The following is a 576716-nucleotide window of genomic DNA, read 5'->3' on the forward strand; positions in this document are numbered from 1 at the left end:
ACATATGAGGGTTCTTCAAAAAGTTTCCACACTTTCATATTTTTGCGGGAAATAGTTGGGGCGGGAGAAGTGGTAAGAGGGCATGTTTGTAGGATGCTGGAAAAAATGTATCACAAAACAGGGTGATTATGTGAAAAAGTGATGTAATTTGCTTTTGATATTTTTAATGTGTTAAAAAAATTAAAATGTGGAAACTTTTTGAAGATCCCTCGTATACAGAAAACAAAATGATGATATCCAATCTCACATTTTATAAAGAGTTGATCTGAGGGGGTGACATTGAGAACATAAGAACATAAGAATAGCCTTACTGGGTCAGAACAATGGTCCATCAAGTCCAGTAGCCCGTTCTTACGGTGGCCTACCCAGGTCACTACTACCTGGCCAAAACCCAAGGAGTAGCAACATTCAATGCTACCGATCGAGGGCAAGCAGTGGCTTCCCCCATGTCTATCTCAATAACAGACTATGGACTTTTCCTCCAGGAACTTGTCCAAACCTTCCTTAAAACCAGCTACGTTATCCGCTCTTACCACAACCTCTAGCAACGCGTTCCAGAGCTTAACTATTCTCTGAGTGAAAAAAATTTCCTCCAATTGGTTTTAAAAGTATTTTCCTGTAACTTCATCATAGAAACATAGAAGATGATGGCAAGTCTGCCCACTCTGCTTACCCACCCCCTGTCTATGCCCTAATGACCCAATTTTCTTATCTTGACCCTCGTAGGGATCCCACATGGATATCCCATTTATTCTTAAAGTCTGGCACACTGTCTGCCTCGATCACCTGCACTGGAAGCTTGTTCCAATGATCAACCACTCTCTCTGTGAAGAAATACTTTCTGGTGTCGCCATGTAATTTTCCGCCCCTGAGTTTGAGCGAGTGCCCTCTTGTGGCCGAGGGTCCCTTGAGAAAGAAAATATCATCTTCCACTTCGACACGTCCCGTGAGGTACTTAAATGTTTCGATCATGTCTCCCCTCTCCCTACGTTCCTCGAGAGTGTAGAGCTGCAATTTGTTCAGTCTCTCTTCATACAAGAGACCCTTGAGCCCCGAGATCATCCTGGTGGCCGTCCGCTGAACCGATTCAATTCTGCGCACATCTTTACTGTAATGTGGCCTCCAGAATTGCACACAGTACTCCAGATGAGGTCTCACCATGGCCCTGTACAATGGCATTATGACTTCAGGCTTTCGGCTGACGAAACTTCTATTGATACAACCCAATATCTGCCTTGCCTTAGATGAAGCCTTCTCCACTTGATTGGCAGTTTTCATGTCTGCACAGATGATTACTCCTAAATCTCGTTCTGCTGAAGTCCTAGTTAAAGTTTCTCCGTTCAAGAAGTACGTCCTGCATGGATTTCCGCTTCCGAGGTGCATGACTTTACATTTCTTAGCATTGAAGCCTAGCTGCCAGGTTGAGGACCAACTTTCCAATGTAAGCACGTCCTGCGCCATATAATTCTGTAAACTGCATTCACTTACTATATTACATAGTTTGGCGTCATCGGCGAATAGTGTTATTTTACCTTGATGCCCTTGAGTCAGATCCCCTATGAATATGTTGAAAAGGAGTGGACCCAGGACCGAGCCCTGCGGCACTCCACTGGTCACCTCCGATGTTTTAGAGAGGGTACCATTAACCATCACCCTCTGAAGTCTGCCACTCAGCCAATCATTGACCCATGCAATTAGTGTCTCTCCTAATCCCCATAGATTCCATCTTGCTTAGCAGCCTGCGGTGTGGGACATTGTCAAAAGCTTTACTGAAGTCCAGGTACACAACGTCCAAAGACTCTCCCAAGTCCAACTTTCTTGTTACCCAGTCAAAGAAGCTGATGAGATTGGATTGGCAGGACCTACCCTTGGTGAATCCATGCTGACTGGGATCCCGAAGATTCCCTTCATTCAAGATCGTGTCCAATTTGCTTATAATTAGTGTTTCCATGAGTTTGCACACTATTGATGTGAGACTCACCGGTCTATAATTCGCAGTCTCTGCCCTGCAACCCTTTTTATGCAGCATGAAAAATCGATCCACTTGTACCTGTTGCAATTGCAATTGTTGAATTTTATTATCAACATCTGTACAGGAGAGACCTGAAGTTTAATTGAGGCAGAAATAAGGCTGAAGATTATCTAGGGTGTCTAATATCCCTTAACTGACCCTTATGGCAACGGGAGTGGGTGCAATATGGGGATAAAAACAGCTCGGTATGAATTTTCAGCACTAAACTTAGGGTCTTAAATCTAAGCAAATGAATCACAGTCTTAAATATGATATGGTATCAGTGGCGCAGTAAGGGGAGGTGGGGGGCAGTCCACCCCAGGTGCCGTCTTGGTGGGGGTGCCAGCACCTGTCTTCCTCTCTGCCCCCTGCTCCTTCCCCGCTCACACGTGTGCCCCTTCCCTTCCCCCATACCTCGTCCTCTGATGTCACTTGCTGGACCCGTGCCTAGAAAGTGATGTCAGAGGAAGAGCCTGGAATGTTAAAGAGGTATTGTGAAGGGAAGGGGTGCGCACCTGCGCATGCGGCAGGAGGGGGCGGGGAAGAAGCAGGTGGGGGTGGGGCAGAGAAATGGTGGGAGAGGGGCACCATGGCCCCGAGCACCTCTCACCCTCGCTACGCCACTGTGCGGCATTCAAAGAATAAATCTCTTTTCGTATCATGACCAGAGGGTCTGAAGATTTTGGTTTTAAATCTGTTGTCTGGTTTGATTTTAAATAATTTCTCTGTTTGTGTGATTGTTCTTGTTTATTTGTTTCTTTTTATTTTGATGGAGTTTCTTTGAAATTCACCCCCCCCCCTTTACTAAGGCATGGTAGAGATTTCTACTGTGGCCCAGAACGCAAAATGTGCCGATGCTGCTCCAGTGCTCAGAGAATTCCTATGAGCATTGGAGCATCGTTGGAACATTTAGCACCCTGCTCTGTGGTAGAAACTTCTACTGCAGCTTAGTAAAAAAAGGCCTTTATTATTTTAATATTATGTAAACTGCGTTGACCTGCTTTAACAGAATAAGGCAGTATAGCCAGCACAAATAAACATAAATTTAATTTAGGACCCTAAATTTAAGTAATCTCTAAACATGGGTTCCTAAATTTGTTTGAAAACAGGTGTCTAACTATGAACTTAAATTTAAGGGCTAAGGGGCCCTTTTATTAATCTGTGGTAAGCACTAATGTGTGCTTACCTAGGGTTACCAGATTTTGCGTCCAAAACTCCTGGATGCAAGGCCATGCCCCATTCTGCCCCCGGCCCTGCCTTGTTCTGCCCCAGCCCTGCCCCTTCTGCCTCTAGCTCTGCCCTATTCTGCCTCTAACCCCGCCCCTTTTGCCCCCAGTTCTGCCCCTAGCAAACCTCTTCTTTTAATCCCTAACCTCCGGGCTGCATCCAAGGGCCTCCGAGCATGAGCGGATACTTGTGACGTCATCCGCGCATGCTCAGAGGCTCCCCAGACATGACCAGAGCTTTCCAAAATCTGGACAAACTGCTGGGTTTTGGAAAGTCTGTCCATGCACCCGGACAGTCCTCTACACAGAGGATGTATCTGGGTTTTCCTGGATGTCTGGTAACCCTATGCTTACCGCAGCAGAAAAGGACTTACTGTGGACCCGCAGTAATTTCTGGATGTGGGTGCACTACCCAGGCACCAAAAAATAAAAATTATTTTTTAACACTGCGGGCTGGTCATGGAGTCTTGGGGTATGTTTTGTGCTATGTGGCTAATTGCTGCATGTTAACCAATTAGAATGTAACATAGTAGATGACGGCAAATAAAGACCATCCAGTCTGCCTAACATGATTCAATTTAAAAAAAAAAAAAATTTCTTAGTTATTTCTGGGCAAGAATCCAAAGCTATGTCCAGTACAGTGCTTAGGTTCCAACTACTGAAGTCTCCGTCAAAGCTCACTCCAGCCCATCTACAATATCCCAGCAATTAACGCCCTCCCCAGCCCATCCTCAACCAAACGGCCATATACAGACACAGACCATGCAAGTCTGCCCGGTACTGGCCTTAGTTCTTCAATATTTACTATTATTTTCTGATTCTAGATCATCCCAAGCTTTTTTGAACTCTATCACCATTTTCCTCTCTACCACCTCTCTCAGGAGTGCATTCCAGGCATCCACCACCCTCTCCGTAAAGAAGAATTTCCTCACATTGCTCTTGAGTCTACCACCCCATAACCTCAAATTATGTCCTCTGGTTATCAAGTGAACCCTTACTGTGATTATCAAGTGAACCCTTACCCCTTACATAATGGCAGTAGGGGTTCATGTACTAATGGGAACATTAGCATATGGTCATTAATTGGGAAAATAGAAATATTTGCTATTATACCCGAGCATGGGAATAACCCACTAAGGTCACTTTTTGCTGCAGTTTGGTAAAAGAGCTCCTATGGTTTTTGTTGTTGCTGTTTGTGAAAATTGGCTTCCAGGTTCGCATTTCCAACACTTATGATAACAGAGCCAGCTAATCACCTAACCAGGGACATCTCAACTAATGGTGTGAGGGGTCCTTTGGCACAAAATACATAGAAGCAGCTGGAAAATTATAAATAAAGTAATAAAACTGTCACTGTTAGCAGCACATTAGAAACAGAAACAAGTTCTCAAAGTCCCAGGGCAGCCCACACTTCCTGTCTCCTGCTTCCCCCAGGTCTTTCCTCTCTTCTGCTAGCATTGCTGGTTTTTTTTTTGTTTGTTTCAACAGAGGTAAATAGAAGAAAAGTTTTTCTGCTTAAGAAAATCAGAAAGTACATCTTAGGTACCAGGAAATTCAAGCGAAAAATTCTGCTTGCTGCCTGTCATTTCACAAGGAACCAATAAAGCAGGTTACCTCAACATCTCGAGACAAGTAAGGGCTTCAAGAGCAGAGTCTGGGACTTTTTGTGCAGTCAACAAACATTTTTGAAGGTGGAATTCGTATGTTTGAAAACATTTGGGGTAATTTTAAAGACAGCAGTACAAAATGTACAGCATGTTAAGAGTTTGCATTAAATTATGGGAACCGAGGAGACATTGAAATGATAAATGAAGGTATTGCACATAGATTTCAAAAAAGACCAAACTCAACCTTTTACCTGTGGTAATGGATGTATGTCAGCTGATCCTGTTCCCAGGTCTTCCAGCATTTTGGTTTCCACACAAAGACACCCCCAATTTTCTTATATATGTAACAGGCTAGAGAAGAGAAGCCAAGATGGCATCAGAGTCAGACATATTGGCTTGAGCTCTGTATCTTCCAGGGACTAGCAGCAGAAACAGAGAATTCTCCATGTTGACCTGATGGGGAATAGGACGGGGAAGGTGTGGTTCCCACCTCAGGAGTGGTTCTGATATCTTTGCTCCAGCAAGTTTCATAAGAACATAAGAATAGCCTTACTGGGTCAGACCAATGGTCCATCAAGCCCAGTAGCCTGTTCTCACGGTGACCAATCCAGGCTACTAGTACCTGGCCAAAACCCAAGGTGTAGCAATATTCCATACTACCAATACAGGGCAAGCAGTGGCTTCCCCCATGTCTTTCTCAATAACAAAATATGGACTTTTCCTCCAGGAACTTGCTCAAACCTTTCTTAAAACCAGCTACACTATCCGCTCTTACCACATCCTCTGGCAACATGTTCTAGAGCTTAACTATTCTCTGAGTGAAAAAAATTTCCTCCAATTGGTTTTAAAAGTATTTCCGTGTAACTTCATCGAATGTCCCCTAGTCTTTGTAGTTTTTGACGGAGCAAAAAATCAATCCACTTGTACCCGTTCTACTCCAGTCATGATTTTGTAGACATCAGTCATATTTCCCCTCAGCTGTCTCTTCTCCAAGCTAAAGAGCCCTAACCATTTTAGTCTTTCCTCATACGAGAGGAGTTCCATCCCCTTTACCATCTTGGTCACTCTTCTTTAAACCTTTTCTAGTGCCACTTTAAATTTCTTGAGATAAGGAGACCAGAATTGAACGCAATACTTCAAATAAGGTCACACCATAGAGCGATACAGGGGCATTATGACATTCTTAGTTTTGTTAACCATCCCTTTTTTAATAATTCCCAGCATCCTGTTTACTTTTTTGGCCGCCACCACAAATTGGGCGGAAGGTTTCATCGTATTGGCTACAATGACACCCAGACCCTTTTCTTGGGCGCTAACCCCCAAGGTGGACCCTAGCATCCAGTAACTGTGATTCAGGTTATTCTTCCCAATGTGCATCACCATGCGTTTGTAGACATTAAATTTCATCTGCCACTTGGACGCCCAGTCTTCCAATTTCCTAAAGTCCACCTGCAATTTTTCACATACCGCATGCGTTTTAACAACTTGAACAGTTTAGTGTCATCTGCAAATTTAATCACCTCACTTGTCGTTCCAATTTCAAGATCATTTATAAATAAGTTAAATAGCACTGGTCCCAGTAAAGACCCCTGCGGCACTCTACTGTTTACTCTCCTCCATTGAGAAAAATGACCATGTAACCCTACCCTCTGTTTTCTATCTGATAACCAATTCCTTATCCACAACTGAACTTTGCCACCTATCCCATGACTTTTTAATTCTTAGGAGCCTCTCGTGAGAAACTTTATCAAAAGCTTTCTGAAAATCTAGATACACTATATCAACTGGCTCACCTTTATCCACATGTTTATTCACACCTTCAAAGAAGTCAAGCAAATTTGTGAGGCAAGATCTCCCTCGGCTGAACCCATGCTGACTCTATCTCATTAAATCATGTTTATCTACATGTTCCACAATTTTATTTTTTATAATCGTTTCTACCATTTTGCCTGGCACCAAAGTGAGGCTTACCAGTCTGTAATTTCCCAGATCTCCCCTGGAGCCCTTTTTAAAAATTGGCGTAACATTGATCATCCTCCAATCTTCAGGTACTACAGATGATTTTAGCGACAGGTTACAGATCACTAACAGCAGATCAGAAATTTCATGTTTGAGTTCGTTTAGTACCCTGGGATGTATACCATCTGGTCCTGGCGATTTATCAACTTTTAACTTGTTAATTTGGCTAAGTACATCTTCCAGATTCACCGAGATTTCTTTCAGTTATGCCACATCATCACCTTGAAAACCATTTCTCGTTCAGGTAGATCTCTTACATCTTCTTCCGTAAAGACTGAAGCAAAGAATTCATTGTCTTTCTGCTATGGCCTTATCCTCCCTGAGCACCCCTTTCGCTCCTTGGTCATCCAACGGTCCCACAGATTTCCTCACAGGTTTTCTGCTTTTGATGTACCTAAAAAAATTGCTGAGTTTTTGCCTCTTTTGCAAGTTTCTCTTCATATTCTTTCTTAGCTGTCTTTATCAATGCTTTGCATCTAACTTGCCAGTGCTTGTGTTTCTTCTTATTTTCTTCATTTGGATCCTTTTTCCATTCTTTAAAGGATGTTTTTTTGGCTCTAATAGACTCTTTCACTTCACCTTTTACCATGCCGGCTCTTGTTTCCTCTTCTTTCCACCTTTGCTGATACGTGGAATACATCTGGTCTGGGCTTCCATGACAGTATTTTTAAATAACACCCACGCCTGGTTTACAGTCCTAACCTTTGCAACTGATCCTTTTAGCTTCTTTTTAACCATTTTCTTCATTTATCATAATCGCTCTTTTGAAAATTAAACGCCCCTACAGTAGATTTCTTTTGCGACATTACTCCCGGTATCAGCTCAAATTTGATCACGTTATGATCACTGTTTCCCAGCAGATCTAACACAATTAACTCCCGTACTATGTCTTGCATTCCACTAAGGACCAAATCTAAAATAGCACCCCCTCTTGTTGGTTCCCAAACCAGTTCTCCAAGAAGCAGTCATTTATGACATCTAGAAATTTTACCTCCCTAGCACTCCCCGATGTAACATTTAACCAGTCAATGTTGGGGGTAATTGAAATCATCCATTATTATAGTGTTGCCCATTTCTCCAGCTTTCATAATCTGAAAACATTTCTTCATATGTCTGCTAATTTTGTCCCGGGGGACGGTAGTATAACCCAACCTTTATAGTCCTTGGAATTTCTATCCATAAGGATTCCACACAGCTATCTATGTCATGCAGAATGTTTATTTTATTCAATTATCTCTTTAACATATAGCGCAACCCCCCTCCTCCAATTTGATCCACTCTATTCTTGCGATATAATTTTACCCAGGTAACACAGTATCCCATTGATTGTTCTCCTTCCACCAGGTCTCTGAGATGGCTATTACATCTATCTCATCATTCAGTGCTATATACTCTTACTCTTCTATTGTATTTTTTAGGCTTCTAGCATTTGCATATAGACACTTCAAATTGTGTTTTTTTCCTTGCAACTACAGGCTGCTGAGAAGACAGAGAAAATTTGAGTCTTTTACTCTGCCTTCCTCTTAAACCCTCCTGGCTTTCTTTCACTATTATTGGAACCTTTCTACTGGGACTTCCTAAATATCCTGTTTCAATAGTATCCTTCAAGGGTACCTCACACCGAACCATCCACTCCCGGGCGACTGTCGGCTTTCCCCCACATCTCAGTTTAAAAGCTGCTCTATCTCCTTTTTAAACGTTAGCGCCAGCAGCCTGGTTCCATCCCAGTTAAGGCGGAGTCCGTCCTTTCAGAACAAGCTCCCCCTTTCCCAGAAGGTTGCCCAGTTCCTAACAAATCTAAAATGCTCATCCCTGCACCATCGTCTCAACCATGCATTGAGACTTTGGAGCTCTACCTGCCTCTTGGGTCCTGTGCGTGGAACTGGGAGCATTTCTGAAAATGCAACCCTGAAGGATCTGGATTTCAGCTTTCTACCTAAGAGCCTAAATTTGGCTTCCAGAACCTCCCTCCCACATTTTCCTATGTCATTAGTACCTATATGTACCAGGACAGCTGTTTCCTCCCCAGCACTATCTAAAATCCTATCTATGTGATGCGTGAGGTCTGCCACCTTCGCACCAGGCAGGCAAGTGACCAGGCGATCCTCATGCCCACCAGCCACCCAGCAATCTACATGCCTAATAATCGAATCACCAAATACAACCGCTGTCCTAACTTTTCCCTCCTGGGCAGAAGCCCCTGGAGACACATCCTCCATATGAGAGGATATTGCATCCCCTGGTGGGCGGGTCCTAGCTACAGAATTATTTCCTTCTTCACCAGGGTGATGCTCTCCTTTTAATAATAATCAGTGGCATACCTAGCATATGTGCCACCCTGGGCCCATCATTTTTTGGCATCCCTCCCCCATCTGTACGAAAAACATTATTTTTAGTAACAAGCCACACGTCACACATGAGTACCTAGGAAAAGGCAGCATCTTACATACTACAGTGAGCAGTACAACATCAATATACCCATTGTAAATCTAAATAAGCCAGACTAGTACAGATCAATCCTACACCATCAATCCTAACAGTAAACCATGTCTTTCGAACACACAGAACACAGAAAATACCTTTGCCTAATATGGAATATGTTATCACAAACTAACCCCTCCCCCTTTTACAAAACTGTAGTGTGAATTTTAGCCACAGTGGTAACAGCTCTGACACTCATAAAATTCTGAGCATCAGAGCTGCTACCACCACGGCTGGCACTAAAAAATGCTCCACAGTTTTGTAAAAAAAGGGGGGGGGGGGTGGATAAAATAGAAATACATAGACAAAGGTTAAATTGAACCAGCAAGAAGCTGGACTCTGCATACAAAGCAACACCACAGAAACAGTGACGCATGTCTCCTAAAGCAATAAATAAATAGAAAATTTTTGTTCTACCTTTGTCTTCTCTGGTTTCTGCTTTCCTAATCTTCTCATTCAATTCCTTCCATCCACTGTCTCTCTTCTCTCTGCATCTTCCATTTGCTCTGTTACTGTGCTTCTCCCTTTCTCCCCCCTTCCAAATTGGTCTGGCATCCATCTTCTTCCCTCTGCTCCCCCCATAGTCTTCCAAATTGTATGGCCAACACCTTAATGGTTGTCTTCTACCAGTCCCAAATATTCATATAACAAGTATAAACCAGTGGACCAGATCATAAAAGTTAATAGCATTTATGAGTAAGTCTCAGCCCCACCACTCCACCGCTGTACTATCTCGTGACTGCGGGAAGAATTATGTGGCACTTCATCACTGGCTGCCCATTTACGATTTAATAGTCATTGCTTTTTAATCAATTTATGAATAATTTCTATAGTAAAAAAGTGTAATCTCCAATTCTAATTTAATATATAAGTAGTAGTATATGCACTTAGCTTATATCAGCCACCGCCTGGGAGTCTGACCCGACATGGCATGTTTCGCACCCTCTGGTGCTGTATCAAGGGTCTCACTATGTACAGTAAAAAGGAAGCTGTTAGTATCATTTTTATCTAACCACCCCCTGTTTTTTATAAACCATACCTCATCAGCTCCTAATAGTTTAACCACGTAAGTGCTTACCGAGGTCGCGCGTGTCATCCAACTCAAGTTCATATCAAGAGAAAGATGGCGGCGGCGGCCAACCTCGGGATTCATATACTCTCACCTATCATTCATAATCAAATCCCTCCCCCTGGGTCTCATTGGTCCAACCACTAACCAATAACCGAAATCCACTCAATCTCCCTATTCAATCCATGTGGTTCAACAGTATCCAATGAAAAAATATATCTCTGTTCGTTTTCATTCAGTTTTTTCTGATCTCCCAATCACTCTGCTTATGACCGCCATTTAATCTCATCAATTTTATGGTTATGTGCAATCCAGTGATCTACCAAAGGGGCATGAGTAACTCCATTCAAAATACGTGATTTGTGTTCTGTTAGTCTGACACGGATTGTCCTCGATGTCCGTCCTATGTATAACAAATCGCAATGGCAAATAATCACATATATCACATCTTGAGAGGTACAGTCCGTGTCAGTCTTAGAATGCAAAATGATGTCCCTCCCGGGAACCTTCCATGATTTCCCCTCAATGGTAGATGAACACCATTGGCACTTGCCACATCTCCTGTGTTGGCCCCCATCTTTCCTAGATGCCACCCCATATTTTTGAAAATTACATTTCTGTCCCAGTGGAGTGCCTCTAGAATATGCTATCCTAGGGAATTGTTGTAAAGCTTAGTGGGTCTGTACAATTTCGTACATGATAATGGTATTTCATCATCGTCACCATCGCATTGACCGCCCTAGAATAAGGAAGCACACAAGTCAGTACCTCGCCTTCTATATCCTGGAATGTGGTGACCTCCTGTAAAAGGAGTTCACGTTGGGCAAATCTAGCCCTCAAATATACCTGTCTAATTGCTTTTTCCAGATAGCCCCTCTGTCTAAATCTTTCTGAAAGGAGTGTAGCCTGGTTCTTAAATTCCCCTAAGGAGGAGCATATTCGATGGATGCGTAGAAATTGAGCAATGGGCAAATTAAACCGTAGTTTAAAGGGATGGAAACTACCGAAGTGGAGGACGGCATTTCTTGTGATTAGCTTTCTATACAAGGAAGTGCTAATCTTCCCCTCGTTTATCAAGATCGCAATGTCCAAAAATTCAATGTATGTGTTATGGCATGTCATTGTAAATTTTATATTGGCATCTGCAGAGTTTAGGTGGTCCACAAACTGATCGAGGTGTTCTCTTGTATCTTGCCATAACAAGAATATGTCATCCAGCAATCGGCCCCAAAATAAAATCTGAGGGTGCCATAGAGATCCGTATACAAATTTATCTTCAAACTTGGACATATACAAAGAGGCGACCGAGGGGGACAAAGTGGCCCCCATAGCCACCCCCTGAATCTGTTGAAAGAATTGGTCCTGGTATTGAAAATAATTGTCATGGATGACCCAGCACGCCAGTTGGTTCAGGAATTCTGTTGAAATACGTTGGGGGTCCTGTCTCTGTTATAATATCTCCCCTATTAATAACAGTGCCTCGTCTTGAGGAATCTGAGTTTATAAGGATATAATATCCAATGTCACCATCCACTTATCCTGCATGTCTATATCCAGTCCCTCCAATTTCTTCAAAAATTGAGTTGAATCCTTAATATAAGATGTAATCCTGGTCCCGCAAAGAAATAATCAACAAATTTGGAAAGGGGTTCAAGGATGGATTGGCAGGTGTTAACTATAGGGCGACCGGGCGGATCTGTCAAGGTCTTGTGTATCTTGGGTACAAAAGAGATTCTAGGAATCCTAGGATTCTTTTCAAATAAAAAAGTGTATTCTTTTTGAGTTAACATACCGTTCTTAAGGTATGTGTTAAGATGCTCCAATATTTCTATACCTAACCGTTCAGTAGGATCTTGGTCTAATCTAAGGTAGGCATGAGTGTCGCTCAACTGACGTCTAGCTTCGGAGTCATAGGCCTGCCTGTTCATCACCACTGTGGCCCCACCCTTATCTGCCTTAATTATGATAATGTCATCGTCTGTAGCCCCTGATGTTGTTGTTTAGTGGGCCTCTGTATTCCCATGTTGTTTGGAGACGTCTCAATTCCATAGTCATAATCTCTCTGAAAGTATAGATCACAGGATCCATGGGACCCGGAGGAACCCATGTGGATTTGGTTTTAAAATCTCTATGGAAGCTTTAGTGTCATATCTGTCTTCTTCCCTGCCAGTGTCTTCTCCCCACCCTCTCTTCCCCATGTCCTTTCAGCGTCCTCCCCCTCTGTTTTCCCCATGTGCTTTCAGCATCTTTCTCCCCTCTTTGTTTTACCCATTTCCCTTCAGCGTCTTTTCCTCTCCACCCCACCTTTCCTCCCTTTCTCCCTCCCTGCCCCTTACCTTTGTGGCGCTTTCTTCCCCCAACAGGCCTGGTCCGACAAACCTCCCTGCCCTGTAGCCGGCGACATCTAAACTGTCTTCTTACAGCAGCCGGAGCATTGTAGTTGCATATGGTTGCTGTAAAGATCATCAGACCTTGCGTCAGAGATGACTTTTACGGCAGCCAAACACAACTCCAGCTGCTGTAAGAAGGTAATTTAGACTCGCGGCCACGAAGGTAAGGGGCAGGGAGGGAGAAAGGGAGCTGTTTCAAATTCACCGCTGAATTTTCCGGACCTGGCCGGCTGAGCACCTCCCCTAAGCCTGCACCCAGGGTGGACCGCCCCCCCTTGGTATGCCACTGATAATAATAATAATAATAAACTTTATTTTTTAATACCGCAATACCACAAGCAGTTCAGAGCGGTTTACATAGGAAGAGACTGTATACAGACAGCGATGTTACAGAAAAAGACTTTCATATTATATTAGGAGGCCAGGAGTAGTAAAGGTTTGTCCGGAAGCATTTCAGAGATACAACAAGGCAGGAAAGGAGTCAGAGAAATTTATCAAAGAGATAGGTTTTAATTGATTTCCTGAAGGTTTGGTAGGAGGGTGCATTTGAAATGAAGGTGGTTAGAGATTTATTCCATTTGCCTGCTTGGAATGATAGTGATCTGTCAAGGAGTCTCTTTTAGGAGACCTCTCTTCTCCAAGGCAGCACAAGGGCTACCAGACTGGAGGTGGGACTTCAATACAGCAAGCCCCACATGTTCCATCTGTCTCTCCAGATGAAGTTGTGGATTCTAGCAATGGAGGGGAGTCAGTTCTGAGCAAGGAGCATTGTCACAGGATATACATGGGAGAACGGGGAAGCATGTCTCAGATTAAAGCAAGAATATAATAGTCATTTAGCCCATTATCCTGCTTCCGACAGTGGCCAATCTAGGTCATATGACCCTGGCCAAATCCCAAATAGTAGCAAGATTCCATGGTATCAATCCCACTGATAAGCAATGGCTTTCTCCATGTCTGTCATAATAGCAGATTATGGACTTTCTTCCAGAAACTTATCCAAACCTTTTAAAAATCCAGCTATGCTAACTGCTCTTGCTACATCCTCCAGCAATGAGTTCCAGGTTTTAACTATTTAACTGTTGTTGTCAGGTAATTTCATGGAGTGTGCCCTAGTCTTTGTTCTTTTTAAGAGTAAGCAATCAAGTTTACCCGTTTTACTCCACTCAGGAATTTGTAGACCTCTGTCATATTTCTTCTCATCTATCTTTTCTTCAAGCTGAAGAGTCCTAATCTCTTACACCTTTTCTCATATGAGAAAAGTTCCATCCCCTTAATCATTTTGGTTGCTCTTCTTCGAACCTTCTAATTCCAGTATATTTTTTTGAGATTACTTGTCATTTACTGAACTGCATACTTTCTGTAATTATTTTTTTATTGAACTCAACTTACATAATGTATTGCCAATACTTCCTATATGCCGCTTTTTCTTTTTCATCAAATATTAACTCATGAACTTCACAACTTATATCATATTTTTTTTTCAAAAAGGAAAAAAAAAAATCCCATTTATTTGATATATGATGTTTCTTCTCCCTTCCTTTCTTTTACTTATTGGCCTGCAATATATGAATTTCATTACGTAATATAAATTGATATAACATGTGACTTTATACCTTCTACTTATTGTATGAACATTTCACTGATTAATTATATGTGACTCTTTTACTTTGTACATTTTCATGAATTTACTCTTGACTTCCACTGCTATATGTTTTCCACAGCTTCTAAATTCCTGCCCTTTTATATTAACTCTCACTTCTCTCTTTTGATCTCCTGGAATTTTATTTACTTGATTATATTGTTAATCCACGCTTTTCCCTTAATACATTATTGTTAGATTATTTTCGCTAAACTACTCTGTCCACTTTGCACTTATTCAATAATTATTATAATAGATTGTTTCAACAACCCTGTTTTAATTTTATGACTTCTCAACACTAATTTCAGTTGGAATTCTTCTATCATTAGTTTCAACACTCCCAATCTTCTTTCTATGTCTTCCTTTTCTCCATCTGTCTGGCTTTCTTGATTTATTAGATATACATTTTGGAGGATACAGTACTTCCTTTTTTGAGCGCCTCTTGTCTTGTTGCTTTCCCCCGATATCTCAATTATTCCCACCTGGCTGAGCTCTCCTTGCTCACTATGCCTACTTCTGATATTGTCCCCTGGAGGCCTACCTTTTCTTCTCTCTCATTCTCTCTACTTTCTGTTTGTCATGTATATATAGGCCCAAACTCCTATTTGCAATATGTCTACCTCATGCCCTATCCACACTCAATTATGTATCCTGGAATGTAAACGGTTTGCGTCATCCAATCAAACGGAAAAAAATTTTCACTCATCTTAAAAGAATTAAACCTTCAATTGTTTTTCTACAAGAGACCCATATTTCCAACATTTCCCACTTTTTGAGCCCCAAAGATGGACTAAATTACGTTGCTGAATCTCCAGCAATGGGCAGAAAACATGGCATTGCAATCTTATCTCATAAAAATGTCTCTCTCCAACTTCTAGAATCTAAACATGATTTAGAAGATAGATGGCTAATAGTTAAAGCACAAATCTTTTCACAAAAAGTTCTTCTTGTTAATGTCTACGCTCCAAACATTGATTCCCCTGCAGTGGCGTACCTAGGGTATGTGGCACCCGGGGCCCATCATTTTTTGACACCCCCCCCCCATGTAAAAAATTTTTATTTTTATTTTTTTTTTGCAATAACCATGAAATGGAATAAATGGTCAGAATAGAAACAGGCAGTGAAAATTTTCTTTTATTGAACCTCATATATGTAACCATTATTCCAAACATAACATAACATAAATTATGTCTAAATTGTCATGACATTAGAAGTACATATGGAGTAGTTGCAGGTGATGCTTGGGACAGTTCTGATTGTGTTAGTTCGGTTTTATGTGTTTTTTGAATAGAAGGGTTTTTATTTATTTTTGAAGGTTTTGCAGTCTGTGGTTGATATCAATTGGTTGTAGAGTTGGGGGTCGAGTGTTGCAGCTCGAATGGCTAGGAGGTTGTCGAACAGTTTTTTTCTTTTGACGTTTTTGGTTGGAGGGTGTGTGAATGGTGCACAAGTTCTCCTATGTCTGTTTGAAGTAGATTGAATTATTTAGCTGAAGAAATTAGTTACCCCCCATTCCACACACATTAATTCTCTTCCATTTTTGTTCCCATTATAAAAAACACTGATAAGTTCCCAGAAAAAAAATACATTAAAATAAGAAGTGAAAACAAAGGCCCCTACAGATGAGAACATAACATAAGAATAGCCTAACTGGGTCAGACCAATGGTCCATCATGCCCAGTAGCCCATTCTCATGGTAGCCAATCCAGGACACTAATACCTGGTCAAAACCCAAAGAGTAGCAACATTCCATGCTACCGATCCAGGGCAAGCAGACACTTCCCCCATGTCTTAATAACAGATTATGGACTTTTCCTCCAGGAATTTGTCCAAATCTTTCTTAAAACCAGCTACACTATCTGCTTTTACCATAACTTCTGGCCACTTCATTTTTAAGTTTAGATCTTTCCTTTCAAACAGAGACCTTGCTAGATGTCAAATACAGCACAAGGTAACTTCACATGGACTTAGCTGTGCAGGAAATGTGAATCTCCTCATACACCCACCATATAGTGCAAAAATGTGCAAAGGTCTGTTTTTTTCTTTCGATCACTACATAGCCTAATGCCACACAAGCAGCGCTGTTACAAACATATTCTGTAGGTCAATGCTAAGGATAACAAAGTTTCCTTCCTTGGACCAGAAGGAGATAAACCACTGGAAGAGATCCCAAAACAACACCCAAAGACCCACTCAGTGTGTGAATCAGTTGAGTGGAGTGGACTAACTGGGGGGTGGAAATGGGCCCGGAGTTTGCTCAGCAGAATTTCCCAGAACCACCTCTTCCTCTCAACACATTGACACGCTGCCACCATCACCACTAGGAACACCTCACTGGGTAGGCCAGCTATGCTATAAACTTTATAAAACACATTATTATATTTTCTTATAAAGCACATATTTTAACTGACCTCTCTGACATCCTCAGCCTTTCCATTCACAAAAATAGAAGGAAGAAAAGTTCCCATTTCCTGCTGTCTCATGTCCCCGGCCTATACAATATTTTTTTTCTGCAGACCCTTCAAAAGTCTGACCAAATCCTCGTTTCACTTGCATTATAAAGTACTGAGGATGCCATCTCTCCCCAATCCCAGGTCCTAAAGTCTAAGACAGTAGCGCAAACTAATGCTGCCAGATACAGGAAAAAAAAATTTTGATTCAATTCAGCCCTATTGAATTGGTTTTTCAATTCGATTTTCCTGCCCAGTTGGGTGATTTTTTTCAAACCTCCTGGTGGGTTTTATAGCTTTTTCACCCCCTTTGGCTTCTCCTAACCACACTGGCGCTGTGGTGTAAATAAAATAAAGAAACAAAAAGGACTTTTCCTCTTTCTGTTAAATCCTAGCTCACGTTTGCAGTCCAACACCAGCTCTGGCAGGATACACATTTCAAATCTGACATGTTATAATCACAAAACAGAAAATAAAATTAATTTTTCTACCTTTTGTTGTCTGGTTATATTTCAAATCTTGTTGGTCCAAGGCTCTGGTTTTCTTCTGATAACTTGCTTGCCAGGGTCTCCTTCTTTCTGCATGCTAACCATCCATCTGCCAACTCTGTCCTCCCTTTCCATTTCCCTTCCCTTCCCAGGAAGTCTGGTATCTTTCCTTTTTTTCATCTCCCTCCACAGATCCACCTTTTCTTAAATACCCTTTCATCCGGCATCTCTCCCTCCTTCCCCACCATCCCAGAGTCCACCATCTCTCCGTTTCTTTTCCTAATTACCCTCCTATCCAGTATCTCTATCCCTCCTCCACACCATCCCTTGTGTCCAATTTCTCTCCCTTTCTGTTCCTTCCCTCCCTAAATCCCATGGTCCATCATCTCTCTCCCTCTCCTCTATTTTCAGACCCATTATTTCTTCCCCCCCCCCAAAGTTTGGCATATGCATGTCTCTTTGAACACCCCCTTCCCTCCGTGTACTTCTAAATCATGGTCCCCCCCAAAGGCCTGTCCCCCCTTAAAGGTCTGCCTGTCCCACCTTGAAGGCCTGCACCCCCCTTGAAGGCCTGTCCCTTCCCCTTGTAGGCCTGTCCCCCCCTTGAAGGCCTGCCTGCCTGTCCCCCCCTTGAAGGTCTGCACCCCCCGAAGGCCTGCACCCCCCTGAAGGCCTGTCCCCCACTTGAAGGCCTGTCCCACCCCCTTGTAGCTTCTCCCCCCCCCCCCCCCTTGTAGGCCTGTCCCCCCTTGAAGGTCTGCCTGCCTGCCTTTCCCCCCTTGAAGGCCTGTCCCCCCTTGAAGGCCTGCACCCCCTTGAAGGCCTGCACCACCCCCCTCGAAGGCCTGCACTCCCTTGAAGGTCTGCACCCCCCCCCGAAGGCCTGTCCCCCACTTGAAGGCTTGTACCACCCCCTTGTAGCTTCTCCCCCCCTTGTAGGCCTGTCCCCCCCTTGAAGGCCTGCCTGCCTGCCTTTCCCCCCTTGAAGGCCTGTTCCCCCCCTTGAAGGCCTGCACCCCCTTGAAGGTCTGCACCCCCCCAAAGGCCTACACCCCCCCCGAAGGCCTGCCCCCCCCTGAAGGCCTGCCTGCCCCCCTTGAAGGCCTGCACCCCTTGAAGGTCTGCACCCCCCCCGAAGGCCTGTCCCCCCTTGAAGGCCTGCCTGCCTGCCTGTCACCCCCTCCCCCTTGAAAGCCTGCTTGCCTGCCCCCCCGCCCCACCCTGAAGGCCTGATGCCCCGCCCCACCCCGAAGGACCGCTCGCCCCCCTGGCCTCCCCGCACCACCTATGAACAGCCGCAGCAGGATCGCGAAGTCAGCGTCAGCATCCCTGCGCTGCTTCCTGCGCCACGGTCCCGCCCCTCCTCTGACGCCAGAGGAGGGGCGGGATCGCGGCGCAGGAAGCAGCGCAGGGATGCTGACGCTGACTTCGCGATCCTGCTGCGGGCTGCTTCACAGGTGGTGCAGGAAGGTCAGTGGGGCGAGCGGTCCTTCGGGGGTGGCGGGGGACTGAACGGCAAGGCCGGGAACACCCCCTTAGGGCTGGTACCCGGGGCGGCCCGCCCCCCCCGCTTCCCCCCTAGGTACGCCACTGTTCCCCTGAGTTCTTTACGCAACTTTTCCAGTCTGTCTCAGACTTCGACCCTCTCCCTATCATTATGGCTGGCGATTTTAACCTACCCCTGGATATATGGTTAGATAGGCACTCTCCCTCCTCTATCACTCCAACCAAAGCTGCCTTATTAACAACTATAATCTTACTGAACCATGGAGATTACAACACCCAGATGACAGAGATTATACATATTTCTCTGCGCCCCATCATAGTTATTCGAGAATTGATTATTTTCTTATCTCTTCCTCACTGATCCCATGTCTAGCCGCCTCTAAGATTAACACTATAGTCATCTCCGATCATGCCCCAATATCTATCACGCTGCGATGGTCCTCTGTCAGTATGACCAAATCTCCTATCTGGAAGCTGTCTAATTCCTTATTAATGGATGATGCTACTAAACGAAGATTAACTAAATTTATAGACAAATTTTTTTTATTCAACATGACTGAATCGATGGATGCACTAACTGTGTGGGAGGCTTTTAAAGTCTCCCTTAGAGGCGAGTTAATCTCCATTCAAGCATATCAAACAAAACAAAATAAATGTTTTAATATTGAATCTCAAATTACAGACCAAGAACGACTCTGCCTCTAATGATAAAACTCTTCTACACAAAATATACAAGTTGAAATATGCATATAATATTTAGTTAGCCTAGCTGCACAACAAGATATTTTTCTTACCTCTACTAAATATTACGTAGAAATGAATAAAAGCATTAAAATGCTAGCTAACTACCTTAAGAGAAAAAGAGTTAAAATACAGATTCCAACAATAAAAACTTCTGCTGGGAAACTCCTCTCATCCCAGCCTTCTATTTCGGCGGCCTTTCATTCTTTCTACTCCCAGCTCTATTCCTCTGATGCACCTGATCAATCCGAGAATATTAATAAATTTTGACTTCTTTAAACTGTACTAAACTTACCGTTTCAGATTGTGAATCTCTACAAAAATCATTTGAAGTTTCTGAAATAGTGTTATCTATAAAAAATCTCTCTTCTGGGAAATCACCTGGCTTAGATGGGCTTACAGTAGAATTCTACAAAACCTTCCAACAAAAACTATCCCCTATACTTACATCCCTATTTAATTCTTTTAATCCCCAGAGGATTTCTAGGAGTCACTTCTTAGATGCTGTAATCACGGTTATCCCTAAACTCAATAAAGATCCCCAGCAAATCCCCAATTATAGACCTATATCACTCTTAAATGTTGATTACAAAATTAATGCTACAGTCCTTTCCCATAGACTACAACATCATATTAGCAAAATTATTTCCCCACATCAGACTGGTTTTATGCCAGGCAGACTCATTACTGATAATTCCCGTCTGTTTTTCCATTTAAATTCCATTGCTAATTCTTCTCAAGAACCTTGTATAGCTCTTTCTTTAGATGCTGAAAAAGCATTTGATAGAGTAAAGTGGTCTCACCTATTTCAAACAATGCAATGGTTTGGTTTTGCACCTAAATTCTTAGAATATGTTAAAATCCTTTATTCTAATCCTAGATCCTCTGTTATTACAAATAACATCCTGTCGCCCTTTTTTACTCTACAACGGGGTACTCGTCAAGAATGTCCCCTTTCTCCATATCTTTTTAACCTGGCCCTCGAACCCCTTCTCTTAGCCATCAACTCTCATAAGGATATCTCTGGCATCCTGCATAATAAAACAGAGAATAAACTTTCAGCATATGCTGATGATGTCCTTCTATATCTCACCAAACCAAACAAATAATTGATCCAGTCATTTAACCTTCTTTGGTCCCCGTCACATATAAAATACTTGGGAATCAACCTCTATACATCCCTTCCTGCTACTATTAAACATAATAGTGACAATCTCATAGCTCTTCTTAAATCATTAATACAATCTTGGCATCCTCTTCATCTTTCCTGGTGGGGTAGAATAGAGACGATCAAAATGGTAGTAGCGCCTAAAATTAACTTCGTACTCAGTATGATCCCATATATATTCTCGCCTCATTTTTACAAAACGATTGATAAACACATAAATACCTATATATGGAATAATAAACCACCTAAGATAGCTCTTAAAAAACTTAAAGCTCCAAAGACCAGAGCGGGGGTTTTTCTTCCAGATTTCCTAACTTATCATAAAGTATTTATCGTACAGCAGACCACCCACTGGTTTTCTACCTCAAGTGACTATACCCCCTTATGGCTTCAACTTGAATGTGCTCTCTGCCCAGCATATCTGTCGTTGGCCCCGCTAATAACTTCTGATGCCTTACTTTCTTCTACAAACCCCATCATCTCTCAATCTGCTGCCTGTCTCCTTGAATTTGACGAGTTGTTAGAAACACCCGCTAGAACCTCAGCATATATTTCCATTTGGTATAACTCGTCTTTTCTAATTAATAAAAAGCCAATAATTTGGCCTCAATGGACCAGACTTGGAATACAATACTTGACAGACGTCTGTACCCCCTCTCTACAACTTTTGACCTTTTTGGAATTACAAGATAAATTTGCCCTTCTAGCCTCATCATTTTATCAATGGCTTCAACTTTCTTCCATGATAAAAAAAACTAAAGTCTTGCAACTGAAAACTATGAGAACTCCTACTATATTTACACTGTTCCCCAAACTCCTAGCCACAGGCCACGTTTCTTCCCATCTTTATAAAATGCTCCTGAGCTCCCAATCTGACGTTCATATCCCCCTACAAAAAATCCTGGGAAATAGACTTAAACTGCCATCTACAAGATAAACAATGGGAAATTTTTTGGTCTAAAACCATTAGAACTATCCCATCTGCCAACTCTATGCAATCCATGCTCTTCCTACATCACAAAATCACTTGGACACCTCAAAAACTACATGTCTCAGGACTGCTGCCTTCTAACAAATGCTGGAACTGTAAATTGCATCCAGGTACTATGCTCCATATGCTCATGGAATGTTCCTGCTTGCATAATTTCTGGACGAATGTCTGGTCAATTATCCAGAAAATCTTTAATTTCACTTTTGATTTTTCTCCTATAGTAGTCATATTGAAGTCTGAGACTCCCTTGCTCAATTTAACTGCATCTCAATATGCCTTATTCAGCACGCTTCTCATTGTCGCTTTGCGACTTATATTATCTAACTGGAAATCGTTTGATTCCCTATATGTACACTTTTGGTACCAGTCTGTCCTACTACAACACAAATGTGAAATGCTGATCTCTGCTACTATTCCTTTGACCGCTAAAGTCCATTCTAAATGGGCTAATTTCAACGAATACTTGAATTCTCTTTAATGCCTTACCACCAATAAGTTAATTCCTACTACTTTTTATATCCTATATCTCTCCTTCTAACTTCTCCTTCTTTCTCTTTCTATGGACTCTGGGGGACTCTCTCTTCTCTTTTTTACTCCCTGATACTTTCTTATCTTCCCCTCATTTTCCCCCTTCGCCCTCCTTTTTCTTTCCTTTCCTTCTCCTTTCCCGGTTTCTTCTTTGTTTCCTTTATTGACTATTTTACTAAAACCTATCACAACACCTTAGAATATATTTCTACCTTTTTATTATATGTCCTTATTAATTTCTGTTGTGCTAGAATATTTGTTCTTACCCATTTGTTGTTCCATGATTCTGATATTGATATTGATTGTTTGTTTTTCTTCTTTGTATTTTGATAAAGCTCTTAATAAAATTTAATGAAAAAAAAAATAAAATACAAGACCCCACAAAGTGTTTTAGAATATCCCCTATAACATGCAACAAATTTCTCTCACATGATAATCCTTTAGAAGATAAACCTGCCATCTTTAAACCAAGAAGGAAATAGATCTATGCAATGCCATATCATTTTATAGTGTTTTATTATCCTAACCCCCTTATATCATATATACCTCTAATCTTTCTATAACGCATAACCAAGAAGTTCAATGCGGTTTACAGAAATTTAAGAAACACCATACAAAATGATCAGATTGATTAAATATTAAACAGATGAGTTTTCAATTGCTTTCTAAAATCATAAGACTTAGAACAAAATATCAGAGGTTTTAGTTCCCTGTCCCACAAACACCTTCTAGCATCCATATTTCTCATCCTTCTTTACTCAGAATTTTACCCCCTGTCCTCATACCTCTCAATCCTCTCCCCCTTTTAGTTGAGGAGAAACCTCTAGCGACACATTTTGTACTGCTTTCCATAGAGTTACATACTGCTGCTTCTCAACCTTACACTTATTCTTGTGGGATGTTATAGCAGGTTTGGAAATGTTCCTATGTGATAAATGTTCATGAGATGTTCTATATTGCCTCTCACCAGAGATTATAAAGCAATTCACAATAATACAGTAGTAAGACGGGTAAACCAGAAAGGAACAGCTTTGCTACTTGGGGTCTAGCTAGGTGCTTGGGACCTGGGTTGGCCACTTGGAAACAGGATACTGGGATTGATGGACCTTCAGTCTGTCCCGTATAGCAATTCTTATGTTCTTAACTCTATTTAAGAAAGGAAAATGAATAGGAAATCAAGTAAAAAGTAAACAGAAGGCTTAAGGAAAGCCAATATGTACAATAGGCCATACACAGTAGCTTCTCACTTTGTCCATTGGTAGGCAAGTGGAAGTAGTAAATGGACCTATTGCAGCCCTCAAAAGAGATGGGTTGGAAAGAGATGCATTTGGAGAATCAGAATAGGAAATTGAACCTTAAGCTGCTGAATATTCCAAAAATCTTCCTTCTTTTCTTCTGCAGATATCTGCCGCCTATAGTTTTATCATTTAACATTGAAGGAGGAAAAAGCCCAAAAAGAATTAACCAATGGTCATCCGTCTTGACTTAATAAGTCTTGAAATATCGCAAGAGCAGGTAACTTCTAAAGAAGTGCTCTTAGCTGTGTTGGAACAAAATGCTCTTTTGAGGTTATACTTTCACCATATAAATGAGTTGTTTCTGGGACATTGTGTCTGTATTTTTCTGTTTTTTTCTAGGGCTACCCAATTGAGACACAAGGATATCTTGGCTCTCAGGCCTTGGATCCTGACCTTGGGAGCTCGCTTTCAGTTAACACTTCTAAGTAAATGTTTTATTTGGGGTATATTTGTATATTTAAAAAAAAAATCCTAATCAACTCAGACAATTTTTGACTGTGAGGGAGGGGCCTGTGGTGTTGTCATCCCTTATGGGGTCAACTTGATTCTTCCCTGTAATTAATATACTTTAGCTCCTATTAAGAAAAGGCAATATAGCTAATTATCCCCCCTCTTTTACAAATGCATAGAGCGGGTTTTAGCACCAGCAGCAGCGGTAACTGCCCCGACGCTCATAGGAATTCTGTGAGCATCGGAGCAGTTACCGGCGCTAAAACCCACACTTTGCATTCGTATAAGGCAGGGATCTCAAAGTCCCTCCTTGAGGGCCGCAATCCAGTCGGGTTTTCAGGATTTCCCCAATGAATATGCATTGAAAGCAGTGCATGCACATAGATCTCATGCATATTCGTTGGGGAAATCCTGAAAACCCGACTGGATTGCGGCCCTCAAGGAGGGACTTTGAGACCCCTGGTATAAGGGGTCCTATCTTTCCTTTTTTAAAAAAAATTTTCCCCTATTATAAAGTTAATGGTTTTCCATCTACCATTGGCTATTGGTCTTGATTGCTGCTCCTAGATTGTAGATGATATTTTGTGAAAGATAAATTCTGTTTTTTGTTGGATTATGGACTCCTTTTAAAAAAGCTGTGTTAGAGGCTGTTGAAGAATTCTGTGAGCATCAGAGCATTTACCTAGCTGGCCCATGGTAAGAACCTCTACTGCGGCTTTATAAAAGCCAGTGTATATTTTTTACTTTGACTATGCCTCATATTTCCATATTCAAGTACAGAATTGTCTTTTGAATCTAAGTTTATAACATCCTATAAATAAATAAATAAATAAAAAAATAGATCTGTAATGGTGAGAATAAGCTAAAGAAGTGCTCAAAACACATCATGCCCACTAATATGTCTTTTGAAATAAGATATAAATCAAAATGAAAGAGTAAGGGGAACTTGGTTATTTTAATTCGAAAGTGAATTACCTTAAAAGCAGGGGTTTCTTTTCACTTGTACTGCCTGCTGTATAACAGAGGGGAAACCTTATTCCTTTATAATAAGGGGAAACTTTGTCTTATTCATGTGGTAAATTTGTTTCTTCTGATTATTCATCTCATTAGCATTATATGACTGTGATAATGTAACAACTTCTCAGGAAAGGATGATACTATTGCTGATTTTCATGCATTAAAAAAAGAATTAGTTTATGTCTTGGTGCAGTATAGTTACTGGTTCAGAATCAAAATAGGACTGTACATCTTTACATGGAGATGGTAAATTAGACCCAAAAATCTATTCTAAGAAAAAAATGCCCAAAAGTCTCATTTAAAGTTTTGGAACTTGGGGTGGGGAATATTGTGATGACAGACTGTGAAATCTGAGTGGATTCTTTTAACAGCTGTGACATTACCACACCATAGGAAGGGATTGTCTGATAATAGAACTCACATTGTCATCCAAGTCCCTGTGAAAGAAATGCTTGGTACATTTTAATAACCATATTGTGTAGACAACCTGCATGCCTCGCTTTCACACAATGATTGTGATCGCCCAAGACCAGCTTTAAGAAATATTTGGTTGTTATGATAATGGTCAGTGGCTGGGTGGATCTGAAATGACCATATCACCTATATGTAAATAAAACAATAAGACAAGATCTCGTTAGTCATTCAGTTAGAGACTCCTATGGGTTGCTGTGTGTAGAATTAGAGTAGCATGGCAGAGATTGAGATAGAGGAGGGTAGGGGTGCCTTTACATCTGCCTGGCTTTGGCTTCATTGCTTCCTCCACATCGGTATATTTCTATTCTCCTAACCAGAAGCCATTGATCTGCTCTATCTGTCAATGTTTAGATAGAGTTGCCTAAGAAGTGAATGGGGCATGAAAAATATGCCAGGTGTCTATCAGTCTTTTTTTTTTTTTTAATTCTTTATCCTGTTAGCTCGATTAATGAGACAAAATGGCGCTAACAGGCACAATTTTGACCCCTGATGAAGCCTCAATTGGTGAAACGGGTCCCCGTAGGGTTTATACCACTCTGCAATGATTCCACTTTGCTTTAAGATAAGTGTGGTTTCTTTGATTTTCACTGGCACTTATTATGTATTTTGAGCACTGAGTTTAGTTTGCTTATAATTTTTGCTTGCACCGCACTCAATGAATGATACCTTCTCCTGCTATTCGGGATAGAAATCTTTGATGATTCACCCGAGCAGGCATCTGAGAGTCAGTGAAGCACCTGAACGTTCCTTTACACACAAGTCTGTATCTTAGTGGAATATTATACTTGTGAGACTTGTTTCCATTGATACAGGAAATCTGTCTGGAAGCATAGGATTGGCAAACTATACTGATTTTTAAGATTTCTCCAATCAGGGAACCCCTTCTGAATGGCTTGCTTCAACTGCAACCACCTATAATTTTGAGACTTAGCAATACCAAATGTTTGTTGCAATCATGAAAAGTCAAGCAGCTTTCCATCTAATGTACGTATACCTGCCTGCATCCAATGCTTCCAGAGGATCTTAAACCCGCCAATTTGAATCTTGGAGTTCAGCCAAATCAGAATAGGTGTTAAATTATTAATAAATTTTAATGTCTACCAAGTGTCTAATACAATTCTATTGTCCTTATACAGCCTAAGTAACTTGATACTTAAAATGTGACACAATCTCAAATCTAGACAGGAATTGCAATTCCAATCATAACCAATCTGGAAGATTTTCCATGAGCTCGGGGAGGATCCAATACATACCCTGACGCATTATATAGGCTTGATTGTACCTATAAAAATTGGGAAAATTCCCACCCCCCACCCCCGCCGCAATTGGTTTTTGTAAAGATACTAAAGCAATTCTCACAGCTTTACCCAGCCAAACAAATTTAGTAAGAATACTATTTAATTTCTTGTAAAAGGACCCCTGAAAAAACACTGGCAACATACCCATTTGGTAGCAAACCACAGGTAAAATCATCATCTTAACTTAACTCTCCCCCACCAAGAAGTGTCTATCAGTCTTGGACAGGCTCTTGGCAAATAAGCTTGCTTTTGCTGTAAAATTCTCAATAATAGAGATGTTCATGTTCCCAGGGCCATTGCAAGGGTATTGGGCACCCTTGAAAGCTCAGCCTTGTATCCCTCCTCTATTTCATCAGGTCTCAGGCTCCTTCTGAGATTCGGATAATTAAAATCAGTAAGCATAATCACACCACCACCATCCTTCCAGAACAATCTTGTAAAAATACATGTTTGTATATACAGCATACTTTGAGATGTTAAAGCTTGTTTAGAATATATGCATAATAATGAAGGTAATAGTCCAAATAAATGGATTATAGTAGACTCTCTGTTAACTGGAACTCAAGCAACCAGCAAAAAATATCTAAGAAATACTGTAAATAAAAATGAAAATAAAATAAATTTCTGGTGGAAATTTAAGTGTAAACTTGGCACACCTGAGTGCGCCCATGTTTTGCCTATCACATGTCTGGTAGTTTGTCTGGAACAGTGTAGACCGAGAGCAGAGGGTCTGCAGAGAAAACAAAAGAGGAGGAGGTATCGTCATAATAGTCAAAACCACCTTAGACCTAAAAATACAAGACAAAACAACTATCCCATACATGGATCTACTAGCATGTCAACTCTCAAACACATCACTTAAAGGAACACTAACATGCATGCTTTGCTATATAACTCCAGGAAACTGGAGCACAGCAAAACCAAAATTCGAAGATTTCATTTACCAAAACTCACTAACGACAACCTACAACTTAATTCTAGGAGACCTCAATCTCCACCTCGAAAACCAATCCCACAAACAAGTTGAAAACTTACTAACATACCTCGAGGCCCTAACATACAAGATACTAGACCCTCAAACCACACATGAAAAAGGTCACCAACTCGACATTGCAGCCTACATGTTCCAACAGCCCACTCAACCAGAAATCTACACATCAAATGGATACTGGTACCGATCCCTATGGTCTGACCATTAAACGTACTCCTTCAAAATCAACTGGACCAAAAACAAAAGCAAACCAATTACACAAAAAATAACTTACAACTCATGCCCACATATTGACCTCACCAAATTCTGGACAAAGACAGACGCCATAATCCAAGACTACAACCCCAAAGACTTCATCCCAAAATGGAACATTCTAAGTACAGCAACCCTAGATGAGCTAGTCCCAGAACATTCCAAAACAAGAATACATAGAAAATCTGACAAATGGTTCGACAATGAACTACTCCAACTCAAAAGACAATGCAGACAACTAGAAAGAAAAGGGAGAAAAAGTAGCCAAGATTCCACAAAAACAGCATGGAGAACACTACACCAAAAATACAAACAAAAGCTGAAAGAAAAAAGAAAGACATACTACACAAAGCAAATAGGAGAAGGATCCCAAGACACAAAAAAGCTATTCCAGTTACTAAAAGAACTCACAGACACTACACCATATTTGACCAATAACAACTCCCCCCTCCCTCAGCCACCGTATTAGCCATATTCTTCATAAATAAGATCGCAAATATCAGAGCTACGTTCAATGGAACACCCACTCATCTAGACGAAATCTCAACCTCCCCCACAGAAAAAGAATCGATAGCAGCAGACAGAACCTGGTCCCACTTTTCACCTATACAATGGTCAGACTTCAACAAACTATTTAACTAATACTGTCATGCAGCCTGTGAACTTAACAACTGCCTACCATACCTACTGAAAACCTCTAGTACGCTATTCCGCACTCTGCTCCTACAATGGATACAAACCCTACTCACAGATGGCCAGTTCCCACAAAACCTCAGCGAAATCATCATAACTCCAATCCTAAAGGACCCCAAAGGAGCAATGGACCAAATATCCAACTACAGACCCATAGCCTCAATCCCACTGTATGTCAAACTAATGGAAGGCCTAGTAGCTAAAGCCCTAAACGTATACCTAGAAAATCACAACTTACTCCACTCCACACAGTCTGGCTTCAGAACCAACTATAGCACTGAGACCCTACTAGGAACACTCATGGACATCACGAGACAACACCTATGCACAGGCAAAAAAATGATGATCATACAACTAGACCTCTCCGCAGCCTTTGATCTAATAGACCACGACATCCTCTTACAGAGGGGATATGATAGAGACTTACAAGATCATGAAGGGCATAGAGAAAGTGGAGAGGGAAAGATTCTTCAAATTTTCAACAACTACAAGAACGAGAGGGCATTTGGAAAAATTAAAAGGGGACACATTCAGAACCAATGCTAGGAAGTTCTTCTTCATGAACAGATCGGAGAAGGTTATCATGCCGCTGTACCGGGCCATGGTGCGCCCTCACCTGGAGTACTGCGTACAGCACTGGTCGCCGCACATGAAGAAGGACATGGTACTACTCGAGAGGGTCCAGAGAAGAGCAACCTAGATGGTTAAGGGGTTGGAGGAGCTGCCGTACAATGAAAGATTGGAGAAACTGGGCCTCTTCTCTCTCGAACAGAGGAGATTGAGAGGTGACATGATCGAAACATTCAAGGTACTTAAGGGGATAGACTTAGTAAGAACATAAGAAGTTGCCTCCACTGGGTCAGACCAGAGGTCCATCTCGCCCAGTAGATAAGGACAGGTTGTTCACCCTCTCCAAGGTAGGGAGAATGAGAGGGCACTCTCTAAAGCTGAAAGGGGATAGATTCCGGACGAATGTAAGGAAGTTCTTCTTCACCCAGAGAGTGGTGGAAAACTGGAACGCTCTTCCAGAATCTGTCGTGGGGGAAAACACTCTCCAGGGATTCAAGACAGGGTTGGACAAGATCCTGCTTAACAAGAAGTGCACTAGTAGGGCTAGTCTCAGTTAGGGTACTGGTCTATGACCTGGGGGCTGCCGCATGTGCGGACTGCTAGACATGATGGACCACTGGTCTGACCCAGCAATGGCAATTCTTATGTTCTTATGTTCTTCACCCAACGGGTAGTGGACACCTGGAACGCGCTTCCAGAGGGCGTGATAAGGCAGAGTATGGTATTGGAGTTCAAGAAGGAATTGGACAATTTTCTGAAGGAAAAGGGGATAGAAGGGGATAGATAGAGGGCTACTATACAGGTCCTGGACCTGATGGGCTGCCACGTGAGCGGACTGCTTGGCATGATGGACCTCTGGTCTGACCCAGGAGAGGCACGGCTTATGTTCTTATGTACAGGAAAAGTTCTAACATGGTTTAAAGGATTTCTACAATCCAGAACTTATAGAGTCAAAACAAAGAAAAATCAGAGCCTTGGTCTAACTCGTGTGGAGTGCCACAAGGATCACCCCTGTCTCCCACACTTTTCAACCTATACATTGCCTCCCTAAACTCCTACCTAGATAAACTAGGCATTACCTCCTACAGCTATGCAGATGATATCACCATATTCCTCCCCTTTGATCTACTTGAGCCCTCCATGATAGGCACAATATACGGAACACTTGAAACAGTAGCAACATGGATGAAAGAACACAAACTAAAACTTAACCCGGACAAAACAAACTTCATCCTCTTTGAAAACTGCAAAACCCCAACCTTGACTAGCATAGAAATAAACTCGATCTCATACCCCATTCAACCCACGCTAAAACTCCTCGGAGTGCTGATAGACAGAGGTTATACCATGCAAACACAAATCAACAAAATTATAAAAACATCATTCGCCACTATGAGAAACCTAAGACAAGTTTGACAATTCTTCGACAGAAAACAATTCCAACTCGTGGTTCAATCACTAATCCTAGGCCTAATAGACTACTGCCCAGCAACAAAGATGAAACAACTTCAAACAAAACACAGCCCTAAGACTTATCTATTTACCACATCACAGAGGCATACCACGACTCACACTGGCTCCCAATACAAGCCAGAATTCACTTCAAATTCCACTGCCTACTATTCAAAACTATAAACGGAAACAGCCCTACCTACTGGAACAATCGACTAACTCATTCCACCTCAAACAGACATAGGAGAAACCACACAATATTCACACACCCGCCAACCAAAAAAATGTCAAATGAAAAAAAATATATGATAACCTACTGGTCACCAGAGCAGCAAAACTGGACCGACAACTTACCAATCTGTTGACTTCAACCACAGACTACAAAACTTTCAAAAAAGAAATAAAAACCTTACTCTTCAAAAAATACATAGAACCAATATAACACAACCAATAATATTCCAAACTCCTCCTGCATTACCAATCTACTCCTTAGCAAATTAGAAAATGCTCAAACTATTCCTCAAATACTTCTTAATATGTACTTCTTAAGATCATAACAATTCTTATGTAATCCGCCTTGAACCGCAAGGTAAAGGTGGAATAGAAATCACGTAATGTAATGTAATGTAACAGTTTAAAGTATTAATGACTAGTGCTTCAGAATATCTATTATATGAGAGGATATGTAGCCAACATTCCTAGGAGGCTGGTCTACTTGTGAGAGGATAATTAGAGGGGGTAATTAAGAGGTGGTCACAAGTAGACCAGCCTCCTAGGAACAGTTTAAGGTATGGCATATAGTATTAGTTAGGCCTATTTTTAATAGTAACTCTCAAGCAACCAGAAACTACATTTATCTGACATCTATCGATCGTCATGGGTGCCACTTAACTGAGAGTCTATTGTATATGAAATTGCCTGCTTTCTCTGTGAATGAAAGTATGCACGGATGGTTACTACAGCATTACTACATATTACTAGATGCCCGAAATGCGCTCCCGAGAAGAGAGGAAAACGGTGACAAAGTGGAGAGGAAAACGGTGACAAAGAAGTATGGGATGAACACAGAGGATCTAGAATCAGAAAATAATAGTAAATAGTGAAGAACTAAGGCCAGTACTGGGCAGACTTGCAAGGTCTGTGTCTGAATATGTCCATTTGGTTGAGGATGGGCTGGGGAAGCTTCAATGGCTGGGAGGGTGTAGATGGGCTGGAGTGAGCTTTGACAGAGTCTTCAGCAGTTGGAACCCAAGCACAGTACTGGGTAGAGCTTTGGATTCTTGCCCAGTACCCAGAAATAGCTAAGAAGAAAAAAAAATTTAAAAAATTTAAATTGAATCAGGCTGGGCAGACTGGATGGACCATTCGGGTCTTTATCTGCTGCCATCTACTATGTTATGTTACTATTGTTCTTTGAGTTTGTTTGACTGTCAAGACCTGTTATTTTGCTTTGACTTCAGCTGCCCTTTGCTATCCCTCTCAAGCCGCTCCTTATTCTGCCTAATGGTTAAATTGGCCATGTGTGTGCCCTCGGTAATGTAATTTAAATGAAAAATAAAACCTTTTAAAAACCTATTGTACATATGAGAACTCCACCTGAGTGATAGTCACCTGGAATCAGGAACCTAAGGATAGTTTCTCAGGTTTCAGAGGTCCTGAAAACATGCTACTCTGAAGGTGCTGTGGTTTTTGTGTTCCAAAAATGCATCATGTATAACTGTCTATAAGTGGCTGGCATGTAGGTGAATTGCCATCTGCTCTTTTCATGATGCCAGTGTCTATTTATGAAGAGGCATAACCTGCAGAATGGCAGGTACAGCTCTGGTTACCTTACTGGGAAGACTAGATCAGGGCTCAGCAGCCTTTTTAAAGCAAAGAGCCATTTTATCCTAAATGCTTGACCCAAGATTTACAAAGAGCCGCAATGGGTAGAGAAGGTTGTTCGAGATACAATTTTTTAATGCAATATGTGTATATATGCATTTAACACACAAAAAAAATCTTCAAATATTTACAGAAAATAAAGAGAAACAATGTAATGAGACTTTTGACACTGTATTTCCGCACAGTTATTTCATATCCAACATTTCTCCCTCTCTCATCCCCTGGACCCTGTGCAGCATCTTTCGCCCCTGCCCACCAGCGCCATTCCCATCATTTCTCCTTCTATCACCCCTCTTCAGCACCATGCTGCATCTCTCCCTACATTCTCTCCACCACCTTGTCCAACATTCTTCCCTCTTGCATCCCTTTCCATCTGTCGCACTGTTCCCTCTCCACTACCACATCCAACATTTCTCCCTCTCATCTTTCTCTTCCCCATGCATCTCTACTTCATTCCTCTCCTACCACCAGGGCAGGATTAATTCGTCGAGGGCCCCTAGGACCACAAGTACACTGGGCCCCCTGCCCCACCCTACTCCATCATGCGCCCAGACGGAAACAGGAAACGGCATCAGAGGGAAGCTTTGGGCAAGCAGCACCGCTTACAAAATTACAGATCCCGTTGCCTTTCTTACCCACATTGCTTGCTTGTCTTACTTTCCGTTGATGGGGGGGGGGAGCCGTGTTGCAGATCAGGGGGGGGGGGGCCCATGTTGCCAATCGGGGGAGCCTGCATTGTTGATCAATGCTGGAGGGGCCCATCGCCATTTGGAAAAAACAATGTTGATACCCTTCTTCATCGGGCCCCCCTAACCATTTCGGGCCCTAGGCACATGCCTACTGGGCCTATTGGTTAATCCTGCCCTGCCCACCACCATGTCCAAAAATTCTCTCATCCTCCCTGTGCCCAACAATTCTCCTCTTCTTTTCCTCATGTGCATCATCTCTCTTTCCCTCTCATTCAGACACCCAATGCCCAACAATTCTCCCTTTCTATTTCCTCCCCTCCATCAGTAACTCTTTCCCTCCCTCCCTCTGTCCTTCTATCCTATGTCCCAAGTTCATGCCACCTCCCTCCCTTCTCTGCCCCAAATGTGTGCCCCCCTCCCGCAGTGCATACATGTCTCCTCCTTTCTTCCAGGCAGCTGCATGTTTCTTTACAAAGCCACGGGCAACGGTTCCAACATGCTACCCATAGCTGATCTGGAAGGCATGAGACTTCCAATGTTAGAAGGTAGCCTTCCGGGTCAGCTGTGGGCAGCATGTTGGAACTGCTGCCTAAGACTTTGTGAAGAAATATGTGCGGCTGCCTGGAAGAAAGGAGGAGGAGGCTACCAGGAGACAGGTACACACCATGGGATTCCCCACAAGAGAGAGCCATAGCCATGTGGTCAAAGAGTCGCATGTGGCTCGTGAGCCATAGATTGCTGACCCCTGAACTTACATAGATGGACCATGCAGGTCCATCTGCCATTTTTGACTGTTACTATGAACATAGTAACATGACAGGTGATCTATGAATGGATTGCTGACCAATCACAAGTGACTGATGTCATAGCATCTGCCATCATCATAGTGATACCTTGTGCCCCAGTGCAGCCCTTCTCTCACTACAGGCCCCTGAGCCATTATATGTTCCAATAATAATTTTCATCCAACTAGGAACATGCCATGACTTTCAGTGTGATACCTCAGAACCATATAAGCAGCCAGGTCTGGGTTAAGGACCTGGGAGCACTGTGAGTGTTCGACCTAAGGAAGAAGGACAGTACTCTTCTTATTGCAGCTGGATAAATGGAAGTACAGAGTAAAGTGACACCTCAAGGTCACACACAGAATCCGTGGCAGAGCTGGGATTAGAATTTAGGACTGTGTAATAGAAGCAGGACATTAATAACTATAGCTACAATGCTAAGACTACATTCTTTAAGAACTCTGAATATATTTTCATGCTTTCTGTACCAGCTAGTCTTTGTTTTGTGTTTGAGTGCATCCTGTGGTTTCTTTACGTGTAATATGAGTTGGCCTCTTGCAACCTAACAGGGCATTGTGGTGAGACATGCAGCCAGAATACATATCATCCTTACAAATTCTCCCCTGTTCTGTCTCATCCCTTCCTATAAACAGCTGCAACTTAGACACATATGTTATCAATCCTAGGAAATAGGAAGTTTACCAGGCAGACCATCAAAGGACAGGTAAGAGTTTGCTGCCATCTGCTGATCAGTGATGTTAAAACAGTATTTTGGAATTTTAGAAGGTTACTAGCTGATGCCCCGGCGTTGCACGGGTATTTAATTATAGCAATAACACTGTAAATGGATTTAAATAAAGATACTTTATAGTGGTGAATGAAATAATTTTGTTACAGCTTTATAAAAAGTAAAATATTCAAAGTATAATGTGAAATATTTGACAAAATGAATACAATTCAACTAACACAAAAATTGATTATAAACAACATTTTAGGTTTCACCTCCAGGAGCAAGAACATATACATTCTTGGGTGAACCCACCCTTCCCACGTGTGCAGGTGGGCCGCGAGACCCCCAGAACATATCACCCCAGGTATTGAGGGATCTGCATACCAAGTTTCGTTCAAATCGGTTCCACAGCTTCTTACATTTTTTCCATTGACTTGAATGGGTGAAATCTGATTTTCTGTTTGTAGCTCCGCCCACGTATGCAGGTGGGCCACGAGACCCCCAGAACATATCACCCCAGGTAGTGAGGGATCTGCATACCAAGTTTCGTTCAAATCGGTCACACAGCTTTGTACATTTTTTCCAATGACTTGAATGGGTGAAATCTGATTTTCTGTTTGTAGCTCCGCCCACGTGTGCAGGTGGGCCGCGAGACCCCCAGAACATATCACCCCAGGTAGTGAGGGATCTGCATACCAAATTTCGTTCAAATCGGTCCCACAGCTTCTTACATTTTTTTCATTGACTTGAATGGGTGAAATCTGATTTTCCATTTGTAGCTCCGCCCACGTGTGCAGGTGGGTTGCGAGACCCCCAGAACATATCACTCCCGGTAGTGAGGGATCTGCATACCAATTTTCGTTCAAATCGGTCCCACAGCTTTTTACATTTTTTTCATTGACTTGAATGGGTGAAATCTGATTTTCTGTTTGTAGCTCTGCCCATGTGTGCATGTGGGCCGCAAGACCCCCAGAACATATCACCCCGGTAGTGAGGGATCTGCAGACCAAGTTTCGTTCAAATTGGTCAAGACGTTTTTGAATTACTGTGAGAATGGCAGCTTTTTACATTTTTTCCATTGACATGAAAGGGTGAAATGTGATTTTCTGTTTGTAGCTCTGCCCACGTGTGCAGGAGGGCCGCGAGACCCCCAGAACATATCACCCCAGGTAGTGAGGGATCTGTATACCAAGTTTCGTTCAAATCGGTCAAGCCGTTTGTGAATTACTGTGAGAATGGCAGCTTTTTACATTTTTTCCATTGACATGAATGGGTGAAATCTGATTTTCTGTTTGTAGCTCTGCCCACGTGTGCAGGTGGGCCGCGAGACCCCCAGAACATATCACCCCAGGTAGTGAGGGATCTGCATACCAAGTTTCGTCCAAATTGGTCACAGTGAGAATGGCAGCTTTTTACATTTTTTCCATTGACATGAATGGGTGAAATATGATGTTCTGTTTGTAGCTCCACCCACGTGTGCAGGTGGGCCGCGAGACCCCCAGAACATATCACCCCAGGTAGTTGGAATTACTGTGAGAATGGCAGTTTTTTCCATTTTTTCCATTGACATGAATGGGTGAAATCTGATTTTCTGTTTGTAGCTCCGCCCATGTGTGCAGGTGGGCTGCGAGACCCCCAGAACATATCACCCCAGGTAGTGAGGGATCAGCATACCAAGTTTAGTTCAAATCGGTCCCACAGCTTTTTACATTTTTCCCATTGACTTGAATGGGTGAAATCTGAAATTATGTTTGTAGCTCCGCCCACGTTTGCAGTTGGGCTGCGAGACCCCCAGAACATATCATCCCGGGTAGTGAGGGATCCGCATACCAAGTTTCGTTCAAATCGGGCAAGCCGGTTTTGCGGAGGCAGTTTTTACATTTTTTCCATTGACATGAATGGGTGAAATCTGATTTTCTGTTTGTAGCTCCGCCCAGGTGTGCAGGTTGGCCGCGATACCCCCAGAACATATCACCCCAGGTAGTGAGGGATCTGCATACCAAGTTCGTTCAAATCGGTCAAGCCGTTTGTGAATTACTGTGAGAATGGCAGCTTTTTACATTTTTTCCATTGACATGAATGGGTGAAATCTGATTTTCTGTTTGTAGCTCTGCCCACGTGTGCAGGTGGGCCGCGAGACCCCCAGAACATATCACCCCAGGTAGTGAGGGATCTGCATACCAAGTTTCGTCCAAATTGGTCACAGTGAGAATGGCAGCTTTTTACAATTTTTTCCATTGACATGAATGGGTGAAATCTGATGTTCTGTTTGTAGCTCCACCCACGTGTGCAGGTGGGCCGCGAGACCCCCAGAACATATCACCCCAGGTAGTTGGAATTACTGTGAGAATGGCAGTTTTTTACATTTTTTCCATTGACATGAATGGGTGAAATCTGATTTTCTGTTTGTAGCTCCGCCCATGTGTGCAGGTGGGCCGCGAGACCCCCAGAACATATCACCCCAGGTAGTGAGGGATCAGCATACCAAGTTTAGTTCAAATCGGTCCCACAGCTTTTTACATTTTTCCCATTGACTTGAATGGGTGAAATCTGAAATTATGTTTGTAGCTCCGCCCACGTTTGCAGTTGGGCTGCGAGACCCCCAGAACATATCATCCCGGGTAGTGAGGGATCCGCATACCAAGTTTCGTTCAAATCGGGCAAGCCGGTTTTGCGGAGGCAGTTTTTACATTTTTTCCATTGACATGAATGGGTGAAATCTGATTTTCTGTTTGTAGCTCCGCCCAGGTGTGCAGGTTGGCCGCGATACCCCCAGAACATATCACCCCAGGTAGTGAGGGATCTGCATACCAAGTTCGTTCAAATCGGGCAAGCCGTTTTTGCGTTGGCAGCTGTTTTACATTTTTTCTATTGACATGAATGGGTGAAATCTGATTTTATGTTTGTAGCTCCGCCCACATGTGCAGGTGGGCCATGAGACCCCCAGAACATATCACCCCAGGTAGTGAGGGATCCGCATACCAAGTTTCGTTCAAATCGGGCAAGCCGGTTTTGCGGAGGCAGTTTTTACATTTTTTCCATTGACATGAATGGGTGAAATCTGATTTTCTGTTTGTAGCTCCGCCCAGGTGTGCAGGTTGGCCGCGATACCCCCAGAACATATCATCCCGGGTAGTGAGGGATCTGCATACTAAGATGGACTTTGATAGATGTAGATTTAAGCCCAAAATCAGAGAGATGAAGAAGATAATCCAGCAGTAATTCCAATGATAAGGAAGCTAGATCATGATTATGATGACGGAGACACCAGGAAGAAAACCGAATCCTCTTTTGTTGATAACACTGTTGAGTGGCTAGTTTCCTGGAAGTGTCAATAATAGTGTGGACAGACTGAGAGAGATGCAATGATGTCAACCCGAGAGATACCAAGCTGTCAGGTGTAACGATTGCAGGTTGGGATGAAGAAGATTCTGTGTAAGCAGATTAGGAAATATTGGAAGAAGTATGGATTCCCTGGTGCTGAATTGAAGTAGAAGGGAGAACCAATGTTGTCTGGGCCACCGAGGAGCTATGAGTATCATGGTGGCTGACTCCTGCTTGAGTCTGAAAAGAGTTTCAGGATGAGAGGAGTGGGAGGGACCGCATAGAGGAACAATTGGGTCCAATCCAGGAGAAACGCATCTGCTTCTAGGTGGTGAGGAGACTAAAGCCTGGAGCAGAAGCGGGGCAGTTTGTGGTTGTGGGGAGCTGCTAATAAGTCCACCTGAGCAGTGCTCCATTGTGCAAAAATGGACTGAAGAGTTGTCGAGCTGAGTGTCCATTTGTAGGGCTGGAAAATTCTGCTGAGGTTGTCTGCCAAGGAATTCTGTTCGCCCTGTATGTGGACTGCTCGCAGGAAAAGATTGCAGGCGGTCACCCAACGCCAAATCTTTTGAGCCTCTTGACAAAGGGGAAGAGAGCCCATGCCTCCTTGTTTGTTGATGTAGTACATCACTACTTGATTGTCCATGCGAAGGAGGAGGACTTGGTTGATCAGGAGATGTTGGAAAGATTTTAGCGCGTAATACATCGATCTAAGCTCCAGCAAATTGATATGAAATTTGCATTCTGTGGAAGTCCAATACCCCTGCGTTTGAAGGCCACTCATCTGCGCTCCCCAGGTGTAGATAGAAGCATCCGTTGTGAGTGCCTAGTGATGCAGAGGAAGATGGAAAAGAAGACCTCTGGATAGATTGGAGGAGGCCATCCACCAGTGGAGTGACTGCAGAAAAGATGAGGTTACAGAGATCTGTTGCCTGACACCACTGAGAAGCTAGGGCCCACTGAGGAGTGCGAAGATGCAATCTGGCTAGTGGGGTGACATGAACCGTGGAGGCCATGTTGCTCAGGAGAAACATCATGTGTCTCGCAGAGATTGTTTGTAGCTGAAACATCTGCTGACAGAGATGAAGCAAGGCAGCTAGGTGATCTGGAGGAAGAAATGCCCTCAATAGAGTAGTATCCCCGATGAACTGAAGACATTGAGTTGGTTGGAGGTTGGGCTTTGGGAAATTGATTTTGAAGCTCAAGGTTTGAAGGAAAGAAATGGTGTGAGTCGTCGCCAGGGTCACCTCCTGAGATGATGAAGCATTGATCAACCAGTCGTCCAGATAAGAAAACACTTGAAGACCCTGGGATCGGAGGGCTACTGCCACTACAATTAAGCACTTTGTGAAGACTCTGGGAGAAGATGCCAGGCTGAATGGAAGAAATTTGTACTGGCAATGGCGACAACTGATTTGAAAGCGAAGATATCTCCTGGAAGCAGGATGAATTGGTATATGCGTGTAGGCTTCCTTGAGGTCCAGAGAGCATAGCCATTCGTTCTGAGCCAATAGGGGATAAAGGAGGGCAAGAGAGAGCATTCGAAACTTCTCTTTGACAAGATATTTATTGAGAGCTCGGAGATCCAGGATGGGTCACAGACCTCCTGTCTTTTTGGGGACCAAGAAATATTGGGAGTATAATCCTTGGTCGTGTTGAGAGGGAGGAACTTCCTCGATGGCATTGAGGAGGAGGAGAGATTGATCCTCCTGGAGTAGAAGAGAGGACTGCATCAGATTTAAAGCATACTCTTTTGGAGGATGGTCCGGAGGAAGGGTGTGAAAATGAATATACCCTTGACAAATGATGTTGAGGATCCAAAGATCTGATGTAATAAGCTTCCAGCGATTGATATAAATCTGAAGACGTCCCCCCTATGGGTTGGGGCAGGGAAAGGAGCAGAGGAACTCTGGCAATGCTCTGAAGAAACATGTCAAAAAGGCTGAGCAGATTTTTGAGGAGCAGCCGGTTGTTTAGGTTGCTGATGTGGCTGTTGTCGTTGTCGATGAGGCTGGGTAAGTACCTGAGGAATAGGTTTGGCAGCATATCTGTGTTGCTAAGAGGAAGCAGGCTTAAAAGGCCGAGCAGGTAGAGGCTTCTTTTTGGGCTTAACCAACATATCCCATCTGGTCTCATGAGCTGACAGCTTTTGGGTGTCAGTGGAGGCTCCATAGAGTTCATCACCCAGGTATGGAGCATTAGCCAGATGGACTTGGTGATTAACGTCAAGGTCTGAAACATGCAACCATACCAAATGTCTCATCACCACCGACATAGCTGCTGCTTTAGAGGAGAGTTCAAAAGTATCATAAATAGATCTCACCATTGCAGTTGCAGAGAGGTAGAGACCAGAGATTGAAATTTCTTGGCTTTACATGAAGGCATATATTGCTGAAGCGATGAAATTTGCTTAAGCAGATACTTCATATAACAGGAAAAGAAAAAATAATAATTGGTTGCTCTGTTTGACAACATTGAGTTTTGGTACAGACATCTACCAAACTTGTCCATTGTCCTACTCTCTCTACCAGAAGATTTTTTCAAAGTGGATTCAACCACGAGAGACTTATGGGGCAATTGAGGTTTATCAAAACCAGGCAAGGATACCACCTTATAAAGAGATTCCAAACGTTTAAGATCTACTGGCACAGAAAGAGAATCTCCAGGTTTATATAAAAAGTTTCCTTCAGAATGGCATAGAGTGGAAGCTTTAACAGTTCTTTAGGAGGAAGATCATAGTCAAGTGTGTCCAAGTACTCTTTGCTGTATTTGGAACCAACTTTCAATGAAACATCCAGATCACGTGCCATCAGTCGCAAAAATCTGGAAAAGAAAGTTTCTCTGAAGGAGAAGAAGCTCTGACAGGGGAACATCTAGGTGACCCAGAAACAGAAGAGTCCACATCGGTAGTAGATGGCATTTCAGGTTCAGCATCTCCTAATAAATCTGAATCTCTGAAAGGATGAGATCGGTGTCGACGGCTCGATGTCGAAGTCTCTAAATGTTTGGATTTACTGGAGACTTTGCCTGACCGTGCCGGAGTAGCCTCTCGAGATGTGGCTGAGGAGGATCAGTGCCGAAGTGGAATGCTCGAGTCCTGGGTCGAGAATGTCTGCACCGGTGGAGTAGCATTAAGAGGAGTGGGCGGTGCCGTGAGCAACTCAGACCGGCCCGGCCCCTGGAGGGTCGGTGCCGTGCTTGGTGAAAAGTGAGTGAGCTGGCACCAAGAGGTTAAAATGCTCTCCTAATTCTTCCCGAAGCAGATTGTCAATTTTCTGCTTAAGGGAAAGTACCGGTACCCTTTGCTTCTTTTTGGCCGGTATGGATGGCTGATTAACACGGTCCAGGGATGATGAGGCCGAAGAGGAGGCACTCACCAATATCGGAGCCATACGTTTATGGGACTTACGCGAGGTCAGCAGGACTTGACTCACTGCAGCTTCGACCTGTGTCCTGGAAGGGGTAGTGGAAGACTTCTTAGCCGGCTTACCCAGAGTGAGTTGTGACACCGGAGTCAAAGTTGATGGATCCATCCTCGGTGTGGTCTTGGGCGTTGCGGTCTTGGTCGGCATGGATGGTGTCGGAGATGAACTGGGCTCCATTCCATCGCAGTACCGAACAGTTGTTTTTGTTGAAGCAACCAATTTTTTAGAGTGTGCTTCTGAAAGGACGAGCAGGGGGAGCAGGAGTCGGCACAGTGCTTGGGTCCCAGACACTGCAAGCACCAGCGGTGAGGGTCAGTGACAGAAATGGCACAAGCACAGCGTCCGCACTTTTTGAAACCCATCGGGGGCGGGACATGGACAGGAAGACAGCCATTGACAAATCTAACTCTATGGTGAAAAGAGTCCATAAGGCCCTGCTGGGCCAAAGCCTGCGATGGCAAAGTAAAAAGAAAAAAAGTCTTTATTTTTTAAAAGAAAATAAAAGACAAAGAAAAAAACGAAAGAACTGTGACATAAAAGTCACAATCCGTGAGAGTGGGAAGGCAAGCGATAGAAAAAAAAAAATCAACAGAGTGTTGAAAATGCATCAGACTAGCTCCGCCGAAACTAGAAAACTGAGGGACTGTGCGCCTACGTCGGGCGGGAAGGCACTCGTGCATGTGTGGTGCAGGATAATCATGAACTTTCTAAACTTAAAGTTGTGATTCACTTTTTAAGTGTCCATACCAGGGCTCCAACGGTGTCATCACTCATCAGTGAGAATATGCTGCCTGCTTGTCCTGGGATAAATGGGTTTTACAATCCCAAGCAGTGGGTACAGCTTCCTTATATGGGGCGGCCTATCTAAAGACATCATAGATAAGCCGCCCCATTAGTAGATCAGCTGCGGCACTATTGGAGCCCCCATACCTTTAAAATAACGTAGCTCCCTCGCTGGCCAGCTGCCTCCTGAAATATTGGGTATAGTGGGTTTTGGGGGGCTCACCATAACCTATAAAGGAGTTCTGGTAAGATGTTTATCTGGCACCCTTTTTGTTAAGTTCACAGCAGTGCTCTATAAGGTGCTCCACTGCTCTGTTGCCATGTCTGGGTGGCCAGTCCATTACAAAATTGGTTCATTCCACATCCAAATGGTCTTGTTCTGAGTGTTTGGAACTTGGATGAAATTTTGGTCAAAAATGTGGCATAAATATAGACATCCTGGTGGTCTGGACAAATAATAGCCTGGATTTTCAGATAGACGATTTTCGGGGGGAAAAAAAAAATTGTAGATGTATTTTTCAAAAATGGGCATTTTCCCACTGCCAACTTTGGGCATCTGGCACCATATGCTCAAATCGGACTTAGACATATGTTTTGATTATGCCCCTCTATGGTTTTTGTGCATTTCTTGTTCAAAGACTTCTGACGTAGGGCCAAAACACATTTGTATTGAGTCGTCTGAGTATGAATAATAAAGCATTGTAGCGCTTTTGGTCATCTTCACTATGTTTGTGTGGATCTTCATCCTGTGGAGGTGCTTCTCCTGTTGTGTCGGAGTATTCTATAAACTGCATCAACAATTTTGCACTCTACACTCAAAAATGGGCAAACAAAATTATAGAATTAGGGGGACAATAACCAAAGTAAGACAAAGAAGAGAAAACCCCCTGAATTCATAGGTTCGAACTAAATGCCACTGACCGGATCACTCCCTACACAATAACAAAACGTTTTATATCACTTACCCAAAATAAATTTCTCTAAATGTTCAGGGTCAAAGAAGGCAAAATCCATGTTTCCAAGTTTATTTTGTATTTGTCATACCGTCCATCGGCACAGCTGTCTGAGTAATTCACAATCTACACTTTAAGAAGAAAAAAAAAAGCCCCTGTAGCAAGCGTGCATGCCTTTAATGCAAAAGGTTCTTTCCTAGGCGCTTGGTTAGCACATGCCACATCTTAGGTGCCCCCTATTTATGACAGGGTTTTCATGGCCTCAATTCTGGCGCCTAAGTCCAATTTAGGTGCCTGGACACAAATTGTGCCTAAGATCTGCCCATGATCAACCCTTACCCATGCCCAATTTCTGGTAGGCGCCTTGGACTAGGGCCCTACCTGAAAGCTATAGGAGCCTACCCAATTAATTTTTAATTTCTGCCAATTATGAGCTCATTATTTCTCAATAATGGCACCGTATAATCTAATTAGAAAAATGAACTCCCCCTTTCATGAAGCCGTGTTAGGGTTTTTTTTATATCACTGGCTGCGGCAGTAAAAGCTCCAATGCTCATAGAAATTCTATGAGCATCGGAGTTTTTACTGCTGCAGCCGGCGATTTAAAAAAACAACAACACCCTAACGTGGCTTCATAAAAGGGGGGTAAGTTAAGTGCCTAGATTAGCTAGGTGCGTCAATCTACGTGCATTTTATAGGTGCATCGTTTATAGAATCGGAGCCTCTCTGGCCACAGAATGACAATGCTTTATGTTTAAAGTATGATTTTTCAGCACCAACCTTTCGTCCTTCTCAGAGGAGAAGTTTCCAAGTTTATTCTTGGCTTGATATACCGACCATCACAAGTATCTGGCCGGTTTACAGTATTAAAAATTTTAAATATCTTAAAAAGATCTTAATAAAAAGTATAAAAAAAAGGGTAGTGAAGACAAAAAAAAATGCATGATTTGAGGAAAGCTAAGGGGAAAGAAAGTTTTAATTACATTTTTAATATAAGAAATAAAAGGGAGGATGAGGAGGATAAAACAGAACACTACCAAGAGAGTGACAAGCACTGTTAAAATATCTTGTGAATCTTACAGAAAGACCCGTCAAATCCAGATCACCTCCTGAGGACTTCCCATCAGCCATCCCCTCAGTGTCCCCCATCCCTAGACAGTGTTGGTTCACAGAAACTTGTAGGGGCTCGTTTACTAAAATGCACTAAAGTTTGCTTGGCTTAAGAAAGCATTTTATAAAATCAAGAGAATTCAACTTATATTAAATAATATTAATTGTGCCCAGTGACAAAACCCCAAGTGATACCACTAGCAAGCCAGGGTTAACGGTGTTAAGAAAGCCTTTTACCACACAATAGCTGCAAATTGAAGCACCTTTTGAGGGTGTTCCCAGGATTTTTATTGCAGGTCTTGTGTTAATGCTCCTATTAGCTTGCAGTACCCGCTGCGTCTGACACTAAAAACCATGCTACGGTTTTGTAAAAGGGGGTGGGGTGGTGGTAACTGTGTTGGCCAGTTAACATGTGGTATGGCTTCTATGCCCACTCTCTGTCCATGCCACACCTCCTGAGGGGAAGAAACCTGAAAAATGCAGCAATGCAGTTATCATGCAGGAACAGGCAACCTAGGACAAAACTCCTGAATGTAGTCATGGGATAACCTGTTTCCGCGTTACCCACACAATAAAGAGGTACACCGATAACTGCGCCGCGTCAATTGTGCCCCATCAAACGCGCGCCCCCGCCAAGTATGCACAGGACAATGGTGCCCCGTCAATCGCACTGTTAGAGTAAGGTTTTATCCCTTTTATCCCTCTATCCTGGAATTCCTCAAATCCAACCTCCACTAGATCCACTCAAAAATTAAAACTATCCTACCCCTCCTTAAAAGGCATCTCCCTTGTTGGTAAACTTGGCTCTTCCCTCCCTTTCAGAATCACTCAGCTCTGGAACAGTCTCCCTTCCCCTCTCCGCAATTTGAGCCCCCTTCTACCATTCCGTAAGCATCTGAAGACCTGGCTCTTCTCCAGAACGTAACCCCGTCCCGCTCCTGGCACTCTCACACCAACCTCTCTTCTCTCATACTTATATAATTCCACTGGAGTTCCGTTCCTTCCCTAACCATGTAAACCGTGTCGAGCTCCATCTGCGGAGATGATGCGGTATATAAACCCAAGATTTAGATTAGATTAGATTAGATTAGATTAGGATAACAGTGCCATTGTCCTGCACGCACTTGTCGGTGTGTGCATTTGATGGGGCACCATTGTCCTGCAAGCATTTGACGGGTCATGCAACAAAGCAGTGCCTCGTAAACCTTTTCAAGCCCCGGCGCACTAACCTCAGGGCCGTGTCATCATGTCGACATCTGCGCATGCGCGGACACTCTCCAGACGAGGCCCTGAGCTTGCTAACCCTGAAATCACTATGCTGATGGAGAGGTGTGGGGAGGGGGGAGAGGTGCCGGAGCTGGCTGACTGTCTCTCATAACACCCCCAGAATCTCGCCATGGCACACAGTTTGCGATACACTGCAATAAAGGCTTAACACCCTTTAGTAAAAGGGTCACTTATTAAGCAAAATGTTGTCTCCACTAGGTAGTAACAACAAACTGGTTAAGAAAACCACATAAATAAACCATCAACTCTTCATATTTTTATAAGAAACTGTTCTGTTTTTTTATTATGGTTTTGCTAGGAAAAAAAAATTTACAAATAAAAAAATGCACATTTTGCTGTATATATATATACAAAAACCACATCAGGTAAAGAAGCATAAAAGTGACTTGAATACAGCTAAGAACAAGCTTGAGTATAAATTTTTTTAATATAAAAATGTGGTTTTCTTAATAACTGCTTTATTTGCATGTGTTCTTCGAAATAATTTTCTTTTTAAAGTACAAAGGGATTTTTAGCTCCGTTTTTATTTCTAAAAAAAAAATTCCTTTCATCTTTGGTTCCTTTGGATACAGGTCTGATTGGTGCTGGTGTATGAATTGGGTATTCACTGGTTGTGAGCTTATGGTTCTGAGTAATCTCTGTGTGTAATGAGCACCTGTGGATTTTATCAAACAGTGAGGAGAAATTCAAATTGAATTTGGGAATAGAAATGCTGCAAACTGATTTTGATTTACTGTCCTTTTAGTAGAATTTCTACAGGGCTACCACATTAATACTGCAGTCTAGTGCTTCAGGCCTGTAGCATTAATACTGGAATAACTCGATATTCCAACATCACAATCTAGGGTACCATGTTCAGTTAAAACCAGAGTGCTGCCACAGATAATAGGATGCCAGATCTGGAGTCCAATCGCAGGAATACCACAAGAAACCAGACCATTGCCATTACAATACTACTCCAGGATATACATTCAGTAGTACTACAGGAATTAGTGGTTGTGCTTTGCATTACCATATAGAAGGTTCCTGATTTGGCCTTTAACACCCCAGGTCAGCTAGGCTTGGATGCTTGTGGAGGCAGTGTTCAAACCCTTGGAGGGGAGAAGGTGAGGGAGTCAGGATTATTGTTAAGAGTGACACCTAGTAGCCTATCATACAGGGTTTCCAGAAGCCATTAACAAGAAAGGAGAAACTACTGGGCCCAAAAAAATATCTGTATTATTAGGGCTATAGCAAGCTATAATTCCACGCTGTGCGACTTATCCACCATGGCGTCCTCCCATCCTTTATTGTGCTGCCCCATCCTCCCCCCCCCACCCATGATATATCAGACTTTCAGTTGTGAGTTCTGTATTTTATTCAAATAGTATTTCCAATTTCACATAAACCTATTAACAGGTCTCCCTTCTCTTTCCCTCCATTCTTCCATCCAGCATCTCCCCTCCTTTTTCATCATGTCCCCTTGTTCTCTTCTCATCCATTTAGCATATCCCCCCTGCCCATTCTTCCATCTAGCATCTCCCCTACCTCTTTTCCATTGTGTCTCCTTTTTCTCTCCTCATCCTTTCATTTAACATGATCGCTCTCTCCGCCATCCTCTAACCTGAATCTCCCCCTCTCTTCTCCCTACCATTCCATCCAGCTATTACCCCCTTCCCAGGTTACCTTTGGTTTCAATCTGTTCACTCTTGCTGCTGCTTCTGACCTGCAGTAGTAACAGCAAATCAAGAAGAAACACATGTGGAGTGTGTTGCTCAGGCATGATGTCATTGTGCCGACGTCCGCACATGCGTGGAAGTCCTCCACATGCTGCCCCGACATCGGGGACTTCCATAATCCAGACAACTTATCCTCCAAGTTGCAAGCTAAAATGTCAGGCTAGGAATAGAAACAAAGCAACAAGAGATTCTACCTTATCAAGGCAGATGCTCAAAGAAAACAGAGAAGACGACCAGGTGGTACTCAATATCTTTGTTCTATGAAGGCTCAACACATACATGTTTCGGCCCAAACCTGGGTTAATCTCCACATCGTGGACAAATTTTTTAGTGATCATTCTGCTTGATGTGTTCAGTGAATGACTCAATCATAATTTAAAAGACAGAACAGTCAACATAAACTGTATTGATCAAAGTATTAAGTGAAATGGATCACTATGAGTTTCACCTCTTGTTTATAAATGTCACTATTATTTTTTTATATTTCTAATACATTGTTTTAAAATCATTTTATAGACCCCTGAGGCGGGCCTTCGGGCCGAAACGCATATGTGTCGAGTCGTCATAGAATAAAGATATTGAGTACCATCTGGTTGCCTTCTCTGTTTTCTCTGAGACTAGGAATAGAGCCAGGGCTGACCCAAGGGTCAGTATTTCCTAAGTTGGTCCTGGAGAACCCCCTTTGCCAGTCAGGTTTTCAGGATATCCACAATTAAATTGATTTGCCAACACTGCCTCCATTATATGCAAATATCTTTCATGCATATTCGTTGTGGATATCCTGAAAACCTGATAGGCAAGGAGGTACTCCAGGACCGCCTTGGGAAACACTACCCTATGCAAACTTTTAACTGTGCACCTCCTCCCCTTCTTTCTGGGGCACCTCAAGGCCCCATGCCACTGTAGTCCCTCCCTACTCTCTCACCCACACCCCAGAATCCTTCCTTCTCATCTCCCTCCCAGGGAGAGTGAGACCAACATATCCCTTTCCACTTCCACTTCCTACCCCCTATTTCAGCGTTTCCTCTTCCCTTCTTTTCCCCCTGCTTAGGGTTACCAGATGTCTGAATTTACTCGGACATGTCCACTTTTTAGACAATTGTCCAGGCATCCGGATAGTTTTTCAAAACCTGGCAGTTTGTCTGGGTTTTGAAAACCATTGAGCTCAGGGCTGCATCTGGAGGGCATCTGTACATGTGCAGATGCCCTCCAAATGCAGCCCCGAAGAGATGAGGTTTGTGCAGGGCCGGGACTGGGGGGGGGGGGCAGAACAGGGCAGGGCTGTGGGCAGAATGGGGTGGAGCCACACATCCTCTTTTTTATTTTTTTTTTTAGATAAAACCTGGTAACTCTACCCCTTTCCATCCTGTGCCCAGTATCTTCCTACTATTTTCTGCCCCTGCTGCCACTACCCTACCTTTTTCTAGACCCAGGCTGAACTTTCAAGTAGACTCTGTGTTAGTGCATGGCCTTTAAATAAAGGCCTGTATTCAAGTACTGCTCTTCCTGTGACATAGGAATTCCTGCTGGGGGACGAGACGGATCCACCAGCACTGAGTCTATTTGAAACTTCGGCCAAGTCCAGGAAAGGTAGGGCAGAAGCAGTGGGGACAGGAAAGAGGGAGAAAAGGCTGAGCACAGGATACGGAGGGATAGGGAAGGGGAGAGGAGAAATTGCTTTGCTGTCACCCCCTCCAAACTCTTCTCAGTTTTTTATTTGCTGTTTTGGATTTGCATTTTAAATTTGAGTTTAAAGTTGGCTTTCTGGACAGTGTTCCATTTCTGCTGGAGGGTTATTAGTTAGTGAGAGTGAAATGACACAGACATCCATCACAAACCCTAATTAGCCCTTACTACAAACATTTGGAACCCTCTGGATTCCTCACTATATTCCTGGCAGGTATACAACATTCCCATCTGAGCTTGCTGTGATAGCTCTGTCTAAGGAGTGTAGTTATCAACATGGGCATATGTTAATTTACCACTAACTCATGCTATTTTAGCACAAGCCCTGTTTTATGCAATGAGACCTAGTTACTAATAACTAGAATTAACAGAGAAATAACACATTTTAACAGTAACCCACTTAACTTCTCCTTTCAATTAAAATAAAAAGAAATGTCTCTGGAAATCAAAATCACTGCATTGTGTAACAAAAGTGAAACAAGCATTGGGCAATGAGGCCATTGTGACATCACTGATGAGGTTGGCTTTTAGGCATTGGTGAAATGAGGCATTATGACATCATAATATCAGCTCTTGTTACCAGAGGCTGAAACTCTTCATCTTAAAGGAGAAAATGATCTCCATAGGCTACCATTAAGAGGTATATTTATCACTAACTCATGCTAACTTTTACCACAGGTCCCATTTTATGCAGGCTAACAGAAAATAATGCATCTTAATGGTAGCCCAAGTTGATAACTCTTCCCTCCCCACTTCAAATCTTTATAAGCCACTTGCCTTTAATGTTAGATGTGGTGGTGTTCTAGTCATCTAGGAAGAGACTGTATGTCATTGTTTAAGCCTGTTGTTTTTATCTTTTGAAGAAATCTCTCTCAAAGTTCTAATTTTTGTTCTTTCTGACATGTGTGTATGTGTTAGGAGAAGTCTGCAGGTACGATTCTGGCTTGGTACACAAGCAGAATAGAGGGGAACAGTAAGAGTCCCAACTGGAATTAAACATAGGGAAAACAGTACACAGCAGAGGATCCCAGGGAGGAGCATCCTGCAACAGTACCGTTAAAAGCCAATATTTAGGGAGAAGGTTTGCCCAGCAATTTGAAAACCTGGGAGTCGATATTCAGCCGGGGGTGCTCCGCGCTTTGCTGACTGCCATTGGCATTATGCTCAGAAATTCAATGCTGGCTTCAGCATTGAATCGCTGTGTTTCCAGAGCTGGCTACACTATGGCTGGTTGATTGTGATATTCAGCATCATGATATTCAGATAGAACTGACTTTTGGCTGGTTAAGTGCTGAATATCGGCACTTAACTGGCCAAATGCCAACTCTGACCCCGGAACACCGGAAATATGCTAATTATGCTTTAAGCACTAATTGGCCACTTTCAGTGGCCCTAACCGATTATGTGCTGCTGAAAATGGCTGGTTAGCTCCGAACAGGCAATTTAACAGGCCAGAAGCTGTTTTTGGCCAGTTAAATTTCTTTGAATATTAACCTGCCTGTTAATGGGGAAAAATATGGAAAAAAGAGATCACAGATACAGAAGAAGAAGTGATGTACACTTCCCCCTCCCTATTCGCGGTTTCGGTTATTTGCGGTTTTTCATGCACAAGCTCCGCCCCCAAATTTACGTCAAAGGAAGCTCCCAGCTCCCAGTGATGCACCGAGAAAATTGATCCGCTCAGCGTTGTACATAGGAAATCGCGGCACTTTCTTGACAGAAACAGGTAATTTTATTCGCAATTTTGTGTCTTTTTACAGAAAAACAGTGAAGAATATACAAAAATTTATTCACGGTTTTTCTGTATTTGCGGCCATGCTGATCCCCTATCTCCACGAATACAGAGGGGGAAGTGTATTACTGTTTCTTCTTCATAACACACTACTTCTTCATTTGCATCTGTGATCTCTTTGTTCCATATTTTTCCACAATAACAGGCTGGTTAATATTCAAAGAAATTTAACTGGCCAGAGAAAGCTTCTGACCTGTTAAATTGCCTGTTTGGAGCTAACTGGTCATTTTCAGTGGCACATAATCAACACGAGAGAAGAAATTGCAATCCACAGAACGTAATGAAAAACAACAACAATGGATCGAAGAGGTTAAAATAAAGCACACTTCATGAGTCAGCAATCGTTATTCTGGCTGCTAAGAGCATGACGTTGGTTACAGTGCATTCTTGCTATTCGCTGGAGTTAGGTTCCTAGGAAACCCTGTGAGTTGACGCTATGGGTAAAAGGGGTTTAGGTTCCTGTGTGACCCTGTTTACTGTACACTTTTGCTACCAAACACCAGAAACTCATCATTTCTGATAAAGAGCAGCTTGCTTATTATATTCTGCATTTTATAAATGTATTTTATACACAGTTGGTTTTTTTGTAAAAACAGACTTTTGATGTAACAATACTCACGCAAAGCTTTATGAATATCTTCATTCTTATGGGAACACGCTGACCCTGATTCTGTAAAGGATGCCTAAGCACGCCTAAGTCCCGCCTAACTTTAGGTGGGACTTAGGTGTCCAAAACTAAGTGGTTAATGAGCGATTATAGGGTCTTAACAAGTGTTAATTGGCACTTGGACGTCCAAAGAATGTGGCCACTGTGCAAGACCGCGAATAAGAGAAAATGCCTATAAAAAGTGAAAATGGGTGACACTTTAATTGGCATGAATAATCGAATATGTAAATATAGAACACGCAGATAACGAGAACACACTGTATGCCATTTTATTAGCAGGGCAGGAGTTCTCTACAGTTGCTCCTAGGAGCATCAGTGTGTAATCCATAGGGATATCTTATTTAGTGTATTTATTGGATTACAAACGCACTACCTCCAATATGATTATATCTTTGGGCAACATATTTGCTATGGCAGGCTACTTAAGGGGCAGCGACTAATGGGGAACTTGAAGCCACACTTCTCCTTAGTGAAGGCATGGCATACTGGCATCAGCCACAGCACTGGCACCAGCATTCCTTGCTGCCCCTGAAGCAGCCCACCTTAGGTGAAATGTGACCACGTTGGGCAATTTTAATAAAAATGTGCTTTATTTTAATTTCCTTGATCCATTGTTCTTCGCAATTGTGGAAAATGTCAACCTCACAGTGCCTGCCTGTTTTGCACAAGTTTGGAGTAAAGATTAATTGGAGTATTTCACAAAGGACAGTGGGTGTTATTGGTGAAACTGGATGAGACACTTTTAGCCTTGAAAGGTATTATGTAGAAATAAAACAAGAACATAATGGAAATAAAATAATATCTTTTAATTGGACAAGCTTACCCCCCCTCCCCCACTTTTTTACAAAAGTGTAGCTTGATTTTTAGCGCTGGCGGCGGCAATAACAGCTACGATGCTCATAAAATTATTTTGCGCATCCAAGTTGTTACCGCCGTGGCCGATGGTAAAAAATGCGCTACGCTTTTGTAAAAAAGGGGGGTGTTAATGTATCTTGTGATTAGCTTTCAAAGGTAACCCCAATAAAAATGGTATTATTTTTTTACCCTACCCTACCATATCAACTCTTGTAGCCTGCAAATGTCAGCTAGGAATCATTGCGGCTTACGGAATATTAGCAATGCTACAGAGACATGGATATTACAAAGAAATTGCATGGAAGATATCACACAGGGGACTGCTTGCGAATGGGTTAATGCATTGAGGAAAAAAAGGTGAGTTTTCAATGTTTTCCTGAATTGGAAGTACCGTATGTGGGTGTTTGTCAAAGGCTGCCTGGGAGGTTGTTCCAGATTCTGGGCCCCTGAAACTCAAAGGTGATCCTTTACGTTTTTATTTCTACATATTACCTTGAAGAGCAGACTAACACAGCCACCACACTATTTCGCTCAGCCTTGAAAGGAAATCCCTTTCTCCTTTCGAAGGATCCACACCTGGAGGTGAGTGTGCATACAACTGAATGAAGCAGAGTACTTTTGTGAATACTTCTTGGACTTATAGAAGTGTTTCCAAAAAAGAGGATTACATACACCCCCCCACCCCCTCACTAAAAACTGTAAACTCTGACACCTTATCAAGATTTAACACTTCCATCCCAAATGCCTTTCTACCACAGTGAATGCCAAAACCTATAAACCCCCAACTGCCCCTTTCCATCAGAAATACAGAAACATAAATTTTCTTTTTTATAAACCAATTTACACACGCATCGTTTTATGTTCAGTAAAACATATGCCAGCTCTTAAACTGTGAGGAGAGAGCTAAATATTGTTAATCGGTAACTATTGGGCTCCTTCCCTGAAGCTGTGAGCACCCTGTTTGTTAACAGACTGTTTACAAGAGCCCTTGAAGGCAAAAGCATCAAGTAGAACAAAAGACGGATTATGAGGTACCAAGAAAACTGATCCATGTTTAGCTCTGTGAGTCACGAAGGCACGTAAAGTCATTTCATGCATGAGATCCAAGTACCCCTTCCAAATCTGATGGAAAGGTGGCATGGAAAACTATAAATTCCCTGGCTCAGTTTCCTGCCTTTCCCCTTTTTCTACATGCTTCATCACGTTCTCATTGATCCTTTCCCCCAACTGAACTGTAAACACCTGGATATCCTTTCGGAATAACTAACAGCAGCACCTCAACGGTCTACTGGGCAATGGCACCTTATGAGAAAAAAAAATGGCTTTTGCTGGTCACTTGGGGCAGGGTTCTGTTGTGTGCTCAACCTTTCACCAGAAAGTGAGCTGCGGTTCCATAAGAAACCTGTTGCTCCATGTCCACCAGTTCCTTTCAGCCTCAAGAAATGGAGTTCAGAAACTTGTTCTCTCCGGCCAGCGAGGTCAACATGGTAGTCATTTCCCCAATTGCCATATTTGTGACTCTTGACTGAAGCATGACAGAAGAGGTCCGAGGTGTATCCAGACAAGAGGACGTTTGGGGAGAGATATGGTGGGTACCTGGACTGAGATTTCCTGGGACTAAGGAGGAGGGCTCAGGTTCATCGATGATAGCTGCAAAGTCTATGCGAGTGTTTTCTAAGTCCAAAGAGTCCAGGGAGTTTGATACTTGACCAGTCTGCGAGTAAAACACTGAGCTTGATTTTAAGGGGTTCAGTTTGGGGCTGAATTGTGCCTGTTGCTGACTTTCACAGCTGACAGGATTGTGGTCTGGGGGGGCTCCAAGCTTATGAGACACTGCTTTCCCATGATGCATGTGGATTTGGCCAGAATAATACATCATAGCATTGCTGTCAGAAGTTTCTGGCTGCAATGGAATTGGTGGAAGATGGGCTAGGGTTCGGGGACTGATATCTGAGGCCTGATAAGATGGGCTCCGCTGTGGAGGGCTCCCCATGTAGGCTGACAGGCTGCTCATACTGTTTTGTCTGCTTAGAGGCTTAGGGCCACCGGGAGGATGAGGGACTATGTCATGGTTGAAACACTGCACACCTTTGTCATTATTAGTTGGGCTGTCCTGGGAAACGGGGCTAAGCAGATGACTTCGTGGTGACTTGGTTGGATAATGTACATATTTGGGACTCATGTGTGGTTGAGAATGGGTATTAAGTACTTGCTGAGATTGTCCTGTGCCCACACTCTCCCTATGTAAACTCAGCAGGGATTCATTCTTCTGTTGCTCTTCCCACATCAGTGCTTGCTGTGACTGCACATAGTTTCTCACCATCATCTCCTTGACTTGGACCATTGGAGTTGGAGGTCTCCTTCCATGAGGACTCATACCAGGGTTCAGCCCCATACTGAAACATGAGCCTTGTTGGCTGTCTGACAGACGCTGATATTCACAGCTTGTGTCACCTGATGCTGCACCTGATGCTGGTGCTATTGCCATTGAATTTGATTGGGTGAAACTATGCTGCTGCTGTACTGCACAGGGCTTCATGTTTTGACAGGTTGCCACAGACACCATTGACTGCTGGAATTGTAGTTCAGGTTTAATGGGCATCTGATTAGTGAAGTTCAGTTGCTGGTTATTCCTATACATGCCTGGCTGGCTTGATCCATTCTGGGCTATGATATTTGGTTTAGCATGTTGGGATGAGCTGGGAGTCAGATATTGGCAGTGGGTCTCTTGCACTGAGTTTGATGACATTGCTGGCTGATTTGGACTTTGGTGTGCTGTCATATTAACATTCCCAGAACTGGCTTCCTGCCACTGACTTGACATGTTGACGTGGTTGTTTATGTGCCGCAGGCTCTGGAAGGGTTGGCCGGGCGTATTCATTTGGCACTGGTTCAGGTTGTAATCTGGTGGGACCAACCCATGGTCCATCCCAATGTGGTTGTCTTGACTGACTTGCATATTACCCATAGCCCTGTGTTCACTGCCATAGACATTTTGGTTCTGTGTGTCCATCCCCTGAGACTGGCAGTTGAAGTTTAAGTGGTCATTGGTAGAAATCTGGCTATTTCCTGAGTAGCTTATATATTGCTCAAATTCACTGGGCAGCATCTCATTGGCTTCGTTGGCATTGTTACTTCTATCTGTGCACAAAGATTCCAAAAAGACATTCTCTTTGATGCTAGGAGGACGAGGTGAATACATGCGCCTCTGAATATTGACATCAGAACCTCCAAACTGATGTGGTATGCCAGCCATAGGCCTGCCAATTGTCGGAGTGTTGATATTAGCCAAACTTCTGAAACGTTGAACTTTGGGTATAGTCTGTGGGTCCATGCCTGGTCTTGCTGGGTCACTGGCTCGCCTCAATCCTGCTCCTGGTGCTAGCTGAGGGTGGATGATGCCAGTGCCATAACTCTGGTACTCGTTAGCACTATATCTTCTCTGAGGGCTGTTTGACAGGAAGGGTGGTACACCAGGACCAGCATAATCAGAAGCAAAATCCATTCGTGAACTGAGGCCCATCTTCTCCATGTTTGGCAATGGGGTTGGAGGAGGACCACCCGTTGCAGCAGCGTATTTGGCCTTCAACCTATACTGCTGTGCTGGTGTAAAGTTGGCCATTCCAGGAAGGCCACCACAATGACTGGCCTCACTGGATCTCCGGGATGCATCTGGAGAAATGGGATCATAGGTGTCCACAGCATTCATACTTTTAGGGAGAGCTCCTAGGTCCCCTGGGCTCTGGTTGGGGAGATATGGAGAAACTACTGAGGACCGTCGGCTGACTGTATAAGCTGAGCTCATGGTGCTGGTGGTACTGTTGCGCCTTTCACTCAGCTGATTCATGGACATGAGGCTGTTGGAGGACAATTCCAGGAGCCGGCGGTTGGGGACCATGACTGGTTGGCCATAAGCACCTGATGCATCTCCTTGAGGACCTGAAAGTTACAGGAAATGAGGTTATAGACAGGATGCAATTGGATAAACCATTCTGTACAGATTACTTGCCAATATCATTATAATAATGACACTAACATGCAGCTAAATCTCATTTTAAATAGAGTAACTGCAGGGAAAAAAAACAGTTGGCCCATTGTCTGCCTTCCCCCCTCCCTCAGTTTAAATTTTTTTTTTCTCTCTATGTATTTTTTTTTTTACCTCCTATTGTTTCCTCCCTCCTATCCAGTCAGTCTTACAGATCTTGTAACTACCCCACCCTCACAGCTAATTTTAATTATATGTATGTGGATATTATTTTAACATTTGTTTTACTCTTTAATAATTGTAAAACATCTAGATAATTTCTGATAGACGGTATATCAAATGAAAATAAACTTGAAACTTCCTTGCTGGTTTTCAATCACTTTGAGGAGATGAGCATATAAATTCCTATCATTAATATACTTGTCAATCCTAAATATCTTTTACTCACCTTCTCAACCCTGTTCTTTCCAATACCTTTTATAAGTGTCACAAGTACGGTAAAAATTATGGTAGCATATTACAGGCCTTAGCCTCTTTTGTTCTTACACACTTCATACTTAATCATACACCTATGAACCTTCCCATTTTTTACCACCAGGCCATCTAACAATCTAGAGCTGTAACCATGGTTGATCCATGTAGGTTATTCCAATCTTCTTTGAAGATGAATACAGTTTATCCTTGATGTTAGAACTGAAAACATGGTCACTTAATCTGTACAGGTTATGCCAACCTGTTAATCTAATACAGACATAGTCACTGGCTTGAATTAAGAACAAAAGAATTGCTGCTGCTGGGTCAGACCAGTGGTCCATCATGCCCAGCAGTCTGCTCACGCGGCGACCCTCTGGTCAAAGACCAGCACCCTAACCGAGACTAGCCCTACCAGCGCACGATCTTGTTCAGAAGGAACTTGTCTAACTTTGTCTTGAATCCCTGGATGGCATTTTACCCTATAACAGCCTCCGGAAGAGCGTTCCAGCTTTCTACCACTCTATCCCCTTTCAACTTTAGAGTGCCCTCTCATTCTCCCTACCTTGGAGAGGGTGAACAACCTGTCCTTATCTACTAAGTTTATCCCCTTCAGTACCTTGAATGTTTCAATCATGTCCCCTGTCAATCTCCTCTGTTTGAGGGAGAAGAGGCCCAGTTTCTCCAATCTTTCACTGTACGGCAGCTCCTCCAATCCTTAACCATCTTAGTCACTCTTCTCTGGACCCTTTCGAGTAGTACCGTGTCCTTCTTCTTTCTTTGACTCTCTAAAGTTCCATATGAACCTACTGCACTCTTGAGTCTATCCTACGCATGTTGAAATTCTCTCATGATTTTGGATATCACTATCTCAGTCAGTATTACTGTGTCTTTAAAAATAGAGGCCCCCTTTTACAAAGCTCCGCATCCAAGGTAAATGCTCCAATGCCCATTCAATTCCTACGGACGTCAGAGCATTTACTGCACCAGTCCGTGCTGCCAGCTTTGGTAAAAGAGGAGGGGGGAGAGATTTTTTAAAAATAAAAAAGCACAAAATCTAAAAGGATGGCATGCCCTTCTAGAATCGCTATAAAGTGCCCATAATTGCCACTTAATTGCATGGACATTTTCAGCATTTTAATCAATTTGTCAGTAATTAAAGTGGCAATTTTGGGCATTTCTTAGCGATTCTAGAAGGGCATATAATCCTCTTTTAGATTACCGTATGTACTTTGTTTCAATTTTTATAAGGGTAAAAAAAAAATCATTATTTTTAAAGACACACGTTGGGTTTTACTATACAGTGGTAGTCGTTTTTACCATGGGCCGGTGAGGTAAATGCTCCGATGCTCATAGAATTCCTATGAGTGCCGGAGCATCTACCTCGGTGGCCCATGGTAGACATCTACCGCCATTTAGAAAAAGAAGCCCACAGTGCAGCATTTTTGACTTAAGTGGTCTTATGTTTGCTTAGTCTTTGAGCCTATTTAAGATGTTTCATTTAGTAATTACTTTTAAATGCACTTAATATTGTTTGTGATTTGTAACATTTGACTCCAGCGTAGAACAATAACCTTACTGCACTAAAGCTTGGTTTCATTCCCCCCCTCCTCTTTACAAAACCGTAGCATGATTTTTAGGACTGGCCATGGCGGTAACAGCTCTGAAGCTCAAAGGAATTCTATCAGCGTTGGAGCTGGTATTGCAGCGGCCAACGCTATAAACCGTGCTACGGTTTTGTAAATGAGTAAGCTATATGGAACTTTGCTGTGACTGCTTTGGCTGTGAGTATTTTCTTGCCAGTAACAAAGGCACAATTTTTATTATTAGATGTGTCCACAGTAATTTTTATCGGTTATGTTGGGGTTTTTATGTACAGTGAGCCCTCTGAATCCGCGGTTTCAGTATCCGCAGATTCGGTTATTCGCGATTTTTTTTTTTTAAATAAAGCTGCATTCCGGACCTTCCCCACCTTCCTCCCGGCATCCCAGACCTTACCTGGTGGTCTAGCAGGCTTTCGGGTCAGGAGCAATCTTCCTATGCTCCTGCCCCATGCAGATCACTCATAGCAAATGGCTGCGGGGAGTTCCCGTCGTAGTCTCGAATATATGATGAGATTTGGGTCTGGGGGCTGCTATAGTTATTAAGGGTATCTAATTGTAGTCTGGGAAGGCTGTGGGAGGAACTAGATGATTGTAATTTACATGTTATTACGAACATATGAAATTTAGTTAGCTCTGTCTAAGTAGTTATTATACCTGTTAATTGTTCTTTGATAAAATGATATGATATGTTATATGTGAAGTACATTGAAACATTGTTATTTATGATGTTTAATTTGTTCAATTTATCAGTTTATTTATGTATTTCTGAATATTGCAAATGAAAATGGGGTAATTTCTGATGAAATTATAATTTGATCAATTTAAATTAAAAAAGAGATAGGGGATGAATGGTATACTATAAGTTGTGGGGTGGAGGGGGGATAGTGGTTTTGTGTGTCTATTCATTCCTTATCCAGGCTCACATGAATTATTTTAGGGGAGGGGTTAGGGAGGGTAGTGGGTTTAAAGGGGTCCTAGATGTGTATAAGGAATTTCTCAATAAAGTTTTTTATGGTTGGAAGGGAAATTGAATTTTATTGTAAATCATTAAGATGTCTTTAAAAATATTTTCATTGAATGTCAATGGTCTTAACAATCCTAGTAAGAGGAAATGAAACATTCAACTTTTTAAAACAGCAGGAGGCGGACATATATTTTATACAGGAAACTCACTTATCTGCCATTGAATCTAAAAAGTAGGAAGGGGTGGGTTAAGCATAGTTTTTTCATTCCTGCAGTGGGAAAAAGGCTGGGGTGACTATCCTAGTAAATAGAAAATGCTCAGCTACATTTAATGTAATTTCAGCAGATACTATGGGAAGATGGATTCAGGTATACATGAGCTCAGGAAAAGATATTCTGATACTTTTTAATATTTATGCCCCTAATTCAAATCAGGCTGAATTTTTAAAAACTCTTCAGCAGTTGATTCTGCCACTTGCTACTTCTAATTTAGTAGTAGCAGGGGACTTTAATGATGTTATGGATCCACTGCTGGATAAACAACCTAGTAAACTAATAAAATCATTGGGCTTAGATAATTTTGTACAGTCCTGTGGCTTGAAAGATATGGCGGATTCATCATTTTAATGCTCGGGAATTTTCTTTCTGCTCCCATGTACATCAATCATTTTTAAGAATCATTTTTGTTTCAGATCAATTAACTCAGCAGATTACTAAAGCCAGCATAGAATCAATTATTTTATCGGATCATGCTGGTTTGGATTGAATTTAAATTTGCTGAACAAGATTGTAGTTGACCTGTTTGGAGATTCAATAATACATTGCTTACAGATTCAAACTTTCTTGAGGAATTTCAATTAAAAATGAATGAATATTTTCAACTCAATGCCTCAGAGGAAATCTCTTTAGAAACACTGTGGGATGCTTTTAAAGCTTTTATTAGAGGGCAAATTATTTCATATTTGGCACACATTAGGAAACAATTTAAAATTGAATTTTCTAAATTGGAACAAAATATTAAGGATTTGGAGTCACAATTGGCCTCGAAATGGGAACAAATTACTTTACAGGCCTTCTTAAAAGCTAAATATAAATGCAATGAGATTTCCTCTCAATTGGCTAGGAAAGATTTGTTTTCTCAACAGGATAGAAGCTCGAATAACGCAGGAAGATTATTGGCTAATTACCTTAAAGCAAAAAAAAAAAAAAAGGAAAGTAAAGATTGTAGCTATTAAAGATGAGAAGGGTGAAACTCATTCTCAAATAGGAAATATTTTAAAACAATTTTTGAACTATTATAAAGTTTATATTCTTCTGAGCTTTATTCAAATAAAGAACTTGAGGGTTTAGAGTTTTTAAAGTTAATTAAAGGGGCAAAAGTTCCCAAGCATATAAAGGGATATCTTGAGGCGCCTATATCACTGAAAGAACTTCAGACAGTGTTGAAGTCCTTTAGAGTTGGTTCTGCTCCAGGTGGTAATGGCTTTACTGTGGAGTTTTACAAATCATTCCAAATTACATTATTACCTCTTCTTTTAAATTTGTATCAGGCACAACTAACTAAAGGTTGCATTTTAGGTACTATGGCAGAATCTTTAATGACTGTTTTGCCGAAGCCAAATAAAGATCCCATGTTGGTTTCAAATTACAGGCCTATTTCTCTGATTAATGTAGATGGAAAACTTCTGGCTAAGTTATTGGCTTTATGCTTGGCCAAGGCTCTCCCTTATATTATCGGTATGCACCAAACGGGTTTCGTTGCTCAATGACATTCTTCAAATAATACTAGACTTGCTTTTCATATGTTAATTTAATGAAAACCATCGAAGATCTAGCCTTCTCTGTGTCCTTGGATACAGAGAAGGCCTTTGATTGTGTAGAATGGACCTTCATGTATCAAGCAATGGATTGGTTTGGTATAGGATCTGGATTTATTCAAATGATTCAGGTTTTGTATAGTACCCCTTCTGCCAGATTATATAATAATAATACTTTTTCAGAGCATTTCCATCTGGAGAGGGGAGTTAGACAAGGATGTCCATTATCCCCTTTGCTTTTTTATATTGTTCTGGAACCCTTGCTATTGGCTATTCAACAGACAAAGGAGATATAGGATATTCCTTATGCATGTCAGGAATATAAGGTCTCTGCTTATGTGGATGATATTTGCTTCATTTGAAGAATCCTGAATCTACCATTCCGCATTTACTAGATTTGATTGACCAATTTGGTAAATTTTCTGGATATAAAATAAATTGAAATAAATTGGAGGTTCTTCTGCTAAATGTATATTATATAAAAGGATTATTTGATTCGTTCCCTTTCCTTTGGAAGGAAGAGGGTATAAAATATGTAGATATTTGGATTCAAAAAACACTGGAAGATACAATGAGAATAAATGAAAAATCTCTATTGCTGAAGGTCACAGAAATAAGTGAGCAATGGAACCCCTTACATCTTTCTTGGTGGGGGAGAGTCCAAACTGTCAAGATGATGGTTCTGCCTGTAGTTTGCTACCAAAATGGGTATGTTGCCAGTTTATTTTCAGGGGTCCTTTTATAAGAAATTAAATAGTATTCTTACTAAATTTATTTGGCTCGGTAAAACTGCGAGAATTGCTTTAGTATCTTTACAAAAACCAATTGCGGCGGGTGGGATAAATTTTCCAAATTTCTACAGATACCATCAAGCTTTTATTATGCGGCAGGGTATGTATTAGATCCTTCCTGAACTTATGGAACATCTTCGAGATTGATTAATATTAGAATGGCAACTCCTGTCCCCATTGCGATTATGTCACATTTTAAGTATCAAAGTACCTAGGATTTATAAGGACAATAGAATTTTGTTCGCTACATGGCAGGCATTGAAATTTATTAATAATTTAATACCTATTCCAATTCATTTATCCATGTGTCAATCCTTGTGGTTGAACTCCAAGATTCAAATTGGCGAGTCTAAGATCCTCTAGAAGCACTGGCTGCAGGTGGGCATACGCACACTGGATAATGTGTTATCAGATGGAAAGATGCTTGAATTTTCATGACTGCAACAAACATTTGGTATCGCAATGTTTCAAGTATATAAGTGGTTACAGTTGAAACAGGCCATTCAGAAGGGGTTCCCTGACTGGCGCCACTTAAAAACTCAGTATAGCTTGCTAGGCCTGTGCTTCCAGTCAGATTTGCTGGGGCATAAGGCAGCTAAGTGGTATAAATTAATATCTGAATTTTTGAATAAGAAACCAAAAACTAGTCTTAAAGACATTTGGAGCATTGAGATAAAGCAGCAGATTTCTGCATCTCAATGGCCACAAATTTGGACTTGGTGGATGAGATGTACAGTGTCAGCATCTATGAAACAAATGTGGGTTTTTTTGTTGCATAGAAGTTTTTGGACTTCTGTTAGATTACAAAAATTAGATAGTTCTAAGTCAAATAGATGCTGGCACTGTCATCTCAATATAGGGACACTGGATCATCTGCTCTTCTTTTGTCCCTTGATACTTAACTTTTGGCGATCCATTTGGGGTCAAATAAATAGAATACTGGAAATTCCGTTGGCATTGACGTACGACGTAGTGCTGTTTGGTACGTTATTGATGGCCAAGAGTCCAATAACTCCATATAACAGTAGACTACTTTTCATCATGACGGGAGTTGCCATACAGCTTATTTTGAAAAATTGGAAAAATTGGGACAGGTTAAACTATAATTTTTGGTGGGAATCCTTGTGCCAAATTTATAAATTTGAACGTATGAGTGCAATACAATTGGACATTATAAGAAATTTAAGGAGGGTTGGGACCCATTGACAAAATTTTGTAAATATTGATTACTAATTTTGCTGTTGATTATACACATCCAGGAAGGGTAGGGGGGGGGGGGGGGGGGGGGGGGGGGGGGGGAGGGAGGGGGAATATGCACTTAGTTTATTTTTAACTGTAATTTGCTTATCTTGGTCATTTGCATTACTCTTGATTGTCTTCATACTGTATGAAAGGATGGGTGGGTGGGTGGGAGGGAAGGGATATATATTTATTGTATCTATTGATGGAATTAAGTGCTGCTTTATTTTGTAAATTGTTTGATAATATGTTGCATTTGTTGGTTCTTAAAATGAATAAAGATTTGAAAAAAAGAAAAAAAAGAAAAATTATAGAAGGCGATTATCAAATGAAATACATCTTAGTATAAGAAGGCATTAGCAAACAATTGAGTTTTCAGCATTTTCTTAAAATTCATCCTCCCCATACAAAGCCACAGGATACCAGGCAAGGCATTCCGTAGTTCTACGCCAGCCACAGATTATCATTGATGTTCTGATCCTAGTATGCATAGTCGACATTCTACCCTCCAAACTCCAAACTTAATTTCATCCCATTTACATCTCTAAGCTCTCTTCTCAGTTTATAAATCTGAAAAAAATTCTTGTAAGATCTTTGGGGAAGCATGATACAATGTCTGATGTATAATCACAACAATCTTAAACTGCACTCTGATGAGCAGAAAGAGTTAGGGAGAATCCACTAGAATACGTGGGAAAAGAAATAACAGAACCTGCAAAAAGAAAAACATGTCTATAAAAGAATCAAACTAGGACACAAGAAAAAACAACTCAAAAAAGCAAAAAGAGAGTAGAAAATACAAAGAGTGAGTTCATCACACACACATCGATCTGAACAAACACAGAAATGACTAAGGAGAGGTACACTGAAACCTAAATATTGCAGCACAGGACAAGATGGTTCTTCATAGCCACTGTTGATAAAAAATAAAACCCTGTAAAACAGACAAATGCAAATTTTGGTAGACTAAACTGGAAACAGTTAGCATCTCAATGCTTAGTGTGATATGCTAATGTGAAAAGGCCTATATACACAATAAAATGGCATAATAAAATGGCACAATAAAATGGCATATTCCATCCGCTGGGACCTATATAAACAATATAACATCGATGAGTGAAAAAATCCCTAAAAAAATCATAAACTGTATAGCTGGTTAGGAATAGTAATATAGGTTTTATTTCAAAAAATAAAAATAAATAAATACACATCTCCCTCTGTATTTGCGGTTTCAGCATTCACAGTTTCAATTATTTGCAGTTTTTAGCTTGCTGGCTCCTCCCCCCCAATTACATCAGCTTGCATAGAAATCGCCAATTCCAAGCGTTTACAGAGAAAATCGCCGATTCCCAGCACTTTCTTCACCGTGTTTTGCCTCTCCTTCAGGAACAGGCCAGGTCTCCCACCATATTATTTGCGGTTTCACCATATTCACGATGGTTTTTAATAGAAAACAGTGAATAACATATGAAAAAGTTATTCGCGTTTTTTCTGTATTCTCGGGTCTGTTATGGAGGGAGAAGTGTATTCATTTGTAACATTCTCATTCCCATTGATAAAAAGCTTGATGCTAGAAAGCAGAATACAAGAACCGCAGTTGGGATAAGAGGCCAGGGTGATGTCACTACTGGGGGTACAGAGGACATGGGGAGAGGAAAGATAGGAGGCAGCAGGTTGATGGTTATTATTGGGGGTGTAGGGGACATGGGCTGAGGAGTGATGGGGGCAGGTTGATAGTTATTATTGGGGGTGTAGGGGACGTGGAGTGAGGAACGATAGGAGGGGTCAGAATGATGGCTATTATTGGGGGGTGTATGGGACATGGGGTAAGGAGTGATGGGGCAGGTTAATAGTTATTATTGGGGTGGAAGGGACATGGGGTGAGGAGTGATAGGAGGGGGCAGGGTCATGGCTATTACTGAGGGCATTTAGGACATGGGTTGAGGAATGATAGAAGGGGGCAGATTGATAGTTATTATTGGGGGTGGAGAGGACATGGAGTGAGGAATGATAGGAGGAGGCAGAGTGATAGTTATTACTGGGTGTGTATAAGATATAGGATGAGAAATGATAGAAGAGGTCAAGTAAATGGTAATTAATGGGGATGTAGAGCAGTGGTTCCCAACCCTGTTCTGGAGGACCACCAGGCCAGTTGAGTTTTCAGGATAACCCTAATGAATATGTATGAGAGAGATCTGCATATACTGGAGGTGCCAGGCATGCAAATCTACTCCATGCTTATTCATTAGGGCTATCCTGAAAACCCGACTGGCCTGGTGGTCCTCCAGAACAGGGTTGGGAACCACTGATGTAGAGAACATGAGGTGAGAAATGACAGAATAGGTTACATGCCTTACCGTTGCAATGAATGGAGGGCAGTTTGATAGCCTTGTTAGCACTAGGCTTCTGCATCTGCTTTAGCCTATCAATCCTTAGATTCTCTAGCTTTTTCAGTGCAGACAGCCCCGAGTTGCTTATGGACTCCACTGATGGCAGGTCCTCCAGAGTGGAGAGGTCCTCAAAACTTCCGCAGGCATTGACGTTCATTTCTACGCCACTGTCATTATTGTTGGTGCTCCCAAGGGGTGAACGCTCACTGCTGCAGGAAGACTGACCGCCAGGACTAGCCTGTGATTTCTGGAAACAAATGATGGAGTGATGGTAAGGCATGTACAAAAATGAGACTTGTTTTATATAACTTGAACATGAAGCCAGGCAGAACATATAATATTAATATTTGTATACTGTAGATCGAATGAGTTCAAAGTGGTTTACAATAAGATTAAACCAATACAATATTGGGAATATACAATCAATGATGATAAGAATCATAAAACATTAGTCACTGCATGTACCATTTCTTAAACAAATAGTTTTTGTTTTTTACTGATGATAAAATGCTAAATATGAATTATCAAGAGGACAATGATCCTGTATTTCCCTCCAAATCTGTAGAGTTTGAGATGCCAGAAGCTTTTCCATATACAGTAAAACCTTGGATTGCAAGTAACTTGATTTGCAAGTGTTTTGCAAGACAAGCAAAACATTTGATTATATTTTAACTTGATATATAAGCAATGTCTTGAAATACAAGTACATACAGTATACACATGTCACGTCATCACAACTGAGCTGATAGTTGTTCTCTCTCTGAAGCTGTAGTGACTGTTCTAAATGAGTGAGGTCTTGCAATACAAGTACATGTGGAGGAGCATAATCAAAAGGGACGTCTAAGTCTGTTTACGTCCATTTTGTAAGTCGTCCAAAGTCAAAAAGTGCCTAAGTGACATTTTCGAAACAGACGTCCAACTTCTTTTGGCTTTCGAAAATCGTCCAAATTATACGTCCTGCAGATCTGATCTAAAATGTCTATCTTTATAGTCCATTTTCGTACAAATGTCCATCCAAGTCAAAAACGTCTAGAACAAGCCCTGTTGGACGTGGGAAGGGTCTGCAAAGTGATTGACAGAACACCCAGACAGGGCACCTAAATAGTGGGGTACCTTACAGGGCACTGCTGTGAACTTCTCAAACAGGGTGCCATGGCTTCTCCTCACTACAGCTCCCTTATAGGTGACGGTGAGCCCCCCCAAACCACCTCCAGAATCCCCTAGACTCACTTATCTACCACCCCTATAGCCCTTATGGATGCAGGAGCCACTTATATGCCAGTACAAAAGGGTTTTGGGGGTGTATAGGGGAGTGCACATGTTTCAGTAACAATGCAATGATTACAGGAGCTTATGGGCATGGGTCCATCTCTCTATGGGTCCCAAACCCACCCCCAAGATGACTTAAGCTGCCTTTGGGCTGGCGACTAGGCTTTCCTATGCTAGGCAGCCAGGTGATGATGGTCTGGAGGCTGAAATTTCAAGTTATGATTAAAATTTTTATTGGATTGGGGGGGTGTTAGTGATCACTGGGGTAGTGTGCAGGGGGGTCTGTGTTATGTGTTTTCAGTGATTTTCTGGTGAGTTTAGGTGGGTTTTAGTGACTTAGACCATGTTTTAGATGGTCTAAGTCAAAACGTCCAAGTTTCCTCTAGGCTCTGTTGTTTAACTTTCGGTTATACATGCTGTATGACTAAGTCTAAGCCGGCCCACGTCTCGCCCAACTCCTGCCCTTGACACACCTCCCGAAACGCCCCGTTTAGCTTTGGACGTTGAGCGGCTCTATGAAGGCCTAAGTCGTTTAGAAATACGTCCAAAACCTGGTTTGATTATCGGCACTTGGACGTTTTAGAGAAATGTTCATCCAAGTGCCGATTTAGGCCAGTTTTTGGACGTTTTTCTCTTTCGATTATGAGCCCCATAGCATTTTGTATTAAAGTTTTTGGGTTGTGGAACGAATCGTCTGAGTTTCCATTATTTCCTATGAGGAAATTTGCTTTGATATATGAGAGCTCTAGATTACGAGCATGCTTCCAGAACGAATTATGCTCGCAAACCAAGGTTTTACTGTATCTGTGGATTAGTTGACCACTCAGAAATGGAAAAGCAAACTGGCTAATACTGCGAGTAGCTCGTGAATACTTTACTAACAAAAATCGCTCGACCACATATAATGGTGCCAATTCATATAACATTTTTTATAAAGCGTGCATAGAAATTTAAACATAATTCTAGCTTGAATGGGTAGCCAGTGTAGTGTCAAGTAATATTTGGTTACATGATCAAGTTCCTTTAAAGAAAATATCAGTCAAATTGCAGTGTTCTGTGCTGTCTGTAGCCGTTTTAATAGATTTCGAGGGTAACCCAAATAAATAAGATTACAATAATCAAGAATATGTAGAACAAGTGATTAGATAAGTCATTTAGATTGTGACTCAAGAAAATAACTTCTTATAGTATGCCGTTTTCTTAAAAGTTAAAAATACCATTTTTAGAACAGTAGAAACATGAATTGTAATGAAAGTTCAGCATCCAAATTCTTATGTAGGAACAAAATTCTTACGTAGGAACAAAAGAATAAAATATTTGATGGACTATAATCCCCTTCTCTATTTTAGCTGGAGCTCAACTGGCAACAAAAAATGTTGTTTTGACCATATTTAGGGGTCCTTTTACTAAGATGTACTAATCGATTTAGCGTGTGCTAAATACTAAGGTGCCCATTATATTCTAATTTCCTCAGAAGTCTTTCATAACTTTTGTAGAGAGGGAGGTGGATGCCTGGAAAGCCCTCCTGGGAGGTGGTAGGGATGAAAATAGTGATAGAATTCAAAAACATGTGAGATAAACACAGAATTGCCAACTATCTAACAGGGTACCTCCATTCAGGCACCCCCAATGAAGTGCATGGTGTACCTATTCTTTAATGGCATCTGGGCACCCCAATTCTGTTATAGAATATGAGTGTAAACCTTCACTGGTGTGTCGAATGTCAGTTCACCATTCACATCAGGTCTATGGCTAGTGTAAATCGGTGAGTCTAAGAGCACCATGCAACACCTGTAACTTATAGCACCTTATAACAGAATAGGTGTTGTACGCTGCCGTGTTTATGGCTTTAAAAATTTTTTTATGAGATTTATACAGATTTCTCTTTAACAAGTAACGCAGACAAGAAACCATAGTTAGGAATTCGTTAAACAGAAACATTAATATCCATCTTCCTTAGACCACAAACTAAATTGTGGGGAAAAGGCCTGTATTTCATGGTGAATAAACAGGCAACATTACAAATCAAAAGCAATAATAAGCTCTACCTACAGCATTAGCAGTGTTATGTAGCAAACAAAGGGCATGCCTCCAGTCGCTGACTCCGGGACTTCCTGAGCATGCTCACTTCTTGAGCGAACTGAGCATGCACAAGAAGTCTTGGCATTGGCAGCAGCTGGAGGCACACTGCTGGCTTCTGATCATAGCAGCAGCACAAGAAAGAGGTGAGCGGCTCAGACCCCAAATTTCTTTGGCTGGTGGACCGTCAGCATCTCCACCAGCCACTTAATGGTTTGGAGAGGGTCTGAGCTCAAAGTGGGTGTGGGGCGTGGGGGGAGCCAGGCCTCCAAGGCACCCCATGGCTAGGCCACCTGGATGAGGGCTCAATTACTAAATACTGTGATTGCAATGTTGAACATTTTGCAATTGAGGACCAAACACAACCTTGACTGAAAGGAAGCTAAAGGAAAGGGAGAACAAAGGAGGAAAAGAGGAGAAAATGAGACTCCCTAAACATTGCTCCATGTCTCTGCTCCAAGCCACTCACCAAAGTTATATCAGGCACCATCAGTCTTCCCTCCTCCTTTCTTCCCTCTCGAGAGCAGTTTCTATCTGTTTCTTGCTGGAGCTCCCCATTTGGAGCCCCCAGGGACCTGCCACTCTCAGGACCAGTGGGGGCCCTTAGGAGGTTGTCTCCTCGGTGCTTCTTGGTAATGTGGGCTTCAGGGCCATGCACTGTCTTCACATGTTTGCGCAGGGAACTGGGGTCTGTGTAACGCTTTGTGCAGCCGGGAATCTTGCAGATGTATGGTTTCTATCACAGAGCCAGTGAAAAGACAGAGGAACAAACAAAATGGAAATTTGCTTCAGTTACCATGGTCTCAGTTGTGTTGCACCTTTCAGTATTATTCTGGCTTCACCTGTCAAATCATGTGGCTTTGTTTATTACCTTGACTTGTCTCCTGCCTCCTACTAATCACTTCTAAGAATGATTACCGTATTTTCGCGGATATAACGCGCACCATTGTAAAACGCGCACAGGGGTATAGCGCGCAGAAATCACGATGATATGTACAAAAACTTTTCTATACCGCGCTCAGGCATATAACGCGCATGCTGCCCGACTCTCCTCTGGCCACCCCGACTCTCCTTTCGCTCTCCCCGACTCTCCTCTGGCCACCCCGACTCTCCTTTCGCCCTCCCCGACTCTCATCTGGTTGCCCCGACTCACCCTGACTTTCGGTGCACTGCCCCGACTCTCCTCTGGTTGCCCCGACTCACCCTGACTTTCGGTGCACTGCCCCGACTCTCCTCTGGTTGCCCCGACTCACCGTTCACCCGCCCTGACTTTCGGTGCACTGCCCCGCCTCTCCGTGCCTGTCCCCCCTTGAAGGTCTGCCTGTCCCCCCTTGAAGTCCTGTCCCCCTTGAAGGTCTGCCTGTCCCCCTTGAAGATCTGCCTGTCCCCCCTTGAAGTCCTGTCCCCATCCTGAAAGCCTGATGCCCCCCCTCGACGTCCGATTCTTCTCCCCCCTCGGCAGGACCACTCGCACCCCCACCCCGAAGGACCGCCGACTCCCCGACAATATTGGGCCAGGAGGGAGCCCAAATCCTCCTGGCCACGGCGACCCCCTAACCCCACCCCGCACTACATTACGGGCAGGAGGGATCCCAGGCCCTCCTGCCCTCGACGCAAACCCCCTCCCCCCAACGACCGCCCCCCCCCCAAGAACCTCCGCCCGTCCCCCAGCCGACCCGCGACCCCCCTGGCCGACCCCCACGACACCCCCACCCGCCTTCCCCGTACTTTGTGTAGTTGGGCCAGAAGGGAGCCCAAACCCTCCTGGCCACGGCGACCCCCTAACCCCACCCCGCACTACATTACGGGCAGGAGGGATCCCAGGCCCTCCTGCCCTCGACGCAAACCCCCCTCCCTCCAACGACCGCCCCCCCCAAGAACCTCCGACCGACCCGCGACCCCCCTGGCCGACCCCCCCACCCCCCTTCCCCGTACCTTTGGAAGTTGGCCGGACAGACGGGAGCCAAACCCGCCTGTCCGGCAGGCAGCCAACGAAGGAATGAGGCCGGATTGGCCCATCCGTCCTAAAGCTCCGCCTACTGGTGGGGCCTAAGGCGCGTGGGCCAATCAGAATAGGCCCTGGAGCCTTAGGTCCCACCTGGGGGCGCGGCCTGAGACACATGGTCGGGTTTGGCCCATGTGCCTCAGGCCGCGCCCCCAGGTGGGACCTAAGGCTCCAGGGCCTATTCTGATTGGCCCACGCGCCTTAGGCCCCACCAGTAGGCGGAGCTTTAGGACGGATGGGCCAATCCGGCCTCATTCCTTCGTTGGCTGCCTGCCGGACAGGCGGGTTTGGCTCCCGTCTGTCCGGCCAACTTCCAAAGGTACGGGGAAGGGGGGTGGGGGGGTCGGCCAGGGGGGTCGCGGGTCGGTCGGAGGTTCTTGGGGGGGGCGGTCGTTGGAGGGAGGGGGGTTTGCGTCGAGGGCAGGAGGGCCTGGGATCCCTCCTGCCCGTAATGTAGTGCGGGGTGGGGTTAGGGGGTCGCCGTGGCCAGGAGGGTTTGGGCTCCCTTCTGGCCCAACTACACAAAGTACGGGGAAGGCGGGTGGGGGTGTCGTGGGGGTCGGCCAGGGGGGTCGCGGGTCGGCTGGGGGACGGGCGGAGGTTCTTGGGGGGGGGCGGTCGTTGGGGGGAGGGGGTTTGCGTCGAGGGCAGGAGGGCCTGGGATCCCTCCTGCCCGTAATGTAGTGCGGGGTGGGGTTAGGGGGTCGCCGTGGCCAGGAGGGTTTGGGCTCCCTCCTGGCCCGATATTGTTGGGGAGTCGGCGGTCCTTCGGGGTGAGGGTGCGAGTGGTCCTGCCGGGGGGGGGGATATATCGGACGTCGGGGAGTCGGCCGGGCAAGAGGGCTTGGGCTCCCTCTTGCTCCGATCGTGGATGCGGGTGCGGGTGGGAGCGCGTGCGAGCGGTCGTTCGGGGTGGGGGTGCGAGCGGTCCTGCTGGGGGGGTGAATCGGGCGTCGGGCGGGGTGGGAACTATGTTTAAAAACTTTTGTATACCGCGCTCAGGCATATAACGCGCGAGGGGTATGCGCGGTACGTAAAATCACGTATAACGCGCGCGTTATATCCGCAAAAATACGGTAGTCTGAGAAGGCTCAGCTTGGCTGCAGTGAATATGGGACCCGAGAGCCCATAATACTAGGGATGGCTAAGCCTGGGGGTAGTGAATAGGGGACCCATGAAGCACTGTTCCCTCTAAGCTGAGTGGGAGTCTTTCACCTATAGTCCTCTCAGGGTGTGCGTGTGTGCTGTTTTACTATCACATGTTCAATAATGAGGGACAGGTAAATTCTGCAGGACTCTAAGGTAGAGAATGACACAGGGACAAATTTTTCCCCATCCCCAGGGGAACTCATTTTCCCATCCAGCCCCAGCGAGTTCTTTTCTTGTCCTTGCCCTGTTCCTGCAAGCTCTGTCTTCATCTGCACAAGCCTCAAACACTTAAAATCATAAGTGTCCAAGGTTTGTGTGGAATACTTATGGGACAGGGATAGTGACAAAACTCATGAGGACGGGACGGGAAAAAAATTGTCCCCATGTCATTCTCTACTCTAGGGATCCTGTGTGTCTCTAGCAATTGTAAACACAACATTGAAGCATCATTCCCTCTACTGGCAGCAGTGCAACTTCGAGGGAACAGTACATGAGAGTGTCGTACTAAGAGAGACCCAGTTTGGCTGCACTGAATTCGGGGCCCTAGAGGTTGTGCTAGTATGGAGGGTTCAGCTTGGGAGGTGTGGGACCCATGAGGGTAAAATATTGGCAAGACTTCAGCCTGGAGGAAGTAAATGTGGCACACAGCTCCACCTCCTATTGGGGAGGGAAGGATCTCAGCTTTGGGGCATTGACTGTAGTACTGAGGAGAGCTGAAACTGAGTGCAATAAAAATGGGACCTATTTATTTGGGAGGATTTATTTTTTTTATTTGAAATATTTATAATCTGCTTAATGCCTAAGCGGCTCACAATAAAACATACATAATGTTAATAAGCAAAACAACTTAAAAAAAAAAAAAAAAACAGGAAAAATTATCACTACAAAATTGTCACTTCAAATTTCATCTTGCTCTCTTTTGAAACAATAATTCCATGTCTCAGAATAAACAAGAATTTCCAGTCTCAGGAATAAGCTTGGAGAAAAAAAAAATGTGTTTTTAACATTTAACATTGGGAAGGGCTCAGCTTGTTAAACAATGAGCGTGAGACCTAAAAGAGTATAATACTGGACAGAGCTCAGCTGAGGGCAGCTAATGTGGGAGAGATCTTTGACTTTCTTGCCCTCCCTCCCATTCCTCTGTACCTCGTTGGAGTGGGTCCGGTTCTGATGCTTTGCCCGATCCGAAGCATTGGAGAATGCTTTGTTACAGCCCTCCTGCTCACACACATATGGTTTCTCCCCCGTGTGAGATCTCAGATGAGTTTTCAGATTCTCAAGTCGGGAGTAGGCCTTGTTGCAACCTTCAAACTGAAACGAGAACAGCCAGAAGTGAAAAGCTTGAAGTGCGATACCTATTGTTAAGAGTGCCTGACGCGCCAGGATGGGCCTCGCTAGAGCCGCGGTATTCCGCTCCGAATTCAAAAAGCTCTGTGAGCATACACAGTCCTGTAGAACCACAGAGGAATGGCAATTATTTTTCAGGTAGTCCCTCCCTTCCTCGAAATCAGTGTATCGCAAACTGTGTCCCGCAGCACACCAGTGTGGCTCCTGAGATTTCAGGTGCGCCGTGACACTCTGGCGAGGAGGAGAGTCATCCATGCCGGCTGACTGCCTACAGGACGTGCCTCTCACAGTGAGAGGCATATCCTGTAGGAAGTCAGCCAGTGCAGATGACTCTCCTCCTGGCCAGCGTCTCTCCTCCTCTCCCCGCACTTCACGGATCCCTCCACCGAAGCAGGTCACTGCCAGATGGGCCTCCGCACATGCGCAGACATCAACATGATGATGTCCATGAACGTGATGTCATCGTGTCCATGTCCGTGCATTTCTGGGTGCCTTCCAGCCGGGTACTGGATTTAGTGTACTGCCGGCCAGAAAGTTTGTGACGCACTGCTCTAAATCATATATAATCATAGAGGCAGAAAGCAGAGCTGGAAATGCAGAGGCCCCCCTGTTAGCCTGGGGAGTTCTCACTCACCGTACACTTGTGGGGCTTCTCTCCCGTGTGTCGCCTCATGTGTACCACTAGCATATACTGTGCCTTGAAGGGCCTTTGCTCACGGGAGCACTCCTGCCAGTGACACACAAACTCCTTCTTCTCCCCATGGATGTGTTCGTTGTTAATATGCTGCACAAAAGGAAGCAGAAGGTAGCATGCATCACAGACTTTCCTCTGGTGACCTGCATTTAGTAACAGAATTCACTGAGGTGTAGGGGTAAATGCAAAGGACAGAGGGACGGAATAGCCTAATGGTTAGTGTGCTGGCTGGGAACCAAATCCCTTCTCCTTTGTCTTAATGGCAAGACGACAGTAATAAAGTGCTCTGATAACCTATGCAGAACAGCGGCTGAACCCAAAACAGCAGTACAATGAGCATATTGCACTTCTGAGAAAAGACATGGGGGAAGGCTAGGGAACCTGCATGGAATGGGGAGCTGCAGCCCTACACACACAACATAACATAAAAAATGTATTTATATACCGCAGTACATTAGGAATTCTATGTGATTTACAAAAGAAAATTGAAACAGTGACAATAAAAACAAATGGCCTAGAAATTACGAACTTTTCTTTAAAAAGTAATTTCTTTTTTCAGTAATTTCCTGAACTGCTGGTAAAAGACAGAGCTAATAGATTTACAAACTCTTTATCACAAGAATCTGCCTGAAAAGATAGGAGTCGTTGAAAATTGCTCATGTATAAACGACCCTTTACCAATGGAAAAGCAAACAAATTATAATTACGTCTTGGGCAGACCAGAAGGGCTAATTTAGCTTTTATCTGTCCTCATTTACTATTGGATCAATTTTCAAAAGGACATACGCAGTCAATATTCAGGTGGCCATCAATGTTTTTTTTTAAAATGCTGACCACTACGGGCAGAATTAAGCCCTGATACTCAGTGCTGGGCCATATCCAGGCACCAACAAACATCAGCAGCTGACCACAGTGTGTCAGTCCACTGGCCTTCATGCGGTTCCTGGATGAATATCAGCTGGGATTCAGATAAGTCCTGTGCCCAAGTTTTTATTAAAATTGGATGTTGGGACATAGTAATGTATTTAACTTGGTGTGGGGCCCATTGGCATCTTTTATTGCTTCTATATAGTTGTCATTTCTCTTTTATTTTTGTCTGATTTCCTTACACATCCAGGGTGGGAGAGAGGGGGTGGGAATGGGGTATTATTTTAAATAAGAATGGGTTATTGGAAGAATAATTGCATTTTTATTATTGATTAAATAAAGGGGTGGGAGAAAATATTACTTTCAATTATTTGTAAGTTCAAAATGCTTTTCTTGATTTGTTATATGTTCAGATTCAAATGTAATGCACTGTTACTACTTGAAAATCAATAAAGATTTATAAAAAAAATAAAATTGGATTCTATCGCTTATACAACTTCTAAGCGAGTTACAGATAAAATATAATGGGGAATACAAAAATAAAAGTACAAACGCCAAAAACAAGCATAAAATAACTTAAGCAAATTGCGTAATTAATGTAAAACATAAAAGACTAGACTAACACAAAACAAAAGGAAGATGGGAAGGGAATACAATTAATATAGGATAGAAAACAGATAAGGAGAGAACATAAGGAAGGGGAACACTGTATTAGGTTTCTTTTGAAAGGTTGACTGGAGGAAGATTTACATGTTAAATGCATCTTTAAATAAATGGCTCTTAAGAAGTCCTTTGAAGCGGTCTAGATTGTTTTCCTCTCTTACTGGAGCTGGAAGAGTATTCCAAAGTTGAGGGGCAACTACTGAAAAGATATCTTGTCATCTGGTGCCAATTATTCACAAAGAGGGAACGGTGAGTAATTTGCGGTCTGAAGATCTTAGAGGGCGGGACGGCTCTGTTCCTCCACCAACCCTCTTGATAAGTAAATACCCCCTCCCACCCCCATGACAACTAAAAATCCCCTCTTAACCCACCAACAAGTAAACATTACCTCCCAACTCCCAACAACTAAAGATCCACCCCCTACCCACCCTGCAGTCAGAATAGGCCTCCCTGGGCCTACCTGAACTCTCTGGATGTCCACTCACTCCTGCCCTTTACAGCTCTGAGGTAAAAATGGCCGCCGGAACCTCTAATGTTTCCTTGTTAGGGTAGGGTTATGGGATGTATGATCGGACCTTGTTGTGGTGGGTGGCAAGGGCAATCAGACCTTATCAGGAGGATGGAAAGGAGGGAAAGACACAAAACCACATGCCGGCCAGTACAGGAACTTATGCAGGTGCTAGCCAGTATTCAGTGCCGACACCAGGCAAAGTTTGGACAATTTCCTCGAGGAAAAGTCCATAGTCTGTTATTGAGAAAGGCATGGGGGAAGCCACTGCTTGCCCTGGATTGGTAGCATGGAATGTTGCTACTCTTTGGGTTTTTGCCAGGTACTATGGACATGGATTGGCCACCGTGAGAAAGGGCTACTGGGCCTGATGGACCATTGGTCTGATCCAGTAAAGCTATTCTTATGTTCTTATGGTCTCAAATGCCCAGTTAGTTAAGCAGGTTCCAGCACTGAATAATGCCATTGCGCACATAACTCCTGGCTTCTCCTCAGCTCTGCCCCATGTAGCACCCCTGACCTGACTACTTGGAATGTAGCTGGTGAATACAGATGATATTCGACGGCACTGTCCAGCTGAGTTCGCCCAGTAGCTAACTGAATATTGGTGGCTGGGTGGAAACCGCCCACTTAAATCTCTTTGAATGCCAACTCTTATATGTTTAAAGAACAATTCTATAAAGGGGTGTCCACTTTAATGGGAGTATGCCTAAATGGCAGCGTCAAATTTGCACCTCAATGCTCCACACAAATGTAAAAGGATCAAAAACAAACAAAGTGGAACTGTTGCAAGGGGCATCGGTGAGAGGTAGCGCAGCCCACCCTCAACGTTATCCACAGGAGCTCCTCCTTAAAAGGGGCGGGGCCAACGGCGCTCAGTTAAACAGGCTTGGGCAGGCAAGCAGGAGGCAGGAAAAGCAGAAGGAGAGAAAAGCAGAGAAGCGAACAGGAGAGAGGAAGAAGGAGCAAGAGAAGGCAGGAGAGAGCAAGGGGCATCGGCGAGAGGTAGCTCCACCCACCCCCCGACATCATCCACTGGAGCTCCTCCTTAAAAGGGGAAGGGGCCAATGGAGCTCAGCCGTTCGGCACGCATCGAAGGCGAGCGTTAAAGGCGCTCGCCTTAGCGAAGGGCCTTAAGAAGGGACGAGCAAAGAAGAAACACTAAGTACCACAAGGGCAACAGGACAGTCAAGCAGTAGATAAACAAACACAGTGTAAGTGGATAAGTATAAGTCACACATGTCAAACACAAGGCCCGGGGGCCAAATCTAAGTACTTGACTGTGCAGCACCGGTCCCAGTGGCACTCCAAGCTCCTCACCATGTTTTCTCAGTACCCATTTGCAGGCAGAAGGACCCAGGCTCAGTGTAAAAGCTAGGTTGGAGCAGGGCGCTCCATAGAAGTGCCTGACTGTGCCACAGGTGTCTCAGGGCGAGGAAGGATCTATACTTCTACTAAGGCTAGATAATAGAAAATTTAGCCCTCGACTTAGCCTGTATTTTAGATCTCAGCCCCTTATGTGATTGAGTTTGACACCCCTGGTGTAAGTGGATAAGTGTAAGGTGATGCATGTCAGTAACAAAAATCTTATACACGAATACAGGATGTCTGGTGCAGTACTTAGAGAAGCCCCCCAAGAAAGAGACTTGGGAGTACTGGTCGACAAGTCAATGAAGCCGTCTGCACAATGCACAGCGGCTAAAAGGGCGAACAGAATGCTAGGAATGATTAAGAAGGGGATCACGAACAGATTGGAGAAGGTTATCAAGCCGCTGTACCAGGCCTTGGTATGCCCTCACCTGGAATACTGCGTCCAGCACTGGGCACCGTACGTGAAGAAGGACACAGTACTACTTGAAAGGGTCCAGGGAAGAGCGACTAAAATGGTTATGGGGCTAGAGGAGTTGCCGAACAGTGAGAGATTAGAGAAAATGGGCCTCTTCTTCCTTGAAAAGAGGAAACTGAGAGAGGACATGATCGAAACATTCAAGATAATGAAGGAAATAGACTTAGTAGATAAAGACAGGTTGTTCGCCCTCTCCAAGGTAGGGAGAACGAGAGGGCACTCTCTAAAGTTAAAAGGGAACAGATTCTATACAAACGTAAGGAAGTTCTTCTTTGGGGGCTGTTATTGGGAAAAACACCCTCCAGGGATTCAAGACAAAGTTAGACAAGTTCCTGCTGAATCAGAACGTACGCAGGTAAAAAGCTAGTCGCAGTTAGGGCACTGGTCTTTGACCTAAGGGCCACTGCGTGAGCGAACTAATGGGCACAACGGACCACTGTTCTGACCCAGCAGCGGTAATTATGAACCAAGAACAGTTTTTTAAAATTTATATACTGTATATTATCTCTACGGTTTACATAGTCACAGTCATAAATGTAGGACAAACAAACAATGATAGGCCTGTGGTGCATATGTCTTCACTGTGCTGGATAGGCATTGCAGGAACTTACATGCACCAGCTGCTCCTGCGTGTCAAACTCCTTGGTGCAGCCTTCCCAGTGGCAGTTGGTTTCATACACGGCTTCCATCTCCTGTTTTCCATCTTCCTTTTCCAGGTCATCCCGACCATCCAGAAGCCCCAGGAGAGGATCCTAATGTAGACATTTAAGAGTACTGACTGGCATCTGATAAGGTGACTGAGTAGCTGTAAGAATGATTCAGTCCTGATTTTGTCTCATTGTGCCTATAGACAAGAAGATCTGCTGTTCTTACAGAAACTGGAAGAGTAAGTCTATAGATACTTGGACTGGCTCAGCCTCTCCCCACTGACACTGGAATTGGGAGGCTAGACACCAAAGAATGACACAGGGACAAATTTTTTTCCCCATCCCCGCGGGAACTCATTTTCCCATCCTGTCCCATCCAGTTTTTTTTCCCTGTCCCTGCCCCTTTCCTGAAAGCTCTGTCCTCATCTGCACAAATCTCAAACACTTTAAAATCATAAGTGCTCGAGGCTTGTGCGGTTAACCCTTTCAGGACCAAGGGACATATTTGTCCCATAACTTTAAAATCCTATAAATTTTGATTGGGATAGTCTACAGTTCTAAATTTGATATGTACGGATTCCATATGATACTGCCTTTATGTAAACAAACTGGTTCCGACATTCATTCATTAGCGTCGTTGCCAGATTGACGAGAAGATTCACTTGCCACACTGTCCATAAGCCAGAAGTGTGATTTAAAAAAAAAAATAATAATGATATTTCACAAAAAAAATCAATTTTTTGGCATCTGCAAGCCCTTTTTACCATAAAAATGTCGTCAAAAAATTGGCCTACGATCCTTATGGTCCTGAAAGGGTTAAGGCAGAGCTTACAGGAACGGGACGGCGACAAAACTTGTGGGGATGGGACGAGGAAATTGAGTTCCTGCGGGGACGGGGACAAATTTGCCCTTGTGTCATTCCCTACTAGACACCTCACACTATAGGGATTTTCAATAGAGCTTACCCTACCTGGGTGCCTGTTGATACTGGGCTGGAGATGTCTCCTTCAGATCCCTCCTCAAATGCTTTCCTGTTGAGAGACTCCAGAATGCCATTCCTGATGGGCTCAGATTTTAGCTGTCATGAAAAAAAGAGAGAAAGTGAAATCCATACCTATGAAACCTTAAATATGTAACAAAATGCTAGATTGGTTCAGACATGATCACATGACTGAAAGAAGGCAACAACCAGTGTTTATTCTTAAAGGTGAACCAGCAAGCATGCTTGATTCTGTACAGCTGTCTTCCTGTCTTTTCAGGCTGTGATGGCTTTTTATTTGACCAATTTTAGGATTTAAAGATCTCCTTGCTAAGGTCAGCCTTGCCACTAGGTTGACTAAGAGGCTCATAATCAAAACAAAAATACATCTAAAAACCCGCCCAAGTCGGCACTTAGACGACCTAAAAGACAGGTTGTCCAAGTGCCGATAATTGAAATGGGTTTTTAGACGTATCCAGAGACTTTTTAGGCCTCTGAAACCTGCTGTGCGCTCAGAGCTGAAAGGGGTGTTTTTGAAGGAGTGGTGAGGGCAGGATGTGGGCCAGCCTAGACTTAGTCGTATTGCAGAGATAATCGAAAGTTTGACGAGACTGCCTAGATGGAACTTATACATTGCGACTTAGGCGATTGAAAAACAGATCTAAGTGCCCAGAAGATATCCAAAGTGACCAGATAACCACTGCAGACACAAAGTACAGACCCCCACACAGTCCCCCAGTGATCACTGACCCCCCCCCCACACACACCGCCATATAAAACGGAATAAAAATGTACATACCTGCCTCCAGAACATTAGCACCTAGTACAGGAAAGTCTAGTAGAGCTGCACAGAGGTGGCTTAAATAGTCTGGGGGATGGGTTAGTGAATCATAGAGAGGAGAACCCAGACCCATAAACCACTCTAACCACTGCATTCATGGTGAAAAATGTGAGCCCACCAAAAAAAAAAAAAAAAAAAACATACCCTACTGTACTGCCATATAGGTGCCACCTGGAGTCATAAGGGCTATTGGGATTGTAGACAGGTGGGTATGGGTTTTGGGGGTGTTTGGCGGACTCTCCATGACTTGCAAGGGAGTTGTGGTGAGATGCTTATGTGGCACCCTTTTTGTGAAGTTCACAGCAGTGCCCTGTAAGGTACCCCATTATTCTGTCGCCATGTTTGGGTAGCTAGTCCATTACTTTGCTGGCCCCTCCCACATTCAAAAGGTCTTGTTCTAGGCATTTGGGACTTGGATGATTTTTTGGATGAGAATGTAGTATACTAGTGTACTAGTGTAGTACGCTAGTGTACTAGCATTCTGGACGTAGAACTAGATGATTATCGAAAAAAAATTATTTTGGATGTATTTTTCAAGAATGGATTTTAGACACTGCCGACTTTGGGCGATTAGCGCCCTAGGCCCAAAATGGACTTAGACATTTCTTTTGATTATGCCCCTCCATGTGTCCACCTTGGGTGGCAGCATTTGAAGGGTAGCAACCCGTTCTGCTGCTACTGCCTTCCCTCTTTACATAAGAACATAAGAATTGCCATACTGGGACAGACTGAAGGTCCATCAAGCCCAGGAGTGTTTCCAAGAGTGGCTAACCCAGATCCCAAGCACCTAGCTAGATCCAAGTAGGAAAACAGATTCTATACTGCTTATGCTAAGAATAAGCAGTGGATTTCCCCAAGCCATCTCAATAATGGCCTATGGACTTCTCTTTCAGGAAAGAATCCAAGCATTTTTTAAACCCCGCTAAGCTTACTGATTTCACCACATTCTAAGGCAATGAATTCCAGGGTTTAATTACACGTAGTGTGAAGAAATATTTTCTCTGGTTTGTTTTAAATCTACTACTTAGTAGCTTCATCGCATGTCCCCTAATCCTACTATTTTTGGAAAGAGTGAACAAGTGATTTACCTCCGCCCTTTCTACTCCACTCATTATTTTATAGACCTCTGTCATATCACCCCAGAGGGAAAAGTGGATTTAGTACTAGCAAAGATTCTTTAACTACAGGTTCATGCTAAAGAGATGCTATGTCCCACTCTGGTGCTGTTGGATGGGTGGGATACAGCAGTGCCTGGACACTGGCCTGTGGTTAAAAATCCTGCACTATCATTGGATCAGCTTGTCCCTTTAGCCCTGGAAGAGGGAGGTCAGCAGTAGTGGCAGCACAATGACAACAGTGTAAGTCTGGTAGAAGAGAGAAGAGGAGGAGGAGAAACTGAACAGTGGACACAGGAGAAGGGAGTAGGAAAGGGGAGTTGCTAGTCACATGGGAAAAGGTAGGGAAGGGAAGTAAAAATGCTAAACTATGGAGGGAAAGTAAGGAGAGATGCTAGACTATGGGTGGGTAGGGAGCAAAAGAAGAGATGCTGGACTATGGTGGTCTGGAGGGCAAGGGGAGGTGATGGACTATATGGTGAGAAGGAAAGGGGAGATGCTGGACTGGAATTAACAAACGGATGGACAGAGGAGACCCCATAGACATCATATACCTTGATTTCCAAAAAGCCTTTGACAAGGTGCCTCACGAGCGTCTACTCCGGAAACTGAAGAACCATGGAGTGGACGGAGACGTACATAGATGGATCAGAAACTGGTTGGCGGGTAGGAAACAGAGGGTAGGGGTAAAGGGCCACTACTCGGACTGGATGAGGGTCACGAGTGGTGTTCCGCAGGGCTCGGTGCTCGGGCCGCTGCTATTTAATATATTCATAAATGATCTAGAAACAGGCACGAAGTGTGAGATAATAAAATTTGCGGACGATATAAAACTATTTAGTGGAGCTGGGACTAAAGAGGAATGTGAAGAATTGCAAAGGGACTTGAACAAACTGGGGGAATGGGCGGCGAGATGGCAGATGAAGTTCAACGTTGAGAAATGTAAAGTATTGCATGTGGGAAGCGGAAACCCGAGGTACAACTATACAATGGGAGGGATATTATTGAATGAGAGTAGCCAAGAAAGGGACTTGGGGGTAATGGTGGACATGACAATGAAGCCGACGGCACAGTGTGCAGCGGCCGCTAAGAAAGCAAATAGAATGCTAGGTATAATCAAGAAGGGTATTACAACAAGGACGGTAGAAGTTATCCTGCCATTGTATCGGGCGATGGTGCGCCCGCATCTGGAATACTGCGTCCAATATTGGTCGCCGTACCTTAAGAAGGATATGGTGTTACTCGAGAGGGTTCAGAGGAGAGCGACACGTTTGATAAAAGGGATGGAAAACCTCTCATACGCTGAGAGATTGGAGAAACTGGGTCTCTTTTCCCTGGAGAAGAGGAGACTTAGAGGGGATATGATAGAGACTTACAAGATCATGAAGGGCATAGAGAGAGTAGAGAAGGACAGATTCTTCAAACTTTCAGAAAATAAAAAAACAAGAGGACATTCGGAAAAGTTGAAAGGGGACAGATTCAAAACTAATGCTAGGAAGTTCTTTTTTACCCAACGTGTGGTGGATACCTGGAATGCACTTCCAGAGGACGTTATAGGGCAGAGTACAGTACTTGGGTTTAAGAAAGGATTGGACAATTTCCTGCTGGAAAAGGGGATAGAAGGGTATAGATAGAGGTTTACTGCACAGGTCCTGGACCTGTTGGGCCGCCGCGTGAGCGGACTGCTGGGCATGATGGACCTCAGGTCTGACCCAGCGGAGGCATTGCTTATGTTCTTATGACTCCAAGAAGGAAGAATAAGGCCTTGAGCTGCCCCTGGGGTGAGGTGGGATGGCAGGGCACAGAACTAAATTTTGCCTAGGAAGTTGGATACATTTACATTTTGCCTAGGAAGTGGATACATTTACCCATCCCACCCCCAATCAAAGGCATGCAAAGCAAAAAATATATATGACGGTCTACTAACCACCAGAGCAGCAAAAATAGACCACCACTTCTCAAATCTGTTGACCATGACGCCCAACTACAAAACATTCAGGAAAGAACTGAAAACCATACTATTCAAAAAATTTGTCAAATGATCTAACCAGACCGTATCGACCATTCCCAGATCCCAACGCATACTATAGCTATCAACCTTGTAATCTCCCTGGGAATGCCCAGGCTAATTTCTTGTTGTAAATCGCCTAGAACTGAAAGGTATTGGCGGGATAGAAGACATCAATGCAATGATAATGATTTAATATGTAAGCATGTTATTTGTTATAGTGTGTCCTTGAAGTGATTTGTATGACAAATGTAAATGTTCTATTTTGTATGTTAATATGTAACTTGCCCTGAATAAGGGTTGTGAGAAATAAACAAACAAGCAAACAAGCATTTAGGCTGGACTTGCTCCTCCAGTTCTACTGAACTCACGCAGCATTGCAATGGCTGTGTTACTGGGCGCAGTAAGAAGTCATTCCCTGCCTCCCTTGCTCTCTTGTGTGTAACCCACTCATCATTACTTTGCTGTCCTTTTGGAATTAGTAAGGGGCCATTGGTCCCTCCTGATCATTCCTCTGTTCTGTAACTCACACCATCATTGATTGTGCCCCTTTGCTCTTTTTTTTTTTTCATGCTGGATCTCACATATTATTATTTGATTGTATTCTGGAGGTCAGTTATGGATCAGGCACCCTATGCTGTCACTCATCTTTTTATCATTTAAATTTCTTTTATCATGCCTTTGAAATTTAGACTCAAACACTAAGACTTTCTTATCGTCTGTACTTCTTTTTTCGTATATAATTCTCTGACTTCCTTTCTATATACACTTCTCCCTCCGTATTCGTGGTTTCAGCAATTGCGGTTTTGATTATTCAAGGTTTTTAGCTTGCTGGCTCCTCCCACCAAATTACGTCAGCTTGCATAGAGAAATCAAGTTTCAAGTTTATTAAAATTTTGATAAAACGCAAATCAAAAATTCTAAGCCTTTTACAATTTGTATTAAAAAGGGGGAAACAATAAACAGATAAATACTGACTAAACAATACTCGACAAACATAAATACTTTCTTCACTGTGTTCTGCCTCTCCTTCAGGAACAGGCCAGGTCTCCCACCATTCGCGATGGTTTTTAATAGAAAACAGCGAATAACATATGAAAAAGTTATTTGCGGTTCTGTTAATCCCCTATCACAGTGAATACGGAGGGAGAAGTGTATTTCTATTTTTACCTTTTTTTCCCCTCCTGGTTGTGTTATCCCTATATGTTCTCTCTTTGATATCATTTTTGTAGTTCTTCCCTTCTTCCTTACTGTGCCAGTCCAGTTTTGTACATCTGTCTGAAATTTTGTCCATGTATTGCATTGTCCTCCACATTTTAGAACTGTAATCGCTTTGAAATATTTGACAATGCGTGTACATCAAATTTTAAATAAAACTCGAAACCTGATATTGCTTAACAGTGTTTCAGGAGGGAGTTAAGAGTTGCTGTCTCTTTCCTCTCAAGCTCCTGTGCTGAGACTGTTGCTCCTGTTCTCTCACTCCTTTGCTGTACTGCTGCATCGGTCGTGGGAAGAATTTGGTATCGTGTCCATCCGTGATTTCCCTTGCAGGTGAGGTTGTTCCAGTGTGAACGCAGTGCAGATATTTGGGAGTCATGTTTGACTCTACTCTGTCTTTTAAGGCCCAAATCAAGGCAGTAATATCTGGCGTGTTATTCAAATTGCGTCTACGCCGGAGGTTAGGCGATTACCGTATTTTCACGCATATAACGTGTATAACACGCATACGCGTATAGCGCGTGGGTCCAAACCATTTGTGTAAAAAATTTTTTTATATAGCACGCACACGCGTATACCGCGTATGCTGCTATAATCTCCTCCCGCCACTCCCGCTTACTCCCTCTTCTGGCCTGCGAACCGGCATCTTCCCCCCCCCGCTCGCGTCACCCCCCTCCCCCGCGATCCAACATCCCCCCCAGCACCGCAAGACATCGGTCGCTTACCCGATTGGGCACCAGCACCAGCACCAATGCACAGGACGTGCCAGTGCCAGTGCTCGAAGATCCTCCCTCGTTCAGCTGGGCTGAGCTGAGCGGTGCGAAGGAGATCCTCCCTCTTCCCTATACTGGGCTGGACTGGGCTTTGAGCATTGCGCATGCTCAAAGCCTTCTGGTCTCGCTCTCTCTGAGATTCTCAGATTCAGAATCTCGGAGAGAGCGAGACCAGAAGGCTTTGAGCATGCGCAAATGCTAAAAGCCCAGTCCAGCCCGGCAAAGGGAAGAGGGAGGATCTCCCTCGCACCGCCCAGCCCAGCCCAGCCCAGCCCAGCCCAACGAGGGAGGATCTTCGGGCACTGGCACTGGCACGTCCTGTGCATTGGTGCTGGTGCCGGTGCCCAATCGGGTAAGCGACCGATGTCTTTGCGGTGCTGGGGGGGATGTAGGATCGTGGGGGAGGGGGGTGACGCGAGCGGGGGGGTAGGATGCCGGTTCGTAGAGGGGATGCCGGATCGCACTGAAAAAAAAATTTGTATAACGTGCTCACACATATAACGCGCATGGTTATACTCGGTTTGTAAAATCGTGTATAACGCGTGCGTTATATGCGTGAAAATACGGTATCTCTCTTATGACAACTTTCGAACTGTTATCACATTGATGATTACACCTTTACTTGACTATTGTAATTTCATCTATTTAGGTTTGCCTAAATGTGTCTTGCACGCATTGGAACTTGCACAAAATGCAGCTGAAAGCCTTTTTGAACATGTTTTGAAATTTGATCATATTGCTCCAATACTTCGAGAACTTCATTGGCTACCTGTTGGTACACGGGTCGAATTCAATGTCCTTTGCATGATGTTCAAGGTGCTTCAGTATAACTGCCCTTCAAGTATTCGCTCTCTATTGCTGTGGTATTGTCCCTCCCGTGAGCTATGGTCCTCAGACAGTTTGAAACTACAAATTCCCTCACTAGCTGCTGTAAGGCTCACAGGGAACCGTAAATCTATGTTTTCTGTGCAGGGTACGGTACTTTAGAAAGGGTGTGAAAACTGTTTTAGTTGAGCGCTTTTTTGGTGCTAGTCGTGTAACTGTGTGAGATAGAGTTGTTCGTTTTCCATTGCTTTATACGTATCTGTTTTATTTTTAGAATTTGTATGTGATTATTGTATCCCGCTTAGATTTGTGGATAGGCGGGTTATAAATAAGTGTACATAAATAAATACTGCACTCACCTGGCACTGCGTGGACATGTTTCGAGGGTGAGAATGCTGCCTCATGGTCCCCACCCTGCTGGACAGGTGCTCCTGAGCATTGTAGGGTACCGCAGGATTGTTACCAAATGGTGATCCTTGACCCTTCGGATGAGCAGGACAATTCTGATATCCAAGTGATGGGCTAAAACAATTCATCAAGACTTTTTAAAAATCTGTCTTAACAGGCTGGCTTCCTTTCCAACACAACGTATTACACACTTAAGATAGTGCCATTAACTTAGATGGTATAATTAGTATAATAATAATTGTTGTTGCACAATGAGATGTTTTTAAGTTTGTAACTTGTTATAATGAGCTGTTTTTACAATTGTAAACTGCTATGGGATGCAAACATACTGGGATATAATCTTTTTAGGAAGGACAGAGATGGTCAAAAAGGTGGAGGAGTAGCTCTCTATGTAAAGATTGATATCCAAGCGACTGAAATGCAAGAGACCTGGAGCGAGGAAGAAGCGATATGGATCACTTTGAAAAGAGAAGATGGAACTTCTATCTAAGTGGATGTAGTCTACAGACCTCCGACCCAATCGCAGCAAACTGATAAAGATCTGATTGTGGATCTCCAAAAGTTTGGAAAGAAGGAGGAGGTGCTGCTGTTGGAGGATGTAAACCTGCCGGATGTGGACTGGAAAGTTTTGTCTGCGGAAAGAAGTAGGGAGATTGTGGATGCCTTTCAAGAGGCTATGCTCAGACAAAAGGTGACAGAACCCATGAGGGAAAAAGCGATATTGGATCTTGTCCTCACAAATGGGGAGAGAATCTCTAATGTTCGAGTGGGTGCTCACCTGGGAAGTAATGATCATCAAACGGTTTGGTTTGATATAACGGCTAAAGTGGAGAGCAGTCGCACAATTCTTAAAGTCCTAGATTTCAAACATACGGACTTTAATAAAATGGGAGAGTACCTGAAGAAAGAGTTGCTAGGATGGGAGGACATAAGAGAAGTGGAAAAACAGTGGTCTAAGCTGAAAGGAGCGATAAAAAGGGCTATGAACCTTTATGTGAAGAAAATAAATAAAAACAAGAGAAAAAGGAAACTGATGTGGTTCTCCAAACTAGTGGCGGAGAAAATAAAGGCAAAAAAAATATTAAAAAACCCAAGAAGAGGAGTATAAAAATGACTACCGGGTGAAACTGAAAGAAGCCAAGAGAGAGATACGTCAGGCGAAAACGCAGGCGGAAGAGCATATGGCTAAAAATGTAAAAACGGAAGACAAAATTTTTTTCAGATATATTAGTGAAAGGAGAAAGATGAAAATAGGAATTGCTAAACTAAAAGATGCTAGGAATCAATATGTGGTGAGTGATGAGGGAAAAAGCAAACGTGCTAAACCAATACTTCTGTTCTGTGTTCACGGAAGAAAATCCCAGAGAAGGACTGAGATTGTCTGGCAAAGTAATGCAAGAAAATGGAGTAGATTCTGCGCCGTTCATGAAGGAAAGTGTTTATGAGCAACTTGAAAAACTGAAGGTCGGCAAAGCGATGGGACTGGACGGGATCCATTCCAGGATACTGAGGGAGCTCAGAGAGGTTCTGGCAGGTCCTATTAAAGGCTTGTTCAACAAATCTCTGTAGATGGGAGTGGTTCCTGGGGATTGGTGAAGAGCAGATGTGGTTCTCACTTCGGTTGTTGGAAAAATAATGGAAGTGTTGCTGAAAGAAAGGATAGTGAACTTCCTAGAATCTAATGGATTACAGGATCTGAGGCAACATGGCTTTACTAAAGGTAAATCGTGCCAAATGAACCTGATTGAATTTTTTGATTGGGTGAACGGAGAACTGGATCAAGGACATATGCTAGATGCCATTTTCTTAGATTTCAGCAAAGCCTTTGACACGGTTCCTCATAGGAGGCTCTTGAACAAAATTGAAGGGCTGAAGTTAGGACCCAAAGTGGTGAACTGGTTTAGAAACTGGTTGTTGTACAGATGCCAGAGGGTGGTGGTTAATGGAAGTCGCTCGGAGGAAGGAAAGGTGAGTAGTGGAGTCCCTCAGGGTTCGGTTCTGTGGCCAATCCTGTTCAATATATTTGTGAGTGACATTGCTGAAGGGATAGAAGGTAAGGTTTGCCTTTTTGCGGATGATACCAAGATTTGTAACAGAGTAGACACCGTGGAGGGAGTGGAAAGCATGAAAAAGGATCTGCAAAAGTTAGAGGAATGGTCTAATATCTGGCAACTAAAATTCAATGCAAAGAAAAGCAGAGTAATGGATTTTGGGATTAATAATTGGAAAGAACCATATATGCTGAGAGGTGAGAGGCTGATATGCACGGAGGGGGAGAGGGACCTCGGGGTAATAGTGTCCGAAGATCTAAAGGTGAAAAAACAGTGTGACAAGGCGGTGGCTGCTGCCAGAAGGATGGTGGGCTGTATAAAGAGAGGCATAACCAGTATAAGAAAGAAGGTGTTGATACCCCTGTGCAGGTCGTTGGTGGTTTTGGAGACCGTATCCGGCGAAGGACGTAAGAAGACTTGAAGTGGTCCAGAGAAGAGCGATGAAAATGATAGGAGGTTTGTGCCAAAAGATGTATGAAGATATTGGGGAATCCCTGGACATCGTGTATCTGGACTTTAGCAAAGCATTCGATAGCGTACCACACCGCAGATTGCTGAGCAAGATGAGTTCTATAGGATTAGGTGACACATTGACGCAATGGGTTGGGAACTGACTTGGAGGTAGGCTTCAAAGGGTGGTGGTGAACGGCACCCCCTCCGAAATGACGGAGGTGATCAGTGGAGTGCCACAGGGCTCAGTCTTGGGCCCAATCCTATTCAACATCTTTATAAGGGACTTGGCAGAAGGGCTTCGAGGTAAAATAACATTATTCGCCGATGACGCCAAACTAAGCAATGTAGTGGGCAAATGCACAACGGACGGAGATTCAATGCCCGATAACATGATGCACGACCTACTCCTACTGGAGTGATGGTCTAGGACATGGCAACTCAACTTCAATACCCAAAAATGCAAAGTTATGCACCTGGGCAGCCAAAATCCATGCAAGTCTTATACTCTTAATGGCGAGATCCTAGCAAAAACGGTAGCAGAACGAGACTTGGGGGTAATCGTCAGTGAGGACATGAAGTCTGCCAATCAAGTGGAGCAGGCTTCGTCCAGGGCAAGACAAATCATGGGCTGCATACGAAGGGGTTTCGTCAGTCGTAAGGCGGAAGTCATTATGCCATTGTATAGATTCATGGTGAGGCCCCACCTGGAATACTGTGTGCAATTCTGGAGGCCGCATTATCGCAAGGATGTGCTGAGACTGGAGTCGGTGCAGAGAATGGCCACCCGGATGGTCACGGGACTCAAGGATCTTCCATACGAAGGACGGCTTGACAAATTACAGCTATACTCGCTCGAGGAGCGCAGAGAGAGGGGAGACATGATCGAGACGTTCAAGTATATTACGGGCCGCATCGAGGCGGAGGAAGATATCGTCTTTTTCAAGGGTCCCACGACAACAAGAGGGCATCCGTGGAAAATCAGGGGCGGGAAACTACGAGGTGACACCAGGAAATTCTTTTTCACTGAAAGAGTGGTTGATCGCTGAAATAGTCTTCCACTACAGGTGATTGAGGCCAACAGCGTGCCTGATTTTAAGGCCAAATGGGATCGGCACATGGGATCTATTCACAGGGCAAAGATAGGGGAGGGACATTAGGGTGGGCAGACTAGATGGGCCGTGGCCCTTATCTGCCATCTATTTCTATGTTTCTATGTTTCTATGAAGAGAGACTGGAAGCCTCTTCCACCTGCTGCTCAGACCATTCTCGGCTCCCTTCTGATGTCACATCTTAGTCGCAGGACCAGGACATGATGTCAGAAGGGAGCCGAGGTTGGCATGAGACGCAGGTGTCAGTAAACATTTAAAGAGATGTGCAGGGGGGTGGGGGAGAGTGGGGGGCACGTGGCGTGGGGATGGCAAGCACCACCGCCCTGGATGCCAACCTCACGCTACGCCACAAGTATTAAAATCAAATCAAACTTTCATTATACACTACAAGAGACAATGCCCACAATACATATTAAATATATTTTATTAATTATTTTATAAATAAAAATTATGCCTGGGAAGTAAAGTAAGACTAACCGCTATACAATGACAATGTACACATAAGATAAGTCAGGGGTAGGCAATTCCGGTTCTTGAGAGCCGGAGCCAGGCCAGATTTTCAGGATATCCACAATGAATATATACGAGATGGATTTGCATGCACTGCCTCCTTGAGATGCAAACCTATCTCATGCATATTTATTGTGGATATCCTGAAAACCTGACCTGGCTCTGGTCTCACGAGAACCGGAATTGCCTACCCCTGAGATAAGTGATGGGGTGGGGGTGGGTTAGCTGTAAGCCAGTCTGGTGTCTGACTGGCTGAGAATTTTTGCCCATGCAGAATGTGACACTTGTAAACTTCCTTGCTCTACTCTCCCCTTCCCTCCAACTAATCTGGTTTTCACATACCTGATGGTGCCCACAGAAAGATGTCCATAGGAACCATTGGTGGAAGCACAGCGGGAGTTTAGAAAAGCCACAAGGGAATTTGGGGAGGTGCGGATGACAGTCTGCAGGTCTATGCTTGAGTCAGAGAGTGGAGATATGGACAAGGCTCTCTTCTTGCTTAGCTTCACCGAGTTACGGGGTGTGGAAAACCGGGACCCTGAGAAAAGAATACCAAGGGAACCATATCAGACAAGAATCTGTTAATAAAATTTGCAGTTAAATAAAAGACACAAATCAACTGTGAGGAAACAATTGTTCTTTACAGGTCTAATATTAATTAAATATAGGAGAATTAGTTAGATATACATTATCAATATACTTAGGTCATAGATATAAATTGTACCCAGTTTTTAGGTAGGTAATGGTTAACAGCAGGAAGTCCCAATAATTGTTCTTTGCGTTGTGGGGGAGATGGGAAGAGGGAGGGAGGTGCTTATGTTCACAGCCTGGTGGGGTGGAGGGAGGAAGGGTGGAGGGGGCCATTTCAGGGGAGGGGCCTGAGGGGGCTCCGAATGCAAAGGTAATCAGGCACCAGCTGATCTTCAGCCCAGTGCCTGGTTGCCTTCACTGTATAAAGTTAGGACAGCATTTTTTCTGTCCTTACCTTATGCGCTTGCTCAACTGATTAGCAGAATGAAAATCTCTGCTGTCTAGCTTTCTGTACCACCCTAACTCCACCTCCGCACTGCCTACAAACTAGTCAATTTCGGCATGGGCTGTCAGAGAGGATATTCAGCGGCACTCTTTGTATAATTGTTGTTGAATATTCTTGGTTAGCTCCAAAAAGGCAATTTAAGCAGCCAATCAGCCTCTCCTGGCTTCTTAAATCACATGGAGGGCAATTTTCCAAAAGGACATCTAAGTCTGACTTTGATGTTTCCAATTAAACGTCCAAATTTGGAAGCACAGAAATGTCCATTTTCAAAAGGATATCCACATATTTTTTATTTGAAGATCACCTACTTGGACGACTTGGCCACCAAAACGTCTAGATCACCAGGACATCTAACTTTATTCACCATTTTCGACTACAAAAACGTCCAGGTTAGAAATATCCAAATCAGCACCATTCAGATATGGGAGGAGCCACCATTCTAATGGACTAACCACATTGACATGCCAACAGAGCCGTTGGGGCACCATAGAGGGCACTGTGTAACACTTGTCTGAAGAGCCACTCTGTGTTGCTAAATAATCCCTTGAGCAGGGGTGCCCAAAAGGTCGATCATGATCAACCAGTAGATCACAATGGAAACGCAAGTCAATCGCGGAGCCCATCCCGGGCTCTGCGATAGACTCGCATTGACTTTGCATTCTCCCTGCTTCCCCAACACCGTAAAAGCCTGGCACAAGTGCCAGGCCCACAAGATTCCCCCCCCTCACGTCAATTCTGATGTTGGAGAGGAAGTTCTGGGCCAGCCAATCGCTGCCTAGCTGGCTCAGAACTTCCTCTCCATTGTCAGGCCTGTGGGCCCAGCAAGGGCCTGGCTTTTGCATCGTCAGGGAAGCAGGGAGAAATCTGCGGCAGTGGGTTAAATCGGTGGCGGTGGCTTGGGGGGCAGGGAGAGAGAAAGAACGACAGAAAGAAAGAAAGAAGGGGGGAAGGAAGAGAGACAGAGAGAGAGAGAAAGAAAGGGGGAAGGGAGAGAGAAAGAAAGACAAAAAGAAAGGGGGCAGGGAGAGAGAGAGAAAGAAAGAAAGGGGGCAGGGAGAGAGAAAGAAAGACAGAAAGAAAGAAAGGTGGCAGGAAGAGAGAAAGAAAGAAAGAAAGGAGAGGGGGCAGGGAGAGAGGAAGAAAAAGTTGGGGGAGGGAATGGAGTGTGTCAGGTGGTAGGGGGTATGCAGGGAGAGAGGAAGAAAAAGTTGGACTCATGGAGGGACAGAGAGAGATGTTGGTTGGGGAATGGAATGAGGTCTGGAGGAGAGGAAGCATGCAGGAGGAAGAAAGAAAGGTAGAAAGAAATATTGGATTTACAATCAGAAGGAAGTGCAATCAGAGATTCATGAAATCACCAGACAACAAAGGCAGGAAAAATGATTTTATTTTCAGTTTAGTGATCAAAATGTGTCTGTTTTGAGAATTTATATCTGCTGTCTATATTTTGCTCTATGGCCCCCTTTTACTAAACTGCAATAGCGATTTTTAGCACAGGGAGCCTATGAGCATCGAGAGCAGCGCAGGGCATTCAGTGCAGCTTCCTGCGCTAAAAACTCCTATTGCGGTTTAGTAAAAAGGGAGGAGGTATATTTGTCTATTTTTGTATAGTTGTTACTGAGGTGACATTGCATATTTTAAAGTCATCTGCCTTGACCTCTGGAAAAAACCCCAAATACAAATGATAATTAACATTTTCTCTGCGTACAATGTGCTTTGTGTTTTTAAAAATTTTATTGTTGGTAGATTATTTTGACTTGGTCATTTTAAAAGTAGCTCGCAAGCCAAAAAAGTGTGGGCACCCCTGGCCTAGAGTGTGACACAAGATTTCCTGCATGTTGCTTTGATTGTTCTTATCATTCCTTTTCATCAAATTTTATTTTTGTTTTATTGCTATCTTTGATGCATTAATCGGCCTTTTTATTAAAAAACACAATTTTTTTTTATAACATCTACTGAAGAGTATGTTTTTCAAGACTTTCACATAATTGTTTATATTAGGCTTAGATGAGCAAACACAAAGACGAAATACCACTGGTGAATCCAATACAAGAGTGAAACAATGTCACAGGAATTATCAGATTCAAAAGTTTATTGGGGATAAAATATCCAAGCATAAAATCATTTGTTATAAATAAACAATTTTTTTAAAAAAATTCATGAACCAAAAATAAAACTTATGCAAAAACAATTTCACAATACACTAATTTCTCCCAAGAATGGTGATTTATTCCGGACCCTGTAAGGGCCATGTTTCAGTGGACATTTGCCTTTGTCCCATCAAGTTTATTCAAGAGGAACCGTGTCAAAGGCTTTGCTGAAATCTAGCACATGCCCTCAATCCAATTCTCTGGTTTCCCAGTCAAAGAATTCAATCAGATTCATTTGGTATGATTTAGTAAAACCACGTTATCTTGGATGCTGTAACCCATTAGATTCTAGGAAATTCACTATCCTTTCCTTCAGCAACACTTGTTTTTCCAGTAACCGAAGTGAGGCTTACCATTCTGTAGTTTCTCGCTTCATCTCTTTGATCACTTTTGTGAAAAGGGACCACATCCGCTCTTCTCCATCCCATGGAACCACTCTCGTCTCCAAAGATTTATTGAACAAATGTTTAAGAGGACTCGCCAGAACCTTTCTAAGCTCCCTCAATATTCTGGAATGTATCCCATCCTATTGGTTTGTTCACCTTCAGTTTTATTAAGTTGTTCATATATACTTTCTTCTGTGACCAGCGCAGTATCCACTCCCTTCCTATGTGTAACTTTACGAGCAAATAGCGGTCATCTCCAGGATTTTCTTCTGTGAACACAAAAGTATTTTTTAGCACATTTGCCTGTTCCTCATCATTCTCCACATAGTAGTTCATAGCTTCTTTCAGTCTTGCAATTTCATTTTTTGTCTTCCTCCTTTCACTAATATACCTGAAAAAATGTTTATCTCCCTTTTTTTTACATTTCTAGCTATTTGCTCTTCCACTTGTGCTCTCACCAGACATCTCTCTCTCGCTTGGCTTCTTTCAGTTTCATCCAGTATTCCTTTCTGTACTTCTCTTCTTCAGTTTTTTATATTTCAGGAAGGCAAACTCTTTTGCCTTTATTTTCTCTGTCACTAGTTTGGAAGACCATATTGTTTTCTTTTTTATCTTGTTTTAATTTATTTTCCGCATATAAAGTTTGGTAGCCATTTTTGGACCATTGTTTTTCCACTTCTCTTATGTTCTCCCATCCTATCAGCTCATTCTTTAGGTATTCCCCCATTTTACTAAAGTCCATATGTTTGTCCTCCACTTCAGCAGTTATAGCAAACCAAACTGTTTGATGATTGCTACTTCCCAGGTGGACACCCACTCGGACATTAGAGACACTTTCCCCATTTGTGAGCACTAGATGCAGTATCGCTTTTTCCCTCATGGGTTCCGTCACCATTAGTCTGAGCAAAGTCCCTTGAAAGGCATCCACAGTCTCTCTACATCTTTCCGATTGTGCAGATGTAACTCTTCAGGCTACATCTGACAGTTGAAATCACCCAACAGCACCTCCCCTTTCTTTCCCAACTTCTGGATATCTGCAACCAGATCTTTATCAATTTGATATGATTGATTCAGAGGTCTGTAGATAACACCTACGTAGATAGAAGTTCCATCTTCTCTTTTCCCAAAGTGATCCATATTGCTTCTTTCTTTCCCCTGGCCCCGTAGATTTCAGCCGCTTGGATATTGGTCTTTACATGGAGCCTTTTTGACCATCTCTGTTTTTCCTAAATAGATTATAGGCCGGTATGTTTGCATCCCATCCATGGGAATCACTGAACTGTGTGTCTCTGTGATAGCAACAATATCCAAATCTGCTTCTTACCTCAGGGCTTGCAGATCATGAACTACAAGCATTTGTGGTCATTGCTTTCAACTTACCTTTCAATGGCAATCTCATTTTTTGTATATTTTTTTTTAGTTTCACTTCCTGTTGCAATGCTAAGAAGTGAGCTACTAAAATTGCTGTTTACATTGCTATCTTTACTACCATAACATTTTGTCTTTTGCTGGGATATGGCCACCATAATTGTCCTGCACACATACGTCACCCCCATCTTCTAGTTTAAATGCCTAGAAATATATTGCCTGTGGATAAATGTGAACAAGCGGATGTAGTGTATCTAGATTTTCAGAAAGCATTTGACTAAGTCCCGCGTAACTTCCTGGGTAACTGACCCATCCGCTTGTAATGTAATCCAATCTTGAACTCAAGAGGCAAAGGCGACATAGAAAAGCTTGAGACTAGCCTTCAACAGGCTGTTCCAACTAAATGGAACAGCATCTTTAAAATGCCTGTATCAATATGTAAAAACTTAACACATCTTAGACACCTGGCAACTAAATTCAATGACTTAAAAAATCTGCAGAAACTTCTTTTGGACCCAGTGCAGCGTGACCCGGTGCAGCATGAGGACTTGTTGCAAGGAGTTGAACAGCATCGCAAGCTTTAATCTGACTATCTCAAGAAGACATTGAATGCTTGAGTGTTTGGAATGCCATTAGAAACTTAGAAACATGATGGCAGATAAAGGTCGAATGGCCCATCTAGTCTGCCCATCCACAGTAACCATTATCTCTTTTTCTCCCGGAGAGATCCCACGTGCCTATCCCAGGCTCTCTTGAATTCAGACACAGTCTCTGTTTCCACCACCTCTTTTGGAGACGGTTCCACACATCTACCACCCTTTCTGTAAAAAAGTATTTCCTTAGATTACTCCTGAGCCAATCACCTCTTAACTTCATCCTATGCCCTCTCATTGCAGAGTTTCCTTTCAAATGAAAGACTCGACTCATGTGCATTTACATTAGGTAGGTATTTAAATGTCTCTATCATATCTCCCCTCTCCCTTTCCTCCAAAGTATACAGATTGAGATCTTTAAGCCTGTCCCCATATGCCTTATCAAGAAGACCACATTTTAGTAGCCTTCCTCTGGCCCGACTCCATCCTTTTCATATCTTTTTGAAGGTGCGGCCTCCAGAATTGTACACAATATTCTAAATGAGGAATCACCAGAGTCTTATACAGGGGCATCAATACCTCCTTTTTCTTACTGGCCATACCTTTCCCTATGCAACCTAGCATCGTTCTAGCTTTTGCCGTCACCTTTTCAACCTGTATGGCCACCTTAAGATCATCACATACAATCACACCCAAGTCCCGCTCTTCTGTCATGCACATAAGTTCTTCACCCCCTAAACTGTACCATTGTTTTGGGTTTTTGCAGTCCAAATGCATGACCTTACATTTCTTAGCATTAAATTTTAGCTGCCAAATTTCAGACCATTCTTCAAGTTTTGCTAGGTCTTTCTTCATGTTATTCACACCATCCGTGATGTCTACTCTTTTGCAGATTTTGGTATCATCCGCAGAGAAGGAAATCATACCTGACAGCCCTTCAGCAATATCTCTTATAAAAATGTTAAAAAGAACAGGCCCAGGAAAAGAACCTTGAGGCACACCACTGGTAACATTCCTTTCCTCAGAGCGATCTCCATTGACCACTACCCTCTGTTGTCTTCCACTCAACCAGTTTCTGACCCAGCCTGTCACTTTGGGGCCCATCCCAAGAGCACTCAGATTATTTATTAGATGTGTGTGTGGAACATTGTCAAAGCATTTGCTAAAATCTAAATACACCACATCTAGCGCACTTCCTCTACCCAATTCTCTGATCACCAGTCAAAGAAACTGATCAGATTTGTCTGACAAGACCTACCTCTAGTGAATCCATGTGCTTCTTGTTTTGTAATCCACCGGATTCCAGAAACTTCACCATCCTCTGTGTGACATCACTTCCTGGTCCCGCGCCTAGACGTCAGAGAGATCGCCCCAAACGACACGAGGAATGAATATTTTAAAGGAGGGAAAATATTGAAACGATGTTGTTTTCCCAGCAGATAATCCCCTGATGCAGCCGAAGGGCGAAACAGGGCCTGTCGGGATATCTCTATGATAAATGAGATTGAATGAAACCTTCCAAATGGGGTAGATTGATACCGCACTGGACCTTTAACTGCAGACTGCGGTGATTTTGTAATATCGGAAGAGATCATTGAGATAAGTGCTCATTTTTTACCTTCACTAAATTTTGAAAAAGTATTGAATAAGGATCACTTTGAAAAAGAAAATTAGCGGTGCTATATGAGACCAAGGATATATTTCTCTATGACAATGATACTCTTGCCATAGATGGTTTCACAGGAATACTCCTGTAAACACTGAGGTCTCTTCCACTTTTAAAAAATAAATTGAAGAATATATGGCACATAATTTCCGATATTAGGAGTGTATCAATATCATTTTGGTGTGGTTATATTTCTTGAAGATATTCAGCTTGTATTGAAATAACTGATGTAGAGGCATGAGCCAGCACTAACCCCCTCTTTTACCAAGGTGCGCTAACTGATTAGCATGCGCTAAACGCTAACGTGCCCAAAGACTTAAATGCACGCGTTAGCATTTAGCGTGCACTAAATTGATTAGCGCACGCTAATCGGTTAGCGCACCTTAGTAAAAGAGGGCCTAAAAGTCATGCCTTCTGACATGCGCAGAAACAATGGAACAAAGCAACCATGAAGTACAGTCTTGCAGATTGATACAGCATATGACCATATGACAAGGAGGAAAATATGAAGATAGAATAAGTACAGTTGGAGTCAACCAAAACCATCGGATAAAGGCAATCAAATCTTTTCAATTTTAGATCTGGTGGGCAAGTTAGTGGTCGTCAAACATTCATATTTATGTGTTAACATAACCTTCGCACACCAAAGTGTAGTGTTACGTAAATTAGCAGACTTCCAGCTTGATAAAATCATATGGATTGATAAGGCGATTAATACATCAGTTTTTTCTGATATGTTGTCAATATGTCCAGTAAGACCAAAGATCTAAAAACGAGTATATCAAAAGTTAAATCAGAGGAAATCGGAAGACATTTACATATAAGTTTCCATATAGAGGTCCAAAAATTCTGGATAAGGGGACATGATAAGAACATATGTTTGAAGTCACCTAAATTGGAGAGGCAATGCCAACATGAATTTGAATCTAATAAGCCAGCTCTATGCAATTTATTCGGGGTCCAGAAGGACTTATGGAAAAAGAAATAAAGGGATTGCATTAAATTGGTGGCTAGAGTAAGTCTATAAGATCTCGTAAAAAGATCAGACCACTGAGAATCCGTGCCATTCCAAGAGGACGTTTCTGACCAAATCTTTCTAGATTTTTGTAGAAAGGGAAAGAATAGTCTCTAAAAATTTTGTAAAACATAGATGTGGTGTATCCCTGTGATTGCCCTAGTTGGTATATTAAAGTGGTTTTGGAAGTTTATGAAGTTGATGGATCAAGAGGCCATTTTGGTTTAACTAAGCAGTGGCTCCTTTCCTTTTCACACAGATGTCTCATTCACCAAACTGTGAATGGGAGAGATCTAAATTCCATTCAGAATGCCAGAGACTCCTACAGTTCTGGTGCATTGACTCACCCTCTGTACTAGAAAGAAGTTCACTGCTTGCGTTCAGCCCAAATCCATGGTGAGCATTCATTAGATTCATCTGAGGGCAAAAGGGGAGTTCATTCGATCCTGGAACACAAAATCATAAACACCTCACATTTGTGGCTTGAAGAAGAATTTAAGAAGAACATAAGAATTGCCATACTGGGACAGACTGAAGGTCCATCAAACCAAACCAGGCCCCAAGCACCTAGCTAGATCCCAAATAGCAAACAAATTCTATGCTGCTTATCCTAGCAATAAGCAGTCGATTTCCCCAAGCCATCTCAATAATGGCTATGGACTTCTCTTTTAGGAGATTATCCAAACCTTTTTTTAAACCCTGCTAAGCTAACTGATTTCACCACATTCTCTGGCAATTCCAGAGTTTAATTACACGTTGTATGAAGAAATATTTTCTCCGGTTTGTTTTAAATCTACCACTTAGTAGCTTCATCGCAGGTCCTCTAATCCTAGTATTTTTGGAAAGAGTGAACAAGTGATTCACATCTACCCTTTCCACTCCACTCATTATTTTATAGACCTCTTATCATATCACCCCTGGGGATAATCTTTATTCCTATGTTACTCAGGGACTCACCTTCTGCAGGGCTGTTGGAAGATACTGGCCCATGTAAGTGCCGGAGGTAACCGTGTTCCACATAACTGTTTACAGGAGGGTTCATGGGGTTGAACATCATCTATGTGGGATTGGGACCAGGAATGTAATCTCTAGCTAGGGACACATCTGTCTGAGTCCAGTCTCTTCCTCACAGTCCAAACTGAAAGAAATCAATAAAACCCTTCATTTAAGTAATGAGTATAAATATATCAACACATGTGCAAACAGACTTCCAGCTGGGATTGACCCAATTGGTCTCTGTTGCTTCAGTTCCTTTCTTTGCAAAACTTTTAGAAGGTTTGGCTTGTGTTCAATTGACTAAGGATCTATTCAAATATAATATTTTGCATTCATTACAATCAAGATTCTGATTTTCTCTCAACACTGCGTTAGTTTTAGTCTTAATTCTTGATAAGTCACATATGTTTGACATTGCAGTCGGCTGGACTGTTGCTAAATTATTGATCTTTATTTGTATATTATTGCTGTTATGTACGGCGGAATTGTGCAATGTCTTTGTTACCATTTCGCGACCTTAGAATTACATAGTTTTAACTGTTGGCTCGCCTTTAGAACCTTGTAATCCCACGCATAGCCTAATTTCTGTACATAGACCCATGTAATTTCTTATGAAATGAAGGAACGGTTAAGTTGCAATAAATCCTCGTGAATGTTGTAACATCTACATGTCAGATAGAACCCGGAAGTCATCGGAGTTAAAAATACTGAAAATTGTCACTTAGAACCCTGTAATTCTAAGGTCGCGATTTGTATACCTTTCTGTTTACTTTTTGTATAAAATCAATAAAACATTTGAACTAAAAAAAAAAAAATGTCAATCTTTATTGAGTGAAAATCATAAAGTACTTATTTTATAGTCTGATCTCTCTTGTGCATTGGATCTGGTGGACTATTATATCTTGCTTTCTGAACTAGCTGAAACTGGAATCACTGGTAGGATCTTCAGCTGGTTCAAGGGTTTCTTGTTCACCATATCATATAGGGCTAGACAAATAGGAATTGTGTCAGATAGCTGGTGGCATAGGCAGTCAGTGACTCAGATGTTTGGGGGTTGGGTAGGATGGGGCGGGGCAGGGCTGGCATGGGGCTAGGGCATGGTGACACGGGGTGTGGGGTCCAAGTTAAAATCTTTGGGGATGCATTGCCCCTCTGTCTCTCCCCCTCCACTCAATCTCAATAGTTCTTCTCTCTCTTTCTTCTCATGAGTCCTATCTCAACCCTTCACCCCATAATTGCCCCATCTCTTTCTCTCCCTCCACCCCTTCCTTCACTGACTTACTGATACCTCCGTCGGGCCACTGCCTGTCCAAGTCTACAGTGGGAAGAACAAATGGGAAGGGTGATCCATTCCTCATCTTCCCTTCCTTACTGCTGTCTCCCTGACTCCGGAGGCTGCAAAGAAAATTAAATCATGCACAGGGCAAAAGCCCTATGTGAACCATGGCCGGCTCTGCTCATTTCCCTTCTCCTCCTCAAAAACAGGAAGTTACATCATAGGAGAGGGAGAAGGAGGAGGGAGACGAGCAGAGCAGTGTGTAAATGGCTCTGGCCCCGTACATGATTTAATTTTTTTTTTTTTTTGCAGCCTCCAGAGTCAGGGAGACAGCAGCAGGGAAGGGAAGATGATAATCACCCTTTTTAGTTGTTCTTCCTACTGCAGACTCAGAAAGAGAGGGGAAGTTAGTGCTTGGGGTTGGGGAGGCTTAGCTCATATGGGGTGCCTATGACTGAGCCCAAAAGGAGTACTGTTACTGCTCGACAGAACTCTTTTTCGCTATCTTCGTCCAGTATTATCTGGGGAAAGCTCTGAAAAAAACATTGAGAATTTCTGCCTGTCTGTTTTTTAATAGAGGGATGAATCCGTTCCTGCTCCTGACGAAGATAACAAAACGGAGCTCTGCCGAGCAGTAACAGTACTCCTTTTGGAACTCAGATAAGTTTTTGATTGCCTTATCTCCCATCTATGATTGTAAGATACTAGTTTATGACAGAGCAGTCTGTGGGTCTGTAATTAATTGTTTTAAGTTATTCTCACTCAAAAGAGCACTATGTGCAAAATAGTATTAAAAAGTTTTTTTCACAGACGCATTTATACTTTTTTACAAAAATTCTTTATTCATTTTTATAACTTACATCAAGTGTAACAAAAAGTAACATCATTTTAACTTAAATATATCACTTGAAATTCTATAATTAATCATACTCAATATATTTTATCCCATTCCCTCCCAACTCCTCAATATATCATAACACATATATCATATAATAAAGACTTTCCTTTCATTCGAACCACCTAGTGAAAATTCAAAAAATTACCCCCCCTCCATTATTTCATTTGTACTAACCAGGAAAATGATATTTATTCATTGTAATAATTTGTTAATGGCCCACACACATCTTGAAATTTATTAAAATTTCCTTTCTGAAGAGCTAATGTTCTTTCCATTTTATAAATATGACACACTGAATTCCACCAAAAACTATAGTTTAATCTACTTCAATTTTTCCAATTGCATGTTATTTGTTGTATGGCAACTCCTGTTAAAATAAGTAAGAGTTTATTATTTTTGGAAGATAAGACTTAGGGCTCCTTTTACTAAGGTGCGCTAGAGGTTTTAGCGCGCACTACAATACTGCACGCGCTAAACGCTAACGCCTCCATAGAGCTTGCGTTGCTATTTTTCATTTAGCACGTGGTTAGCACGCGCTTAAATCGCACCTTAGTGAAAGGAGCCCTTAATGATGTGCGGGGCCGGACTCATTTAGGCAGTAGTCTGGTGCTCGTCACCCATGAATGGTCAGTCCGGGGTAAGACTGTGGAATGATTATCGCAGTTCCCCCAATACTGAGGTCTTAATATTATCATCATCATTTGTTTAACGAATATAGACACAGGTCCCTTTTTTGAGGGTAAGAATTGAAAAGACACCTAAAATATACATGCCTATCTCTTGTCGATCACACTTAGGTGCCTATTACAGAATCATGCCTAACTTAAAACTCAGATGCCCCCATACGCCGACACAGATCGCTAGTGTGTGATCCTGATGCATGGGCAAACCATCTGTAGATGGTTTGCGCATGCGTCTAAGACCCGTCTGAGCCGTGATTTTTTTTTTTTTTTTAACTTTAACTTTACTTTTAGTAGCATGGGCTTGCAGTGCAGGGAAGGGCAGGAGAGATTTGGGGCGGCAGGCTGGAGAGATTCGGGGCAGAGCAGGCAGGACAGATTCAAGGCAGAACATCAGGGTGGCAAGCAGGAGAGATTCGGGGCAGCAGAGAGCAGGGCGTGCAGAGAGCAGGGCGGCAATGGAGCTGGAGTGTCGGAAAGGACGTTTGCGACTGGTCCCCAGCAGTCGCTTCTTGGGTTGATCGGCCAGCCCAGTCGGATCGCGAAAATTTGTTTTGTGAATTGCGTCCCTGCCTACTTTGTATGCTGTTCCCCTCATTTGCATGAGCGGATCGGATCGGCAGAGAGGATCGGGCCGGAGGAAAATTGGGTCACAAACCGATCGGTACACGATCGGTTTGCTTAGTGAATCTAGCCCTAAGTCCTTTAGATAATTGTGCCTAGCGATGCCCAAGTCCTTCTTGGAGTTAGGTGCCATTAGGTACCATGCACTTTATGCTGGTTTTAAAATGAATAAAGATTTCTTTTTTAAAAAAAGCTCATAATTCAAACCAATTTACTAATTAAGGGCCCCTAAGAGCGTCAGAACATTTATCACGCCAGCCAGCACTAAAAACAGACTTCTAGAGCAGCTTGATAAGAGGGACCGTTAATGTTCTCATTACACAAATATGATAGGAATTCAAGGTATTTTATTAATTTACACTTGTTAGCTATTGAGGCAAGAATTAGGTTTAAATTCTTTTGTATTTTGTTTAAAGGTGTTACAATGGTGACTGTCCGGGATAAGTGTATTTGCATCACAAAATTCTATCCTTTCAAGTCCCAAAAATTTGGAAGGAAAGGTCTTTATCTTGGAATGTTCAGATACATATTTAAGTTTTAAAAAAATTGATAAACTTACTCCCTCTTCTATTAAACTGCGCTAGCAGTTTTTAGCGCGGTGAGCAGCGCTGAATGGCCTGCGCTGCTCCTGATGCTCACAGAGTTCCTATGAGCGTCGGGAGCAGTGCAGGCCATTCAGCGTGGCTCACCGCGCTAAAACGTTTTATCGCAGTTTTGTAGAAGAGGGGGTTGGTTTAGAAAATTTTTCAGTGCTAATTAAGGACTCCTTCCGGAAAGCTGCACTAGTGATTCCTGTGCAGCAAATGCAACAAAACCCATTCAGTTTCTTTGGGCTTCATCGTATTTGCTATGCGGGAATTGATAGCGCGGATTTGTAAAAGGAGTTCTAAGTTAGTAGTAATTTTATATATGTTTATTTTTTGTATCATTATGTTATAATTTCTAGTTGTTCCCAAGTGATTGTTTTGGTTTCTTGTGTTATACACTGCTTAGAACCTTATCGTAATAGAAGAATATAAATAAATGTTAATAATAATAATAACACTAGAATAATTAATATAGGCTCCCTTTTATCAAGCCGCATCGGGGTTTTTTTATTGCCAGCCACTGCGGTTGATCATAGAATTCCTATGAGCGCTGGGACTTTTATTGCAGCGGCCAGCGATAAAAAAAACCCTTAATGCGGTTTGATAAAAAGAGGCCATAGGAGAATATGGACATAGGAAAGCAGTAGAGCCTGTATATAATTATAAAAGTAAAATGGCAAGACAACTAATGTAGAACAAAATAATTTTATTTTTAATTTTGTGAATGGATTTGTAACGTGCATTTGCTATTTTTATATTTTTGAATAGTCCAGGGGCACTATTTCTATTTCTCTGGCGTTGTACTGCATGCAAAAGTCCAGCTTCGGCCTAAATGTTTCTACTTTTATATTTATATGGTCACTTATATTTTTTATTTGGTGAAGGTTTATCCGTATTCTCTGTGTACGACCAAGGCTGGGTATTTTGTTAGCACAGATTTTCTACATGGCTTGTTCAGTTTTTCCAACAAGCGTACTGATATTTTACGGTCGAATGCAATATATTTGGTGCTGTCTTTTGCTAGTTAGGGTCTTTATTCTGTGAGCTTTGGAAGTTAGTGCTATAAAGATAGATTTGCACTCAGTCGTAAGTGATTTTTGAGTAGTGGTTTTTATTACTTCACAATATGCCTGTTATTGGAAGGATTTATGGTGCTTTAACTGAGATGACAGCAGAATTAAGATTTTTTTTTTTTTTGTATGGAAAGTTTTATTAGACAATGTCCTCGCTCTACTCTGCGCCATTTTTTTTTTGGGGGGAAGGGGTTGGGGTGGTTCAATGGATGTAAAATATATGTTTATATATCGCTTGGTAAATGTTCAGCGCTGTGTACGCCTTTCTGCATAATAGAAATGATAAATATAGTAGTAATAGTAGTTAGATTTAACACTAAAAGGTGAGTGTATGTGTGTAGAGAGACTGAGGAAGGAACTATCATTGAGGGGTGGGGCTTAAGAGTGCAACCTCTTCAAGTTTCCAACTTTATTGGAACCTGTGTTGGTGACATCATTGCAGTTATTTGTTGAGGAGAGGAAAGGGGAGGGTTACCAGACGTCCAAATTTACCCAGACATGTCCTCTTTTTAGACGACTGTCCAGGCATCCGGACGGCTTTTCAACATCCGGCACTTTGTCCAGGTTTAGAAAATCTTTGAGCTTGGGGCTGCATCTGGAGGGCGCCTTAGTAAAAGGACCCCTTGGTTTTTTAGCTCATCCTCACAGAAGGGGTTACAAATCAGGTACTCAAGCATTTTCCCTATCTGTCCCAGAGGTCTTACAATCAGTCTAATGTACCTGGAGCAGTGGAGGATTAAGTGACTTGCCCAAGGTCACAAGGAGCAGCAAGGGATTTGAACCCACAACCTCTACGCCACATTCTCCTCTTTCCTAGGGAAAAGTCTATAAAACCATAACTAAGCTAAGTTGACTTGGGAAAGCCACCATGTATGCCTGGAAGTGACCCAGACTAGCCATTATCAGAGACAGGATGCTAAGCTCAATGCACTTTCAGTTTCATCGCTTCATCTTAGGTTCTCATGTTGAGCTTAATGCTTAACTGTGTCCTGCAGAGGGCACTATTGCAGCATAATTGAGAATTAAGGGTGAGCTCATAGTATGTCATTAGTTCCCTTTACGTCTGATTTCCTAAGTTATTTATGCCCTGTAGATAGAGAAAGTTAGAAAAGCCTCAGTGACCATACTGTTAAAAAAAACAAAAACATAGAAAAAGAAATAAGCAGATTAAATGTAGAGGATACAGTTTTATGAACTATCTCCAAATAGTTATATATCAGAGAGAGGGCAGTTTTCAAAAGCCATTTAAATACCTGGGTAAAAGGACATGCTTTAAAACTGCAGACCCCCATATGCAAGTAAAGTATATGTTCTGTTCCACAGCACCACAAAAAATCATGAACGCCTCTATTTCTAATTGGCAACTACCAACAGCATTAAAAAGGGCAGAGGTGCATTCTCTGCAAAAGAACATCCTTACCTAGGATAAGCTTGAAAGTTACCAGCTAGTATCTAACATGCCCATTTCTAGAAAACATATGGAACAACCGGTCTGTGTTCAACTAGGTAACTGGCTCGAAGAGAGAAACTGTATAGATCCATGTCAGTCAAGATCCAAACCTGGTTATAGAACAGAGACACAATCCTTATAGCCATACTGGATGATTTTCAGAGACAGAGGCAGGACCAGCTCAAGAAATTACGGCCCCCCCACCCATGCCCCACCGCTCGGTCCATTCCCTACTCCTCATCCATTTCCCTCCTCCCTACTCTGACACAGGATGCAGCTTCATAAGCCAGCATCAATGTCAAGCAGTAGTATCAGAGGAGGGAAATGCTGCCCCTTTCTTCCTCTGATGTTGGCCCTCCCCTCTCACGGCAGTTTATTAATCTGTACCCTTGGCAGCAGCATTAGGGTAGTTTAACTTATGGGCTGGCAATACAATGAGGGACAGGTACTGGACTGGAGGTTTGAGAATGAAGGATAAGTACTGTACTGGGAATTTTTTTTTGTGGGGGGGAGATTTGAGAATGAGGAAGAGGTGCTGGACAGGGCCTAGGGGGAGTCTGAGAATGAGAGAGAGCAGTTCTGCATTGGGGGCAAGGAGGATGAGAGGTAATGAACAGGGAAATCAGTTAGGGAAGAGAGAGATTCAATGGGATGGGTGAGAAAGAGGGGGCATGGAGAGGGAAAGAGGAGCTGGACTTGGAGGGATGGGGACAGGTGCCAGGATTTGCAGGTAAAGAAGTTAGAGAGAGGGAGAGGTGCTGGTCCTGCAAAGGGGAGATACAGCAGGAGTGAGGGAAGAGAGAAGAACCCTTGTTGGATCACTGGGAGGGGGTAACAGAAGGAGAGACGAGAGAGAGAGAGATGCTGGCCAGAGAGGGAGACAGGAGGAAAGGAAAAGAGAGGGAGATATACTGGCATGTGTGGGTGTGGATGGGTTGATGGGCACAGGGGCACAGAAACGTTATGATGGACAGGGTAAGAATCAAGATACAAACAAAGGAGCCAACTTTTCAAAATGAATGGGGGTGCTTAACCCAATGGAAATTACTCCTCCTTAGCAAACTAAAGGAGTTTACTCTGTGGGTGCTCAAGCACCCACAGAGCCCACAGAACTGGCCCCTATGGACACAAAGATGAGAGATGCTCAACATGGCAGGAAGACAGAGGCAAGGAGACAGGGGTGACGTTGAGTCAGATAGATAGGGATGCAAAAAGAAGATGGATGGTGGACATGGAGAGAAAAGAAGTGGCAAATGGACGAGACTCAGCCAAGACAAGAAAGAGGAAGAGTAGAAACCAGAGACTAGGACCAACAAAATAAGAAAAATAAAATGACCAGATAAGAAAGATAGAAAAAGAATTTTATTTTCTATCTATTAATTAGAACAGGGCTGCCCAAGTCCGGTCCTCGAGATCTACTGGCAGGCCAGGTTTTCAGGATATCCACAATAAACATGTATGAGAGAGATTTGCGTACCAAGAAGGCAGTGCAGGCAAATCTCTCTCATGCATATTCATTGTGAATATCCTGAAAACCTGGCCTGCAAGTAGATCTTGAGGACCAGACTTGGGCATCACTGAACTAGAATATGTCAGTTCTTTGGAATGTGATCCTGCCAGAACCCATGAGAAAAACCTTCCTCATTGGCCTTCAGTCTCCAGCATATTCAGCTTTGGGATAGGCCAGGGGTAGGCATTTTCGGTCCTTGAGAGCCGGAGCCAGGTCAGGTTTTCAGGATATCCACAATAAATATGCATGAGATAGATTTGCATCTCAAGGAGGCAGTGCATGCAAATCCATCTCATACATATTCATTGTGGATATCCTGAAAACCTGACCTGGCTCCAGCTCTCGAGGACCGTAATTGCCTACCTCTGGGATAGGCCAACCTTGACATCTCTGTACTAATTTGCATGCATACACTAATTTTTTCTTCCTCCTGACATAAGAAGACTGTAAATGGTGAAAGGGAATAATCTGCCCATAGACTTGAGAAAAGAAGTATCATATATAAATTTTAAAAGCACATTTATTCCAATTGGCTTTCTCAACTTAGAACAGAGTTTGGAACTGTGATCTGTATTGTATGGTTTTACTATTAGAATTGTTACTGTTGAGATATTTGCTATGATATTTTATGAAAAAAAATATTTTTTTTAACTTTTTTTCTTAATCTTTCCTTTTCTATTTTTAATGGAGTTCTTTTCTTGATAAATATGAATTGTGTATTGTAAACCGCTTAGATCCTTTTAGGCTGTTATGCGGTATATAAAGTTCTTAATAAACATTAACATAAACTCAGGAGTAATCTAAAGAAATATTTCTTTTTATAAGAAAAGGTGATAGATAACTGGAATGGTCTCCCATTGAGGGTGGTGGGAATGAGGACTGAATCTGAATTCAAGAAAGCATGGGACAAACAAAGGATCTCTGAGGGAGAAGAAGGGACTTTTGGGCACCACTGTATGGGTATCCATTACTTTAGGGAACTGCCATTTGGATGCTCTACGATTTTGCAGGTTGGCAGAGACACAGATGGCAGGTCTGGAAGACGACAGGAGATCTATGCTTCTCAAAGTGGTGCCTGTAAGGGAGAACGGAACAGATCTCTGTAAGGAGCAATGCAGCTAAGAACACAGTGCCCCACTCCCTAGCCAGACCCTATGTGGAATGGGGCATTGTATCCTCCACTTCACTACCCTATATGGAGGCCTGTTCCATCTACTCTCACAGGCACCACCTGGGGCAGCACAAATCACCCTTCTGCTTCAAGGACCCAGATCTCACCAAGAAAAATTGCTTTGCTGTGCACCAGAGGACAGAGAGAAGTTGAGAGAGGAAATTTATATGCCTCCATTTAGGAGCCCAAAGTACTGGCACCAATGTGTATAGGTGTTTTGGGGCAGACTGGTAAGCTGAATGGTCTTTACCTGCCCTCATTATCTATAGAAGGGTTGGCAAACGACAGCCCGCAGGCCATATCTGACCCGCTGCCTCTTTTTGTACGGCCTATGAGCTAAGAATGGATTTTACAATTTCAAATTCTTCAAAATTTCAAAGAACATAAGAATAGCCTTTCCTGGGTCATACCAATGGTCCATCAAGCCCAGTTGCCCGTTCTCACGGTGGCCAATCGAGTGTCTTTGTAATTTTTGACGGAGTGAAAATTCGATCCACTTGTACCCGTTCTACTCAACTCAGGATTTTGTAGACTTCAATCATATCTCCTGTCAGCCGTATCTTTTCCAAGCTGAAGAGCTGTAACCGTTTTAGTCTTTCCTCATTGTACACGCAGTAACGGATGACAGCCAAAAAGCAGAGTTGCGAGAAAGACCACCTATGGTGCTCCTGTAGCTTCTCATTCTCTCGCTCTTGGTGGCCTCTGATGTGATGCCATGTGGTGGCAGTTACAATTTGGCAGCTTTTATAGTACTACGTGCATCGCTATTCTGCTTGTGCTGTTCTATGGTGAATCTGTAATAGTTCTCTGTATCGTTTATCGTTCTCGTTTTATGACCAGTGCATATCCATATCCAATATTTCATCACAATGCAATTTCTTCACGAAAATGAAAATGAAGCTGCAACTAAAGTAAGTTTACGAGTATCTAATTTATTAGCCAAGCAAGGAAAGTCGTTCACTGATGGTGAGTTAATTAAATCATGTTTAATTGTTGCAGCCAAAGAAATGTGTCCAGAGAAAATTGATTTATTTTAATCTATTATTTATATTTCTTTATTATTATTTTGATTATTATGGTATATTTTGGTCAATTAATTTGTAAAAACTTGTTTTTTGCTTGTTATTTAAGTAGGCCTATCTACAAAAATATCCTTGAGTTTGCCCCTTGGCCTGCAGATACTGAAATATTTACTATTTGGCCCTTTACAAAAAATGTTTGCCAACCTCTGATCTATAGGCCCAATATTCAAATGTTTTATGGTGCTAACCTTGGGGCCTTTTTTTTATTAAGGTTAGTGTGTCCTAAAGTAGGACTTTTCAATACGCTAAACCCATTTCTAGTGTCCATATAATAGTGCATTAAAATAAAATTGTATTTGCAGGTTGTTCAGTAATGTTATCATTAGCGTGCAGTCTTAGGTTCTGATGCTATAAATGATGGCTAACGTGTTAGGCGCCTAACTTACCCCATCTTTTATGAAGCCGCATTAGGGTTTTTTATCACCATCTGCAGCAGTAAAAAGCTCCAATGCTCAGTGACTTCCTGTTTCCACATAGGTGGGACTTGCAGAGAGGTAGCTTCCGGGGCAGGCCAGTGGCAGCAAGTTTACCTCGTTGCTGCTGACAAAATGCCTGAAGATTCAATTAAAGAGGCCATCCCAGGGAAGGGGTAGCTGGGGGCGTTAGGAGCCAGAGAGCAGCATGGGAGGAGAGAGAGGAGAGATGAGAAGAAACAGCATGGAGAAGGGCTGGAGACACAGCACAGATGGAGAGAAAGAGGGAGGGAGGGAGCGAGGGGAACAGGAGAAACAGCAAGGAGGAGGACTGGAAAAACAGTAGGGAGAGAGGCTGGAAAACAGCATGGAGGGAGGGAGGGCTAGAGAAGAATTATGGAAAGGTGAGAGTGCTAGAGAAAAGAGCATGGAGTAGGGTAGTGCTGGATGGGAGGGGAGAGACAGAAACAGCAAGAGAGGAAGTTGGATGGAAAGAATGGGACACCCATGGGAGGGGGGTTGGAAGGAGAGAGAGAGAGAGAAAGAAAGAAGCACCCACAGGAGAGGGAGGGTTGGAAGGAGAGAGAGTGAGAGAGAAGCACCCATGGGTGAGGAGGGTTGGAGGAAGGCAACGAGAAGAGAAGCACTAAAAGGGTACAGAGGATGGGAAGAGGTGGGGTTGTGGGTAGAGTATGGGCGGGGTCATGTTCTCTTTTTTTGTCTTCACAAATATGGTAACCCTAGTGTGTGCCAAAAGGAAATTAACCACAAAACACTATAGTATTTCCAGTGGTAAGCCTTTTATGCACTATCAGCCCATGTTAGGGCTTAGCGCACCATAATAACACTGTCCTTTTGAGAGTTATGCTCATAAATTGGTCCCTGAAATGTTACTAGAGCATAAAATGTAGGAGCATAAAAAGTAGGTGACAACAGGGGCACATTTATGGCAGATAAAAAGAGCTTAGCACTGGGCGGGCTTTAAGGAGCTAATCACCAACGAAATCAATGAATTTTTTATGCTAAATTTACCTGAGCACACTACATGGACCTGCCTCTGGGATACTTTTAAAGCGTTCATACGAGGTGCTATCATATCTTTCAACGCTAAAACCCGTAAAAAACAGAAAAGTGATATTTCGACCCTAGAAAATTCTATTAAGCAATTAGAAATATCCCATCAACAAAATCCATTGGATATTCAGTTATTACAGAATCTTCACAAAACACGAATTCTAATTCTGCTACTGCGATAACGTTACAATTAGCATCATATTACTCAGAAAACAACAAATGTGGCCACCTTTTGGCGTCATATCTCAAGAAAAAGGAAGAACATAGTCATATTCCCTGTATAAAAACACACTTTGACAAACTCACTGTAGATCCTGTCAAAATTGCTAATGAATTCTAGTCCTTTTATCAAAATTTATACACCACGGAACTTGACAGTGCTATATCTGATTTTTTGTTTACAGATGATCTTGCCCATCCCACTCTCTCTGCCTCAGATTGCTCTACCTTTGATGATCCCATTACTCAAGATGAGCTCTTAACTGCTATAAATAACATGGCTCTGAAAAAGGCCCCTGGTTCTGACGGTCTCCCAATTGAATTTTATAAGGCTTTTCATCCCGTTATTCTACCCCATTTCTTAAAATTTCTCAATCATGCCATTGAAAATGGTTCCATATCAGGATCATTCATCGAAGCCACCATAATAGTAATCCCCAAACCAGGTAAGGATTCACAATGTGTGCAGAACTACAGAATTCTATCACTAATTAATACTGATGCAAAGATATATGCTATACTTTTGGCCAACTATCTGCAATCTGTCATTAAGCAACTTATAGCACCTGATCAGACTGGCTTCATCAATAATAGTTTCAAGTTTCAAGTTTATTGACATTTGATGAATCGCTTATCATAATATCTAAGCAATGTACAAATTAAAAACCACCAGCCGGTGGTTTGACATACAATTTAGACAAGTTAGACATAAAACAAACAGTTTACTAATAATAGTATTAAAATTGACAAAAAAAAGTCAAAGTAACTTAAATCAAGTTAAAAATTGTTAAAATCTAGACAGACATGAATTAGTAGGGAGGAGGGGGAAAAGTTACAATGTCGTACAATAATACAAGATTATTCTCTAATATTATTAATAATCTTCAAACCTCTGATCAAAAAATCACAGTCATTGGCTTGGATGCTGAAAAAGCCTTTGATCGTATAGAATGGCCATATTTTATTTCATGTCTTGAATTGGTTTGGGCTCCCCTCCAGATTCATTCGTATGATCAGAGTACTATATACATCTCCTTCCACTAAAATCAATGTCAATGGGGTTTTATCGCATACTTTCCACCCCTCTAGAGGAACCAGACAGGGTTGTCCCCTTTCCCCACTGCTCTTCGATCTTGCTTTGGAACCTCTGCTTCTACCAATTCGACACAACTCCTTGATTACTGGATTTAAAATGGATGATATAGAAACCAAACTTGCAGCATATGCTGACGATATTCTTTTATTTATCTCACCTGATTCCATTCAATATTTACTATCAACTAAATCTCACTATTCACAACATTCAGGATACAAACTGAACCATAATAAAACTGAAATTATGGCCATAAATTGTCCCGAATTGCGATGTGAAGCCAGGGACTTCGGGTTTCAATGGTCAGACAATAGAATTAAATATCTTGGTGTATATTTTGGTCTCACTCTGGAAGAAACATCTGCATATAATATTGATTACATTACATCTATGGTCCGGGATACTGTCAACCACTGGTCTCCCCTTAATCTAATGTGGTGGGGTCGTTTGGAATCCATAAAAATGATGATTTCCCCTAAAGTTAATTATGTCCTTAATATGTTACCTTTCTTGCTACCAAAACCCTTCTATACTTCCATTGATTCCATTCTTTCAAAATTTCTGTGGAATCTGAAACAGCTGCGTATAGGGATACAGAAACTTAGAGCTAATAAGACTAATGGTGGAGTTGGTTTTCCTTGCTTCTATCACTATCATATCTCATTTATACTCCGTCAATGTTCATTATGGACATTGAATCTAAATGAGTCTGAATCACCTTGCTGGCTTTGGTTTGAACAGGCTAAACACGGTATTCAACCCTTGAACTTCATTTTAGACACGGAAGTACCTTCCTCAGCTAAGACCGATGTCATTTTCACCTCAGCTAAATCAGCATTCTCTTCTTGATCACCTTATGGATGTTAAATGGTCTTCCTCTCTACACCCCCATTTGGAATAACCCACTGATTAAGATACAGAACTCCACAATCTCTTGGCATATTTGGCAAAAACATGGGATTTGGTCGCTTCAGCATATCTGTAAACATCAAACCTGGTTGAGCTTCACTGAGCTGGTCACAATGTATAATCTTCCTATTAGTCAACAATTCAGGTGGTTACAACTCACTCACTGTGTGAGGAAGGCTTTTCCTAATTTAGAGGCTATGCAGGAAACACCAGACTTACTATCTTTTATGTGCAAAGTCTCATCACTACGTTCCAAAGGTGTGGCATCGTTATGGTATAAATTCATTCAATCGAAGAAATTTACGAGCCAATCAGTTAACTCCTCGAAGTGGTTTGATGATTTACAGTATATAGCTGATCCTGTTTCCTGTTCAAAAATTTGGTCACACTGCTTTAAATCTCTTAAATCTTCCTCTTTGCTTCAGTCGATGTTTTTTCAAATACATAGGGCCACATGGACTCCTGTTCTTTCCAACAAGATTGATGCGAACCTTCCACCTACTTGTTGGTCGTGTAGTACTAATACTGGTACTTTAGCTCATTTGCTTTTCCATTGCCCCTTGCTCCAAAACTACTGGTCTAATAATGCCTGGAGCACTATCTCTGACATTTTTTTCTATGCAAACAGACATTGACTTTTTTCTTATTCTATTTGGTAATTATGACAGCACCCCTATGTGTGACTATTTTGGGGCCCAGCTCTTCCGCATTCTAACGGCACTGGCTATCCAAAGTATCTTATATAATTGGAAGAATCTGAATAATGTTGAGTATAATGTATGGTGGAACTCTGTATGTTTATCAGCCAAATATGAAAGAATCAATGCTGAACGACGCAATACATACACTTCTTACTGTAAAATTTGGTCACCCTATTAACTTACTGTAACACCGACAATAAGTCATGATTTTGGCCTACTTTGTGTACTTGTATTTTGTGTATTTTGTCTCATATTCTTTTGTATTCTTGGCGCGGTGGTTGAAGCTACAGCCTCAGCACCCTGGGGTTGTGGGTTCAAACCCCACGCTGCTCCTTGTGACCCTGGGCAAGTCACTTAATCCTCCAGAGCCCCAGGTACGTTAGAGAGATTGTGAGCCCGCCGGGACAGATAGGGAAAATGCTTGAGTACCTGATTGTAAAAACCGCTTAGAAAACCTTGATAGGCGGTATATAAAATCCTAATAAACTTAAACTTAAACTTAAACTTAAACTTACAGCATCATCATTATTGTTAGTCTCTTTCAATAGTTTACAGCTTGTCTATCATATATTGTTACATAATCCTATCTGATGCTTTTTGCTTACTCATTAATATTGTGTTTTCGAGGATGTTCTGTGTGACATGACCATTACTTGTTGTTTATTATATACTTGAAAATAAATAAAACTTTTTGAACTTTAAAAAAAAAAAAGGGAGCTTAGCACTGATTTTCAACATTAGGCTCATAAATCTAGGCATGCCTAAATTTATAAGCGTGGAGGGGCATAATCGAAAGGAACGTCTAAGTCCGTTTTCGTCTCAGTTGCAAGTCGTCCAAAGTAAAAAACAGCTTAGGACACATTTTTGAAAAATACGTACACATTTTTTTTTGTTTCGAATATCGTCTAAGTATACATCCTGTCGGTCTGATCGTCCAAGTCGCTAAATTGTCCATATTTATACCACTTTTTCGTCCAAGTCAAAAATGCCTAGTACAAGCCCTGTTGGATGTGGGAGGGGTCTGCAAAGTGATGGACTGAACACCCAGGCCTGGCACCTAAATAGTGGGGTACCTTACAGGGTACTTCTGTGAACGTCACAAAAAGTGTGCCATGTCTTCTCCTCACTACAGCTCCCTTATGGGTCATGATGAGCCCCCCAAACCACCTCCAAAATCCCCTAGACCCACTTATTTACCACCCCAATAGCCCTTATTGCTGCAGGAGCCACTTATATTCCAGTAAAAAAGGGTTTGGGGGTGTATAGGGAAGTGCGCATGCTTCAATATCAATGCAGTGATTACAGGGGCTTATGGGCATGGGTCCTCCTCTCCATGGGTCCCTAACCCACCCCCAAGACGGCTTAAGACGCCTCTGTGCAGCACAACTAGGCTTTCCTATGCTAGGCTGCCAGGGGATGATGTTTTGGAGGCACAACTTTCAAGTTGTGATTAATATTTTTAGGGGAGGGGGGGTCGGTGATCACTGGGGTAGTGTGGGGTGGTTTGTATTATGTGTTTGCAGTGCTTATCTGGTGACTTTAGGTGTGTTTTTGTGACTTAGACCATGTTTTAAATGGTCTAAGTCACAACGTCCAAGTTCCGTCGATCCTGTGCTGTATAACTTTTGCAAAACATGTTGGCATAAATAGTTCCTAGCCGTGACTACGGATTAAAGCCAAGTACTAGCAATATAAATGATAAAATTGTAAAGTGACAAAACAACAAAAATTCGAATGGTACTATATTGATAAAATAAACAAATAACAAAAACAATTCACAAAACTCAAAAAAGAACTTTTAGCTTTTTTAGTCTTTCAAGCGCTATAGCACTTTCAATTTTGATGAGTTTAAATGAAATGTAGGATTGCTAAGTTTAAAATAAGAAGTTAAGATATACTTGAAACATAATGAAATAAATTGAAATGTAAGAAGATAATTAAATTGATAATTAAGTTGGCCTTGAGTCTCAAAAAATGATATGCTGATTCTTTAATTAAATTTTTAAATTTTAAATTAAAATAAATTTAATTTAAGAAATTTAAAATAGATTATAAGTTATATGTTGATTCACTACTAAATTAATTAAAATTAGATTAAAAGTTATAAGTTATTTAATTAATTAAAGTAATAAAATAAATATTTTGGTAGGGAGGTGGGGAATTAGCCTGTGATGTTATAAGGAGGCAAGAGATTAATTCATTCTTCTCTTGAATAGTTCCAGTTAGAAAGATTTACTCCTAAGTCTGAGGCATTTCCCTGTAATAATTAATTAATAATTGAAATAGTTTAAATAATTAGATTTAAGGTTTACAGTAAATTTTAACAAATTATTTTGGAATCGGTGTCTCTTTTTTTCAGTTTTGTGAATGGTTTTTGTTATTTGTTTATTTTATCAAAATTGTAAAGTGAACATAAATAATATTGATAAACCTATGATGGTAAATATTAAGCACAAAGATCGGGTGAAGATTTAGCACATAAAGCTTTGTGCTAAGAAAGCTTTTGAACATTAAGTGGTGCTGCTGAGGATCTGGAGTTATACTAATGAGCATTTTTGCATGGTGGATACTAAATAGATATCAGACTTGTGAAGAAAATATTGTAATTTGAGTGCTTAAAGATTTAAGTGTAAAATTTAGTGCTGCTCCTTTTTCTGGAGCCATATGGTAACCCTACTGCCCTAGACCCACTGTTTCTTATTCCCAGCTCCACCACCACACTATAATGTTCTGGAAAATTCTTATTGAATATTTCATGTTCCTGCCTGAGAACCACTAAATACAGTGCATTTTTTACATTTAGTTATTACATTTAAAACCATCTTAATCTCATCAAAGTGGTCTCCAGACAGCGTTTCTGGGAGCTTTACCCTCAATCCCTCTCTATCCTTCCCCCTCCCTTAATACCCCCACACAAGCCTGTAGGCTGAGTCATAATGTTCCAGCATGGCTGAAATCCCCCATGTTGCTCATTTTAATCTTGACATTTTGAATCTATAAACAAAAGTGAGACAGTTAAGCAAGCTCTGAGCCCCAGACAGTTCCCATCTGATTTATAATGACTTGTGGTGCCTGCGAGTGTGCACAAACAACCCCCTTCCCCAATCCCGCACAGAGACACACTACGCATACATACCACAGATACAAAGCAGCATACCACATCCGTAGAGAGCCACGCACACACAAATCGCTCCTGGGACTTGAGGCAAAAGACAAGTGGTAGGATGGGACACTTCATAAAAATCTTTGGACAGAGATGTTATTCCATTGGTGAAATAAAATTGTAAATGTGCTGTACAAGGCACCACTTGACAATACTGTAATCCTAAAAGTAAAACAGGGTCTGCAATATTTTAGAGATCCTTTTACTAAGCTTGCGGCAAAAAGCAGCCTTAGCATGCCCTTGTGCTAGGGTTACCAGATGTCTGGATTCACCCGGACGGCTTTTCAAAACCAGACATTCCAGCTCGGGACAGCGTCGGGAGGGCATCTGCACATGCGCATTTGTAACACGGTGATGTCAGGTAAATGCTCCAAGCACGAGAACAGGTTGAGGGGGCAAGGCTGGGGCAGAACAGGGCGTGACTTGGGTGGAACTGGGCGGGCCCAGGGACGGGGACATGAGTCGGGTAACCCTAGCTAAGGCCATTTATACTGCAGATATAAAATAGCCAGTTTTCCATTTTTGGTATTAGTAGCCATGTGCTAGCAATGCCATTAGTACATGGCCATTTAAAAAAAATTACCGCGTTGACCAATTCAAAGGATAATCAGAGGGTCACTCAAAGAAAAATTGCTGACACACTTGGCATTCACAGAAACGTGTGAGCTATATTATTGATATTCTCGGATGCTAAAAGATTTGTGCAGAATGGATTCCTCACATGCTGACTGCAGAAATGAAAGCTTAGACTTGAAATCTGCCAGCAATTGGGTTTTCTTTATTTTTAATCTTTATTCATTTTAAATTTTATAATAAGTGTGACACCAAATAATAACATTTTAACTTAAATACAACACTTAATATTCTTCAATAATTCAACATAAAACTTATCTCACCTTTCCCCCCTATTCCAAAACATTTTTAAAACATATAAACTCATATATTAATAAAGACCAAAAACTATCCCTCCCCCTCCCCATCATTTTTTTTTTCTTCCCTTTAATAGTATCTGTCAGCAATTGTTGACCCTGATATGAGAATGAAGGTAAGGAATTTCTTTGGTTCAAGTAGGGATCACTAGTACTAATGTTATTTCAACTGGTAAATAATGTGTTCAATGTGACTAAGGGGTCCTTTTATCAAGCCGCGCTAGCAAGGTTAGCGCGTTGGACATTTCATCACGCGCTAACCCCTGCGGCGCTAAAAAACTAATGCCTGCTCAATGCAGACGTTAGCGGCTAACGCGGCAGGCGGTTTAATATGCGGTATTACGCATATTAAACCCCTACTGCAGCTTGATAAAAGGACCCCTAAAAAGATGCAATCGCCATGGTTGCCTCTTCCATCTTCAATTGATTTAGCAAACTTCTTTAGCTCCAAGGTATTATGTTTGAGATCTTCCTATCTACCTTGTTTAGGGAACATCGATTCCTATTTAAATATGAAGCAAGAAGAAGTTCATGCAGACTTATCCTGGTCTACATTTGAAAATCCACCGCCTAGAAGGTTGATTGGGCGGTTTATAAAATTTCTGAATAAACTTGAAACTTGAATGATTTTTCAAATTATTTCACAAATATGCACAATCGTATTGTTTTCTAGATCCCTGCTCTCCAGACCTGATGGTGGTTAACTGACTCTTTAGATGCAGGAAAGTTTCCTCAGGAGGAAGGTAACATAATTATCACTCCAATAATTAAAAACATCAAAGAATCATTCCCATCTAATTACAGACCTATTGCGTCGTCAATTCCCTTTTTTGTAAAAATCATGGAGGGTTTGGTTCAAATTCATTGACAAAATATCTTGAGCAACACTCTTTACTTCATGATTCTCAATCGGGCCTTAGATCTCATTTCAGTACTGAAACAATATTAGCTACATTGTTAGACCATCTAAATCAGGGGTGTCCACCCTGCGGCCTCGGTCGAGGGCGATGCAGTGTTTTCCTCCTCTGCCCCCTGGTGTTTACCGTCTTGCCAGCTCCCTCCTCTGTCTTGCTGCAACGTTTGCACGGCCCCAGAAACATTTTTTTTGGCCAATGCGGCCCAGGGAAGCCAAAAGGTTGGACACCCCTGAAAATAGTTTACTGAGCAAAAGTAGTAGCGCACTGATACTTCAATTCGACCTGAGTAGTGACTTTGACTTGGTAGACCACAACACATTGCTGGCCTGCCTGGTTGCTTTGGGTTTACAAGGTAATGTTTTCTTTTTCTTTTTTTTTTTTTTATAATTCTTTATTGATTTTTAAACAAGAACAGTGTTATAAGGTAATATTTTCTTGTGGTTCAGAGGTTTTCTGGAATCTAGACTTTATCAGGTTAGGTTTAACAACCAGCTCTCTTCTATTTGGAAAAATCCCTAAGGGCTCCCCACATTCGCACACATTATTCAATTTTTATCTTTCTTCATTAGGCTCCTGCCTGAGTAATCTGGGTATAGAACTGTTCAGCTACGCTGATGATATTACAATTGTTATACCTTATAATACTACTCTGTCCCAGATAACCAATAAGACTGAGTCTGTACTGAAATTGATGAATTCCTGGATGCAGGAATTTAAACTTAATCTCAATTCTGATAAGACAAAGTTCTTTGTGGAGTCACCTTACAAAATTTCCCATGAGCCTGCTATTAGTATAAACTCAATATTGTATGCCATTCATCCAACAATTAAAATATTAGTTGTTGTTCTAGAGCACCATTGACCATGAAAAAACAGATAGATGCGGTAGTACAGAAAGGTTATTATACTTTATGGAAATTGCAAACAATCAAACCATATTTTGAGTTTTGTGCTTTTAGACTTCTGGTTCGATCTTTGTTATTCAGTCTTCTTGACTACTGCAACATTATTTACTTGACAATCACTAAGAAAGACATGACCAGATTATTACTGATTCAGAATACAGCAGTCAGACTGATTTATGGCCTGAAGAAGTATGACCGTGTAACACCATTTTATTGCGAGTTGCATTGGCTGCTGATGGAGGCTCGTGTTCGGTTTAAGCTGTGTTGCTTTTGCGATAAGGTTTTGTATGGTACTGCTCCACTCTACCTGGTTAATAGATTTTCTATAGCAGTGGTTCCCAACCCTGTCCTGGAGGACCACCAGGCCAATCAGGTTTTCAGGCTAGCCCTAATGAATATGCAAGAGAGAGATCTGTATATAATGGAAGTGACAGGCATGCAAATCTGCTCCATGCATATTCATTAGGGCTAACCTGAAAACCCAATTGGCCTAGTGTTCCTCCAGGACAGGGTTGGGGGACCACTATTCTTTAGCATCGTACAAACTTAGTCGAAAATCCCCCTCCTTCAGCACAGGGCTGTAAAAGTAAGCAATTTCTTGAACATATGTTGGCATTTCAGGTAGCTTCCCAAGATAAAGAATTTCGATCATTACTGCTTACTGCCTCTTCTTACAAACACTTTAGAACTCAACTGAAAACTTATCTTTTTTCAAAATATTTGGTTAAATAATTAATTTTGTTCTTAATCATATTGTTCATTGTTTACAGTCTTTTGTAAACTGTGTTGAACTTACAGTTACACGGTTAATAAGCACGATGTTATGTTATATTATAAGAGTTTGGAAGCACAAAAAGGGAACTTTGCTGCAACGTGACAATGCTAGGCTTCACACAACATGAAATTATAGAGGTGTGGGATCTTTCGGTTAAAATTTGTTATATATCTGATAAATTGTTGTAAATCTGCTTGTTAACGTGGATACTAATCTAATTGATGTAAACCGCCTAGAACTCGCCGGGTATGGCGGTATATAAGAATAAAATTATTATTATTATTATTATTTTAGGGAGAGGAGGAGATAGTGGATGCTGCAGATGAGCAGCCTGGACGGGCCATTTGGGCTTTATCTGCCATCATGTCTCTATGTTTCTATCACTCAGTGAATTGTGTGGAGAGAGGGAAGATTCTCATTACCAAGAAATGCAGTCTGAGACTAAGAAAATGTGGCAGAAAGATATAGAAATATTTCCCACTGTTTTGGATGCCACAAGTTTGATAAAAAAAACTTCCAAATACACCTGGATAAAGGCATAGTAAGGGGGGGGGGACCACACCAGGCACTGGCACCTCTCTGCACTACTACTTCCCAACCATCCCCCGCCGCATACACGTACGTTTCCCCTCCCCCACAGTATCTCTAGTTCTTCACTGGTGTGAATAGCAGCTCAAACTTGCTAATCGCATTGGCCTCGGTTCTCCCTCTGACATCACTTCCAGGTCGCAGGACCAGGAAGTGACATCATCAGAGGTTGGTACGGGCAGCAAGTTGGAGATGCTGCTCATGCCAGGGAAGTTAAAGAGGTAAAGGGGAAGAGAAGGGAAAGGGCTTGTGGGGTGGGGGTGAAGAAAAGGTCAAGGGTGCTATAACCCCTCCCCCAGATGCTTTCCACCCTCGCTATGCCACTGCCTTTACATTACATATTATGATCTCCAGAAAGAAGCTCTCTTTAGCGGTCTGCAAGTACTATGGCAAGCATTAGCAGTAAATTTGAGAAACTGAGATCATACTCCCCATGCCCTGGTTTGGAGTCAGATTCATGGTATGCGCAAAACTAGGGTTACCAGCTGTCCGGATTTCCCTGGACATGTCTTCCTTTTGAGGACATGTCCGTGGGTCTGGACGGCTTTTCATAACCCGGAACTTTGTCCAGGTTTTGAAAAGCCTCCTCTCAGTCACGTTGGACAAGAGGCAATCTGCACATGCGCGGATTTTCTCCTGCCCGACCAAAGCAGGCAGTGGGGAGGGGGGGGGAGGCGGGAGTTGGGAGGAGCTAGGTCACAACTTGGGCAGAGATAGGCAGGACTGGGGTGCGGATCTAGGGTGTCCGGATTTTACAATCGTAAAATCAGGCAACCCTAAGCAAAACTAACCTACTTGGAGAAATTTCCCCCAGACGAAACACCACAGAAGCAATTGCGGAGATAGGCCTCACAGTCTTACCCCCAACTGCCATAGAACCCAGATGTAGCGCCATACAATTTTCAGCTTTTTCCAAAACGGAAGGAATGCCTCCGGAGGTATGTTTGACTTGAATGGCGCAGTACAAGGGACCGCGAGAAACTGGTTGAAGAGACAAGATGTACTGTTTTTTCATGATAACTTTCAAAACCTTATCCACTGTTGGCAGAAATATATGGTGAATGGTGGTGACAATGAAAAAGAAGTAAGTACAAGAGTTTCAAGCATTATGTTACAGTCAGCACTCCGTATCTGTGGGGGATTGGTTCTAGGAGTCCCTGCAGATACCCAAATCAGAGGATACTCAAATCTCTTAATTTCCTCCCTCTCCCCCCACCCCCACCCCCCCTGCATGGTCTGCACCTAGCGTACTTTTGCAGTCAGTCTTCGGCCTTGCAGTAACAGCAGCAGCTGTACTGAAAGGCTGCCTGGGGCCTGCACTGTAAAACCTGGCCTAATATACCGATGCCTATCTCTAGGATGCCTAGGCACCACTAGGCGGAATTCTATAAAGGACACCTAGCAGTTGATTTACAACTGCGCCGAGTGGCGCTTACAATGTAGACGCACTTAGGCACTGTTTATAGAATCTGTCCCTAAGACTGAGGCATACCTTCTAGCCATTATAGAACTGGCACTAAGCATGCCTCTTTGTGGTGCCTACAGCTATGCACTAATGTATAGAAGTGCCCCCTTATGTAACTGAAGAGGCTATTTGCAGTATAATGCTTAGGTGTAATTTTGATATTTAAGCACTTATGTATGCGCACGCATGTTATTATTCTAAGCATTTATGCACGCAGTGGTGGGCCAATGCTCAGAACCTAGCGCTGGTGATAGAGCTGATTAGCGCTGGACTTGCGCCAGCGTTAATCTGCTCAGAACGTTCAGAGGGCTGCGGTGCAGGAAACACACCGAAGATAAGCACAAACGATGTTTTAATGTAGCCAAACGGATGTAAATGAAGTTATTTACTATTCCCTTCCAATGCTCAGAGAACAGCACACAAACAAGCCCTGCCCTTACAGCAAAAAAAATCTAACATAAGAATAGTCATACTGGGTCAGACCAGTGGTCCATCTAGCCCAGTGTGCTGCTTTCCACAGTTGGCAATCCAGGTCACCTGGCAGAAACCCAAATAGTAGCAACGTTCCATGCTACTGATCTCAGGATGAGCCACTAAACCATCAAAGAGAGGCAACCCGCCTCCCCCTCCCCAAGTTGCTGCCCTGCCAGGTATGCCACTTACATTACAGAATTGTCTCCTTAGTCTCAGTAAATTTTCAGAGGCCAATTTAAGATCCCAGTTCTCAAAACTAGGAGCATAAACCCTTTGAATATCAGCCTTAAGATGTTTTTCATTGTAATATACAGACAATAAAAGTAAGACAAAAGCCACCCAGAAGGAAATCTGCACTGAGTTACGATTGTGAAAACAATTAATGTTCACTGGCTGTAATTTACTGCTGACGCATCTTACCGTACACTCTAGTCTACGTAACCAGTTGCAGATGTGAGAGCACCTCTTAAGAAATCTTTGAAGAGATTTGTTTTTCATAATGTAACTAGCTTATCCTTAGCACTCAAAAGTCAGTTAACATTTTTTTTAAACATTTAAAAACCAAACTCCATGTCATACAAATTTAGAAACTCTTTTCCTGTGTTCCAAAAACTGCAATACAAGGAATCACTGCAATTTTAAGTTGAGAGTTTGCCAGTGCCAAGGTTTACACTAATGGCTTCAGTCAAACCATAAACATTTGTGTGTGGGAATTACTGTAAATTGATGTGGATTATGTGTTTTAAAAAAGCCAGGGCAGGGAAGGGGGTGGATGGGTGGAGTGGTTAGCCACAACATGGTCCACACTGCTTTGGGTAATCTTTCAACTTTATCGAGACTAGTAACTCAACAGAGAGGAGAGCAATGAGACAGACATAAAAGAAGGATGAACGAAAAAGAGAGAAAACACAAGGCCTGAGAGACCAGGAAAGGGAAAAGTGGGTCAGAGCATGTCTTGTGGATCCAGTGGGAAAGCCTTTGGCTACCCTCATCTTTCCAGAGTAAGAATTTGACAAACTGAAGGTTAATATTTTTTTTTTAAATGCATTATTTAGGCTGGACAACTGTACTTAATTTTGGGTGGTAGAGCCATATGCATTTTCTTCCAAAATTGTCTATTAACAAAGACAGCACTTTCTCACAGTGTGACTGTTTTATTGTTCTCTCTTTCAGAACCTTTGAAGTGGTGTTCACACACATCATCGAATTATGACACACAAAGCCAGCACCGAGGTTAAATCAAAATAAGTTGCTGCACCTTGAGGTTCTCTTATATTTCACAGCTCTCTAGGCAAATATGTGTTCTCTTGCTCTTTCATTATACAGTAGGGCAGAATAGCTCAAACTGTGTGCCAAGGCACACTAGTGTGTCTCCTGAGACTCCAAGTGTGCCGCGGCACACTGAGGAGGAAGAGAATCACCTGCCAGCTGACTTCCCTACACGGTACAGCGCCAGCGCTGCCTGATTCGCCGAATGCCTGCATGTTCCCCCCTTCTCCCTAGCGTCCCCCCTGGCCTCCCAGTCTCACCTTTAAAGCTAATTACAGCAGCCTACAGAGGATCGCCGGTAGGTAATATGATTTTATTTTCAATATAGTGATTGAAATGTGTCAGCTTTGAGAATTTATATCTGCTGTGTAAAATGAATGGGAAAATTAAAGGGGATGGGATCTGGGGTAGAGCTTGGGTGGGCCTAAGGAGATCTGTGGTTGGGGTATTCAGTTATATTTGTTAGACTTAGGGGGTACTTAGTTTGAAGTAAAAGTAGTTGAGAAACACTGCTGTAGGCAATCAGTGCCTCTCCTTCTCTCTGGCCCGCTTCCCCGCTGGCATCTCCTACTGGCGTCTCGGGGCCCATCTGGAGGGCCTCTGCACATACGCAGACGTCAACGTGATGATGTCATGCATATGCGTGATGTCATCACGGCGACGTCCGTGCACTTCTGGGTGCCTCAAGCCCTGGCCACTACCTTTAGTGTGCCCTGGCTCAAGAGACACTGCAAGTGTGCCCTGGTTTGAGCGACACTGCAGTAGGGTTAAATTGATGCTGGATTTTTCACATGTAAATGGTGTGGAGTGGCCTAGTGGTAGAGCTGCTGCCTCAGCACCTTCAGGTTGTGGTAGGGTTACCATACTTAGCGAAGTAAAAATCCAGACCCTTGGCCACGCCCCCAGGACCACCCAGTTCTACCCTGTTCCACCCCCAGCCCCGCCTCCAGCCAGCATCCACACATGCGTGGATGCTCCTTCCTGACACAATTTTGTCGGAAAGCCATCCAGACCCCCGGACATGTCCAGAGAACCCTAGGTTGTGGGATTGAATCCCAGCGCTGCTCCCTGTGATCCTGGGCAAGTCACTTAATCCTCCGTTACTCCAGGTACAAAAATAAGTACCTGTTTATACTTAAACTGCTTTGAATATATTACCACAAAAAGGAAGTATACAAGTCCTATCACTTTTCCCCCTTTAACACGAATAAAAGGTTCTTATAAATTACCCCATGGGATATGTGCATAATATGGCAAGTGATGACAAAAAGGTGTATACTTTTACATGCTCTATATTTAGGCACTCTCACACACATACCTGCTCGCATCGCCTATGCTTCACCCAAACTCCGCTCGTGTGCACGCTCTCAGTAAAAATATGTGCAACGCAAAGATGAGAGTACTTTTAGTCTGGTATTTTATAATCTGATCTAATACACAATTTATGAATTGCAATGTTTCAACAGGGTTCAAGGCGATTTACATCCAAGAAGCCATACAGTCTACGGGAAAATATAGAGGCAATATTTAAAATATTGTTGTATAATAAGAATTATACTAAATCATATAAAAAAAAGTTCTCATTTTTTTTCCAAAACCTTATGTAATTAACTTCGGTCCTTATTTGAATAGGTAAGTTATTCCAAATTGTAATAACAGCATAAACAAAAGAGAAGTTAAATTGTCATTTATACAGTACTCCTCTAATCAGAGGCTAATGTAATAATAAAGTACTGCAAAGTCTAGTGGAAGAATAATGCAAATAAGAAAAAAGCAGAGTCAAATTATCTGAAGAATCAGTTTGCAATATACGATGAACTATACAAGCAGATTTAAACTTAATTCGCCTCTCAACCAATGAAGAGGCAACACTTTCATATCTTTTTAGACCAAATATTAACCTCACCGCAGTATTTTGGAGCAGCTGCAGTTTTTTTTAACCAATTTTGATATTAAGTCTAAATATAACGAATTACAGTAATCGAGTTGAGGCAGCACTAACATCTGGACCACAACTGTAAAATAATGTTCATGAAAACAAGATTTCACTAGTCTAAGGGCTCCTTTTACTAAGGTGCGCTAGCGTTTTTAGTGCACGCAGGAAATTATCGCGCACTACTATTCCAGAACTAACGCGGCTTAGTAAAAGGAGCCCTAAGTTTCCTGATAGCATGTCAAGTCTTCCTCCATAAATGGGAAACTTGATCTTCAAATGTAAGAGAGGAGTCTAAAAAAATACCCAAAACTTTAAACGTTTTATCTACTTGCAAAGTAGAACCTGATGGTAAACTGATAGATGAAGGAACAGAAAGTAAAGAGTTATGAAACCAGGTAACCTTCGTCTAACTTGCATTCAATTTCAGCTTATTAGTAAAAGCCTAATCACCGAAGCTGTTCATTTATTTATTATTTATATTTCATATATACCACTTCTATTCAAAGTGGTTTACATTCAGGTACTCTAAGCATTTCTCCCTGGAGCAACGGAGGGTTAAGTGACTTGCCCGTTTTAGTGAGGTGGGAGGGCCCTGTCTGAGGCTTTTTCCTTCACTTTTAGATTGAGTTAAGCCTATGCTGTTCTTGCTTTACATTATTGGACATCTTCATATTCAATATTGAAAGTGTTTATCATATCATACATTGGGTTTTCATTATATCTGGGTCATTAGTGGCTATTTATATGGGGACTGAACCCACCACCTCAGGATGCTGAGACAGGGGTTCTAACCACTAGGCCATTCCTTCACCTGTATGTTGCCATTTATGCACACAAATGACTAAAATACCAACATTTCAGCATGCTGATCAGGTTAAAATCTAGGTTCAGCCTCATAAAATTAGCCCCTGCACTCCAATTCAAATTAGTCATTATTCCTGTAGAGACAAATATAATTTAACATTTGCACACCTTGAATATTTGTGCGTGTTGTCTCTTTTTGGCCAGTAGAGATTTCCTGGTTGCAACACAGGATGAGGAATTTCAAATGGATTTTCAATGCCACTGGCAATCAGTGTATGTTGTAAGCAATGGGCCAGTATAATTCCACCATTTATGCCAGTTTCAATCTTTGCTGCTCTATTTTGTTCCAGTTAAGTCTGGCGATCGATCTTTTTTGGAATGCCAAGATAAACGGCATTATAGTAATCTAATGGGGAGAGTAGTTATCAAGTGAGTCTTTTAATGCACCTTAATGTACCATGGATATCCTCAACCAGATTTACCTCAGTAGCTCCCTTGGTATATGAATACTGACTCCCAGAAATATCAGGGTGCAAAGCCACAGCCTGATACTACAATCTTGAACCTTAACAGGGCCATCTGTGCTGTCCCATTCACCTGATGAAGATCCCCCAATTAGGCCCCCCCATCAGAATCCCCCAAAGACCCCTGTTCCCAGAGAGACTCCCAAACAGACCCCTCCCCAAGCATTCCTCTATCTTCCCCATCCCCAGCTACCCCAGGCTTACCTTCACTGATCCCTGATGGTCCAGTAAGTCCCTGTTGCTCTTGACCTTGCCAACATCAGGTTCAAAATTATGTGATTTGCAAAGAGAGAGCACAGATCAGCAAAAACAACATGCAGGGAGACCCAATCCTCCACAGTGAAACCAATCCAAGAGATGAAAGCGCCTTTAGCATCTTTTGGCGCAGCACTGGATGCACAACTGTCCTTACGAGAATCGTTTAAAGATACATATATTGTTTTTCAGTTTACATTTGTCATCTGAGATCACAACATCCAACTGGACCCCTGAGGAAGGTGTGTCTGCCAAAACACAGACCGTGTTGGGTCTGCTAGGATCAACATATGTGGACTAACATTACATTACATTAGTGACTTCTATTTCGCCATTACCTTGCGGTTCAAGGCAGATTACATAAGAGGTTATCTGGACATTTCCAGAAGAGTTACATAGTTGAGCGGGTTACTTTGGGGGATTGAAATGCTTCCTGTGGAATTAGTTTGTCTTAATGGATTTCTTGAAGAGTAGGGTTTTTATTTCTTTACTGAACGTTTTGTAGTCTGGTGTCGTGATCAGTAGATTGGATAGTTGGTGGTCAAGTTTTGCTGCCTGCGTGGCCAGTGGGCCATCATACTTTTTTTTTGCATTTGACGCCTCTGATTGGGGTGTGCGTGAATGGTGTCTGGGTTCTCCTTTGCCTGATTGCGGTAGTTCGGATAAGGCGGTTGTTCAGGTAGGCTGGACTGTCTCCATTCATGGCTTTAAATAATAGACAATAAAATTTGAATTGTATTCTTGCTTGTATTGGGAACCAGTGTGAGTCAAGGTATGCGGCGGTGATATGGTCGTATTTCTTCAGGGAATGGATGAGTCTCATGGCTATTGTGGCGGGGCCAGGGATAAGCCTAGCGCTGGCAACCCGGCTCCCACCCCAGGCGTAGGACGAAGCGCTCCCTGGAGGACTCCCGCTGGATAATGCCAGTAGAAAGTAGCATGAAAGTACAATACACTGCTCACTGGGTAAAGTTCAGATTTTCCTTTTTATTATCCCAGTTCAAGGCACTGGGTCTCAAGTAGTCCCTCTTGGCTGAGTGGACTTAAAACAAACAATACATCAGCAATGCTTCTCCTTTATAAGAGAGTCCAGACTGCTGTTCAGGCAGATAAACCAAAAATAAACAAAAAACGTTTTTTCCTTCAGTTTCACCAATTGTGCCTGTGGATACTTCAGGAAGCTTTTCCCACCTGACCCACCTGAAGTACAATGCCCCCACTACCCTTATGCTCCTGGGGTAGGGGCTGGGGAACCATCCACCCTTTTCTGACTGGTTTAAGTCCCCACCAAAAAGTTCCCCTATTCAGGGCTATGTAACGTCAGGTCACTTAGTTCCCGTTCAGGCTTTTCTCGGAGGTTAATTAGGGTTCCCACCTCCTTCACTCTCTCTGAAAGGCCTATCTCTCGGGCTCTAATTGACCCATTCACACTTCCTTACAGTCCTGCCTAAGGGAGAAAGAACGCTGCACAGAAAGACATTAACTTTCATTCCCCTCCCCCATTCATTACCTTATTGACTGTGATTAGATAGGAGATCCCAGGCTGCTAGACTGCACTCCATTTCACTTCCTTCAGAGACCTCTATCTCTATTTCAATTAGGGACTCCCCGCTCTCTGAGGCTGGATAGGAATTCCCTTCAGAGGCAGCTACCAGCCAGCCCTGCTCTGGAAGCCTTTCTCCTCCCTTGAGCTTCTGCCTAGGAGCCTGAAGTTTGGTAATTCGTGAGGGCTGTAGGACAGCCTGTTCTTTAGCCCTGGACTGGGAAAGAAAACTCCTAGCTGTCTCCTTCCTGCTCTGCACGGCAGGTCTCTCTCTTGCAGTTCCTGAGTTCCCCTGAGTGTTCCCAGGTGTGTTGGTTTTATGCAGGCTCGTTCCCACTCTCCCCCTGGGTTCGTCTTGCCTGTCAGCTCCGCCCCTTTCCTTAACCCTTCCTGGGCTAGTTTTCTTCACCAGAGGTTTTACTGGAGAACTGCCCAAGGAATTATAAAAGGGATTATAGTGCCCTAAATCAGATATTGTGGTTTCTGCCCTTCTCTCTCTGCCTTGCCCTGCCTGTTGGCTCTTTGTAATAGGAACAGGGTTAATGGGTAGCTTCCTGGGCTTAGGAATAGGGGCAGCCCTTTGCAGGGCAGGGTTTAAACTGGTGACAGGAGCTTCCCTGTCACACTATGTTTTGTACTGTTTGTAGTTGTCTTATCATGACTGCGGGGCAGGGGAGATAGAGGATGTTGCAGTAGTCAAAGAGAGTACAGACTTAACGACACTGCTGCCAAAATGAAAATGAAGACTTACCAAAAACAAAGCAAACAATGCTGCAAATGACACAGGAAATAAAATGAAAATTTTGGAGCTGGCCATCCCTAGAAGAGCTAAAGGTAACATTACGCTATCTTGAATTCAGATACAGTCTTCATCTCCACCACCTCCACCGGGTGACTATTCCACGCATCTAACACAATCTGCATGCATTTTAACAACTTTGAACAGTTTAGTGTCATCTGCAAATTTAATCCCCTCACTTGTTTTTCCAATTTCCAGATCATTTATAAATAGGTTAAATAGCACCAGTCCCAGTACAGATCCCTGCGGCACTCCACTGTTTACTCTCCTCCATTGAGAAAAATGACCATTTAACCCTACCCTCTGTTTTCTATCCGATAACCAATTCCTAATCCACAGCTGAACTTTGCCTCCTATTCCATGACTCTAATTTTTTCAGGAGCCTCTCATGAGGAACTCTGTCAAAACCTTTCTGAAAATCTAGATACACTAAATCAACCGGCTCACCTTTATCCACATGTGTATTCACACCTTCAAAGAAGTCAAGCAAATTGGTGAGGCAAGATCTCCCTTGGCTGAACCTATGCTGACTCTGTCTCATTAAATCATGTTTGTCTACGTGTTCCACAATTTTATTTTTTATAATTATTTCCACCATTTTGCCCATCACTGAAGTCAGGCTTACTGGTCTGTAATTTCCCGGATCTCTCTTGAAACCCTTTTTAAAAATCAGCGTAGCATTGGCCACTCTCCAGTCTTCAGGTACTATAGACAATTTTAGCGACAGGTTACAGATCTCTAACAGCAGGTCAGTAATTTCATGTTTGAGTTCCTTTAGTACCCTGGGATGAATACCATCCGGTCCAGGCAATTTATCACTTTTTAACTTGCTGATGTGCGCAGAATTGAATCAGTTCAGCGAACGGCCACCAGGATGATCTCGGGGCTCAAGGGTCTCTTGTACGAAGAGAGACTGAAAAAATTGCAGAGGAACGTAGGGAGAGGGGAGACATGATCGAAACATTTAAGTACCTCACGGGACGTGTCGAAGTGGAAGATGATATTTTCTTTCTCAAGGGACCCTCGTCCACAAGAGGGCACCCGCTCAAACTCAGGGGCGGAAAATTTCATGGCGGCACCAGAAAGTATTTCTTCACAGAGAGAGTGGTTGATCATTGGAACAAGCTTCCAGTGCAGGTGATTGAGGCAGACAGCGTGCCAGACTTTAAGAATAAATGGGATACCCATGTGGGATCCCTACGAGGGTCAAGATAAGAAAATTGGGTCATTAGGGCATAGACAGGGGGTGGGTAAGCAGAGTGGGCAGACTTGATGGGCTATAGACCTTTTCTGCCGTCATCTTCTATGTTTCTATGTTTAGTACATCTTCCAGATTCACCGAGATTTCTTTCACTAAATGTCCAAAGTTGGAAGCACAGAAACATCAATTTTCAAAAGCCAAATCACTAAATGTCCATAATATTCTTTTGAAAATCATCTACTTGGACATCTAGGTTGTTTGGACATCTAGACCACTAGAATATCCAACATTATACCCCATTTTCAACCACAGAAACATCAAATATAGAAACGTCCAAATGCAGACCATTTGTATGTGGGAGAGGCCAGCATTCTAATGGACTGGCCACATAGACATACTCTAAACAAGAAAGTTGACCCCAGTTGCTCCACAAAAAGGGAAACCAACCAAAACAAGAAATGTCTAGGACCTAATACACTGAAAGCATTTGGACCTAACATGGTCTGTGTTTCGACACTATTATCTTCCTCAGGGGTCCCTCTAGGTCCTATAAAGAAACTTGCAGATTATATGCTAAAAACAAACAATTAAACCTCTGTGCTGTATTCAAATCCAGAATCAATGCCCACTTCTTTGAGGTTGTTTTTAACTCCTAACCCCCACTCATAGGGCATTCTGTTGATTAGATTGTAAGGTTGTAAGGAGGTTGTGATAGGGCAGAAGACACTACAGGAATTCAAAGAAGGTTTGGATAAATTCCTGAAGGATAAGGGGATTGAGGGATACAGATAGAAGTAGTGATAGGTTTTTTAGGATGAGGCAGGAACCACTTGACAGGTTATGGACCTGATGGGCCGCCGCGGGTGCGGACCGCTGGGCGCGATGGACCTCTGGTCTGACCCGGTGGAGGCAACTTCTTATGTTCTTCTGAGAAAGGGTTGTCTTGAATGTTCTAATGTACAGTGCTCTGCACATCTAGCAATGCTATAGAAATGATAAGTAGTAGTAGGAGGAGTAGGCTACAAAATCCTGAGTGATGTAGAACAGGTAGAAGTGAATCGATTTTTACTCCATTAAAAATTAGAAGGACTAGGGGACACTCAATGAAGTTGCAGGGAAATACTTTTAAAACCAATAGGAGGAAATATTTTTTTCACTCAAAGAATAGTCAAGCTCTGGAACTCATTTGCCAGAGGATGTGGTAACAGCAGTTAACATAGATGAGTTTAAAAATGGTTTGGATAAGTTCCTGGAGGAAAAGTCCATGGTCTGCATATGAGGCAGGCATGGGGGAAGCCACTACTTGCCCTAGGATCATTAGCATGGAATGCTGCTACTATCTGGGTTTCTGCCAGGCACTTGCGACCTGGATTGGGCACTGTGGAAAAAGGATACTGGGCCAGATAGTCCATTGGTCTGACCCAGTGTGGCTATTCTTATGTTCAAAACTGTCTTGCTCTGAATCATGTGCTCCTGATCAAATGATGGCTTTCCTCTAGGTTTAAAAACTGTTCTATCTCATTTTGAAATGGCAACACCCCAATTAAAGTGGAACCCCCTTCCCTAGTTTAAATGGGCAGTTCCTAACAAGTCTAAATCACTCCTCCCTGTACCATTATTTCATTCGCACATTGAGACTCCGAGCTCTGTCTGCAACAGGCAGTATTTCTGAATTTCAGCTTTCTACCTAAGATTCTAAACTGGGCTTCCAGGACTTCTCTCCCACACTTTCCTATGTCATTCCTAGAAACATGATGGCAGATAAAGGCCAAATGGCTTATCCAGTCTGCCCATCTGCAGCATCCACCGTCTCCTCCTCTCCATAAGAGATCCCACGTGCCCGGACTCACTTGTACCAAACCAAATGCAAGTTCTGCCATCTTAACACAAGTGATCATGATGGATTAATCCTGATAAATTAACCATCAATATAAGTAAGGGTATAAAGCATCAACTTCTTTTCACTTTCAAAAACAGCAGCAACTGTGACTGACTGAGATCTCCAACAACTGAAGGGGTAGGTGAGGAATGGAGAGGGGACATGAGGGGAAGGGCGAGCAGAAAGGCAAATGTCAATGTCAAACTTTGGGTGCTTGGAGAGAGGGAAGATGAAAAAAAAAGTTTATCCAGGTGAAGGCCAGTGCATTTTCACATTTCAGAAGCAAGGAGCTTCTCATTCATCAACACACCCTTCCTAATTATTAGATCCCAGTGTATTCTCCTTGGTTGTTGGTTGTTTTATTTTATTTTTTTTCAGAGGAGAGGATCTTGGACAACAGTACCGAATTCATTGTTTTCAGTCCTGTTTTAGATGTGATTCCTAGTACAGCAGCCTTAAAAAGCCACACATCACAGTAACTATGGCTGCTAAATGGCTCCAGACCAGACCAGTTATGCTTCCTCTTTGCATGCAAACACTATTACAGCTTGTTTCTTTTTTTTTTTCTTTTCATTTAAATCAGAGTTTCAAGCTTCATTGCACTGAAGGACAAAATCTAGACAGGCTCAGCGTGCCCCACTGATCTCAAGCCTCAAGGTAGCCCCACATATTATCCCACTATCCTACAGGGATCTCAGCAAGAGCAGTGGCACTTATTCAAGCTATCCTACATGAACAAAAGAAAAAAAAATTCATGTCCAGTGTTCATCCTGAGAAAAGAAGGAAAATGAGTACAAATTGAATGTGGGGAGAAAAAGGGATGGGAGATTGAAATGTTACGGAGAGTTGCATTCCTGAAAAGCCATTTTAAGGCAGGGAAACAGGAAAAGGCTGAGGCTCAGAGTTCTGGAGACAGTTTCCAGCTCCTTAAGCACTTGCTTCTTCTCCCCTCACCCCCACCCTTTTTAGTCTCTCAAAAAAGTTTCCTTTATGCTAGTCAACTGGGAAGAGATGAGGGCGCTCCTCATAGAATAGAGTTACAGGCAAGGTGGGTGTTCTGGTTTGTTATGACTTGGAAGTCGATAATGGAGGATATTGCTGAGCCAGCCATTCCCTGTGCTGCTCAGACAGCAGTAGATTTATTTATATATATATACTTTTAGCTTTGACTTAGCAGAAGAAAGTGAGTTTGCTTTAGCTTCTGGCCAAGACTAATATATAAACGGGGGCTTCCCAGACTTCTCCTGGTGACCCCACAATGGGGTTGACAGCAGGTCTAGCCAACTTTAATGAAGAGAGGCTGATGGTTGGCAGGATTGTTTAATTGGCAATATAATTGCTGTTATTCTGCGACCACTGACTTCCAAAGCTGCTGCGCTCCCCTCCACCCCCCCCCCCATTCTCCCAGAGCTGGTTGTTGTTTTTTTTAAGTAGCAGCTAGGAGGAGATCCTAATGAAGAAAACAAAGAAGAGGCAGAGACCGTAACACAGGCCAGACTTGCTTTATGCAGCAACAGGTAGTGATGTTTTCTGCTCAGGTGCTCCTTCCTCTTCCTAGAGGAATCATAGAGACTAATACAACAGCCAGCATCATGACCTGTCACAGGGAGACGATATCAACACACGTAAGCAAGAAACTGGGCTTGTATGTGTGTGCTGTGCTCTCAGGCTCCACCCCCTCCTGACTTCCATAACGGAAGCAGAGCCTACAGGGCCAGTGCAAGAGCATTAAGTACCCCAGGCATAGACCACACTTTAGCCTTGTATTCCTCCCCCCATTATTTTCCAGGCTCCCTCTCTTCTCCCCCCTTTCCTCCAAGATTTTGATTTCGCTTTCGCTAAGACTCAGGTTCTGTTATTAAGCAGTCTCAATCCGTCCGATTGTCCTACTTCATTTATGACTGTCAAAGATGTTATACCTATAGCTCATGAGATTTGATAGCTTGGCATTAAATTTAATTCTTTGTCCAAGAAAATTTATTTTAAAAAAGATTGAGAGTTGTTCACCGTTTAAAAGAATATTTGAGCTCTTTAGAAATGTAGTGCAGAGTTTAGGAACTCCTTTTTAAAATTATTGCAATGGTCTATTTATTTTTATTTTACTTATCAGTTTTATGGTCTGTATTATATAATGCTGGGTTTTACTAAACGACTGTAGAGGTTTCTACCATGAGCCGGCAAGTTAAATGCTCCAATGCTCATAAAATTCCTATGAGCATCAGAGCATTTACCTCGGCGGCCCACGGTAGAAACCTCTACCGTTGTTTAGTAAAAGGAGCCCTAAGTAATCTAAATGAGTAATAACAAATGTACATATGTTAAAACATAATCATAAAATATAAAAGAGCAAGACAAAATCAAAGGGAAAAAACACACCCCATAATAAAAATAAAAAAATGTAATCCCAAAACTTTAAAACAAAAATATCATCCATATATGATATAATCAAATAACTTAGCCATAATAAATCTTCATTATAAAATGCCTTTTGAAATAAATAACATTTTAAATTGCTTTCTTAATGACATCAGCAACTCTAGGGGCTCCTTTTACGAAGCCGTGTTAGCGGTTTAACGCGCATAATAGCGCACGCTAAACTGCCGGCCACGCTAGCCGCTACCGCCTCCTCTTGAACAGGTGGTATTTTTTTGGCTAGCACGGGGGTTAGCGCGTGATAAAAAGTCGCGTGCGATAAAGCCTCTAACGTGGCTTCGTAAAAGGAGCCCTAAATGACTTGCAGCAACTCTAGGGGAAGATAATTCTACAGAGTTGGACCAGTGATGAAAAACATCCAGGAACAGTCACCCTCTAGTCGGCCCTGATGGAATGAGACTGAGAATACAGTAGACTCTCAGTTAACCGGCACCCATGGTGATTGACAGATGCCAGATAAATGTAGTTTCTGGTTGCTTGAGAGTTATTTAAAATAGGCCTAACACTATGCCATACTATAAACTGTTCCAGATAAATTACCTGACATGTGGTAGGCAAAATGTGGGCATACTCAGGTGTGGCATGCCAAGTTTACACTTAAATTTCTGCCAGAAATTGATTTTCTTTTCATTTTTATTTAAAGTATTACAGTATTTCTTCAATTTTATTTTCTGGTTGCTTGAGAGTTCTGGTTGAGTTCTGGTTAATATAGAGTCTACTGTATATCTAATAACAATATTCCTTGAGGTCTTAAATTCCTACTAGGATGATACATTTTTAAACTTAGCAACTAAAAAGATTATTAAAATCTTTACAAGTCGCTTAAAATACAACTGCCCGCATTATAGCAGGCATTTCCAAATTTGAACATAGTACTCCTATTTTAGTTAAAATTCATTGGTTGCTTATTGAATGGTGCATTTCGTTATAATATTTTTTTTTTTCATTTTTCAGAGTATAAACAGCTGTGTTCCAGTTGCAATTGCCTCAGCTTTACACACATATTGACCAACTAGGCAGTTTAGGTAGGCTACACAAGATCGAATAGAAGTTCTTTCTTTTCATTTAGGCCCACCCTTACAAAGCCGCGTGGGAGGTCTTACCAATTTACGAGCGCCCACCACCCTCCGCAATCCGGCACCCTCCGCTTGGAGAGAACGGGAACCTGAAAGCCTTGAGCATGCGCAGATGCTCAAGGCCCAGCGCGAAGGAGGCAGATCTTCAGGCACCGTCACCAGCGCCAAATGGGGGTAAGGAATTTGATCGGGTGGGTGGGTGGATGCCTGGGGGATGCCGGATCGCGGTGGGGAGGGTGTGTGATGCAAGCGGGGGATCGCCGGATCGCCGGGGGGGGGGGGACGAAATGAGCAGGGGGATGGAAATCACACGGGGGGGGCCTTCATGAGCAGGGGGAGCAATGCCGGTTCTTGGGGGGGGGGGGTAGAGCAGCGCCGCTGGCCTCGAGGGATGGGGTGGGTGGGAACGAATCAAGCGAGTTTCCCTTAGTTCCTATGGGGAAACTCGCTTTGATATACGAGTATTTTGGTTTATGAGCATGCTTCTGGAACGAACTATGCTCGTAAACCAAGGTACCACTATATATATTTTTTTTTTTATTAGATTTTTTATTAGATTTATAATAATAACATATGACGAGGATAAAAAAAACAACCAATTATGCAAGTATTAATTATGACATGATACGTTCCAGTTGTACTAGCCAAATATATGAGGAGAATAACGTGAACAAGATAGTACAATACAACTAGGTACATCATGTCAAATAAATATAACAGTTCAGTACACATATTTTATTTGACGATGCACATGCAAAGCATGGAAGAAGTTCTCAAACAGCATCACAGCATAGCATAGATTAAGCAGTCTAATATACAATATGTCAACAGTCTGAAGTACAGTTGGGGCTCCTTTTACTAAGCAGTGTTAGGGCTATAACGCGTGGAATAGCGCGCGCTACATTGTCGCACGCGCTAGACCTTAACGCCAGCATTGAGCTGGCGTTAGTTCTAGCCGCGTAGCGTGTGGTATAGCGCGCGGTAATTTCCTGTGTGCACTAAAAATGCTAGCACACCTTAGAGTAATGAATTAGTAGAATTATGTTTTTCCGCAATGGCGCTTTCAAATTTGATGGTTATACAAACTGTGTTCCACCATACCATATATTCCACTTTTAATAAGTCCTTCCTTATTTTTATTTTATCTTTGGCTTAATTGTTGTTTAGGTTTGTTTATTACCATTTGCATAGGCTGTGCCTTGCACGCTGTTTAAATGCTTTGAGACAGAGCGGGTGATAAAGTTTAAAAAAAAAAATTATTTATAAGATTTTCAATTTTCCAAACAAGCATTGCTTTTGCTACGTGCTACAGATCTAGAAATGACTTGCAATATAACATATAAATGAAACACTTAACTAACTCTTATTTAGTCCACAAAAATGAGGATCAGGAAAAGAAATAAACTTCCAATCAGAAATAACAAAAATTAACTTAAGGTCAAGGCATTAGATTCCTGTACTACAGCTAGATGGAAGGTCATACATCATTAGACATGGTTATCAGCCTTTCTTTTGATCCAATAAATTCTAAAAGTTGTTTAGGCTGAAAGAAAAGAAAATTCTTACCTTGGATGATAAAGTTTTAAATAAATAAATAATGAGTTAAACTTAACTACTCGTATTCCCAGATGGGCAAATCTCTTAATCCTCCATTGCCCTGGGTACAAAACTGATTTTGAGACCCCCTAGTAGTGTTGTCAACTTTTTGATAGAGAAATATCTGACACCTGTCCTGCTCCATGCCCCTCCCTTGTTCCACCCCCAAGTCCCTTGCCACACCTACTATTGCATTAATCCCCTGCCTTGCCCCTCCCCTCTTCAACTTACTGTCTGCATTAGGGTTGCCATATTAAAGAAAAAGATGGAGGGACATAATAATAATAAAAAAAACGTCTAAGTCCCCTTTTGGGCTAAAGCCCTAATCACTGAAAGCAGCAGCAGGGAAAATGTCCATTCTAAAAAAAAAAAAACCCATCCAAAATGAGTTTTTGTTTTTTTAGAATGGCCTACCTCTATGTTCAGCAGTTTAAATGCCCAGACCGCCACTACGTCTAACCTTAGAACACATTATCAACCAAAAAATAGCCTGTCCTAAACACCCAAAACAAGACCTTATAGGCGAAGGAGGGGCCAGTCCTTCGTCTAAAAGCTGGGTTCTGTAACTGGCATCTGTCAAAAACAATACCGGTTATAGAATTCTCCCCCCCCCCCCCCGTAATGATCGTGGCAGGAAAGATGGCTCATCTCCACTGCCGCAATCGTGATTGCCTCCCCCACCCCGAACTGCCGTGGTTTGTGGCAGTTCGGGGGGGCGATCGCTATCCATCCCCCCACCCCATAAACCCAAAACAAAACCAGTAGGAGGGAGCCCAACCCCTCCTGCTGAGATGCACCCGAGACCTCACCACCACCCCTAAAATACGGGCAGGAGAGATCCCAGGCCCTCCTGCCCACAGCACACCCCCCCCCCCACCGTGAACGCCCTCCCTAACCCCCGATCGGCCCCCCCAAACCCCCGATCGCCCCTGAACCCCGTGACCCCCCAACCACCACCCCGACACCTCCCTTTCACTTACAGTAAGTTGGCTGGATGGACAGGTACTGAATGGCGGGCCTTAGGGCCTGATCGGGCCAGGCGCCTAAGGCCACACCCACAGGAGGGGCCTAAGGCAACTGGGCCAATTCTGGTTGGCCCAGTTGCCTTAGGCCCCTCCTGTCAAGGGACCAGGAAGTGACATCGGCAGGAGACCTGAAGCCAGTATTAGTGGCAGATTTGAAGATGCTGTTCGCTGCTGCCAGTGAAGATTTCAAGAGTTACTGAAGGGGAGGCGCATGTGGTGGGAAAGGAACAGAGGGGTGGGAGCAATGGGGAAGAGTGTGGGGAGGCACAATGCTCGGCGATACCAGGCATCACTGCCACAGGTACTTCCTTTCCTTGCTTCACTGCTATGTGCTTTGAAAATGAGCCCCAGTGTTTGCTTTGACCAGGGCCAGGGCCCAGGTTGGGCTAGGTTAAATTCTAATGAAAAAAGAATAGTCTGTGAAAGGCTTCAACAATAACTGATTGTTTGAACACCACAGTGCAGCACGGTTAATGTAGGTTAACCAGATTTGTGCTGAATGAATCCGAGACATTTGTGCCCTCGTGAGAAACTGCAGCAATCTAGTTTTAAAATATATGAGGGCTGAATGAAAAGTAATGAGGCTGCCTTTGTTTTTCTTTCCAGGAATTAGATATGGCAACACTGTGCTCGTTCTTGTGAAGCTCATACCTCGACATTTTTGAACCTGCAGTTTTAACTGTTGTAATATTCATTGTCAGGTCACAGCGAGAGGAAGAACTTTAACATAGAAACATAGAAATAGACGGCAGATAAGGGCCACGGCCCATCTAGTCTGCCCACCGCAATGACCCTTCCCCACCTAACTCAGTGAATAGATCCCACGTGTCTATCCCATTTGGCCTTAAAATCAGGCACGCTGCTGGCCTCAGTGACCTGAAGTGGAAGATTGTTCCAGCGGTCAACCACTCTTTCAGTGAAAAAGAATTTCCTGGTGTCACTGTGCAGTTTCCCTCCCCTGATTTTCCACGGGTGCCCTCTGGTTGCCGTGGGACCCTTGAGAAGGAAGATATCTTCTTCCACTTCGATGCGACCCGTGAGATACTTGAACGTCTCGATCATGTCTCCCCTCTCTCTGCGTTCCTCGAGTGAGTAGAGCTGTAACTTATCCAGCCTTTCCTCGTACGGGAGATCCTTGAGACCCGCGATCATTTGGGTGGCCATTCTCTGGACCGACTCTAGTCTCAGCACATCTTTTCGGTAATGCGGCCTCCAAAATTGCACACAGTACTCCAGGTGTGGTCTCACCATGGATCTATACAATGGCATGACTTCAGGCTTACGGCTGACGAAACTCCTGCGTATGCAACCTATGATTTGCCTTGCTTTGGAGGAAGCTTGCTCCACTTGATTGGCAGCCTTCATGTCCTCACTGACGATCACCCCTAAGTCACGTTCTGCTTCAGTTCTTGTTAGGATCTCGCCATTTAGGGTGTAAGTCTTGCATGGATTTTGGCTGCCCAGGTGCATGACTTTGCATTTTTTGGCATTGAAGCTGAGTTGCCAGGACCTAGACCAGCGCTCCAGTAGTAGTAGGTCGTGCATCATGTTGTCGGGCATTGAATTTTTGTCTGTTGTACTCTTGGCCACTACATTGCTTAGTTTGGCGTCATCAGCGAATAATGTTATTTTACCTCGGAGCCCTTCTGCCAAGTCTCTTATGTAGATGTTGAACAGGATCGGGCTCAGGACGGAGCCCTGTGGCACTCCACTGATCACCTCCGTCGTTTCGGAGGGGGTGCCATTCACCACTACCCTCTGAAGCCTACCCTCAAGCCAGTTCCCAATCCATTTCGTCAACGTGTCGCCCAATCCTATAGAACTCATCTTGCTCAGCAACCTGCGATGTGGTACGCTATCGAATGCTTTGCTGAAGTCCAGGTATACGATGTCCAGGGACTCCCCAACATCCAGCTTTCTCGTCACCCAGTCAAAGAAGCCGATCAGGTTGGATTGGCAGGATCTCCCCTTAGTAAATCCATGTTGACGGGGATCCCGTAGATTCTCCTCGTTCATGATCGTATCCAATTGGCGTTTGATTAGAGTTTCCATTAGTTTGCTCACTATTGATGTGAGACTCACCGGTCTGTAGTTTGCTGTCTCCATCTTGGAGCCTTTCTTATGAAGTGGAATGACGTTAGCCATTTTCCAGTCCAACGGGATGTTACCTGTACTAAGGGAGAGATTGAAGAGCGCGGATAGTGGTTCTGCCAAGACATCACACAACTCCCTGAGCACCCTGGGGTGTAGGTTGTCAGGCCCCATTGCCTTCTTAACCTTGAGCTTTGACAGCTTGCAGTAGACACTGCTGGGCGTAAACTCGAAATTACTAAACGGATCAGCTGAGTCAACCCTTGTCTGCAGCTGAGGACCAAGTCCCGGCGCCTCGCGGGTGAAGACTGAGCAGAAGTATTCATTTAACAGTTGGGCTTTTTCCGAGTCCGTTTCTGCATAGTCTCCCTCTGGTTTCCTGAGGCGTACTATCCCACCTGAGTTCTTGTTCCTGTCACTGATATAGCTGAAAAAGGATTTATCTCCTTTCTTTATGTTCCTTGCTAAAGACTCCTCCATGCGGAATTTGGCCTCCCTAACTGCTGTTTTGACTGCTTTTGACTTGGCCAGATAGATTTCCCTGGAGTCCTGTTTCCCTGATTGTTTGTAAGAGATGAATGCTTTTTTCTTCTCCTTGATGAGGTCCGAGATCTCCGCAGAGAACCACTGTGGCTTATTGTTCCTACTCCATTTACTTACCGATTTAACATAGCGGTTTGTTGCTTCCTGTATGGTGGCTTTCATAGTTGACCACATTTCTTCCACATTATCGGTTTCTGCTTGGCTTTGTAGCGCCTGGTGAACGAAGTTCCCCATGTCTTTGAAGTTTGTGTCCTTGAATTTAAGGACCTTGGTCAGTGTGGTAGATTTAGTGAAACCTTTCCTGAGATTGAACCATACCATGTTGTGGTCGCTGGAGGCCAATGTGTCGCCCACCGAGACCTCTGTGACACTTTCTCCATTGGTAAGTATCAGGTCTAGGATTGCCTGATCCCTTGTTGGTTCCAACACCAGTTGCTTTAGTCTTGCTCCCTTCAAGGAGTTTAATAGCCTCCTGCTGCTGCCTGAAGCAGAGGAAAGCGTGACCCAATCCACATCAGGCATGTTGAAGTCACCTAACAATACTGTGTCCCCACGCAAGGTGATATTCTCTATATCTCCGATTAATTCCATATCTTGGTCATCCTGTTGTCTTGGGGGTCTGTATACTACGCCAAGATACAGGCATTTGTCCTTCCCTCTGGCTAAATTTACCCAAAGGGATTCCCCAGTGTAGTGGACATCTGTGATTCTGGTGACTTTAATGTCATCTTTAGTATATAATGCTACAACTCCTCCCATTTTGCCCTCCGTGTCTCGGCGAAGCAAGTTGTAACCCGGTATGACCATGTCCCAGCCGTGGGAGTCTGTGAGTCAGGTCTCAGATATCGCCACCACATCCAAGTCGGCATTTGTCATTTCTGTTTCCAGTTCAAGGATCTTGTTTCCCAGACTGTGGGCGTTGACGTACATAGCCCTCCATGTTGTATGTTCATTACGTCTCAGTGGGGACATTCCTGCTATAGCAACTAGGCCACCTTTAGCATTATTTGCATGTCTCGTACTCTTCCTAGACCCAGAGCTGCAACGTGCACCTTTCCCGGACTCCCCATACCCAGAACTACAGTTTATGCCTAACCCAGACTCAGAATTGTGTGTACCCTATGGGGGTATTCCCTCTTGAGCAACTTGACTTCCTATAATACAGTTTGCAGTGTGTATTCTGTCGCTGGACCCAGAATGACAATGTGTACTTCTCCTAGTCCCAGAATCACAATGTGCACCCCTCCTAGATCCTTTGTACGTTTCGTCATGGCAGATGAGGAAGATGTGTCTACGAGAGTACGGTACACAGCATGGCTAATTGTTTCACCACTGTTTGCTTGCCATAACATTTCAAGAGTTTCATTACCGCTCTTTCCAAGTTTATCATAAAATGCAATCGCACATCTGTCAAGATGAAACGAACAAAGTTCTTCCTCTCACTGTGACCCAACAATGAAGACCACAGCAGTCCAAGCGCAGGTTCAGAAGCATCAGTGTAGAAGCTTCACAAGAACCAGCCTAGCATTGACATGTCTTCTTCTTGGAAAGAAAACCAGAGGCAGTCTCTTTACTTTTCAATCAGCCTTCGTAAATAAAATACATTCTTCAAGGTTTAAAAAAATATTTCTCACCCAGTGCAAAAGCGTCTGTGCTAGTGGGTATGTCCTGCCTACAAGAGAATTAATTATGCACCAAAAAAAGTCAAATCAGTCAACAGAATGCAACCATTCCCAACGTGCAAATTTTATGTGAGGGACTTGTCAGGTCAAAGCCTAAACTGGCTTCCACGACAGATTATATGAGTTACCATTCCAATTTTTTTATTATTATTTTGCTCCCAGATAAGTAAGCAAGAATTGTCAACCCTTTATATATAATTTTTTCTAGTATCCATTGGGTTAGAAAGAAAAAAAAGAGAAAAGTTCTCTCACTTTTGTTTTAATCACAGACGCTATCAAAGATTCCTTCCCAGACTGGACACCAGTGCAGTTCCTGCAAGAAACACAACCAGATGAAAATGTGTGGATGTGGGTGTTGGAGAAGGGGAGGGGGGGTGGGGAATCTTTATTTTCTTTAAAAAAAAATCTGTGGGTTCATTTAAGATGTATTTATCCAGCACTGGATCAACATTACTACTGCCACAAGCAGAGCTTCTTTTAAAACTGGCTCATAAACCATCAATAGTGGCTTTCCCTCAAGCAGAGAGTTTCCTACAGATTGGGGGGAGGAAGCTCCACAGCTGTGAGCCAGCTGTTAGCTGAAGGAGCAAATCCACAGCACAGCAACTTTTTTTTTCAGTGTTTCACTTGTTAAAAGGGTTTTAAGGGGAAGGTGGAAAATGGCGGTGATCAATTATGAATGCAATTATGTTGAAATCCTTCATTAGCAAAAGCTGTTTCAGAAAATATTGATGATCAAGATGGAGGAGCAACAGGAGGTTTAAGAGAAGTACCTGTAAAACTTTCTATTTACCTTCTCTTCTGCTGTGCCCTACTCTCCCCCAAGATCAATCATTTCCAGATCTGGGGGCCAGATATAAATTTGGGAAGGCGCTCCCAAAGCCTACCAGCAAACTCTGCCTACTTCAGTCAGGCTTGAGCCCCATGTAGCATGGATGCCCAGGTAGGGTTACCTTATGGCTCCAGAAAAAAAGAGGACGGATTAAGAGATCTGAGAATTACTTTCACTGAAAGCAATGGAAGTAATTGCTTTCACTACTGCACGCCCCCCTTCCCCCGTGCTTCTTTAATGTTCCCGGTACAAGCAGTATTCCCAACCTATTGCTCGCGCCAGCGTTGGCTCTTCCTCTGATGTCCCTTCCTGGACCTGTGCCTAGGGAGTGACATCAAAGGAAGAGCCGATGCCCGGCGTGAACAGCAGCTTGGGGGTTGCTGCTCATGCCGGGAACATTAAAGAGGTATGGGGGAAGGGAAGAGGGCGTGCGGCATGAGAGGGTGAGGAAGGAGAGGATGGGGTGGGGGAGGGGGAGGTGTGGTAAAGAAGAGGGCGAGGGAGGTGCACCAGTGCCCCAGGCACCTCTCACCCTCGCTATGCCACTGCCTAACCTCAGTGAATAGTGAGAACGCACTGTATATTTCTTATTATACTTAGTAGATTTCTGAGAACTGTTCTAAAAGAAATCTGAACTTTGGATTATCAATTTTATGAGTGTATTGACTGCCTCTTCAGTGTCATCTACTAAGTGTTATGTCTTGAATTTGGCAACTACACTGCTCTCTCCATATTCACGGTGATTAGGGGATGAACACACACACGCAAATATGGAAAAAAACTCAAAAAACTTTGTGTCTCTACCATACTTCTCTCCATACGCAGGAAATGGCTACAAAAAGAAAGAGCCCCACGAGACGTAACGCCCCTTTGTTCCTCCCTTTGTTGTCATTGGCTAATAGAGAACGCAACGGTCAGGCTGTTCTCCTACAGCTTTGACCCCCGTCTCGCCCTCTTTTTGGCTGAGCCATGACTTTCAATGAGCCTTCCTTCCTGCCTTGCACACGGCTCCTCTAAGTTTGGTCGCCTAGCAACTTGGCGTAATGTTGAGTTTTCTGTTCTCTTCCCTCCCCCCGTGCAGCGACTACAGGTAATATGATGCTTAAACTTCTTAACTGGACTTTGTCTAGAGACAAGGTTTTGGTGGCGGAGGGCTGAGATGTTTCTAGGTGCTGTATTTTTTTCTTTTTCTTTATGTGATGATAGGGATTTAAAGACTCTCTGATGAATGGAAAATGGTAGCTGCTACTTTGAAAGTGCCAAAATTTTTAGTGGATGGTGTAATTTGGGGGGGGAAGAGCCAGCATGCCAAAAATCAAGAATAATCGAAATCGCAAATGTTGAAACCGTGAATATGGATGGAGAAGTGTATTAGTTTATTTCACTTCCCTCCAGTTTTTGCATTCCTTATTATATACAAGTACTTTCTCTCCCCCTTTTGGTTTTGCTTCTGGGGCAATGGAAGGTTAAGGGCTTTACCTAAGACAGGGTGGGCAATTCTGGTGCTCGAGGGCCGGAATCCAGTTGGGTTTTCAGGATTTCCCCAATAAATATGCATGAGATCTATTTGCATGCACTACTTTCAATGCATATTCATTGGAGAAATCCTGAAAACCCGATTGGATTCCGGCCCTCGAGAATTGGAGTTGCCCACCCCTGACCTAGGATCAAAGAAGCTATAATGGGAATTGAACCCAGTTCCCAAGGTGCTAAGTTCACTCTACTAACCATTAGGCTACTCCTCCACTTCTATATGGCACTCTCTACTATGAGTTTTCACACTAAGAAAATATCTTTTCTAAACTAAATTACAAATTATGACTAAAAGTAGATTTAAAAAAAAAAAAGTCTTAGAATTGTGGGGTCATAAAAAGACAGAGGCTGGAATGAAATGACAGAGATTAATTACCCTGTTATATCTTGATCATCTTTATTTGTAAAGAAAGGTCCGAACATGTAGGGAGAGTGATTTGCAGAAAGGATTAGGTACCAATTCAGCACCACCTCTACTTAGACCTTCCAGAGTGGTACATGACTGAAACACAGCCACTTAAGCTAATCAGAAACACATGAACTCCTGACAGTGGCGTAGTAAGAAGGGGCAGGGGGAGGGCAGACCACCCTGGGCACTGTCTTCGGGGGGGGGGGGAGGGGAGGGGCGCTGGCGCCTCTCCTCCTCATTCCTCTTGAAATGTTCGCCGGCACGAGCAGCATCTTCCACTTGCTGCTCATATCGGCTTCCTGCTGACGTCACTCAATATAACATAACTTTATTCTTCTATATCGCCATAACCAAATGATTTCTAGGTGGTTTACACAGACGAGGGCTGGAAAATCAGTGAAATACAAATGGTTAAAAAATACAAACAAGTTTCTTAAATATACATAGTGTAAAATTTTGCTAACAATAGTACCGACATTTAGGAAATAAATTTGTCAAACAGCACTGACTTAATTTCTTTTCGAAATGCACCATAAGACAACATAGCTCCACCAAAGCATTTGTCCAACCAGGACTGCTGCTTACCCGCTTGAAATGCAAGAGTCTTATCCAAATAAGTCTTGTATCTGCAACCAGTAATTTTTGGATATGTGAATAAATGTAAATTTCTAGTTTTCCTCGTTGGGCTGTACAACATGAAATGAGATAAAAGATAAGTTGGGGCCAATCCCCAAATCAACTTAAAACAGATATAAGAAAATTTGAATAGTACTCACGCCTCCACCGGTAGCCAATGCAGCAATCGGTAGTAAGGATTAATATGGTCATTTTTCTTCAAACCATATATAAGAAGAGAGCTGATGCTGGTGCGAGCTGTAGGTGGTAGATGCATCTCACACCAGCGAACATTTCATGAAGTACACGGGGGTGAGGGAGGGGGAGAGCCCAAGTGACAAGGAACAGTGGGGGAGCACATGGCGCCACTGCCCTGGGCACCAACTTCCCTCATTATGCCACTGACTCTTGATAGCATAAATAATCAAAAAATCAGACCTCCTACACCCAGGAGTTCCGAGTTTCACCTCAGACTCATCAAGTGTCAACCATCACCATAAACTAAGCAGCTTACAATAAAAAAAACATACAGCATGTTATTCTGCAGAGCCTTCTAGCATGCAAATGTAGTAGAAGTGTTAACTATACCCCTCTTTTATCAAGCTGCGCTAGAGGTTTTTTTTTGCACAGGCTAGTGAGATAAGTGCTCCAACACTTATAGGAATTCTATGAGCGCAGGCCTGCGCTAAAAACCTCTAGTGCAGCTTGATAAAATCCAGCCTGTATTTGAACTGCAGAGAAACAGTATCAGTATGGTACCATTGGAATCCTTGCCTAAAGGGTACAGGCGATATAAACAGGTCTTTGAGATCGTAATTGAAAAGTCCAGGCGAAGATTTTCTCAATTCTTCCTGTATCTTACAAAAGTTTAAGCTGAATATGGAGCCTTTTGTAAAATAAATATAGGGACATGCAGGAGCAGCAGTCATTTCGCAAATATGCAGCGTGTCGTGAACTCAACAGCTTCCACATAGACATGTATCAACATGTGACCGGGCCAAGCGGGAATTCCTGTCACATATACACCCCCAGGCACCTTCCGGTCTCTGTTATAACACAACATACAGGGTTAAACACACAATACATTCCATTAAAATTCCTGACCAGATCTTCCCAGCTCCTTCTGGTCCTCCCTGGACTCCGTCTCTCCAGGTCTTCTCCCGAGTCCTTCTTCTGACCCTCCATTGGCCCTCCAGGTCTTTGGCAGCTTCCAGTACCATTTACTGGTCTCTCTGCTGGTTGCCACCATCTCAGCTGGTCGCTCTGCCAGACGCCCTTAGAACTCTGACCAATGCTCCCAGTGTCTACAGGCTGTCTCCTAGGGATCCACCGACTGCTACCGGTGCCATTACCAGTCTCTCTGCCGGTCGCCACCATCCCAGCCGGTCAGCTATCAGTCCTTTGCCGGTCAGCTGTCAGTCCTTCACCCTCAGCCTTGGACTCTTCCGTCGCTCAGTCATCTTATCCTGCACGCACGGAGGACTCTCCCAGCCCCTCAGTTGCCTTATTACAGACACACATACTGAGGACCCTCCATGTGGGGCTGATGCCAGTCCCTCACTCCCTGGCCTCTTGGGTCCCCACTGCCTGGATTTTTCTTCACTGGTTCCACTGCTGGTCATCAAGCCTGAACCACTTCCTTAACTCCAGGCTCTACTAGGCCCTTTGGCTACTCTTAGCTCTTTCTTCCCAGTGTATAGGCCCCTATGGACCCTCCCACCACCAGGCTTCATTACAGAACCAGATCTCTCTCCTGGTATATAGGTTCCCACAGAACCTCCCACCACCAGACTGATGCTGCACCATTCCCCCCTGTCAGGACTGGCTATTCTATTCCACTATACTAAACCCCTTATCAACCAGTAAGCAATGGCCTTCAGAGCTTATTGAGGGTTAGACTAGCATTCTTTCTCCCAACAGTTGCTCTACTCTCAAAGGAACTGAGGGCTCTGTGCTGGGAGCTGTTCTTTTTAGCACCACAATCCACTCAGGGTGAGTGGACAACTCCCAGCAGCACATGCAGCTCTTATGCAAATTAGCTAGGCTCTCTCACTGCTCCAACATACAGGCTTCCTCTGGTGGAATGCCAGAGACAGGGAACTTCACACTGTCACCCTGTCAGCATTTCTACATATAATGAGGACATTTTACAAACCAACAAATATAAATGTCATCAATGTCACATTGCATTCTTTTAAAAATAAAAATTTGGAGGGAGAAATTTAAAAAACAGGGGATTATGGAAAAATGGAAAGGCATTTTTGAAATGGCATCCAAATCAGAACATAATATAATATAACATAAAAATCAACTTCTAGATCGCATAACCTTGAAGATCTATGCAGTTTACAAAAGATTACACTAACTTATAGCCGAGCGATCATAACATAATTTAATTACCCCCAAATCTAGAGAATAAGTAAGTTTTCAAATGCCTTCTAAATGCCAGGTACGACAAGGACATGAGGGAGGCTCCTGAAAGTGCTGACAGCTTGTAGAGGGAAAGTCCCTGTGGGCTTGCCAGAAGAGCAATTAGCAGAGTGTTCCAGCTTGGTGGGAAGATAGCTTGGTCCTGGACTGAGCAGCGAGGGTGGAACTCGGAGAGGCTCACCAAGAGAATCAGTGGGATTTTGCTTTCCAAGAGTGTCACCAGGAGAGGAAAGAGCAAGGACTGTGTGAAGACCCATCTCAAAGGGGCAACTGTGAGAGTGAGAGGCCCTGCTTACAGCAGAGCCTATGTGGAGTGTTTCAGCTTGGCGGGCTGAGGCTGAGCTGGGCTGAGGGAAGAGGATGGGACCCGAAGCAGCTCTACAAAAGGAACTGTATGATGAGATTGGGGCCTTTAGAGAATCACACTTACTGTGTTTCCCTCTTTTTGGTGCTGAAATTGCCAATCTGCACCTAAGTTGGGTGCTAATTTTATATAGAATTAGGGAGTTAATAGGCCTACCCAAGCCATGCCCCTTTTGAATCTTGGTGTCCTGAGGCATCCACATATTTTACAGTGGCATTCTGAGATTGTATATATGTGCAAATGTCAATCTACATATGTAAAGACTCTAAAATAGAAATATAGAAACGTGACGGCAGCTAAAGGCCAAAGGGCCCATCCAGTCTGCTCATAACTGCCATATTCAGCATCGCTATCTGCAGAGGTAGTACTGAATATATGTGAATTAGAGTGGCCACTCGTATCAGCACTACCCCCTTCATTTTATAACACATCAGTTAAATTTACGCACATTTTCCATACTTAAATTTATAGAATACTGCCACCTATGCGGCTATGTGTATACATGCACATAAATGGTAGTATCACCTATATGCTGATGATTCCCAAATCTACCTTTCCAAACCTGAGATGTTGCCAAAAATCCAAGAAAAAAAATCTGTCTACCAATGTTGCCAAATTGTCCAGCTGCTAGCTGGGGCTACACATGCCCAAGACTGAACTACTCCTCGTTCTTCTCCCTCTATCCTCCATCTCTGTAAATAATACTGTCATCATTCCTGTCTCCTCTGTTCATAACCTTGGAGTCATCTTCGACTCCAACCTCTCATTTTCTACGCACATCCAACAGACTGCTGAAGACTGTCGCTTCTATCTCTACAACATCACCAAAATTCGCCCCTTCCTCTCTGAGCACACTACCCAGACCCTTGCCCACACTCTCGTAACCTCACACTTCGACTACTGCAATTTACTTCTAACAGGTCTCCCACTGAACCACATCTCCCCCCCCCCCTGCAATCTGTGAAAAACTCTGCTGCACAACTCATCTTCTGCCAACATCACTACGCTCACGTTACCCCTCTCCTCAAATCACTTCACTGGTTCCCTATCCACCTTCACATACAGTTCAAATTCCTATTACAAGTGTGTTCAGTCTGCAGCCCTTCAGTACCTCTTCTCTCTCCTTATACGCCTCCCGGAGAACTCCATTCCTCAGATAAGTTAGTTATAACTGAATCCTTCTCCTCCACTGCCAATTCCAGACTTTGTTCCTTTCATCTCGCTGCCCCATGGGCCTGGACTAGACTACCTGAGTCTGTGCGTCATGCCCCTTCCCTTGTTCAAAAAGAGATTGAAAGCCCAACTTTTTGAGATTGCCTTTAATGTATAATCCCCTCCCTCTGCTCATCACTCTAGCCATTAGTTTAACTAACCATCCTCCGCAAACTGTAACCCCTACTCTGGCATCCTGCTTGTCTGTCCTGATTGATTAGATTGTGAGCTCATTCGAGCTGGGACTGTCTCCTTCGTGACTATGTACAGCTCTGCATACATCTGGTAGCCCTCTTGAAATAATTAATAGTAGTAGCAGTAGTAGCATGCCTAAGCGATATTCCATAATTCCACATTTTTCATCATGAATGTAGTTGTTACAGTGGCTTATGGGCCTGGATCCTCCTCTCAATAGTTCACTAGCCCACCCCCAGGCTACTTAAGACATCTGTATGCAGCTCTACAAGGGCTTAGAATGCAAGGGGGCATTCACAGGGAAGAGGCATGGGCATGTCATCGGCGGAATTCAAATCCAGGCTTAAAGCCCACTTCTTCAAAGCTGCATTTAGGTCCTAAACGTACGAACTTGCAAAGCACAAAAATCTGTTTGCTATTCCCTCTGTAGTCCCTTACCCTCTCTACCTCATCTTTCCCTCTGTACTTCCATACCTAAACATACATAGACTCACCATTTGTCCTGTATGTCTGTCATGATTAGATTGTAAGCTCTTTCAAGCAGGGACCAGCTCATGCGTGTTTAATGTACAGCGTTGCAAGCATCGGGTAGTGTTATAGAAATAATAAGTAGTAGTGGTAGTGGCCAATATTTACAAAGGCTACTTACAGAATACTGTAACTAATGCACGTAAATGACGTTGAATCCTTATAGAATAGGCCTGCTACCTGTGCAAATATGGTGCCTAAATGGTGGTGCTCTGTTATAGAATTGCCTGACACTAAACAAATCATTATCCATTTGGTGGCTGAATATCACAAATAAGCAGATAATTTTTAAGCAACTTCTATCCCTGCCTACAACTAGACACGTGGAGGGGCATAATCAAAAGAAATATCTAAGTCCGATTTGGACGTATAGCACTAGATGCCCAAAGTCAGCAGTGGAAAAATGTCCATTCTTGAAAAATACGTCTATAATATTATTTTTTGAAAATCGTCTATCTGGACGACCACGCCATTGATCGTCCAGACCGCCAATTCGTCTATCTTTATACCATATTTTCGACCAAAAATTAGTCTAAGTCCCAAACACCCAGAACAAGACCTTTTGGACATGGGAGGGGCCAGCATTATGGTGGACTGGCCACCCAGATATGGCAACAGAGCAGTGGAGCACTTTACAAGGCACTACTGTGAACTTCACAAAAAGGGTGCTACATAAACATCTCACCAGAACAACCTTATGGTGAGCTTCCCAAAACCCTCTATACCCACCTGTCTACAACCCCAATTGCCCTTATGGCTGCAGGTAGTACTTATATGGCAGTACAGTAGGGTTTGGGTTTTTTTTTTTTTGGTGGGCTCATATTTTTCATCATGAATGTAATGGTTACAGTGGCTTATGGGCTCCTCCTCTCCACAGTTCACTAGCCCACACCCCAGGCTACTTAAGACACCTGTATGCAGCTCTATTAGACTTTCCTATAGCAGGTGCTGATGCTCCGGAGACGGTTATGTACGTTTTTATTCTGATATTTGTGGAAGTATGAGGTGGGGGGGGGGTCAGTGATCACTGGGGGAGTGTTTGGGGGCCTTTACTTTGTCTCTGCAGTGGTTATCTGGTCACTTTGGATACCTTTATGCCACTTATACCTGCTTTTACATCGTCTAACTCACAACGTATAAGTTTCGTCCAGGAAGTCTTGTGACACATTTGATTATCCTTTGTCACAGGGAAGCCCCTGCGCCTGTCAGTGTAAGCTCAGAGAAACTAATCCCTGGTGTAAGATAGGAAAATTTAAACCAGTTCTCAGCTAGGCTTAAACCTATTCCTCAACCCAGAATTGGAGGTAAGAAAGAGGCACACACTTGCAAGACTACAGAGAACGTGAACAAGCACACTGTAACCCATTTTATCTTTGTCTAGGTCTGGATTCAGTAAGTCATAATCAGACTTGGGGGGAACTGTTAACACAGGAGACAAGGTTGCAGATAGTGTTGCTAACCAGGCACACCTAGTTGCAAACGGGGGAGCAGTTTAGAGAAACACACTGCACACACTCACAGGCAGGTAATTAGGGAACAGCACACACCTGTTTCTGATTCCCTCCAGCCCAGTAAAGTAAAGGAGGAGGAAGGAACAAGGGAGAACCGTAGCAGCAGCAACACTGAGCAGTCTGAAGTGGTGAAATCAGTTCCACAACCACGTTGGCAGAGGAAGAGCACAGCACAGCAAAGAAAGCAGGTCAGACAAACCTTCAGAATCAAGTGGAAATGAAGGAGGATTTCCTGGCATAGCTTTCCGATAGTAGAGAGTCTTTATGCCAAGAGGAATATATGGAACTTGACGAAGCTAATTCTGTTTTGTCTGAGAAACAAATGGAAAATTGTCATTGAATGAGAGTGAAGAGCTGTGCTAGCACTGAAAGTGATAGCCTTATTCAGGTATGTAGTATTACCTAAGCTGCTGAGAACAGAAAATTCAAAGACTGATAACTTTTTGTTGGACAATGCATAAGAAGGAGTGTGTCTCAAGCCGTTGTTTGGATAGAAGCCCAAGAACTGGTTTGAAGTCCCCACAGCGTTTAAGAGGACAGTGAAAAAAAGGTGGTTTTTTTTTTCTTCATTCTGTATGCTAAACCTGAAAGGGGGTCTTATTTGGGGAGGGACCCATATAACCGGAAATTGTGGGAGGTTGGTCCTTATTGCCACTGAGTTTGGCCATAATAAAAACTCAAGGTGGCATTTCAGGAGAACCCTACAATGAGCTAAAAACACATATAAAGAAGTTAGAAGATACAGTAATTGTTTGCCTGGAATGGGGAGATTTAGGTTTGGCCCAGCCAGATGTAGCTGAGCAGAAGACCTGCCTAAGGGTGGGCAAGGACAATATTTGCCAAAATCCAGAAAGATTTTTTCTTTTTGTGCCATTATTGTTTGTGATAGAGCTCAGCTTAAATCTGTTTGAAACTTTAGAAGATTTGGAGGGAAGCTGTTTGCTAAAACCCAGTTGGATGAAGAAAAGTCTTCTGAAATGTTATGAAACTGATCTTTCTTTGAACTGATTGAAGAGTTTGCTTTTTGCAAAATAAAGTATTTAAAGCAAGAAACTTTTGGTGATATGAACATTTTTCACAGTGCCGCAGAATCCACCAACTCCATGTGAGCTCCGCTCAGTCAGCATTGTGTGGATTGGGTAAACTATAGGCTTAACCCTCCGGGCCTTGCCACACCCGGTCACACCCTGCAGGATGACTAAGTCTAGGTCAGCCTACGTCCCGCCCCTATCCTGCCCTAACCACTCCTCCATATATGCCCCTTTTAACTCTGGGTGTACAGCGGCATTCAGAGGCCTAAAAAGTCCCTGGATATGTCCAGAAAGTTGGTTTGATTATCAGTACTTTGACGACCTGTCTTTTAGGTCATCCAAGTGCCAACTTGGGCGGGATTTTAGATGTATTTAAATTTCAATTATGTGGCCCATAATTTCTGGCCATTTAGTAATCTGACTAGCCCAATAGTATCTAAATGTGTGAATAGGAAAGTTATGTGGTGACCAACCTGCGGTCCCTGTGCCTCCCACATATAGTTGCAAGCAGTGATGGTGCCCTCCCATGTATAACTGCAAGATGCTGGAAAGCGAAGCACTATTTTCACAACCGGGCAAAGACTAGCTCACAGTACAGCTATGACCTACTCTTTGAGGCATGGGCAGCTCAATGTATGGACCAGGTGAGGCACTGGCTCAGGGTGCCGAAATCCCAGTCCAGTCTACCTTCAAATTCCTAGAAGAATAGATGCCAAATTGGGATTTTGACATCCTTGGTCACCAACATCCTGAGCTTCATCTTGTACAGCAAGTGGGTAGGAAACTTGAAAGAAAGGCAGATACTGGATCACAGGCACTGGGAGGGGGAGGGAGTGAAGAGAGAGATACCAGACTATAGGTTAGGGGACATGCCAAACCAAAAATTGGCTCAAGGCGCCACAGTCCCTTGAGCTGGTCCTGCAATGAGGAGATGTCCAAATATAATAAATTGTGATATATATGTATTTATCTATTTATTGATTAATTAGGATTTATTAACTGCCTTTATGAAGAGCTTCACCCAAGGTAGATTGCAGCAGGTACATATAATGGAGACATTATACAGTCCATTCTCATTATTCGTGTGTCCCCAAAGCACAATTTCACGCATCCGTGGTTGCATCTATTGTGACCAGTATTCCCCATTCCGATTCGTGCTGCTGTGTTTGCATATTCACAGACCTGCTCTTAAAAAACCCAGCTTTCTTTGCTTTCATTTTCACTTCACAAACCTGGTGTTCGCTTCCAGATATGGCCCCCAAGTGTCCAAAGAGTGAATTACAATCACCTACAGTGCTGTCCCATGCAGGAACCTAACCCTATTTTCTCAATTGGATCCATTGCTCACTTTCCACGATTTTGAGATACAACGTGTACTGGTGAAACCTAACCTTTATTTCCCCATAGACTCAACATTTCATTATTTTCGGGAACATTTCATTTTCGGGAACTGGTACTACCGCGAATAATGAGAACGGATTGTAATACTGGGAGTTCACCATCGCCTGATCAGTTGATTCTGAATGCTTGTTTCTTCATATTGCCAAGGAGTTCACAGTGAGAGGGATGAAGTTTTCTGTAATTGTGTGTCATACCACACTGAATCACAGTTACTGGATGCTAGAGTCCACCTTGGGGATTAGTGCCCAAGAAAAGGATCTGGGTATCATCATAGACAATATGATGAAACCTTCCACCCAATGTGTGGCGGCGGCCCAAAAAGTAAACAGGATGCTAGGAGTTATTAAAAAAGGGATGGTTAACAAGACTAAGAATGTTATAATGACCCTGTATTGCTCCATGGTGCGACCTCATCTGGAGTATTGCATTCAATTCTGGTCTCCTTATCTCAATAAAGATATAGTGGCACTAGAAAAGGTTCAAAGAAGAGCGACCAAGATTATAAAGGGGGTGGAACTCCTCTCATATGAGGAAAGACTAAAACGGTTAGGGCTCTTCTGCCTGGAAAAGAGACGGCTGAAGGGAGATATGATCGAAGTCTACAAAATCCTGAGTGGGTACAAGTGGATCGATATTTCACTCCATCAAAAATTACAAAGGCTAGGGGACACTCGATGAAGTTACAGGGAAATACTTTTAAAATCAATAGGAGGAAATTTTTTTTCACCCAGACAATAATTAAGCTCTGAAATGCATTGCCAGAGGTTATGGTAAGAGCACATAGCATGTCTGGTTTTAATAAAGGTTTGAACAAGTTCCTGGAGGAAAAGTCCATAGTCTGTTATTGAGAAAGACATGAGGGAAGCCACTGCTTGCCCTGGATGGGTAGCATGGAATATTGCTACTCCTTGGGTTTTGGCCAGGTACTAGTGACCTGGATTGGCCACCGTGAGAACGGGCTACTGGGCTTGATGGACCATTGGTCTGACCCAGTAATTCTATTCTTATGTTCTTATGCCTGGAATAAACTGCTCAAGTTTGTCCGCCATGCACCTTCCCTGTGAGGAGTACAGGGGGGATGCCAAAGGAGCTATAGAGGATGGGTAGAGACCTGGCACTACCATATATGCCCTCAAATGGGCACCCAGGAAGCCTAATCCTCATGTTCTATGGAGTCAGCCAAGCTAAATCAGAAGCTGAGCTGCGCCTGAAGCTGGGCCAAGGCACTGCTTACAGGCCACTCAGAGCAGCAGAAGAAACCAGGAGCAGGAGAAAACCATCCATCCACCTGCAGAGATGGAGAATTCTGAAGTACCAGTGAGCAGACCATCATATATATGGCATATCTCAACTTTGTGCTCTCTATCTCCGCCTGTTGGTAGGTGGACTTAATCCACTCATCTGGATTCATCTGCTGCGGATTACAATGAAAAGCAGACTGAAAGCCCACCTTTTTGACGAAGCCTTCAATCCATAACCCTAGTCCCCACTGCCCTAGCCAGCAGATTAACCATTCCCCCTAACTGTATCCATGGCATCTTGTTTGTTTGTCTTGTCTGTTTAGATTGTAAGTTCCTTCATGACTCTGTATAGAAATAATTAGTAGTAGCAGTGGTAGTGGGTGGTTGTGATACTACTTTTATATGGGGTGTAAACATTAATCAAACATTTCCTAGGGGTATGTGATATAGAAAAGGTTGGGAACCACTGATAAAAAGCAATGCTTAATGCTTGAAAAAAAAAAAAAAGTGCTTATAAAATTAGAAGTTTGATTTGAAGTCATACATGTATGCATCCCAACTGATCTGAAGCATTCCCAGGGTAGGCTTAGGGAGGGTTTGTATTTGTGTGTGCAAGACAACATAGCATACAGAGAACATGTAAATGTGAGTGCATAAACTCTCTGGTATAATTTGAAAATATACTTGTCATTTTGTTTTGAAATCTTTAAAAATGTGCCTCAGTTAAAGAATTAGCTGAGACCTAGAGGGGAGCAAATGACGGAAGCATGCACAAATTAAAAATAGTACAAATATACAAGTAGCTAATTAAAGCACTCACAAACATGCTCAGATTTTCATCTTTCAGCAGATTTTGACCTACAAAGAGCTAACGGTTTACATAGGGTTACCAGATGTCTGGATTTCCCCGGACATGTCCAGGGGTCCAGACGTCTTTTCAAAACCTGGCACTTTGTCTGGATTTTGAAAAGCTTCCTTGAAATCGCATTGGGCAGGAGGGCTTCTGCACGTGCGCGGATGCCCTCATGCCTTACGAGAGCAGGGAGCAGGGCTGGGACGGGGCTAGGATGAGATTGGGGGCAGGACTGGGGCTTAATGGGGTGGGGATGGGTGGAACTGTGCAAGCCTGGGGGGCGTGTCTAGGGGGGTTTGGATTTTACTAAAGTAAAATCTGGTAACTTTTGGTTTACACAAGTGAAGCAAAAGTGTATTCCAAGAAGCTGGGCCAACAAACCAGGGTGAAAAAAGGAGACTTTTTTTTACCAATTCAGTCTTTCTTCCAGAGCAACTTAGTTTTCCTTCATTAACTTACCTCAGAGTTTAAACACTCTGTCTTGGAAGAAATGAGGTTTTGAAGAGGGGAGTGGCGAGTTCAGAATAACTGTGTGTGAGCTCCAGCCACCATTTTTCAAGGCTTCCAGCAGTTGGAAAACATCCATGTTGCTCATGGAACAGAAGAGTGATGCGTGGGGACTTTGGACTATTACAAACAAATCCAGAGTCTATCATGCAGATCTGAGGCAGTGGACTATGCAATACATGGTCACACCCTAATTACTGGGAGGAAATAGTTCCAGAACTGCTATGTGATTTAAAGTTGTAACTAAGATGGTTCTTAATTTGAGTTGTGCTCCAAATTGAATGTTAGGTTTTTCACCAGGTCAGACATATGATAACCAGATCTGGTCAGTTCTGATAACAGGTTATGAATATAGATATTCAAAAACATACACATAGAGGACTGGCTTTAGAACACTGGCCCTCAACCCAGTCCTGGGTACATACCCAGCCTGCCAGGTTTTCAGAAACTGCTGCAAAACCTCCCAAACCCCAAGAAAACCAACTGACAAGGGGGAGAGACAAGAAAAAACCTCAATCTAAGTTAATCGGCAAATTACACATGGTGTGAAACAGGAGAACCCTCAGTAACACAGCCACCCAATAAGGGAAAGGCTGTCACCGGCTGACACTCAGAAAGAGTGTAAACTGTGAAACATCCCCGGGTTCTTCCTGTTTTCAGAAACAGCAAGAGAGGAGGTTGGAAGGAGAGAGAGAAGCACCTGAGGGGGAGGAGGGCTGGAGGAAGGAAGAGGGGGAGACAGAAGTGCTAAAAAGGTACAGAAGATTGGAAGGGGGATTAAGGAAATGAGTGGTATGGGCGGGGCTATGGGCGGGGTCATGTGTCCTTTTTTTGTCATCACAAATATTGGTAACCCTGTGCTAAGCCACCTACCAAGGACCTGTTATTTTTGTGCAGCAGTACCTGAGAATCTGGCAGGGAGGGATGCCTTCTCGGTACCTTAACTAATGGGATAGCAACTTCTATCTGATCTCAACGGTTGTTTGTTTTGACAAGTTGTTTAGTGGGGTTTGGTTCTTCTTTTTCTTCTTGATCTCAACAGCAGACAGACAGAGCCTTGTTTGGTCAGTGAACCTTCTGACGGTTTCCAGAAAGGACAGAAGCTGAGAGAAGCTAGAAGGACGTAGGAGTGTCTGTCATAATAAGTGTCTATTATAATAAGTGGGAGTGTACAGGCTGTAGAAGGGCCGGGGAGATAAGGAGATTGGCACATTCTCTGGGAAGGAAGTGAGTATAGACGCAGAGACTTTGCTTATACCAGCTTTTGTTACTTGTTGCCGTTATACCTCTTGCCACTGCCACTCTGAACATTGAAGAGTTCACTCAGGAAATTGCTGAAAATGCAAAAATTATTCACTGATGCATTTCTTTGAGCATTTGACCTATTGCACGGATTGACTCTTTCTGCCTTTGTTTTTATCTGTTTCAATATTTTATGTATGTAATTTTGTTGTAAACCATTTTGGAATAAAATGGTATAGAAATTTTAAAAATAAATAAATAAGTAGTAATTTCCTTTACCCTTAAAGTGACTAAGGGGACTTTCTATTAAAGGGCTTTAAGCATTTGACACATGGTTAATGCCTGGTCCATATTTGAAAGGCAAAGATGACTACATTGCTTTTATAAAATAGGCACTTCAAGGATTCCTCTCATTATAAAATCAGGCCCAAATAGACTGCCTGTTCTTCTATAAATAACTTCAACTATTTGTCCCCTAGGCAGGAAAAGAAAGTCTTTGCAAACATCTAGGGCTAAATTCCATAAAAGGCACCTAAAGTGAGGCACCTCCCTTAATTACCCAAACCACCTTATTAGATTCAATTATGAGGTTTAAGAAGCTCATAATTGGAAAAGAAAATCTGAATTGGCCGATAGGCGCCTAAAGGTTAGGTGCCTATCACATGAAACCTAGAGGAAAATTCTATAAAAGGCGCTTAAGTTTGGCACCCTTCAATTAAGAGTTTGTTTGTTGTTTTTTTTATTATTTTTTTTTTAATTATTTATTTATTACTTTTAAATTTTTTTCCAAGAAACCTCTTGTACAGAATATTGAAAATAAGAAAAATAACATATTTGTACAAAACAGAATCTCAATTAGGCAATAACATTCTTAATCAATACCATTAATCCCATAATATGGATCCAAGAATTCCAGTGAGTGCTACTGAAATTAAGTCATATTATTAGCAAGAAAAGCAAACCATCTGACTGCAGTAGAGGAGTCTACCTAATTACTTTACTATTGGTGTTATTTCATTTACTCCTTCCAGGCGTTTCGTAGAAAGGAACCCTGTTAGTTGAGAAGGGTCAAAGAATACATATGTATTGGATCTATATTTAACAATACATTTACAGGGATATCGTAATAAGAAAAGACCTCCCATCATTGTTAAGAGTTTTAATAAGCTCATAATTGAAAAAATAAAAAATTAATTGGGTGATAGGCGCCAATTTTTCTTAGGTACGAGTCTACATAAGAGAGGCGCCTAACTCCAAAGTAGAGAGTTGCATGGGGACAGAAATCCCACCCATCCCCGACCGTCCCCGCCAGTATCCTCTCCGTCCCCACCCATCCCCGCAAGGAATTACCTCCATCCCCGCCCGTCCCCATAAAAAGCAGCAATTACTTCTGACAGGATCATCAATTCCACAGTTTCTTTTGTGTTTGCGCTGCTGTTTTCCTTGTGGAATCTCTTTGGTGGAACCCTTTTTTTGTTTTCTGTTCAGGTAATTAACTTATAAACCCCCTCTTTTACTAAGGCTGATGTGTCCATTATATTATATGGACGAACCCTGCTTCCAAAGCCTTCCATCCCCATGGGAGTCCCATGGGCTAGAGGGGGTCCCCGTGGGAGTCTCGTGGGCCAGAGGGAGGTCCCCGTGGGAGTCCCGTGGGTTAGGGGGGATTCCCGCGGGACCCACGGGATTCCCGCAATCCCCATGCAGACCTCTACTCCAAAGTAGGCATGTTTAGGGGCAGAGAAGGACTTAGGCACCATTAACTAAGATTCTCTAAAGTACTTAGGTGTCTATAATGTATGCTTTTCAAACTCTGGCCTACATTGTAGGCGCCTAAATTTAGTTAGGCACAATTCTGCCATGGGCGCTTAACTGTGTCTTTTTAGGCATCCAGACAGGCGTGTTTGGAGGCCAGGTGTGATTCTCTAAAGAGCTTAGGAGTCTGCAATGTCGGTCAGTAAAATGCTGGCCTATATTAGCGGCACCTACATTTTTTCATACGTATGATTCTTTAAACATTGCCTAAGTGTGATTGACACATGACCGGCGCCTTTTTTCCAGGCGCTGTTGACAGAATCTGGCCCCTAGAATCTTTGTGGATTTTATTTGTGAAAAAACAGTGCTTTGAACTATATTTTTTCTCTCCACTAGAAGCTCTGGAAGATTATTCTTCCCTTTTATAGACAAGAACACTAGTGCCTGTCTCATGTATCTGGGTATGGCAAGCCTGCAGAAAAATGGTGCCCAATCCTGGGCCTGTCTAGTTATTAAACTGAGTATTTTCTGAGTTCTAAGTATTATTATTTTCCCTGTCATGTTGGAGCTATGTGCATTGCTAAGCTCTTGAAAGCTGCTGCTCCTGACATTTTTCACGGAGACACCTAGACGATATCTTGTTTTATTCCATGTTTTTATTTGTTTTATTTTTATGATTTTTGGGTTGTATTTCTTAGATTGTTGAGATCTTAGATTGTACTTCTTTCAGCTGCCTTTTTAAGAAACACAATTCAGAGTGAGGCTGACTTGCTTTCATCATTATCATCACACAGCCGGTCAGTTTATAACGATGCTGCCAATGGCACAAAGGAAAAGAAATATTATGGAGAAGTGTGTTGATAGAGTTAAGAGCAGGGGTGTCAAATCCCCTCCTTGAGGGCCGCAATCCAGTCGGGTTTTCAGGATTTCCCCAATGAATATGCACGAGATCTATTTGCATGCACTGCTTTCATTGTAAGCAAATAGATTTCATGTGTATTCATTGAGGAAATCCTGAAAACCCGAATGGATTGCGGCCCTCGAGGAGGGACTTTGACACCCCTGGTTAAGAGGGTATAGTTTCATTGTGTGTTGAGAGAGAGGGAAGAAATAAATACAGGTAGTGAAAGGAGACGCACAACTATTTATTCACTAGAGGTAGATCTTGCCAGACAAATCTGATCAATTTTTTTGACTGGGTGACCAGAGAATTGGATAGAGGGAGTGAGTTAGATGTGGTGCATTTAGATTTTAGCAAACCCTTTGACAATGTTCCACATAGGCATCTAATAAATAAACTGAGTGCTCTTGGGATGGGGCCCAAAGTGACAGGCTGGGAAGTGGAAGATGACAGAGGGTAGTGGTCAGTGGAGATCGCTCTGAGGAAAGGGACGTTACCAGTGGTAAAATTTATTATTTTTGTTAATTGTTCTGCTATTGCCCAAGGAAGGGCGGTGTATTAAATAAACTTAACCCATAAACCATACATTATCTACAAAAATGTCACTGGTTTTTGTTTTCCATTGATCTTGGAACAGAATGCTTTGACCCCCTGAGGCAAGTGCCCCTTCCCAATGTATTAGGCTTCTGTATTCCTTTTTCTTTTCTTTTTTTTGAATATTGTAATTTTTCCCTACCCCTCCTTTCTATCTCCTGTCTTTATGTTCTCATAATAGAATATTTCAGTATTATGTATTGTTTTTATTTTTCCCCCTTTATTTTTAACCTTGTTTATTATTGTAAATCACCTAGATGTAATGTATAATAAACTTGAAACACTATCGCGAGGATGAGACAGACCTGTTCCAAGATGGCGACTACGACGGACATGTAGCGCTGAGCTCCGTGCTATCGCTGTCTGAATCTTACCCTCACAGCAGTTTTCCAGTGGTTTGTTAAACCGCATGCTGTTTCATCTTTGGAGGCGTGCTGTTTTTGCTGCACAGCCCAAATTCCCGTAGCGATGGGCAAAAAGAAGGGAGCAACGTGACCAGGATCTCTGGCGGTTGCAAGCTCCAGGCTGATGTTTCAGATGATTCTGGACGTCGGATCGATGCGCCAGTCAATGAAGGCTCCCCAGACTTCGGGAGGAAAGCTGAGTGACTCGGCAGACCTTAGTGTAGATCGGGCTTCTTTGAATCCGATCCAGAGACAGGCTCTTTCCCAGCCTGGGAGCAGGAATTCTACACCAGAGGAGGTGGACCAGCTGTCCCAGAAGAGTGTACAGTTGCCAAGCCCCGGAGGAAAGGAGGGAGCAGAGGAGAAGGGAAGACAAGCTCCCACCATATCAGGATCAATGCCCGAAATAGAAATGCTTCATTTGAACAGTTTGGAGAGATTATTAAGCCTGATAAAGTCAGTATGGACAACCTGTGGAAGGCCAAAGCCACTATGGGCTCCAACCTTAGAAAAGCTGTTAATATTATGCGTTCTGACTGCTACTATTAGCTCCCAGGTTAATGCGTAAGGAGTAATTCTGAGGGAACAATCTGTAACTATTAAAAAAACATGAGCAGCAAATTTCTCAAATAAAATCATTGGAGACTGAGATTATTAAAGAAAGGATCGTTATCCAGAAAAAGTTAGAGTATGTGGAGAACAGAGAAGAAATAATCTGAGATTATTAAATTTTCCCAAATCTCTGGTGATTTCTCATTTGGAAATGGTGAGGAAATACCTGAAGGAGATTTTGTTAATCCCGGAAGAAGGTTTACCATCAATAACAAGAGTCCAGAGTATTTCCATGGGTATTCAGCTTCCATTCCAACAGGAGAACCGGAGATACAAGAGAATAAATCAGACCTGACAAACTTTCTGGAAAGCTCCTTGGGCGTAGTAACAGAGAGAATTACCCTTATAGCGACATTTGCCCTGGAGTTTGATAGGGATTTAGTCTTTCGTTCTTACTTTTGGCACATGAAGGACACTTTCCTTGATTCAACAGTAAGAATTTTTCCTGATATATCTAAAGAGACACAGAAGAAAAGAAAAGATTTCCTCTCTTACCGCCCAAGGGTAATTGCCTTGGGGGTATCATTTATTTTGAAGTTTCCCTTTAAATGCTGTGTTTAATTTCAAGGGGAAAAAATTAACCAAAGCAATTGCTAGAGTTTATAGTAGCTAGAGAAAGTGGAGGGGTGACTATTGGTTCAATGGCTATGTCCGCAGAATAACGAACCGGCTGTCTGGGGGAAAGATCATGCCTTCTAATCTGTCTAATTGAGATTTATAATTTTCCTTATTTATTTTTTTGTATAGTTTTTTTACTTGTTCTTGAATCTTATTTGTGGACTAAATAGTTTGATTTTTCTTATCTCCTTTAATATATTTCAACCTGGAATAGTCATTGTGACTTAAGGTGTTAATTTTCCAATTCTGTTGCAAGTTTATTTTGCTTGTTTGTTATATTTAAAGTTTCAATAAAAATAAAGAAAAAAAATCACATTCGCTGAAACACGGTACCATGTCAGGTCCCCTATACAAGCTTGTTCTTGAGGATTTATACAATCAGCTCTATTGTTACCTTGTGCATCGATTTTCTCATCATGGGGTTTCTTCTTTGGACTTTGTTTCTGGCTATATCCAAACTTTTCCATTCAAGGAAACGAGGCCTACACTCTTTAAAATGCATTGCAAGACTGACTACAGTCCTGCTTTTCTTAGGGATATCAACTTGAGTAGACTACGAATCACAGCAGACAATGGTACAGTAGCTTAAAAACCAGGACTGGATGATCTGGAGTCATACCCTGATCCTAACTTCATACAAGTGTGTTAATTACAACTAAGTGGATTGGCAGCAGCTTCCTGACGAGTAGGGAAAAATAGAGTTTGTAAAACAGGCAAAGGCTTTCTGGGGAAGAGGAGGAAGAAAAGGATGTTGTGTGCCTGAGTATCACTTCTCGTTAAAGTGCCGATAAATCACTAATGATTACAGAACCCTGAACTTGTAAGGCAAGGTCCTCTCCCGCAGCCCCTTCCCTCATTTCCAGCACACAAATCAAAACACTTCCCCTTCCAAAACCCCTCATCGACATTCACAATTCTTTTCCTTTTTACTTAGTGGGCGGTTCAGTTCTGAATCACATCTCCTGAAAGAGAAGCCAGATTGAATGGTCCTGGGCCCACTTCAGTTGTTATGGTGACCAAATACTGACAACTCTTTGAAAGACTGAACACATTTAACTTTTTTTTTAAAAAATTATACTTTAGAGCTGTGTTTCTCTTTCTCCAATCTCTGTTGGTGAACACGCAAGCATAATAAAAACATTGGAGTAGTCCAGAATTCTGCAACAAGACTGATTTTGGGAGGTGGGAAGTTGGAATATGTTATTCCATTGTTAAAATAATTACACTGGTTACCAGCAATATATCGCATCCCATACAAGGTTCTGTTATTGATTTTTCGGGCCTTGCATCAGGAAGTTCCATGGTATTTGAAACAAATGATTCAATGGTATACACCCTACCCCTGCCATCATCTGTTATCTGACGATGATAGGTGATTCACTGTGCCAGTGGCAAAAAATGCAAACAGAATGTTAGGAATGATTAGAAAAGGGATGGTAAATAAGACCAAGAATAATATAATGCTTCTGTATCACTGCATACCTTGAGTATTGCGCAGTTTTGGTCACCGTATCTCAAAAAAGATATTGGCTCAAAGAAGAGTAACCAAAATGATAAAAGGGATGGAATTCCTCACGTATGAGGAAAGACTAAGAGGCTGGGGCTCTTCAGCTTGGAAAAGAGACCGTTAAGGGGGGATATGATTGAGGTATACAAAATCCTGAGTGGTGTAGAACGGGTACAAGTAAATCAATTTTTCATCATTTCAAAATGTACAAAAACAGGGACACTCAATGAAATTACCTGAGAATACTTTTAAAACAAATAGGAGGAAATAATTTTTTTTACAGAAAGAATAGTTAAGTTTTGAAACTCATTGCCAGAGGAGGTGGTTACAGCAGTCAGAATATCTAGGTTTAAGAAGAGTTTGGACAGGTTCCTGGAGGAAAAGTCCATAGTCTGCTATTGAGACAAACGTGGGGGAAGCTACTGCTTGATCTGGATAGGTATCATGGAATGTTACTACTATTTAGTTTCAGTCAGGTACTGTGACCTGGATTGGCCACTGTTAGAAACAGGAGACTGGGCTAGATGGACCCAGTCTGGTCCAGTATGGCTGTTCTTATATTCTTATGCAGCTACATCAGCATGTGTCCCAATGTTATGGAACTAACTTCCAGGTCATATTCAATTTTGTAGTACATCGTTCCAAATTATTTTATTTATTTATTTAAACAATTTATAACTCGCATAGCCAACAATTCTATGCAGATAACAGTATAACATACATATTAAAGTAATACACAAACACATACAACTTAAAAATCTAAAAACAATTAAAAATTTAACATAGAAAAGCTAATACACTTTAAAAACTATAAACTAAAATGCTTAAAGCAAATAGACAGAACTTAGCAGAAAGAACAGCTGATGAAAACTAATCATGAGAAAAACACTCGTTCAAATAACATAGTTTTCACCATTTTCCTAAACTGCAGCAGATACCGTTTGAAATAGAAAGAGCCCACCATATTTCATCTAGGTCTGGGTCCCCTCAGAGCTCTAGACCAATAATTTTCAAACTTCTAAGATTTCAGCATGCTTTTGAGATACTTAAAAAGGTCAAGCAAGAAAAGAATATTACGTGTAAGCAGTCAAGACTTCTCTTTTTCCCAGACTTTGCGAAAAATACGGCAAACAAAAGGAGTTTGAGGGAGCAACTGAAACAAATAGGAACCAGATATGGGTTCTTTTACCCAACGGTCATGAAAGTGACTCATCTAAACAAAACTATACATTACGAAGATCCGACAGCATTGGAAGAATATATTAATTTACACTCTGGACCCATGTCTTAAATTGAATCTGAAATTAATTTAGTATTATTATTTCATTAAAGGGTATTAATTCATTTATTATCAATACATAAAGATATTTTTCCAATGGATTAACTTAATTTCTGTTTAAAGAACATATTAGGAATGAAATAAAGTAGGTTATGTTATTGGATGAGATTTCTAACAATTGATAAGATATTGCATGAGTAACAGAATTTACTTGCTAGTATTTAGGGGTGGAATATTAGTAATACTATGAAATTCATTTTAAGCTTATTTATAACACATGATGATATTTTAATTTTAGGACAGAGATGGTAGGTAATTAGAATAGAGGGAGGTTATGGTTTTATGAATTATTAATTTAATATCAGTTGGTAAAATAAATATATGGGACTGTTTATAAGCTTAGGCTTAGTTTATAGATGCTTAGGCTTAGTTTATAGATAATTAAAATGTTTTAAAAATTTAAATATTTATGAACGCATTTGTGAAAGTCTTTAAAATAAAAAAATAAAAACAAACAGATTTATGAATGTTTTTAAAATTTAATGAACATATTTTTGAATGTTTTATTTATTTAATTATTTTTAAAAATATATGATTGAGAATGTATCTGTTGGGTTAGGAGGTTGGGTTGGATAGGCATTGGGGGAAGGCTTGGAGGCTATTAATCCAATGCTTGCAGTGTCTGTATTATTTTAGGGAAGGGCAGGGTATGGGAAGGGGGATCCTGGATGTATATAGAATTATTATTAGGTAAACAGCTGTTTAATGAGAATATATATTTTGTTAAATGGGAAAATGAATTTTAAATTATTATCCTTAAATTTTAATGGACTCAATCATCCAATTAAGAGGAAGAAAACCCTTTTTTTTTTTTTTTTTTTTTAGTTCATTAATTTTATTGAATATTATAAGTAATATACAGAAAGCAGTTCAAATACATAAAAATTGAATAAGAACTAGTGATGTAGAAACAAAAGAAACCATAATTGCTGTTATTTGCATATAGTAGATTAGTAAGAAGAATTCAGAGTATTTGAAACTGCTAATTTTCTAAACAAGATGCAGACATATATTATATACAGGAAACACAAGGAATCAAGGAAATTAGAAGGAGGATGGGTTAAGTATTGTTTTTTTTTTGCTCCAGCAGTGGGTAAGAAGGCTGGGGTGGCTATCTTGGTCCATAAGAAATGTTCAGCTGCATTCAATTAGATTTCTGCAGATCCCTTAGGCAGATAGGTTCATGTGGATATGAGCTTGGCTGGCGCTCTTCAACATATATGCCCATAATTCAAATCATTTTCCTTATGAGATGGCGGGGATGTCACTAGTGAAAACTAGAAGAAGTCAGAAATTGCTTTGATAAATAATATATGAACTGACTTCGCATTCAACACAAACCTGTCTACGAAGTGTAATCAATATGTTTTAAGTTGCTCAGAAATGTGAAACTCAACAAGGGGGGAACGCACCCCCCTAGAAAGGGAACAGAGTTTACCTCCCAGTCATTGCAACTGTTTCTGTAGAGATCACACTTCAAGCCAGGATGTTGGTTAATAAAGATTGTTACAGTCCTTGAAATGATATAAAGTATAGGATTTTCTCCTTTCTTCTTATACTTGTTTTATACTTGTCAGAACATCACTTATGCATGATTAATAGAATCATAACTTAGCTCAATGAGGGGTTTGGGGTCCCGACGCGGCCCCGTTTCGTGTCCTTCGTCAGGAGACCCACTCACGATTGCTGGAAAACTGGCTGTAGTCTTTTAAACTTCAGTTATGTTAAAGTTAGTGATACGACAACATTTCTGCAATACAAAAGTCATTTACAACATCGGGTGTGAGTAAAAATCCATAACCACACCTCAATGAAAAGTATTACTTTTTAAGGCTAAACTAGAGGAGGGATTGCACAAAATACATACCAAAACTGAAAAGCTCTCACACCACAAAGTGTATTCAAACTGCCAGAAAGGACACAGCAGTACACTAGAGAGAAGGGGGAGGGGTTTGATGACATCATCAAGTGGCTGATACAATAGTCAAAACTGTAAAGAAAAGCTGTAAAGCAGGAAAACTGTAAAATGCTGTAAAAAATAAATAATAAATAATAAAACAAAAATAATACAATGATCTGCAATGTTGCCACCTGGCCAAGGAACAAAATAATACTGAAAGACATAGAAACGCAATCCACTCCATCTCGCTGTTCAGTCCATGTGGGTGCAAGGTGTTGAGAATAAAAATCCACTTCTGTTCTTGTTTCCAAAGCATCCTTGCAACATCTCCTCCTCTAGTAGGAACTATGACATTGAGAATAGAAAAGAGGAGGTCTGTGGGTGCATGTTGATGATCCAACCAATGCTGTACTAGGGGGGCCTCTTTCACTCCTGTGCGAATCCTGCTGATGTGTTCTCCAATCCGGGTCTTGATACTTCGGGTAGTGCACCCTACATAAAACAACCGACATGGGCATTGAATGATGTACACTACTTGTCGAGAGTCACAATTAGTAGCGGGGCACTTGATATGACTAAGATGACTTAGACAGGTAGACATTTGTTGTAAAGTGACACAATGTTTGCATATTTTGCAACGACCACACTGCAAATGTTGACCTGATGTTTGTGTCCGTGGTTGTTTAATAAACTGGGAATGGACCAAATGCTGCTTCAAGTTGCGCTGTTTGGAGAACGCAAATCTGGGCACCTGTTGGAATGCCTCATGAAATTGCATAATTCCCCAGTGTTGTTTAATGATATGTTTAATATCAAACGCCCGAACTGAATAAGGGAGGACACATACTAGAGAGTTCTCATCTGATTTTGATGGTGAAGACAGTAATAAAGTTCTATTTGCATATAAAGCTATTTTCATAGACAGGTTTGTGTTGAATGCGAAGTCAGTTCATATATTATTTATTCATAATTCAAATCAAGCTGAATTTTTCAAAACTCTTCAACAGTTTGTACTACCACTGGCCGCTTCTAATGTAGTTGTGGCGGGGGACTTTAACACTGTTATGGACTCAATGCTGGACAAAAAAACCCCTTACAATTCTAAAGTCATTAGGGTTAGATAACTTGGTACAATCCTGTGGATTGAAGGTTATATGGCGGATCCTTCATTTTGATGCTCAGGAATTTTCTTTTTGCTCCCACGTTCATAAATCATTTTCATGAATAGATTATGTTTTTGTTTCAGATCAATTAGTTCAGCAGGTAACAAAAGCCACCATAGATCCAATTATTTTATCAGACCATGGTAGAGTTTGGATTGAATTTAAGTTTGCCGAACAAGATTGCAGTAGACGTGTGGAGATTTAATAACACATTGCTTGCAGACTCAAACTTTCTTGAAAAATTTCAATTAAAAATGAATGAATATTTCCAAATCAATGCTTCAGAGGAAATCTCATTAGAAACATTGTGGGATGCTTTCAAAGCTACCACGAGGGGGCAAATCATATCATATTCGGCACATATTAGGAAACAACTTAAAAGGGAATTTTCTAATTTGGAACAAAATACTAGGGATTTGGAGTCAAAATTGGCTGTGAAATGGGAACAAATTACTTTACAGGCCCTCTTAAAAGCAAAATATAAATATAATGAGATTTCTTCACAATTAGCAAGGAAAGACTTGTTTTCTCTACAGGCTCTGTATTATGGAAACTTGAATAAAATGGGAAGTGGCTAATTACCTTAAAGCTAAAAAAAGAAAAGTAAAGATTGTGGCGATTAAAGATGAGAAGGGTGAAACTCATTCTCCAATTGGAAATATTTTAAAACAATTTTTGAAATTTTATAAAGCTTTATATTCTTCCGAGCCTTATTCAAATAAAGAATTAGAGGGTTTAGAGTTTTTAAAGTTGATCAAGGGACCAAAAATTCCAGAGCATATAAAAGAAAGTCTTGAGGCGCCTATATCACTGAAAGAATTACAAGCAGCGTTGAAGTCCCTTAGAGTTGGATCTGCTCCAGGTGGTGATGGATTCACTGTAGAGTTTTATAAATCATTCCAAATTACCCTATTGCCTCATCTTTTAAATTTATATCAGGCTCAACTAACTCAAGGTTGCATTTCAGGTACTATGGCAAAATCTCTAACTATTGTTTTACCGAAGCCAAATAAAGATCCCATGTTGGTTTCAAATTCCAGGCCTATTTCTTTGATTAATGTAGATAGAAAACTTCTGGCTAAGTTATTGGCTTTACGCTTGGCCAAGGCTCTCCCTTATATTATCGGTATGTACCAAACAAGGTTCGTTGCTCAAAGACATTCTTCAAACAACATCAGATTGGCTTTTCACATGTTAAATTTAACAAAAACCACGAAAGATCTGGCCTTCTCTGTATCTTTGGATGCAGAGAAGGCCTCTGATCGTGTGGAATTGACCTTCATGTATCAAGCAATGGATTGGTTTGGTATTTGTTCTGGATTTATACAAATGATTCAAACCTTGTACAGTTCCCCTTTTGCCAGATTATATATTAATACTTTTTCAGTGCGTTTTCGTCTGAAGAGGGACTTAGGCAAGGGTGTCCATTATCTCCTTTACTGTTTGATATTGTTTTGGAACCCTTGTTATTGGCTATTCAACAGGCAGAGGAGATTCAGGGTATTCCTTAAGCAGGTCGGGAATATAAAGTCTCTGCATGTGCAGTTGATATTTTGCTTCATTTGAGGAATCCTTAAACTACCATTCCACATTTACTAGATTTGATTGATAGATTTGGGAAAATTTCAGGGTATAAAATAAATTGGAGTAAATCAGAGGTTCTTCCACTAAATGTGCATTGTCCAAAAGGATTATTCGATTCATTACCCTTTCTTTGGAAGGAAGAGGGTATAAAATATTTAGGTATTTGGATTCATAAAATGCTGGAAGAGACGATGAAAGTAAATGAAAAATCTTTATTGCTGAAGGTCACAGAAATGTGTGAGCAATGGAACTCCTTACATCTGTCTTGGTGGGGGAGAGTTCAAATGGTTAAGATGATGATTTTGCCTGTGGTTTGCTACTAAATGGGAATGTTGCCAGTTTACTTTCAGGGGTCCTTTTACAATAAATTAAATAGTATTCTCACTAAGGGCTCCTTTTACTAAGGTGCGCTAGGGCTTTAATGCACGGAATAGCGCACTCTATTGCCATGTGCAGTAGACCTTAATGCCAGCATTGAGCTGGCATTAGTTCTAGAAGCGTAGCGCACGGTAATTTCCTGCGTGCGCTAAAAACACTAGTGCACCTTGGTAAAAGGAGCCCTAAATTTATCTGGCTGGGTAAAACTGCGAGAACTGCCTTAGTATCTTTACAAAAACCAATTGCAGTGGGTGGGGTAAATTTTCCCAATTTGTATAGGTACCATCAGGCCTATATACTGTGTCAGGGTATGTATTGGATCCTTCCTGAGCTCATGGAACATCTCCATGATTGGTTGCATTTAGAGTGGCAACTTATGTCCCCATTATGATTGTTTCATGTGTTGAGTATCAAGTTACCTAGGTATGTTAAGGACCAGTGGCGTACCTAGCATATGTGACACCCGGGGCCCATCATTTTTTGACCCCCCCCCCCCATCTATATGAAAAATATGATTTTTAGTAATAATCCACATATCGTACAACAAGAGTGTACCTAGGAAAAGGCAGCATCTTAAACACTGCAAAGCCCAGCTTTTTTCTTCGGCCCCAGCACTGTTGCCTGCTGGCTGCCGAGCCCTCGTCGTCTCCAAGGCGGAGAGGAGCATGGGAGCACTGCTCCGCCCCCCTCCCGAACCTGCAAGAGAATGCCGACCTTTAAAACAGGTCGCACCAACGGAGCCCAGCTTTTTTCTTTGGCCCCAGCACTGTTGCCTGCTGGCTGCCGAGCCCTCGTCGTCTCCAAGGCGGAGAGGAGCGTGGGAGCACTGCTCCACCCCCTCCCGAACCTGCAAGAGAACGCCGACCTTTAAAACAGGTCGCACCAACAGCATGCCGCTGTTCGGCGTGCTGACAAAGGCGCGTGCGCCTTTGCGAAGTGCCTGTGCGAGGTGCCTGCATGGAAGCGCTAGGCCCTTTGTTAGGAACCATACATCCAAACCCTTTATCCTTGCATGCAGTGGCAGTGACCTACACAACCCGGTCCGGACACCACCTGAACACCCGCCCTCCGGAACCAGTCCTCTCGGAACAATCCCGCTAAAGACTAGTCACCCTGAGCCATGGATCCAAACCAGGCAGACCTTCCTGATAAGTTCAGCAAAAGCTGAACAGACTTCCAACAGACCGGACATCTGCACTACAGATCCCGACACAGAACTCCAACTTGATAAGTATTACAAAAACCAATAACTATTTCCATAAAGCCGTGCAAAATACTGTTAAAGCCGTAGACAATCAACTAGCAGCACACGGCCGCACTACACCAGTAGTCAATGTAGTACGAAACCTGTAATATACTGCAGCAGCAGGTAGCCTCGTAAATCATTACAAATCATTCTAGCCTTGCAAACCTATGCTATAGTCTGTAGCCTTGCAACTGTGTAGCCTACTACTGGGAAACAACCAGTACTCTGTAATTGTGTAACAGCATGTAACATCTTCATAACAGCATGTAACAGCATTTAACCTCTTAGTAGCATTCTTTAGCTTTTGTACCAATCTTTAGCAATTGTGTAACAACATGTAACAGCATGTAACATCTTTGTAGCATGCTTTAGCCTTGCAATTCCATAGTAGCTTGTAGCCTGGCACACACTACAGCAGCCGATAACCTCTCACTACACTGTCTAAGCCACAACCAGCCAGCCAGTCTGCAGCCCGTACAGCCTACATTGCCAGACAAATCTTGCTCAGCCACACAGACGCCATCGCCCGATCACCCAACCAAATATTTATTACAACCCAATAAGCATAAAAAAAAATAAAAAAAAAATATCAGGAAAAAAGACTATTAACCCAAGTCCCGCTCTCCCACACTTCCCCCCCCCCCTACTCTCCCCACAACACCACTCCCGCAAACCTCAAATCAACAATCACTCCTCCCATCAAGAGCGCCACTATGGCCTGGCCAAACTCTCACCAATGCGCTATACTGCTCCTACTCTATCTTATCACCATCAGGATCTGCACAGCCGAACCAATATACACTGCTCCCATCCCAGTACACTACACCTCATACCGCATGGTAAAATCAAAATTTCATACACTCACACGCCACACCCCATATGACTACCCAGGCACAGGTCCACCCCCACCCCCCAATCCTCCACCCCCCAAGAACACTGAAAAAACTAGTCTACTCCCAGTACTCCCCAATTGACCTCACTAACTACCAGAACCTTCAAGGTTTCTACCTAAACATAAGATCGATGAGAAACAAATCCATTCTGATTAAAGACTGGCTGACCGAAACCAATCCCGACTTTGTTCTACTCGCTGAAACCTGGCTGCTATCAGACACAGATAATATTATCAAAGACTGTCTCCCCCCCAGGCTTCAAGATTCTGTCCCTAGCCAGAACCTGGGGAAGGGGAGGAGGCCTAGCAATAATCTTCAAAGACCATCTAAACTGCACCACACTTAACACTAAATCTTCCCCCAACCTAGAAATATTAGCCACCTCACTAACTTCAAAGTCCTTAGCCTCCTCCCTAACAATCACACTGTTCTACATCCCCCCCAAAAAATGGGCCCTAGCCAAGGAGGACATCGCAGAATTTTTACTATCCAACTCTTTAGCAAGTCCATACAACCTTTTATGCGGAGACATCAACATCCACCTAGAGCAAACAGACCTTCCAGATATATTTGATTTCTGGTTACTAATCTCGCAACTAGGCTACTTCAAACCCCCGCCCATCGTAACCCACCAAAGAGGCCACCAGTTAGACCTGGTGACATTCTCCGCCAAAGAACCAACCACCCCCAAATTCTACTGGAAACAGGATAACTGGACAGACTCCCTATGGTCCGACCACAAACTATGCAGCTTTTCCATTCACTGCCAACAAAAAACCACCAAAAACAGAAAAACTAGAAACACCAAATCTCACACCACTAGAGGTAAGATCGACCCGGTCGAATTCTGGTCCCACTACGAATCTATCTCAAAACAAAACAAAGAAACGGACCAACTCATGATTTCCTGGATCAAAGACAGCACAAATATTCTAAACGAAATAGCCCCCTTAAAAACCCGCAGAATTAGATCTCCAAACCAGGAGGGATGGTTTGATTCAGAGCTACTACAGGCTAAGAGGGACCTTAGAAAATCAGAAAGACAATGGATTAAATCTGGGGCCCAGGAACACAGAGTAGCATGGAGACTCAAACTAAAAAACTATAAAAACCTCACCAAGGACAAACGAAAAAATTTCTATGCCCACAAAATTGGAAATTTTACAACTAACAGTAGTAACCTCTTTAAACTGGTCAACGACCTCTACAACCTCAAGACACTCACTGACAACCGCGATGAAGAAACCACATTAACCGCAAACACCCTAGCAGACTTCTTTAACTCCAAGATACAGAAACTAAGATCATCGATAACAGCCCCAGCCAATCCCCACAGGGACTTTCCTATTCTTCAAAACACAGACAAGTCCAAACCAGACCCAGGGTCCAGAACAGACCTAAGCTGGAACCAATTCACAACTATCGACTGGCAAACCTTCAACAATTACTTCAACAAATACTCCAACTCCTTCTGTAGACTGGATACCTGCCCCCCTAACATTATGAAAACAGCTCCAATCCACTTTAAAGCCAATATGTTGGCATGGGTAAACCTCCTACTATCCACTGGTAATTTCCCAGCAGAACAGGGCCACATTTCGATAACTCCAATCATAAAAAACATGAAAGAACCACCCAACACCCCGTCTAATTACAGACCGATTGCAAACATCCCGCTAATCACCAAAATAGCAGAAGGGGTGATAAACGCCGAACTTACCACATATCTAGAAAAATATATTTCAATGTGCGTTTAAAGTGCTATGTGCCATTCTCTTGCACTTGCTTGCACAAGTTTTGTATTTGGAGTCGGATGACAGCGGCTACCTCGGGAGACCCTTGATAAAGCGTAATAACGCGAAACATGTCGAGTTTGGCTCCCAGGTTGGCGGACGCAGAGATAAGTACACAGTATTATAAATAAATAAATAAAAAGAGAATGGCACATAGCACTTTAAAACGCACATTGAAATATATTTAAAATTATTTATGCTTCAAATATTTACGAATGCGAAATAGCCAAAGATGAAGATTAACACATAATTCTCCCCGCAGGCGCAAACGGTAAAGCGGTGGAGTGGTGGGACTGAGGCTTCCACATACAGTTATTGAAGAATTTTTTTAAGAGGTTTTGAATATCTAGTCCTTGTTTGGTGGCACCAAACTCTTGGCATTTGGGTGCAAAAATGACAGTATTCTGAAACTATGTGCAAATATTTGGAATGCCCCTGGCTATGCCCTCTTTTGAATTGCGTACTAGGGGATTTAGGTGCGTGGGGTTATAGAATAGCGCACAGGAAGAAACACACGCAGAATTAAAAAATCTATTTCACTTCCAGTTAACAGCAATAATTACATAGAACATAGAAACATGATGGCAGCTAAAAGCCAAATGGCCCATCTAGTCTGCCTATCCACAGTAATCATTATCTCTTCCTCTCTCTAAGAGATCCCACTTGCCTATCCCACGCCTTCTTGAATTCAGACACAGTCTCTGCCTCCACCACCTCTTCCGGGAGACTGTTTCCCGCATCCCGCTTTCCTTAAAAAAGTATTTCCTCAGATTATTCCTGAGCCTATCGCCTCTTAACTTCATCCAATGCCCTCTCATTCCAGAGCTTCCTTTCAAATGAAAGAGACTTGACTTATGCGCATTTACGCCACAAGGGGCTCATAATCGAAAGAGAAAAACGTCCAAAAACCGGCCTAAGTCGGCACTTGGATGAACATTTCTCAAAAACGTCCAAGCGCTGAAAATAAAAACGGGTTTTGGACATATTTTTAAACGACCTAGGCCTTAATAGTGCCACTCAATGTCCAAAGCTAAACGGGGCGGTTCAGGAGGCGTGTCGAGGGCAGGAGTTGGGTGGGACATGGACTGGCTTAGACTTAGTCGTACAGCATTTATAATCGAAAGTTTTACAACAGAGTCTAGACAGAACTTGGATGTTGTGGCTTAGACCATGTAAATCATGGTCTAAGTCACAAAAACCCACCTAAACTCACCAGATAAGCACTTCAAACACATAACACAGACCTCCACACACTACCCCAGTGATCACCAAACCCCCTCCCCCCACCCCCATACAAATTTTATTCACAACTTTAAATTTCAGCCTCCAGACCATCATCACCTAGCTGCCTGGCATAGGAAAGCCTAGTCGTCCAGCCCAGAGGTAGCTTAAGTCATCTTGGGGGTGGGTTAGGGACCCATAGAGAAGAGGACCCATGCCCATAAGCCCCTGTAATCACTGCATTGATACTTACATGTGCCCTCCCCTATACACAAGTTTCAAGTTTCAAGTTTAATAAATTCTTTGATTAGATCGCAAAATCTTATTTCAATGCGATTTACATCAGATAAAAATATAAAATAATAAAATCCACAAATATCACATATATTGCTAATTAACATTAAAACATTAGGCAAGAGGGGATCTTAAATTACAATATTAAAAAAATAAAAACAAAAATAAAATCGGGTATAGGTTTAGAACACACAGGATGGGAGACAAATACCCTCATATTACAGTGAACCTCCTTGTCCTATCCTAAAATATAGTAAGACTGATCTAGTAAAAAGCGTCTTTAAAAAGCCAGCTCTTTAGAAGACTTTTAAATTTATTCAATAGTTTTTCTTCTCTTAGATTAATTGGAAGTAAGTTCCAGATGTGGTGGGCCGAAACAGAAAAAATCATGTCTCTCCTAGAGTATATAACTTTTAAAGAAGGGACTGTTAATAGGGCTTTGTCTTCTGATCTTAAAGATTTTAATGGGAAGTATGGTATTAAATATCTTTCTAGAAATGTCTGGGTTTTATTTATGAGTATTTTATGAGTAAGTAGAGCTATCTTATAAGTGATTCTATGGATTACTGGTAGCCAGTGGTTTTCCTTTAAAAGTGGTGTTACGTGATCAAATTTTTTCTTTTTCATAATTATTTTTATTGCGGTGTTTTGAATGATCTGGATTCTACGTATTTCTTTTAAAGAGGCTCCTTTATATAGGGCATTACAATAATCCATTTTTGATATTACCAATGAATGTATTAAAATATTTAGCGCTGATTCATCGAGAAAAGCTGATAGTGATCTACAAAAACCCTTTTTTACTGGCATATATGTGGCTCCTGCAGCAATAAGGGCTATTGGGGTGGTAGATAAGTGGGTCTAGGGGATTCTGGAGGTGGTTTGGGAGGCTCACCGTGACCTATAAGGGAGCTGTAGTGAGGAGATGCCAAGGCACCCTTTTTGTGAAGTTCACAGCGGTGCCCTGTAAGGTACCCCACTATTTAGGTGGCATGTCTGGGTTTTCCATCCATCACTTTGCAGACCCCTCCCACGTCCAACAGGGCTTGTTCTAGGTGTTTTGGACTTGGACGGAAAGTTGGATGGAAATGTGGTATAAAGATGGACGATTTCGCGGCTTGGACCATCAGATTGGCAAGATGTATAATTAGACGATTTTCGAAAGTAAAAAAAAGTTGGACGTCTCTTTCGAAAGCTCTTTTTAACTTTGGACGACTTGCGAGATGGACGTAAATGGACTTAGACGTCCCTTTCGATTATGCCCCTCCACATGTATTTAAACATCTGTACCATATCTTCCCTCTCCCACCTTTCCTATAAAGTATACATATTGAGATCTTTAAGTTTATCCCCATATGATGAAAACCACATACCATTTTAGTAGCCTTCCTCTGGACCGACCATATCCTTTTTAGATCTTTTTGAAGGTGCGGCCTCCACTCTGTTTCCTACTCATCAGCCAGTTTTTAATCCACATGAGTATTTCACCCTCGATTCCATGGCTCACAATTTTTTGAAGTAGTCATTCATGCGGAACCTTGTTGAACGCCTTCTGAAAATCCAAATATACAATGTCGATGGGTCACCCTTGTCTATCTGCCTGTTTACTCCCTCGAAGAAGTGAAGCAAGTTTGTCAAGCAAGATCTTCCTTTGCTGAAGCCGTGCTGGCTGGTCCTCATCAGATTGGGTCCATCAAGGTAATCAATGATGCGGTCTTTTATCAGCGCCTCTACCATCTTTCCTGACCGAGGTCAGACTCGCTGGTCTATAGTTTCCCGGATCTCCCCTTGAACCTTTCTTGAAGATCGGCATAACATTCACCACCTTCCAGTCTTCTGGAAACCTTCCCGATTTGATTGACAGATTGGCTATTAGTTGAAGCAGTTCAGCTATAGTCCCTTTCAGTTCCTTGATTATCCTCAGATGGATGCCATCTGGTCCCGGGGATTTATCATTTTTAAGCCTATCAATCTGCCTGCATACCTCTTCTAGACTGACCGTCAACCCAGTCATTTTCCCATCTTCGTTTCCCGTGTATAGCGTGTCAGCTTCTGGTATGTTGTGTATATCCTCTTTGGTAAATACAGATACAAAAAATGCGTTCAGTTTGTCGGCAATGGTTTTGTCATCCTTTAGCACTCCCTTTATTCCATGGTCATCCAACAGCCCCACTGGTTCCTTCACGGGACGTTTCCCCTTGATATATCGAAAGAACGGCTTGAAGTTTTTCGCCTCCTTGGCTATTTTTTCCTCGTAGTCTGTTTTGGCCCCTCTTACCGCCTTAAGGCACCCTCTTTGATATTGTTTGTTCTTTTTCCAGTTTTTGTCCGTTTTTGACCTTTTCTATTCCTTAAATGAAGTCTTCTTGTCTCTGATCACTTCCTTCACCACTACAGTAAGCCACGCCAGTTCCTTGTTCTTTTTCCTCTTGGATCCCTTTTGACACATGGTATATATAGATTTTGTGCCTCAATAACTATGTCCTTAAAAGTCATAGAAGCGATTTAAAACTTTATCGAAAAACAAGTCACTTGGTATTTACGGTATTCCAATTGAATAAAAGACTAAGAAGGTGCTATCATGGCCATCACTTGACTGTGTCAACAGATTTGGAATGAAAAAGCATGGCTAACCAATTGGAGAAGATCACTGTTCATACTTGTACCGAAGGAAGGTGACACAAAGGACTGTAACAACTACAGAATAATTGCATTAATTCCACATACCAGCAAAATATTGCTGAAAATAATACAATGAAGGTTCCAATCATATGTTGAGCAAGAAGTACCCAAAGTTCAGGCTAGTTTCATAAAAGATCAAGGAACAAGAGACATTATTGCCAATGTTAGATGGATATTGGAGAAGGACAAAGAATACCAAAAACCCCTATACCTTTGCTTCATCGACTACAGCACAGCTTTTGACTGTGTGAATCACAATAAACTATGGAGAACTCTATTGCAAATGGAAATACCCAAACATATAACTCTGCTGATAGAGAGCCTATATGAAAATCAAGAAGATGCAGTAAGTAATGAATACGGCAACACCAATTGGTTCCCAATATTGGTTCCCAATGAAACGTGGTATCAGACAAGGATGCATCTTGTCACCTTACCTGTTCAATTTGTACAGTGAAAGCACCTTCAGAAAAGCAAATTTAGAAGAAGAGAGTGTCGGTTTCAAAGTTGGTGGCTGAAATATAAACAACCTGTGCTATGCAGATGATAGAATGCTCATTACCAGCAGCAAAGAAAACATGTCAAAGTTGAAAGTCATAAATGGGATTAGAACTGAACATAAACAAGATGAAGATCATAAACATGGAAAATGATGAAAACTGAAGGCAATAGAATAGAAGTTGTAAATGATTTCAATCTCCTGGGCTCTTTTGTAAACAAAGAAGCAACTAGCAGGGGGGAAATACTCCGCAGAATAGCACTTGGTCGCTCTACAATGAAGGCTCTCTACAAAGTATTCAATGACATGGAGGTAACACTCCAAATGAAGATCAGACTTGCCCACACACTCATTTTCTCAGTGGTCAATTAAGGATACGAAAGCTGGACACTACGGAAACAAGACAGAAAGAAGATTGACTCATTTGAGCTTTGGTGCTGGAGAAGGATTTTAGGTATGCCGTGGACTGCCAGAAGAGCTAACAAATTGATCCTGGAAGATATCAAACTGGTTATGTCTCTTGAAGCCCAAATGATGAAGTTACGACTGTCTTATTTTGGTCACACCATCAGAAGAGAGAGATCAATGGAGAAGGACATTATGTTTGGGAAGATTGAAGGAACCAGGCAAAGAGAGCTACCTGCAATCAGATGGCTGGACATGTTGAAAACAAACATGGGGATGACGCTGGAGGACCTTTCTGAACTAGCACAAAACTAATTTCTTTTTAGATCCATAAGTTATCAAGTCGCTAGGACTCAAGCACGAGTCGATGGCACCTAACAAATAGACATATGCAGCACTGTACATCAAAACTCAGAACAGACAGTGCCTGCTCAAAAGAGCTTACAATCTAGTCAAAGACAGACAAACTGGACAAGAAGGTGCATCAATACATTGTGCTTAGATGGGGAAATTACAGAGGGAATGATAAGACGATATTGGTGCTTAGAAGGTGGGCTGGAGTTTGGAATTGAAAGCATCTTTAAAGAAGTGGGCTTTGAATCTGGATTTGAATATTGCCAGAGACAAAGCCTAATGTATTAAGTCAGTCAGTTTGTTCCAGACATATTGTGCAGCAAAGTAGAAGGAACGGAGTTTGGAATTGGCTGTAGAGGAGAAGGGTACAGATAAGAGAGACTTATCCGATGAGCGGAGTGCCCAGTGGGGAGTGTGGGGAGAGATGAGAGATACTGAAGAGCTGCAGAATGAATATACTTGTAAGTCAGTAAGAGGAATTTGAACTGTATGTGGAAACGGATAGGGAGCCAATGAAGTGACTTGAGGAGAGCGGTAATGAGGGCATAGCAACATTGATGGAATATGAGGCGTGAAGCAGAATTCTGAACAGATAGAAGGGGAGTGATATGGTTTAGCGGAAGGCCAGTGAGAAACAGGTTGCAGTAGTCTAGGCCAGTGGTTCCCAACCCTGTCCTGGAGGAACACCAGGCCAATTGGGTTTTCAGGCTAGCCCTAATGAATATGCATGAAGCAAATTTGCATGCCTATCACTTCCATCATATGCAAATCTTTCTCATGCATATTCATTAGGGCTAGCCTGAAAACCCGATTGGCCTGGTGTTCCTCCAGGACAGGATTGGGAATCACTGGTCTAGGCGACAGGTGATGAAAGTATGGATGAAGGTCTTGGCAGTGCACTCAGAAAGGAAGGGTCTGATTTTAGCGATATTGTAGAGAAAGAAACAACAGGTTTTGGCAGTCTGTTGGATATGTGAAGAGAAGATGAGTAAAAGATTACCCCAAGCTTGCGAGCTGACAAGACAGGGAGGATAAAGGTGTTCTTCACAGAAATAGAGAACGGCAGATGAGGAAAGACAGATTTAGGTGGAAAGAAAAAGAGCTCAGTCGTAGCAATGTCAGACAAGCAGGTTGAAAGCCAGGACTGTCTGTCGAGATTTCAAGTGGAGATAGATAGATCTGTGAGTCATCAGCATAGAGGTCATACTGAAAGCCAAGGGAGGAGATCAGAGCACCATGCATCCCTTTACTTTGCCCTCCATCCCTCCTTAGCACACTCACCCTTTTACTCTGTCCCTAATCCCCACCCCCTTGCACACTCACCTATTTTGAGGCCCCTTCTCATTTTCAACCATGGCGGTTGCTCAGCTCACTTTTCCCCCCTCCCCCTCTGAGATCTTGGTGGAAGTGATCAGCTGCACAATAGGTCACTTCCTCTTCTTTCTGTGGGAGCTTAACACTGGAGGGGGAAAGAGAGTGAGCAGCACCGCTGCTGCCTGTGCCTACACTGAATTTTGCACGTCTTGCAGGGGTGAGGAATTCTGTGCAAATTCTGCACGTGAAAAATTCCTTCAGGAGTAGAACTCAAAGTAGAACTCAGTTCAGACTTTTCCACCAAGAGTAGAGATCCATGGACTCCACATATAGAGTGGTCGACATCTTAGTCCACTTTAACTGTAATATAAATAAAACCATACCTTTTTTTGTTTAACTTACCTCCCATTTTACAAAGCTGTGGTAGAGGCTGGCGCACAACATACACTTCGACACCCATTAAATCCCTATGGGCATCAGAGCGATTACCGCAGCTTTGTAAAAGGAGCCCTTTCAAAGTTAGGAGTTTTTCCTACAGGTCAGAAGAAGATTCTGGCCTTCCATAGCTAGTCAAAAAAATGTATTAAATTACTGATTTTATTAGACTGTCATCTTTTTTATTTATTTATATTTATTAACATAGTTTCCACATAGTAATGCTTCTTGACTTTTTTGTTACAAAATCCCCCTCCCTCCCCCTTTTATCAAGCTGCACCTTTTATCAAGCATGGGCCAGCGAAGTAAGTGCTCCAACGCTCATAGGAATTCCATGGGCGTCGGAGCATTTATCATGCCGGCTTGAACTAAAAACTTCTAGCACAGCCTGATAGAAGGGGCCCTAACTTATTAATACCAAAGAACTACAGTGTCAGCAAAGCGCGCACCCAGAGATTCCCGTTCCAATTCCTCTGTGCAGTGTCTTGTGTATTAAGATAGTCCAGTAGAAAGGAAGGTATTGCCTACAGCAAGTTTGCATACTTAGTAACATAGTAAATGACGGCAGATAAAGACCTAAACAGTCCGTCCAGTCTGCCCATTAGTTATACTCATTAAAAATACATGATTGAATTAACGTCTCTTCTTTGATATTTCTGGGTCATAGACTATAAAGTCCACGTGGTATTGTCCTAGGTTTCAAATGCTGAAGTTGCCGTCCAAGCTCACTCCAGCCTATCCAATCATCTACATAATGAACGAGCAACCATGATATGTTTGTTGCTCAAAAGAAGTGACTAGTAAGGCACAAGGAATCTATATAGAGGCAGCCTGATGGTCTTATTTTCACCCCTTTGATGCTACATCAGGATATTGGTGTGTTGTTTAATTAAAACAGAAAGTGAACGCTATATAAGGAGGCGGGATATCTGCCCCTTCTCTGGGAGGGTTTTGACAAATAATTGCGTGTGTTTGCAATTTTTTTTTTTTAAAGGCGGAAACACTTAAAGGGGCACCAGCAGTAGCCACTGCTATTAACATTCACTCCACGCCGGGCCTGCTGCAGAAGGACTAATTCCAATAGACCTCCGAAGTCGCCGGGCTTTCATTGTTTTCCAAATGGCTGGGTCAAAGAAGCTTAGCTTTAAATCAAACCTTCAGTCACTCCAACCCAATTACCAGTTGCAGGAGAAGAGCTTATGACGTTGGGGGTAGGATAGGGGGCTCTGACAGAGAATAAATAGCTTTACAGGCTAAGAACAGAGGGGCTGAAAAGGAGAGGGTAAGGGAGGGGAGCAGAGGGGGGTCAAACAATCGACTCAATTACTAGACAAACTTTGGAAGTGCAGAGCAAACTTCTTGAATCACTGAAGAGCCTGGTAGTTATCTGTATGTTTTTAAGACTTTCTAGTCGTTAATATATGTTCAGCCATTCCCTTTTGCAGTTTCTGCTTGCCCCTTCTTTTTCATTTTCCTTGCCTCAGAAATATGTGCATCCTTTCTTCCTTTGCCTTCCTTTCCCTGCCTCCCCCCCCCCCCCCCACTGCCCCGTTGCTCCATTCTTCCCATGCAGCAGTTATACAATAGCCAGAGACAAAGTTTTGCAAAAGACAAGACATCCTGCATGTGAATTGAGTCCCTTCTTCAGGGCTTCTCCCCCCCCCCCCCCCGCCACCGCCTTCTTTTTCCATTTTCCAGGGGGCTATCTGAATTTCTTTGTTGGTTTGCTTTGTTTTCTGCATTTTTTTTTTTTAAGCAGAGTTGGTGAGATCCAAAATGCCACACACAATGTGTGGTTCTTCCACCTTGCGCTGACCAATCCACGCACGTTTCAGTTTGCTCTCTGCTTTATGTAAGGCCGAGGTTTAGCTGCCCTCAGTAACAGCTAGGGTTATCAGTTGGCTCTAGCAAGTTGATTCTCAAAGCCTACTGCAGTAAGGCCAGTTAGCGTGGGAAAGGTGCACATAGAAATCTGCGCGGAATGCTCAGAGGACTGTGGCGTGGGAAACAAATTGTATTTAAATGTAGTCAAACGCGTGTTAACGGCATCATTTCCTATGCCTTCCCAATGCCCAGAGAACAGCACACAAACAAACCCTTCTCTCAACGCTGGAAAAACAACACCTGCTCAGAGCTGGCAGTGGAAGGTTCAAAGAGAGGATTTCTCTTGATTTCTCTTTTAAAATCTGCCTGTTTTGATTTCTTTTGGAAGTAGAAGCCGGTACAGAGACAGTAATGTATACAAGCCCAAGCAAATCCAAAAGTGAAAGCACACATTAGCAATTGTATTTTTTTTGTACTTAAATATAAGCCTTCCATATAAATTGAAAAGCTGTTATTTGAAGGTGCAGAAGAGCAGCGCCAAGTGTCCCCCCTCCCCCCCGCTCCTCTCCTTGCCGCACATGCCCCTTGCCTTCCCCCTCACCTTTTTTACTTCCCCGGCGTCAGGTTGCTGCCCATGTCGGCATCGGCGCTCTCTCTGATGTCACTTTCGGGACCCATGCCTAGGAAGTGATGTCAAAGGGCGAGCCGACACTGACGTGGGCATGCTGCTCACGCCGGAAAAGTGAAAAAATATGGGGAAAGGGAATGGGGGCACGTGTGTGTTCGGGGGTGGGGTGGGGAAGAGGGCAGGGGAGCCACTTAGCGCCAAGGTTTGTTTTATGGTTGCATGTGTGTGGTGTGTATTCGCAAGAACTGCGCTTACCGTAAAACTCTTCTGTTTATCCCCTTGCTTTCTCTTTTACAGCATGCTTATAATTTGACTATCATTTCCTTTGAGCATTTTGTGCTGTTTCGACAGTATGGGATGTGCACTTTTGGCTCTACCATGGGAATTTGAGAATTGGCCAGAGTCTGACTAAACAATGTGAATCTGCTCTTGTTGTATCCAGGGCCTTGACATTCCAGAGGATGATATTAAAAAGGATTTATGCAGTTAAACAATGGAGTTAACTGCAGAAACCTCATTTTCCCCAAATTTGGGCCTGCTAATACACAATCTTTGAGTGGGCAAAATCAGGCCTGGCTCAATTGGTCTCTGTTGACCTGGAGCAAGTCGATAACACCTTATGTAGGCCTTTTGCTGCAGTCCCTGAGATGGAGGCCGAAGTAGTCCTGACATGCATAGGGTTACCAGACTGGATTTCCCCGGACATGTCCTCCATTTGGAAAATCTGGTAACCCTAGACATGCATATCTTAGAATCCAAACAATGTACAATGTACTCTACCCCCGTTGATAAGCGTCTTTTGCACAGCTAAGTACTTTTAGTACATATTTATTTAAGATTAACATTACAGTAAATTATAACTATTCCAAGTATTTAAAGCAACTATTAAGCTGGATCCGATGATGAGTGGGAGCATAAAGCCCAGCACTATGAGAGTAGTTTGAGTGTCTGGTGGCCCGCTGAGGACCAGTAAGACAAGCTGTAATGTTGGATGAATGAAGTACGGCATGAATGCGAGATAAATTCTTGCATTTGATTATATGATATCTTAGGATCCAGTTATTACTAATAAGGTAGCTTGTAGAACAGTGGTCTCAAATTCAAACCCTTTGCAGGGCCACATTTTGGATTTGTAGGTAATTGGAGGGCCGCAGAACAAATAGTTAATGTCTTATTAAAGAAATGACAACTTTGCATGAGGTAAAACTCTTTATAGTTTAAATCTTTCCTTTTGGCTAAGTCTTAATAATAATATTGTCATTTATAGCTAAAGAGACATATGATCGAGAAACTGTTTTATTTTACTTTTGTGATTATGATAAATATACCGAGGGCCTCATAATAGTACCTTGTGGCCCCGGGCCGCGAGTTTCAGACCACTGATGTAGAAGATATAGCAGGTGACCTACCATAGCTGTTGCTGGCCTTAGCACATACCTGGAAGCAGCTTCAAAGCTGCACTGCTGGGATGGAAATTCCTACAGTGTCCTTTTTAACCTCATGTGCTGAGCTGACAGTTCTGCAGGAAGAAAAGATGGACAGTTCAGTGCAATAATACAATTAATAAGGGGCATAAAGGGGTAAAGGTAGCAGAAGAAAGGGGGACAGCTCTAAATAACAGAGCTTCTGCATTTGCAGTGCTCTGAAAAGAAAATTCTACTGTATAATGAAACGCTCTCCATTGTAGAACTTCATGTTTTAAGAGGAAGCTGGTGTAGGTGGGGAAGGGGGGATTGGATGTTAGCACAGCTTTGGCTTCCTTCTGACATCACGTCCTGGTCCCACAATCAGAATGTGACATCAGAAGGGAGCCGAGGTCTGAACGAGCAGCAAACATTTCAAGAGCTACAATATAGAGAATGACACGGGGAAAAATTCTGTCCCTGCCACTGCCCTGTCACCGGACCACCGTCCCCTTCACCACCCCGTCCCCGAACCCGCTGTCCCCTTCACCGTCCCGTCCCTATCCCCGCTGTCCCCTTCACCGCCCTGTCCCCGCAGCATCCACCCTTCCCTCTCGCCACCTCACCGCACTTCAGTGGCCCAAGAATCTCCTTACCTTCCCCTTATCTTTGTGGCATAAAGTAACTTAAGGGATGGAAGGTGTGCGGTCATCGATCTTGCGTGCGGCTCCTTCCCTCCCTCCCTACCTCTGGCCAAGTCTATCTCCCTCCCTCTCCCCTTACCTTCGCAGCGCTTTAGAAAAGAAACTGATGCCGGCGAAGCCTACCTGTGCCGCCCTGCAGTCGCATGTGTGTGGGCGGAAGCTTCTCCTCTGACAATTGTCATTTTATAAACACAAATAAAACAGAGCAAGGTTCAACAAAACCCATCTCCCCTCCCTTTCACAAATATCCTCTTCACTATTGTGAAAACTGAACAAACCAAATTACTACAGAATGCTACATAGAAAAATCAAGCTAACAGAATACTTTAGTCACACATGGCAAGAATAATGTTAGGGGAGTGCAACTAGGGCAACTGCCCCTGGTAAGAGAGCGAGCCCCAAGCCAGCTGGAAGCTAAAGAAGCAAAGCCTGGACTTTGAGGTCCCCAGTTATGTCTAATACCAGCTCTAGCAGGATACATATTTCAAATCTGAAATATTTTAATCACAAAATATAAAATAGATTTATTTTTTTTCTTTTTGTTGTCTAGTAATTTTATTCTTCAAATCACATTGGTCTTAGGCTTTGGTTTTGGGTTCCTTCTGTCTTCATCGTGGCATGGCTGGCTCTTGAAGGTAAAATAGGCACAAGAGGAGCTGGGGAGAAGATGCCGAGTCTGATACGGGCAGAATTTTTTTTACCACAGGAGTAAGACTTTTCACCACTCCCACGAGGCGGTAAAAGGTCTTGTCCCCATTTCTGCGGGGCGGTGAAAAGTCTTGTCCCCACTCCTGCGGTAAATCAGTTGCAAATGTCTCCATTCCTGTGGATTTACTGCGGTGACCCACGGTTTACCGCAGTAAACGATCCCCGTGTCATTCTCTACTACACTACAATACAATTTTTATATGTATACCGCCAATACCTCCATGAAATTCACAGCGGTTTACATAAGTAATCATAGTGATATAAATTAAAAACTAGTGTTACAATATTTAGGAATTATTAGTAACAAATTCATGAAATAGATAGGTCTTTAGGTATTTTCTGAAACATTTAAAATTAGATTGCTGGTTAATATTAGTTGGTAATGCTTTCCACAGTTTTGCTGCTTGATATGCCCATGTGGAGTTAAAAGTTCATGCTTTTTCAAGTTTTATTAAAAATTTGATATGCCACTTATCAGATTTCTAAGCGGAGTACAGGTAAATATACATTAAAAAGTAAAATCAGGGGTGACATGGACAACATGACAAACTGACATATTGTATCTAACATGGAGGGGCGGAGAGGAGGAGAGGCATTGGCACCTCCCCCCCCCCAAAGACAGCGCTCAGGGTGGTCCGCCCGCCTCCCCTCTTACTACACCACTGGTTAGTGCCTCTGTATATCACCACTAACCACAAAAGTGAAGGCCAGCTATATTTTGTAGGTGGTTCAGAGGCAGAGGCAGCATTTAAACCCCTAGGTCGGGGGTCGGCAACCTGCGGCTCCAGAGCCGCATGCGGCTCTTTTCCACCTTTGCTGCGGCTCCGGTAGTGTGTCACGCAGGCATGCAGCTTACAAGTCCGGCGTCGCGGCGGGAAATAGCCATGCTGAGCAGTGAGCTCAGCACATACACAGATGAAAGCCTTGCTTGCTGATTGGTCCGGCGGCCCCGCCCCGCCGTGCCGCCGGACCAATCAGCAAGCAAGGCTTTCATCTGTGTAGTGCTGAGCTCACTGCTCAGCATGGCTATTTCCCGCCGCGACGCCGGACTTGTAAGGTGCACGTCTGAAAAAGAAATCATCCTGGCCGGGGTCGGTGTCATGCTCCGGAGATCTACAGCCTTCCTATCTCCCTCTCCCTTCTACCTGCTTCCGGCCACATCCCCTGCTCCGCGGCTCTCTTCGGCAACTCAGCAGCAGCGATCGACACAAGCTTCTGACGTCGGGGCCTACCCTCTGCGAGTCCCGCTTGTTTCAACTTCCTTTTTCCACAAAGGCGGGACTCGTAGAGGGAAGGCCTCGATGTCGGCAGCTTGTCTTGATCACTGCTGCTGACGAGTTGCTGAAGAGAGCCGCGGAGCAGGGGGGTGTTGCCAGGTGCAGGTAGAAGGGAGAGGGCCAGATGCAGGACTCGTGGGTGAGGGAGAAGAGAGAGAGAAAGAGAGAGGGGAGGGAAACAAAAGGAAATATTTCATACTGGGCTGGGCCGGAGTGGAGGGAGGGTGGAAAGATTCTAGCTACAGGGTGCAGTAACAAAGGAAAAGGGGGGAAAGCTGAAAATGGAGATAGTGCACAAAGAAGAGAAAGGGTAAGCAGGACCTACTGAATAAGGATAGAGATACAGAGGGGACATGAAGAGGAGGTGAAATAGAGACATAGAAGTAATGCTGAAAAAGTGTGTGGGGGGAGATAAAGACATTGAAAGGGCAAATGGTGAACATGGCGTAAAGATAAGGACAGAGACAAATGAAGATTCTGAAAAAGTGGTGAGATAGGGATATAGGTGAGATGGACACAAAGAAGGGTGATGCTGGAAAATAGGTGGAATGGTAATTCTGACAGACAAAGAAGGGAAATGCTGGATCAAGGAGAGATGGGGCTCAGGCTGGATGGAATGAGGAGAAATGCCTTGTTGGCCCGGAACTTCCTCTCCTACGTCAGAATTGACGTCAGGGAGCGGAATGCTGGTCAGCGCAACACTTCTGCAGGGAAAGCTTGGGACGGCGGTGGCTTGGGGGCTATTCCCCGATTGCGGTGGCAGCAAACCGAGTGGCTTGGGGGATGGCACGGAGACAGAAAGAAGGGGGAACAGGGAGACAGAAAGAAAAAGTTGGGGGAGAGAATGAGGTCTGGAGGAGAGGAAACATACAGGAGGCTGAAAGGAAGAAAGATTGGATGCACAGTCAGAAGAAGAAAGTGCAACCAGAGACTCATGAAATCACCAAATAGCAAAGGTAGGAAAAATGATTTTATTTTCAATTTAGTGATCCTGTATATAGCATTAAGATAAGAAACAATATATGCAGTGTTAGATTTGTTTTATAATGGTTTTGCGGCTCCAAGTTTTTTTTTCTTTTCGAAAACGGGTCCAAGTGGCTCTTTATGTCTTAAAGGTTGCAGACCCCTGCCCTAGGTTAACTGGACAAATGGGACCACATAAATTTCAGTCCTACCTTTTTCTGGTGTCACGTAAGCGGTTAAGATATAGCTGGCCACGTAAACCTGGATATACAAAGCTGGTGCCTGGACATGGTCTGGCATTAAATAATGAAGCATAAAACTACTGCCAGCCCCCCGCCCCCCCCCCCCCCCCCCCAAAAAAAAAAAGCTCTGTCTGATTGAATGTTTACTTTGTATTTTTTTCATTTACCAATAATATTGAGTACAAAGTATGCACCCTCTGTACCCAAAGTGTACCCTTTTTACACAAAGTGGGCTAGATTTAGTAAGTGGCACTCAATTCTAGTCTATAATGGGCAATCAAAGATGAACAACCATTATAGAATAGCTTTGAGTGCCAATTTTGGATGCCGGGATTTACGCTTACTGAAATCAGGGGTCACTTCTGTCACTCAAACTGGAAACATCTCCCTATTATTCTATACACTACATGCAAATTTTAGGAATACTCTCACCCCATCCCTTTTTAGGGCTCCACTATAGGATTTGGGTACACATTTCTCTAGAATAGTGCATAGCAAAACGTGCACTCAATTCCAAATTGGTGATAATTAATGCCAATTAGCACCCAATTTTGGCACTAATTGGCTCCTTAGTCAATTTAATTAGGAGTACATAATCAAAACATATGTCTAAGTCCGATGTGGGCATAAAGCGCTAGTTCAAAGTTGGCAGGGCACAAATGTCCATTCTCGAAAAATACTTCTTAAAATATACTTTTTTCCAAAAATCGTCCATCTGTACGTCCAGGTGTTTGCTCATCCAGACCGCCACTACGTCTTTCTTTATACCATATTCTCGCCCAAATATTCATCCAAGTCCCAAACGCCAAGAACAAAACCTTTTGGAGTGGGAGGGGCCAGCAATGTGATGGATTGGCCACCCAGACATAACAGAGCACTGGGTGCCACTTAAACATCTCACCAGAACTCCCATATAAGTAATGTTGAGCCTCACCTCAAAGAAAACACCCCCAAAACCCACTATACCCACTTGTCTACAACCCCAATAGCCCTTATGGCTGCCGGTGGGGAGGGGGTTGGGGGGGCTTACATTTTCCACCATGAATGTAGTGGTTAGAGTGGCTTATGGGCCTGGGTCCTCCTCTCTATGGTTCACTAGCTCTCCCCCCCCCCCCCCAAACCCCAGGCTACTTAAGAGACCTCTGTGCAGCTCCACTAGACTTTTCTATAGCAGGTGCTGATGTTCCAGAGATAGGTATGTACGTTTTTATTCTGATTTTTATGGCAGTTTGAGGGGGTCAGTATTCACTGGGGGGGTGGGGGGGGGGTGTGTGGGGGTCTATACTTTGTGTCTGCAGTGGTTATCTGGTCACTTTGGAATAGATACCTTCTGGTCACTTAGACCTGGTTTTAGATCGCCTAAGTCACAATGTATAAGTTTCATCCAGGCAGCCTCATAAAACGTTTGATTATCCCTGCAGTACAACTAATGAAAGGTCACTTTGGGCAGCCATAAAACTTAGAGACTTGAAGAAAGCACAGATGTTTATTCAGCATATGCGGACCCCTGAGTCCCAAGCTGGCTTCAGAAGTCCCGAAACCAGGAAGTTACAGAGGTATTTATACATTCTTCTGGCTATACAACTGAATTCTAGAAAAAAATTTTCACGTGTTACTTTTCTTAACAATCGTTGGTCCTCAGCTCACACTAGCAGGTCACTAGCAGGTCACTTATCTAAGCCCTGCAGTCTTTCTGTTACATGTCATTTATGCTGAGATAGCCATAAGAAGCTAGAATGCCCAAGCTAACACCCAGTACAGGCAGGCTAGAACATGAGATAAGTTAGGTCTGCAGCTAAACATAATTCAGCATTTTATTAAAGAGAAAACTTAGTTCAACACTTAGGAAAACCAGTCCCAGACTCCTTCACTAAGTCTAGATCAGCCCACATCCAGCCCAAATCCCACCCTCACCACTCCTCCCAAAACGCCCCTTTCAGCTTTGGGCGCACAGCAGCATTCAGAGGTCTAAAATGTCTCTGGATACGTCTAAAAAGCCATTTCAATTATCGGCACTTGGACAACCTGTCTTTTAGGTCGTCCAAGTGCCAACTTGGGTGGGTTTTTAGGCATATTTCTATTTTGATTATGAGCCCCATAATGTAATGGCACCATATATTCATTCCAGGGGAGCGTACCCTCTTTACACCTAGTGCATCCTCTGTAATGAGTATACACTCTTAATGACATTGCTCCTGAAATTAAATTGAAGTCTAACCAAAATAAATTGATCAGTTGCACCTGACATGAGAAATTAACATTTTTGGCATACCCATCCATACTACTATCTGCAAAATAGTGAAGTGTAATAGTTATGACTATTTTTTATTATTATCCACAATTATTTTTTTAATATGGGGCTCATATAAAAAAAAAAAACACCAAAACTTGGATACTTTAATCACCGAAATGTCCAATTGACAATTTTCAAAACAAAGTTTTTAGATATCTTGCAGGTCATTTACCTTCCAGGACATCTAAATGTTAAATGGGCATGTTAGAGAAACATAGAAATAGACGGCAGATAAGGGCCACGGCCCATCCAGTCTGCCCACCTTAATGACCCTCCCCTACCTTTCTCTGTGAAGAGATCCAACGTGACGATCCGATTTTGTCTTAAAATCAGGCACGCTGCTGGTGTATTTTGGGTGGGATTTAGACGGTCTTAGCACTTGGATGTCTTGCAGGAATAATCAAACATTTCCCAAGATGTCCAGGATGCCTTTTAGATGTCCGGAGGTAGATCTGTTTTAAAAACATCTACAGGCTAAAAAAGTTACCCAAACTCACCAGATGACCACTGGAAGGATGAAAGCATGACCCCCTCAAATCCCACACTGCTCCTTGTGTCCCTGGGCAAGTCACTTATATTTGTGTGTTGTGCAAACCTAAACAGGCTCAAGGTGATCTGCAGTGGGAAAAGGGTGTCTTGGGGCAAAGAGGGAGGGAAGGGGAAAGAGGAGAAAAAGAGAAGGGCCTAATCATACTAAGCAAAAGAAAAAGGTATGTGTGGATATCATGCAGATATTAGTTATCAAAGAGTAATCCCCCATTGCCCCAGGTATATTACGTAGAGAGTGAGCCCACCAGGACAGAAAGGGAAAAATAGGTTCATGGACTAAACCGTGCGAGACAATCATGTGCAGGAGATCAGCGCATCAGATTTAAACTGAATTTTAAAGCACTCCGAGGGTATGTGTGTGTGTGTGAACCACCGCACTTAACTTAGTAATGTTGGCGCTGCCATTGAAGGGGGTTGTTGGGAGGGGAACCCCCTATTATAGAGGAAACAGGCTTTTTCCTTTTTGGGGGGGAAAAAGTTCAGTTTCCTCTGTAATGTTGGGAGGGGGGTTTCCCGCCCCCACCCACCCCCAACAGCAGTGCCAACACTACTAAGTTAAGTGCGGTGGTTCCCCCCCTCCCCGCAGTGCTTTAAAATTCAGTTTACATCCAGCGCGCTGATCTCCTGCGCACGACTGTCGGCCCGGCTTTGTCTGCACGTGATTGTCTCGTGTGATTTTGATGCGTCACCGAAAAATGTTTGAGTACCTAATGTAAACCACTTAGGCTATAAGTGGTATATAAATAAGGCTATAAGTGGTATATAAATAAATCAATCCACTTGTACCCCTTCCACTCCACTCAAGATTTTGTAGACTTCAGTCATATCTCCCCTCGGCCGTCTCTTTCCCAAGCTGAAGAGCCCTAACCCTTTTAGTCTTTCTTCAAACGAGAGGAGTTCCTGCCTGTTGCTGATCTCACGATATGCTTCTGTGAGAACTGAACCTGCTCGGTGTGCCAGTGCCAGTGGCTCTTAATTCTGCTGCAGCAGACTGCTGGCTCCTTCACTTCGCTGCATAAACTCCGAGCTTTCCAAATTGTGCGGTTGAGACCCCCCCCAAAAAAGGGTTCACAAAACCTGCCTTTGGGGTCACAATCTAGGTAGGCTCTCCATAGGTGACCATTATTCTGCACCTCTGGGAGGTCATATAGTCTTTATTTGACTGCAATCGTAAGGTCACAGCCGCTAAAAAGATTGGGAAGCACTGGAATAGGCCGATTCAGAGAGAAATCTAGATTTGTTCAGCTGGCAGGGCTTGGCGATCCCTAACAGCTATACCAGGGGTGTGTCCATCTGCTAGAGGCAGGCCTGAGGCAAAAGTAGAGGGGCCTAGGCCCACCTGTGGCTACACTCTTGCTGGCCTTAGCTCCAATCCTCAGCACCATCATGGATTTTGAGTGACCATGAATGAATCACTGTATTTCACTGTGCCTCAGTTTACCCGTTTGAACAATTTTAGTAGATCAATGATATTCAACTCTTTATTGGTTTATTTTCCTTATAGATATCATCTAGTTTCTGCAATTATTTCTCAATTCGACCCCATTTTGAACCTTTTTCATTGATGCATTCGCATTTTTATGGTGGAAAGTTTTAGAACACAAGAAGAGCAATTTTCACATATTGATTCTCCTTCATATTTATGTATTTATATGTTATAATCACTCCATCTTGTTCTTTTTCTGCTTTTATATTTGTGGTTTTATATCAAATTTTAGTGTATGTTGTTATATCATTCTTAATGTAATGTCATTTTGTTACATTGTTTAGTTCCTTATTGTTCCCTGAGAAAGGCGATGCAGTCGCCGTAACTTGGATCCTAGTCTGGACTACATTTGTTTTGCACGTCAAGGACTTGTTGTTGAACTTTGGACAAACTATTAATAAAGTATTTGTGACTGTAGGCTGGTCTTGACATCTCCAGTTTCTCTTTCGTTGTTTTACCCATTTATAATGCCATGTGATTATTATTAAGAACTTTGTTCCTTCACTCCTTTCCACGTTGGAGAGAACAGATAGGAACAAATGTTAAAAGCCTTAAGAATGGATTTGGGGGGGGGGGGGTAGGGGTGTCACATGATGGCAGCGACCTGAGCAGATGCCTTGTGACTTGGCTTCGATCCTACTCCCTCAAAAAAAACCCTTTTATTTTGGTTTTTGGAAGCAGAACAGCTATTTTTATGGGCTATTGACTCGGGGCATACTAGGAGGACTTTGTTTTGTGGGAACTTACATCCTCAGTTCTCCGCTGATATGCCAGGGCAGCCGAGCAAAGATAGAACCGCACTCATGTCCACAGGGGGGGGGGCCAATAGGGCAAGGTGGCACTTGAACCCCACTTTGTACTTAGATGGGGATTTTAAAAAATTTCTTATGCAGCATTGGAAGTTTTATCGTAAGGATAATGACCCAGAATATGTAGATGAGGTGGCATACTGGAAGGCTAGTGGGGGCGGAGGGGAGGGGCTCTACCGCCCCAGGTGCCACTCACCCTCGCTACGCCACCGGGGGTAGGAAGGGGGTCAGTGACTGCTGAGAAAGGGTGAAGAGCCATTCTTTCATCCCTCCAGTGGACCTCATAGACAAAATAATAGAATACTCAGCATGTAAAAAGAGGGAAGTGGGTAAGACTCTGATGGGTTTGGTGGAAATGTTACAGATGGCTAGAGGAGTGATGACTGGCAAGGCAGATGATAACCTCAGACGGCAGTTTCATAATCTTAAGAAGCAAATCAATCAGGTATTATTAAATCAGAGAGCAAAAACCCTACTCAGAGAACAAAAACTCTACTCTTCAAAAAATACATAAAACCTATTTAACACGACCAGATCCTTTCCAAGCTCCACCTACTATACTATCTACCCCTTATCAAATCTATAATGTTCAAATTACCCATCATGTATTACCTAATCTCACAATTCTTATGTAATCCGCTTGTATATTTCATAACTTCATGACAACTCTTATGTAATCCGCCTTGAACCGCAAGGTAATGGCGGAGTAGAAATCACTAATGTAATGCAATGTGTAGTTTTATAAATAACAGTTACACCGATGGGGAAACAAAACAGGTAAGCTGCTGGTCAAACTGGTGCTTCAATCAAGTTATTTGAAGGCTCCCACTGCAGCCAGAAGTGCTCCCCTTGCTTCTCACTGGTGCTTAAATAAAGTTTTCTGAGACAGCATGAGGTCAGCATCTGTCAGACTCTTCAGGTGAGCAGGGGGGGGGGGGCAACTCAGCGCGATGGTGTTGAATCGGGATAGCATCTGTCAGACTCCACATCTGTTACACTCCTCGCGAGCTGCCTGTTCAGGTGAGCTGGATGGGGGTTGACTCAGCACGATGAAATGGCCCACTCATAAAGGGCTGTGATGAAATGGCTGCGATTAAATGTCCCACACTGAACTGGCCGCACTGAAATATTCCATTCCCGCATACCATCCCTTTTGCAGGAACAAAGAGATTTGCTGAACTCTCCTGTGACAGGCCTAGCCAGCCAGCGGCAGAATAAAATAGGCAAAGATAAACTCAAGTTCCCCCGTCCTTGATAAAGTCATGCAAAATGAGTCGGCAAGGAGACTAACCTGCTAAAAAGCTAAGTTATTAAATATAACTAAAGAAAAAAGATAAATATGAAAATTTAACAACTAAATCATGCTATACCGGGAATTATGAAGAACAAAACCACATCGAGTTAAACTACTCAGGTGGAGATCTGAACTCCCCTATGGTATCAGCATTACTGGTTATGCATAAGAAAAGATAAATAGTAAATCTAGCGCCACTGTAGTGGATGTTTGGTTTTTGAAAGGCCTAGAAATACAGTGAGCGCTAAAGCACTGAAACCCGATGGGTTTGGGTCCAAATACTATAAGATTCTGGGTGCAAGTTTAATTGGACCATTCCAAACGCTCTTTTCACTTCTCTGTTCCCCTATCGTGCTGTGAGTGGAACGGGGAGGGGTGGGTTGGGGGCAGAGTGGGGTGGGGCCACGCATCCTCTTTTTTTTTTTTCTTCTAAAAATCTGGTAACCATTATTGGCAGATCACTGGAGTGGTCTTATAAGACCCTGATGCTAGGAGCAGAAGAGCCCCTTATCTCCCAGGGAGTGATGGAATCTCATAGGCAGCTCTGGGTAGGGGATACTTTGCCATGCTTGCCACACTGGATAGCTTTTATATGCCAAACGGCAAGATGGGAAGAATGCAGAAGATTGGAAGGTATGGGAAAATGCACCATAAAATGTATTTAGACTGCTGGCAATACTTCTGTCCCTGAGAATACTGTGAAACACTGGTCATTCCTGAGGTGGGGATGATGGAATGAAAGAGGGAGGGGGGAAGAGGAGGAAATTATAAAAAATGGAAATAGGAGGATCTTATTTGTTATCAGCCTTGAGGTTTTTCACCATCTTTGTTTATATATTCTCTCTAAGGCCCTCCTTTACAAATCTGGACTAGTGTTTTTAGGAATTCTATGAGCATTGGAGTTCTTACTACTGTGGCTGGCACTAAAAACGCTAGCGTGGGATTGTAAAGGGAGGAGGGGTAAGTGCTCTATGGTTGGGGTGAAGTTGTTTGTATGTGTTCATACTCTGTAATGGCTGATATTCTTTGTTTCAACTTTTTTCTCAATAAAATATATTTTTAAAAAACAACAAAAAACCCAATGGATTTATTATGCTTGCATATCTCAGAGTGACACCACTATAGTCATCTTACAGCATTACAGCCAGTTCCAGTCAACTTTGCAAAATATCCAGTTAACACAGGTGGGCTCTAGGTGGGCAAAGGCCTCTTACTTTGGGCTCAGGTCTACCCAGCAGAGACACACCCTTACTATAGAGCTGGTGAGGATTCCCAAGCCCCGTAACTGAATATCGATCTTCTCCAGTCTTCCAAAGGCAGTGGCAGGGTTCCTGAGCCGCCACCTAGCACTGTCTCACTTCTCATATAGGCACAAAACAGAGTATGACTATCTGGTGGGGAAATATGAATCAGTTGTTATGGAAAAGAGAGGTAAAAAAAAGCAACATTTGCTAAAATATGGCTACCTGTTAAAAAAATTTGTGGAAAATAATAAAGTTAGAGGTGAATAATATGCATATGTATGTTTGAATATGATGTATGCATATGTATGTTTGAACACTCTCAATATGAGGGGGGTAGGGTGGGGGGTGGGTGGGAATTATTTATTTTAGACTTATATGTATCCTTTGCTTATGTGACGTTAATTGTTAAAACATTTTGAAGTATATTTTACTGTCTGTTTTGTGTGGAAATGTTTTCAATAAAAATATTTGAACTTAAAAAAACAACAACAGAGTATGCACTGGGGTGTCAGCTGCCATTGCTTCTGGAGGAGGATTGGAGGGTCTTCAGCTAGCTGGGCTTGGGAATACCCTTTAGCTCAGAACAAGAAATTTATATTGTGAGAAGAGATGCACTTGTGGGGGGGGGGGGGGGGAAGGGGACAGCCCCAGCCAAAATCTTCTTCTTGGCTACACTACTTGACACAAACTACCCCCTCTTTGGACACAGTGAAGAATATTGGAGAGAAGGGGGCTCAAGCAACTACTGCATCACAGAGCTGGCACCCACCCACCTGCAGGCCACAATACGGTGTTTTCCACGAAGCCACAGCATGGCTTTAGCAGCAGGGCAGAAAGCTCAACACGCTTTTGCTTCCCACAACACAGCTCCAGCATATTACAGGGAATAGCCGCTAGGAACCAGGTTTGCTTCTGCTACATAGTACTGTACATCTTCTCTCTTCCTCCCCCTCCCCCATCACTTTCCTACTCTCTCATTCAGGCAACCAGCCCCTAATTCCTGAGCAAACTTCAATATTGACCTTTCCTATCTCAAGGATGTCTGTAGTAATCCTTAAGTGCCCCGTTTCCAAACAAGTTCTTTCCTTTTCCAACAATTCCTTAGGCCATGGGGGAAGAAGCTGGGCGGGTGGGGGGGGGGGGGGGGACACAAGGCTGGGGAGATGGATTACTGTTGACAGGAGAGGGTACATTTCCTTGACAAATGTGAATTCTGCAGTCTGGAGATGTGGTATGTGGAGAGGCACGGAAGCCAAGTGGTGCTTTTGAGACAGCGAGGGTTAACGCTCTCAAAGAGGGTAAAGAAGATGCATCAGAGGGACATGCAGCTATTAGCATAAAAGTGTGACTGTGTATGTATTTTGTGTGAGGGGGAGAAACTACATAGTAAATGACAGCAGATAAAGACCCGAGTGGTCCATCCAGTCTGCTCAACCATACATGCTTCATAAATTAATTTAGTTTAAATGGTCCTTTTTCTTAGATATTTCTGGGCCAGAAACCCAGAGCCCTGCATGGTAGTGTACTTAGGTTCCATCTACTGGAGTCTCCATCAAAGCTCACTCCAGCCCATCTTAACCATCGAAACCCTCCCTAGCCCGTCCTCAACTGAGTGTTCATATATGGGACACAGGCCATGCAAGCCTGCCCAGTACTGGCCTTAGTTCCTTCAACATATACCCATTATTTTCTGATTAGAGATCCTCTGTGTTCATCCCACACTTGCTTGAACTCTGTCACTGTTTTCTTCTCCACTACCTCCCCCGGGATGCGTGGAGGGGTATAATCGAAAGGGACGTCTAAGTCCGTTTACATCCATCTCGCAAGTCGTCCACAGTTTAAAAGAGCCTAAGTGACATTTTAGAAAGAGACGTCCAACTTTTTTTTACTTTCGAAAATCATCTAATTATACGTCCTGCCGATCTGATCGTCCAAGCCACTAAATCGTCCATCTTTATACCACATTTCCGTCCAAGTCAAAAATGCCTAGAACAAGCCCTGTTGGACGTGAGAGGGGTCTGCAAAGTGATGGATTGAACACCCAGACATGCCACCTAAATAGTGGGGTACCTTACAGGGCACTGCTGTGAACTTCACAAAAAGAGTGCCATGGCTTCTTCTTCCTACAGCTCCCTTATAGGTCACGGTGATCCCCCCAAACCACCTCCAGAATCCCCTAGACCCACTTATCTACCACCCCAATAGCCCTTATGGCTTCAGGAGCCACTTATATGCCAGTAAAAAATGGTTTTGGGGGTATATAGGGCAGTGCACATGTTTAAGTATCAATGCAGTGATTACAGGGGCTTATGGGCATAGGTCCTCTTCTCTATGGGTCCCTAACCCACCCCCAAGATGACTTAAGCTGCCTCTGGGCTGGATGACTAGGCTTTCCTATGCCAGGCGGCCAGGTGATGATGGTCTTGAGGCTGAAATTTAAAGTTGTGAATAAAATTTTTATAGGGGTGGGGGGGTTGGTGATCACTGGGGTAGTGTGTGGAGGTCTGTGTTATGTGTTTGAAGTGCTTATCTGGTATGTTTAGGTGGGTTTTTGTGACTTAGACCATGTTTTACATGGTCTATGTCACAATGTCCAAGTTTCAGATGCATAGAGATACCTTTACCTTCTAAAAAGAAACCTAATTGGGCAGGTTCAAAGAACACATATTTATTTCCCTCTGTAAGATTTTATATTTAAAAATGTCTTCTACTTTAGAGAGAATGTTTAATTTGATCATGGAATCTAAAGCAATGCCTGTTTACTTAAATAAGGGTACTGAAAAAAACTCAAACATGAAATTTCTGAGCTGCTGTTAGTTAGTGATCTGTAACCCGTCACTAAAATTGACTGTAGTACCTGAAGATTGGAGTGTGGCCAATGTTGTACTGATTTTTAAAAAGGGTTCCAGGGGAGATCTGGGAAATTACAGAAGGCGGGGCGTGATGGGCGGGGCATGGCTCAGGCGGAACAGGGTGGGCCTGGGGGGGCGTGGCCATGGGTCTGTATTTTCATTCCTGAAAATCTGGTAACCCTACTCTAACTACTACACTTATAGTGGAATCTGTGAGCCTTCCAAACCACCCAAATTCCACTTGTGAGGCATCACCTACAGGCATAACTTTTCTGTAAACATCTGAAAACCTGGCTATTCTCAAAAATGTAATTCTTCCTCCCTCTCTGGTATACTAAGCCCTCTAAACATTCTTTACACTATGGCCTTTACCCTTCATTGGAGTTCCTTTCTATCCCAACTCCTGTAAACCGTGCCGAGCTCTACGATTGTGGAGAGGATGCGGTATACAAACCTAAGGTTTAGTTTAGTTTAGGCATAAGGGCAATTGGTATGGTGTTCAGTTGTGTCCAGTAGATTTTGGGTGGGTTTTGGAGGGCTACCCTACACAATAAGGAGGTTACGGTGTGATGTGTACTTGGGATCTTTTATATGAAGTTCACTACAGCACCCATTATGGCGCTACACTGCTCTGCTGGAATATCTGTACAAATGCTGGTCTCTCATATATCTCAACAGCAGGGATCTTTGGAACATCTGCTTTTCTCCTGTTCACATGTACAGTCCTTTTGGGATAGGGTTTGGAAGACCATATGTGAAGTTTTACAAATTCATGAAACTCTGTCACTTGCCACCCTTATTGGCATGTGTCAAACACTAATGACTCCTTTGCCCAGAACTTCAGAAAGATTATTTACTATAATGATGGCACTAGCCATACAAGCGGTATTATATTGCTGGAAAGATCTCACTAAAGTGAACTTTCAATCGTGGTGGAATGCTCTCTGTCTCACTAGTAAATATGAGAGAATTTATGCTGAACAGTCTCATCAAATGTCTAGATATCATGACATTTGGAAACCCTTACTTGATTATTGCTCTGTTTAACCTTTTGTGCTTATTCTATGCAAATCTAATAAGCTATACATATTTCAAGTTCTGATCTATGTAAGATATCTATTACGTCCAATATTCTGCGAATATGCATGTCTGAGTTGTTGTTCGAGAACTAACAGTGACTACATGTACATCTTTCTGTTTGATATTGTATTTTCATTATAATCAATAAAAATATTTGAACTTAAAAAAAAAAAAATATCTCAACAGCTTGTTTCATGCTTTATTCATTTGGAGGCATTTTTTTCTAAAATGGTTCAAAAAGATAAATGCAAAGACAATAGACGCACAGAGCACATTTTTTGAGGAAAAAAAAGATAGATGTTTTGAATATGGTCTTATTTACAACTGGATTTTTGTGCATGTTTTGCAAAATGTCTAAACTCTGATTTAAACCAAAAAACAACTGGCAAAAGCTTTTTGCTCCCGGTGAGAACGAACACAGGCCTATAAATATCTCTTAAATATTAAGTTCTCACCGGGAGCAAAAAAGTTTTTGCCAACTGTTTTTTGGTTTAGTTACTTTCTTTTTTGGCAATTTTTGGGTTCTTTTTGAAGCCTAGTTGTGGTAAACTCTGATTTAGACATCATATCAAAAAGGTCCCTCAATATGTCCCAATCTCAACTATGTAAGCTAGGTGAAGCAGACAGCCCCGTGTGTGGGAAGTGTCAGTGGAGAGATAATACATTTTATCATATCAATTGGAATTGTCCTCAAATTTAAACATTTTGGAGAGCAATAGTGAGATTTATGGAAGGGACTCTTCATTAATCTATCCAGTTTTTACCATTGGGAATTTTGTTTGGACAAATGTCTGTATTGGGAGTTAAAGGAAAAGGTGCCAAATATTGTATTATGCATCACTGGACATACATGGAACCCCCTTCATATTGGTACTGGCATAATAAATTACATATATTATTCTTGACGGAGTTAAGAGAATTATGTATTACCTTTAAACAACAATCATGCTTTATGTCTAAATGGTTTTCTTATATTCAGAGATTACACCCTAGACTTGCATGTAGTTTTATTTTGAATCGGTTAGGAGATTCAGTTTCACCAATCCATTTATTTTAAAAATCCACACTAAATTATATGCATTAGTGGGGGGTGGGAAGAGATTTATGGGAAAGAGGGAGTTAGGGATTAGATTCCTAATGTATGAGTCTGAGAGGTTATAAGAGCCAAACTCCTCAAAACTGGTGTTTGCTTTGTTGGATATTGGGGAAGGGATGTATTGGGAAGGAATATGGGAAGTGGGATGTGCCATGGTGGTTAAGGTGGGGGGGGGAGGGGTTTGAGGAAGTGAATGATATTGTAAAAATTATTGAACAGCTGAATTTTTTACAGATTGTATATTTATTTGTTGGTCCAATAAAATTGTTTAAACACACAGCTCTATTCATATAGGTATGCTACATCTTAGGTCTGGAGATTTCTGCACATTCTTCCAGTTTCCCCAAATTCCAAGGCCAAGTAGGCCCAGAACTCTTGGGTTTCTACTCAGCCCCAGAAATAGCCCATACCACAAAAGTTCCTCTGGACAAGCCCCCCATCATATCACTGTACATGCACTTCTACTAATACCTCCCCCCGCTTGACTACTACCACATCCTATACCTCCATTTAGCTGCATTTACCGGTACTTCTCATGACATCTTTGAAAGCAGCTTGTGTTTGTCTATTGAGGGCTGTGAACTTTTATGCGTTTTTGGTAGGGGAAAGAGGTACTTGGTTAGTACTCCAGCCAGCTCATTCTTGTGTGTGTCTGTGAGTGTGTGTGTGTGTGTGTGTGTGTGTGTGTGTGCATGTCTGTGTCTGTGATTTCTTTTAGTGAGACTCAAGAGCAGCACTTCCTGAAATGAGACCTAAACACTCTCTCTCTCTAACCAAGAGTCCCCCTGGAACACTGGAAAGCAGACTGGACCTTTGTGATGGGGAAAACACACTTTAGGCTAACCCACATTAACAAGAGCTATTTATCACTGGCAGACAAGGGGCACTGGAGTGCTCTTGGCATGGAAGATCCTCAAAAAGGGGGGTGGGATGGGAGGGAAAAGTGGGTACAATGGGAGGTAATTGTAAATACAGAATGCCCACGTCTGTTCCTGCATTCTTTACTCTGTGTTTAAACTCTGAAGAGGTCTTCATGTGTAGAAAACAAAACCCAAGAACTTTTATTTGTAATCTGACAGCTCCTTCCTGCTCCTCTGAATGTCTGGCTTAGCTTGAACTAGGGCTAGGATCTAGTGATAAAGGCCTTCATTCAGAAATTCCTGGAGATTTTTTTTCACCTATTTCACATACCCTCTCAACTCCCTTAGCCCATTATCTGCAGCACAGTCACCAAGTAGAGTCCAAGCACCTGGATTTCTTCCAGAACCATGTATCATGGGCCCTAAGCTCCAGCCACAAGAAGTTGCCATGGCACAATGACTGGGGTTCTGTTCCCTCCTCATGCACATTGAGTGCTGCCTTCAATCATCCCTATGCCCGGTTAATCCATAGAGTAGAAGTGAGCTGAGAACTGAATTCAGGCTCTCTGTGTGGCAGTGGACAGCATGGCCAGAGCCACCAGGCCAACTCATCATACAAGAGAAATCTTCAGCCTCAAAGAAATGGTTCCATCATTTTAAGAAAATACTACTAATACTATCCTTTCAGTCATATCCGACCCTTAGATATTCTGTAGGCCAGTCCTCGCCATGCTTCCCTGTTTTCCAAGGCTTCTTTCAATTGTTTGATGTTCATTTCCGTGTCATTCTTGAAAACACACTATGCACTTATTTTTGAAGTATACAGATGTTTCAAAATGCTCACAAGGACATTTGTGTGCTTGAAAAGTCCAAATCCCCAATTTAAAAGGTAGAAAAGGGACACCCATTACTGCATTATGTCCAAATAGCAAGGGAGGCATGTTTTGGTCAGGGAAAAAACACTCAATCATGCTCAATCATGGATGCGAAAGCTGGACACTATGGAAACAAGACAGAAAGAAGATTGACACATTTGAGCTTTGGTGCTGAAGAAAGATTTTATGCATGCCATAGACTGCCAGAAAAACTAACAAATCAATTCTGGAAGAGATCATAGAAATGCAGAAACATAGAAACATGATGGCAGATAAAGGCCAAATGGCCCATCCAGGCTGTCCATCTGTGGTAACCATTATCTCTTCCTCTCTCTATGAGATCCCATGTGACTATCCCATGCTTTCTTGAAATCAGACTGGTTATGTCATTCAAAGCCCAAATTATGAAGTTACTCGGAACGTCCTCTCCGACGTTAGAATTGACGTCGGGTGGCAAGAGTTGGTCGGCCCCACAGAGAAGAAAAGCAGGGAAAACTCGGCGTCGGCCTGTTCCCGATGGCGGCAGTGGCAGTCTATTCCCCTGGCGAGAGTTGGTCAGCCCCGCAGGGAAGAAAAGCAGGGAGAACTCGGCGTCGGTCTGTTCCCGATGGCATAAGTGGCAGTCTATTCCCCTGCAGCGGTGGCAGCATGTTTCCCAATGGCAGTGGCATAGGGGAGGCCAGGGAGAAAGAAAGAAAGAAAGGGGGAACAGGGAGCCAGAAAGAAAGGGGGCAGGGTGAAACAAAGAAAGAAAGAAAAAAATGGGGCACGAAGAGAGAGAAACACAGACATAGAGAAAGAAAGAGGGCATGGAGAGAGAAAGAAAGAAGGGGGCAGGGTGAAAGAAAGAAATGGGGCACGGAGAGAGAGAGAGAAAGACAGACATACAGAAAGAAAGGGGGCATGGAGAGAGAAACAAAGAAGGGGGCAGGGTGAAACAAAGAAAGAAAGAAATGGGACACGGAGAGAGAGAAAAAGACAGACATACAGAAAGAAAGGGGGCATGGAGAGAGAAACAAAGAAGGGGGCAGGGTGAAACAAAGAAAAAGTTGGGGGAGAAAATGAGGTCTGGAGGAGAGGAAGCATACAGGAGGCTGAAAGAAGGGAAGAAATATTGGATGCACAGTCAGAAGAATAAAGTACAACCTGAGACTGATGAAATTACCACACAAAGGTAGGAAAAATGATTTTATTTTCAATTTAGTGATTAAAATGTATCCATTTGGAGAATTTATATATGCTTTCTATATTTTGCACTATGGCCACCTTTTACTAAACCGCAATAGCGGTTTTTAGCGCAGGGAGCCTATGAGCGTGAAGAGCAGCATGGGGCATTCAGTGCAGCTCCCTGCGCTAAAAAATGCTTTTGCGATTTAGTAAAAAGGGAGGGAGGATATTTGTCTATTTTTGTATAGTTGTTACTGAGGTGACATTGCATTAAGTCATCTGCCTTGACCTCTTTGAAAACCCGCGGAATATAAATGATAATTAACATTTTCTCTGGGTACAGTGTGCTTTGTGTTTTTAAAATTTTATTGTTGGTAGATTATTTTGACTTGGCCATGAAGGTAAGCGGGAGGGAGGGAGGGGAGCTGCTGAAAACCATCTAGTAATCCTTGCAGGCTTGACTGTGCAGGGAATTATTTTTGTAAAATCATGTTTTGTTATGTGACTGGCATTATTTAGACTTTAATTTCTATGAATGAATAGAATGAAAATGATATAAAATTACTTGCTTGTTTTTATGTGCGTGCGCTGAAGGAAAGTTGAGAGAAAGTGGGCTGAGGACGCTGAAGGGAAATGGGGAAGAGAGAGTGGGGAGAAGACGCTGCTTTATAAATTGACAATTGTACAGAATATTGTTTCTTTTTATACTTTAATATAATAAGTTCAATATAAAACAATTCAAGGCTTGTGTGGATGGAATCAGGTGGTTTGCGGGGATGGGGACCTAGCTTACAGGGACGGAATGGAGACAAATTTTTCCCCCCCGTCATTCTCTAGGCTCTGCCATGAATCAATTTTGACTACGAGCGGACAAGCGGGGTGTCAGTTGGGTTGACATAGCCATCGAAATGCAAGCGGGTATGGCTCTCAAAAAAAAATCTTAATCGTTGTACTGATGATTTTGGCTCTTTTGACTAATGAGTTTGCCTACCACTGCCCTAGGGCCTTTTAGCTGGGCGCTGCACCCGGCTAATTTAGATGATCGCCCGGTTGCCATCTATCGCAAATCTTGCCGCTGCTCAACATTTAAAAAAAACAACACCCCCCCACCTCTCACCGGCTTGTCGATTTCCCATCTTAGCTCATAGCGAACTCATGCTTCGGGGCTTTAAGGTGTGCATGCCAGCTTCCCTTCTCTTCCTTCTGAAACCAGAAGTTACGTTCTGGGGAGGGGGGGGAGGAGAAGAGAAGGCTCGCACACGTTCGAGCCCCGGAGCATGAGTTCGCTAGGGCTAAGGTCAGCGAAGGAGGGAAGCTAAGGGAGACAGGTCATCGATGGAGGGAAGTTAAAACTTATCTTGCTGCTCTTCCTTGCTATGGGCCTTCCTGGATGCCAGGTCCTGCCTACTTTCTGTTTCTGTGAAGGCAGGACCTGATAACGAGGAAGGCCCGAAACAAGGAAGAGCAGCAAGAGGTCAGCGATAGAGGGAAGCTTGCGACTCCGCCGATGGGAGAGAAGGGAAGAGAAATGCTGTTGCTGCACCCAATTGGGGAGGAGGAATAGAAGTGCTGCTGCTGCACCCAAGGGGGAGAGGGGGAAGAGATATGCTGCTGCACCCAATGGGGGAGGGGAGGGGGAAGAGAAATGTTCTGCTGCTGCACCCAATTTTTTTGGGGGGAGGGGGAAGAGAAATGCTGCAGCACCCAATTGGGGAGGGGAAGAGAAGTGCTGCTGCTGCAGCATTCAATTGGGGAGAGAGAGGGGATAATGAACACCAGGGTATGGAGAAGAAAGAGATGCCAAGACCATGGGAGGAAAGGAAAGGAGCTACCAGACCATGGGGGGGAGAGATGTCAGGGGGGAGGGGGAGAAGGCAGATGCCAGACCAGGTGGAAGGAAGGAGAGAAAGGAAGGAAGGAGAAGAGATGCTAGATAATGGAGTGGGAGGGGGAGGCGGAAGGAGAGGAGAGAGATGCCAGGGCATGGGGGGGGGGGAAGGAAGGGAAACTAAAGGAGACAAAATGCCAGATCAGAGGGAAAGAAAGGAGAGAAGGTGCCAGAGGGAGAGATAGGAGAGAGGTGACAGGGCATGGGGGGAGAGAAGGGAAGGAGATAGAGATGCCGGACAATGGGGTAGTGTGGGAAGGAAGGAAGGAAAGGAGAACAGAGAGATGCCAGAGCATAGGGGAGGGGGTGAAGCCAAAATGAATCATGTACAAAGGAGAGAAAGGGCACAGGAGATATACAGTTTATTGAAGGGACATAGAAAGAACAGAGAGAGGGTGGACAGTGGATGCAAGGGGCAGAGAGAGGGTGGACAGTAGATGGAAGGGGTAGAGAGAGAGGGCACAAGCTGGGTGGAAGGGGCAGAGAGAAGGCAGATGTTGCATGGAAGGGAGAGAGGACAAACGCTGTATATAAAGAAGAGAGCAAAGATGATAAAAACAGAAACGACAAAAGGCAGAAAGATTTTTTTGTTGCTTTACTTAGAATCAAGTAGTATTGTAACTGTATTGATAAAATTTTATAAATAGGAAATGGAAATAAGGCAATTTTTTGGACTAAACCCTTTTCCTCAGGTCAGGACAGGATATCATAATAGTACTGTTCTGAAGAAAGATTTGGCCTCTGAAAGCTAATTGAAAAATGGATTAGTCCAATAAAATGGTATTTTCTTATTTCTCATTATTTGTTTTATATTTATTTGTTAATTTGTAAAGTGGTGATTGTTATGTATCAGTTTTTTCAAATTTACATCTACTGTCTTTATATTTTGCACAGTATTAAAGGATATGTGTTACTGTTTTTGTGGTGTTGTGGTGTTGCATTGTATGCAGAGTCTGATTTCTTGGCGGTTCAGTTTAACTTTTGTCTACATATTTCTATTTTGTGATTATTCCATATTGGGCGAGAGTGTATCTTTGTTCTGTATGTATGAAAAGAACATAGTTTTCAGTTGGCATTGACTGCAGGATCAATTGACTGTGCAGGATCTGGGTTGTTTAGTTTTACAATGTATGTGTTGGTGTTCTAGTGCTCACTGCAGTGTTTACGATGCTGCCTTTTCCTAGGTACACTCTTGTTGTGCGATATGTGGATTGTGGGGGGGGGGAGTGTCAAAAAATGATCGGCCCCGGGTGTCACATAGGCTAGGTACGCCACTGAGGTGGTGAAGACAAAAAACTGTCTGAATACAAGAAAGCATGGGACAGGCACATGGGGGTCTCTTAGGGAGGTTAGGAGATAGTGGATGGGCAGACCAGAAGGACCATTTGGCTTTTATCTGCCGCCAGTGATTTCTGTCCCCTTCCCTCTCCCCTGAAAGTGAAACTGAAAAGGGATGCCAGGCTCTATAACAGCTTAAGGTATCACAGGCATTCTAAGCAAACTGGGAAGCAAGTCTGGGGAGTAGCCTAGGGGTTAGTGCCGTGGACTTCTTTCTCATAAAATGTACACTTTAAACACATAACTTGCCCCCCTCCCCCAACCCTCAAGGTTAATGTTCTCCTTGGGGCACAATGAGTCAACCTTTGCAAGACCTTTCAGCAGGTTAAATACCAGTTTAAAATTCTGCAGCCTTCATTGATACTTGGTTTCTGTAAGTCAATTTGGGGACAAATTAATCTCATTCTTGAATCATCTATCCCCTTGTCATATGAGGCGATAATATGTGGTACACTACTTCATGTTAAACCTACTTTAGATAAATATAAAAGTCGCCTTTTCATGATCTTGACAGGAATAGGGGTTCAACTGATTACTCATAATTGGAAAAACCATGATAGGATTAATTTTACTTTTTGGTGTGTGTACTACGTATAAGTATGAAAGGATGATGGCGGAACGTTTGGGGACTAATAAGTCCTTTAATGATGTATGGAGTCCATTAACTAATTTTATTGCATTATAATTAGGATTATGTTTCTTTCTTTCTTTTTCCATTAGAGTCCTTGCACATCCAGGGAGAGTGGAAAACGTATTTTGAGGAGTTAAATTATTTCATTATAATATTGAAATCATATCATATGTACATTATTGTTTTAATAATTAAGATAAGGGGAGAAAATGATTGTTTAATGTAATAACTGTATAGTTAATAGTGTGTTTTTATGCAGTTTGTATGATTTATCATTTGTATTGCACTATCAAAGTTTAAAAATCAATAAAGATTTACAAAAAAAAAATTCTGCAGCCAGTACAAGGTTCTAATGGGCACCTAACGAAGTTGGCTCAAAGTCAGTGAGTCAAAGCTTAAATCCCAAAGTCCATTAATCAATTTCACCACTGTATTCTGCCCCATTTGCAACCATGTAGGAATTCCATAAAAACGGAGTTACAATAAACCAACTGTGGCATTACTAGCATACTCATAACAGGTGCTAGGTTCTGCTCAGAGAGAAATTGACAGATAAGGCCCAGAATCATAAAGGACCTCCGCAACACTCTCAGGTACTTAAACATTTTTCCCTGTCTGTCCCTGCGGGGCCACAATCTATCTAATGTACCTGGGGCAATGGGGGGATTAAATGGCTTATCCAGGGTCACAAGGAGCAGCGTGGGTTTGAACCCACAATCTCAAGGTGCTGAGGCTGTAGCTGTAACCACTGTGCCACTCTAGAAATCAAAATGTAGCAGAAGTGAGCCAAGTATTGGACAATGAAGCCATTGTGACATCACTGATGAAGTTGGCTCTTATTGGTGGAATGAGGCATTATGACATCACAATACCAGCTCTACTGAGGCTGAAATGTGTCACACTATTTATTCATTCAATTTTCTATACTGTTCTCCCAGGGGAGCTCAGAATGGAATTTATTCAGGCACTCAAGCATTTCCCCTGTGCCACACTCTCTCCATCTGCAAATTTGAATCCAAGCAGCCTCCCAAATCATGGCAGTATCCCCTGTGGGCCACGTCAAATACATTCCTCAGGAGGAAAAGAGATCCTCTTACCTGGTCTGATAACCGCAACTACTCAGTCTTTGCAACACGCAACTTCATCTATTCCCCCCCCCAAAACCAAGTCCACCCAATCCAAATTCTGAGGCACTGTGATCAGTACTTGCTCATCACCAACATGCACAAAATAGTGCAGCCTACCTTTACAGAAAGCTAATGAAGACTGTTAGGAGGTACAAGTTGAACAAATAAGGGGGCAGAGCTGATCCCTGTGGCACATCCTGAGCCAAGAGCTAAGCTCTAGATTCTAGAAGATGCGTTCACCACTCTCTCCACTTCAGTTCTGCCCATCAAATGCAAAGTGCTCCATTGCCATCACCCACCTCGGAGAGACAGTCTCTAGCTCAGTGCCAAATGTTGTGAATACATCCACAACAGCCAGACACCCTGATGATTGCTCTCCGGCATCTGAACATGGCTACCAGTAGTGTTTCAATGCTGTAAAAGTATTGGAACCCCAGCTGGTTATCATGCAGTAAATGACTGGTCTGTAGAAAATCCAGTACACGAGGAACCACAGCTTTCCACATAATCTTTCCTAGAAAAGATAGGTCAGAGACGAGCCAAAATTCGCAACTCTTTAAACTGTAAGTTGGATCTGCGTTGATCAGATCACTAATGCAATTGTCTAAGGCCATTCCAACACCAGGCCAGTGATCCAGTGCACATGTGGTCATCCACATGGAATGTACGGGCCCAATAAGGAAAAAAATATCTGTCCATCCAGAACCCCCTGGTCTGCCAACCATAGCCAATGGACCTCAGTTACCATTGGAACAATCGGTTCCTCCCTACTACCTTCCCCAACCTCTTCATTAACCAGGAAATGCTGGTTAGAAAAAATTTAGATTTAAAGTATATGCTTAGTATCTGTGTTTAGTGCTGGTACTGCATCTCTCTCGGCTTCTGCGTGCTAATATCCCCCACGTGACTTTGCCAGTGATAGCTTGCAGTACATGAAGCAATTTGAAGAGGACACTTAAACTCTGCATTATTAATTCTGTAATCTTGCATATATATATTTTTTTTAATGTTTCCGTTTACTTGTGAGGTCCTGGAAGGCGTACAGCCTGGTTGGCAGCCTCTCTACAACATAGAGAACAGGTCACGGCTTGTCCTGTCTATCACGTCTCATTGTTCTGAGTCACTGTCAAGCCTAATCTTCCCTGCAGGCCTCAGCGGCTACCAGCCAGCAGTCTGTGGCTGCAGAAACCTCAGGAATTTTTTTTTTTCTTTCCCCATCCCCCAAGCTCTCTCTATTTCTGTCTGTTTTCTTTCTTTTTTTTTTTTTTACGAAAACAGCTTAGCTCTCAAAAACTAATTATGGATGTATTACATCAGTCTTAATAAAAATATATCACTTAAAACTAGCTTGGTAACCCTTATTTCTCTATATTCAAGAGGACTACTATAATAACAGCGGTACTTCATTCTCCCAACCAATCCAGAAGTCATGTGCATATTTCATAAGGTTTTGAAGAAGGATATTATCCAAGTTTTGGGTGTTTATGAAAGAATATGAATTTCTGTGTTTATGGTGCGGTGGGAAGTATTGTGAGGGTTTGTGTCTTGATGAGATGTGGGATGATTGGTTTGGTTTATTTATTTATATCCCGCCCTTATCAAGGGCGGGTTACAAACTACATACAAATATACAAAATTACATCTAAAAATACCAAACAATAAAACATTGGTGACCAGCACCTTCCTGTCAGCAATCTCTATTCTTCCTTATTTATTGAAAATCATACCCTGCATTTCATCAAGCAAAAGAGGTTCTGAATACATCCACATCAGGCAAAAGAGGTGCCGTTTAAGCAATCTCTTAAAATTTTCTATATTTAGTTGTTGACGCATATACCCAGGGAGGTTATTCCATTCTCTAGGCCCAATACAGTCATGTGCTCTTGCCACCCTGCTCTCTGCCCCGACTCTCCTGCTCTTGCTGCCCTGACTCCATGGTTTTAACCCGTAGATTAAAGCGGGGCTGCGCCAGAGCGTGTTCTGTTAAGTTCCAGAACACGCCGCAGTGCAGCCCCGCTTTAAATCCACGGGTTAAAACCACGGTAAGTAAAAAAGTAAAAAAAAAAATTGCACCAAGAGCAAAACATAAAAAAATAAAACCGCGGAGAGAAAGCGCATGCGCAGGCCATCTACAGGCAAAGAAGATGGTCTGCATATGCGTCAGGATCGCTCTTCAGCGATCCGTGTGGTCGGTTTGGGGCATGCCTCCGATCAGCCTAATTTGCATGCGGACATGTGAATCGGACGCCTGGCCATCTCACGGATCTGATCGCCCAAGGAGCGGATCAGATCCGTGAGATTAGTGAATCTAGGCCTTTGAACTTTTGCTTGAGTACTGTAACATATTACTTTTATTTCATTAGCACACAGCACTGAAAGGCTCAGGATCATCCTCTCAGGAGTCAGGCTTCCTATATTCTTGTGTTTCTTGTGAGCTAGGCCTGAAGAACACAGAAAAACTGGGTTAGTCCTCTCAGACTGTAACACTCTGTGCCTCGACTGGGAAAACAATTAGAAAACATCCCTTGAAAATGTTGGAGGAAAAGAAAGAGAAAAGCAGGAGAGGATAGGGGGTTTGCCACAAAAGACTTCAGGTAATAAGGGATGGCCTCAGCTAGTTTTCATTTTCTCCAGTTGTTTGTACAGACTTGTAGTTAGAGCTGCAGCTAACATAATATTTAATAATGATGGCTCAGAACATCATGAACCAAAAGTCCACCTGCAATGCAGGGGATGCTGGTGGGTCAGGATAAGTGGACAATCCATGGGTTCCTGTTGTGTCATGATAAGTGAACTATCTAGGGCAGTGTTATCGCAAACTGTGTGCCGCATGCCTCCTGAGATTTCAGGTATGCCGCAATACATTGGGGAGGAGGAGAGGCGCCACACCGGCTGCCTACAGGACGTGCTTTTCACGGTGAGAGACATGTCCTGTAGGCAATCAGCCGGTGCCAGCACCTCTCCTTCACTCCGCTCCTCTTCCCTGCTGACATCCCCCCCTCCCCCCACTGGTGGCTCAGGGCCCATCTGGAGGGCCATCGCGCATGCGCAGATGTCAACATGATGACATCACCCATGCGCATGACGCCATCATGGCAATGTCCACGCACTTTCGGATGCCTCGAGCCACAGCCAATACGTTTAGTGTGCTACGGCTCGACAACATTTGCGGGACATCGATCTAGGGGTTCCTGTTGTGAACAGGTCAGGTGGGTTAGGTTATGTGAACATGTGCAGTGAGCTGAGAACTGGGGGATGCCAAACCACAACAAAACAAGTGGAATGATGAGCTTTGGCCAACCAAGTGTAAACTGACTAAAACACCAGTCTATGAAATAGGTGCAATTGACAAACCATAGGTCAAATGGGCTGTGTCGATCTAATGAACAGGAACTGTGCAGCAGTAGTCTATGCCATACAATGCCAATATTTTGCTGCAATAAACATTGGTCTTCCATCAACATTCCTCACTGCTGTACCCAACCCGACCATAACCTCTGCTTGGATAAGACTCTTATTTAGAGCTAATGTGTGGTGATAAAGTCCCCATGAAGCACAATCGAATTAAATTTTATCTCATTACAAAATTGTTTGTGCTTTCATTAAAAGTACTTATTTTTGCTAGGTATCATGCTAGCAGGCTTGTTTATTAAACTTGATATTGCATTTTTAGTCAATAAACATAGGGCTCCTTTTACTAAGCTGCGCTAATGTTTTTAGCGCACGCAGGAAATTACCATGTGTTAATCTTCTAGAACTAATGCCAGCTCAATGCTGGCGTTAAGGTCCAGCGCACGGGGCAATGTAGCGTGTGCTATTCCGCGCGTTAAAGCCCTAGCGTACCTTAGTAAAAGGAGCCCATAAAGATACCTAACAATGCAAAACAAAGAAAACAGCAGCAGAGTTAAACATACAATTAATCTTAACACATAAAATAAATAAAAACAAACCCATTTATACTGCCTGCTTTACCATTATCCTTTTATTTACTTTGGTTATTTATTAGGATTTGCTGATTGCCTTTTTTGAAGAAATTCACCCAAGATGGTACACGACAAGAAAATCCCGGATTAAGGTAACAATTAAAGCAGTAAAAATCATGCAAATAACACTATAGAGATCCTAAGTCGGACGGCGACAGATTGGCATCGAGGGATCACCTGCGGCCTACTTCCTCTCCCATCCTGCTACTGCCTTACACTGAACTGAGCCAAACTGAATGTTTTATTTTGCATCATTTTTTTATTTTTCCTTACATTCTGCTTCCCATTCTATTTATCTTTTATTGTAATTTAATATTGTTTCTTTTTCCCCTCACCATTCTTGGAATTTTGTTATATCTTTTTTCTTTATCTTAATAATTGTTCACTAAGGTACTTTAGCTAGTTTGTGAGCCTTCAGGACAGATAGGCAAGTCTTAAGTACCTGTATTTTATTGTAAACTGCTTAGATCTGTAATATGCTTAAGCGTATATCAAATATTAATAAAAAACATAAACTATAACACAGGGCAAGGTTCTCAAAACTTTAACGCCGTCGCTAAACTGTTTTTCGGTGGTTTAGCCTGCACGCATTTTAGCGGCGGATTCAAACGGATTATCTTTGTCTTTAGCGAGGTTTCTTGCAGTCTCTGGCCATAGTATGCTGCTTCCAATGTCAAGACAACACACATTAAAACATCTTAACATCACAGGGGGTAAACAGAGGTAGAGCATATACTGTAGATAGAGAGAGTAATAGGAGTTTAGAAAGAAGATAAGCATGAATAATTTAAAGAAATATTGCATAAAGAGTCAGAAAAAGCACCTGAAAATGATCTCAGCTAGGGTAAGTTGATTAACAAGCCCTGCTACAGTATATGCAGCCTGTTTTAGTCCTGCTGTGTGTGACTAGCTTACTTGGTTGGGAGAAAAGACAGGCTTTCACCTTCTTCAAGTTTCAAGTTTATTCAAATTTGATGCAAACGCTTATAATAATATTTCAAAGCAAATTACATATATTAAAAATCAGGGGTAACAAAAACTCATAATTATATAGTACTCCCCCGATATTTGCGGGGGTTCTGTTCCAGGAACCCCCGCAAATATTGAAAAACCACGAATATGGTATTTTACCTGGGTAGGCAGGAGAGGGCAGCTGGAGCGCCGGCGAGTGAAAGAAATCACTCGCGGTATGCTCCAACCGCCTCTTCCTGTACTAAAGTAGGGTTTGACCAATCAGGAGCTGCTTTGACACGCAGCTCCTGATTGGTGAAGCCCAACTTTAGTACAGGAAGAGGCGGTCAGAGAATACCCCGAATGGCCGGGACCGTGAACCGCAAATGACAGGGGGAACACTGTACTTACAAGGACAAATTCTGAAGACTCACATACAGACACAAGAGGAGAAGGGGTAGAACTACAATATTTTAAGAGAAAGGCGACATTAAAGGGTAACACGATAGGTTGGGGGAGAAAGAAAGAGTAGATCTTTTTTTTTTTTAAGTACAATAATGAAAAGGTATTCTGATGGTAATATTATCTGTAAATAAAGGTTTTAATTTTCAAAGACATTGTTATATAGGAAGGTTTTCAAAGAGCTCTTAAACTTGTCTAATATAGATTCTTCTCTAATATAGCCTGGGAGTGAGTTCCATAACTGTGGTGCAATGACAGAAAAGTACATTAGGAGAAGCCTATCTGGAAACACATGTGTAGGGGCTATTCCAGAGAAGGCTCATTGGCGTGTGTCACATCCTGTGATTTCCTTTGCAGAGGGTGTGATTACGGATACTCCTTGGGAGGCACACAACAACCCTGGAGGCACATAGAGTGAGATCCTGTTCTTCAAGAACTCGGGCCCCTTTCAGATAGAGTTTTTAATTTAATGTTACATTGTACTGGCACACTAAAATCTTTAAGACTTGACTAAAACACAAGTCTACACCAACCCGAAACGGGTAGTATAGAGAGGTAATAGGGGTCTCAAGCGCTCACAGCTATAAACCCGATATTTTTCTCAAGGCTAATAACTACAAAGTGAGCTATCATCGGTCCCATACACTCTTTTAAATGATTTTTGTAAAATTTTTTTATACTTGTTGAATAGTTTAGTGATTTCTTATGCAATACTCTCTCATTATAGTGTCTAATATAGAAGTACTTAGCTTCAATGTATATTCTTAACGACGGAAGATCTCCATTTCGCTCCTATCACTTTTACAAGAGCTTCTTCAGGACAAGCTGGACAGTGTAGTTATACTGTGTCTTTGTAATATGCAAACTCTTTACTAAATTTGTAAATGTGACTTTGCAGCGCCGGTAGTGTGAACAGTGCTGCCTTGGGCGCTTTTCCTGAAGAAGCTCTTGTAAAAGTGATAGGAGCGAAACGGAGATCTTCCGTCGTTAAGAATATACATTGAAGCTAAGTACTTCTATATTAGACACTATAATGAGAGAGTATTGCATAAGAAATCACTAAACTATTCAACAAGTATAAAAAAAATTTACAAAAATCATTTAAAAGAGAGTGTATGGGACCGATGATAGCTCACTTTGTAGTTATTAGCCTTGAGAAAAATATCGGGCTTATAGCTTAAGACTTAAAGATTTTAGTGTGTCTCACAAGAATTTGGAGAGTTACATTGTACTGGCAACCAGGGAAATATGTGCATATTTAGTGTAAGGCACCACGGTATCTGATTCAGGCCTTGAGAAAATGCCAAACCGTGCCTTACGCTCACCAATGGCAATGAGATTGTCTCTTGAAGGTGGCTATGATGTGCATTATAAAAAGACCTGGATGCCAGCAATCTCGGCAGTTGGCCCAAGATTATAGAATGCAACGGGTCACTGAGATTATGTTCTGATTTCGGATCATTAAAAAAAAGGTTCCTAGACAACGGCGCGAAAGACAAAGGCGCGCGCCGACAACTGAGCGCAAGATGGAGGCGCGTGCCGAAGAAAATGACAGTTTTTAGGGGCTCCGACGGGGGGTTTTGTTGGGGAACCCCCCACTTTACTTAATAGACATCGCGCTGGCGTTGTGGGGGGTGTGGGGGGTTGTAACCCTCCACATTTTACTGTAAACTTAACTTTTTCCCTAAAAACAGGGAAAAAGTTAAGTTTTCAGTAAAATGTGGGGGGTTACAACCCCCCAAGCTCCCCACAACGCCCCCACAATGCGGTTCGATGTCTATTAAGTAAAGTGGGGGGGGTTCCCCCCACACACCCCCCGTCGGAGCCCTAAAAACAGTAATATTGAGCGGCGCGTGCCTCTGCGCTGCGCTCAATTGTCTGGGCGCGCCTTTGTCCCGGCGCGCTTTTGACCTGACACCAAAAAAAAAACTGTTGAACACTCACCTATTTCTTAAAGCTTTCTATAAGTAAGGAGATGCTGGTAGTTCTTTGACAGAGACTAATTTAAAATGAAGTTCTGACATATTATTTGAAAAGTACTTTTACTTATTGAATTGGTATTTGTATTTGTCATTTATTTTATGTATGTGAATCTATAATCTGCCTAGTTGATAGGCAGAATACAAATTTTTTTAAATAAATAAATAAACCTTCAGCATTCTTAATCAATGAGAGCCTAGTGGAAGCCTTTAGTGGTCACACCAATGTACGACTGCATTAGAGAATGACACAGGAACAAATTTGTCTCTGTCCCATCCCCACGAGTTTTGTTCCTGTCCCCATTCCTATAAGCTCTGCCTTAACCACACAAGCCTCGAACACTTATGATTTTAAAGTGTTCAAGGCTTGTGCAGATGAGGACGGAGCTTGCAGGCATGGGGCAGGGACAGGAAAATAACTCACCAAGACAGAATGTGAAAATGAGATCCCCCGGAGATGGGGAAAAATTTGTCCCCGTGTCATTCTTCAGACTGAATTCAGCAATTAAATCTTGAAGCACTATGACAAGGCTTGCTTTCGCAAGATACAGCAAGAGATGGCATAATTGTTGCAGATAATGTTCCTATTAAACTGTGCAACTTTTTTTCAGTGTCATGTAGTTTTAGACTGCAACACAACAAGCTGCAAAGTACACCACCTTACAAGTATAATTTCCTCTAGACTGGGAAGAGAAGAGTAAATAAGCAAGGCAAGCTCACTGGGGATAGCCAAAAGCTAACTGTTAGCACACATCAAGCCACTACTCAGAGAGCAGGTGGCCACAGTGCTCTTGTGGAGAAGTATGGAGGGCAGCCCAGCATGCGGTGCAGGTCCAGGCTGGGCTTCCAGGATCCCAGTAGTGGTGGAAGTGCCATAGGTAGCGGCACAAAAGGATTGCAGCAGCATGCATGAAAGGTCTTCATAGGCATGAAGAAATGAAAGCTAACAGCAGCAGAGAGCTTTGGAGAACCTGTGCCCGCACCCAGCATGTACCAGTCCCACCTCTGACACAGACTTCCCAGGGCGGGGGAGGGGGGCAGGGCAGGACTGGCAGATGCTGACAGCATGTACAGGTGTAAGGTCTCAGGCTACCCTTATACAGCCTATGCACACTGGTAGCATCTGCCTATCCTGGCTCTCCTTCCCTTTAAGTCTGTGTCAGGGGTGAGACTGGCAGATACTGAGCACTGGCATGGACATGGGCTTCAAAGCCTTGTGCTGCCCTTTACATTTCAAGTCAGTTGCAAAGTAAAGGTGGAAGCGAATAAAAGGGAGGTAAGAGTAGTGCTGGAGGGAGGGTACGAGGATGATAGATGTGGGGTGGGGAGAGTGAGGAAGACATACTGGACAGGGAAGAAAGGGGAAAATGGACACAAAGGAAGAGAGGGGGTGTGGGCCTCGTGTGAGGGCGGGCTTCAGGGCCAAATAGGACAATTCCAGTGGCAGAGCAAGGGAAGAAGTTGCCTGGGGAAGTGGTGCCTGATATCTCCATGCCATGTGCCCCCCCACACTCTTCCCTACCAGCATGCCCCCCTCATGTTTCTTCCCTGCTATGTGTGCCCCCCTCACCCAACACCTCTTCAAATCTTCACCGGCAGCGAGCAGCATCTCCTACCTGTTATGCCGGCTTCAGCTCTCCTTATGACATCACTTCCTGGTCCTGTGACCAGGGAGTGACATCAGGAGAGCTTAGACTGGTGCGAGTAGCAGGTAGGAGATGCTCCTCACTGCAGGCGAAGATTTGAAGAAGTGTGTGGGAAGAGAGGAGGTGCTGGCACCCCTGTCAAGATGGCGCCCAGAGAGGTCTGCTCCCTCCACCCTTATTTCACCACTGGATAAGCCACATGTGCTCAACAAGTTACAGTGAAACAAATAATATTTTATTAAAGTTGTATATGAAGACTCCCATTTACTTTACAAGTGGGGAGAAAGCAATATTCAGTTTGATTCTGTTAAGACAACAGAGTCTTTGGATAGCCTGCTTCTGGAAGGCCACAGCATACATGAAAGTCTCTTGGCTTACCAGCAATTCTTATGGATCTCTGCCCTGGTCTCTGGATCAAGGAATACCAATACAGCATCTAACAGATACACCGGGCTTGCCCACAGCCAGCCGGGTAAAACACAAACTCTCAAAGTTCCAAGTTGAACGTAGTGGTTGCAGTTTCTCAGCTTCAGGGTGGAGGTGTCTACAGTGGGTCTTGCTGCTTCTCTCTGGACCTTCTTAACCTAGCTATGGCCCAGCATTTTATATTTTCCAGGTTGTGCCCTCCTAGCTCCACCCTTCCCATGTCATCTCCCCTTTGGGCAAGACTAGAGTTTTAAGGTAGCCATGATGTTGTGAGAAACATAGAAATATGACGGCAGATAAAGGCCAAATGGCCCATCTAATCTGTCCATCCGCAGTAACCATTATCTCTTTCTCTCTCCAGGAGTTCCCACGTGCCTGTCCCACATGCCTGTCCTTTTGAATTCAAACACAGTCTCTGTCTCCACCACCTCTTCTGGGAGACTACCCTTTCTGTAAAAAAGTATTTCCTTAGATTACTCCGGAGCCTATCACCTCTTAACTTCATCCTATGCCCTCTCATTGCAGAAAGTGTTCTTAAGGGAAAGTGGAAGCATCCTATAGACTCCCTCACAGGGAGATTCTGAACATAAAGTGGGAAGGGAGGGGAGATAGTGATTATGGGGTAGGGGGAGATGCTGACTATGGTGGAGGAAGAAGAAGGGGAGAGGGGCACTTTTGACTATGGGGGAAAAGAGAAGGGGATAGAAAGAAAGAGAGAGATTCTGACTGTGGGGAGGGAACAGAAGAGGAGGAAAGAAGCTGCACTGTTGGGGAGGAAGAGAAGAGAGAAGGGACAGGAAGATGTTAGACCATTGGTGGAAGAGAGAGGGGACCAGGAAATGCTGTTACAAATTTGAGTGAGGGAGAAAAGATGCTGGATTACAAGGGTGGAGGGAGAGAGGAGGGTAGATTCTGGACACAATGGAATCATGTGGGCGAAGCTATTGGGGGTTGTCATGGAGATGAACAAGAGAAGGATGAATGGTGAGAACAGAGAGTAGGAATGTATAACTCGAAGTGGGTGACAGGAGGGAATAGGAGACTGGAAAAGGTGTGATACAGAGTGAGAAAAGGAGATGGAAAAATTGATAGATAGTTAGATTGTAAACTGCTTTTACCTGCTTACCAAATAAGGCAGTACAACAAGTTTTTAATAAATCATAAAAAGGATGTGGTGGAGGACTGGAGGATGAGAGAGGGTGAAATTTGGATGGAGAAAGGCAGAAAAGAAAGAAGAGCTGAAAAGGAAAAAAATCAATACATCAGAAACAAATGTGACAGAATGGAAGAAGATGTGAGGAGAAAGGACAGTAGCCATAGGAGTCAGCACCGTGGGTGCTTGAGCACCCCCATTGTTAAACAAACTTCTTGACTGTGTCCAGATAGAAGTAATTTCCATTGGGTTTATCACCCCCAATAATTTTGAAAAGTTGGCTCCTTTGACAGCAGCCCCTGGAAAGATAGTTAGCAGAAGAGTGAAATTGTGATCAACTTAAATAGAAAAATAAATACCCAGACAACAAAGAAAGAAAACAGTATTTTTATTTTTAATTTATTAAATGGACTATGTTAGCTTTGGGAAATGTGCAATATGATTTCTGTTAATTTTTTCTCTATACAGTATTTCTATTTCTAATTTGCCGTCCCTTGTTCTGTATTTGGTGAGGGTCTATCTGTGCATAGGCACCAGTGTTTAAAAATGATTTCAGGTACCAGAAACAACACAAATTACCCCTCCCTAGACACAATGAAAGAGCTGGCTTAATACTGGTAGCACTCAACACCCAACAAATCTACAGAGCTGGCTCCTGTGTGGGCTGCAAAAGTAAGAAATACCATGAGCCTATACTCTCATACCAAGCAGCTTACTATGATAAAGATTTTCGTCCACTAATACTCAAGTCCAGCTCTTATGAACACTTTAGAAAACTGCTAATAACTTTTATCTTTTCTAAATTCCTGACCAATCAGATTATCACGTTCTTTTCTAACATAATTTGTATCTTCATAGCATAGCTTTTTGTTAACCGCATTGAACTTATGGTTATGCGGTCTCAGTGGTGTACCTAGCATATGTGACACCCGAAGACAATCATTTTTTGACCCCCCCCCCCATCTGTACAAAAACCATGATTTTTAGTAACAATCCACACGTCACACATGAATACCTAGGAAAAGACAGACTAGTACAGATCAATCCTACACCGTCAATCCTAACAGAAAACTATGTCTTTCGAACATACAGAACACAGAAAACACCTTCACCTAGTATGGAATATGTAATCACAAACTAACCCCTCCCTCTTTTACAAAATTGTAATGTGGATTTTAGCCACGGAGGTAACAGTTCATAGAGCTCATCAGAGCTGCTACCACCACGGCTGGCACTAAAAAACACTCCACAGTTTTATAAAAGGGGGGATAAAATAGAAATACATAGACAAAGGTTAAATTGAACCAGCAAGAAGCTGGACTCTGCATACAATGCAATACCACAGAAACAATGACACATGTCTCCTAAAGCAATAAATAAATAGAAAATTTTTGTTCTACCTTTGTCTTCTCTGGTTTCTGCTTTCCTCATCTTCTTGTTACTCTCTTCCTTCCATCACTGTCTGCCATCTCTCTGCCCACATACGGCATCTTCTCTCCTTCTATGCCCCTTCCAGAAACTGTATGCCTCCCCCTTTCATCTCTCCTTTCACCCCCATTGGTCTGGCATCTCTCTCCTCTCCTTCCCTCTCCCACACCTCTCTTCTGCAATCCCTTTCTTCCCTCATTTTCCTTTTAAATGTATTTTCTGCATCCATCTAGATTACGATCTTACTACCCTCTCATCAATTTCCTTTTTTACTGTCTACCTACAGCTCGCCACCTCTTTCCCTCATCCCCTCCAGTATTTCCCTAACTCAATCCTTTCCCCCCCATCATGTGCCCTCCTTTTATTTATCCCCTCCTTCCATCATGTGCCCTCTTTCTCTACCCCTTCCATCTAGTACCTTCTCCTCTCTCTGTCCACTTCCATTGTCTGCTCCCCTCTTTCTCTCCTCCCATTTCCTTCCTGCATTTGCTCCCTTATCTCTCCCATTCGCACTTCCATCCAGCATAGGCTCCCCCTCTACCCGCCACACTACCCATGTCTGCCCTTTCTCTCTCCATCCACCCCTCTTCAGTCAGCATCTTCCCCCTTTCTTTCCCTCCAATCCATCAGTATCCTTCCCCCTTATGTCTCTCTCCCCTTTCCCTGTACATCAATTCCATCAGCACCACCCTTCCATACCACCCTGCCCCCTTTCTCTCCCTGCACCACTCTTTCATTCCAGCAGTCTTGCTCCTTTCCTACAATGACTGTAGCTGCCGGTCCACCCCACTCCGACATACTAGCTCTGGAGCCACATGCTGGAAGGTCCCGCGATGACTCGTCTGCAGGGGCTTGACCTGGCAGATGCAGGGAGTTGCGGCAAGGTCCCGCGATGACTGCGTCTGCCGGGTCCACCCCCTCCGACGTAACTTACTTCTTCCGGAGCAAAGCCGGTAGACGAGTCATTGAGGGACCTTCCTGCACCTCAGCGCAACTGCCGACTCTGCTCTAGAGCAGTGTTTTTCAACCTTTTTACACCCGTGGACCAGCAGAAATAAAATAATTATTTTGTGGACTGGCAAACTACTAAGACTGAAATTTAAAAAACACATTTCCGCCCCGTCTCCACAAGCTCGGTCCCCGCAAACCATCTGATCCTATCCGCACAAGCCTCAGTTATGATTTTATATTGAACGTATTTTATTAAAGTATAAAAAGAAACAATATTCTGTACAATTGTCATTTTATAAATATAAATATACAGAGCAAGGACCAACAAAACCCCTGTCTCCCCTCCCCTTCACATATATCCCCCCTACTATCTAGAAAACTGAACAAGCCAAATTATTACTGAATGCTACACAGAAATATCATGCTAACAAAATACTGCAGTCACAAATGACAGGAATTGTGTTAGGGGAGTGCCCCCTGGTCCGAGAGAGCCCTAAGCCAGCTGGAAGCTACAGAAGCACTGCCTGGGCTTTGCAGTCCCCAGTTATGACTCTAGCAGGATATATATTTCAAATCTGATATATTCTAATGACAAAATAGAAATAAAATGATTTTTTTCTACCTTTTGTTGTCTCTGGTTTCTGCTTTTATCTTCTTTTTACTCTTTTCCTTCCAGCGTCTGCCCTGTCTCTTCAATCCAGAATCTGCCTGTTCCATCCACTGTCTGCCCCTTCCAGAAATTGTCTGTTTCCCCCTGCCATCTCTCCTCTAGACCCCCCCCCCTTTGGTCTGGCATTCACCATCTTCCCTCTGTTCCCTCATGGTCTATCATCTTTCTCCTTTCATCTCTTTTTCCCTCCCCTCTGTGGTTTTTAGCATCTCTCTCTTCTCAATTCCTCCGCTCAGATCTGATATCTCTGTCTCCTTCCCCGGCAATGGGCCTCCTTCTCCTTCTCCCCCCTCCCCCCCCCCCCGCATCAACAGTACTTCAGATCGGCAACCGCAGTGCTCAGGCCAAAGCTTCCCTCTTACTCGAACTGCCTGGGCGGAAACAGGAAGTTGAGTCAGAGGGAAGCTTTGGGCTGAGCACCGCGATTGCTGATCTGAAGTACTGTTGATGCCAGGGGGAGAAGGAGGCCCGTTGCCGAACTTGAGTGCTGTCGCGGGAGGGGGGAGGCCCATTGCCGATCTTAAATTGTGTCGCGGGGGGCACGATGCAGCCCAGACACTGTCGATGGTCCCAACCCGATCTTGCTGGCCCTATGTGGACCAGCAGGAATTTTCTGCGGACAGGCACCGGATGACCTGGACCTGGCCGGCTGTGCACCTCCCCTAAGGCGTGCACCCAGGGCAGATCGCCCCCCACCCACCCCCCCTTTGCTACACCACTAGCGGTCTATAAATCTGTTGTTATGTTATGTTTTGTCTGTGGCCAAGGTATGGTATTCTGTTTGCATGTAGTTTGTGTAGAGACCTATAGCAGTCCAGCTTGTTCTGTTTTACCAGCAGTAGGTATATTGGTGTTCTAGGGTACTATTTGTAGTGCTGCCTGTTCATAAGTAGGGTTTCTTGCTGTTTGAATCATGGGATTAACGCTACTGTTGTTTGCTACATTTAGACTGAGTTAGGAGTTTTGTTCAGGTTTTGAAATACAGTATTTTACAACGTGTTTGGTAGTGAAGAGATTTATTTTGCTATTGCTCAGATATCATGAGAATCTGAGTACTTTATGTGTGGTAAATTCCATGGAGAAATGTCCTAGTTCTGATATGTAGCTGTTGTTGGGGGTAGGTTGGATTTTTATGCATGCAGAACATGTTTATATTTAACTCATAAGAATTGCTATACTGTGTCAGACCAAAGGTCCATGAGGGTCATGTATGCAGTGTAACACATATGTGTCCCCAGTGGCATAGTAAGGGTGGGTGTGGGGGGGGCAGTGCATCCCAGGTGCCATCATGGTGGGGGCAGCAGCATCCCTCCCTCTCTGCCTTGCCTCTTCCCACACCTCTCCCCCACCGCACACACGCCCCCCTTCCCCTGTACCTCTAGTTAGTCACCACTTTGAGTAACAACTTCAAAGTGCTCCTCGCAACCGCGTCGGCTCCCACTAACGTCACTTCGGGGTGTCGCGCATAGGAAATGACGTCTGAGGGAGAGCCGACGCGTTCGCGAGGAACACGTTGAAGTTGTGGCACCATTCTCCTCTCCGCCATCCCGCCTTTTTCCACTCCTCCCCCCGCCACATGCGTGACCCCTTCCCTTACCCCGCACCTCTAGATGTTCACTGCTGTGAGTAACAACTTCAACATGCTCCTCGCATGGGAGGGGTTGGGGATGGTGGTTGTAAGCTACAACCAGCAGCTGTAAGAGACTCTAATGAAAGCCGAACACAGGCAGAGGCTGGCCACGAAGCTGGAATCTATTCCCTGACAAACGTTATGCCGAGAAAAGCCTTTCTTTTCCTCCGGGAAGTGGCTGCTCAGCCCCGAACGTTGTACTGGGGCAAATTTCACCAGATCTGTGGACGTCATGACTCTCAGTGTCGCTGGCATCACTCGCAGAGCGTCGCTGAAAAGGGTGGTGCATTGCAAACTGGGAGTTGTAGTCGCTGGGGCGCGGTCTGTTAAATCCGAAGTCCAGATAAACGAGGTCCGGAAAATCGAGTGTTTACGGTATTAAAAAATAATCTGTATGAAAAAGTTTAAGTATGAAACACAGAAAGAGGTGGTACTTATATTGTTGTCTAATATATGAACATGCATTTTTCATGTCAGCAAAAAACATTCTGAGTGATGGTCTATGTCTCCAGTGCTGTGGGAGGCAGGCCTAAGTTTGGGCGTAGACAACATAGGTGATTGCCCAGGGGGCCAGATTTTGAAGGCACCAAGGACTAGTACTACTACTTATTTCTATCCCGCTGCTAGACGTACACAGTGCTGTACATTAAAACATTTAAAAGACAGTCCCTATTCAATAGAGCTTATAATCTTATCAAACAAACAGGACAAGCAGGGGAGTTAAAGAGCTTCTCATGCATGGGTGCTTTACCTTGGGACTTCCTGTATGTGTACAGCTGTCAACTTAAATCTCACTTTCAATCAATTATTTTATAAAGTTTAAGCCTTTTCTAAACAGTACATTGGGATTACTGCAGTGGTCCCCAACCCTGTCCTGGAGGATCACTAGTCAGTCGGGTTTGCGGGTTAGCCCTAATGAATTTGTACGGGGCAGATCTGCATTCCTATCATCATCATTACATGCAAATCTCTTTCATGCATATTCATTAGGGCTATCCTGAAAACCCGACTGGCTAGGGGTCCTCCGGGATAGGGTTGGAGATCAATGGATTACTGCATAAATCAGCCTGCTCCTGATGCTCCAGTGATGAGCATAATAAAAATCTGTTACATCTGAAATACTAAACAGGAATCTGCCTCTGCTTGCTTTCGCAGAGCTCTCATGCCCTCCCTAAGGGTGTCAACCAATACAATCCACAAAAACAAGGTAAAACAACCCCACATCGCCAGAACAAGAAAACAAGCGGGGAAGAGACTGTGCACATCAGCCTTAGAACCAATGAAGCAAGGGAAACAAACTTTGTATTTATACATGTGATAATGCATTAATGTGTGATTACATTAAATAAACTTCATTGATTCTAAGGCTGATGTGCACAGTCCCTTCCCCACTGGTTTTCTTGTTCTCCCTATGGGTGTCAACATCTTAAATGTGGCCCTTGTGGAGGCAGGCTCCGCCAGGCTGCCGTACTCAGCAACCGGGGGGTAAAAAAGTATTTACCATATTATGCTGTATAAAAGGGTGGATTGTGGCCCATAAGAGCCAACTTTTCAAAATGATTTGAGGGTGTTAGAAATTATCCTTCACTAGATACAATGAAGAAGTTTGTTCGTTATTGCGGGTGTTCAAGTGGCATCCCTCAGAATGGACTCCTATGATTGTGGCTTAGTAAGGTCAACCTGGTGTCTCCCAACCCTTTCAAACTCAAGATAAACTTTTTTTTAATAAAAATGGTGTATGATCCTTTAACTTCCATAAAGGGGATGAAATGACCGATACCTGCATGGACCTGAGCATTGTTTTTCATTTCCACAGCAGACCTGGTAACAGCACCTTAGTGTGCTATGACACACTCATTGAGATATTACATTTTAAACTATTCAAGTTTCAATTTATTTGATATACCGCTAATAATAAAAACCAAAGTTAATCTAAGCGGTTTACAATAAAAATGTAATTTAAAATATAACATGGGGAAGGGAACAAAAAGGAGAAAGATCTCCACAATCCAAGTAGAAATGAACAAACCACAGTGGAGATACGTAGTAATGTTGGTGTGCAGTTTATTCATGAATCATAAAAGTCGACACACACGTGTTTCGGCCAATATGGCCTGCCTCAGGAGCCTTTCTGAGAATGATCAATTACTTGGGTAAATCTCCTCATCCAAGTATTCTAAGTTCAATTGAAGACACCGTACTGGTCTCTGTGCACACGAACAGCTGCGTCATTTTTAATATGTTATACTAGCTGATGCCCCGGCGTTGCACGGGTATTTAATAATAGCAATAACACAGTAAACGGATTGAAATAAAGATACTTTATAGTGGTGAATGAAATTATTGTTTTACAGCTTAATAAAAAGTACAATATTCAAATTATAATGTGAAATATTTGACAAAATGAATACAATACAACTAACGCAAAACGTGATTATAAACAACAATTTTAGTTTCACCTCCTGGAGCAAGAACAAATAAATTCTTGGGTGAACCCACCCTTGAGCAAGCAACATAGAGTTGTGGGCTGTGAGACCCCCAGAACATATCATCCCGGGTAGTGAGGGATCTGCATACCAAGTTTCGTTCAAATCGGTCAAGCCGTTTTTGCGTGATCGCGGCACATACATACATACATCCGATTTTATATATATAGATATGTTGTAGGCTCCTGAGGCAGGCCATATTGGCCGAAACATGTGCATGTCGAGCCACCGCACAGACTTTTATGATTCATGAATAAACTGCACACCAACATTACTACGTAGCTCTACTGAGGTTTGTTCATTTTTAATTACAATTAAACATATTTCAACAAGATAACTCTTGAACAGGTAATACTGAAGGAAAATCTAAGAGAAAAAGAATAATAGCTGGGGGTAGGTCCTAGAAAAGGGAAGAGAACTAATTTAGAATCAAAATAATAATAAGAAAGGGCCTAACGGCTTAGGGTCCTAATTTTCCATAACAGCAGTTCTAAATTTCAACTGAACAATTCAAGTCACCAATTTCTTCAAATCCAGGAATGTACTCAGTTGCTCTGGTGAATAAAAAACATATTTTACTCCTAGATATTTAATCACCTACTTAAAAGGATAAGCCAAGAGAAATGAGGCACCGAAAGTCAGTGCCTCAGATCTCATTGCCAGAAATAATTTTCTTCGTTCCTGTGTTTGCCGGGTGATTTCTGGAAACATCCATACTTTTCTTTTTACCAAAGAACAATGCTTGTGAGTTACGAAAATGCAATCGGAAAAAAGCATTGACATCTTGCTCAAATACAAGTGATACTAATAATAAGGTGGTCCTTTCTGACATTTTGGATAAACTTATTTCAAACAAATCCGTGGAGGGGCATAATCAAAAGAAACGTCTGTCCGTTTTCGCCTAAGTCGCAAATTGTCCAAAGTCAGACACAGCTTAAGACACATTTTCGAAAAATACGGCTAAAATATATTTTTTTTCCAAAAATCGTCAAACTATATGTCCAGCCATCTGATCATCCAAGCTGCTAAATCGTCCATTTTTTTACCACATTTTTATCCAAATATTTGTCCAAGTCAAAAATGCCCTGTTGGACGTGGGAGGGGTCAGCAAAGTGATGGACTGGACACTCTGACATGGCACCTGAATAGTGGGGTACCTTACAGGGCACTGCTGTGAACTTCACTAAAAGGGTGCTCCATAAACATCTCACTACAGCTCCCTTATAGGTCATGGTGAGCCCCCCAAACGGACTATACCCACCTGTCTACAACCCCAATAGCCCTTATGGCTGCAGGAGCCACTTACATGGCAGTTCAAAAGGGTTTTTGGGTTTTTGGGGAGTGCACATGTTTCACTATGAATGCAGTGATTACAGTGGCTTATGGGCCTGGGTCCTCCTCTCCATGGGTACCTAACCCACCCCCAAGATGACTTAAGCCGCCTCTGTGCAGCTCTACTAGGCTTTCCTATGACAGGCTGCCAGGTGCTGATGTTCTGGAGGCAGATATTTAAAGTTGTGATTATGATTTTTAGGGGGGGGGGGTCGGTGATCACTTGGGTAGTGTGTGGGGATCTGTACTATGTGTTTGCAGTGCTTATCTGGTCACTTTATATAGGTTTTTGTGACTTAGACCATGTTTTAAATGGCCTAAGTCACAACGTCCAAGTTCCGTCTAGGCTGGGTTGTAAAACTTTTGGTTATACATTCAGTACGACTAAGTCTAGCACGGCCCACGTCCCGCCCAAATCCCACCCTCGACACTCCTCCTGAAATGCCCGGTTTAGCTCTGGTCATTCAGCGGCACTGGGAAGGCCTAGGTTGTTTGCAAACACATCCAAAACCCGTTTCGATTATCAGCACTTGGACGTCTTTCGTTTATGATCGTCCAAGTGCCGACTTAGTTCGGTTTTTGAACATTTTTCTCTTTCGATTATTAGCCCCACAGCTTTTAGATTTTCCTGACCATTTATACTGATTTGCTCCAACTCTGGATTTAATCCTAAATCTTTCTTAGAAGGCAGATAATAAATTTTGTTAATAGGCGGACTAGCTTCAGAAGGAAGTTTCCAAATTTCAATCAGGTATTTTTTGAAAACATCCAAAGGAGTCATTACTAAAGATTTTGGAAAATTCAGCAAATGCATATTCAGTCCATGATTAAAGTTCTCTAATTGTTCTATCTTCCTATTAAGAGAAATCTTATCCTTTATAGCGTCAGAAACTAAGGGCTCCTTTTACAAAGGTGCGCAAGCGTTTTTAGCGCATGCACCGGATTAGTGCACACTATAGTGCGAGCTACCCATAAAACTACCGCCTGCTCAAGAGGAGGCGGTAGCAGCTAGTGTGCGCGGCATTTTAGAGCGCGTTAATCCGCTTGTTAAGTCCCTAACGCACCTTTGTAAAAGGAACTCTAAGTCTTGAAGGCTTTTCACATTGTCCTTGACTAACTTTAGGTCAGTGGCAAAATCTTCTTTTATTCCTTCCATTTTTTAATCTAAAGCTGCAATAGTACTCACAAGTTGAGAAGTATCCTGGGAAGACTTGATGACTATTGTGTTCAGGTTCTGGAGAGCTATCCATATGCTCTCCAGTGTCACCACCGACGATTTTTCTAGCTGGGAGCAAGCTGTAACTGCAGCTCCCAGCTCTCTCTGCTCTTTCACATTCCTCGTGGCAAGTGCCCCTCGAAACGGGGTTTCCCCCGTGAGAATATCTTCACAGGACTTCCCCTGCACCACCGCAAACAGAGCAGCACTCGGTAATGGAGGTGAAAGAGTTGTTTCCAAGTCTACCTCTTCGGTCTCTCCTCTCACCGAAAAAGCAGCAGACTCCTCTCCGGACACTCCAAAGGATCCCGAGGCCACTGCAAACTCCATAATGGAGCGTTGAACAGGCAAAGATGTTCTAGTTGCCGAGGGGAAGGCATGAACACTTCCTTTGCGCTTGAAGTGCGGTATATCCAGTATAGAGGTAATATTTTCGTTCTGCTGTCAGGCTCGATCTGGAGCGCAGTTACCAAACCACCGCTATCTCTGAAGACCCGACTCTTTAACACTATCTGAGTTTCCTTCCATTGACAATTCTGTATCCCTGTAAGTGCTTTCTCTTCCCATTACTCCTCTTACCCCATTGCATGTATATTGTTGTAAACCTCTCTTTCTCATGGCATGCTTCTTCTTGTAAACTGCCCCTAACTCATGTATCCTGCTGTAATCATTTGCTGCTTGTTGCAAACATCTCGTACTCTCATTGCATGTATCTTCTTGCAAACCGCTCTGAACTTATGTATCTTGTTTTTAAACCGCTCTGAACTTATGTATCTTGTTGTAAACTTTTGTTTCTTGTCGTAATCATCGCATACTCTCATTGCATGAATCTTGCTGTAAACCGCTTCGAACTTATGGTATAGCGGTATATAAGAAATAAAATTATTATTACTTATTATTATTATCTTGGGCCCGACCCCGCAGATTATATTATATAAATCAATTTTATGTTGTTTATCCTAGAAATATGCAGTAGATTTTATTAAGTCCATCTTAATAATAGCTTATGGACTTTTCCTTTAGGAAATTATCCAAACCTTTTTTTTTCAGTTCAAACGTTTTATTGAGTTTATAATAAAGCAAAAAGCATACAACAAGATCAAAGGATGCATAATATCCAAACCTTTTTAAAACCTTACTAAGGTACTTGCTTTTTCCAAAGTTTAATTACACATTAAGTGAAGAAATATTTCTCCAATTTGTTTTATATTTATTACTTAGTAGCTTCATTACATGCCTTCTAGTCCTTGTATATTTGGAGAGAGTAAATAAGTGATTCACCTGTTCCACTTCATTTACCCTCTCTTTTACATAGTAACATAGTAACATAGTAGATGACGGCAGATAAAGACCCGAATGGTCCATCCAGTCTGCCCAACCTGATTCAATTTAAATTTTTTTTTTTTTCTTCTTAGCTATTTCTGGGCGAGAATCCAAAACTTTACCCGGTACTGTGCTTGGGTTCCAACTGCCGAAATCTCTGTTAAGACTTACTCCAGCCCATCTACACCCTCCCAGCCATTGAAGCCCTGCCCTGCCCATCCTCCTCCAAACGGCCATGCACAGACACAGATGCATATCGCGGTTTTTAGCGCTGGCAGTGGCGGTAACTGCTCCGACGCCCACAGAATTTCAATAAGTATTGGAGCAGTTACCGCCGCTGCGTTTATAAAACAGGGGGCTGGTATTTTATGCACCTCTATCATATTGCCCCCTTAGCCATCTCTTCTCCAAGCTATCACATTTGTAGACAAGACTCATAGATAAATCTTCTATCACCTAATCCAATTAACAGCTATTTTTGATTTCATTTAGATTGGAATATCCATGGTTATATTGTTGCCAATGGTTCATTTTAAAAGCATGGAAGAAAATACAGTTGTACTGGTTGGCCTGCAGTACACTCCATAGTATATGGAGTGCCAAAAATTCCCAAATTTGCCATTTAATTTTAAAAATAAAAACCATGAAAAAATTCATCCACAGCATATGAACAGTTATGAAAAATTAACATCAGGCGTGAGAAAACAGAAGTGATATATAGACGGTGAAGGTTCCGAGCAGCTGAACTTGGAACCAATGCTAACTTATCTCACAAGCAATGTTGGATCATCTCATTTTAAAACTCATTGTTCAGGGATTATTGCCCCTGCAAATAGTGGAACTGTGAAGCTCTTGTTCAACCAGTTAATGATCTGCAACTAAACAGAACTGTGATGTACTATATTAGGGCCAGCATAAAGGGAACTACAAATACACAAAAAGCAGTGGCATTTTATATTGTGACAACGTGAAGCGGCATAATAAAAAAAACCTGTCTAAGTCCATTTTGGGCCTAGGGTGCTAGTTGCCCAAAGTCGGCAGCGTCTAAAGTCCATTCTCGAAAAATATGTTCATAATAATTTTTTTCCGAGACTCGTCTAATTATATGTCCAGCCGTTTGATCGTCCAGACTGCCAAGTCGTCTATCTTTATACCGCATTCTCATCCAAAACGCCTAGAACAAGACCTTTTAGACTTGGGAGGGGTCAGCAAAGGGATGGACTGGCTACACAGACATGGCAACAGAGCAGTGGGGCACCTTATAGGGCATTGCTGTGAACTTCACAAAAAGGGTGCCACATAAACATCTCACCACAGCTCCCTTGTAGGTCATGGTGAGCCCCCCAAAACACCCCCAAAACCTATTATACCCACAAGTCTACCACCCCAATAGCCCTTATGGCTGCAGGTGCCACCTATATGGCAATACAGTAGAATTTGGGTGAGTTTTCACCATGAATTCAGTGGTTAGAGTGGCTTATGGGCCTCGGTCCTCCTCTCTATGGTTCATTAGTTCCCCCCCCCCCCCCCCCAGACGACTTAAGCCACCACTGTGCAGCTCTACAAGGCTTTCCTATGGCAGGTGCTGATGTTGTGGAGGCAGGTATGTATGTTTTTATTCTGATTTTAATTAGAAGAGCCCTTACTTTGAGCCAGTGCTAAAAATAGTGGCGTTTTTGGCTCAAAGTAAGGGCTTTTCTAATTAAAAATGATGGTGTCTGTATTAAAGGAGGCATAGCCCCTGACGAAACTAGGAGTGAAACGGTCGGGCAGCCGTCGGAATAAAGATAAGTGCCTTTCCTTTACAGCACTCTATGCACTTTATATTTATGCAGAGCCGGAGGAAAATTAATCCATATAAAAGAGTAAATGATTTTGTTGCACATGCTACTTGCTAAGAATAATGATGAAAACACAACCCCAGTAAGGGTACGAATAGAAATTTGAAGTAGTACCTTGGGTGTTTGAGGTCTAGTGAAAAAATCCATTTAATACAGTTTTGTTCTCATTATTTGGTGTTTACACTCATTTGGACATTTCTTTAAGTATCCTTACTTAGTTGATATCTGTAGGACAGCCAGCCACCTCACTATCAGTTCTGCATCTGTCATACTTCAAACTTGTCAGCAACTGATGCAGACAAAGCTGAAGGTGATTTGGCCTACAAGAACATTTCCTGGAGTGCTTTCACCATATGTCAAGGACTTAGAAATAAATATTAATGATCATCATTGGCTGCTGATAAACTCTGGCTTTTACAAAGCCACGATAGAGACTTTTACCACAGGCCGGCAAGATAAATGCTCTGATGCTCATAGAATCCCTATGAGCGTTGGAGCATTTACCTCGCCAGCCCGCAGTAGAAACCTCAACCGCAGCTTTGTAAAAGGAGCCCAGAGTTATTGACTCTTATGAACTGTACTCATGAACCCAAACAAGACACAAAGGAACTTTTGTCTTCTTGAAATCTGTTGCTCAGTGTTTGAATGTCCCACAGTCAATCTATCTCAGGGGTGTCAAAGTCCCTCCTCGAGGGCCGCAATCCAGTCGGGTTTTCAGGATTTCCCCCAATGAATATGCATGAGATCTATTTGTATGCACTGCTTTCTTTGTATGCTAATAGATCTCATGCATATTCATTGGGGGAAATCCTGAAAACCCGACTGGATTGCGGCCCTCGAGGAAGGACTTTGGCACCCCTGGTCTATCTGCTCCAAACAATTGAGATACCCAGCTTCATTGGGATCTCATTGGAAAAAAAACCCAAAAACTACAAAATATGTTAGTCTCAGGTGACTGTCCTTATAAATGATACTGATCTATTTCTTCTCTGAAACATTTGATAATTCTGAACCAGCGGTCTCAAACATGCGGCCCGCGGGCCGCATGTGGGTCTCCAAGTTTTATTTGTGGCCCGCGGTCTGGAGGCATCATTCTCTTCCTTTTGGAGCAGCAGCCGGCTCATTCGTTCAAAGCCGCGGGTTGGCGGCTCCTTGCGCTATCCACTCCTGCATCGGAAGCCTCTCTGATGTCACAACATCAGAGAGGCTTCAGACACAGGCACGGATCTCGCAAGGAGCTGCCACCTGTGGCTTTGAACGAATGAGCCGGCCAGACACGCTGCTGCTCCAGTGGCGTACCAAGGGGGGGGGGGGGCAGTCCACTGTTCTCCCTAGAGTGCAGCTCGCGGCTCGTCTAGAGCAGTGGTGCCCAACCTGCTTCCCTTCCCTTCTCTTTTTTTTTTTTTTTATTATTTATTTATGAATTTTCAATATAACAATCAAGTATAAACTTGTACAGAAAAGCAAAATTGAAGAAGCAAAAAATACAACATAATACAAAACAAGAAATAATTGTATCTTAAATCTCACTCAAGTCCTCTATTTAGGATCCAAGATTCAAAATAAACGGAATTTAAGTAATCAATTAAAGAAGAAAAACAGTTATAGTTAATACTGTGCTAACAGTCGTCTATCTTTCTTATCTATCCTGGGCTGGCTCTTTCTCCAATCTTGACAGTGATAGGAATGTTGTCAGTTGAGATGGTTCAAAGAAAACAAATTTATGCAATTTATAATGGACTATACATTTACAAGGATAACGAAGAAAAAAAGTAGCTCCCAGGGCTATTACTGCTGGTCTCATCAGAAGAAATTCTTTTCTCCGCTTCTGTGTGTCTCTGGCCAAATCAGGAAACATTTGAACTTTTAGTCCCAAAAATTCTTTATATTTATTTTTGAAGTATAATTTCAATAACCATATCTTGTCCATTGTGAGAGCTACTGAAAGAAGCAATGTTGCCGGCGTAGCTACTTCCCTATCTGAGGATTCCAATAAAGCTGTAACATCCAAGGGCTCTTGATTAAATTCTTTAACATCCTTAACAGGAAGGTAGTACACCTGAGTTAGAGGTGGTATAGAAGATTCAGAAATTCCCAATATTTCCGTCAAGTAACGAGTAATCATTTCTCTAGGAGTCACTGTTATAATCTTAGGAAAATTAATTAATCTAAGATTATTACTTCTCGTGGAATTTTCAAGTGACTCTAATTTCCTTCTTAAATTGGTGTTATCTTTAATTAAAGCCTCCTGTATAACTTTTTGGGAATTAATATTCTGTTGTTGATTTTCAATCTGTAATTTATTTTCAGTGGTTGTTTTCCGTATTTCCAGGATATCTTTATCATACACTTTAAACCGTTCCTCCACTTGATTTAATTGGGATGCTATAGTTTTAGGAATAGTAACTACCAGGTCCCACAGAGCATCCAATGTAACCTCCTGGGGTTTAGTTATCTGGGGAAATTGAAAATGTAAAGTCTTATGCTCACCCACTGGCAAGTCTTCCAATATCTGTCCGGACTGGGCTATTCCTTCCCCCGTAGATGTCCTGTCCTCGAGTTCCTTGTTCAGGTTTCCCAGAGAAATCTGGGGAACCGATTCTCTGTCCCCCGGACTGATCTCTACTGCCTCTAGAGTAGGAAACACTCCGATTCCCGGAAGTTCCCCCTCCCTCGGGGAACTAGCCGTTTGTGGATGCGGGGGAGGTGCTCGGTTGTCAGGGCTAAAGGTGGTTTCCAGCCCCAAGGAGGATTGCTGCTCGCCGTTCTCCTGCAGTGTCTCCAGCGGGGGTAGCCCTGATCCTGCCGACGTTCCCTGCATGCGCCTGATGATTTCATCAATGTTGCCGAATACGGAGGTCTCTGAGCGCCGCGAGGCCCCAGCGGCGCTTTTCCCTCTCCGCTTAGGCATGTCGAAGGTAGGAAATCAATATTATTCGAAAAAAGTATCTAATTGAGAAAACTCTCAGGAGCTGGCGCACAGCGTCCCTATACCGTCGCCATCTTGGATCTTTCCCTTCCCTTCTCACTGCTGCCATCAGGGATCAGGCCAGCACCATGTTCTTTGATCTCCCTGCTTCTCTTGCCTGCAGGGCCGACCAACTCTCGCGACCTGACGTCAATTCTGACGTCGAGAGGTCGTTCTGGCTAGCCAATCGCTGCCTGGCTGCCTGGAACGTCCTTTCCGACGTTAGAATTGACATCGGTCAGCAAGAGTTGGTCAGCCCCGTGCAGAAGAGAAGCAGGGAGTTCTCGGCCTGTTCCCGATAGCGGCAGCGGCAGCAGCCTATTCCGCGGCGGCATGGGGGAAGGCAGGAGGGAAGGAAGAAAGCAAGAAAGAAGGAAGGTGGGGTGGGGACAGGGAGCCAGAAAAAAAAGCAAAAAATGGGGCACGGAGGAAGGAAGGAAGAAAGAAAGAAGGAGGGGGGACAGGGAACCAGAAACAAAGCAAAAAATGGGGCACGGAATCAGAGAAAGACAGACATAGAGAAAGAAAGAAAAAGTTGGGGGAGGGAATGAGGTCTGGAGGAGAGGAAGACGTATTGGATGCACATTCAGAAGAATAAAGTGCAACCAGAGACTGATGAAATTACCAAACAAAGGTAGGAAAATGATTTTATTTTCAATTTAGTGACTGAAATGTGCCAGTTTTGAGAAAGAAAAGATATTGAACTTTAAATGTGGGTGCTGCAGAAAAAAATAGAGTACTTGGAGGGCAGCAGAAAAAATAGTTAATGTCTTATTAAAGAAATTACAATTTTGCATGAGGTAAAACTCTTTATAGTTTATATATCTTTCATTTTAACTGTTAAAGGAAAGTTTTATAAACTATAACGAGTTTTACCTCATGCAAAATTGTCATTTCTTTAATAAGACATTAACTATTTTTTCTGCGGCCCTCCAAGTACCTACAAATCCAAAATGTGGCCCCGCAAAGGGTTTGAGTTTGAGACCACTGTTCTGAACTAACCACAGCAGTAATTCTGCATCATAAGTTTCAAAGTGGGTGGACCGACAATAAGATGATGTCATACAACATCAATATATTACATGTCCGTTTGGCTAAGTCAAAAACAATCTTTTCCATCTTGTAGGTCTTGATGAAAATGATGATGATGATAAAGCATTCTTTGGGATATAGTTCTTTGAAGATTCACTTAATGCCTACAGACTCAGTCTAAAGGCTTCATCTGTTTCCTGCTAGTGTAGGTATTGAATACATCTTTAGCTGTACTGATTTGGTTTGACAATGAAACATACTGAATATGCATTTGCATGAATGACTAGGGCTACCAGACGTCCGGATTTCCCCGGACATGTCCTTCTTTTCGAGGACATGTCCGGGAGTCCAGATGGCTTTTCAAAACCTGGCACTTTGTCTAGGTTTTGAAAAGCTTTCCAGCTAGCAGTGGCATTGGGACGTCATCTGCGCATGCGCGGATGCAAAGGGGTAATGTCACGCACATGTGCGCATGCACGTGACATCATCACATCACCACAGACACAAATGTACCAAAGGCTGAGTGGAATTGTCCAGATCAGAATGATGTGCACTAATGAAAGTGTCCTCCAGTGCATCTGATAATATAGGAATCTTTATTCATCCAATGACATAAAAATACATCTAACAACTCAATGACTCGACATGCACATGTTTTGGCCAACAGGCCTTCCTCAGGAGTCTTGAGAGCCACCAATGTGTATATGTAGAATATATTCCCACTCTGATAGGTCTTGCCAGACTTCGAACAAAAAAGAAAGTAAACTAACCTTTTTAGAACTCCAGAGAAATCTTTTACTGAATCACACGTGATAATACAACACTGCACAGGTGAGCACGCCCGCAACATAGCCTATCCACCATTCATCCCACTCATAGATAAAACAGCAGTACTTTGTGTAGCCTAATTGCAGACCAAGTAACAATGCGATGACCTTCAGATCAGCAGAAATCTGCCACTTGTACTCGCTGTACTTAATATGATCTAAGAGGAGCTGCAAATTTTCATGTTTCCTTCTTGTGGACAGCGTGACCAATAGGAATAGATGGATATACGTTTCCGTTATGCAAAAGCACTGCCTTCAGACTTAGCTTTGATGCATCAATGAACAAGCGCCATTCATTAGGGTCATGACTTTCTAAGTTTTCAAGTTTATCTATAATTTGATAGACCGGCCATCAACTGGTATCTGGTCGGATTACAGAGTGAAAATTAACACAAAAATCTCATGCACGAATACAGGATGTCCGGGGTGGTACTTGGAGAGACCTCCCAGGAAAGAGATTTGGGATTTCTTATCGACAAGTCAATGAAGCCGTCTGCGCAATGTGCGGTGGCGGCAAAAAGGGCAAACAGAATACTAGGAATGATAAAGAAGGGGATCACAAATAGATAGGAGAAAGTTATCATGCCCGCTATACTGGACCATGGTATACCCTCACCTGGAGTACTGCGTCCAACACTGGTCGCCATACATGAAGGACATGGTACTACTCAAAAGGGTCCAGAGAAGAGTAACTAAAATGGTTAAGGGGCTGGAGGAGTTGCCGTACAGTGAGAGATTGGAGAAACTGAGCCTCTTCTCCCTTAAAAAGAGGAGACTGAGAGGGGACATGATCGAAACATTCAAAATACTGTAGGGAATAGACTTAGCAGATAAAGACAGATTGTTCACCCTCTCCAAGGTAGGGAGAACGAGAGGGTACTCTCTAAAGTTGAAAGGGGATAGATTCCGTACAAACGTAAGGAAGTTTTTCTTCACCCAGAGAGTGGTAGAAAACTGGAACGCTCTTCCGGAGTCTGTTATAGGGGAAAACACCCTCCAGGGATTCAAGACAAAGTTGGACAAGTTCCTGCTAAACTGGAACGTACGCAGGCGAGGCTGGACTCATTTAGAGCACTGGTCTTTGACCTGGTGGCCGCCACGTGAGCGGACTACTGGGCACGATGGACCACTGGTTTGACCCAGCAGCAGCAATTCTTATGTTCTTATTTTGGAATAACTACATTTACGTCATGACAAAGTGTCAATGAGTCTGTCATAGAGAAATGTTCCACGAGGGCCTTGTAATGATTTTGGAACATGGAGATTTTGGTCTCAGGTGCCAAGAGATTCCACTGACAAAGCCTGGAGCCTAAGAGTTCAGCTTGTCTCTTAGATAAAGTAAGATCTCAAATGAGGTAATTTAATTCTGCCTGAGTTATTAAGTGAGGCTCACCTGAACTTGAAATCAAGAACTCAGGATCATTTTTGGATTCCAGTTCCATAGAATCATCAGCACAAGCTTCAGAGCCTTCTTCCAAATCCAATGTATAAGTTCCAGGTGGATTTGGAATTGGAAGATTGTCATCATGAGGCACATATCATATTGCAGATTCAAGATTAGGATATTGAATTTGACCCATTGTTTTCAAAGAAAATCCAGACACTTTTGTTAAGCAGAAATAACAATCTGTGCAATGGTCCTTCTGTTCCCTCCAAACCATTGGAACAGCAAATGGCACCAATGGATGAACGCCTTTCAGCCATGCTCCAAGGTTGTTGGCACAAGATTTACAACACACGTGAAGTGCCCAAACCTTATCTTGATCTCCAATTTTGCAGCCAAAATAGAGTTCATAAGCTTTCCTTATGAGTGGAGTCATATTTCTCTTCTGAGACTTAACAGTATACTCTCCACAGACGTAATAGAAGACGTCAGGGTGGTTTGTACACTTGCTTGACATTATACTAACAAAACAACAAAAATGTTTCAAAGGCAACATAACTAAGAAGCAAAATTCTGATACAAAATCGATGATTTAATCTCAACTGTGCTGATGAAGCTTGAAAATTGCTAATGATGCAATACAGCACATTGCTGATGATGCAATAGGCCTACAGAGAACTGCATATTCCAGCTCCGCCTCCTTACCCATAATAATTTAATTATATAGCACATTATTACATCATTAAAATTAATACTTTGGCTTAAAAATTTAATTTGAGGCAAACTGGTTTAATATTTCAGAGATTGTTATAAAATATACTCCAAGCATTAGAAAATATAGTGAAAATATAAAGTTTTGCATTATAATGCTCTTTTGCCAAAAATCAGAGGGTTATACCAAAAAATTAAGGCCAGTTTTGAATTCAGCGACCCCCAAATCAGTATAGAACACCCACTACAATCTGGATGTGTAGCAGCACTTCTAACCTGCTGTGCATCCAAAGAGCAAAGGGGTATGTTGGGAGGTGTGTTATGGGCAGGAATCGGGCAGGTTTCAATCTGGATGTACCCCAGCCATAATCAAAACTTTCCTAAATGGAATTTAGACACCGGCAGTTAGACCTGTTTGAATTGCATCTAAGTTCCACAAAGGTGCCCAAACTTACAAGAAGACCACTGGAGGATTTAAGGCATGACCCTTCCTTACTCCCTCAGTGGTCATGACCCCCCCCCCCCCCACCACCACCCAAAGAGCGGTCCTGTAGGCAGGAGGGAGTGAGCTTCCCTCCTGCCATTTTCACTTCCCAAGGTAGGAGGGGTTGCGAGAATGTGGGAGGGGGGCTCAGGAATGTTGGAGGATGTGGGGGAGGAGGGGAGCAGAGATATCAGGGGAATTAGGGGAATTATGGGATTATCAGGGGGATGTTAGGGGAAGGGGTGTAGGGCTCCGTGGCTCAGGGGGAATCCTCATCAGCTGAACTGCCAGGAATCCCCAAAAACTGGCTCAGCTGATGGGGATTCTTTAGGCCACGATCAGACAAGGTAGTTGGTGAGTACATCTACAAATTTTGCTTTAATACATTTTTCGCATGGACGTTATTATTTTTGAAAATGGGCAAAAAAGGTAGATGTCCTAAGGACCAAAACTTATACCTTGCTCATTTTCAAAAATAAAAGAGAGATGTTTGGCAGCTTTGAAAATGGACATTTTTCTTGCTGGGTTTGTGGTTTTTTTTAGGGCTTCCATTACAGTTTTTGCCTGCATATTTGTTTCTAATTTGTTTTTCTTATTATTAGGTGATGATCTGTCTATTTTACATGTACAAATGAGAAAGGCTTGTGGTAGAGTTGTACGTGGATGTCTGAGCAAGTGGCTTCTACCATGAATATAACAGCACAGAATACAGCAAGTTAATTGTTGTATACAAATTTTATGTGTGGCAAATCTGCAGAAAAAATGGGGAGGGGGGAAGTATGCAAGACACAGACACACAAGGTTTCACGGTAAGCACAGCTTCTTGCGCAGATGTCTGAATCAAAATTAAAAGTGTCGATACACATCAACGCCTGTTCTTCAGCGCCTAAATATGAGCCTTTCAAACACTGCACTTGAAATTTTTGAGAGGCTCCTATTTAGGCACAGAACAGGTACCAAAGCATGCTGTCATTTTTAACTCTGTTCACACACACACACACACATGTTCATTCATTACTTGCGATCTGCCTTTAAAACTTGCACAGGCTTCCTTTGGCTTGCATAAGAAAACAAAAGCAGCACTTAAAAGATGAAAGATTGACAAGAAATCTTTGCAAAACTTTTTATGCTACCCTGGACCCTAGCAGAACATTTCTCACATTGTGTACACATCAAAAGTAGGCGGCATACTCTCTTCATAGTAGGGAATACATCAGCATACATTTTCATACAACTTGTGACTGCTTTTTCTGCGTGAGTTACCACCTGCACTCAGGTCTTCTCTGCATTGCTCAGCACGCAAAACCAACAATCCACCATCTATGAAAGATCAAGTTGTGGCTGTAGTTAAATTAGAATATTTTTTAAATGTGGCTTTTAAGTAAATTGAAACCAATGCCATCAAAATATGATTTCTGAGTGGTAATTCAAAGTGTGATATTACAGAAGTTGGATTATTGCAATGCCCTATACCTGGGGATTTTATCCTCTAGATCAGTGGTCTCAAACTCAAACCCTTTGCAGGGCCACATTTTGGATTTGTAGGTACTTGGAGGGCCTCAGAAAAAATAGTTAATGGCTTATTAAAGAAATTACAATTTTGCATGAGGTAAAACTCTTCATAGTTTATAAATCTTTCCTTTTGGCTAAGTCTTAATAATAATATTGTCATTTATAGCTAAAGAGACATATGATCAAGAAACTTTTATTTTACTTTTGTGATTATGATAAAAATAACGAGGGCCTCATAATAGTACCTGGTGGGCCACATTTGGCCCCCAGGCCGCGAGTTTGAGACCACTGCTCTAGATGTAGAGCATTGCAAGTTATATAGAATGCTGCTGCATGGTTTATTTGTGGAGGTGGTAAGTTTGAAAATGTTACCTCTCCCCCTTTTACAGCAATTACATTGGTTGCCTATTAAAAGTAGAATTGTATTTAAATCATTGTTGATTTTTGAAGCTGTTCACAATAGAGTCCCTTGGTATCTATCACAGATTTTAATGTGGTATTGTCCTCATCGATCATTAAGATCTGAAGGAGCGATGCATTTGTCAATGGATAGGGATGAAATACGCTAAGGCCATTTCAGTAGTTAGGGTGAAATTTTGGAATTGCAACACTAGAAGCGGTAGGAAATCCCCACAGGAGCAATCAAATCAACAAAACAAAGTGGGAAGGTCGAGATGTTTCAGTAGGGGTCTTTATTGTCAGTAACATTAAAACATTCAGTGACTCAACGCCGCATACTTTTCAGTACTCAGGGTACCTTCCTCAGGAGTCTGAAAGCAAACACATAAACTAAATATAAAATCATTAGCTAAAAACACAAGAACTTTCAAAATCGTAAATGAGAAATACAGTGGAATGCCGATTATCCAGACTAACCTCGGCAGATGATTGGACATTCATTTTTTTTAATGGTTTATGGTTTTTATTTATATCCCACTTTATACAAAGCGGGTTCCCAAAATACATACATAGTAAAAAAAAAAACCAAAAACCCCCAAAATCCCACATTACAAAAACACATACAAACACAGACTTTATTTAACTGCCTTGTCCTACATAAAATACACATCAAAAACAATCCATCACCCCCCACCCTCGCATACAATAATAATAATAATAGCTTTATTTATATTCCGTCATGCCACATATACCCGCCCCTGTCTCTTTGTATCATTTAAACATTCAAGTTGTAAAACTACATTGTCTTCTCTCTTAGCACCAATATTTCATCTGACAAAATAGATGATGTTTCAACAAACATTTAAATGAAGTAAGATTCCCTTGCTGATGCATGTAACCTGGGAGTTTATTTCACTCTGCTGGGCCCGCACATGAAAATGTTGCAGCCCTCATGGTTTGCAGCCGCAGCTCCTCTCTAGATGGTATCACCACATCACTGTTACCAGCTGAACGTAACTTTAAGAGTGAAGACTGATATGTGATTATCTCTTTACAGGTACCGCAGTGACAATCTATGTAATGCTAAATAGGTTAGCAACAACAATTTATACCTCACTTTGTACTCTACCTTAAGCTAGTATAGCGTAATGTAAAACTCTGCATCCAGGAGGTGGTTGGTGGTGCCTGTTCAAAGAGGGAGGGGGAATGCTGCCTTTTCTCGTCGGGAGGAGGGGAGATGCACTGAAGGTATTTTTTTAATTAAAAATTATTAAAAACAAAATTAATGTCCAGTCATTGCAGGGAGCATGCTGATGGTGGGAGCAAGTCTCCCGGTTCGGGGGGGGAGGGGGTGCTAGACTAGGCAAAGCAAAGCAATCCAGATAATTGGACGTCCAGATAATTGGAGTTTGGATAATCGGCGTTCCACTGTATATATTAAAAACATGTGGAGACCACTTTAAATTCATCAAATATGGAATACAAAGGAATATGTAATATGTAATAAATATGTACATGTAAAATAATTTTAATAGCATCTTGGCATCTCTGTAGAGCCTTTTGAATATACAGCATGTACCTGATTGGCAAATATATCATGCAAACTCACAACACCATCGGAGATAAGTACAATCTTGTTATTATGATTTATAGATGACTTTATTCTACATTATAGGGGAGTTCTATTAGGGGGTTGGACCTCTTTTTGACAATCTTGTGAAGAATTTTCCCTCGGAGATGATCATACCTCAGAATTTTTGAGTTTTCACTTTAGTGTTGATTTCACACGCACACCTAGCACAAGGTCCAAGGATGTATCATGCATAATGCATCCTTTTGGGTTATTATGAACTTCCAACCCTGGTTACAAGAATTCTTCTGACATGAGTTGTGAATACTGAGGACCTAACATCACATTTTTTATTTTTTTGAAAATATGTTTATTAAAGGATCAATGCATACAAGAAAATACAAATTATGACCATACAAGAAGGACATCATGTACAATAATCAAGGGTACAGGTAAAGAATAAACAAACATAGATAAATCCACAGCATATCATCCCCCATGCAGATCCAAATTTTGAATGAAACCCTCCCCTCGCCCCCTCCCCCCCACCCTATGCACCCATGATCTCTAACCAGCCCTAAAAGGAACTCCAATAATCCAGATAGGTCCTAGATTTCCAGCTCGCAGCCCCCTGGAGGTGCTGCCGCTCCCACCCAGCCATCAGAGACATATTAGCCTGCCACTGTTGCACTGTTGGCCGCTTGGTACCAATCCAGTGGCAAAGAATTAGCTTCTTAGTGATTCCTAAGGCCACTAAAAGAAAGCGCCTTCCAGGATCGCTAACACCAGCTTCCACCAGGGGACCTGTGACACCCAACAGCAACGTCTTATAAGACCAGTCTATAGATAATCCTATAACGTTCTCCAGCTCCCGAAGCACAAAAATCCACAGGGGCCCTACATGTGAACACTCCAAAAAGTGATGTACCAAAGTGTCCCGACGAGCCGGACAACGGGGGCAGCAGTCATCAGGCCATAACCCCATCGTTCGTCCCTTACTTCTCGTTAAATAAGATTGGTGCAGAATCTGCAGGTGCACTTCCCACAAACTCACATTAGGTGAGGCTGAGGCGCATTCCTGAAAACACAAAACTAATTCATCAGCAGTGACCTGCTCTCCCAAAGTCGAAGTCCAATCCGATGCCATAGCATCAAGAAACCTGTCAGATCGTCTTTCCCTCCCCACTTTATACCACTCCGAGAACTTGTTTAATTCCGATGGGGCGGACAAAAACTGTTGATCCAAGGAAGTGAAAGTGGGCAAGCTGCCCTCCGACGAACGGAGCACCAAACAATAGCTACGCATCTGCAGGTATGCCAACATAGACCCTGCGGTCCAACCCCAGCGGTCCCGACATGCCAGAAAAGAGGGGACCAGTCCCGACCCCACCTCAACAACCTGCCCCACAAAGCGGCACCCAGACGTCCGGACTGAGGCAAAAAATGCATGTAACGAACCAGCAGGAAACTTAGGGTTACCTACCAATTCCGTAAAAGGCGAAGGACCCACCGCGCCCCCCAAGGAAGACCTCCACCAGCACCAGGCCATTCGTAAGGGTCGAAGCATAGAAGGGCAGGAGGTTAAAAACTGACACCGGAGCTGACAAAAGGTACCAGAATCCAATCGGGGCGAACCTGGCAACTCCCGTATATAATTCATGCACCCATCTCAACAATGCAGCAACATTATAAAGACGCAAATCGGGCAAGTTCACACCTCCGTGCTCGCACCCCCTAATCAGTTTGTTATAGCCAATTTTCACCCGATGAGAGCGCCATATAAAGGATGAAACGACCCCCCTATAAGCCTGCACATCTTTCTGTTTGATCCAAATGGGCACCATTTGTAGTGGATACAGGAGCTTCGGCAAGAGGACCATTTTAGTAAGGGCAACGCGTCCCAGGAGTGAAAGGGGAAACTCCATCCACTTCTTACACAGAGCTCGGACTGCATCTAATTTATCAAGTACGTTCTTCCGATAGACCACCCCCGGATCTGCATGCAGATATATTCCCAGATATTTGAGCGTGCCCTTAGACCATTGCAGCGGAAAGGAAGGATCATGCCATAGAGTACACGGGGGGCGGACCGCCAGAGCCTCTGACTTATCAAAATTAATTCGCAACCCGGAAAAGGCTCCAAATCTCTGTATAAGATCTATTAATCGAGGAACCCCCTCTTCAGCATCTCCCAGAAAGATGAGCATGTCATCCGCAAACAAATTAATTTTAAATTCCTGGGAACCCAACCAAATACCACGCAAGTCGGTGCTCTGACGGAGCTTAGCCGCAAGAGGCTCTAGAGCCAAGACAAAAAGCATCGGGGAGAGGGGACATCCCTGGCGCGTCCCCCTCTCGAGTTCAAAAGAAGAGGTAAGCTCCCCGTTAATCAGGATTTGGGCCGATTCCCCAACTCCCCGACAATATCGGGCCAGGAGGGAGCCCAAGTCCTCCTGGCCACGGCGACCCCCTAACCCCACCCTGCAATACATTACGGGCAGGAGGGATCCCAGGCCCTCCTGCCCTCGACGCAAACCCCCCTCCCCCCAACGACCGCCCCCCCCAAGAACCTCCGACCGCCCCCCCCAGCCGACCCGCGCCCCCCCTGGCCGACCCCCACGACACCCCCAACCCCCTTCCCCGTACCTTTCTGTAGTTGGCCGGACAGACGGGAGCCAAACCCGCCTGTCCGGCAGGCAGCCAATGACGGAATGAGGCCGGATTGGCCCATCCGTCCCAAAGCTCCGCCTACTGGTGGGGCCTAAGGCACCTGGGCCAATCAGAATAGGCCCGGGAGCCTTAGGTCCCTCCTGGGGGCGGGGCCTGAGGCACATGGGCCCAACCCGACCATGTGCCTCAGGCCCTGCCCCCAGGAGGGACCTAAGGCTCCCGGGCCTATTCTGATTGGCCCAGGCGCCTTAGGCCCCACCAGTAGGCGGAGCTTTGGGACGGATGGGCCAATCCGGCCTCATTCCGTCGTTGGCTGCCTGCCGGACAGGCGGGTTTGGCTCCCGTCTGTCCGGCCAACTACAGAAAGGTACGGGGAAGGGGGTTGGGGGTGTCGTGGGGGTCGGCCAGGGGGGTCACGGGTCGGCTGGGGGGGCGGTCGGAGGTTCTTGGGGGGGCGGTCGTTGGGGGGAGGGGGGGTTTGCGTCAAGGGCAGGAGGGCCTGGGATCCCTCCTGCCCGTAATGTAGTGCAGGGTGGGGTTAGGGGGTCGCCGTGGCCAGGAGGACTTGGGCTCCCTCCTGGCCCGATATTGTCGGGGAGTTGGGGAATCGGCGGGGCAAGAGGGCTTGGGCTCCCTTTTGCCCCGATCGTGTCGGGGAGTCGGGGGGGGCAAGAGGGCTTGAGCTCCCTTTTGCCCCGATCGTGTCGGGGAGTCGGGGGGGCAAGAGGGCTTGAGCTCCCTCTTGCCCCGATCGTGTCGGGGAGTCGGGGGGGCAAGAGGGCTTGAGCTCCCTCTTGCCCCGATCGTGTCGGGGGTGCCAGGGACCACATGGAGTCACCCACCGTACCACCCGATTCGGGTAAGCGCAGGTATCGGTGGGTGGCTTATTTGCGGGGGGGTGCCTTATTTTACATTTTTTTCTAAAAAGGGGGGGCTGTCTTATTTGATGGCCCTGCCTTATCATCGGGGAAACACGGTAGAAAAAAAAAAAAAAAATGAACAGTTAAGTCCCAGTTTTTGCCGCTGAGACTCTGCCCTCTCTCACTGTAAAATTAGACTCTACTTAGTCTGTCTTTAAATTTAAAAAATGTGTGTTGTTTTAAAAAACAATTATGTTTTTAGATGTATCTAAATAAAAATAATAACAAAAAATTTATCTTTTTTTATGTCATCTTAGCATATTTTATGCTACAGAACGAATTATTTTTTTTAACATGTATTGTTATGGGAAAACGCGTTTCACATAACGAACTTTTCGCATAACAAACTTGCTCCTGGAACGAATTAAGTTCGTTGTGTGAGGCACCACTGTATTTGCAACTGAGCCTCTCCTTCCTGTGACTAGAGCTGCCTTTCCATTGGCTGGCTCCTACCACAGTCTCTGCCCTAGAACTATTAAAGGCTGAACTATGAAAAATAACCAGAGAAGCCTCCTTTGTACATATACCATGGCTCACCCTAAACTTTTGAGCCCTAGGCACAGGCCTAGTTTACATATGACTTCATCCAGTGTACTGTATGTGTTTGTGTGTGGCTTGTACTTCTGCTGCCTGTGCTGTTCTGTGGTAGGGCAGAGGCAATTTGTAGTCTTTCAATGAAACAAAGTCACTGGAAAATTAAAGCAGACGGTCAGCTTTACAGCAAAGATATTAGGTTTCCTAATTGCCACTTAATATTTCTGGCAAAGAGAAAAAAAAGACCCAGGTTTTCAGTGTGTGCAGCTTGGGTTTCTGCACATTGAGAGGCCACACAAGATGCCTGGCCATCTTGGGAAATCCACAATTTGTCCACGACATATCAGAGCAGTTATAGCTTTTCTGAATTTTTATAACAAAATTATAGGGAAGAAGAAGACAGGTTTAAATTCTGTTCACTCCACCCAAGAGCTGTGCTGGCTGCAAACTCTTCAGCTCATGGACAGTGCACATACATACATAACTCCATTTCTTGATTACTTAGACCCAGGTGTCACTAAAGCCCTTACAGTTGATAATGACATTTCTAATTCATGCCTTTTCAGGGGTGGAATTGCTTTGAAAGCAGCACAAAAGCACCTAGGATTGTTCTAGGTAGGACCCTGATTGGCATATGCTCAGGGGTAGCTGTGCATAACTGCTGAGCGTGTTGCTGCTAAAAGATTGAATGCATTAAAAAAGTTTAATAAAGTTTGGGAGCCTTTGGATTATTATAGTTTTGCAAGGTGTACATCCATATGGTCTTTACTGTGGTATTTATGATAGCATTAATGAGTATTATTTTGTTTCCTTATTATCTTTTATATTTACATATAAAATTCAAGGTTTGATGCATTGTATTTTACTTTATGGAAATTTTAATAAAAATTATTGAACTATATAAAAAAAAGACATGTCCTCTTGTTTGAGGACTGTCCAGGTACCCAGAATGTTTTTTTAAAAATGGGAGTCTGTCCAGATTTAGCTGGCTCTCCCGACTTCCCCGAGCCTGGCCACTGTAACTGAATCTTCGGGCAGCCAGCAGCAGCTGCAAGGTAATCCTGCTGCCACCGGCCTGCCTTGGAAGCCGCTTCTCTGCAGCAACTTCCTGTTCTCACATAGGCAGGACTTGCAGGGAGGCAGCTTCTGGGGCAGGCCAGCAGCAGCAGGTATACCTCGCTGCTGCCAGCTGCACAAAGATTCAATTACAGCGGCCGAGCATGGGGAAGTGGCAGGTGGGGGAGTCAGGAGCTAGAGAGGTCATGATTTGGAGGAGGGAGGGGGCGGAGGATGGAGAAACAGCATGAAGGGAGGGGGAAGGAGATATGGCATGGATAGAGGAAGAGAGGGAGGGAGAAACGGCATGGAGAGAGGGCTAGATAAGCATCATGGAAAGGATAGAGTGCTAGAGAAAAAAGCATGGAGTAGGTGGTGCTGGATGGGAGGGGAGAGACAGAAACAGCAGGAGAGGAGGTTGGAAGGAGAAAGACGGGCACCCATGGGGGGGAAGGTTGTGGTTAAAAGGAGAGAGAGAAAGAGAGAAACACCTAAAGGAGAGGAGGTTGGAAGGAGAGAAAGAGAGAAGCACCCATGGAGGAGGAGGATTGGATAGGGTTACCATATTTGTCCTGGGAAACCCCAGATACATGACCCCACCCCATTCCATCTCCAGCCCCACCCCGTTCTGCCCCAGCCCCACCCAGTTCTGCCTCCAGCCCTGCCTCATTCTGCTCCAAGCCCTGCCTCCACAAAGCCTCCTTTCTCCAAGGCTCTCCAGATGCAACCAGAGCTCATTGGGGCTTCCCAAAACCCAAACAAATGCCAGGTTTTGGAAAGTCCGTCTGGGAGCCCAGTCAGTCCCAGATGTCTGGTAACCCTAAGGTTGGAGCAAGGGAAAGAGAGAGAGAGAAGCACTAAAATGATAGAGATGATGGGAAAGAGGACCAAGGAAATGGGTGGAATGTGGGTGGGGCTTTGGGTAGAAGAGCTAGGTGGGCTCCTTAGTACATTCAAAGTCCAAGTTTAGAAAGGAAAAGGTTTTATTTATTTAACTTCCTTTATCTGCCTTCTTACAAGCAGGCTGATCACTACCTTGAGAAGGTGGATTGTTTGGGTCAGATTTTATAAACAGTGTCTTGGTTAGGTGCCCTATCACAGACACCTAACGACATCTAATTTTGGGATCAGCGCATAACTTTTTTTTTTTTTTTTTATTGGCATGGTAATTGACCATGCCTGTTTTAGCCAATCAAAAAAAAAAATTACAATTAGTGAGTACTCAGTGCTGAACTCTTAGAATGCCTAGTAATGCCTAAGTGCAGGCACCCTCCGATGCCTAATGATGCCTACCTGAAAAATAGGTGTGGTTAGGGGCAGAGAATGGGCATAGTTCACTTAGGTGTCGCTAGGTGCAGGTAAAATAGGCCCAGTAAAATCTGGCCTAATATACAGGCGCCTGCCTCTAGAATGCCTAAGCACCAATAGGCAGGATTCTATAAACGGCACCTAGCAGTTGATTAACAACTGCAGCAAGCGGCACCTACAAAGAAGGCAAGCTTAGGTGCCATTTATAGAATCTGTCCTTTTAAGATTACTGAATGGATGTAGGAGTGTCGGAGGAACTGCTTCAAAATGTGACTGGTCATCAGGCATGTAGAGAGTGAGAAACAGTATAACAAAGACATGGAGCAAGCTGCTCTCTTCATAAAGATATGATATATAGAATAGTATTGGATTCATTTAACAAATCTCCTTAATTGATATATATGATTTATTTAATCTGCTGAAGTAAATGTTAATGTTATTACTATTATTAATTCAGTTTTTATTCTTTAGTTAATCATTTGATTCTATGGAAGGTAATAATTTAATATCTATCTTACTTAAATGGCTGGTAATGCTCATGGGAATGTTTATGAATTTATTTCTAATTTTGTCTAATGAATTGGTGTACTCAATTTATTTACATTATTAAAAATAAGATACGGATATTCCAGTTTTTATTTGATTATATTAATATTTTATTAGTTAATTATTAATACCCACATGAGTGTGGACAAATTTACCTATATGTGGTTTAATGAATTGATGTATTTATTTAATTTATTAATGATAAAATACTGATATTTCAGTTTTCCTTTAAAATATTTAATTAGTTAATGGTATAACTGCTGGCAATAAATAATAGATTGTTTATGAATTTATTTCCTTCTTATGGATTGAAATAATTATCTTATTTAATCAATTAGATAGAATATTATTGTGCATAATTCTGATAATAAATAGTAAAGGGTTAAGATTTTAGATCTTCTCAATAGAGTAATATTTTATGCGGTTATCATATCTTATATAGCTATATTAATGGTAATATATATTAGATTGTCCTTATTGTCTGATAATCTCAATGGTTTGATGTTCTTAGTTTATTCAAATTATCAGAAGATCTAAAGGATTTATTTTATTTGCCTTACTTCTCCTGATTTGATAGTTAACAAAAAGATTTAGGGCTCCTTTTACAAAGATGCGTTAGGGCCTTAACGCGCGGAATAGCGCGCGCTAGCCGCTACCACCTCCTCTTGAGCAGGCGGTAGTTTTTCAGGTAGCGCACACTATAGTGCATGCTAATCCGGTGCATGCGCTAAAAACGCTAGCGCACCTTTGTAAAAGGAGCCCTTAATGTACACTGTCATCTAAATATCTAGATGATTAATAACTTTATTTTTTTTTAATGTATTGTATTGTATTGTTAGTATCACATTTATAAATTAGTGGGGAAACACACTTCAATTTTATTGGTATTTATTAACATATGAAGGATTAATTTTAGGGAAGGATTTTTGGTGCTAGAGGGAGGATGGTAATTGCTAGTCTATATGTGTGCATCCAAGCTTTCGTGTTATTTTATGGGATGGGATATGGGAGGGATTGGGGGTAATTTTAGATTGGGGATCTGGATATGTGTAGAAGGATTATTTTCACTTTTGATGAAACTGATACTCCATTTGCTAACACCTTGGTACCAAACAAAATGGCTTTAAAATTATATTCATTGAATGTCAATGGACTCAATCATCCCATCAAGAAGAAAAAGATTCTTAACTTTTTAAAGAAACAATGGGCTGACATATATTTTATTCAAGAGACCCATTTGTCAGCAATGGTGGCAGCGAAACTAGAAGGTGGCTGGATAAAACATTGATTTTTTGTTCCAGCAATAGGGAAAAAGGCAGGTGTGGCAATCCTTATTAATAAGACGATATCTGCTAAGTTAGATAACTTTTGGGCTGATCCAATGGGTAGATGGCTCTATGTTAATATGACTTCAGGAAATGATACCTTGACGTTTTTCAATATCTATGCACCTAATACAAATCAGGCGGAATTTTTTTTTAAAAACTCCAAGTAATTCTTTCACTTGCTACGCCTAATTTAATAGTAGCCAGAGACTTCAATGCTGTAATAGATCTAATTATGGATAAACAACCAAGTAGACAATTGAAATCTTTAGGTCTTGATAATTTTATGAACAATTGCAGTTTAAAGATATATAGCGGATTTTTAATTTTAATGCTCGTGAATTTACATTCTGTTCCCAAGTTCAAAAATCATTTTCAAGAATTATTTTTTTATTTCAGATCACATAATTCAACAGGTTATAAAAACTAGCATAGATCCTATTATTTTGATGGATCATGCGGGAATTTGGATTGAATATCAGTTCACTAAATAAGACTCTCAGAGACCTGTTTGGAGGTTCAATAATACACTGAGGGGCATAATCAAAAAAAGCGTCTAAGTCCCCTTTTGGCCTAAGTCCTTAAACGTTAAATCCAGAAGCAGGGAAAGTATCCATAACCAAAACAAACGTCCTTGTTTTGATTATGGCCTTCCTCTCCTAAACGCCCAATCACCACTACGTCTAAAAGTACACCCACACCACGTCTACACTTTTCAGCCCTAATGAAACAAAAAAACGCTAAAGCCACAAACGTCCAACAGAAGGGCTTTTAGGCGAAGGAGGAGCCAGTCCTTCGCTTAAAAGCTGGATTCTGTAACCGGTGTCTGTCAAAAACAACACCGGTTACAGAATCCCCCCCCACAACCATCAAGGTAGGAGGGTGCCCAAGCCCTCCTGCCATGTCAAACACGACCCCCCCCCCCTACCGACATCGGGGCAAGAGGGAGGTCAAGCCCTCTTGCCCCGGCCAACCGCAGCACCCCCGACGATATCGGGGCAAGAGGGAGCCCAAGCCCTCTTGCCCCGCCGATTAACATCGGACCAGGAGAGAGGCCAAGCTCTCCTGGCCCCAGCGACCCCCCCCCCCCCCCGCGACTGGCTTGGGCCAGGAGGGAACCCAAGCCCTCCTGGCCCTGGCGACCCCCCGGCCGCTACTCGATTGGGCCAAGAGGGAGCCCCCCCCGCCGCTACTCGATTGGGCCAGGAGGGAGCCCAAACCCTCCTGGCCCTGGCGACCCCCTACCCCCCCCCCCCACTACATTACGGGCAGGAGGGATCCCAGGCCCTCCTGCCCTTGACGAACCCCTCTCCCCCCAATGTCTGTCCCCCCAGAACCCCCGATCGGCCCCCCCCAGCTGACCATTGCCCCCCCCCAGCTGACCCTGCGACCCCCCCACCCGCACCCCCCTTCCCCGTACCTTTTTAACGTTGCCCGGACAGACGGGTGCCAAACCCGTCTGTCCGGCAGGCAGCCCACAGCAGAATGGGGCCGGATTGGCCCAGCCGTCCCAAAGCCCCGCCTACTGATGGGGCCTAAGGTGCCTGGGCCAATCAGAATAGGCCCGGGAGCCTTAGGCCCCTCCTTTGGGCAGGGCCTTAGGCACATGGCCCGGGTTGAGCCCATTTGCCTAAGGACCCTCCCACAGGAGGGGCTTAAGGCTCCCGGGCCTATTCTGAATGGCTCAGGCGCCTTAGCCCCATCAGTAGGCGGGGCTTTGGGACAGCTGGGCCATTCCGGCCCCATTCTGCTGTGGGCTGCCTGCCGGAAGAACGGGTTTGGCACCCATCTGTCCAACCTTTGTTAAAAAGGTACGGGGAAGGGGAGTGGGGGTGGGGAGGTCGCAGGGTCGGCCAGGGGGTCGCGGGTCGGCTTGGGGGGGCGATCGGGGGGTCTGGGGGGGTGGATGTTGGGGGGAGGGGGTTTGTCGAGGGCAGGAGGGCCTGGGATCCCTCCAGCCCATTATGTAGTGGGGGTGGGGGTAGGGGGTCGCTGGGGCCAGGAGGGTTTGGGCTCTCTCCTGGCCCAATCGAGTAGCGGCGGGGGTTTGCCAGGGCCAGGAGGGCTTGGACTCCCTCCTGGCCCAAGCCAGTCGCGGGGGGGGGGGGGTCGCTTGGGCCAGGAGAGCTTGAGCTCTCTCCTGGCCCGATGTTAATCGGTGGGGCAAGAGGGCTTGGGCTCCCTCTTGCCCTGATATCGTCGGGGGTGCCGCGGTTGGCCGGGGCAAGAGGGCTTGAGCTCCCTCTTGCCCCGAGGTTGTCGGGGGGGGGGGGGGGTCGCAGCTGCCGCGGGACAAGAGGGCTTGGGCTCCCTCTTGCCCCGAAGTTGTGTGTGTGGGGTGGGGAGTGATGCATCGCAGCAGGAGAGATGCCTCATCTCTCCTACCGCGATGGTTAGGTTGCCGGGCCGCTGAACTGATGGCGCCAGCGGCCCCTTTTTTGGCACTTAGACCTGGTTTTATTTCATCTAAGTCAAAAAGGTCTAAGTGCCGACTAGGCAACCTTTAACTGTTTTGGTTATACCTGTTGTACGCCTAGGTGTAGGTCGGCCCACCTCCCGCCCACTGCCTGCCCTTTCCCCTCCTCTAAACACACCTTTTCTCTCTGTGCGTTTAGTGGCAGGGGAAAGGCCTAAGCTGTTTTTAGATACGTCTAAAAACCAGCTTTGGTTATGGGTACTTGGACGATCAGGCTTTTTGATCGTCCAAGTAGTCACTTAGGACACTTTTTAGACTTTTTTTTTATTATTATTATTACCTCCACTGCTTGCAGACTCAAACTTTCTTGAGGAAATTCAAATAAAAGTGAATGAGTTTTATCAACTCAATGCCTTGGATGAGATCTTTTTGGAAACTCTATGGGACGCTTTTAAGGCAACTTTAAGAGGGCAGATTATATCATATTCAGCACACGTTAGGAAATTACTTAGAATGGAGCTTTCCAATTTAGAACAAATTATTTCTGATTTACAATCAAAATTGACTTTAAAATGAGATCAAGAAATTTTATCTGCTCTAATGAAGGTTAAATACAAATATAATGAATTATGTTCACAATTGGCTAGGAAAGATTTGTTTCTTCAACAGGCGGTTATTATGGAAACTCGAATAAAGCGTGAAGAGTATTGGCTAATTATCTTAAAGCTAACAGAGAAGAGAAAAGATTGTGGCCATTAAAGATGAAAATGGCAAGATTTACACCCAAATATCTGATGGTTTAACTCAATTTTTGAAATATCATAAAACCTTGTATTCTTCTGCGTTATATTCAAATAAAGAGAATGATGGAAGAGATTTTTTTTAATTCAATTCTTGGCCCTAAAATTCCAGAGCATGTAAAAGAAAATCTTGAGGCGCCTATATTTTTTCCACAGATTCAATCAGCATTGAAGTCCCTCAGAGCTGGATCCATTCTGAGTAGTGGAGTTTTACAAATCTTTTCAAAGTTTACTATTACCTCATCTTTTTCAATTGTATCAATCACAACTGGCGAAAGGTCAGTTATCAGGTACTATGGCAGAAGCTCTTACTATTGTTTTGCCTAAGCCAAACAGAGATTTATAGGCCTATTTCTTTAATTAATGTGGATGGAAAAATTTTAGCTAAACTATTGGTTCTAAGGTTAGCTAAGGCTCTCCCTCATATTATTGGAATATACCAAATGGGTTTTGTTGCTCGAAGACATTCTGCAAACAATACTAGATTGGCACTTCATATGCTTAATTTAGCAAAAACAATAGATGATCTGGCCTTCTCTGTTTCCTTGGATGCAGAGAAAGCCTTTGATCGAGTAGAATGGACTTTTATGTACCAAGCAATGGATTGGTTTGGGATGGGTTCCGGATTTATTCAAATGATCCAAACCTTGTATAGTTCCCCCTCAGCCAGATTATATATTAATAATACATTCTTGAAACATTTTTGTTTAAAGAGGGGAGTTAGATAAGGATGTCCCTTATCTCCTTTGCTTTTTTATATTGTTTTGGAACCTTTGTTGTTGGCTATTCAGCAGGCAAAGGAGATACAGGGAATTCCATATGCAGGTCAAGATTATAAGGTTTCGGCCTATACAGATGATATTTTGCTTCATTTGAAGAATCCTGAATCAACCATCCCTCATTCACTGGATTTGATTGATCGATTTGGTAAATTTTCTGGTTATAAGATAAATTGGAGTAAATCAGAAGTTCTTCCATTGAATGTACATTATGTAAAATGAATACTTGATCCATTCCCATTCCTTTGGAAGGAAGAGGGAATAAAATACTTAGGTATAATGATTGAAAAGACATTGGAAGATACTATTGCAGTAAATTAAAAATCCTTATTATTAAAGATCAAAGAAATGTGTGAGCAATGGAATCTACTACATCTTTCTTGGTGGGGGAGAGTCCAAACTAACAAAATGATGATCTCGCTTGTAGTTTGTTACCAAATGAGTATGTTACCAGTCTATTTTCAGTTATCTTTTTATATAAAACTAAATGAGATTCTTTCAAAATTTCTTTGGCTTGGTAAAACTCCTAGAATAGCCTTAGTATCTTTGCAAAAATCTCATTCGACGGGAGGGGTAAATTTTCCAGATTTTTATAGATATCATCAAGCTTTTATTGTACATCAAGGTATGTATTGGATCCTTCCTGAACTCATGGAGAATCTGCCGGATTGGTTGATTCTTGAAAGTCATCTTATGGCCCCACTCTATCTTACTTCAAGCACATCAATAAATGGCTATGGTATCTTAACTTATATATCAGTCCAAATAATGAAGTAGTATACCACCAAACAAGGGCTAGATATTCAAAACCTCTTTAAAAATTCTTAAATAACTGTATGTGGAAGCCTCAGTCCCACCACTCCACCGCTTTACCGTTTGCGCCTGCGGGGAGAATTACGTGGTAACCTTCATCATTGGCTATTCCGCATTCGTAAATATTTGAAGCATAAATAATTTTAAATATATTTCAATGTGCGTTTAAAGTGCTATGTGCCATTCTCTTTTTATTTACTTATTTATAATACTGTGTACTTATCTCTGCGTCCACCAACCTGGGAGCCAGACCCAACATGTTTCGCGTATTTACGCTTTATCAAGGGTCTCCCGAGGTAGCCGCTGTCATCCGACTCCAAATACAAAACTTGTGCAAGCAAGTTATTGAAGAATTTTTTAAAGAGGTTTTGAATATCTAGTCCTTGTTTGGTGGTATCCCACTCTATCTTAATCATATATTGAGTATCAAACTTCCTAGAATATACAAGGACAACATTATTTTTCATTCAACTTGGACTACATTAAAATTTATAGATGCTTTAACTCAGATTCCAAAACAGCAAACAAAATGTCAATCCCTATGGTTGAACTCCAAGATACAAATCGGCGAGTCTAAAATTCTCTAGAAATATTGGTTACAGGCAGGTTTTTGTACTCTAAATGATGTCATTTTGAATGGGAAAATGGTATCTTTCTTACAGTTACAACAATCATTTGATATCTCAAAATCTCAAGGTTATAAATGGATCCAGTTGAAACAGGCCATTCAGAAAGGGTTCCCTGACTGGCGGAATCTTAAAAATCAATATAGTTTGACTGGCTTATGTTTCCAGAAAGATTTTCAAGGGCATCAGGTCGCAAAGTGGTACAAATTAATATCTGATTATTTGACGAAACATCCCAAAACAACTTTAAGAGACATTTGGAGCATAGAAACAAAGCAGAATATTTCCACTATGCAATGGCCACGGATTTAGACTTGGAGAATAAGATTTACAGCATCAGCATCTATGAGGTAAACTTGGTTCTTTTTGTTATATAGAATTTTTTGGACCCCTGTTTGTTTATAAAAATTAGATAACTCAAAATCTAATAGATGCTGGCACTGTCAACTTGAAATAGGGACACTGGATCATCTTTTATTCTATTTCCCGTTCATACTCAATTTCTGGAAGTCAATTTGGGTAAAATCAATTTGATATTAGGTGTCTCTATTCCATTGTCATATGACGTGGTTTTATTTGAAACATCATATGAAACAACTTTATACAAACTCGAGATGGAGCAATGATAGACACGTTGAAACACATTGTAGGGTTTATCCCTGTTTGTGATTTCCATACCATCTTATGGTTCTGAGCTCCTCGAGTAAGTTTATAAAGTGTTTTTATGATTGTGGTGTTCCTTTTTTGTTTTTTGTGCTAAGTGGCTGTATCAAGGAAATCCCCCTTAAATCCAATGGCTCATGCTCCCCGCGTTATAGATTTAAGGGGGATTTCCTTGATACAGCCCGTTTGAGGCGAAACTTGGATCTATGTCGGAGTGCCTACCCCCACTCGCGTAGATGAAGATGAGTATTTATACCTATTTATACTAAAAGATTTAAAAAGATTTATCTTAGAGGCCAATGACGACTATGGGTGCCAATATTTTGTATGATCTAAAAGTTTAGCGGCATACAGGTGGTACCGCTGAGGTCTGTTAACCTAAGAAGCCTAAAGTTGTTAAATCTATGAAGACTCCTTCTGTGATATATTATCTGATTTAGCGAAGGGGAGTTCTGAAACTAACTGAGCTAGCTGTTTGATTTGTATTGACAAGAGCAGTAGCAGAGGGCGGGACTGGGGGCGGAATTAGGGGGCGGGCCTCGGGGCAGCTCTAGGGGGTCCTGATTTTCTGATTGGAAAATCTGGCAACCCTAACCATGCTGGATTTTAAAATTTTGCACAGAAAGATAGAAACAGAGAAAAAAGAAGGCACATAAAGATCATATGGCCTATCTAGTCTGCCTAGCCATGCTATCTACAGTAAGAACATGAGAATATAAGAATTTGCCGCTGCTGGGTCAGACCAGTGGTCCATCGTGCCCAGCAGTCTGCTCCCGCGGTGGCCCCCTGGTCAAAGACCAGCCCTACCTGCTTACGTACTGGTTCAACAGGAACCCGTCCAACTTTGTCTTAAATCCCTGGAGGGTATTTTCCCCTATAACTGACTCCTCTACCTGGAGATCCAAGATACTTATCCCAAGCTTTCTTGAATTCAGATACACATTTTGACTCCACCACCTCCATTGGGAAACTGTGCCAAGCATTTACCTCCTTTTCTGTGGAAAAGCATTTTTTGAGGTTACTTCTGAATCTATCCCCTTTCACCTTCATCCTATGCCCCCTCACTCCAGAGTTTCCTTTCAATTGAGACTCACTTTATGCACATTTATGCCAGCCTAAGATTTCCTCCTGTGTTCTTTAGATACATAATATACAAAACGATTGTTTATGCAACACCAGAATTCACCTCAACCTATAGTGATTCGACAGGGGCTTCTTACATATGAACTACTGGTCTCTCCATTGCTTTCACTACCTTTCTCTCTCTCTTCTTTAAGACCCCTTCTCTCTTTCTGTTGATTCTCCTGTATTTGGCAGTGTTTTTGTCATGCCTCCGTAAGCTTCTCTTACTATTCTTCCCTCTCCCCATCTCTTTTCAGTCCAACATATACACCTCATTCTCTTCTTGTCAGCCAAGCATCTCAATTTCTCTCTCCTCCCTGCTGCTGCCATTAACCAGCATTACTACCTCTCTCTCTCCTCAAAACTCCCTTTCTGCAGATTTTCTTTACCTAGCCCGACCACCACAGCCAGAAGAACTGTGTTACAGAAAACTATTATGGTTTCTAGCACCTGTGCTCAGTGGGGTTTTTCTGTGAAGGAAATTATAAACCTATGTCTTCTGCTGTTATGAATTGTACAGAGGGCAGCATTCAGTGTTTCTCACTGAAGGCCACTGCTAATCTACAGAAGCAGATGTTACTGAACATATGTTTTTGCTGAGTCTAGTGACTGCATATGCATACCAGAAACAGCCCGTGCTAGGAGCTACAGTCCATTCTTGTTATTTGCACAATTTCGCATATTCACGGTTGCATGCATTATAACCGATATTCCCCATTTTGCGCTGCTGTGTTCGTGTATTTGCAGACCTGCTCTTTAAAAAAATAAACAGGACTTCTTTGCTTTTACTTTCACTTCACAGTCTGGCGTTTTCTTCCATATATATCTTCCAAGCATCCAAAGAGTGAATTACAAGCATCTATTAATACACTGTTCTTCAACTGCCGGTCCACGGACCGATGCTAGTCCGCAGAAAATTTCTGCCAGTCCGCGCAGGGCCGGCGAGATCGAGTCGGCGGTTAAATTTCCTGCCGACTGCGGTAGTGTTGGCGGAAGGCTGCTGTTCTTCCCAACCTCGGGTGATGAAGACAGTTGCCGATGTCGGGGCCTTCCCTCTGTGAGTCTCGCCTGTTCAGAAACAGGAAGTTGAAACAAAATAGACGGGATTCAGAGAAGGAAGGTCCTGATGTCGGCAGCCTGTCTTGATCGCCGCTCCTGCCGAGTTGCTGAAGAGGGCCACGGGGAAGGTGCAGGTAGAATGGAGAGAGCTGCAAGTACAGGTGCAAGTGGAGGAAGATGGTCAGCGTGCGTGGGAACAAGATCCTGGGGAGCCTTCAACAGTGGCTGTCTCCTCTCCCAGCAGCTCTCATACTTGCCAGGGCAGTGATTCACCGGCAACTTCCTCTTTCCTCAGAGGCGGCAACGGACCCAAGGCTGCCTAAGGCAAGTATTGAGAGCTGCTGGAAGAGGAGGAAGCCACTGTTGGAGGCTGGGAAGCTGCCGGATAAAGGGAGAACTGCTACTGGAGGGAGGTAGAAGGAGAGATGCTGCTGGGAGGGGAGGAGGGAAAGGGATAGGAAGATAATTAATGTTGGATAGGGGAGGTGGGAAGGGAGAAGGAAAAAAGGAAGGAAATAGGTCAGGGTGGAATGGAGAGATCAGATGAGGGAAAGGGGAGAGACAGAGGAATGAGAAAGTAGAGAGAGATTGATGCTGGGAAGGGGGTCAGCAGAGAAATGAGAGAGGGATAAAGATGCTAGGTCTAGTGTAGGAGAGATAAAAATGAAGAAAGCAGTGAAGCTGGAATGAATGATGTAAAAAGAAGAGAGGAGGCACAGGCTGGATGGAAAGAGGAGAGGGGCATAGAAAGAAGTCGGGGAGAGGGCAGACAGTGGATGGAAGGGGCAGATGCTGGATTGAAGAGACAGGGCAGACGCTGGAAGGAAAAGAGTGAAAAGAAGATAAAAGCAGAAACCAGAGACAACAAAAGGTAGAAAAAGTCATTTTATTTCTATTTTGTCATTAGAATATATCAGATTTGAAATACATATCCTGCTAGAAACATACTGGGGACTGCAAAGCCCAGACAGTGCTTCTTTAGCTTCCAGCTGGCTTAGGGCTCTCTCTGACCAGGGGGCACTCCCCTAACACTACTCCTGTCATGTGTGACTGCAGTATTCTGTTAGCATGATATTTCTGCGTAGCATTCTATAATAATTTGGCTTGTTCAGTTTTCTTGATAGTAGAGGAGATATATGTGAAGGGGAGGGGAGACAGGGGTTTTGTTGGTCCTTGCTCTGTATATTTATATTTATAAAATGACAATTGTACAGAATATTGTTTCTTTTTATACTTTAATAAAATACGTTCAATATAAAATCATAACTGAGGCTTGTGCGGATGGGATCAGATGGTTTGCGGAGACCGAGCTTGTGGAGATGGGGCGGAAATGTGTTTTTCTTATTTCAGTCTTAGTAGTTTGCCGATCCACAAAATAATTCTTTTATTTCTGCCAGTCCACAGGTGTAAAAAGGTTGAAAAACACTGTATTAATACTCCAAATGCTGTCCCATGAAGGAACCTAACCCTATTTTCTCAACAGAATCCATTGTTCACTTTCCGCAGTTTTGGAACCTAACCTCTATTTCCCCATGAACTCAGCATTTCATTATTTGCAATTTCACAGCTCGTGAACATGTTTGGGAGAAATGAAAACAGAATGTACTAGGAACATTTACTCTCTTCCAGAATAGGTGATGCTAGAATACATCACTCATTAGTGATAGGCAGTCTGATTTTAGAGATGGTAATTAAGTATAATATAATTAAGTATAATATAACAAATGATGTATTTTCCTGGGCGTACATATGGAAATCACAGATTTGTAACATTATATAAAGTAATCGCAAAGTTTTATATTCAGGACCAGGGACCTCTGCCACCGGAACACGCCATGCACATGACCTGGTGGAGGGGAGAAGCAAGCCTCGATTATGGACACAACTCCATGGAGCCATGCAGCCTATGCTCAAACCCACTAGCAGACGAACCTGGGGTGAGCCCAATTCCCAAGGGAACGGTCCCTGAGCCCAATCCAAAAGTGCAGGCTGTCCAACCTCCTGGAAACAGACTTCCCCCAAAGTCTGTGATCTCCCACAGTCAGAGCTGTCCATGCGGAGAACCTCTGCAGCCCAAGGGCGGAATTTGCGAACAAAAAGACTGAATTTTAAAAGGACAAACATGAACAAAGACAAATTCTTACAGTCTGGCTTATAGGAAAGAAACTGAAGTCCTGGGGGGCAGTCCTGAGGTAAGAGGGGCTCAAAACATTGTCCAATTGAGGCTTACTAAAAGCTATCTGGCGACCATAGGAAAATAATCCACTTGTCCATGAATAGAGCAGGATTGTACAAGAATTATGTATTCTTGACATTTTTTTCTCCTAAGCTTCCATAACATTAACATAGCAAGAAAAGTTGTTGAATATTTTATACATTCATGTAATTATATTTATTATAGTGAAAAGTGGGTAATCACTCTGCTATATTCACTCTATTTACTCCACTTTATTTAACTGAGAGCACTAACCCCTGGAAGAAAAAGCCTCAGGTTTATTGAGGTAGAGCTCAACAGCCCAAACCTCATTGCCACATCATTGCCACATCTTGTCTACATGCAATTAGAATGAACTGGGTCTGCTTCAGCATCAATTTCTTGACAATGTGACTAGATAGAACTCAACCTATTACATGTTGGAACATTTGTTAAAGCAAAAGGGAGCTCTACTGTTTTACTTTTCAGAAGTGGGCGATATACTTTTCAGAAGTGGGTCTTTTACAAAGTTGCAGTAGCAATGCTGCAGTAAATGCACCAAAGCCCATTCAATTCCTAAGGACTTTGATGCATTTACCAGGGCAGGATCATTACCATTGCTTTGTAAAAGGGGCCCAAAATGTTTAGCAATGGACCTTGATAAACAGTTTGATATGTCTGTTAAAGCCTTTTGAACAATTAACCTGTGAAATAAATAATTCCTCATCAATTATTTCCAATGTTTTGCCTGCAGTGAAGTCAAGGTCTCTACATACCCATCACTCCGCAAACCAGGAAAGTGACTCTCGTACCAGAACCTGTAATATCAAGATTACAACATCAGATATGGCCAATCTTCTCTCCAAACCATATACCATAATCATACGCCTACACGAATACAAACCAAGATATCTATGTCATAAACCCTAATGAAATCATGTAAATCCTGGACACGGCCAGGTTCTTCTAAATTGTAAATTGCATTGAACTCCTTCTGAGGCATATTAATGATCCATAAATACTCAAGGAATGTAATGTAAAAAGTCTTCACTTCTCTATCTGAATAGTACGTCAGATGATGGACAAAAAAAGACACTCGAGACAATAAAATTTATTACACAGCTGAAGTTGCCACATACATTAACCCAAGGTCTAAACTACAAATAACAACAGATGAGTTAAAAAAGACTGAGACGAAAATGAAATTCTCAACTTCACATGAACTTGCTGAATATTTACATGATTCATCCCAGCCATCACACAATCTGGGATTAACTAAAACTTAAGATAAAACTGCAGAAACTCCCAAAAAGAAAACACACCAGGAAAGTTCTTCAGATGTGTTTGATGTTTGGGCTGTATGGGATTCTTCTCATCCTCAACAAAAGAAAATGAAAGGAAAAATTCCAACAATTTCAGATCAGGAAACAAACCAATCAATACCTCATAGAGCAGGGGTGTCAAACTCAATCACATTAAGAGGCCGAAATCCAAAACACAGCCTAAGTCATGGGCCAGACCACGCCCCCATAATAGTACTAAGGGCTCCTTTTACTAAGGTGCCCTAGCGTTTTTAGCACACACAGGATTTTAGCGCATGCTAAACCCGCGCTACGCTTCTTGAACTAACACCAGCTCAATGCTGGCGTTAAGGTCTAGTATGCACGGCAATTCAGCGTGCACTATTCCACACATTAAAGCCCTAACGCACCTTTGTAAAAGGAGCCCTAATTGCAACACCATTTTTTCCATTTATTTTTCATATGTACACATACAATATAATCTTACTAACAACACATAATGGTTAACCACAAAATTAAACTACACAAAGCACACAGTATGTTTCTCAACATTCATTCCTACCAGAACACATATAACCCCTATGCAAATACGAGACCACAAACTAAAAGTACTAATATATACAAACAAACCCTAAGATGCAAGACTCTGCATGCAGTACGACCCCAAAGAAAAAGAAACAAATGCATTTCTTCCTGAACAGTGCAAAATACAGACAGCAGATGAAAATTCTCAAAATTGACACAATTACATAACTAAATTGAAATAAAATCATTCCCCCTAGTGAAGTTATTCATATAATAATGACCAAAGACTCCCTAAACAGTAAAATAACAATAATGACCCTTGTAATATTTTACAATATTGGGGAAAAAAAAATTTTAAATGTTTTTTCACATACAAGGAAACCTTAGCCAGATAGCGCTAGGATAAGACTGCAGTTGCAGTCTCAGCTCAAATTAATTAAAAAAAAAAAACCCCAACAGAACAGTGATGAGTTGGGTCACTTTGAAGCAAAGATAAAGCAAGCCAGTTGCAATTCTTGACGAACAGACATCTCTCTACCACAATAGACTCCTGGCCATCCCATAGAAAATTCTGCATTGGGGTGAATGTCCACTGGCTGAGCAAGTCCTTAGAGCAGAAGTCTTGTCTGGCCTTAAGAAGATTGAATGATTCACACATTTGATGTTCCTGAATCTGTTCTCAAAGACATTCTTATGGAGTTTGCCATCAGTCAAAATTTTTTTTGAACAATAGACAATAATTCCAAATTTGTGAACATCTTCTCTGTAATTGGGACTCATGACAATTATAACAAAGATGAAGATGCAAGTAATGAATTAGACAACACTATAGGCAGTCCCCAGGTTAAGAACGAGTTACGTTTTTAAACCTGTTCTTAAGTCGGATTTGTATGTAACTCAGAACATGTAGATTTTTAAGATTCTTGCTGCTTACCTCTACTCCCAGCTGACAAGGCCAACTGTCCCTACCAGTGTTCTCTCTAAGGTACAGAATGCACAACCACACACCAATCTTAATGTGGCCATGCATCATTCCCAAATCTGTTGCAGAAGTGTAGGAGTCTATGCCCCACTGGATATACTGCTTAGTGAAATCAAATGAAGCCATGACTGCGTTCTTAAGTACGAGTCATACTTAAGTTGGGTGTCTGTAACTCGGGGACTGCCTGTACTTTTAATACAGATCATAATGGCAATGATGAGGATAAAATATTCCTTCCTATAAGGAAGTCAAGTGTTTCAGACAGAGATTCTCTTGACCATTATCTACAGACCCAGTCAGAAGACATCAGTAATATTTCAGCCTGGCTGGATTTGAAGGAACTTTTTATTATACTGAACACGTCCCTTCCTGCCAGTGCAGCTTACCGCCTTTTTAGTTGTATTGGTTTAATAATGACTCACTGGCAGTGGTGTCAAATGAATATTGTGGGAAGTAGGTGGGTGGTCCCAGGTAAAAATGTAAGCATAAGATCTATGGCTGAAACGGACTGTAATAGTTGTAACGTTGTATATGCCATAGTACGTCCCTGTGACTTAGTTTATATAGGCCATACAAGTAGACCTAATGAACATAAGTCCAGGATCTCTTCTCGAAATATGCAAGCGCCAATGGTGGCCCATTGGGTCCACTATAACCATTCTTTAGAGGATATTAGATGATGGGTGGTGGATTACATTAGAGGAGGAGGAGGGTGGATGGGAGGAAATGTGGAAAAACTACTCAACTATAAAGAACAACGATGGATATACAAATTAAATACAGTCGAGCCCGAAGGGCTGAATCTTGAGGTGGAGTGGGCCACTTTAAATTAATAGCTCCTCCCGGGGATGGGTGGGGTTTGTTAACTGCTGTTGGAGAGGGAAGGGAATATTAAGTAGCCGGGAGTATGCCGTTGTCATCTTACTCAGCTGAAATTGAAGTGAGTCGGGTGATGACAGTGACTCTGGTAAGCCAGTTTTTTAGCCTTGTTCGTAGGATTAAGGAATGAAGAAGTCGATTAGGTAGAGAAATGAGGCTGATAAATTTTAATCTTGATGTTTGTCTAGAGAGGATCCTCGTAAGAGCTACAGCGAAACATGCCAGATCCAGCCCTCCCTGTGCATCACATGATGCACTGAGGCATGGCCTAAGGCCGCAGTTCATGCTCGGAGGAGGCCTGGAGCAGGAGGGACTGAGCACTCCTCCTGCTCCCAACATTTTTAAAGGTACGGGGAGGTGGTGGGCCCGGCCTGTTAATATTTATTCCCCTCCCTCCAACCCCCCACCCCCCTGGATGTGTAAAGATAAAGGTACGGGAACTAAGGTGGGCCCGGCCCGGCAAGGCCGGGTTTGCGATGGCAGGAGGGAGTTGGCGTCCCTCCTGCCATATTCATTTGCGTGCAAGGAGGGGGTGGGTGGGCAGCGGTGACGGTAGTGGGCATCAGTGCGGGAGGATTTTTTTGGGGTTCGGGGAGGGGGGCATTGTCGGGTTAAAACCACGGGCTCGCAATGCATTTTGCAGAATATATAAAAAAGGAAAAATTCCTTTTTTATATATTCTGCTAAAAGCATTGCGAGCCTGTGGTTTTAAAGGACAGGAGAGTCGGCAAGGATAGAAGCGACTGGTCTTCAGCAGTTGCTTCTTTTCTGATCGGCAAGCCTAATCAGTGTAACAAAAATTGTTTAGTGAATCGTTGCCTTCCAAAATTTGCATGCCATTTCCCTCATTTGCATGCACGGATTGGATCAGGTGCTGATCAGATTGGGAGCAAGGTTAGTGAATCGGGTCGGGGAGTAATCGGGTCGCAAAGGGGTTGCAAACCAATCGGTACACAATCGGTTTGCTTAGTGAATCTAGCCCCTAGTCTTCCATATCTCTCCTGGTATATTTCACAATCCTGGGATAATCTTTCTTGCAAATCTTTCTTGCCTTCCTCTGCATATAACCAACACAACTTAAAGAAGGCAGAAAAGACAATGCTTACACTCCCACCCCTGGTGAGCTCACAACTGCTTTCTTCCTCCACCCCTTCCCCACAGTCCTTGTTATGAAGGATCCTGTTGCCCCCCCAAAAAAAAAAAAAAAACCAAGCACCTGTTCATACAGTAACAGCAGTAGCCACAAGCTCATTACAAGCTATGAAAACAGGTGCTTTGTAGTCCTTTGCATTTCAAGAGAGGTATTAGTACTTCACACCTTAGTAAATAGATCCCAGGTGTCTGGCTAGCTGAGCATCTGAGAAAAGCTTTGTGGTGGATCTTTTTAGTTTTGTTCACCATGGGTTACCATTTACTTTACAGAGCTGCAGGCTCTACAGAGCTGAGTGGGGTACTGCTTTTTATCATCGGAATCAATACTACAGACCACTAGCTCCATGTTAGTGCTGAGCAGCACTGCCACGCTAAAGGATCTTCTTTAGTGGGGTTGCTAATCCTGCAAAGAAGGGCCAGTGCAGGGATATCAAGTACCCTAGGTAAACCTTCAACTTTGTGCTCTCTTCAACAATTAATTTTCAGATCTACATTTTGGTGGGTGAATGTGTGTACTACATACAGATACAAACGAATTAACGCAGAATGTAGGGGTTTTAGTGAGGTATATAATAAAATTTGGAGCCCATTGACTAAATTTGTAAAAACATAAGAATATATTTTCATCATATCTCTTCTTTTCTTTGCTTTTTTTATCTTTACACATCCAGGGGGGTGGGGGGTTGGAGGGAGGGGAATAAATATTAATAGTGATAATTGGGTAACTTTATTCTTCATTTGTATTGTATATTAGGATATATTATGATATTATTATATGCAGGAAAATGAAATTATTGAATGATATTTATGTTACCTTTATAGATAATAGTGTAATATGTGGAATATCTTTTGTTCTTTCATTTGTATGACACTGTTTTTGATTAAAAATCAATAAAGAATTAAAAAAGAAATTAAAAATTAAAAAAATTCAGATCTGCTCCTCAGTGCCACGGTACTAATACATCTTGTTAACACAAATGATCATTGCCTCAAGGTCTAGGGGTTCCATTTGTCCCAGCCGGGGTTAAGAGTTATCTTGGTTTCTTCAGAGAAGGGTTGTTTGGGGGTTTGTTTTTTTTACCTTTAAATGCCAGGAATTTTTGGTTCATGCCTTCGGCTCCTTCTGGCTCTGGTCCTTAGTGACATTATGTCACAGTTGGAGAAATTCTTTATGTCATGGGCAGGGACCAGGAAGAGGGCAAATAGGTATCCTGCATCGATCAGACATCTCATTTTCCTATCACAGCTTGGGCATTTGAGAAAACCTGATTTCTCTGCAGATCAAATTAAAGTCTTTTTATTGTCATTATCTCTTTTTTGAAAAACAAAATCAATTTAAGGAAGATATTACAAAACGAGATGAAAAACATGAAGGGTAAGAGCTAGTTTCACGTTTGATCTGCTAAGAAGAAAAAAGAAACAAGGGGGCAATAGTTAGCTCACAGTAATTTTTTTTTTTACATGCTGACCACTGCCAGACAGATTATTATTTATTATTACTATTTTTAGGATTTATATGCCAGTTATAGACTAAGGGCTCCTTTTACAAAGGTGTGCTAGCGTTTTTTAGCGCACGCACTGGATTAGCGCACGCTACCCAAAAAACTGCTTAAGAGGAGGCGGTAGCGGCTAACACGCGGGGCAATTTAGCGCATGCTATTCCGCGCGTTAAGGCCCTAACGCACCTTTGTAAAAGGAGCCCTAAGTGATTTACATTCAGGTAGTTAAGTATTTCTCCCTATCTGACATGGCAGACTCATAATCTGACCTGGAGCTTTAAGCAATGGAGCTTTAAGTGGCTTGCCTAGGGTCACAAGAAGTAGCACTGGGCTTGAACTTGCAACCTCAGGGTGCCAAGGCTGCAGCCCTAACCACTAGGCCGCTCCTCCATGCCTGGATATTCAGCCCCAGGCCACGTCCGGACACTGGTACTGAATAGCCGGAGCTAATTCAAAGAGCCCTAGCCACCAGAGCGTATGCGAGTTCCAGCTGAAATTCAGTCAGGGTCTGCATAAGACAGTTAGCAATGCCCACATGTTCACTGGTTCCTTCTCAGTACCACTCGCTGCACCACCCCTGACCTGCCCACTTTCATTATTGGCAGTCACAGATGATATTCAGCTGCACTGTCTGGTTTAGTGCCGCTGAATGTTGGTGGTTGGGTGGCTCAAAAGTGATTTAAGCGGGCAGAAGCCCCTCCTGCTCGCTTAAATCACTTTGAATATCATGCAGTAGGGTACTAATGGAGAGGAAAGTAACATGCAGGAAACCCCTTGCATGCTGGAAGCTTTACGGGTCATTTGGTCTTTGAGAGTTACTCCATCCTGGCACCGTCATATGATGTCACCAACTTTTGTGGCTCATTCATCTGCCTGTTGATGGAGAACAGAAAGTGGCACAGAGAGCCATTGTCGTTATGATGTCTACGAGAGAATGTTGAAAAGTTCGCAACCCAAACAAGAAGAGAATGACGTGGATATGGTTCAATCAATGATCTGAAACAATGTCAAAACACAGAATTTCGTTTCTACAAATTGGCACTTAACGAAATAAGATAACACTCTTTTCCAGCTACAGTGGCAAAATAATGCTCAGAATTTAGGAAGTTGGTTGGTTGGGCTGAGACCCTTTCAGTACCCCCTTGTAAATCTAAGTTTAGACATTTTGCGTAACACATAAAAATCCAGTACCAAACATGCAGAAATCTTTTCAAGAAAACTGCAGATTGATATGTACAAGATGCAGGCTATGTTTATTGTACCAAATATTTAATGTAGTTAATAATACCACCTTATTACAAACCAAGAGACCCGACACGGTCCGTGTTTCGGAGAACACGCCTTCTTCAGGGGTCCATGGTTGATAAGGTTTGAGATAAACCACAATAAAATGGTATAAAACAAACGCCTGTGTAAATTAAGTCACAAGCCAGCAGTGCAACGCAAAAAGTGAGTCAAACCGTGTCGGTTCTCTTGGTTTGTAATAAGGTGGTATTATTAACTACATTAAATATTTGGTACAATAAACATAGCCTGCATCTTGTACATATCAGTCTGCAGTTTTCTTTTGCTTTTCGCTTGCTGTCCTGGCACTGCAGACCCAGTTGGATTTCCTTTTTTTTTTTTTTGTCTTCTATATTTTAAACCATTTTTGAAAAAAGCATGTCCAAAAGAAAAATGCACACAAGCCATTGGAATGGAAGAGGGGCCGACGTTTTACTAGATTGGCCACGCAGTCATTCCAGCAGAGCAGTGGGGCACCCTAGGAAACACTGAAGTGAACCTCACATAAAATGTTCCAGGCACACATCTCACCATAACCCTTATATTGTATGGTAAGCCCTCCAAAACCCACTGTACACCACAACATTAGCCCTTATGCTTGCAGGTGACACCTATATGTGAGTGCAGAGGCATTAGGATGGAGTTTGGAAGGCACACAAATTCCACCGTAATTGTAGTGGTCAGAGTGACGTATGGGCCCGAGTTCTCCACAATTCTCCACATACTTGTTACTCCACATATTGTTACTCCACACTTGTTACTCCACATATCTACTACCATAGGACTTTCAGGGACCCCTGAAGAAGACTATCTTGTCGAAACACAGACCGTGTTGGGTCCTACGCTTTCAGCGGACTAGGTCCTTAAGGTTTTTATATGGATTGTTTTACTTTTATGTGGATTGCTTAAGAAGACTTTTGGAACTTTTAAATTTTCAATAAAGTCCATTTCAGGAACATCGTCACTCCACAGTGTTTTTTGGTTTCTCTTGGATTTTCTTCTTTGTGAATCTTCTAGGGCAGGGGTGGGCAACTCTGGATCTCGAGGGTCGGAATCCAGTCGGGTTTCCAGGATTTCCCCAATGAATATGCATGAGATCTATTTGCATGCACTGCTTTCAATGCATATTTATTGGGGAAATCCTGAAAACCTGACTGGATTACGGCCCTCGAGGACCAGAGTTGCCCACCCCTGTCCTAGGGTCAATTTTTTTTTGTTTTGGTAGCATCACTACATCACAAACCAGGCTACTCCAGGAACCTGCTTGCTGCTCTACTACGTAGAACTGGCCATAACATCTGAAGCTATCATACAGGCAGGCATGTACTGTTTCATTGACATCTTTGCTGGGTAGGAGGGAGTCAGTGATCATGCTTACATCCTTTCAGTGGTCATCTAGTCAGTTTGGGCATCGTTTTGGTACTTATTCATTACTAAAACAGGTCTAGCCCTAGAGGTCCAAATTGTGACCTGGACGTAGTCTTACATGTTCGATTATGGCAGAATAATGTCCAAGTCCTAAGCCCACTCCATACCTCTAGCATGCCCCCTTGAGCTTTAGATGAACTGCAGATTTACAGCATAGAAATTAGTCTAGAAAATAGGTTTTGAAAATAGCAAATTGGAAGGGTTTGGCGAGAAAAACATTTATCTGTTTTTATTTGTTTATTTTATTATTTATATTATATACCACTTATATCCTAAGTGGTTTACATTCAGGTACTTTATCATATTTCCCTATCTGTCCCGGTGGGCTCAAACTCTATCTAGTGTACCTGGGGTAATGATGGGATTAAGTGACTTTCCCAGGGTCACAAAGAGCAGCGAGGGATTTGAACCCACAACCTCAGGGTGCTAAGGCTGTAGCTCTAACCCCTGCACCACACACTGTCCCTCTATGCCACTTTTTGGCCTTTTTTTTTTTTTTTTTTTTTTAAATAAGCTTCAGTCTACTGCCTATTTGTAAATAGTTCTCTTAGTAACTCTAGCTGCTGATGTAGCATTTTATGTGCGTTACCGTGCTAGCTAATATTAAGTTAACTTAATATACCACAAGTCTCATTTTGCACAATGGGTCCAATGGTGCCAATATGTGGTAAGACTAGCCACGGCACACTAAACTCGGGGCTGAGGCTGGAGGGCCTCCGGACACACACTGATGTCATGATGACATCACATGCATGTGCAATGTCATCACATCGATGTCTGTGAATGCACGGAGGCCCTCCAGACAAAGCCCTGAGCTTGCTGAGCCTGGGAGGAGAGTAGAGGTCTGCACGGGAACGGGGATCGCGGGAATCCTGCGGGTCCCGTGGGAATCCCCCCTAACCCATGGGACTCCCACGGGGACCCCCTTCTAGCCAATGGGACTCCCACGGGGAAGGAAGGCTTTGGAAGCAGGGTTCATCCATATAATATAATGGACATGTCAGTCTTAGTAAAAGAGGTGAGCAGGAGAAAAGCAGCTACAGAGAGAGGCAGAGGGAGAGAGAAGCCAAAGGGGAAAAAGCAGATAAAACAGCAGGAGAGAGAAGCAGAGTCAGGAGACCAAGAGGGGAATCGGTGAGAGTTAACTCCACCCCCCCAACGTCCACCACCGAAGCTCCACCTTAAAAGGGGAGGGGCCAACAGACCAGAGTTGATCTGAGCAGGAGAAAAGCAGGACAGGATCCTCAACAGTGTGGAAGAAGAAGATACGGCGGTGGTGATCCATGTGGGGACGAACAACGTGAGCAATAGGAACTACAACAGGGAAGTACTGAAGGACCAGTTCCGGATGCTAGGAAGGAAGCTGAAGACCGGAACGCAGAGGATAGCATTCTCGGAGATCCTGCCGGAACCCAGGGCAGATGAGAAGAGGCAGATGGAACTGCAAACAGTCAACGCGTGGATGTGGCACTGGTGTGAGGAAGAAGGATTCCACTTCATGCGCAACTGGAAGACGTTCTGGGGAAAGAGCAAGCTCTACAGGAAGGATGGACTCCACCTCAGCAGAGATGGAACGAGGCTACTTGCAAGCAACATCAAGAGAGAAGTGGACAAGTTTTTAAACTAGGAAGAAGGGGAAAGCCAACAGTCGACAGAGAGAGAGAGAGAGTCAATGGTTCGGGAACCGGTATACCCAGAGGATACCGTGCAAGAAGATAGAGGGAAAGACTCACCGGATTACAGGCAAGAGAGATTGAAAAGGACACAAGAGGGAAGGAAATGCAAGAAAGGAAAAAGCTGCAAACTCAAGTGTATGTACACAAACGCAAGGAGCCTTACAAATAAGATGGGTGAATTAGAAGCCATAGCACAAAAAGATAACGTTGACATCATAGGCATCACGGAAACATGGTGGACTGAGGAAAACGTCTGGGACACTGTGCTACCAGGATACAAACTATACCGCAGAGACAGAGTGGCTCAAAAAGGTGGGGGCGTTGCCATATACGTCAAAGAGGAAATTGAATCTGCTGGAGAGAACACGCCACAACTGATGGATAAGTTAGAGTCTCTATGGGTCAAAATTCCAGGAACTAATGGCCTGGAAATGAAGATCGGCATCTACTACCGACCCCCAGGGCAGTCCAAAGAAATTGATGGTGAAATGACAGACGAGATTAAACGCAACTGCAAGGGAGGCAACACAGTTATCATGAGTGACTTCAACTATCCGGGAATAGACTGGAACCTAGGCATCTCCGGCTGCATTAGAGAGAGCAAGTTCTTGGATGCTGTAGGCGATTGCTTCCTGGAACAACTTGTCAAGGAAAATACTAGAGGAAATGCAATTCTGGACTTAATTCTAAATGGCCTGCGAGGGCCAGCACAAGATGTAGAAGTAGAAGGGATGCTGGGAAGCAGTGATCACAATATGATCCGCTTTAATCTGGACACAGGGGAGAAACATCGGTCCAAAACGACAGCCACGGCACTGAACTTCCGAAAAGGGAATTACGAAGGGATGAGACTCATGGTAGAGCTAGAGCAAGCTTGGTCCCTTTTTAAGGACACAGTCACCGAGGCGCAAAATATATATATACCGTGTATCAACAAGGGATCCAAGAGGAAAAAGAACAAAGAACCGGCGTGGCTCACTGTAGAGGTGAAGGACGCGATCAGAGACAAGAAAACTTCATTTAAGGAATGGAAAAGGTCAAAAACGGATGAAAACTGGAACAAGCACAAACAACATCAACGCATAAGGCCATAAGGCGGTAAAAGGGGCCAAAAGAGACTACGAGGAAAAAATAGCCAAGGAGGCGAAGAACTTCAAGCCGTTCTTTCGATATATTAAGGGGAAACGACCCGGAAAGGAAGTGGTGGGACCGTTGGATGACCATGGAATAAAGGGAGCACTAAAGGAGGACAAAGCAATCGCTGACAAACTGAACACATTTTTTGCATCTGTATTTACTGAAGAAGATGTACACAGCATACCGAAACCCATCAGGCTATATGCTGGAAATGAAGATGGAAAGCTGACAGGATTGACGGTCAGTCTAGAGGAGGTATGTAGACAGATTGATAGGCTTAAGAGCGATAAATCCCCGGGACTGGATGGCATCCATCCGAGGGTCATCAAGGAACTGAAAGGGACCATAGCTGAACTGCTTCAACTAATAGCCAATCTGTCGATCAAATCGGGAAAGATTCCGGAAGACTGGAAGGTAGCGAATGTTACACCTATCTTCAAGAAAGGTTCGAGGGGAGATCCGGGGAACTACAGACCGGTGAGTCTGACCTCTGTACTGGGAAAGATGGTAGAGTCACTGATAAAGGACAGCATCATTGATCACCTTGACGGAAACAGGCTGATGAGGACCAGTCAGCACGATTTAGCAAAGGCAGATCGTGTTTGACGAACTTGCTGCACTTCTTTGAGGGAGTAAACAGACAGATAGACAAGGGCGATCCAGTCGACATTGTATATCTGGATTTTCAGAAGGCGTTCGATAAGGTTCCGCATGAATAACTATTTCGGAAAATTGCAAGCCATGGAATTGAGGGTGAAATACTCACATGGATTAAAAACTGGCTGGAGCATAGGAAACAGAGAGTGGGGGTAAATGGACAATACTCAGACTGGAAGAGTATCACTAGTGGGGTGCCACAGGGCTCGGTGCTTGGACCCATGCTCTTTAACATCTTTATAAATGATCTGGACATAGGTACGACGAGCGAGGTGATTAAATTTGCGGATGATACGAAGTTATTCAGAGTAGTAAAGACGCAGGGGGATTGCGAAGATCTGCAACGTGACATAATCAAGCTCGAGGAATGGGCATCGACATGGCAGATGAGGTTCAACGTGGATAAGTGTAAAGTGATGCATGTCGGTAACAAAAATCTCATGCACGAATACAGGATGTCCGGGGCGGTACTTGAAGAGACCTCCCAGGAAAGGGACTTGGGAGTTCTGATTGACAAGTCGATGAAGCCGCCCACACAATGTGCGGCGGTAGCAAAAAGGGCAAACAGAATGCTAGGAATGATAAAGAAGGGGATCATGAACAGATCAGAGAAGGTTATCATGCCGCTGTACCGGGCCATGGTACGTTTTCACCTGGAGTACTGCGTACCTGAAGAAAGACACGGTACTACTCGAAAGGGTCCAGAGAAGAGCGACTAAGATGGTTAAGGGGCTGGAGGAGCTGCCATACAGCGAAAGATTAGAGAAACGGGGCCTCTTCTCTCTCGAACAGAGGAGATTGAGAGGGGACATGATCGAAACATTCAAGGTACTGAAGGGGATAGACTTAGTAGATAAGGACAGGTTGTTCACCCTTTCCAAGGTAGGGAGAACAAGAGGGCACTCTCTAAAGTTGAAAGGGGATAGATTCCATACAAACGTAAGGAAGTTCTTCTTCACCCAGAGAGTGGTTGAAAGCTGGAACGCCCTTCCAGAGGCTGTTATAGGGGAAAACACCCTCCAAGGATTCAAGACAAAGTTAGACAAGTTTCTGTTGAACAAGAACGTGCGCTGGTAGGGCTAGTCTCAGTTAGGGTGCTGGTCTTAGACCAGAGGGCCGCCACATGAGCGGACTGCTGGGCATGATGGACCACTGGTCTGACTCAGCAGTGGCAATTCTTATGTTCTTATAAGTTAATTACCGGAACAGAAAACAAAAAAAGGGTTCCACGAAAGAGATTCCACAAGGAAAACAGCAGCGCAAACACAAAAGAAACTGGAATTGATGATCCTGTCAGAAGTAATTGCTGCTTTTTATGGGGACGGGCGGGGATGGAGGTAATTCCTTGCGGGGATGGGTGGGGACGGAGAGGATCCTGGCGGGGACGGGCGGAGATGGGTGGGATTTCTGTCCCCGCGCAACTCTCTAGAGGAGAGGTGCCAGTGCCAGCTGGCTGCGAGAGGCACGTCCTGTAGGTAGTCAGCTGTCGCTTCTCCTTCTTGCCAGCATCTATTGTCACATGCTGAGTCTTGTGGCAAGGCACACAGTTTGCGATAAACAGTGTATCTAGATATAGGTTTCCTGGAATCAAATGACAGATGACACAAAAGCTGAGCAGCTAAGTGATGAAGTTGAGCAGGTAAAAAGGCAGAGCTCTTTTACGGTCAAAAAGGATAGGGGATTTGTTCAATGTTGTGCCAAAGCTAAGGAAAAACTGGAGAACTGACTGGTTATGATAAAAATAGGAGGCCATTGTACTATGAAATTTCAGTTGAGTACAGAGCACCATTTTGTTGCTGCAGCATTCTGTATAAAATCAATGTCTTCTTCTCTTGTAAATATGACACTAACTAGGAAAAGCACTTTCTACCACAGGAGTTTGAGATCTGTAGATGCTACAGGTTCATTAGCTGAGAAAATACCACATTTAGGATACTGCTGGGTGTTTTGGGTTTTTTAAAATATAGAGAGAGAGCTTCATTAAAACCATTCATGAATATAGACCAGTGTCTCTCAAACTATGTGCCATGGCACAGCGGTGTGCCCTGAAGAGATTCCGGGTGTGCCAGAGAGATTCCATAATTGTACTTTATTTTTAAAATTCCCTTCAAATATACAATAGTATAGATGACATGTATGTCGCATACGCAAGAGTCTGTCAATGTTATGAGTGTCTGTGTGTGTAAGGATAAAACCACCCAGACAAGCATCATTCTTTGATGTGATTGGTCATTTAAAACCAACAGCAAGTAATTTTATTTTTATTGTTTTATTGAGTAGTTATCCTAACTTGAGCAACAAAGCAATCACGGTTTTGTTACTGTTTGGATCTTCTTATCTTTGTGAACTTGGATTTTCAGCTCTGATAGAAATTACATTTTTTTTAAAAAAGAGAACGACTGCAGATGGTGGATGATGAAATGCGTGATTGTTGACTATCAAAAAATGATAAACTGCAAAAATGTGGGGTGGAATTATTAATAATCAAAAATCACAACCTCTTTTTCATTATTACAAAAGAAGGAGGTAAAACGGAACCTTCTAGATATTTCTTAATGTATATTTATCAGTTTAACAGTGGTGAGACCTCAGATATTCTTAGCCCAACTCATTATAGAGCAACAAAAGCTGGTCTATTCGGTGGGTGTCATTATAATCACTGGTCGATCACCACCTCCAACCCAATGTAAACCTTTTGTCATATTAAAATAATAAATATCATAAATATTTTATAAATGCTGTAAATGTGGAACTTAGCTTCAAATAACAATGAGGCTTCAGCTCAGTCACGATCCCAACAAGGCCCGTTTCACCCTTAGCATCCTCAGGAGATCATGAGAAACAATTGTATATGACCATATTCCAACCACATTTAACATCCAATCACTGTTCAGCAGGACGCTCTGTACCGCTCATGTTATTACATTGCTCTACAGCGTCATCCTCTTTGGGATTATTGCTCCAAACCACTCACCACTGTTAAACCGAGCTCACGGGGACCGGGCGGAGACGGGTTTTTTTTATTCCAGCCTTAGTAGTTTGCCGGTCCACAAAATGATTATTTTATTTTCGCCGGTCCATAGGTGTAAAAAGGTTGAAGAACACTGGTTTAGAGAATGACATGGGGATGGGTACCCCTGGTTAACCGCGGGGCAGGGATGGGGACAGAGCTTACAGGGCAGGGCGGGGAGGAGATGGGGGCAGGGACAATCTTTGTCCCTGTATCATTCTCTAAAAACTACACACTAGTTTCAATATATAAAAACTTAACACATCTTAGACAACTGGCAACTGAGTTCAATGATTAAAAAAACAACTGCAAAGCTGCTTTTGGATTTAAATGAACTATTGTTAAATAACATCATAATTTACCATCTGCAATGTTCTTCCATTGTGTGACCAGTAGCTCAAGCATCTTACTGTTACTCAACAGATTCATCCATCGTTGCAGGCATCAAGGAACATTTCCATTTAATAGATACTTATTTTCCTGTCCATCCACTACACAGTTTAGGTTCTCGTCTACACCCATGTCTGAAAGACAATCCAATCACCTTCCTAGATGCTGTAAAAACATTGGCAACAGAATTTTGGGAAGGTTGTACCAGAACCAGATTGAAACGGAAGGCTCTATTTGTGATTTATAAACAGAATATTGTCCCTTTTTATACTTCAAAATATATGTGTTTGAGGCTTGTGTAAATGAGGACACAGGGACAGAGATGGAGCATGCGGGGACAGGGACAAACTTTGTTCCTTTGTCATTCTCTAGTTTGGTCCCACTGAGATTTCAGTGCCCATCTGGAATTCCACATAAGCATAAGGACGTAACATACTGCAGCAGACACATGACTTGTTAAGATTACAACACACAGAACAGAAGAGTCTTCTGCAACTGATATTACATTACATGTTGACTAGGATGTTGACTTTTTACTGAGGGAGAAAACATTTTCCAGTGATGCATTCAAAAGAGCATCCATGAACTGAAGTTGAAAACAGGTTGAAGTTCGGAAAACTGATAGATTCCAGGGTCTTCAGTATTCAAATGGCCAACTGAAGCACAGATTGTACAACCTCTAGAGATGAACATTTTTCCTTAGTCAGTCCCTGTCAACAAACAATAAAACAAACTGCCCATGGTTGCTGCTATGTATTTCTTAATAGGTATGTTAGCTGCTAATATATTAAATCCATGTATCTCAAACTGTGTGCCTCGGCACACTAGTGTGCCTCTTGAGATTCCAAGTGTGCCGCGGCACACGGAGGAGGAAGAGAGTCGCCTGCCAACTGATTTTCCTATGCGGTACAACGCCAGTGCTGCCCGATTCACTAAAGGCCTGCATGTTTCCCGCTTCTCTCTAGCATCCTCCGGCTTCCCCCCCCCCCCCCCGGCCTCCTGGTCTCACCTTTAAAGCTAATTACAGCAGCCTGAAGAGGATCGCCGGTAGGTAAAATGATTTTATTTTCAATATAGTGATTAAAATGTGTCATTTTTGAGAATTAATATCTGCTGTGTATATTGTGTGTATATGAAAACTGAATAGAAAAAAATTGCATTACAATTAGTAAAGGGGATGGGATCTGGGGCAGAGCTTGGGTGGGCCTAGGGAGGTCTGTGGTTGGGGTACTCAGTTGATATTTGTTAGACTTAGGGAGTACTTAGCTTGAAGTCGTTGAGAAACACTGCCGTAGGTAATCAGCTGGCGCCAGTGCCTCTCCTTCTCTCCGGCCCTCTTCCCTGCTGGCACCCCCTACTGGCGTCTCAGGGCCCATTTGGAGGGCCTCTGCACATGCACTGATGTCGATGTGATGATGTCACGCATCGATGTGATGTCATCACGGCGACGTCCGCGCACTTCTGGGTGCCTCAAGCCGTGGCCACTACCTTTAGTGTGCCCCAGCTCGAGAAAGTTTGAGAGACACTGTACTAAATGGACAGATTTGATTCTAATTCCGTGCAGACAGCATTCATTGGAAACATTTTCTGTTATCAGGATGTATCCTTATATAAGAAAATGCCTCCATAAGATCACGAGATCATAGTCAGTTGTTCTTGTTCAGAAATGGCAGTATGGTTCTAAGAATTTATTCTGGCTTCTTTGACAGCAATTTGGGCACAGACCTCCTGTCTTCTTGGGGATTAAAGTGGAATACATTCCCAGTTGCTTTTATAGCCATAACAAATTCTCTTGCTTTGGCATGCAAGAAAGAGTGGTTTGTTCCGAAGAGATAATCTTGACAGGAGTACATGCAAATATTATGTATGGGATGTTGGGAATTTTACAAAATGCAGGCGATAGACTCACTTACGGCAAGGTCTCTAATTTTCTTATCATGAAGGGAGAGAGACCATACTTTTGCTGAACAGACACTATTTTCCTCCTGAAAGGAGTCTGCTTTGGAAATTCTGGGCAAGGTTGGTTATGCTGTCTGAGATCAGTCAAAATCCTTTGACTGTCTCATGGTTTTCTGTCAAGGTCTTTGTGTTGGATCCTGCTGTTGTTGCTTTGGAGCACATGGATTCTGTTAATAGTATGTTCTATAATAGCAGAATTGTTTCTTGTACTGGGAAGAATGCAGTTTTGTTGAGGAAGGTGGCTATTCTCTTGTGACTGCTTAAAGTGCTCATTAAAGAGAAACATAATCCTTAATTAAATGTACAATTTCTTTGGCTTTGTCCCCAAATAAATTGTCTCCCATGCATGAAGCATAAGCATTCACCATCTTATCCTGAACATCCTCCACATGCCTCAATGCCCTGAGTTATGCAAGCTAAAAATACACCTAAAGCTAGGGAAGACATTCTTGATGATGGGTCAAAAGCATCATATGCAGACCATATGAGTTGTTTTATGCATTCTTGTTATCTGGTGCACAGTAGACAGGAACTGCTCTTTGGAATCATTGAGAAAGTAAATCTGTCCATTGATCTGCCCAGATTTATGTTCAACTGAATCATGGCAATACACCAATGTTTTCCCAAACTGTGTGCTGTGGCTCCAAGGGATGATGTGGCGAACTCACAAGAGTAATCAAGAAAACATTGTGGAATAACGATGATCCTGAAATAGACTTTAATGCTAGAATCAAAGTTCCAAAGATACAATAAAATAATCCACATAAAAATAAAGAATCCACATATAAATCAAAAGGACTTAGTCCGCTAGTGACGCAGGACCCAACACGGTCCACGTTTCGATAAAATGTCTTCTTCAGGGGTCCTATGAATGATAAATAGCAATGGAATGATATGTAAACTGTAAAGGAGATTCTGTCCAGTGAGTACAAGAATGTGTGTGACATGCATAAAATATAATAACATAGTGCTAAGAAAAGGATTAAAATATATATATATATATAAACGATAAATTCAAAGTAAAAAAGATTAATAGAAAAAGATGGCGAGTGACTACTAAACAAACTCAACACAGTGAGTGAATGGGTGCAATCAATGCAGAACACAAGGTGAGAAATGAAAATGTCTAGTGGTGTGACATAAGTGACCATATTTATAATATATATGCAAAGACTATAGTGAAATAAATATACTGTAAAACAGGAGAGAAAAAAGAGTGAACAAATGATAAAGGAAAAAATGTAAAAAGGAGGGAAGAGAAAAAAACAATGCAGGACAACATACATACCCTAGGAGTCCTATGATGATGAATATGTGGAGAAACTAGTTAATATATAAACAATAAGAACATATATAAAAAAATATTTAATCATAAAATAATTATATTAGGTCAAAAGTCAAATTTATTTGTTTAAAAAATGAATTCAAATAAGACCTATCCTTTCTAAACACACCGACAGAGTACTCCCTCCCTCTCCATTATACTAAGTCCCCTCTTCTTTCTTTCTTTTTTTACTAAGCCCTTCTTCTTTCCATTGGAGTTCCTTTCTATATTAATTCCTGTAAACCGTGTCGAGCTCCACTTCTGTGGAGATGATGCGGTATACAAACTTAAGGTTTACTTTAGTTTAGTTTTAGTTTAAATTCATCTAAACGTTAAACCTGAACTGTATAAGACGCTAGAAAAATATATCAAGCAAGACCAGAGTATGTATGTAGGCAACCCAAATGCCTATAAACTAAAAAGATGGAACTGGTCAGAGGGTGCATTCAAGATTCAAAAAAGGAAAACAAGAAAAATATATATATACAGCACACGTGAGCTTAAAGTGCAAAAAATGCAAAGAAAGGAAAACGGAGGCCAAGTGTGCATTGGTGTAAAAATGTTAAACCCAAAAAGGATCCGTTTAAAAAGATCCAATATAAAAATATATGAATTACCTCCTCGTGCTGCAGCTTTCAATCTTTGGGCCACAGGCAGCTTAATCATACTGCCTTCAATGACTTGGAAGCTTTCCCTCAGTTGCTGCATCCTGCCTCTGTGGGGACAAGAAGTTGAAGCAGAGGGGAAAGCTTCCGGAGTGGCCAAAAGCAATGTGTTAAAGCTGCTATCGGTCCAAAGACCGCATGCTGCATTGTGGGGAAGGGGTTCCAGATCCCACAGGGAGGCTGGGGGAGAGAGAAATATCACACCCAGTTGGAAGGGAGGGGTAAGCGAGAAAACTGCCAAATCAGGGGAAGGAAGGAGACCAATGCAAACCAGGGAAGGGATGGTAGAGGAGAAAAGAGAGATGGCAGACCAGAGGGGAGGAAAGGGAAGACGAGTAGAAACATACTAGATTGGGGGGAGGGAAAGAAGGAAGGGAAGGAGAGGAAAGAGATGCCAGACATTCATGTTGAGGACTATTTACCAAATATTCCCTGTCTTCTGAAGAGCTCTTTAGGAACAAAGTTGAGTATGCCACCCAAAGACTTACACTCCTGGTTGTTCTCCACTGCCCAAACTCTCATTGAGAGCACTATTGCGACAAATCGGAGTGGTCCATTAAGACTATGCAGCTTTTTTTTACAGCTGGATGTCCTCCTCTGCTTATCATAAATGGACCTATAAATCAGAGGGTTTTATCATGGGTGTAGAGCAGGGGTCCCCAAAGTCCCTCCTTGAGGGCCAAATCCAGTCGGGTTTTCAGGATTTCCCCAATGAATATGCATTGACAGCAGTGCATGCACATAGATCTCATACATATTCATTGGGGAAATCCTGAAAACCCAACTGGATTCGGCCCTCAAGGAGGGACTTTGGGGACCCCTGGTGTAGAGCCTATTAAAGATGAAACACCTCTTCTATTTCTTACTGCCTGAGTTGTTCCATGGAGGAATCCATCAGGGGGGTAGAACCTGTTAAAGATGGATCCCTTCTACTCATCACCACCAACTCTACTTATCACAACATCCAACAACAAGATGCTGAATAGAGGGAAGAGAAGTGATCTATTCTGGGTGTAGAACCTATCAAGTATGGATCGTCTCATCTACTTCTCATAATCTCATGGGACATTTGCCTTCGACTTCTGTGACAATGCTATTTTTAGCCAAAGGGATCCACTATGGGTGTAGAGCAGGGGTGCCCACACTTTTTTGGCTTTCGAGCTACTTTTAAAATGACCAAGTCAAAATGATCTACCAACAATAAAAATTTTTTAAAAAACACAAAGCACACTGTACGCAGAGAAAATGTTAATTATCATTTGTATTCGGGGTTTTTTTCAGAGGTCAAGGCAGATGACTTTAAAATATGCTATGTCACCTCAGTAACAACTATCTAAAACTAGACAAGAATCCCCCCTCCCCTTTTACTAAGCCACGATAGTGGTATTTAGCACAGGGAGCTGCACTGAATGCTCCTCACAGCAACCAACGCTCATAGGCTCCCTGCGTAAAAACCACTATCGCAGTTTAGTAAAAGGGGGCCTTAGTGCAAAATATAAACAGCAGATATAAATTCTCAAAAAGGATACATTTTGATCACTAAATTGAAAATAAAATCATTTCTCCTACCTTTTTGTCTGGTGATTTCATGAGTCTCTCGTTGCACTTCCTTCTATAAATCCAATATTTCTTTCTTTCTGCCCCTCCCTTTTTTTTCTGTCTCTCTTTGCTTCTCTCTCCCCCTGCCCCCCACTTTATTTCTGGTTTTCTCTCTCCCCCCTGCCTACCTGTCTTTTTTTCTCTCCCCCTGCCTACCTGTCTTTCTTTCTTTCTCTCTCCCCCTGCCCCCCTCAAGCCATCACGCCAATTTCTCCACTTCCCTGATTCTTTGTCTCTCCCTGCCCCCCCTAGCCATCGCACTGACTTCTCTCTGCTTCCCCGAGCCAGGCCTGGTGTGTACAAACGCTGGGCCCACAAGCCTTCCCCCCCCCCCCCCGACGTCAATTCTAATGTCGGAGAGGAAGTTCCAGGCAGGCCAGGCAGCGATTGGCTGGCCCAGAATTTCTTCTCCGATGTCTGAATTGACGTTGGAGGTGAAGGCTTGTGGGTCCGGCACTTGTACGCACCTGGCCTGGCTCGGGGAGGCAGGAAGAACAAGATCACAAAAGCAATGTGATCGACTCGCGTTGCCTTTGCCATCTACTGGTCGATCGCGATCGACCATTTGGGACCCCTGGTACAGAGCCTTTAAAGTTGGATTGCCTCTACTTCTGTTGTTCTACATAATACCTCCGTGGCCACAGTACTAACCTCTTATTCATGGGCCACAGTACCAACCTCTTATTCATGGGCAATGTATTACCTATCCAGTATTGCTGATAGCAATGCTTTGAACTGAGGCGTTCATCTATTCTCATCTCCTTTTTGGTGGGAATCTCTATGTCACTCTTTTAAAATGGAACGTATGGTGGCCATACAATAGGGACATTATAGGAAGTTTATGGATATTTGGGAGCCATTGACAAAATTCTGTAAGGAGTGATTACTGATTTTCCCCTTTGATGATACATGTCCAGAGTGGGTGGGTGGGAGGGGGCAGGAAGATTTTTTTTTTCCTTCAATTTTGAGTGCAAATTTTTGGATAAGTAGAAGAGGGGGATGATATATGTATTTGCCATAGAATATAATTCTGATTGAATTTAAGTGCTGCTAAAGTATAAATGTTGCACTTATTTTTGGCTTTAAAATGAATAAAGATTAATTTAAAAAAAAAAAAAAGATTCTCCTCTCCTTATATATATATATATATATATATATATATATTATCCTTAGAGAGTAGCAAGAAATGCAAAATGCTGGCTATATTTCAAGGTGTTGTAGCAGGATATAGGACATAAAAGTATTACTGCTCTGGAATTAGAGTTTTATATCCTATATAATAAAACTCTAAGCGTGCATGCGCACTTAGAGTTTTGTGATTCCTGGCTCCGTGAGGTGTGCCTCCGTGCCGAATTCGATTTTCGAACACGGAGGTAGGCCAGAACACGGAGAAACTCCCCCCTCGCTGTCACTCACTGCCAGAATGCCGCCTCACTGCTGCCACTGATTCGGAGGTTGGGGCACAGGCGCACTTGCATGCATCTTCTTCTCACCCTTCTCCCTCTTGCCTGCTCACCCGCCCGCAAAGCGCTGCGCAGTGCTGCCGCTGGCCTCGCCGTCTTCTTTCCAATGAGGCCCGCCTTCCTCCAACGGACTCTTCTCGGCCTTTGTAAGCAGTACCGCTCCCCCAATTCCCTTTATCTCGGCAGCAGCAACAGCACCGGTGGCCCTGGTGGTTTTCGCAGCCTTCCATCACCAAAATGGCCCTACCAGCCAAAGTTTACTTTTAAGTTAAAAGCCACTGTGGCGGCTCCTCTCATGAGCCGTAACTGCATCAGAGAAGGCTTCCGACGCAGGCTGCGATCATGAGAGGGGCCGCCATGGCATATTTAAACTTAAAAATAAACTTCGGCCAGTTGGGCCTTTTTCCTACGATAGAGGTGGAGAGCAGGGAGGCCAGAGATTAAAACTAATCCTGCATGCTATATCGCGGTAAAGGAAGGGGAGGGGGGGTTGCAGGGAGCTGGCCAGACCGCGGGAAGGGAAAGGGGGGTAGGGGGAAATGATGCTGCTGCAAAACAAGGATATGGAGGGAAAGCAAAATATCGCTGCTGTTGCTGCACAGGAAAGTTGGGGGGGAGGGAAATGCTGCTGCACAGGGAAGTGGGATAGGGGCAGGGAGAGAGACAGATAGACAAAGGACAGAAAGAAAGACAGGGGCAGGTAGAAAGACAGAAAGACCGACAGACATATATTCTAGCACCTGTTAATGTAATGGGCTTAAAGACTAGTGTGTGTATATATATATATATATAATTACCTTAACAACAGCTAGAGCCTACTCGATTGCATGTTCCTACCCCTGAAATGAATTATATTTACTCAGTAGTTCAAGTTCCATTGTTTACTATCCTATAGATTTCAAGCTCCATTCATTATGGTATGTGTACAACCTCCTTTATATATTAGGACCTACCATGTACACAGTAACTACTATGCTCTCCTTTGGACTCCAACCATCCTCGTAAGAACGATGTCTTTTTATTTTTATTTTTTTTTGTAAATCTTTATTAGTTTTCAATTATTAACAGTGCAATACAGTGAATTTAAATATAAATGAATCAAACAAAAGCACTTTAAATAAACAAATATTTCAACAACAAACATTTTCACACACCCCCCACCTCATCCCCTTAACTAATGAAAACAAAACCACATGTATAATTTCAATAAAATAGATATAATGAATAATGATTATAATGTTTTCCCATCTCCCTCCCTCCCATCCTGGATGTGTAAGGAGGACAGATAAAAAGAAAAGGTATATGACTCTAACCATCCTTGTAAGAATGTTCTCTTTTTATTTTTCATTCAGTAATTGAATTTTGATTATTTTTCTTTTCAAAAGAATGTACGTCCCCCCTCCCCATTGTGATTCCTCTTCACTTTTCTTTCTATCAATTATGTAGTTCTACCTTAATTCCTTTTTGTTCCAGTTTTGTTTTAGTAATTTTGTTTGTCTTGTTACTAATTTACTGGTTTTACTCTATGTTTTTAGTCTTGATAATTACCATTTTATGTTATACCCTTTTAATGTATTGTAAACTGCCAAGAAATTTGACTTGGCGGTACAGTACTCCCCCAATATTCGCAGGGGTTCCGTTCCAGGAACCCCCGTGAATATCGAAAAACCGCGCATACGGTTTTTCACCTGGGGAGGTAGGAGAGGGTAGCTGGAGCGCCAGCGAGTGAAGGAAATCACTCATGGTATGCTCCGCCCGCCTCTTCCTGTACTAAAGTCAGGCTTTCACACGCAGCTCCTGATTGGTGAAGCCCGACTTTAGTATAGGAAGAGGCGGTCGGAGAATACCGCAAATGACCGGATCCGTGAACCCCGAATTCGCAGGGGAACACTGTGTAACAAATTTTTAATACACTTGAAACTTGAAACTTACTCAAAATCCCAGCTTTTATTTATAAAGTCTTGATTCCTTATACTTCATCTAGATTACTGAGGTCGAATGACCAATACTTATTGGTCATTCCCTATCTCAAAATTATTAACACACAGCGGCAATTTATCTTTTCCGTTACAGCTCCTCAAATATGGAATTCACTTCCAATTTATTTAAGAGAGGAAAAGAATTTGGAAAAATTTAAGAGCAAACTCAAGGGTTTTCTTTTTAAAGATGCATTCAATGACTAAATGAATTGCTTATGACTTTCATTTTATCTTTATATTTTTTGAGAGTTTTCTCTTTCCCTTTCCTATTGTTCTTAACCTTAATTGTTTTTCTTTATATTAATTAGACTGTATTTCTTTCCTAGTCTTTCCTTTGTTTTTAACATGTTTGTATAAATTGGTTATTACTATGTTTAGTAGATTTAGTCCCTTTGTTAGTTATGTTTGTCTCCCCTAACTTTGTAATTTTTATTGATTTGTACATCGCTTAGAATTTTGAATAGGCAATTAATCAAATTTTATAATAAACTTGAAACTTGATGACTGCTCTGTTGGATTTTGATTTACGTAGTATTATGCTTTATTACCACAATACGTATTTTCTAGTTTCTTCCACTGTATCATCTGACCACATACCTCAAGCAGTATGCACTTTCCCCTTGCCTCTTCTACCTGTATTTCTATATGGCACACAGAATGCTTTCGTTAACAAGTTTCCACTTCTTTCCTACTGGCCTAGTGGACTTTCTGTTCCACCGCCAATCTTTGTATCTTCTACTTTTGTGATATTCCTCTTACTGTCATGTTTCCTCCAATTTGGATAACCCAAATTGTCTCTTTATTAACCTCTGGTTGCATTATTATTTCTCACATTCTTCTGCTACTTAGCCAACATCATTCTTCCATTGGTGCCCTAACGTTGTTTCTCACTTCTAAACAAAGTTCTCCTGAGCCTCTAATCTTCAGTTTTATAGCATCTTTAGTTGCAAACTGTTGGCTCAGAGGTAAAGTCCTGGTATTTGATACAAAGGTTCAAGGTTCAAATTCCAGGTCACTCCTAGTAAATACATATAATATTTTCTTTCACAACCAGAGGGACTTTGCCTTTACAGTCTGACCCCTTTCTTCTTTCATACCTACTTCTAGAAGACATTCCAGAATTAGCTTCTTTTGGTGTACAGTTCCTTCTTTTTTTTAGTTCAAATATTTTTATTAATTTTATAAGATAAATAAACAAAGTATACAAATATTAATTAGAACATGGAATAATCCAACTGTACAAATCATGAGTAATATATATATATATAAATTAATAGCATGTATGAAATAATACAACCAGATATCTCATGTCAAATGTATATGGCAAGGACAATACACACATTATCAGTGGATGATATACATGCGAGCATCACACATTAAATTAAGTTAAGATGAGGTAATCAATATATACCTTATGCAATATACTCTGAAATACTATTTGTCAAAGGTATAAAGCACAATAAGATTGAACAGGGCTCCAGATTTTAAGGAATGAGCTAGCGGAATGATGTTGTTCTGCAATTACACTTTCGAATTTGGTAGTAATACATACTGCATTCCACCATACCATGAATTCTACTTTGGATAAGTTCTTCCAGCTAAAAACAGTAGGATATTAAGCAAGCAAGAGTTGGGCTCAGAGAGGGGTTGTGTGAGACCCTGTTGTCCTAGAATAATAATTTTGAGATGTAATGATTTGTGGATATTTAATATGAAGGAAATGGTGTTCCAAACCTTATCCCAGTATATCGTGAGATGAGAGCATTGAAATATCATGTGAGGCAGTGTACTCACTGATTTCCCACAGGACCAACATAAATTAAAGACTTTAGGTGAAAATTTAGCAAGCTTCTGCGGAGTCCAGTGAGCATGATGTAAAAGGAAGTATATCAATTGAAGGACGGAAGCCGATCGATTCAAGTTTCAAGTTTATTAGGTTTTTATATAGCGCCTATCAAGGTTTATCTAAGCGGTTTTATAATCAGGTACTCAAGTATTTTCCCTATCTGTCCCGGTAGGCTCACAATCTATCTAACATACCTGGGGCTATGGAGGACTGAGTGACTTGCCCAGGGTCACAAGGAGCAGTACTCTGGTCCACACTTCTTGCCATAGCTCATCATCTGCAGATATATCTAAGTGAGGGTGCCAAGCACTCATCAGCAGTGATATGGACACAGGAAGCGCTTGATGCAGTAATCCATACCATTTAGAGGCAACACCTTTGAGAGGAGCAATAGTGACATTTTGAAGAAGGAGATCAGGTGAAGACTTTAATTTCTGTATATCTGGAAATGCTGCACTAGCGCAATGTTTTAGTTATAGCCTCTGGTAAACTATATTTATTGCATATTTCCTCAAAAGTCATCCAGCTGTTATGATTAAGAAGATCTTGAAAAGTGCAGATCTCACATTTTTGCCATATAGGCCAGTTCAAAGTAGTGTTTTGGATTTTAAAGGTGTCATTGTTCCATAATGAGGTCAGCGAGGTGTCCTTCCATTTAATTTCCATAACACTGAAGAAATGTTGTAGTACCGAGTGAAGAATGCAATTCAATTGTTTTTGTTGTTTTAGAGGAGAAGATATTGACAGAGCAAGTACGTGCGTGTTGGCACCAAGTAAGCTTTTCTCCAAAGCAAGCCATGAAGGGGGATTAGATATGGTTTTATTAAGAATCCATAAGGAGCCCCGACGCATTATAAATGCCTGATGATATTTAAAGAAATCCGGGAAGTTGACACCACCTGCTTTTATAGACCAACAAATCGGTATCCAGTGCTCAGAGATGAGAAGTGGAGTGACATGATCAAAATATTATACAGTTCCTTCTTGATATAATCCTCCACCAATCGCACCCAGGTTCATGGTTGTTCTCTTCTTTGTGCCTTTCCTACCATTTTTGCTTTACTAGGATATGGTCCTATTTCTCTTGTTTAGTCCTCAGGATTCTGAGCCCAGTTCTCTAACTCAATATCTCAGTAGAACCTGAGGCCAGATGTTTCACATAAATTCTCCTCCAGTATTGCTTATCAGCCATATTTTTCTCCCTAGTCTTCCTTTCCTTGTTTCATTAACGGGAGCATTCCAGGACTTCCATCCTCCATTCACTATTTCTTCGGTAACTTCTACTCGCCAACTGTTCCTGCTTTCGCTAGTCCCCTATTTTCCAGCAGCTTTCTTGAGCAGTACTACTTCTACTCGGTAATCCTCGAGCGCTGGCTCTCTTCACTTTACAAGACATACCAGAGCTCTCAGGCAGCATCAGGGGTACTACTGCTGACATATAGCCTCACCCCCAGTCAGCTAGTTTTTCATTCCAACTTCTTCTACAAATAGTCACGGAGTTTCTCTCTTCTCTATCTTTTCTTCCCATTTTTGCCTATAACATTACTCTATTTAATGGGAACCATGCTTCTATTTTGCTTTGCAGCTTTCCCTTTCTTTTCCCATTTGTGATGACCTAGGACAAGAATGGCTACAACTAGTCTTTTCGTCTGGTCACTGTTACACATACCTCTTGCTAGTATCCAATCTACTGTTTTTTCCTACATCTTTACGGCATCTCCCTGTCCTATGTTCGGATTCACCTGCCGCTATGATGTCAGCTACTATTTCAGAGCCTCTGTACGCATTGGTTTTGTTGGGTTCTTCCCTTTCATTCTTGCTGAGGACGGTTGTATATCACATATTAGTCCTTTCTTCATTTTCTTCCCTTATTCTCCGCCTACTCGTATCAGACAATATATCTGATTTTGTTGCATGGCACTAACCATATATGTTTTCTTTGGAGGCTAACTCTCGGGTGTTCCAGCTGTGAGAATATGCTGCCTGCTTGTCCTAGGATAAGCACAGTTACTTACCATAACAGGTGTTATCCGGGGACAGCAGGTAGATATTCTCACATCCCGCCCACCTCCCCTAATTAACTTCTTCACTTGTGCATACAACTGATGATCTCATGAGCTGGCGTCGGACAGGAAAGCACTCGTGCATTGTCGGTGTGAGCAGTCTCAAAGCTTTCTAAAGCTTAAAGTGACAGTACACTTTAGCACTGTCCGTAGCAGGCTCCATGGATGACATCACCCATCTGTGAGCCTATCTGCCCACTGTCCTGGGATAACACCTGTTACGGTAAATAACTGTGCTTTTAATGAACTCCTTGAATTTCATTTCATTTTTAAAATCTTTTTATTGAAATTTTAACATAAAAAATTACATAAGGAGAACATGCAATAGAAATTATATGTATATTATCATAGCTGCAACAATGGAACAATAAGCACCTATGTATATTGAACATAACTTAACAGTTATATGAAGCCATAAAACTGGAAATGAACAATAAGCTCCCGTGGAGACCCAGTAAGTTGAGCATAGCATATTCATCTAAACTAGTAAAAGAAGCAGAGTTAAGAATGAATATTATACACAATGATCAGTCCAGTTGAAATATACCTAGAGTTTAGGGATTTAATACATATAATATAACTAGACAGGTTTTTTATTTAAATATACTGTATTTTTATTAAATAACACAAATCTTAACACTATATTATACATTAAACATAAATGAATCCATATTGCACTTCCAGTTACTAAAATCGGTATTATCCCACAATACAGTGGAAGAAAACCTGGAGCTTGTACTCAGTCCATTCACAAGGCTTTTCTGATGAAAATAAAGCTGTTCCACATCATAGTCTGTGTGTATTATTTCATTTCTCCAGTATTCTCCAATGTTCCAACAGTATATATTGATTCTTAGACAAAGCTGTTATAATGCCTTCTCAGTCCAATTCAGACTGTATCCAGCCAGCCCAATATAGCACCAGATTTCGCTATTACAGCGTTTTCAGGAGCTGAAACTATGGCAGGTTTTCAACTTCTTTACTGCTTCATTTCATTATAGATTAGCAACTGCATGAGTACACAAGCCCACTCTCCCCTCAGACAGGATACAAACATCTACTGCTTTGTAGTAGAGTTTAGGGATGAGAAGATATATTCCTTAAGGGAGACCATATTTTGTTAGTTTTGAAATCCTTATTTGTAAGGGGATTGGCTTTCACATGCATAATTATGAATCTTCAGTACCGTAGCCTACCAGAAAGAAGTGTTTAATAATTGGGCAGATTTCCAATGCGAACTCCTTGAATTTAATAAAAAAGGGTTCCAGTGCGAAGGTAGAAGGAAGGGAGTTCTAGAGAAACGGACTGGCATAAGAGAAGGCAGATTCAAGGGAGGCGAAGTTGGAAAGGGGATGGGACACAGAGCATATAGCCTGCTGTGAGGCGTGGAGCATGCAGAAGATGTGTAAAGAATAAGTAGACGGAAACACAGTCAGAAAGCATTTGTAAGTCTGCCTTTATAGACCAACAAATCGGTATCCAGTGCTCAGAGATGAGAAGTGGAGTGACATGATCAAAATGTTGTGTGTCGTAAAAATGTTTGACTCTAGTGGATTGTATCAGCTGAAGGTGTTTGAGCGATAAGAGTGAGAGACCTGGGTACAGTGCACCGGAGTAAAAGGGAGAGACTGTAATTAGAGTACAGAATTAAGTGAACAAAGCAAATTCTGTGGAGGAAGAATTTTAAGCTGCTATTAAAGAAAACACCAAAAATCCAGGTATGAGTGAAGACCAGTGAGTGGGAGATAATCACAGGTGTAGAAGGTACTGGGATGTAAAGATTCAGGAATCATGCTTTTGAGCCCTGGTTAAAAAGGTACTGGAGACTAAGGGCTCCTTTTACAAAGGTGCGTTAGGGCCTTAATGCGCGCAATAGCGCTCGCTAAAATGCCGCAAGCTAGCCGTTACCATCTCCTCTTGAGCAGGCGATAGTTTTTCGGGTAGCGCATGCTATGGCAGGCACTAATCTGGTGCGTGCGCTAAAAATGCTAGTGCACCTTTGTAAAAGGAGCCCTAAATAGAACTCGGCTGTTTTAAGAATATTCATTGAACATGTGTAAAATATACTGCAATATATCAAGATATTTAAAAGATTATGGCTGACTTGCATATTTTTTCTTTTAATGTAAATGGACTAAATCATCCCATTAAAAGGAAAAAGATAACCAACTATATTTTTAATAAGCACCCTGATGTGGTTTTTTTACAAGAGACTCACCTACCTCTCGCTGCTGCCTTAAAATTCCAATTAAAGGGATACTCCTCTCACTTTTATTCTCCTGCGACCCAACGTAAGAAAAATGGAGTTTCAATATTTTTTCATGATAAACTCTCTCCTGTAATACACTCTTCTACGACGGATAAAGATGGAAGATGGTGCTTGGTGCACGCTGCGTTGCACTCAGTAAACTTTGTGTTCCTAAACATATATGCTCCAGTCCTAGATCACCCAGAATTTTTTCAAGATCTTCAGATGGCGTTAGTAGAATACAGTTCTTACTCTTTAATACTTGGAGGCGATTTCAATCAAATTCAAGATATTTATATTGATAGATCATCTTCTTGCAAACCCTCCAAATCCAAGTCATTCACAGCCTTACACGCCCTAAAAGATGCCTTCTCCCTTGCAGATCCATGGCGTTTGTTTAATCCAAAAGGTAGAGAATACTCTCACTATTCACCACCTCATAATACCTACTCAAGAATAGACTTCTTTCTTATATCCTCCTCTCTCATTCAAGACCTTGCAAACAATGTTATTCACCCAATTTCTCTTACAGATCATGCGGCCACCTCCCTACACTTACTTATCTCTGCCCCTCGCAAAGAATCTTCTTCTTGGAGACTAAACAATGCTTTACTCTTAGACTCAGAAATAGCTGACAAAATTCAATCTTTCACTGCTGAATTCTTCGAATTTAACTCCAAAGATCCAGAAATTTGCCCATCCATTGTCTGGGAGGCTTATAAAGTCTCCCTTAGGGGTGAACTTATCAATCTTGCCTCTTGGAAAAAGAAACAATCCATGAAAAAAGAGAAAGAATTAGAATCTTCTATCAAAGAGTTAGAACTACAACATATGTCTACCCACTTACATGATCCATCCATTTTTCAACGTATACAAAATCTTAAATACGAATTTAACACTTTAGTCTCCAGTACGGCTAGACGAGATATTTTTATCTCAACCTCTGGACATTATATGGGAGACAACCTTATGGGACGCCCTTTGGCTAGATATCTTAAAACTAAATCCAAACGTCTTCATATCACAGCCATTCAAAACCCATTGGGGCATATGGTTAAAACCCGGTCTCTGATCTCTTCTCAGTTTGAAAACTTCTATACTACTTTATATAAATCTGAATTTTCTGCTTCAGAATCGGAGATAGACTCTTTTCTTGCTTCTCTGATTCATCCGACCTTATCGGACTCTGTGAAACTAAAACTGGACTCTCCCATTACTGTATCTGAAATAGAAGCCGCAATATCATCTATACCTACCGGCAAAGCCCCAGGTCCTGACGGGTTTACCAATGAATTTTTTAAACAGTTTCGCAATCTCCTGGCTCCTCATCTTCTTTCTTACTATGAATTTCTCCACTCTGATCCAGACAAACAATTCAACTTCACTGAGGCCACTATAGTAGTTATTCCCAAACCTGAGAGAGACCCTACCTTGGTTAAAAATTTTCGCCCCATTTCTCTTCTTAATTTAGATTACAAGATCATGGCAAAACTTCTTGCACTGAGACTCAACAAAGTGATCCCCTCTCTTATTCACAAAGATCAAACGGGGTTTATTAAACAAAGGTTTATAGGAGACAATATACGCCTTTTTCATCATATTAATGCCCATGCTAAAACACTCTCAGATCCAGTAATCGGCTTGGCCATAGATGCCGAAAAGGCCTTTGACCGAGTTGAATGGCCTTTTCTATTCCAAATAAGAGGTACAACTTTGGCCCGTTTTATACAAACTGGATTAAAACCTTATATCATCAACCCACAGCTCGCATTTTAATTAATAACTCCCTCTCCAATAAATTCTCCCTACATAGAGGTACTCGCCAGGGCTGCCCTCTGTCGCCGCTGCTATTTAACTTAGCGTTGGAACCTCTCCTCTCTGCTATCCGACAATGCCCAACAATAACAGGAATTGAAACTACTTATTGTCATATCAAATTAGCAGCATACGCTGATGATGTCCTTCTCTTTATCCGAGATCCTGTTGCTTCCCTTCCCTCACTCGTTAATATTGTCTCTCATTACTCCAAGCTCTCTGGATACTTAGTTAACTGGGAAAAATCAGAAATTTTCCCTCTTAATGATCTCATTTACCCCTCAGACCTCGCCCAATTTCCCTTCACGTGGTCACACGGAGCTGTAAAATACTTGGGAGTGCTAATACATAAAGATCCAACTCAAACTCAAGATCTAAACATATCTAAAATTAAAAGCTTAGTTCATAACACCCTGTCTCGTTGGTCTCCACTCTTTCTTTCATGGTGGGGCAGAATAGCTTCCATCAAAATGACCCTTACTCCTCAGATAAACTACACCCTCTCAATGCTTCCCTCCTTATGCAAGAAGAAATTTTTTCACTGGTTGAATAAGAAAATATCTGACTTTGTGTGGAATAACAAAAAACCTCGTATTGCTCTCGATAAACTGAAAGCCTCTAAAATTAATGGGGGTCTGAATGTACCTGATTTTCATTTTTATTATATCGCATCATTGGCCAAATATGGTGCCTACTGGATTACTAACACTAGTACCCAAGATTCACCAACCTGGTTTGACCTGGAACGATTTTTATGTGCACCACTACATGTTTCATGCTTGTTGACGGTGCCAGTACCCAAACTCTTGAGAAAATACTCCTTATTGAGCGCAACGCAGCATGCCCTTCATATACTAGACACAATCGCAAAGATTTCAATTAAAGACAGTCCACTCTTGTCCATTTGGAATAACCCCAAAATCCAAATCAATAGTAAATCTCTTTCATGGAAGAGGTGGCAGCGGGCTGGTTTGTGGTCTCTCCATCAGATAACCACTCTCACTTCGTTTGTTCCCTTTGATACAATTTGCTCTACTTACTCGTTGTCTCCTTCTGCTTACTCACAGTGGCTTTCTCTTACTGAGATGTTATCTTCTATGTCTATACGCTTTGATTATATGACATCCACTCACACTTTGTATCACTGGTCCACATTGGCTATATCAAAAGGTAAAGCGATATCTCTCTTTTATAGTATTCTAAGAGATCACTCTTTTACATTTTCCTCTCATTCCATGAAACATTGGGAACCTATGCTGACAACTTCACTTTCTGATGTTGACTGGGAACTCTTTTGGTCCTCGACAAACCGACCTCTTTTATCATCCAGAGTCTCACAATCAATGTTCTTCATTATGTGGAATGCGGTATGGACACCTTTTCGGATGTGGAAAGCTAACCTAAAACAAGACTCTATATGTTGGAACTGTATGAAAGAAGTTGGGACTCTTGATCACATGCTTTTCCATTGTGCTCAAGTTCGTTCCTTTTGGACGTGCATTTGGGACACCATAAAGTCTATTACCAATTGTTCAGAAGAAATTTCCTTTGACACTATAATTCTCCGATCTCAACACCCTTGTTTTACACAGTCTAACTGTCCTCCTAAACTCATTGATGCAATGTTTGTGACTGCCCTTATGCAAATCTTGAAAAATTGGAAGTCCTCTTCACTACTAAACTATACCTTCTGGTGGAATTCTTTGAGCATGTATCATAAATTTGAATCATATGCTTATGAAAAGAAAAATATAATTCGACTTTCCAAAAATTTGATACAATGTAAATCACCCTGGAAATTCCTAGACTCATATGTTAAATCTATTTCATAGACACTCCTCTCTTCTTCTTCTTCCTCTTCTTTTTCTTCCTTCAATTTCTCTTTCCTCTTATCTTTCCTTTTACTAATTTTTCATGAACAGTCCTAGTACTTTAGATCTTTTAAAACGATTCAATTCTACAATGCACAATGTAACTGAATATTAGTTATACTAAATGTTTTGTTTTATATTTTGATACCATGTACTTGAACTGTTTCCTATATTTTTTCAAAAAATCAATAAAAAATATTGAACTCAAAAAGAATATTCACCACGGCAGAAGACAGCAGAACAAAATGGGGAAAAAAATTCTTCCAGGATCCTAAATGCCCCTTCCTAACTAAATAAACCTCCCCCCCCCCCCCCCTCACTACCTCTTCCCCTTCCCCCCTGGCAACTTTGATCAATTTGGTCTTGAACCGCTTGTTACTCTGTTTAGTTTAATTTATGTGAACCACTTGTAACTCTGTTTAATTGATGTGAACCGCCTAGAACTCTTCTGGGTATGGCGGTTTACAAGAATAAAGTTATTATTATTATTATCCAAGGCACCTTCTCAGTGCTTATTCCATTCACATCCACATGAAATACTGCTGGGTCAACCCTGTGATGTGTAACCTGCCGTCATCAACACACACGCAGCAACCGATACAAGCGAGTAATTCCAATTAAATTATAGGCCTGATATTTTTTCATTTCTGCCAGAGGGCTGCTATAAAATTGGTTGGTGGTCTTTGTCATAAATCATATGGGGACAGACTTAGAGACCTTAATATGCACACTCTGGAGGAAAGATGGGAGAGAGGGAATATGATAGAGACATTTAAATATCTCTGTGGCATTAATGTACACGAGGTGAGTCTTTATGAATGAAAACTCCGGTAGGACTGGAGAGGGCATAGGATGAAGTTAAGGGGTGATAGGCTCAGGAGTAATATAAGAAAATACTTCTTTACACAAAGGGTGGTAGATGCATGGAATAGTCTCCCAATGGAAGTGGTGGAAGCAAAGACTGTATCTGAATTCAAGATAGCATGGGACAAGCATGTGGGATCTCTTAGGAAGAGGAGGAGATAGTGGATGTTGTGGATAAGCAGACTGGATGGGCCATTTCCAAGTTGACCATGATTTGGAAGCCTTTGCATGGAATGCTGGGACTGCAGGAAGGAAAAGACTCCAGGTCTGAGAGACTTGAAGAGCTCAAAAAGAAGGCCAGGGAGCTGTGGTGCAAGTGGTCAGAAATATTTGCTGAGGCCCTTGCTGAGCTGGAGGCTGACACAGGATTACCTGTGTTATTTGTTTTTCAATAAGGTTCTCTAAATTTATGTAACAATATATATTTATACCCCACACACTTAGAGAAGTGCATTTAGGCCCTGATTTTCCAAAGTGCGTCCCGATTTTAGGCAGCTGTAGGCGTTCTACAGCTGTCTAATCAGCCAATTGGGATGCACGTTTTTTTAAAAAATGCTCCCCAGGCAGGCCGCCTATATTGAAGGCGCCTCCAGGAGCCTAAGGAGACCCGCAAGACGCCTAAGCTCGCCTAAGGGCCTTAGGCGGGCCTTAGGCGAACCTAGGCGGCCCTACGCGTCTCCCTAGTAGAGGAAGAGACACTTAAAATGTAGGCCAGCACTTAAAATGTAGGCCACTTAAAATGTAGGAAAAGGCCTCAGAATTGGAGCCTACGCACAGTCGTGTTGTCATAGATTGAGGTGGTCAGTGTAGTTTTAATGCTCCTTGCTCCAGTCATTGGCCAAAAACCTGATTACTTGTACATTTCTTTTATAATTTTTTTATTTTAAAAATTTTTTAAACTATTTATAACTGATTTAGCTTATCCGGAATTCTAAATTTATGTACCATAACATCTCAGACCCCTTAGAGAGGAGTGTTTTCCGAAACACAGACCATGTCGGGTCTTCACATACAGTATCCTCACAACATGCAATGCGATTTCCCCAGTCGCTTTCATTAAGTGTCTGAATAACCAAGTTTCCAAGTTTATTTAAAATTTGATTAACCACCTAATCAAAATTCTAGGTGGTGTACAATAAAAACTTTTTTATTTTTTTATCTTTCATTATGTGTATAATTGTTGTCTCATATTTTTTTAATAATAAATTTTATATTATATTTGTGCCTAATAGGACCCCTGACGAAGGTTTGTCCGAAACACAGACCATGTCGGGTCCCTTGATTGGTAAAAGGGTTTGCATATAATTATTTTGTCACAATAAATTTTGCCTACGTCTTGTACAGATCTGCAGTTTTGTTTTGTTTGTACAATGTAAAATACAAATAAGTATTTTAAATTAACAAAATAAAAATACTCAGGGGACTAGATATGAGACATGACATACAGAAACTCATGGAATATGGGGTAGAACTACAATTGGAGATAAATAACAAAAAGGGAGAAGTCAGAAGGAGGGGGTGGGGAAGCCAAACCTTCCTGATGGCCTAAAAAGGACAGTTATATTCCAAATTCGTCATTAAATAAAAAAGTTTTTAATTTTGACTTGAAATGGTTTAGAGTTAATTCTTCTCTTAAGTAACCTGGGATAGAGTTCTATAGAGAAGGAGCAGTGACTGAAAATATACTAAGACGTATTGTGTTTATGTGTCTCAGTGATGGAATGACAAGGAGATTTTGTGAGGCAGAACGAAGAGACCTGTGGGGAGAGTATGGTATAAGTAAATTATTGAAGAACTCTGGTAGATTGCTTGTTTTTCACTTAAAAGTAAATAAGAGGATCTTACATGTGATTCTATGCTCGATAGGTAGCCAATTGGCTTTTTTCAGTGGTGGAAAAATGTGATCAAATTTTTTTGCCTGGAATATTGTTTTGACTGCGGTGTTCTGCACGATTTGAAGACACCTAATTTATTTTTGTGTTGCTCCCTTATAAAGGGCATTACAGTAGTGAAGACATGAAATAACGAGAGAATGAATTAATATAGTTAAAGATATTTGGTCCAGAACTTTAGAAAGTGAACGAATTATACGCAGATGATAGAAGCACTTCTGGACTACCACATTAATTTGATTGTGATATGAAAGTTTGCTGTCCAAAATAATCCCCAACAGTTTGTTTTTGTTTTTTGTTTTTTTTTTATATTTTATTATTTTATTTAGTTACAATAATGTAATACATTTGATTGAAAGTAACAAAATATTACAAAGAATTTATTTCAAACAATAATATTACAGAATCATAGCTATACCCAACCCCTTTCCATCAATTATTAATATTGACAATATTAAACATTTTAAATATGAAGAATTAATATCCATATATATCAGTATCATTCCCTACCCCCCCCATCCCAACCCAGATGTGTAATGAAAAAAACTCAGAGGGTATTATATTATCTTTTAATGTGAATCAGCAAATAAAGCCAATGAACTCCATCTATATATATAAAATCGGAGGTATGTATGTATGTATGTATGTGTGTATGTGCCGCGATCACGCAAAAACGGCTTGACCGATTTGAACGAAACTTGGTATGCAGATCCCTCACTACCTGGGATGATATGTTCTGGGGGTCTCGCGGCCAACCTGCACACGTGGGCGGAGCTACAAACATAAAATCAGATTTCACCCATTCATGTCAATGGAAAAGATGTAAAAAGCTCTTTCACCAAAAGGATGTAATGAAGGTATATTAAACAAAAGACACAAGCAAAGACCAGTCTTAATGGAGGAAAAAGCCTCAGACAGGGGCCCACCCACCTCCACAATGGTGGAATAACGGTGTTCAGGCGATCACTTCACTGGCATAAAACCTCCTACTGTAAAGGTCATAGCAATGTGTCAAATGTATCAAAAAATTGCTTTCAAGATTGAGTGATGCAGAGAAAAGTAATAATAACTTAACTTTCTCCTTAAGGATCGGAACACCTTTAACTTAACTTTCTCCTTAAGGATCGGACATCGGTGTTCCGATCCTTAAGGAGAAAGTTAAGTTATTATTACTTTTCTCTGCATCACTCAATCTTGAAAGCAATTTTTTGATACATTTGACACATTGCTATGACCTTTACAGTAGGAGGTTTTATGCCAGTGAAGTGATCGCCTGAACACCGTTATTCCACCATTGTGGAGGTGGGTGGGCCCCTGTCTGACGCTTTTTCCTCCATTAAGACTGGTCTTTGCTTGTGTCTTTTGTTTAATATACCTTCATTACATCCTTTTGGTGAAAGTGTTTTTTGTGATTATTATTGATATTCACCATATCCGAGTTTTTGTACTATAAAGATGTAAAAAGCTGCCATTCTCACAGTAATTCAAAAACGGCTTGACCGATTTGAACGAAACTTGGTATGCAGATCCCTCACTACCTGGGGTGATATGTTCTGGGGGTCTCGCGGCCCACCTGCACACGTGGGCGGAGCTACAAACAGAAAATCAGATTTCACCCATTCATGTCAATGGAAAAAATGTAAAACGCTGCCATTCTCACAGTAATTCTAAAACGGCTTGACCGATTTGAACGAACCTTGGTATGCAGATCCCTCACTACCTGGGGTGATATGTTCTGGGGGTCTCTCGGCCCACAACTCTATGTTGCTTGCTCAAGGGTGGGTTCACCCAACAATTTATATGTTCTTGCTCCTGGAGGTGGAACTAAAAATGTTGTTTCTAATCACGTTTTGCATTAGTTGTATTATATTCATTTTGTCAAATATTTCACATTATAATTTGAATATTGTACTTTTTATTAAGCTGTAAAAAAATATTTTCATTCACCACTATAAAGTATCTTTATTTGAATCCATTTACAGTGTTATTGCTATAATTAAATACCCGTGCAACGCCGGGGCATCAGCTAGTATCCTATATAATAAAAGCTTACCGGCGCATGTGCTGTTAAAACAGCGTGATCCCTGCCGCTGTGGTGTGTGATCCGTGGCCCTGTTCTATTTTAGAACCCAGCGGCAGGGAACATTCTGGCCACTCCCCTCCTTCCGCTCTCACTCACCAACTGGAAGCGCAAGCAATCTCTCTCTCTGCCCGCGTCCTCGGCAGGGAACACACCTCCCGCCCTCACTCATCGCTGCCGCCGCTGATCCTCCTCTTCAGAGCAGCCTGCGATCGTGGCCGGCTTTAAAGAACCTCGCAGGCCGCTCTCTAACCTCAGTAGCACGTTCCCTCTGATGCACGGGATCGTGTCAGAGGGAATGTGCTACCGAGTTGGAGAGCGGCCTGCAAGGTTCGCTAAAGCCGGCCACCACGATCGCAGGCTGCTTTGAAGAGGAGCAGGCCAGAAGACGCCGGGATGAAGGGAGGGTATGAATTGATCCCCTTGGGAAAGGGAAAGGGGGCTGCTTTGGGGGGGAGGGTGTGCTGGGGGGAGACAGAAGGGGCCATGGAGAGATAGGAAGAGCGAAAGGGGGCTACTTTGGGGGAGGGGTGTGCTTGGGGCAAACAGCTTTGCTCTGGGGGGAAAGACAGAAGGGGCCATGGAGAGACAGGGAGAGGGAAAGGGGCGCTTTGGGGGGAGGGGTGTGCTTGGGGCAAACAGCTTTGCTCTGGGGGGGAAGACAGAAGGAGCCATGGAGAGACAAGGAGAGGGAAAGGGGGCTGCTTTGGGGGGAGGTGTGTGCTGGGGGCAGACAGCTTTGCTCGGGGGGGGGGGGAGAAGACAGAAGGACACAGATAGCGGCCAAGGAGAGAGAGATAAAGAAATACAGACAGACAGACACATCTATTCTAGCACCCGTTAATGTAACGGGCTTAAAGACTATTTTAGTTAAATAAAACACTAAACCCTAAACATCCTGCGTTCATTTTTTCATATCTATATGTATTACATACATTTGTCCACCAAAATGTATAATTTAACCTGTCATGATTTTTCCAGTTTGTTGTGATCATTTGAACCGCAATTCCAGTTAAAATCAAGAAAAGACGACTTTTAAATTTATCAAGGGGAGGTTTAATATGTAAAATAGTACCACAGATTATTGCTTCGTATGTTAACGGAATATCTGATTCTAAGACTATATTTATTTGTCCCCAAATTGACTTCCAAAAACCAAATATCAGCGGACAAAAAAATAACAGATGATCTAAAATCCCTATGTCAGTATGACAGTGCCAGCATCTATTTGATCTAGAGCTATCTAATTTTTGCAACCGAACTGGGGTCCAAAAAATTCTATGTAATAAAAATAACCATGTTTGTCTCATAGATGCTGAAGCTGTACATTTTAACCTCCAACTCCAAATTCGTGGCCAACGAGATACAGAAATATACTGCTTAATCTTGATGCTCCAAATATCTCTAAGACTATTTTTTGATTTTTTATTCACAAATTCAGAAATTAACTTATACCACTGGGCAGCCTGATGTCCTATTAAATCTGTCTGGTAGCAAAGGATTTGCAGACTAAAATAATTTTTAAAATTTTTCCATTCAGGTAACCCACTCCAAATGGCCTGCTTCAACTGCAACCACCTATACTGTTGAGAATTCAAAATACCAAATAATTGTTACAGTTGTGAAAATTCCAGCAGTTTCTCATTAGATACAACATCATCCAATGTCCGAATTCCTGCCTGCATCCAATTCTTCCAGGCGATCCCAGCACCACCCATTTGAATCTTGGAGTTTAACCACAAGGACTGCAAAGTAGATTTCATTATAGGAACATCTGTTAATTTATCAATAAATTTAATTGTTTTCCATGTATCCAATAAAATAACATTATCTTTAGCATAAATAGGTAATCTGATACTTAGTACATGTGCAAGTCGCATTGGGGACATAATTTTCCATTCTAGGTGTAACCAATCTGGCATTTGTTCCATAAGCTCTGGGAGGATCCAATACATTCCTTGGCACATAATATAGGCCTGGTGATACCTATAAAAGTTGGGAAAATTTACCATACCAGTTTTAAGATTGGGACGGTTTGCACCGAGGTAGATTCGATTTTGATGGGGTTAATCAGGGAAAGTCCTTGTCTGACTGGAAAAATCATTGTTTTGGTTTTATTGATATTTAGTGAGAGCATGTTGGATCTCAACCATGATCTAATTTTTTTCTAATTTAGAGTTAATGTTTGAAATTTTGTCTTAATTTTCGAGGTTAATTGAATGGATTAATGTATGTCATCTGCGTATGCAAACATTGTGAACCCAATTGACTGTCCAAAGGTTAGTAGTGGAGCCAGAAAAATATTGAATAGTAAGGGTGATAAGACTGACCCTTGTGGAATGCCATAGCTATTAGAAAAGGTATCAGAGGAACTGGTATTGAAAACCACTTTAGAGGTACAATCAGAGAAGTAAGAGTTGAACCATTGCAAAATTTGTCCTGAGATACCAATGTCCTGAAGGCGTTGAAAAGTAGAAGGTTATGGTCTATTGTGTCAAATGCTGCCAACAGGTCCAAAGAAATGAGTTGTGATGGTCTAAGTCAGGGGTGTCCAATGTCGGTCCTCGAGGGCCGCAATCCAGTCGGGTTTTCAGGATTTCCCCAATGAATATGCATGAGATCTATGTGCATGCACTGCTTTCAATGCATATTCATTTGGGAAATCCTGAAAATCCGACTGGATTGCGGCCCTCGAGGACCGACATTGGACAGCCCTGGTCTAAGTGATAGAGAATATTGGTAGTGAGCCCTATTATGGAGAGTTCTGTGGAATGATTCTTTCTGAAGCCTGTTTGTTTGGGGTGCAATACTTGTGTTTTCTCAATAAATTCAGAGATTTAACGGAAAACCAATTTTTCAACAAGTTTGGCCATGTTCCAGTGGAAAGGCTAGTTTTCACTAGCTCTAGAATGTAAGGTCCAAAGATGGAGAAATAATGTTTTAGAATATGAGGGGGGATTGTTTCGCTTGATGTCCCTTTTAAGTTCAAAGAATTAAGGCATCTCTGAATGTCTGATAATGTAGGAACATAGAATTGCGAGCATTTAGAGAATGAAAGAATGGAGTGATCACAAGTTGTATAATGTGCCTCCTGAGATTTCAGGTGTGCTGCGGTACACTGGGGAAGAGGAGAGGTGCCGGCACCGACTGACTGTCTACAGGACATGCTGATGCCCGCACCGATGCCGGCACCTCTTCTCTCTGCCGGCCCTTCTCTCCAGCGCAGGTTCTTCTCTCAGTGCAAGGCCCGTTTGAAGGGCCTTTGCGCATGCACTGACGTCAAGCGCTGATGTCAAGCACGCACTTCAGGGTGTCTTGAGCTGGGGACACTGGTTTAGTGTGCCCCAGCTCGAAAAAGTTTGCGAGACACTGGTCTAACATATAAGATCATACTCATAGTTTATAAAACTCAAGCTAATGGATCTCAATCCTGTTTGGAAAATTACTTAATCCCCTACACACAACCTCGTACCCTTCGTTCTCTGCAAAATAATTTATTTACTGTACCATCTCATAGACATACCACATATTTATCCATCCAAAATCGCATCTTTTCAGTTGTTGCTCCACAATTATGGAAAGCGCGTCCAAACTATATTCGAATGGAAATTACCTTTGAAAGATTTAAAAATCATTTTGAAACATTCTTTGTTGCAGATGCTTACGAATGATAGGCTAAAAACTTTGATCAGTGCGCACTTATTGGGAAGTCTAAGACTAAGCACAAACAAATTTTTTTTTTTAATTATTTTTATACTATTATAGATTGCATTTCTAATTTTCATTTTATTTCTAAAATTGTATTTTAATATGTAAACCGCATAGATGCGGTATATCAAATGTAAATAAAACTTGGAAACTTAGGGCCTAGGTGGAGGACTCACGCTCAGCTTAGCGGAAACAATGGTATTTTATAAGAGCAACTGCGTGTGCGATTGCCAATATAGGATTTGCACTTAGGGAAAAATTCTAAAACCGGCGCCTGAACTTAGGCGCCTTTAAGTTAATTGAACGACGCCATTAGAAACGGCAAAAAATGGCAAGGTCGAAGCACCTACATAGGCACCTACATAGGCACTTTAGGCCTCCAAACGCCATAGTAGGCATGGCCAATGCCGGAAATGGCGTTAAGTGGCCTAAAGCGCCTATGTAGGCACGATTCACACAAAGATAGGCGCCAGAAAGGTAGGCAGAGAAAACCTTGGCCTACATTTCCTGCACCTTTCTTTCCCACAGGCGTGATTCTGAAACTGGCGCTGATGCGCGATTGACAAGTGATATGCAGCCGCAAATATCAACGCCGGTTACAGAATCTGGTCCTTAGTGCACATCATTCCGATGCCTAACTTTAGGCCGTCTTTAGGCCTTTAACCCCCCCACACACACACACACACACATATATGTCTAAAGGAAGAAATGATTACACATGGTTGACACAACCAAGTATGATGGTACAACTTTTGCCTAGGGAGGCAGTAGCTCTGTTACACTATCTTATATATAACTGGTCCCTGCTTGTACAAACACATGTGCACTTTTGTTTTGTCAACAAACAAATCATTTCAGATGCACAAATTTTTTTATCTTCCCTTCATTATGACAAAAGGAATGGAAATTTAACCCACAGAGTGCAAAGATCTAACACTCATATTGATCATCAAGAAACACAAGAATCCGGTGCAGACTAATATTTTTAATTAAAAACAACTAAAAAAACTATCCCAAGAAGATATCCACGAGTTTTAAAAGATCAAAGAAATTCCATCTTCAGCTACAAAGAACCTATGTGTGCTATAAGCATGGACTCAGTAAGAGAAGAGACAGCAATAAGAGAAAGCAGAGCATAAAACAAGAACAATAAGCCTAGCAAATGGCTTGCGATGTTGCTGTTTTGTAGTGGGGTTGTGTGTGGAGAGGAAACTTTGCGCTGCTACTGTCCGTGCTGTCTGTTCTGTGGTGGGCTAGTGTTAAAGTTCTTTGAAATTAAAAAAAAAGAAAAGAGACATCATGAACAAAAATAAATAGAAGGATTATAAAAACAAATTTTGGTAGTTATGCTACAGCCCTTGGAGACCCATAAAATGATCAAACCCACTCTCTGAAAAATAAAGGCCCTTTTGTATTTTGGAGCAGTAAGATAAGGACATACATGTACATATTCATACATACCTACAGGCACATATATATATATATATATATATACACATACATACATATACACACAAACATACATACACGCTTCACTTCATTTCTCTTCTTGTCTACCTCTTTCAGCAAAAAGCAATAGCAGCATTCCTTCTCTACTCTCGCTGCCTCCTGCTGCAGGGAGCCCACCCAAGTAGAGGCCTGTGGGTATACATTTGTGAGCCAAGAGTTCTGGATTTAACACAATCCTTCCCTCGCCTCTCTTTTTTGCCAAGAACTCAAACCGAAGCACATTCTCCCCTGCTTGCCTGCCAAGGAAATATGAGGCTGGGCTTCAGAGGTGTGGTGGGTAGATAAATATTGCATTTCACAGCAAGGAGAAAAGAGAAGGGTGACTAGAAAAGGCACCCCAAATTGTGATTTGTTACAGAAAAGCAAAAAAAAAAAAAAAAAAGAATAGTAAAAAACAAACAAAACAGGGACTCACCGATAGCTGCATGTTAGAGGGGGGGGGGGTGTTAAAGAGCATTCTGAACATCCTTCATGAGCTGTGCTTTTATGATGCTATACAGACAGATGGCACATACATGCTTAAAGTCACCCCTTTCCAGAAAGTGAGGGCCATATCTAATAAGGATGGGCTTTTATTTGCAACAATGCAGGAAATGTGATCAACATGTCATTGCACGTCATTACCAAATGAAATCAAGCAGAAAAAATACATTTCACGTTTTGCTGTTTGCCATTACTAGTACACGATTCATAGTCATTTGCGCGCGACACTTCAGCACAACGACATCGCAGCGCCGACAATTCGGCGCAAGACACCAGTGCGCCGCCTAAAAAGTGACTTTTAAAGAGCATCTACGCGGGGTGTGAGTGGGGAACCCCCACCCCAGTTTACTTCATACTCTTCGCGCTGCCGTTGGGGGGAATTGGGGGGTAGGAACCTTCCATTTTAGAGTAAACTTAACTTTTTTCCCAAATTTTTAGGAAAAAGTTAAGTTTTCTCTATAATGCAGGAGGTTGCACCCCCCACACCCCCCCCCCAATGGCAGCACGAATAGTCTGAAGTAAAGTAGGGGGGTTCCCCCCCCCCCACATACCCCATCGGAGCTCTTTAAAAGTCACTTTTTAGGTGGCGTGCTGGTGTCTTGCACCGAATTGTCGGCGCACTGAAATCTTGTGCGCTTTTGTCCCATCACCCTAGTACACGCTATTTGTAAATAGCGCACATTAAGTGTGCTCACAACTCAAGGGCCAGGAGCAGGACCACAGAAGACAAACCAGAGAATGACACAGTGACAAAATTCATCACCGTTCCTGTCCCCGCGGATAACCGCGGGAAATAATCCCATGTCATTTTCTAGTGTCTATTTCAATCTCAATCCTTCTACACCAGCATTCTTCAAAGCAAAGCTTGTGGGTCAGTGGTTGTGGCCATTCATACTCTGATTCTTCCCTCTCTCCTTAAAAAATGGCATGAAGAAGGTTTCCCGCGGTTATCCACGGGGACGGGGACGGTGATGAATTTTCTCACCGTGTCATTCTCTTTGTGGTAGTAGTCCCTGAATGATTTTCAGAGGACTGTGTTCCTGAGGAACTGGCTAAACTACTACTACTTATCATTTCTAAGTGCTACTGGACGTACGCAGCGCTGTGCATAGTATATGCAGGTACTTTCTCTGTCCCTAGTGGGCTCACAGTCTAAAAGTGAACAAAGTGATGGGGCTGAATGGCTTACTTCTGAGGGTACTGAAGGAATTTAGGGAAGTTCTGGTAGATCCTCTGTCTGACCTTTTCAATGCTTTTCTAGAGTCAGGAGTGAGTCCTGGAGGACCAGAGAAGGGCAGATAGGGTCCCTTCTCACAAAAGCAGAAGGAAGGAAGAGGTTAAGAACGACAGGCCGGCAAGTCTAACTTCTGTGATGAGTAAATTAACAGGAAACACTTTTAAAACAGAGAACAATAAAGTTCTTGGAATCTAGTGGATTGCAGGGCCCAAGGCAACATGGTTTCACTAGAAAAAGGTCTTGGTTTCTTCTACTGGGTGACCAGAGATTCAAGGGAGAGTGTGCAAGATGTGGTGCATTTAGATTTTCACAAAGCCTTCGACACGTGACTGTCCCCTTTGCAGTTACGCGATATGCCACTTATGCATGCCCTTATAGACCAAGGCTTAGATATTTTCCTTAATAATTTCCTCCATATTTTCTGAGTTCCCCCTTATTTGTGGTCATAGAAATTGTTTATTACCTATTTAGATTGGATGTGTTCTGTTTTCCTTAATTATTATTTCTTTTCTGTAATTCAAGTATTTACTTGTGTATTGCTATTACAATTCTCAAAAAATTAAAATTTGGGGACAAATAAATCTCACTCTTGGGTCATCTATCCCCTTATCCTATGAGGCGATAATATGTGGTACGTTACTTCATGTTAAGCCTATTTTAGACAAGTATAAAAGTCGCCTTTTCCTGATCATGACAGGAATAGGTGTTCAACTGATCACACATAATTGGAAGAACTATGACAGGATTAATTATACTTTTTGGTGGGTAAATGTATGTACCACGTATAAGTATGAAAGAATGATGGCGGAACGTTTGGGGACTAGTAAGTCCTTTAATGATGTATGGTGTCCATTGACTACTTTTGTTGCATTACAGTAAGGGTCATGTTTCTTCCCTTTTCATTAGATTTCTTTACACATCCAGGGAGGGTGGATGGGTGGGGGGGAGGAAATGTACATTGAGGAGTTAAATTATTTAATTATAATACTGAAATCACATCATATGTTTTATTGTATTAATAATTAAGATGAGGATGGGAGTAAATGAATGTTTAATGTAATAATTGTATAGTTATTAGTGCGTTCTATGCAGTATTTTATGATTTGCTAATTATATTGCACTATCAAAGTTTGAAAAATCAATAAAGATTTAAACAAAAAAAAACAAAAAAAATTAAAAGTTTTAAAAAAAGAATATTGCTTATGTGTCTTGGCTACCATTTACCTACAAAAATAGTAGTATTTCTGTACCTTTATGGGCTCAAGAGAAAGGAATGGGACACGGAATGGGGACTCGTATACATTTCTCCCTCCGTATCCATGGGGGTTAGGGGCAGAACTGGCCCACAAATATTAAAAAACCGCGAATAGTATTCGGGCCAGTTCTGCCCCTAACCTCCACTTCCCCCCAGCTATTTTAAGCCCTGTAAGCCCCCCCCCCCTTAAACCTTACCTGGTGGTCTAGAGGGTTTTCGTGGCAGGAGCGATCTTCCCACGCTCCTGCCCCATGCAGATCGCTCATAGGAAATGGCTGCCTTGAGCTCCCGTAGTCTCTCGATCCATTTCCTGTGAGCGATCTGCATGGGGCAAGAGCGTGGGAAGATCGCTCCTGCCCCGAAAACCCGCTAGACCACCGGGTAAGGCTTAAGGAGGGGGGTCTTACAGAGCTTAAAATAGCCCAAAAAATAAAAAATATTTTTTTTGTTTAAAAATCACGAATAACCGAATCGATTCAGAGGGGGAAGTGTACTGCCTTTTTAGTCACTTTGGCATTTCAAAGCTGACATTCAAAGCAGTGAAGGATTAAGTGACTTACCCAGGGTCACAAGGAGCAGCACCAGGACTTGATCTCACAACCTCTGGGTGCAGAAGCAGCAGCTCAACCAGTGAGCCACAGTTCATAGACAACGGCGCGAAAGACAAAAGCGCGCGCCGACAATTGAGCGCAGCGCGGAGGTGCACACCGCACAAAATTACAGTTTTTAGGGGCTCCGACGGGGGTTTTTGTTGTGGAACCCCCCCAGTTTACTTAATAGACATTGCGCCGGCGTTATGGGGGGTTTGGGGGGTTGTAACCCTCCACATTTTACTGTAAACTGAACTTTTTCCCTAAAAACAGGGAAAAAGTTAAGTTTTCAGTAAAATGTGGGGGGTTACAACCCCCCACACCCCCCACAACGCCCCCACAATGCGGCGCGATGTCTATTAAGTAAAGTGGGGAGGTTCCCCCCCATGCCCCCCCCGTCAGAGCCCTAAAAACAGTAATTTAGAGCGGCGCGCGCCTCCGCGCTGCGCTCAATTGTCTGGGCGCGCCTTTGTCCCGGCGCGCTTTTGACCTGACACTGTGAGCCACAGCCCTTCCTCAATGGGTACATGAATGTGGGCACCCTGTTAGGGACTTTGCCTTTTAGGTGGACGGCTTTTCCACACGAGGAAGCAGAAATGTCCAGCTGCACTATATTTGATCTATAGATATTCACAGAGCAGGACAGCATTATACAACACATCCAAACCAGCCATACAGATCTTGCTACTAGGGTGCTAACTGCACACCTATGAAGTAGGGCTGGGCAGCCGGAAAATTTCCATTTCGTATCATTTCCCAGAATGATCATTTTATTGTTAGTCGAGTGTGCACTCTTTGAAAGAGGGCGAACGACGTGCAAATTGGACATGGTCTGTATACCATCCCCCGAATTGTATAAAATAGGTTGTGCCAATTAATTAAGGCTTAGCATCTACATTTTCATGCACTATTATAGCACAGGGTCCTTTGTGCATGCAATTTAACAGCTGGTTGTAATTGGTGTCAATTGGTTTATATTTGCAGCTGCTCACACGGCCCTTAGTCACTATTTTCTAAAATGTGCACGTTAATTCAAGGGTGCACATCTGCGAAGGGGACACTGATGTGGGAGGGGCCTGGGTGGGTCTAGGGCATGCCCAGGTTATATTATACACACACATCTGCCACATTTAGGTGTCCATGTTCGCACCAGTTCTTAGTCACTGTGCGCATGCAAGTGCGGACTTTGTCATGATTCTCTAATGTAATTGCTGTTATAGAATTAGCTGAGCACTCAGTTTCTGGGTGCTTACATTTGGGCGCACTTTACAAAATCTACCCCATGCATGCATGCGCGATAGTTCATGCACAAGCAATGGGCACCCTCTTTGCAGACAGTGTGCGCTCCAATAGGTGGGCCCGGGTGGGCAGGGGCCTACTCGGTTTCAGTTCAGGCCCAGCCAGCAGCAGTGCGAATTGCTAGCGTAGCTGATGGGGACCCCCCAAGCCCCACTGGCTAACGAGTCCTCTGCAAAGCCTCCCTGACCTGTCTAAACCAGTCAGCGGTATGCTTCTGGCCACCGACGCTGAGAGCTCCCCACGTATGATTAGTTCATGCACATGAACTGAGCATGTGCAGAGAGCTGTCAGCACTAACGACTGGAAGCATGCTGCTAACTCGCCTGAGGTTTAGACAGTTCAGGGAAGCTCTACAGAGGACTCTAGATGGCGGGGGGCTTGGTGGATCCCTGCCAGCCAAGGTATTAATTTATACTATTTCAGAGACGGGAAGGGAGAGGAATGGAAGAGAGAGAATACCAGGCAAAGAGGAAATGTGTGGGCCATGCCCACCCAGTTTACTACCAGACCCACTCATAAATAGAGGTCCGGCTATGCTCCTTGTACAGTCTCTCAAACAATACAATACAAATTTTCTTGTTTTTTCTGCTTGTTTCAAACAAATGCCCATCCCTAATATGAAGCTTACATCAGCAACTGCAAAAGAAACAGCAGGTCTGATGGGATTATTCCGTAAATGTTTTCCATCACATACAAATGTAGCATCATTACTGTGGGAGGCATTTCAGTCAATTTTTTAAAAAAATATTTGTTCTTTCTCCCGGTGCCCCTTGGCCTCCTTTCCCTCTCACCTCCTCCTATCTCTAGCAATTAATGGGCATCTCCAATTCGTACTGAGCAGTAACTGTGTCCTGGACTTAAGGTTTGTAAAGCAGCAACTGAAAAGAGAGATCCGACCTCCTACGGAAAACCACCTGTCCCCCCTTTTATTACTGAGAAGCCAATGGCAGTATATAGTAATTTTAATGGTATTATTACGAAGCTCAGAAAATGAGTTGCAGGGACGTACGAAGTGCTCTGACCGAGACAGAAGGAGCCTTTGAAAAAAACAAAAAACAAAACAATGAGACAAGAGAAGCATCAGTTATTAGTACTACAGCTGAGTAAACCAAGATACAGGAAGAAAAAGTGAATACAGAGAACAAATGAGAAATTCAGGCTTAGAAAAACGAGTGTATGGAAGACAGTAGCTTGACTAGGCTCCCTAGCTGAGCTGGGATTGTAACTCAAAATCATTTTCTGTAGCTTCTCCAGATGGCAGTCCAATGTCTCTTCCTTTACTGCTTTTTCACTGAAGCTCACTGATCAGCCAAGAAAGAACTGTACCATCAATAAGGCTAGGCACCTGCTCTACTTATGGCAGGGGTGTTAAAGTCCCTCCTCGAGGGCCGCAATCCTGTCGGGTTTTCAGGATTTCCCCAATGGGATTTCCCCAATTAATAAGATCTATTAATATACAATGAAAGCAGTGCATGCAAATAGATCTCATGCATATTCAATGGGGAAATCCTGAAAACCTGACTGGATTGCGGTCCTCGAGGAGGGACTTTGACACCCCTGACTTATGGGGAGGAAGAGAAGGAGAAAACATGCAGGTTTACAGGCAGGCATAAAAGAAAGAGAGAATATGGACAGGGGTGGGGGGAAGGAGGATGGACCAGCTGTATAAGCAGTGCCTGGCAGTGATGGTAGGGTTACCATATGATGCCAGAAAAAGGAGGACGGATTGAGACATCCAGGTTTTACTTCCATTGAAAGCAATGGAAGTAAGGAGGACAGATGAGACTTCTGGGTTTTAATTCCATTGCTTTCAACAGAAGTAAAACCTGGATGTCTCAATCCCTCCTCCTTTTTCTGGAGCCATATGGTAACCCTGAGGCAGGGGTCCCCAAAGTCCCTCCTTGAGGGCCGAATCCAGTCAGGTTTTCAGGATTTCTCCAATTAATATGCATTGAAGCAGTGCGTGCACATAGATCTCATGCATATTCATTGCGGAAATCCTGAAAACCCGACTGGATCCGGCCCTCAAGGAGGGACGTTGGGGACCCCTGCCCTAAGGAATGGGAAATGGGGCTCTGGAAACATGAACAGTGTTACCTGTTCTGAGAGATGGCAGGCTTTGGGAGTCTCCAAAGATATGGTTTGCTGAGTCATCGTGGGCCTTTTAACGGAGCTAAAACAGATGCAGGAGGAAATCTCACCACTGTCCCACCCTCTCCCATTCCAGCACAGCTGTTAACATCTTTCTGGGCTAGAGGAGCTATTCCTGTGCTCTCCCCCCTCCCCCCTTTCCTCCTGGGGCTCACACTCTTGACCTCAGCTCAATGACCTCTGGGGTCAGCTTGTGTGTCTGATTGGTTTAACCCTGCACAGCCTAGAAACAACACATGCCTTGCTCATAATCTGCCACCATTTCAGTCAATAAAGTTTCAGTATTGAGAGAAAGGTGTGAAAATTAGGTGTCTCGATGGTTTCATCCAAAAAGAAAATTTCCGGAAGCAAATTCTCTTCAGAAAGTTTTCGTAAATCGCTGACAACACAGCATGCTCCTACACTAGTGAACTGGTCCACAGCTCCACTCTGACTCAGTCAAAGCTCAAAGTGATGCATAAGCAGGGAGGGTGGTTTATAGTTTATTGTGGGTTTAATCAAATGAAAAAGAATATTTATATTGTATATTTTTGATTAAATGTTAAAGGAAAGGGGGGGTGGGAAGGGAATAAATTTATATATTTGATGTTATATTAGAAAGAAATTCAAGTGATGTATTTAATTTCAAATGTTTTATTATTTGTACACTTGATGTAAGATTAAAAATGAATAAAGAATTAAAAAAAAAATGAGGAAAAAGGAAATCTAAGAATAAACAGAGAGCAAATATAAGCAGCATAAAGAAGGGAGGAGATAAGTAGAGGAAATTCAATGACTGCTGTTTTTATTTTTTTTATGCTGGTTTGTTTGTCATTTGGTATTTTTATTATTAAATTTGCATGTGGTTTTATTTTTACCTGCCTATGAGTTCAGATAACTGCTGATTATAAATTTACTAAATAAAAGCAAACATTAAGTATAAGTAAAACAAAAGCATAATCTCCCTTTTTTACAAAAGTGCGGAAGAGGTTTTTTAGTGCCGGCCGGCGCACTCAATGCTCTGCGCTGCTCCGATGCTCACTCTATGACCTCCGGAGCAGCGCAGAGCATTCAGCACAACGGCCGGTGCTAAAAACCTGCGCTTTTGTAAAAGGGGGGGTGGGGGAAATGGAGGAGGAAACGGCGTGAAAATAAAAAGTGGTAAAATGGCGAGACATGGAGAGAGAAGAGAATGCAGGGATGAGATGAGAGAGAAAGAAAGGAGACAGATGACAGTGCCTTGTAAAACTCTTCAAGAAGTTGTACATTTGCTACATTCTGCTGTTTAAGATACAGTTAAAATGCTTTAAATCAGTATTCTTCAACCACCAGTCTGCAGAAATTTCCTGCCGGTCCACAGGGCCGGCATGTGCATTGGACCCGAGACAGTGTTCTTCAGCCGCCGGTCTACGGTGCGATCGATGCGGCGTTGTCTTTGGGCCGGCTCCCTCTTCCTCAGTGCTGCAGTGCACAAAGACTTGGGCAGCGGGTCCTACGCGCTTCCTGCGCCTGAACCTGAGAAGGCTTCCGAATGAGGAGGGGCGGGGCCTGAGGCAGAGATTGGGTGGAGATGGGCGGGGTCTGGCCCACGACTTAGCCCAGTGTTCTTCAACTGCCGGTCCGCGGACTGGTGCGGGCCACAAAATAATTATTTTATTTCCGCCAGTCCATAGGTGTCAAAAGGTTGAAGAACACTACTTTAAAGTACGTTTGTTTTTTGCTGAGCTACACAGTTTATTCTACCTGTTCAACATAAAAAGAACCAAGTCTAGAGATCGCAGCAGCCATTAGGGGCAGAAACAAGTGAGGTCCACTCTTGCCCCCACTAGACCACCAGGGACTTTAGTTAGGCCTAAGGGGGTGCTATTTGATTGGAGGGGTGTTCTTATAGACCTGAGGGGGCAGTTGCGAGTGGGGATCTTGCTTGTTGGGATTTGGTGACAATCAGATAGAGACTGCATCTTGTTCGGGGGAGTGGGAGAGATGGGGAGGGGGGATTGGAGGCAGGACTGTATGTTGTTCTGGGGCTGTGGAGTGGCAAGTGGCATGACTTCAGGCTGGAACCCAAAAGTTAACCAGCCACCAATTGATATTCAGACCGGCGCTTAGTTAACTCTTCATAAGTTAGGACATACTTTTTTCTAGTCTTATGCAGTTGCTCAGCCAGTTAGTGAACTGAAATTGCTATGCTTCCGCTCTGCCCCAACTCCATCCCTTGACCGCCCACGAACTAATCATTTTCAACATGGGCAGTTGGAGAAGATATTCTGCAGCACTATCTGCTTAAGTGCCACTGAATATCTTCAGAGAGCCCTGCTTTGAATATCTAATCTAATCTGGGATTTGTGGATCGCTCTATGTCTATAAAGGATCAAAACTGGAGAAAATATTTCTTCACACGTGTAATTAAATTCGGGAATTCATTGCCGGAGAATGTGGTGAAGTCAGTTAGCGTAGCGGGGTTTAAAAAAGGCTTGGATAATTTCCTAAAAGAGAAGTCCATAGGCCATTATTGAGATGGCTTGGGGAAATCCACTGCTTATTCCTAGGATATGCAGCATAGAATCTGTTTTGCTACTTGGGATCTAGCTAAGCACTTGGGACCTGGGTTGGCCACTGTTGGAAACAGGATACTGGGCTTGATGGACCTTCAGCTGTCCCAATATAGCAATTCTTATGTATTTAAGACATTTTACAATGCCAAGAACCATGAGGAACTACAGAGAATAGAGTTATCATAATGACAATGAACTTTCGAGAATACAGAAAACTCAGAGGGAATATAGAAGGTGGTTAAGGGAGACTACAGTAGAATATCGATCCCTTTAGTTTTATAAGTATTTTTAAAATATTTCTAATTGTTCTTTCATTTTGAAAGTATGTTGTGCAGATCAGTGAAACAAACTCCTACTTTAATACATTCTTACAAAACTGCGATAGCCGTTTTAAACGCAGGCGGCGTGCTAAATGCTCTGCACTGATCCCAACACTCAGAGTTCCTTTGAGTGTCAGAAGCAGCACAGAGTATTCAGCGCGCCAGCCTGTGCTTAAAAAAACACTATCACGGTTTTGTAAAGAGGGGAGGGTATTTATTAGATGGCTGTGAAGACTTTTACAAAGCATTGCAAAAGAAAAAAAAAAGAGTGCAAAAAGAGAACATGGAGAATAAAAAGTGTGTATAAAATATAGAAAGCAACAGATATAAATGGTAAGAGAATAAAAATTACCCCCTCCCCCTTTTACAAAGCTGTGGTATTAGCTACTGTGGAGCAAACGCTCAAACACCCAAATAAATCCCTATGGACGTCAGAATGATTTCCGCGGTTTTGTAAAAAGAGCCCTAAGAGAATGGAAAGGGCAAAGCTAGAAGACAGGGCAGATAGAAAAAGAGAACATAAAGGCCAAGATAAGGAAAGAGAGAGGAGAGAAAAAGTGCACAGAGGGAAGGGGGGAAAGTGAGGACTCGGCTCTCTTATAAATGTTTTGATAAGAGCATACAGAGCAGCATGGAATAATTAAGACGATAGCTTGCAGCTTTGCCGCTTCCTTTGATTTTGGGATCCATGGGAACAGTCGCCCACATCTCCACATACGGCATCATTTGTAACTGGATCCCCAGGCTAGTTGGAAATTTGAAGATTTTAGTCATTGTTGTTGTTTTTCCATTAAACTTGCTCCACAGCATAGACTGGAGCTCTAAACCTGCCATTCACTTCTTGTTATTATTTATTTAGTCTGGAGCAGGGTTCATAAATACTAAAGCCAGGCAACTTCTCCAAGGAAAAGCAAGACTACAAATCCCAACAGGCCTTGGGATAAGATGACCAGGAACAGTATTAACTAAAATGGTTTTGTCTTATTGTATCCAGTTTTGGATTTGTTTTGGGTTTGATTGGGGTTGTTTTGCCTAATGACCTGAAATCGTCTAGGGTTGGAATTGGAAATACACAAAGAACACAAACTGAGCCCTCCACAGCTATCTTAATTTTTGACAGGAGTAAAGGAACTTCATAGAGAAATCAAAGGAGTCCAGCAGAGAGCAATAAGAACTGTGTTCTAGATTAGGTGGTTCCCAAACCTGACCTGAAGGATCCCAGGAAGGATGGGCAAACAATGTTATATGTTATCCAGGGAACTCGATCACTCCCCATTGCCTACTGCTCAGTGCTCACTACCCTAGCCAGAGGATTATCCACACACCCCTGTATCCCCCACCCTGGCATCCTGTTTGTCTGCTTAGATCAGGGGTGTCAAAGTCCCTCCTCGAGGGCCGCAATCCAGTCGGGTTTTCAGGATTTCCCCAATGAATATGCATGAGATCTATTTGCGTGCACTGCTTTCATTGTATGCTAATAGATCTCGTACATATTCATTGGGGAAATCCTGAAAACCCGACTGGATTGCGGCCCTCGAGGAGGGACTTTGAGATCCCTGGCTTAGATTGCAAGCTCATTCGAGCAAGGACTGTCTCCTTCGTGACTCTGTACAGCACTGCATACGTCTGATAGCGCTCTAGAAATAATTAATAATAGTGCAGGCAGTCCCCGGGTTAAGAACAAGTTGCGTTTTTGAAGCTGCTCTTAAGTCGGATTTGTATGTAACTCAAAACATGTAGATTTTAAGATTCTTGCTGCTTATCTCTACTCCCAGATGACAAAAGGGCCAACTGTCCCAGGTAGCAGTGTTCCCTCTAAGGCAGGGATCTCAAAGTCCCTCCTTGAGGACCGCAATCCAGTTGGGTTTGCATGCACATAGATCTCATGCATATTCATTGGGGAAATCCTGAAAACCCAACTGGATTGCGGCCCTCAAGGAGGTACTTTGAGACCCCTGCTCTAAGGTAAAGCATGCATAATCCATACACTGTTCTTAATGTGGCCATGTATCACTCCTGAATCTGCTACAGGAGAAGTGTAGGAGTCCATGCCACTGAAAATACTGCTCAGTGAAATTGAATGAAGCCGCATCCACGTTCTTAAGTACGAGTCGCACTTAAGTTAGGCGTCTGTAACTCGGGGACCGCCTGAAGTAGCAGTAATACTCATCAGTCTGGAAGCTCAGTGCAGCCATATCCTGTTATGAAGTCAAAGGATGGACAATGGCCTCGGGGTCCCTTCCATTACCTCAGAGTAATTTAGAAATATCAGGCGCTGGTATGATGTGCGTTAAGCACATATTCTATAATGGCAGTTATGCATGTTACTTCAATTGCAGAATACTAATGTAAATCCACAGTTAAGCGCCTAACTTAAGGGCCGAGTACTTACACTACCTCAGTGGCTGGTATAAATGTTGGCAACTAACTGCAAACAGATGCGTAACTGCTAGAATTCGATAACCTCTCTACAATAAGGCTATGGTGTATTGCCCTTAATATCCGTCCAAAAGTACAATAGTTATACACCAATATAGGACTGGATAATACATTATTTCACAAATTTACAAATGGATAAATGTGAATACCTCAGTCCCACCACTCCACTGCTGTTTCATTTTCCAACTGCGGGAAGAAATTATGTGGTGACCTTCATCATTGGCTGTTCTGCATTCACCAATTGTTAAACCACTAACTGTGATAACTTCAATATATCATTTAACCTTTATCTGTCGTGCTTTTTTTGTTCAATAATGTTATTATGCACTTATCTTTGCATCCGCCAAAACCTGGGAGCCAGACCCGACATGTTTCGTGCCATGGCACTTTTTCAAGGGTCTCCCGAGGTAGCTGCTGTCATCCGACTCCAAATGTAAACTTATAGGAGGAAAATGAAACAGCGGTGGAGTGGTGGGACTGAAGTGTTTACATTTATCCATTTGTAAATTTGTGAAATAATTTATTATCCAGTCCTATATTGGTATATAAGAATTCTATAACCTGCATGTATAATTGCTGGCCACATTTCTGACCCAGAAACAAGACAAGAAGCAGACCGCATGAAGAAAAAGTGTTTTAATTTATTTATTCAGTTTTCTATACTGTTCTTCCAGAGGAGCTCAGAACAGTTTACATGAATTTATTCAGATACTCAAGCATTTTTCTCTGTCTGTGCTGGTGGTCTCACAATCTATCTAACGCAGTGGTCCCCAACCCTGTCCTGGAGGACCACCAGGCCAATCGGGTTTTCAGGCTAGCCTTAATGAATATGAATGAGAGAGATTTGCCTATCTGTATTTTAAAATTACTTTTTATTAGGTTCTGTATTTTAAATGTATTTTTATCTGATGATGTATTTAATGGATGTTGTAGTTATGATAGCTGTGTTTTTTTAAAATTGTGTTACTTACTGAAATGTTAAGTTTAACTGTTGTGAACTGCCTAGAACTGTTGGCAGGGCGGTATATAACAAAATAAATGATTATATTATTATAATGGAAGAGACCGGCATGCAAATCCGCTCCATGCATTTTCATTAGGGCTACCCTGAAAACCCGATTAGCCTGGTGGTCCTTCAGGACAGGGTTGGGGACCACTGATCTAACGTGCCTGGGGCAATGGGGGATAGTGATTTGCCCAGGGTCACAAGGAGCAGTGTGGGTTTGAACCCGCAACTTCAGGGTGCTGAAGCTGTAGCTTTAACCACTGCGCCACACTGCTCCCAGGAAGTAGCGTCCAACGTGGCCACGTTTTGCCAACTAGGCTGCATCAGGAACATAGAGCCAGCTGGTGGCCTAGTGGTTAGAGCAGCTGCCTCAGAACCCTGAGGTTGTGTTTGATTTCCACTGCAGCTCCTTGTGACTCCAGGCCACTCATTTAACACTTCATTGCCCCGAGTACAAAATAAGTACCTGTAAACCACTTTGATTGTGTAACCGCACAGAAAAAGCGGTATATCAAGTCCCTACCCTTTACCTTCCACCAGTACTGAAAGAAATGATGCTGGACGTTGTTGTGCATCACCAGCTGGTTATATGCTCCTGACGCAGCCTAGCTGGTGAAACGTGGCCACGTCAGGCACTGCTTCCTGGTAGCATTGAGGGAAACACATTTTCTTCAACTGTTCTGCTTCTTGGCCTGTTTCCACATTCGGTCTAGTACACCAGCCACCTTGTTGTTTCCTCACACTTCTGACACGCCCATGCTCTTCCTAGGCCTAAGCCTCTCTTGTAGTTGCCCACTATGGATTTTGCACACACATTTTGTAGAATGCTAACTAATGACCGTTTCAGATATAACTGCTAACCAGACAATTGATCGCTACCATCAATGAATAGTTCATTATTAAAGTTATGTGCATAACTGCCAGTTTACTATAACTTGTGCGTGCAACTTTGTGCACCAAGCATAAAGTTGTTTGTGCAACATTATAGAAACGGGGGGGGGGGGGGGGGCTCTGTACAGAGCTGAAAGGATCAGGCAGCTCTAGGGTGGCTGTGATAGTTCAGACGTTGCCGACATTTCTTCTTAAAGAGGTTCCATTTCATGTCCCAAAAAGGCAATATATCTCCCTCTCAAAGTTCTTCTCCCCCCCGTACCCACCCACCCCAGTGTATGTCAGTGAGAAATCAAGCCACCTCCCTCTTTCTCTTCCTCGACACCTCCCTGTTAAAGTGTCTTCCAGTGTCGGCATGCATACAACTTCTAGACAAAATTTATGGTGCCAGAAGTTCAGTTCCAGCCAAGTTTTTCTCTACAAACTTCCCACACACATAGAGTTGTACTTGCACTCAGGTTAAGAGGGCCTACTTTTCTTTGTTTCATGAGTTTTGTTGTTTTGCACATATTAAAATACTTCAGATTTAATTTCACAGAGCCACCGCCCAGACTCAGCTGGTGAAAGGAGCTCACAGCCTACCCCATCATTCTCTGGAGTATTCTCCTTCCCCGGGAACAGCATACAACACACCCCAGAGTGACTTAATCTTCTCTTACCGGTTTGTGCCTGTTAAACTTTTTTAGCTTTACAGATCCTCAGGGCCTGCCCTGCCCCTAGGCGAACCAGGCATCTGCCTAGGGCCGGGGTTCTCAACCCAGTCCTTGGAACACACCTAGCCTGTCTGGTTTTCAGGATCTCTCCAATTAATATGCATGAGGTAGACAGATTTGAATATAATTGGAATGCAGTGCACGCAATTTTTGTGCATATCCTTCGGGGATATCTGAAAGCCTGCCTAGCTAAGTGCATCTTGAGGACGGAGTTGAGAACTTCTGGCAACAAAATGAAGGGAGCTGCACAACAGGAGAGCTTCTTCCAAGTCTCTCCTTTCCCCCCATTCTTATTCTTATGTCCAGCAAACTCCCTCTGTCACAATTGGCCCCGCCCCTCTTCCTGGCTCTTCAAAAGTACTAAGCAGGCAAAAAAGAAAAACCCCTTGTCTTAGGATACAGATACACATAGTACTGGCATGGGACTTTGCATTAGAGACCTGCACTCAGGGGCTGCTGCTTCCTGCCCTTCCTGAACAAAGTCCTTCATCAGGATAAAAGACAGGAGGCGGCAGCGCTTGAGCACGAGCCCTCTCTATTGCATATAGTACTTTTGAGGCACCGGAAAGAGATGCAACGGCAGGGACAGCTCAAGGAACACATCAGGCTGGGGACTGGAGCATGGAGACCAATAGGGAAGGAGAGAAGGCCTAGCCATGATTTTCAAGCCTTACCAGCTGAAGATTTAGAAACGTGAGCTGAGGTTGGAATAGTGGAGTTCGAGACGCTGATCCCGGATGCACTTATTCCTCTTTGTCGGTAAACCGTAAGTTTTGCATATGCTCGTGATATATAGGCACACGGGAGGTAGCACAGTGGCTTCTTTTGCTTTGACCACAACTACTCTTTGCCGCCACCCACAGGAAGCTTCTGTCCTGGTGAACCACACAGTCCACATAATGTTTAAACCAGCCCTGGGGGACAGGGACATACTGGGGGATGCACAAAACTGAACGATCATGTCCCGATTGTCGCTAAACCGGTCTGACCAGTTTAGCGATCGATCGGATTCCCCAATGCACAAAACTGCCCACCACATGTTTTACCCCCTGATCGCCCATTTAATGATCCGATCCGACCCATGCACATTAGTAAAACCCCATGCAAAATAGCCAAGTGACTGATGCACAAACATCGCTTGGCTATTTAGCATCGGGTTTTACCAATTGTAACCCAGAAATGCACCACCATGTGTAGCATATCCCTAAGCGCTTCTGCCCCACCCACTGTGTCCCAGTCAAGCAAGAGAGGTCAGTGGAATGTAGCATGGAATGTTGCTACTCTTTGGGTTTTGGTAAAGTACTAGTGACCTGGATTGGCGACCGTGAGAACGGGCTACTGGGCTTGATGGACCTTTGGTCTGACCCGGAAAGGCTATTCTTATGTTCAGTGGCAAGGGCACAGATATGGCACCCCAGCCTCCTTTGTGTCCTGTGTGACTGTACCAGCTGCACACAGCTTGCTACAACCCTGTATAAGGAGGATGTAGAAGTGGTGGGGCAGATGATGGACAATACTGAAGATTAAAGCAACAAGGCTACTGGCAGGACTCCCAGATCCTGTATTGAAAGCAGAAACAAAAACTGAAGGAGCAGCAACCCAAGGGTTGTTAATGGCCTATACCAGAAGAAAAGCAGCAGTAGCTGGGAATTCAGCAGCATCTACAAAAGCAAGACCGAATGGAGGAATAGAGAGTGACCATGGTGGGGAATGGGGTAGGGAGACTGGTGGAAACCCTTGGAGTTCATGTGAGACTGAAGAGTGCAATTTAAATTAAAATAATATTTACCTTTCTTTACTGTTACTCCTTTCACTGACAACAATACAACACTCAGATCTTTCAAAATTCATATTTATTTATTTATTTAAGGTATTTATATGCCATTATCAAAGTTATCTAAGCGGTTTACAATCAGCACGCTGAGGCTGTAGCTCTAACCACTACACCACTCCTTCCCCATACTCTTAACAGACCACTATTTAGCCCAATCCAGCCTTGGCATCTCTGCCACAGAGTGCCATCGAGTAGATGTTTTCCTGGTGAAAATAGTGTAAGGAAGAAAAAGTGTCAGAGCAAAAGACAAGGCATGGAGTGGAAACATCTGTCTTCTCCAGTGAAGAAGAAATTCAAACGTCAGCCCTCCTCCAAGAAAATCATGTTAACCTTTTTGGTGGGACATGAAGGGACCTATTCTGGTGTATTTCCAAACGCACAGGCAAACAGTGAACATTACTGTGCATTGCTGCAAAATGAACTTAAATCGTCTCAGGAACTGGGTCGCAACCTCCACACACTGTTGCTTGTGCAGATCAGTAAGCAGTTTGGGGAACCCATCATGTGCAGACTTTCCTGTATCCCAAGTCATCATGCATTACGGCAAATGCAGATCTATAGCTGATATCCAAATTTACAGCCAACTAAGATACTGTTATCCATCGATCTTCTCTAATCAAGGCATCTGTCCTGTCAATGAGCTCTTGTGTGCATGATTTTGATGGGCGATAAGAATGACCTTCATTGATTAATCCTGTTCTTCCCACTTTAAACCTTTTTACCCACTCATAAACCTTTCATTGATTCATGGCACTATATCCAAAGAAAGCGCACTACTGCACGTTGTTCTTCAATGGTGCAATGGAGCACCCATGTTTCTGACCTCATGGCTGCCACATGACTAAAGGTCGAGCACTGCACTATGCATGGAAGAACTATCCAACTGGCAATGTACGAGTACATATGTTGCATTTCGCTAGCTCCGTTCTGGTTATCACATAATTTAACAATTGCCTTTAATTTTTGAATCGGCTTTTAGTTGTGTGACAGCCATGAGGTCAGGGTGTTGGGTGAATTCCCTGACCGACCGCCACTGATAGTAACACACTATAGGATATCCGCACATCATTTTACATCATTTCCTTCCACTAAACCCCCTCCCCCCCAACACACACACACTCATACTCTCCAGACCGAGTGCTGCAGCTTAATTACAGATACAACTCTTGTCAACCACTTAATTCGCTACTGTGTGCCACTGGAGTTAATGTGTTCCAAAAGGGTTCCCAAGTAAGCTGAAAATTCACCCCCCCTTCCCCGCAAGGAAGAAAATTCAATAATGGTTCTCCATTTCCACATACAGAGATGAATTTTATCTGGAAACGCCAGAGCTGTTCTGAAGGAGCCTCTGAAGAAAGCCATACCAGCAAAATACTCTTTAGAGCTACCAATATAGACCACTTGAGAAATGCTCGCACTCCCCTTTTCTTCAGAAAACATGGAGATGTAATGCCCAATAACACAGATGGTGCAGGCCTGGCCATATAGCAGAGATATATAAAAAAATATGGTTCTAAAAAGATACTATTAATGAACAAGACCAGAACATATGTCCTATGGCCGACTCTATATGACAGAAAAGAAAAGAAGGTACCAAGCCTCGAGGCAAAGCAGAATAAACAAAAAGATGCACTGGAGAGGTCGCATCCAACCTGTGGTCACAAATCCTTTATTTACAGTTTGAAACAAAGATTAATAGCAAGTCTTTTCCAAAGATTGCTAAAGCAAGCAAAGTTCCACAAAAGCAAAGTCCCGACTAGGGGACAATAATGAACTTGCAACGTACTATGAACGATGCATGTAAATGCGTCGGCATCTCTACTTCCAAAGGAGTTAGAACTATTTATTAACAATCTTCCTCCCTCTTTGGATCTGAACTTTGCTCATATGAAGTTCTACTTAGTTTACAGTTCCAGTCGTTATCAGTTTTCACCCAGTATAAATACAGTTTTGCCAGTATGAGGTATGACGTTTTGGCTTACATATCTGTTGCTATGGCCTTTCTTTCAGTGCACCTACAGTTTTGATCTATTGAGCAGTTTAACGTTGGTCTATTGTGACACGGAGGCCTTTCTTGGAGCAGAGTATATAATAATAATAATAATAACAGTTTATATACCGCAGGACCGTGAAGTTCTATGCGGTTTACAATGATTAGAAATGTTACAGATTGAATGAAATAAACAAAGTACAGTAAAGATTTAGTGACTTGATAGTTCTAGCGATCATTTGTTGAGGACTAAGATTGTATAGGTTGGTTAATATATAGTATATAAGGCTCTCTGGACGTTCCCTCTTTGAGTAGTAGAGCTAAAGGAGGCCTTACTTCAAAGTTTTACAGCTTTATAACTTTGGCACTCGTTTTTGGTTTTTTTTACATGTGTTCACACTTCATTGATGTTACTCAGACAGAAGGTGCGCATTGCTGTCATCTGAAATGGCATCTCGTTTGTAAATATAAAACCACAAAAAAATATTCATAAGATAAATCAACATCAGAGATTCTATATAGCAAGTTTCCAATCTAAAACGGAGAAAAGACCTCGGTGTTTCCCAGGAGCATACCCAGGAAACTTTCTATGGCAAGTAATCAGTTGCCACAGAGAAATACATCCTCGGTCTGAGAAAAACTCCGTAGTAAAGGCTACAACCAGAAAACTTTTTTTAAATTAGATTTTCACAAAATAGTAGGAAACAAAGCACTTATCTTAGATGATCACTCTATATCTTCTGATAGTGAAAAAATCTCAAGTGCTATATAATTACAGAATAATTTAGATTTCCCTTTTAGATTTAGATATATATTTATTAGAATATTCAGCTTGTATCAATTTATTTTCATCTCGTTTGTAAGCCAGTTTTCTGTGTCACTTCTTGTTGGCTATTTTTTAGATCAATGGTTCCCAACCCTGTCCTGGAGGACCACCAGGCCAATCAGGTTTTCAGGCTAGCCCTAATGAATATGCATGGAGCAGATTTGCATACCTGTCACTTCCATTATATGCAAATCTCTCTCATGCATATTCATTAGAGCTAGCCTGAAAACCTGATTGGCCTGGTGGTCCTTCAGGACAGGGTTGGGAACCACTGTTTTAGATGATTGTTAAAATGTACAGTGCTGTGTACACCTTTCAGCGCTATAGAAATAAATAGTAGCAGTAGTAGTAATGTATGGGTATGTATGATGTGTATGTGGTTGATTTGATTGTTAATAGATCTCATATGCAGAATGAGGGCAAGCGTGGCCACTGGGCCGCAAATAAAACCTGGAGAGCCACATGCGGCCCAGTGTTTGAGACCGCTGTTCTAAAGCATTATGTCATACTGTACTGGAAAGAAAAATACTCTGTCATTTTCTTCTGGGCTGCATTTTTATACTATATCACTGGCACACCACGCGTCTTGTAGGTGCAGCCTGCATGTCCATTATAGCCGAACAAAACTACAGCTAAAAGCGGCTCTGGGGACCAAATTGGTTGTCCGTTATATCCGAAAGTCCGTTATATGCGAGTCTGCTATATGCGATGATTTTCTGCATGTTTATAAAGGCAAATGGCTGGGACCAGAGGATCTCGTCTGCTATAGACAAGGCTCCATTATAAGCGAGTCCGTTATAACGAGATTATACTGTATAGCGTTTCTGCAAGAAACTCATTTGAATAATGTAGAACTTTCCAAACTTAAGGTCTGCGTGGGACAACTGAGTTTTGCATCCTTTAACAGTAGAAAAAGGGGGGGTAGCAATTTTGATAAGCAAAAACATCTCTTATAACATACACAAACAAATCACAGATCCCAATGGTCTTTACTAGAGAATGACACGGTGGCTGAGCTGCGAGTAACCCGCAGAAATGGGAACAGAAAAAAAGTGGTCACCGTGGGTACGGGCGGTGAATGGCCTTGTCTCCACAGTTAAGTGAGGGAATGTGTGCAGTCACCGATCACGCGGTCCAACAGCTCCCTCCATCCTTCCTTCCGATCGCCACCGTCCAGGAATCTCCCTCCCTTCCCCTCTACTTCGTGGCGATTTTTATTTTCCAGCTGTATGAGCCTTTCAACAAGTCACGCACACGGCTGCTTCAAACTTCTTCTCTGACGCAACCAGAAACAGGAAGTTACATTACATTAGTGATTTCTATTCCGCCGTTATCTTGCAGTTCAAGGCGGATTACATAAGGATATATCTGGCCATTTCCAGAGGAATAGTGAGGTTGGTTCAAAGAGATGAGGTGGTTCTCGTGGCATTAAATTGTTTTTGAGAATAGTGATGGTGTTAGGTTGATTTGAAGGAATTGTTGGGTAGTAGGGTTTGTTTGAATAGTATGGTTTTTATTTCTTTTCTGAATGTTCTGTAGTCTGGGGTCGTCATCAGCAAAGTGGAGAGTTGGTGGTTCAATCTCGCTACTTTTTTGGCCAGGAGGCCATCATACAGTTTTTTCCACTTGACTTCTCTGATTGGGGGATATGTGAATGGAGAGTGGGCTCTTCTTTGTCTGGTTGAGGTGGTTTGGATTAGGCGGTTGTTCAGGTATGCTGAGCTGTTGCCATTCATGACTCTAAATAGTAGACAGTAGAACTTGAATTGTATTCTTGCTTGTATTGGTAGCCAGTGTGAGTGGAGGTACGCCTCGGTGATGTGGTCGTGTTTCCTCAGTGAGTAGATGAGTCTCAGAGCTGTGTTTTGGACTGTTTGTAGTTGTTTAATCATGGTTGCGGAGCAGGGGAGATAGAGAATGTTGCAATAGTCTAGAAGACCCAGCACTAGGGCCTGGATTACAATCGTCGAAGAATTTTCGCACTTGTCTTAAGTTTTTCATGATTGCGAAGGATTTCTGTATTGTTTTATTGATTTTTGGTTGCATGGTACAGCACCTGTCGATCGTCATTCCCAGTAGTTTTAGAGTGGGTTGCATGGGGAATATGGCTGAGTTAATTACTAGCTCTGTTATAGATGGGTTCTTATAATTTTTGAGGAGAATGAATTTAGTTTGTTTAGGTTTAATTTCAGTTTGTGGTCTTTCATCCAAGTTGTTATTGTTTCTAATGTTTTGTGTAGTGTCTTTCATGGAGGGTTTTGGTTGATTAAAAGGGAGAAGAATGGTGATGTCGTCTGCATAGCTGTAGGAGATTAGTTCTGATTTATCTAGATAGACGCCGAGTGACGCGATGTAGAGGTTGAAGAGTGTGGGGGATAAAGCAGATCCTTGGGGTATGCCACAGGGGTTGGATCAGGGTTCTGACTTTTTGCTGCCTGATTTTACTCTGTAGGATCTGGACTTTAAGAATCCTTGAAACTATGCGTCTACTTTGTCCGTGATACCAATTGCATCCAGAATTTGTAAAAGAATGTTATCTAATCTAATCTAATCTAATCCTTAGGTTAGTATACCGCATCATCTCCACGTTCGTAGAGCTCGACACGGTTTACAGTAGGAGAAATAGGAAGTTACTACAACAGAGGGTTAGAGGTAGAAGTGTGAAGAAAATTTAGAGGACTTGGGATGCCAAGATATAAGAGTTTCCTTGATTCCTAAGTTGGAGGGAGACTTACATTTTTTGAGAAAAGCCAGGTTTCAGATGTTTGCGGAAAACTTGGAGAGAGCTCAAGTTCCGAAGAGGGGAGGTAAGGTTGTTCCAGAGCTCAGTGATTTTGAAGTGGAGGGAGGTCCCTAGCTTTCCTGTGTGGGAAATGCCTTTTAGCGAGGGGAAGGATAGTTTTAATTTGTGGGAGGATCTGGTGGTATTAGGGTTTGAGGAATTCCAAGAAAGAGAGATAAAGGGAGGGAGGATACCATATAGGATTTTGTCTATATAGTTATGGTCTACTAGGTCAAATGCTGCAGTGAGATCTAGTTGCACGAGGAGCATTTTTTTGCCTGTACTGAGGTGTTGTCTAGCTGTGTCGAGGAGGGATCCTAGTAGAGTTTCAATGCTATAATTGGTTCTGAATCCAGACTGTGTACGCTGGAGTATGTTGTGGTCTTCTAGCTAGTCGGTGAGGAGTTTGGCTACTAGGCCTTCCATTATTTTGCATCAGAAAAGTTTCGGGCAGCCGCATGCAAATTGATGAAGGGCTCAGGCAGCTGGGAGACAAAAAAAAGAAAATCACCACGAAGGTGAGGGGAAGGGAGGAAGGAGATGCCTGGACCGCAGCAATCGGAAGGGAGGGGGCTGCTGGACTGCGAAGAGCGCTGAAGGGGAGAGGAGAGAGGAACAAATGCTGCATGGAAATGGGTAGGAGAAAGAGAGGGGAATACGCTACATGGAAATGGGTAGGAGAAAAAGGGGAACACGCTGGAAGGAAGTGGAAAAAGAGGGGGAGGGGAAGGAGGAGCAGATGCTGTATGTTAGTGGGTAGGAGAGACAGGAGAAGATGCAGCATGTAGTGGGTAGAAGAGAGAGGGGAGAAAACTCTGAAGGATTTAGAAAAAGCTTTTGACATGGTCTCTTGAAAACATCTTTTTTGGATGCTTGGCCAATACGGTATTTCTGGGGATTTTGTAGACTGGGTGGCGGCTCTTTACAATAATCCATCTTCACAGTTATTGGCGAATGGTGGACTGTCAGATTCCTTCACTTTGGAAAGGGGTACCGTCAGGGCTGCCCCCTGTCACCTTTGTTATTTCTCCTTTCTATTGAACCCCTAGCTAGGAGTATACGACAATACCCTTATCTGGAAGGGCTAGGAATTGATAACAGAGAGTTTCACATTAGGATGTTCGCTGATGACATGCTTCTCTATGTTAAACATGCAGATGTTCATATTCCCCGCCTGATGTCCATTATAAATACTTTTGGCAAATTCTCTGGTTTGAAAATCAAATATAATAAGATGGAAGCTTTATTGTTGCATGATATGGGACAAGATACTTGGTTTGAGCGCTTGGGTGTTAGTATAGCTCCAGGGAAATTAAAGTATTTAGGAATTATCTTATGTCGAGATCCCAAAACATTTATGAGGCTAATATAACATCTGATATAGTGAAGATTAAATCCCTTTGTACTAGATGTTGGTCTCTCCTTCTGTCTTTGATGGAACTGGTAGCTGTAATAAAGATGGTCTTATTTCCAAAACTTTTATACTCAATTCAGACCATTCCAGTTTGGATTGCGAGGGCTGATGAATTGCAATTTAAATCTATTCTTAGGACTTATTTGGAACTCCAGGGTATCTATACTTAGCTCCCACAAATTGTCCAGAGCTAAATCTCAGGGTGGATTGAATTCACCTGATTTACACTTACAAAATATAGCATCCCTCTTCCGATGGATCCATGAAAACCTTATGACTCAGAGGTGCTATTCACCCAAAAGGCTCTTTGAGGATTGTTGTCTTCCTCTATCCTTTACATCTTTTATTCATGGTCTATAGGATGCGAGATGTAAGAAATCTCTCTCGACCTTGGAATTCCTCACCCCTTTTCATAAAGCCTGGCATTGGTGGAGAACCAAACAAGACAAAATTGCTCATACTTCTCCATTTATAATGGTACTTCGCAATCCAAACTTAACAGTTTTGCACTCCCTACCGTGGCTGGTTGGGCAGGAAGAGAGAGATAAATCTCTAGAGGAAATACTGCATGCAGGAGGAGGGCAGGTCCCGTCCTCTCAATTTCAAGCTAAATGGCATGTTCCCTCTGCTCAAATGTATACTTATCTGCAAATTAAACATTATTATGCTTTTATTGTTTCTGTTCATGACAGGAAATGGGAGTATGGCTCCTTGGAGATGAATTTCTTGTTACTCCACTACATCTGAACAAAATATCTGTTTGGTATAAGCTCGGCAGGGACTTTAAAGGAGATTTGAGTTTAACATCCCTAGCAAAAGATTGGTCCTTGGAATTAGGTTAGGATGTATCTGTACATGATTTACAGGCCTTCTTTCAAAATGTTTATACTTTTGTGAAAGCTGTACCCCTTACAAGAAACACAATTCAAAATTCTGCACAGAGCGTATCCAACTAGGCCCAGGGGAGTTAAAATGGGTCTGTGGTCCAATGACACCTGTATTAAATGCAAGTCACAAAAGGGAATGCTCTCATTTCTTTTTTGAGTGTTCTGCATTGACCTTTTGGATTGAGATAATGGACTGTATTTGCTGCTACGATTCAACAAACTAGACTGGAACAACTCTGCTTTATTGCTGGGTAATGTGCAAAATCTTACACAACAGGGCCTTTCTTTTCCAGCCCCAAAATTTGTTTTTTACACTATTTTATTGGGCAAAAAGGCAGTCCTACATTTTTAGTCGTCTGAGGAGGTTCCAACATATCTGCTGTTTGCAAGCCCAATTTGAACTGGATACTTATTCCAAAAAAATCACAAGCACTCTGGAAATAATACTGTGCCCTTTGGGAATGCTTCTTGTTGACCATGGTCATAGCTGCTTTACAGACGGGTTGAGGGTTGGGCCCTACTTGATGTACCATGCTATGTTGTGAACATAAGAAGTGCAATTTCCGGATCAGACCCTAGGTCCATCAAGTCCGGCGATCCACACACACGGAGGCCCCGCCAGGTGTACCCTGGCATAATTTTAGTCCCCATATCACTCTAAGCTTCTCGTAAAGAGAAGTGCATCTAGCTTACCCTTACCCATGTCACTCTATGCCACTCATAAGGAGATGTACATCTAACTTACCCTTAAATCCTAGAATGGTGGATTCCACAATTACCTCTTCTGGGAGAGCATTCCAGGTGTCCATCATTCGTTGCGTGAAGCAGAACTTCCAGATATTTGTCCTAACTTGTCCCCCCTTAGCTTCAGTCCATGTACTCTTGTCCGTGTCACATTGGACATTGTAAATAATGTTTTTTCCTGCTCTATTTTGTCGATTCCTTTCAGTATTTTGAAAGTCTCGATCATATCCCCTCGCAGTCTCTTTTTCTCAAGGGAGAACAACCCCAGTCTCTTAAGTCATTCCTCATAATCCAGGTTCTCTATACCTTTCACCAGCTTTGTTGCTCGTCTCTGCACCCTCTCCAACAGTTTTATATCCTTCTTTAGGTATGGAGACCAATGCTGGACGCAGTATTCCAAGTGTGGTCTGACCATTGCTCTATAAAGCAGCATTATAACTTTCTCTGATCTACTCGTGATTCCCTTCATTATCATGCCTAGCATTCTATTCGCGTTCTTCGCTGCCGCCACACATTGCACCGATGGCTTCAGAGTCCTATCGATTAATACTCCCAGGTCCTTTTCCTGTTCAGTTTTTCCCAGAGTTGCACCTGACATACTATACTTGTGTTCCTTATTTTTTCTGCCTAAGTGCATCACTTTGCATTTTTCCACTTTAAACTTCTTCTGCCATTTATCTGCCCAATTCTCCAATCGGCTCAAGTCACTCTGGAGTTCCTCACTGTCCTTCTGCGATTTGATGGCCCGGCATAGCTTTGTGTCATCTGCAAACCTGATGATCTCACTGGATGTTCCATCCTCTAGGTCGTTGATGAAAATATTAAATAAGATGGGCCCAAGTACCGAGCCCTGGGGCACACCGCTAGTCACATTTTCCCAGTCTGAGAACTTCCCATTTATGCCCACTCTCTACCTTCTGTTCTCCAGCCATTTGGCTGCTATTTCTATGTTGGGATATCTGTTATTTTTCTCAGTATTAGTATACAGTTGTATTTACTGTCTCTATCTGTACCTTCATGTTTTATGGATGCTCACGATACACTTGTACTTACCTCTTCTTCAATGTGTGGCATGTTTTCAGGCTTTTGAGTGTGGATGGTTAGCATGTATGGTTTTGTGACTGGTGATGTATGATTGAAGTGTTTGACTGCTTAGGGGTCGTAATGGGGGATTTAACATACATCTGGTAAAAGGGTGGTCAATGATATTTTTATACTGTTTAGAGTGCTGCCATTATTATATTATTTTATACTCTGTTTTGATACCTGGTTGTAGTGCAAATTTTGTATATTGTTGTATTCCACCTTCAAATAAATATGAGTTCACAAAAAAAAAAAAAAAGAGAAAATATTAAAATTTAGTCTTGATGAAACAAGGAGTTAACAGAATAAGAAGCGATGAACGGAGTCTCAGATCTGGTTTAAAAAAACCCCACATTTGAGACATCTTTGCAGTCAATTAAAAGAAAAGAAAGAAAGGGAATAAAACTGTAACTAAGAAACTCTGCTCAGGTTCAGTTTTGAGTTGAGCATTTCTTTTTCTTTTATATCATTAAAAGCTTTCAGTTTGGTGCCTGCCAGCCCCTCCTCCCTCAGATAGTATACCGCCAACCCCGCTAATCTGCTAGGGATAGACAGCTGCTTAAGAGCATATTGTTTCAGGTTCAGGGGGCCTGAAAGGACCCAATTCAGGACCTTGATCCCAGAGATACTGGAGGGGGGAACGAAGGCAAAAGGGAGTTTTCAGGGTGGTCTTGAGAAAACCAGCCTGGCCATGTGATTGTCTTGCAGTCTGAGGAGACAAGAAAAAGAAAAACTTTACAGAAATAATTTTGTGCTTTATAAAGAGGGAGAGAGGTTGATCTTTCATCTGAGTGTGATATTGATCAGTCTGTCAGCGTCCAGTCAGGGCAGTGACTGGGGGGTGGGATGGGGGCTGCAGTCCTTGTAGAGCACTGCAGGCAGGGGGATAACACTCTCTATTTCATGGCCGGTGTCAGTTACCAGACAGTTAACCAAGCAAAACAATGGAACTCTGTTATGGTGAATTTCCTGAATTCCCCCCCATGATCCTACATTATTCAAATGGACTTCTGCAGCAAAACTTGTAATGTAAAACAATGAAAATTACTATGGCTTCTCCAAGCTGTTTCAAAGAGAAATTTCCAATTAAAAGAACATCTAAGTGGGCCATCCCAGGAGCTATAGGTAGACAGAGCCTGCACTAACGGAAAGGGGCACTACAACTAGAGGCCCCCATGGCAAAGTGCAAAACATATTCAGATGATACTTTTAGAAAGGCTGGTCAGGAAACCACAAGTTCAGCTTACCTGTACTTGTTAAGGCAAACAATCAGTGAATCAGCAATTCCCAAGGTAGGTTCCAGGAACAGAGCGTGGATTTACAAGAAAGAAGATTAGCAAAGGTAAGAACCTAATCTTTCATTCTTGTACAATCCCACTCTATTCCTGGACAAGTGGGATGTAACAGAGTAATCCTGTAGAGTCAGGGTCGAACTGATGAGCTGGCTGCCAAAACGGAGGAGCCAAAAGCAGCATCCTGCCTGGCTGCCATAATCGATCCTGTAAAACTTGATAAAAGTATGTAAGAAGAACCACGTAAAAGTCCTGCAAATCTCCTCCAGAGAGATTGCTGATGACTCTGCCCAAGAGGAGGAAACACCTCTAGTTGAATGAGCCCTGATAAAAACAGAAAAGACTAGCTCCTACTGTCTCACTTGTAGGAAAGCAACTGAATATCTGAGGGTAATCCTGAGGTAAGAGAAGAGGGTCTACAAAATTATGCAAATGAAGCTTCCTACAAGCAGTCTTGTGGCTGGGGATACATAACCCACTTGTCCAGGAATAGAGCGAGATTATACAAGAAATTTAGAATTTCTGCTCTCTGGGTCAGTCAGGACTGGGGCTGTTGCAAAGGCATTATTGTGCAACAGTTATCCAATGTGGCCCTGATTCTATAAAGGCCGCCTAAAGTTAGGCACCTGTAACAGCACCTAACTTTATTAATAGGCGTAAATCAGTGCCCATATTGGCACTCCACACATCACAATCAGCTTTAATTGGACTTAATTGAAAGTTAGCCACCTAACTTGAAAAACTCAATTCTATAAAAAGTAGGCGTCTATCCCAAAGTGTCTACACTAAAAGTGGGCGTGGTTAGGAGAAGATCACGGGCGTGTTTTCGAGGTAGGTGCCTCTTCGTGAATTAGGTGTTGTTAGGCTCTAATATCGGTGCCTACCTATAGATGAAGAAAACCCTGAAATAAACTGGGGACGCCTAAATGTTAGGACACTGAGAATTGCTTAAGCACGCTTAGGTGACACTAAGTGTGATTCTATAATGAGTGCCTAAGTTTTATACAATCAGTGCTCATATCTCATATGGGCGCCTAACTTTAAGCAGACTTTATAGAATCAGAGCCGACCGAGAAGTTATTTACGGTTTTTCACACTTCGCGGTCCGGCTCTGCACTTAACCCCCATGGATAAGAAGGGAGAAGTATATGTACATAAATAGATAAACAACATGAAAATGCATCAGATCACAGATAAAAACATGAATATAAACATAAATCCATATTAATAACACATAAATATGACTAAGCATAACTCATAATGCCATAACCATGGTACATTTTAAATTGGAAATATTTAATAACACTTAAAGACTAAAAATGATAAATATAAAATACATAAGGTCAATACCAACATTATAGTTAAATATATATCTCATATGCATAAAATAATGCTAAAAACTTACAACCATTATAAAAAAAATTCATACAAAATTTATATATCTGTATAATAAGTTATGTTTATATGATGATTAATAGTATGGTGAAAGAGATTTATTTAAGGTGTGGACCAAGTGAACTGAGAGGAGTTATCTGGTACAAAATGCACAAGGAGTTGAGAATAAAGACTCATGACCAGTGGCGTAGTGAGAGAGGTTGGTGCACAGGACTTTGTCACCCAACATTGCCACACTGTGCTACCCTCCCCCCCCCAACTCTTCCCCACCGCCCGTCCAACCCCCGCGCACTCTTGAAATGTTCATTGGTGTGAGCAGCATCTTATACCTGCTGCTCATGCTGGCCTCAGCTCCCTTCTGATGCCATATCCTGGTGCTGTGACCAGGAAGTGATGGCAGAAGGGAGCCAAGACAAGCGTGAACAGCAGGTGGAAGATGCTGCTTACGCCGGCAAACATTTAAAGAGTAATGAATGTGGGTAGGAAGGCAGATAGGACAGTGGAAAAGCATTGATGCCCCCAGTGAAGTTTATGCCTGGGGCGGTCCGCCCCCTCCCCTCCATCCCCGCCTCCCTTTACTATGCACCATTGCTCATGACACTGGATCCCAAACCCACAGGAGCAGAAAGAAACTGTCAGGTGTGTGTATATAGTGCCAAAACATATTTTATGTCACAAAAAAAAATCTCTCTGTAGGCAGTAGGTATAAAATAAATAAATGGAAGCCATAAGCTGCCAGCGAGACTCAGGATGTTGAGGATTTAAAAATGGATTAGACAAATTTATGGAAAATGTATTTGCTGGCTTGTAGTGGATCTATCAGCAAAAACTGAAAACCAGAAGGCTGGGACCGGCTAGACAGATATGCAGATGTTCCATTTAATTTGCACACAATTCTATTCAGGTGCTGAGATGAAGGGAATTTATGGTTTAACATGGTATACAAGGCTTATATAGTTCCCACTCATGACCAGTAACATATTACAAAGTAGATGATGGCAGAAAAACACCAGTAAGCCCATCCAATTTGCCCATTTATACCTGTCTGAACTGTAAGATCTATCCCAGCTGCCAATCAAAGAGTGTGACTGCTTGTAGGATACCATAACTTACCTGACCATTTCTGTTATATTCTTTACCTGCCCTGGATAGATGACAGTAAAATAGTCCATGCTTAATCCAACACTTAGCTTCCCCCTCCCGCAAAATGTTTTTTTCTCACAATCTAAAACAGTTACAGTGCCAGCGAGATTGATAGCAGACTCCACAAAGTGACTGGGCAGTAGTTGACCACCACCAGCCTGCCAGCACAGGCCAGATTGTTTTTTGGGGAAGCTATAGCCTCTGGTTATCCCATGGCCTGTGGTCCTCAACAAATTTCACCCATAGGCAAATGAGTTTAGTTATGCAACCTGACGGTAGTTATGTTTATTTATTTGCTCAACTGCTCTCTGACAAACCATCAATAAAATGCTTAAATAATAACACAAAAGCACAGTCACGATCACATATAATATTAATAATAAAAGCTTTATTTATATCCCGTCATACTTTTTCAGTTCAAGACGGTATACAAGAGAGGCTATAAGGTATACAGTGGAATTACATCATTAGACTTGGGAGGGAGCATACAAACAGCTGGGTAGTGGGATTACATAGGTGATAGGAGGCAGGAGGATGTAGGAAGGGTAGAGTTAGTCGGGCTTGGAAGTTTAAACAAATTTGTCAAAGATGCGCACTAGATCTTGATTTGTCCATGCCATTTTCAGGACACAGACTGAAGAATAATAATAACAATAGTAATTTATTTTCTTGTATACCACCCTACCAGCAGTTCTAGGCGGTTCACAACAGAAAAACTGAGACATTTCAGCAAAAATACAATCTCATATACAGTACTACTGATATTAAATACAACATTATTTCAAAAACACACAGTTACAATATATCAATTAAAATATATAAACTAAAAAGACTGCATCGTAAATGTATATTCAGAAAATCAACATTCTTGTTTATCAAATAGGTAGGTTTTTAATGATTTCCTAAATGTAGGGTAAGAATAGGCTTGAACAATCAATGAACTCATCCAGGAGTTCATCTTCCCTGCCTGATATTCAATATCCTGTCCAAAAAAGTCTTTTAATGATAGGCCCTTGGGGTAGGGAAGATGAACATACTTGAGTTTCTGGTACATTTTTTTGAGTTGGACAATTTCAGGTAAGATACTAAATAAGAGGGTAGTAATCCAAAAAGAGCCTTATAACCCGAACTTAAAAAGCACTCTGGCCCCAAAAGGCAGCCAATGTAGTTAGGCATAAAAAGGGCTAACATGATCATATTTTTTAAGATCAAAGCGGACTGCAGCATTCTGAACTAATCTAAGTCTTAATAAAGTCTGCTGGCACTGGCCTTGTTCTCCCACTACTGAAGCCGTCATCAAAGCTCTACTCCAGCCCATCCAAATCTGTCCACCCAATCAGGGCACAGGCTGTAGAAGTCTGCTCGGCTCTAGCTTTGGTTGCCTATTGCTGGAGTTGTCATCTAATCACCGCTAAGTACAGTACGATGTTAATGAAAAATTAAAATAAAAACAAGATAAAAACTTAAGGCAAGGCAAAAAACAACAACCTAATAATGCCCTATACAATTGGAAGATATGGTTGAAACACTATTGAGCTCCTACCCCTCCCTTCCTACCTTTTCTCTCTTCCTTTACTACAGTGTCTCTCAAACTTTCTTGAGCCGGGGCACACTAAAGGTAGTGGCCACGGCTTGAGGCACCCAGAAGTGCGCGGACGTCGCCTTGATGACATCACGTGTATGTGTGACATCATCACATCGACATCCGTGCATGTGCAGAGGCCCTCCAAATGGGCTCTGAGACGCCAGTAGGGGGTGCCAGCTGGGAAGAGGTCCGGAGAGAAGGAGAGGCACTGGCGCCAGCTGATTGCCTACAGCAGTGTTTCTCAACGACTTCAAGCTAAGTACCCCTTAAGTCTAACAAATATCAACTGAGTACCCCAACCACAGACCTCCCTAGGCCCACCCAAGCTCTGCCCCAGATCCCATCCCCTTTACTAATTGTAATGCAATTTTCTCCATTCATTTTTCATACACACACAATATACACAGCAGATATAAATTCTCAAAACTGACACATTTCAATCACTATATTGAAAATAAAATTATTTTACCTACCGGTGATCCTCTGCAGGCTGCTGTAATTAGCGTTAAAGGTGAGACCGGGAGGCCAGGGGAGAAGCCGGAGGACGCTAGAGAGAAGGGGGAAACATGAAGGCCTTCGGCGAATCGGGCAACGCTGGCGCTGTACCACGTTGAGAAGTCAGCTGGCAGGTGCCTCTGTTCCTCCTCAGTGTGCCACGGCACACTTAGAATCTCAGGAGGCAAACTAGTGTGCCTCGGCACACAGTTTGAGATACACTGCTCTACTACCTCATTTCTCTATTTTCCTTTTCTTTCTTTACATCTCGCTTATTCTACCCTTCTCCGTCACTGCACCAGAATACCAGCTGTCACCCTTGGGACTTTTCAAAAACATTTTTCTTGAGGGAACATAGCAGGGGTGGGGGACCCCCAATTGTGTACCTTGCAGTTTGTTTTTTTCAGAATGTAAAGTGATCATTAAGGAACCTTCTACATTCTTCCCCTGTACAGTTGTTTAAGTAATTGCTTTTCATATGCTTTTAAAAAGCTTGGTCTATGACATGGAAGTGAACCCCTCCATTACAGGGTCTTAAATTCTTGTGTCAACTCATTAGGGATGGTGTAAAACAAGTCATAATGATAGTGTCTTGGAACCTGACAGAACTATACCTCTACCAAAAAGAAAAAAAAGGTAAGTAAATAGGTGTATTTTTGTTTTTAACAGTGCTCTCTCTGAGCTGAACCAATGGCATGTACAACATTCAATTTGATTCTTGGGCACAGCTTGGCCTGTGGTTAGGAAGCTGCAGAAGCAGCACTCACAGCCCTGGGGAGAGGGAGTTCCAGGTGGTTCCTGTCACAGTTTGGGCTAGATAGATTCAAAAAGAGGGGTAAATGGGGGGAGGAGGGAAGGAACTCCTAGGCCAGGGGTGTCAAAGTCCCTCTTCGAGGGCTGCAATCCAATCGGGTTTTCAGGATTTCCCCAATGAATATGCATAACCTAGAGCCTGATATTTCTTAATAAATTAAGTACTGGTAAGTTGTAAAAGTACTGAAAATGAAATGAACTGTGGGAGATAAGATTAAAATTGAATTGATTCAGATAATACTTGCTTGTATTAAATATTTAATAGCTGGGTTTGTTTTTTTTGGGGGGGGGTTGGTTTTTTTTAATAAGTTTTTATTTATTTTTAAAACTTTCAATAAGTGTAACATAAGATACAATCATTTTATACTTTAATATCACTTAATATACCATCAAAGTTTAACACATCAAATATCCCTCCCCCCCTTATACCCAGCAATTGTACTTAAGCATAAGAAATCATAAAGTATTCACTTCCCCCCCTCCCCACCCTGGACGTGTATGAATAAAAGGAAAAAATAATATTTAATAGCTGGTTTTAAGAATTTGAGTTATCCAATGAATATGCATGAGATCTATTAGCATACAATGAAAGCAGTGCATGCAAATGAGTCTCATGCATATTCATTGGGGAAATCCTGAAAACCCGACTGGATTGTGGCCCTCGAGGAGGGACTTTGACACCCCTGCCCTAGGCAGCTGAGGCTCCTGGCGCCATTGAGCTGGAAGCATAAAGAAGTATGAATTTTTAACCAGGAAGAAAATTTAACTATTTACTGCCTTCAGTCCATAACTCCATTCCCCACTGCCCACCAACCTAGCCAGCAATTAACCATTCCCCTTAACTGTATCCATGGCATCCTATTTGTTTGTCTCGTATGTTTAGATTGTAAGCTCCTTCGAGCAGGGACTGTCTTCTTCGAGACTCTGTACAGCGCTGCGAACGTCTGGTAGCACTATAGAAAAAAAATAGTAGTAGGTCATTTTAAAACTGTTTTACATGTGGAAATAGGCTTTAATATCATTCCTAGTTTGTGTGTGTAAAAGGATATGAAGACAGCCTACCTGTGCATACTCTCACCTGGAATATATGTAAGCATCCCCGGGGATAGAGTTTGGGCAGAGCTTGTGTAAAACAAAATGGGAGAGTCGTGTGTGCCTCAGAATGCTGTACCATTTATGTGCATAAGCAACCATGGAAAGTCACTTACCCTCCAGGGACCCTTTTAATAAAGCTTAGCCCAGTGTCTCGCAAACTGTGTACCGTGTCGAGATTCAGGGTATGCTGCGAGACGCCAGCGCCTGCTGACTACCTACAGGTCGTGCCTCTCATGGTGAAAGGTACGTCCTGTAGGCAGGCAGCCAGCGCCTCTCCTCCTCCCTGCACCTCTCTTCCCAGGATTAGCAAGCTCAGGACCTCCGCCGTGATGATGTCACACATGCACATGATGTCATCAAGCCGATGTCCCTGCATGTCCGGAGGCTCTCCAGCCGTGGCCCTGAGTTTAGTGTGCTACAGCTTCAAAAGGTTTGCGAGACACTGGCTTAGCCCATAGGTATAAAATGGGCTTACCGTATTAGCTTTAGCTTATGCTAAACTTTAGTAAAAGGGGATCTCCGGGGACAGAGAAATACCCAGTGTACCTGAATGTAATTCACCGTGTGCTAACACTGAAAAGGCATGCGCTAAATCTACATAATATACAGGGTAATTTATGCATACAGCTATATAAATGATTCAGCCTCTTACAAATTGTGTGGTCAAATACCTCCAATGTCTTGCATGGCTCAGATTTGCTCTGCTTTTTTCCATGGCCATAAATGTGGAAGGGTCCACCTTCCAAAGATACACTGCAATTAACAGCCACCTCTTCCTCCATCTTTGGTAACTCTTTCCCCTCAAACCCACTCCCTTTAAACACATACAGATACAGCACTCTCCGAACACAAGCACCCTTAGTAGGGTTACCAGACGTCCGGGAAAACCCGGATATGTCCTTTTTGCTCTCGGACGGGCTTTTCAAAACCCGGCATTTGTCTGGGTTTTGGAAAGCCACGACGAACTCCGGCCGCATCTGGAGGGCCTCTGAGCATGCGCAGATGACGATCACACACATCTCCAGGCCCTCCAGATGTGGCTGGAGCTCATTGCAGAAGAGAGGAGGCCCTGCTGGGGAGTGGAACTGGGCGGGGCTATGTGTCCAGGGCTTTCCTTTGTAAAATATGGTAACCCTAACGCTTAGGCAGGTGCCAACTTTGATTAAATCCAAGCCTCTGCTCACTGTCCATGCCATCGTAATCCCAGGCACATGAGAACAATTCTTCCAGATTGTCACAGCAACATATGGTTCCCAAGCTCTCTTTATACTGTCAAATCAAGACCCGATTGGTCTGAAAATCTCATATCCAGCCTCATTTGGGGATATTTCTTAGACAGGTGTCACTGCCTGGAAAGGATCCCAGTTTTCTTCAAGACTGCTACAACTGTACAGTACTTGACCTAACAGGAAAGGACTTGGAAAACTAAACCTTACGACTGTAAACTTTGAGGGAGTGGCTCAGGTCAGCTGGATTTTCGCAAATGCTTTGTGGTATCATTGTGTGTTATTTCAGTGTATTTTTCAGGTTACATTGAAAACCTACTGCTCTTCCTCAGCAAAGAGTCCTAGCCAGGCTGAAAAAAGGCAAAAAAACAACAACCCTGAACCACTACTACTACTATTTATTATTTCTATAGTGCTACCAGACTCATGCAGTGCTATACATTAAACACGCAAGACAGTCCCTGCTCTAAAGAGCTTACAATCTAATGACAGGCAAACAGGATAAAAGGGTGAATCTATACATGCTACGCAAGATAGGGAATTTCACAAGAAATTATGAGGCAAATAGGGTTGGGAACTATAGAGGGAATGACAAACAGATATGGGTGCTTTACAAGCAGGTTGGGTTAGGACTAGTGCTGACCAATTCTCCAATTCAAATCGATTCACTTTTCTTTAAAAAAAAAAAATTCGGACTCACCGATTCAATGAGTCCTGACTCCTGATATACCTCCAGGCTTCCTAAAGTAGCAGCAGCGGTGGTGGTGATCGGCTTGCCAGAGGCAGCACGGTGAACAGGCTTCTCCTGGCCTGCCCCACTGGAGCCTTCCCTCTGCTGCATCACTGATGATGTCACTGATGATGAGGCAGAGGGAAGCCCTGGCAGGGAGGCCACGAGAAGCCTGTTCACCACTCTACCTCTGTCAAGCCAGTCACCATTTATTATTTATTTATTTTAAAAAATTTTATACCGCCAAAATTATCAGCGGTTTCCAAAGTAACATACTACATAAAAGCATAAAAATACACATACACTAAAACATAGCAATCCAGAATCATCACACATATAGCTATTGACACAAACACAAAAAAAAGCCCTTAACAATACTTTCAGCAAATATTCATCAGTTGTAGTTAAGGGAAAGCAAGACAGTTTCAGAGGAATAATTATCATACCGTATTAGAAATAAGCATCAATAAATAGCTTAGTCTTAAGCAGTTTAAAAAAAATGAAATGTTTCACACATAATCTTATTTGACCGGATAAGTTGTTCCATAAAGACATCCCAGCAATCGTAAACATAAGAACATAAGAAATGCCTCTGCTGGGTCAGACCAGAGGTCCATTGCGCCCTGCAGTCCACTCATGCGGCGGCCCATCAGGTCCAGGACCTGTACAGTAATTCTCTATCTATACCCTTCAATCCCCTTTTCCTTCAGGAAATCATCTAATCCCTTCTTGAAACCTAATAGCATACCTTGTCCTATCACACCCTCTGGAAGCGCATTCCAGGTGTCCACCACCCTTTGGGTGAAGAAGAACTTCCTAGCATTGGTTCTGAATCTGTCCCCTCTTAATTTTTCCAAATGCTCTCTCGTCCTTGTAGTTTTCGAGAGTTTGAAGAATCTGTCCCTATCCACTTTCTCTATGCTCGTCATGATCTTGTACATCTCTATCATGTCCCCACTAAGCCTCCGCTTCTCCATTTTCATTTTTGTAGACACATATTTGATATTCATAGCTGACTGACATACTAGCTTCATTCTATCAACTGATCGCAGGGCTTTACCGGGTCTATACATCTTCCAGACACTGGAATCAACATGGTACCGTTCGATGCAAAGGTTGATGCACCAGAGATAATACTTTAAAATGAATCCTCTTTTCGATCGGTAACCAGTGTAGACATTTTAATACAGGGGTAATATGAGATGTGCTCATTAACCCACTAATCATTCTGGCTGCAGAGTTCATCATAGCCTGTAGAGCTCTCAGCTTTGCTTTGGCTAATCCCAGAAAAAGCGAATTACAATAGTCTAGTCTACTCAAGAACAGCGACTATACCACCGTTCTAAAATCATAAGTTGTTAGAGGAGGTTTCAATCTATTTAGTAGACGAAGCTGAGCATAACCCTTTTGAATCATATTCAAACTTGTTGCCCCATATTGAATTACATATTTAGGCAAACTCCTAAGATATTCATTTCCTTCTTATCTGTATCAATTCACCCATAATAGCCAATCTTGTCATTATAGCCATCTCACTATCTCTCCCTACAATCATTAATTCTGTTTTATTCACATTCAGCTCAAGACCATGTTGGGTCATCCATTCACATACTTTTGTCATACAGTGGTTCAATCGCATTTCAACCTCTCTCTGTTGACCTTCAATCGGAAAAAAGAAGAGGTTCTTTTTTCCACTGCTGCTGCTATTTTAGGAGGCCCGAAGGTGTGTGTGTGTGTATGTATGTATTTGTGGGGGGGGGGGGGGGGGTCAGTCAGGAGGTGCTTCACAGGGGAATAGAAGGGATGAAATTCTGCTATACAGGGGGACAGGAGGAATGGAAAACTGCTGCACAGAGTTAGTGGAGATGGGATGGAGGAGAGGTAGGGAGAGATGCAACAGAGGTAGAAAGGGGTGAGAGGGAGATATCCTGAATTGGGTGGAGGAGGGGAAGACATGCATGGAGAAGAGAGAGAGGGAGAAATGTTGTACATAGGTTGGAGGGCAGGGAGAGATGATGCATGGGAAGAAAGAAACGGTACACACGATAATGGGGGGGAGGAAGGGAGAGATGCTGCATGGAGGGGAATAGAGAGGTTTGACCCAGGGCACAAGGCAAGGAGAGAGAGAGAGATGGTAGACAGTGGGAAAGAAACAGAAATGTTGGAAATGGCAGTGGAAGGGGAAGGTACAGAGATGAAAGATGGGTACAGAGATGAAAGATGTTGAGCACAGAGAAGAAAATGTCAAATGGGCAAGAGACCCTGGCAAGCGAATTAACAGAAGACAAACAGAAACCAGAGCCTGGGACCAACATGATTTCCATAATAAAATAACCAAACAACAAATGGTAGAAAAATAATTTTATTTTCTCTTTTGTGATTATAATACGTCAGATCTGAAATGTGTATCCTGCCAGAGCTGTTGCTAGGCAGCGAGCATGAGCTAGGACCTAACAAAGAGAGGAAAAGTCTTTTTTGTTTATACTACAGTTCTGGCATGGGGCTGGAGAGGGCAAAGAAGCTACAAAATAAACCCTCAATGACATTTGAAAAAACACCTTAATGTGTGGGAAAAGTGAATCAAATGGAATCGAAAAATCAATTCAATAGGCCAAATCAAATCAAAAAATTTTTCCCTGAATCTGGCAACACTAGTTTTAGGACTTAAATGCAGCTTCAAAAAAGTGGTCTTTCAGCCTGGATTTGAATACTGCCAGAGAGGTAGCCCAATGTACTGAGCCAGGCAGGCTGTTCCAGACATTCGGTGCAGCAAGGTGGAAGGGCTGGAATCAGGAGTTGGCAGTAGAGAAGAAGGGTACAAACAAGAGAGACTTACCTGACAAACAGAGATCCCAGGGTGGAGAGATACTGATGAGTTTAAATTGTAAGCGGGAACAGAAAGGGTTGCAATCAAAGCATTTTACATATTATGATAACATAACTAAAGCTTGACGGACATTGGCGCGCAGACAAACCCGCAGCGACATTTGCACGCAGGACTAATGCGCCTGCTTCTAGGCCTTCAGGTTTCTGCTCTGAGTGGGGTGAAGCCCAGGCGCTCCCGTTGGGGGGGGGGGTTTGGGGGGTACCCCCCCACACACACACACACACCACACTGAAAACTCCCGAAGAAAGGAGAATGGGAGTTTTCAGTGGGGGGGGGGGTCCCCAAACACACACACATCTCCAAAGGAAGCGCCAGGACTTCTCAATGTAGTGGGGGGAGTTGGATTCCCCCACCCCCCTCAGAGCGCAAACCTGAAGGCCTGAATCCGGCAGAAGCGGCGGCACGAATCAGGTCCTGCGTGCACATGTCGCCACGGGATTGCCGGCGCGCTTTTGACGGGGCACCCATATTATATGCAAGCTACTTATTTTGCAGCTGGGGCAATGGAGGGTTGAGTGGCTTGCCCAGAGTCACAAGGAGCTCCAGTGGGAATCAAACCCAGTTCCCCGTGTTCTCAAGCCACTGCACCAACCAGTAGGCTACGCTTCCACTCCAAAGGAATGGTGTTTTAAAGAAGTCCTGATAATTGAAATTCTAAAAAAAAACCAAAAAAAACAACTACATAAAAAGACACCTGAACATAATTTCTTTTTTGCTGATTGCTTTCTCACCTGGGAAGTAAAATTAGGACCCATCAAAGAACCTCTCTTTCTCTCTCTCTGTTTTCTTCTCTACCCCAGGCTAAAATGTGGATTTAAAAAGTAGCTGTGGCCTGTCACGTCACCATTGTCTTTCAGTGTTTCTGCAGCTGCTGCTAAGAATTTGGTATTTGTACTGCAGCACATGGAAAGAACCACCACACACTTCTGTCTTTTATTAAAGACAAGCTGCCCTGGCCACTAGAGATATATAATTGGTAGCCCATCTAGGGTTACTAGGGTGTCCTCCTTTGGAGGATATGTCCGGAGGTCCAGACAGCTTTTCAAAACCCGGCACTTTGTCTGGGTTTTGAAAAGCCTCCTACAATTGCGTTGGGCAGGCAGCGGGCGGGTGGGGGGGGGGGGGCGCAGAGCTAGAGCGGGACTGGTTAGAGATGGGTGGGCCTTGGAGGGGGGTCTAGGGTGTCCGGATTTTACAATCATAAAATCTGGCAACCCTAAGCCCATCAGTTGTAGATCCAGGTCCCTAATCTCTGAGCTATTGCCAGACAGTCTCAAGAGCAACCTCTCCCCTCAACCAGCCCTGGTGGCTCAGTAGCGAGTGCTAGGACTCAGGGTCAGTCCCGAGGCCAGACTTCTTTCCCTGCTGTGGAGGAAACATTCACAGCCCCCCACTGGGGCAGAGGGGTTTGGAAAGGGACTCTCAGCTATCATTCAACAGAGACACCAAGAGGCTAGGTCCAGTGTCCACTATCCATGTTACTCAGGTTCTGGAAGCAGCAGTGGTCTGCGGATGATGATGGCTCAAGTTGGGACGAGGGACATAAAAGAGAAAAAGAGCCAGGAAGTTGTAAATAAAGACTCATGGCACCATAACTCAATATTTATTTCAAAAATTAATATCCCTCATATCCAACAGTTCTAGGCGGGTAACAATCAACATACATAATAATACAATTTAAAACATGACAAAAAACAATAATAGGTTAGAATTTAAATGTTAAGATCCAAGATGGCTGCTTCTGTCCGACGCCTGTAATTGCCTCTCTTGTCTTTTTTTCCGAGATGCCGAAGAGAAGGGGGAAAAGCGTCGGTGGTGTCTCCCTTGCTACTATCAATGATTTTTTTAAAGACGCTGCCAACAAGAGCAAGTAATGTAGGGGAATTGCCCACTGGAGATGCCGGCAGAGAGTAGTGCCGCAGCAAATAGCCTTGGGCTGGATGTTTCTCTGAGCCCCGACGTGAGGATGCTACCTCTACAACTGCAGCCATTGGGAGCCAGCTCACCGCAAGACGAGCGTATACCTGAAGAGGAAGAGCTCTCATCTCAAGAGGCCAGTGTTTTGGAGGGCTTGCTGGTTGAAATATCTGGGAGTGATTTATTCCTTCTGATTGAACCCATGGCTGGGATATCTGGTGCTATGGAGAACAAGGCTCTAAGGAGGTAAAACAGCTGAAAGAACAATATCTAAACATACCTGCAGTTTCCTTTTTACCTGTTAAACCCCCAGAAGTCACCTGTGAAGCACTTTGGGATTTGGTGGCGAATTTGGGAAACTTCTTTAATCCCCAAATTGAACATTTGAATAAGGAACTGAAATATCGGAAAGAAGAAATTAACTCTTTGAGTCAAGATATGACTTTAGGGAGATCCAAGATGGTGGCAGCTTAGTGGAACACTCCTGAAGTAGGTCCGAGCTCTACGAATTTGCAGCAAAGAAATGCCTCACACAAAGAGAAAGGGGAATGTGTGGTCAGAACCCTTGGCGACAAGCACTTACCTACCTACTTAGCGGTCTATATGGAGTTTTGTTTACACTTCATCCCCACTGCTTCCCGGAGTTCAGTCTGCTGTCTCATCGTCGGGAGAAGCCACCGAAGAGCAGGACTTTGAAATATCTCTTTCTCCTCCGGGTTCTGTTCCCCCCACTGCCTCCGGCTCCAGTCGCAGCTTCGCTGGGAGTCCCAGACGAGGAGCACTTGATCCGGGAAACCCCAAGCCAAGGGGCAACTGTCGTAAGATCTGAATAGGAGCATGGAGAGCTGGGAGGGGTAGTGCAAACTATTCCCCAGCTAGTGAAACCTGTGGCAATCACTCTGGAGAGCATTTGGGAAGCTCTCCAGACAGTGAACACTACAGTATCAAGATCTTCAAGTGAAATTTCATCGCTTGTGAGTATAGTTGAGAACCTGGGGAGGAAACTGGATGGGACAAAAGTGGAATTTTCTTCTGAATTAAAAAAGGTCTCAGACAAGACAGACAAACTTGAGGAGTTAACGTCCAGCATGGTAAGGAAAGGATTGCTATTAATAGGAAGACTGAACAGATTGAAAATTTCAATCGCAGATTGAATATAAGAATTCTAAATTTGTATATTAAAATCAATAAAATCTTTGAACTTAAAAAAAAAGAATTCTAAATTTTCCTAAATCCCTGGTGATGACTTCCATTGATTTACTTAAAAAATATTTTATTGATGTGTTAGTATTTTCTTCTGATAATATTCTGCCGGTAAACCGTATTTACTATTTACCTGTTAAAAAAGTAATGGAACTTGAACCAGGGACTTTACAGACAAATATTGTTGATCCTTTAAAGTTTAAACATAACAGACATATTGGACTCAACTATTACTGAAAATACAGAAAGAGCGACCTTATTAGTATCTTTTGTCTTTGAACAGGACGTTAATTCTATTTTTAGAATGTTCTTTAGAAAATCCCAGTTACCATTTTATGGGGGAAAAGTCTGGATATTTCCGGACGTTACAAAACAAACTCAAGAACGAAGGAAGTTATTTCGTGCCATGAGACCTGAGGTGGTTTCTTTGGGTGCCTCATTTTTGCTCTCATATCCTTGTAAATGTATGATAAGATATTTTGGGGTAAAATATAAGTTTTTCTCCCCGGATCAACTAAGAGCATTCATTGACATGAAGAAATTGGTTACTGGAAATGTTTAGTGTTATTGAATAGTTAAAATAGAATGTGGGATAACTTTTAAGCCATTCCTCAATAATTATTTTCTTGATGTAATAATCTCCTCTTTAGTTTCATTTGGATTCTCTGATTTACACTTTGATTGAGGTCTAAGGAAGTTTGTATTTTTTCCTTGTTTTTACTAAATTCTTGTCTTAATGATTCTTTCTGTATTTCCCAAAACAAGTATGTACTTGCATATAATTTCTAAATACTAATAAATATATAATTGGAAAAAAAAAAGATATAACTTTAGTAAAATCTGATATTCAAAAGAATGATAAAGAGCTGACAACTGTTAAACATAATCAAGACTTACTTGTAAGAGATAATTTAATGATGAGGAGAAAATTGGAAGCCCTTGAGAGCAATACTCAAATCAATAATTTACACCTAATTCATTTTCGTAGGATTTCCTCAATTTCTCCTCAAGCTATGGTAAAACGTTATTTTGGGGAAATTTTGAAAAGTCCGGTAAATTCACTGCCTCCCCTTACACTGGCTTATTATTTACCTATTAAATCTCAAGATCCACAAAATAAAGAAGATGAAGGTAACTCACAGGAAGGTCCCTTAGACATGTCCGCTTTATTGGAACAATCTGAAAGAGAAGCAGCTATCCCAGCCACTCTCTTATTGACTGTAGCCTTAGCTCCAGACAAGGATTGGATCCTTAAACTTTTCTTCAAGAATAGATCTAAAGACTTCCTGGAGTGCCATATTCAAATATTCTCTGACGTCTCGAAGGAGACTCAGAAAACAAGAAGAGAATTCCTGATCTTAAACATAAGAATTGCCGCTGCCGGGTCAGACCAGTGGTCCATCGTGCCCAGCAGTCCGCTCCCGCAGCGGTCCTTAGGTCAAAGACCAGCGGAGACTAGCCTTACCTGCGTACGTTCTGGTTCAGCAGGAACTTGTCTAACATTGTCTTGAATCCCTGGAGGGTGTTTTCCCCTATAACAGCCTCCGGAAGAGTGTCCAGTGAAGAAGAACTTCCTTCCTTACTCAGTTAGGGGGTACATTTTTTCTCAGATACCCTTGCAAGTATGTTGTTAGATATCGTTCTGTGAAATATGTTTTTGTAGATCCAACACATTTAGTAAGTTTTCTCTCCTTAAAGCGTCTTGAGAATGTAGGAATAACATCAACAACTGCATTTGATTAGAAATTATCTCTATGTTCAGCAGCAGATCACTAGTATACCTATTATTGATTATGTTCTTAATTTAATTACTCTTTTTCTTAATCTTTGATCCAGTGTATTCAGGACTTGAGTGTAATTAAATTGAGCAGAATTTTTCTTTTTCTTTGGGGTTTTGATTACCGTAAGTAAATCTTAATAATATAGTTATGTCTTGATCACACTTTCTGTAGAAGAAAGTGCTTGGAATATTATTTGAAATCTTATAAATAAATAAATTAAAAAACAATATACCATCATCATACAAACTCTTAAAAGACAAACATCAAGTTCCAATGTATTAAAACCTAATATTACAAACAAACCCTAAAACAAAAAACCCAAAAACAACCTAACTGTGATCAAATAATGTAGCACAATAATTAAAATAATGGATTTCAGTACTCAATCTTGTTTCACAAAAGTGCTCTGGTATGAGAAACCACAGGGAGCAGGAAGAAACTGCCAAACCCAAAATTTAAAAAAAAGAAAAAAAAAGTTGTTGCACCCTCCTGAGAATACTGGTCTCCTTTTACCAACATGAATTTTATTATAGTGTGTTATTAATATTTAATATGTGTAGAGTTGCATTGTTTCCTCTGAAGAACCTCAGGAGTCACTCCCTGCTAGGGTGGCAGGCTGGGAAGCAGTTCCTATGGGAATGTTTGTTAAACCTTTTACTGCTCATGACCTGAAGGCCACGGAACATCTTCCCGTGTCAATGATTCTCTTTTAAAATAGGCCTCAGTGTGGCCTGTGACAGAGTTGTAATGGGAGGTCCTTAAAAGCACAGTATTATACAAGTAGGTCAACCCACTGTCTCAATGGTAGTTCTGTGCATTGCCAAGAAGAGGGATTAGGTACAGGAGGAGTGTTGCAAGTGGCAGACATGCCCTGTGCAACATGCCCCTAAGTTATCTCATTGTTCTCCTTCCCTATCCATTTCCATGGCTTCAGCAAGGGAAGTCAATGGATGGTTGCAGTAGAGACCATGGTAGACAGAATGCCAAATTCTCAAAACTTTAACACGGTCATTAAACTGGTTTCCGATGGTTTAGCCTGCAGCCATTTTAGCAGTGGATTATCAAAACAGCTTATTTCTATCTTTAGCGAGCTTTCTAGCAGTCTCCAACACTGACATACAAATGGGCTCTTCAAAATTGAAATGAGCACACCGTTGGATTCTTTAAAATCACCGAGCCATTCTCCAAGAGTAGCGTCAGCTTATGGCGACAAAAATCAGTGATTGGTTCATGAGTGCCGGCATAGTGACAGCACTGTTTAAAACCCCAGCAACGGGAGAGATGCCCACTCTCTCCTGCCATTAAGCGACCCCCCCCCCTGCAGCGGGAGAGATGACCACTCTCTCCCACTGCCAAGCAACCCCCTCCCCCCAGCAGCGAGAGAGATGCCCATTCTCTCCCGCTGCCATGCAACACCCTCCCACCTCCAACACCCGGCACCCTCTCCCCCTTACCTTGATTTAGCATGCCAGTATTTTACCAGCCAATTATCAGAACAGCTCCCTTGGTCTTTTCTAAGCTTCCTAGCAGACAGCAACTCTGCCATGTAAATGTAGGGAAACGAGGTCATTAATATTAAAATGGTATTACAGTAAGGTCAGTAATATTAAAACAAGTACTCTGGGTGAATGGAGAGATGCCTACTCCCTCCGGCCAGCTAGCGCCTTTTCAAAATGAGCCTTCCCCTCCCCGGATGCACTGGGAAGGGGCTTAAGGCTCTGATTGGCCCGGACACATATGGCGTTTCCTATGGGAGGGGCCTTAAACAACCTTCCCTCACCAATCTACTACATTTCTTTAAAGAGGTGTATGAGCATGTGGATAAAGGTGGGCCAGGTGATATCGTGTATTTCGATTTTCATAGGGCATTTGACAAACTGCCTCATGAAAGACCCCTGAGGAAATCAGAAAGTCATGGGATAGGAGGTAATGCCCTATTATGGATTAACTGGTTGAAAGACAAAAAACAGAGTAGATTTAAATAGTCAATATTCTCAATGGAGAAGGGTAAATAGTGGAGCTCCCCAGGGGTCTGTGCTGGGACCGCTGCTGTTTAACATATTTATCTAGAGATGGGAATGACTAGTGAGATATTGTAATTACATCTGCTGATGACATAAAGTTGTTCAAAGTTGATAAATCGCAAGAGGGTTGTGAAAAATTGCAAGAGGATCTTATGAGACTGGGCATCAAGATGGCAGCCGAAGTTTAATGTGAGCAAATTCGTTTCTAATCTATCTGTGTACTTTATATACCAACCTATACACTAAGTTTAAGAGTAGTTTACATTCAGTTGAGGCTGTTTACAATCAATTTGCATAGTCAAACAGTAAAAAATCCCTAATAAAAACTTACCGGTAATGGTCTATAAAATTGAATGCTGATGAAAAAAGTCAGGTTTTCAACATCTTTCACTGATTAGAAATTACCCGAGGCAATGCATTCCACAAAGAGGGTCCCATGTATAAAAATGCCCTTTTTCTAGTAGTTATTAAATGGATACACTGCAAGGAAAGAAGTTCAAACAAACTGTATTGAGAAGAACGTAGCACTCTTGTCACGACTTAGGGCTGGATTCTCAAAACTCACTGGTAAAATCCAGCAGGTCGATGTAGTGGCTGTAGTGGGAGTGATTTTTCTTTTACGGGCAATTCTCAGCATAATAGCATGTAAATTATATGCATATTATTTGTGTGGAGAATCGCCGGTAAAGAGGGGGGGGAGGAACTGTGCCTGGCGTTTGCTCAGAAGAGTAATCGCTTAAGGCCCCTCCCTATCCCAGGATGCACTGAGCAGGGGAGGGGCCTTAGGCACCAGAGCCAATCAAGGCCTTAGGCCCCTCCTAGTGCATCCCAGGATGTTCTGGGAAGGGAAAGGCCCACCATTTTGAAGATGCGAGCCTGCTGGCTGGAGGGATTGGACATCCCTCTGGTGGTCCTTTGACTTAAAGGTACGGGGGGCGGGGGAATGTTTGGGGAATCCAGCAGCCTGCCGGCAGGAGGGAGTAGCATCCCTTCTGCCATCCTTCAATTTGAAGGTATGAGGAACTAAGGCTGTCAGGGGGCATGGCATCCCAGCGGCAGGAAGGAGGCGGCATCTCTCCTGCCAAATGCTAGGCATTGAACATCCCGAGGGGGGGGGGATCAATGAGAGGAAGGAATCGGGTGTCTTTTTTTAAAATTTGTGGGCAGAAAGGAATTTTTTATGGTGGGGTCTTAGCTGTGAAGTTTTATTTTCCTGTCAGTGCCTGAGCCAATCAGTACTCAGGTACCAACTGGAAAGTAGGGCTACGACATTTCAGACTCTGCTGGGAAATTTTGCCCACAAATGTAGTAGAATGAGTTTAGAGAATCACCCAGAGTACTCGTTTTAATATTACTGACCTCACTGTAATACCATTTACATGGCAGAGTTGCTGTCTGCTAGGAAGCTTAGAAAAGACCAAGGGAGCTGTTCTGATAATTGGCTAGTAAAATACTGGCATGCTAAACCAGCTGGAACCGGTTTAGTGACGATCATTAAAGGCATGGTAAGTTTTGAGAATCCAGCCCTTAGTTCTTTCAAATTCTCCCTGAGATAGCCTGGCTCTAAGAGCCAAAATGCTTTATAAACAAGGCACAGAAGTTTAAATGATATTCTTTCATGAACCAGGAACCAGTGCAGATCTTTTAAAATTGGAGTAATATGATCTGTTTTCTTCTTAAATGGGATTAGCCTCGCTGCTGTGTTTTGAACTAACTGGAGCCTTTCAAGATTGACCTTGGGTAGATCCACATATAACACATTACAGTAGTCTAATCTACTGATTACAAATGCAAAATTTAACTTCGCCAGATTCTTCTTGGTCAGAAGTGACTTCAGCTGACAAATGGCAGGATTTGACTACTAGCGTTGATTTCTGATTTCAAAGGAATTAACTGGCCTTTCATTTTCGGTTGAGTCAAAAGTGGATGTTGTTTCCTAGACATCCAAACAGCAGAACATTTATCAATGTTAAAGGAATAAATCGTAATTATGGATGCAAGTTCCTAATAAATCTATGCAATAATTAAGTTCTTTCATAATATCTGATTCTTCTTCATGAAAACTATAACCTGGATGTCATCTAGAAAAAGAGGAAATTTGCAACCTTCCAATATTGTTGTCAAAGGTATCAAATATAAGTTAAATGGTAGGGGTGAAAGCAATGACCCCTGTGAGACCCAAGATTTGAGAAAACATTTTTCCAAAAATTCTGAGTTCCAATGGATTTGAAAAATATGACCCAAACCACTGCAAAACAGTTAATCTTATGCCTTATGGCTTAGTGGAAGACCGGCGAGAAGCAAGTTGCAATAATCTAGGTAAGAGGTAACAAGAGCATAAGAACATAAGCATCACCTCTGCCGAGACAGACCACAGGTCCATCATGCCCAGCAGTCCGTTCCCACGGCGGCCCCCCAGGTCAATGACCTGTAAGTGATCTAATGCTCCAAAGCATTTTGTACTGTATAGTAACCCTCTAATTGTACCCTTCAATCCCCTTTTCCTTCAGGAACTCATCCAATCCCATTTTGAAACCCAAAATCGTACTCTGCTCTACCACCTCTTCTGGAAGTGAATTCCAGGTGTCCACCACCCTCTGAATGAAGAAGAACTTCCTAGCATTTGTTCTGAATCTGTCTCCCTTCAATTTTTTGAGTGCCCTCTAGTTTTTGTTGCCCCCGCCAGTCTGAAGAATCTGTCCCTCTCTACCTTCTCTATACCCGTCATAATCTTGTAAGTTTCTATCATATCCCCTCTAAGTCTCCACTTTTCCAGGAAAAAGAGCCCCAGCTTCTCCAGCCTCTCAGCATATGAGAGGTTTTCCATGCCCTTTATCATTTTTGTTGCTCTTCTTTGGACCCTCTCAAGTGTCGCCATATCCTTTTTAAGGTACGGCAACCAGTATTGAACGCAATACTCCAGATGCGGTCGCACCATTGCCCTATACAGCGGGAGGATAACCTTCTTGGTTCTGGTAGTAATACCTTTTTTGATAATGCCCAACATTCTGTTCGCCTTTTTTGAGGCCACTGCACATTGTGCCGCTGATTTCATTGTTTTATCCACCAAAACCCCCAAGTCTTTTCTAGGTTGCCTTCTCCCATTATCATCCCCCCCATTGTGTAGTTGTACATCTGGTTTCCTTTCCCTATGTGCATGACTTTGCATTTCTCTACATTGAAGCTCATCTGCCATTTATTTGCCCACTCACTCAGTTTGTTCAGGTCCCTTTGAAGTTCTTTATATTCCTCAACAGATCTAACCTTACCGGAGAGTTTTGTGTCATCCGCAAATTTTATAACTTCGCACTTCGTCCCTGTTTCCAGGTCATTAATAAATATATTGAACAGCAGTGGTACCAGCACTGACCCTTGCGGTACGCCACTCGTGACTCCTTTCCATTCAGAATAGTGTCCCTTTACTCCTACCCTCTGTTTCCTGTCCGCCAGCCAGTTTCTGATCCATCTGTGTATGTCCCCGGATTTGAGTGACTTGATAGAGAAAGAAGCGACAAGTTTTAGTGGCCTATAGGATATGTGAAGAGAAGGAAAGCGATGAGTCAAAGATGACCCCAAGGTTGTGAGCTGTTCAGACAGGAAGGATAAGAGCATTATCCACCGAGAAGGAGAACGGAGGAAGGGAGAGGGAGAAGGGAGACCTTAAACAGCACCTCATCTCTGTTCGGGCTGAGCTGAAGCAGAGTGTCAATGACAAGTCCATGGATCAGTGGCAGCCAGGCTGAGGGCGTGCTTTTGTGCAAAGGGAGCGCATGTCAAACATCTGCTTAATTGAAACATTACTTTTTGACTTTACATTTTTCTGAAAGATATGCCATAATACTTTTTGATGTGTTTTTATTCAGTTCACAATTCATTTTCACAAGGTAGTTAGTGTTGTGGTGCAGTGGGAAATATTTACAACATTTTACACTAATTTCATTCAGGACACGACCCACTAAATTTCATAAGAATCAGCCGAGTTCTGTGGAAGATACGGCAAAAAATAGTTTGATATGGTTTTTCCTTTCTGTTCACAGTGTAGACTGAATTACAATAATCTGATACAAACAACTAGAGAATGACACGGTGGCGGTTACCTGTGGCTAGCCGCGTTTAGCCACGGGTAACCCGCCGAAACGGGGAAAGAAAAATAGCAGTCGCTGCGGGGACAGGGACAAGGCCATTCACCGCCCCATGGAGCGGTGAATGGTCTTGTCTCCGCAGTGAGGCATCAAGGATTGCGCGGTCCCCGCAGCCCCTGCCCGCCCGATCGATCGTAGCGTTTAGCCAGCTCCCTCCCTTCACCTCACCTTAGTTTGCAGGCTTTCTTTTTCGGCGACCTGCACACGCGGCTGCTCAGTATTCAATCTTCTGCTCTGACGCAACCAGAAACAGGAAGTTGCAGCAGAGCAGAAGATTGAACACTGAGCAGCCGTGCGTGCAGGTCGCCGAAAAAGAAAGCCTGCAAACTAAGGTGAGGTGAAGGGAGGGAGCTGGCTAAATGCTACGATCGATCGGGCGGGCTGGTGGGGGCTGCGGGGATCGCGCCTGTTCCCGGCTCACACTGGAAGGAGGGAGTGAAAGGGAAAAGGATTCTGGGCCAAGGGGATGAAGAGGGAAAGAAAAACTCACAGCAGGAAAGAAAGGGGAGGACAGGCAGGTGAGCCAGATGCTGGAAGCAGGGGGGGGAAGAAAGAGGGAAAGAAGCTAGATGGGGTTGAAAAGAAGAGACACACTGGTATGGAAGAGGAAGATAGGGGAAATCTGGACACAGGAAGGAAACAGAAAGAGGGGAAATTATGTGCATGAGGCATAGGGACAGGGACATAAAGGGGACATGCCATGGGGATGGTATATGGACATGGGGGGGCAATGGCAGATGCATAGGGGAGATATTAGAAATGGGGAATATAGGAGCACAGAAGCGAGATGGTTTGTGGGGATGGGACAGGGACCGAGCTCGCAGGCTCCAGTGGCTTGCACAAATTACATTGTAACGTGCCACAAAAATAAGAGGGAGGAAGGTAGATAGATAGGCCACGCGAGAGGAGTTGAAGGGTGGTAGAAAGGAACAGATGGTAAAGGAGGGAGGGAAGGGTGGTGGTGGAAAGGAATAGAACAGACATTGAAGGAGGGTGGAGAGGAACACACCCTGAAGGGAAATGTGGAAGACAGAGTGGGGAGAAGATGCTGGAAGGGAAGAAGACAGATGCCAGACTATGGGGGAGCGGAGGAAAGAAGATGGGTGCTAGACCAATTCGGGGGGTGAAGGGAGAGGCACAGTAACAGCAAATGGAAGACGCAGAGAGAAGACACACAGTGGATGGAAGGAATTGAATGAGAAGATGTGGAAAGCAGAAACCAGACAACAAACGTAGAAAAAAAAAATTCTATTTATTTATTTATTTTTTGCTTTAGGATAAAGTAGTATATTAGTTGTGTTGATAAAAATTTATAAACAAAGCCCTGCCAGCTGAACATCTCTTTCTCTAGTTCAGCAGCAGGAACTTTGATTTATAAGAAAGGAATAAGTTAAATATTACAGTACTAAGGCTTATATGGATGCTGCGGGGACGGGGACGGGGCGGTGAATGGGATGGCAGGGGCGGTGACGGGGCGGTGAAAGGGATGGCGGTGACGGGGCGGTGAAGGGAACGGCGGTGACGGGGACAGATTTTTTCCCTGTGTCATTCTCTACAAACAACACCATTGCCTGCAAAACAGAGTGAAAATTATCCACAGAAAATAAGTTTTTCAGTCACCTCAACAATCTCAACCTAAAAAAGTCATTCTGAGCAAGCCTGGGGTCTAACAACAGTTTTAAGTCCAAAAGAACCTCACAATACTCAATACAACTCCATCTTCAAAATAAACTAAGGAACATCTGATGGCACCACTTTCCTAGACAAAAATAGCACTTGTGTTTTCCCAATATTTACCTTCAACCTACTGGATGACAGTCATTATTCAATCTTCCACAAACAAAGAGAAAGAAAAAAATCGGCCTCAACATAACCCCTAACAGGGAAGAAAAATTAGCTATTGTCAGCATAAAACTGATGCTGTAGACTTACGGCCCCTTTTACAAAGCCGCGCTAATAGCCCCGAAGCCCATAGAGATTTAAAGGGCTTCGGAGCTGTTGCTGCGCGGCTTTGTAAAAGAGGCCGTAAGACTCTTTAACACATCACAAATCAGGGCAAGGTACAGCTTGAACAACACAGCAGATAATGCTGACCCCTAGGGCATAACCTTCACAAGCGGAGCCCATTGTGAGGTTTTATCCCTCACATATACTCAACCCCAGCAATCGGAAATAAAAGTCAAAAAGCATTCTATACAATACCCTGTGTTCCAAAAGCTTGCAATGTACTCAACAAGCCGCTGATATGTCCAAAACCACCATCAGATATTCACAACCATGGACAAAACCTCTCTTATTGAATCTAGTACAGAAATCAATAGAGGTTCTGTAGAATGTTTTGGTCAAAAACCAAATTGCCCCACATCGAATCATTCAAATCCAAATAATCCTGCAACTGAGTCAAAACAACCTTCCCCAAAGCCTTCACCAAAAATCTCAATGATGAAATAGGACAGTAGGTATTAAAAACATCAGCGACATCCAATTTTTCCCCTTTTCATAAAGGGCGTTTTTGCAGCTTCTTTCAAGGCTAGTAGTATAAAACCTTCACTCAAAGATTTAGTTATAACCACCCATAAAGTCTTTATAAGGTCATTCCCTAAAGCTTTCATAATCGAGGGAGATAAATCATCTAAGAACACTTTGATATATTAAGTCCAGTTATCACCCCCTTCAATTGTTCCTTAGATACTTCCAAAAAGCTTCACCACAAACAATCTAAAAGCATCCTCTCCCAGCAAACCTAAATCATCAAAAAAGGAAGCAATGTCAGTCACCTTCTTACAAAAAAAATATTAATAAACTAGGGTGAGATATTTATTATTTCATTAGGAGTTGATACGTAGCCTAGTGGTTAAAGCAGCTGCCTCAGCACCTTGAGGCTGTGGGTTCAATGCCAACACTGTTGCTCGTGACCCTGATCAAATCACTTCACACACCAGTGCCCCAGTTATAATAGTTAAATTCTGAGCCTACCAGAACAGATACAGAAAATATTTAGAATACCCAACTTAAAAAAAAACCAAAAAAAACTCGCTGTACACTATCTTAGGTGAATTTTACTTCATAAAAGGAGAAAAAGAAGTGGAATGGGATAATGAACTCTCCACCAAACAAAGCCAGCAGGATACAAATACAGTCAAACCACGGTTTGCAAGTGTTTTGCAAGACAAGCACAACATTCCCGCAAATCATGCCTCGCAAACCGAGCGTTGGCTCGATTTGCGAGCCTCCCCTCCAACCCCCCCCCCCCCTGCAATCTGGCATCCCCCTCCCACCCACTTGCGTCACCCTCCCCTGCCACGATCCGGCATCCCCCACTCACCCACCCACCCATCCAAACACAATCCCTTACCCCGATCTGGCACCAGCACCAACACACAGAACATGCCGGTGCCCGAAGATCATCCCTCTTGCTTGGGCTGTGCCTTAGCTCTGAGAATCTCGGAGAGAGCAAGAACCAGAAGGCCTTGAGCATGAGCAGATGGTTTCCAAATAGCAAACATTCATAAAATTAAAATGACATCCAACCACCATTATCTACATTATTCCCCCAGTCCCTTTCTTTCCTCCTTGTATATACTCTTCTCCACCCCTAATACATATTCCCATAACCCCATCAATCTCACCTGTCTATCCCACTATTCAGCTTCCACCCCATCCCACTCCTCTCCAAGTCAGCTCTCCTCCTCAGACTCTTCCAGAGGCATACTGCTGTTGCTGCCTCCTGAATGAATTGCTGCTCTACGCATCATGTTACTAGAGAATGACATGGGGACAAATTTGTCCCTGTCCCCACAGGAACTCAATTTCCCCTTCCCGTCCCCGTTTTATCGCTGTTGCTGATCCTGCCCCATTCCTATAAGCTCTGCCTTAACTGCACAAGCCTTGAACACTTATGATTTTAAAGTGTTTGAGGCTTGTGCAGATGAGGACAGAGCTTAGGCATTGGTGGAATGAGGCATTATGACATCACAATCTGAGCTCTAGAATGTTGTTGCTTATGATTTTAAAGTGTTTGAGGCTTGTGCAGATGAGAACGGAGCTTGCAGGAATGGGGCAGGGACAGGAAAAGAACTCTCCGGGATGGGAAAATGAGTTCCCAAGGAGACAGGGAAAAATTTGTCCCCGTGTCATTCTCTACCTGTTACTTTCAGCAAGTTTGAGCCAGGCAGTGCACCACACTCCCGCACTGTTCTCACAGGCTCAGGAGAATAGCACGGGAGTTCAGGCAGTGCCGGCTCAAACTCCCTGCCAGCCATTCAGTGGCACACAAAAACAGAGCTATGCCAGAAGCTGGAGAAAGTGGGAACTGGGTAAGAGAGGCAGGGAACCACTCCCAGGGTAGACTGAGACCACCATTGAGTCGCAGGCCTTACAATAAAAAATCTTTTTAAAAACCACTGCTCTAGACAGTTGCTATAATAAGTATTATTTATTAGGGAAACAGGCTAGGAGGTGGGGTTAGTAACCATGAGTTTTCATACCATGCTCAGGGAATGGTTAAGGAAAGAATTATTGGGGGGGGGAGGGGGAGGGGAACACAATACCCATTAGAATAGGGGATGAATGTGAGACTCAGAGATAGCACCCTGCACTCAGACAATGCTTCACTTTACCATCTGAATTGCCTCCTCCTTTAACATGTGACCTTTCTCTTGCTCAGTATGTTGTTTGTCAGGGTGGGAAGGGCAGCAAGAGGAAAGCATGCCCCATTAATTAGGGCTCTTCCCCATCTCCCCATGGTTCTTTTGTTATTTCTCCTGAGTCAGAAAGAGGGCACCCCCAGGAAGTAGTTTGCATCTGAAAGGATATTAATTGACTTCCAGGTGTTGCAGGTTAGAAGTTAACACCAGTGGGAGGATGGGTTTAACAGCCTAGGCAAACCTATATAAACTGCCCTCAGTATGCTGTGGTAGGACTGTGTGCGGATCAGGAGGCCTGCGGCCCACTTTGTCTAATCTAATCTGTTATTTGTGTGGCGTGCTATACCTATAAAGGTTCAAGGCAACTTACAGCAAGAAATGGAGAATACACTAGAGCAGTGGTCTCAAACTCGCGGCCCGCCAGGTACTATTTTGAGGCCCTCGGCATGTTTATCATAACCACAAAAGTAAAATAAAACAGTTTCTTGATCATTTGTCTCTTTAGCTATAAATTACAAAATTATTATTAAGACTTAGCCAAAAGGAAATATTTATAAACTATAAAGAGTTTGACCTCATGCAAAATTGTCAATTTCTTTAATAAGACATTAACTATTTTTTTTCTGAGGCCCTCCAAGTACTACAAATCCAAAACGTGGCCCTGCAAAGGGTTTGAGTTTGAGACCACTGCATTAGATCATACCAGAATCAAAAGGAGGGGGTTGCAAAGGGGCGAAGCAGGATATTAAGAGAAAACAGTACATTAGACACTGGAGAATGAGACGGGGACAAGTTTGTCCCTGTCCCCACGGGAACTCAATTTCCCTGTCCCATCCCCGTGAGTTTTGTCGCTGTCCTTGTCCCTGCCTCATTAGCTCTGCCTTAACCTCACAAGCCTCCAACTCTTATGATTTTAAAGTGTTGGAGGCTTGTGCAGATGAGGATGGAGCTTGCAGGAATGGGGCAGGGAGAGGAAAAGAATTTGCGGGGACAGAAAAATGAATTCCCACGGGGATGGTGAAAAATTTGTCCCCCGTGTCATTCTCTATTGGACACTAGATATAGAAGTTCTGAACTATAAGGAGACATTACAGGAGACGTTAGAGTCAATTAAGACTTTGGGTTACTTAAGTTCTGTAAGTTGGACTTACTTGTTGGAATGGCTCAAAGCAGGGGTGTCACAATCAGTCCTTGAGGGCCGCAATCCAGTCGTGTCTTCAGGATTTTCCTAATGAATATGCATGAGATCTATTTGCATGCACTGGTTTCCTAGAAACATGATGGTAGATAAAGGCCAAATGGCCCATCTAGTCTGTCCATCCGCAGTAACCATTATCTCTTTCTCTCTCATGCATATTAATTGGTGAAATCCTAAAACCCGGCTGGATTGCGGCCCTTGAGGACCGACTTTGACACCAAGGTGTCGAAAAGGAGGGTCTTTAGTTTCCTGGCTTGTGTTCTGGTATATCAACTGAGGAAAACTCAAACATGACAATACTACCAGAAGTGCGTTGCAGTGAAAACATGCAAATACCCTATAGATGGCACCTGATAATCTACCCCCTGTTCTGTTCATCCAAAAGTGGAGTAAGTATATTGAAAAATGTTGATGTGGGAGAGACAAGATGGCGCTATAGCGGACGGATGATCGTAATAGAGCTCCTGCCTGTTGAAAAATTTACCTTGGGTTTTTTGTGGTCAGAAGCATTTTGGCTATGCCGAAGAGAAGGGGCAGGGTGGCAGTTTCAGCCCAACAACCGGAACCTGTCCTAATACAGGAAGGAATTCTTATGGGCTTCCTCTCCTCCTCGCCTTGGGGCGCTCCCGCTTAGCCAAATGTGAAGGAGGCATCGGCTTTGGGAAGCGAGACTTCGCTTAGCCCTGCGGGACCAGCACCTCCCTTGCAGCCAAGAGAGAGGGGAGTACTAGCAGTGACAGTGGCGGCGGTTTCAACGCCGCCGGTGGAACTTTCAGGCTGGCTGGCCCCCCATGAGACTTTGGCTGGAGGAACTTTACCGAGGGAGGATACAGCAGCGCAGAGAGGGATGATGCCAACTATTCAACCCCTCGTCAGACCCGCCGAGATTACCTTGGACTCGATTTGGACTGCACTGGACTCCCTGTACCAGGTATGCCTGGGAACCTTCCCTCTTGTTCAGGAACAAGCTTTAAAGGTGAAAAAGTGTGAAGAGGCATTGAAGACCAAGGGGAGAAATTCAGCAGTTTAGAGACATGAGTGCAAGGTCTTCAAACAACTTGTGGAACTGTGGTTCAAGATAAGTTAGTTTTATTAAGGAAGATGGAAAATTTGGAAACTATACGAAACAACTGAATTTAAGATTGTTGAACTTTACTAAAATGATTACTATGGTACCCAAAGATATATTTTATACATTTTTGAAGGAAGTTCTCCAATACCCTGAAGAAGGTCTCCCTCCTCTACATAAGATTTATTTCCTGCCAGTTTCTCCTAAAAAAACTTTCTACCTCTGAACCAGCAGATTCACTTTCGGTGACTTCTTCTACTCCATTAGATATTTCAAATACAGTGGTGCCTCACACAACGAACTTAATTGGTTCCAGGAGCAAGTTTGTTATGTGAAACGTTCGTTATGTGAAACGCGTTTTCCCATAGGAATACATGTTAAAAAAAATAATTCGTTCTGCAGCATAAAATATGCTAAGATGACATAAAAAAAGATAAATTTTTGGTTATTATTTTTATTTAGATACATCTAAAAACATAATTGTTTTTTAAAACAACACACATTTTTTAAATTTAAAGACAGACTAAGTAGAGTCTAATTTTACAGTGAGAGAGGGCAGAGTCTCAGCGGCAAAAACTGGGACTTAACTGTTCATTTTTTTTTTTTTCTACCGTGTTTCCCCGATGATAAGGCAGGGCCATCAAATAAGACAGCCCCCCCTTTTTAGAAAAAAATGTAAAATAAGGCACCCCCCCGCAAATAAGCCACCCACCGATACCTGCGCTTACCCGAATCGGGTGGTACGGTGGGTGACTCCGTGTGGTCCTTGGCACCCCCGACACGATCGGGGCAAGAGGGAGCTCAAGCCCTCTTGCCCCCCGACTCCCCGACTCGATCGGGGCAAGAGGGAGCCCAAGCCCTCTTGCCCCCCAACTCCCCGACACGATCGGGGCAAGAGGGAGCCCAAGCCCTCTTGCTCCCCCGACTCCCCGACACGATCGGGGCAAGAGGGAGCCCAAGCCCTCTTGCCCCGCCGATTCCCCAACTCCCCGACAATATCGGGCCAGGAGGGAGCCCAAGTCCTCCTGGCCACGGCGACCCCCTAACCCCACCCTGCACTACATTACGGGCAGGAGGGATCCCAGGCCCTCCTGCCCTCGACGCAAACCCCCCCTCCCCCCAACGACCGCCCCCCCAAGAACCTCCGACCGCCCCCCAGCCGACCCGCGACCCCCCTGGCCGACCCCCACGACACCCCCAACCCCCTTCCCCGTACCTTTCTGTAGTTGGCCGGACAGACGGGAGCCAAACCCGCCTGTCCGGCAGGCAGCCAACGACGGAATGAGGCCGGATTGGCCCATCCGTCCCAAAGCTCCGCCTACTGGTGGGGCCTAAGGCGCCTGGGCCAATCAGAATAGGCCCGGGAGCCTTAGGTCCCTCCTGGGGGCAGGGCCTGAGGCACATGGTCGGGTTGGGCCCATGTGCCTCAGGCCCCGCCCCCAGGAGGGACCTAAGGCTCCCGGGCCTATTCTGATTGGCCCAGGCGCCTTAGGCCCCACCAGTAGGCGGAGCTTTGGGACGGATGGGCCAATCCGGCCTCATTCCGTCGTTGGCTGCCTGCCGGACAGGCGGGTTTGGCTCCCGTCTGTCCGGCCAACTACAGAAAGGTACGGGGAAGGGGGTTGGGGGTGTCGTGGGGGTCGGCCAGGGGGGTCGCGGGTCGGCTGGGGGGCGGTCGGAGGTTCTTGGGGGGGGGGCGGTCGTTGGGGGGAGGGGGGGTTTGCGTCGAGGGCAGGATGGCCTGGGATCCCTCCTGCCCGTAATGTAGTGCAGGGTGGGGTTAGGGGGTCGCCGTGGCCAGGAGGACTTGGGCTCCCTCCTGGCCCGATCGTGTCGGGGAGTCGGGGGGGCAAGAGGGCTTGGGCTCCCTCTTGCCCCGATCGTGTCGGGGAGTCGGGGGGGCAAGAGGGCTTGAGCTCCCTCTTGCCCCGATCGTGTCGGGGAGTCGGGGGGGCAAGAGGGCTTGGGCTCCCTCTTGCCCCGATCGTGTCGGGGAGTCGGGGGGGCAAGAGGGCTTGAGCTCCCTCTTGCCCCGATCGTGTCGGGGAGTCGGGGGGGCAAGAGGGCTTGGGCTCCCTCTTGCCCCGATCGTGTCGGGGAGTCGGGGGGGCAAGAGGGCTTGAGCTCCCTCTTGCCCCGATCGTGTCGGGGAGTCGGGGGGGCAAGAGGGCTTGGGCTCCCTCTTGCCCCGATCGTGTCGGGGAGTCGGGGGGGGGGCAAGAGGGAGCCAGGCGGAGAGAGGGCAGTTAAGCGCAGTGCCTGCGCGGAAGGATGCAGCTCGGGCGACTTCGTTGTGTGAAACGAAGTTCGTTGTACGAATCAAGACATAAAGTTCGTTGTGCGCAGCGTTCGCTGTGCGAGGCGTCCGTTATGCGAGGCACCACTGTATACTGGAAAGCTCTCCGGAGGAAGTAGTACTGAGTTCAACCTTATTAGTAACATTTGTATTCCAACAGGACAAGGAAGCACTTCTTCACCTTTTTTTAGGCATAAAGAAGTCTCCTTTCTGAATGGAAAGATCTCAGTTTTTCCAGATGTTTCAAGATCTACACAAGAGAATGACACAGGGAAAAAAATCTGTCCCCATCACTGCCCCGTCCCCGGACCACCGTCCCCTTCACCGCCCCATCTCTGCCACGCCGTCCCCGTCCCTGCAGCATCCATACAAGCCTCGGTACTGCAATATTTAGCTTATTCCTTCCTTATAAATCAAAGTTCTGGCTGCTGAACCAACTCAACTAATATCCTACTTTATCCTAAAGCAAAAAAAGAAAAAGAAATATAATTTTTTTCTACCTTTGTTGTCTGGTTTCTGCTTTCCTCATCTTCTCGTTCAATTCCTTCTATCCACTGTCTCTCTTCTCTCTGCACCTTCCATTTGCTCTGCTACTGTGCCTCACCCTTTCCCCCCAAAAAAAAAAAATTGGTCTGGCACCCATCTTCTTCCCTCCGCTCCCCTCATAGTCTGACATCTCTGTCTTCTTCCCTGCCAGCGTCTTCTCCCCACTCTCTCTTCCCCATTTCCCTTCAACGTCTTCTCCATGTCCTTTCAGCGGCTTCTCCCCACTCTGTCTTCCCCATTTCCCTTCAGCGTATTCTCCCAATCTCTCTTCCTCATTTCCCTTCAGCATCTTCTCCCCACTGTCCTGCCCATGTCCTTTCAGCGTCTTCTCCCCACTCTGTCTTCCCCATTTCCCTTCAGCATTTGTTCATCTCCACCCCACCTTTCTCCCTTTCTCCCTCCCTGCCCCTTACCTTTGTGGCGCTTTCAACCCCCCCCCCCCCTCTGTAGCGAGAACACTTCTTAGCCGCTTCCGCCATGCACCCGCACCCTCCCATCCCCACCCTGGACAACAGGCAGAAGGAGTGTTTCCTGCTTGCAGCGCACAACTGTGCCGACAAACCTCCCTGCCCCAAACCTTCAGTCAGCGATTTCTAAATTGCTTTCCTACAGAGCAGCCGGAGCATTGAAGTTGCATATGGCTGCCGGAAAGGTCGTCTCTGATGCAACTTCTGGTTGCGTCAGAGATGACCTTTATGGCAGCCACACGCAGCTTCAACGCTCCGGCTGCTCGTAGGAAAGCAATTTAAAAATCGCCGGCCACAAACGTAAGGGGCAGGGAGGGAGTAGGGAGATGTTTAGACTCGGCGGCAGTAAGGGAGGAGGGAGTAAGGAGAGAGGCAGTAAGGAGGGAGGAAGCACGATAGGTAACCGCGTACGTTCCCTCCCTTAACTGCAGGGACAAGGCCATTCACCGCTCCACGGGGCGGAAAATGGACTTGTCCCCATAGCCACGGTGAACACAGTTTTTTCCCCACCGTTTTGGCGGGTAACAGCCACCGTGTCATTCTCTAATCTATACAAACAAGAAGGAAAAGATTCCTGGAGATGAAAGAAAATGTGAAAGCATGCCCTCCCAATTACAATTTTTTCTGGAAGGAAAGGGTGTATCACTGTAGGAGATTGAGTAATTAGCTAGTCCACTTAATGAATGGGAGGAGCAATTATTAATCATTTTGGTATAATTGGTTAAATTTTGCTTTGCCTCTGATTTTTGTAATTGTCTCTCCCTTAATGTGGGCTGTGGAAGAGTCTTGAAAATTATCAATTTGTTGTAATGATCTCTAACTTGTTTATTTTATTTTCGTAATGAGATTGGGCTCTTGATTTGTTCAATAATTGTTTTTGTTGAAAAATTAATAAATGATGATAAATAAATTTAAAAAAAATGAAAAATGTTGATGCAGCAGAAGGCACGGCCTGTGCAGTTTGGAAAGTTCAGGCCCCTTTTACTAAAGCTTAGCGCAGGGTTATGGACATTACTGTACACTAAAAACCACATATCCCATAGATATAAGATAGGATGAGCAAAATTTAGCATTGGCACACATTAAGCTTTAATAGAAGAGCCTATTTATGTGCTATAATGTCTTTGGATAATTATTAATTCATCCAAAGTGTAGAGAAACTTTCCCAAAACTTTCTCCTGTAAGCCATCCCTCACCATTATGGATCCCAAACTGGCTTAAAAAAAATTTAAACAGGTACACAGTCCCCCTCTGGAAGAGGAGATTCATTTACCTATACTATGCTACTTACCCTCCGCCTCTCACAACCACACCCCATTTTCTACTTAAAAAACAACAACCCATAAACAAGAATGAAATGACTCAAAGAATGAGAATTATCCCAATCACACAAACCCTGGCGAGATCTCAAATCAAGGAAAACAGAAACCAACTCACAAATGAAGAGTCAGTATTCAGAAGCTGTTTATATTTGGCAAAATAAAGAAAAAAAGGAAGTTCACGCCATTAGGTTATGTGAAATTTGCACTGCAAGGTATTTATTCATAAGGTAAATGATATTCAGTGAAAAACATTTTCTTTTAGAGTTAATAATAAGAACTTGAAGCAGTGTCTCTCAAACCTTTTTAGCTCCAGTACTAAATGGAGCAAATGTTTCTTGTCACATACTAAATGGGTCAAATGTTTTTTTGTGGCACATTATAATTGAAATTATAAAATTGCAAAACCAACATGCTCTGTTCAATTTCACTTCTGTAAAAGGTTGTAAAGGAAATTCCTAAATCACTCTTTAGCATCTCAGGCAGCTTCTCATGAAAAAGAATTTCGATCATTGTTGCTCACAGCTGTTTCTAACAAACATTTTAGAAAACAGCTAAAATCCTATATTTTCTCCAAAGACTAGCTGACTCATTCAAATATACGATTATGTTTAATGTTTATAATCTTTTGTAAACCGCGCACAACTTTTTGGTAACGCGGTCTATAAGTATAATGTTATATTATGTTTATTTAAAGTTGGCCACTGTTGGAAACTGGATACTCGGCTTGATGGACCTTTGGTCTGTCCTAGTATGGCAATTCTTATGTTCTTATGTATGGGTAATTGTAACAGTAGTGAAACTAAAGGGTCCTTTTATTAAGGCGCGCTAACTGATTTAGCGCACGCTAAATGCTAAGGTGTCCATCCCTCCCCTTTAGAATCACTGAGATCTGGAATAACCTCACCTCCCCACTCCGAACCTCAAGCTCCCTCCAACTCTTCCGCAAACACCTAAAAACCTGGCTATTCTCAAAACTGTAACACTTCCCCCCTCTTAGGCCTCTCACCTTCCCCTTTACACCTAACTCTTTAATCTCTCCACTGTAGTTCCTCTCTCATCCTTCTTCCTGTAAACCGTGCCGAGCTCCGCATTCGTGGAGATGGTGCGGTATATAAACCCAAGGTTTAGTTTAGTTTAGTTTAATATAATGGATGCCTTAGCATTTAGTGCACACTAATCTTTAGTGTGCCTTAATAAAAGGACCCCTAAAGTAGATAGAATTACTAATCAATGCGATGGATGTGCTTGTTTTTGAGTGCAAACTAACTCATAACGCGGCTCAATAGTCAACAAGCAAACACGCATTTCATTATCCACCATCTGCAGTCATTCTCTTTTTTTCTCAATTTAATTTCTGTCAGAACTGAAAATCCAAGTTCGCAAAGATAAGAAGATCCAAATGATAACAAAGCCTTGATTGCTTTGTTGCTCAAGTTAGGATAACTACTGCATAAAAAATAACAATAAAATTACTTGCCATTAGTTTTCAAGGACCAATCACGTCAAAGAAGATGCTTGTCTGGGCGGTTGTTATCCTTACGCACACAGATGCTCATTTTTATTTTTTTTTTAATTCTTTATTGATTTTCTAAACTTCAAAAGTGCAATACACAAATATATATCATATAATAAGTTAACAAAAGCACATTCAACTTACAAATATGCATAACCAACCATTTTCTCCCACCCACCCTCCCACCCAATGATAATTCAATAAAACAGAGAAACATAGACTATCCCAATAACCTTACCCTATTCAGATAAAAAATATCCTCCCACCTCAGGTGGACATACTCAAAAGTCAAATTAGGACAGAAATAGCCCCCCCCCCCTTCCTGGATATGTACAAAACTAAACAAAAACTGACTCATAATCAAGGACCTACTATAGTGAATATATGATGTCAACGGCGCCCAAACCAGCTTAAATAAATTACTGTGCACCAAACTATCGGCATTCATTTTTTCACATCTATAGCTGGAGCACAAATTTGCCCACCAGAAAGGAAAATTTAGGCGGTCGTAGTTCTTCCAGGCGCTCATAACGTTGACAGACTCTTGCGGACGCGACGTACATGCCACCTATTCTAGTGTGTACTTATGAAGGGAATTTTAAAAAAATAAAGTAAAATTCTGGACTCTCTCGTGGCACACCCAGAATCTTTTCAGAGGCACACCGCTGTGCCATGGCACACAGTTTGAGAGGCACCGGTCTAGAGAACAACTTTTTTGTTTTTGTTTTACCTCTTCAGTTTCTCAGCGGAAGAGCTGAGAGCAAATGTGGTACATGAATTTAAGCGGGCCTAGGACAAGCACAGAATTCTGGCAGTGGAGGTAAGATAAAGGTGGTGGTGAAAGAGGATGTGCGGTAGGAAGTAAGAAGGGGCAGAAGCTGGATAGACCCGGAGGCTTTTTATGGGCCCACAGTCCCATACCTCCCTGAAAAATTACACTTCCATAATCAGGGGCATCTTTTTACAAGCAGTATTCAGCACATGGAGGGAACGGCTTGTGCTGAACAGCTGCGGTGGTCAAACTCTGGTTAATAAAGTGGTTTTAGGAAGGCAGAAATGGTGATTGATGTCATCATCTTAGGTCTGGGATGCAACCTAGTGGCAGGAGTCTTGTGGTCTCATTAGATGGTCTCCCTCAGGACTTATCTATCCACTTCACACAAACCACTGCCCAGTTCAGCAAGGCTGGCAGTCTCTGGCAGGAAAGAGCCCACCACTGGGCAGAGGGTTTGTTTAATCAACTATAAAACTCACAGAGGGGTAGAGGAAGCTCTTGGTGACAAGAAGTCACAGCTCTTTCTAAAACTACATCATCTCTCTGATTCTTTCTTCTCTTTTAAAGACATACACTGTCTCCCCTATTTTCTCTCTCCAGTTTTGGGTATCTTTCTGTTTGTCTCTTTCTCTCTCTCTCTTTCCACTACTACATGCAATCTGCTTCCCTCATTCTCCTTTTTTTTTTTTAAGTATTTTTCTGCTAAATCTGAAAAACACCAAAGTGAAAACAATTGCTGGATCTCTTAAAAAGGCATAAGATTACTTTCTAATGCACTTGATCCAAACCTCCTAAACTCTTAACTACACTGATAGCAATACATAAATAGAGAAAATAAATTGGTACAAAATTACCTTTTCAACTTGGCCTTGAGACTTTGTTAAAAATAATAAACGAAAAACTGATTCTCGGACCCACAATTAAATCATATCATTTCATTTGTGTACCTAACATTCACAAACATAAGTTACAGCATTAGGGATTTATTATAAGACTACACAAGTGCCTTTCAGTTGGTTAATACTACAGCATTCTGGATGCCTCAGTCTTCATTGCAAATTCAGTGAGTGTCCTTAATACACAGGGTGCTCTGTACTGTATTAGAAATATTATTGCATGAGGGTTCTTCAAAAAGAGTTTCTGCACTTTCATATTTTCACAGAAAATGGGTGCAGGCGGGAGAAGTGGTAAGAGGGCGTGTCATAGAATGTCATGTGACTAGTCATGCAAAACAAGGAGATTTTGTGGAAAAGTGTTGGAAGAAGAAAAAAAAGAAGCGTTTGGAAGAAAAAAAAAATGCAGAAACTTTTTGAAGATCCCTCGTACTTTTATAGCATCTTTTCATGGTCCAATACAAAGTTACTAATTGCTTAGTTATAATAAATCCATGTCCCAAAGTTTATAAGCTACCGATAAGTGAAAATCTGAGGCAACGGGCAACAAAGCGATTTGTTCATGATTACTGGAAAAAGATTTGAACTCTGATCTTCCTAGACCTCAGCCCATTTCTCTACTCGCTAGGCCATGCCCCAATCATGCAAAATAACAGCACATACAAACAACTGAATTTATAATTACATCCATAAGGCCTAAAAGCTGCACATGGAAAGTTCTTACTATGCCTCCCTACTATATTTTTGGGTCCCAATTTGAAAAGCACTTTTCCAAAACTTAGTCCATTTGTTGTCAGTTTTGAGTTAAATGCTCTTAATTTGGCCATGTAAAATGTGTGTTATTTTATCAGGGTTTGACTAACGGCTCACAGCTGCCCCACAGCAGAGTGAGAACCAAGTAAAATAAACTACCAGTTAGTCTCTATTTTCTTAGTTTACCAGACCTATCTGTCTCGCATCTTTAATGCAAAGTAACAACTGTTTCCACCTCACACAGGCCTCAAACTGAATGCATTTCTGAACCACGGCAATGACCAAATAACATACCGTATCTATTTTTTTTCTCATGCTGTGAAGAAACTTTATACGTTCTGATTTTTGCACACCTATGAATTTTGAAGAAAGGCGACTGAAAGTCAGCGATTTCGGTGAAAGCTTTGGCAAGGCTGCAAGAAAAAGGATGCAATGCAGCTAAATTAGCTATGGCCTGAAAATCTGTATCCCAGCACATACTGTAAATACATTTGCTGGAATCTCCTCTGATGTTTTCACCCACCCCCCAATAACCTTTGAGATGAGTCAGCCCCTTCCACTGTAAAAGCAAACTCCAAGTACACTCAAGTGTTTCACAAACCATTTGTGTTGAAATGCACTTAAATATGGTGCTAGGTATCCTTGACAGCAGCCCCTTGATCCTCATTTTGAGCCTATCATAGAGCACCAAGCCTTCCTCTAGGCCAGGGGTGTCAAAGTCCCTCCTCGAGGGCCGCAATCCAGTCAGGTTTTCAGGATTTCCCCAATGAATATGCATGAGATCTGTTTGCATGCACTGCTTTCATTGTATGTTAATAGATCTCATGCATATTCATTGGGGGAATCCCGAAAACCCGACTGGATTGCGGCCCTCCAGGAGGGACTTTGACACCCCTGCTCTAGGCTCAAGGCTCAAGAAGTGATTCCGGAAGAAAAACAGTTTCACCTGGCAAGGACTACTGAGAAAATGACTTTTCTTTTTCTCTCATTTTTGGGCATCTGTAGCATTCTGTTATAGTGCTATGCATCAGAAAAGGTGGTGGGATTCAAACTTGGCCGTTTCACTTGCCAAACATGAATTATAGAGTTCTAGCATGTAGTAGTCGTGAAAAGAATCCCCCCAACCCAGAACTGGCTATAGGTTACGTCCCCTGAGATTTAAAGGCCACACAGGCCCCCTGAAACCATGTTGAAAGTTTATGCAGAATTTTGTTTCTATTGACCCTTTAAAAGGAACCACACATTAGCTAGAGAAACTCCACACTAATAAACAGACATATTTTTCGACCTCTTGGGATCCAATCCCTTCTAAGAGACTCTGTGTTAATATTTTTTTTTTAAACCAGAAGCCATCATCCAGGGTGAGGGATTTCATTTAGGGGAAGATAGTGGGTAGGGGATGGGGGTTGTAGATAAGATTGAATTAATTCATATGGAAATTAAATTTGTATGAAATATTATTGTGATTCTTATTGTATTGAATGTATTTTTGTACTGATAAAAATTGTTATACATAAAACCAGAAGCCAGTAAGATCAAGCATCAAGGAACCCAATGAGAGAGAGAGAGAAAAAAAAGTGCACATGTACCTTCACAACCCTTCTGCTAATATATCACCAAGGGGACATAGAGAAAGTGATAAATGGGAAATCACTGATCGGATAGCTGCCACCAATGCAAAGAAAACAACAGCCAAACAGCCTGTAAACTTTACAGAAACCCCCAGGAAAACAAAAGCAGCTGTTCCATCTCACTGAGCCTCAAGTAAGCAAGCGAGGAGGGCGGTCTGCTGCGAATGCCACACAGGTGACGAGACGTGTTCCTTGGAGGAGGGGGACGTCCCTTTAGATATACATTTGTAATATTTATTATTTCTTTAAAAAGGACCTTTTAGGTGTGGGGGGGAGGGGTACATGATATGTTAATCTCCATATCATCTCACAATACTCGTCCTGAGCCCCCAAATCCCTGCTAATGGCCTTGTTTCTGCTCTCACTCCACCGCATCACTCACGGGTGAGGGCGGCAAGAATGCACGCTCGGCATTAGAAAACAAACCACGCACATTTCCAGCGCGTCGCTTTCCACGCGGGACTAGGGGGGGGGGGAGGGCGTTTAAGTAAATAAGGCGCTCTCACGAGAGCGACCCTGCTGAAGTGAAAGAAGCGGCGTGGGGGGCAAATCCATAGAAAACGGGCATGCACGATTGGGGAAAGAAAAAAAAAAGTTATTGTAGCCCTCTTGCTGCTTTAATAAAAACCAGAAAGAGGCCAGATGCGTTCACGGGGAGATCCCCCTCCCCCATTCCTTATTTCCACGACACAGCCGGTCCCCGTGATTGCAATCATTTTGGATACACGTGGTGGGGGGGGGGAGGTAAAAAAAAATAGGGCAGACTACCTGTCGCTTCTCTTCTTATTTCATTCGGGAATTAGGAGATTTCGCTCCTCGGGGCTCACGAGTTACCCCCCCCCCCCCTAACTCCAGACTTTGGGGCTGCACAACTCCCGCAGGCAAAGCTTTCATTCAAGCAACAAAGTGGGTTTTGGGGTGTTTTTTTTTTAAACTCTGCGCGACTAAGGCGCTTACGGAGTGCAAAAACTTTGGTTTGAGAGATGGGTATGTTATGTGCCCCCCTCTCCCCCTTTAACTTCATTTTCAACAGAAGCATTTCAAATAAATACAGGCTTTAAAGAGGGGGGGGGGCGTCTCCTCGAAGTCTATCTCTATGCGATTAACCAAAAATTATCTCCTTTCCAATAAACTATATTTAACTTGCAGAGCTATTAAGAAAATAAAAAGTTTAGCCTACCTTTTTTTTCTACATAAGTCTGAAGAGCGAGAAGTCAGATTAATCTTATGTGGATCCCTACTAAGTTTTCTCTCTGGTCCTTTGGGAGACTTGACAGCTAGGTAAAGAAAATCCAGTTTTTCTGTATTTAAAAAGCTGTAATATCCACTGAAAAGTTTTGGTAAGTCTTCTTTGCTTTTATCTTCTCGAATCTTGAGACATTTTTTTCTCCGATTTCAAATGCCATTTGCAAAAAAAAAAAAAAAAAAAAAGTTCTTATACGTAGGTTTTTTTTTTTTCGCTTTTAATGCAGAGCAAAGCCTGAGTTATAAATATTCCATTCTCGGATTCCAGCAGACTTGGACCACCCTGAAGCAGGAAGATGTTTTCCTTACAAACTTTCTCGCTGCCTTCATTCTCCTTAAACACGGGGGATTGTCTTCATTTTCTCCATTCTTGGACATAAGATTTAGGGATTTTGCTAAACAGTGAGGAGAAGTTTTTTATTTCATTATTTTTTTGTCCTTTTCCCTTTTAGAATCGTGTATATGTGTTTCAAAGTATTTTGAAGTTGAAGCCGGAGTAGCAACAGAGCTCATTCCGTGTGTGTGGTTGGGATGCGAGAGCCCCAGAGGCACAGCGTGTGCTGTCTACCCGATTGCAGAGGCGCCTGCAAAACACGGAGTGGATCATACCCTGAAATGGGAGCTGGTAGCAAAAGGTTGTACCTGGTCTTCAAGGGTCAAAAGTAATAATCTGGATGTACAACAGGACTTTCGGTACAAAGGAACCACCTCCATTCTTACAGGAATATTAGGGGGGTGGGGGGCAGAAATTACTTCATTTGAGCAGAAGTCCTGGCAGCAGATTTTGGGCAGCTAACTGGCATGCTGGTTTTTTGAAGCTGGAAAGTAAAACATTCCTATTTCTCATTTTGCAGTTTAAGGGAGACATAGGGAGATAAAGCGATTCTCTAAGGTCATAAGGTCAGGAAATACTGTGACTTGTCTACTGTCTCAGACTCCATGAGGCTGAAATATTAACCATGGATGAAGAAACTGAGGCGGCCCTCAGACTCAGAAAATAATTTATTTATTTTTCCCTAAGAACTTTTGTTTTCCCATGGATTTGGTTCTCTGTACTCGGTTAAAGAATTCTAGTTTCCTCTATTGGGGAGAACTTCCCTAGCTGTGGCTCTGCATGATAAACAGACAGGACTTCAAGGAGTAAAGTTGAGCCAAAACTTAAATATTACAGTAATTTTACTGTCCAATGAACTGAACTTTTCCCTCCTAGCGGATGACGACAGACATAGACGTGCTTGAAAAGCTAAACTCTCCCAGGCATTATGTTTTGGGGGTACTGCCTAGAATGCAGTTCCAGTTCCATCACTTCTTATCAGACTCCAGAGCAAACGGGGGAGTTCTGCTATGGTCCCTCTCTTCAAGGCAGTCTGCAGGAGCAGTGGAGCCTAGAGCAGAGAAGTCTCTCTATTCCCTAATCTAGCCCTTTCTGGTCCTTGTCTTAACAGCTCTGGGCTGAGAAATCATGCTCTTTCTTGGAACCCTGCATGCTTGATTCTCAATCCAGCCACTAAATAATGGCCATGACTCCCTTTCTCACCCCCCCCCCCATCCAGGGGCTATGACTGCTGCCTCCACCACAACCCAGCTGATGTGCGGAATGGAATACTTGTTGCAGGAACTGAAATAGGAACTATGAGAACTTCCATATTGCAATAAACAGCACTTAATCCAATGATCCAGCCCAAGGACTAATTTTACTTAAAGTACAGATATAATATTCATGCTATATGAAAATTGTGCCTTTACAAATTGATATCAACACCTAAAATAAGTCACATTGGTTCTATTATTTCTACATGTAGTTATAGCTTCGCATTCCCATCTAAGAGTGACAATATTCTCAGCCATATTAAAATGCAACTGAAGTACCAGCACTGACTTCGCAGTGCCCAGAGCAATGGAGCATTTTTAAAGATTGTAAAGGGGTGGAAAAAAAATGAAAACAAAACAGCCTACGCTGACCTCAACAAGTTGTCAGTTTTCAAATCTCCTGTGAACTGTTATGAGGTCAGGACGTGGGCGTGGAAGCATCAGTGATTTGGTTTTAAAGTTTCTATTAATTTTTTTCCCCCCCTTTGTTTGAAAGGAAAACAAGAGAGAGTACGGAGGAATCTCTTCCAAGTTGTGTTGGTTCCGTATTAAGGCCAGAGATACAAGTCGCAATAAATTTTGTACAAAAAAAGAGCTTTGAGGAAAGTGCCTTGCATGGCCACACCTTCTGCTGCACAGAGGGCAGACGGTGCTGCCAGTGCCAGCTATCATGCCTGAACATGATTATTTTTTCTATTTTGTAAATGTTTAAAAATTTTCAGCAGACCGTGCAGATTGTGTGTGTGTGTGTCTATGTTTTGCTTAAGGCTGCAGGACCTTGTAAAAAGGAAGACCTAGAGCAAAAATTTCAGCAGTATGGAATTAGTACATCCTTCTGTGTACCTTCAGACATTACACTTGCGACATACAGCTGTATTAATTGGGATTAAGGGCTCCTTTTACAAAACTGCGGTAAAAAGAGCCCTTAGTGTGCCCTTATATGGGTTTATCCCACACGCTAAGACTGTTCTGGCTGCAGATGGAAAAAGGATGATTTTCTGTTCTGCGAATTAACAGCCATGCGCTAATGTCGCCATTAGCATGAGGTCATTAACAAAAATTAGCGTATGAGCCCTTACCGCCACCTAGTTTTTACACAGTAAGGTCTCATGTGCTAAACCCATATTAATCAATGTAGAGGCACTAACTGATGTGTACTTTCATGTTCACTCTCCATTCCCTCGGACGTTGCCCTCGCTCTAAGATAATTTTTTTTGCATGTGGTATGTACAAACACATTGGGATTTTACCTCAGGATGCCTCAGCGTACACCATGGTAAACCCTTTTAAGCTGTAGTAAATAGTGCTGCCTGAGTCCGAGAAAGTTTTTTCGATTCAATTCACTTTTCCTGCCCAATTGGATGGTTTTTTCCAAATGTCCTGGCAGCTGTATTTTATAGTCTTTCCACTCATCCCACCCCTTTTTGCCTTCTCTAACCCCATGCCGGCGCTGTGGTATAAAAATAAAAAATACTTTTCCTCTCTCAGTTAGGTCCTGGCTTACGCTCGCTGTCTAACACCAGCTTTGGCAGGATACATATTTCAAATCTTACATATTGTAATCACTAAATAGGAAATAAAATTATTTTTTCTACCTTCCACTGTCCTAGCCAACATTTGTTTCTTTCCCACTATCTACCATCTCTCTCTCTGTGCCTTGTGCCCTGGGTCAAACCTCTCTATTCCTCTCCATGCAGTATTTCTCCTTTCCTTCCCTCCATTATCATGTATAACATTTCTTTCTCGCTCCCCATATAACATCTCTGCCTGCCCTCCCCTTTGTCCAACATCTCTCCCTCTCTCTTATCCATGCATGTCTCCCTTCCCTCCACCATATGAAAGATTTCTCCCTCTCACCCCTTTTCTACCTCTTTGTTTCATCTCTCCCTTCCTCACCTCCACTTCACAATTCTTCCTCTCTCCTTTCTTCCACCATGTGCAGCAACTTTCCTCCCCTCCCACCCCCTGTGAAGCAGCTTTCCAGCCCTCCCTCCCATCCCCCTGTGCAGCAGCACCCCACTGATCCTCTCACTGTGAAACCTGACATACTGTATATACTGGAATATAAGCCAAGATTTTTGGGCCCCAAAAATGAGGGTTTCGGCTTATAGTCAGGCCCCCCTTCCGGACCTATTGCAGGCCTCCACAGGGCCTGCCTCAAGACCCATCTTGCGCCCCAGCTGAATCCAACACCCCCCCCCCACCCTGCCTCCCCTGCATGCCCCCTGACTCCTCAGCAGCCTCGTCATGGGCAGGACAGGAGGAATCCCTTCTGCCTCCTATGCCTGCTAAAATTGTGGAGGCCTGCAAGGCATCGGAAGGGAGGTAGGTGGTACAGGGCAGTGAGGGAGGGAGGTCAGGGGGTTGGGTGCAGAGACTGGCGGAGTGAGGGGTGCTAGATGCAAAGCCTGGCAGGGAATGAGGGAAGCTGGGTGCAGAGCCGGGTAGGGAGGGAAGGGGGCTGGGTGCAGAGCCTGGCAGAGGAGGGAGGGGGCACTGGGTGCAGATCCTGGCATGGCACTTGAATATCAAGCCCCCACCCCGTCTTATATTTGTCAATCACTTCAGTTCAATGGCAGATTTCCCTTACCATTGAGTAAGGAAAAGAGTTAACTTTCATTCATGGGTGGCCAAATGTAAGATACCACAGGGATCTCCTTTCTCTCCAACAATGTTCAGTGTTTATATGACTTTCTTTGGTAAAGGGTTGTAGGAGTTGGGTGTGACTTTTTATTTTACTGCTGATATTTTGTTATTCTTCCCTGTTCCAGGGGATGAGAACTAAATCAATGAGCTGCAGAATAAATTATTCTGATTTGGTTCTCATCCCCTGGAACAGGGAGGAATAACAAAATATCAGCAGTAGAATAAAAACTCACACCCAACTCCTACAACCCTTTACCAAATGAAGTCATAAATGGGCACTGACCCTTAAGCCTTGCATTGAAGAATGCTAGTGCAGAAGGACTGAGGTTGAGATAGTCACTAAAGAATGACAGTCTTTGGTATCCAGAGCAGATATTGTGATGTCATAATGCCTCATTCCACCAATGCCAACCTCATCAGTGATGTCACAATGGCTTCATTGTCCTATTCTTGGCTCACTTAAGAATCGGAGTATGAATGGGCATAGCCACTGACCCTCAAGCCTTGCATTGAAGAATGCTAGTGTAGAAGGACTGAGGTTGAGATAAACACTAAAGAATGACATGGGATGGTTACCCACATTTCCCTCTGGGGACAAGGACAGTGACAAATTCTGTCACCGTGTTATTCTCTGTGCAAAACTAATGCTTTAATTTGATGCTGAACTGGACCAGATTGCATAAGGTAATTTTGAATACTGGAAAAACTAATCTTTGGTCAAGTAACCTTTTAGTGCCAAAGGTTTTAGTGCCAAAGGTGACAGTATTTGGTACAAGAGGGTGTTGAAAAGTTCTCAGTCCAACCAACCAACTTCATAAATTTTGAACATTAGTTTGCCACTGTAGCTGAAAAGAATGTTATCTTATTTCATTAAGTGCCAATTTGCAGAAGCAAAATTTTCTGTTTTTGACATTGTTTCAGATCATTGATTGAACCATATCTAAGTCATTCTCTTTTTGGTTGGACTGAGAACTTTTCAGCACCCCCTTGTATACTTGTGTAATCAGAATCTTCTTTGACAATTTTAGGGATGGTATTGAACTCTGCTTTAACTATGGAGGAACACATTAATACCACCAGGTAACAATGGGTTCCAGAGGCAAAAAATGGAGTTTTTGCATAAAAGTTAGATGTTAAATACTGGACCTGATTCTATGTATATTATTTTGAGGCAGTTCAATGGTCTTTTAACTTTGTATGACATTTTAGAATAAAGACATTTTTGAGGAAAAGAACACAGAGAAAAAAATGGTAGAACATAAATGAGACTCTTTAACACTACAGTGGAAATGGTTACAAGGCTCATCACTGGGTGTTACATACTGATAGCAGAAGATTTATTTTATTTTATTTATTTCTTCCATTGGTGCATCGCACATATCTATACAAGCTCTTGGCGACATTACAGAGGAAGGGGTTAGAAGAGGGTAGGGAGGACAATGGTGGGCAGGAAGATACAGAAGGAGAAGAGGATACAAGTGATTAGGTGTCAAATAGATGAGTTTTCAGTTTCTTCCGGAATTTGGTGTGGTTAGGTTCCGTCCTGGTCATTTCAGTAAGATCATTCCAAGTTTTTACGCCTAGAAAGGTGAGCATGGAGTGGAAAACACATTTGTATTGTAGATTTTTTTTATGGAAGGGAGATTTAGAAGTATTCTGTTCAGGGTTCTGCGGAAAGTAGACCATGCCTTGGAGAAGAGCTGGATGAGAGCAGCTGCGGAGTTTCTGTAAAGTATACGGTGAATGATGCATGAAGTTTTGAAGGTTATTCGTGACGGGATGGGTAGCCAGTGCAGTTGCCTGATGAAGCCTGTAATCGAGATCTGCATACAGAAAGACAAAATAAGTTATGTAATATGTATCATCTACTGGAGTCTGTGTAAACCAGTGGTCTCCAAGCGCTTGTCATGTAAAGGGCCGCAGTGTGAATACAAGAAACCGCTGAGGGCCACCGAAAGATTTCAAGCTCACACATACCACTAATTTTGTAAACCTCCTTGACCTGCTTGTTCCGACTGGGAATTAAACATTAAAAATCAATACTACGTAATATTGATTTTACAACACTTCAATGATATATTTTAAAAATTCACTTTATTTTGGATTGTCAGCAGTAAGAAATTCCATAAATGAAGGCACACTTAAGAGATTGTTTGCAGTTACTGTATCAAGTGGGCAAGATTTAAATTGACACATTTTACAAGATTTGAAGAGCATTTCAGTCAACTGCTTGAAGGCCGCAATGGAGGACTTCAGAGGCCACTCATTGGAGACCACTGGTGTAAACACCATAATATTACCGTACCTTGAAAAACAATGGAATCACGACTTGAGACAGAATGGTAGACAATAACGTTTTTTCACTGCTACTACTACTATTTATCACTTATATAGTGCTGAAAGGCATACCTAGCGCTGTACATTTTGACAGTTAATAGACGGTCCCTGCTCAGCTTACAATCTAACTTGGACACCTGGGACTTATTCCCATTGATAACAAATTTACTTCAAGAAAAAACTGATGTAATGGTAGAGAAAACCAGGAGCAGCATTGCTAATAGAAGCGTTAATACGGAGAAAAGATCATAAGGTAACAATAAAGAAAATCAGAAACAAAGGAAATGTCAGAAAAATACAGAGATTGTTTCAACTGGATTGGGTGCTACTGGCTTGATTATAAAGAACTTCCAACTGCCTCTTGATATGTTGCCTGTAAACTAAACTAAACCTTAGGTTTGTATACCGCACCATCTCCACAAGCGTAGAGCTCGGCACGGTTTACAGGGTTAGGTTGAAAAGGAGCTACAATGAAGGGTTATAGGAAAGGAGCTAGGAAGATAAAGAAGGTCAGGGTACCAAAGAGCGGGAGGTGTTAGATTTTTGAAAAGAGCCAAGTTTTCAGGTGTTTGCGGAAGGATTGGAGGGAGCTTGAAATTCTGAGCGGGGATGTGAGGTTGTTCCAGTTCTGTGGTTCTAAAGGGGAGGGATGTTCCTAGTTTTCCTACGCGGGAATGATAGTTTCAGTTTTTGGGAGGATCTAGTGGAATTAGGGTTAGAGGAGTTCCAGAAGAGTGGGATAACGGGAGGGAGGATGCTATGTAGGATCTTGAAAGCTAAACAGGCACATTTAAAGAGGACTCTGGAGTGAACTGGGAGCCAGTGAAGTTTGGACAGGAGTGGGGAGACATGGTCGAACTTGCCTTTAGCGAAAATAAGCTTGGCTGCGGCGTTCTGGATTAGCTGAAGTCTATGGAGTTTATTTTTAGTTAGGCTTAAATAGATGGAGTTGCAATAATCCAGTCTAGAGAGGATGGTGGATTGAACAAGGAAGACGAAGTGAGAATGATGAAAGTACGATCTCACTTTCCTCAGCATATGAAGACTAAAGAAGCATTTTTTTACCAAGAAGTTGAGGTGGTCATTGAAGGAGAGAGAGGAGTCTATGATGATGCCAAGGACTTTGCTTGAAAACTCAAGCTGAAGAGTGGAGCCAGAAGATAATTGGATGGAGGTGGGTAAATGACCTAATATTGGGCTGAGCCAAAGTAGTTTTGTTTTGGACTCGTTCAATTTCATTTGTACAGAATGTGGCCAGGATTGAAGGTTCATTATACATGCGGATATGTTCTCAGCGAGGTTAGTGAGGTTCGAGTCGGTCTCCAGGAGGATGAGGATATCGTCAGCATAGGTGTAGAGAGTTTCCAGGGGGGATAGATGAAGGAGTTTCAAAGAGGACATGTAAATATTGAAGAGGATAGGAGAGAGGGATGAGCCTTGCGAGACTCCACATATCGGCTTCTAGGGAGGGGATGAGGTACCGTTTATGTTAACGGTGTAGGAGCGTAAGCGTAGGAATTTCGAGAACCAGTCTAGGACTCTGGAACTTATGCCTATTTCAGAGAGTTGGAAGATTAGGATATCATGATGGACGACGTCGATTCCACTTCATATATTCCATATAGGATGTACTGGCATCATTCTGGTTCATCAGTGTGGTTATTCCTTCCCTTTTTGGCTGGTCTGGTTTTTCCTACAGGAGCATTTTGGTTCCTTTTGGGTTTTGGCCTATACATATGACACCTTATAAACTCCAGAAGAAGGCTCTCTGGGCTAGGGTTACCATATGGCTCCAGAAAAAGGAAGACGGATTGAGACATCCGGGTTGTACTTCCATTGGTTTCAATCGAAGTAAAGCTATGATGTCTCTATCTGTCCTCCTTACTTCCATTGCTTTCAGTAGAAGTAAAATCCGGATGTCTCAATCCATTCTTTTTTTCTGGAACCATAGGATAACCCTCTATCTGGCACAATGCAAATAAGAGTGTTAGCAGGAAATCTGAGATTGATATCACATCTCAGCATGCCCTGGCTTATACGTGAGGCTCAGAGCTTGGGGAGGGGAGGGGGAGAGGGATTGGGACTTGTATGCTGCCTTAATGTGGTTTTACAACCACATTCAAGGTGGTTTACATGCAGATACTTCAAGCATTTTCCCTTTCTGGCCTGGTGGGCTTACAATCTATCTGATGTACCTGAGGCAGTAGAGGATTGGGTGACTTGCCAGGGGTCACAGGAGCAGCATAGGGCTCTAACCGCTGTGCCACACTCTCCTTCCTCCTCCCTTAGCCCAGTTGGAGATTCTACCTCCCAGAAAACAGTGCGGTTCATTTCTTTCATGGTACAGTGTTCCCCGGGTCATTCGCGGTATTTTCCGACTGCGAACCACCAACCAGGAGAGGACAGCTGGAGAGGCAGGAGAGAGCAGCCGGAGCACTAGCGAGTGTAGGAAATCATTCGCTATATGCTCCAACCACTTCTTCCTGTACTAAAGTCGGGCCTCACCAATCAGAAGGCCTGACTTTAGTGCAGGAAGAGGCGGTCGGCGCATACAGCAAGTGATTTCCTTCACTCACCAGCACTCCGGCTGCTCTCTCCAGTCTCCCCCCCCCCCCCCCCGAAAAACCATATTTGCAGTTTTTCATGATTCACGGGGGTTCCTGGAATGGAACCCCCGGGAATATCAGGGGAGTACTGTATACACAAAATAAACCCACCGAGAAGAACTGTTATAGGGGAAAGCACCCTCCAGGGAATCAAGACAAGGTTAGACACGTTCCTGCTGAACCAGAACGTACGTAAATAAAGCTAGACTCAAATAGGGCACTGGTTTTTGACCTAAGGGCTGCCGTGTGAGTGGAATGCTGGGCACGATGGACCTCTGGTCTGACCCAGCAGCGGCAATTCTTATGTTCTTATGTACTCCAACAGGAAACAGCTCACAGAAGCACATTATAGCACGACGAAAGAGGCCAGGGTAAATGTGGCCAAAAATTTTTAAAAGGTCTCTTCAATTTCCATTGCAGCTCTATGTGACTCTGGGTAAGTCACTGAATCCTCCATTGCTCCAAGTACAAAACAAAACAACATCCATTAGTGACGGGGGAAAAAAAAGTACCTGAACACAAAATATGTAAACCACTTTGATTGTACCACAGAAAGGTGGTATAATCAAGAGGCTTATTTTCAAAAAAGAAAAATGTCCAAAAAGTGGCATAAAGGGCACGTAGAAGTTTTTCTTTTTGTATAAAATCTTTATTAAATTTTCCAACTACAATTGTGCATACAAATAATTCATGTAACATATAATATTACAAGAAAAGCACAATAAACTTACATATAGTAATAAGCAATTATTTTCCCCCACCCTCCCACCTATTAATCAAGAAAATAAATACCACGCCCTCCCTAGCAGTTTTTCTTGACAAACCCTTCCAATTTGTTATTTTTGAAACCCATTTTGTAGATGGATTTCTATGGTGATTGTCTGCAGCGCATCTAAATCTGAAGGAGGGTGTTGTAGGCATGGCTTGGACGGGACTAGGATTGGCTTACTATTTGGATGGTTTTCTACAATAAACATTTCAGAAAATGTCAAGGGCACAATTTGGATGTTTGGGGCTAGACCTGTTTTAACAATGAATAAGTATCCAAAAGGTGCCCAAACTGACCAGATAACCATTTTATGGCCCCAAAATCTCGGCTTATAATTGAGTATATACAGTATGTGTAGGCCAAACTTTAATGAATAGCTGTGAAAATCCTGTTCTAGAGGCCTGGCTGGAGTCAAACTAGCATGTGGGCAACCTTACAGAGGGACTATATAGAGTAGGCAGTGCTTTTGGGTAGGGTTACAATATTTCTCTCCAGGAAACACTGGACACATGACCCCTCCCCATTCCACCTCCAGCTCTGCCCCATTCCACCCATACAAAGTCTCCTCTGTTCTTCCGGATGAGCTCCAGCTGTGTCTGGAGGGCCTGGAGCATGTGACATCATCCACGCATGAGCAGAGGCCCTCCAGACATGGCTGGAGTTTGTCGGGGCTTTCCAAAACTGAGACAAATGCCGGGTTTTGGAAAGTCCGTCCGGAAACCTGGACAGTCCTCTAAAACAGTGTTTCTCAATCTTTTCAAGCCAAGTACCCTCTAAACTTAACAAATACCAACTGAGTACCCCCAGACAAACTCCGCCCCAGACCCGCCCAAACTCTGTCCCTGACTCCATCCCCATAATAATAATAATAATATTAATTGTAATGCAATTTCTGCCATCCATTTTTTACATACATATAATATAATCTTATTAATACATAATGGTAACCACAAAATTTAAAAAACACAATGCATACTGTACACAGAAAAAATGTTAATTATCATTTATATGGGGGGGTTTCAAAGACATCAAGTCAAATGACTTTAAAATATGCAATGTCACCTCAGTAACAACTATAGAAAAATAGACAAATATAGTGCAAAATATAGACAGCAGATATAAATTCTCAAAACTGACACATTTTGATCACTAAATTGAAAATAAAATCATTTTTCCTACCTTTGTTGTCTGGTGATTTCATGAGTCTCTGGTTGCACTTCCTTCTGACTGTGCATCCAATATTTCTTTCTTTCTGCCTCCTGCATGCTTCCTCTCCTCCAGACCTCATTCCATTCCCCAGCCAACATCTCTCTCTATACCTCCATGAGTCCAACTTTTCTTCCTCTCTCATCCCCCAGATCATTTTTCACCATGGCCCACCAGCCCCATGCCCATTTCTCCTTCTATCACCCCTCTTCAACACCATGCCACATCTCTCCCTCCATTACTATGCCCAACATTCCTCCCCTTGCATCCCCTTTAATCAATCCCTCTGTTCCGTCTTCACCACCATATCCAACATTTCTCCTTCTCACCCTTCTATTCCCCATGCATCTCTACCTCACTCCTCTCCATGCCCAATTTTCCTCTTCCTTTTTCCCCATGTGCACCATCTCTTTCCCTCTCACTCACACACTCCCTTTCTATTCCCTCCCTCCCTCCTTCCTATGTCCCAAGTTCGTGCTCCCACCCCCTCACTGACTTCCAGCATTTGTCCTTCCTCCCTCTCTCCCTGCCTTGCCGAAGCCTGCCTGCCTCCCTTTCAGCCATGCTGAAGCTTGCCTGCCTCCCTCCCTTCCTGCCTCTGGTCCGCTGCAGCCGCTCGCCACAACTCAGGGAAGGAAAGGGAAGGGCCAGGCGCGTGCAGTGATTGCAGCCCACAAGCCTTCCCCCCATGTCAATTCTGAGGTTGGAGAGAAGGTCCGGGCCAGCCAAGCATTAAAAGCAGATGACAAGTCTAATTGCATCAAAATAACTTTTCTTCCTTTAGCAATCAATTGTTTAGCCTGAGTTACTGTTATCAATAAGGTCTCAGCCCTACCATAAATCCTGACTTTTTTGGATATAAAAGATTGAGGTTATTTAAGTGGTGTATCAATTGAAATTAACTCCAAGATTAAAATTGGCGGATCTCAAATCTTATGGAAGAACTGGATTATTGCAGGTATTTGAACTCTGAATGATGTTATTTCAGATGGTAAACTGCTTTATTTTTCTCAGCTGCAACATAGATTTGGTCTTAATAAATCTCAAAGTTTTAAGTGATTGCAGCTGAAGCAGGCTATTCAGGTGGGGTTCCCTGATTGAAAAAATCTCAATAATCAATATAGTCTAGAGTTCCTATGCTTCCAAGAAGACTTCCTGGGACACCAAGCTGCCTTGTCATATAAATTAATATCTGGATATATGAATAAAAAACCAAAAAACGATCTAAGATATTTGGAGCATTGAGATCAAGCAGCAAATTTCTGCATCTAAATGGCCACAAATTTGGTCTTGGAGAATGAGATGCACAGTGTCTGCATCTATGAGACAAACTTTTTTTTTTTTTTGTTGCATAGAGCTTTTTGGACCCCAGTTCATTTACAAAAGTTAGATAGCTCTAAGTCTAATAGATGCTGGCACTGTAATCTCGAAGTAGGGACATTGGATCATTTACCTTTTTATTGTCCTTATATTATGAGTTTTTGGAATTCAATTTTGGTCTCAAGTAAATTGTTTATTAGAAAATCACGTTGCATTGTCCTACGATACTGTTATGTTTGGTATATCTATGAGGAAAAAAAGTCAAATATCATCATATAACAACAAACTTTTATTGATTATGACACGGGTCGCCATTCAGCATATTACTAACAATTGGAAAAATTATACTAATCTTAATTATACATTCTGGTGAAATTTGCTATGCCATATTTATAAAATGGAAAGAGTGATTGCTTTGCAGAAAGAAAATTATAATAAATTTATAAAGATCTGGGGGCCATTAGAAAATTATTGTAATGAGTAGACATAATTTTCCTTATATAATATAGGTACACATAAGGGGGGAGGGGGGTTGTTTGTGGAGTTTTGCTGAATATTGAGTGCATAATATTACTATGATGTGGGGTTTTTTTTTTTAATAATTAAGGAAGGGTGGGTGTATTTATGTTGATGTTAGTAAGATTTTCAAGTGGTATATAATAGATATTTAATGATATATTTCTGTTCACTTGTTGTATGATGTAAAATGAATAAAGAACTTGGAAAACTCATTTTCGCCCGGGAACTCATTTTCCCATCCCGGCGAGTTCTTTTCCTGTCCTGCCCCATTCCTGCAAACTCTGTTCTCATCTGCACAACCCTCAAACACTTTAAAATCATAAGTGTTTGAGGCTTGTGCGGTTAATGCTGAGCTTACAGGAATGGGACAGGGACAGTGACAAAACACGTGGGGACGGAACAGGGAGATTGAGTTCCTGCGGGGACGGAGAAAAATGAATCCCCGTGTCATTCTCTACATTAAAGCTTCCATTTGTTTAGCAAGTATTGAGATGTTTGATGATCATGACGGGAATAGCTGTTTAATTGATCACATATAATTGGAAGAACCATGACAGGATTAATTACACTTTTTGGTGGGTAAATGTGAGTACCACATATAAGTATGAAAGAATGATGGCAGAACGTTTGGGGACTAGTAAGTTCTTTAATGATGTATGGTGTCTGATTCAGGAAAAAAATGTCGATTCTATTCAGCCTACTGAATTGGTTTTTCGATTCGATTCAAATCGATTTTCCTGCCCAATTGGGTGTTTTTTTCAAACATCATGGTGGGTTTATTTTAAAGCCTCTTCACCCCTTTTATAGCCTCTTCATCCCCTTTGCCTTCTCCTAACCACACTGGCGCTGTGGTGTAAACAAACAAAAAAGACTTTTCCTCTCTCTCTTAAATCCTAGCTCACATTTGCGGTCTAACACCAGCTCTGGCAGGATACACGTTTCAAATCTGACATATTGTAATCACAAAAGGGGAAATATAATTAGTTTTTCTATCTTTTGTTGTCTGGTCATTCAAATCTTGTTGGTCCCAGGCTCTGGTTGTCTTTTGATAACTTGCTTGCCAGGGTCTTCTTCTTTCTCCGTTCTAACCATCCATCTGCCATCTCTGTCCTCCCCTTCCATTTCCCTTCCCTCCCCCGGAGATCTGGTATCTTTCTTTTTTTTCGTCTCCATCCATAGATCCATCTTTTCTTAACTACCCTATCTCTCCTTCCCCACCACCCCCGGGTCTACCATCTCTCCCTTTCTTTTCCCAACTATTCTCCTATCTAGTATCTCTATCCCCCCCTCCACACCATCAATTGTGCCCAACTTCTCTCCCTTTCTGTTCCTTCCCTCCCTAAATCCCATTGTCCATCATCTCACTTCCTCTCCTCTATTTTCAGACTCATTATTTCTTCACCCCAAAATCCAGCATATGCACGTCTCTTTGACCCCCCCTTCCCTCCCTCCCTCCCTCCCTCTGTGTACTTCTACACCAGAGCCCCCCTCCCCTGGTCTGTCCCCCCCTTGAAGGCCTGCACCACCCCCTGAAGGCCTGTCCCCCCTCGAAGGCCTACATCCCCCCCGAAGACCTGCCTGCCTATCCCCGCTGAAGGCCTGTTCCCCCTTTGAAGGCCTGCATCGGTGCATCCCCCCGAAGGCCTGCCTGCCTGTCCCCCCCTTGAAGGTATGTCCCCCCCTGAAGGCCTGCACCTCCCCCTGAAGGCCTGTCCCCCACTTTGAAGGCCTGCATCCCCTCCTAAGGCCTGCCTGTTCCCACTGAAGGCCTGTCCCCCCCTCTTTGAAGGCCTGCATCCTCGCAAAGGCCTGCCTGTCTGTCACCCCCCTTTGAAGGCCTGCATCCCCCCGAAGGCCTGCCTGTCCCCCCCCCCCTTTTGAAGGCCTGCATCCCCCCAAAGGCCTGCCTGCCTGTCCCCCCTGAAGGCCTGTTCCCCCCTTTGAAGGCCTGCTTCCCCCCGAAGGCCTGCCTGCCTGTCCCCCCCCTTTGAAGGCCTGCATCCCCCCTGAAGGCCTGCCTGCCTGTTTCCCCTGAAGGCCTGTCCCCCCTTTTGAAGGCCTGCATCTCCCCCGAAGGCCTGCCTGCCTGTCCCCCCTTTGAAGGCCTACATCCCCCTCCGAAGGCCTGCCTGCCTGCCTGTCCCCCCCTCTTTTGACGTCAGAGAGGACGTTCTGGGCCAGCCAATCGCTGCCTGGCTGGCCCAGAACGTCCTCTCCGACGTTAGAATTGACGTCGGGCAGCCAGAGTTGGTCAGCTCGCGGGGAAGAGAAGCAGGGAGGGAGAACTCGGCGCCGGCTTCTTTCTGATGACGGCAATGGCAGCCTTTCCCCAGCGGCAGCCTATTCTCCGGTGAGTGGCCTGCTGTGCACAACCCATGGGCCGTGCACCCGGGGCAGACTGCGGGAAAAGAAGCAGGGCGAACTCGGCGCCGGCCTGTTTCCGATGGCCAGTGGCAGCCTTTCCCCAGCGGTGGTGGAAGCAGTATGTTTCCCAATGGCAGTAGCATGGGGGAGGGCAGGGAGAAAGAAAGAAAGGGGGAAGGAGACAGGGAGCCACAATGAAAGAAAGAGGGGGGACAGGGAGCCAGAAAGAAAGAAGGGTCAGGGATCCAGAAAGAAAGAAAGAAAGGGGGCAGGGTGAAAGAAAGAAAAAAATTGGGCATGGGGAGAGAGAGAGAAAGACAGACATAGAGAAAGAAAGGGGGCACGGAGAGAGAAAGAAAGAAGGGGGCAGGGTGAAAGAAAGAAAGAAATGGGGCACAGAGAGAAAGAGAGAGAAAGACAGACATACAGAAAGAAAGGGGGAATGGAGAGAGAAAGAAGGGGGCAGGGTGAAAGAAAGAAATGGGGCACGAAGAGAGAAAGACAGACATACAGAAAGGAGGCATGGAGAGAGAAAGAAAGAAGGGGACAGGATGAAACAAAGATTTTGTCAGTCTCCTGTGGAAAGCCTACTTAATGGGCCCAGGAAGCACCGCACTGCCTGTGAGCATGCCAGTTCCGATACAAGGGGATTCACATCCCAAGCAGGCGTCTCTGCCTCAGAAAATTTTGGCTCCAAGTGTTAATGACCAGTCGTAGCAGTACTGGAAGGATTGGAAGTCCCTTTCCATGCCTTTATTGGCGCAAGAATCCGCTGTGTGCTTGGATAACTTGGGGGTTCCTCTCGGGGACCGGAGGTCAGGAGGCTTTGGTGGCTATTGATCATAGTGGTGATCCCGCAGTGCTCTTTCTTTTCAAGTCTGCTTCTGTTTCACATGTTATTTCTTATACCCTCTGTGCGTTGAAGCTGGATCCCCAACAACTAAAATGACTAAAATGGTAAGGGGCTGGAGGAGTTACTGTACAGTGAGAGATTGGAGAAACTGGGCCTCTTCTCCTTTGAAAAGAGGAGACATGATCGAAACATTCAAAATACTGAAGGGAATAGACTTAGTAGATAAAGGCAGACTGTTCACACTCTCCAAGGTAGGGAGAACGAGAGAGCACTCTCTAAAGTTGAAAGGGGATAGATTCCGTACAAACATAAGGAAGTTCTTCTTCACCCAGAGAATGGTGGAGAGCTGGAACACTCTTCCAGAGTCTGTTATAGGGAAAAACACCCTCCAGGGTTTTAAGACTAAGCTGGTCTTAGAGCACTGGTCTTTGACCTGGGGGCTGCTGTGTGAGTGGACTGCTGGACAGGATGGACCACTGGTCTGACCCAGCAGCAGCAACTCTTATGTTGTTATGTTCTTAACTCTCCACCTCCCAATGTTCTGTTATGAACAGCACTAATGCACAGACTACCATTTTTCTAGCCCACCCGGACATCACCTCCTTGGTCACTAATCAATGGTAAGGTTACCAGATGTCTGGATTTCCCAGAACATGTCTGGGGGTCCAGACAGCTTTTCAAAACCCGACACTTTATTCTTGTTTTGAAAAGCTTCCAACAAATTACAGTCAGGCAGATCCCCTCATGCCCGACAAGAGCAGGCAGTGGGGGCGGGGCTAAGGTGGGATTGGGAGTGGTGGTGGGATTGGGGCGTAACAGGGTGGGGATGGGTGTAACTGGGTGGGATATTTGGAAAATCTGGTAACCCTAATCAATGGAAGTCTCTGAAGGCTCCCTAAAAGTAGCCAAAGCTATGTCAAGGCTTTATCCTATGGCTCCGGACTTTCAGCACCTGAAAATAGATTCTGCGGGGAGGGAGGAGTGATGCTGAAGGACACACAGGATCATAAGGTGGGTGTGGTCCTGAAAAGATAGTTTGAAGCATTGGCTTTGGGTATCAAAGAGGCAGCAGCTGCCTCCTTTGTAGCACAGGCCTGGCATACCAGATTGCAGTGTAGTCCTTCAGAGCTGGAGACGCCTGTCCCCAGATGTTTATGGAAGGAGCGGATCATATATATATTGTAAGCCACTTGGATCCTTTTTTGGCTATTATGCGGTATGTAAAGATTTTAATAAACATAAACATTATGTGGCCGATGCTCTTTATGACATAATTAGAGTCGTGAGCAAAATTTCATCTTATGCCATCTCTGCCCATCAGATGCTCTTCATTAGGCAGTAGGGCAGATGATTCAGCTTTTAAGGCCACTATTAGCAGATTACCCTTCAAGGGGCAGAAGTTTTTTGGCAAAGGTTTGGATGACCTCACGACCAGTGTGGCGGATCACCATCTCAAAACCCTCCCGGACAGCAGGGTTTACCATTCTGCAGAAGGTGGTAGAGGCAATTTTCAATCCTTTCAATGGCTGGGAGGATGCAGATGGTCTGGAGTAGGTTTTAACGGAAATTTCGGCAGTTGGAACCCAAGCACAGTACCGGGTAGAGCTTTGGATTCTTGCCCAGACATAACTAAGAAGAAAAAAATTGAAAAAATTTAAATTGAATCAGGTTGGGCAGACTGGATAGACCATTTGGGTTTTTATCTGCCGTCATCTACTAGGTTGCTTTCAGAGATCCCACCAATTCTCATATGATTCCTCTTCCCAGAGGCCCTTCCAGAGGTCCAGGCAGAGATTTATGTTTATGCTTATGTTTATTCAGATTTGATATACTTTGAATCTTACTCAAGAGTTCTTAGTGATTTACATAAACACCAAGAATTAAAAAAACAAAAAGAATGGCAGTTAAAATAGGAATCCTTTAATTTTTCGGCTTCAGCCCCACCACTCTAACCCTAACATAGACTTTATTGGGCGATGATTTATGTGGGCTCTCATCATCAGCTGTAGAATTTCAAATTACTTCATATTTCATATATCAATTAATCTTTAATTCCAGTTTAGAAGTATAAGTTAATAATAATAAGTTTATTCTTGTACTAGTGTTTAAGCCCGTTAGATTAACGGGTGCTAGATGTCTCCTGCTTTTGAACTTGGGCAGGGGCAGAGGCAGAGCCGGGGCGGGAGGGAGTGACGGTGGGAGAGCAATTTCAAAGCCTCAGCAGCGGCGGCTCTTTGACCAATCCGCGCTTACAACGTCCCCACACTTGCGGTCTGGCTGGCTCCCCCACCAAAGCCCTTCGCAGCGGCAGCCCCTCCCGCATCCGTCCCCACGTCCCAAGCCTCTCCAAAGACCGGCTCCCACGAAAATGGTACCCCTCTGTCCAAAGCCGTGGCAGCAGCCTCCCGCAAGACACATTTCAAATCTGACATATTGTAATCACAAAACAGAAAATAAAATTATTTTTCTTACCTTTTGTTGTCTGGTCATTATTCATATCATGTAGGGGTCCCAGGCTATGGTTGGCTTTTGATAACTCGCTTGCCAGGGCCCCTTCTTTCTTCTTCCCTCCCTCCATCCCGGCAGCTGAAGACAGGCACCTCCCCTCAGTGGTCTGAGACAGGAGGGAGCAGTTAGGAGAGGGTCTGAGGGCAAAGAGGGGCTCAACAGCGCACAACCACCTTTCCTTCCCTCCCTCCATCAAGTGCAGTGCAGCTCCACCAATGTTAAAAGGAGCCGCGTCGAAATCGGAGGCCTGCCACTGCCGTAGCACATTCCCCTCTGCCTTGGTCCCGCTCCTTCTCTGACATATGGGACCGCGGCAAAGGGAACGTGTTAGGATGGCGGCAGGGCTCCAATTTCAAAGCAGCTCCTTTTAACATAGGCGGAGCTGAACTGAAGGGAAGGAACGGTGGGGCCGGGTGAGGAAGGCCGCCTGCTAGGTAGGGGGATAACAATGGCGCTTATGCTCAAGCCCCCGCCGCAGCTCCTCTCTCGATCCTGGTGCGGTTCGAGAGAGGAGTCGTGGCGGCGGCTTGAACATAAGCGCGATTGTTGTCCCCCTACCTAGCCGCGAGGCTGCGGCGGGGTTTCCATGGCAACCCGATCGCGGATCTCAGTGTAGGGCCGGGTCTGGCGGCGCCGTGTAAGGCGGAGGCGGGACCTCAGCACTGCACCGCCGGGCGGCTCACGCCGCCGGCCCCCAGGAGCTCGAGGCCGGTTGCGGACATGCCTGGCGTGGCATAGTGCAGGAGGAGTGATCGGTGGCGCGAGGTAGAGAGCAGGTGATGACAGTGATTGGTGGCGCAAGGTGGAGAGTAGGTGATGACGTAAAATGCGCGCATGCGCACTCGTGTTTTCGGGACGGATCAGGGAACACGTTTTTTTTAGTGCGCATGCGCGGCCTAGCATTTTATTATATTAGATACCGCCCATCCGTGAGGTTCCGAGCAGTTAACAGAGAAGAAGAACTGTACAATCAGTGACATATACATAAAATATGGTGAAAATAATAAGATAAGAATGCATGATTATTTGACAAACTTATCAAACAAATAGGTTTTTAAAAGCTTTCTAAAAACACAATAAGAATCCATTTGACAGATCAACGGGCTTAACCAAGAGTTCATTTTCCCTAATTGAAAAGCAAGTGTCCTATTCAATATCTCTTATAACGACAGGCCTTAACTGAAGGATATATAAACATAAAATTATTACGGGTATTTTTAGATGATCTATAAAAATTAAATTGGGAGGTTAGATAACCCTGAGCTAAACCACAAAAAGCTTTAAAGCAAAGACAGCCAAACTTAAAAGAATACATGCCTCGTAAGGCAACCAATGCAATTGTTGATAATAAGGACTGATATAATCATATTTCTTTATACCAAAAATTAGGCGCACTGCCGTATTTTGTATTAATCAGATACGTCATAGATTTTTCTTAAAGGATGCAAGATAGATGATATTACAGTAGTCGAGGACAGACAGAATCAAAGACTGTACCAAGAGTCTAAAAGAAACAAAATCAAAATATATTTTGATGGTTCTAAGTTTCCAGAGGATCATAAAACATTTTTTATCATAAGATCTGTATGATTCTCAAACGCTAGCTGTCGGTCTAATGTAACCCCTAAGATCCTAACTGAAGAAACAATTTCAAAAGTTTGATCATTAATGTGTTTGTCTAAAATAGAAGGATTAGGACTAGCAAGAAAAAATTTTGTTTTGTCTGAATTCAGTTTAAGTTTAAATCTAGGCATCCAACATTATATCTTTACTAGAATTTCGGCAATCTGATCTTTTATGTCTTCAGAAAACCCTCTACAGGTTTTATAAACAATGGAATACAAGCTACAGGCCTATAATTGGTCTCACAAGTAATAGGTTATTTTGGGGTTTTTACAATGGGAGTGAAAACAATATGACCTAGGTCTTCCGGAAATAAACCCTCTTTAAATAAGAACGTAATCTATCTGAATAATTCAGTTTTGAACTTGAAGGATGCATTTCTAAATAAGTTTGAAGGACAATTATCAAGCCTACAATTTGATTTTGTATACTTTCTAAATAGTGTACAAAAAAGTAACCAATCTGGAGAATTGAAATAAAACCAGTTCAAATCTACTCTCAGTCCATCCATTGATTGTATTAACTCACCTACATCCATATTCGTTATTGAGCCAAAATCGAATCTTAACTGAATGATTTTACATTTAAAGCAGGGGTGTCCAACCTTTTGGCTTCCCTGGGCTGCATTGGCTGAAAAAAAAATTTCTGGGGCCGCACAAATGCGCAAACGCTGCAGCAAGTCAGAGGAGGGAGCTGGCAAGATGGTAAATACCCGGGGGGAGCAGAGGAAAACACTGCATCGCCCTTGACAGGGGCCGCACAAAATACTTCATGGGTCCACAGGTTGGACACCCCTGATTTAAAGAAATCAGCCAGGCAATCTGCTGTTGGTATACAATCCATATTCGAATGTTTTTTGGTTTCAGTATCAAATAAGTTGTTCACTAATTTAAATAATTCTTTACTATTAATATTGGCTGTTCCAATTTTTTGTCCGTAATATGTGCTTCGTTTTTCTATAATTAAGGTTTTATACTCTTTCAGATTTTGTCTCCAGGTAACCTTATCTTCCTGTTTGCCCAATTTTAGCCACAATTTTTCCATTTTCCATTGTTTTTTCTTAAATAATAATAATAATTCCACATCATACCATTTATTTGTAGATCTTATTCTTTTAGAATAGGTTTTCAAAGGTGCAATAGTGTCTAAAGACTGATTCCTAAAAGTATTCCACTCGGTTAAAAAATTATAATCAAAATCTAACCCAGCCTTTAATTCATAATGTGCCCAAAACTCCACTGGTTAACAATTCCTCTACTAACAATTGTGATTATCTTATCAGAATTATCAACTCATTGACTTCTAATTAATTTTTCCTGCCATTTAATGTGTAAATCACACAAATGATGATCGGACCAGATAAAATCGGACCAACTAAAATCGGACCAGCTAGATTCAAGCAAATCTATTTGCGATGAAATACTGTCGATGGAGGAAAAAGTAACCAAATCAATGTGATGACCTTTTTGATGTGTTTTTTTTCCGGATTGGGTATGAAAAAAACCTAATGAGGATAAAAAATAAAACTTTATAGCCACTTATCTTAGCATGTTGGGTCTACTTCTCCTGGGCCATGTCAGCTGTTAAGATAAGTGGCTATAAAGTTTTAAACGCTATTATCATTGAAAGAAATTAACTTACACTTCTAAACTGGAATTAAAGATTAATTGATATATGAAATATAAAGTAATTTGAAATTCTATGGCTGATGATAAGAGCCCACATAAATCTTCGCCCTATAAAATCTATGCTAGGGTTAGAGTGTTGGGGCTGAAGCCATTTTAGAAAAATTAAAGAATATATATACTCTGGAATGCTTGGAGGATTTGGGACACTTAATGAAAATTCCGGTGTATGAATAACTAGAATATTATACATCATCTGGTGGCTATAAGTTAAAATAGGAAAGCACACAGAGAACAACAAAAAATACAAATTTCAATCATCAAAATTTAAAATACAAAATATGGAATACATTGTGTTTTTTTCAAGATGATCTGCTGAAAACCTTTAATAGATATGATCCATTACTAAAGCGTCTGCCCCAAAAGCTTGCTGGAAAAAATGTGTTTTAAGAATTGTTTTAGTGGCCTTGATGTTCGTCTCTGCTTTGATGTTTTTAGGGAGGCCATTCCAGAGACTAAGTGCTAAGTAGAAGAAGACTACCAAAGCCAACAACCCTCAGGTTCTCATGGTGGCTCAGCCAACTGTTCTCTCTTAATGACGTCCTCTATTACGTGGGTCCTGTGATTGCCAGGAATAAAATACATCTTTTATTTCTGGCTAGTATCCACGTCTGACTGTTTCCTCATCTAATTCACCTAAATCCTGGTCCCCATCCTTAAGCACTAGCTTTTCCCTGAGACAGTCTTTGTCGCTAAAGTTTTCTCTTTTTCATTGGGCATAAGAACATAAGCAGTGCCTCCGCTGGGTCAGACCAGAGGTCCATCGTGCCCAGCAGTCCGCACACGCGGTGGCCCAACAGGTCCAGGACCTGGACTGTAATCCTCTATCTATACCCCTCTATCCCCTTTTCCAACAGGAAATTGTCCAATCCTTTCTTAAACCCCAGTACCGTACTCTGCCCTATTACGTCCTCTGGAAGCACATTCCAGGTGTCCACCACACGTTGGGTAAAGAAGAACTTCCTAGCATTCGTTCTGAATCTGTCCCCTTTCAACTTTTCCGAGTGCCCTCTTGTTCTTTTATTATTCGAAAGTTTGAAGAATCTGTCCCTCTCCACTCTCTCTATGCCCTTCATGATCTTGTAAGTCTCTATCATATCCCCTCTAAGTCTCCTCTTCTCCAGGGAAAAGAGTCCCAGTTTTTCTAATCTCTCAGCGTATGAAAGGTTTTCTATCCCTTTTATTAGACGTGTCGCTCTTCTCTGAACCCTCTCGAGTAACGCCATATCTTTCTTAAGGTACGGCAACCAATATTGGACGCAGTACTCCAGATGAGGACGCACCATCGCCCGATACAACGGCAGGATAACTTCTTTTGTTCTGGTTGTAATACCCTTCTTGATTATGCCTAGCATTCTATTTGCCTTCTTAGCGGCCGCTGCGCACTGTGCAATTTATCTTCATCATCTAATAAACTTTAAACTTGCAATCCCATTAGTTTATTCTGCAAAAGTTTTGTCTCTCTTTCTCCTTTGTTCTTATCTTACTCATATTGAAGCATATTCAGGGTCAGATTTAGATGAAAAGAGGCCCTAGGCTATTCCACTTATGAGGCCCTTTCACCTCCCATTTTTAAGTTTGTAAATTACATGAGAGATAATAAAATGCATCATTACTGTGATATACATCAATATGTTACATGAAACATGTTGTTATTGGTACTAACCTTTATAAAAAATGTGATACGGATAATAAATAAAAAAAAGTCGAGAACACTTATTTGGACATTTATTCTCAGCACCATATATAGTACTTGTAACAATAACTAATCAAACATAACACACAACATTGCCCCTTCCTATGTCCATAGTGCCCCCCAGTGCGTCCTTCCTCACCTCACCCCCCTCCGATGCCCGCCTGCCTCCCATCCCCCTTCCATTGAACACCCTCCATGCCATCCTGCCTGCCTTCCATTAAACCCCCCCACCACCCCCTCTGATGCCAGCCTGCCTGCCTCCCATCCCCCTTCCACTGAAACCCCCCCCCCCCCCCCCCCCCCGATGCCAGTCTGAGCCGCCCTGTCCTGACGGATCCACGTTTTGCCTCTCTCCCCACGTGGCTGGGCTTTGCCCAGCTGTTTCCGGACTGACGTCTTTCCCTCCCCAATCCTCCTCCCAGGGCAAGAAAAAGAAAGGGAGAAGCCGAGTTGGCGCCCCGTTGCGGCCGGAGCCGGTTCCGATCCCGAAGCGTAGAATTTCTCCTTATTTTCGGTTCAGTGTTTTAGTGTTCACTGTTTTTAGAATAGTGTAATTTTAATTTTGCTAACAATTTGAATGTAGGCCCCTCTTGATCTTGAGGCCCTAGGCTGAAGCCTAGTTAGCCTATAGGAAAATCCGGCCCTGCATATAATGCAACAAATGAGCTTGTATATCAGACCAAGTGTGACCTTCAAGTCCAACAACTGTATCTAGCTTAATCTGAACTGATTTAGGTAATGTCTGTTTTAGAGCATATTACTGCTTAAGAGAGGAATTATCATCCTATAGAACTTCTCTTGAACCTGTATCCAGGTAAATTAGCAGCCCCCCCTGGATATTTGTGACCCCAACGTGATTCAAACACGCAGCCTTCTGAACACAACAAAAAGCCACAATGACGCCAGGTCAATGGCCTTGCCTCCTCGCTTTGGTAGGCAGCTGTTGGCTTTCTAGAGGGAATGGAAACAGATATCAGACCATTGGGTTCTGGACATTATTCAGGAAGGGCACAGCATAGAATTTTCTCACCAGATCTGTTCATCGATTCCCCAGCATGTTGACCAGAAAAAGAGGCCAGGGTCCGAGCGACAGTGCAGCGGCTCTTGAACATACATGCCATAGAGCCAGTTCCCAAAGAAGAATCAGGCTCCAGCAGAAACTCCATTTACTTCATAGTGTTCAAGAAGGGCACAGAAGATTGGAGGCCACAGAAGATTTGGACCTGAAGTATATAAACGAGGCACTAAGAGCTCCCCGCTTCCGTATGGAGACGGTCTGCTCAGTTTATCACGGTGGTGGCTCCAGGGGAATTCCTAGACTCTTGGATTTAATGGAGGCATATCTTCGCATTCCCATATTTCTGGATCACAGAAAATACCTAAGATTCCATGTTCTCCAGCAACACCTCCAGTTTTGTGGTGCTGCCTTTCAGATTGACTACAGCCCCATGCACCTTTACCAAGATGATGGTGACAGTAGTGGCTCACCTCCGCAGGATGGGATTCAGGTACCCTTACCTGGATGATTGGCTAATCAAAGTCCCCTCACAACAGGAAGGTGAACACATTATACAGTAGGTGGTGGATCTCCTTCAGAGACTTGGCTGGATAGTCAACTTCCAGAAAAGTCAGCTACAGCCTAGGTGTCCACTTCGACATGGTGCAAGGCCATGTTTTTCTTTCCAACCTATGGAAACAGAAGCTCAAGAGGCAGATCTCAGAGGTCTTAGCATTACCAAGTTCCAAAGCCTGGTGCTGGGCTTGATGGCAGCCTCTCTGGAAGTTGTTTCCTGGCAAGAGCACATATTTGTCCACTCTAGGACTCTCTTCTCTTCAGGAAGTCCCTGCAAAGGCACTCACTACAAGCACAGCTCCCCTGGACAATGGAAGCAAGACACAGCTTACATAGGTGGCTCCAGGGGGGATGCTTTATTGAGGGACATGCTTCTCAGAATCGCCTCATGGATGACCCTCGCAACTAATGCCAGCCTGAATGGCTGGGGAGCCCAATGCTGCAGTCGCCCTCTTCAGGGCAAATGGACCCAAATGGTTAGAAAGCAAGTCGTTTGACATTGAAAGAGTTAGTCTTATGTGAACAGCCAAGGAGGCACCAGAAGCACTCCCCTTTGCCTGGAGGCACAAATGTTGTTCCAATGAGTAGAAATCAACTTGCAACCCTTCTCAGCTGCCCATTTGACAGGAGTAGAGAACATCCAAGCTGACTTTCTCAGCAGGCAGATTCTGGATGAAGGAGAGTGGTCCCTGTCCCAGAGAGTGTTCAGCCTTATTGTGCGGCACTTGGGCATATCAGAAATGGATCTAATTGCCTCAACCAATAACACAAAGGCAGATTGCTTCTACAGTCAGAAACAAGCCAGGAAGTGCTGGGCTGGACACCCTTATTCAGCCCTGGTATATCAAGATCCTCCTCTATGTATTTCCACTGTGGGCCTTAGTGGGCCAGATCATCACCTGAGTAGAGAGCCACCGGGGTTTTGTGGTTCTGGTGGCTCCAGACTGGCCTCATTGGCCTTGGTTAAGGTGACCATACGTCCCGTTTTCAACGGGACAGTCCCGTTATGGGACCCACCATCCCATTGTCCCGACCCACTGCTTCGGGACGCTGAAATGTCCCGTTTTCAGGAACAACGTCCAGAAGCTGTGCACGGGGACAACGGACCGGCGATCGCTTCCACTCCCGCTCTAAAGCCTGCCTCCCTCCTTCCCTCCCTACAGCGCTGAAATGGTCAGGGGGAGCCTGCCAGGTCTGAAATCATCCTCCCTATTCTCAGGGCCAGCATTAGGGGATGGCAAGGGGGCCCTGTGATCCAGGCAGCTCACTTAGCTGCCATCAGCCCTACCTTCGGCTGCGCCGGTAATGCTAAACTGCACAGTAAAACCAAAGAGAGAAGCCGCGGGACTTTCCCACTTGCCTGCATTGCTCAAACACAGGAAGATGCTGGACATGAAGGTTGTAGGGTGAAGGGAAAAAACCAGACATGACGAGTAGAAAGGCAGGTGGGAGATGCTGGACACAAAAGGAGAGAAAAGGAAAAGGGAGAGGAACGAGAGATGCCAAGTCCATGGGAGGGAGGGAAAGGAAAGGAGATACCAGACCATGGAGGGGGAGGGAGAGATGCTAGGGCATGGGGAGGGGAAGGAAGGAGATAGAGACGTCAGACCATGGGGTGAACTGAGAAGGAAGGAAGGAAAGGAGAAGAGAGAGATTCCAGAGCATAGGGAGACAGAAAAATGGAGAGGGGGAAGCTGAAATGAATCATGTACAAAGGAGACAGTTTATGGAAGGAGCATAGAAAGAGGGAAGATACCATATGGAAGAGAGAGAGGGCAGGCACTGGATGGAAAGGGCAGAGAGGGCAGAGAATGGAAGGTGCGAGACAAAGGGTGAACAGTTTATGGAAGGGGTAGAGAGAGGGGGACAGACACTGAATGGAAGTATGGAAGAGAGAAGGGATAGACGCTGAATGGAAGTGAAGGAGAGAGGAGAGACAGACACTGAATGGAAGTGTGGGGGAGAGAAGGGACAGATGCGGAATGGAAGTGTGGGGAGAGGAGGGACAGACACTGAATGGAAGTGTGGGGGAGAGGGGGCAGACTGAATGGAAGTGGGGAGAGGGGAAGCAGACACTGGAAGGAAGTGGGGAGGAGAAAGAAAAAAGGGCGCATGCTGGATTGAGGGAAGAGGATAGAGTTAGATACTGGAAGGGGTGAGGAAAAGAGGTGGCAAGCTATTGGTAGACAATGAAAGAGGGAAATTGAGGACTGAATAGTAAGAAAGAATTTAGACATAGGCAGAAAATAAATTAAGAAGGAAGAACAGGAGGAAGGGAGCGGAGAGAGAGAGATGCCTGAGCAGGGGGGAAGGGGAGGAGACAGATACCAGACCTGGGAGGAGGAAAAGAGGAAGGAGACAGATACCAGATCTGAGAGGAGAAAAGGAGGAGAGAGATAAGCTAAAATCTGCTGGGAGGGAAGGAGGGAGGGAGGAAGGTGAGAAAGAGGCAGAGAAAGGGGGGTGGTTGTAAGCAGATTAGAAAGACTAGAGAGAGAAAGGCCTGAACCACAGGGGAAAGACAGGAAGCAGATGCAGGACTATGGGAAGTTCAGACAGAGGGGGAGAGACCCTGGGGAAGAACAGGGAGATTTAAGATCATAACAGAGGAGGGAGAGAGAGACCTGGAACAAAGGTACAAATGAGAAATGACACTAGATCTGGAGAGAATAAGAGGGAAAAGAGAGAGAGACCTGGACCCAAAGGGGATGGGGCTGGATTGTGAAAGAAATGTTGGATGTGAAAGAAAGAAAGATTGGATGCATAGTCAGAAGGAAGTGTAACCAGAGACTCCTGAAATCACCAGACAACAAAGGTAGGAAAAATTATTTTATTTTAAATTTAGTGATCAAAATGTGTCCATTTTGAGAATTTATATCTGCTGTCTATATTTTGCACTATATTTGTCTATTTTTTTTATAGTTACTGAGGTGACATTGCATATTTTAAAGTCATCTGCCTTGACATCTTTGAAAAAAATCTGAAACTCATAAATGATAATTAACATTTTCTCTGCGTAGTGTGCTTTGTGGTTTTTAAAAATTTTATGTTTACCATTATGAATTAATAAGATATTGTGTGTACATGAAAAATGAATGGAAGAAATTTGGGGCGGGGCTAGGGTGGGATTGGGGGTGGGACTAGGGTGGGATTGGGGCGGGTCTAGGGCGGGATTGGGGGGCGGGTCTGAATATTAATTAGATATTCCGTTTTGATGAAAAAAATAAATGGTCACGTTAGCCTTGGTATGCCTCTGAAGAGGCATATCTCTCCGGCAGCCAGTTTATCCTGGTCTACTCAGCCAGGGCCCAGTTCCTATGGAGCTCTTTGGTCTTACGCCATGGCTCTTGAGCGCATTGCCCTAACTTGTAAGGGTTACTCAGAGGTAGTCGTCTCGACCCTCCTGAGAGCAAATAAGCCTGCTTTTTTATGTTACCAGTGATATTCAGTAATTATCTAGATAGCTATGTTAAAGTTAGGTCCTAACAAACTGGCTTTTTGTCTAGATAGTGGCTGAATATTGCTAACTATCCTTGGAGTTAGATGGAATGCCCATGCACCACTCTCTGCCAGCCCTCACTCAACTCTGGTGTTATCCAGCGGAGAGACCTTAGGTGTCTGAGTTAATCAGGGCCTTAGGCTCTTCCCTCTGTATCCAAGAATGCACTGGGCAGGAGGCCTAAGGCCTTGATTGGCTCAGATACCCCCTGGGAGGCACCTTAGGCGTCTGAATCAATCAGGGTCTTAGGTCCCTCCCCGTTTATCCCAGGATGCACTTGGAAGAGGAAGATCCGCCATCTTGGAGTGGCGGACTTGCAAGCAGGAGGAATTGGGCATCCCTCCTGTTATGATCTTAATATAGAGGTACGGGGTGGTTTGCGGGATATGGGTGTTTTGGGGGGAACAGGGAGGCATCCATTGGCAGGAGAGAGTGGGCATCCCTCCTGCTGACTTTTTGTAAAATGGGGAAGGGGAGGGGAGGGGTCTGTTTGGAGGGGGTCCTGGTGGGGGGGGGCTCAGTTCGGTGTGGTGGTTGTGGTGGCAGGAAGCATTCCCTCCTGCCAATTTTTTTATTGAAGTATGAGGAAGGGGTCAGCTTGGCATGGGGGAGGGGGGTTTGCAACAGCAGGAGGAGTTGGCATCCCTCCTGCCTCTCTTTTGGTTCCAGGAAGTTGTCGGTGGGGGCCATCATTGGGGGGTGTGGGGCTGGCTCGACTTTATTTAATGGGCCAGGTATAGTGTGTGTGTTACACACAAACACATTTATGCCCATAGGAAAAAAAAAAAAAGAAAAAACATGTCAGACCTGTCATTTTTGGGGGGGTTGGCATTAGTAATCCGATTATGGCATTTAATGTTAGGCCATTGATTGGATGGCTTGTTTTAATATTAATGAGCTAATTTTAATAGTAATGAGGTCATTTGCATCCCAGAATCAGAGAATGTACAACTGCACGGAAAACCACTCAGTGAACTGTTTTGAAAATCAGGTTGGCAAATTCCATCGGTCACTAAAACAGTCTTGGTGACCATTGGTATATGATTGGAGAGTTTTGCGCATTCAGCCCTATGTGACTTGCCCATGGTCACAGAGAGCAGGATAGGGTTTGAACCCACAACCTAAGGGTGCTGAGGCTCTAACCACTAGGTCACACTCTCCTCCAATAAATCATGAATCATTGTTTGGTATTTAAGTATCTTATCTTTCTACACACATAATAGAGAATAGTCACTTGGCACTGACGCTGTCATGGTGTTCAGCTGGGGAAATGCGAACTCTGATGCTCAAGTCAGTCCAAACTAGAATACAGCTAAATTTCTGCCTGTGCAGATCATCTTCTCCTCAGTTTGAGCTTTACATAGGATAAATTAGACACAGGACAGCAGAAGAATCAAGCTGGATAGGCTGGGATGCATGGTGCTGCTAGACAAGAAGTCTTTGCCAGTGAGTAAGTGCCAGGAGACAGGGATGGATCTTCAGATAAATGAACACAAAAGCATCAAGAATGTAAGCAGTGGCTAAGAAACGAGGAACTATAATCTGATTCTGAGTACCAACAGCTAGTCCTACAGTGGCCCCTGCTGGTGAGCAATGGAATTGTTGTAGAGACACCTATTAGTAGTTCTTTTCTCTTTTACCGTAATATCTAGTTTTATTTATTTTTTTAGTATTTATATACCACTTATAGCCTAAGTGGTTTACAATCAGATACTCAAACATTTTTCCATATCTGTCCTGATGGGCTCACACTCCATTCTCTTGCTGCAGCATGTTTTTTTTTTCTTTATAATGTTCAATAATTTTTATTAAGTTTAAAAAAATAAAATATACATAACAAAAATCTTACAAAGAATATCATCTCAACTCAGTTAATACATTGTAAATATATAAATTCAAATAAAACAATAATCAATTATCATCACAATTCAAACACGATAAACTACCTCACAACACACCCTCCTCCCTTCCCATCCCCCCCTTCCCCCTCCACCCATCCCATTTCCAAATATTGCTAATAAATAGTGCTTCACTTTATGATTACAAATGTAATGAGTTCACTACAAAACTGCGTGCTTTGACTGACAATTGCTGTATATAAGGTTCTCAGGTCATCCAAAATTTACTCTGTTTTTTTATTAAGATAGGGAGGTTACCCTAGCTTCCATAATCATAAGAGCATGAAATGCTGCCCTCCAATGCCAAAATGAGGGTGAACTTTTTGGCCTATAATAAAGGATTTACGAAATAATTCCCTAACCCCTTTCTTAAAAATCCTGTCCCATTGAAGAAATAATACCATCTGGGGGGAAGGAACCACAATTCTAGAAATAATTGATCCAAGAAAAACACAATCAGCATTCCAAAATTGCTGAATTTTAGGACATAACTAAAAAGTATGACCCAATGTATTAAACATTTTTTTACATTTTAGACATATTCTTGTCTCAACACAACCAAAATGTAAAGCCTGAACTTGAGAAACATAAGCTCTCCTAACCATTATTTTTAAATATATTTCATTAACATCACAAGATACAATAGTGAAAACAATAAGCATCACAAATGGAAACTGAACAAAACATTCAAAGATCTTGATTTACCTTTCTCACCTCTCCCATCATTGTCTGACCTGATAGCATGTTAGAAAAGAACCAAAAATGAAGCAAACAATACCTGCAGGTTGTTTGTCATCAAGCTTTTAATCTGTGGAAATAAGATTATCCCAGATGATCAGATAATTAAGTGTATAACTGGATTGGTACAGCAAAATAAAGCTATAAGTTTGATCGAAATACCTCAGCCCCACCACTCCACCGCAATAATAATCTTTTCTAAAGCAAGAGATTTACGTGGTGCTTCATCATTGGTAAATCGTTTTAACGCTGTGGTTGTGTTTAAATTCTTTTTTTATAAGTTTATAAGTTTATAAATTCAATAAATAGGAAGTTGTGAAATACAGTGGTGCCTCGCATAACGGACGCCTCGCACAGCGAACGCTGCGCACAACGAACTTCTTGTCTTGATTCGTACAACGGACTTCGTTTCACACAACGAAGTCGCCCGAGGGGCCCGGGGGGGGCGGAACTACTCTCGCCGCTTCCTAATGTGAGCCGGGAACAGCAGCACCCTCCTGTCTGAATGCAGTGTTCCATCATCTCCCTCCACCTCACCTTAGATGCCGAGTTTTCCGGCTTTCTTTTTCGGCCAGCCACACACTTTCAAAGAGCAGCACATGCGCAGATGCTCTGTTGTTCAATCTTCTCCTCTGACGCAACCGGAAACAGGAAGTTGCAGGAGAGGAGAACATTGATCAACTCCAGCAGCTGCGCGTGCACAGCTTTTTGAAAGCGTGCGGCTGGGTGAAAAAGAAAGCTGGCAAACTCTGCATATAAGGTGAGGTGGAGGGAGGGAAATGGCGGAACGCTGCGATCGGGCGGGTAGGGCTGCAGAACGAATTATTTTGTTTTACATGTATTCTTATGGGAAAACGCGTTTCACACAACGAACTTTTCGCATAACAAACTTGCTCCTGGAACGAATTAAGTTCGTTGTGTGAGGCACCACTGTATATAAAATTGTATACTTAACGTCTATGCTTTTTTATTCTGTCATGCAGGGAGACCCTTGAGACAGCACAATCAGTGCGAAACATGTCGGGTCGGACTCCCAGGTCTAGCTGTGCATAGACGTTAAGTATACAATTTTATATATTTCACAACTTCCTATTTATTGAATTTATAAACTTATAAACTTATAAAAAAAGAATTTAAACACAACCACAGCGTTAAAACGATTTACCAATGATGAAGCACCACGTAAATCTCTTGCTTTAGAAAAGATTATTATTGCGGTGGAGTGGTGGGGCTGAGGTATTTCGATCAAACTTATAGCTTTATTTTGCTGTACCAATCCAGTTATTTATTTATATACGATCTAACAGAGTGGGTTGGATATCAATTTACATAAATATACTGGTTTCTAGTAAGGCAGATAATTAAGTGGGCATATTGGAACTGCTTTTTATGTGGTTGTTTTTGCCCAGTTAGTTATCCAAGCAATGATGCTGGATATTGATGGGCCTGTATAATGTCTAGGTCCACCCCAATGCTGCTTTCTTATTTTTCCCTGGCTCTGAAACATTTTGTCAATAGTCCACTGTCCTGTACTTCAGTAATCAATCTCTCATCTTTAGATTTAAAATCACCTCTCCTGAACCATTCATGTGTCAGGTTTTCATCTACTAGTGGTTTCTTTCTTTCTGTGTACTGGTGGACTATTACTCAATTGCTGATGGGGAATCAAACAGCAAATTGGCCAACAGCAATCCAGTCTGTAATATCAACTGACTTTTGTGCATCTAGGTCATAGTGTCTGAATGTGTACTTACACCTGAGCCAAACAACCCCTACTCCTCCTCAAAACAATGGGCGCAGCCAGTGGTAGCCCTAATTCTCAGTATACTTTAAGTTCAGGGTGAGTTCCCAAGATCCCTCATTTCTCAAGGCATATGCAAATTAGGCTTCTGTCATTCAGGTTCTTCAGAATGCGAAGAAGCTCTTTTTATCGGGTAGGAAAACTGTGTAACAGCCACCATACAACAAATAGAACATAACTATACGTGATCTTTCGGCCCTGTCCTCCATTCTTAGCTGTTAATCAGTTCATTTCAAAAGCCATCAAGTTCTTCATTTCAATAAGTAGCTGTTTTTCCAAGTGTTAACAACTCCTGGCAAGTCTTCTCCAGACTTTCCCCTCTCCCTACTGTACCTGAGGCAATGGAGGATTGAGTGACGTGCCCAAGGTCACAAGGAACAGTGTGGAATTTGAATCTACAACCTCAGGGTGCTGAGGCTGTAGCTCTTAACCACTAGGCCACTTCCTTTCTCTAGGCACACTTTAAGCTCAGTCTTTTAGTTACTTGGCACAAACATTTGGCCTATTTATAAGAAGTCATTGATATTTTATCACTTCTTTTTTCGACAATGCTAAAACCATATCTACTTAAGGCTGTTCGGTCTCTAGGAAACTGTGCCAGGCCTGGTCTGGCCTAACTAATACTCAAAGCAGTGGGTCAAGCTAGCGGTAGCCCTAATTTTTGATACACTTTAATCTCTGTCTTTTACTTACTGTAGTTGGACTAAATATTTGGTCTATTTATTGGAAGTCATTGACATTTTATCATCTTTTTTTCTACATTGCAGAAAGCATTTGTACTTTAGGACGGTGGTTAGCATTTTACATCAAAACGCCTGGGTCAGGCAATGCCTGTATGATTACATTCACTAAATCCACCTCCCAAAACTAGACAAAGAAACATAGGTTTATTCCAAGAATCCTCTTCAAATACCTGAATGAGATAGTATGCTTACAATAGTTTATAGAATTTTAAAACAATTAAGTTCAAAATGGAATTCTAAGAGAATAAGGTTTGTAGAGCAGGAGTGCAACATTCTACCATTCTCCAGTATCTGCCACCAGCAATTTGTATCTTGTAATCTCCATTTGTAGCATCTTCCTGTCTCACAAACATTATGATCATTATATCTCTTTTACTCCTGTGGAGTAGGCTTATATACGATCTTTTTTAACAGTAGCTTGAGTAAAATAGTGTGGTAATCATGTTAGTCCTCTTTTAAAGTTAATATGTAGAAATAAAACAAAACAAAGGAGATATGATACCTTTTAATTGGACTAACAATGCATATTTTGAGTACCTTTTGAAGGTAACCCTTCTTCTTTATTTATTTATTCAATTTTCTATACTGTTCTCCCAGGGGAGCTCAGAATGGTTTACATTTTTCCCTGTCTGTCCTGGTGGGATCACAATCTATCTAATGTACCAGGGGCAATGGGGGGATTGACTTGCCCAGGGTCACAAGGAGCAGCGTGGGTTTGAACCCACAACCTCAAGGTGCTGAGACTGTAGCTTTAACCACTGTGCCACTCTAGAAATCAAAATGTAGCAGAAGTGAACCAAGTGTAGGATAATAAAGCCATTGTGACATCACTGAGGAGGTTAGCTCTTACTGGTGGAATGAAGCATTATGACATCACAATACCAGCTCTGGTTATCAGAGGCTGAAATGTTTCACACTATGTATTTATTCAACTTTCTATACTGTTTTCCCAGGGGAGCTCAGAACAGTTTTCATGAATTTATTGAGGTTCTCAAGCATTTCCCCTGTCTGACCAGGTGGGTTCACAATCTATCTAACGTACCTGGGGCAATGGGGGAATTAAGTGACTTGCCCAGGGTCACAAGGAGCAACGTGGGTTTGAACCCACAACCTCAGGGTGCTGAGGCTGTAGTTGTAACCACTGCACCACACTCTTCAGATCAGAAAGAAGGGTTACCTTTGAAAGCTAATCAAAAATGCATTAAGTTAGTCCAATAAGAAAATTATCGCCTTCTTTATGTTTTATTTTGTTTTGTTTCTATATATAAACATAACATAACATTGTGCTTATTAACCATGTAACCGTAAATTCAACATGGTTTACAAAAGATTATAAATAGTAAACATAGGGCTCCTTTTACAAAGGTGCGTTAGGGCCTTAACGCGCGGAATAGCGTCTGCTAAAATGCGTGCGCTAGCTGCTACCACCGCCTCTTAAGCAGGTGGTAGTTTTTCGGGTAGCGCACACTATAGCGTGTGCTAATCCGGAGCGTGCTTTAAAAATGCTAGCACACCTTTGTAAAAGGAGCCCTTAATCTAGAAGATAGGAATAAGTTAATTAACCAAATACTTTGAAAAGAGATGTCTTCAACGGTGACGGGATAATCGCACGCCAGACGACAGCGTGCTGACAATTCGGCGCAAGACAGAAGCGCGCAGGGGAAAAAATAATTTTGCACGCGGGGGAAAAAATAATTTTTAAAGAGCTCCGACTGGGGGTTTGAGGTGGCAACCCCCCCACTTTATTGGTTAGTGTTCGCGCTGCTGTTGTGGGGGAGGGGTGTGGGGGTATTATAGAGAAAACGGACTTTTCCCCCCAAAAATCAGAAAAAGTTCCGTTTTCTCTATAATGGAGGTTTCCAACCCCCCGAACAACCCCCTCCAACAGCAGCGCGAACACTAACCAATAAAGTGTAGGGGTTGCCACCCCAAACCCCCCATCGGAGCCCTTTAAAAATTACTTTTTCCCCCACGCACTTCTGTCTTGCGCTGAATTGTCGGCGCGCTGGCGTCTTGCGAGCCACTGACTATGAACCGTCTTCAACTGTGTTCTGAAATGTTTATAAGAGTAAGCTGTAAGGAACAATGATTGGAATTCTTTGTCGTGGGAAGCTACCTGAAACGCTAAAGTATGATTGAGAAATTTATTACTTTTGCAGCCCTGTAAAGGGAAAATCAAACAGAGCATGAGATTTTCTGCTATGTATGAAGCTACGGAAAGTCTATTAACCAAATAGAGAGGAGCTGTGCCATGTAAAGCCTTATAACAAAAGCAACCCAGCTTAAACAATACCCAGGCCTCCATTGGCAGCTCACAATAAAATGGCGTAACATGTTTTCAAAGGCTGAGAATGATTCGCTCGATCTCTAAGGGCTCCTTTTATCAAGGTGCGCTAAGGGGGTTAGTGCGTCGGACATTTCATCACTCACTAACCCCCGCGGCACACCCAAAAATTAACGCCTCGTCAATGGAGGCGTTAGCGACTTGCGCAGCAGGCGGTTGAACGCGCGGTATTCCGCGCGTTAACTGCCTACCGCAGCTTGATAAAAGGAGCCCTAAGTTTCTAGAGCCAAAATCTCTAAATATATTAATTCAATCTTTAATTATCGCTAAACTTGATTACTGTAATTCTTTATTAATAAATGTCACGCAAAAAGAAAAGAAGCGTTTTCAGATAATCCAGAACACTGCCGTTAAACTCATTCATAACGGTAAAAAATACGACCATGTCACTCCATTTCTGACTAAATCTCACTGGCTTCCAATTAACCACCGTATTACTTTTAAAATTTTACTCCTAGTATTCAAAACCCTTTCTACTAATGAACCTCAATTTATTAATTTACCCATCCCTTATACTGCATTGCGTTCTCCCTGGTCCAATAATCAAAAGCTCATGGTAGTCTCCTCTCTGAAAATTATTGGAACTCGACGACATGATATGTTTTCAGTGACAGCTCCGCAACTTTGGAACATTTTACCTCAGCATGTAAGAGAGGAAAATAATTTGAGTCGTTTTAAAAGTAACTTAAAGAGTTTCCTTTTTAAAGATGCTTTTAATCATTAAATTATGTTCAGATTTTACATTAGTTTCTTTCAGGTTTCTATTTTACCCTCCCTAATGTTCTCTCATTTTATGGTTCTCTGTTGTACTTTAAAATATTGAAATGTAGTTCTGTCCCTCTTTACCTTGTGTATTGATTAGTCTGTAAGTCTGTCGGTCTAACCCATTATTTTGAATTTTAAACGATATGTTTAAATATATGCCTTCTTTTTTTATTATTATTATTAATGTTGTATCTCGCTTAGTAAAACTAAATAAGCGATTCATCAAACTAAAATAAAACTTGGAAACTTCAGGCCGTAGATCAATCTGACCGCTGGGATTTTTGCTATTATACAATATGAAATATTATACTTTTTCAGATTTTATCTGTTCTGGAGAAGTACAGCAGGGGTGTTATCTATCCCATTTCTGTGTTTTCTGCTACAGATTGTAACTGCATCACATCCCAAAATATAACTAGGAACTTCTGCTTCGCCACAGTCTAAATTTTGTAGGAAAATTTGCATAATGCTCCATAAGTAAATGGACTGAGGTTTAAAAGATAGTTTTGCAACATAAAGCATGGAGGATTTAGTTGTTCCAGTTTATTGATTCTTTTGTGTTTTTGTTTTTTGTTATGAATGACTTGGACTCAAAACACAGTAGTTTGTTGCAGTACTTAGTAATCTCCAGCAGAGGGAGCAATATCATAAAAAAACAAATAAAATCTAATTTCTGGAGCCAATCCAGAGTTACAGTATCATTATGTGTCTTGGAGAAAACTGAGTCCTCTGCCAGTTCTGATACCTTTTATTTGAACTTACACCAGAATTATTCAAAGATGATGATATGCTTGTGCTTTATAAACCAGGCAGGACTCTGGTAAAATAAAATAAAAAAGGAGGAGGAGGAGGGATCGGGAGTTGGTCCAGAGGCTCAGCAGCCACACAACATGCTGTCATGAAGATCTAAGTTTGATTCCCAGACCAATATCCACTCCGGGGAAGAGAACTCCTCCATCATTCAACAATAACACAGTAGCAGGGATTAATCAATGTACACTTCTAAGTAAGCACAGTTGCATAACCCATGGATGACTTAAAAGAGAGGGTAAGGAAAATACACCATGTAGCTGGAAATGAAGGCTTATGGGCCCTGATTCTATAAGTGATGCCTAGATCGATGGCAGCTAACCAATTTCCACGTGGAAGTTAATTTTTAATTGGCTTTAAATGGTGTGATAATTGAAAATTATAATATACTACACTTTCACAAGAAGTATGTAAATGTCATAAAATAGTGTAGGCAGTGCTGCTTTAGTTTCAGGAGATGTATATTTCAAAAAACGGAGGAAAAAGCCTCAGGCAAATGCCCTCCCACCACCACAATGGTGGAAAAAGGTGGTTGGGTGGTAATCTTCATTGGCAGAAAACCTCCATTGTACTCCCTATTAAATAAACTGTAAGCAGGGCTGTCTATGCAATCGATAGATGAAAAAATAATTCAACTTATCTATGATCGGTATCTATGATCGGTACTTATCTATGATTGGCTTTACTACGGGGAAATGAGTGATAATTGAAAATGCCATTAAATAACAATTTAAACACAAGCAAAGGTCTGCATGGCAATCGGCATAGCACATGCCGACACGTAAACTGAGGTGCCTGCCAAATCCTACCCACACCTACCCAAAATGTAGGCGTGTTTAGGGGGTAGAGAATAGGCGTAGTATGAGATAGGCATCGGTGTATGGCACCAGTAAATTAGGCCTAGAAAACCCTGGCCTAATATACTAGCACCTGAGTCAAGTTTGGCACAATTTTATAAATGACGCCTAGCGGTTTATTGGCAACTACACCGAATGGTGCCCAGGGAGTTTGGCACTGTTGATAGAATCAAGTCCTCATTGTCCGTTCTCAGTCCTAGTTACGTATTTATTTATTTATTTGGATTTATTAATCGCCTTTATGGAGTGATTCACTCAGGGCGGTGTACAGCAAGTGCAGCTCATCGTGGGAGTGTGTGGCGCAAGGGTTAGAGCTACAGCCTCAGCACCCTGAGGTTGTGGGTTCAAATCCCTCACTGCTCCTTGAGATAATGGACAAGTCACTTAATCCCCTCATTGCCCCAGGTACACTAGATAGAGTTTGAGCCCACAAGGACAGATAGGGAAATATGATACAGTACCTGAATGTAAACCACTTAGGATATAAGTGGTATATAAATAAAATCATAAAACTTATAGTTTTATAAGCAGCATAACAGTAGTAAAAAGGGTGACCCAACGCGAAGGACATGCCGTGTCGACAATCCTGCCCCGACATTTGCACGCAGGACAAATGCACACCGCCCTATTGCCTTACCTTTTGCCTTCCCATTTGTGTTCTGAGGGGGAGTTTGGGGGGAACTCCCAATACACTGCTGCTCTCGTTGAGGAGGGGTGTGGGGGGAACCCCGCACTACACTTACAACTCGCGCTCTCCTTGCATGAACTCCAAATGTTCCCTTTTCCGCTCTGAGGGGGCTCTGAGGTTGTGTGTGGGGGTAACCCCCCCTTACTATAATCAGGGGGATGCCGACATGTACTATTGCCGCAAACCTCCCCCCCCCACTCCACTTACAATTTTGCCCCGAATGTAAGGTAGTAGGGCGGCACACGTTTGTCCTTTGCACAAATGTCGGGGCAGGATTGTTGGCATACCAATGTGCCAATGTCCTGTGTGCTATTGACGGCATACCAGTAAAAAAACCAAATGTAAACAAATACAATGAGTGACAGAAACTCAAAATCAGCAAATTGATGAAACAGTTTCAAAAATATACTTATAACAGCACTGAAATTCAAGTAAGAGAGATATAATACACTAGTTTTTTAGCCTGTTACAGTAACAGGTGCTAGAATAGATGTGTAGACTTTTAACACAATGGGTGCTGACGTCTTTTATTGTTTCTTTCTGTTTTTCTTTCTGTCTTTCTTTCTCTCTCCCTGCACCCTTTCTTTCTGTCTGTTTTTCTTTCTGTCTCTCTCCCCCTGTCTTTCTTTCTGTCTCTCTCCCTGCCCCGCCTGTCTGTCTTTCTATCTCTCTCCCTGCCTCCTGTCTGCCTGAATTTCTTTCTTTCTGTCTCTCTCCCTGCCCCCGTCTGTCTGTCTGCCTTTCTTTCTTTCTGTCTCTCTCCCTGCCCCGTCTTTCTTTCTTTCTTTCTGTCTCTCTCCCTGTCTGCCTGTCTTTCTTTCTTTCTGTCTCTCTCCCTGTCTTTCTGTCTGTCTTTCATTCTTTCTGTCTCTCTCCCTGCACCTCTAGCCACCACCACCGATTTAAGCCTGCTTCCCCAATGCTGATGTTGATATTATCATGCGCTGAGACGTACTGCGCATGCAGAGACATGGAGGCACAGAGGCACAGTTTCAATGCACATGTGCGCTAAGGGTTTTATTATTATTGATACTACAAGGGAGACATAATACTTAGAAAGCATCTAATAAGCAAAATCAGAACATTCAAATATCATAGCTGTGACACTAAAGCTTTCCTACAATACAGCTTATCCTATGGGGACAAGATGGATAGTACAGAGTCCGTTGGGATAAACAGGTGGGAGGCTAAACTCAAGGTACTTTCATTATACAGTTAAACATGATATAAGGAACTGATTTAGTTACATTGGGGTCCTTTTACTTAGCACGTGCTAAACATGTCCATAGAATTTAATGGATACGTTAGCATTTAGCACGCACTATTTAGCGCGTGCTAAAATGGCTAGCGTGCCTTAGTTAAAAAAAACCATTATGTGTAGCAAACTAGCATGAACAATGGTGTAGTGAGGATTAGAGGTGCCTGCCCCCTTCTCTGCCCACATTTGCCCCTCCCCTGCCCCCTCCTGCCATGCGCACGCGCCCCCTTCCCTTCATCGTACCTCTTAACATTTCCGGCGCAAGTAGCAAACCCCCACCTGCTTCTCACGCCAGCGTTGGCTCTTCCTCTGACGTCACTTCCTATGTGCAGGTCCAGGAAGTGATGTCAGAGGAAGAGCCGATGCTGGTGCAAGCTGCAGGTTGGAGTTTGCTGCTCGCGCTGGGAATGTTAAAGAGGTACAGGGGAAGGGAAGGAGTGTGCGCACATGGTAGTGGGGGACAGGGAAGGAGTAGAGGGGTGGAGAGGAGGATGGGTACCGGTGCCCCCACCAAGACGGTGCCTGGGGCAGACTGCCACTCCCACTCCCCTTTACTACATCACTGAGTATGAGAAGTCCAAATAAAGAGAGGGAAGAGCCAGACTGCATAATTTTGAATACTCCTTTAAAAACCATCACAATCTACAAACTATTACTACTATTAATTATTTCTACAGCGCTACCAGATGCACACAGCCCTGCACAGAGTCACAAAGAGTAAGAAAACAGTCCCTGCTCAAAAGAGTTTACAATCTAAACAGGCAAGACAGACAAACAGGATGTCATGGATACAGTTAAGGGGAACGGTTAATCAGCTGGCTGGGTTGGAGGGCAGAGGGGTGTACAGAACAATCAAGCCATTGTGACATCACTGATGAGGTTATCTCATATTGGTGGAATGAGGCATTATGATATCACAATCTCAGCTGTGCTTCCCAAAGACTGAAACTCTTCACACTACTATTACTACTATGAATTGTTTCTATAGCGCTATCAGATGCACGCAGCGCTGTACAGTCACAAAGAAGACAGTCCCTGCTCAAAAGAGCTTACAATCTAAACAGGCAAGACAGACAAACAGGATGTCATGGATGCAGTTAAGGGGAACGGTTATTCAGCTGGCTGGGTTGGAGGGCAGAGGAGTAGGGTTAAGGATTGAAAGCTATATAAAAAGGTGGGTTTTCAGTCTGCTTTTAAACAAGGGAAGGGAAGGGGCTTGATGGACAACCGCGGGTAATTTATTCCAGGCATAGGGGGCAGCTAGAAGAAGGGAATGAAGTCTGGAATTGGCAGTGGAGGAGAAGGGTAACATTAAGAGTGACATCTGAGGAACGGAGTTCTCTGGGAGGTATATAAGGAGAGAGAAGCGAGGAAAGATATTGAGGGGCAGCAGAATGAACACACTTTGTAGGTCAGCAATAAGATCTTGAACTGTATGCGATGGCAGATAGGGAGCCAGTGAAGTGACAAAGGCTCCTTATTAGTACACAAAATTAATTTTCTGCACTAGACTATTCATTCGTCTCCAAAAACAGGAGATACTACCTTCACAAATGTGAAAGCAGAAAACAAATACGAAGGTGACTGATAGATGTTCTATTTCCTTTATTGCAACGACTTGACACAATCGTGTTTCGGCCCCAGTGGGCCTGCCTCAGGAGACTGTTTGCTGCTGATACAACAGTAAACACCACGTCCCCAAAGTCTTCAATCACAGATAATTCAAGGGAATGTGCTAACATCCGATCCTGAAGCTGAAAATGTGTGCCATTGTCTCATTTTTGTTTCAACTTCAGGATCCTCTTTCTTCTCTTTGAATATTTTTTTTATTATACTCGTAGAATTGTCATCTCACCAGGATATATGGAGGCCGTTATCAGATTATTGTAAAGATTGAGTATATATTTTTCTTCCCTGTTTAGTAGAAATGAAAATTAGGGCGGAGGGTGGGGGGGGATTTTATTATTGAAGAAAATGATTTTATGAAATGTAAAATGAAGGGAGGGAGGGGGATAAATTTAATTTGATACAGATCAATTGTAAAATCTCAAGTGAATTATCTATGTTACAATGTTAATATTAATTTTGATGTACTTGATGTAAATTATAGAATGAATAAAAAATTAAAAAAAAAAAAAAAAAAAAGAATTGTCATCTCACTGCATGTGCACAGTTCTCTTTCTTGTAAACCGTGCTGAGCTGAGAGGTTGTAGCGGTATATAAGATTATTGTAATGTTAAAAGTGGAAACAATAAAGCACTAGTAGTCCAGTCCATTTTCTCTCCTAGATTTACAGAAAGAGTGATAGGAAGTTGCTGGCTTCAGAGAGCTAGAGTCCCTTTTACAAAGCTGCGCTAGCGATTCTCCCCTGGCAAATGCAACAAAGCCCATTCAATTCCTATGGGGTTTAATGCTTTTGCAATGAGAGAGTCGCTACAGTGGCTTTGTAAAAGGGGTCCTTAGTTTGCAGAAGTTCAACAAAAAAAGAGTGCAAAATAGAAAGCGGAGGCAGACAGGCAGTCACCGTTTCAGTGTCCGTGTCAGTCTGTCAGAGAAAACCACGTTTAAAAATCTCTCAGGCAGACTCCAGATCCTCAAAGAGAAAAGAGCACAGGTCAGGCAGCGGCAGTTAAGGCAGCCAACACTGTTTCTAGGTCAGTGTGAGAGAAAAGTAATTTTTTTTTTTTTTAAACCTCTCAGGTTCTTTGGGTCCATAGGTGATAGACTTTGCTGTAATATTCTGTCTCATCTACCCTAGTACTGTGTTCACCATGTTATAAATTAACACTAAAGTTTAAAAAATCTCCACTCTATACATAAGATCGTTAGAAGGTCAACTGAACTTCAGGAAGGCATTAAAAACTCACCTCTTCCCCTGACACTCTGAGAGTGCGCCAATCAAATTCCCCAAACCTGCTGACAAAGTGCCCAAACCCTCCACTGCCTCGAATCTAAAACGCTATGTACTTCATCCTATGTCTGACCATGCTATGTTTTCTCATACAATGTCCTTCCACACTCTGTCATACTGTTCACTATCTTTGTCCTACTATACCAATGGTCTCAAACTCAAACCCTTTGGAGGGCCACATTTTGAATTTGTAGGTACTTGGAGTTCCTCAAAAAAAATAGTTAATGTCTTATTAAAGAAATGACAATTTTGCATGAAGTAAAACTCTTTATAGTTTATAAATCTTTCCTTTTGGCTAAGTCTTAATTAAGTCTTAATAATAATATTGTAATTTATAGCTAAAGAGACATATGATCAAGAAACTGTTTTATTTTACTTTTGTGATTATGATAAACATACCGAGGGCCTCAAAATAGTACCTGGTGGGCCGTCAGTTTGAGACCACTGTACTATACTATTCTAAACTATACCCCAGGGCTGCTCTGCCCTGGTGAGCTTCTGAATCATAGAGCCGCAACATTATACTGGTCCACAGCCCTGACGCAGCCTGAGGGCAAAACGGACATCTAGCTTAACGTTGGCGAAGGGACTAGCGCAGAGACAGCAGGAAATATTGAATAACAACGATTTTCACTGTCTATTTTCAACAACACCCTGCCCGGGATCTAAAAGTTAAGTCCTTGTTTAAAAAAAACATAAGTTTAAGAACTAAAAGTGTTTTTGATTAACAGCAGGGCAGGAGGGGAGCATGAGCCAGTGAGGTTAATTCCCTTTCTAGTGTGCTTGTGAAACATACAACACACGGGGATCTGAGGCTCAGCCCCTTAGATAGTAACCAAAAAGGAATTTAGTTTATGAGCTATTCATAGTGGATTTACACCTCTGAATAACTTGGACTAAGAAAATTGAAATGGTATTTGAGAAGGGTATTTTTTGAAATGAATATATGTTCTTTCTCATCCTGTATATGATTTTGGTGTACAACCTGTGGCCCAGCAAGGTGTTTCGTGTGGCCCAGCTTGAAATGTGACATGTGGGCAATGCAGCGTTTTGCTCATTGCCGGGAGATCACAAGACATTGAATCGCCCACGTTTCACAGAATTAGTACCATGCTAGGGCTATTTTTTCTGTAATTGGACTATTTTGGGCGGATAATGGAGTTTGTTGATTTTTTTTTCATTGGTTCTGCTGCAGCACAACAGGCCAATCACAACTGACCTTAGGAACTCTGAGGTCGTTTGTGATTGGTCCATTGTGCCCCATCTGAACCAATGAAAATTCACAAATCTTGTTGAGATCGCTCTGGCAGGAACAGCCATCCTGAGCAGTGAGCTGAGCACGCACGCAGTGAGAGCATAGCTTATGCTGCTGCTGATTGGTCTGGAGGTGGTCACATGCAGGCTTAGAGCAGGACCCGGAGAAGCTGGAGGGAAAGCTGCTGAGCCAGTAGCAGATTGCTAGTGAAATCAGCATCGTATCACGGAGAGATGCTGAGGAGTGATAGGGTGATAAATGCTGGCTCAGGGGGATAAGAAAGAGTGTAAGAAATGTTGGCTGGAAGAGAGAATTGAGATGGGGGCATAAAAGGACAGCTAGACACAGGGACATTGCTCATGCACAGAGCCATTGCTCTGACAGAGGGATGATAGAAGCAGTGGAATGGAGAAGAACACAGAGGAAAGAAGCTCAGGATAGAGACAGGAGGGGGAGGGGACAGATGCTGGACAGATGGGGACAAAATGTAAAATAGGTGATCCTGGGAAGACAGTTAAAAAAAACAAAGAAAAGCAGAAAAGGGACTCTGGGACATAAGTGAATGGACTGGGCATCCCTCCTGCTAGGGAATGTCTCGGGGTGGGGGGGTGTTCCGGCATGAGGGACTGGGAATCCCTCTTGCCAGTCATCTTTGCGGGGGGTGAGATGGGTTTCCTACCACAGTCGCTAAGCTGATAGCGGCAGGCTGATTCCCTTGCTGTGATCGGTTCAGTGGCAACGTGATTCTCTAACGAGTGCCTGTGGGTTTAGGCAAATACGATTCTATATAGGACATCCGTGTGTGATTCTCAAAAGCCGCTTAGGTGGCGTCTGCGACTGAGCATCCTGCACAGAATCTGGCTCATTATGTCCAGAAGTTGGAAGAGCTTTTACTTTTGGGAAGGACTTTTACATTAAGTGCATTTTTTTTATTGTGTTTTTTTCTGAATGTTTTGTATTTGGGTTTTGGTCTTTTGAACACCGTTATGGACTGTTTGGGATATGTGCAGGGTATAAATAAACATTTTGTATTTGTATGAAGCATTTGTTTGATAAATTAGAGGTTTTTTTTTTAAGTAATTCTTTATTTAGAACATGCTCACAAACAACTGATACAAAACAGCAAAACCATACATGGAGTATGCACACCCCCAATATACAAGCAACTCATGAGCAATGCTACCATGGGCTCCTTTTACAAAGGCACATTAGGGCCTTAATGCGTGGAACAGCATGCGCTAAATTACCATGCATGCTAGCCGCGGTAGATTTTCAGCTAGCATGTGCTAATCCAGTACATGCGCTAAAACTCTTACCGCACCTTCATAAAAGGACCCCCAAATTTCAGAAACCTCCAATACTACTCCCCCAAAAAAATTAGAGGCATTTTTACAGGAGACATTACTTTTTAAAAAAAGTAAAAAAATATCAAAAACAATTTTAAAGGGACAATATGAAGAGGAACCTTAAAAAGCAGTAATACTTACCCTGACTGAGCGATCCTCCATGTGCACCATTGACAGCTGCTTTAGCATCTCCGCTCCGATGAGGTTCACCTCTGAAGAGGCTGCAACTGTAATAGAAGTGAATGGGAGAACCAGGCTTCTGCTGTGAGCGGCGCACGTGGAGGATCGCTCAGTCAGAGTAAGTATTACTGCTTTTTTGGGTTCCTCTCCACAGTGTCCCTTTAATGAAGGTTTAGTATTAGATACCGTGCATCTTCTATATTAGTCATTGCAAATCTGGGACCTGCCCAACCTTTTTTTGCTCATCAGCTAATGGTAGTGTTTGTGCGGACCCAGACAAATTTTTTTTCCTTCCAATGCGGCCCACAAAGTGTTGGACATCTCCCTGCTATATCCAAACAAAAGCGCAGAGCGTGCCTGGTCTTCAAACCCCTCTTTATTAATAGCGAATAAATTATATAAGCAAATAAACTACAACAGTCACATAAATAAGACTGAAAATTATATTCTTATGTTGTGATATTTATGTCATGTGGCTTTGTGTATTTACAGTGTACATCACGCTCTTTATTGTAATCAGGCATCATTCTCTTATTGTTTCACCAGCATTCAGATTTGATTTTGTTTTTATCATTTGGGTATGTATGTAAATCCATCATTTTACATCAATATGCGATTTCTTCTTGATTATGACCGGAATAGCCATCCAGATGATTACACGTAACTGGAAGAGTTACAACAGACTGAATTACACATTTTGGTGGGCAAATATTTGTTGCACATATAAATATGAGAGAATGAATGCAGAGTGTTTGGGGGTCTAGTGGAGCCCATTGAATGCGGAGTGTTTGGGGTCTAGTGGAGCCCATTGACTGCATATGTTAAATTGCAATGAATGTCAGGTATCGCCCTTTTTACAGATTCCTTACACATCCGGGGGGTGGGGGGGAAGGTATTTGGGTTTGCTAAAGGTATTTATCTATAATATTGTAATAATATATGCATATGCAGTGTAATAGTTATGTGAGGAAGGGAGGGAGAAAAGGATTGGTAATGTATTAATTTTGTGTATTTTAAGTGCGTTATGTATAATGCTCATGTTTAATAGTTGTATTGCACTGTAAAATCAGTAAAGAATTAAAAAAAAAAAATATGCGATTTCTCTATTTTGTGTTATTTATTGGAACGAGAAGAGCAGATATGTTTACTGTTGCAGGCCCACAATGGTGGAATTCCCTTCCCCAGTATATTAGATTAGAACGTGACATTTCAGCATTTAAAAAGCTTTTAAAAACTTACTTGTTTAGGGATGCTTTTGATCTCTAAAATTCTAAATTTTTCAATTCCGTTTTAATTGATATTTACGAAGTGTGCTTTGAATAATTTTTACCCTACCTTTTGTACTTCCCTTTTTTTCTATACCCTTATTGTAACTCTACCCCCTTTCCTATCTCTCATGTTAGTCATTATTGGATTTTACTGTTATTATGCTAAAGTTTTTTTATTATATTATGTACATCGCCTAGAAATTTGAAATAGGCGATTCATCAAAAGTGAAATAAACTTGAAACTTGAAACTTTATGTTATGTTGCAATCTATATTAGTGTATATTTCAGGACTCCTGATGCAGGCACCATAGCCAAAACACGGCCTGTGTCGAGTCCATGATTTGAATCTATCATTTGCCATATGTTTACGTGACTGTTTTAGTTTATGTGCTTATATAATTTATTTACTCTGCGTTTTTGATTGGATTTTGCCACTTAGTGTGCAGACAACTTTCTCCCCTGTGGTTGCATCCCTGCTATATGCCATATTTACCATATTATGTCTGCCATGCTATATAATCTCTCATCCAATATGTGCTGTTCCGTGTCTTCCATGCTATCTTTCATCATGAACGCTTGCCTTACCAATTTTGCCAAGTCGTTTCATACTATATTAGCCATGCTTTGTCATACTATGTTTGCCACACTGTTTTTGCCAAATTATGCTCGTCATGCTATGTCTCACTGTACCATGTTTTGTCATATTATGTTTTACCATGCTTTGTTAACTATGAGCTCCTTTTACAAGGGTGCGTTAGGGCATTAACACGCGGACTAGCGCGTGCTAAATTGCCCCGCGCGCTAGACCTTAACGCCAGCATTGAGCTGGCGTTATTCTAGAAGCGTACCACGCAGTTTACCGTGCGGTAATTTTGTGCATGCGCTAAAAACGCTAGTGCACCTTGGTAAAAGGAGCCCTGTGTTTTGCCATCTCTGTCAGACAATGTTTGCCAAGCTGTCTTCTACCGTACTATGTCTGAGAGTGTGGGGTAGGGGTTACAGCTCCAGTCTCAGCACCCTGAGGTTGTGGGCTCACACCCCTACTGTACTGTGTGATCCTGGGTGAGTCACTTGGTCCTCCCATTGCCCCAGGTACATTAGATAGATTGTGAGCCCAGCGGGCCAGACAAGGAAAAGTGCTTGAGTAGCTGAATAAATTTGTGTAAACCATTCTGAGCTCCTTTGGGAGAGTGGTATAGGAAACTGACTAATAAATTACACAATGGAGAAAAATGGTTTTCTCTTTCTGATTGATCACAATGCTTGCAAGGGGTAGGCAGAGGGTTGTTGGTAGAAACGGAAGAGAAAAGGTACTAGTTGATCTTCCTGTGAGATCTAGATTAGAGAATGACACGGGGACAAATTTTTTTCCCCATCCCCACAGGAACTCATTTTCCCGGCGAGTTCTTTTTCTGTCCCTGTCCCATTCCCGCAAGATCCGTCCCCATCTGCACAAGCCTCAAACACTTTAAAATCATAAGTGTTCGAGGCTGTAAGCCTAGCTATCACTACCATTCAGCATTTTTAGTTGGCATTACTTATGTCAGCGAAGGCCTATGGGAAATTATATCAATCTGACTCTGGCATGGGAATGCAGATAGACCCTGAGGGCAGGGAAACTGTTTTAAGTATCCCTGATATGTTTTAAGTAGCCCTGATTGAATCATGACTAACTAAAAGGTGTTAATGTCACAAAGAAGCCAGAGACTAATCCCATCTTCCATGCTTACAAGTATCACACCCTCCTTAGCAATTAAATTAACCATTGTTTCAAACAGTTTACAAATTCTAAACAGAAAGATACTGGGACATACAATAATTTCTTTATTCAGAATAAGATTCCAAGGTATAAAAGCCTGCTCTCTGCAAAACACATCTATCTATCAATCTTTTTTCTATCTAGCTATCTCTTGGCTCTTGGCTTGGCACTCTGGTTCTCTCTTGAGCTCTCTCTATCTCTCTGTCTATCCTTCTCTTTATCTATGGAACACGAAGCTTAGACCATCTCCCTTTTCTCTCTCTCTCTCTGCCTTTCCCTAGAACTTCACGCTTCCTTCTGAACTCTGTAAGGCAGGGAAACTGCTTTGCTCTCTACTTAATTGTAATGCTTATAAATATTGCTTTTCTGTAAGCCTATTTCTATAATATATTTTTTATGCAATCACCTCTGGCTATGCCTATTATTTGATTCTACTCCCTGGTGAAACTTCAGTGAGGGAACTGAATCTGGGACCAGCGTTTGTCAGTACGCCTTTCACTTAACCCCTACCACCATACATTGGGGGGGCCACTAACGAAACTGACATTTTGGGGGCTCAGAAACTGACAGAGGCTTGTGTGGTTAAAAGACAGAGCTTACAGGAATGGGACAGGGACAACACTCACAAGGACGGGACGGGGAAATTGAGTTCCTGCGGAAACAGGGATAAATTTGTCCCCATGTCATTCTCTAATCTAAAGCCAGCAGCTAGTGGAGGAGAGCAAAGAAGACTCTCAAAACCCCTGTGGTCCAACAGCCAACACAAAGAAAAGTTTCTTTAAGAGTAGATTACCAGCAACAGTAACTGTAGATTCCAGTAACCATGCAAAAGATCAATTGTCTGTTCCATGCAGGGACAATAGCATTAGAGGCAGAACAGGATGTAAGTGTGTGTGTGTGGGGGGAGGGGGGAAGACCAATAGCTGATAAAGCCAACAGAATACAATAGCAAAACCACCCTGTTCCTCAGTGGCATAGTAAGGGGGGTGGAGGGGACAATCTGCCATCTTAGTGAGGGCGAAGGTACCTGTCCTCCTCTCCAAACCCCCCCACCCCCCGCTCCTTCCCCCCCTCACTGCCATGCATGTGCGCCACTTCCCTTCCCCAGCACCTCTGTAACGTTCCTGGTGCGAGCATCGACCTCCCCCCCCCCAACCTGTTGTTGTGCCTGCGTCAGCTCTTCCTTTCATGTCCTGGACCCGTGCCTAGGAGATCGTCTGGTACATTCTTGCTGTGGGCCCCCAGCTTGGAAGCTGGTCTTGGCCCTGGTCCTGAACAAATAAATAACTTTGTGTGCCCACTCTCCAGCATCTGGGTTAGGGTTAAGGCAACTGCCTAGAACCCCGGGGCTACACTTAGATCCTCTCTCAGGATTCCTCTCTTCTTCCTGGGGGTCTTGGGATCCTCTAGCACAGTGTTTTTCAACCTTTTTTGGGCAAAGGCACACTTGTTTCATGAAAAAAATCACGAGACACACCACCATTAGAAAATGTTAAAAAATTTAACTCTGTGCCTATATTGACTATATATAAAGTAATTCTCTTGAATAGGAATCAAATAAACACAAAGAAAGTATTTTATAATTACTTTATTATGAAATATTAAGTAAACAGAATAGTGAAAAATTATAAAATACTTTATTCAGTGCGAAACCTGGGCCTGTTTGGCTGAACACAAAGCTGATATTCTGGCTGAAATCGAAGAAAGACACACACGTAGCTCTTCGTCAACAGCCATTCCCTTCACCGCCCCATCACCGTCACCGCCATCCCTTTCACCACCCCGTCACCGCCACTGCCATCCCATTCACCGCCCCGTCACCGTCCCCGCTGCATCCATATAAGCCTTAGTACTGTAATATTTAGCTTATTCCTTTCTTATAAATCAAAGTTCCTGCTGCTGAACTAGAGAAAGAGATGTTCAGCTGGCAGGGCTTTGTTTATAAATTTTTATCAACACAACTAATATACTATTTTATCCTAAAGCAAAAAATAAATAAATAAATATAATTTTTTTTTCTACCTTTGTTGTCTGGTTTCTGCTTTCCACATCTTCTCATTCAATTCCTTCCATCCACTGTGTGTCTTCTCTCTACGTCTTCCATTTGCTGTTACTGTGCCTCTCCCTTCACCCCCCCCCCCCAATTGGTCTAGCACCCATCTTCTTCCCTCCGCTCCCCCATAGTCTGGCATCTGTCTTCTTCCCACTCTGTCTTTCACATTTCCCTTCGGGGTCTGTTCCTCTCCACCCTCCTTCAATGTCTGTCCTATTCCTTTCCACCACTCCTTGGGGCTCCAGAATCTTTTGTTACTCTTTGGGATCCCAGAATCTTGCTATTATTTAGGATTCTGAATGAAATGTTTTTTACTCCTTGGGTTTTGGCCAGGTACTTGGGACCTGGATTGGCCACCGTGAGAACGGGCTACTGGACCGCCTCAAGTCTTCTTATGTCCTTCGCCAGATACGGTCTCCAAAACTGAACACAATACTCCAAGTGGGGCCTTACCAATGACCTGTACAGGGGCATCAACACCTTCTTCCTTCTACTGACTACGCCTCTCTTTATACAGCCCAGCATCCTTCTCGCAGCAGCCACCGCCTTGTCACACTGTTTTTTCGCCTTTAGATCTTCGGACACTATCACCCCAAGATCCCTCTCCCCGTCCGTGCATATCAGCTTCTCACCTCCCAGCATATACGGTTCCTTCCGATTATTAATCCCCAAATGCATTACTCTGCATACATGATCTTGTTCCCTCTGTACATTGTCTTGTTCCTGTATAACGTACCCCCAGACCTATATCCTCTTGAAAACCTTGCGTATGTAATGCTGTAATTCACCTAGAAACTAAGTCACGCTAGCCAATTTAACGCGCATTAAATGCTAACGCACCCATTATATTCTACGGACATGTTAGCGTTTAGCGTTTGCGAATATTTAGCGCATGCTAAATTGGCTAGCGCGCCTTAGTAAAATACCCCCTAAATGATAGTACAGAATATAAATCCCTCTAGGTTCCCTGAACCATGGAGAATGTGGATCCAGAAGTCTCCTAAATTGTCACTCCAAACTGATACCAGAAATCCACTACCATATACCGTGATTCCCCCGAAAATAAGTCCTAGTGCGTTTTTGGAGCACAAATTAATATAAGACCCTGTCTTTATTTTCAGAGAAACACAGTAGATTACCAGGAAGTCCTCTCCAACCCACCTCCACCCATGGTATTTTCACACTGGTCACAAAAATAATGTTAATATTTTCCCCTAGTATTGTGTTCCTGAACTTTCCTGCCCTTTCACCTTTGCCTTTTCTTTCTCCAACACCATGATCATCACTCAGGACCTGACTGGCTCAGGATCCCTTTGCTTCCTCTGGCCAGTGGTAGAAAAGAGTAAAGGTAAGCTGCCATCCAAAGCCATTTCTCCTTCGTAAGTTCAATGATCTCTTCCTGTGGGGAGAACCAGCTTCACAACATTCCATCATATCAGTACAGGCAGACCCTGGGTTAAGAATGAGTTACATTTTTAAAGCTGCTCTTAAGTCGGATTTGTATGTAACTCAGAACTTGTAGATGTTAAGATTCTTGTTGCTTACCTCTGCTTCCAGCTGACAAAAGGGCCAACTGTCCCTAACCAGTGTTCCCTCTAAGGTACAGCATGCACAACCACGCACTGTTCTTAATGTGGCCATGCATCATTCCTGAATCTGCTGCAGGAGAAGTGTAGGAGTCTATGCCACTGGAAATACTGCTCAGGGAAATCAAATGAAGCCGCAACCATGTTCTTAAGTACGAGTCGTACTCAAGTCAGATGTTTGTAACTCGGGGACTGCCTGTAAACAGTCAAGTCAAGTAATTCCCTTTGCTCAAATGATTTCATGGAATAAGTCAAAATCATTTGCACACTGAAGCTCAAACTTTACTTACTGGAACACTTCTTGACCTGAATTACTGTATACAGTTGCCAACTGACTCCAGATTTCTAAGACCATTTGATCTAGTTCAGGGTTTACTCCCACTGCCAGCATGAGAGTTTTGCTTTTGTTGAGGAAATGGGCAATAAGGGATATCAGAATTACATATCCAATCAGACAATGGGAGTAAATCCAGAACAGGATCAAACTACCTGGAAAATTTAGAGCCAGTTGGCTGGCACTGGGAATTGAACCCAGGCCCTCCAAACTCTGGTCATGCCACTCAGGGCTGGGAATGCCAACCTTTAAAAATTGCTTTCCTCTTAGGAAAGGACTGAAGTATTTAATTCAGAAAGCTTTTACTTAAGCCAAGAAGATACAAGGGATGTTCGTACAATATTTATTGTATGGAATTTTTGTCTAATGTGCATTTTATGATTTAGTTTAATGTATGCTTGGTTAGAAATCACTTAGAATGTTGGGATACAACTTTTTTTAAAAATAAATAAAATAATAAATCACTTCTCATCTGAATACCTTAAAATCCTCCTGGCTGAACCTTGGACATTGCCCACAATGATAACGGTAAAGGGGTCTGAAGTTTAATGATTAGAAATTAGTTGATATTGTGTTTGAGGTTTTGAAAACAAATACACACAGTGATTTCCAGGTCAACACTGTGTATGTTTCAAAGGTATGTAAATAAAACCTGAAATAGCAAAATAATTTAACTTGGATGTGACTGAAATCTGACAAGATATTGCCCAGTTTCACAATTTGTTTCGGACTGATGCAATCAGCAGTGACTTTAATTTTTTCCCTGGCCTTCACTGATGTGTACGATAGCCACTTAGTACTGTCATAAGGGATAGACTAACCCAGCCCTGGTTTTAAAATATAGTCTCTCTCCTTAAATCTTTCACGGGGCTCTCGGGGAATTATCCTGCATTTCCTTCCTTGCTCCCAAAGTTATTGGAGCTGTTGGAATGGATAGGCCAGATGGGTGACCATATGAGCTACCAACATGCCCCATCTGACTGCTGCCGCCATAGTGGTTATGGGGCAAAAGCAAGAGTCCCTGAGGTCTTATAGAGCTGCATTTTTCTGATGGCGGCCCAGCCGACCAGTGGTATCTTTCCATGGTGATCTGTTCGCTGTGGATAGCCTACACCGCCTGAAGCAATGGTAAGCTTAATGACAGATATCTTTCATACACAGTGGCTTTCATTGCTCCTTCCCAGGGTCCCTTCAGAAGGAGACTTTAGTTCTCTCAACTTGCTGAGGCATCTTTGAAGTAGAGGTCTGCACAGGAACGGGGATCGCGGGAATCCCCCCTAACCCAAGGGACTCCCACGGGGACCCCCCTCTGGCCCATGGGACTCACACGGGGACCCCCTCTAGCCAATGGGACTCCCACGGGGATGGAAGGCTTTGGAAGCAGGGTTCGTTCATATAATATAATGGACATGTCAGCCTTAGTAAAAGACGGGCTTTATAAGTTAATTACCTGAACAGAAAACAAAAAAAGGTTCCACCAAAGAGATTCCACAAGGAAAACAGCAGCGTAAACACAAAAGAAACTGTGGAATTGATGATCCTGTCAGAAGTAATTGCTGCTTTTTATGGGGACAGGCGGGGATGGAGGTAATTCCTTGCGGGGATGGGTGGGGACAGAAAGGATCCTGACAGGGACGGGTGGGGACGGAGAGGATCCTGATGGGGACGGGTGGGGACAGAGAGAATCCTGGCGGGGACGGGTGGGGATTCGTGGGATTTCTGTCCCCGTGCAACTCTCTACTTTGAAAGAGGCATTTACATTCATGATTTAGCAGCTCTGAAAGATAAGAGGCTGATGCCACCAATGACTTAAGTTCAAATTAAGTGCTCCCAAGCAGGTACTCCGTCCTTGATGCAAAGACACACCAACAGTAAAAACTAGACTCCTCTCCCCCCCCCCCCCTTCATATGTACTTTGAAAGAAGCTACATGAATCAATGTTCGCGTACCAGGGACCCAAGATATGGAATGGTCTCCCTCTCCACCTACAGCAACCATGCCAGTATTACATCTTCAGGAAGAAACTTAAGACCCACATTTTCTCCTTGAACCTATACCAAAATCTCAGGAGCCTACCTCCTATCCTTCATTCAATGTTCATGTCCTGAGGACTAGATTCTCCACAATTTAAGTTAAAAACCGACAGGCCAGTTTCCTTTCAGCGTCTTCTCCACACTCTCTCTTCCCAATTTCCCTTCAGCGTCTTCTCCACACTCTCTCTTCCCCATTTCTGTCTTCTCCCTACTCTCTCTTCCCCATTTCCCTTCAGTGTCTGTTCCTCTCACCCCCACCTCCTCTCTACACTACCCTTCAGCACCCTTCATGCGGTCCAGCAGCCCCCTCCCTCCCACTTGCCGTGGTCCCGCTCTCCCTCCCTCCCTTCCTTCCCCTTACCTTCGCTGGCGATTTTTTTTCTCTCATCAAGCAGTTGGAGCCTTGTGTGTGGCTACCAGACTTCTCCTCTGGTGCAACTTCCTGTTTCCGGTTGCGTCAGAGGAGAACTTTCCAGCAGCAACACACAACTTCAAGGCTCCAGCTGCTTATTGAGAGAAAATTAAAAATCATCACAACGGTGAGAGGAAGGGAGGGAGATGCCCGGATGGTGGAGGGAGGGGGCTGATGGACTATGCGATTGGTGACCACGCGCATTCCCTCCCATAACTGCGGTGTCCTTGTACCCGCGGCAACCACTTTTTTCTCCCACCGTTTCAATGGGTTACCTGCAGCTAGCCGCGGGTAACAGCCACTGTGTCATTCTATAATCCTAGTATAGCAGCAAACAGGTGTCTGGAGTAGCCTGATGAGCGGGTAGTGAACTAGAGAGAAGGGGATCCAGGCCCATATCTCATGCTACCAACTACATTTATGGTGGAAAGTGTGAGCCCTCCAAAATCCACCTAAAACTTACTGTACTGCCATATAGGTGAAACCTACAGGCACAAGAGCTATTGTGGTGGTAGATAGGTAAGTTTTGGGGTAGTTTTGGAGGGCTCACCGTCACCATACACTATAAGGGGTTTCTGGTGAAATATGTACCTGGCACCCTTTATGTGAAGTTCACAGCAGTGCCCCCTAAGGAACCTCACTGCCCTGTTGACATGTCTATGTGGCCTAGGGTTACCAGATTTTCCTGAAGGAAAATCCGGACCCATGGCCACACCCCCAGGCCTGCCCAATTCCACTCTGTTCCGCCTGTGTCATGCCCTGTTCTGCCCCCAGCCCCGCCACCAAAAGGCATCCGTGCATGCGCGGACATGATGTAATGACAATACGTGCGCATGACGTCAGCGTGTTACGTCCGCACAAGTGCGGATGCCCCTTCCTGATGCGATTTTGATGGGAAACTTTTTAAAACCCGGAGAAAGTGCCAGGTTTTGAAAAGCCGTCTGACCCCTGGACATATCCTCGAAAAGGAGGACATGTCCAGGGAAATCTGGACTTCTGGTAACCCTAGTGTGGCTGGTCCATTAAGATGTTGGCCCCTCCTATGTCCAAATAGGAAAGGGGATTTGTATACTGCCTTTTCAAAGCAGTGGGCACTGGAGGATTGAGTGACTAAACCATTTTAAATTCAAACTTAAAGCTTTCCTCTTCGCTGATGTTTTTGGACTCTAACGGTCCTTCTAAGGACTAAATATTATCAAAATTTGTACCCTCCTTCCTCGTGTTCTTTTCTTTTTCCATACTTTACTTTCAAGATTGTAGTTCCTCCTTCTCTCCATCTGTTCTAGTTTGTCCTAATGAATGTGTTTGTTGACAAATTACACTTATGATGTTTGTTTTTATTTCTTTAGTTAGTTTACATTTACTTAATATAATGTCTGATTTTATTAATACTATTTATGTTATCTCTTTGTATTATTGTACACTGCCTTGAAGCCTTATTAGGTGGTATATCAGACTTTTAAATAAACTTGGAAACTTACCCAGGGTTATAAGGAGCAGCAGTGGGATTTGATCTCAGAACCTCTGGTAACAGAGACAGCAGCTCAACCAGACTTTTTGAACATGGACACTTTTGTATTTGAAAATGTAAAAAATAAAAATTAGATGTCTTAAGGGACCATGATATCCAAATAAGTTATATTTATATTAAAAAAAAAATTGGACATCTAGCTGTTTTGAAAATGGATGTTTCCCCACCCTGACTTTTGGACGTCTTGCGGGACAGATCGATAGTTGGAATTTGACACACTATCAAAAATGTCCTTCTAAGTAAAGTAATACAAAACTTTACAAATAGACACTGAGAAATGTACATACCATATCAGCACCAAGTCCAAGACTTTAAAAGTGCACTAACCCTACCTATGACAAATATTCTGGAATAAACAACAAAGGGGAGAACCAACAAGGGTCTTCAGTCAGGAATACGAAGGCAAAACCAAAACAAAGAAAACTCCAGACAGGCGTACAATGACGCAGGCAAAGTTTATTATAACAATAGATAAACATCACCTAAAATATCACCTAAAAGCAAACAAGTGGACCCGACATGGTCCGTGTTTCGGAAAACACGCCTTCATCAGGGGTCCCAAATGAAGAAAGAATGGGTTAAAACCACAAACAAGCTATTGTCTGTATAGGGGGAACTCCGGAAGAGTCTGTGCAGGTCTGCACAGACTCTTTTCCGGAGTTCCCCCTATACAAATATTCTGGAATACCAATACACTTCCATTTGGGAAACGAGAACAAACCAGACTTCTTACATATTAATAAAATCCCTCACCTCAATTACACAAGAAAAACACAGACTAGTACCATATAACAGTCCAGTATTCAGCTGGAGTAGTGAATGTGTTTTTTAAATACTGAACAAAACTATATAAAAATATCTAAATCCACTCAAATGGAAAAGTGCATTCTATAGCAGCAAACCAATTTCTGCTCAATTGCACAGGAAAAGGCCTCAGAAATGGAGCCTACGCACAGTCATAAACTGAATAGATCAGCGCAGCTTGTCAGCTCCTTGCTCCAGTCATTGGCAAAAACCTGTGTACAGAAACTCTTCCTTTCAACTTAACACTCGTGATTTTTACTAAACTTTTTTTGTACTTTTTTATAGCTTTTTTTGAATTACTTTTTAAAAAAACCTTTTTTTAAAATAAATAGTTATAAATACTATTTTTCAATAAACTTCTTTAAATATTTAATTAAAGCACTTTAAAGTGCTTTAAATAAAGTGCTTTAAATAAATATTTAAACAAGATTCTAAAAGGCGATTATCAACTGAAATATACCTTAGCAGGCAAATAAAGAAGGCATTGGCAAATAATTGAGTTTTCAGCATTTTCTTAAAATTCATCCTCCCCAAACAAAACCGCAGGATACCAGGCAAGGCATTCCGTAGTTCTACGCTAGCCACAGATTATCATTGATGCTCCGATCCTAGCATACATAGTCGACATTCTACCCTCCAAACTTAATTTCATCCCATTTACATCTCTAAGCTCTCTTCTCGGTTTATAGATCCGGAAGAATTATTGTAAGATCTTTGGCCTATTTTTAATAGTCACGCTCAAGCAACCAGAAACTACATTTAGCCGACATCTATCAATCCCCATGGGTGCCAGTTATACTTACTGTATATTATTTTTATACTTTTATGTGCCTAATGGTTAGTGCAGTTGCCTGAGGATCAAGGGAACCAGATTCAGTTCCCATTGCAGCTCTCTGTGACTCTGGGTAAGTCATTTAACCCTCCATCATCCCAAGTACAAAATAAGTGCTTGTACTGTATATAATATGTAAACCACTTTTCATGGTAACCAGAGAAAGGCAGTACATTACCCCTCCGCATTCACGGTGATAGGGGAACGGCAAGGCAGCGAATAGAGAAAAACCACGAATAACTTTTTGTATGTTATTTGCGTTTTTTCTGTAAAAAAAACAAAAAAGACACAAAACCGTGAATAAGCTGACCTGTTCCAGTGAAGAAAGTGCAGCTGGGAAGATCGATTTTCTCTGTGCATCGCTAAGGAGCAGCGATTTCCTGTAATGTAAATTTGGGGGCGGGGCCTTCGATTGAAAAACCTTGAATAACTGAAACCGCGGACCGCGAATATGGAGGGGTAAGTGTATATTAAATCCCATCCCCTTTCCCTTTTCTCTGTCTTTCCAGTTAGGTTTGCCCTAGTCTTTCTTACTATCTCTGGTTGATTTTCTTCTAATCCTTTTCCAAGATCTCATTTCCATTTTCTGTTTTTTCACTGTTGCTATTTTATTCCCTTCCTCTCATATGTCTGTCTCTGACATAGATCCTTCTGCTTCATCTTTTTATTAGTTTCTTTTACCTTTTTTATCTACCTATAGCTAGATTTCATTCCACAATTATCTCCTGTCCTTAGTCTATCTCTATTTGACTTTCAGCTTCTTAACCAGTAGATAAAGACAGGTTGTTTACCCTCTCCAAGGTAGAGAGAACAAGAGGGCACTCTCTAAAGTTAAAAGAGGATAGATTCCGTACAAACGTGAAGAAGTTCTTCTTCACCCAGAGAGTGGTAGAAAACTGGAACGCTCTTCCGGAGGCTGTTATAGGGGAAAACTCCCTCCAGGGATTCAAGACCAAGTTAGACAAGTTCCTGCTGAACCAGAACGTACGCAGGTAGGGCTTGTCTCAGTTAGGACTAACGTTACACCCATCTTTAAAAAGGGATCAAGACGTGACCCGGGAAACTACAGACCAGTGAGTCTGACCTCGGTTCCGGGGAAAATGGCGGAAGCACTGATAAAAGAAAACATCGATGAACATTTTGAAAGAAACAAACTTCTGATAACCAGCCAACATGGTTTCTGTAGGGGGAGAACGTGCCTAACTAACTTATTGCACTTCTTCGAAGGAATTAACAAACGGATGGACAGAGGAGACCCCATATACATCATATACCTAGATTTCCAAAAAGCCTTTGACAAGGTGCCTCATGAATGTCTACTCCAGAAACTGAAGAACCATGGGGTGGACGGAGACGTACATAGATGGATCAGAAACTGGTTGACGGGTAGGAGACAGAGGGTAGGGGTGAAGGGCCACTACTCGGACTGGAGGAGGGTCACGAGTGGTGTTCCCCAGGGCTCGGTGCTTGGGCCATTGCTATTTAATATATTCATAAATGATCTAGAAACAGGGTCTAAGTGTGAGATAATAAAATTTGCGGACGACACCAAACTATTTAGTGGAGCTCAGACCAAGGAGCACTGCGAAGAATTGCAAAGGGACTTGAACAAACTAGGGGAATGGGCAACGAGATGGCAGATGAAGTTCAACGTTGAGAAATATAAAGTATTGCATGTGGGAAGCAGAAACCTGAGATACAACTATACGATGGGAGGGATGTTATTGAATAAGAGTACCCAAGAAAGGGACTTAGGGGTAATGGTGGACATGACAATGAAGCCGACGGCACAATGCGCAGCTGCCGCTAAGAAGGCAAACAGAATGCTAGGCATAATCAAGAAGGATATTACAATCAGAACAAAAGAAGTTATCCTGCCATTGTATCAGGCGATGGTGCTTCTGCATCTGGAGTACTGCATCCAATATTGGTCGCCGTACCTTAAGAAGGGCATGGCGTTATTCGAGAGGGTTCAGAGGAGAGCGACACATCTGATAAAAGGGATGGAAAACCTTTCATACGCTGAGAGATTGGAGAAACTGAGTCTCTTTTCCCTGGAGAAGAGGAGACTTAGAGGGGATATAATAGAGACTTACAAGATCATGAAGGGCATAGAGAGAGTAGAGAGGGACAGATTCTTCAAACTTTCAAAAAATAAAAGAACAAGAGGGCATTCAGAAAAGTTGAAAGGGGACAGATTCAAAACAAATGCTAGGAAGTTCTTCTTTACCAAACGTGTGGTGGACACCTGGAATGCACTTCCAGAGGACGTAATAGAGCAGAGTACGGTACTAGGGTTTAAGAAAGGATTGGACAATTTCCTGCTGGAACAGGGGATAGAGGGTATAGATAGAAGATTACTGCACAGGTCCTGGACCTATTGGGCCGCCGCATGAGCGGGCTGCTGGGCGCAATGGACCTCAGGTCTGACCCAGTGGAGGCATTGCTTATGTTCTTATGGTCTTTGACCTAAGGGCCGCTGTGTGAGCGGACTGCTGGGCACGATGGACCACTGGTCTGACCCAGCAGCGGTAATTCTTATGTTCTTATGTAACCCGCTTTCCATTTCCTATGCATATCTCCCTGGTCCTTCCATTTCCATGTGTCTCTTATTCCTTTTCCAGCCTCATATTCCCTCTGCCTTTCACTCTTTTTCTAGTTCTGTATTTCTACTTACGTCTGCCTCTCATTCCCTCGCCAACCCTAGCTCCTTTCTACCCTGTCATGTATCTCCTCTCCAACTCCAGTCTCTTTCTTATCTTATCTTATGTTATCTCCTTATTCCAGTTTTCATTCCTCCTTTCACCGTGACCTTCCCTATTTCCACCTTTTCTCGACCTTCTTCAAAGCCCTTTCCCCTTCTTTTTTTTTCTCATCATAGCTCTGCCTCTTTTTCACCTTTCCCCTTTCCCCAGCATCCACCTGCTAACATCCTTCTCTAATAGGATTCATTTGAATGAGCCAAAGCTTCTGTGGCCTGCCCTGTTCTGATGCTAGACCCCCACTGACAACAATGGAAAGTTCTGCAATGCCTACCTTCTTCCTTGGCCACTTCCCCACACTGCAGGGCCTCCTGGAATTTATGGCACTGAAGTGTGGAAATGGAGGACTGCTATCGCAAAAGGCTTGGGGGGGGGGTAATGAGGGAGGATATTGAACATCTTTCACAGACCAATTTTCAAAAGATTGTACTTGAATAAACATGTTAGCTTTGTAAAAATGGTTTAAAAAGTTGCACGAGTCCCCCCTCCCCCCCATTTAAGTATAGGGAAAAAATAAAGAGAATTAGGTCCTGAGAAGGGAAAGTATTCTCCAGTGTACAGTATGTGCAAAGTCCATGGGTACATCTGTATATCTGCAATGTGTTCACTGACCCATGTTTTCAAAGGGTCACTCCATAGGAAGTTTGTACCTGCAAGCAACACAGAGAAATGTAAATGGTCCCCATCGTGTCTAAATTAATTTCTTTCACATAATAATGTACTTTAGAGATGCCACCTGATTCCCCATCATAAGAAACAAGGTGATCTTGTCTTTGTTATAGACTATTGCATGCATGAACTCAGAGAACTCAATGGAATACTTCAGGACTGGACTAGCCTCTTCTTTATGACCTGGAGTCAAGGGTTAACACTATGCCTTTCCGTGTTTGATAGTAGGGTGTGCTGTTCTCCGAACTATGTCCTGACTGGCCAGTAGATGTTGCATAAGAGCAATCTTGGCTACCCCTCCCCTCCAAAAAAAATCTGGTACTGATGCCTTCATCAGCTCCCAGATTTTGGCAACACATGGATCAGAAGCCCAATTCGACCATTAGCGTTTTCTCCATTGAATGCAAGGAATTGTAGTTCAGATTTTCCAATTGCATTCCCTAGGAAAAGCAAGACTGCAAGATCATACCTGCAGTAGTCTAAATCCTGGACTGAAACATTCTGTCATGCCAGATGGAAAACCTAGAAGGAACCACTACTCCAAAGACTGGGAATTCAAGAGAACTTAGCTCTGTACAATACACACAATAGAAACAGTTCTCTATGGCCCTCTATTATCAAACCACATTAGGGTTTTTTATCGCTGACAGCTACGATAAAAGCTCAGATGCTCATAGGAATTCTATAAACGTCGGAGCTTTTACCGCAGTTGTCGGTGATAAAAAAAAAAAAGCTCTAACGCAGTTTGATAAAAGGAGCCCTTTATTAAGACAAACAACACAAAAAAATCTTCTCAGAAATCTTTTCTTCTCTTTTGTGCAGTTTGGTCCACTGGTCCTGATAAAGCAGACCAAAATGCTGGCCACCATTGACCTTGGGCTCATGTAGTTTTGGACATTGAGAGAAATTTATGAACAATGCCAGTTAAGTGTTTTAACTTTCTCATAAAAATATAAGAAATTAAAACAGATGAGTTGAGGAGATATAAGAGACTGAAGCAAGATTTTCTGAATTATGGAAGGTTTTTTAATGCCAATGTTGAAGAGTTTGGCTACTTAGGTAGTCAGGGCTTATAGCTCTTTGAAGCTTTTTCCTTTCATTTCTTGAGGAAAAAATTTTTGAATGATCTTTCTGAGAAGATTTTTGTGTGTGTGTTGCTCTTGTTTGTCTTAATATAGAGAACCCTAGAAGGAATGTAGGAAACCCTGAATTACAAAATTATTTCTCTTGCTAATATCAGTTTAATATACTTGCCTGCCACATTGTTGCCCAAACCAGTGGTTCCTCAACTAATTTCTTAAGACTCTCTATCAAGTCTTAAGCTAGCCTTTAATAAGCTGTGGTAGAGGTTTCTGCTGCGGGCTGGCGAGGCAAATGCTCCAATGCTCATAGAATTCTTATGAATTATACCAAAGAGAAAATATTCCAGTATAATGATACTAATACACTCCAAATTCATAAGGAGGAATGAGATACGCGATCCTCAGAGGGTCAAAATACCCAAAAGTTCAAATGGGTAATAACCCATAGAACCCGATCTTCATGGGATCCAAATGTATCTTATTTAATATATTTTTTTCTTTTTTCTTTTTTCTTAGTCTTCTATCCGATAATGGATCATAAATAATTTTTACTTAGCTTATATTTAGTTTATAGCAGGGAGCGCCTCCACCAACATGTCCATGTTTCAGACACTTTCCTCAGGGTCGAGGCTCCCAAATCGTACCTATAAAAACATTTGAATATCAGACATTACTCCTAAGCTATCGTTAATTCATTTTCATTTATTTAGTTAAAAACTCTTAAATACACTGTAATATGTCTAATCAAGACTATTTGAAACCACAAGCAACTTACTCATGCACACGGTAGAAATCGCTCCATCCGAGAAAATTTCATGCTGAATTAGGAGCGTCTGATGTCAGATCCGGTATTTCAACCCTAAACAAGTTTACTCAGCAGCTATCATACCGGAAGTGACCAGAATGCAAAAGGACACGCTGATCCATTCAAACTAGAGACATCCAATCGATTTCTTCATTTAACCCATTGGGCGATAAAGCATTCAATTCATATATCCATCTTTGCTCCTTAATATTAAGAGCTCTTTTGTAATTCCCACCCTCCTTCCCTATTATTACCGAATCAATTATGCGCCATTTGATATCCTGCCAGGAATGTTGTTTTTCCCGCCAATGATTTACTATAGGTGCTGTGTCAGTTTCCGTATGAACTCTCGATTTATGCTCATTCAAGCACGTCTTGATGGATCGCTGTGTTCTTCCCACATAAATTTGATCGCACGGGCATTGAATAATATAAACAACGTTAGTAGTATTACAGTTGGTGATATTCTTAGAGTGTATGATTCTCCCTGTAGAGGGATGAATCCAGGTTACCCCTGACATAGTGAGAGCACACCATTGACAATTCCCACAACCTCCATGATATCCCTGTTGAGGAGTAGAAATCGAACTCCGAAGTATTTCTTCAATATTACGATGTCTTCGATAAGCAAACATTGGTCTGTTGGGTATGCCCTCCAATAAACGAACCACATGCCAATGTTTAAGTAAGATATTTTTTATTTGCATGGACAAAGTAGTATATTTCTGAACATATACTAACTCACTAACATGTTGTTGTTTTTTAGAAGTTAACAATAACTCTCGGTTAGCAAATTTGGCCCTAGTATAGGCCCGTTTAATAATATGCGAGGGGTAACCCCTATACGTGAAACGTTGCCACAGTTGTTTGGCTTGACATTTATAATCTTCCAAGGAAGAACACAATCGGCGGATTCTCAAGAATTGGCTCATAGGGAGATTAGATCGTAATGACAGGGGGTGAAAACTCCGATAATTCAAGAAACTCGCCCTGTCCGTCTGCTTATGAAAAAGGGAAGTATGGAAGGTGTCTTGTGTTTTCCTTATATGAATGTCCAAAAACTGAATTTCATCTTGATGTATATTGGCCGTAAATGTAATACAAGGATCAATAGTATTGATCCAATCAATAAATGATAACAGGTCTTCCCTAGGGCCCGACCATATGAAGATGACATCATCGAGATATCTTTTCCACAATTTAATGCATTGAAAGGAAGGATGTTTATATATGTACTGTTCTTCCATGTTGGCTACGTATATAGTGGCTGCCGAAGGAGCCAACGACGCCCCCATTGCTACTCCATGTATCTGTAGAAAATACTCCTGTTCAAACATGAAATAATTCCTTTTAAGCACTAAAGTGGTAAGAGTTAACAAAAAGCTTGACGTGAGACGAGGAATCCATGTTCGAGTATTGAATATCTCCTCCAGTATGTCTAATAATTTGTCCACTGGGATCATGGTGTATAATGACGTGATATCCATGGTTATTAACCAGTCCTGCTCAGTGATATCGACAATGTCATTCAAGATGTGAATCATATGGGTGGAATCCTTAATGAACGATTTAACCTCTTTGGCTATTTGCTGTAAAAATATATCCACAAATTTGGATAACGGTTCAAGGATAGACGCCTGCATCGTAACTATTGGTCGGCCCGGAGGATTTTTCACATTTTTATGTATTTTTGGAAGGAATTTAATTCGTGGTAAACGAGGATAAGGTTCAACTAAATAAGTAGCTTCCTTAGTTGTTAAAATATTTTCCTTTAATGCTTTATCGACAATTTGTTGGATTTCCAGTTTGAGAAGTTCAGTGGGATCTGAGGGCAGGCGTAAGCAAGTATCAAGCTTATTAAGTTGGGAATAAGCTTCCTGAAGATAAGCTTCTCTAGTTTGGATGACGATGGCACCACCCTTATCAGCTCGAGTGATAACCAGACGGGATTCAGATCTAAGAGATAGTAAAGCTTTCCATTGTTTTAAAGACATGTTAAATTTTTGTCTCTGAGTCTCTCGTTCAATGTATTCAATGTCTCTTAGAATTAGTTCTTTATAAGTTTCAATATGATGGTTGAATGGTCCAGGAGGACACCAATTAGATTTCAAAGTTACAAAGTTACAGATTTCAAAGTTACCGTGTGCATGAGTAAGTTGCTTGCGGTTTCAAATAGTCTTGATTAGACATATTACAGTGTATTTAAGAGTTTTTAACTAAATAAATGAAAATGAATTAACGATAGCTTAGGAGTAATGTCTGATATTCAAATGTTTTTATAGGTACGATTTGGGAGCCTCGACCCTGAGGAAAGTGTCTGAAACATGGACATGTTGGTGGAGGCGCTCCCTGCTATAAACTAAATATAAGCTAAGTAAAAATTATTTATGATCCATTATCGGATAGAAGACTAAGAAAAAAGAAAAAAATATATTAAATAAGATATATTTGGATCCCATGAAGATCGGGTTCTATGGGTTATTACCCATTTGAACTTTTGGGTATTTTGACCCTTTGAGGATCGCGTATCTCATTCCTCCTTATGAATTTGGAGTGTATTAGTATCATTATACTGGAATATTTTCTATTTGGTATAATTTATATATTAATTCCAGTTTTTGTATAGCCATTCATTTAAGGACTCTATAATCATAGAATTCTTATGAGCATTGGAGTATTTACCTCGCCGGCCCACAATAGAAACCTCCACTTCAGCTTTGTAAAAGAGCGCATAGTTATTTGATGCATCACCATTAATATTCATACAGTGTGTTCAGAAGTATTTAGCTTATGAGTCAAGTTACCCTTCATATTTTGGTTATCATGAATACAGCAGGATTAATTCTTTGGTGGGCCCCAGGTAAACAAGCACATTGTGCTCTTCAATAAAATTCTCACACATAGTGGTATGGAAGAAGAAACAGAAGGTCACTGTTTACTAGTGCTGCCCGATTCAAATCGATTCACTGATTCATTTCGGTGAATCAATTCAAATCGATTCGTTGTCTGAGAAAATCGGACTCACCGATTCAACGACCCCCACCCTGGTGAGACCTGATATACCTTCGAAGCCTCCTAAAGTAGCGGCAGCACTCTGAAAGGGCTGCTTCGTGGCCTTCCCCGCCAGGGCTTTCCCTACCGGGGCCTTCCCTCTGCCACATCACTGATGATGTCATCGGTGACACGGCAGAGGGAAGCCCTAGTGGGGTAGATCATGAAGCAGCCCATTCAGATCAATGCCACTACTGTTGCTTTAGGAGACCTCGGAGGTATGTCAGGTTTCACGGTGGGAGGATCGGTGGGGTGCTGCTGCACAGGGGGATGGGAAGAAGGGATGGAAATTTTCTGCACAGGGGGATGGGTGGAAGAGGAGGAAAGCTGCTGCGCATGGGGGGAAGAAAGGAGAGAGGAAGAATTGTTGGGGTGGAGGAGAGGAAGGGAGATATGAAACAAAGATGTAGAAAGGGGTGAGAGGGAGAAATCCTGCATATGGTGGAGGGGAGGGAGACATGCATGGAGAAGAGAGAGGGAGAAATGTTCGACAAAGGGTGGAGGTCAGGGAGAGATGGTGCATGGGGAGAGAGAAAGAAATGTTGCACATGATAATAGAGGGGAATAGAGAGGTTTGACCCAGGGCACAAGGCAGGGAGAGAGAGAAATAGATGGTAGATAGAGAGAAAGAAACAAATGTTGGATATGGCAGTGGAAGGTAGAAAAATAATAATTTTATTTTCTATTTTGTGGTTACAATATGTCAGGTTTGAAATGTGTATCCTGCCAGAGCAGGTGTTAGACAGCGAGCATGAGCTAGGACCTAACAGAGAGAGGAAAAGTATTTTTTATTTTGTTTACACCACAGCGCTGGCATGGGCTGGAGACAGCAAAGAGGGGGGTGGGGGGGGTGGAAAGACTACAAAATAAACCTGCCAGGATGTATGAAAAAAAACACCCATTTGGGCAGGAAAAGTGAATTGAATCGAAAAATCGATTCAATAGGCTGATTCAAATCGAATAAAAAAAAAGTTCCCTGAATCGGGCAGCACTATTATTTACCAACTCCTGTTGCCAACTGGAAGACAGTGCATAGGGGTGGGGAGAACAGACAGACCTATGAGGGCAGAGCCGACTCTGGTTCCCCCACCTCCATCCCCTTACCCCCATCTTCTGCCAGAAGCTTACTTATCAGAGTAAAATTCTTCCTTGGGAGATATTGAATTAGCACATTTGTCAGAACTCCCCCTAATTATTTGGGCTCTAGGCATTTGCCTAGTTTGCCAAGGCTTTAATCTTGCCCTGACCATGCATATCAGAGCTGGTGGAGCTTCTGAAGGAACAATGAACCCAAAGTATTCAGGAGACAACTTTTCTTTCTAAAAGTTCCACCTCTTCTGGTGTACCAGGTTTTTTTTAGTGTACAAGTGAAACAGCTGAAGGAGAAGGTGATGGTAGTAAAATAAAGTGAATATTATTGTCCATTAAGCAATTATACACCTCTGATAGTTAATCAGTGACTGCAGAGTAAGACAACGCCAAGTAGGACAAAGGGGACTGGGTTTTCAAGCAGAAATGCCAAAGGTCAAGGGGGGGTAAATTCTTATTTGGGACATTTTGTGAAAGTCTTGGGACAGGTCTTTGCTCATCATTGAAATGCACTGAACAGGAGAAATTGGGTTAGAGGGCAAGAGACAACATGTTTACTTTACAACTGTGCTGGAACTATTTTATGAAAAGTGGAATTTTTGGAGACAGTGACCAGGATGGCAAGAAGCCAGTGTGACCTTGAGCTTCAAAAACATCTATTTTTCAAATCTACAAATGCTTGGTAAATGTAAATTAGTCTTTCTTCTGACTCTCAAAGTAACCTAGTAAATTTTTTTTCACTCTTATGTAACTCTGGTCTCACTCACAACATCTTTGGCCACCAGCTAGCTCTTCGGGTCAGTATCAGGACCAGGGTCTACAAAACAAACCTCTTCCTTTCCTAACACGAAGCATGGGTTTTAGCGCTGGCAGCGGCGGTAACTGGTTTGACGCCCATAGAAATCCTATGAGCGTCGGAGCAGTTACCGCTGCGGCCGGCGCTAAAACCCGCGCTACGCGTTAGTAAAGGAGGGGGGAAGATTAGGTTTTTCAAGCCGGGATTAGGCCAGGGCTGGACTCATTATGGTAGGCCAAAGGATTATTTTCCCTGGGGATTCAATCACTTCACACACACTGGCTTGTACAAAGCCACGGTAGAGGTTTTTATCACGGACCGGTGTGGTAAATGCTCCGAAGCTCATAGAATGCCTATGAGCATCTGAGCAGTTAACTTGCCAACCTGCGGTAGAGACTCCTACCGCAGGATTTGTAAAAGGGAGCCTGTTACTGAATCAGAAAAAAAAAAAAAAAATCAAGCTGAGACCGATGAAAAATTGATAACTTCATCTTTCCTAGAAGATCTGAGTTGCAATTCCACCTTTTCAACTCTTTCAATCCAGATACATTTCCAGCATTTAGTCACTGTAGTACATCCCTCTTTATGTTCCCAATCTTTTTGCTCAATTCCTTCAGTACATGCGGTGAGCAGGGCCAGATTAATGGGTAGGCCCAGTAGGCACGTGTCTAGGGCCCGAAGTTGTCAGAGGGGCCCCCTGAAGAAATAAAGAGGACTCAGGGTTGTTGTTTTTCTTTCGGCAGCACTGCCCCCCCCCCCCACCCCCTGGGAAAGATTGGCAGTGCCGGGAGATCAAGAACGCCAGGCCCCCCCCCCCTGTCCCCCACATCAATGGCAACACATTCGGAATGTGACGTCAGAAGGGGTGGACCAGCAGATGCAGGAAGTTGCTGCAAGGTCCTGTGATGACTGCGTCTGCCGGCTCTGATCAGGGAAGAAGTAAGTGACGTCAGAGGGGTTGGACCAGCAGACGCAGTCATCACGGGACCTTGCTTCATGGAAGTGGTTAGTTTGGATGGAGAGAGAAAGGAGCATAGAAGGGTGGTGGAGGGAGAGAAAGGGGTCAGGGTGGTGGGGCAGGGTAGTATGGAAGGGTGGTGGAGGGAGAGAAAGGGGACAGATGCTGATGGAAGTGGGGGGGAAGGGAAAGGGGAGAGACATAAGGGGGAAGGACACTGGATGGAAATGGGTTGGAGGGAAAGAAAGGGGGCAGATGCTGATGGAAGTGGGAGGAATGGAGAGCAGAAAGTGAAATGCCAGACCATGGGGGTGTGGGAGAAAGAAGGGAAGGAGAGGAGAGAGATGCCACACCATGGGGGGGAGCAGAGAGAAGTAGATGGATGCCACACCAATGGGCAGGGGAGGAAGAGATGGAATAGAGAGGCAGATAGTTTCTGGAAGAGGCATAGAAAGAGAGCAGATGCCATATGGAAGAGGCAGAGAGAGGGCAGACAGTGGATGCAAGGAAGAGAATGATGAGAAGATGAAAGCAGAAACCAGACAGGGGCCCCAATGTACTTGTGTGCCTAGGAGCCCTCGACAAATTAATCCTGCCCTGGCGGTGAGCCACTCGGGGTCTCACTCTAATTCCTCAGCCCGGAACTACTTTTTCTTCCCAGTCAAACTGAAACAATCCACAGAGACTCTGCTAGGCAAAGGGTCACTCATGCTCTCAGTAACCCACTGAAATTGATTTCCACATAGTCTTTCTGCTCCCCTCTGGGCAACAATGCTGGAATGTAAAATCCCCTTTATTTTATCTCTCAGTGAGCTGCTCCTGGTCTCATGCTCTCTCTCCTCAGCATCACTGATGATGTCATCGGTGACACGGCAGAGGGAAGCCCTAGTGCAGGGGTGCCCAACGCGTCGATCTTTTTTCCCCTCCTGACTGGCCCGCTCCTGAATTCTGCTGCTGCCTCCGCTGCTCAACATTAAAAAAAAACAACAAAAAAAGGCTTGGAGAACTTATGCTCCGGGGGCTAACATGTGCTTGTACCGGCTTCCCTTCGCTTCCCTCTGAAACCGGAAGTTATGTCCGGGGAGGGGGAGGGGGTAAGAAGGGAAGCCGGCACGCACATGTTAGAGCCCTGTTCGCGGGCTAAAGCGGGAGACAGGTCAGTGAAGCTTGCGATTTGCTCTTCTTGCTGCCAAGTCCTGCCTACTTTCTGTTTCCTCAAAGGCAGGACCCGGCAGCATTTTTCCCAAAATGTCGATCTTGGGCCGATCAGCCTTCCTCTTCCCGACCTCAATTGTGCCGTCGGAGAGGAAGTTCTGGCCAGCGGAACTTCCTCTCCGACGGCAAAATTGACGTCGGGGAGAGGAATGCTGGTGGGCCCGAAGCAAGGAGAGCTTGGCCGGCGGCGGGCGGCTTTGGGGGCCTGTTATCCGATGGCAGCGGCAGAAGCAGTGGCTTGTGGGTGGGCAGGAAGGGAGAAAGAGGGCAGGCAGGGAGACAGAAGGAAAGAAGAGAAACAGAAAAAAAGAATGGGGGCATGAAGAGAGAAAGAAAGAGAGGGCAAGGAGAGAAGAAGAAAACATTGGGGGGGGGGGAATGAGGTCAGGAAGAGAGGAAGCATACAGGCTAAAAGAAGGGAAGAAAGATTGGATGCACAGTCAGAAGAAGAAAGTGCAACCAGAGACTCATGAAATCACCAGACAAGGTAGAAAAAATGATTTTATTTTAAATTTAGTGATCAAAATGTGTCTGAATTTATATCTGCTCTCTATATTTTACAATATGGTCCCCTTTTACTAAACCGCAATAGAGGTTTTTAGCGCAGGGAGCCTATGAGCGTCGAGAGCAGCGCTGGGCATTCAGCGCAGCTCCCTGTGCTAAAAACTGCTATCGTGGTTTAGTAAAAAGGGAGGGGGTGGGTATTTGTCTATTTTTGTATGGTTGTTACTGAGGTGACAGTGCATAGAGTCATCTCCTTTGACCTCTTTGAAAAAACCCCAGAATAGGAATGATAATTAACAATTGTATGCGTACAGTGTGCGTTGTGTTTTTTTTTTTAATTTTATTGTTGGTAGATCATTTTGACTTGGTCATTTTAAAAGTAGCTCGCAAGCCCAAAAAGTGTGGGCACCCCTGCCCTAGTGGGATAGGTCACGAAGCAGCCCATTCAGAGTGCTGCCGCTGCTGTTGTTTTAGGAGGCCTTGGAGGTATGTCAGGTTTCACAGTGGGAGGATCGGTGGGGTGCTGCTGCATAGGGGGATGGGCGGATAGGATGGAAATTTTATTTTATCTCTCAGTGAGCTGCTCCTGGTCTCATCCTCTCTCCTCAGCTCGGGACCATTCTTTCCTCCCTGCCAAGCAGAATCACTTTGCAATGCTACTCTCAGCTGCATCAATTCAGAATTTCACCTCCCTACAGACTGCTGATGACGCCAGGAGTCTCTCTCAGTACTTGGGCTATAGCAGGAGATCAGGATAACTGAAAGCCCTGCTTCTGTTCCATACCTCTTTTTTATTCCCTTCTTCCCCCTCCCCAATGTCACCCACCAAATTCTCCATACACACGCACAGCTCTCAGTGACTCCCAGAAGAATCTCCTGCCTCCAGCTCTGCAGTAGAAGCATACTTCGGCGGGGTCACACTTATATTACTGAAATATATTTAAGGTTCTCAAACTACCAATGACCCCAAGGATTCTTAGTGCAGCAGTGGCCCCCAAATCACCCATATCAACAACCCATAGAAGCAGAGCAGAGAACTATTTTCTTTTTGCCGTGGTAATCTTCCTCCATCAGCTTAAGACATCATTGTGACATCCACCAATTCAGACCTAGTGGATTCATCACTCATGCACCACATGGGACGTGCAGATAAAGAGGATTAAGAAAGAGATAAATCTGTTTGCAATGTGATGTCATTGGCACATTTTGGTCAGAAGTGTCACAGCTCCACTTGGGAACATATCTATTGGATATTGATCCAAAGTGGCCCTCACTTAAAAAGTCTAGAAGATATTGGGCTAGATTCACTAAACCTTCTGATCCTGTCCCAACGATCGCAAAACCAGTTTTACTGGTTTTGTGATTGTTCCCCGACCCAATTCACTAAACAGCTTACATATTTGTAAAAATTAGTTGTTGTTTTTGTTTTTTTTTAAGTTCAATCTGTAAAAAGCGTATTGCGACCCCATGGTTTTAACCCACGGGTTTAAAGCGTGTTCTGTTTGATAATCTGGCTACACATAATAATTCACTTCATCGGTCACAAATTATTTCTTTTTAAAAATGTCCAGCTCGTAGGACCAGCAGAAGTAAAGTGCGGCCACCCCTCTCCCTTTCTTTTGAGCTCGCTTGTGCTTTGCAGCCAATGATGTGAGTGAATAAACCCCGCCCACAAACTATGCAGTAAGGGCAAAGAGCTTGCTCATGTGTAAATTGCATCAATAAATAACAAAGATACTCTGCGCATGCATTTTGATCGCTCTTACAGCGATCAGTGGGCTCACTATAGGGCTTGCGTCCGATCAGATTATTTGCATGTAGAATCTGTAGTGAATCGGTCGCTCGGCAAAACTTGGCCAAGAATCACCCAACAATGATCCAGATTGGGAACTTTAGTGAATCTTGGCCATTATAAGGATCCAGTGTAAATATGGCCACTAGTCCAGTGCATATTTGCATATCTCCTTTCAGTTTGTATCTGTTCCTCTCCAATTGCACTGTGGAAAGTGAACTCCCATTCCAGTGATTCTTAAAGCTGTCCTTGGGGCAGTGGCATAAAAAGGGGGGCAGGGGGCAGACAACCCTGGGCGCCATCTTAGCGGAGGTGCCACTACCTCTCCACCCCCCACCCCCACCCCCTCCTCTCCCTTTCCCCTGTACCTCTTTAAACCTTCACAAGCACAAGCAACTTCTCTGGCTTGCTGCTCGTGCCAGCCTGGCTCCCCTCTGAAATCTTTTCTGGGTCGTGGGACTAGGAAGTGACATCAGAGGGAAAGCCATCGCCGGCACGAGCAACAGGCTGGAGAAGCTGCTCGCGCTGGTGAAGATTGAAAGAGGTATGGGGGGAAGGGAGGGTGCAAGTGTGGTATGGGAGGTGGGGAAGGAGTAGAGAGGAGGGCGCCACTGCTCTGGGCGTCTCTTACCCTCGCTATGCCACTGCCTGGGGGATCACCAGCCAATCAGATTTTGGAATGTCCACAGTGAATATGCATGAGAAAGATTTGCAAATCTCATGAATATTCTTTCTGAGCTAGGACTACTCCAATCTCCCAGAATGGTATTAGGGGACACTCTTAAAACTAAGCTAGAACTAACCTAACACCCAGGCTTTTTTTTTTTTTTTTTTAATGTCATTCCCGACTCAATGGTTTTCTATACTCCTTTCATCTTTACTTATGTTTTTCATGTTTAAGTCTAACCATTTCTCTGCCTTTGGTCAATCCCTGCCCAAGACTGGGGTTGCCCTACTTTCTATCCAGTGTGCCTATTATATCCCCAGAACACCTATCTCATGCCGTTGTTAAACCAATAGGACAGTGGTTCTCAAGGTGTCCCAGGGAAGCACCAGCCAGTCAGGTTTTAAGGATATCTGCTATGAATATGCATGAGACAGATTTGCATATACTTTTTCCATTTCATGCATATTCATAGAAACTTAGAAACATGACGGTAGTTAAAGGCCAAATGGCCCACCTAGTCTGCCCATCCACAGTAACCATTATCTCTATCTCTCTCTCTGAGAGATCCCACGTGTATCCCAGGCCCTCTTGAATTCAGACACAGTCTCTGTCATAGGTCACGGTGAATATCTTGAAAAATCTGACTGGTGCTCTCCCAGGACAAATTTAAGAACTACTGCGATAGGACCAGAAAAGAAGACATGGGGAGGGGATAAAGCCCCTGCTTTTCTGTGCCTTAGGCTCCCTAAGACCTACAGAAAGTACCTATGGGATTAAAAACTCCAAATCCAGTTACTGGGTCAGTTCTAGCACCGGGAAGAGTGCCCCTTAGCTAGGGTTACCATATAGCTCCAGAAAAAGGAGGAAGGATTGAGACATCTGGGTTTTACTTCCATCAATGGAAGTAAATCCCAGATATCTCAATCTGTCTTCCTTTCAATGGAAGTAAAACCCGGATGTGTCAATTCGTCCTCCTTTTTCTGGAGCCATATGGTAACTCTACCCCAGGGGTGTCAAAGTTCCTCCTCAAGGGCCGCAATCCAGTCAGGTTTTCAGGATTTCCCCAATAAATATGCATTGAAAGCAGTGCATGCACATTGATCTCATGCATATTCATTGGGGAAATCCTGAAAACCCGACTGGATTCGGCCCTCAAGGAGGGACTTTGGGGACCCCTGGCATACAATGAAAGCAGTGCATGCAAATAGATCTCATGCATATTCATTGGGGAAATCCTGAAAACCCAACTGGATTGCGGCCCTTGAGGAGGGACTTTGACACCCCTGCTCTACCCCTAGCACCATCCTGGGACATTGGGTCAGCAATGTCTCAGATAGTAAGATTCCAACATGGGCAACTCCAGTCCTTGAGGGCCGGCATCCAATCGGGTTTTCAGGATTCCCCAATGAATATGCATTGAAAGCAGTGCATGTAAATAGATCTCATGCATATTCATTGGGGAAATCCTGAAAACCCAATTGGATGCCGGCCCTCGAGGACCAGAATTGCCCATGTCTGGTAGGTGGTTTCTTGGTATCAGACATATTTTGGTTTTTGGAATTTTTCAGTTTCAGAATGATAATGTTAAGTCAGAAAAAGAAAGACCATAAGACTATAAAATTGCTTCTGTCATTTTCTGCTTCCTCACTGCCACCCTGGAATCTGCAGCTCTGCACTTTCCAGCCCTCGGACCTGAATTGTGCAAAGATCAGGAGAAATGAATGCACCTATGTTGGTTTCAGCGTGTGTCTTATCAGGGAAATTAACTACTTCCAGTTTGTGTCAAATTTTGGTTCATTTTCAGAGTGTTTTTGGATTTTCAGAATTTCAGATAAAGGACACGGTGAGCGAGGCGCAAAATCTGTACATCCCCAGATTCAGAAAAGGGTGCAACAAGAGTCGAACAAAAGACCCAGCGTGGATAACTAAAATAGTGAAGGAAGCAATAGGCAATAAGAAAAACTCATTCAGAAAATGGAAAAAGGACAAATCTGAGGGAAACTGGAAAGAACACAGAAAGTATCAAAAAGAATGTCACCGTGTGATTCGAAAAGCCAAAAAAGAGTATGAAGAGAGGCTAGCCAGGGAAGCACGAAATTTCAAGCCGTTCTTTAGATATGTTAAAGGGAAACAGCCAGCTAGGGAGGAGGTGGGACCACTGGACGACGGAGACCGGAAGGGTGCGGTGAAGGAAGAGAAAGAGGTAGCAGAAAGACTTAACATGTTCTTTTCGTCTGTATTTACAAGCGAAGATACAACCAACATACCGGAACCTGAACAAATCTTCAATGGAAATCAAGCACAAAAGTTAACTACCATGGAAGTGAGCCTTGGTGATGTACGCAGGCAGATAGAAAAACTAAAAACTGACAAATCGCCGGGTCCGGATGGAATCCACCCAAGGGTTCTGAAGGAACTAAAGGAAGAAATAGCAGAACGACTGCAGCAAATTTGCAACCTATCTCTGAAAACAGGTGTGATTCCGGAGGATTGGAAGATACCCAACGTTACGCCCATCTTTAAAAAGGGATCAAGGGGTGACCCGGGAAACTACAGACCGGTGAGTCTGACCTCGGTTCCGGGGAAAATGGCGGAAGCACTGATAAAAGAAAACATCGATGAACATTTTGAAAGAAACGAACTTCTGATAACCAGCCAACATGGCTTCTGCAGGGGGAGATCGTGCCTGACTAACTTATTGCACTTCTTCGAAGGAATTAACAAACAGATGGACAGAGGAGACCCCATAAACATCATATACCTAGATTTCCAGAAAGCCTTTGACAAAGTGCCTCATGAACGTCTACTCCGGAAACTGAGGAACCATGGGGTGGATGGAGACGTGCATAGATGGATCAGAAACTGGTTAGAAGGTAGGAAACAGAGGGTAGGGGTGAAGGGCCACTACTCAGACTGGAGAAAGGTCACGAGTGGTGTTCCGCAGGGCTCGGTGCTCGAGCCGCTGCTTTTTAACATATTCATAAATGATCTAGAAACAGGGACGAAGTGTGAGATAATAAAATTTGCAGACGACACCAAACTATTTAGTGGAGCTCGGACAAAGGAGGACTGCGAAAAATTGCAAAGAGACTTGGACATACTAGGGGAATGGGCAGAGAGATGGCAGATTAAATTCAATGTTGAGAAGTGTAAAGTATTGCATGTGGGAAGCAAAAACCCGAGGAATAATTATACGATGGGAGGGATGTTATTGACTGAGAGTACCCAAGAAAGGGACTTGGGGGTGATGGTGGACATGACAATGAAGCCAACGGCACAGTGCGCAGCTGCCGCTAAGAGAGCGAATAGAATGCTAGGTATAATCAAGAAGGGTATTACAACCAGAACAAAAGAAGTTATCCTGCCGCTGTATCGGGCAATGGTGCGTCCACATCTTGAGTACTGCGTCCACTATTGGTCACCGTACCTTAAGAAGGATATGGCATTACTCGAGAGAGTTCAGAGGAGAGCGACACGACTGATTAAGGGGATGGAAAGCCTTTCATATGCTGAGAGATTGGGAAAACTAGGACTTTTCTCCCTGGAAAAGAGGAGATTAAGAGGGGATATGATAGAGACTTATAAGATCATGAGAGGCATAGAGAGAGTGGAGAGGGACAGATTTTTCAAACTTTCAGAAAATAAAAAAACAAGAGGGCATTCGGAAAAGTTGAAAGGGGACAAATTCAGAACAAATGCTAGGAAGTTCTTCTTTACACAGCGTGTAGTGGATACCTGGAATGCAATTCCAGAGGACGTTATAGGGCAGAGTACGGTACTGGGGTTTAAGAAAGGATTGGACAAATTCCTGCTGGAAAGGGGGATAGAGGGGTCTAGATAGAAATTTACTGCACAGGTCCTGGACCTGTTGGGTCGCCGCGTGAGCGGACTGCTGGGCGTGATGGACATCAGGTCTGACCCAGCAGAGGCATTTCTTATGTTCTTATGTTATCTTGTACCTGTATATCAAATCCATGACCCTTTTAACCAATAAACGAGGGTAATTAAGCAATTCTGGATACGATTAAGATCAGGGAAGAGCGGAAAACAAGAAAAGAGCAGGGAAATGTTATCAGCATAGGAAATACATTTAATGCTAAAGTCCTATGTTAGCATTGTTAAGAAGATCAAGAAAATATTAAAAAGCAATGGAGATAGAATGAACCCTTGGGGGATTCCAAAGGGTAGAGAATGTTCAGATAAAAATTGAATTAGAAGTAGCAACAAAGAAGGATCAGTCATTACGATACAAAGAGAAGCAATTTAAGGATATACTAGGCAAACCAATTTCCTGAAGATGAGAGAGAAGGAGTGAATGGTTGACTAAGTCAAATGCCACTGAGAGATCAAGGGAGACCACAAGAATAATGTCGCCCCTGTCTTAGGATGAATGAAACTCACTGAGGAAGTCTGTGACTGTACTTTAGTGCTGTGGAAAAGGATTTGACATACTGCCTTTCTGTAGGTATAACCAAAGCAGTTTATATACCGTGTTTCCCCGAAAATAAGACACTGTCTTATATTAATTTTGGGCCCAAAAAAGGCACAAGGTCTTATTTTCGGGGTCTTATTTTTTTCATGTACAATGATCATCTCTCCCTTCCTCTCCTCCGCCCCAATTCTTCCTATTTCCTTTCTCTCCCCCACATGTGCAGCATCTTTCCTCCCTTCTCACCCATCCACTTGTACAGTATCTTTCCATCCCTCCCTCTCTCCCAGCCCCCTGTGCAGCAGAAAACCCTTGCAGCTTTCATTCCTCCCTTCCTCCCATCCCCCTGTGCAGCATCTTTCTATCTCTCCTATCCCCCGCCACCGCAGCTGCGCACCCCCTCCTGCTGACCCTTTCATCTTTCCCTCCCATCCGAACCCCAACCGCAAGCCGAAATACCTGGAAACAAACGGCAGCATCGGCAGCACAGGCTGCATCATGGCCTGCCTTTCTCACGTCCAGGCGTTTCTCTGCCGCATCACTGATGATGTCATCAGCAACGCGGCACCGAACGGCTAGGTGTAAGAAGGGCAGGCCGTGATGCAGCCTGTGCTGCCGACGCTGCCGTTTGTTCCCAAGTATTTCGGTTCGCGGTCAGGGTTAGGATAGAAACATAGAGTATGACAGCAGAAAAGGGCCGTCGGCCCAACAAGTCTGCCCACTCGAATAACCCACCCCCATAAGTACTTCCTTGAAGTGAACCCACATGTTTATCCCATTTATTCTTAAAATTGAGCACGTTGTTGGCCTCTACTATCTGAAGTGGAAGATCATTCCAACGATCAACCATCCTTTCAGTGAAGAAATACTTCCTAATGTCACCATGAAATCTCCCACCCCTGATTTTTAGCGGATGGCCTCTTGTCGCCGTAGGTCCTATAAGGGAAAAGATGTCTTCTTCCACCTCTATATGGCCAGTAACATATTTGAACATCTCTATGATGTCTCCCCTCTCTCTGCGATCCTCGAGAGAGAATAGCTGCAACTTACCTAGACGTTCTTCATATGGGAGATCCTTGAGTCCTGAGACCATCCTAGTGGCCAATCTCTGAACCGACTCTATTCTCAGCACATCCTTTTGATAATGTAGCCTCCAAAATTGAACACAGTATTCCAGATGTGGTCTCACCATGGACCTGTAAAGTGGCATTACCACTTTGGGCTTTCGGCTGACAAAACTTCTCCGGATGCAACCCAGCATTTGTCTAGCCTTGGATGAAGCTTTCTCCACTTGATTGGCAGCCTTCATATCTTCACTAATGATTACTCCAAGGTCCCGTTCTGTAACAGTTCTAGTTAAGGTCTCACCGTTCAAAGTGTAGGTTCTGCAAGGGTTTCCGCTACCAAGGTGCAAAACTTTACACTTCTTGGCATTAAAGCTCAGCTGCCAAATAGTAGACCATTGCTCCAGTAAAAGTAGGTCCTGTGTCATATTGTTGGGTACGGTTCCTCCGCCCACTACATTGCATAATTTAACATCATCAGCCAATAATGCAATTTTACCCTGAAGTCCCTGAGGCAGATCCCGTATGAAGGATGGGAGGGAGAGATTAAAGGGGAGGGGGAGGGGTGGAAAGTGCTGCTGCCGGCGACTAGGGCTTATATTAAGATGTACCCTGAAAATCATGCTAGGGCTTATTTTCGGGAAGACACGGTATATACAGTATCTAATATAATAAAATGATAGGCCGCGCATGCGCACTTAAAAAACCGTGTTCCCTGATGTCGCGAAAATACGAGTGCGCATGCGCGGGTTCTACATCACCACCTACTCGCTTTGTACTCACGGCTGCGGCGGTGGCTTTCAAATTTAAAAAAAAAAAACCTTACACATCTGTGGCGGCCTTCCTCACCCCCGCCTCTCACTCTGCATGCTACCGGCTCCTCTCTCGAAATGCACAAAACTCTGCTGTTCTTCGGTCTGCCCTGCTCCTTGCCTTACTATATTTTTTAAGTTGAAAGACGAGGCAGCGGCCCCTCTCAGGATCCCCACCTGCGTCGGAAGTCCTATGCAGTCGGGGATTTTGAGAGGAGCCGCCGCCACCGTGTCTTTCAAATTAAAAATATACTAAGGCAAGGAGCAGGGTAGAACGATCTTCAAAATGGCGGCAACTCGATCTCGAAAGCGTGCATCCCAGTCCCCGCGCCTGCCTACCCCCCCAACACAGCGCTTGAGGCGGTCCCCGGTTCTCACCAACTCGCACGATTTCCTGCAACATGGAGCGGAGGCTGCCGGGAGGAGGGCTTTGAGGCAAGCGGCTGTCGGCTGAGGGCAGACGCAGGGCCAGGAGCGGCTTACAGGAAGAGTCGGTTTCGGCCGCGACCGGCGGCTGCCAGGAGGAGGCCTTCACAGAGCGGCGCTGGCGGCCCTCCTTCAAGGCAGCACAGCTAAAGCACTCAGGTAGGAAGGGAGGCCTACTACTGGACAGGGGGAGCAGGAAGAGGTGCTGATGGACAGGGAGGGCCAGAAAAATGAAGGGAGGCCTACTGCTGGACAGGGGGAGCAGGAAAAGGTGCTGATGGACAAGGGGGGGGGCAGAAAAATGAAGGGAGGCCTACTGCTGGACAGGGGGAGCAGGAAGAGGTGCTGATGGACAGGGGGGGGCAGAAAAATGAAGGGAGGCCTACTGCTGGACAGGGGGAGCAGGAAGAGGTGCTGATGGACAGGGGGGGGCAGAAAAATGAAGGGAGGCCTACTGCTGGACAGGGGGAGCAGGAAGAGGTGCTGATAGACAGGGGGGAGGTAAAACAAAGGGAGAAGGGCTGCTGCTGGATAAGGGGAGCAGTGAAGGGGTGGTGGTGGACACAGGGGAGGTAAAAATAAGGGAGAATGGACAGGGGGAGCACGCAAGGGGTGGTGGTGGACAGCCAAAAGAAAGACAGAAAGAAAAAAAGAAAGACAGAAATACAGAAAGTGGCTAAGGAGACAGAGAGAGAAAGAAATAAAGACACACACACATATATATTCTAGCACCCGTTAATGTAACGGGCTTAAAGACTAGTATATATATATTGTATATATATTAATACAGATACTTTTTCTGTCTCTAGTGGACTCATAATCTAAATCTTGTACCTGGGGCAATGGAAGGTTAAATGATTTGCCCAAGGTCACAAGGTGCTGTAGTGGGAACTGAACCCAGTTCCCCAGGAGCATAGTCTGCTGCACCAACCATTAGACTACCCCTCCACTCCATAGAAATATAGAAAGAGAGAAAAATGAAGGCAGATAAAGACCATATGGCCTATCTAGTTTGCTTATTCACCCCATCTACTATCCCTTCCTTTCTTCGAAATCCAATGTACTTCTCCCAAGCTTTCTTGAATTCAGATACACTTTTAATTTCTACCACCTCCACTGGGAGACTGTCATACAAATTCACCACCCTTTCTGTTGAAAAGTATTTTCTGAAGTCACTATTTAGTCTATCCTCTCACCTTTATTCTATGCCCCCTCATTCCAGGGTTTCCAGAGTCAATCTGGAAAGAGGGAAAGGCATCCTTCACAGACAGAAGCAGTGGCATAGTAAGGGAGGTACAGGGGGGTGCAGACTGTCCCGGGTACCAAGTCAATGGGGGCACTGGCACCTCTCCGCCCCGCCTGGCACACTATGCCACCCTTGCGCCATCCCTCTCCCACCCCATACCTCCATATTATCTTCACGAGCAACTTCTGCCTGTTGCTTACGCCAGCCTGGTTTCCCTTTGAATCACTTCCAGGTCACGGGGCCAGGAAGTAACATCAGAAGGAATCCATTACTGACGCAAGGAGCATGCTTGCAGAAGCCACATGGTGAAGATTAAGACGTACGGTGGGAAGGGAGAACGCAAGAATGGAATTGGGGCAGGAAGAAGCGGGAGGGGGGGCACAGGAGCGCAGAGGGGCACCTTCTACCCTTACTACACCACTGGACAGAAGTGGACAAAGATGTAATAGTAGACATTCAGAATATAGTTATAAAGGGGGAAGTATTACTAATAGGTGATTTTAATATGCCAGATGTTGATTGGAGTATCCCTATAGTGGGGTTTTCTAGAAGTAGGGAGATCCTGGATTCTCTACAACGAGAACTGTTCCAGCAGTTGGTAATGGAACCCATATTCCGTGAGAGCTGCTATGCTCACATTATCCCTCTCCCTAAAGTTACTTCATTGATTCCCCATTTGTTTCTGAATACAATTCAAACTCTTCTTACTGACCTAAAAATGTATTCACTTGGCAGCCCCTCATTTTCTCTATTCACTTATCTCCCCCTATGTCTTCCCCTCCCCCCTTTTAGCTGGTAGGTCCTGTGTCCTTCTCTTCCACTGCCAACTCCAGACTTCGTCCCTTTTGTCTTGCTTTGCTGTATGCCTGGAACAAACTGCCCGAATCCCTACAGCTCCGTCTCTGGCAGTATTCGTCCAACTTAAAAGCTCATCTCTTTGAGACTGCTTTCAACTCCTAACTCCACTTATCTTGGGTTCTGCATCCCCAACCCTTTATGTCATGTCTGTCTGCCCAAGTTAGACTGTAAGCTCTTTCGAGTAGGGACCGTCTATTAAATATCAAAATATACAAGGCTGCATACGCCTTTCAGTGCTATAGAAGTGATAAATAGTAGTAGTAGTAGTAGTAGCAGTGGGCAAAACTGAGCTATTGTAAGGGCAACAAACCATTTTGTAAGGAACGTAAGTATAAAGTAAGAGGAAAAGAAGGCCGCCTTTGTTCTCAAAAGTAGTAGCTGAAAAGGTAAGGAAAAAGAGGTTGGCTTTCATAAATTACTAAAGATCTCAGAAAGAGGAAGACAGAAAAATATCTGAAAAAGTTAAGAGAGGCTGGTCGAGTAGTCAGGAAAGCAAAGATGCAAATGGTCTGACATCTTTATCTGCCCCTTCCCTTTCTTCCCCTGAAGGTCTCTATCATGTGCCCTCTAAGCCAGGGAAAAGAGCCACAGTTTCTCTAATCTTTCAGCATATGAAAGGTTTTCCATACCTTTTATCAATCTATACGTCAGTGCTTGAATAAATAAATAAATAAGTAAGTAATCTTTCAACTTATCTTTTTTTCTGCATTTTCTGAGTTTTCCCTTTGTCAGTAGTTATCGGGAAGGGACCTGTCATTCTGACATGTTTCGCCCAAAGGCTGTATCAAAACAAAGTCCCCCCTTTTGCTTTAGCTCCACACCATCCAGATCATTGGTAATTTTGTGACAAAGACTAGTGCCACATAATATCCGGCCACCCAAACCAATTGGCCAACACCGGCACCTCCGAAAACCAACGAACAAGCAAAAGCTACAAATGAACATGTTATGAAGTACTGTTTGTGGACAACATGAGTGATAGTATAACAGTACAAAGGACTGCTGTACACATTACTTTTTTTTTTTTTTGGCATATGCAGCCAATGATATGATTCTGTGCTCTAGTATAGCATGGTTTGTTTAGACAGCTAAGGCTGACATCTATGCTTGTTGAGTCTATGAGGCTGCTTTGAGTAAATTTTTTTGTATATAAATGGTTCCTGCAGCAAACAGGTATTGTAACATTAGTGTTGTTTTCATGCTATATCTGCAAATCAATATTACCACCATATATTCTTTATTGGTTCAACTATGGTTTTCCTATATCTAAGGGCTGCTGTCAAAAAGTTAGGTTAGGAGTGGAGACTGACAACCTTGCAGCTGGTGTACCCCAAGGCTCCGTACTTTCAGCTCTTTTATTCAAACTTTGATATTATCCTGATTTACAGGCTGTTTAAAGTTCTTGGAATAGGTTATCAGATCTATGCTGATAATATCCAATTCTTTATTCCTATATCATCTACAATTGCTGCAAAGTATATTGGAGCAATTGAAGGTTGAATAACTACTAATTGACTAACCATCGGTCTGCTGTTTTCCTCTTTATTGGACCTAGACCTGTTCACTGTTGAACTTTCTCTATTTGGGGAGGTTTGCCTTTGTTAGATCTTTCATTGATATCCTTATTCTTCTTATGGGGTTGATTTGCTGTTGTGGATCCTTGTCTGGACCATTTGCCATTCTCAATAAAAATATATTTTAAAAAATATCTAATATAATAAAATGGTAGGACGCGCATGCGCACTAAAAAAAAACATGTTCCCTGATCCGTCGGGTTTTTTTTAGTGCGCATGCGCAGGTTTACGTCACCAAACTCGGCAACTTGGACAACAATCGCGCTTATGCTCAAGCCGCCGCCACGAATCCTCTCTCGAACCGCACCAGGATCGAGAGAGGAGCTGCGGTGGGGGCTTGAGCATAAGCGCCATTGTTGTCCCCCTACCTAGCTGCGAGGCTGCGGCGGCCTTCCTCACGGTTTCACGGTGCTTGGTCCGCCAAACAATTCCTGCCGTTGACCAAATTTGCCCCACCATTCCTTCCCTTCCTCCATCAGGTACAGTTCAGCTCCGCCTATGTTAAAAGCAGCTGCTTTGAAATTGGAGCCCTGCCGCCACCGTAACACGTTCCCTCTGCCGCGGTCCCATATGTCAGAGAAGGGGCGGGACCAAGGCAGAGGGGAAAGTGCTACGGCAGTGGCAGGGCTCCGATTTTGACGCGGCTGCTTTTAACATTGGTGGAGCTGCACTGCACCTGATGGAGGGAGGGAAGGAAAGGTGGTTGTGCGCTGTTGAGCCCCTCTGCACGGGCCCAAACCAAAAAAGGAGCCAGGACTCTTCCCAACCCGGCGCCGCCAGACCCGACAAAACGGCCCTACACTCACAGACCTGCGAGCAGGGTTGCCATGGAAACCTAACCGGAATTACATGCAGTCGCGCAAGGGTCAGTGAGAGGGGATCAGGAGCTAAAGATAGATTGAAAAAAACAAACAAACAACAGTGTACAAGTAGAGAGAGACACACAGACAGTCACAGAAGGACAGGGGGCTAAAGACACAGATTGAAAAAATAACAAAACACAGAGGACAAGGAGAGAGAGTGACACAGACACTCACAGAAGGACAGGGGGCTAAAGAGACAGATTGAAAAAAATAACAAAACACAGAGGACAAGGAGAGAGAGACACAGGAAAAAAAATGACAAACAGACATACAGCAGCCAAGGAGACAGACATACTTACATACATTGTCCAAGTAGACAGACAGAGAGACAGCAAAAAAATACAAACAGCCAAGGAGACAAACAGAAAAAAATAAAAATTACAATGCCCAAGGATAAATTCAGGAAAAAAAACCTTCCAGACATACAGTGGCCAAGGAGTTAGACTGAGAAAAAGGCATACAGACATACAGCAGCCAATGAGACAGACAGACTGACAGCGACCAAGTAGACAATCAGCAAAAAAACACAAACAAACACACAATCAGGTTGGGCAGACTGGATGGACCATTCAGGTCTTTATCTTCCGTCATCTACTATGTTACTATGTTACAAAGCAAAAAATTAGAAACATACAGCGGCCAAGGAGACAGGCATGCAACAAATAGGAAAAATAAAAAAACTTTTAATAAATCAACCATACATGAAGAAGGAATAAAAAAAAAAAAAAAGGGAAAAGACACCTACAGGGAAACACAGGATCAAGAGCATACGGAGAAAACAGAAGTTTGCAGGAATCAGGAACATATAGAGAAAGGAGAGCAGAGACCCCTGCAAGAAGAGAAAAATAGCAAAGAGACTGGGGATGAGAAAGAGAGCAGAGATGCTTGCAGGGAGAAAAAGCTAAGCAGTAATGTTACAGCTTGAGAGTGCAGACTGAGGAAGAAAGCAGAGACAGCGCTACACAGGGAAATGGAGGGAGGAAAGAGACAGAAAGAAAAATACAGACAGACATAAATTCTAGCACCCGTTAATGTAACGGGCTTAACGACTAGTATATATATATATATATATTGTGACCGGGCCTGTCCCTGAGTAGGTGGGAAACCAGGCTCAGACCACAGGTAGATTTATTAATGCGCCTTTTATATGGCTGGATGAACAAAAACCCGGAGGACGGATTTCTTAGGAACTGGAACCAGGTTTATTAAAGATTAAAAAAAAAACACAAAAAAAATATGTTGGAACATATAGCACGTTCTTCACATTTTCCTTCCCAAAGTCCTGGTGCCCTGCCTAGAGCTTCCCAGTCCATAAAATAAAGCAGGTTAACATCCCAAACCTCCCAACAAAAACAAAGCAAAGGTTTGGCTTTTAAATTCTCCCCCACAAAAATGTGTCCAGGGTTAATGACCGTAGCCCAGCCCAACCTGGGCTAACTCTCAGGAGCTTCTTACCCCACCAAGTCCTCCAGAGGTAAGGCAACTAAACAGTTTTAACAATTACTTTTCAATTGGGCAGAAGTGCCCTGACCCTGCTTTAAACACTGCTAGTGCCCAGGGCTTCAATTAGCCTAGACTGGCTTATTGAGGAAAGGGGCAAGACCTCTCATATCTCATACTCCCCTAAGTCCATGTCTTCCCCGGGCTCACTCTCCCCAGGAAGGCTGTTCATTTCCCAGTCCATGGATCCATAACCCTGGCTGGTTCTCCACCCTGTGTCCTCGGGCTGCTTCTCCCAACCCCCGTCTTGCCTGGGTGTTAGCTCCTTGCCAACCAGACCTTTCCACCGCCCCTCTCTTGGTGCACCCTCCCGGGGTTTATACAGCCAGGCAAGGTTGCGACCAGGGCCTTCAGTTTCCCACCTGCTGGGTTGTCTCCTGGATAACAAACGGGGCTGAGGAACAGGAACTCCTTGGAAGCTGCACTCCCTGCTGGTGGCTGGCTGATTGTCAGTAGCACCAGCTGAGCTCCCCAACTGATTTCCCCTTGTTGGTATTTGAGGCTTTCTGACCTGCATACCTCGAGTGTTAACACCACCCCCTCCTGGGTTGGGTTTAGGTTTCAGAGAAGGAGGAAAGGAGTAATAGGGGGAAGAATTCGGTTCAAGTACCCTCCCCCTCTGGCTCTTAGGCTGGGATATGACCGGGTTTTTCTCTTCCCTTCCTGGCTGTGCTGGCTCCATGCCAGGTTTTCTTGGGCCCAGGGCAGGATGCATGCTGGGTTTCGTGGTTCTTTTGGCTGGGACAGGAGCTTCCCTGTCACAATATATATCATGAAGACTGAAGTGACCATCCAGAGCTATCTAATGCCTGTTGGTCTTGCCATACAGGCCTAGGTACATTATGCCACGTGCTTTTTTTTTTTTTTACTGTCCTCATTTGTGTCCCATTTGGGATACTATAGAACTTTCTTTTTTCAGTACAAACTAGTTAATGAAGACCCCTGCTGCAGGGTTACTAGATGTTTGGTTTCCCCAGATAAAAGTAGTAAAATAAAAAAGCCATCCAGACTCAAAAGAGGACATGTCCGAAGAAACCCGAACATCTGGTAACCCTAAGAAAAAATAGCCAACAGGGTAAAACAGACAAGACATTTTTTTAGGTATATTAGTGGTAGCAAGAAGTGCAAAAGTGGCATTGTGAGACTCAAAGGTGAAGGGGAGAAATATGTAGAAGCTGATAAAGATAAGGCTGAATTGCTTAACAAATATTTATATTCTGTGTTCACAGCTGAAGTGCTGGGAGCAGGACCGCAGAAGACAATAACAAGTAGGGTTGGAGTAGTGGTAGACCATGATCTATTTTCAGAGGATTGTGTTCGTGAGGAGCTAACTAAATGAAAGGTGGACAAAGCAATGGGGCTGGATAGTGTACATCCGAGGGTACTGAAGGAACTTAGGGAAGTTCTGATGGTTCTGCTGGCTGACCCTTTCAATGCTTCTCTGGAGTATGGAGCAGTACCGGAGGACTGGAGAAGGGCAGATATGGTCTCTCTTCACAAAAGTGGAAGTAAGGAATAAGTAGAGAACTACAGGCTGGTAAGTAAATTAATGGAAACACTTTTAAAACAGAGAATAGTGACGTTTCTGGAATCCTGTGGATCAAAGGACCCGAGGCAATATGGATTCACTAGAAGCAGGTCTCGTTAGACAAATTTGATCAATTTCGTTGACTGGGTGACCAGAAAATTAGATAGAGGGAGTGCAGTAGATGTGGTGTATTTAGATTTTAGCAAAACCATTGACAGTGTTCCACACAGGTGTTTAATAAACAAATTGTGTGCCCTTAGGATGGGCCCCAAAGTGATGGACTGGGTCAGTAACTGGTTGAGTGGAAGGTGACAGAGAGTAATGGTCAATGGAGATCTATCTGAGGAAAGGGATGTTACCAGTGGTGTGCCTCTTGGGTCTATTCTTTTTTAACATTTGTGTATGCAATATTCATGAAGGGCTGTCAAGTAAGATTTGCCTTTTTGCAGATGATATTAAAACCTGAAATAGAGTAGACACCTCTGATGGTGTGGAAAACATGAGGATGGACCTAGTGAAGCTTGAAGAATGGTCTGAAATTTGGCAGCTAAGATTTAATGCTATGAAATTCAAAATCTGGATTGGAACAGGATGCCTGGGAATGAAGAGGAAGTCTTAGTATCTTTGGAAAGTTGGACCACATGAGGCAGCCCCCAGAGCTCATGGGCAGTTTCAAGTCCCACCAGGGAGTGAACTAGAGGGCTGGTTGAGAAGGCTTTCCGAGGAGACTGGGGCAATGGACTGGGATTCCTCAACAGTACCTGAAAAGGAGAAAGTTAGTAATTTTCCTGAGAGGTGGGAACTTCCCATTGTTGCCCCTGAGAAAATGGAAGTAGCTTAAATGTGGTGCCTTTTGAAAAGGAGGACACTACCTAAATATTGACTTTTAAACTCTGGCAGGTAGAAAGGTGGTTTTTTTTTAATGAGACTTTGATTTGTGATCTGCACCTTAGGTGTGGAGAATCCCTGGGTTGTTTGAGAGAGTAAAGAGGGAGGGATTTGAAGGATAGAAGGAACCTAGTGGCAGTGGCATACCAAGGGGATAGGGGCATGGGGGAAGTCTGCCCTGAGTGCACGCTCTAAGGTGGTGCATAGCCAGCACACCAGGTCAGAAACCTCCTCCCTACTCTGCCACTGCTATTTTCCTTAACCAGCAGCAGTGGAAGTAAACTTTAAATTCAGCCATTGCGGGACCTTCCTGCACCTTCCTGCAGCTGCTATTCCACCCCTTCTGATGTAACTTCCTTGTTCCAGAACAGAGCTGGCAGCCACGGAGAGGTGCAGGAAGGTCCTATTATGGCTGCATTTAAGTTTACAGCCACTGCTGCTAGTTTGAGAAGCAAACATCAGCGGTGGGGAGGTGAGGAGGCAGGATACTGGATGGCATTAGAGTAAAGGGAGAGAGAAGGGAACAGGATACTGGTATGAAAGGGTAGTGCAGGGAGATAGAGGGAGTAGATGCTGATGGAAGTGGGGTGGATGGAGAGAGAGAAGGGGGCAAATACTGGATGTTAGTGGGGAGGGGAAAAAGAGAGTGGGGAGCAGATCTGGATGGAAGGGTGGATGGGAGAGAGAGGGGAGCAGATGCTGAATGGAAGTGGAGAGGACTGGATAGTAAGAAATAATTTAATCTAGACAGATGCAGAAAATAAACTGAGAAGGAAGACCAGGGAAGAAAAGAAAAGGAAGGAGAAGGGAGAGGGAGAGGAGAGAGTGAAATGCCAGAGGGAAGGGAAGAAGATGGATGCCAGACCAATGGAAGTGGAGGGAGAGATAGAAAAGAGAAGCAGACATTTTCTGGAAGATGCATAGAAGGAGAGAAGATACCATGTGGAAGGGGCAGCGAGAGGGTAGAAAGTGGATGGAAGGAAGAGAGTGATGAGAAGATGAGGAATGCAGAAACCAGAGAAGACAAAGATAGAAAAAATGTTCTATTTCTTTTTTTTATTTTTTTGCTGTAGGATAAAGTAGTATTATAGCTGTGTTGATAAACTTTTATAAATAGAAAATGGACTAATTTTAATACATTTTTGATTAATTCAGAGACCAAACCCTCCCTTCCTCAGGTCAGCACAGGATACTGTAACAGCAGTATACTTTACTGATCTGAGGAAAGAGGTTTTGGCCTCTGAAAGTTAATTGAAAAATGTATTAGTCCAATAAAATGGTATCTTAATTTCCATTTTGGGGGGTTTTTTATTTGTTAATTTGTAAAGTGATTGCTGTTTCTCAGTTTTTTCAAATTTATATTTTGTACAATATTAGAGGACATGAATCACTGTTTCTGTGGTGTTGCATTGTATGCAAAGTCTGGCTTCTTTGTAGTTCAGTTTAACTTTTGTCTATATATATTTCTATTTTTAGTTTGTAAGTACATGTTCCATACTGGGTGAGGGTGTTTTTGTGTTCTGTGTGTACAAAAGACATGGTTTTCTGTTAGCATTGACTGTGCAGGATTGATCTGTACTAGTCTGGCTTTTTAGTTTTACAATGGGTGTATTGATGTTCTACTGCTCACCTGCAGTATGTAAAATGTTGCCTTTTCCTGGGAATACTCTTGTGGATTATTACTAAAATTCGTGTTTTTCATACAGAAGAGGGGGGTGTTAAAAAATGATGGGCCCTGGGTGTCATATATGCTAGGTACGTCACTGCCTAAGGGGGGACAGAATTGGCAGACACCTGGAGAAGCCAGAGTGAATGTCTATGCAGCCAAGAAGCTAGAAGTTGTTTTTTTTTTAAGTTTGAACTGAGCTTTGTTTGAAGAACTTATTTGAACCAAGTTTTGTTGGAAGAACTTATGCTTTACTTGGTCCAGCCAGAAAATGAATTGTGCTGAATGGATTAGGGCCAAAGACTGGATGCAGCCTTGAAGAAAGACCCTGACTAGATTAGGGGCCAGGGTTTTGAATGGCCCTGAAGAACTTTGGGTGACTGTGTTTTCCCCTAGCATTTCATCTACAAAGGAAACCATAGGCGACTACCTAGGCCTGTCGTGAACCTGAGCCTGCCTTGGTCTTTCCCAGTGGGGAATTAAATCACCTATGGGGATTGAAATTACAGTAATCACTGACTTAGCCCATAGTCTGCTGCTGGAATCACCTGGAATTCTCTGAAGTGGTGAGTCCTGCTCATTGGTGCCCTAGGCGACCGCATAGGTGTGGCAAAATGGAATAAAAGCATAGACAATTTCCACAGAGTAAAACCTACAATAATTGTCACACTTAAAAAAGAAGGGGGGTAGACTGCACTGAGATTCAGTTGCAACCCTACAAATCTACGTCGCTTGCAGACACTTCAAAATTCAGCAGGTCATTTTCTCTATAAAGCAAAACTATATGATCATGTCACTCTATTGGTTCAATTGCACTGGCTCCCTGTCCAATTCAGATGTCAATTTAAAATTTTATGCTTAACCTTCACAGCACTTCGCTTTTCTCAGCCGGTTTATCTAGCATCTGCTGCCATACCATATACTCCTTCCCGCGCTTTGAGGTCAATCAATGCTAATAAACTTGTTCTCCCCTCTCCCAAGTTGGCTCATTACGAATCCACTCGAAAATCAGCCTACTTTTTTATTTCCCCTTTTTTATGGAATAATTTGCCTCCCACTATTCGGGCAGAACAATCATTTGTTAAATTTAAGTCTCTTTAAAAACCACATTAAAAAAAAGACTTTTAACTGTTCTCGACGAAACAAGAAAGTCACCAAACAGTCTTCCAAAGTAAGGAGAAGAATGCAAACACAAAAACAAAAACTGTGGATGCCAAGTTTTATTCAAAGTTCTTCAAAAAATTGACTTGTACATTAGGTGCAGTAATATGTCTCAAGTAATACACAATATGTATGAGCTACATTTAGTCGTATTGCAAGTATAACCAAAGATTTAATGAGACTACCTAGATGGAACTTGTACGTTGTGACTTAGGTGATGTAAAAACAGGTCTAAGTGCCCAGAAGGTATCCAAAGTTGTTGTTTTTTTTAATTCAATTTTTTAGCCCATCCTCCCAAAGGAGTCCAGAAAGGGTTTCAAAGTACATCCATAATAGTCCAGACAGAGCAGAGATGACATAGTTTACATACATGACAGTGACCAGATAACCACTGCAGACACAAAGTACAGACCCCCTCCCCCCACACTGCCCCAGTGATCACTGACCACACACACCGCCATATAAATCGGAATAAAAACGTACATTTCTGCATCCAGAACATCTGCACCTGGCATAGGAAAGCCTAATAGAGCAGCACAGAAGTGGCTTAAGTAGTCTGGGGCTATTGGGGTTGTAGATAGGTGGGTTTAGTAGGTTTTGGGATATTTGGAGGGGCTCACCATGACTTATAAGGGAGATGTGGTTAGATGTTTATGTGGCACCCTTTCTGTGAAGTTTGCAGAAGTCCCCTGTAAGGTGCCCTACTACTGTGTTGCCATGTCTGGGTATCCAGTCCATTACTTTGCTGGCCCCTCCCACGTCCCAAGGTCTTGTACTAGGCGTTTTTGACTTGAATGTTTTTTTGGATGAGAATGGGGTATAAAGATAGACGACTTAGTAGTCTGGATGATCAAATAGCTGGATGTATAATTAGACGATTCTCGGAAAAAAAAATATTTTGGATGTATTTTTTGAGAATGGACCTTCGGCACTGCCGACTTTGGGTGACTAGCGACTTAGGCCCAAAACATATCTTTTGATTATGCCCCTCTTAGCATATATCGATAGCTAAAAATACATGATAATACAATAAAAAGAAGCTAAACTTGCATTATATATTGTTAAATAAATATTTTTATTTTATATTTTCAAATCATCACACAACCATTTAATCTTAACAAAGTGAATCACAAATATAAATCTAAAATGATTTTCTATTAGAATAAAAAAAACTGGTTTTGCAATCAATTCTCGAGTAACTGTCCTTTCAGTGTGAGATAGTGAATTCCATGTATTCCAAAGATGTATTTCTTGTATCATAGAAGGAGGCACTGTACAATCAGTCCACTGTATCTTTGTGTCACCGTTGGGCAAAGAAAGAGCTTTATCAGCCAACCCTACCAGTGTCATCGGGAGCTATAACCACATCAGGTTTTCATATATTCCTGCAATCCTTCACATTTATCATATAACAGCGACAACAGGGATTCAACTTCACTGTTCCTACTTAAAAGGACACATTGATGATATAGAAGGGAGCATATAGAACAGGATGCCCAAAAGGTCGATCGCAATCAACTAGTAGATTGCAAAGGCAACACGAGTCAATTGCAGAGCCCATCCTGAGCTCCGTGATAGACTCGCGTTGCCTTTGCGTTCTCCCTATTCCGGGTCACCTCACTGGGGGCAACATTTTACTTAAGACATCCTTGAAAGTGTATTATTTGCCACCGCTCAGTTAAATATGTTTTCTTTGAACCTCAACAATTAAGTGCTTTTTTGGCAATGTCCCGACTAGATGAAGGAAAATCAAGTGCTCAATAGTTAATGAAGCCTCTCCTACCTCAGTACTATCTGTAGCTTATCTTGCTATATTGTTGTATTTTCTCCTTTATTTCTTCGCCTATGTGTAATCTTGGAATCCCAGGTTGAGGACTTGAGTGAGTTAGTTTAAAAAATGGTTTTCTTATTTCTTTATGTAATTGTATCAAGGTGTTATGTGTTTTACACTTTATGAAGTTGCATTCTTACTATCTCACTTTCTGTACACGTGTTTTACTTGGTATGTAATAATGAAAAGTTATAAATAAATAAAAAGAATAACTGGAGTTTGCTTCGTGTTATGTAGATTTGCATTTATTCCAGTTCCTCCATTTTGATTTTGAAATTTGTGATACAACCAGAGGGGCACATTAACAGCATGGAAACACTCCACAGAATCTGTACAGCCTTGCCTGAGACAATTTGGGGCTGTTCCGCAGCCCAGCTTCCAGTAAGACTGGTCCAAAGTGCTGAATACCAGTCAGAGATGGCATTTCCTGCAGAGACTCCTGCAGCCGTTCGGATTCAGCGAGCAGAACCTTTGCTCCCTCCTGTGATCCAGCTGGTGACATCACTCGCTGCAGACACAGCAACCAAAGGTCAGCTGCTGAGTGCAGCTGTCACTCCGAGGCGAGAATCACGTGCAGACGGGCTGAGGGGTGGCATGGGGGCAATGTCTGCAAATGCGTTAGTGTCGTGTATACAACGTCAGTAATGAACCTCACTCCTAAGCCAGGGTATGTGATGTACAATCTCATTCTCTGAAATGTACTGCTAATGCTCACCTTGGAACGTGCATTGTGCTAAAGAGAGCTTCTCTCTAGAGTTTATAACGTATCCAGATGTGCTTGGAAATTGTTTACACTAAAGCCTGTGGCACCCAAAACAATGGGAAATATTTCTGTCATCTTTGCTTGGTCTCTTCATACTTTAATCACCGGGGAAACTCTATTTGCCCCTAAGAGTCATGGAACTCAACAGCTAGGGGAACAATATGTGTAGTAACATATTCTAGAAACAGTCACCAAATAGTTCGTTCCCTTAGGAAACACTGGGGGATATTGAAGATATCCAGTATCTTTAAAGATTGTCATCTGAGAATAGCCTACCGGAGAAATCGCAATTTAAAAGAGATCTTATGTCTTTCGATACTCCCAAATATTAATCCTAATATTGGAATATTAAATCAGGGACATCGAAAATGTGGGGTATGCCAGATGTGTGAGATAATGATATGCACTGATAAATTTTGTAATCCGAGGGATTAAAAAGAATATAGTTTAAAACATACTTCCGATTGTAAGACACACGGGATAGTGTACATATTAAAATGACCATGCGATCTGTTATATGTAGGACAAACATCCAGAAAATTTAATATTCGACTTACAGAACATAAAAGCAATATAAAAAAACGAAATGTGGGGGCATCCTTAGCGAAACACTGCATTGAAAAAAAATCATGAATTTATGTCATTGAGAGCTGTGATAACAGAAGTAATGAAACAAGGGAAGAGAGGGGGCGATTTCAGACGTTATTTAGCCCATCATGAACAGCGCTGGATTAATCGGCTAGATACACTGAGTCCGAATGGTTTGAACAAGAATATAGAATGGCAACATTTCTATTACAGTTAGATTGTGGGAGTCTATACAGTTTTTTGGTTCGAACAATAGTCCCATGAGCTTTGGACCAATAAGAATAAAAGGGAGGAGTCACGTCAACACGTTAATGAAAGAGTATATAAAAGACGCTGTTGCCATTTTGACGGTGTTTGAAAATCCTTGACAGAATAGCATAGCAATGTAAGTACTGCTCTGTTTAATTCTTAAGTTATATCTTTTTATGGAGAGCTAATAAATTGTTTTAATTGTAGATTTTTGATGCCTTAACATTGGCCCTGAAGCAGCGGATAAGAATAAACTCTGCGAAACGCTGGCCGCGTCGGCATTTTTAAGAACAAATATTGCTTAAGATAAGTAGTTTCAATGTCAATCTTTTTCAATATGGTGGATAAGTGCATGCTAACAAATTGGCGAAAATGGTGAATACTGGAGAAGGGATTTAGTAGTTAAAAAAAGAAAAAAAATTTTTGAAAAAATATATTAAATCTAACATAAGATTAAATTAGAACAATCTAAAAGAACTGATAAAAAAGCAAAAATATCAGGTCCCTTGGCCGATGACTGGAGCAAGGAGCAATAATACTACGCTGATCACCTCAGTCTATGACATCACGACTGTGCGTAGGCTCCAATTCTGAGACCCTTCCTGAATACTAAATAGAGTAATAATTGGTTGAGAGATGTAGATGCACTTTTCTGAATGAGTGGAGTTAAGCACATTCTGGTATTTTGATCATTTCTTTAATAAGACATTAACTATTTTTTTCTGAGGCCCTCCAAGTACCTACAAAAATCCAAAATGTGGCCCTGCAAAGGTTTTGAGTCTGAGACCACTGACCTAACATGTTTCGCCCAGTGGCTATTTCAAGGATGCTACAGTATTTCAAGTGGGGCATGGATGCAACACTGCAACCCGGAGAGCAAAAATCAAAGCATGATGAAGTAAAGAAATCGGTGCTCACCTGGCTTTGAAAGCAGCCGAAAAACTTCTCTGCAGAAATGCAGAAGCTAGTTGAATGATACAACAACTGTGTCATCTTGCATGGGTACTATGTAGAAAAGTGATATGTTCAATTGCTCACAGTTAATTCTATTAAAGCCATTAAATGTATTTTGCCTCTACTTTTTGATTTAGCCTCGTATTTCAGAAAGACAGGTTCACTTGTGGAATTATACTGTATACTGAGACCAAGGCTTTGAGATGGATCCAGACAAGGTGACTATGAGAGTTAATTGGCCTAGTCCTAGAGGTTTTCAATTCAGTCCTCAGGACACATCCAGCCAATTGGGATTTCAGTATATCCAGAATGAATATGCATGGGATAGATTTGCAAGTATTGCCTTAATTATATACAGATCTCTCTCATACATATTCATTGTGGATATCCTGAAAACAAGATTGGTTGGCTCTGTCCCAGAGACCTATTGAGAACCATTGGCCTATACCCATGAGCCTCAATGGTCTCCAGTGCTTTCTAGGGTTCACCAACTACTACTGATGCTTTATTTGCAATTTCCTGAGGGCAGCCTGACCCATAAAGCAACTCCGAAAAAAATGCCTGGAATCTATAAACATAGCAAGTTTTCAACAATTTAAAGGAGTTCTTTCTATCAGCCCTGACTCTGCCATCCTAACTCAGCTTAGCCTTTCATATGGTGTACGAGTAGTACTGACACAAAAGCCAGCTGCAAATTCTTATTTCCACCCAAATGGTTATCTTTCTTAAAAAATACTTTTCAGCCCACTGTAATTATGATATTGAGAACTGTGAGCTTTGAGCTATAAAAGGGCTCGGGCTTTTGGGCTGGATGAGTCTTCCCCTTCTGTGTAGGTCAGCAACCAGTGAAATAGAGCCAAAGATTTGAACTGAATACAGTGTTTTCATACATTGGACTCTGAAACTTATTTGGCGCTAATGATGTTCTGCTAATACTGATAGCCCTACTGGATCACCCTATCCAACTAATCACCCCTTCTTCGTTACCTCTCTTACTAAATGCCTCTGCTCTGCTTTATCAAACTCCGCAGTATATATCACCGCCGTATGTAACACTACTGTATGAACTCCGCTATATATATGCAACTTACAACAAATGTAACTTCTCTGCAATAGTAACCGACCTGAAAAATAACTTCACCGTAAATGTAGCGTCGCCGAAAATGTAAATGTAGCTATGCCAAAAAAAAAATGTGTAACTTCGCTGTAATGTACAGTCTCTTCATCTGTTAACCACATAGAACTTCCATGGTAATGCAGTATACAAAAATAAACTTATTATTATTATTATTATTATTATTATTAGAGAGCCTACTGGCCTGCTAAGGGGGAAAACAGTGGCACATAGAGACTCGACTAAAATAATACGCTTTTATTTATCCGTGATATCACGAGTCACCAGAGTAAATTATCTTCCATCATGACAATCAGTTTTGTAATGTGGGGGAATTTGTTTTGAAGGGATCTTCCCTGAGGTACAAAACTCGGAGCTCAATTCAAATTCCTGTTTTTGGCTCCTTGCTTTTCTGGCCAATTGGTTTGCATGTAAGAGGAAACTCCATCTAGCCAAAGGCCCAAACAAGTAAAAGAGATATAAATACCTGGCTGCCCTAATCAGGACAGTCTATAAGAAGAAATGTAGGAGCATTCACATGACATCACTGTGTTGCATCCACCCATGCACGAATGCCATCCCAACATCACTCATTCCCAGATGTTTTTCAAGACCCGGACAAAGTGTCGGGTTTTGAAAAGCCGTTCGGATCCCTGGACATGTCCTCAAAAGTTGGACATGGCCGGGGAAGTCCAGACATCCGGTAACCCTAACTATTGCTAAAGCTTTTAATTGTACCCCTTTGGTTGTTAGCCCCTGACATATACACAGGAGAACCCACACACTATTCACACACCCGCCATCAAAAATGTCAAACGAAGAAAACTGTATGACAACCTACTGGCCACCAGAGCAGCAAAACTGGACAGACAGCTCACCAATCTGCTGTCTTTGACCACGGATTACAAAACCTTCAAAAGAGAAACAAAAACCCTACTCTTCAAAAAATACATAAAATCTATACAACACATCCAGATCCGTCCCAAGCTTCACCTACAATACTATCTACTCCTTAGCAAATCTAAAACTCTAACTAACCTTTTGTATTTCCTAATACCACGACAATTCTAATGTAATCCACCTATGTATTTAGTAATATTATGACAATTATTATGTAATCCGCCTTGAACCGCAAGGTAATGGCGGAATAGAAATCACAAATGTAAAGTAATGTAATATATGAATTTTAGGTAAAATGTGGCAATGTCTAGCAAATTTTGATTATTCATTCTTCAGTAAATCAGTTTGGTACTTGCATTGCCTGGTATGTATGGTCTGCTCCTTGTCTGCATGGCTATTGCACTGGCAGATCTATGCCTCTCATTGTTGCTGTGTATAAAATGTAGGCAGCCTGTTCCTATCAGGACTGCCATCAGCCAGCAGCAGAAGCACTAACTTAATGACTGAATGAACTCTGCACAGCAAGGAGAATTTAAAACAGCACAACTGATGTTAAAATTTTCATGATGTTACAAAGATATACTGTATAACTGGGACAGGATAGGTAGTACAAAGTCATTGGGATTGAATTGAAGGAAAATTAAACATACAGTTAATAAGATATGAGAGGTTAGTCTTAGTTAAATGGTGTGCTGCAAGCTAGTCTAGATGCGAACAGTGGCATAGCGAGGGTAGGTGGCGCCCACGCTGCGTCCTTCTCTCTGCCTCCCCGCTCCTTCCCTGTCCCTCTGCTTCTTCCCTGCCCCCATGCCACATTATCACCCTCCCTTCCCTCTGTACCTCATTACATCTTTGCCAACACAAGTAGCTTCTTTGGCCTGCTGTTCGTACCAGCGTTGGCTTTCCCTCTGACATCACTTCCTGGCCCTCATGACCAGAAGTGATATCAGAGGGGAGCCAGGCCTGAGAAGTTGTTCTCATTGGTGAAGTTTTAAAGAGGTACAGAGATGTGAGGAAGGGAGGGTGTGAGTGTGGCATGGGGGGTGCAGAGGTGCTGGCGCCCAGGGTGGTCCAACCCCCTGCCCACCCCTACTATGCTACTGGATGTGGAGTAAGTGTATAGCCATTCATCACATGTATTAAAGCTTTATCCTGTTTTCTGAAGTATTCTTGTTTTAGGAGTAGACCCTCTGAGAGTAAGTTCTAGAGTGTGGGGGCTACTCCTGAGAAGGCTCGTTGGTGGGTATCACATTCAGTTATTTCCTTTGACGTGGGTCCAGATAGTAATGTCCTTGAGTGGACCTTATAGGCCTCAAAGGTGTCTAAAAGGCTAATTTTTTATTTATTTATTTAGTTAGTTAGTTAGTTTTCTAGCCAAGAACCCAAGAGCCCAGAATGGATTACAGTGAGATATTCACAAAGTTTCAAGGCATATGAATAGGGGTACATTCACATTACACTGGCCTAAGACTAAGGGCATGTTCACACTTTACTATAGGAAAAGATAAGGGATATAGCAGCTTATTCATAATATATTGGTGGCACAACGTGTTATGTTTGAAATTAACTCTATCTAAGCATATAGATGCCTTCCTGCCCGACGCGATTTCGAGGAAGCTTTCCAAAACCCGAACAAAGTGCCAGGTTTTGAAAAGCCGTCCGGTCCCCCAGACATGTCTTCAAAAAGGAGGACATATCCGGGGAAATCCAGACATCTGGTAACCCTCCTTAGAGGTAATGCTTCCCCCCACCGCCACATGTGTAGAGCCCAAGATGAAAAGATGGATCATTTGTTTAGTGACAGCTCCCCTCCTTCCACGCATCCCAGTGCAGGCCAGTCTTCCCTTACAGCTCTCCCCTGTACTTCATTCAGTCCTGCACACTGACCTGTGACCTACAATAGATTTGAACCCTGATCCCCAGGAGCTGGAAAAGTATTTGTTTAATGAGTATGATTCTCTGAAAGCTCCCAATCATTCCCGGAACCTATCAGGCCTTGTTTAACCCTTTAGCTCTGACCCATTGTAACAAGGGGGCAATGAACCTTTTATTGGTCTTGCATTCCACCATTCTGCCAGATTTCATTTCTGACAGCCAGGATGGGGGTAATTCTGAGATTTAATAAAGCAAAGCTACTGGAGGCTATTTAGGTGAACAGAGTGGTGGCTGTGGACAATTATTTATTAATTTTTAAAATTTCTTCTCCGCTTAAAAATTAAGCAGATAACAATAAAACATACATATTTAGATCTATACTTACATAACAAAACAGTATCTTACAGGTCCTTTTCCTATATATCCTAAAACATCTCTGCTTAAAGTAGCAATACACTTCCCCCTCTGCATTCACGGAGATAGGGGATCAGCATGGCCGCGAATAACTTTACAGTACATATGTTATTCGCAGTTTTTCTGTAAAAAGCCTGAAAAAAAGACAAAAAACCGCGAATAACCTTATCTGTTCCTATGAAGAAAGTGCCGCGATTTTCTCTATGCATTGCTGGGAGCAGCGACTTCCTGTGATGTAAATTTGGGGGCACAGCCTGCACACGAAAAACCGTAAATAACCAAAACCGCGAATATGGAAGAGGAAGTGCACAGCAGATAAAAGGTTGTAGTTACCAAGCTCTAAAATAGCTTTCACAACATTAAGCTAATAAAAATCCTGATAATAATAACAACTTTGATTAAGTTCCTTTAAGCCAACTGGGATCCCATCACATTATAAATATTAATAGTACAAAAGCATGCATGTAACCACCTCCAGGGCAAAAGACCTGAAAGCACATTTCAGTGCCCGGTTAGCAAGGGGATAAAAAGAAGGAGGAACATCATAGAAACATGATGGCAGACAAAGTCCAAATGGCCCATTTAGTCTGCCCATCCGCAGTAACCATTATCTCTTTCTCTCTCTCTCTGAGAGATCCCACGTGCCTATCCCATGCTATCTTGAATTCAGACACAGTCTCTGTCTCTACCACCTCTTCTGGGAAACTGTTCCATGCATCAATCACCCTTTCTGTAATAAAGTATTTCATTGATATTACCTGAGCAAATCTGATTAAATAGAGCTGGGCCATGTCTGGACTCTGCCACTGAATATTGTGCAGGTACCTGGAAATTAACCAGTCTGATACTGAGAACAGTGCTTAGTTAGCCCCACAGCTAATGTTAGGACAGCTTTTTTGCTGTCCTAACTTTATGGGCTTACTTAATAGGTTGGTGGACTAAATAGCATAGCTCATTGGCGTTGGAACTGGTTGGAGGGGGGCATAGGATCCATGGCCTTCCCAAAAATTGCCAATCAGAAGTATGGCTCTCCTGACTCCCCCACCTACCACCTCCCCGCCACTGAAATTTAAAATCTTTGGGCAGCCGACGGGAAGCCCTGAAAGTGTTCTTTCTGCAGCGTCCATGGGAAGAGGAAGTCCTGCAGAAAGAACGCTTCTAGGGCAGGCCAATAGTGGGAGGCTGGCTTCATTGCGCCGTCGGTTGCCCAAAGATTTTAAATTTCAGTGATGGAGAGGTAGTAGGTGGGGGAGTCGGGAACTGGGGACAAGTTGTACTGTAGGTTCCAGCTGAGGGGTGAGGGCTGGGGTTGGGAATGAGGGAAGTACATGCTGCATAGGCTGCAGGGGGAGGGGGTTGGAAAAGCAAGAAGGACAGATGCTGCACAGGCTGGGAGGGGCTTGGGAAGGACAGAGGCTGCATGGGCTGGGAGTTAGGAAGGGAGGGAAAGAGAGATGTTGCCAGTGGGTGAGGGAAGAGAAAAAGAAAATTCTTGGACAAGGTGTGTGGAGTGAGAAGGAAAGAGATGGTATACATTGGAAAAAGCAGAAAGAGGGCGAATTGTTGGACATGATAGTGGTGGAGAGGAGAGAGGGAGAAATGTTATAATGGGAGGGAGGAGAGATGACTCAAAGAAGGGAGAGATGTCAGATTCTGGAGAAGGGTGATGGATGGAGGGAAGAGAGAAATGTCAGACCACTGGAATGGGAAGGAGAGAGAGATAGACCACAGAATGGAAGGGAAGGGGGGGAGAGATGCCAGACTGCAGGAATGAGAGATCTCAGACTGCAGGAAGGAGAGGAGAGAAGGAAAGAAATGTTAGACCTCGCGAAGAAAGAGGGAAAGAGAGGAGAAAGATGCCAGACCATATCAGGGGGGAAAGGGCGTAAACAGATGTCTGACCATGGGAGAGAGATGAGATGGTGCTCAGGAATGGAGGGGATGGGAAGACAGAGAGAGGAGATGGTGCACAGCAATAAGTGCGGCAGGAAAGAGATAGGAAGAAATGCTTTTTATGGATAATGGGAATAAAGGAGAAGAAAGAGGGAGGAGATGGTACACATGCATAAATGGGAAGGGAAGACATGAAAAAATAGATAGATTTTGAGAAGAAAACAGAAAAATGGAAGAAAGTTGAATGTTAAAAGTTAATGCTAAAGATGGATGTATAGCAGAAAGTGACGGAGAGAAAAACAGAAAATGGATAAGGTAGCCCTGGATACACAGTTAAAAGCACAGACAAAAGGAAGTGCAGCCAGAGACTAGGAAAATATGGTTTGAAAAACAAAATCACCAGACAACAAAGGTAGGGGAAATTATTTTATTTTCAATGTAGTGATTGAATTGTGTCTGTTTTGAGACTTTATATCTGCTGTCTATATTTTGCACTGTTTAGGAAGAAATGCATTTGTTTCTGTTTCTCTGGTGTACTGCATGCAGAGCCTGGCATCTTAGGGTTGTTTGTGTATATTAGTACTTTTAGTTTGTGGTCCTGTATTTGCATAGGGGTTATCTGTGTTCTGCATGTGTGACCAAGGCCTGGTGTTCTGGTAGGAATGAATGTTGAGAAACATACAATGTGCTTTGTGTAGTTTAATTTTGTGGTTAACCATTATGTGTTGTTAATAAGATTATATTGTGTGTATATATGAAAAATGAATGGAAAAATGTTATTACAATTAGTAACTATGGGGGTGGGGTATGGGGTGGAGATTGAGTAGGGTCTGGGGCGGAGCTTTCAGGCTCCCCCAAACAAAAAAGCATTTTGCTGCTTATGACATACCTAACCAGTTATATTCAGGCTTCACCCAAGCTTTGAAGAGAAACAGGAGAGGAACAAAAATGTTCTGGAGAAAACAGAAACAACAAAAAGCGGAGATGGCTGGGTGGGGGGGGGGGGGGGGGGATAATGATATTGCTGAAGCCACACTTTGATTATATATTTTATTGTTGACCTGATATGGCCATGCTTTAGCAAGTACTTGCATCAGGGGTCCTAGCATTACAATAACATTATAAATATAAAAACACAATCTGGCCAATATTCAAAGCATTATAAACAGGAAGGTGAGGCTCTTGCCTGCTTAAATCACCTCTGGACAACTGTCCCCTGATATTCAGCAACACTAAACTGGGCAGAGATTTTGAATATTGCTTGACTGCCCGTTATAAAAATAGGCAGATCAGGGGCAGTACAGGGGATGGCATAAGGGAGGAGCTCACAAAGCTCCTCCCATATAGCTAAGCAGGTGAATTTAGGACAGCTTAAAAGAGGTCATGACAGCCAATTTCTTAGGGAAGCCGTGAAGGGTAGAAGTGAGGGGCTTTGCTCCTGCCCCCAGTGACCCCCATGGACCACTAAGGATATCAAGTAAGCCTTGGGGGCCTACCTAGATGGCAGAGGGGTGGAGGGAAGAGGGCAGGGCAGCATTCCAGGGGGTGAGGGCACTTCTTCATGGCAGCTGTTTGGGGAGGGGAGAGGGAAGGAGGGGGCTTTAAAAGGCAAAAAAAAATTATGCAATTGCTGGCCAGTACCCATCTGTCTTATGTGGGCCCCACCTGAATATTGGCAGGAACCCGCAAAAACCCTGGTGGCCAGCATCAGCTACATTACCTCCCAATGTTACATACAAGTGCCCTGACATCACCCAGCACTGAATATTCGGGGCTAATCTAGCCAGCGAATGTCAGTATTTACATAAATGCTGACTCTCGCCAGCTGAATATCATCCAGAATGCATTCACAAACCTTAGACTCTCCTATCTAAAGGATAAAAAGCACAATAAGTAAATAATTAACAAATTATAAATTCACATTGGGACCGATTTTCAGAACACGGGAGGCAGATTGGCTACCTCCCACAGTTGGCAGCGAACCTGGAAAATTCAAGGCCGGGGCCTTAGCCAGCAACCGATAATGAATTTCTGGTCTATTTTTGAGCCACAGTTGACATGGCTGGCCAAACCAATACTCATTAGCTAACCAGCTAAGTCATAGTGGCCAAAGATAGACCTACTATTTAGGCAAAGTTATACATAGCCGGACAGCCAATGAATATTGGTGCCATATGCGCCAGCTCTGTGGGTGTTAGAGCACCCCCAATATATTTACAGCCATTGCCCAGAGTTGAAATCTTCCTATAGGGAAAGCAGGAAGTAAGGCTGTGTCTCCTCAGCTACTGCTCCCACCTCCCCCTGCAGGCTACTGCTCAGATATTCCTTAGCCAGCCAATAAGCTTTAAAGGAGGCACGACCATTGGCTTAGGAGACTCCATTGATCAGACTGTCTTTAGCCAGCCAATAGGCTGCAAGTGAGAGCAGGACTGAAGGTTGATGTCTCCTAAGCTATTGGTCCTACCTCCCCCTGTAGCTATTGGCTGGTTAAGTAACGGCTGTGCAATGGGCTCATATCAGGGAAGCAGAGGAGAACAGCAGGGAGGTCAGAGAGTCTTGCTGCCTTTGGTCTACCATAGAGATGAGGAGAAGTGCTGAGTAACATGACCATTTTTTTTTTTTTTCATCAAAATGGGACTTCTATTAATTTTCAGTCCCACCCCCAATCCCAGCTTAGCCCCACCCCAGCCCCGCACCCAATTTCTTCCATTCATTTTTCATGTATACACATGTATTAATTCATAATGATAAACATAAATTTTTAAAAAAACACAAAGCACACTGTACGCAGAGAAAATGTTAATTATCATTTATTATTGGGGTTTTAAAGATGTCAAGGCAGATGACTTTAAAATATGCAATGTCATCTCAGTAATTATAGAAAAATAGAAAATATAGTGCAAAATATAGACAGCAGATATAAATTCTCAGAACTGACACATTTTGATCACTAAATTGAAAATAAAATCATTTTTTTCTACCTTTGGTGTCTGGTGATTTCATGAGTCTCTGGTTGCACTTCCTTCTGACTGTGCATCCAATATTTCTTTCTTTCGCATCCAACATTTCTTTCATAATCCAGCTCCATTCCCTTTGGGTCCAGGTCTATCTCTCTCTTTTCCCTCTGTTACCCTCTCCAGATCCAGTGTCAGTTCTCCTTTGTACCTACCACCACCTTTGTTCCAGGTCTCCCTCTCTCTCCCTCCTCTGTTATGATCTTCCATCTCTCTGTTCTTCTTCAGGGTCTCTCCTACTCTGTCTGCACCTCACATAGTCCAACATCTGCCTCCTGTCTTTCCCCTTTGGTCCAGGTCTTTCTCCCTCTAGTCTTTCTTCTGCTTACAACCCCCACTTCTCTGCCTCTCTCTCTCCTTCCTCCCTCACTCTTTCCTATGTCCCCCTCACTTCCTTCTAGTCTTTGTCTCACCCCTCCCCCGAAGCCATCCAGCCTGCCTGCCTCTCTCCTTCCTTGCCTGCCACGCAGAAGCCAGCCTGCCTTTCTGTCTGCCTCCCTCCCTCCGAAGCCTGGCCTACTGCCGATTCTTCTGTTCCCCCCACCCAGTCCGCCTCGCTGCCCGCTGTTGCTTCTCACCCGCTGCTGCAGCAAAAACCACAGGAAAGGAAGGTCCAGGCACCGGCCCACAAGCCTTCTCCCCAATTGGCTGGCCAGGAACTTCCTCTCCGATGTCAGAATTGACATCGGGGAGAAGGCTTGTGGGCCGGTGCGTGGACCTTCCTTTCCTGTAGTTGCGGCGGTGGGCAGGAAAGCAGGGAGAGAGCCCATTCTCCGCGATTGCCTGTCCTGTTGTCCCCAATCACAGCTTTGGAATGCCATCTCTGAAAACGGGACATTTCGGCGTTCTGAAGCTGTGCGTGGGGACAACGGGGCAGGGGATATAAAAACAGGACTAATGGTCACATTAGTGCTGAGGGCTAGGAATGAAGAAGTGATAGAGAAGCAGGGAAAGGAAAAAGTGCAGTCACTAATAGGTTGTGAGAGGAAAAGAGGCTGTGGGAGGAGATATGGACTGTGAAAGGGATAACAGAGCTGAAATGAATGCAAGCTGGAGGAGGGGGACATGGGCTGTAATGCAAAAAGAAGTAGGTGAGGGATGAGCGGAAGAAAGAAAATATGAGAACAGAGAGAGAAACTGTGTGGGATTCAAAGAGTAGGGGACGGATGGGGAGATAGGCTGTGAAAAGGTTTCTTTGCAAAGAGGATCAGGTTGGAAGGAAGAAGTTCTAAGGGGTGAAGAGAGGTGGCAGGAGAGGTGAGACTAGGGTTACCATATGGCTCCAGAAAATAGAGGATAGATTGCTTTCAGTGGAAGTAAAACCTGGATATCTCAATCCGTCCTCTTTTTTTCTAGAGTCATATGGTTTCTAGAGCAGTGGTTCCCAACCCTGTCCTTGGGGACCACCAGGCCAATCGGGTTTTCAGGCTAGCCCTAATGAATATGCATGAGAGAGATTTGCATATAATGGAAGTGACAGGCATGCAAATCTGCTCCATGCATATTCATTAGGGCTATCCTGAAATCCCGATTGGCCTGGTGGTCCTCCAGGACAGGGTTGGGAACCACTGTTCTAGAGTCATATGGTAACCCTAGGTGAGACTAGGAAGAAAAAAAATATAAGAACAAGCAACAGCAAGATCATATTGTAGATTTTTGTGCTCCTGGTTCAAATCAATCAGCTGCATCCAACAAATGAGCGAGCCCATGAGTCACTGAGTGGGAGATACAATATTACTAATTGTGTTGGTAAGTTTTGAGTAGCTGCTGGTACATAAGAACATAAGAATTGCCGCTGCTGGGTCAGACCAGTGGTCCATCATTCCCAGCAGTCTGCTCACGCGGCAGCCTTCTGGTCAAAGACCATCACCCTAACTGAGACTACCAGAGCACGTTCTTGTTCAGCAGGAACTTGTCTAACTTTGTCTTGAATCCTTGGAGGGTGTTTTCCCCTATAACAGCCTCCGGAAGAGCATTCCAGCTTTCTACCACTCTCTGGGTGAAGAAGAACTTCCTTAGGTTTGTACGGAATATATCTCCTTTCAACTTTAGAGAATGCCCTCTCTTTTTCCCTACCTTGGAGAGGATGAACAACCTGTCATTATCTACTAAGTCTATCCCCTTCAGTACCTTGAATGTTTTGATCATATCCCCTCCCAATCTCCTCTGTTCGAGGGAGAAGAGGCCCAGTTTCTCTAATCTTTCGCTGTACGGCAGCCCCTCCAACCCCTTAACCACGAGACTACAACATCTCTGTTGTAGTCTCTTGAGACCACAGGAACTCACAGCACTGCTCTGCACAGGGCAGGAGTGTAGGAAGATTGCTCCTGCCCCGCATCACCACTAGACCACCAAGTAAGGTTCATGCTCCTGGGGTGGCTGCTCACCTCCTCTGCCTCGGATCGCCTCCTCCTCCTCCTCCGATTGTCTTCCTCCTCTTCTGATCACCCCCTCCGCCTCCGATCGCCTCCTCCTCTTCCGATTGTCTTCCTTCTCCTCTGATCACCCCCCTCCGCCTCCAATCGCCTCCTCCTCCTCCGATAGCCTCCCTCCTTGCCTCGATCCAAGTCCCGGGGCCGTTTTTTTTCAATGCAGGCTGTCAACGAATGATTCTCAGGGTGGGGGGAGCCTGGGGAAAACCCCCTCAAATAGTCGAAACCATGAACGTTGAAACCGCGAATAGGGAGGGGAAGTGTAATCCTATTATAACGTACTTTAAGGGACATGGCAAAACAGTCCATTATATCCAGAGTTGCAGTCTAATACTCTACTCCATGGGTGTCAAAGACTCTCCTCAAGGGCCGCAATCCAGGTTTTCAGGATTTTCCCAATGAATATGCAGGAGATCTCTTTGCATGCACTGCTTTCATTGTATGCTAATAGATCTCATGCATATTCATTGGGGAAATCCTGAAAACCTGACTGGATTGCGGCCCTCGAGGAGGGACTTTGACACTCCTATTCTAAAGTATTGCTTACTGCATCCCTCCAGCTGCCAGCGTTGTCTGCTGACACACAGCGTGCCTGGTGATGAACAGCCACATAGACCAATCAGTGTTTCCTGCTGTTACGCCAGGCCTATTTTTAGAGCATGACATATCTGCACTGGATATCACCAGCACACAGAGCCTGCATGTCCGTTATAGCCGAACAAAACCACAGCTAAAAGCGGCTCTGGGGACCAAATTATTTGTCTGTTATATGCAAGTCCGCTATATGTGGTGTTTTTCTGCGTGTTCGTAAAGGCACACGGCCGGGACCAGCGGACCTGTCCACTATAGATGATGTTCCATTATAAGTGAGCCCATTATAACAGGATTATACTGTATCTGCTCTTTTCCTCCATCCTTGCAGTCACTGGGAGTAGATAAGGTATTTAATTAGAAGGATCGGAAAAGGGGAGAAGGCTGTGGAAGGATAGAATACCATGAACTGAAAATTTCCCTTTTAAAACATACTTTCTCTTGGCAGTTCTGAAATTGAGAGGATTATGGTCAGGGATTGAATTGAGGGAGAATGGAGAGCAGCACTAGTCACACTCCTCATAAAAATGAAACATATTTTCCCCCATTACATGCCACAAGAGGCAGAAATAGTGGTGGCATTAGGCTCTGTGAACCCAAAGAAGTAGCACAGCAGATACAGCAGGAAGAATGACAGGAGACCATTGACAGTATTGGGGGACAAGGGATATGCTGTCTCACAAACTATGTATTTCCTGGTTTGGCTCCCTAGCTTTCTTCTATCTTAATTGCTGAATCCTTGTTCTGAAGGAACTAAAACAAGAAATAGCGGGCACAATCCAGCATGTTTGCAACCTATCCTTGAAAACTGGAGAGGTACCAGAGGACTGGAAACTGGCGAATGTCACACCTATCTTCAAGAAGGGATCGAGGGGTGACCCCGGCAACTACAGGCCGGTGAGCCTGACTTCAATTATAGGGAAGATGGTGGAAGCTATGATCAAGGATGGTATTTGCGAGCACATCGAGAGAAATGGCCTACTGAGAACAAGCCAGCACGGATTCTGTAAGGGAAGGTCATGCTTAACGAACCTTTAGTACTTCTTTGAGGGAATAAGCAGTCGGGTGGACAATGGGGAACCCATAGACATCATTTACCTCGATTTTCAAAAGGCTTTCGACAAGGTGCCACATGAAAGGCTGCTTAGGAAGCTGTGGAACCACGGGGTGGGAGGGGATGTGCACAGATGGATTAAGCACTGGTTGTCGGGTAGACTGCAGAGGGTCGGAGTAAAGGGACAATATTCTGACTGGCGGGGAGTCACGAGCGGTGTACCACAGGGATCGGTGCTGGGGCCGTTACTCTTCAACATATTTATCAATGACCTGGAAAAGGAGGCAAAGTGCGAAGTTATAAAATTTGCAGACGATACCAAACTGTGCGGCAGTGTTAGATCCAGGGAGGAGTGTGAGGACCTGCAAAGGGATCTGGACAAGCTGGAAGACTGGGCAAACAAATGGCAAATGCGCTTTAATGTGGAAAAATGCAAGGTCATGCATATAGGGAAAAAGAACCCGTTGTTCAACTACAAATTGGGGGGGGACATTGCTGGGAGACAGCAGTCTAGAGAGAGACTTGGGTGTGCTGGTGGATGCATCACTGAAGCCATCTGCGCAGTGCGCAGCAGCCTCGATAAAAGCCAACAGGATGCTGGGCATCATAAAGAGGGGCATAACAACCAGGACGCGGGAAGTCATCATGCCATTGTATCGAGCGATGGTGCGTCCACATCTGGAATACTGCGTTCAGTATTGGTCGCCACACCTCAAGAAGGACATGGCGGTACTTGAGAGAGTCCAAAGGAGAGCAACGAAACTGGTAAAAGGGCTGGAACACTACCCATACGCCGAGAGGTTGGATAGGCTGGGGCTCTTCTCTCTGGAAAAGAGGAGGCTCAGGGGAGATATGATAGAGACCTTCAAGATCATGAGGGGCATAGAGAGGGTGGATAGGGACAGATTCTTCAGACTGAAGGGGACAACAGGTACGAGGAGGCATTCGGAGAAACTGAAGGGAGATAGGTTCAAAACAAATGCAAGGAAGTTTTTTTTCACCCAAAGGGTCGTGGACACTTGGAATACGCTACCGAAGGAAGTGATCAGGCAGAGTACAGTACAGGGATTCAAACAGGGATTGGACGGATTCCTGAGGGATAAAGGGATCGTGGGATACTGAGAGAGGTGCTGGGATGTAATACAAGTATAGAAAGCTAACCAGGTAATAAGTATGAAAACCCAACCAAGTCGTGAATGTGCAAGACCGGAGGGTTAGGACTTCGATGGGAAGATAGGACTTCAATGGGAAACCAAGGTGGCAAGGGGGCCCCTTCTGGTTATTCAGACAGGTCGTGACCTGTTTGGGCCGCCGCGGGAGCGGACTGCTGGGCAGGATGGACCTATGGTCTGACCCGGAGGAGGCACTGCTTATGTTCTTATGTTTATGTTCTTGTGCCCCTCTCAGTGGTGTACCAAGGGGGAGGTGGGGGGTGGGGCGGTCTGTCCCTTGTGCACGCTCCAAGGGAGGGCAGTCCGCCCCGGGTATACGCTCCAAGAGGGTGCACAGTTGGGTCCAGAACCTCCTGTGCTGCTCTAAACGGCACCTCAGCGCAACTGCTGTACTTATTCTGGAGCAGAGTCAGCAGCCGCGCTGAAGTGCAGGAAGATCCCACGATGATGCTTCTGCTCCGGAAGAGGTAAGTGATGTTGGAGGGGGGTGGACCAGCAGCTGCAGTCATCGCGGGACCTTGCCACAACTCCGTGCGTCTGCCAGCCCACCCCCCTCCGACGTCACTTACCTCTTCCGAAGCAGAAGCATCAGAAGCAGTCATCACGGGACCTTGCTGATTTGGATGGAGAGAGAAAGGAGCATAGCAGGGTGGTGGAAGGAGAGAAAGGGGGTCAAGGTGATATGGAAGCATGGTGAAGGGTGAGAAAAGGGTCAGGGTGGTGAAGGAAGAGAAAGGGCATCAGGGTGGTATGGAAGGGTGGTGAAGGGTAAAAAAGGGGGTCAGGGTGATATGGAAGGGTTGCGAAGGGGAAGAAAAGGGGTCAGGGTAGTATGGAAGGGTGTAGAGGGTGAGAAAGGGGTCAGGGTGGTATGGAAGGGTGGTGGAGGGAGAGAAAGGGGGCAGTTGCTGAGGAATTTGTGTGCAGGGAAAGGGGAAAGAGACATAAGGGGAAGGATACTGCATGGAATTGGGTGGGAGGGAAAGAAAGGGGGCAGATGCTGATGGAAGTGGGGGGAAGGGAGAGGAGAGAGTGAAATGCAACACCATGGGGGTGTGGGAGGATGAGGAGGTCTTAGAAATATGTGGGTATTTGTTTCCCAACCCATGTGTCCTAAACCTATACCTGATTTTATTTCTGGTTTTATTTTTTTATTATTGTAATTAAGCAACCTCCCTTCCTAATGTTCTATTGTTAATTAGTAGTGTATGTCATGTAGGTGGATTTTATTATTTTATTTAATTTTTAACTGATGTAAATCGCATTGAAATTGGATTATGCGAACAAATCAAAGAAATCTATTTAAACTTGAAACTTGAGAGGAGAGAAATGTCCGGGGCGGGGTACTTGGAGAGGAAGGGACTTGGGATTTCTGATTGACAAGTCGATGAAGCCGTCCACGCAAAGTGCGGCGGTGGGCAAAAAGGGCAAACAGAATGCTAGAAATGATAAAGAAGGGGATCACGAACAGATCAGAGAAGGTTATCATGCCGCTTGTACCGGGCCATGGGGCACCTTCCCTGGAGTACTGCGTCCAGCACTGGTCGCCGTACATGAAGAAGGACACGGTACTACTCGAAAGGGTCCAGAGAAGAGCGACTAAGATGGTTAAGGGGTTGGAGGAGCTGTCGTACAGCGAAAGATTAGAGAAACTGGGCCTCTTCTCCCTCGAACAGAGGAGATTGAGAGGGGACATGATTGAAACATTCAAGGTACTGAAGGGGATAGACTTAGTAGATTAGGACAGGTTGTTCACCCTCTCCAAAGTAGGGAGAACGAGAGTGCACTCTCTAAAGTTGAAAGGGGACAGATTCCGTACAAATGTAAGGAAGTTCTTCACTCAGAGAGTGGTAGAAAGCTGGAACGCTCCTCCGGAGGCTGTTATAGGGGAAAACACCCTCCAGGGATTCAAGACAAAGTTAGACAAGTTCCTGCTGAACAAGAACATGCTCTGGTAGGGCTAGTCTCAGTTAGGGTGTTGGTCTTTGACCAGAGGACCGCAGCGTGAGTGGACTGCTGGGCATGATGGACCACTGGTCTGATCCAGCAGCAGCAATTCTTATGTTCTTATGTAGATGCCAGACCAATGGGGGTGAAGAGAGAGATGGAAGGGGGAGGCATAAAGTTTCTGGAAGGGGCATAGAAGGACAGAAGATGCCATATAGAAGGGGCAGAGAAAGGGTAGACAGTGGATGAAAGGAAGAGAGTGACAAGAAGATGAGGAAAGCAGAAACCAGAGAAGACAAGGTAGAAAAATATTCTGGGGGTTTTGGTTTTGGTTTTGTTTTTTTTGCTTTAGGGGAGATGCTGTTTCTGTGGTGTTGCATTGTATGCAGAGTCCAGCTTCTTGTTGCTTCAGTTTAACTTTTGACTACATTTCTATTTTATCTCCCCATTTACAAAACTGTAGAGCGTTTTTTAACATTGGCCGTGGTGGTAACAGCTCTGATGCTCAGAATTCTATGAGCATCTGAGCAGTTAAAAACCACACTACAGTTTGTAAAAAGGGGGAGGGGTTAGTTTGTGATTACATATTTCATACTAGGCAAAGGTGTTTTCTGTGTTCTGTGTGTTTGAAAAGACATGGTTTTCTGTTAGGATTGACTGCAGGATTGATCTGTACTAGTCTGGCTTGTTTGGTTTTACAATGCAATATGTAAGATGCTGCCTTTTCCTAGGTACATTCTTGTATGATGTGTGTATTGTTACTAAAAATCATGTTTTTCATACAGATGGGGGTGTCAAAAAATTATGGGTCCCGGGTGTTACATATGCTAGGTACTAATGACCCAGATATCATGAAAACACAATATGTAAAAGGATAAACACTTTCAATAATGATTGTGGTAATGTCCAATGATATGAAATGAGAACAGCAAAGGCTATAGACTCAATCAAAAAATAAAGGAAAAGCCTCAGAAAGGGCCCTCCCACCTCCACCAGAATGGTTTTTAAAGAAGTGGTCGAGCGGTCACCTCATTGGCAAAAAACCTTCAATATGTGTTAAAGCCTTATGCTGTGCTGTGCTTCGCTAATGAAAATTAAATGATAGAAGAAAATTTTCAACTTATCTTCGCTGATCGGTACACCTGATCAGCAAAGATAAGTTGAATGGCCCATGCTGCTCCCGACGCGCATTGAGTTCCTATGAGCGTCTGGAGCAGTGCAGCCATTCAGCGCGGCTCCCCGCACTAGAAACTGTTATCGCAGTTTGGTAGAAGAGGGGGATAGTTTCTGTTCTAATCTCATGTGCAATTTATCTTTTTAACTGAGTCAAGCCCTCCTGTTGGAATGAATCGGTATATAAAATCAAAGATTAGATTAGATGGTCACAGATACATATGAGTAGTGGTTTGCATACAAGGAGTTAAGAATATAAGTAGGAGAAGGGTTTTGGCTAGAGCCATAAGAATGGCAAAAGCTGTATTGTTCTGTTACAGGATACATGTTAATACATCCACTCAGATTGCAGCTGATTGTAGCATTAGTAGCTACTACGGGGGTTTCAATAGTTGAGATTATTGGTCTGAGGGAGTTAAGTGAATGAGTGGATCAATTGAGGGGTTTGGGTACGAAGTGTGAGTACGAAGTGTGAGTACGAAGTGTGAGTACGAAGTGTGAGTTTGGGTACGAAGTGTGAGTATGAACTTCTGCTGGCTTTTTCTTGTAACAGCGAGGGACCAGGTGAGAATGTCAGGCAGTTTTCTCCTTGTGATCGTAGAGGTGTATAGGTTGGGAGCTTGTCTTGCATGTATCCCGGGATCATGTTATGGAAGGATTTGTAGGCCAAGGTTAAGGTTTTGAATATGCAGTGTTTGTTTATGTGTAGTCAGTGCACTGAGGCCAATGCAGGGGTGATGTGGTTCTGAATGCTGAGGTTTTTTTAGATGACGTACCGCTGCATTTTGTATGCATTGTAGACGTTGATGGTTTTTTTTTGGATAGTCCTACAAACAGTGCATTACAATAGCTCATATGTGATATGACTAGGCATAGAGGAGTTGTGCAAACCTACTTCAGAGAAGTATGCTCAGATTTCCTGAGTTGTCAAAGATAGTAGAATGAGGTTGAGGCAACCTGGAAGACTGGTCAGAAAGCGAGAGGTTGGTGTCAAGTATCACTCCAAGACTACGAACTTTGTCTTTGAGTATTAGTGAGGTCCGTGTCCCCAGGAGAGTGAAGGTCATGGATAGTTTTTCACTGCGTATCCAGAGTAATTTGGTTTGGATGTATTCAGCTGAAGTTGTTTACAGTCATCCATTTTCTGATTTCTGTTAGCAGCTGAGTTTTATGATTTTGATTTTTCCTAATGGAAGGTACAATCAGCAAAGGAGTGAATTTGGAACTTCATGGCTATGTCAAGGATAAGTCTGATATATAGATTGAATAGCAACGGGGAGAGTAGGGCTTCTTGTGGAATGCCATAGTTGAGTGGTTTAGGTTTCAATAGGGTTGACTCTAATTATATTTGTTGCGATCTTTGATGTAGGAAGGAGGAGAACCATTGAAGAGCCAGGTTGTTGATTCCAATTTCAGTCAATCTGTTCAGGAGAAGAGGATGGTCAGTGGTATCGAATGCAGCACTTAGATCTAGTAGGACTAGGAGGGCATCTTTGCTTTTATCTAAGTGTTTCTGTGCTCGTTGCATTATGACGTCAAAAATTGTATTCTTCCAATGTACGATAGTGGCACCTGTTCCAAGGGCATGAGAGATTTTTTAAAGAAAGACTTATTATTGGGTATAAAAGCTCTTCTGTTTTGCTGGTTGGATAATACTCCACCCTCTTTGGAATGGCAGAAGGTAGTGGTGCTTATACAACATGTCCAGAAGTAGTGACGGATAATCACAGATTTGGACTCTCTTGGTGGGAAATGATTCCAAAGCATATGGGAACCTTTTTGCAATTTCTTAACACCTACTGCGCAAAGCCGCTTGTTAAATTTGTGACTATATATTGCTTTCTGTTTTAGACCTTGATTACACATAGCTGGACAATGCTGAAAATGGGGTTTTGGGCAGAGGGAGGGAAGCATGGGAAGGGGAAAAAATGAGAAATTGCTATATATTATTTGCCAACACATATGTCTTGCAGTTATACTTGGATTTATTGTAACTTCTGGAGCTGTTGGATTCAATAAAGATATGTTTTTTAAAATTGTATAACCAGACTGTGGCTCCCGTGACATCCTTATCTCCCTGATCATTTCCCCTTTTTGCTACTTCCACCCAAGCTTTGCCAAACACACATTGCCCCGTAACTAATTGAACAGTGCCATGGTGGTCACTGCTGATATTCAGTGGTTAAATACTGCAGAATTTCAGCAGCCATCCATACATTTAAACAGTGTAGTTTAAGTGGGCAGAAGATTCTTCTGCCTCCTTAGCCAAACTGAATATCAACCCCAAAGTAACTTTCCAAGTGATGCAAGGGCAGTAGAGGATTTGAACTTACATTTCAGATACATTTCAGATATTCAGATAGGTTACAGCATTGCCTCCATTCCAATGAAGTGGTTACCCTCCTAGCGTGTGAATTCTGAAGTTTAAAAGAAAGATGGTATCAGAAGACAGAATATAATTGGTCAGTATAAATACAACATCCTTGTGAGGGCAAGAGAGCTTGGCCTAGTCACTCAGTGATATGCTGACACACTAACCTACAAATACTAGAACAGAGCTAAGAATTTAATCTGCCTTAGCAAGTACTGGGAAGCAGATGTCCCATTTCAGAGCTGGTCTGTTTACTTAGGAAACCAGCATAGAACTGTCATGTGCTGAGATTAGAGAAATTTTCAAAGTTGTCGGAATCTTAAAATAGTGATTGTGTGATTTAATGTATAATACTCATGAAGCCAATTTGCAACTGCATATGTACTTATAACATATCAAACCCTAATGAATGCCAAACTGGGATGAGTAAACTCAGAATGATGGCTTCCTGATAAGAGATGGATGGATAACAGTAAAGGGGGAAAGACTGTCTATCAGAATTATTTTTGTTAACGAGAATAATAATCAGAATAACATTTTTGAGTCATTAGTTCTTGAAAATTAGAACAAAAATATTTTTTTCATAATAATAATTGGATAAGAATTTTTTTTAAAAAAAAGTATTGATCTTAATAGAATAAGAACTATAATTAATAATTTCCGTTAATGAAAATTTCTTGACGTAGAATGAAAATTATAAGTAATGTAGATTGTGCTTTCCATCCCTCCTATCTGTGCTGGTGGTATACACTTAGGGCTCCTTTTACTAAGCTGCGATAGTGGTTTTTGCATGCACTAGACGCTAACGCCTCCATTGAGCTGGTGTTACTTTTTGGTGCGTAGCGCGGAGTTAGCATGCGGGGCAATGTAGCGCGACACTAAAAACGCTAGCACACTTAGTAAAAGGAGCCCTTAGAGATACCTACAGAGGTCCCAATCCCTGGCAGTTGAAGATGATGCTGAAAATGGTGCTCTTCATTGAAGCTCTGCAGTCTGCTGTGTCTACAGACGCCAGCAACCACACATGTTCGGTTTCCAGCACGTGTGCAAAAACCCTGCCCCTAATTTCTGCCAACACCCATATCTGCTTGTTGTTCGCGCATGCACTGAAAACTCAACATGTGTGGTTGCCAATATTAGTGATTTCAGGGAGATGCAGTGGAGAGCAATATTTTCAGTGTCCTCCTCAGCTGGCAGGGCTTGGGATCCTGCTAGCAAGTACAGCTGAGCAAAGAGCTGATGAGTGTGGATCATATATCTCAGCCCTGGAAAAAATGCCCTAAATTAAGTGCTTGTGATATTCTGAGGGCTGTTCTGTTTGTAATTGTGTCTCTTTTTCTCACCATAAAAAAAGCAAGAATTGAAATTATTTGTTGAAGATTGAATAAAAACTAAAAATTAACATTGTTGACAGAACTAGAATTAAAATTACATGTTTTGACCATGAATAAAAAGCAGAACTAAAATTTTTATCCAAACTGAAATATCCCTGCTGTCTGAGGGTTTCCTAGAGAGAGCTAGTCAATGGAAAGGACAGACGGTGTGTATAATGGTATAATGGTTACCTGGTACAAACTAGATGAGAAGAAGCATAAGATGGAGAACAAATGAGCAGAGCTAACCCTACCATTAGGCAAGACTAGTCTGTCACCTAGGGTGGCAGCTTCTGTGGGGTCAACAAGGAGGAACAGCAATCAAAATAAAACCATAAATCCTGACAACTACACAAACTCAAAAGCATCAAAGCATGGTTTTACCTTCAGAAAGGATGAGTAACTTTTAAATAACCCTTTGCAAAATTTATGCCTTACCTACTCAAGGGTGTAGGTTAAGGATCATCTTTCTCCAGAGTTTGCCAAGAATTAGACACTAGACCAGCATGCCTCTTCACCTAAAACATCTTTGTTCCCAAGAACTGCAAGCTATGCTCCTTTGTGATGGGAGTCTATTAACCAGCTCCCCCTTTTAGTTCATGGTGAGGTCCCTCTTGACCCCCCCCCCCAAAATGACTCCTAATGGCTGGAAGGGTCCAAGCTGAAGCTCCGCTCCCTGTCAGGAGTCCAGTCCCAGTCTTTAAGAGTCTTTTCTCTATTTAAATAAACCTTTTTCTCTGTAATCCAATTGTATGCAAATTAGGATGCAAATCATTTAATCAAATTCTATGTAAATGTCATCCAGTCTCCTATGCTATTGGGGAAAGCAACACTAGGGAAATAGGGGTAGCCTATTCCCTAATACCACCCACCGAGTCTTCCACAATGTCTAATCCACCCCATAAGAAACTAGGTTGATCCGAATATTCCCTGCTTAATCTCAGTTATCTATCATCTGTCCCTTGGGAAAACCTTGGGAGAGTTAAGCTCTGGTGTACCCCTCCCTCGAGAAAGTACTTTCTCACATCCATTTACCTGGGTATATGACTTCTCGAAATTGTCCCTCATTATTTGTGTATGTGATATTTAAGCATGATATCTTGGGGCACAGATTGGGACCTAAATTTAATTGAAGGCTGAAGTATCACCTAGGACACTCAGGCCCAGATTCTGTAAAGGATGACTGGGACAGGCATCCTATACAGAATTAGGCTTACACCCGCCCAAAATAAACCCGATTCTGTAACCGATGTCCATGTTACAGACGCTGGTTACAGAACCGGGTTATTGTTGACGCGGCTTCTATACTTATTGCGGCAAGAGATCTCCCTGCCACGATAAGTATAGCAACTGCAGCTGTGGCCACCAGTCCCCCCCCCCCAGTGATCGCAGCAGGAAGGAGCCCAACCTCTCCTTCTGGACCCCCCCCCCCCCGATGAAACCCCCCCACCCCAAAGATTGTGGGCAGGAGAGTGTGCAACCCCTTCTTCCAGACACCCCCATGACAACCCCCCCCCCCACCCTGAAGATCGCCGACAGGAGGGTGCTCATCCCCTCCTGTATGTACCTAAGGCCCTGCCCATAGGAGAAGCCTTAGGCGGCTGGGCCAATCAGGCCTTAGGCTCCTCTGGGATGGGCCGGAGAGGGGTGGGCCTGCCTTATTTTGACTGAAGCTGGCCTGCCAGCCGGACGGTGGGAGGACCCATCTGGCAGGCCAGCTTTCAAGGTGAGTCCAGGGGTGTTCTGGGGAGGGGGGTGGGGGGTTTAGTTGGGGGTTTCTGGGGAGGGGGGTTAGTTGGGGAGGTCCAGAGAGGAGGGTTTCATTGGGGAGGCCCAGCAGGAGGAGTTGGGCACCCTCCTGCCAGCGATCTTTGAAGTGCAGTGTTTTGTTGGGGGAGTCCGGCAGGAGGGGTTGGCACCCTCCTGCCAGCAATCTTTGGGGTGGGGGGGTGGGGTCTTCGGGCAGGAAGGGTTGAGCTCTCTCTTGCCGCGATTGTTCGGGAGGTGGGGGGGACTGACGGCCGCTATACTTATCGCAGCAGGGAGATCTCTTGCTGCAATAAGTGTTGCGGCTGCGTCTACTTACATTGTACACATCTCCCACTGGCCTAGGGAGATGCGTACGGCCGCCTAGGTTCGCCTAGGCCTAGGTGTGCTTAGGCAGGCTTGTGGGCCTCACTAGGCTCCCAGAGGCGCCTTCAATATAGGCGGCCTGCCTGGGGAGCATTAAAAAAAAAAAAAACGTATGTCCCAATTGGCTGGTTAGATAGCTGTAGGATGCCTAATGATGGCTATCTGGAAAGTAGGCGTAGTTAGTGGCGGAGAATAGGCATGGTAGACTTAGGTGTCGCTAGGCGTTTGAAATAGGCGCCAAGTTTCACGTGGCCTAATATACTGATACCCAACCCTCACCCTACAATGAGAGTCTTACTGGGGTACGATTTTTATTATCGGTCCAAAAAACCTTATTAATTTTTTAATTTTTAACTATTTTATTCATTTAATTTATTAATTGCAAAAATCAAGTGAATTTTATCACCAAGATTAAAAACTATATCCACATATTCATGGAAATCAAAAAAGGCACGTAACTTATAGTGGTGCAGGGCAAAAAGGCCCAAAGAGATCCTTATTGGAATCTGCTATGTAGTCCTTTTATAAGTCCAACGGCGGCTCAACTGTTTCACAAATTTACTGCTTCATCAGGGACAGATTATGAAAATCATAGAATATGTAGATTTCCAACTGCTATCTTGCAGTCTTCAGTAATTTAACATTTCCATATGGAGCAGGATCCTACATGCTTCATTTTCTTCCGAAAAGGATTGGGTGTTTGAGGTCCTTTTCCTTGTTTTTTGATAAATATTAAATACCAGTAGTTCATGATCTGTCTCTCTTTTTTTGAGTGATATTTTTGTTTAATTGAGGAAGTCATTTTTGCTCTTCTCTCTGTTGTCCTTCTAATATACTGATAGCTACCTTTTGGACCCCTATCAATGCCTAAGTCTGCTTATCTGCCGCTAGGTGTGATTCTATAACAGTGTCGAGAGGTTGATTGACAACCACGTGGAGCAGCGTTACAAGTTAGGCGCCCCATTTATTGATAGAATACTTCTCTCAGATACACCTTCTAGATCACTGCGCTCCAGCTATCAAAACCTCCTTGCAGTTCTCTCTTTGCATCATATTATATATGACGCTACCCATAAATCTGTCCTCTCAGTCACAGCACCTACACTATGGAATTCTTTGCCTGCACAGATTTGTCAAGAAACTTCCCTAGATAAATTTAAATCAAATCTTAAATTTTTTTTTTAATTTAAAGATGCATATAATTTATGAAGATAAATAGTTCATTTTACAATATTTCTATCAATATAAGACTACTGGCTCCTTTTACTAAGGTGTGCTAGGGCTTTAACACGTGGAATAGCGTGCGATACATTGCCGCACGCGCTAGTCCTTAACGCCAGCATTGAGCTGGTGTTAGTTCTAAAAGCATAGTGCGCGGTGTAGCGCATGGTAATTTCTTACGTGCGCTAAAAACACTAGCGTACCTTAGTAAAAGGAGCCCTAAGATTTCTCTCTTAATCAAGTATTAATTAGTTTTAATTCTGCATTTTTTTAAAAATTGTACTTTTTCCTAAATTTCTTTATATAATTCATTGTTTGTTTTTGTTTGTTTAGTATGTTAAATTTTAATTTATATATAAATATATATTTTTTATAATTCTTTATTCAATTTTAAAACTATAGTTGTGCACAATAATTTACACACTAACATAGAATATTAAAATTAAAGCACATTAAACTTACAAGAATTCATAAAAAAATAAATAAATTATTTTCCCCCCACCCTTCCACCTATTAATCAATAAATAAATACCTACAAGAACAATCTAAACATACCCCCTAAACCAAGTTTAAAACGTACCCCCCTCACCCACCCTCCCGCCCTGGTTGTGTATATTTAAAGGGACATCTATTTTTAATTTTAATTTATATTTTTAATGTAAACCACTTAGATACTAGATAAGCGGTATATCAAATTTTAAATAAACTTGAAATTTGAAACTTAGGGCTCCTTTTACTAAGCTGCACTAGCGGTATTAGCGCGAGCTTAGTGCGCGCTACATTGCCACGCGCGCTAGATGCTAACGCCTCCATAGAGCTGGCGTTAGTATTTTCCGTGTAGTGCTAAAAACGCTAGCGAAGTTTAGTAAAAGGAGCCCTTAGACTTGAAACAGGCCCTCAATACCTTTGCACCAGCCCAGTAACAATATTTCTTTTTATATTAATAAAGGGGTCCTTTTACTAAGGGCTCCTTTTATCAAGCTGCAGTAGGCGGTTAACGCGCGGAATACCGCTAGTCGCTAACGGATCCATTGATGAGGCATTAAAATGACAAGCGTGCCTTAGGGCTCCTTTTATCAAGGTGCGCTCCGGGGGTTAGTGCGTGATGAAACATCCGACACGCTAACCCCCGTAGAGCATCTTGATAAAAGGAGCCCTAAGGCACGCTAGTCATTTTAATGTGCGCTAAATGCTAACACGTCCATAGACTATAATGGACATGTTAGCATTTAGCGTGCGCTAAAACAGTTAGCACGCCTTAGGCCCTGTTTTACTAAGGTACGCTAACCGATTAGCGCGTGCTAATTGAATTAGCGTGCGCTAAACGCTAATGTGTGCATTATTCTATGGATGCGTTAGCGTTTAGCACATGCTAATTTGATTAGTGCGCGCTAATCGGTTTGCGCACCTTAGTAAAATGGGGTTAGTAAAAGGACCCCAAAATTTATCTTGTAATCCTGGTATCAAGCTTTTTACCTAAATGTCACCCATTTCTAAGGCCTGGCAGTACTATCTGCTAGATTGCTTTGGTAAGTGGCCTAGAAAAAGTAGACCATTCACTGATTACATGCTCATACTTCCTGACAGCTCAAGTAAGGTTTGAGGATGATCCAGCAAGCTAATTCCCACTAAGGAGATTACATCGTTACCTTGCTTAATTTATTAACCCACTTGCAAGCCTCCCTCACATTGCTTGGCTATTTCAGAAGCTGAACACGAAGAAGCATATCTGGCAGGTTAGTTTTAAATTTTTCTCACCAATCACTCGATAAACTTTATTTAAGCAAACTGTTGACCTGCAAAAATTTTACACAAATATAAAAGGCAAACTGGAGGCAGCACTGACCAGCAAAATGTACCAGAAAATTCCGGGCAGCAAAATAGCTGTCTTTAGAGTTATCCAGGTATTTCTAGAGGCATGTATATCAGGCAAAGTTCTGCTGAATATGCAAATAATTTAACCTACTCAGGGACATTTTGACTATGGATCTCCAAGAGATTATTACTGAACAAACCACTGACCAGAGCAACCACCTGGTGCGTCCTCTGGAAAATTCTTCACCCAAGTGACTTCGGGAGTCATCTGTGACGGGATAGGGAGATCCAATCTTCCTTAATGAGAAGGTTCCTGTTCTGCAAATTTCCAGGTTCTAATTCCATTCTGACTACTCTGTATAGTAGCATATGAATTTGCAAGACCACACAGGCCCCTTTTTCAGACATGATTGAAAGGCAACAGGAAGTGCGATACAGAAACCAGAAGACATTGTAAGTAGCTATTGCTTGTAGGTTAGAATAATTTTTGAAGAAATCTGTGTTACTGAATCCTTTGCAGTACTTCAAGAATATGCACAGCCATATACTGCCTTTATCAAATTATCCACCTCCCTTTTACTAAACCGCAATAGCGGTTATTAGCGCAGGGAGCTGTTCTGAATGCTCAGAGCTGCTCCTGACGCTCATAGGAACTCTATGGGCTCCTTTTACAAAGGCACACTAGCGGTTTAACGCGCGTAATAGCGTGTGCTAAACCGCCGGACACGCTAGCCGCTACAGCCTCCTATTGAGCAGGTGGTAGTTTTTGGCCCGCGCGGGGGTTAGCACGTGATGAAAAGTCACGCACGTTAACCCCGCTAGCGCACCTTTGTAAAACGAGCCCTATGAGCATCAGGAGCAGTCCGGAGCATTCAACACAGCTCCCTGCACTAATAACCGCTATCGTGGTTTAGTACAAAGGGAGGGGGGGTAAGTTTCAAGTTTTAAGTTTATTTTTCATTTGATATACCGCCTATCTAGAAGTCCTAAGCATTGTACATACAGAGTTTCAAATACAGTGGTGCCTCACACAACGAACTTAATTCGTTCCAGGAGCAAGTTTGTTATGCGAAAAGTTCGTTATGTGAAACGCGTTTTCCCATAACAATACATGTTAAAAAAAATAATTCGTTCTGCAGCATAAAATATGCTAAGATGACATAAAAAAAGATAAATTTTTTGTTATTATGTTTATTTAGATACATCTAAAAACATAATTGTTTTTTAAAACAACACACATTTTTTAAATTTAAAGACAGACTAAGTAGAGTCTAATTTTACAGTGAGAGAGGGCAGAGTCTCAGCGGCAAAAACTGGGACTTAACTGTTCATTTACATCCTTTAATTTACATTTGGTGCACTGACTTGCTGCCCTTTCTATTGTCTCCCATTGGAAAAAAACAGTCATTCCTTTGCATTTCTTTTGTGTAGCATCTCAAAGGCTACCCTGACACCCCAGTGTATGTTTGAGAAAACATCATGTTTAGCTGCTGTTTGGCTCCTGGAGCCCAAAACAGAGAGACAGACTTGACTCCCTTGTAACCATATAGTATCTCAAGTACAGGGCAGCTTTAATGCAGAAGTGTAAGCATGCATCGGATACAAAAGAACGCAAGAGCAAAGCTTAACAAATTGCCAGATGCATGAAAGAAAAGTCAATTTAATAAGGTCAGTTGGTTTCTGTACAACAATGTTTTTTTTTTTTTCTAGCATCGGGGAAGCGGCGAGAGTAGCTCCGCTCCCCCCCCCAACGCATCAGCAGTAGGCGCCGGGCCCCTGCGAGCCGACGGTCCGCCACTGCACAGGGAGCCAGGCGGAGAGAGGGCAGTTAAGCGCAGTGCCTGCGCGGAAGGATGCAGCTCGGGCGACTTCGTTGTGTGAAACGAAGTTCGTTGTGGGAAGCAAGACCTGAAGTTCGTTGTGCGCAGCGTTCGCTGTGCGAGGCGTCCGTTATGCGAGGCACCACTGTAAATACATATTAAAATAGTAATGAACAAAGACAAATATAATCAAAAAAACAGATACTTGCTACAAAAGGGAAAGAGAGACATTAATTACATTATGTAGAAAAAAAAAAGAAAAGAAAAATTAAGGGGAACACAAAGGGGAAAGGGAAAAGAAAGTAGTCCTGAATGTAGATGTTGAAATCATGTACATATCAAAAGCATCTTTAAACATAAATGTTTTAAGATTAGCTGTAAATTTTGATAAGCAGTCTTCTTGTCTAAAATGATTTGGTAGGGCATTCCAGATGACATTTCTCCTGATACCCTGGGGACAGCCATAGGAACATATAAAGACCACTTGACCAGGGCTAGCCCAAGGCTACCTGAAGATAGTCTATACAAACCTTCAGCCGTGCTCTTCCTATCTCCCCCGAGTGGTGGTATAATGCAATCTGCTGCTTGTGCGAAGAGATGAGATAGCACTCCCAAGGTATCCAAAAGGAAGGGCCCCCTCAGAGCTCTTGGTTAGAGAATGACGCGGGGACAAATTTGTCCCCATCCCTGGAGGAACTCAATTTCCCCTTCCCCTGAGTTTTGTCACTGTCCCTGTCCTTGTCTCATTCCTGTAAGATCTGCCTTAGCTGCACAAGCCTTGAACACTTACGATTTTAAAGTGCTTTAGGCTTGTGCAGATGAGTACAGAGCTTGCAGGAACGGGGCAGGGACATACTCACTCTCCTCTTTACTCCTTGCCTGTTCATCTTCCTGTTTTTAGAAACTTAAAAAAAGAGGAAAAAATGACAGCAGATAGAAACATAGAAACATAGAATATGACGGCAGAAAAGGGCCACCGGCCCAACAAGTCTGCCAACTCTAAGGACCCTCCCCTCTAAGCACTTCCTCGAAGTGAACCCACATTCTTATCCCATTTTTTTCTTAAAATCGAGCACATTGTTTGCCTCAATTACCTAAAGTGGAAGATCATTCCAACGATCAACCACCCTTTCGGTGAAGAAATACTTCCTAGTGTTGCTATGAAATTTCCCACCCCTGAGTTTCGACGGATGCCCTCTTATTGCCGTAGCTCCTGTAAGAAAAAGATATCTTCTTCTACCTTAATACGGCCATTTGGCCCATCCAGTCTGCCCCTCTGTTTAGTGTACTGTCCCTTCCCCTCCTATATACCTGAAGACCGTATATGAATTCAAGAAAATGTGCAACACCTCCCCCACCTCTCCCAAGAGGCATTACACACTTCCTCCACTCTTATGTTACTCCCGAGTCTGTCCCCTTTTGCCTTCATCCTATGTCCCCTTGTTCCAGAGCTTCATTTCAGTTGAAAATAACTCTCCTTCTGTCTCTATCATATCTCCCTTCTGCTGCCCTTCTTTCAAAGTATACGTGTTGAGATTTTTAAGTCTGTCCCCATATGTTTTATGTTGAAGATCACTAGCCATTTTAGTAGCCACCTTCGGGATTGACTCCATCCTGCTTATGTCTTTTTGAAGGTGCAGTCTCCATAATTGCATCCAGTACTTCAAATGAGATCTCACTAGAGACATACAGAGGTATACAGTTTGGGGACCTAAAAGCTAATTGAAGGCTGAAGTATCACATAGGACACTCAGGGCCTGGTTCTATAAATGGTGCCTATGTTAGGAGCCGCTAGACGCCCTAATCACAGACACCTAGCAACGCCTAACTAAAATTCATATGTAATGTACCGTAATTGTTTTTTAATGGGTTAAATGTGTGGGGGGGAAGGGGGGAGGGATGCCAGTGCCCTCACCAAGATGGCACATGAGCTGGATCGCCCTCTCCCCCCTTACTACACCACCGGCTATACCCACTACTCAATATTTCTCATCCCATGTCTACCGCTCTACGTTCTACCATGTTACATATCATATTGTTGTGTTAGCCACACTTGTATACTATGGGGCTCATAATCGAAACAGAAAAACGTCTAAAAATCGGCCTAAATCGGCCTAATTCGGCACTTGGATGATCAGTAACAAAAATCGTCCAAGTGCCGATAATCGAACAAGGTTTTAGATGAATTTAAAAATGACTTAGGCCTTCACAGTGCTGCTGAATGATCAGAGCTAAAAGGGGCATTTTAGGAGGAGTGGTGAGGGCAGGATTAGGGCGGGACGTGGGACGTCCTAGACTTAGTTGTACTGCATGTATAACCAAAGGTTTTACAATACTGCCTAGACGGAACTTGGACGTTGTGACTTAGGCCATCTTAAACCAGGTCTAAGTCCACAAAAGGTATCCAAAGTGACCAGATAAGCACTGCAGACACAAAGTACAGACCCCAATACATAGCCCCAGTGATCACTGATCCCCCCCCCCCCCATAAAAAATGTAATAACTTTACATATCTGCCTCCAGAACATCAGCACCTGGCAGCCTGGCATAGGAAAGCCTAGTACAGCTGCACAGAGGTGGTCTTGAGGTGGGTTAGTGAACCATGGAGAGGAGGACTCAGGCCCATAAGCCACTCTAATCACTGCATTCATGGAGAAACATGTGCACCCCTCAAAAACCCCCAAACCCTTTTGTACTGCCATATAAGTGGTTCCTGCAGCCATAAGGGCTATTAGGGTGGTAGATAGGTGAGTCTCAGTGGCGTACCAAGAGGGGAAGGTCCGCCCCAGGTGCACACTTCAAGGGGGTGCACAGCCTGCCGGGTCCTGAACCTCCCGCACTGATGAAAACCAGGGCCGGATCTTCCCATTTCCGACATGGCAGATCGCATCAGAGGGAAAGCTTCAGGGCAGTGGAGTTGACGTCAGCGGAGACAGCAGGGCTGCGGCCAATCCACGACAGTGAGCGGACGAGCCTGCGAATCAGAAGGAGAGGTGGGCGTGAGCAGCAGCTCAGGCCAATCGGCGGGCTTCGGCGGGGCTCGGTGACTCCGGAAGTGAAGATCAGTGGGAAAAATCCTCCTGATTCGCACGCTCGAAATCGGAGCAGGGCAGTGGAAGCCTGAAGAAATGGCGAAGGAAGGAGTATGTCGTCAGGCAGCTGGAGCGCGTGAAGGTACCGGCCTGCGGAGGCCTCAACACCCCACTCCTAATACCCAGCATCCTCCTCCTCCCCAGCATCTCCCCTTTGCTACCCACCTCCTCCAGTGTCTCGCCTCTTCCTTTTATGGAGCTTTGAGTAATTATCCTTTGCCTGCCTCAGCCATCCCAGACTGATTCCTGCTAGTCCCGAATCAAATTGACTAAACTAAGCACTTTAGTGAATTTGGTAAGATTGATGGGCTTCCTGTAGTGTTTGCTAGTGGAGACCGAGCAGCATCTCTTTCCCTGAGTGATCATGGAAGGACTATAGTTTGATCCGCAGTGCCCCTACTTTCCAGGCCTTTTATTCAGTTTCTTTTCTCAAGTTTTTCCTAGCAGTCATCTAATTTCACTTAATCTGGACTTGCTTAATGCATTTTAAAGAGCCAAATCTGAGTGTCAGTTGAAGCTACACTATGGCAAATGGTTAGTTTCCTTTTGCATCTATGACCACTCCTGGCATAGAGAACTGTGCCCATAAGGGCAGGGCATAAAGAATGTTAACATTCAGCTGTCTGGATACATCACTTTAATGTTCAACCATAGCCGTCCAGGACAAGTGTTTTTGTAGGGTGGTGAGATGGGAAGAGAATAGTTGGGCTCTGGAACTCATTGCCAGAGGTTGTGGTAGGAGCGGATAGCATAGCTGGTTTTAAGAAAGGTTTGGACAAGTTCCTGGAGGAAAAGTCCATAGTCTGTTATTGAGAAAGACATGGGGGAAGCCACTGCTTGCCCTGGATCGGTAGCATGGAATATTGCTACTCCTTGGGTTTTGGCCAGGTACTAGGGACCAGGATTGGCCACCGTGAGAATGGGCTACTGGGCTTGTAGGATCATTGGTCTGATCCAGTAAGGCTATTTTTATGTTCTTATGTTTTTGCTACCAGGGAGGGGCAGGGAGAAGCGGTCTGCTCTGGGTGCTCCAAGGCCTGGCGTCATGAACTTCTTCGGGCAGCAACAGAATTTACAATTCGCTGCTGTTGCTGGCTTCAGGCCTTCCTCTCGGCTGGGTCATGCCTACTTCCTGATTCCATAAAGGCAGGACCCACCAGAGAAAAAGACCCAAAGCTGGCAACAGCTGCGAATTGTGAATGCTGCTGCCCGAAGAAGTTCAAGATGCCAGGCCTTGGAGCACCCGCTTAGGGGCTTCACTGCTGACCGCGGACAGGGTGACAGAAGTAGGAAAGGGAGCAGAAGGGGACAGAATTGTTGCACCCAACTTGAGGTAGAAAGAGAGGAAGAGGGAAGATGAGGAAAGGAAGGAATGAAAGAAGATGCCAAGGCATGGAGGGAAAGGAAGGAATGAAAGGAGATGCCAGGGCATGGAGGGAAGAGAGGGAGGAAGGAAGAGATGCCAGGGCATGGAGGGAAGGAGGAAGGTATGCCAGACCAAGGGAAAAGGAAGGAGGAAATGTCAGAGCATGGAGGGGGAGGGAGAGATGGAAGAAAAGGAAAGGAGAGAGATGCCAGGGAATCAGGGAAGGAGACAGATACCAGAGCATAGGGGAGGGGGTGGTGACAGAGAGAGAAAAATGAAGAAGTGACAGAGCTGAAATGAATCATGTACAAAGGAGAGAAGAGGCACAGGATAGACAGTTTATGGAAGGAGCATAGAAAGAGGGAAAATGCCATATGGAATGGGGAGAGGGCGGGCAGTGGATGTAAGGGGCTGATGTTGCATGGAAGACAGAGAGAGGACAGATGCTGGCTAAAAAGAAGAGAGTGAAGACAAGATGATTAAAGCAGAAATAAGAAAAGGTAGAAAAAATTTTTTTGTTGCTTTAGAATAAAATAGTATTGTAGTTGTATTGATAATACTTTTATAAACAGAAAATAAGGTAATTTTTTATGAGACTAATTTTAATACATTTTTTACTAACTTTTAGAGACCAAAACCCCCTTTCTCAGGTCAGGACAGTATATAATATAGCAGCAGTATACTATATTGACCTGATGAAGGAGGCTATGGCTTCTGAAAGTTAATTGAAAAATGTTTTACTCCAATAAAATGGTATATTCTTATTTTCAATTTTTGTTTTATTTCTTTTTAATTTGTAAAGTGGTGATTGTTTGTCAGTTTCTTCAAATGTACATCTGCTATATATTTTGTAGAGTATTAGGGGGTTATGTGTCATTGTTTCTGTGGTATTTCACTGGTTTGGCTTCTTGGTGGTTCCGTTTAAACTTCACCTACATATTTCTACTTTTAGTTTGTGATTACGTATTCTATACTGGGTGAGGATGTGTCTATGTTCTATGTGTATGAAAGATATGGTTTTCTGTTAGGATTGACTGTGTAGGATTGATCTGTACTAGTCTTGCTTGTTTAGTTTTACAATGGGTTTATTGACGTACTACTCACTGCAGTATGTAAGATGTTGCCTTTTCCTAGGTACACTCTTGTGTGACATGTGGATTGTTACTAAAAATCATGTTTTTCATACAGATGGGGATGTGTGTCAAAAAATGATGGGCCCCAGGTGTCACATATGCTAGGTAGGCCATTGGTGGGTCAAGTAGATTCTGGGGGCGTTTGGGGGGGCTCACCATGACCTATAAGGGAGCTGTTGTGAGATGTTTATGTGGCACCCTTTTTGTGAAGTTCACAGCAGTGCCTTGTAAGGTGCCCCATTATTCTATTGCCATGTCTGGGTATCCAGTCCCTTACTTTTCTGGCCCCTCTCATGTCCAAAAGGTTTTTTTTTCTAGGCGTTTTTGACTTGGATGAATTTTTGGATGAAAATGGGGTATAAAAATGGATGACTTAGCGGTCTGGACAATCAGACGGCTGGATGTACAGTTGGATGATTTTTGAGAAAAAAAAAATATGCTGGACGTATTTTTTTGAAAATGGACCTTTTCCCGTGTCCAACTTTGGACAGCATGTGAGTTAGACCAAAATGGACTTAGACATTCCTTTTGATTATGCCCCTCCACGTTTGCCATGCTATGTTTGTATATATAACACAGTTGCCATGCTATGCTTGCATTTATAATATTATGGTCGCCATGCTATGTTAGCCAAGCTTGTAATACTATGTTTTGCCATACAATGTTCATCAGGCTATGTCTCACCATACTATGTTTGTCCTCCTTAATCCTGTAGGCCATTTTCCCTATGTACCCAACATCCTTCTGGATTTTGCTATTGGATTTTCTACCTGTTTGGCCACCTTAAGGTCATCAGATTTGACTGCTTCCCAAGTTCTGCTCTTCTTTTATGAATAGAGGCACTTCACCCCTATACTCAACCACTTCTTTGGGTTTTTGCAGCCTAAATTCATGACCCTACACTTTGTCACAATTAAATCTTAGTTGTGAAATTCTTGATCGTTCTTCAAGTTTCGCTAGATCTCTTCTCATGTCTATCCATAAATATCAAGGGTATCTACCCTATTGAAGAGTTTGGCATTATCTGCAAAGAGACAAACCTTACCAGACCGTCCTTTCAGAATATCACTCACAAAAATGTTAAGAACTTCAGCAAGAACTGATCCTTGTGGCACACCACTGGTAATGTCCTCTTCCTCAGAGTGAACTCCATTTACCACTGCCCTTTGTTGCATTTCACTTAACCAGTTTCTAACCAAGTCAGTCACTTTAGAGTCTCTATTCCATTATTTTCTTAGTCATTTATGTAGAACTGTGTCAAAGGCTTTGCTAAATCTAAATATATCATATCTAGCAGTCTACCTCAATCCAACTCTCTGGTCACTCAGTCAATTAAATTTATCAGATTAGTCTGACAAGACCTACCTCTAGTAAAATCATGCTGCCTTGAGTCTTGCAATCCACTGGATTCCAGAAAGCTCACTAGCCATTGTTTTAGAAGCATTAATTTATATACCACAGAGGTCAGACTAACAGGTCTGTAGTTCTCAATCTGCTCCCTACCAATGCTTTTGTGGAGAGGAACATCTGCCCTTCTCCTGTTCTCCTGGACCATTATTGACTCTAGAGAAGCATTGAAAAGATCAGCCAGCTGATCCACCAAAACTTCCTTACATTCCTTTAGTACCTCCGATGTATTCCATTTGATGTCATTGCTTTCTCTATATTTAGTTTCTGTAGTTCATCACGAAAACAGTCTTCTGAAAATCATTCAAAGTTTACCATACTTCCATTACTCAGGAAAGATCTTCATTGCCTTTCATCTGTAAACACAGAACATAAATATTTGTTAAGCAACTCTATCCTTGAGCCTCACAATGCTACTTTTACATTTCCTTTGATCACTAGCATATAAAAAAAATATTGTGGGCCCCCCCCCCCCATTTTACCTTTTTTGCTAATTTTTCTTCCCTTTGCATCTTTACTTTCCTGACTACTTTACCAGCTTCTCTTAGCTATTTCAAATATTGTTATCTTCCTTTTGCTGCTATCTCTTGTAGTTTATGAAGGTTAACCTCTTTTTCCTTATCTTTTCAGCTATTTCTTTGGAGAACCAAAGCAGCCTTCTTTTCCCTCTTACTTTTATTAATTTTCCTAACAAAATTGTTTTCTGCTTTTAATATAGCTCCTTTCAGTTTTGCCCATGGCTCTTTTACTTCCTCCTAATGCTCCTATCCAGCTAACAATTCATTGGGTATTCCCCCATTTTGACAAAGTTAGGGGTTAAAAAAGAATCTACAAGCTTTACTTTTGAAGAAACCCTCTCCATGTGTGTCTTAACGTTGAACGTAAACACTATGGGGGTAATAATAAAAAAATAAAAAGTCTAAAAAGTGTCCTAAATGGCTATTTGGACGATCAAAAAGCCTGATCGTCGAAGTACCCATAACCAAAGCTGGTTTTTAGACGTATCTAAAAACAGCTTAGGCCTTTCCCCTGCCTCTAGACGCACAGAGAGAAAAGAGGTGTGTTTAGAGGAGGGGAAAGGGCGGGCAGTGGGCGGGAGGTCGGCCAAGCTACACCTAGGTGTACAACAGGTATAACCAAAACATTTACAGGTTGCCTAGTCGGCACTTAGACCTTTTGATTTAGATGTAGTCAAACCAGGTCTAAGTGCCGAAAAAAGGGCCGCTGAGCTGATGGCCGCTGAACCATCAGTTCAGCGGCCCTGCAATCTACCCACCACAAGCATCATGGCAGGAGAGATGCCTCATCTCCCCTACCGCGATACCATCACTCCTCTACCCGAACTGCTGCGACCCGCGGCAGGAGAGATGCCCTATCTCTCTTGCCGCAGGTTGCAGCAGTTCCGGTAGAGGAGTGATGGCATCGCGGTAGGGGAGATGAGGCATCTCTCCTGTCATGATCCATCACTCCCCCCTCGTGATTAACATCGGGCCAGGAGAGAGCCCAAGCCCTCCTGGCCCTGGTGACCCCCCCCCCCCCCCGCCGCTACTCGTTCGAGCCAGGAGGGAGCCCAAGCCCTCCTGACCCTGGCGATCCCCCCCATTCTGATTGGCCCAGGTGCCTTAGGCCCCACCTGTGGGCGGGGCTTTGGGATGGCTGGGCCAATCCGGCCCCATTCTGCTGTTGGCTGCCTGCCGGACAGGCGGGTTTGGCTCCCGTCTGTCCGGCCAACTTAAAAAAAGATACGGGGAAGGGGGTGGGGGTGGGGGGGTTGTGGGGTCGGCCGGGGGGGGGGTTGCAGATTGGCTGGGGGAGCAATCAGGGGTTCTGGGGGGGTGATCGTTGGGGTGAGGGAGGTTCCATCGAGGGCAGGAGGGCCTGGGATCCCTCCTGCCCATATTGTAGTGGGGGTGGGGGTAGGGGGGTCGCCAAGGCCAGGAGAGCTTGGGCTCCCTCTTGCCCCAATATGTCGGGGGTGCCGCGGTTGGCCGGGGCAAGAGGGCTTGAGTTCCCTCTTGCTCCGATATTGTCAGGTGGGGGGGGGGGTCGCGGTTCAACATGGCAGGAGGGCTTGGGCACCCTCCTGCCTGGATCGTTGTGTGTGGGGAGGGGGGTTCTGTAACCGGTGTTATTTTTGACAGACACCGGTTACAGAATCTAGCTTTTAAGCGAAGGACTGGCTCCTCCTTCGCCTAAAAGCCCTTCTGTTGGATGTTTGTGGCTTAGGCATTTTTTTGTTTCATTATGGCTGAAAAGTGTAGATGTGGTGTGGGTGTACTTTTAGACGTAGTGGTGATTGGACATTTAGGCAGAGGAAGGCCATAATCAAAACAAGGACGTTTGGTTGGGTTATGTACACTTTCCCTGCTTCTGCGGTGAACGTTTAAGGACTTAGGCCAAAAGGGGACTTAGATGCTTTTTTTGATTATGCCCCTCCACGTCTAGTATGGACCATCCCATATGGGTTCCATTACCAACTGCTAAAACAGTTCTTCCTGTAAAAAATACAGGCTCTCAGGAACAATGGAAAGAAACCTCTGCAGTATACACATAACACACAAGAATAGTGAAGGTGGTCAATAGGAATAAAGGACATTCCGGAGATGTCACCAAATGATCTTTATTATACTAGATATGACCCAACTCGGCAAAGTCCCAAATTTCCCTGAGATGATAAGACACAGACATCATAGTACAGTATTTGTTTTCACCTTCAAATTAAAGTAAAAAAGCTCAAGATATAGTGATTTCTTGCTGCTCAGTCAAGCGCTGTTCATTTCATCTTAAGGAGCTTTTTTACTTTGACTTGAGGGTGAAAAGCAAATACTATATTGTGCTGTCTGTTTCTTACAAATCTCATAAGAATGTTTGGGACTTCTTATGCAACCATTTTTGCCAAGACCTGTTTATGTTGGGTTATATCTATAATAAAGACTGTTTGGAGATATTTTCTGGTTGTCCATCATTCCTCTGGGCCACTTCCACTATTCTGTGTGCTGAAAATCCAGGATCTCTCTACTTTTAGATGACCTAGCAACAGGGATGCTCCAATCAAAATCCAGAATATTGAAATCACCTACTAGTAGTACTTCCCCTTTCACAGCTATGTTCTGAAGATATTCAATTAAACTCTATCTACTTCTTCTGTTAGTGAAGGAGGCCTATATATCACACCAGTGTAAATATATTTTCTAGTCCCTTCTTCCACATTAATCCACTGTGCCTCCTGCTTATACTACAAGCCCTGCAATTCTGTAGCTTTAATATTATCTTCAACATATAACACCATTCTTCTTTTTTATGTAATTCATACCCTGTTCTTCCTGAATAGATTATAGCCTGATATAACTATATGTCAGTCATTGTTCTCCATGACTACTACTAAATCCAAGTCAGCCAATCTCCAGTACCTCTAGATCCAGAATCTTATTTTCTATACTGAGCATTAGTATAGAATTAGCTTTCCATATTTTGACCTAAGGGAGTGGGCTGTATGCCCATGGTGTTTCCTCCTGGAGGATTCCATCTGCTACTTGGGTCTACAATTGGAATAGCTGCAGGGAAGGACAAGGTGCAGGTATCAAGTTCCTCACTACTTTGACCTCAGGGGCTTCTCCTCTTATTATTTTAGGAGAGGGACCCTTGAGGGGAAATGTAGGACCCCCAGTGGCGTACCTAGGGGGGGGCGGGGGGGGGCGGGCCGCCCCGGGTACCAGCCCTAAGGGGGTGTTCCCGGCCTTGCCGTTCAGTCCCCCGCCACCCCCGAAGGACCGCTCGCCCCCCTGGCCTCCCCGCACCACCTATGAACAGCCGCAGCAGGATCGCGAAGTCAGCGTCAGCATCCCTGCGCTGCTTCCTACGACGTGATCCCGCCCCTCCTCTGACGTCAGAGGAGGGGCGGGACCGTGGCGCAGGAAGCAGCAGGGATCGCTGACGCTGACTTCGCGATCCTGCTGCGGCTGTTCATAGGTGGTGCGGGGAGGCCAGGGGGGCGAGCGGTCCTTCGGGGGTGGCGGGGGACTGAACGGCAAGGCCGGGAACACCCCCTTAGGGCTGGTACCCGACGCTGACTTCGCGATCCTGCTGCGGCTGTTCATAGGTGGTGCGGGGAGGCCAGGGGGGCGAGCGGTCCTTCGGGGTGGGTCGGGGCATCAGGCCTTCAGGGTGGGGCGGGCGGGCAGGCAGGCAGGCTTTCAAGGGGGAGGGGGGTGACAGGCAGGCAGGCAGGCCTTCAAGGGGGGACAGGCCTTCGGGGGGGGGGTGCAGGCCTTCAAGGGGGGTGCAGGCCTTCAAGGGGGGGGCAGGCCTTCAAGGGGGAGACAGGCCTTCAAGGGGGGGAAAGGCAGGCAGGCAGGCCTTAAAGGGGGGACAGGCCTACAAGGGGGTGGGACAGGCCTTCAAGGGGGGGGACAGGCCTTCGGGGGGGTGCAGACCTTCAAGGGGGGAAAGGCAGGCAGGCCTTCAAGGGGGGACAGGCCTTCGGGGGGGGTGCAGGCCTTCAAGGGGGGTGCAGGCCTTCAAGGGGGGTGCAGGCCTTCAAGGGGGAGACAGGCCTTCAAGGGGGGGAAAGGCAGGCAGGCAGGCCTTAAAGGGGGGACAGGCCTACAAGGGGGTGGGACAGGCCTTCAAGGGGGGGACAGGCCTTCGGGGGGGGTGCAGACCTTCAAGGGAGTGCAGGCCTTCGGGGGGGGGTGCAGTCCTTCAGGGGTGGGGTTTAGGCCTTCAGAGGGGGACAGACCTTCGGGTGGGAGGTAAAGTCCTTCGGGGGGTGCAGGTCTTCAGGGGTGGGGTGTAGCCCTTCGGAGGGGGGACAGACCTTCGGGGGAGGGGGGGTCCTGGTGTAAAAGTACACAGAGGGAGAGAGGGAAGGGGGGGTTCAAAGATACATGCATATGCCAGACTTTGGGGGTTAGAAATAATGGGTCTAAAAACAGAGGAGTGGGAGAGAGATGGTGCATAATGGGATTTAGGGAGGGAAGGAACAGAAAGGGAGAGAACTTGGAAACAGGGGATGGTGTGGAGGGGGGATAGAGATACTGGATAGGAGGATAGTTGGGAACAGAAAGGGAGAGATGGTGGATCCTGGGGTGGTGGGGAGTTGAGAAAAGGTGAATCTGTGGATGGAGACAAAAAAAAGGAAAGATGCCAGATCTCCGGGAGAGGGAAGGGAAACGGAAGGGGAGAACAGAGATGGCAGACGGATGGTTAGCACGGAGAAAGGAGACCCTGGCAAGCAAGACAACAAGAGCCTGGGACCAACAAGATTTGAATATTGATCAGAGAACAAAAGGTAGAAAAAATAATTTTATTTTCTGTTTTGTGATTACAATATGTTAGATTTGAAAAGTGTACATGAGACAGCTTGAAATGGGAACTTTTCTATTTTTGTGAATGGCAAGGCTGAGTTCAGTTAAAATATATGCTTTATAAGAAAATATAATAATGTGTTTATAAAGTTTATAAGCATTGCTGGCATACTCGGTGAGGTGTTCCTAGTGTTGGTGGTGGTGGTAGCATGTCAGTGTGTTGAGAGGAAGAGGTAGTCTGGGAAATTCTGCTGAGCAAACTCTGGGCCCATTTCCACCCCCAGTTAGTCCACTCCACTCAACTGGTTCACACACTGAGTGGGTCTTTGGGTGTTATTTCTGGGTAGTTGTTTTAGAATCTCTTCCAGTGGTTTGTCAGTATCTCCTTCTGGTCCAAGGAAGGAAACTTTGTCAACCTTAGCATTGACCTTCAGAATATGTTTGTAACAGCGCTGCTTGTGTGGCATTAGGCTATGTAGTGATCGAAAGAAAAAAAACAGACCTTTGCACATTTTTGCACTATATGGTGGGTGTATGAGGAGATTCATTTCCTGCACAGTTAAGTCCATTTTTTCTACTGAATAATAGTATAGGTACAATGAAAGTAAATAGCAAAAATGTTTGAGTAGATAATTAAGGAAATCTTTTTCATATTGCTTGCTTATGGACTGGGAAAAAAGACTGTTCAAGCAAATGTCTCCAGAACTGCTTTAATGGAAAAATGTGATTTTTTTTTTTTTAAGTACTTTGTGAAATTTATTGTTGTTGTGAAATTTATTGTTATACTTTGTTTAAACTTAAAAAGCGGTGTCATTAACAGTGAATCTAATCGAAAAATCGATTCAACAGGGTGAATCGGATCGAATGAAATATTTTTCTCTGAATCGGGCAGCACTATTGGCTACCATGAGAATGGGCTACTGGGCATGATGGACCATTGGTGTGACCCAGTTAGGCTATTCTTATGTTATGTTCTCATCTGTAGGGGCCTTTGTTTTCACTTCTTATTTTAATGTATTTTTTTTCCTGGGAACTTATCAGTGTTTTTTTTATAATGGGAACAAAAATGGAAGAGAATTAATGTGTGTGGAATGGGGGGGGGTAACTAATTTCTTCAGCTAAATAATTCAATCCACTTCAAACAGACATAGGAGAACTCACGCACCATTCACACACCCTCCAACCAAAAACGTCAAAAGAAAAAAAACTGTTCGACAACCTCCTAGCCATTCGAGCTGCAACACTTGACCCCCAACTCTACAACCTATTGACCTCGACCACAAACTACAAAACCTTAAAAAAAGAAATAAAAAACCCTTCTATTAAAAAAACACATAAAACCAAACTAACATAATCAGAACTGTCCCAAGCATCACCTGCAACTACTCCATATGTACTTCTGATGTCATGACAATTCAGACATAATTTATGTTATGTTATGTTTGGAATAATGGTTACATAAATGAGGTTCAATAAAAGAAAATTTTCTGTGGGAGCATTTGTTGGAACTTCTGTTATCCTGATTTCTTCTATCTGTGGGCTTTCTTTAGCTAACCTACTTATCTGGGGCTTTCCACTTCTGCAGCTGCCCTTTTCACGGTCCACTTTGCGCTTGCACTCTCTGGGGAGGGGGGGTTGGGTCTGGGCTTGGTGGGGTAGGTGTGTCTGGTAGTTTTGTCTGGGTGGTGGCTGGGTGTTTCTTGGGTGCTTGTTGTGCGGATTGGTGTGTCTGGTGAGCGGTCTGGGTGTTGTTGCTTGTGGGGGTTTTTTTCATTATAAAATATGGCTGAGGGTCTAGTCCGGCTTATTATTCTTGTGGGTTCTGGGGTGGGATTTGTTTGCTTGCCCCAAGTTTTGGCCTTTTGTTGTGTATTGCTATGCCTCTCATTGGCAATTTTCTCTTGGGAGAGGCTTGTTCATGCTTGTTGTTGCTGTTACTCTCATTCTGTGTTCTTTTTGATAATGTATAAGTTTCTGTACAGACCATGGTTGCTTGTCTGGACCTTTTGCCATTCTCAATAAAAATACTTTGGAAAAAAAAAAAAAAAGAAAATTTTCACTGCCTGTTTCTATTCTGACCATTTATTCCATTTCATGGTTATTGCAAAAAAAAAAAAAAAAAAAAAATTTTACATGAGGGGGGGGGGGGGTGTCAAAAAATGATGGGCCCCGGGTGCCACATACCCTAGGTACGCCACCCCCAATTCTCATGACTGAACCAACCTGCTCATGACACTTAGAGGGTTCATCTTCCTTCCCTTTGTGTTCTCCCATTATTCTAGGCCCTTCCTCAACCTCCAAACCCCAAAATAAACTTGAAGAGAAAGTACCCACAGAGAAGGAAATCATGCAATGTAAGGAAGACTTCAGCATTGAGCTGGACAGACTCCTGAGAGGGTTATCAGTTAGCTCAGATGGAGCTTCTAAGATTGCCTTTGCCCAAGCAAAGACTGAAATGAGGGAGGAAGTTTTCAAGTTTCAAGTTTTATTAAAATTTTGATGTATCGCAATATCATAAATTCAAAGCGATTTACTATTAAAAACGGGGTCTCAGTTATTAACTACAACAAACACGTGAACATTACAGACTTATACATAGGGGAAGTGGGGAGAACTACAATAAGCATAGTAAAGGTAAATACAATGGGAGGGTAAGACTTTCTACCGTAATGAACTAGATCAGGGCTTCTGCCTTCAATACTCCCCTGTCCCTGCTCCATTCCCACAAGCTCTGTCCCCATTCCCACCCCATCTCTGCGAGTTCTGTGGATCCTTGAGTGTAGCCTTAATATTTGCTCCAGATATTGTCCTCAAACTCTTCCCAAAATTTCCTTCACAGTAGATCTAATATTTTCTGCAGTGTGTTTCTCAAGCAGAGTTCTGGTGGTAAGGATTCTTGAGTTAAGAAGAAATTTTTCATCTATATACTGTGCAGTTGCTGTTATGTATGATATTTTGGTACCATCTTCAGTCCACAGAGCAGTTGTAACACCAAATTTAATTTTCTGTTGCAACACATCAGATAGTGCTGCTTTTTCATTTTCAGCAATAGTAGAAATATGTCTAGACAATGTTCTGGCAGAGGGGAGAGCAGTGGCGTACCAAGTGGAGGGGGAGGGGTTGGGTCAGTCTGCCCTGGATGCAAACCATAAGCGGGTGCTCCTGGGATCAGTGTCAGCGTCATAGACTGGGAACTTCACTGCTCTGTCAGCAGAGCAGCGAGTTAAGGCTGCCGATAATGAGAGAACTGACATACCTCCAGGCCTGCCTCTTAAAGCAGCAGTGGTGGTGGTGGACGGCCATTGGAGACAGCTCTGAACAGGCTTCTTATGGCCCCACTTCCACCGGGGTCTTTCCTCTGTTGCATCACTGAAGACGTCACTGATGATGCGGCAGAGAGAAGTTATGGCGGAGCAGGCCTCTAACAGCCGGCCACCACTGCTGCTGCTGTGGGAGGCCTGAAGGTATGTCAAATCTCAAGGTAGGGGGGCCGGTCGGGTCTGGAGGGGATGAGAGGGAAGGATGGAAAACTGCTACATAGGGGGATAGGAGGGAGGGATGTAAAGCTGCTGCACAGAGGGGAGAGGAAGAATTGTTGGGCATGGACTAGAAAAGAGGAAGGGAGATGCAACAAAGAGGCAAAAAGGGTGAGAGGAAGAAATCCTGCATATGGTAGAGGGGAGTGAGACATGCATGGAGAAGAGAGAAGAAATGTGGGACATAGGGTGGAGAGCAGGGAGAGATGGTGCATGGGGAGAGAGAAATAAATGTTGCACATAATAATGGAGGGGAGGAAGGGGGAGATGCTGCATGGAGGGGAATAGAGAGGTTTGACTCAGGGCACAAGGCAGGGAGAGAGAGAGAAATAAAGGAGATTGTAGATAGTGGGAAAGAGATGTTAGATATGGCAGTGGAAAGGAAGGTACAGAGATTGAAGATGGATGTTGAGCACGAAAAAAGAAGAAAATGTCAAATGGACAGGAGATTCTGGCGAGCGAGTTAACAGAAGTCAAACAGAAACCAGAGCCTGGGACCAACATGACTTGAATAATAAAATGACCAGACAACAAAAGGTAGAAAAAATAATTTTATTTTCTATTTTGTGATTACAATATGTCAGATTTGAAATGTGTATCCTGCCAGAGCTGGTATTAGACAGCAAGCATAAGCTAGGACCTAACAGAGAGAAAAGTCTTTTATGTTTATTTTGTTTATACCACAGCGCCAGCGTGGGGTTGGAGAGGTTACATTGCAACACTGTGAATATTAAACTGTAACCCATTCTGAGTTCTCTAGGGAGGACAGTATATTAAACTAACTAACTAACTAAATAAATAAAGTTACTAAAAATATTTTTTATATGGGGGGTGGGGGGTTTAAAAATGATCAGCCCTGGGTGTCACATATCCTAGGTATTAGAGAATGACACGGTGACAAAATTCATCACCGTTCCCGTCCCTGCAGATAACCACGGGAAATAATCCCATGTCATTTTTTAGTGTCTATTTCAGCCTCAGTCCTTCTACACCAGCATTCTTCAAAGCAAAGCTTGTGGGTCAGTGGTTGTGGCCATTCATACTCTGATTCTTCCCTCTCAATTTAAAGAATGACATGAAGATGGTTTCCCGCGGTTATCCACGGGGACGGGAAAGGTGATGAATTTTGTCACCGTGTCATTCTCTACTAGGTATGCCACTGGAGGAGAGTATCTGACCTTCAGAAAGCTGACCATATTTTGCACCAATGGAAATTGACTTCTCTGCCAGATGAATGAATCTAATTCCTTCGACCATAGAGAAAGGCCTGATGTCCATGGCACATATTGAGGCGACCACATTGGTAACTTCTTTCATTGTTGCAAGCACAGTTATTCTGGATTCATTCTTCTGACTTACCGTACTTTATGTAAGAAGTCCCTGATGTTTCTTGTGAGAATCTGCTTTTGCCCACAGCTTGCATGCACTTTCAGTTTATTGGTACCATCATGTGAGTTCCACTTCTACACCATCTTACAAGTCTTGGACATGGAAAACCTGCTGCTTTGACCATCCACGTGGATGAAAACAAAGGACTTCCACACTGTACTAGCTCCATCTTTTCGATAAAAGACAATCACTCGCTTTTTATAACAATGAGATTTTGAATTGTTGCTTTATCCATGATGACTAGAGAAACCCTAAAAAAAACAACAACCAAGCACAGTGTGACTGACCAAACTAAAAAAACACCACAACAACAGCAAAAAATCTTTGTAGTACAAAGTTACTACTACAATTAATTGAATTAGGGTACAGATAGATACTCTATACAGCCTGATCAACAACAACACAATTTGGGATTTGGATTTTGAATTTAATTACTCACCTTTGCCAAATGAGAGCAACTAGTGTAGTAGATACTTGACACAAGTCTGAAGAAAGAGGAGAAACCTTTGCAGAGTCTGTATCCCTGTGTAAAGATAGTGAGATGGTGACAGTTAGATATTGTAGGACAAGTTGTTTGGAGCAGAAGGGGGGGAGGGAAGGGAAGATGCTAGACCAGGGTGCAGACTGCAGAGATGTCAAGGGTGTCCCATCCCAAAGAGTGATCGCTTATTGGTGAGGTTTTTCTCCTGGTGCATTTAGGGCAGTGTTTCTCAACTTGGTCCTGGAGTACCCCCTTGCTAGTCAGGTTTTTGAGATATCCACAATGAATATGCATGAGAGAAATTAGCATATAATGGAGGCAGTGTGTGTAAATTCAATGTGGATATCCTGAAAACCTGACTAGCAAGGGGGGACTCCAGGACTGAGTTGAGAAACACTGATTTAGGGTATAATTTTGATACATTGGAGTACTGACTGCTGAGGAAGGGTTGCCGGCTACTTTTATTGTGCCTTCTCATGACTCTAAAAATGAATTTCATTTTGCCTCATCATGATGTACTTTAAATACTATATATACTCAAATATAAACCTATTTGAATATAAACTGAGATATCAGTTTTTCCTACAAAAAAGGGGGAAAACTGTTAACTCAAATATTGCTGAGATGGATACATGAAGCGCATATGTTGGGTGAGAAATATGCCCCTTTGGATTTTTTTGAACATTGGATTCACCCTCATAACGTTATAACCTATATTTCTCTTGGTACTTGGAGGCTGTAAATTATGGCTCAATGCTCTCCAATGTGCATGGCATTGGTGGAGGGGACATATAGGAGGCATGGCCTGTAATTAGGCCATGCTCCGTGTTCTGGGCAACCCAAATCTTCTATCGAAAGTTGGGGGGCTGATCGAATGAAGGAATGGTTTGGGAGGGGACATTATCTTGGACATTGTACACATTGGATCTCGGGGGGGGGGGGCTCTTTCCCCACCTTGACTGCCCTTCAACAGCATTGGGGAGTTCCTAAGCAGCCATTTTTTACTTACCTTCAACTTTGCTATTATTATTTCAGTGAACACTCTAAGGGCTAGATTCACAAAGCAAACCAACCGGTTTGCGACCCCTTTACTATCAAATTTCCATCCGGCCTGATTCACTTACCTCTCCTGAATCCATGCATGCAAATGAGGTGAAATGCATGCAAAGTAGACTGGGACGTGATTCACAACATCAAATTTCTGATCCGACTGGGCTGGCCGATCACCTGAAGAAGCGACTTCAGGGGACCAGTTGAAAACGTCTTTCCGACTGGAAGCCCTGATCTTTGCCCTGCAATCTCTCCTGCATGCTCGCCCCGAACGTAGCCCTGCTCTGCCTCGGTCTTCCTCGAATCTCTCCTGTCACATTGACGGTCTCCTGCCCTTCCCTGAAGCTCTCCTGCCGCATTGCCGTTCTCCTGCTCTTCCCCGAAGCTCTTCTGCCCTTCCACACCCAGCGAGCCTGTGGTTTTAACCTGCGGGTTAAAACCACGGGCTCACAGGGATAAAAACTAACAAAAAAAGTTTTCGAGTTAAAAAAAAAAAAGGTCGCGTCTCAGACGGGTATGCGCAGAGATCGCTATAGAGTGATCCGTACAGGCAGATGGGGGCGTTCCTCCAATCACCCCCATCTGCATATTTTTCATTCCTGAATTCATCGGACCTGCCCGGATCGGACCCCAATTGGGCAGGTTAGTGAATCCCAGCCTAAATCCCCTCAGGTCAGTGCATTTTTTAAGACTGACCAGTTCTTCTATCTCCCTCCCTCTGCTAACTCTGTCTCCACCTGGTATAGATTGGGCAAGGACGAATGGGCTCCTTTATGTCCTCTTTAGCGCGGGCATGGTCTGTTGATTTAGAAGATGTAATTTCTGAACACACTATGCATGAATGTTTCCTGTTTGCTGCTCGAAGATCCCAAAATGCTATACTGCAGGAGATGCAATTTAAGATTTTACATAGAACTTATATCACTAGATGTCAGAGTGTTAAGGCTGGATTGTGGCTGTCAGATGAATGTGTGTGCTGTAAACATGTGAAGGGTTCACTCCTCCATATGTTGGTAGAGTGTGAAGCATTGGGAAATTATTGGAACGGTGTAATGGAATTTTTGAAGAGCTTGTTGCACCAACCACTTCAATGGTCTTAATCTATCCTAGTGGCGGGGCCTCTCACAAGACCAATGCAAGTTTATAGCCATTGCATTACTGTTGGCCAAAAGGCATATCGCTTGTCTGTGGTTGGCTGACTATTTACCAGTGCTGCGGGCGTGGCATACCTCTATGAAGGAGATGGCTGCTTGGGAACTTCAGGGAAAACATCACGATCAACACCTGCGGAAAAAGAACTATTGGACCTTGTGGTATGAGTATTTAACATGTTACTGAGAAGAACTTAGGCCCAAATTCTGTAACCAGTGCCTAAAATTAGGCACCTATTTCGGAGGTGCCTATCTAAATTGAATAACAAGCCCAATTAAGCTTTTTAATCAGCACTGATTGAAACATAGGCGCCTATCAAGAAAAACGTGATTCTGCGCGATTCTGTAACAAGGTGCCTCTAAAAATTTAGGCAGCCTTTAAAAAAATAGGCGCTATGCATGTTAGGCGTGGGCATGGCTATGTGTTAGGCGCCTTCTTACAAAATCACTGCTCTTAAGCGCTCAGCTAGGCGCCTAACTTTTAAGTGTGCCTAGAGCTGGCCTATTTAATGGGCGCCTCCAAAATAGGTGGCCAAATAGCTGCCGCTCAGTGCGATTCACTAAGGAGCACCCAATTTTACTTGAATCACGCCTATATAGGTGCCTAACTTTTGGGCGCTTCATATAGAATTTACCCTTTAACCTCTAGGGGGGTTGGGTTGGGAAGGGCTGTGGATTGGGTCGGGGGAGGTGGGGGGATTTCTCTTTAGTTTGTTTTTTTTGGGGGGGGTATAAAGAGAAAACTGTATTTGTGCTTTCGGGGTTGATTTGCACTGTATACTTTTGCCGATTGCTTTCATCTATGGCAGGGGTAGGCAATTCCGGTCAAGAGCCGGATCCAGGTCAGGTTTTCAGGATATCCACAATAAATATGCATCAGATAGATTTGCATCTCAAGGAGGCAGTGCATGCAAATCCATCTCATATATATTCATTGGGGATAGCCTGAAAACCTGACCTGGCTCCGGCTCTCGAGGACCGTAATTGCCTACCCCTGATCTATGGGGTTGTATTTTTCAGATGTCATTCTTGTATCACTGTATGCTGGACATGCCATTTGCTAACTGTTATTGTGTGCTATTTTTTTCTTGTTTGCACTTTTCTCTCCGGAGTCACACATTTCAATAAACATATATATATATATTTTTTTTTTTTTTAAACGACGACTTTTTCTTCCCTTGATGCTCTCTTCTGCAGGGCAGGATTGAGGTGCACTGACGTAAGTATGTACAGTATGTTTGTGTATTGAGTCTTAGTACTGGAGTAGCATAAATATTTACATATATAACAGGTGTGAAATTGTTTGGGCCCATCCTGTTTTTAAACTTACATCCCAAAGCAGTGTGGGATTTGTACTCCCTCTTTCAACCTACTGTAATCAAGTGCTGCAGGCCTCATAATGCATCCAAATAAGGTGGTCAGAAATCCAGAACAGGCTTAAATTCTGCCTCTTGGAACCGGGCAGCTGCAAAAGCAGCCAGAACTCATTGCAGGGTAGGTGTATATTGCTGGGACTCTGTGTGTGTGTTTGTGTGAACAGATGAGGGAATATCAGGATGTCACATATTAAAACTTTGTTTGACATACTATATAATATGGTTGAGGACAACTTACAAAAATCTACCTGAAAATTGCCCAATTTTCTGGCCAGTAAATATGCACACTGATGATAATTTCAGGTAGTATGGCTATCATAACATAACATAAAATCAACTTATAGAATGAATAACTGTGAGGATCTAAGCAGTTTACCAAAAAATTAGTCTAAGACACAAATGAAAATCTGAAGAAATTACCGGTAATTATCAAAAATCTAGAAAACAAATAGGTTTTCAAATGCCTTCCAAATATGTCATGGATAGAAAGAATAATTGTTTAAAGTCTTTATCCCAGAGGGCGGCCTGGTAAGACAATGTACGTTCATGATATCTTTTAAAGTTACATCCCTTCACTGAAGGGTAAACAAAAAGAGCACGAGCAGTGCGGGAGTTTTTGGGGTTAAAAGATGAGAATACCTCCAACAGGTATGATGGTGCTTGACTGGTTATGACTCTGTTTTCACTGCAGCTGCTCTATGCCATCTCCCTGGAAGCTGTTGCTCTACCAAGCCCCTAGTTTGTCTAATGGTTACACTGACCCTTCTCACAGTACTGGAATAGCAGTGAATGTTGCAGAGCAGCACCAAGGTACCCTGCAGATTTGTGTACAGGCCACAGAACTGATATCAGTGCTGCAGTTCCCATAATGCATCAGGATGGTATTGTCAAAACTCCAGAACTGGCCTAAAATCTCCCTCTTCCCAGTGGGTAGCTCTGCTGAGGTGTCCTGCGCCCTCATCCCCAGAGATGTTATAGAAGTGATTAGATTGTAAACTCTGTCAAGCAGGGATTGTCTCTTAAATGTAACATATCTGGCAGCACTATAAAAATGATGAGTAGTAAAGTCAGAACAGAATTGGAAATCTAGCTCTTTTTAGGTGAACTAGCCCATAGTGTGCCCATAGCAAAAGCTGTCAGCATGTGGATGAAATTTATGTTCAGTGAAGTATGTGGGGGCAGAAAGATTGTTCTCCAGGTCCACCAAGCCAGTCTCCCTCTAACTTCAAAACTTTGTCATCATGCTGATGATGTAAGGAAAACTTTGCCCTTATCACGCCTAGGAGGCATGCAAAATAACCTGATGCTGGGTCACAAAGGTAGATAGGGCGGGGGATTCAGATAACACCGTCTCCAGCTTCCATATTGCACCAATGACCAGTGAATATCCAATCAATATTTACCCAACAGCTTGAGCCAGTTTTGCCTGTGTTATCAAAGTGGAAGGCCTAGTTTCACTTTTCCAGCTTTGTTGGTAAATGAGCCATGTGGAATTTTAAAGTCTAAACAAATCATTGGATAGCAGGAGAAGAAGGGGGCGACCTAAGAGAGTGAAAGGACAAAAGACCTCTCTGTGAAGGTTGTGATTGGATTGAGCAACCTAGGTCTGCTGCAATTCTCTCCTATTTATGCAGGTTTTGTGCAGGGAATTGTACAGGTGCAGTGCAAGTGAACAGCCGGGCAAGAGGCAAGGATGACTGCACATACCATAAAATTAGGCTCTTTTCTAATTCTGTTGTTTGCTCTCAGAATTAGAACTAAAGCACAGGGAGAAAATGTGACCTGTCCAGAGTAACAGAGAGATTATGGCAATGCTAGGGTTACCATATGGCTCCAGAAAGAAGGAGGACGGATTGAGACATCCAAGTTTTACTTCCATTGCCTTCAATGGAAGTAAAACCCAGATGGGAGAGTGTGGTGCAATGGTAAAAGCTACAGCTTCAGCACCCTGAAGTTGTGGGCTCTAACCCACGCTGCTCCTTGTGACCCTGGGCAGGTCACTTAATCCCCCCATTGCCCCAGGTGAATTAGATAGATTGTGAGCCCACCTGGACAGACAGGGAACAATGCTTGAGTGCCTGAATAAATTCATGTAAATCATTCTGAGCTCTCTTGGGAGAGCAGTATCAAAAATTGAATAAATAAATGTCTCTATCTGTCCTTGCTTTCAGTGGCAGTAAAACCCAGATGGCTTCATCCATCCTCCCTTTTCTGGAGCCATATGCTGAGATTAGAGCTCACAAATCTCAAGAAATCTCCTGCCTTGGAGTGGTTGTGCTCAGAGATTCCAAACATGGGATACTGTTTTTAAGTAGCAGAATTATTTTATTAAACATTTATAATAATAAAAAAATAATATACAAATACAAATAATATCCTGCCTTCAGTGCCAGCGAGACCATCATGTACAAACACTTTGGTATTCATATGCAAATAGTAGGGATTTGTGTGGGAGCCCCGTCCCCATTATCCATGGAATGCATATTTAAAATGGTGCTTGCTCATCCCTCATTCAGAATGCCATCATCAGCACTTTCAGATGACCTATTACACATTGTTGGCAGAAAGCTCTGAACCTGGGCATCCCTTACCAAACTGGTCATGAAATCTCCACTGAAGCTCTCTAGCAGGACCTCAGAGCTTGAAACCAATGCAAAGATGCCGTTACTAAGTTCTAGGCTAAGTTTGGCCAGTCCAGGTTTTGAATTTACATCACAAAGCAGTATGGGATTTGTAGTGCCTGATTATGGCCATTGAAATCAGTGCTGAAAGTCCCATAATGCACTGAGAGGAGGTGGTCTAGGGTTACCAGATGTCCGGATTTCCCTAAACATGTCCTCCTTTTGAGGACATGTCTGGTTTTTCAAAACCTGGCACTTTGGGTTTTGAAAAGCTTCTGGCAATGAGTGACATCGGGATGGCATTCATGCATGCGTGGATGCAACACAGTGACGTCATGCACATGCATCCACGCATGCACGAATGCTGTCTGACATCGCTCATTGCTCATGCAGTTCGAGGGGGCGGGGCTGGGGGGTGGAATGGGGCGTGGCCGGCTGGAACGGGGCGAGACTAAGGGCGGGTACATGGGTACTGATTTTCCATTTGGAAAATCTGGTAACGCTAAGGTGGTCAGAAATCCAGAACTGTCCCAAAATCTGAAACTAGATAACTTGGCATCTCTGCTGTGGGGCTTATTTTGCAGTGCTGTTTCATTAATAAACAGGTAAAGTGACTAGATTTCAGCAGTGTGTACTATAACACTGACTAAGAATACCAGAAATAGTTCATTTTCATTTCTTTTGAATTTCACAAGTCTAGAAGATGGTATGAAGAAATTTATCCTTAGACTTTTCAAGTTAGTGGGGAGCACTGAAGGGTAATTGGGTACAGTTCTGTCTATGGAGCTACTATTTTCCCATTCTATGCCTGGTACATTTGTTTTTTGGGCACAGATTTATTGAGGGGCATTCATTCACATGTGCTAGGATTTTTCTGATTATGAAACAGGTATCTTGGGCACAGTGTTCATTTATTGTTTTTCAATTTTATTGGTTGGTTTTTTAGGACTTATGGTTCACCGTGCTGATATTAAGGGTTTTTTTTAAATGCAGCAAAGGATAAAATATTTGTTTTGGTATTCTTGAGGTCAATGCTCCAATTATGAGCCCATAGCCCATAACTAGAGAACAGTAATAAACACTGGTGCATAATTTTAAAAGCATATTAGAACCGCAAGACAGAATCAAACTGCTTCTCCCCACTCCCCCCACCCTCACACACACACTCTTATGACTTTCTTATTTTGGAATAATGAGTGATCGGAAGGGCCCCTAGCCTTCTGTGATCAAAAATATTCCTAGCCACTCATATATATGGAAGAAACTAATCACAGTTCTTTTAAGGTGAACTGGCCCCAATTCTGCAATTCTGTGCAGTGTTGGATAATGATGTGACTTGTGTTTCTGTGCTCTACCATGATGCTTCAGTCTCCATGGATGGGTGCATTACAACTTACAATCAATGACATGTTCTTTTATTTAAAAAAAAAAAAAAAGTTTGACCTAAATACATAACACCATGTGCATTCTAAGGGGTAGTATTAGACAGGAACAATGGATTCCTTGCTTAGTTCAAAAGCTAGTCAAGTGGCTTCCTCCACAATTGCTAGGCAAAGCTATTCTGTGGCAAGAAGTATCAAGGAGAGCTATGGCCAGTTCTTTCATCTAGACCAGGTCCATAGGACACACCAAGCCAATCTATCAGAACACTCATGATGAATATGTATAAGAGATTTGCATACAACAGAGGTAGTGTGTGCAAATTGATCTTATGCATATTCATTATGGATACCTTGAAAACCAAAGTGTCTTGCTGTGTCCCAAGAACTACATTGAAAACCCTTGATCTAGACAGATGACATCTCATCATTTGAGCTTGGCATGATCAACCATGTACATCAAGCAACCATACAGTGGCGTACCAAGGGGGGGTGAGGGGTGGTCCGCCCCGGGTGCACGCCCCAAGGGGGTGCACAGCCGGCCATCCTCCCTATTCTGCTGCTGCTGCTCTTCTTAACCAGCAGCAGCGGCAGTAAACAGGGGTGCTCCCTCCGGCGGCTGCCTGGAGCCCAAAGTTGATTAGCAGTAGGTGAGATCCCCTCCCCACCGCAAAACGCCCAATTCCCAATCTCTGCTGTCACGCACTTCCCCTTCGTGCCTCGGTCTCCCACCTCCCCTTGGCTCACGGATTAGTCTCTCTTTGGTCGCCTGCGCTGTCTCTCATTCAAAGAAGGTGTCGTTGTCCAATAGCGAGGCTTCCTGCGGGTTTCGCCTCCAGTTCAACAACGTGCTGCTGTCTCCTTTCAGCAACAACAACAATGGCGGCGGCCCAGGTCCTGCTGTGCCAGAGAACTGCGGGGATCCTGCTGCAGGAAAGGCTGCGGATTGGACCGGAACCACAGAGGCGGGCGGTGGCCCACTTCACTTTCTACCCGGACCCGGAGCCCAGCGAGTACGGTGAGGAGAGGCAGCAGGGGGATGGAAAGCAGATGGGCACCGAGCTGGATGGAGGGCAGAGGGGGAAATGTCATGCCAGCTCCCTTTCTCAGCGGAGGGATTTTCCTAAGGAGCAGCAGTGGGATCTGAACCCTCCTTCTTAGTTTGGGTCAGATACACAAAGCCTCCCATGCTGGGAACTTTGCATTTAGACTGGTTACCAGCATGGGAGGCTTTGTGTATCTGACCCAAACCAAGAAGCAGGGTTCAGATCCCACTGCTGCTCCTTAGGAAAGTCCCTTAAACTGTAGATTCTAAGTCCTCCACTGAGAAAGGAGATACCAGACCATGGAGGGGGAGGAAGAGATGCCATGGCATGGGGGGAGGGAAGAGAAGGAGATAAAGATACCACACCATGGTGTGGAGTGGGAAGGAAGGAGGGAAAGGAGAAGAGAAAGAGAGATGCCAAAGCATAGGGGAGGGGGTGGAGACAGAAAAATGGAGAAGGGGTGAAGCTGAAATGAATCATGTCCAAAGGAGAGAAGGGACCCCGGATATACAGTTTATTGAAGGGACATAGAAAGAGGGAAGATGCCATATGGAAGAGAGAGAGGATGGACAGTAGATGGAAGGGGCAGAGAGAGTGTGGGCAGTAGATGGAAGGGGTAGAGAGAGAGGGCAGAAGCTGGGTGGAAGGGGCAAAGAGGGCAGATCTTGCATGGAAGGGAGAGAGGACAAATGCTGTATAGAAAGAAGAGAGCAAAGAGAGGATGATTAAAGCAGAAACGACAAAAGGTAGAAAGATTTTTTTGTTGCTTTACTTAGAATCAAGTAGTATTGTAACTGTATTGATAATAGTTTATAAATAGGAAATGGAAATAAGGCAATTTTTTGGACTAAACCCCTTTCCTCAGGTCAGAACAGGATACCATAACAGCAGTATACTGTACTATTCTGAAGAAAGATTTGGCCTCTGAAAGCTAATTGAAAAATGGATTAGTCCAATAAAATGGTATTTTCTTATTTCTCATTATTTGTTTTATTTTTATTTGTTAATTTGTAAAGTGGTGATTGATATGTATCAGTTTTTTCAAATTTACATCTACTGTCTTTATATTTTGTACAGTATTAGGGGACATGTGTCACTGTGGTTGTGGTGTTGCATTGTATGCAGAGTCTGGTTTCTTGGCGGTTCAGTTTAACTTTTGTCTACATATTTCTATTTTTAGTTTGTGATTATTCCATATTGGGCGAGAGTGTATCTCTATTCTGTATGTATAAAAAGGACATAGTTTTCAGATGGCATTGACTACAGGATCAACTGACTGTGCGGGATCTGGCTTGTTTAGTTTTACAATATATGTGTTGGTGTTCTAGTGCTCACTGCAGTGTTTAAGATGCTTCCTTTTTCTAGGTACACTCTTGTGCGATATGTGGATTGTTACTAAAAATCATATTTTTTATATAGATGGGGGGGGAGGTCAAAAAATGATGGGCCCCGGGTGTCACATATGCTAGGTACTAGCTACTACAACTCAGATGTATTGAAAACCAATGTATGTCAGAACAACACTTTCAAATGGGAGACTGATGTGGTCATAAGATGTTATAATAATATAAATATATAAATTTCTGCAGGAACAAATGGGAAACCAGTATTAGCTTCTAATTGCTCAAAAAGAAGGAAAAAACCTCAGAAAAAGGCCTCCCCACCACCACAATGGTGGATATACAAGTGGTTAGGCGATAACCTCATAGGCAAAACCTTCATTCAAAAGTGAGCAATTTAAGGTAAAAAACTGTGCTTCACATATATAATAGATAGAGGAAAAATCCACTTATCTGAGGCTGATCGGCACACCAACGAAGGCCAGCGTTTCACCGACAGGCTACATCAGGGTGTGACCCGACCGATCAGTCTTGTAAAGAGCGAATGTGAACGCTTCACAAAAAGTCCAAAAAATGGCTCCCAGCCTAACCACTTGTATATCCACCATTGTGGTGGTGGGGAGGCCTTTTTCTGAGGTTTTTTCCTTCTTTTTGAGCAATTAGAAGCTAATACTGGTTTCCCATTTGTTCCTGCAGAAATTTATATTATTATAACATCTTATGACCACATCAGTCTCCCATTTGAAAGTGTTGTTCTGACATATGCTAGGTACGCCACTGCAACCATATAATGGTCAACCATAAAAGGCAGCCAAAAATATGGCATGAACAAGCAAGTTAGGATTACCCAAAGAATTCTCCCACCACCCTATTCCCCCAGGGACATCAGTTGTGACCTAATTATCAAAGTGAATCCTCTTAAAAACAAACCTAAAGCAACAACTTCAGAGTTGCTCAGAAAGGCAGCCTTATCACGTTAAGAGTAATATTTCACACAGTAGTACATAAAACATGTCCATTAATAATAATAATATTAGAACTTCAAGTTCTTAAGCTCCTCAGTAGCTTTTTTTTCCTATGGGCAGGAACAAGTCTGGGAGATTCTGATCTGATATTAATTTGCCCTTCTTGTGTCTATCCTAGATTCCAGCACTAGGAGAGAGAAGCCAGCTTCTCTCTAGGAATCACCAACCCCTGCTAAATGGTTTCAGCTGCAACCACAGGCCTCCACAATCATGTGTGGAATATCGGTCTTCACAATATTGCTGTCCTTGTCGAAGTACAGCAAAGAAAGTGGCCTGCGCTCAGTAGGCACACAGCAGGAGCTGATTCCTGTATGGATATTGTTGGCTTTGATAAGGTTCAAGACCGTAGCGTGGAAAGATGCAGCCATGCCAGGGGCACCAGCAATGTGCACGGGGCATGTGCCCATGCAATAGTTTAGCTGGTAACCCTCAGGCTTTATAATCCAGTCATTCCAGCCAATGTCTTTAAAACTGACATAGTAATCTTTCCTGCAACACAGTTTAGTATTCTGGTCACAGCTGAGGCTTCGCTTGGTCACATGATGGCTAGGTTCTCTGATCTTGCCTTGGGCAACTAGAAAGGACTGGTGAGATTCACTGGCATTGACCATAGAAAGGGTATCCTGGCAACCCTTGCAGTCCAGTTCCAATCTCAAAGTCTCAGCTCTGTTGAAGAAACTCTGGAGTGCTGGCATCAGGGAGAACATGTGCCAGCCACTCCATTTTACTTCTAACTCTTTCTCACTGATGAATGTTCCTTTGGAGCTGCCTTCTTCAACCAAAAACAGCCTCAGTGTGAGATTTGTCTTTTTGGGTTTGTGGGACTCAAAATAGAGCCACAGGTGGGCGTGAACAAATTGGACATTTTGACTCTTTTCTCTGGTGAATTGGAAGCTCAGTCTGGCTTTTGTGTCACTTGAAGACTCTGCAACGAGAGAAAATAGAACATAAAAATCTTGGCAGCCCCAGTGAGGGCATTAGTTAAAGAATATAAGAGGATTGTAGGCGAACATTACTACATGTTATATTCAGAGATGTCACATTACCCAGTCCCAGGCCAGAGATTTTGGGACAGTGATGTATTTCTGACCACCCCATCTTGGTGCATTATGGGACTTTTAGCACTGATTTCAAGAGCTAGAATCAGGGGCTATAACATGCCAAAGCAGTGTGGGATTAAGTTTAATCCAGGATTGACCAAAAAGCCTCCAGCCTGGAACTAAGGTAACTGGGCATCTTGCAGTTTACATATATGCAGGTATTTATTTTGTACCTGTGGCAATGGAAGATTAGGTGATTTGCCCAGGGTCACAAGGAATGCTAGGAACCAACCCCACTACCTCAGGGTGCTGAGGCAGCAGATCTACCACTAGGCCATTCTTCACCTTCCAAGGTATGGAGAACTTGGAATACGAGGGAACGACTTAAGAGACTGGGATTGTTCACCCTTGAGAAGAGGAGACTGCGAGGGGATATGATCGAGACTTTCCAAATATTGAAAGAAATCGACAAAATAGAGCAGGAAAAAAAATTATTTACAATGTCCAATGTGACACGGACAAGAGGACATAGACTGAAGCTAAGGGGGGACAAGTTCAGGACAAATATCAGGAAGTTCTGCTTCACGCAACGAGTGATGGACACCTGGAATGCTCTCCCAGAAGAGGTAATGGCGGAATCCACCGTTCTAGGATTTAAGGGTAAGCTAGATGTACATTTCCTTATGAGAAGCTTAAAGTGATATGGGGACTAAAACTATGCCAGGGTATACCTGGTGGGTCCTCCGCGTGTGCAGATCACCGACTTGATGGACCTAGGGTCTGGTCCGGAGATGGCAATTCTTATGTTCTTATAGAAGGCATATCTTAACGTCAGCATGCCCCTGGATTCTATATATGTGCCCAATCTGCATGCACAATTTGAGTAATGACCAATTGGCAATAATAATTGGATATTAACAATTATTGGTGCTAATTGACAACAATTTGGATTTGCGCATACATCTTGCTAAGTTCTAGTCTATAAATATGCGTGCATAGATCTTTTAATGCACAACTGAAAAGTGGCCGTAGCTGTGGGAGGGGCATGGTCCAGTCAGGGGTGGTCACTAAAGAAGCACACAGTGTTATAAAATTGGGGGGGGGGGTCTGTGCCTAATTTGTGCACGAGGATTTATACCAAGTTTCACTCGGTGTGAATCCTCATGTTCTATACGCTATTCTGCAAGTTGAAAAGCGACGGCTGAGGGGAGACATGATTAAAGTCTACAAAATCCTGAGTGGAGTAGAACAGGTACAAGTGGATCGATTTTTTACTTCGTCAAAAGTTACAAAGACTAGGGGACACTCGATGAAGTTACAGGGAAATGCTTTTAAAATCAATAGGAGGAATTTGTTTTTCACTCAGAGAATAGTTAAGCTCTGGAATGCATTGCCAGAGGATGTGGTAAGAAGCGGAGATAACATAGCTGATTTTTAAGAAAGGTCTTGGACAAGTTCCTGGAGGAAAAGTCCTTAGTCTGTTATTAAGAAAGACATGGGGGAAGCCACTGCTTGCCCTGGATCGGAAGCATGGAATATTGCTACTCCTTGGGTTTTGGCCAAGTAATAGTGACCTGGATTGGCTATCGTGAGAACGGGCTACTGGGTTTGATGGACCATTGGTCTGACCCAGTAAAGCTATTCTTATGTTCTTATGTTACTTGGAGCACTGCTTATAGAATTATGTTCAATGCACATTTTTTTGACAGCCAAATTTGGGTGTCAGTGGCGTAGCCACAGGTGGACTCTACCCAGTTTGTTGTCAGGCTTGCCCAAAATGTCATCTTCTATAGTGTGACTGGCGGGGATTCCTAAGTCCCTCCTCCTTGCTGAAAGAATTTACATGTTGGGCTACCGCCGGCACTGTCCTGGAGCCGCCACTATTCCCAACCATAGGCCACTCCTTCCCCCACGTGCTCAGTTTTCATACTTGCGCTAAACTTACCCCTTCCTTTACAAAACTGCGCTAGCATTTTTAGCATCAGCCTCAGCGATAACAGCTCAGATGCTCATAGGAATTCTGTGAGCAATGGAGCCATTACCGTGGTGGCCGGCGCTATAAACGCTAGCGCGGCTTTGTAAAGGAGGGGGTTAGTATATGCATACAGAGGCTGGTGGTTGGCGGTAGCAGCTTCAGGACAGTGTTGGTGGTCACCCAACATGTAAATTCTTTGGTGGGAGGAGGTCTTCAGCTGATGGGGCTTGGAGATCCCTGCTAGCACAGATATGTCATTTATCTTGGTGGGGAGGGACAGAGAAGAAATTAAAATCTGGGCTTGCTTTAGTTGGAGGGGTGGAGATTAAATTTATGGCTCACCCAATTTGCTCTTGTGCCCACCTTAAATCAGCTGCCTGGTTATGCTTTTGCTGTAAATCAATAGTCAGTAATAGATTCAGAATGTAATGATAGTGTAAGTACAATGGAACTAGGTACCGGACAGTGATCTGCAATGCAGGACATAGCAACTAGATTCCTGAGGACATTTGGTACATTAAAAAACATTGTGCAAATTCGTTGGACAGGATACTGCAAAGTGCAGATATCAAATGTTGCAGCCAATGGCATTATGGAAATTTAGAAGGCAATTCTATAAAGGTTTGCCTATATTTATGCACTTAGAGGCGCCTATGTGTGCTTGTTCTACTTTCCTTTATAGAATACTAGTGTGACAAGTTAGATATACAGTAGACCAAGGGTGCCCAAAAGGTCAATCACAATCGACCAGTAGATCACAAAGGCTCTGCGATCGACTCGCATTGCCTTTACGTTCTGTTCTTCCTGCTTCCCCGACGCCAGGTGCTTACAAGCGCCGGGCCCATAGCCTTCCTCTCTGATGTCAGTGCTTATATGGCATCGGGGAAGCAGGAAGAAATCTGCAGTGGTGGCTTTTTAGTGGGGGGGGGGCAGGGAGACAGAAAGACAGACAGAAAGAAGGGGGGGCAGGGAAAGAGAAAGAAAGACAGACAGAAAGAAAAAAAGGGGGGCAGGGAAAAAGAAAGAAAGAAAGGGGGTCAGGGAGAGAGAAAGAAAGACAGAAAGAAAGAAAGGGGGGCAGGGAGAAAGAAAGAGAGGGAGGGGGAAATTTTGGGTTGGATAGTATTGCCTTATAGTATGACTGTTTATGTTTTGGGGTGGGGATTTGGCTATCTGGTGTATTTACCATTGTGAAAATTCTATAAAACTTATTAAAATTAAAAAAAAAGAAATGGGAAGGGGCAGGGAGAGAGGAAGAAAAAGCTGGAATTATGGAGAGACAGAGAGAGATGTTGGTTGGGGAATGGAATGAGGTCTGGAGGAGAGGAAGCATGCAGAGGCATAAATAAATAAATATTGGATTTACAGTCAGAAGAAGGAAGTGCAACCAGAGACTCATGAAATCACCAGACAACAAGGTAGGAAAAATTATTTTATTTTAAATTTAGTGATCAAAATGTGTCTGAATTTATATCTACTGCCTATATTTTGCACTATGGCCCCTTTTTACTAAACTGCGATAGCAGTTTTTTGTGCAGAGAGCCTATGAGCGTCGGGAGCCTTAGCGCACTGTTATGCAGGTCTTTCCTGCATGGTAAGGCCATTTTTCGTATTAACGGCCAAGTGCGAATTTTCCTATTAGCATGTGACCATTTAAAAAGATCAGTGTGTAAGCCCTTACTGCCGCCTATTTTGTAGGTGGTAAGGACTCACATAGTAATCAGGTGCTAATCAGTTCATACACGGCTCTGATTAGTGCAGACACGCCTACTCTCTACCCCCCAGTCATGCCTCAGGGCCTAACGGTATATGTATAGATTCATACATGGAGCAATGTGGTCACATAGGGTGCAAGGGAGTTGGAAGATCTGAAATTGTGCTTTGCCCATTGCCTTCCCTGCTTGGCTGCAACACAGCGGGTGGGAGAAGAGCTCTAGGGGGAATGTCACACGCATGCGTTTCTGGCTCTGGACAATCCTGACACACTCTGTCTGTAAAAATATTGAAAAATCTGCTTTGCTTGCACACATTCAAAATTGCCACAGGACAGCTTTTTAGGCTACAGTAAGCACATGTTACGGCCTACTGGAACTTAGTAATAGGACCCCACAATATTCTATAAGTTACATGCATGTGTGTCCATGCTCCACTCAGACACTGCCATGTGAACACCCATCTGTCAAATACATGCTATCAAACATATGATATTTGGTTGAAAAAGCACTACATGAACCCTTAATGTGGTGTCTGTAGGGTAAACTGCTTCGACTGTATTGTGATGCCATTATATCCTCTGAGAAGCAGCTTTGTGACCTCAGTTGCATCCAATTGGTCAGAGATGATCGCATTGCATTATGTCACTCCAGCTTCGGAAATGCACTTCAAATCCTGACTTCCTGAAAGCTTACTGAATGCTGGTGCCAGTATTTGGATTTTAATGACTCATTTCTAAGTTCTTTTTTATGGTTACTCAAACAGATCCTATTTCAAGCACTGGGCTGTCCAGCAGGTGACACTCTAGCCTCACACATGAAATCCGACATCTTCAAATTAAACAGTACCGCCGTTTAGACTCATGTACAGGACTATTTGAAAGCACTATAAACCTGTCAGGATGCAGTTTGGCCTTGCTCATTTTTTGCTATGTCTAGGATGAAATCTTACTTTAATATCATTACTAGGGGGGGGTACCCGTTGGAAAGCAATCAGCAGGTTTGAGAGGCCCTGTGCTTCCTGCATGAGATGACTAACACAATATTGGGGGGGGGGGGAGAGGGGTATATACAACTTTCAGTCTTGGCGGAATTGCCTTTCCAGTTAGCACTGTCCTGCACTTTGCCCTGGATACATGGCAGTACATCTGACATAAATCTAAAGCAAGTCTAATAGTCATTGCTTAAATCACTGACAGATGAGTACTGGCCCTTCACACAGGTGCTTAAAGGGCACCAAGCAGAGATTTTCAGCAGACGGGAAAGCAGATACCTTACATTGCTGTGGTGCTGTGGTGTTAGCAGATAAATGTGGGTGTTTGGAATACTTGCTGAACTGTCACCTCTATGGTCTAGCCCAGAATGAAAATATAATGCATAGAGAAAGGACGCACATATATTTATTTATTTATTTTTTTACTGCTGACTTTTCTGTTCTACCAGGTCACATCCCTTCTGCTCTGCATTTAGATCTACAAAAATGCACCCAGTGCACCCGGTCATGCCATAACTAGAATGGAGTGTAAGTCTGATCTTCATAATGACAGAGAGATTAGTCAGAAAAGCCACAAATATGTTTTATTCAGCAGAAAGAAAATCTCCTGCATCCCCATACCATCTGGTCCTGGTACCCATCTGATCTCTATGGTAGTCTGTCACAGAACGCTGTGCTCAGGATTAGAGAATGACACGGTGAGAAAATTCATCACCGTTCCCGTCCCCACGGATAACTGCGGAAAACCATCCCCATGTCATTCTTTAAGAAGAGAGGGAAGAATCAGAGTATGAATAGGCACAGCCACGGACCCTCAAGCCTTGCATTGAAGAACGCTGGTGTAAATGGACTGAGGCTGAGATAGACTCTAAAGAATGACAGTCTTTGGTATCCAGAGCAGATATTGTGATGTCATAATGCCTCATTCCACCAATGCCTAAGAGCCAACCTCATCAGTGATGTCACAATGGCTTCATTGTCCTATACTTGGCTCACATAAGAATCGGAATATGAATGGGCACAGCCACTGACCCTCAAACCTTGCATTGAAGAATGCTGGTGTAGCAGGACTGAGGATGGAAACGGTGATGAATTTTCTCACCGTGTCATTCTCTACTCAGGATCACATGGCCAGTACATCTTTCAGTGTGAGCAATGCGCACGTCATTGGAAAAGGACAGCGAAGCAGGATTAAGAGGTGCAGAGAAAGAATAACAGAAAGGTGCTCGTTCTTTCCACTTCTTTGTAAAACTCTGCTGCTGATGTCTCAGCCTATAACAACAGAATTCTTTAGGTAATAGGAAAAGCACAGATGGTCCATAACCACAGAGAAGTAAGGGAAAGCCTGAAATCAACCGGGGTACAGACCATACCATGAGTGGTAATTAAATTGAATGGACTGCACAGGCCCTGCAGTTCTCCTTTACCATCACTTGCTAGGTTATCTGTGTTGTGGTCAAGAGAGAGAAATTTTTGCTTTCAGGGAGAGGCAAAAAGAATCACCTCAGCTCTTCTGCTGTTTCCAATGAGAAATAAGAGATAAAACACCAACCTGATTCAGCAAAGCTGATAATTTTGAAGCTCTGCTGCCTTGAGTCAAGGTTCTCCCCCTGACTGTCCCAGTTGAAGGCTGCCCTCAGCCCCTCTGACCTCGCCTTCCCTGGGTGCAGCCTGCGTAGGGCACTGAGCACAGTCAGTCTTGGGATGGGGTGAGTGATGTTTGGCCTCTCTGTCAGGTGCAGTTTCTGTAGGATCTGCTGCTTTACCAGCTCCAGCATGATCTGCCGCTCTGTGCTGGGCTCCAAGGTGAGAGAGGGCACCCCACACGATGGACAGCCGGCATTCCTTCCCTCCGCCATCGATGAGGCAGCCCAGGTGGTAACCAGGGCAAGCAGGTAGAACCACGCCCACTCATGCCAGTACGGAGTAGCCAGCGCCTGAGGATGCAGGGTCAAAGCCATCTGGAGTGATGGGGATCGAGGGATAAAATTTTAGAGCAAAGAAAGATAAAAGGGAAAAGTTACAGGGAAGCAGAAAGACAGAGTAGCAAGGAAATGGATGCTATTCTGCAGTGGTCCTTTCACAGATTTCTCTCTCCCCCGAGTGTCAGAAGTCCTGCATCTTCTCCTTAAGTACGGGCAGCCTTGCATTAACTGTCATGTGTCAGGGGCTGCAGACTTAAGCATGGAGAATTAGCACTAAGTATTCACCCTCAGCTGCCAGAATCTTTGATTGGAGGTGGGGAAGGGATGGGGGTGCTCCTGAGCTTTGGCAAAGAGAGAAAAGGCTAGTGAGTCAGATTTGAGTCTGGTAGACCCAGGAAGCTGGTAGTCTGGGGGCAGCTGCAGCAGCAGTGGGTCAAGTTTAATATCAGCTCTCTTTCTGTCTCTGGTCTTATATTGGAGCCTCCTGTACGCTCAGGTGCTCCCAGGTCCCTCTTCAGTTCAGTTCAGTCCCTCCTCCCCTCCTTGTACACCAGCAGTCCGCCCCTACTCTGCCTGGATTGGCCATGCAGTTTTAATTTGACTGATACCTACACCTAAAAGATAGCAAAGCTCCAAACTCCAAATCCAGAGAGAGACAGAGAGAGGTGTCTATGGGGAATAAATCTCCTGGTTTTCTGGCTGGGTGACACTGGAATTGAGGGGAGGGAAGAATACAAAAAAGAAAGTATAAATTTGGGGCCAAGAAATCGGGGAAATAATTCTCCCAGTTTCCTGGCCGGGTGACACTGGAATTGGGTGGGGGTGGGGGTGGGGGTGGGGGGTTGAATTTTTTTTTAATAAAATAAAAGTATAAACTCGGGGCCAAGAGAATGGGAAAATAAATCTTCCTGGCTGACACTGGAATTGGGGGGAGGGGAGAATACAAAAAAAGTATAAACTTGGGGCCAAGAGAATGATGCAATATTTGAGAGAAAATATTACAAAGTTGGAAGCTGGTCAGCCCAGCTATTCATTGCTAAGTACTATGCACTGCCATGCACAAGGATCCCTATGTCATCTGGGTCTGATGATGCCGCGGGGGTAGCATTCACAGCTCCTGGAGGGGGCAGGGGGCTCCAGGGTGATGCTTGTTAGCTGGACTTAGAGGTCATGATTCCAGGGTTCTGCAGGAAGCCTTGCTGCATGCCCAACTCTGCACTGCTCCCCGTGACCCTGGGCAAGTCACTTAATCTTCCACTGCCCCAGGTATATTAGATAGATTGTGAGCCCACCGGGACAGACAGGGAACTGCTTGAAGTGCCTATATGTAAACCACTTTGACTGTGGTTGTTTAACTACAAAAAGGTGGTATACAAGTCCCAATCCTTTTCCCTCTACCCTCTTCCCACTTCCACCAAGGACCGCCACCTCAACAACGAGAGCAGGTGTGCTGTGAGATGGGATATACAGTAAAACAGATGAAAAATCTCCAGGGAGTTGCGACAGCAGGCTCATGGCTCCAGATCCCAGCTCTGGGTCTGACTGAACTAAGCATCCAAAGAAGCAGGAGAAAAATGCCAGGTAATAGAAAAAAAAGCTGTGAGCTTTATTCTTGGGGAAAGTGAGGGATCTCTCCAGGGACAAATGACTTTATTTGGGTGCTAGCTATCAGTTGTCTGTGATGTGTTGTATATTTATATTTATTTATCTTTGACCCACAAGCTTTCTTCCCTTTTAGGGTTCAGCTCAGTCAAAAGAGGGAAAACAAAACCATGACTCTTTTTCCCCATGTTATATATTCCCTCCAAACTCACTTTAGTCTAATCATTATAGTGTTCCAGGGACCAGGCATCAGGGCTCGTTCTGTAGCCCTGCAATCTTGGGTCTTATGGCCTGCCACTAGGTGTCTCTGTGAACAATGGCCAGGACCAATGTTCCCTCTAAGGATTGATGAGGTGTGTGCAAAAAAAAATATGCATGAGCGACAATTACATACTCCACAAATTTATGAGCAGGCACGGAGGACGCATTTTTAAACAAATGTAGTTTATCCTTGAACTCCTTATGTATTTTTAATCATCTATGGATATGTTTGTATGTTTATTGTTCAAATGGTTTTATTTATTTCCCCAAATTTATTTTTGTTATACGCATTGAAAATATTTGATATTGCGTTTAAATCAAAATCTCAATAAACTTGAAACGAGTGCCCATGAGATTGGGGGGGGGTTAAATACTCAAAACTTAGAAGAATAACAATTTACTTAAAGTTTTTGCTTTGCTTTACATACAGTGGCGTAACTAGCATATGTAACACCCGGGGCCCATCATTTTTTGAACCCCCCCCATCTGTACGAAAAACATGATTTTTAGTAACAAGCCACATGCCATACATGAGTACCTAGGAAAAGGCAGCATCTTACATATTGCAGTGAGCAGTACATCAGTACACCCATTGTAAAACTAAACAAGCCAGACCAGCACAGATCAATCCTACACAGTCAATCCTAACAGAAAACTATGTCTTTCGAACACACAGAACACAGAAAACACCTTCGCCTAGTATGGAATATGTCATCACAAACTAACCCCTTCCCCTTTTACAAAACTGTAGTGTGGATTTTAGCCACGGTGATAACAGCTCTGATGCTCATAGAATTCTGAGCTTCAGCGCTGCTACCACCATGGCTGGCGCTAAAAATCGCTCCACAGTTTTGTAAAAGGGGGGATAAAATAGAAATACTGTTTCAACGCTCTAGCTCAGGGGTGCCCAAACGGTTTGGGCTTGCGAGCTACTTTAAAATGACCAAGTCAAAATGATCTACCAACAATAAAATTAAAAAACACAAAGCACACTATACGCTGAGAAAATGTTAATTATCATTCCTATTCTGGGTTTTTTCAAAGAGGTTAAGACAGATGACTCTATGCATTGTTACCTCAGTAACAACCATACAAAAATAGACAAATATACCCCCCTCCCTTTTTATTAAACCACAATAGCAGTTTTTAGCGCAGGGAACTGCGCTAAATGCCCAGTGCTGCTCTCGACGCTCATAGGCTCCCTGCGCTAAAAAACACTATTGCGGTTTAGTAAAAGGGGGCCATAGTGCAAAATATAGGCAGCATATATAAATTCAGACACATTTTGATCACTAAATTTAAAATAAAATCATTTTTCCTACCTTGTCTGGTGATTTCATGAGTCTCTGGTTGCACTTTCATCTTCTGACTGTGCATCCAATCTTTCTTCCCTTCTTTCAGCCTGTATGCTTCCTCTCCTCCAGACCTCATTCCCTCCCCCAACTTTTTCTTCCTCTCTCCCTCTCCTTTCTTTCTTTTTTCTCTCTTGATGCCCCCTTTCTTTTTTTCTGTTTCCCTTCTGTCTCCCTACCCTCCACAAAGCTACTGCTGCCACCCTCGGGGGACACAGGCCCCAAAGCCACCGCCACAACCATCGGGGGAAACAGGCCCCAAAGCCACCGCCATGGCTGCCCCAAGCTCTCTCTGCTTCCCACCGGGCCGACCAGCAATCCCCTGACGTCAATTTTGCTGTCGGAGAGGAAGTTCTGCCCAGCCAGGCAGCGATTGGCTGGCCCGAATTTCCTCTCCGACTGCAGCCTTAGGGCGGGTGCACAACCGGGGCGGACCGCCTCCCCCCCCCCCTTGGTACAACACTGAAGACATGGCAGTGGCTCCTCTCACGAATCCCCACCTGCGTCGGAAGTCCGATGCAGTCGGGGATCTTGAGAGGAGCCGCCGCTGCATCTTTCAACTTTAAAATACAGGCCGCCGCCGCTTCCTCTCACCTCCGCCCACCCTCGAGTGAGCGACAGGAGAAAGCGTATGAGCGACGCCACTGAAAATAGTGAGCGATCCTTATGCGCTCACTTTAGAGGGAACACTGGTAGGGCTCCTTCCTCCTTGAGTCTCTGCTTTAATCAACCAACTGACTTAATTTCCACACTTCTAATTTAGTAAAGAGCTGCATGCATACTCTGAGATTGATCAAATCAGTTTGCTATCTTTTTGAACTCAGTGATCTTTATACTCTGATTTTTGCTTTAGTAATTAGCAGATTGGATTATAGTAATGCTCTGCTATAAAGGAGTAATCTTTCTATTTATAAACCATCTACTGTTGCTACAGAACACATCCATAAACATTGCTACATAATTCAAAAAGATCAGACCATATAATACCCCTACTGAAGAAAGAACAGTGGCTTCCTATTGTACTATTGTATATCTTCTTAAATATAAAATTCTGTTCTGGATCCACTGTATCTTCTATCATGGAGTTCTAACATTCCTTTCAGATTTGTTAGCACTATATCAACCATCTCATAACTTAACTTTATTTTTCTATACCTCCTTAATCAAAAGAATTCTAGGCGGTTTCCACAAAAGAGAAAAACTGGACAACCAGTGAAATACAAAATAGTAAAAAAAATGAATACAGCTTGTTGTATAAGAGACATTAAAAATTTAAAATTGATGGAATAAGATTAGTTGTGTTTAAAAAATGAAGATAAAAGTACAGATTAAGAAATGAATTTATCAAATAATATTGTCTTAATTTCTTTTCTCAAAGCGTCATAGGACACCCCACACCACAGATAGATTTGTCTGGAAAAAAACATGACATACTATGTTTTTTTTCTGCTCTTAACTTTGACAATTATGGGGCTCTTTTACTAAGCTGCATTAGGCTCTAATATGTGTCTAACACAGCCAAAAAAAAAAAAAAAAAAAAGCCTAACCTGGAACGCACTAATGCGTTCCTGGTTAATTTTAGTATGTGCACCTGCTAACCACGATAAGTAACAACATAATATTTGCAGTTTTGGGGGTTGGAGGAGGCGTGTCAGTGCAGAGAGTGGGTATTTCTACACTAACCAGTTAGCATATCTACATTGGTTAGTGCATGGTTAACTTGGGAGCCCTTAATGCCTTCTAAATAGTTGACGGTAAGTGCTCACACAGTCATTTTTTTAAATGGCTACTCACTAATGATAGAAACCCAAAAATATATGTCACTAGCTTACATAAATTGTAAATTTATAATATATTCAAATACCATTAGTTCTTGTGCGCTCAGAGATTCATCATTGAGACCGTTGTATGGTTCACACCCACCATTAGGTGTCTCTTCTCTCAATCATTGCACATATCTTCCACATAGAATGAATCAACTATTTTCAGAGTATACAAAAAAAACTGCACTTAGCTTTATTGCCCAGGGTCCTGACATGTTTTGCATAATGCTGCTTCAGAGAACTCTCGTCGGACTGTAACAATCTCTTAACCATGGAATGTTCAATGTCTCACTCTTCAGTCTGTCTTTTAACCATAGAGTATTTGATTTCTCACACTTAGGTCTCAGCAAAAGATATTATATGTATAAAAAATAGTGTCATAACTGTAAATATTAGTTGCAAACAACATACCATAAAGATTTTCAGCATTCGTCTGGCTGGTACATCGTTTTTCACTTTGTAATGCTTCAAAGACGCCATCTGCTAGACTCCTCCCATCTTATACATAACATATGACATCATGTTATTAAAACCAATAGAACATTCACTCGGTATACAAACCATTACTGTGCAAAATTTAACAAAAACTGACAAGCAAGAAAGCTCATCAGATGTTAGTGTAGAAATGGTCACCACTCGACCTCACAGCTGAGGCCAAGCAAAGCGCCCATTTGGCAAAAAGATCCACTCCTGTTCTTTTTGCCAAACCCAAACTGACATTTCCTCCCCGTGATAATTCAGTAGATTCCAATACTAGATCAGTGGTTCCCAACCCTGTCCTGGAGGAACACCAGGCCAATTGGGTTTTCAGGCTAGCCCTAATGAATATGCATGAAGCAAATTTGCATGCCTATCACTTCCATCATATGCAAATCTCTCTCATGCATATTCATTAGTGCTAGCCTGAAAACCCGATTGGCCTGGTGTTCCTCCAGGACAGGGTTGGGAATCACTGCACTAGATAACGGAGATCCGAAATGTCGTCTTTGTGTAATATCCAGTGCTGTATCAAGGAAAGCTTCTAACTCGGCCCAGCGAATCTTACTTAGCTCTTCCACTATTCTCATGCAGCCAGCCCTAACTTAATGACATTGAATCAAATAGATTACCCCTGTGGACTCAGTCTATGTATTGTCTCAAATGATGACAATAATTCAACCATGGATGTACAATCAAAGTTGTGGACATAGCATATTTGTAAGATGAGCAATTTCCACAGCTGCTGGGTCTTCCAGCTTTCCCACTGTCCCGAATTCCTTCTGGAGTATTGGAATCAGGTTAAAAGTTCCCTTAAATTTCTACTACAAGAAAAGGCAAATCTCGGTACAGAACAAAGGGCTCCTTTTACAAAGGTGCGCTAGCGTTTTTAGTGCACGCACCAGATTAGCGCGCGCTATCCAAAAAACTACCGCCTGCTCAAGCGGAGGCTGTAGCGGCTAGCGCACGCTATTCCGCGCGTTAAGGCCCTAACGCACCTTTGATAAAACGAGCCCAAAATGTGGGATGAACTTGCAAAATATACCAGAATTTTTTTTAAATGATTTTCTCACTAATAATAACATTAATGTAGGGCCATAAATGAAATGAATAGAAAACGAGGGGTTTTTATGATCGCAGTGGATGGAAAAGACCTCTATAAGGGCATGCTAAGGCAATTTCTTACTACAGCTTAGTAAAAGGAATCCTATGGTCCTAAATTGGCTTCTGAAAATTTATTGTATGTGTGCTTAATTTATAATCAGACTTTACTTCTACTACTATTTCTACAGCGCTACCAGATGTACGCAGCGCTATACAGAGTCACAAATAAGACACACTAAGGAGTCCTTTAACTAAGTTGCAGTAAAATGTGCTCTTAATGTGCCCTTACGCTTTTCCCGCATGCTACGGCCCTTTTTACTAAAGCCAGAAAATAGCCAATTTTCTACGTTTTCTATTAATGGCCAATGACTAAAGTTGCCATTAGTGCATGACTATTAAACAGAATTACCACGGGAGCATTTACCGACATCTATTTTGTAGGCAATAAAGGGCTGATTCTGTATAGGACACCATTCTCAGTGGTGAGAATCATACACTGGCATCCAATAAAGAATCGTGTCTGTCTTTAAAAAAACAGATGCCTTACTGCCTGATTCTCTAACTGGCGCGCATGTCACCGACGACAGTTACAGAATCGTGCCTGCCTGATCAAGGGATCCCTTGCCATTGGCTGATTGCAGCAAGGAAATCCTGATCAGCTGAGCTGGCAGGCCTCCCCAGCTCAGCTGATCGGGGGAAAAATACCCCTGCAATGATCACCTGAGCTGGCTGCGGCAGGGACCACCCCCTCCCCTGGTACCGTGAAATGGGAGGAGGGATGCCCACTCCATCCACATACCCTCCTCCCAAAAGCGGCAACACCTCCACAAATGAAGAGAGGAAGAAGGAATGCCCACTCCCTTCTTCCGCTGCCTCTCCTGAAGAGGCGACACCCCCCTAAACAAAGAGTGACAGGAGGGATGTCAACTCCCTCCTGCCAACCTCCCATATCATAATTGGCAGGAGGCATGCCCACTCCTTCCTGCCACCACCCTCCCAGTACCCCATCAACCCCATGATCCTCAAACCCCCTGACAATGCCTAAACCTCCAGACCCCTACCCTGTAACCCTAAGCCCCCAACATCCCCCTGCCCTGGATATCCTGTACCTTTGTAGAAAAAAGTCCAATCGGAGGGATGCTTACTCCCTGCGGCCATCAGGCCCCCCTCTTCAAAATGTCAGACCTACCCCTTCCCGGTGCATCTTGACACTGGGAAGGGGATGCACCGGGAAGAGGAAGGCTCAATATTTTGAAGAGACAGGCCTATCGGTCGAAGGGAGTAAACATCCTTCTGGCCCAGGGGTCTCAAAGTCCCTCCTTGAGGGCCGCAATCCAGTCGGGTTTTCAGGATTTCCCCAATGAATATGCATGAGATCTATGTGCATGCACTGCTTTCAATGCATATTCATTGGAGAAATCCTGAAAACCCAACTGGATTGCCGCCCTCAAGGAGGGACTTTGAGATCCCAGTCTGGCCAGACTTTCTTCTACAAAGGTACAGGGGGGGTGTCAGGGGGCTTAGGGGTAGGAAGTGGGGGTCTGGAGGTTTGGGGGAGTGTCAGGGGGTTGAGGATTAGGGGATGGCGGGGGTTTAAGGGGTGGTGGCAGGAAGGAGTGGGCATCCCACTTGCTAATCTCAGCTGATCAGGGATCCCTTGCCACAATCAACTCAGCTGGCCGCGTCTACTTATAACTTTGGAAATGTAGGCCAGCATTTTGCTGGCTTACATTTCAGGCATTTGTTGCAGCCCTAGGGAGACACCCTAGAATCAGCCCCTAAGGGTTTATGCGGTAATCCTGCACTAAACAGTTAGTGTGCAGTAATGTTGACACATTAACTGATTACCGCAGGAATGCCTACTCTCTGCCCCCAGATAGACACCTCCAAAAAAATTTTTAAATACTTTTTAGCACATGGTTAGCGTGAACAGATTTGAAACTTACTCTAGGACACTTGAGTAAGTCCCATAGTAAACCAATTGGTAAGTTGTGGTAAGTGCAAGCTCCTAAACTCCTAACTTTAAGGGCGTAAAAAGTGGGTAGTTACAGGAGAACATTTAGGGCAAGAAAGAAATAATTAGGAGCTTAGCAATGATTTTCAACACTAGGCTCATAAATTAGGCTCACAAATCTAGGCAAATAAATGTTAGGCCTAAATTTAAAAGCATAACTGCTAAGCTCCCAAATCAAGATTAAATGCTCCTAAGTTTGGTTGAAAATAGGGCATGAATGTAAGTGGTCAGCTTTTTAGAAGTTTGGGCCCTTAGTTATCGGGCTTTTGTTTAATCTTGTCAATTAAGATTTAATTTGCCTTAGGCATGTTTGATGTAAGGTTACCCTCTTAGATGGGGTTGGAGGCAAGCTGGAGTACAAATATACAGACTGTGGGCCTCTTCTATCAAACTGCGCTAGCAGTTTTTAGCACAGAGAGCCATGCTGAATAGCCCGCGCTGCTCCTGACGCTCATAGGAACTCTATGATCGTCGGGAGCAGCAAAGCTCACTGCGCTACAAACTGCTAGTGCAGTTTGATAGAAGAGGCCCTGTGTGTTCTGTTTGCTTTTAATCTATTTGCTTCATGTTCATTATATTACCTATCTGCATTACCTTTTTTTTTTTTTTTGCTTTATAATTATTGGATTGTCCAATTAGTTTGGCTTGAGGTCATATCAAGTGCCTTGATTATACAACTTGACCTGAGCAGTGCTTTCGATCTGGTCGACCACACCATTCTCCTAGAATGCCTGGCGCACATCGGCATCTCCGACCAGGTCCTCAACTGGTTCCAGGGGTTCCTAAGAAATAGATCTTACAAGGTTCTCAAGAACAACTCTTTCTCATATAGCTGGGACAACACCTGCGGGGTCCCCCAGGGCTCCCCCCTGTCAACCACTTTTTTCAATATCTACCTGGCCTCCCTAGGTAACCTCCTACATAACCTCAAGCTCAAATTTTTCATCTACGCAGATGACATCACAATAGCCATCCCACTAACCAGTTTCTCACAAGAACTACTTGACTACATTACAAACATTCTCAACCAGATTGAACTCTGGATGCTATCTTTCAGACTGAAACTCAATCCCGACAAATCAAAATTCTTCCTAGCCACCCTCAAAGACAAAATCAAGGACACTACAATTCAACTGAAAGGAATAACTTTCCCCCTCGAACCCACCCTAAAAATCCTGGGAGTCACTCTGGACAAAAATTTATCCTTAGAAAACCACACCGACCTCATTGTCAGGAAAAGCTTCTCCGTACTTTGGAAACTACGCACCATAAAAAAATACTTCGACGACACTTCTTTCCGCCTACTTGTACATCTTCCATCCTCAGCATTCTTGACTACTGCAATATCATTTACCTTAACGCCACGAAGAAAACTACCAGGAGACTAAAAATAATCCAAAATACCGCCGTGCGTCTCATCTTCGGCCTAAAGAAATGGGAACACGTCACCCCCTTTTACCACCAACTTCACTGGCTGCCATTCGAATCTAGAGTTCTTTTTAAATTCGCATGCTTCTGCTACAAATCGGTAAATGGTTCATCACCAAGTTACATCAAACCTCACTTTAATCTTTATAGCACAAACAAGAAATCCTGTAGAATTCAGCTGTTCGCCTTCCCTTCGCTAAAACTTTGTCATCTCAAAAGATTCCTAGACAAAACCTTCGCCTTCCAAGCAGCCAAGTTGAACCCATGGCTTGCCTAAATGATACTCGAGGCCCCCACGTACTTCGGCTTCAGAAAATCACTCAAAACTTACCTATTCAGCAAACAAGACCCCTAACGGCCCTCCCCGCTTACATTAACACCTCATTCGCCCCCCTGATTCGCCCCCCTGCTCTTCTCCCCGCCCCCCACGATAGCTTCTCTTTTCCCGATCTTCCACAATTCTCCCTTCATCCTCTGTCATGTTCGGTTAAAATTTGTTATATATCTGATAAATTGTTGTAAATCTGCTTGTCAATGCGAATCCTAATCTAACTGTTGTAAACCGCCTAGAACTCGCCGGGTATGGCGGTATATAAGAATAAAATTATTATTATTATTATATGTTTTACATTAGTTTTCCTATATGTTATTTTATAACTTGTAAGCCACCTAAAGATGTTTTCTTATAGATGATATGTCAAATGTAATAAACCATGGACTTAACTTGAGAATTAAACTCAGCTAGGTTGCAGTGTGCTTTTTTAATGTTTCTTTGATGGTTCCCCCAATCTCACCCTGTCTTTGTTACAGACTAGCTCATCCATAGGGCTGGCCTTATGCATGAGCATGTCTGTTTGTCATGCATCCTACCCCCTTTCCCACCAGCTTTTTGATATCCATAATAAGCCCTGCCACAACTCTCTGGGCAACCCTGGCTCCAAAGGAATATTGGTTCAGACCCCCAACTAAGCTCTTAATGACAGGGGCCAGGCATACAAAGCCAAGTCCTTTTTGTAGGATGCAGGCTGGGACTGGAGTAGTCTCCAGTAGTCAGCAAAAGAAACAAGTAAATGGCTGGACACTGGGATAACAGGTATGATATTTTCAGTTCTGTTCAATGAATGTCAAATCCAAATGAAATATTTAAAATGTCTGTCCCATCCCAGGCCAGAGGGATTTGTTAGATACAGTCCTGAGTCACACTGAGAGTGGGACTCCTCCACACCCATCCCTCTTGCCTAGGGAGACCTTTTTCACAAGGCTAACCTGGTACACACACTGCCTTTCTACTTAGTATAGAAGGGAAGGTTGCTGGTTATCCCTGGAACCTGTTTGAGAAGTCCTGTGTTATTTCATGTGTTGTAAATAGTATGCCAAGGCACATTTACAGTCCAGAGTATGAAGAACCTTGTGTTAGTGGATGCACAAGTCTTGGAACAATAAGTATTTTGGGTCCAGCATTCGTCAACTAGCTCCAATCTAAGTCACTGGAAAATCACACCCAGAGCATCACATCAAGTGGGTTTTTCCAGTCGCTCTGATTTACAGGTTAAGAAAGAGGTGATCTGCGATTTATTAACCTACCAAATGCCTCTACCCTGCTGACTCTCCCATGTTTTGTAAAACAAATAGTTTTGGGTTCCTGCTATGATGCTGCTTTATGGAGTACAGACCAAACTGTGCTACTGTCCAGATGGCGAAGATTTCAAAGCATTAGGGAGCATACAGCGTGTGCTCCACATTCTATTTCCACTGTATAATGTTCTAGAATTTAGAAGGGGTTTTCTAACTAGGCTGCTGAGAAAGCATGACTTGCAAATCACACATATTTTATTTATTTATTTAAGTTATTTACATACCAATGACATTAGTGTGGCAGTTGCCCTAACATTTGGCTTTCTCTGTTTCCTGAATAATTGGCAACAAAAACTAAACACTAAGGGGGAAATTCTCAAAGATGCACTGAAGGTTAGCTGGCAGTATGGCACCCTAACTTTGGCTAACCAACCAATCTGGAAGCACGCTTTCTAAAAAAAAAGTGGATGCGCAAACGGCACCAGTGTCATGCTTACAGAAGCACTTAGGGGTGAGTAAAAACATCCTATGTATTTATCTTTGTCTTTATCTATTCTAGCTTCATAGTCTAATAATTATTTTTCTCAGGTACTTTAGCTAGATTGTGAGCCTTCGAGACAGGGAATTTCTAAGTACTTTTCTTCATTTATTTTTATTTTATTGCATCTTTTTTGTATCTTTATTGTAAACCGCTTCGAACCTCATGGTATAGCGGTATAAAAGAAATAAATTATTGTTATTATTATTATTAAAGAAGCCTAAGGCTGGTGTGGGCGTGGCTTGCACCAGAAGTGGCCTAAGGCCTTAGATGCCCCTAGGCGCTTCTGTAAGCATGACACCGGTGCCTTAAATGTAGGCTTCTGAAATGCTGGCCTACATTTAAGGCACTGGGGTAAAAAAAAAACCCAAAACACCTGAAATTCTATAATCCGCGTTGATTCATGATTGACACTCCATTTCTTAGGCGGCCGCCGATACCAGTGCCAATTATAGAACTTCTCCCTGAGTGTTATTCTATAAATGGTGCTTAAAGTTAAATAGTGACTTGAAGGAACACCCCCAATCTGTCTTTGACTCTCCTATCTCTGTGCCCCCTTTTTGGACTTGCATGTAAATTAACACATACATTTTGATTAAAACCACTGAGCACTAATATTTGCTCATTAAGATCCCAGTTATTGGTGCACATTGGCTTATCATTCAATTAAAATGCATGGATAAATTAGACCTGCACCCAATGTACATGCACAATTTTTAATGCTTTTTATAGAATTCGGATTTATATGTAAACAGAGAAGTGTGTAGTTTTATTATATATTCTACATAATATATTCAAATAAGTCTCCTGGACATCCCCATTCATTTGGGTATCAAGTAAACAAGGAGCCAAGGTAATAGGAAATTTGTGAATAATGAAACCTTTCTTGAGGGTTTAATCCATATTTACCCTGTAAAGTGTTAAAAGTTACAATTTACAAAGCATTAATGTCCTGTAGTTGGCCAACATACTTAATCCCCTTTTCACTCCAATTCTGATCTGAGGAAGAAAGGGTTATCTTCGAAAGCTAATCATAAACTACATTAAGTTAGTCCAATGAAAAGGGGTTTTCTTCCCCCTTTTTGTTTTATTTCTACATATTACCTTAAAGAGTGGACTAACATGGCCACTGCACCATTTCACCCCAGTTCCTAAATCTTATTCCCTCAAGGCCTACAGGAAAATCCCCGTTGCCCATAAGAGGTAGATATGGTGAGCAATGGCCTAATGAGGGTGAGAGGCATTCGGGGCAGTGGCGCTCCTCCCCTACCCTCGTAGAGCATCTTGTTGACCACCGTGAACAACAACTTCAATTAGAGATATGGAGAAGGGAAGGGGGGCGCGTACATGGCGGGGAGGAACGGGAAAAGGCAAGGGGAGGCGCAGAGGAGGAGGGGTGCCAGCGCTTCCACCAACATGGTGCCCATGGCAGAACCCCCCACTTACTATCTCACTGAGGCTGAGTAGAACTCCCAAGAGCATAACATTTGCTACAAAGCTTCCACATCTAGCCGCCCAAATTAATACAAGGGAATTGTATATCGCCATGTTCTTTCACTTGATTCTGCATTGTACTGTATTTTTGGATTTCATAATTAAACAGAGTACGACCTAATACATGGGACTGAACTATATAAATGGTGCCTCAAAAAACTGGCACTGAAAAAAACACTGGGCCTAACTTCAGGTGGGTCCATTTGCACCAACTAAAACCTGGTGCAAATCCTCACACCTAAAGTTAGGCACAGATCTCCCTTATTCTGCAATTATGTGCATAACTTGCACGAACACCCCGGATCTGCCTATGACCCTCCCATTTCCGTGCCCCACTTTTTTGACTAACACATAAAATTAGGTGTGAATCCCATGCCATATTTGCAAGCATATCTTTTAATTAAAACTAATTAGCACTAATAATTGATCATTAAGCTTCCAATTATTTATGCTAATTCACTTAATTAAATTGTGTGCGCAAATTAAGCACATAATTTTTGCGCTTCTTATAAAATTCAGGGAATGATGTTTAATCATGGGCGGCAGCTTCTTACTTTCAGCATGTAGTACATAAGCCAAAGTCTAACTATCTGTTGTTCAAAGACAAGGAGACAAAATTGCTCTCTGTCCAGTGCCCAGTCTCTGGCACGGTGAAGACAAACCATATTATAGATTTTTAAAATCTGAGAGACCCATATTACCCTTCAAATGGGGCATCTGTAATAAGGCACATTTCATCCATGTCCTCCCCCCCACCAAAAAAAAAAAAAAGGGCCTGGTCATCAATTTATTCCAACACTGCAAATTCTTTCTAGTTAATTTCAAAGGGAGATTTTGAAAAAGAGTATAGCCATTTTGCTAAAATCACCATTTTCAAAAGTTGTACCCTTCCTATAGAAGGTAGAGCCAAATGTTCAGCATTTTCCCTGTTTCTTCCAAATAAAGGCTTTACATTCATAGTATATAAATGGTAAGTACCGGCACTTGTAGCAGAAGATATTTAATGTGGCCTGATGCCAGGTAAGTGGAAATTCTCTTTCCTATTATTGGATTGGGGATGGAGATGATGGGGAGTTGCTAATGCCCAAGGAGGTGGACAGAAAGAGGGACCTGGAGCAAAGAGGAGGGAGAGGAGAGAGGAGAGATGCTGGACTAGTGGGGGGAGCAAACAGAAGAGATAGAGAGACTGGACCAGGGGAGAGAAGGTGAGATATGCCAGACCATGAGAGAAGAAGGGTGGATTTGTGGGTGGAGAAGATGGGCATGGGGAGGGACAGAATAACATAGGGACAGGCATCCAGATACAATACTGGTCACAAGGGGAGGGATAGGAACACAGAGGGGGCTGCTGCACAAAGTAAGATGGAGACACAGAGAAGAGATACTGAACATGGGGGGAAGATAGGGAGAGGGACACAGAAGGGAGATGCTGGACATAACAGATGGGGACACACAGAAAAGATTGCTGTTCCACATAGAGAGAGAAATGTCAAAAGGACAGAAAACCCTGGAGAGAGTTAAGAAAAAAACAGAGAAAAGCAGAAAAGAGACACTAGAACCAAAGCAATGCGCAGACAGCAAAAGGTAGAAAAATATTATTTTTTCTGAATTTATTAATTGTAATATGTCAATTTGGGGAAATGTACATCCTCCATCCCACCTCCCCCCACCTACAAACTATCTTGGTTGCAGTGGTATTATAGGGGGGTCCATCTCAATTTTTCTGCTCATCTCAATTTTTCAGTCCCAGCTATGCCTTTGTTCTGAGTTTTCTTTGATAGTCTCCTTTTAAAGTGGATTTAATGCATGACTTTGGTTTTGTAACCTGTTCTTTTAATACTATTTGCATTTGCCTTTATGTTTAGTAATATATGGTTAAAATTTTGAAATAAAAAGAGAAAGAGAGAACTTGAACTTATTTGGTCAATCTCTATGTACTATTGAGAATTAAGCAAGCAGTGAAGGATCAGGAAAATGTTGCATCACCCTGCACTCTAAAGTACATGCCTTCCTGCAAAGAACAGTGATGAAACTGAACCTATAGCTTCATCTCTGTAGTCAAGGCAGGTGGCCACCAGCCAGGAACATTGTGGCATTTTGGTAGAGAGCCAGATTTTATTTGTGCTTTTCCTTCCCAATATGTTCCCACGTGAGCAGGCTAATTTTCTTCCTTTTTATTTTAACCATGTGGGGGCTAGATTTTTTAGCAGGATGCTAGATAGATTGTGAGCCCACCGGGACAGATAGGGAAAATACATGAGTACCTGATTGTAAAACCGCTTAGATAAACCTTGATAGGCGATATATATAAATACCTAATAAACTTGAAAGATATAGAAAGTCTCAGAAAATGTATGCTTGTTTTATAAAGGCAATGGAAGCACTTCTGTGACTTTATAAAATAGGCTTGTACAGCAACCTCCAATAGTGTACAAATGCTCTCACAAATTCATACCTGCTCTGAAATATAAAGTTTGCAAGTATTCCATTCCTGTATATGTATATTTTATAAAGTATATGTATACATTGCAAACTCCACCCTCAAAAATTCCTATGTGGATATCACATAAAAGCAGATGTGCTCTTGGTGGCACAGGACTGCTGCCTGCTGCCTTGATGCATGTGGATACCAATGTCATAAGGAAATGTGGTAGTGAGGTTCTGGAAGCCAAATTTAGGCTCTTAGGAAGCTAAAATCCAGAAACTCCAGGGTAGCATTTTCAGAAGTGCTCCCTGTTCCATGAGCAGGACCCAAGAGACAGGAAGAGCTCCGGAATCTCAATGTGTGGATAAGGCGATGGTGCAGGGAGGAGGATTTTAGATTTGTTAGGAACTGGGCTACATTCTGGGGAAGAGGGCGCCTATTCCGCAAAGATGGGCTCCACCTTAATCAAGGTGGAACCAGGCTGCTGGTGTCAATATTTAAAAAGGAGATAGAGCAGCTTTTAAACTAGAAACTAGAGGAAGGCCAACAGTCATTCAAAACAGCATGGTTCAGAACAAGGTATCTTTAAAAGATATCACCATAATAGGGAAGACAGGGCATCCCAATAGTGAGGTTACAATACAGGCCACGGTAAAGCAGGTTTCCATAAATATAGAGCAGACTGATTTTAAAGATTAATATAATCCCTGGAGTAAGTTCACAAAAGAAATCTAAAACAATAGTATTTAACTTTAAAAAAAGGAGACTATGATAACAGGAGGTGAAATAAAAAAGAAACATAGAGGAGCAGCTGCAAAGATCAAAAGTGTTCATCAGGCATGGATGTTATGCAAAAATACCATCCTGGAAGCCCAGACCAGATATATTCAGAGTATTAAAAAAGGAAGACAAAGCCATAGTGGAGAGATGAAATTAATTCTTTCCTTACTTCACTGAGGAAGATGTGGGGGAGAAACAGAAACAAATCTCTGTAACACTGGAAGAAGTAATGGGGCAATTTGATAAACTGAACAGTAGCAAATCACCTGGACCTGATGGTACACATCCCAGAGTGCTTATAGAAAAATGAACTTGCAGAGCTATTGTTAATTTATCTTTAAAATCCAGTATGATACCAGAAGACTGGAGGGTGTTCAATGTAACTCCAATTTTTAATAATAATAATAATAATTTTATTTCTTATATACCACTATACCAGAAGTTCTAAGCAGTTTACAACAGGGATACATACAGTCAATGACTGAGATATAAAGTAAGAACAGGTAATCTGATACAAGGTAGAAACGTTCCATCTGAAACAAGGTAAAAAACATTCAGTCTGGAATAAATTACAGTTGGAAGGGCATCAGTTAAATCTAAAAGTTGGAACAGTGGCGTAAGTAGGAAGTGGATGGCTGTTGGGAATTGATAATGAGGTAGGAGGAACATGATTAGAGATTAGAACTTGTCAAATGTATCTTCAGTAATTTTATAAAGTCAAGGTAAGAAGTAGCCTCAAGTATAGGTTTTCCAAGCCATATGTTCGATTTAGCTGCCTGGAATGATAACATTCTATCAAAAAACCTCTTGTATTGACATGATTTCAGGGAGGGATAATTAAATAGATTTATTCTGTGAGTGTTCTTATTAGAACAGTTTAGAGTGAACTGAGAGGCAAGGTAAGCTGGTAGCATCCCGAAAACAGCTTTGTAGCTAATGCAAGCAAACTTGAAGAGAACTCAAGATTCCACAGGCAGCCAGTGAAGTTTCTGAAAATAAGGGGTGATGTGTTACCATTTTTTAGACCGAAGATTAGACGGACCGCAGTGTTCTGAATTAGTCTCAGCTTGTTAAGTGTCTTTTTATAAGCTCCTAGGTATATAATATTACAGTAATCCAGAGTACCGTATTTGCCGGCGTATAAGACTACTGAGCGTATAAGACGACCCCCCAACTTTTACAGTTAAAATATAGAGTTTGTTATATACTCGCCGTATAAGACTACCCCTTCTTCCGCACACCTTCTGCACAACCTTCTGCCTGCCTGTCCCCCCCTTGAAGGTCTGCACCCCCCGAAGGCCTGCACCCCCCCGAAGGCCTGTCCCCCCTTGAAGGCCTGCCTGCCTGCCTGTCACCCCCTCCCCCTTGAAAGCCTGCCTGCCTGCCCGCCTGCCCCACCCTGAAGGCCTGATGCCCCGACCCACCCCGAAGGACCGCTCGCCCCCCTGGCCTCCCCGCACCACCTATGAAGCAGCTGCAGCAGGATCGCGAAGTCAGCGTCAGCGATCCCTGCGCTGCTTCCTGCGCCACGGTCCCGCCCCTCCTCTGACATCAGAGGAGGGGCGGGATCGCTGACGCTGACTTCGCGATCCTGCTGCGGACTGCTTCACAGGTGGTGCAGGAAGGTCAGTGGGGCGAGCGGTCCTTCGGAGGTGGGGGGGATTGAACGGCAAGGCCGGGAGCACCCCCTTAGGGCTGGCACCCGGGGCGCACCGCCCCCTCCGCCCCCCCCCTTGGTACGCCACTGCATGTAAACAGTACCCGGCGTATAAGACGACCCCCGACTTTGGGGAAGATTTTAAGGTACTGAAAAGTCGTCTTATACGCCGGCAAATACGGTACTCAAGATGGATGTTTGTACTAGTAAACGGAAAGACGATTCGTCAAAGAATTTTTTGATGGTGCAAAGTTTCCATAGGATCGAAATGCATTTCTTAAACAATAGATCTGTATGATTTTCTAGGGTTAGGTGCTTATCAAGGGTTACACCTAGTATTTTTATGGTTTGATCAATTTTGTATTCTCGACCGTTCATGTGAATTGTGTTTTCTTTTATTTTTTCGTTGGGAGTTGCCAGGAAGAATTTAGTTTTTTCTGTGTTGAGTTTCAATTTGAAGGCTATCATCCAGGTCTCAATTTGATTTAGGATGTCGGTTAAGAAATTAATAAAATCTGACGACAGACAGGTTAAAGGGATCACTACAGTAATGTCATCTGCGTAAATGTAAAAGTTGAGCCTTAGGCTTTGTAGCAAATTTCCCAGTGAGATGAGGTAGATATTGAACAGGGTAGGAGATAGAGGGGAACCCTGAGGTAATCCGCAGTTGTTATTCCAGCTGTAGGAAAGTTTGTCATCCTTGAATAACTGATAGGATCTATTCCCTAGGAAGCCCTGGGTTCCAGAGGTAAATAGGGTTCCAGAGGTGATCCAGGAAATTATAAACTAATGAGTCTGACTTCAGTGCCAGGCAAAGTGGTAGAGACTATTATAAAGAACAAAATAACAGACCAAATACATAAGCATGGATTAATAAGACAGAACCATCATGGATTTAGTCAAAGGAAATCTTGCCTCACCAATCTACTACATTTCTTTGAAGTGGTAAATGAACATGTAGATAAAGGTGAGCCAGTTGATATTTGGATTTGAATTTTCAAAAGGCATTTGACAAAGTACCTCATGAAGGACTTCTGAGGAAATTAGAACGTCATGGGATAGGAGGTAATCTCCTGTTATGGATTAAGAACTGGTTGAAAGATAGAAAGCAGAGAATAGATTTAAATAGTCAATATTCTCAATGGAGAAGGGTAACTAGTGGGATGACACATATTGAAGGAATCCTTCATGTCATGATTAATGTCACACGCAGACATTAAATAGAGGCCGGTTTTCCATGCGGCCATCTGTGCTGCTATTGAGCACGGAAGTTGTGTTCCTACACTGTGATAGGTCTCTTTCTTTTTGTGAAACGTTTTTTGCTCTCTCTCTCTTTTTTGTCTTGTTTGAAGTTCTGGGTCCCTTGCCCTGACGCAGCTTTGAGGGAAACGCAGACTTGCCTTCGGCGGCAACGGACCAGTGATCAGTTAGAGATTGAGACAAGAGCACAGCATTTAGAAGACTGGAGAGCACACAGCACTGAGATAAGTGACAGTTGTTCCCTGACTTGAAAAACATTTTTTTTGAGAAGTAAAAGCATTATTATCATTATTTTCAAGCATTACACAAATGAATAAATTGGTGGGTTAGCTTTGGGAACTTTAACAAGGAAGATTTTTGCCACTGAGGTGTTCTTCCTTTCAAGTATTGCCTACAAGATAACCTCTGGTGGCATATGGGGATATGTGGCTTTTTCCTCTTTTAAAGAATGTTAGAATGCTGTGAGTTACCTGAGGGGTAGAAACTTTCTATGAAATCATCATTAAAGGGTGTGAACACACCATAAGGGATTTCTTGCAGGATAATTAGATTTGGTCTCTCAGTATTTCTGCATAATATTTTTTGGCTAAATAGTGGGGTTTTCCAGAGGTCTGTGCTGGGACCACTGCTTTTTAACATATGCATTTATCAATGATCTAGAAAGATACTAGTGAGATAATTAAATTTGCTGATGATACAAAAAGTTAAGTTGCAAAAAGATTGTGAAAAATTGCAAGAGGACCTTGTGAGACTGGGCATCAAAATAGCAGATGATGTTTAATATGAGCAAATACAAAGTGATGCATGTGGGAAAGTGAAATCCAAGCTGGTTAAGTAATGCATTGTATTGTATTTACTGAATTTGTTATACCATTTGTACATGAGTATTAAGCGGTTTACAAAGCTAATAAAATAATAAGCACATTAAACTACCCTCTCTGACCCAGATGGACTCACAATTTAAACTAAAGTGCTAGGGTTCCATGTTAGGAGTCACCATCCAGGAAAAGGATCTAGGTGTCTTCATTGAGGATACGTTGAAACCCTCAACTCGGTGTGCTGCAGTGGCTAAGAAAGCAAACAGAATGTCGGGAATTATCAGGAAAGGAATGGAAAACAAAGACAAAACTGTTATAATGCCTTTCTTTCACTCTATGGTACAGCCACACCTCAAATACTCTATGCAATTCTGGCTGCCGTATCTCAAAAAAGATATAAGCAGAATTCGAAAAGGTACAAAGAAGGGTGATGAAAATGATAAAAGGGATGGGACGACTTCCCTACGAGGAAAGGCTAAAGTTGCTAGGGCTCTTCAGTTTGGTTAAAAGACGGCTCAGGGGAGATATGACAGAAGTATATAAAATACTGAGTGGGAAGGGTAAATGTGAATCGCTTGTTTACTCTTTCCAAAAATTCTAGGACTAGAGGGCATGCGATTGAAGCTACTAAATTTAAAACAAACCAGAAAAAATATTTCTTCATTCAACATTAAACTCTGGAATTTGTTGCCGGAGAATGTTAAAAATGGTTTGGATAATTTTCTAAAACAAAAGTCCATAAGCTTATTCCTAGGATAAACAGCATGAAATCTGTTTTACTCCTTGGAATCTTGCCAGGTACTTGTGACCTGGGATGGCTACTGTTGAAAACAGGATACTGGGCTTGATGGTCCTTCAGTATGTCCCACTAAGGCAACTCTTATGTTTTTATATTCATATAGTTCACAGTTCAGCTTTATTTAATATACCACAAATAATAATAAAATATCTAAGCATTTGAGAGCTAATACCACTGCGGCTGGCAATAAAAAAAGTCTAACACGGCTTTGTAAAAGGGGCCTTAAAGTAGGATAAAACATAAGGTGGGGGAAGGAAAATGAAAAAGAGACAATGGACATAATTGTGAAAGAGGAAAACTCACTGTCAGGGGTGGTGATGAAAAGAGAAGTTTCCAAGTTTCCAAGTTTATTGGTTTTTTATACCCCGATCATAAAAACAAATATCTGACCGGTTAACAATAAAATTTAAATAGGAAAGCAAGATATATTTAATTGTGTTTAGAGAGAGTAGTGAGAAAAATAGAAACATATAATACGTATAGACAGACCTGACAGTGAGGGTAAGTGGGAGGGTTAGGAAAAAGTTACATAGTCTTAGGAGAAATGAGATAGAGGGAAGGGATATAACATGGGGGGCGGGGGTGCCTGGTATGAGTAATATGCTCTGAGGATGATAATTAGATTGAAAAAGAAATCAACGAATGGACGAGAAAAAGATTAAGAATTGGCGTAGGCATCTTTAAATAGATAAGTTTTAAGAATAGTCTTAAATTTTGGTAATTGAGTTTCGTCCCGAAGAAATTGGGGGAGAGAGTTCCATAATGTGGGTGCAGTTATGGCGAAGTTAGTATTCCTGGTGTAAAAGGATTCTTTTAGAGAGGGAATGAAAAGGAGTTTTTGATCAGATGATCTTAAGGAACGAGGAGAACTTTGGGGGATTAAAAGTTTATCGAGAAATGGAGGTAGGCGTGAATGTTTGATTTTGAATGTAAGTAGTATAATTTTATAACGTATCCGATGAGAGATGGGGAGCCAATGAGCCTCTTTGAAAAGAGGAGTGACATGTTCGAACTTGCCGACATTGTAAATGAGTTTAATAGCAGTATTTTGAACAAGTTGCAGCCGTCGTAGTTCTTTTTGGGGGAGTCCATTGAGAAGAGAATTACTATAGTCTAAGTGTGAGATGACTAGGGAATGAATTAGTATGTTAATCGAGTCATTAGTTAAAAGAGATCTGAGGGAACGAATAATACGTAGTTTGAAGAAACAAGTTTTTACAACAGAACTGATGTGATCGTGAAAAGAAATAGTTGTAATCATCGAGAAATAGAGCCAAATGCTTTGGTAAAAAAAAAGTGAGCTTTAAATCTTTAAAATGAGAGTTTGATTTGTAAATGCAAAGGGATATCATTCCACAAAGAAGGTAAGATAACTAAGAATGAAGTAGCTCTTGCAAGAAGTGAGCACACCCAAAGAAATGAAGGGACAACAATAAACTGCCATTGGGAGGAACGTAGGCTCTGAGGCCCAGATTCTGCAAAGTGCGCCTAATGGTGCCTAAGTGATGCCTACTATTTAGACTTCCTAATCAAGTGGTTAATGAGTGTTTTAAGGGTCTTAACAAGCACTAATTGGGACTTAGACGGAGGTAGGTTCCACTTAGGCATCCTTAGAAGGTAGACGCGAGTTCCAAGGGGCGCCTATCTATTAGTAGGCGTCCTCAACAAAAACTGGCATCTATGTCACATCTACCTATGTAGACATGGGCGTAACCTGGGTGTGGTTAAGGTTAGGCTTCAGATAGACACTATTTGGGTGTCCATATAGCTCAGAACTTGTAGGCAAATGAAAAGCTGGTCTAAGTGTGGTTTTAGCTTCAGTTCAGTGTAATTTCAGCTTCAGCTGGATGTGAAGTCCTATGGGCGAAACATAGGCGTACTTTGGGCTTCCGAAATGATATTTTCTAAATAGAGTTCAGGAATATGTTTTTCCCTCTTTTTTCACTCCTAATACATTTAATAAGCCATCATATCAATAGGGCACATCAATACAAACATATTGCATGCAAAACATAGTATTTTTCAGCCCAAACAGCAATATAAGTAACTAATTACAGCACATGAAAAACACACACCTTTGGATTTTCTTTAAAGCAAAGAAAGAACATGAAAAATATATAAAGACTGCACACATTACTTCATTTCGCAAAGCTTAAAAACAGAAAAACCAGATACAGACCTTAATATGCATTTTCCTTCATTGCAAATGGAGGTGTATAGTTGCACAATGGTGACCTCATTGTGAGATCATCAAGGTGCACCTGCAAAGTACAATGCCACAATTAAAAGATGCACTGGGTGATAAACTCAGTACCTCTGCAAGAGCAGCAGAAGATTTTAACACATTGAGCTACATCAGCTTCCAAGTATGTGGATGTGACTGCCCTGTCATATCATAGCTTACTGACCTGCCTATGTATCATCTGCTTAGGAATGATATCAGAATCACCACAAAGAAAGCATTTTCTAGCTCACCAAGGTAATGCACGTCTTCTATTCTCTCCAGGTCACTGGATCTAATCCCTCCCTCACCTTCAATAATTTTAACAACATCCAAACAGCTTCTTATTAGCTCTCATAAGACAGTCTAGAATAGACTTTGCCATTTTTCATCAGCACATTTCCCTTTCCAAGAAAACTTATTTTCACCTTTCCATGGCTAGGACATCCTAAGCTGTCATAGGAGGAAACTTCTCATCTGACAAAACAAAGCCATTTATGGCTCACCAAGTTAATGTACCTTGTTGTACCTTGTCCATTTTCTCAAGCTCACTGGTTCAAATCCCACCTTCACTCATTTTAACAGCATCCTAACTGCTCGCATAAGTGGTGGACTTTGCTGTTTTTCATCAGCATTCTGCAGTTTGCAGGCACAGGTGATTCAGATACATTCATTTGCTCTCAACTAGAAGCCATTGTGGTAGGAATGTTTTTCTTTTTATGCAATATAGGCACAGGGCAACAGGTATAAGAGTTTACTAAAACTTCAGAGGGCTTGGATAGGTGTTGAAGGAAGGTACATGTTTTGAGATGTATCCTAGGGACATTACTATTGGTAAATTCAGCTTGGCTTTAGAATTGGGGGGTGGTGTTGGGGAGAGGGGGTTTAGGATGAGAGAACAGGCTGCTTTAGACATGAGAATTGCTGCAGATCAATTTAAAGATCAACCCAAATATGTTTAAGCTAAGGAATGGCCAAAGAGTTTGAAGGTTTCCTAGTAGAAAAATGAATATAAAATATTTGCTAACCGGACTCAAGACTTGAACCCCTGACATATGAACGATAAAAGCAGTGCTTTAAGGCATAGAGCTATAGAGGGAACTTCATTTAAAATTTGGTAATAGAGCCTCTACAAACTAAGCAGATGAGAAATGGCTTCTTGTCAAAGCTGTGAGAAGTGAAGGAAATGATTAAAAGTCAGTACAGGTGTGTTTGGCTGAACAACACCCAAAGCACGCCCAACCAGATTTGAAAGTTTACTGGTGGGAAGTCCTAATGGTGCCTATGACGACAGATGCCACTTAGGCATGCTTAGTATTAGAAGGTCCATCAGAGCAGTGTTTTCTCTTTTAGGACTCCTATTCTGTGTTATTGCTTATGCTGATTTCTGAGACTTTACTTTTCTTGATTATCTTTTAATCTTTTCATTCCTATATCTGTCACAACTCTCTCTATTTCACAGGACCATTAGCAGCTATAGTAATTTGCAATTTTGATGTATTTCTAACCTTTTTCATCTTTCCAGGTGACTATGCTTCACCTATGCAAGGAACTCCTTGCTAGCAGCTCAGATAACAAATCCAGGTGAGAATGATATATTGCTAGCTACTTAAGTGTCTTTATTAGATAAAAGCTCAGGCAGAACTGATTTCTTCTTTTGGACTCCCATTCTGTGTTATTGCTTATGGTGATTCTCCATTAACTTTTTGTCCCCCTGATATCTGCCAAACTCTCTCCATTCCACAGGGTCATAAGCAGGTCTGAGAATTAGTGATGATAAAAATTGGTTCCAGGAATGTTGGCTGAAAAAAAACCCCATGCTGTTTGAAACTTTGGTGCCAGCAAAATGGATATGCAAGTTACATGAACATGTGGAACCTATAGCAGTGCTATTCCTCATAGAACTAAAGGTAAATATTTTTAGATTCATAATTGTTAGGCATCCTTATTATAAAAAGGGAACAGTGTTTGTGCTTCTGTTCATTCTAGCTGTTATTCTGAGACTGTGCTGTGACATATTCTCCCAAAACTTCAGCTTTTTATTTTTGCCACAGATATCTAACATTTTCCCCTTTTCTCCTGATTTCAGGTTCCCATAGTGGCTAATGACTCCCCTTGTGTTTCCCAGAGGCTAGAGCAGGTCTGTTCAAACATTTACCATGTGCTTAAAATGGTGCCATGTAGAGCGCCATTAGCATGTGCTAAATGTTAACGCTTGCATTTTATCCTATTGACGCGTTAGCAATTAGCACATGCATTGATTCAGCACACATTTATAAAAGAGAGCCTAAAACTCACCAATAAACTCTTCATTTGTCTCAATCCATCTTCCTTTTTCTTCAGCCTGCCTTCTCCTATCAGGAGCAGATTATGGAACCTTAACAATTCTACCACAGTAACAACTTGGACTTACTCTGCATACCTGTCATCCATCTCATTGCACTGCAGTTGCCTGATATTAGACTTGCATGCTGCTTTCCTGGACTGTGCAATAAAAATCTTAAACCATTTTTCACCTTGTGCTTATTTACATTGAGTAGCAACCGGGCATTAGTGTTTCCTTAATAAACACTTCAGCTATTTTGTCACATTGACCGTTGTCTTATCTAGTGTTCCATGGCTGCAAAGGAGAGAAATCGGTAGGCCCTTAGAGGGTGGCACACAGGGTATATGGCATGTCTCCTGCCTCACAGCCTGCAACCAGCATAAATTTTGAGAAAATGACATTATAAGAGAGCTGGTGAATATGAACAAGGTGCAACGAGGTGCCCTAACTTGGTGAGCCAGAAATGGCTTCTTTCAGTCAGGGGAGAAGTATCCTACCCTGACAGCTTAAGATATGCGTAATTGCAGCCATTAAGGCGTGCTTCGGGCACTCCGCTAGGAAGCCGCAAGCACGCTGTCGCTACAGCTGTAACGACACCTAAACGGAACAGTATAATCAAACTTGAATTGCTATGCCTTTATGGCTTATTGTGTAGCACAGTGCTTAGAATGAAGGTTGGGATGTGAACTAGAGAATGACACGGTGACAAAATTCATCACCGTTCCCGTCTCCGCGGATAACCGCGGGAAACCATCTTCATGTCATTCTTTAAAGAGAGAGGGAAGAATAAGAGTATGAATGGCCTCAACCACTGACCCACAAGCTTTGCTTTGAAGAATGCTGGTGTAGAAGGACTGAGGTTGAAATAGACACTAGAAAATGACATGGGATTATTTCCCACGGTTATCCACGGGGACGGGAACGGTGATGAATTTTGTCACCGTGTCATTCTCTAATGTGAACCTGGTCTGGTTTCAACTCCCTGATGTATTTCAGCTGACACAATACTCATTTTAATAAAAATTACAAGCTACAAACCAATCAAATCTAATTTTCATCTCAAACAGCACAACATTAACAATACTAGAAGCAATCTATTCCAAAAGTGGAGTTTGCAATTGATAAAAACAGCAGTATTTGACTCCATGTCACATTTATTCAAGCATACTTGGGATTCTGGCTTTTGGGACAATGACAGCAGTGCTTTAAGCCATTGAGCTACCAGTTTTTGGCTCAGCTAACTGTGATATGATAGCTAAGCAGATGATACATAGGGGAATCAGAGAAACTAGAATGGAACATGGTGTAGCTCAATGAGTAAAAGCGCTGTGCTGATCTTGCAGAGGTTGTCAGTTCAACTCCTGGCTCGTTTTTTACTTATGGCATTATACCTTGCAGGTGCACCTTGATGATCTCACAATGAGGTCAGCATTGTGCAGCTGCACACCTGAATAACAAAATTAAAAAACTGTGAACTGTATTTCAAAGATCACTTTGGAAACGTCTAAAAACAACTCTCAAATATAACTTCTATGGGATGCCTAGAGAAAGCTCATTGGATGACCTAGGCTGCCTAAATAGCATGTTTCCTGGTAAAGCCTTTCTGAAGCTTAAACCGCGTCTGTCTAAAGCCTCTACGATGCTCAAAGTCCTATCCTTTTAAACATGGTATACTGTGTTTTTATTATCCATATAATCATATATAATAAAATGCTAGCGCGTGCATGCGCTCTCGAAAATTTGTGCGGTGTGGCGCCATGAGGTGTGCTTCTGTGGCAACATTCTAACCTCACGGTGCATGCGGGGGCTGAAGGTGTGCGACTGTGCTCTCTCCCTGCCTCGGCGCGTCACCGCCCGCCCTCACTTACCGCTGCCTCTCACTCGCTGCCTGCCTGCGTCCTCGCCGTGTCACCTCACTCGCCACCGCCGCCGCCGCCGATCCTCTTCAGAGCAGCCTGCGATTGTGGCCGGCTTTAAAGAACCTCGCAGGCCGCTCTCCAACCTCAGTAGCACGCTCCCTCTGACGCAAGGATCGCGTCAGAGGGAACGTGCTACCAAGTTGGAGAGCAGCCTGCGAGGTTCGCTAAAGCCGGCCACCACGATCACAGGCTGCTTTGAAGAGGAGCAGGCCAGAAGACGCCAGGATGGAGGGGAGGGTAAGAAGGGGATCAATATCGGGAGCCAGTGGGAGAGGGAAAGGGGGTTGCTTTGGGGGGATGGGTGTGCTGGGGGGAGACAGAAGGGGCCATGGATAGGGAGAGGGAAAGGGGGCTGCTTTGGGGGGAGGTGTGCTGGGGACAGCTTTGCTCTGGGAGGAGACAGAAGGGGCCATGGAGAGATAGGGAGATAGTTTATATGTGTACCCTACACGTGTAGTCTACATGTATGCCCTACATGTGTAAAGTACATGTGTTCCCTACATATAACCTACATCCCTTGTAAACATATTTTATCTACACATGTAAGGTACACATGTAGACTACATGTGTAGGGTACACATGTAGGGTACACATCTAGGCTACATGTGTAGGGTACATGTGTGGGGTAAACATGTAGGATACACGTGTAAGGCCCACATATAGGGTACATGTCTAGGCTACACGTGTAGGGTACATGTGTAGGGTACATGTGTAGCCACACGTGTAATGTACAGATGTAGGCTACACGTGTAGGGTACACATGTAAAGTACATGTGTAGGGTACACATGTAGGCTACACATGTAGGGTACACATGTAGGCTACACGTGTAGGGTACACATGTAGGCTACACATGTAGGGTACATGTGTAAAGTACACATGTAAGGTATATGTGTAGGCTACATGTGTAGGCTACACAAGTAGGTTCCTTGCACTAAATAACACTCTCTTTCTCATTAAACATTGCTACAATCAACTCATTCTTCAAAGCAAAGAGAAAGCCCATAACTTCATTTGGCCACACTTAAAAACAGAATAAAACACAGAACAGACCTGAATGTGGCTTCTAGTTCATTGCAAAGGGAGGTATGCAGCTGTACAATGCTGACCTCATTGTGAGATCATCAAGGTGCACCTGCAAGGTACAATGCCACAAATAAAAAACGAGCCAGGAGTTGAATTTACAACCTCAACAAGATCAGCACAGCGCTTTTACTCATTGAGCTACACCACGTTCCACTCTAGTTTCTCTGATTCCCCTGTCATATCATAGCTTACTGACCTGCTGAGACAAAAGACTGGTAGCTCAAAAGCACTGCTTTCATTGTCCCAAAAGCCAGAATCCCAAGTATGCTTGAATAAATTTGACATGGAGTCAAATACTGCTGTTTTTATCAATTGCAAACTCCACTTTTGGTATAGATTGCTTCTAGTATTGTTAATGTTGTGCTGTTTGAGATGAAAATTAAATTTGATTGGTCTTTAGCTTGTAATTTTTATTAAAATGAGTATTGTGTCAGCTGAAATACATCAGGGAGTTGAAACCAGACCAGGCTCACACCCCAACCTTCATTCTAACCACTGTGCTACACAATAAGCCATAAAATCATAGCAATTCAGGTTTGATTATACTGTTCCGTTTAGGCGTCGTTACAGCTGTAGCTACTGCGTGCTTGTTGCTCCGTAGTGGAGTGCCCGAAGCATGCCGTAATGGCTGCAATTAAGCATATCTTAAGCTGTCAGGGTAAGAAACTTCTCCCCTGACTGAAAGAAGCCATTTCTGGCTCACCAAGTTAGGGCACTTTGTTGCACCTCATTCATATTCTCCAGCTCTCCTATAATGTCATTTTCTCAAATATTATGCTGGTTGCAGGCTGTGAGGCAGCCTAAGGCCTCCCCACTTCTCTCCTTTGCATCCTGGGCCTCATGGAACATTAGATAAGACAAAGGTCAATGTGACGAAATAGCTGAAGTGGTGCTTATTAAGGAAACACTAATGCCCAGCTGCTACTCAGTATAAATAAGCACAAGGTGGAAAATGGTTTAAGATTTTTATTGCACAGTCCAGGAAAGCAGCATGCAAGTGTAATATCAGGCAACTGCAGTTCGATGAGATGGATGACAGGTATGCAGTGTAAGCCACTCCTAGGTCCAAGTTGTTACTTTGGTAGAATTGTTAATGTCCCATAATCTGCTCCTGGTAGGAGAAGGCAGGCTGAAGAAAAAGGAAATGGATTGAGACAAGTGAAGAGTTTATTGGTAAGTTTTAGGCTCTCTTTTATAAATGTGTGCTGAATCAACGCATGTGCTAACTGCTAAAGCGTCAATAGGATAAAATGCAAGCGTTAACATTTAGCACATGCTAATGGTGCTCTACATGGCACCATTTTAAGCACGTGATAAATGTTTGAACAGACCTGCTCTAGCCTCTGGGAAACACAAGGGGAGTCATTAGCCACTCTGGGAACCTAAAATCAGGATAAAAGGGGGAAAATGTTAGAATCTGTGGCAAAAATAAAAATCTGAAGTCTTGGGAGAATATGTCACAGCACAGTCTCAGAATAACAGCTAGAATGAACAGAAGCACAAGCACTGTTCCCTTTTTATAATAAGGATGCCTAACAATTATGACTCTAAAAAGATTTACCTCTAGCTCTATGAGGAATAGCACTGCTATAGGTTCCACATATTCATGTAACTTGCATATCCACTTTGTTGGCAGCAAAGTTTCAAACAGCATGGGGGGTTTTTTCAGCCAACACTCCTGGAACCAATTTTTATCATCGTTAATTCTCAGACCTGCTAATGACCATGTGGAATGGAGAGAGTTGTGGCAGATATCAAGGGGACAAAAAGTTAATGGAGAATCACCATAAGCAATAACACAGAATGGGAGTCCAAAAGAAGAAATCAGTTCTGCCTAAGCTTTTATCTAATAAAAACACTTACGTAGCTAGCAATATATCATTCTTACCTGGATTTGTTATCTGAGCTGCTAGCAAGGAGTTCCTTGCATAGGTGCAGCATAGTCATCTGGAAAGATGAAGAAGGTTAGAAAGACATCAAAATTGCAAATTACTATAGCTGCTAATGGTCTTGTGAAATAGAGTTGTGGCAGATATAGGAATGAAAAGGTTAAAAGAATATCAAGAAAAGTAAAGTCTCAGAAATCAGCATAAGCAATAACTCAGAATAGGAGTCCTAAAAGAGAAAACACTGCTTTGATGGACCTTCTTATACTAAGCACACCTAAGTAGCGTCTGACGTCATAGGCACCATTAGGACTTCCCACCAGAAAAATTTCAAATCTAATTGAGCATGCTTTAGGTATGGTTTGGCAAACACACCTGTAATGGCTTTTAATCATTTCCTTTACTTCTCAAACCTTTGAGAAGAAGCCATTTCTCATCTGCTTAGTCTGTAGAGGTTCTGTTACCAAATTCTAAATGAAGTTCCCTCTATAACTCTATTCCTTAAGGCACTGGTTTTATCTTCCATACGTCAGGGGTTCCAGTATTTAGTGCAGTTAGCAAATATTTTATATTCATTTTTCTACCAGAAAACCTTCAAACTCTTTAGCCATTCCTTTGCTTAAACATATTTGAGTTGATCTTTAAAATGACCTGCAGCAATTCTCAGCAGCCTGTTCTCTCTCATCCTAAACCCCTTCCCCCACAACACACACTCCTCAAGCATGAAACCACAACCAGTCAAGCTGAATTTACCAACAGTAATGTCTCTAGGTTACATCTAAAAAAACATGTACCCAGTGGCGTACCAAGGGGGGGCATGGAGGGCGGTCCGCCCCGGGTGCCAAGCCCTGAGGGGGTGCTCCTGGTCCGGTCCGGTTCCCCACCCCCTGCGCCGGGTGTTGCGTCTTGAAACAGCCTGCAGCAAGATCGCGATGCCAGCGATCTTTGCCTGCTTCGGCTGTTTCCTCTGCCACGGTCCCGCCCCTCCTCTGACGTCAGAGGAGGGGCGGGACCGCGGCGGAGGAAACAGCCAAAGCAAGCAAAGATTGCTGGCATCGCGTGATCTTGCTGCAGGCTGTTTCCCCAGGGAAATGAAGCGGGGAGGTCGGGGGAATAAGCAGTGCTTCGTGGTGGTGGTGGGGCCGAGCGGTCCTTTGAGGTAGTGGGGGGGGCAGGCAGCAGGCCTTCAGGGTGGGGCGGGCAGGCAGACCTTGTGGAGGGGGGAAGACAGGCCTTCAGGGTGACAGGCCTACATGGGGACAGGCAGGCCTTCGGGGGGTGACAGGCCGTCGGGGGGGTGTGCAGGCCTTAGGGGGGGACAGGCCTTCCAGGGAGGGCACAGGCCTTCAAGGGGGGGACAGGCCTTCGGGGGGGGTGCAGGCCTTCAGGGGGGGGACAGGCCTTCAAGGGGGACAGGCAGGCCTTCGGGGGGGTGACAGGCAGTCGGGGGGGTGCAGGCCTTAGGGGGGACAGGCCTTCCAGGGAGGGCATAGGCCTTCAAGGGGGGACAGGCAGGCAGGCCTTCAAGGGGGGGACAGGCCTTCGGGGGGGTGCAGGCCTTTGAGGGGGGACAGGCCTTCAAGGGGGACAGGCAGGCTTTCGGGGGGGATGACAGGCCATGGGGGGGTGCAGGCCTTAGGGGGGACAGGCCTTCCAGGGAAGCACAGGCCTTCAAGGGGGGGCAGGCCTTTGGGGGGATGCAGGCCTTCGGGGGGGGTGCAGGCCTTCGGGGGGGGTGCAGGCCTTCAAGGGGGGACAGGCCTTCAAGGGGAACAGGCAGGTAGGCCTTCAAGGGGGGACAGGCCTTCGGGGGGGGTGCAGGCCTTCAAGGGGGGGGACAGGCCTTCAGGGGGGGCAGGCCTTCAAGGGGAGCAGGCAGGCAGGCCTTCAAGGGGGGGACAGGCCTTCAGGGGTGGGATGCAGACCTTTAAGGGGGGGACAGGCCTTCAGGGGAGGGGGGCCCTGGTGTAGAAGTACACGGAGGGAAGGGGGAGGGGTTCAAAGAGACGTGCATATGCCGAACTTTGGGTGGGAAGAAATAATGGGTCTGAAAATAGAGGAGAGAGGGAGAGATGATGGACATGGGTTTTAGGGAGGGAAGGAACAGAAAGGGAGAGAAGTTGGGCACAAGGGATGGTGTGGAGGGGGGGAATAGAGATACTGGTTAGGAGGGTAGTTGGGAAAAGAAAGGGAGAGATTGGTGGACCCTGGGGTGGTGGGGAAGGAGGGAGAGCTGCTGGATGAAAGGGTAGTTAAGAAAAGGTGGATCTGTGGAGGGAGACAAAAAAAGGAAAGATGGCAGACATCCGGGGGAGGGAAGGGAAATGGAAGGGGAGGACAGAGATGGAAGATGGATGGTTAGCATAGAGAAAGAAGAAAGAAGGAGACCCTGGCAAGCAAGTTATCAGAAGACAACCAGAGCTTTGGACCAACAAGATTTGAAAAATAACCAGACAACAAAAAGGTATAAAAACTAATTTTATTTTCTGTTTTGTGATTACAATATGTCAGATTTGAAATGTGTATCCTGCCAGAGCTGGTGTTAGACCGCAAACATGAGCTAGGATTTAACAGAGAGAGGAAATGTCCTTTTTGTTTCTTTATTTTATTTACACCACAGTGCCAGTGTGGTTAGGAGAAGCCAAAGGGGGGTGAAAAAGCTATAAAATAAACCCACCAGGATGTCTGAAAAAAACACCCAATTGGGCAGGAAAATCGAATCGATAAACCAATTCAATAGGCTGAATCGAATCGAATTTTTTTTTCCTGAATCTGGCAGCACTAGTTTGCGCTACTGTCTTAGACTTTAGGACCTGGGATTGGGGAGAGATGGCATCCTCAGTACTTTATAATGCAAGTGAAATGAGGATTTGGTCAGATTTTTGAAGGGTCTGCACTCTACAGAAGAAAAATATTGTATAGGCCGGGGACATGAGACAGCAGGAAATGGGAACTTTTCTTCCTTCTATTTTTGTGAATGGAAAGGCTGAGGATGTCAGAGAGTTCAGTTAAAATATGTGCTTTATAAGAAAATATAATAATGTGTTTTATAAAGTTTATAGCATTGCTGGCCTACCCGGTGAGGTGTTCCTAGTGGTGGCGGCGGCAGCGTGTCAATGTGTTGAGAAGAAGAGGTGATCTGGGAAATTCTGCTGAGCAAACTCCGGGCCCTTTTCCACCCCCCAGTTAGTCCACTCCACTCAACTGGTTCACACACTGAGTGGGTCTTTGGGTGTTGTTCCTGGGTAGTTGTTTTGGGATCTCTTCCAGTGGTTTGTCAGTATCTCCTTCTGGTCCAAGGAAGGAAACTTTGTTAACCTTAGCACTGACCTACAGAATATGTTTGTAACAGCGCTGCTTGTGTGGCATTAGTCTATGTAGTGATCGAAAGAAAAAACCAGACCTTTGCACATTTTTGCACTATATGATGGGTGTATGAGGAGATTCACATTTCCTGCACAGCTAAGTCCGTGTGAAGTTACCTTGTGCTGTATTTGACATCTAGCAAAGTCTCTGTTTGGAAAGATCTCAGCTTAAGTGGCCAGAAGTTATGGTAAAAGCAGATAGCGTAGCTGGTTTTAAGAAAGGTTTGGACAAATTCCTGGAGGAAAAGTCCATAGTCTGTTATTAAGACATGGGGGAAACATCTGCTTGCCCTGGATCGGTAGCATGGAATGTTGCTACTCTTTGGGTTTTGACCAGGTACTAGTGTCCTGGATTGGCTACCATGAAAATGGGCTATTGGGCATGATGGACCATTGGTCTGACCCAGTTAGGCTATTCTTATGTTATGTTCTCATCTGTAGGGGCCTTTGTTTTCACTTCTTATTTTAATGTATTTTTTTTCTGAGAACTTATCAGTGTTTTTTTATAATGGGAACAAAAATGGAAGAGAATTAATGTGTGTGGAATGGGGGGGAGGGTAACTAATTTCTTCAGCTAAATAATTCAATCCACCTCAACCAGACATAGGAGAACTCACGCACCATTCACACACCCTCCAACCAAAAACGTCAAAAGAAAAAAACAGTTCGACAACCTCCTAGCCATTCGAGCTGCAACACTCGACCCCCAACTCTACAACCTATTGACCTCGACCACAAACTACAAAACCTTCAAAAAAGAAATAAAAACCCTTCTATTCAAAAAACACATAAAACCGAACTAACACAATCAGAACTGTCCCAAGCATCACCTGCAACTACTCCATATGTACTTCTGATGTCATGATAATCCAGACATAATTTAGGTTATGGTATGTTTGGAATAATGTTATGTTATGGTATGTTTGGAATAATGGTTACATATGAGGTTCAATAAAAGAAAATTTTCACTGCCTGTTTCTATTATGACCATTTATTCAGTTTCAAGGTTATTACAAAAAAATATTTTTTTACATGGGGGGGTGTCAAAAAATTATGGGCCCCGGGTACCACATACCCTAGGTACATCACTGCATGTACCTTCCTTCAATACCTGTCCAAGCCCTCTGAAATTTTAGTAAACTCTTATACCTGTTGCCCTGTGCAGATATTGCATAAAAAGAAATCAATTCCTTCCACAATGGCTTGTAGCTGAGAGCAGATGAATGTATCTGAAGCACCTGTGCCTGCAAACTGCAGAATGCTGATGAAAAACAGCAAAGTCCACTGCTTATGAGAGCTGTTAGGATGCTTTTAAAATGAGTGAAGGTGAGAGTGGGATTTGAGCCAGTGAGCTTGAGAAGATGGACAAGGTGCATTAACTTGGTGAGCCACAAATGGCTTT

The 576716-nt window shown here is 43.1% G+C and overlaps 2 protein-coding genes and 1 long non-coding RNA gene across 3 annotated transcripts; all 3 read right to left on the reverse strand.

Moving 5' to 3' along the window:
- Positions 1 to 50686: 50686 nt before the first annotated feature.
- Positions 50687 to 379695, reverse strand: GLI1 (GLI family zinc finger 1). Its single transcript, XM_033938485.1, has 14 exons — positions 379595 to 379695; positions 267071 to 267112; positions 188651 to 188732; positions 100296 to 100476; positions 99686 to 99784; positions 91467 to 91662; positions 86953 to 87115; positions 79805 to 79912; positions 78799 to 78939; positions 74244 to 74393; positions 73409 to 73573; positions 69578 to 69844; positions 65728 to 66007; positions 50687 to 56439 (listed from the first exon to the last, which is right to left on the reverse strand). The coding sequence occupies exons 4-14, from the start codon at positions 100393 to 100395 to the stop codon at positions 53936 to 53938; spliced, it is 4173 nt and encodes a 1390-aa protein (XP_033794376.1). The 5' UTR covers positions 100396 to 100476; positions 188651 to 188732; positions 267071 to 267112; positions 379595 to 379695; the 3' UTR covers positions 50687 to 53935.
- Positions 379696 to 441645: 61950 nt separating this feature from the next.
- Positions 441646 to 498308, reverse strand: LOC117358171. The gene is made up of 3 exons (XR_004538954.1): positions 498212 to 498308; positions 496363 to 496446; positions 441646 to 442072 (listed from the first exon to the last, which is right to left on the reverse strand). It is a non-coding gene; the product is annotated as an uncharacterized LOC117358171 (long non-coding RNA).
- A 35334-nt stretch (positions 498309 to 533642) lies between these two features.
- LOC117357246 (inhibin beta C chain-like) lies at positions 533643 to 541142 on the reverse strand. Its single transcript, XM_033937618.1, has 2 exons — positions 540734 to 541142; positions 533643 to 534385 (listed from the first exon to the last, which is right to left on the reverse strand). Exons 1-2 carry the CDS (start codon positions 541140 to 541142, stop codon positions 533643 to 533645), a joined length of 1152 nt encoding a protein of 383 aa, XP_033793509.1.
- Positions 541143 to 576716: the final 35574 nt, after the last annotated feature.

This window comes from Geotrypetes seraphini, chromosome 3 (assembly GCF_902459505.1).
Source record: "Geotrypetes seraphini chromosome 3, aGeoSer1.1, whole genome shotgun sequence".
NCBI classification, from domain to species: domain Eukaryota; kingdom Metazoa; phylum Chordata; class Amphibia; order Gymnophiona; family Dermophiidae; genus Geotrypetes; species Geotrypetes seraphini.

What these genes read in the sequence shown, in the direction of transcription:
- GLI1 (XM_033938485.1), bottom strand. Translation starts at nt 100,395, where the DNA reads ATGATGTTCAACCCCATGAACCCTCCTGTAAACAGTTATGTGGAACAC. An exon ending in ACATGTCCACGCAGTGCCAG is followed by an intron (nt 79,913 to 86,952) that starts GTGAGTGCAGTA and finishes TTTTCATGACAG; the next exon opens with CTAAAATCTGAGCCCATCAG. An exon ending in AGAAGCCCCACAAGTGTACG is followed by an intron (nt 73,574 to 74,243) that starts GTGAGTGAGAAC and finishes TTCTCGTTTCAG; the next exon opens with TTTGAAGGTTGCAACAAGGC.
- LOC117357246 (XM_033937618.1), bottom strand. Translation starts at nt 541,142, where the DNA reads ATGGCTTTGACCCTGCATCCTCAGGCGCTGGCTACTCCGTACTGGCAT. An exon ending in TATCAGCTTTGCTGAATCAG is followed by an intron (nt 534,386 to 540,733) that starts GTTGGTGTTTTA and finishes CTCTCGTTGCAG; the next exon opens with AGTCTTCAAGTGACACAAAA.